The 563,677-nt window shown below is 45.1% G+C and overlaps 13 protein-coding genes, 2 long non-coding RNA genes and 3 pseudogenes across 47 annotated transcripts; 9 read left to right on the top strand and 9 right to left on the bottom strand.

Moving 5' to 3' along the window:
- Positions 1–14,570: 14,570 nt before the first annotated feature.
- Positions 14,571–22,697, top strand: LOC148757563 (uncharacterized). Its single transcript, XM_088800683.1, has 2 exons — positions 14,571–14,731; positions 20,465–22,697. Exon 2 carries the CDS (start codon positions 20,465–20,467, stop codon positions 21,635–21,637), a length of 1,173 nt encoding a protein of 390 aa, XP_088656809.1. The 5' UTR covers positions 14,571–14,731; the 3' UTR covers positions 21,638–22,697.
- A 12,070-nt stretch (positions 22,698–34,767) lies between these two features.
- Positions 34,768–54,862, top strand: LOC141567637 (KRAB domain-containing protein 5-like). Of its 4 annotated transcripts, XM_088800695.1 has the most exons (4): positions 34,854–34,986; positions 47,119–47,308; positions 53,269–53,395; positions 53,771–54,862. In XM_088800695.1, the coding sequence occupies exons 2-4, from the start codon at positions 47,294–47,296 to the stop codon at positions 53,878–53,880; spliced, it is 252 nt and encodes an 83-aa protein (XP_088656821.1). In that variant the 5' UTR covers positions 34,854–34,986; positions 47,119–47,293; the 3' UTR covers positions 53,881–54,862. The 4 variants fall into 4 exon arrangements, with proteins under 4 accessions (XP_074171945.2, XP_088656820.1, XP_088656819.1 ...); XM_074315844.2 differs by lacking the exon at positions 47,119–47,308 and having other exon boundaries at positions 34,768–35,043; XM_088800694.1 differs by lacking the exons at positions 53,269–53,395; positions 53,771–54,862 and having other exon boundaries at positions 34,768–34,986; positions 47,119–47,296.
- LOC148757562 (small ribosomal subunit protein eS8 pseudogene) lies at positions 54,816–55,629 on the bottom strand (annotated as a pseudogene).
- Positions 55,630–55,759: 130 nt separating this feature from the next.
- Positions 55,760–62,791, top strand: LOC148757561 (uncharacterized). Its single transcript, XM_088800750.1, is given in 4 exon segments — positions 55,760–55,785; positions 59,883–60,069; positions 60,649–61,995; positions 61,997–62,791. Coding segments are annotated over 4 exon segments (2,058 nt in total). The 3' UTR covers positions 62,495–62,791.
- A 31,830-nt stretch (positions 62,792–94,621) lies between these two features.
- LOC109458017 (uncharacterized) lies at positions 94,622–116,506 on the bottom strand. Of its 2 annotated transcripts, XM_088800632.1 has the most exons (5): positions 116,383–116,480; positions 114,056–114,151; positions 113,462–113,549; positions 110,317–110,443; positions 94,622–99,274 (listed from the first exon to the last, which is right to left on the bottom strand). In XM_088800632.1, the coding sequence occupies exons 3-5, from the start codon at positions 113,474–113,476 to the stop codon at positions 96,927–96,929; spliced, it is 2,490 nt and encodes an 829-aa protein (XP_088656758.1). In that variant the 5' UTR covers positions 113,477–113,549; positions 114,056–114,151; positions 116,383–116,480; the 3' UTR covers positions 94,622–96,926. The 2 variants fall into 2 exon arrangements, with proteins under 2 accessions (XP_088656758.1, XP_074171839.1); XM_074315738.2 differs by lacking the exon at positions 114,056–114,151 and having other exon boundaries at positions 116,383–116,506.
- Positions 116,507–128,566: 12,060 nt separating this feature from the next.
- LOC109458016 (uncharacterized) lies at positions 128,567–140,152 on the bottom strand. Its single transcript, XM_088800696.1, has 7 exons — positions 137,364–140,152; positions 136,117–136,221; positions 135,529–135,701; positions 134,555–134,730; positions 133,903–134,098; positions 133,316–133,418; positions 128,567–132,603 (listed from the first exon to the last, which is right to left on the bottom strand). The coding sequence occupies exons 2-5, from the start codon at positions 136,192–136,194 to the stop codon at positions 134,055–134,057; spliced, it is 471 nt and encodes a 156-aa protein (XP_088656822.1). The 5' UTR covers positions 136,195–136,221; positions 137,364–140,152; the 3' UTR covers positions 128,567–132,603; positions 133,316–133,418; positions 133,903–134,054.
- LOC109458015 (protein FRG2-like-1) lies at positions 140,152–144,376 on the top strand. Its single transcript, XM_088800749.1, has 4 exons — positions 140,152–141,342; positions 141,637–141,722; positions 141,894–142,023; positions 142,300–144,376. The coding sequence occupies exons 1-4, from the start codon at positions 141,162–141,164 to the stop codon at positions 142,749–142,751; spliced, it is 849 nt and encodes a 282-aa protein (XP_088656875.1). The 5' UTR covers positions 140,152–141,161; the 3' UTR covers positions 142,752–144,376.
- A 5,209-nt stretch (positions 144,377–149,585) lies between these two features.
- LOC109458073 (uncharacterized) lies at positions 149,586–173,658 on the bottom strand. Of its 3 annotated transcripts, none has more exons than XM_088800678.1 (5): positions 173,495–173,658; positions 161,358–161,548; positions 158,798–158,924; positions 153,503–153,576; positions 149,586–152,888 (listed from the first exon to the last, which is right to left on the bottom strand). In XM_088800678.1, the coding sequence occupies exons 2-5, from the start codon at positions 161,370–161,372 to the stop codon at positions 151,818–151,820; spliced, it is 1,287 nt and encodes a 428-aa protein (XP_088656804.1). In that variant the 5' UTR covers positions 161,373–161,548; positions 173,495–173,658; the 3' UTR covers positions 149,586–151,817. The 3 variants fall into 3 exon arrangements, with proteins under 3 accessions (XP_088656804.1, XP_088656803.1, XP_074171914.2); XM_088800677.1 differs by lacking the exon at positions 173,495–173,658 and adding an exon at positions 173,034–173,428; XM_074315813.2 differs by lacking the exons at positions 161,358–161,548; positions 173,495–173,658 and adding an exon at positions 159,016–161,329.
- A 10,363-nt stretch (positions 173,659–184,021) lies between these two features.
- LOC109458072 (uncharacterized) lies at positions 184,022–218,976 on the top strand. The gene is given in 4 exon segments (XM_019751430.3): positions 184,022–186,509; positions 188,444–188,597; positions 196,004–197,693; positions 218,409–218,976. Coding segments are annotated over 4 exon segments (2,412 nt in total). The 5' UTR covers positions 184,022–186,494; the 3' UTR covers positions 218,962–218,976.
- An 11,598-nt stretch (positions 218,977–230,574) lies between these two features.
- LOC109458013 (uncharacterized) lies at positions 230,575–258,150 on the top strand. Of its 3 annotated transcripts, none has more exons than XR_012490486.2 (5): positions 230,575–230,843; positions 235,535–235,617; positions 238,787–238,911; positions 240,033–240,107; positions 256,501–258,150. It is a non-coding gene; the product is annotated as an uncharacterized LOC109458013 (long non-coding RNA). The 3 variants fall into 3 exon arrangements; XR_012490484.2 differs by having other exon boundaries at positions 230,579–230,843; positions 240,029–240,107; XR_012490485.2 differs by lacking the exon at positions 256,501–258,150 and adding an exon at positions 242,226–244,573 and having other exon boundaries at positions 230,579–230,843; positions 240,029–240,107.
- LOC109458074 (calponin-3 pseudogene) lies at positions 244,858–246,079 on the bottom strand (annotated as a pseudogene).
- Positions 258,151–266,492: 8,342 nt separating the features above from the next.
- Positions 266,493–280,875, bottom strand: WDR87 (WD repeat domain 87). The gene is made up of 5 exons (XM_074314408.2): positions 280,767–280,875; positions 279,695–279,865; positions 276,425–279,309; positions 275,707–275,978; positions 266,493–275,302 (listed from the first exon to the last, which is right to left on the bottom strand). The coding sequence occupies exons 1-5, from the start codon at positions 280,836–280,838 to the stop codon at positions 269,670–269,672; spliced, it is 9,033 nt and encodes a 3,010-aa protein (XP_074170509.2). The 5' UTR covers positions 280,839–280,875; the 3' UTR covers positions 266,493–269,669.
- A 5,666-nt stretch (positions 280,876–286,541) lies between these two features.
- SIPA1L3 (signal induced proliferation associated 1 like 3) lies at positions 286,542–504,608 on the top strand. Of its 10 annotated transcripts, XM_019751425.3 has the most exons (23): positions 286,707–287,133; positions 372,954–373,021; positions 414,165–415,979; positions 419,703–419,833; positions 427,610–427,798; positions 428,666–428,840; positions 431,198–431,301; positions 433,951–434,108; positions 440,483–441,059; positions 446,467–446,741; positions 453,311–453,562; positions 454,325–454,462; positions 463,520–463,647; positions 468,194–468,312; positions 470,547–470,974; positions 481,936–482,157; positions 491,522–491,687; positions 492,465–492,711; positions 495,963–496,106; positions 499,256–499,391; positions 501,133–501,214; positions 502,382–502,526; positions 504,054–504,608. In XM_019751425.3, the coding sequence occupies exons 3-22, from the start codon at positions 414,473–414,475 to the stop codon at positions 502,523–502,525; spliced, it is 5,322 nt and encodes a 1,773-aa protein (XP_019606984.3). In that variant the 5' UTR covers positions 286,707–287,133; positions 372,954–373,021; positions 414,165–414,472; the 3' UTR covers position 502,526; positions 504,054–504,608. The 10 variants fall into 10 exon arrangements, with proteins under 10 accessions (XP_019606983.3, XP_019606980.3, XP_019606986.3 ...); XM_019751421.3 differs by lacking the exon at positions 286,707–287,133 and adding an exon at positions 286,585–286,671 and having other exon boundaries at positions 502,382–504,608; XM_019751427.3 differs by having other exon boundaries at positions 286,706–287,133; positions 499,295–499,391; positions 502,382–504,608.
- LOC109458012 (large ribosomal subunit protein eL43 pseudogene) lies at positions 311,915–313,093 on the bottom strand (annotated as a pseudogene).
- Positions 504,609–507,161: 2,553 nt separating the features above from the next.
- DPF1 (double PHD fingers 1) lies at positions 507,162–520,178 on the bottom strand. Of its 14 annotated transcripts, none has more exons than XM_088800177.1 (12): positions 520,003–520,173; positions 514,222–514,382; positions 514,027–514,134; positions 512,515–512,642; positions 512,162–512,251; positions 511,699–511,777; positions 511,369–511,500; positions 510,438–510,488; positions 510,229–510,348; positions 509,097–509,209; positions 508,441–508,564; positions 507,162–508,306 (listed from the first exon to the last, which is right to left on the bottom strand). In XM_088800177.1, exons 1-12 carry the CDS (start codon positions 520,143–520,145, stop codon positions 508,236–508,238), a joined length of 1,320 nt encoding a protein of 439 aa, XP_088656303.1. In that variant the 5' UTR covers positions 520,146–520,173; the 3' UTR covers positions 507,162–508,235. The 14 variants fall into 14 exon arrangements, with proteins under 14 accessions (XP_088656303.1, XP_074170497.1, XP_088656304.1 ...); XM_074314396.2 differs by having other exon boundaries at positions 508,453–508,564; positions 520,003–520,168; XM_088800178.1 differs by having other exon boundaries at positions 508,441–508,534; positions 520,003–520,168.
- On the top strand, positions 512,576–537,152 carry LOC141567457 (uncharacterized). 3 transcript variants are annotated; one of them, XR_012490097.2, is made up of 5 exons: positions 520,342–520,466; positions 524,238–524,309; positions 526,581–526,622; positions 528,192–528,391; positions 536,432–537,152. It is a non-coding gene; the product is annotated as an uncharacterized LOC141567457 (long non-coding RNA). The 3 variants fall into 3 exon arrangements; XR_016022015.1 differs by lacking the exons at positions 520,342–520,466; positions 536,432–537,152 and adding an exon at positions 512,576–512,708 and having other exon boundaries at positions 528,192–530,313; XR_012490096.2 differs by lacking the exon at positions 536,432–537,152 and having other exon boundaries at positions 528,192–530,313.
- Positions 530,467–535,000, bottom strand: PPP1R14A (protein phosphatase 1 regulatory inhibitor subunit 14A). The gene is made up of 4 exons (XM_019751307.3): positions 534,546–535,000; positions 532,290–532,370; positions 531,663–531,695; positions 530,467–530,708 (listed from the first exon to the last, which is right to left on the bottom strand). Exons 1-4 carry the CDS (start codon positions 534,744–534,746, stop codon positions 530,580–530,582), a joined length of 444 nt encoding a protein of 147 aa, XP_019606866.2. The 5' UTR covers positions 534,747–535,000; the 3' UTR covers positions 530,467–530,579.
- Positions 537,153–538,429: 1,277 nt separating the features above from the next.
- On the top strand, positions 538,430–562,468 carry SPINT2 (serine peptidase inhibitor, Kunitz type 2). Its single transcript, XM_019751486.3, has 7 exons — positions 538,430–539,018; positions 554,658–554,828; positions 558,030–558,089; positions 559,315–559,368; positions 559,913–560,074; positions 560,412–560,450; positions 561,807–562,468. Exons 1-7 carry the CDS (start codon positions 538,913–538,915, stop codon positions 561,971–561,973), a joined length of 759 nt encoding a protein of 252 aa, XP_019607045.1. The 5' UTR covers positions 538,430–538,912; the 3' UTR covers positions 561,974–562,468.
- Positions 562,469–563,677: the final 1,209 nt, after the last annotated feature.

Below are 563,677 nucleotides of genomic sequence, written 5' to 3'. Positions count from 1 at the left end.
GGTAGTATGTAACAATATACTAAATTATACCGGGGGTGCCAAAAAGTGTATACACATGACCTGTATTCATCTTTTGTTATCAGTATATATTGAGTGTTACTATTTTAATACATTTTTTTTCCATTTCTTAAAATGCATGTACATTTTCTTGGCACCCTCTGTATATGGTACATTGTGGTATTCTCATTGTGGTAATTAACTGGGGTATTATGATGGTTGCAACAAAGATAATACAGCAGTATTTTTGAGAGTTGAAGTAAAGTACTTTATGATATTGCTGCCTTGGTATTCATCTTGTGTAGCTAAGGCGTGTTGAACTGACACTGCCCTCCAGCTAGTATATACAGTAGATAAATTATTTTATGTTTTCAAATATGGAATTAATATAAATAGTATAAAATGATACACACTATCAGTTACATTTTTATGGGTGGACTTAGGAATGCCAGAGCTGAAAGTAATCCAGAAGCAAGAGAAGTCAAGGAACCACTCTGACTTCAACAACCCAGGTCCACCCCTTTTGCGGTTGTGTCCAGGTTTGGCCACACCCTGGGATCTCCCCACACTGAGCAGATTATAGCAGATCAGAATTTCAGTTGGTTGCGTCTCCCACCTCTCTAGGGTTGGTGTTTCAATCATAGCTGTGGATGGTGCCATTCAGCTTCAAGTTGTCCTTCCTGTCTTAGATGTGGAAGGCGCAGTTCAGCTCCAGGTCCAGTTGCTGTTGCTAATTGCAGGGGGCACAGCCCACCATCCCTTGCGGGAGTCGAACCAGCAACCTTGTGGTTGCTGGACGCGCTCCAACCGACTGAGCCATCTGGGAGCTCAGTGGGAGCTCAGCTCAAGGTGCCGTGTCGAATCTTAGTTGCAGGGGGTAGAGCCCACCATCCCATGTGGGACTCGAGGAATCAAACTGGCAACCTTGTTGTTGAGAGTCCACCAGCCCATGTGGGAATCCGACTGGCACCCTTCGGAGTTAGGAGCACGGAGCTCCAACTCCCTGAGCCTCTGGGCCGGCTTTTTTTTCTTTTCTCCCACCCCCACTCCAGTTCAAGCCGCTGTTTCTCAGTCTAGTGTAGGACACAGCTCCCTGGCCCACGATGGGATTATGAGCCTCGTGCTACCCCCAGCTAAGGTAGTCGGCCGCCACTTGTCCATTGGCACCTCACAGCAGCTCTCGCTGGCTGCCAGCCACTCATGCTGGCCACCGGCCGCTCATGGCAGCACACGGTAGCCCACGGCAGCATGCAGCACACGCCGTCCTTTGGCTGCTCGTAGCAGCCCAGCTCCAGGTCGAGCTGTTCACAATCTTATCTGTAGAGAGCAGAGCTCACTGGCCCATGTGGAATGAAACCGGCAAACTCAGCATTAGACACACAACGCTCCAACCACCTGAGCCTCCGGTACGGCCCACAGTCACATTTTCTTTAATCCTGGTCACTAGAGAATCTGTAGTCCAGTACCATTTCATATATTCTAGCGTGTCTGTCATTTAAAAACACTGATAACAGCAAATACCACAGAGAAAGTGGTAGAATTCTCCCGTATTCCTGGTGGGCCTTCCCACTCCTCCTGAGAGAATTCTATGAACACATCATGGAATGTAAACAGTCCCTGAGTTGAAAGACATTTAACATGTGGCCGTGGGCAGAGTTCATAATTTTACCTAAGATAGAAAGATACGAAAACTTGTTCTGACTTTGGTGAGTTTCCTGTTTTAATCCAGTGCGATAATTTTCAATAGAGTAGTACACATATGTTCTAATGTATTCTCTGACATAAGAGGATTACATATGATCCACAAAACCACTATAAACATAATATATTTCTCAAAATTATAAAATAAAGGCATCAACATAGGCATACACATTTTTGAGTGCTATATTTATATATTATATAGTATAAGTTGTGTATATTTCTTAGAGGGAACGTTTTGGTGAGTTAGAAATGTACTTATGACATTCTAATGTGTAGAATTTCATAATAGTGAAGTGAAGAATTTGTTAAAATGCAGATTTTGATTCAGAAGTTCTGGGGTTGGATCTGAGTCTGCATTTCTAATAAGACATTAGCCCATAGGCCAAAGAATACATTTTTGTATAACAAAGAGGTCAAACTCCAAGGGAAAAATTTTGGATGACTTTGAACTTAAAGTTTTAAGGCAATTACAGATTCTAATGTAATGTGAAGAGTGGCAACATGAATCCAATTTGAACACTTACTGGTTCCTAGATGTCATTCTAACAGTTTTTCATAAATTAATGTAAAAAAACCAAAATCTAGGAGGCCAAACATACTATTCTTCCTCTTTTATGATAATATTTTCTCAAACACCAAGTAAATGGTGGAGATTAGGTTTGAACCCAGGTTATCTGACCTACTGTTTTTCTAAAATGACACACAGGTCTATATACAGAGATTACCCTAAAGCAGTGGTCATAGCAGGTTTCAAAACTGCTAAGAGTGATGGAAATAAGTTTAAAAGATATCAACACAAACTTGATCTACTAACTTTTACATTTTATGCAAAGACCCATACATTAAAAAACTAATCATGTACACATTAAAATCGACAGAGTAGAAAATTGTTATAGTAGCTGAAATTAAGAAATATTTTCAATGGCATAAACCATAAACTTATTCATGGATGATGCTTCTTCTGACTTTTTTTTTTTTTTTCCCACAGGACTTTATTGGGGGACAGTGTGCACTTCCAGGACTTTTTTTTTTGTTTTGTTTTCTCCAAGTCAAGTTGTTGTCCTTTCAGTCTTAGTTGTGGAGGGTTCTGTTCAGCTTCACGTTGTTGTTCTTTCAGTCTTAGTTGGGGAGGGCGCAGCTCAGGTCCAGGTCCAGTTGCCGTTGCTAGTTGCAGAGGGCACAGCCCACCATCCCTTGCGGGAGTCGAACTGGCAACCTTGTGGTTGAGGGGACACGCTCCAACCAACTGAGCCATCCGGGAGCTCAGCGGCAGCTCAGCTCAAGGTGCCATGTTCAATTTTTGTTGCAGGGGGCGCTGCCCACCATCCCTTGCGGGAGTCGAGGAATTGAACTGGCAACCTTGTGGTTGAGAGCCCACTGGCCCATGTGGGAATCGAACCGGCAGCCCTCGCAGTTAGGAGCATGGAGCTCTAACCGCCTGAGCCACCGGGCCAGCCCCCCTTCTGACTTTTAATCACACTGTAAGGACAAACACACACAATGATATAAAATAGTTATTGTTTCTGAGTCTTGCACTTCATTAACAAGTTTTGTTTCAATTACTATTTATGTTGTTATGTTTTAGAATTTTAAGACACTTTAAGATTATATGATTCTGGTTTTCTTTTTCTGAAAATACAAAGAAGTGAACAGAAGAGTATTTCTCTGCTCGCTTATATGCGGAATCTAAAGAAAAGAATAAGTGAATGAACTAATCAGAGACAGTTTTGGAAACATGGAGGAAAAACAGGGTTGCTAGAGGGGCGGAGGGGTGGGGATAAGGGGAAGGTGAGAGGTTTAGAAAATAGTTGGTAAGCACAAGATGGTCATGGGGTTTTGAAAATTAATTTGGGGAACGTACAGAGGGACAGTGGATGGGGGGCGGGGGGTTCACACAGTGTGAGGGATATAAATGATAAACGTCTAAGTTTTGCTTTGTCTTGTGCACCTGAAACTAATAAAATAAAAAAAGAGTATTTCTCTGACATGACTATGGAATAAAATGAAAATTTAGGCCCAACTGATTCAGAACCTTCACTTGCAAAAGTCAGTATCTCCAGTAGACAAAAGTGAGAGCCTTCATTTTGCAAAGCAAACTACAAGCAAAGAGAAACCAGGAAGGGAAATTTCCAAATCAAATGTGATGGTTTCTGCACATCTTTCAGTAAATCTGTCTAACATCCTTACGAATGAAAATAGTAACATTTTAGTGCATAAATGTGGCAGACAGCACCTGAACCAAGTTAACATCAGCTGTAAATGGGACAAATTGGTATCAAGTGCCTGGTTGCATACAGGACAGTATTACTGCTGTGGCATTGTTGCCAAATAAAAGTAAATCAGAATATGAAATAAATTATGAGAAAACAGCAGTTTTGTGCATTTTTCAAGCCACATATAGCTCCCATGTCTTATAATCTTTAGTGTATTAGATTAGCAGGATTTTCATTAGCATTCTAGGGAGCAAGGCTCTATCATTTTCAGAACTTTGTGAGTAATTCCAGGCCATACATCCACCCTGTTTATTGCATTTTCTTAATCCTGGTCTACGTAGGGCTGATGGGACCTAAACATGAAATGTTCTCCTTCTTCACTGATATTCCAGGACCCGACCCCACCCCCAATGGGAATCTTGGATATTTCGCCTTCCCCTCTTGAACTGTCACAAAGGAACATTTTCAATAATAGCAGGTCATTAATTCAAGGTGAGACTACTCCAACCCATGTAGTAAGCCTGGATGGCAAGAATGGAAACAGAAGGCTCTAGGATACAAAGGAGAATTATTGTAAAGAGCTAACCTTTAGCATCATTTTAAAAAAAATAATAATAAACTTTTAAAAGTAGGTGAAAACCCTTGTAAGACAGTGTCGTGTGGGGTGTCATGCTGGGTCTCTAGTCCCGCTCCCCACATAACGCAGATTATGGCTAGGCCAAAAAGGGACACCCACGGAGCCACAGATACGGGAGTCATACCACTATAGTCTCACTGGAGGCAGGATCCACACGACCTGCCACCTGCTGTCTGCTTCTATGTCTGCCAACCAACTAACCAACCAGTGCAGCCACCACAGTTATATCAGTGGCTAATTGGCTAACTGGTTACAGCTGATGGCCAATTAGCCACAGCTGATGGCCATCTACTACCCGAGCCAGCACCTTTCCACGTGAGGCCGAAGGCCTGAAAACTGCTTTCTGGGGCTCTGTCCCCACACTCCACCCCTACAGGGTCTCACATCACAATCTACATGACAAGCATCTTTCGCAAGTGTCCCTGTGCCATATTAGTGTACAGGCACCTACGGATGGAAAGAAACAGTTGACTTAGGAACCAACAATGGCAAATCCCTTCCATCTGGGAGGATACATGCTAGCTTTTTTTCCGGGGAAAGGAGGGTCGCTGCCACTGGCACCTTTCCCGGTTTGTGGTACCAGACCTTTATGGCCGTGCTTGGGGTCCCTTGCGTAGGTTCAACATGTAACAGAACAGGGGAACCCATAATAGGCTATAGTGAGAGCACATAGGTTCCCCGCAAAATCATCCTGGTATCGGGACCTCCGTATATCACAGTCACTTGCGGTGGCCATTCAGCCAGCAGCCCTGGCATCCCTTGAAAATCATGAGTGAAACGCACGGGGCTATCAGGTCCAACCACCGACAGTGGGGGCTTTTGACCCGCCAGTCCAAGTCCATTGCTGCCATTCCCCTGCTTTCAAGCATGTGGGTGCTGGCAGCAAAATGTTTCCATTTCTGCCGTAGCCTGGTTTTCACTGAGTCTCACTTGTGGTGATGTGTAATTGAATGGGAGAGGCCGTTCAATGTAGCAGAGCTTCTACTGGTGCGGGCCCTCCCTTCCATGGTCTCTCATTCAGGATTCTCAAGACGTCCCGTAGACGCAAAACCTAGCCACGCATCATGGGAGAGTGTTTTGACACCCGGAGGCCTTGCTTCAAAAGGCCGTTGTAGCGTTCAATCATGCCAGCTGCTTGTGGCTTACATGGGGTATGAAACAACCATTGTACGTCCATCCTGGCAGCCCAGCACTGCACTTCTTGCCCCGTAAAATGGGTACCCCTGTCACTTTCAATGACTTTGGGGCGCCCATAGAGGGTGTACAGCCGTGTAAGAGCGACCACTGTATGCCGCTGATCCGCAGCCGGACACGACCAAGCAAATATCAACCCCATAGCAGTGTCCACTGCTGTGAACGCATACATAGCATTGCATGCCTTGGGTAGGGTTCCAAGGTAATCCACTTACCAGCGAGTGAGGGGCAACCTCCTTTCTCTGCCCTAGGTCCCAGAGGTCCAGCCACATGGCTTGACCCCAGAGTGGATGGTGTCCTACCAACCAGTTTTGGTGTTTCCACATAGGGAGCCACAACATTAGGCCCCGGAACACCACCCAGCTGTCAGTACAAATAAGTAGGGGCCCGGGCTCGTGGCTGATTATCATCCACACAGCTCATAGCTCAGCCCACTGGCTACACTGGCCTGTCCCAGTATTAAACCAAATGGTGTCTGTTTTGGGCTGCACACCAATAACCATCCAAATGGCTGCAGCCCCTCGGCTAGAACCATCGGTAAACCAGGCATCCTCAGGTACTGGGGGCTGTCCTTCTTTGTAGGGTGAGGACTCCAAGTCCTTGCCCCAAGGCAGAGCGCTTGACACAGCTTGGGCTACAAGCTGCACAGGCCCCAGGACCTGTTGTAGCTCTGTGCTCAAAGAGCTTGAACTAATGGTGCTACATTGCTCTAAGTAAGCACCCCACTTGGCGAGGGTGGTGGTCTGTGCCACCCCCGTTTTGGGTCCCTTGGTCCACGTACGGACCCACCCCTGGACGGGATAGATTGTTCAAACCAACACCCGTGCCGTTCCTGGGATGGCTTCTGTGGCCACTAGGGCTGCGTACACAGCAGCCAGCTGTTTCTCTATTAGAGAGTAGTGCACTTCCGCTTCTTTCCACAATTGGGAACAAAATCCCACTGGCAACCAGAGACGCTCCTGCGGTTGTCAGAGACCCCAACTATACCCCTCTTGGGTTACGTGAACATACAGTTCAAATGGGCGGCCAGAGTCTACTACTTGCAGAGCCCGTGTCTGCTGCACAGCACGTTTTGTGGCAACAAAGTCTTGCTCTATAGCCTCTGTCCAATCACATGAGGCCCCCTTTTTTTCATGTTATACAAGGGCCTTGTCATTTGTGCTAAATGGGGTACAAACGCCCGCCAATATCCTAGCAGACCTAAATACATCTGCAGTTGGGAGACCCTGGTCGACCGGGAAAGCTTTGAATTTTGTCAATAATCGCCTAAGGTCTGACCTTTGTCTTACCTGACCACACAACACCAAAAACTTGACGGATAAGCCAGGGCCTTGGACCTTTCTTCATTCACCGCGCAGCCACGTGACTTCAGGTGGCGGAGAAGAGAGGTTGCTGCTTGCTCTAAATCTGAAAGAGAATCAGATGTTAATAAAATATCATCAACATAATGAAACAAGGCCACAGAGGACGGGTGACCCCACTGTGCCAAATCCTGGGCTACGAGCCCATGGCAGATAGTGGGGCTGTGCAAGTATCCTTGCAGGACTTGAAAAATCCACTGCCGCCTGTCCCAAGTAAAAGCAAACTGCTGTTGACACTCGGGTGCATTGTCAATGGAGAAAAAAGCACTGGCCAAGTCCACTACATAGTGATATGTTCCCAGGCGGACAGTGAGACGACCCATCAAATCGTGTACAGAAGGCACTCCAGCATGAAAGGGTGGTGTCACCTTATTTAACTGCCTGTAGTCCACAGTCATTCACCAAGTCCCATCTGACTTCTTCACAGGCCATACTGGGGAGTTAAAGGGACCGTGCGTTGGCCTCATAATATGTGCCTTCTCCAATTCCAATATCGTACAACCAATCTCCTCCTGCCCTCCTGGCAGGCGGTACTGTCACACTATAACCACGCACCAGAGCTGTGGCAACACTTGAGGAGGGTGTTGAGCACGCTCGCATGTCACTGCTTTCACCACCCGGATCCGGAGACGGAACTCTCCTACCGATGTCTGTAAGCTCAGGCCATGTAGCACGTCCACCCCTAGAATATACTCCAGAACGGGGAGACATAAACCTGGTAGGTACGAGGGGGAAGCCTTCCTATACCCAGCGGTAAGGAAACAGCTTTTACAGTCACAGTCTTTCTTCCGCTTAGCCATCAATGCAGATTGCTGGTCCGGGGAACAGTTCTGGGTTCCCATAAACAAGACTGCAGTCTGCACCAGTGTCACCTAGGGCCAAAACCCTCTGAACATTAGAAGGGGACCAATGTATGGACAGTTCCACGTGGGGCCTCCGGTCCCCGCTCATCCCCTCTGACCGGGTACCTTGGCCCCACCCCTAATCAAGCTGAATGGAGTCAGCCTCAAGCGGCTGCATGAAGTCCTGGAGGGACACGGGTCGCGCTTCCCCAGACTCCTCCTTTAGGCTTCGCCGGAATTGCTGTTCCGGACGCAACTGTTTCCAAAGTTCCAACAAGAGTTCATTGGGTTGTCAGTGTATTTTATCCCCAATCGACCCCTGCTGCCACAAGATCACGCCACATCTGTGTGCGTGTTACTCTCTGAGGCCCACGGCCTCGCCCCCTTACTTTTGATTTGGGCTTCCAGGTCTCGATTGCTCGGACTTCCTGTCTTAACTTCCTTTGCTGCCAGCTTTCAACATCCCCTAGGGTGGCCATGGCAATGGTAACTTCATGGATCCGCCACCTCACCTAGGGCGTAAGAATGGCAACCACCAAAAGCACGTACAGGTGCAGTATCCAAAGCCAGATCTCATGTTGACTGTAAAAAGCGCATCATCTGGCCCCTGCATATTAGATTTGAAAATAGCATGTCTCATTCCCATTTCACGGATGATTTGAATAAGTTCCGTATAAGACTGCCACTGACTCACAGTGTCTGGCAGCTCGCCAGACTGTCCCCATACTGTGCGTACTGCAGCAGTGTGCCACTCCATTAGAGTCTGGTTGCCCTGGTCTTGGGCCAACCTATGGCAGTTCTGTAACCTTTGTCGCAGGGATGGATGCACTGTCATGAAGGCTAGCTTTTCCATCTCACCTGGGGAGCAGAGAATGCTGTCTACTCCCTCATCCCATAAACGTAGTAGCCAAGCAGAGACTGGCTCTCCAGGGCGCTGTCGGTACCACCTCCCTAGCTCCTGCAACTCAGTGGGAGTGTAAGGGGTATAGGTCGTGAACCAGTCACAGCAGGGTTGCTGGCAGCAACGCCCCCGGGGCCCAAACGTTGCTCATGTTTTACCTTCTGCTGTAAGATTGGCCGGGCTTGGGGGTTGGGAGCTACAGTGTCTCCACTCGCTTCCTCTGCCTCTGCCTCAGAGTCTCCACAGTGGGGCCCCTCTTCTAACAGGTGGACCTGAGCTTCCAGCGCCTCCAACCGGGTCACCTGGTCCAGCACCTGAGCTATTTCATTAAGTGCATCTGCCGTGTTATGACAAGGCCATGAGGAACATCCAGCCCATGCGGCCGGCTGTACCTGTCGCCTCCTCCAGCAACATCTCAGCTAAAACCTGCAGGGCCCTCTCCACACTGGCCTGAGAGCCATCCATGTCTTCCCACCCCTCCTTGGGGGTCCAACTCCTGAGAACAGTGGCCACCGGGCACCACACACTGTGTGGGGGCCACCTGGCCTCCTACCCAGAGTCAGATGTCATTTCTACCTGGCCGGAATCTTGTTCACTACGCCAGGCATCCAAGTGGGCGGTGGCCTCGGAGAAAGACTTCCACAACTCTCGGAGCCTATGGCAGCAGCAGCCTACCAAAAAGCTGGTGATACCTGCTATGGCCAACAGAGTGGCATGCATCCAGAGGCTTGAGAGGACCACCAATCACTAAGGGGGTCACGTTTCTCCCAGGCTGATTGCGTTTCCTGTTTCCGGAGTTGCTTCTCATGGGCTTCCTGAAACTGAGATTTCACACGCACAAACTGCTCGACCATCCCTCGGAGTGCTTTGGATAGCACCACGCCCTGCTCACTGCTCCATTTGTCGTGCGGGGTGTTATGCAGGGTCCCCAGTCCCGCTCCCCACATAAGAACGCTAGGCCCAAAAGGAACACCCATAGAGCAATAGATAGGGGAGTCATACCACTATAGTCTCACTGGAGGCAGGATCCACGCGATCTGCAACCTGCTGTCCGCTTCTCAACCTTCCAACCAACTCACCAACCAGCCCAGCGATGGCAGTTATATCAATGGCTAATTGGCTAACTGGTTACAGCTGATGGCCAATTAGCCACAGCTGATGGCCATCTACTGCCCGAGCCAGCACCTTTCCACGTGAGGCCAAGAGCCTGGAAACGGCTTTCTGGGGCTCTGCTCCCACAGACAGAAGTAGAGAAACACATTTTGCAAAGTCTAATGCTTGGCATTTCAGGAGGAAAAGAGGACCCAGAACATGACACTTACCTGAAAACCTGCCATTTCGTCTTCTTCTTTCTCTTTCCTTAGGTTTGTTTTTCTCAGATTATGTGAAGAAATCACACCTGCATTTTGAGACTATACCTTTAAATTCACCAGCAGAGCCTCGTGACCTAACACTTCATCTACAGGCACGACTTTGAAATGCAGAAAAGGCCCAATTTCCTAGTCCTTTGTCACAGGCACAATGATTCCCAAAGAAGGAGCTCCGACATGGAGACCAACTTGTGAATTTCTCCTTCCCTGTCTTCAGGGGCCCTGGCCTCCCACAGATGCCCACGAATTCTGCTACAGATGGTGAATGAAGGCTGCACTGACCTACTCCTTCCAAACCCACATAAAGCAGACCCTCCCTATCCCCTACCTTGCTCTAAAGGCTGCACTCAACTCTCATGAATTATCAGGGAGCCCTTGTGCTTGACCCTGACTGCACCTTAGAATTACTGAGGCACCTAATTAAAACAACACTGATGCTCCCACCAGAACTGACACACAGATTATATGAGGGGAGGGCACAGGTGATGATCCTTCTTAAAACCTCTCATGTGATCCTACTGGGAAATGTGGGTCGAGAACCACATACAGTATCTAAGCCTTGCTTTTCAAGCTTTAGTATGCAAATCACCATAATGTAGTAAATATTGCAATAAACAGAGTCACACGATTTTTTTTTTTTTGGATTCCCAGTGCAAAAAAGTTATGTTTATACTATACTGTAGTCTGTTAAGTGTGCAATAGCATTATGTCTAAAAAAACAATGTACATACCCAAATTAAAAAAACGCTTTCTTGCTAAAAAATGATAACCATCACCTTGATGGAGAAACTGACCTAAATGGTTCCCTGCCACGTGCAACTGACCTAAAATGGTGGCCCGAGTGGAGAGAGAGGTCCCCAGCCTAAGCCCCAGCCCACTTCCGCATAACCCCATCCAAGTTAAAACCCAAGCCAATCACCAGATGACACCTACCCTTTCCCCAACTCAAGGAAGTCCCCAACCCATTAAAACTTGCTCAAAACTTTGCTAGGGGCTCAGTCTTTGGGGAAACATCCCACTGAGCCTGCCAGCATAATAAAGCTGACCTTCCTAACTCTCTGAGTGCCGCTTCGGTTCTCACCGGTCTTGGATTCTGCAACATTTGGATCCCTGACCGGGAACCCAACTGCGCTGGCCCCTTGAGCCACCGGTTTGGGCAGTGGCGAGCCATAGGGTGTCGGAAGAGCCGAGACAGGGCTAGGCGTACCCTGCTGATTTCCTCAGGCCCAGGTCCGGTGACCTCCTGCCGGCTCTGGCCCGTGGCTGTCTGCCGGACCCCAGTAGGGAGAAAGGACGGACAGCCAACCAGGACATCGGACACGGTAAGATCCAGGGGTCCAGACCTAGTTAGGCCTGCCTAAGGGCACAAGGGGAGCCAGACCACCTCCCGCTGAGTCCCACTTCGGACTCCAGTTAGGGCCGTTCTGGGGGAGGGTGTCTTTCCTCCCTGAATGAATGTGTGTGTGCTTGGTCCCAAATGGGATTCTGTGTGGTTCCACGGCCTGCCGGCTATGGAGCCCGAGTGAGCCTCAACCTGCGTTTCCATGGTAACGTTGTAGGGCATAATTGTGATTCGCACTCTCGGAGTGCAACCAGGCCCGGGGCTTATACGGGCACACCTTAGCCAAGACATACCCAAAGTTCCCACGAGGGACACGGCCAGTTGGGCACCTGATTGAGACCCTTCCCTTGTCTACGTGACACCGAACATCATGGGAGGGAGTCACAGAAAGCCCATGGTTCTAGACTGCATGTTAAAGAATTTCAGGAATGGTTTCAGAGGTGACTACAGGGTCAAAATGACCCCCGGACATCTCTGCACTTTATGTGAGCTGGAGTGGCCAAGTTTTGACATGGGATGGCCCCCAGAAGGCACTCTTGACCTCCCCACCATTTGCCAAATCTACATAGTTGTCAGCAGGAGCCCAGGACATCCAGACAAGTTCCTTTACGTTGACTCGTGGTTGGAAATAGCCTGAACTCTTCCTCCTTGGGTATGGTTCTGCTCCAATAGTAAGGGACAGTCCAGGGTCCTTGTTGCATGGAGCCTACGAGGCTGCACCCAGAGAGGGACAACTAAGACCATTTACCACGGAGACCCTGATGAAGAGCCGCCACCACCCCCCTAAGCACCAAGGCCAATGGTTAGCACGGACCTTCCACTTCTAGACACTCCACTTCCAGCCTTGGCCTCCCCTTGGTCCCAAACCAACCAGCCCGGAGCCCGACTTCATAGGATTTGCGGGAATTGATCCAGACTGAAGAGGACTGGGCTCGTTCAAACTCGGCCCCACGAGCCACGGTTGACTTAGATGTAGGGGGCCAAACAATGACTTTTATGGTAGACACTGGAGCAGAACGCTTGGTAAACCAGTGGCACCGCTCAGGGACCGCAGAGTCACCATAATGGGAGCCACCAGGGATCAAGCTAAGAGCCAACCATTCTGCCAGGCTCAGACTTCTAAATTAGGAGGACACACCGTGTCGCACGAGTTCCTCTACTTACCAGACTGCCCAATCCCACTCCTGGGACGCGACCTCCTTACCAAGTTAGGGGCGCAAATCTCCTTCAAACCATCAGACCGAGGCACCATGTCACTGCAGCCCCCGTCAGAAGGACTTATTCTGTCTATCACCACCCCTTCAAGGGAAGAAGAATGGAGGCTCTATGGGTCCGGCAGTGTAGAACAGAACCCAGAAGCCTACGGTGCCGATTTCCTGGAGGTTTGGGCTGAAGATAACCTGTCTGGGCTAGCTAACAGACCACAAAGCTCAGGAAACGTTGAACGCATGAACTGTACCCTCAAGGAGACATTAGCTAAACTCCACCAGGAGACCTCGCTAGGGTGCATGGACCTCCTACCTCTAGCTGTCCTTCGGGCGTGCTGTACCCCTGGCAAATCTGGATTCTCTCCCTTCAAAATTATGTTTGGGAGCCCCCCCCCCATTGCTAACCAGCCTCCCTGACAATGTTCACCAGCTGGGGTTCTCCAGCCTCCAAAACCAGATGGCTACACTAGGCAAGGTCCTCAGATATACGCACTTACATTCTGGAAAGGGCCCCCCTTTCTCTCGGGGCCCCAGTACACCCCTTTGTCCTGGGAGATCAAGTCTGGGTCAAATATTAGAAGCATGAACCCCTCTGACCCAAGTGGACAGGCCCTCTTGTCCTGTAATACAAGTAACTGTAATACTTGTTACTCCCACCACTCTTAAAGTTTCAGGCATCATCCCGTGGATCCACCACATCCAAGTTAAAGGAGCCCAGCCAGAGACCGACGCCGGGACCACCCGGCCTGACCCAGCCCATCCAATCTGCCTGACCCTCGAGAAACAGCCCGGATGAGCCTCACCATCGTCTGCCCAGCCTCCGTCCTTGCTGTATTGGACTCTGAGTATTTCTAGCCCTCACCCTGCTCATTACATCCACCCCACCGAGCTGGTCACTGCAAGAGAAAGGACTATTGGGGTTCTGTTTCCTGTTCTGGGTTGCTTGCCACCTCTCCATAACCTGTCTTAGACAGCGACCATCATTTGACTCTTCTTTATACTATCTCTTCCCCGGGAAGGAGACACCGCCTCCCCTTCCTGTCCCTCAGACTGCCGGGGAAAATTTGCTGGCCACCCGACCTTCTCATACTTATGTTTCATAGAGCCCTCCGTCACCCGTCGGGCTACAGCCTGGTTCCCCTCCCTGTGGGGTTATCGTCCTCTTAGCCAATATGATGATCTCTAAGTTGTTACCACTTACGATCATCAACGGGGGGACATGATGGAAAAACGGACTTAAAATGGTTCCCTGCCACGTGGAACTGACCTAAAATGGTGGCCCAAGTGGAGAGAGAGGTCCCCAGCCTAAGCCCCAGCCCACTTCTGCATAACTCCCTCCAAGCCACACCCCGAGCCAATCACCAGACAACACCTACCCCTCTGGGACTCAAGGAAGTCCCCAACCCATAAAAACTTGCTCAAAACCTTGCTAGGGGCTCAGTCTTTGGGGAAAGATTGTGCTGAGCCTGCCGGCATAATAAAACACCTTTGCTGGGACCCAGGCAAAGGAACCTTGCCTTCACAGAAGAATCCTGCATAGCAGGAAGTCAGACCATTGGCCTGAAGCCAAAAATAGATCCTGGTGGTAATAATTCTGGTTTGCCTAGCCATATAAGGTCATAACTCACAGCAGCTCCTCGTGATGTGTACCACTTTCCCTTTCTACACTCACATATATCTATCCCCATTACATAAAAATTTGAGGCTTGATCGGAATTCTGTCTTGCCTCCATTTCTTCGCGTCTCCTATTTTCTCTTTTCAGGGTGTCTCTCTTCGGTCCCTGTTGAATGCCCCGCTGCTCAGGGCATTTCTGGCGCCCAACGTGGGGCTCGAAGATCCCAGACCCTTTGAAAAACTGTCTGTCTTAAGTCCGGCAGAGTCTCCGCGCGATTTTACCGCGTGAGCCTGACTCGTTTCCTGATCTCCGCGGGTACAAGCCGATCCGTGAGCCTGATCTGATAGAGGTAAGCAGACAGATGAAAATAGATGTTTTGGGATAAATTTAGATGTAATATTGCCCCTCGGTCGAATGAATGTGTGAATGAGTGATAGTTCCACGACTTCTTGTCGCGGAGCTTGCTTGGGCCCTAATCTGCAGTTCTGTTTCTGTTATACGGCATAACGGCGACTGTACTCCGGTCCACCAGTTCGGGGACTTATACCGAAGCGCCTTAGCCAAGACAGATTTAGTCCCGCGAGGGGCACGGCCAGACGGGCATCTGACTGTTTCCTTTGTTTACTGAAGGGCCGAAAAGGGGATAATGGGTCAGACATTGAGTTCTCATGAACTCTTCATTTCTGGGTTAAAAACTTCCCTCAAGGTGCGAGGAATTAAGGCTAGAAAAAAAATATCTCCGTGACTTTTTCGAATTTCTGACAGACGTTTGCCCCTGGTTCCCCCAGGAGGGAACAATTGATATTAGAATTTGGAAGCGCGTCTGCGATGCATTCCAAGACTTTTATAAAGCCCTTGGGCCTGAAAAGGTTCCCGTTTCTACTTTTACTTACTGGAATCTCATAAATGACGTCCTCAGGGTTCACTGCCATGACCCGGATGTCATAGAAGTTATTAAAAAGGGGGAGAGCCTCTTAAAGGAATCGTCCCGTCCCCCGTCTGAAAATGACTCCGTGTCTATAGATATCCCTATTACAGACCCTAAGCCCAAGCCCTGTCTCGAGGAAGGCCCTACCCAAAATTCGGCTGAACCCCCTAGTCATCCCTCAATAAGACTTTATCCCTGCCTTAAAAACCTTCCCCACGATTCGGACACAACCCTCCCTCCCGAGGACCAGGCTACCCTTGAGGATGCGGCCGCTCGTTACCATCAGGAGAACCCCTCTGTATCGTCTCCTCCACCCTTCCGGCCACCTCCTTATACCATCCCTCAACACCCTCCATTCCTCGCTCCCATCGTCCACGGTCCCCCTTCTACTATTACTCACTCCTATCCCCCTACTCAAACAGCCACTTCCCTAACACAACAAATTGCCTCTCTTCGAGAGGCCCTCCAGGAAAAACGCCAACACATTAGTCTTCTCAAAGAACTCCGTGCCCTTGAGGCTGAACTCACTACACTCTCTGGGCTGCCCTTTTCCCCCCGTCTACCCCTAAAACGAGCTCCCAAACAAAAACCTGTCCTCGCTTTTCCGGTCACTCGCAGACAGGCTGCAGAGGTAGGTCCCGATACTCAGACCCCTGAGGACCCCCAAGAGGAGGATACTGCGGAGGGGTCCGATAATGAAGCTGAGGAACAGGATAACCCCCCCTCAGAGGAAGAGGCGGGGTCCCTAAGAGACGGACAGCGCTACCGCCCTTTAAACATTAAGTATTTAAAAGACTTAAAGGCTGCGGTCCACGCTTATGGCCCTGTAGCTCCCTTCACGGTAGCCTTGCTGGAAAGCCTCACCGACCGTTGGCTAACACCAAATGATTGGTTCACTCTAGCTCACGCTGCCCTGTCTCTCGGTGATTTTGTTTTATGGCGCACAGAGTATGCGGAAAACGCACGAAAAATGGCTCAACAAAATACTCAAAGCCAGTCTTCCCGCGCCTGGACCAGGGATCGACTTCTCGGTCGAGGACCCTACAGCACCAATGAGGCTCAGGCCGCCTTCCCCCCAGGCTTATTAGCTCAAGTCCAAAACGCCGGCCTCAAGGCCTGGCGTAAACTCCCACCCAAAGGGCCCGCCAGCACCTCCTTGGCCAAAATCCATCAAGGGCCTGACGAATCCTATTGCGATTTCATCAGCCGCCTAACTGAGGCTGCCGAGCGCTTAATTGGAAAAGAAGAGTCAGATAGCGCCTTTATTAAACATCTTGCATTTGAAAATGCCAATGCCACCTGCCAAGACGCCATCCGCCCCCATCGCAATGGCTCCCTCTCAGACTATATTAAACTTTGCTCTGGTGTCGGCACGTCTCACGCCATCGGTCTAGCCATTGGAGCCGCACTAAAAAGCTTCACACAGGACAATCAAAAATCCTGTTACAATTGTAAACAGCCTGGTCATTTTGTCCGGGAATGCCCTATAGACAAACAGCCCGTCAGCCACCTTCCACTATCTGTCCTCGCTGTAAACGCGGCAAACATTGGGCTAGAGACTGTCACTCCAAGGTAGATGCTATGGGTAACCCAATTCCCCCCAGGTCGGGAAACCCCCAACGGGGCCAGCCCCTGGCCCCAAGTCCCCAGAACAAACCAGGGGCAATACGGTTTGTTCCTCAGTCCCAGTCTCCATTACCTCTCTCTGCAGAGCCACCCCAGGCAGTGCAGGATTGGACCTCTTGTCCCCCACCCCAACATTATTAACCCCTGATCATGGCATACAACTCCTCCCTACCAATGCCCATGGGCCTCTACCACCCAATACCTTCGGGCTAGTCCTTGGGCGCGGTAGTTCAGCTCTAGCGGGGATTAATATTATCCCGGGAGTAATTGACCAAGATTGCACGGGGATCATTACTCTCCTGGCCTCAGCGCCTAACGGGCCGGTTACTATTCAACAAGGCCAGAGAATAGCTCAACTTATTTTACTTCCCTTAGATTCCTCCACCAAGTCTAACCTCCCTCACCCCAGACTACATTCTGCCTTTGGGGCCTCGGATACCTACTGGATACAACAAATTACCCCTGACAGACCCCTACTCACCCTAAAATTAGACAATAAACCCTTTGAGGGACTCATTGACACTGGGGCTGACGCTACGGTCATCGCCTCTCACTTCTGGCCTGCCTCGTGGCCTACCGCTGTTGCCTCCACCCATCTAAAGGGCATCGGTCAGTCTACTAACTCTAGACAAAGTACAAAACTTCTCACTTGGACAGACAGTGAAGGTAATACCGGCCACGTCCAACCTTATATCATCCCAGGGCTGCCCGTTAACCTCTGGGGACGCGATACACTTTCCCAGTTAAAGCTTATCATGTGTAGCCCCAATGAAATAGTCACACAACAAATGCTCAACCAAGGCTTTGTCCCAGGACAGGGGCTTGGAAAGTCGGGACAAGGCATCAAACAACCGATAACTATTATAACCAACAATAATCGGACAGGTCTGGGACATCCCGACCAAAATTTCTCCTAGCGGCCATTGACTTCCCTGTACCCCATGCAGACAAAATAAGATGGAAATCGGATGAGCCTGTATGGGTAGACCAATGGCCACTTAATTCATAAAAACTCACAGTCGCCACACAGTTAGAACAGGAACAACTGGTGGCCGGCCATCTTGAGCCTACTACCTCCCCGTGGAACACTCCTATATTTGTTATTAAAAAAAAGAGTGGAGCCTGGAGACTTCTCCAAGACCTCCGTAAAATTAATAAAACTATGTTTGCCATGGGGGCCCTTCAACCTGGCCTCCCCTCCCCTGTTGCCGTACCAGCCAATCACGCCAAAATTATCATTGATCTAAAAGACTGCTTTTTCACCATTTCCCTCCATCCCCAAGACAAAGAGAGATTTGCCTTTAGTCTCCCAGTCATTAATTTCAAGGGACCCATGCCTCGCTATCAATGGAAGGTCCTTCCACAAGGCATGGCCAATAGCCCTACACTATGCCAATAATTTGTGGCCCAAGCAGTTGACCCTCTTCGCACTCGGTGGCCCTCTATTTACATCATCCATTACATGGACGATATCCTTTTGGCCGGGCCATCCTCCGAAAAGGTTCTCCAATGCTGCCTGGAACTTACCAAAAATCTTGCCCAATTTGGTCTCCAAATCGCTCCTAATAAGATTCAAATACAAGATCCCTACTATTATCTTGGCTTCGAACTCAATTCCAATCTTATTACCACTCAAAAGATTGTGCTAAAAACAGCCCATCTCCATACACTCAATGATTTTCAAAAATTGTTGGGGGCATTAACTGGCTCCGGCCATATCTCAGGCTCACTACAGGACAGTTAAAACCATTATTTGATATCTTACAGGGAGATCCTAATCCTCTCTCTCCGCGTTCGCTTACTCCAGAAGCTCACCAATCCCTTCAAATAATACAATTAGCCATTGAACAACAACAGATTAAACACATATCTTACCACCAACCCTTTTCTCTTATCATATGTGCCACCCCTCACTCTCCAACGGCGGTACTATGGCAAGAGGCCCCCCTATTGTGGATTCATTTACCCTCCTCGCCCGCCAAGGTTCTTACTCCCTATCCCACATTAACAGCCAACATCATCCAAATAGGGAGAGAAAAAAGTCGACTGCATTTTGGGAAGGACCCTAACCGGATCATCCTCCCTTATACTAAAAATCAAATTAATTGGCTCATGCAAAACGATGATAACTGGACAGTAGTACTTTCTTCCTTTCCGGGTACTATAGACAACCACTATCCTGCCAATAGGTTGCTCCAATTTACACGAGTTCACCCATTCATTTTTCCAAAAATTACCAGTGCCAAGCCCCTATTAGCGGCTGCCTTAGTCTTCACTGACGGCTCCTCCAACGGTCAGGCTGCCTGTGTTATCAATGGCCAAACCTTTACAGTCCCCTCACCCTATCAATCTGCACAGCTAGTTGAACTGTTTGCTATCCTACAGGTTTTTATCCAACTCCCAGAGACTCCATTCAACCTACATACAGATAGCACTTATATCGCCTTCTCCCTTCCCCTTCTAGAAACCGTGCCCTACATCAAACCCTCCAGTAATGCAGTCCCTCTTTTCTACCGCCTTCAATGGCTCATTACCTCAAGACATCACCCCTTCTTTGTCGGCCATTTACGGGCCCATTCCGACCTTCCTGGCCCACTAACTCAGGGTAATGCCGGCACCCGACTCGTCCGCTCCCTTCTCACCGACCCCCTAACCAAAGCTCAACAGTGTCACGCCCTCCATCATTTAAATGCCCGCACACTCCGCCTCATGTTCAAAATCACTAGGGATCAAGCCAGAGAAATAGTCAAGAGCTGCCCTGGATGTGTTACTCTTCTCCCAACATCCCACTTAGGGGTCAACCCTCGGGGAACTCTCGCCAATGAAATCTGGCAAATGGATGTTACCCATATCCCAGAGTTCGGGTCCCTCAAATATGCTCATGTCACCATCGATACTTACAGTGGGTTTATCTTCTCCAGCCTCCATACAGGAGAAGCTACAAAAAATGTTATTGCCCATGTCCTCCAGTGTCTAACTGTACTCGGAAAGCCCCAAAAGATAAAAACTGATAATGGCCCTGGGTACACTTCCCAGGCCTTTAAACAGTTTTGCGGCCAATTTCAGATTCAACATGTCACTGGTATCCCGTACAATCCCCAGGGACAAGGAATTGTTGAACAGGCTCATCAAACCTTAAAAAACACCTTAAATAAACTCAAAACATCCACTTCCTACCCCACTAAAGGTTCTCCTCGTAATATTCTAAATCACGCCCTGTTCGTCCTCAATTTTCTACAACTAGATGACCAGGGTAACTCCGCTGCAGACCGCCTTTGGCGTCAAAAAACAAAACATCAATACGCCAAGGTCATGTGGAGAGATCCCCTCACGGCAAAATGGAACGGGCCCGACCCAGTTCTCATCTGGGCGCGAGGATCTGCCTGCGTATATGATACCCAAGAAAACAATCCCCGTTGGTTACCTGCTCGTCTGGTCAAACCCATTAACCCCCCTATCACTAATCCATCACCACCAGGGACTTAATCCCTGAGATATTTCCTTTCCTTTTTTTTTTTTCTTCCACAGATGTTGCACCCAACCATTCTCGTTGGATATCTACTCCTGGTGACTTCTTGCATTTTGGCTGGCTTCGGACCTCCTCCCCCCAAAGATCAACTTTACCTGACCCTATATGGCAAACCGTGCGATTGTCCAGGCGGCTCCACACCCCATCTGTCCTCTTCCGACAGGAGCCTCTCCACGGTAGACTGTGGTACACAAACGGCTCACTTGGTCAATTCTAAGTCCTCAATAGGGGGCTCTCAAGGAAAGCCCAAGTGGCTATGTATTACAAAACACACCCATATCCTCACTGTTAACGGCCGCCCTGGCCCCTGCCCAGCAGCCTGTAATAAGTCTACCTACCAAATCATTCACAGCTCCTGTTATGAAAATTCACAGTCTTGCCTTCTCGGCGACTTCCCCTATTTTACAGCCATTACAACCCGGAGCTGGGCAGGCTCCTTTGGGGGAGAAAGTGACCTCAGTTATTCTACTGGGGTCCTCAAGATCGGCCAAGCCGGCTGCGGTTCAGCCAAAATAGGGACCGCGGTCTGCTGGCCTCAAACTCCCCCTATACACCTTTCTGACGGAGGAGGCCCCTCTGACCAGATAAAACAAAGACAGGTCAGACAACGCTTAGAGTTCCTTGCTGCTGCCCAAAACACATTCCTCTCCCATCATCCTTTAATTCGCCAAAAACATAAACCCACTGATCTAGACCATAACACCATGTCCCTCATGGAGTCCACGCTAAAGACCTTAAACATCACCAATCCTGCCTTGGCCAAGGATTGCTGGCTCTGCATGGCTCTAGGTAAGCCCATGCCCCTTGCCCTCCCCGCTAACCTATCTCAACCCTTATACAACTCCTCCAATTGTTCTATTACACCCCCTTTTTATACCCAGCCTATAGGTTATACCTACATTACTGCTTATTCTCCAACATTACAAGCCCCCCCCCCCAATGCCCTTGATGTAGACTTCTTCCCCTTAAACTGCACCGCTATTGTTAATTCCACTGCTCCTGCCTGCCCCGCTCCTAATCATGTTTTCATCTGCGGCAGCGGCCTGGCCTTCACGGCCCTCCCCACCAACTGGACTGGCCTCTGTGCACTGGCTTTCCTCTTATCAGATATAGATATTCTACCCGGAGATCAGTCACTTCCTATACCAGCCCTTGATCTTTTCCCTGGGTGACAAAAACGGGCCCTCGCGTTCATTCCCCTTATGGCAGGATTAGGCATAACCACAGCCATGGCCACGGGCGCTGCCGTAAATACTTATCATCAGCTCTCTCTCCAGCTTATTGATGATGTTACCACACTGTCAGACACTATTAATGACCTTCAAGACCAGGTCGATTCCCTAGCGGAAGTAGTGCTCCAAAATAGGCGAGGGCTTGATCTTCTAACAGCGGAACAAGGGGGAGTCTGTTTAGCTTTACAGGAACGATGCTGCTTCTATGCCAACAAATCCGGCATAGTGTGAGACAAGGTCAAAAGGCTCCAAGAAGACCTTCTTCAATGCAAAAAACAACTCCTTGACAACCCCTTTCTAACCAGTTTTCATGGTCTTCTGCCTGTCCTCCTCCCCATCCTTGGTCCCATTCTAGGGTTACTCCTACTTGTCTCCCTCGGACCTTGGGCATTTAATAAACTGACAGGGTTTATCAAACAACAAATAGACAATATTCTAGCCAAACCCATCCATATCCATTACCACCGATTAGCAATGACAGATACTGAAGAACAAGGCTTACCCAAGCCGGGTCCCCGATATATAGATATATGACGGGCATGTAGGCTGAAGACATGCCGACCTTAAGGTCTGGGCACCGAAGCGGCTGCAGCTACGGAGTACTGCAAGGGAGGGTCCCTTTTGACCCCACTTCAAGCCTCCCTGAAAACATACCTGGTTTGCATGGAGGTTGGTATCTACCAAAAATCTCTGCCCTGCCTCTCCTCCCACAAAAGATACCAAGGGCATCAAAGGTCTCTGACCCTACTGAACCCCTGGGAGGAACCAGGCCACTGTTTTCCCACTCGGTAAAGGCCCACCCTCTAAAACACAGAGGGAGGAGATGCTGGGACCCAGGAAAAGGAACCTTGCCTTCACAGAAGAATCCTGCATAGCAGGAAGTCAGACCATTGGCCTCAAGCCAAAAATAGATCCTGGTGGTAATAATTCTGGTTTGCCTAGCCATATAAGGTCATAACTCACAGCACCTCCTCGTGATGTGTACCACTTCCCCTTTCTACACTCACATATATCTATCCCCATTAGCATAAAAAGTTGAGGCTTCATCGGAATTCTGTCTTGCCTCCATTTCTTCGCGTCTCCTATTTTCTCTTTTCAGGGTGTCTCTCTTCGGTCCCTGTTGAATGCCCCGCTGGTCGGGGCACACCTTCCTAACTCTCTCAGCGCCACTTGGGTTCTTACCGGTCTTGGATTCTGCAACAAGCTGAGCCTTCAGCAAGTCGTAATTTTATTGCTGATAAAAGGTCTGTCATGCAGGGTGTCATGCGGGGTCTCAGCTCCTGCTCCCCACATAAGAATGCAGGAAATAGTGAAGGCAAAAAGGAGCACCCATGGAGCCATAGTTGGGCAGTCATACCACTAGAGTCTCGCTGGCGGCTGGGTTGGAGACTCAGGAAGCAGGAGCCACACGGTTCGCAACCCGCCATCCCCTTGTCTCTGCCAACCAACCTCCCTTGCTAACTGCAATCTGCCTCTCCGCAATCCGCAATCCACACTCCGCCACTTGCTAGCTTAGCCACACCAGTTATATCAGTGGCTAATGGCTAACCGGTAACAGCCGATGGCCAACTAGTCACAGCTGATGACCATCTACTACCCGAGCCAGCACCTTTCCATGTGAGGCTGAGAGCCTGGAAACTAACTGCTCTCTGGGACTCAGTCCCCTCAGGGTCTTGCCTCAATGCTGATGAAAAACTATCTGTGAAGTACAATAAAACAAGTTATGCCTGTAAATCATAAGTGTTCTGGGACCCACTCAAAGAAATTGTGATTCTGCAGCTTTGGAGTGGGGCCCATGAAGTGGAACCTTTAACAAGTTCCATGTACGTGCTGATGTTGCTCCCCCTGGGCCCCATTACCTGTAGCAGTACAGCAGAGAAAGCAGACACAGCACACCTGAGCCCTTACACCATCTTCTCTCAACACGGAGACCAAAAATCATTGTCCTGAAAGATCACATTCTTTCCTGGCCCTTTAAAGATTACTGTCATGCGGGGCGGCCAGCGTGGTCTCTGCTCCCGCTCCCCACATAAGAACTTAGGATATGGTGAGGCCAAAAAGGAATACCCATGGAGCCATAGATGGGGGAGTCATACCACTATACTCTTGCTGGCGGCTGGGTTGGAGAAACAGGAAACAGCAGCCACATAATTCTCAACCCTCATTGTGCCCCTTGCAGGCTCAGCCACCATATTCTTGCTGGCCCCCATTTTCTGCTAGCGTAGCCACAGCAGTTATATTAGTGGCCAATGGCTCACTGGTTACAGCTGATGACCAACTTAGCCACAACTGATGGCCACCCAATTACAGTTGATGGCCATTTGCTACCTGAGCCAGCACCTTTCTATGTGAGGTCGAGAGCCTGGAAACTGCTTTCTGGGGCTCTGTCCCCACACTCCACCCCTACAGGCTCTAGCCTCACAATCTACGCGACAAGCGTCTTCCGTGAGGGGCCCTGTGCGAGGACCCTGTAGGTGAATGCAATATCCTAGACACAGCCAGGCTCTCTGGGCACAGCCTGGGTTTCTCAGGGCACCACCAGTGCTTCTGGGCACAGCCAGACTTCCTGGACTTCTTAGGGTACCACCAGTCTTCCGGACACAGCCAGGGTTTCTCAGGGCACCACCAGTACTTCTGAGCACAGCCAGACTTCTTGGACTCAGCCAGGGCTCAAGCACTGCCACTCTATCTGGGCCTCTCAGGGTATGTGCTGGAACAACAGCGACTCACAGTCAAGGTGCTGACATATTCTCGATGGCGGCCTGTCAAGACACAAAAGCAAACATCCAACAGTTCCACTACATGGTGGTATGTTCAAGCGGTCCATTAAATTAGGGATGGAAGGCAATTCCCCATAGTCCATAGTCATTCACCAGGGCTGTCCTGGGGGTGAGGGACGACCTTGACCTCACCCACATCTCCCACGGAGGACTCAGCAAGCCTTTCCTCCTGGGACTACAAGTCTTGCATCCAGGCTGCCTCAGCAATAACTTCCCAGCCCACAGGGCTGCAATGACCCTGGCTTTCTCCGGCCTATGCTGGTTGGAGAGCCGTCCACGTCTTCCCACCCCTCCACGGGGGTCCAGCTCTCCGGCAGCTGCTCCTCCTGGTCTTCCTGAGATTGAGTGTTCATATGCACAAACTGCTCCACTGCCCTTAGGAGAGCTTTGGCCGGCATCGTACCCTGCTCGCTGCGCCATTTGTCATGTGGGGCGGCCTGTGGGGTCTCTGCTCCCGCTCCCCACATAAGAACGCAGGACATGGTGAGGCCAAAAAGGAACTCCCATGGAGCCATGTGTAGGGGAGTCATACCACTATATTCTCGCTGGCGGCTGGGTTGGAGACACAGGAAGCAGGAGCCGCACTATCCACAACCCTCACTGCACCGCTTGCAGGCTCAGCCACCATCTTCTTGCTGGCCCCCATTTTTCTGCTAGCGTAGCCACAGCAGTTATATTAGTGGGCAATGGCTCACTGGTTACAGCTGACGGCCAACTAACCACAGCTGATGGCCATCCAATCACAGTTGATGGCCATTTGCTACCTGAGCCAGCACCTTTCTATGTGAGGTCGAGAGCCTGGAAACTGCACTCCTGGCTCTGTCCCCACAGAAGAGAAGGAGAACAAAATACAACACTGCAAAATGTGCCCCTGGCAGATTGATTATTTAAAGGTGGTTATTTTTAAGAAACAACAAGAATAAGACAAGCTCGGAAAACCAAGTAGCCGTTACCCTTTGGTAAGAAAACATTTACATTCATAAGGGAAATCTCCATTTGTAAGGGTGTTTCCCTCACTGTACCAGGAAGTGGGAAATGATGATCTCTAGAAACTCTTATCAATGGATAAGGCAGAAGTTAAATCTGCATAAAAACCTTACTCTTGATTACTGTGATTTTTCTGGTCACCTCCCATAACTGCCTCCCCACCCCTAACATATTCTTTTGTCTTTAGCTGAAGACGGTATTTTAAGGTGATGCCTCTGGCTATTTGGGTGAGTCATTCCATTTTCCTGGGTCTCTCCCTTGTATACAGGAGGTATACATGTTATTAAACATTTGTTTGTTTTTCTCTTGGTAATCTGTCTGTGTCAGTTTAATTATTAGACAAGCCAAAGAACCTAGAAGGGAAGACGGATAATTTTTCCACCCCTACACAAGTCTGTGTTTGGAAAATAACAGGTACATCATTACTTCAGTGTTTATTGAGCATTTACTATGTGCTCACAAGTAGGTGCACTGTGCGGGGAACGTCACATCCATTTATGTGTGTCAATTCTCATAATACTTTAGAAGTTGGATAGTAGGTGTCTCATATTTCTTTTGAGGATTTACATGCTGGGTCCTGATGTTCTGTTTCTTCTTCTTCCCTAACAGTGATTGTAAATAAATGATTGTATAGAATAGGAGCTGAATATAGGTGGACGGAGGAACATAGAAAGGAAACTTGGGGTAGTACTTCAGAGGAATTTCTCATTGTTTTCTTTTAATTTTTACTTTAATTTTTGGTAATAGGGTAGTGTCGTGCGGGGCGGCCTGCGGTTTCTCTGCTCCCGCTCCCCACACAAGAACGTAGGATATGGTGAGGCCAAAAAGGAACACCCACGGAGCCATAGGTAGGAGAGTCATACCACTGTGGTCTCACTGGAGGCTGTCCGTTTTTCTGCCAACCGACTGACGACTCTCCTCCACTCTCCTCGCTCTCCTTGGCTCTCGGCTCTGCTCCGTAGCTGCAGCAGTTACATTAGCGGCTAATTGGCTAACTAGCTACAGCTGACGGCCAATCAGCCACAGCAGACGGCCATCTACTACCTGAGCCAGCACCTTTCCATGTGAGGCTGAGAGCCTGTAAACTACTTTCTGGGACTCTGTCCCCACAGGTAGTGTGGGGAAGGAAAAATATACCCCTCTACATTCCTGACTGAGAACCCCCACACCTGTAATGAAAGATCAACAGGAGGAAAACAAACAGAAGTTCAATAACATGAATACCTCCTGCATACATGAGAGAGACCCAGAAAAACTAAGTAACTGCCCCAAATGGCTCAAGCCACCACTTCAAATACCATCTCTAGCTAAAGACAAAGGACGCTGGTGAAAAGGGAAGTCCAGTTAATGAGATTACCAGGCAAAGTGCAGTAATCCAGGGTAAGGCTGCTTTGCAGATTCCAGTCCCTGCCTGCTCCATTAATAAGAATTTCTTGAGATTTGGTTGTCCTCCTCTTCCAGCTACAGGGAGGGAAACACCCTTAAACAAATGGACATTTTCTTCAAGAATGTAAATGTCTCTTATAAAAGGGAAACTTCTATGCAGTTTTCAGAGATTTTCCTGTCTGCCATTTCTTTTTCTTTTCTTTCTTTTTTCTTTTTTGGTTTTATTGGGGAAAGGGAACAAGACTTTATTTGGGAACAGTGTGTACTACCAGAACATTTTTTCCAAATCAAGTTGTTATCCTTTCAATCTTAGTTGTGGAGGGTGCTGTTCAGCTTCAAGTTGTTGTCCTTTCAGTCTTAGTTGTGGAGGGAGCAGCTCAGCTTCAGATTGAGTTGCCCATTGCTAGTTGCAGGGGGCACAGCCCACCATCCCTTGCGGGAGTTGAACTGGCAACCTTGTAGTTGAGAGCCCACTGGCCTACGTGGGAATCGAACCAGCAGCCTTCGGAGTTAGGAGCATGGAGCTCCAACTACCTGAGCCACCGGGCCGGCCTGCCATTTCTTTAAAATACCGTATTTCCCCCGAAAATAAGACCCAGCCAGACAATCAGCTCTAATGCGTCTTGTGGAGCAAAAATTAATATAAGACCTGGTATATTACATTATATTACATTACATTATATTATATTGTATTATATTAATTATATTATATTATATTATATTATATTATATTATATTATATTATATTATATTGACCAGGTATTATATTATAGTAAAAGAAGACTGGGTCTTATATTAATTTTTGCTCCACAAGACGCATTAGAGCTGATTGTCTGGCTGGGTCTTATTTTCAGGAAATAGGGTAACCAGCCTAAAATAATCCTCATGCCAAACAAGACTTCTTTGGGGTGACAAATTCTGCTCCCCTATGGTAGGTGAACATTTAATTTATAAATAACTAGCAAACAGCTGTCCAAAGTGAATGTACTTTTTACATTCCTATCAGTGAAACCTAAGGGCAACCCAATCCAGGGCTCGCACTGCCTGCACCACTCAGCCCGTAGACTGACACAGCAGTTGGGTAGTAGAATAAGCCTTTATTATCAGACCACCGATGGTCTGCAAAGGCAGCGGGTTAACATCCTCACAAACTACCTTAACACTTTCAGACTGGCTTGGGAGTATTTAGGGGAAAATCTGGGCGTTCCTTCAGAGGGAGCACTACAGGTTCCTGGGGTCTGCAATAATTCCCTCTAAAAACATGGTTCTCCGGTGGCATCAGCAATGCAGAAACAATGATGGGAGCAGCCTGGAGAGAATGCTAGACCATAGGGATTGTGATCAATAAGCCTAAGGGTATTAATCATAAGTTTCAGGGTAATTTTCTAAAACAGGGAACTGAGACAGGGCACATTCCAAGCTCAAGCTGCAGGGGGATAACCGATTACTAAGCTATAGGTCAAGGAAAGGTGAGGCCAGGAATGTGGCAAGGCCTCTCCTATGGGGGTGCCCACCGGGCCCTGCTTCATCAGGAATATATGAAAATTCTAATTCCTAAACATTCAAGGTTCATGTGCTCAGTGCTTCAATGTCCAGTATTCAACACGTCAGTCTGGAATAAGGACAGGTTTATTGCTCAAGAAGGCACTAGTTCAAGAAGATGGGCGGCTTCAAGACTTCTGCAAATCCATCTTAAGAGCACTCCAAATTCACGCATCTGTTATGTCAAGGGAAGGGAGGAGGGGTGGGACAAGAGGTGGGTGAGGCCCGTAGACACCTAGGTGCCCACAGGGATCCAATAAAGAGCATGAAATCTCTAAATCTCTTTGTTCCCAGTTGGTCCCTTGACGCCCGCTGATCTGAGTCTTGTCATACTCTACTGAGCACAATACCCTCCAGGTCCATCCATGCCGGCGCAGAAGGCGAGAACCCATTCCCTTCCACGGCTAAGCAATATTCCATTGTATATATGTACCACCTACTCTACATCCATTTTTCCATAGACAGACACCCAGGCTGCCTCCACAACTTGGCCATTGTAAACAATGATGCAAGGAACATATGGATGCACGCTTCCCCTCGAAGTAGAGTTTTGGGTTTCTTCAGATAAATACCCAGAAATGGGATTACTGGGTCATTCTTTGTCTCTTGTTATAGGCTTTGTTTTAAAGTATTTTGTCTAGTTTAAGTATGGCTACTCCAGCGGTTTTTTTTTCTCCACGAAATATCTTTTTCCATCTCTTTACTTTCCACCTGTGTGTGCATCTTTTAATCTAAAGTAATTCTCTTGTAGGCAGCATATGTAAGGGTTTTGTTTTCTTATCCATTCAGTCCTCCTATATCTTTTGATGGGAGCATTTAATCCATTTACATTAAAAATAATTGTTGATAGATATGTAGCTATTGCCATTTTATTATTCATAATTTTGATTTTTCTCTTTTCTGCCTTAAGGAAGTCCCTTTAACATTCCTTGTAATACTGGTTTGGTGGTGATTCACTCCTTTAGCTTTTTCATGTCTGGGAAGATCTTTATCTGTCCTTCGATTTTAAGTGTCCCTTGTGTGGGTTGTGCGTGCCCTCCTGTTGTAGTTGAGCCTTGGTTGCTATTTGCACAGCAATGGGAGGGATTGACCTTTGGGCTGTTTTGGTGTGAGGACTGGCTATAACTTCAGTGGAGGAGCGATAGGGCAGTGGCTAGAGAAAGATTTGCTTTAGCTTGTTTCTGGTGCCTGCCTAGTCTGCCCTTTGGGTGTGTTGTCCACAGGGGAAGCTAGTGGTACTTTTTCTTCTTATATATGCCCATATTTCAATCCTTTACTTAGAATGTTTTATGCTCAATATATCTTAGTTTTTAACCTAGAAATCACAGCTTACTTTCACAATCAAATTACAGTTAGGTTATTTAAATGGCTTTGACCTCTGTGTCAAGGATGTAAGGGCATTAAAACATTAGTCTAATCTTCTGAATGTTTAAACATCAGTGATAGGTATTTAAAAACAATTTTTAGGTCGCATGTATAGGGTTAAGTACAGAGAACAATGAAATATCACTAACTGAACACACCTGTGCATCCATCTTCTAGTCCAAAAGTACCAGAATTTTATCAGCTCAGAAATGCTTCATTGTGCCACTTCCAATTGTGCCACTATCCCCTGGAGTACACAGTAATCAGACCTCTAACAGCATAGATCACTTCCACTTGTTAGGTACTTTATATAAACGGAACCATACCAATTGAAATATTCTATGTTTGCACCTGAAACTAAAAAAAGAAGAAGGAGAAGGAGAAGGAGAAGGAGAAGAAGAAAACAAAGAAATCTTCTGGGTTTTTTTGGTTGTTGTTCTCTATGTTGTTTGAAAATTATCTTTACTATCATATAATGTTGTGGGTCATTTATTAGTATTAGTTCCATTACATGAATTCTAATATTTAGTTTGACAGGATTCATTGTGTGAATATCTAACAATTTAATCATTCTACTCTTGATGAACATGTGGGTAGTTTTCAGTTTGGAGCTATTATGAGGAGTATTGCTATGTATTTTCTAGAACTTGTGTTTTAGAGACACATGTGCCAATTTCTGGTGGTTATATATGTCATAGTAGATTTCACCAGTCACAGCTTGTATCTGCTCATCCTTAGTAAATACTTCCATGTATTTTTCAAAATGTTTCTGCCAGTTCATGCAACCATCACCATTTATAGGAGATTCCATATTTACCTACATTCTTCAGGGTGAGGTGTACGTAGAGCAGTGTTAGTGAAACACACTCTCTTGGCTTTTGCCATCAGTGAGTGGCTGAGGATATAGTGTACGCATCTGCCTCTACCTTCTGAAGTCAAAGTTTTCACTACATAGGTTGTCCTGTTTGTTGGAAAGTTAACAGACATCAGTCTTGACAGCCCTGTCTAGAATGTTCCCTGATAAAATACAACAAATTCAGTCTTATTTTCCAATTAATGTTTATTGGAAATTTGTGGGCAGATATGCAATGCTCAATAATTCCAATATTAAAGAAAATTCAAACTGTTGTCTCTTTTACCCCTCCCCCTTCATCAAAAAGAAGACTCAGCACCTTAATAGACTTCGACAGTATCGGAAACCATGCAAGTGTCTGTGCCTGATTTTGCCTTTTGGAGTATCTGGCAGAGTAAGCAGTCTTCATCTAGAGGACCCCTTGGGGTTTGGACTCAGGTTTGACACAACAGGTAAACTGCTTTTGAAAAGCAGCAATTAGCTTGCTATCAAGCTTTTGTCAAAACTAAAGCCTGACCCGTAAAGGCCTCTTGATTGTCCCGTCTGATATTCTCATTTGATTAAGAGTCAAGTCAACACAACTGAGAGGTAGAAAGGACCCAAAAAGAATTTCATGTCAGAGATGGTATATTTAAGAATGAATCCTGACTGGCCGCAGCAACATCTCAGCTTTACAGGAATAAGTTATATCTGCATTCTGAAGCAAAGACCATGGCACTAAGAGATCTTCAATTAGCTGAGATTTGCCTAAACTAAGCTGAAACTTAATGGTGTCCACTAGGCTGGTGTGGTTAGCCTGAATGCCAGACATGCAGAAATGAAAAAGATGTGGTTGCTTTACTCGCTGGTTGAAGTCAAGTGGCTATATATAGCCCATGTCAGAAGTATTTGATCTGCCACTTGTAAAACTATACACTGGCAGATTAAGGGCACATATCTTTGGGTCTTTAAGTTGCAGAAACAATCCTTACTTGGTCACTCATTTAGACCATGGTAAGGGTATGTTCATTAATGAAACTGACTGTGCTCACACTGCTCATCAAACCTGTTTTGGACTACCACTGCATGCTCCACTTGTGAGTCCTTCCACGGTCAACCGTTTTCTTTTTATCCCCAACTTTGTAACAATCCATTTATCCTGCACCGTCAAGCTTTCCTACATGTTCATTCCCTATGAAGTCTCTCTCCCATGCCAATCCGAGGCTGTCCTGCTGTCCTGAGATTTGCATCAGCCATGTTCGAAAAATGGATACAGAAAAGGGACAAGATGAATCAGCTTTGCCTAAGAGACAGCAGGTGCCAAGTTACTTCACGTTTTTTTTAAAAATTAGGCAAACCCTCTAGGTTGGGAAAATAGGCAGACAGATTACATTGGGTGAAAGTAGGACCAGACGGATGATATGGGAGGCTGAGAGTGGCTTTTGGGGTGTATACTTTTACAAAACTAGATGGAGAATCTCCTGAATTAGGATACCAAGTTACATGGCCTATAATAGGAATGTTCGCACATGTACAGTGCCTTCTAGTCACCAAATGTTTTCCCATCAAGTTCCCCTTGAGCCTCATAATAGCCAAAGGAAATTTGTAGGACAGGTGCACTCAGACGAGCAATCTGAGACTTATAACGGTTACACAACTTGTCCAAAGTGAGGACATCAGAAGTTCTGCCACCAATCCCAACTAGTAATCCTCACACTACACCAGAACAAACCCTTATACCCCTATTCTTGTCTCGTATTGTGTAAAAATAAATCTCCCCATTGCCACTTCAGAAAATGTGTCGTATTTCAAGCACTGTTTTTTTTTTTTTAATTTATTTATTTATTTATTTATTTATTTATTTATTTATTTTAAAGATTTTATTGGGGAAGGGGAACAGGACTTTATTGGGGAACAGTGTGTACTTCCAGGACTTTTCTCCAAGTCAAGTTGTTGTCCTTTCAATCTTAGTTGTGGAGGGTTCTGTTCAGCTTCAAGTTGTTGTTCTTTCAGTCTTAGTTGTAGAGGGCGCAGCTCAGCTCCAGGTCCAGTTGCCGTTGCTAGTTGCAGGGGCACAGCCCACCATCCCTTGCGGGAGTTGAACCGGCAACCTTGTGGTTGAGAGGACACACTCCAACCAACAACTGAGCCATCCGGGAGGCAGCTCAGCTCAAGGTGCCGTGTTCAATCTTAGTTGCAGGGGGCAGAGCCCACCATCCCTTGCGGGACTCGAGGAATTGAACTGGCAACCGTGTGGTTGAGAGCCCACTGGCCCATGTGGGAATCGAACCAGCAGCCTTCGGAGTTAGGAGCACGGAGCTCTAACCGCCTGAGCCACCAGCCCGGCCTAATTTATTTTTTAAATTTATTGGGGTGACCATTGTTAGCAAAATTTCATAGATTTCAGGTGTACAATTCTGTATTACATCATCTATAAATCCCATTGTGTGTTCACCACCCAGTCAGTTCTCCTTCCATCACCATATATTTGATCCCCCTTACCCTCATCTCCCACCCCCCACCCCCCTTACCCTCTGGTAACCACTAAACTATTGTCTGTGTCTATGAGTTTCTGTTTCTCATTTGTTTGTCTTGTTCTTTTGTTGTTTTTGGTTTATATACCACATATCAGTGAAATCACATGGTTCTCTGCTTTTTCTGTCTGACGTATTTCGCTCAGCATTTCACTCTCAAGATCCATCCATGTTGTCACACATGTTCCTATATCATCTTTTCTTATCGCCGAATAGTATTCCATTGAGTATATATACCACAACTTCTTTATCCCTTCATCTATCGAAGGACATTTTGGTTGTTTCCATGTCTTGGCCACCGTAAACAAAGCTGCAATGAACATTGGAGCACACGTGTCTTTATCTATAGATGTTTTCAGATTTTGGGGGTAGATACCCAGGAGAGGGATTGCTGGGTCATATGGCAATTCTATTCGTAATTTTTTGAGGAACCTCCACACTGCCTTCCATAATGGTCGAGCACTGTTTTATTCACCATATATACATAAAATTCTCATAAAGCACGAGAGTACGCCTGGACCCTCCTCACAGATCTTATGTGTGGGGCACATGACATATTAGAGAACTACAGAAAACTGGTCTTGGTGCATGAGGATACGTGACCTGTTCTTATGTATCTCTTGTTTTGAACGGTGAATCTCTTGAGAACCCTTGCCTTAAATGACTGAGATTCGGATCCCTGTTCTTAAGGGGAAGATCGAAGCTTTGTTAATTCAGAAATTAGAAGAATCACAATGGTGTTTATGGACCTCAGTCTTCCCCTTTCTTCAGCGATCAGCTCACTTCATGCAGGATTGGTGGTGGTTCCAAAGTGGAATATCCAAAAATCCATAATTTAGGAAACATTTTAAACACCCAATTCTCTGGTTTGACCTCTGTGCTGATTTAGTTCTTGAGAGTAGAGTAAGTAGATCCACATTATGTAGGATGTAGACATAGACGCATTTACAATACCCTTTAAAAATTCACAAGGTGGTGATGAGTGGACAGTTTTTGAGGATTGTTTTTAACTAAACTTATCAGGGAGATCACTTCGTAAGTTAAATAAAATCTAACCACTATGCTGTATATTGGAAACTAATATAATATTGAGTGTCAGGGCCCGTCCAGTGGCTCAGGCAGTTGGAACTCCGTGCTCCTAACTCTGAAGGCTGCCGCTCTGATTCCCACATGGGCCAGTGGACTCTCAACTACAAGGCTGCCAGTTCAACTCCTCGAGTCCCAAAAGTGATGGTGGACTACACCCCCTGCAACTAACAACAGCAACTGGACCTGGAGCTGAGCTGCACCCTCCACAACTAAGACTGAAAGGACAACACTGGACTTGGAAAAAAGAAAAAAGTCCTGGAAGTACACACTGTTCCCCAATAAAGTCCTGTTCCCCTTCCCCAATAAAATCATTAAAACAACAACAACAACAACAAAAACTACAACACAGCAGCAACCTAAGAGCTCCGGAGGGAGTCCAGGCTCCGCTCCTTTCCTGCCCCAGCCCACCCTCAGGCTGGGCCCCTCACAATTTATTAGCCCCGCCCCAGGAACCCCCTCATTCCTCCAATCTCTGGCCCTGTCCCGCCCTTCCCCGGTGTCTTTTCTGGTCTGGCCACTACTCACTCCCCGCCCATTGCGAAAAGTGCTCCGCCCAGGCCCCTTGCGCGCGCCATGTTTTTCCGGGGCGCCCAAGCACATTTTCTTGCAGACCCAGAAGCGAATGGCTGTCGCAACGGCGTCCCTCACGTTCGGTCTTTCTGGTTTAAACCTGAGCGTCTCAGTCCACAGTCGTACACACATGAAGCTTGGCGATCGCCACGGATGTTGAAATCCCCACACCCCGTGAAATTTCCACACCCGCGCCTGGAACCGGTGAGTCACCGCCTCTCGGTGAAAGGTCCGAGCCTGACTGCTTCACTGCAGCCGGAGGTGGGTCCCCTTTTGTTTCCGGTTAAAATCTTTCTGGGGCCGCCTGGCCTGTGTCTTTCTGCTTTGGGATCATTAGACAACGCCTGCCGCATTTTCCTGCTGAAAACCCTTCATTGGCCAGTCTTCCCACCCTTGCGCCACTTAAGTCTTGGGAGATGAATTCAAACCCTTCGCCACTCGGTCCAGAGAGGCCCGAGTTCTGCCCTGGCCTGGGATTCTGCAGACGCCCTTGCTTCTGCTGTCCCGAGACTCCCTCCCTAGCTCCCCATTTAATAAGAGCCCCGATACCCGGGAAGAGTGTTGTGGCTGCTCGCGTCGGTTGTGGAAGAATTCACGAGCCAGGTAGAAATACAGAAGGCAGAGGCTGCCGGAAACTACTGCGTCTGTTTCATCTGACTTTTTATATTTTTTAACCAGGATGTAAATTGCTGCGGTCTGTAGTGCAATTTTGTATTCGGTTTGGTTTTGTCGGTTGGGGTGGGGGAAGCTTAAATTGGTTACATTGCTTATCGCAACTTTGCATATGTTAATGTAGACTTAAGTTGGAGCCAAGGGTGGGTCCCAGATGGCAAAACCTCTGCCAAGTCACCGCGACTGCCTGGCGGAAGTAAACAGAACCATTGCAACTGCATAGTAAATGTACCGGTACTGTAAACAGTCATTAAGGTTCGGCAGAAAGGAGGCAACGAAAAGAAAGAAAAGAAAGCTTTCAAAAAATCGCAAGCTAAATGACACTTGTTAAGTCGAATTATACCAGAGTTCTAAATCTCAAAATACTAATACAAGATTTCATGCCACCATTATAATCTGCCCCACTCCCCGCCCTCACCCCCCTCCATCCCTCCTCAATAAAGAAGACCAAAAAAAAAAAAAAAAAATAGGGAAGGGGAAAGGGAGGCGATCCTGATATTTGACAGAGAGCAGAAAGGGAGAGGGACCCTTGGTCAGCAGAAGTGGGGGCAACAAAGGGCAGGCAGTTTCAGTGGAGAGAGTGGTTAGGGGAAAAAGGTCTGAGAGGCAAATGCTGCAACAGAAAGGGGGAATAGGGATGACAGAGCAGAGGGAGAAACAGCACTGAGAGCTTAGCCAGCTGGGGGTGCCAGTGAGCACGGGCAGAGGAGGTGTAAGAGGAAAGAAGTATGGGAGATAGGCAGGACAAAGGAATGGGGGAAGAAAGAAGCAGAAAAGTATGGTGATGGGGAGCAATCAGAAGGAAGAGAGAGAAGTGCAACTGAAGGTGAAATAGCTTTCAAGAGTTTCTTGGGACAGGTGTAGGGAAAGGAATAGAGAGAAAGGAAGAAAGGGCAGGGGAGGAGAGAGGGAAACAGGAAAGGAAAACAGTTGAGAGAAACAGGCAAGAGAGACAGAAACAGATTGATAAACGGAACTACACGGTAGTGGAGGAAGAAGGGGAACCCAGGTCAGGATGAGTGGAGAGTTGATGGGGTGGGCGTGATTAAGTTGTGATATATTGACTTGTGGCTTTATATCTGTGGGGGCGGAGCCCCAGAGAGTAGTTTCCAGGCTCTCGGCCTCACATAGACAGGTGCTGGCTCAGGTAGTAAATGGCCAACTGTGATTGCATGGCCATCAGCTGTGGCTAGTTGGCCGTCAGCTGTAACCAGTGAGCCATTGGCCACAATATAACTGCTGTGGCTACGGAGAGGAGGAAGGAAGAGAAAGAGAAGAAGGATGGGGCTAGCAAGGAGATGGCGGCTGGGCTGGCAAGCGTGGATGGCGGTTTGCGGACAGTGTGTATCCAGCCTCCAGTGAGAGTATAGTGCCGCCAGAGAGAATAAAGTGGTATGACTCCCCTACCTATGGCTCCGTGGGTGTTCCTTTTTGGCCTCACCATATCCTGCGTTCTTGTATGGGGAGCGGGAGCAGAGACCCCGCAGGCCGCCCAACATGACACATGGTGTAGTCGGCAGGATATGGTGCCGGCCAAAGCTCTCCAAAGGACGGTGGAGCAGTTTGTGTGTATGAACACTCAGTCTGAGGAAGACCAGGAGGAGCAGCTGCCGGAGAGCTGGACCCTCGTGGAGGGGTGGGAGGACGTGGACAGTTCTCCCACCAGCACAGGAAAAGCCATGCAGCTGCTGGAGAGATGGAGCCCCGTGGAGAGGTGGAAAGATGTGGACGGTTCTCCCACCAGCACAGGAAAAGCCATGCAGCTGCTGCAGAGATGGAGCCCCGCGGAGAGGTGGAAAGATGTGGACGGTTCCCCAACCAGCACAGGCCGGAGAAAGCGAAGGTCGTTGCAGCCCTGTGGGCCGGGGAAGTTCCTGCTCAGGCAGCCCGGATGCAGGACTTATAGTCCCAGGAGGTAACGCTTGCTGAGTCCTCCGTGGGAGATGAGGGTGAGGTCAAGGTCATCCCTCACCCCCAGGACAGCCCTGGTGAATGACTATGGACTATGGGGAATTGCCTTCCATCCCTAATTTAATGGACCACTTGACTGTTTGTTTGGGAACTGTAGTTAGTGGAACTGGGGGATATTTGCTTTTGTCTCTTGACTGGCCACCATTGAGAATATGTAAGCACCTTGATTGTGAGTCGCTGTTGTTCCAGCAGGGTACCCTGAGAGGCACAGAGAGAGTGGCAGTGCCCTGAGAGCCCTGGCTGAGTCCAGGAAGTCTGGCTGAGCCCTGAAGATACCCTGGCTGTGCCCAGGAAGTCGGGCTGTTCCCAGAGAGAGTGGCAGTGCCCTGAGAGCCCTGGCTGAGTCCAGGAAGTGTGGCTGAGCCCTGAAGTTACCCTGGCTGTGCCCAGGAAGTCGGGCTGTTCCCAGAGAGAGTGGCAGTGCCCTGAGAGCCCTGGCTGTGTCCAGGAAGTGTGGCTGTTCCCAGAGAAAGTGGCAGTGCCCTGAGAAATCCTAGCTGTGCCCGGGGAAACTAGTGGTACCCTAAGAAGTCCAGGAAGTCTGGCAGTGCCCAGGAGTACTGGTGGTGCCCTGAGAAACCCTGGCTGTGTCCGGGAAGACAGGTGGTACCCTAAGAAGTCCAGGAAGTCTGGCAGTGCCCAGGAGTACTGGTGGTGCCCTGAGAAACCCTGGCTGTGTCCGGGAAGACAGGTGGTACCCTAAGAAGTCCAGGAAGTCTGGCTGTGCCCAGGAGTACTGGTGGTGCCCTGAGAAACCCTGGCTGTGTCCGGGAAGACAGGTGGTACCCTAAGAAGTCCAGGAAGTCTGGCAGTGCCCAGGAGTACTGGTGGTGCCCTGAGAAACCCTGGCTGTGTCCGGGAAGACAGGTGGTACCCTAAGAAGTCCAGGAAGTCTGGCTGTGCCCAGGAGTACTGGTGGTGCCCTGAGAAACCCTGGCTGTGTCCGGGAAGACAGGTGGTACCCTAAGAAGTCCAGGAAGTCTGGCAGTGCCCAGGAGTACTGGTGGTGCCCTGAGAAACCCTGGCTGTGTCCGGGAAGACAGGTGGTACCCTAAGAAGTCCAGGAAGTCTGGCCGTGCCCAGAAGCACTGGTGGTGCCCTGAGAAACCCTGGCTGTGCCCAGAGAGCCTGGCTGTGTCCAGGATATTGCATTCACCCCCAGGCTCCTCGCACAGGTCCCCTCGCGGACGACGCTTGTCGCGTAGATTGTGAGGCGAGAGCCTGTAGGGGTGGAGTGTGGGGGCGGAGCCCCAGAGAGTAGTTTCCAGGCTCTCGGCCTCACATAGACAGGTGCTGGCTCAGGTAGTAAATGGCCAACTGTGATTGCATGGCCATCAGCTGTGGCTAGTTGGCCGTCAGCTGTAACCAGTGAGCCATTGGCCACAATATAACTGCTGTGGCTACGGAGAGGAGGAAGGAAGAGAAAGAGAAGAAGGATGGGGCTAGCAAGGAGATGGCGGCTGGGCTGGCAAGCGTGGATGGCGGTTTGCGGACAGTGTGTATCCAGCCTCCAGTGAGAGTATAGTGCCGCCAGAGAGAATAAAGTGGTATGACTCCCCTACCTATGGCTCCGTGGGTGTTCCTTTTTGGCCTCACCATGTCCTGCGTTCTTGTATGGGGAGCGGGAGCAGAGACCCCGCAGGCCGCCCAACATGACAATATCTATTTAATTTAAAATTGTCTCAGTTAATACGGATAAGAATGAGAACTGCAAAACTTTCATTTTATAATTATTTGCATGAGAAGATTGCTTTCATCTGCTACCCTTATTCAGCCATGTGGGAGAGACTTGTCTCTGTCAGTTCTGGGTCTCTTCTCATTTCCTGGGATGGCATAAGTGAGGTGAACTGGGACAAAAAAATGACTGAGTCTGTCACTACCTGCTGCGTTTTCAAGGACTATTTAAAAGGTTGTGTTCTGTTTTCCTTTTAAATGGATTTACTTTTTTCCTCGTACTTCTGTTCCATTTAATTCATTGTTTTTTTTACAAAGCATAGTTAGATAAATTGTAGTCTATTGGATTTCTGCTTTTTGTAAAAAAATCATTGACCTCTGAAATAAACTTTGATGGCATCTCATAACCAGCTCTTACCATTCTTTTCTAAATAAGAAGTAGTCTAAATTTTTAAAAAAACTTTGTCGAAGTCATTAGATTTTTTAAAATCTAAATTGTTTTCCTGTTTAAATATATGGTGTCTAGTTTAGATTGTACGAGGTAAGTCCAAAAAATACAGTGAATGTTTAAACTAAGAAAAAAGTATTACAGTAAAAGACACATTGCCATTAACCTCTCCCAGAATACTCCCTCTCGCTTCCAACACACTTAACCCATCATTGTTGCCACTTTCTGAAGCAGTTCTGGAAGTCCTCTCATGAGTGTCTATAGTTATGCTGTTGTGTCTGCCTCGATGTCCTGAATCGATTCAAAACTTTTTCCTTTTCATGCTCATGTTGACTTTGGGGAAGAGTCAGAAGTCTCCCGGTGCCAGATCCGGTGAATCAGGTGGACGAGGACACACCGTAATGCTTTTATTTGACAGAAATTGCCATACCAGAAGCAATTTATGAAACAGTTTTGTCATAATAGAGGATGAAGTAAAGACACTCAGGAAAGAACTTCCAGAACTGCTTCAGAAAGTGGCAAGAACGATGGGATAAGTGTATTTGAAGCGAGGGGGATTAATGGCAATGTGTTTTACCATAATAGATATTTTTTGTTTAAACACTCACCACATTTTGTGAGAAAAACCTTGTAAGCTCTGCATTCTTTCTACTCTTTACCATATCCTGAAACATCCACTGGTACTTAGTAAACAATATTAGGATATGTCGGTGAGCACTTGGTATGGACACTTATGAGCTTAACAGAACCTAGTTTAGTGACTTAGTCTAATATTCCTCAGCTTTTGTTTTTCCCTCTGTGATTTGTTGAATTAGTGAGCTGTGAGCTACAGAGTAGATGTTCCCCTCAAGTCCCTGTTTTCCATTCTCTGAAAACATTGAAGGATGGACTTGATCTACTTGAAACTTTGTTCCCACAGAGCCCACCTATTCAGGGTAAAGTAATTTGATCAGTGTATTTCCATAGCTAAGCCTCTTTCAAAGTTTTCAGCACCAAAGCCTGTGTTCATCATTTTATATTTTCTCACTATGTTGCTGTGAGTTCCTGGAAAAGAGGGAGGAAATGGTGGTGTCTCTTCACTTTACCTGGCAACAGACAGTTCTGTGGTAGAAGGACTATCATTAGCATCTTGGACAATAAAGAAAACTGAGGCAAAAGAGTGGAAAGCACATGTGCTGGAACCACAAGACTCAGGGTCAAATCTTGGCCATGTCAATCATGAGCGGTGTGAGTTTTGGCAAATTATTTACTTCTTTGTGTCTTGGTTTCAGCCTCTGTGAATCAGGCATAATAATGGCACCAGCTTCTCAATTGCTGAGTGAATTTGGAGAAAGCCCCAGCAATGCCCTGTCACTGAGGCACTATATATAGAAGTGATTACTGCAAACTTTCTTGCTAGATCCTCCTGGGCCCATAACCCATTGGGGCTTTCCTCCTCTCTTCCTCACAGCCCCCTTGCCTTCTGCCCCCAGACCTGTTCCCAGGGTCTTTCCTCCATCGCAGGCCTCCCATGTTGCTGCTGCCCTGGGCAGGAAGTCCCAGGTCCCTTGCCTTGCCTTTGAGGCCTCAATTTTCCTGTGGCAATTTTTCCAACCCCCCTACCCACAACTGCCCCAGGCTGGCTGAAGTAATCAGAACACCCTGAGCTTTTTCACACCTGGAGGACTTTGCAAAGGGGTCCCCTCCCCATGCTCCAGGAGGCCACTCTTCTCTGGTTTGCACACTCATGAATCCAGATATCTGCCCTGGAACCCTCACGCCCACAGGTCCCCACTGAGCTCACTGTCTTTCCCTAATCATTCTCTTCTCCTAGGTTCCCCATTGTGCACCCAGTGACTGGGCGGGACCCAGAGTCCCCTGTGCCAGTGCCCCACACCACCCCCCTCCCCAAGCCTGTCAGTCGCCAGCCCTGCCCCTTCTGTCTCCTGACCCCTGACTCTGCCAGTACCCTCCTTTCCATCCTCATAGTCCCATTCTGGCCGAGACCTCGTCCTCTCTCCCTGAACTCTAATGAAACCTCCTCTTTGGCTTTCATCCTGTCCCCGTGATGGCCCCAGAGGGCCTTCCTGCATCCAGTTTGACCCCCCCTTCCTGCTCACAGCCCTCCCATGGCTCCCCCCAACAGAGTGCAGGGTCCTCAGTTTGGTGACGGATTCACCAAGCCGAGTCAATTCCCAGGAGCCAAAGGGGCAGCATGTCCTGGAGATTGGAGGCAGAGGCCACCTGCGGTCCCCACAGGGTCAGCTGTAGTTGGGTGACTGGGGCCTCTGGCCACCCTCCTCAACCTTTCCCTCCCCCTCTGGCTTCCCTGCTGGCTCACCTGCTTCCCAGGGTGGGGTGTCTTCCTCCCTCTCCTTCCCCAGTACAAGCACCAGGGAGAGGCCAGCAGCAGGAAGGCTGTCAGTGCTATGGTCCCCAAGGCCTGGGATTAATTATCTGTCTCCTGATTAGCGTGTCTGTCCCACAGGTACATGGATTGGTCTTGTTCTGTGCTCTGTCATCAGTGTCAGGCACAAGGAGAAACCTTGGTTGAATACATGAATCATCATAACTAAATGCAAATGACACACAGAGTTCAATATAAATGACAAAATTATCAGAAATGTGGGTATAAATTGAGAAAAATATACTTACAGTGAGTTTTTTTAAATGTCCCTCTCAGAACCTGACAGATCTAGTAGACAAATATTACAAGGACAGAAAGACACTGACTAACACCATGATAAGGTTGACAGAGTATATACACACAGATTCAACTCTGATCCTACAAAAAAATATTCCATTATTTTCTTACGACCGTGTACAGTTACAAAACTGATTATGTACTTGGTCACAAAGAAAGCTTATAAACTGAACACGTCGAGTTTTCACGGCATAGAAAATCATATCGTGTTGATAACTTTAGCGCTGGCCCATGCAGTGTGGCAGCCACTTGCCTTTGTTGCTACTGAGCATGTGACCTGTGGCTGGTCTGAATTGAGATGTGCTGTTAGGGGAAAATACACACCAGATTCTTCAAAACCGCGTAAGGGAGAAAAAGATGTGAAATACTTTACTAATGTTTTTTAAATATCGACTGTGTGTTGAAATGGTGCCATTTGGGTTAAAATATATTGGGATAAATAAAAGATATTGGGTAAAATACAATTTGTGATTTAAATGATGAATTATTTAAAAGGTAAACTCATTAAAATCAAATTCTGTCATCTCATTATGGAGAACAGATTAGTGGCTTTCAGGGATTAGTGATGGGACTCAAATTAAGTGTCTTTCTTGTGGTCCTGATTGCACTGAGCTACATATGGGATAAAAGTACATACACACACACACACACACACACACACACACACATTTTAGGGGTGAATTGTATCCCTCAAAGTTCGTATGTTGAAGTGCTAACCAGTACCTTGGAGTGTGAACTTATTTGACGATAGCGTCTGTTGACTGAACAATAATACTGACTCGGTATTCATCACCGAAAAGGATATATTCGGGAAAAGAAAAAAGGGAAAAAGGGCTGCAACCAAGCGTGTACATACTTGGCAAGCCATATGCACCTTCTGGCTTGTGTGTTAAGATGGAGGGTATTTAAGGCAAGGAGACAGGAAGTTAGAAGCATAAGAGTTTTATGAAAAGGAAGTTAGGACCATAGAGGTTGGACTAGGCCGCCTCATGAACTTCCACGAGCTCAGCTCCTCGTACAGACCTCCCAGCCTGATCATTTTCATGAAAGTCCCGGGTCATCTTTATCACGTCTTTAAAGAGGTGATAAAGCTAAAATGAAGTCCTTAATCAGGGACCGTACTCCAATTTCGTGTCCTTATTAAAAGAGGATATCTGGACAGAGGTATGCATAGTGGCAGACCCTACTAATTTTTTATTCCCCAGAACACTGGCTCTATAGGCCAGAACAATGTTAATGACAAATGACGACTTGGGACTATTGATCTGTTTATCCGCAGCTAAAAACATAAATTTCACCATGAAGACCCAGGTCGTGTTCAGGTTTTATAATAGTGAATCTGCAGTGTTCAGTGATTTGTTTTTCCTTCATAATAATTACGTTTGTTAGACTATGAATTTGGGGGCTTTTCTGTATTACTATAATTATATTTGCCCCCTTTAAATTTAATAATACCATTGTTAAGTGTATAGATTTTAAAACTTGGGGGTCATAATAGAAATGTTAATGTGTCAACCACGTATAAATCCAGGTTCGGTTTGCCAACTAGAAAGTGAAACTCACAGGAACAAAGATTACGGTTGTTTTGCCAGAGAGAGACTGGGGAGACTAGAAATGGGAAGTTGCTGTTCAGCGGGTACAAATATCAGTTATACAAGATGAATAAATTCTAGAGATCCTCTGTACAAAGGATCTATTGTGCCTGTAGTTAACACTACTTACTCTATTGTGCACTTAAAACTCCACTGAAAGGGTAGACCTCATGTTAAGTGTTCTTACCACAACAAAACAGTAACAAGAACAGCAATAAAAATACTTATGGGTCATTGGAGAATGTGAAAATGAGTGTAATATTAGGTGACATTAAGTACTTAATTTTGTGTAATACGTAATAGTCTAGGAGTTTTCAGTGACTTTTAAATCTAGGATTGATCATTTATGACAGATGAATTTTTAAGGTGTACCGATAATGTATCAACAATCTCGTATCTTGACAAGCTTCTAGAATATGCACTAGAGTGTATTGTTCTGCCCCCTGACCTACTCCCTGAAATGGATGATATAAGACTGGAAAAAGATGGACAGATTTTGAAGTTGTTTAAGGGTACTTAGAAATACATTTTACTTAAATTTGTAAATTCAAAAAATTTTCATTTTAAAATATTTAAAAGAATGAAGGTGTTCATGCATTACTGGGGAAATCCATTTACCATCCATTAATTCATTATTGGTTATGTTGTAGTTAATATTTAAAATGTGCCACCTGTATTTATAGATAAATATGTTTGTCAATTGTCTTATAGTAAAATCCAGGTGTTCCAGGTCCCAGAAATTTTTCTTTCTCTTTTGTTATGGGAGGAGCCACTGAGTAACGGGCGCCCTTTGGTTAATGAGTCTCATATGTGGAGAGAATCAAGTGTATACTTTTTTAAAATTTAAATTGCCTTTGGTTTTATTAATGATGAAATTATCTGAAGGAAGCTATTACAAATTTTATTAATTATTTTTATTTTTGAGCATTTTATTTATTTTTAAATTTTGTTGAGGTTTAAAAATATTTTTCCCAATTTTGTTGAGATATAATTGACACAAGAACAAATAAGTTTAAGGTGTATAACATAATGATTTGGTATCTGTATATATTGTGAAATGATTACCACAATATGTTAGTTAGTTAGCATCCATCACCTCACGTAATTATAAACTCTTTCCTTGTTTGTTATGATGACTTTTAAGATCTCCTTTCTTAGCAACTTTGAAATATACAATACAGTAATCTACCCTTATCAGCAGGTGATATGTTCCAAAACCTGCCTGAAATTGCAGATAGTTCTGAAGTATAGATCTAGATCTAGATATTTCCTATACATACATACCTTAATGGAGTTTAATTTATAAATCAGGCACAGTAAGAGATTAACAACAACATAAAATAGAACAATTATACTAACATATCTGATGAAAGTTATGTGAATGTGGTCTCTCAAAATAATTTTTTGAAACATTTATTTCTCAAATTTTCCTTTTTAACATTTTCAGATCTTGGTTGATGACATGTAACTGAAGCCAGGGACAATGAAACTAAGGATAAGGGGGGGACTACTCTACAGTACTGTTAACTACAGTCATCATGTTGTACATTACATCCCTGGAACTTATTTGTCTTATAACTGGAAGTTTGTACATTTTGACCACCATTATGTAATTGCCCCCCGCAGCCCCGACAACCAGCCACAAATCAGATCTGTTTCTGAGTTTTTTTAGATTCCATGTATGTGATGTCATACAGTATGCGTCTTTCTCTGTCTGACTTGTTTCAGTTACTATAATGTCCTCAAGGTCGATCCATGTTGATGAAAATAGCAGGATTTCCCTCTTTTTAATGGCTAAATAATACGTGTGTGTGTGTGTGCGTGAATGTATATGAATATAATACATGGTGATAGACATTTAGGTTGTATCCATATCTTGGCTATTGTGAATAATGCTGCAGTGAATGTGGCTTTGCAGGTATCTCTCAGGTTAGTGATTTTGTTTCTGAAGGAAGTGATTTTTTTAAAAAGTGTACTTCCTTTCACTGACTTGTCATTGTTAACCCTTGTGGTTCAATGCTTTGGGGAGCCCTCACATGTCATTTCGTGGTGCAGGAAGATATAGAACCCGGGGTATATTGGGGTAATTTGGCAGTGTATCTGACTTTTCAGAGTAGTGGGAAGTAACTTAGTCGCAGCATTTACCAGGACACAGGATGTGCGACTCTCCTGTGGGATAGAGATGGACCTTATTGGAGAGAGGTCTTGTGGGTTGGTCTTCTATCCTGTCCAAGTTGCCCACCTGGAGGGTATAATGGGCAGTGGTTTCTCTTTCTTAGAATCTCTGCCCCTCATTTGCTTATAATTTCTCTAACCCATTGTCTGCCTGTCACCTGCTCTGCAGTGGACACAGGGACACTGCCCAGACTACTCTTCTTTGGGCGGTGACAGGCGCAGGGAGGTCGTAGCAGAGACTGGAGAGGGTAGAAGAGACCAGGCAGTTTGTCGCTCTCCTACTTTGCCTCAGGTGGCATCAAAATCAGGGCTGTGTCATTGATCAGATGATGGTCCTGGCTGCAGGGCACCAGGAAAGCCACATCCACGCCCCACTGTCCAGCTAGTCCTTGGGGGTGGAAGGAGCTTCCAGCTGGGGCTCATCTCGGTGTCACCTCAACATTCTAAGTAAAACACCCAGAATGTATTACTTTTCTCCCTGGACATTGAATAAAAGATAGACAAAAGAAGTTTTTGTAGAATGAAGAATTGTATCTTAAATTAGTAAATTTGAATATGTAAAAGTTCCGTTACAAAAGATTTTGCTGTATTTTATTTTTGGAAGATGTACTTTGGGAAAGACGTACTGTGGGAAGATTTTACTCCATTTTGCTATACGCCGACCACTGCTCTTAGTCTTAAATTAAACTGCAGCGGTATGGGAAGCATGAATCAGTCATTTCAGATAACTTTTTAAAAGATTTGAACCTCTTAAAGAATATGTAAAAAATAGATAGGCTTTAAAAAAAAAACTCACTTGGAGGAGTTCTCAGAAATAACATCATCACCTGCCCCCTGCCCCACAGAGTTGGTCAAGTGTGTGGGCGGAGCATCATTGTTTTAATTAAATGCTCCAGACTATTGTAAGGTGAGGCCAGCCAGGATTAGCAGGACGACCGGAGGGCACAGTTGTGAGAGTTGAGAGCAGGCTTTGGTCCGTTCGGTTTGGGAGGGTCAGGAGAGCACCCTCCATTCTCATTGTTGTGAAATTTGTGCAAGTCTGTTTGAGCGGAGAGCACAAGAAGACGGAAAAGAAAAAACTGAGTTTGATGGAGCTCATTGTTCATGCATCCCTCCTGCAGGACAGGAGACAGTGGCCTTTTCAGCATTTCAAGGCCCTTCTGCCTGTGGGTGTGAATGAAGCAGATGAAGGTGCTGCTCTGGTGCCTCTGAAGGCACGTTCTCGAGATGCAGATGTGATTCCTCAACTTAACATCGCCTGAGAAAACGACCCAGAGCAGGTGGAGGGAGGACAAAATGGCTGCTTCTCAGGTAAACCTGTCCCGGGTCACAGGCTGAGTCCACTTTTCCCCCTAAAATCCGTGGATTTAGAACTGCAGACCTTTAATTCTCTACTTCTGATGTTCCTGCTTAGCAAGCTTGTTTTCAACTACTTCTTTTTCCTCTTCTTATGATTGTCATGGTCACCTCGTTAGAATACTTCTCCTCTGTCCCAGTGCCTTCTCTCCATTTTCTCCATCCAGGGTTCCTGTAGGGCACAGGAATTCTCACCATGAATGAATGACGTTTGTGGGGTGGGAAGAAAGTTTGCTCTACCCTCAGTGATCTTTCTGGTGGTCTAATGATCAAATAGACATGAGAGAGATTAGCAAGAGAAAACATCCAAATTGAATACATACATATATATGGTAAGCCCACATACATGAGACAGTCAGAGAACCAACTTGCATGAGAGGTTAAGAGACAGAAAGCGCAAGTGGGTATAAAAAATCTGAGCCTGGGAAGAAGCAAGGTGCCTTGGGGCTGCAGTAGGTCATTGCAGGGAGAGCACATGTTCCATAATGACGAGTTTTCCTTGCCGTGTAGATTGGTAAAAAGTCATTTCTGGTTTTAACTCTATTCGTGGGACAGTCTCCTAATTTAATTTTTTCTAGATAGTTAAGGAGGTGGGCGATTTTTCCCTTGAGCCCACAGGGTCTCAGTTACCTTTAGCTCAAAATAATCTACATGTCATGATGCGCATCTTGGGGTGGTTTGCTCTAGACCCCTATACCTTCAGCTGTTGAAAACATTCCTTTTGAGGGCAGGCCCGGTAGCTCAGGAGGTTGGAACACCATGCTCCTAACTCCGAAGGCTGCCGGTTCGATTCCCACATGTGCCAGTGGGCTCTCAACGACAAGGTTGCCAGTTCAATTCCTGGAGTCCCGCAAGGGATGGTGGGCAGCACCCCCTGCAACTAAGATTGAACACGGCACCTTGAGTTGTGCTGCCACTGAGCTCCCAGATGGCTCAGTTGGTTGGAGTGCGTCCTCTCAACCGTAAGGTTGCCGATTCGACTTCCGCAAGAGATGGTGGGCTGCGTCCCCTGCAACTAGCAACGGCAACTGGACCTGGAGCTGAGCTGTGCCCTCCACAACTAAGACTGAAAGGATGACTTAAAGCTGAATGGCACCCTCCACAACTAAGATGGAAAGGACAACAACTTGACTTGGAACAGCCTGGAAGTACACACTGTTCCCCAATAAGGTCCTGTTCCCCTAACCCAAGAAAAATTAAAAAAAAATACACAACAGAAAACATTCCTTTTGTGACAGATCAACATGGGAAGGCATTGATGTCTAAGATTCCTATTGGGATGGGGCCAGATGCTCGTGTATCTGAAGAAGGGATATGTAGATTTTAGAATCCTCAGGATGCAACATCAGCTCTTTAGAAGACGCTTCATAATAGGCACATTGAACCAGCACGGCATTAATGGTCAGAATAGCTGAGAAACTTCTGAAAAGCAAGCATAATTAGAAGAGACTTGCTCACTACATTGGCAAGAAAGACTATTTAAATGCACTGTTAGATTTGGAGAATATGAGAGCTGTGTATGGTTTGAAATTTGTATACAACTGATAATTAGCGGTGATGATGCGTCTTTCCCTGTGCTGCAGTCACCTGATGTCACTTCCATTTCACCTGATTTTCACTTGTTTCAGGTGGTCTCTTCACTATAAAGTTAACATTTTTTCCTGTGTCATTAATGAGGGTCTTGGAAGGATTTATTGAGAGATGTGCATAAACCATCCCATTTCATCTGGAAACTCACTTCTTAGTTTCTCTTTGCTTATAGTTGTTTAGCAAAATGATGTCTCTCACTTTGTTTACTGCAGATACTGGCTTTTGCAAGTGGAGGCTTTAATCAGTCAGGCCTTGGACTTGTAAATTTCTTTGTATTGCACAGTCATGGAGCAGACATACTCTGCTTTGTCACTGCTTTGTATTTTCAAAACGTTTACAAGAATCATATTAATGAATGTTCAACTGTGTTAAATTTCTAAAATATTGCTCAGCACAAAGGATAAGGAAAATTTTTCAAAGAAATAAAAGACTAAGAATAGCTCCAGCTTCTTTTGTATCATTGTATGTGTTCATCTCCCTTGTATGTTTATAAAATCCAAAGAGTATCCACAAAGAGATTTATGAGATTAACAGTTGAAAATCATCTTGATTTCACTGACATGAAATTTGGTACTTCTTAATCCCTTCACCTTTTTCATCCAGCCCTCTAAGCCCCCTGACATCTGGCAATCATCAGTACTCTGTATCCATTTTTTGGTTTTGTTTTGTTTGTTTACTATGTTTTTTTAGATTCCGGAGATAAACGAAATCAGATGGTATTTGTTCTCTGCCTGACTTATTTCACTCAGCATCATATTCTCTAGGTCCATCCATGTTGTTGCAGATGGCAAGGTTTCATTCTATTTTAGGGCTGAGTAATACTCCATTGTATGTATGCGCCAAGTCTTTAACTGCCCTCTACCATTGTACACTTGGGTTGCTGCCATATCTTGGCTGTTGTCAATAATGCTACAATGAACATAGGAATGCAGGTGTCTTTTCAAATTATTGTTTTGGATTTCTTCAGATAAATACCCCGAAGTGGAATTGCTGGTGACTTGTCTCTTTTTATAGCCTTTGTTTGAAAGTCTTTTTTGTCTGATAAAAACATTGCTACCCCAGCTGTTTTGTTTGTTTCTGTTTCTATGAAATACGTTTTCCGTCCCTTCACTTTCAGTCTGTGTGTGTCTTTTGATCTGGAGTAGGTCTCTTGGAGGCAGCATGTGTATGGGTCTTCTCTTATCCATTCAGCCACCCTATTTCTATTGATTGGAGAATTTAATCCTTTTACATTTAAAGTAATTACTGATAGGTATGTAGTTATTGCCATTTTATTATTCATAGATTTGATCTTTGTTCTCTTGTTCCTCCTCTTCTCTCTCCCTCTCTGGCTCCGTCCCTGTAACATTTCTTGTAATACTGGTTTGGTGGTGATGAACTCCTTTGCTAAAGGAAGCTTTCTCTTGTCTGGAAACCTCTTTTTCTGTCCTTCAGTTCTAAATGATAGCTTTGCTTGTAGAGTAATCTTGGTTGTAGGTCCTTGCTTTTCTTCACTTTGAATATTCCACGCCAGTCCCTACTGGCCTGCCAAGGTTCTGTTGAGAAATTAGCTGACAGTCTGATGGGAGCTCCCTTGAAGGTAACTGCTTTTCTCATGCTGCTTGTAAGATACTCTTTGTCTTTCACCTTTGGCATTTTGATTATGGCATGTATTGGTGTGGGCCTCTTTGGGTTTATCTTGCTTGGGACTGTCTGCATTTTCTGGGCTCATATGTCTGTTTCATTTGCCAAATTAGGGAAGTTTTCCATCATTATTTCTTGAAGTAGGTTTTCAATTTTTGTTCTCTTGTTGGTACTCTTGATGTTGTCCCAGAGGCCCCTGAAACTATTCTCATTTTTTCGGATTCGTTTTTCTTTTTCCTATTCTGGTTGGGTGGGTGTTTTTGGCTAACCTCGCTTCTAAATCACCAAGTCAGTCCTCTGCTTCTTCTAATCTACTGTTGATTCTCTCTAATGTATTCTTCATTTCAGTTATATTGTTCATTTGTGGCTGGTTCTTTTAAATATTTCCTACGTCCATTTTTGGTTTCCTATCTTTTTTCTAAAGTTCTCACTGAATTCATCTACTCTTCCCGTAAGTTCATTGAGCATCCTTGTCACCATTGTTTTGAACTTTTATCTTGTAGATTGCTTTTCTACTTTTTTTTTTTCCAGTTCTTTTTCTGGAGTTTCGTCCTGTTATTTCCTCTGGCTATATTTGTTTGTTTCCTCATTTTGGCTGACTTGTTGTGTTTGTTTTTATGTATTAGGTAGATCTGGTACATCTCCTGGTCTTGGCAGAGTGGGCTCATGTAGGAGTTGTCCCCTTGGAACCAGTCACATAGTCTCTCTGGTCATCTGACACAGGTGCTCTAAGTGTTTCCCTTGTGTGGATTGTTTGTGCTCCCCGATTGCTGAGTCTTGACTGCTCTGGGACATCAGTGGGAGGAATTGACCCTAAGGCTATGTGGAATGGCTGGAACTACACGGGGTGAGCTGTTGTGCAGGGGCTGACCCCATGGAATAGTTTTCCCTTTAGTATGCTACTGGTGCCTGCTGAGTTGATGCTTTGGGTGTGTCATTTGTTCAGGTTGTTAGGTGGTGCTCGGGTGGGGTCTGAAGCTGGGCTCAGGGTGTTTTTGTTCTGTGGCCTTTTGGAAGGACCTCTGGCGCAGACCGAGTTCAGATGCTGCTTGTGCTCAGCGCAGTGCCACCTGGTAAGAGCTACAAAGTGATGCAGAGGCTTGCTGTTTGTGCTGGGCTTGGAGGTGCTTGGGAGAGACTAAAGGACAAACCATCTGGCTGCCACTAGTGCTGGGCTTAGGGCCACTTAGGGGGAAATACAGGGCATACGGAGTGAACCTTTGAGAGAATTTAGGAAAGTCCTCCGTACAAGGTGTGACAGGGTAGTTTATATGGAAAAGCCACCGGAAGCCCTTGGGGTGGGCCAACAGGTAGGGTGGGGTGTGGTCTTGGAATCAACAGGGTGGGGTGAACGTGTTAGCCCGGTTGATGGAGATACAGACTTGTCCAGTGCCCATGCCTGCGGTCTGTGTGCTTGGAGGAGGCTGAACAAAAGAACAATAGCAGTCTCTACCTACGAACAATGGTGTCCACGTGCCCTCTGTATGGGGCATGGGCTCAACAAAGGAACAGTGGCATCCTCTATCATTCTGACCTTACCTGAAGCTGGACATTTCATTTCCTCCCTGTATGTCCCAGGTACCTTTCGTTCTGCTGCCCCAGTGCTAGAGCTCAGCATGCGTGAGTCCATCAGTGAGTAAGTGCCCGCGCGGGCCCTTTAAGAGGACGGCCTGGGACTTCAGCAGCCCTCTGTCTCTCTCAGTCACAATCCCCACTGTGTTTCACAGCCAGAAGTTATGGGGATTTCTCTTGCCAGTACTGGATGCCTGGGCTGTGAAGTCTGGTGTGGGTCTGGGACCTCTCCTCATGGGGTCCTCCACACTGAGGTATTCCACCTTATTCTTAACCACCATGCGTGGGTATGGGACCAGGCCATTATACATCTCCATTGTACCAGTCTTGATGTGGCTTCTTTTTCATATCCTTAGTTGTGGGATTTCTGTTTAGCCCGTTTTCACGGAGTTCTCAACGGTGTTGTTCTGTAGTTTAGTTGTAATTCTGTTGTGGTTGTAGGAGGTGGCAAGCACAGAGTTTTCGTACTCCACCATCTTGACCGCCATATATTAAAATTTCAAAAAAGATTGTACTCGCTATGCCTACTGTTCCATGAGACCTGTAAATTCCATTAAATTGTTTTGGTTTCGCATCCTGTGTGAAAATGTCCCTCTGTTTTTCTCCTCTGAGATATTTAAAAATGTGGTTCACGGACTGGAGACGTTGGCATCACTATTTAAACGTGAGAGTGTTAAAAATGTGGAAAATCCTACCCCACCCCAGAAGTCCTGAATCAGTATCTGCATTTTTACCAAATTTCCAGTCTGTTGGTACACACATTAAAATTTGAGAAGTAATTTACCCTTCATTTGAACACAATGACTTCTCTACCTGAGATAAAGACATCTTTTATCTTTTATGATACAAATAACAATACTCACAGCTAGATATACCTGAGTTAATGCCTTAATTTTTACAATTTATCTTTCAGAAAAATAAAGTATCTACAGTGGTTTGGTGGATCATACGTCATCGTCTTATCTCAGAGTTAGAAAACACATTAGGGAATATTACGGTCAAAAATGATCTTATTGGATATTTCAGGATCCTCTCCTAGATCAAATCCATTTCTCTTAAGTCTCTGTTCTCATGTTTTGTCACATTATCAACTCTGTCTATAACCTCTCGGTAAATGTGTCTTGTTTCAGGAACTGTTGACCTTCAGGGATGTGTTCATAGAATTCTCTCAGGAGGAGTGGGAGTGCCTGGACCCAGCTCAGCGGAAACTGTACATGGATGTGATGTTGGAGAGCTATAGGAACCTGGTCTCCCTGGGTGAGGATGACTTTCTTCCAGAGGTCCTACTCCGCCGAAGTAGTTTTATTTCCTTCATCAGTAGAATGTCTCCTGGGAGCTTCTCCTTTGTATGGTAGAGTTACAGAGCCCTGCTCTCAAGGAACAAATTGCGGGTTTGCTGGTGTAGGAAAGAAAGGTTTCCTGAAGTACTTCGAAGTGGAACTCAGGATCGGAACTACTTTAAATGTTTTCTAGTATAGTAATGGTGCTATCAGAAAACAACAATGTTGTGGGAAATCATTTCCTGGAACAGTCTAATATTCTACAGTGTCCTCTCTTCTCATTTGAGCACAATACTAGATTGGAAATTGGAAAACCTCCATCACAAGCCATGTTCCCTTTTCTGATAAACAGGACGTGTAGTCTTTAAAGAAGACCTGCTCAGCTTTTTAGAGAAAATGAAGAAGCCCTGGAATTTGAAGAGAAATAAGACAATATCCATCCACCCAGGTATGTGGGAATGAAGGAAGCGCATGACGACAGGTGAGAGGTTCCAAAAGTCACACAGGAAAACAGACCTTAAATTATGGTTTGAGAAGACCTTCGATGAAAATGAGTTTTGAGAAGGCCAGGTTTATTTCTGTTGTTCTGTCCCCTAAGGATTTTCCTTCTGCTCACATCACATTGGCAGTGAAAGGCAAAGTCTTCCCCTTCGGCTGTGTGGGCCGGCATGATACAGATAACTCTTCCATTGCTTTGCAGGCCTGGGAATGTCTATGTAAATTGCTGAGGAAATCTGTTAAGCCATAGTTTAAGTTCCGATTTTTTATCGTGTTAGCAGTTTTGATGGAGTGGTTGAAATACTGGAAGTTGGTTCAGAATTCCCTGGAACACTGGGAACGAATGTCATACGTTCTGCTGTATAATATCTAATCCTATAGAGGCTTCAATCTTGACCTTACAAAGCACAGACTCAGGAATGTCATCACAGTGCAATGCATCTCCTTTAAATGAGAAAGTCGAATTCTGTGTTTCACTTGAAAATGTCCTTTTGCTTTGTGTGAAGCAGCGTTAGGAATTTGAAGTCTATATGCCTGAATTCCTCAATGTTGTAACAATTTCATGTTTCTATTTACCTCATAGGATTATTTTTCTTACTAAATTTTTGAGATGGCATTGGTTAATAAAATTATATAGGTTTCAAGAGTAGAATTCTATAATATATCATCTATGCATTGCATTGTATATTCACCATCCAGAGTCAGTTCTCCTTCCATCACCATATATTTGACCCCCTTTTCCCTCTTCTAACACCCCCTCCCTCTCCCTCTGGAAACCACTAAACTATTGTCTGTGTCCACGAGTTTTTATTTCTTTGTTTGTCTTGTTTGTTGCTTTCAGTTGTATATCCCACATGAATCAAGTCATGTTGTTCTTCACTTTTTCTCTCTTAAGTTCTTTAGTTTAGCATGATAATCTCAAGATCTATACATGTTTTCGCAAATGGCAGTATTTCTCTGTCTGAGTAGCATTCCATTGTGAATAGGTACCACATCTTTTTTCTTTTTTTTCTTTCCAGAACACAAAACACCTTTATTACGTGGACTAAGCTAGGAGGGAGGATGATTTCTTTGCATTTCCGGGCCTTGGTTTTCCTCAGATAGAACTCCAGCTCCTTGCCCTCTAGCACATAGCCATCTGCCGGGCCATGTTGGCCCGGTCTTGAAACAATGCATGCAAGAAGCTTGCCCTGCTGGAACTGCTCCTCTAGAAGGCTGCTGATTTTGGCATTCTTTTTCCTTTCATCATATTTCTTCTGAATTTTATTTGATCATTTTTTGTTTAAAATCTCTTCCTCCTCAGGAGTCAGTGGGCTCCCTTGCGGCCCAGGGGTAGTGCATAGTGCGACTCATGACACTCTCGGTACACTGTGCTGTCAGTGAGCACGATGCAGTTCTTTACGAGGGTCTTGGTGCAGACAAGTTCATTGTTGGATGCATTGTAGACAATGTCAGTAATCCTTGTTTTGTATGTACAACACTCAGATCCCCAGGAGCAGTTCCTCTCATCCATCTTCAATGTGCCTCGTTGCCTCCACACACATGGACTGTGTGTATGTGGCAGGGGCCTATCTTAGTGTTGGCAGCAGGGTGTCCCAGCTCATATTTTTCGTTCTTGTAGTAGGACTTTCTCTTGTCCCTGGTCTTGAGGCGCTTGTGCCAGTTGTTCCAAGAGATGTCCACGTCTCGGTGCCAATTGGAAAGAGCCCACATCTTCGTTATCCAGTCATATTTTGAAGGACACTTTGGTTGTTTCCATGTCTTGGCCATTATGAATAATGCTTCAGTGAACATAGGGGTACGTATATCTTTATGGATAAATGTTTTCAGAATTTGGGGGTCGATGCCCAGAAGAGGGATTTTTGGGTTGTATGGTGATTCCGTTCTGAATTTTTTGAGGAATCTCCGTACTGTTTTCTGTAGGGGCTGTACCAAATTACATTCCCATCAACAGTGTGTGAGGATTCTTTTTGCCCCACAGCCTCTCCAACACTTGTTATTACTTGTCTTGCTGATGATAGCCACTCTAACAGGTGTGAGGTGATACATCATTGTGGTTTTGATTTGCATTTCCGTAATCGCTAGTGAAATTGAGCATTTTTTCATACGTTTCTTGGCCGTATGAAAATTTTTTCATACATTTTTTCATATGTTTCTTGGGAGAAGTGTCTGTTCAGGTCCTCTGCCCATTTTTTAATTGGATTGTTTGTTTTTTGTTGTCAAGTTGTATGCGTTCTTTATATATTTTGGATATTAGCCCCATATCGGAGATGTTGTTTGCAAATATCTTCTCCCATTCAGTTGGTTGCCTCTGTTTTGTTGATAGTTTCTTTTGCTGTGTAGAAGCTTTTTTTAGTTTGTTATCGTGCCATTCATTTATTTGTGCCTTTACTTCCCTTGGCTTTGAGGTCAAATTCATAAAATCCTCTCTGAACCCAAGGTCCATATATTTAATACCTATGCTTTCTTCTATACAATTGATTTTTTCAGGTCTTATTTTTAGGTCTTTGATCCATTTTGAATTAATTTTGTTAGATGGTGACAGAAAGCAGTGTAGTTTCATTCTTTTGCACGTGGCTTTGCAATTTTCCCAGCACCTTTTCTTCCATTATATGTTTCTGGTTTCTTTGTTGAAAATTAAATGCCCCTTTGTATGTGGGTTTGTGTCTGAGTTTTCAATTCCAGTCCAGTGGTCTGTGTGTTTTTGTGCCAATACCATGCTGTTTTTATTATTATGCTTTGTATTGTAAATTGAAGTCAGGAGTGTGATACCTCCAGTCTTGTTGTTTTTTTCTCAGGCTTGCTTTGTCCATTTGGGGTCTCTTGTGATACCATAGAAATCTGATGAATTTTTTGGTTCTATTTCTTGAAAAAATGCCGTTGAGATTTTGTTAGGGATGGCATTAAATCTGTATATTGCTTTTGGTAATATGGCCCTATTAAGTATCTTGATTCCATCCATGAACATGGAATATCTTTCTATTTACTTGTGTCTTCAATTTTATTTATTTCTTTGTTTATTTATTTATTTATTTTTACAGTGAAAAATTTTTATATATAGAACTAGCCAGATTGATTCAGTTTAGATGATCCCAATTTTGTTGTCAACATTCAAAACATCAGTCAGGAGCCAGTCGAACACATGCCTTGTCTCCATCAGGCCTGATCAGGCTGTTTGTTTGACCTCGGCCATGTCAGTGTCATAGAGCTTCTTCACAGTCTATTTGATCAAGTTTTTTTAAAAATTCACTTGTTTTTTTTCATCACCTGAAAGAACTGTAGAAACAATGTCCTCACTTTATTGAGTAGCTATAAATGGCTGACACACCATTTCCAACACTAGATTATAGCAGCGTGGTATAATTTCAGGGTCAAAGTAAAATTACTTAAATTTGGTATGTGTGTTTAGTCCTTATAAACACTCAGTTTATAAGAAGCTGCTTCTCTTGCTGAAAAGCCAAGGATGCATTAAACTTTTGGATTCCATTTTGGTTTTCCCTAAGCACAATGTTACTAAAAAGAAATGGACTTCAGGGAAATGTGACCAATTGCATTTCCTAATTCCAATTAGTAGCTCTAAAACAGCTGTCACACAGGGTTAGACCTGGAAGAGGAATGCAGGCTTGTTTCCAAAGTGGCATGAGCACGAGTTCACACGTGTGTGTTTTCAGCCTATGCTTAGGCTGTTGACTGCCTTGAGAGTACCAGGTGCAAATTTACCAGGCAGATAGTAGGTAAGTGCACACAAGGACCACTCATCAGAAACAGACCTATGTTTCCTGTATATCTGTCATAAAGAACTTAGAATGAAATATTTACACACATATCAAATCTGTGAGAAAAACAAAACTCATTTTTGTGTGTTGATATTTTATCCTGCATTTTGCAACATTTCTTTGGATTGTGCGTGTGAGTGTTTGTCAGTGTGGATTCTTTATGGTTTTCTACTATAAAATTTTGTCATCTGTCAACAGATATTTTACTTTTTCTGTGTGTGGTTATAATGAGGGTTACTTACAATATTTTAAGTTATAATGCGCTATTTTAATCTCTGTCTATTGCTAAAACTTAACTATTACTTTATCCATCCCTGTATGGACTTACATTAATTATTGCTGTCATGTTGTATCTTTTTTGTGGTGTATCTTACAACATTGATTTAAGATTTTATTGCTTGTATTTTTAAAAATTCGACAGGAGAAATAAAAGTGATCTGTGTTTATTATACTATAGGTTTCTATTTTTGTGTACACATTTATATTTAGTAGAGAGCTTTACATTGTCGTATGGTTTTCTTTGTTTAGAATCCTTTTGTTTCCTCTACAAAGACTTTCGTTAGCATGTTTCTTAGGGCAGTTGTAACAGTAAGAAACTTCTTGGGGTTTTTCATCTGGGAAAGTCTTTATTTCTCCATTGCTGAAAGACAGTTTTGCCAGATGTAGTATTCTTGGTTGATAGTTTTAGTCTTTAAGGCCTTTTAATATTTTATTTGATACTCTTCTTCCTACAAGATTTCTGCACAGAAACCCAATGATAATCTTAGAGCAGCTGTCTTTCACATGACAAGTTGCTTTTTATTTGTTGCTTTCAAAATTTAGTTTCTGTGATTCACGAATGTTTGATTATAATGTATCTGTTGGTATTTTTACATTCATCCTACTTAGAATTCAGTGAGCTGCTTAAATTTGTATTTCTGTTTCTTCAAATGGGGGAATTTTAAGCCATCTTTCATATAAGCTGTCTGCCCCATTTCTGTCTCCTCTCCTTATGGTGTCCATTAATGTGTGTATTGGTCCTCTTGATATCCCATGAGTCCCTTAGGCTATACTGACTTTTTGACATTTCTTTGCTTCCCTAAGCCCACAATTTAAAATGAACTGTGTTCGAGTTGTCTGACCCTTTATTGTGCTTGATCGAGTCTGTTGGTGATTCTTTGTATTTTAAAATTCAGGCATTGTATTCTCCAGCTTCCAATCTTTGTGGTTCTTTTTCTGTACTTTCTGTCTCTTTGCAGTTTCATTTTGGTCTTGCCAAGTTTTCCTGATATTTAGTTGTCTACGTGTCCTCTCTTTTTCCCAATTGAGCTCCTTTAAGATATTTATTTTCAAATCTATGTCAGGTAATCAATGGATCTGTATTAATTTAGGGTCACTTTCTGGAGATTCATTTTATTCCTCTGGACCATGTGTTTCTGTTTCTCTGTATGCCTCGTGACCTTGTTTTGCGATTCGGGTGTTTAAGAAACAGCTATAGTTCCCAGGCTTTGTGAACTTTCTTTGTGTCGGGAACACAAATAAGTATCAGCTGTGCTTGAAATTCTAAGGGGTGCCAAACCTCTGCTGCGGATGTTTGTTCTCTGTGTTTTCTATATGTAATTTTCTAGTTTTAAATGTTCAGTTTCTTCTTTAGAGCCCGTGATCTTTTTTTATCCCTGGTGTCTGTCCTCACTACAGCAGTTGAGCTGGTGGTTGAACAATGACTAATTTTTTTTTTCTTAGCCAGAACGCATTCACAGTGTACTACCATTTCCTTAGCGATCTCTGCCATACAAAACAGAAACAAGTCCCTCGGGCAGCTGCCAAAATATCAGATCATTAGATACAAAATAGACACCTTTATTTCTCTCAGGAGAAGAAACTGTGAATTGAGAGTTTTCCCACAATCATTTTATAGGGTGAGCAAATGTAAGCAATGTTTCTTCCGTCATTGATGTGACTCTCTCTCATTTTGTGCTTTTCTGGGGTGCCGTGATCTCTGACCTGGCTTCTGGTGTACTTGAAAAGGCAGCTGGGTCAGTAATTCTTGGTAATTGTGTCTATAATTGTTCACATCTCCATGGAAGAGTAAAGTTTTGGTGCTTCCTTCCGCCATCTTGCTTAAGACCTCTGATCAGCATTAATTCTGTACGTTAGAATTTAAGTAGATTCACCTGAGTGTAGTAAGTGTGATAACTTGTTATCTTTCAGCTATGTCTTCTCAAGAAACCCAGGATTTGTTGCCACAGCCAGGCCTAGAAGATTCATTCCACAAAACGCTCCTGGTAAGATTTGGAAAGTGTCGCAGCCCTGGGAATTTACACTTAAGAAAGTCTGGGAATGTGAGGGGGAGTGTGAAGGGCAAAAAGGCTGTTATGATAGACAGAAGCAAACTGAGGTAAGTACTCTTAATGAAATCCTTGTTGTCAGAAGAGATCAAGGGTATAAAACATATTGGGGAAACTCCCACTTTAAGTCATTTACATTTGTAGAACATGGGATATTGGAACATAAAGACTGAAAACAGTTTTTTAAAAGCACATATTCTCTGAAAAGAGTAGTTCATAGTGCAAATTATCATTTGAATCTTTTAATGTATTGGGTATTTAAGAAACAGGCAGAGCTCCCAGATTTGATGAATACAAATAATCAGCTGTGCTAGATATTCTAAGGCCTGCCAAACCTGTCAGGGTCCGTGTATTGGATAAATTTAATCAGACATTTCTTAAAATAACATTTCAAAGTAAGAGCAATTCTAAATGTGATGAATTTGAAAATCCCTTAACCAAGGATTCATTATTCCGTAGAGACATAATTCCTTCTTATTTGACAGTCTCGAATTTTCATAACCTTGGAGGGTCTATATACAACCGTCGTGGTTTAATAAGTATCAGATTGTTTAATAGGGAACAAGTTTACATGTATAATTAAATGAGAGCCCTCACTAAAGGCTTTTTCTATTTTCATTCATTACCAGAGTACATATAATGGAGAGTTAAGTTTTCAGTGCCCTGAATCTTCGGAGAACATTAACCACAGGTCAAATCCTGATGACCATCACAGAACTCATCTTCCACTGAACCATGATAAATGCCGGACAGTCTTTAATGAAAGCTCAAATATTATATATCAGAATGTTCAAACTGTAGAGATGACAGACAAATGCAGTGAACCGACCAAATCTTTGAACCGAACTTTAAATCTTCAGAATATTGATACTGGGGACGAACCTTATAAATATAATCAGTGTGTTAGAGTGTTAAGTCAATTATTCAACCGACGTACCCATAAGAGAATTCATACTGGAGAGAAGCCTTACAAATGTAGAGAATGTGGCAAAGCCTTTAACCATTGTTCACGTCTTAATCAACATCAGAAAATGCATACTGGAGAGAAGCCTTACAAATGTAGAGAATGTGGAAAAGCTTTTAACCATTCTTCACGTCTTACTCAACATCAGAGAATTCATACTGGAGAGAAGCCTTACAAATGTAGAGAATGTGGAAAAGCCTTTAAGCAGCGTTTTCATCTTACTTCACATCAGAGAATTCATACTGGAGAGAAGCCTTACAAATGTACAGAATGTGGCAAAGCCTTTAAGCAGCGTTTTCATCTTACTGAACATCAGAGAATTCATACTGGAGAGAAGCCTTACAAGTGTATGGAGTGCGGTAAAGCCTTTAGCCGGTATGCAAGTGTTACTTTACATCAGAGGATTCATACTGGAGAGAAGCCTTACAAATGTACAGAATGTGGCAAAGCCTTTAAGGTTCGTTCACATCTTATTCGACATCAGATAATTCATACAGGCGAGAAACCTTACAAGTGTATGGAGTGCGGTAAAGCCTTTAGCCGGTATGAAAGTGTTACTTTACATCAGAGAATTCATACTGGACAGAAGCCTTACAAATGTACAGAATGTGGCAAAGCCTTTAAGCAGCGTTCATACCATATTCTACATCAGAGAATTCATACTGGAGAGAAGCCTTACAAATGTAGAGAATGTGGCAAAACCTTTAAGTGGCGTTCATACCATATTCTACATCAGAGGATTCATAATGGAGAGAAGGCTTACAAATGTACACAATGTGGCAAAGCCTTTAAGCAGCGTTCTAATCTTATTCAACATCACAGAATTCATACTGGCGAGAAACCTTACAAATGTACAGAATGTGGCAAAGCCTTTAGGGGTCGTTCACATCTTATTCAACATCAGACAATTCATACTGGCGAGAAACCTTACAAATGTACAGAATGTGGCAAAGCCTATAAGTGGCGTTCTCAACTTATTCAACATCAGACAATGCATACTGGCGAGAAACCTTACAAATGTACAGAATGTGGCAAAGCCTTTAGGGGTCGTTCACATCTTATTCAACATCAGACAATTCATACTGGCGAGAAACCTTACAAATGTACAGAATGTGGCAAAGCCTTTAATGGGCGTTCTCAACTTACTCGACATCAGAGAATTCATACTGGCGAGAAACCTTACAAGTGTATGGAGTGCGGTAAAGCCTTTAGCCGGTATTCAACTGTTACTTTACATCAGAGAATTCATACTGGAGAGAAGCCTTACAAATGTACAGAATGTGGCAAAGCCTATAAGTGGCGTTCTCATCTTACTCGACATCAGAGAATTCATACTGGAGAGCAGCCTTACAAATGTACAGAATGTGGCAAAGCCTTTAAGCGGCATTCTCATCTTACTCAACATCAGAGAATTCATACTGGAGAGAAGCCTTATAAATATAGAGGATGTGACAAAGCCTTTACCCAGAACTCAAAAGTTACTCAACATCAAGAGATTTCAAACTGATTAGAAACTTACAGATAAGGAATATGGTGAAGCCTTACATTACATCATAAAGTTCATACCAGAGAGAAGCCTTATAAATGAAGAGAGTGTGGCAAACTTTTGAAACAGTGCTTAAAATTTATTCAATATCAGAATTCATACTGGTGTGAAGTCTCACACACGTAGAAAGTGTGGCAAAGCCTTTACCCAGTGTTCAATCCTTACTACTCAACATCAGAGAATTCATACAGGAGAGAAGCCTATTAATGCACCTCATATTTCAAAGCGTATAATCAGCATTCACATGTTACTTTACATTAGTCAGTTCAAACTGGAAAGAAGCCTTACCGATGGAGATACTATGGCAAAACCTTTAGTCTCAAGCCTTACTCAAATCTGGTCATTTATACTCGAGACAAACAATACAGATGTAAAGAATGTGGCAAAAACTAATGCTTAAGTCACATTAAATATGAGAGAATTCATACAAGAGAAAAGCCTTACAAGTGTAGAGAAAAGGGCAAATACTGAATTTCAGAGAACTCATGTCGGAGAAAAACAATACAAATATAAATAATGTTGCAAACCTTTTAATTATTGCTGAGGCATCACTCAATGTCAAAGAGTTCATACTGAAGGGAAGCCTTACAATGTAAAGAATTTGCCAAACCTGATACTCAGTATCTGCCTGTTAATTGACAGGTAAGAATTCATAGTGGCTAAAACCTTAAAACTAAAGAATGGGGCAAACGCTGGAGCTGGACATACAGCCTTATGCAATATCAGAGAAGGCATACTGGAGAGTCATTGTATATTTGTAATAAATGTTGAAACACCTTTGAACAAAATAAGCACTTCCAGAATCCGCACAGAATTCATGCATGAAAGTGACTTTAAAGATGTAAAAATATGTGGAAATATACAAGGTCGTACTATTAAGTTTGTGAGCTCATCTTAGAAAAAGTGCTACATTCCTCATTGCTCAATATTACGATGGTCACCTTTGAAGTACTCCCCTTGGGAAGATATGCACCGATAGCAACTCCTAGTCCACCCTTCAAAGCAATTTTGGAAGTCTTTCTGGAATGGCCATTAGAGCTGTCGTCGTACTACCCTTGATGTCCTGAATGTCATCAAAATATCTTCCTTTCAGTATTTAGGTTTCCTTTATCTTCGGGTAAAGAAGTCATTGGGGGCCAGATCAGGTGAGTACAGATGGTGTTCCAATACAGTTATTTGTTTACTAGCTAAAAACTCCCTCACAGACAGTGCCTCGTGTTGCAAGAGCCCTGAATTGGTGGCAAAAAATTCATGTAGTGGGGCCAGAATGGTGGCTCAGGCGGTTGGAGCTCTGTGCTCCTAACACCGAAGGCTGCCGGTTCGATTCCCACATGGGCCAGTGGGCTCTCAACCACAAGGTCGCCAGTTCAACTCCTCGACTCCCACAGGGATGGTGGGCTGTGCCCCCTACAACTAAGATTGAACACGGAACCTTGACCTGAGCTGCTGCTGAGCTCCCAGATAGCTCAGTTGGTTGGAGGGCATCCTCTCAACCACAGGGTTGCCTGTTCGACATCCACAAGGGATGGTCGGCTGTGCCCCCTGCAACTAACAACAGAGACTGGACCTGAGCTGCTCCCTCCACAACTACGATTGAAAGAACAACAACTTGACTTGGAAAACATCCTGGAAAAGTCATGAATATTATTTCATGTGGCTGCAATAAAGAAGTCTTCAGAATTATTTGACAAAATGATAAGTAACTCATCCCTAAGTGCGTTAAATTATTGCATATCCATGTATCCTAAATAATCACCCCCCCTCTTGAAAACCATAGGAAGCACAGCTCCCAAGTAACTATATCTGGAGAACAGGAGTGCTTCTTGAATGCCTGTAATGTGTATTTTGACCAGTGATCATACAGTGGGTTTGTAATGCTTTATTTAGTCTATATGTGGACTTAGTATGTTTTCATTAATAAAGCTGAGTGAACATAAGTGTGTTAACACTCATGTGTAATGAATGATGTGTTATCCTGTCACCAACATTAACCTATCTCACCTTATTCAAGGTAGTATGTAACAATATACTAAATTATACCGGGGGTGCCAAAAAGTGTATACACATGACCTATATTCATCTTTTGTTATAGTATATATTGAGTGTTACTATTTTAATACATTTTTTTTCCATTTCTTAAAATGCATGTACATTTTTTTGGCACCCTCTGTATATGGTACATTGTGGTAACTACTGGGGTATTATGATGGTTGCAACAAAGGTAATACAGCAGTGTTTTTGAGAGTTGAGGTAAAGTACTTTATGATATTGCTGCCTTGGTATTCATTTTGTGTAGCTAGGTGTGTTGAACTGACACACTGCCCTCCAGCTAGTATATACAGTAGATAACAGTTCTCAAATTCACAAGTAAATATAAGTTCCTGATAAGACTTCTCCCGCAGCCTCTGTGAGTAATAATCTCCCTTACATCTTAAGGCCTTCACCTTGTGTGCCCCTTAGATAAGATCTCCGAAGAGTCTACTTACACCTTGCTCGTTTTGATTTGAATTGAACAACCTGGATCCAGTTTGAGAGCCCCCAAAACACTCCATGTAGGGACCGTAATAATGGCATGTACCCTGGGTTCTCCCATTCTGCCTGCTTCCTCTTTGGGCTTCCCTTGTAGCTCCTCCAGGCATGTTGTGTACTTCCTCCAGGGCCTGTGAGTTATAAACTTTTCTTTTTCAATTTTTCTTTTCTGTAACTGCTGCTCACCATCCAATACCAGGGGGCTTTGTTTAACAAAGGTTAATTTACCAAAGTCCAAAAATATATAGTTACAAGCCCTATTTTTGGAATGGGGAATCACTTTATAAAATTTTGCCCTCATATTCTTTTTGCACATGTCTTTTCTCTGAGCCTATGTAATAAATGGATTTTTGTGGTTTTGATATACACTGTATGTAGTAAGAAAATATAGTAACCTAAAGATGTGATTTAGGAGTGAGGACTCATGAGGAAGGAGTGTGTGTGTGTGTGTGTACACTTCTTCACAAGGAAAGGTGTAAATAATGGATCAAAATCAGTCATTTTAAAACATTAGATGATTTATTGGCAGACTGAAACCTTACAAGTTCATGATGTGAATTATTCTCTGTACACTATATTGAATTTCTCTCAAACCTCATGACTCTTGGTTTGAGAATCTCCTATTGCAATCTTGCCTTGTTTACTTTCTTGTGTCTCACATAAGACCTACCGTATGTTTTCTTTGTTCCATATTTCATGACATATTGCATACATATGACTGCAGGGATTTTAAGAATGACTCAATTTAATGGTGTACAGAAATCATCTTGAAAATGGAAGTAATCTCACACTGAGCATATTAAGTTGGAGTTTAATACGTCTCATTTTTTCCTTCAATTTAAAAAAAAACACTGTCACAAATTTTTTGTATTGTTTTCACTTTGTATAAGTGATGTCAGCAAAGTTATTCACTATTCTAGTTTGTTCAGGAGAAAAGTTGGTGATCTCATAAGTCTGAGTTTTGACATTTAGATGTAGTGAGCAAACACATAGGACATTGCCGTGTGTGTAATTGCTACTCCATAATTAGGCAAAATGTATTCCAATAGGAGTGATGCTGTAGCCCCAAGTAGGAGAGGAAAATATCCAGGGTGAATTTGACATGAATTCTGTATGCAGAGAGAGGACACTTGTTCTCAGGCTGCACTAGTGACTTTCTGAATTTAGATAAATTCTGCTTGTTTCATTTCCTAATTATCTCTAATTCCTCTATTTTCATTTTCATTCCCAGTTACATATATATCACAGCCATTCCATTTAGAAGTGTGATGTCTACAGCATCTCAAGGCTCTCCCCATCCCTCATATTCATTGCAGGTGCCAATCAATAGTTCGGAATTTTCTAATACAATGATGCTCATCAGGTTTCGGTGAAATTTTTGAAAACATTTTGATGAAAAAGGGAGCCCCCGACTCACATTTTTCATACAGAATCCTGTATTTCTGAATGTGAATATTAAATGCTGGAAAATAATGAACTGACATCTCTGTATATGAAAATTGGAATGATATTTTTGGTCCCAGTTTTCATTAACATCTTGGAGAATTTCACAGCGTTACATCATTATCTTCTCCTTTACTGAAGTGGAACCGGAATACATTCAACAGGTTTTCTTTTAAGTCACCTGAATGTGGCCAACCGTTGGTCATTCTTTGTATAGGCATTCCAGAGAGCACAGCAGCTTATGGATTGAAACATTTTCTACATGATTTTCGATGGAAACTTATCTATGTTCACAGCATGGGCACTACTTGTTCCTTGCATGTCTTTCAAGCCATCATCATCAGCCCCAGAAATTCCAGATAAAAGTGAAAGGCCAAAAGTCCTTTGACCCATCTAATGTGCTCTGCTGGACCTTGCACGTGCTGGTAAATATCAGTTCTGATGCTTTAGCCTGTTGTTTAGGAGCAACACAAACATCACAAAAACTATATACATAAAATGGATACTGGTCTACTGTACTTCCAGATACAACTATAGATTTAACTTCACAGAGTATTCATATCTACCTCTAATGTTTTGTGTTTAAGGCTCATTACTTGGGCCGTGGGTTCATCGTTTTTATTCTGTACAGGCCAAAGCATAGTGCCCAGAACATTCATAGGAACAATATCTCTGCTAGCTGGGAGTTGCTCCATTTCCAGGTCCTCAGGTGAGAAACACAGGAGGTCTAGAAATGCAAATGACAGATAAATTTTACCGATTCATCTGGTCATTAGATAAACAATAGTCAAGGTCCCTACCTCCAAAGAACTTTAAGTCTGGAGCAAATGTTTAAAAGTTGAATTCAAGATTGTGGGGTCAGTGCATGGAAGGGATGGTTCATCAGGAGTCTTTGGCTTCATTTTCACCAGTTTACTTTTTCTGTTGTGTGGGATCTGATGTCACCTTTGAAAGGCCATCAACAGGAAAGGTGTTCATTATTATTGGTATTAGTAGTCATATTTATACATGTATTTCTTTGAACTGGTTAATTATGAGTTTCTGATTGCCACAGGTAATTCCAAGTATGTACATCAACTGGCTTATTTTATGTTTTCAAATATGGAATTAGTATAAATAGTATAAAATGGTACAAACTATCAGTTACATTTTTATGGGTGGACTTAGGAATGCCAGAGCTGAAAGTAATCCAGAAGCAAGACAAGTCAAGGAACCACTCTGACTTCAACAACCCAGGTCCACCCCTTTTGCGGTTGTGGCCAGGTTTGTCCACACCCTGGGATGTCCCCACACTGAGCAGATTATAGGAGATCAGAATTTCAGTTGGCTGCGTCTCCCACCTCTAGGGCTGGTGTTTAACATTTTCCAAAACCCAAAGGCAGATAAATGGGAGTAAACACCTGTAAGTCTTGGTGCCTTAATTTCTATTTTTCTTGTTTCTTCTGTCAAGTTTCTTTAAGAGCCATGTCATCCATAATGCTGTTTTCCAGTTTTCAGATCCAGGAGTTGCTGAAGTTACCAAAAGGGAAATAAGACTATATGTTGTAAAATAATAATCATAATCAAGTTACTTGACATGTCCATCATCTCACATAGTGAAGACTTTGTTTTATTTATTTTTTTTTGTAATGAGAATGCTAAAGATACACTTTCAGCAAATTTCAAGTATGCAGGGTAGCCAGATGGCTCCGTTGGTTAGAGCGCAAGCTCTTAACAATGTTGCCAGTTCAGTTCTCACATGGGATGGTGGGCTGCGTGCGCCACCCTGCAACTAAAGATTGAAAATGGCAACCGGACGTGGAGCTGAGCTGCTCCCTCCACAACTAGATTGAAGGACAACTGGAGCTGATGGGCTCCCCGATATTCCCAAATAAAATTGATGAAACAAAAAAGGAAATCTCGTGAATAAACTGTTTTTAAAAAATTCAAGCATGCAATCTATTACTACCTGTAGTCACCACGCAGTACATTGGAATTCCAGAACTTATCCTGCATAACTGAAACTTGGTACCACTTGAGCAGCATCTCATTTTCCCCAGTCCCTGGCAATCACCACTCTACCATTTGCTTTTATGAGTTTGACGTTTTTAATTCCACCATTACGTCAGATCATATATTTGCCTTTATGTGTATGTTTTCTTTCACATACATAATATCCTCCAGATTCATTCATGTCGTCATAAATGAAAGGATTTCCCCTTTTTGAAGACTGAATTGTGTGTGTGTGTGTACCGACGGTCACACAATCACATTCTTTTTTTTTCTTTTGGGGGGGGGGGAGAGGAACGGGAATTTATTGAGGAACAGTGCGTATTTTGCAGGATTTTTTCCAAATTGTCCTTTCAATCATAGTTGTGGATGGTGCCGTTCAGCTTCAAGTTGTTGTCCTTTCTGTCTTAGATGTGGAAGGCGCAGTTCAGCTCCAGGTCCAGCTGCCGTTGCTAGTTGCAGGGGGCGCAGCCCACCATCCCTTGCAGGAGTCAAACCAGCAACCTTGTGGTTCATAGGATGCACTCCAACCAACAGCCATCCAGGAGCTCAGTGGTAGCTCAGCTCAAGGTGCCATGTTCGCTCTTAGTTGCAGGGGTCACACCCCACCGTCCCTTGCGGGATATCGAACTGGCAACCTAGTGGTTGACAGCCAGTACTCCAACCAACTGAGCCATCTGGGAGCTCAGTGGCAGCTCAGCTCAAGGTGCCGTGTGGAATCTTAGTTGCAGGGTTGGAGCCCACCATCCCTTGCGGGACTCGAGGAATCAAACTGGCAACCTTGTTGAGAGTCCACCAGCCCAAGTGGGAATCCGACTGGCAGCCTTCAGAGTTAGGAGCACGGAGCTCCAACTCCCTGAGCCTCTGGGCTGGCCTTTTTTTCTTTTCTCCTCCCACCCCCACTCCAGTTCAAGCCACTGTTTCTCAATCTAGTGTAGGACACAGCTCCCTGGCCCACGATAGTATTATGAGCCTCGTGCTACCCCCAGCTAAGGCACTCGGCCGCCAGTTGTCCGTTGGCAGCTCACAGCAACTCTCGCTAGCTGCCAGCCACTCATGCTGGCCACCAGCTGCTCATGGCAAAACACAGTAGCCCATGGCAGCACGCAGCACACGCCGTCCTTTGGCTGCTCGTAGCAGCCCAGCTCCAGGTCGAGCTGTTCACAATCTTATCTGTAGAGAGTGGAGCTCACTGGCCCATGTGGAATGAAACCGGCAAACTCAGCATTAGACACACAACGTTCCAACCACCTGAGCCTCCGGTATGGCCCACAGTCACATTTTCTTTAATCCTGGTCACTAGAGAATCTGTAGTCCAGTACCATTTCATATATTCTAGCGTGTCTGTCATTTAAAAACACTGATAACAGCAAATACCACAGAGAAAGTGGTAGAATTCTCCCGTATTGCTGGTGGGAATGGAAAACTGTTTTGCCTTTAATAATAAAATTTGACATTTACCTATTTCTAAAAATAAGTAAATATGAACACAACAGTGACAAAGTCCTCTGAATTGCTACTCCACATTCATTTCTGTATTTCTCCCATCTATCTTTAGCTCCTATTCTACAGAAGTATTTTTTGTTTGTCTTAAATCAATTATAGGGAAACAGAAAAACAGACAGACAGGTAAGCCCCAGTATTGTCACGCAGCAGTCTAGCCAACTGTCCCCTCGTATCTTTCCCTAAGGAAAGAAGAGTCTGTGAGACTCTGCCTTCTTGTGACTTTGCTTCATCTTTATGTTTACACCTCATGTCTCTCTGTCCGGTCCCCAAAAGATGGTTTGCAGCCAAGGACGGGTAAGATTTCTCATGTGAGGAACAACCTAAGACAGGTGGAACCGTGTGGGGACCCCCAATGAGCTACTATGGAAAATATGGGAAGGAGCATTTTCTCCCCTTACCCCTGCTTAAAGGAAGCCATTGCTGACACTGGCTTTCTCTCTCTCCTGATTGTGAGAGAGGATTAGGAGAGCGATAACATCAGCTCTCCTTGTTTAGCTCAATAACAAAGTTTTATCATGAGAGATTTATCCCCAGGAGGGTACAAACCTTAAATATGTCATCATAAGACTTGCTGCTTTTTGAAAGGGATAATTGGATTAAATCACCTTTGTGATATGATGGATGAGTTTCACAGACCGTAGACAAGATGATTTTTACTTCCTTGTATAATCAATAAAACACACCGGTTGGCCTGATTCTGTGCTCCAGTCTCTCAGGACTGTGAGACCCTTGGCCCTCTGAGATTCAACTGCATTAAGTCTCTGTGTCTTTCCTTCTTAAAACTTAACCTAACGCCACCCCTTCTCATTCCCTCACCGTCTGTGTTGCACTGGATGTGACACATTATCTACATTCTCATTTGAAATATGGAACATTTAGTACTTAACTCCCTGGGTTTCATGGGGATTAATTCACATAATGTATGTGAGTTTCCCAACACGGTGCACTGTAACCTACTTCTGAGTACATGGTTGATGATTAATAAATGGTGCATTAGTGAATTTATCCAAAGTAGTTTTGCGAATGCAGATTTCCAAATACAGATTTGCTCAGATTATACTGCCTTCTCTAGGCTTTTGTGAGCTTTTAAGGGCCTGTAAAGAACATGATCTCTCAAGGCAGTGATTGTCTTCAGTGGGAAATGACAGGATTTGTGTTGAGATACAGTTGAGTGTAACAGCCTCAGGTGTGCTGTGTCTTTCTCTGGTGTAGCACTACAGGTAATGAGGTCCAGGGGGAGCAACATCAGCATGAACATGGAGCTTTAAAGAGATGCCAATTCATGGGCCCCACTTCAAACCTACAGAATAACAATTTTTAAGAGTGTCATCTGGGAGTGGTCCAAGATGGAAGAGTAGATAAACGCTGTGCTTGCCTCATCCGTGAACACATCAAAATTACAACTAAATTATAGAACAAGCAACTTTGAGGGCCATCTGAAGTCTAGCTGAACACAATTTTTGTAACTGTGGATGTAAAGAAGCCACATCGTAACTGACAGGAGGGGGGGAGATGTGAAAACTGCTGGGCGCATTACTCCATGTGGCAGTTGAGACTCAGGAGGTATGTCTTGGTTGTGGTGGTTATCCCCATAGGACTGAGGGATCCCAGACTCACATCAGACTTCCCAGCCTGGAGTACTGGTAAGCAAGGGATTGAGAACCTATTTGAAGAAATAATGACCAATAACTTTTCCTAATCTGGTGAAGGAAATAGACATACAAGCCCAGGAAATGCAGAGAATCCCAACAATGAACCCAAAGAGGCCCACACCAAAACAAAGAGAGACTCCTAAAAGCAGCAAGAGAAAAGCAGTTAGTTACCTACAAGGAAGCTCCATAAGACTATCAGCTATTTCTCAACAGGAACTCTGTAGGCCAGAAGGGATTGGCATAAAATATTCAAAGTGATAAAAAGCAAGGACATAACAACTAGGAGTACACTACCCAGCATGGCTATCATGTAAAATCGAAGGACAGATAAAGAGCTTCCCAGACAAGAGACAGCAAAAGAAGTTCATCATCAGCAAACCAGTATTACAAGGAATGTTAAGACGGACTTCTTTAAGGTGGAAAAAAAAAGACCAAAAATGTGAATAATAAAATGGCAGTAACTATGTATCTATCAATGTTCATTTTAAGTGTAAATGTATTAAATGTTCCAATCAAAAGACAGAGGGTGGCTGAATGGATAAGAAAATGTAAATGGACTGAACTCACCAATAAAAAGGCACAGAGTAGCAGATTGGATCAAAAAACTAAACCCAACCATATGCTGTCTCCAAGAGACACATCTCAGCTACAAGGACAAGCATAGACTCCAAGTGAAAGGGTGGAAATTGACACTCCAAGCAAATGGTATCCAGAGAAAATCAGGTGTAGCCATAATGGTATCAGATGAAACAGACTTCAAGGTAAAAAAGATAACAAGAGACAAAGATGGACATTTCATAATGGTAAAGGGGAATATATAACAAGAAGACATAATAGTCATCAATATTTATGCCCCCAATCAGGGAGCACTGAAATATACCAAGCAACTACTAACAGAACTAAAGGGAGAGATTGACCAAAACACAATTATACTAGGGGACTTAAATACATCATTGACAGCTATGGATAGTTCATCCAAACAGAAAATAAATAATGAAATAGCAGCCCTAAATGACATATTAGATGAAATGGACATAACTGACATATATAGAGCACTTCATCCTAAAACATCAGACTATACATTCTTTTCTAGTGTACATGGAACATTCTCAAGGATAGACCATATACTGGGACATAAAATCAGCCTCAGCAAATTTAAGAAGATTGAAATCATACCAAGCATATTCTCTGATCACAAGGCTTTGAAATTGGATATCAACTGCAAAAAGAAAGCAGGAAAAAACACAAATACATGGAGATTAAACAACATACTTTTAAAGAACAAAAGTATGTTGGGTCAAAGAAGAAGTTAGAGGAGAGATCAAAAGATACATAGAAACAAATGATAGTGAAAATACATCCTACCAAAATTTTGGGGATGCAGCGAAAGCAGTTTTAAGAGGGAAATTTATATCATTACAGGCCTATCTCAAGAAACGAGAAAAATTCCAAATAAATAACCTCATGTTACACCTTAAAGAACTAGAAAAAGAAGAACAAGTGAAACCCAAGGTCAGCAGAAGAAAGGAAATAACAAAAATCAGAGCAGAACTAAATGAAATAGAGAACAAAAAGACAATAGAAAAAATTAATGTGACAAAGAGCTGGTTCATTGAAAAGATTAACAAAATAGACAAACCCTTGGCTAGACTCACTAAGATAAAAAGAGAGAAGACACTAATTAACAAAATCAGAAATGAAAAAGGGGAAGTTATCACGTTATCACGGATGCCACAGAAATACAAAGGATCATCCAAGAATACTACGAAGGACTATATGCCACCAAATTCAATAACCTAGAAGAAATGGACAAGTTCTTAGAAACATATAGCCTTCCAAGGCTGAACCATGAAGAACTGGAAAATCTAAAGAGACCGATCACCAGTAACGAAATTGAATCAGTCATCCAAAACCCTCCCAAAAGCAAAAGTCCGGGACCAGATGGCTTCACTAGTGAATTCTACCAAACCTTCAAAGAGGATCTAATACCAATCCTGCTCAAACTCTTCCAAAAAACTGAAGAAGACACAGTACTCCCTAACTCATTTTATGAGGCCAACATTACCCTGATACCAAAACCTGCTAAGGACAACATAAAAAAGGAAAACTACAGACCAATATCTCTGATGAATACAGATGCAAAAATCCTAAACAAAATTCTAGCAAATCGAATACAACAATGCATTAAAAAGATTATTCACACGACCTTGTGTCCCCGGGGCACAAGGATGGTTCAACATCCGTAAATCCATCAATGTGATACACCACATAAACAAAATAAAGAACAAAAATCATATGATTATATCAATTGATACAGGAAAAGCATTTGACAAGATACAACATCCATTTATGATTAAAGCAATTAATAAAATAGGTATAGAAGGAAAATACCTTAATAAAGGCCATATATGACAAGCCCTCTGCTAATCTCATAATTAATGGTGAAAAACTGAAGCCCTTTGCTCTACGTTCAGGAACACGACAGGGCTGTCCCCTATCACCTCTGCTTTTCAACATAGTGTTGGAAGTCCATGCCAGAGCAATCAGGCAAGAGGAAGAAATAAAAGGCATCCAAATTGGGAATGAAGAAGTTAAATTATCACTCTTTGCAGATGTCATGATGCTATATATAGAAAACCCTAAAGACTCCACCAAAAAGCTATTAGAAACAATCAACGAATACAGTAAAGTTGCCAGCTACAAAATCAACGTACAAAAGTCCATTGCATTCCTATATACTAACAGTGAAATCTCAGAAAAAGAAATACAAAAAACAATTCCTTTTGCAATTGCAGCAAAAAGAATAAAATACCTAGGAATAAACTTAACCAAGGATGTAAAGGACCTATATGCTGAAAACTATAAAACATTTTTGAAAGAAATTGAAGAAGACACAAAGAAATGGAAAGACATTCCATGCTCATGGATTGGAAGAATCAACATAGTTAAAATGGCCATATTACCAAAAGCAATATACAGATTTAATGCAATCCCCATCAAAATCCCAATGGCATTTTTTAAAGAAATAGAACAAAAAATCATCAGATTTGTTTGGAACTACAAAAGACCCCAAATAGCCAAAGCAATCTTAAGAAAAAAGAACAATACTGGAGGTATCACACTCCCTGACTTTGGCTTGTACTACAGGGCTACAATAATCAAAACAGCATTGTATTTGCAGAAAAACAGACACATAGACCAATGGAATAGAATTGAGAACTCAGAAATAAAACCACATAAATATGGACAGATAATTTTTGACAAAGAAGCTAAAAACATACAATGGAGGAAAGACAGCCTCTTCAATAAATGGTGCTGGGAGAATTGGATAGCCACGTGCAAAAGAGTGAAACTGGACTGCTATCTGTCACCATGTACCAAAATTAATTCAAAATGGATCAAAGACTTAAGCATAAGACCTGACACAACAAACTGCACAGAAGAAAACATAGGTACTAAACTTATGGACCTTGGGTTCAAAGAGCATTTTATGAATTTGACTCCAAAGACAATGGAAGTAAAAGTTAAAATAAACAAATGGGACTGTATGAAACTTAAAAGCTTCTGCACAGCAAAAGAAACCATCGACAAAATAAAGAGGCAACCAACTGTATGGGAGAAGATTTTTGCAAACAGTGCCTCCGATAAGGGGCTAATATCCAAAATATACAAGGAACTCATGAAACTCAACAACAAAAAAACAAACAACCCAATTGAAAAATGGGCAGAGGACCTGAAGAGACATTTCTCCAAAGAAGACATACAAATGGCAAATAGACATAGAAAAAAATGCTCAACATCACTAATCATCAGAGAAATGCAAATAAAAACACAATGAGGTATCACCTCACCCCAGTCAGAATGGCTATCATCAACAAGACAAATAGTAACAAGTGTTGGAGAGGCTGTGGAGAAAAAGGAACCCTCATACGCTGTTGGTGGGAATGCAGACTGGTGCAGCCGTTATGGAAGGCAGTGTGGAGGTTCCTCAAAAAATTACGAGTAGAATTACCATATGACCTAGCAATCCCTCACCTGGGAATCTACCCAAAAAATCTGAAAACATTTATCCATAAAGACACGTGTGCTCCAATGTTCATTGCAGCTTTGTTTACGGTGGCCAAGACATGGGAACAACCAAAATGTCCTTCGATAGATGAATAGATAAAGAAGTTGTGGTATATATACACAATGGAATACTATTCGGTGGTAAAAGAAGATGATATAGGAACATTTGTGACAACATGGATGGATCTTGAGAGTATAATGCTAAGCGAAATAAGTCAGAGAGAAAAAGCAGAGAACCATATGATTTCACTGATATGTGGTATATAAACCAAAAACAACAAAAGAACAACAGAAACAAATGAGAAACAAAAACTCATAGACACAGACAATAGTTCAGTGGTTACCAGAGGGTAAGGGGGGTGGGGTGTGGGAGATGAGGGTAAGGGGGATCAAATATATGGTGATGGAAGGAGAACTGACTCTGGATGATGAACACATAATGGGATTTATAGATGACATAATACAGAACTGTACACCTGAAATCTATGTAATTTTACTAACAATTGTTACCACAATAAATTTTTTAAAAATTTAAATTATGTATCTATACCTGGATAGAAAGATGCTCACCACACACTGTTGAAAGAAAAATAAAGTCAGTTATACTGGGAAAAAAAAGAGAAAAGTAAGTTTTGTTATGGACTGAAAAAAAGAAAAAATTAAAGGAGAGATAAAGAACTTCCCAGACAAAAAACAACAATAAAAACAAACAAACAAAAAACTAAAGAAGGTCATCACCACCAAAGCAGTATTACAAGAAATATTAAAGAGACGTCTTTAAGAAGGAAAAAAACAAACAAACAGAGAACAGAAATATGAATGCTAAAGTGTCAATAACTATGTATCTATCAATAATCATTTTAGTAGTGGCCGGTTAGCTCAGTTGGTTAGAGCATGTGCTCTTAACAACAAGGTTGTTGGTTCGATTCCCACATGGTCCAGTGAGCTGCGCCCTCCACAACTAGATTGAAGACAATGACTTGAGCTGAGCTGCTGGTGGGCGGCCGAATGGCTCAGTTGGTTAGAGAGGGTGCTCTTAACAACAAGGTTGCCAGTTCGATTTCTGCATGGGATGGTGGGTTGCGCCCCTGCAACTGGATTGAAAACGGCAACTGCACTTGGGAGTTGAGCTGAAAAACAACAAACACATGGAGGCTAAATAACATGCTACTAAATAATGAATGGGTCAACAACAAGGTCAAGGAAGAAATCAAAAGATTCCTTGAGACACATGAAAGTAAAAACACAATGACCCAGAATCTATGGGACACAGTGAAAGCAGTCCTGAGAGGACTGGGAAATTCATAGTAATACAGGCCTACCTCAAGAAAACAAACACACAAAAATCTCAAATAAACACCTAACATTACCTTTAAAGGAACTAGAAGAAGAACAGCAAACAAAGCCTAATCTCAGTAGAAGAAAGGAAATAACAAAGATCAGAGTCGAAATAAACAAAATTGATTCTAAAAAAATAATGCAAAAGAATAATAAAACCAAGAGCTGGTTCTTTGAAAAGATAAACATAATTGATAAACATTTCTCCAGACTCATCAAGATAAGAGAGAGAACACAAATAAAATCAGAAATAAAAGAGTGGAAGTGACAACTGACACCTCAGACATACAAAAGAGTCTAAGGAAATACTACAATTACATGCCAACAAATTGGACAATCTGCAAGAAATAAATTCCTAGAAACATACAATTTCTCAACATGGACTCAAGAAGAAAGAGGAAATATGAACCAACTGATGACTATTAATCAAATCCAATCAGTAATAAAAATAATCTCCCAACAAAGTGCAGTCCTGGACTGGATGACTTCACAGTGAATATTACCAAACATTCAAAAAACAATTAATATCTATCGTTCTCAAATTATTCCAAAAAATTCAAGAGGAGGGAAAGCTCTGAAGCTCATTTTATAAGACCACTATTACAATGATTACAAAACCAGACAAAGGGCGGGCCGGGTGTCTCAGGTGGTTGGAGCCCAGTGCTCCTAACACCAAGATCAGGGGTTTGATTCCCACATGGGCCAGTGAACTGCGCCCTCTACAGCTAAGATTGTGAACAACGGCTCTCCCTGGAGCTGGGCTGCCGTGAGCAACCGGAGGTGGGCATGGGCTGCTGTGTGCTGCCATGAACATGGTGGCCAGCGTGAGTGGCCAGCAGCCAGTGTGAGTGGCCAGCAAGAGCTACCACGAGATGCTGTGAGCAGCTGACCAGTGACCAGTGACTGACTGCCTCAGCGGGGGCACAAGGCTCATAATATCAGAATGGGCCAGGGAGCTGTGTCCTACACAACTAGACTGAGGGAGAAACAACAGGTTGAACTGGAGTGGGGGTGGGGGGAGGCAGAAGAAGTGGGGAAGAAACAAAAACAACAACAACAAAAAGAAACCACACAAAGACAATACAAAAAAAGAAAACTATATAGGCTGATAACCCTTATAAACATAGATGCAAAAGTCCTCATCAAAATATTAGCAAACCAAATTCAGCAATACATTAAAAAGATCACCCACCATGATCAAGTGTGATTTATTACTGTGATGCAAGGTTGGTTTAATATCAGCAAATTAACGTGATACACTACATACACAAATGAAAGATAAAAATCATAGATGCACAAAAAGCATTTCACAAAATCCAACATCCACTTATGATAAAAACTCTCAGCAACGGGGGAATAGAGTGAACATACCTCAACCTAATAAAGGTCATATATGACAAACCCACCACTAACATCATACTCAACAAGAAAAGCTAAAAGCATACTCCTTAAGATCAGGAACAAGACAAGTATGCCCACTTTCAACACTTTTAGTCAACATAGTATTGAAAGTCTTCACCACAGCAATGAGACAAGAATAAAAAATGAAAGGCTTCCAAATTGGAAAGGAAGAAGTAAAACCATTATTTGCCGATGACATAATACTATATAAATAGAACCCTAAAGATGCCACTAAAAATTTATTATAGAACTGACAAATGAATGCAGCAAAGTAGCAGGAAACAGAAGTAATATTCAGAAATCAGTTCAATTTTTATATACCAATAATAAACTGTCAGAAAGAGAAATAAGGAAAATCCCATTTACATTGGCATATATAGAAGATATAAACATTTTAAAAAAGGAAAACTATTAAAATTGTAATGTTCAATACATACTGATAACAAAAGATGAATACAAGTCACATTTAACTCCTGCAATTATAGGAGGTGCTCAAAGTGGTTACCATCAGTGTCCAGACACTTCTGATTATGGTAAACTACTGCTTGAACAACGTTGACCAAAGTGTCCACTTGTATACATTTTTTTGGCACCCTCGGTATACACACACACCCCTAGGAATAATCTTAACCAAGGAGGTAAAAGACTTGTACTCAAAAAACTATAAGACACTGAAGAAAGAAATTGAAGAAGATACAAGTAAATCGAATCATACTTGTATATTGTGCTCATAGATAGGAAGAATTAACATCATTAAAATGTCTATACTACCCAAAGCAATCTATAAATTCAATGCAATCCCTATCAAAATACCAAGGGCATTTTATAACAGAACTAGAACAAATAATCTGAACATTTATATGGAACCACAAAAGACCCCAAATAGACACATCAATCTTGACAAAGAAAAACAAAGTTGGAGGTACCACGCTACCTGATAATAAATTGTATTATAAGGCTAGAGTAATCAAAATAACATCATACTGGCATAAAATCATTCATGAAACAGAATAAAGAAATGAAAGAGCAATGAAACAGAATAAAGAGCCCAGAAATAAACCCACACCTACATGGTCATTTAATCTATGACAAAAGAGACAAGAATACACAGTGGGGTAGACAGTCTACTCAGTAAATGGTGTTGGGAAAACCTGACAGATACGTGCAAAGAAATGAAACTGGACCATCTTTTTACACCATATACAAGAATAAACTCAAAATGGATTAAAGACTTAAATGTAAGACACGAAACCATAAAACTCCTAGAAGAAAACATAGTCAGTAAACTCTGACATTGCTCTTAGTGATATTTTTTTTCTGATCTATCTCCTTAGCAAAGGAAACAAAAGCCAAAATAAACAAATGAAAACACATCAAACTAAAAATGTTTCGCTCAGTAAAGGAAATCACCAACAAAAGGAAAAGACAACCTACTAAATGGGAGAAGATATTTGACAATGATACATCTGATAAAGGGTTAATATCCAAAATTTATAAAGAACTCATACAACTCAACACCAAAAATAAAAATAAATCCAGTTAACAAATGGGCAGAAGACATTTCTCCAAATAGGACATACAAATGGCCAATAGACATGTGAAAAGATACTCAACATAACTAATCACCAGAGAAATGCTAATTAAAACCACAATAAGGTATCACCTCACACCTGTCTACATGTCTATAACCAATATATCAATAAATCAACAAATCAGTGTTGGCGAGTATGCAGAGAAAAGGGAACCCTTGTACACTGTTGGTGCAATTGCAGATTGTTGTAGCCAGTCTAGAAAACAGATTGGAGATTCCTCAAAAAATTAGAAATAGAACTAACTGCCTCATGACCCATCAATTCCACTTCTGGGTATTTATCTGAAGAAATCCAAAACACTACTTCGAAAAGATATATGCACCTCTATGTTCATTGCAGCACTATTTACAATAGCCCAAGATACGGAATCAAGGCCAGAAAAAAGAATGAAATCTTACCATTTGTGACAACATGGATAGATCTAGAGCAAGGGTGTCCAAACTGCGGCCCGCGGGCCAACTGCAGCCTGCGATCCATTGTTAACTGGCCCACAGCAAATTCCAAAAATATATTTAGTTTACTTAAATAAACAGGTGAGGCAATACGTACTTCACCTCGAGTGAATTTGTGTATTTTATCGCAAATGGCCCTTGGTGAAAACCATTGAAAAAAGTTTGGACACCCCTGATCTAGAGGGTATTATACTAAGTTAAATAAGTCAAACACCATATGATCTCATTTACATGTGGAACCTAAAGAACAAAATAAATGAACAAACAACAGAAACAGACTCATGTTTACAGAGAACAAACTGATGGTTGTGGCGGGGGGGTAGGAGCAAGCTGGGTGAAAAGGTGAAGGGATTAAGAAAGACAAATTGGTAGTTACAAAATTGTCATGGGGATGGAAAGTACAGCATAGAGAATATAGTAAATAAAGTTGCAACAACTATTTATAGTGCCAGGTGGGTACTAGACTAACTGGGGGGTCACTGCATAAAGTATATAAATGTCTAACCACCATGCTGTACACCTGAAACTAATAAAAAATAATACTGAATATCAACTGTAACTGCGAAAAAAAATTAATTGAAATATTTTAAGTGGCTAATCACTGTACTGTACATCTGAAACTAATATAACCAATATAATATTGCATATCACCTACACATAATTTTTTTTCTAATAAAAATAAATATCAGTTTATAAAACCAATAATATCTCTCACTCTATAGTTTTCTCAGTGTCTCCCTGCATTCCCAATCATTTTGCCATTTATATTTAGCTTTGTGTGTCATCTGTATTTATATTTATGGTGATTCATTTACTCAACCAAATTTTTCTGACCATCTCCTTGGTGCCTGGCACTGGAGACACAGCACAGAACAAGACAAAGTCTGTGTAAATGTGGGGTGGACATGCTAATCAGAAGACAGACAATAACCATGTAAACAAGTAAATAATCAGGAAAATATTGGAGTGGAACCACCCTATGTGGGTAAATTAAAACAGCATGATGGAATCGCAGTCTGAGTTGGTCGGCTGGAAGGTCACTGAAAGTTGGGAACAAGGGAACACCCAGCACAAAGGTCCTGAGGCAGAAACCTGTCCATGCAGTTAAGGAACAGTATGGAGGCCCCTGTGCCTGGAGCCAAGCCAGTGAGAGGTAGAGAGAGTGGGAGACAAGGGTACAGAGGGAGTAAAATGGGGCCAAATGGTGTGGGGCCTTGTGATCCAACATAGATTTAAACACTGCATCTTTTATTATTTTATGGTCTATCCATTCACTCATTCAAATATTTGATTTATTTACATTAATCTATTATATAAGTATTTAATAAGCATCCAGTAGTAGGTTCTGACAATAAATTAGGTAAGTGTTCTGTCACCCACATGGAGCTCACAGACTGGCAAAGAAGAGGAACAAATTGATAGATAAGCACTAGAAACATATTTGTCCAATTATTATATAATGTAAAATGCAAACTTCCTATGTGCCAGACACTGTACCAAGCTCTTTATGTATATTCACTCATTTAATTTTTGTGACAACCTTATGAGGTTGGAATACTGACTGTCCCCATTTTTTCAGATGTGGAGACTGAGGCACAGAGAGGCCAGCAGCCCACCTGAGGTCATGCAGCCAGCACCTAGCAGTCCTTTCTTTCCTTCCCTGGACTTTACCTTTCTCCCCAGTGACCACCCTCTTGCTCCCCCCAGTCTCCTGCAACCCACTGTCCCCAAGGAACCCTGGTGCCTTAAAGACCACAGCCTTGACAGTCCTGCTACCTCTTGTACTGCTCCTGCTGTTGGTCACTGCCTGGTACCAGCACTCGGGAAGGAGGTGGTGGAGGGGGACACCCTACCCTGGACAGCAGGAGAGCAGCTATGGGGGGAGGCCTGAGGAGGGTGGCCAGAGGTGCTAGGCACCCCACTGACGCTGACACTGTTGGGATGCAGGTGAACCCCACTGCCAGTCCTCAGGACATGCTGCCCCTATGGCTCCTGGAGCACTGACTTGTCTTGTTGAGTCCTTCAACAAACTGAGGACCCTAGACTTTCTTGGGGGAAAGGGTAGCATGGGGAGCCGTGGGAGGGCTGTGAACAGGGGAGGGGTGGGTCAGCTCTGGATGCAGGAAGACTGTTCTGGAGCCATGCGGGGAGACTAAAGGTCAAAGAGGAGGCTGGGTGAGGGCCCAGGGAGAGAGGATAAGGGGTGAGCCAGCTGAGACCACGAGGATGGAGAGGAGGGGACCGGCAAAGTCAGGGATCGGGGGGGTGGGGCAGGGGGACAGTGCTGGAGACTGACAGTCTTGGAGCGCCTTGGCAGTGGCACAGATGACCCTGGGTCTGGCCTAGTGACTGGACAGTGGGGAAACTAGGAGAAGAGAGAAATTAGGAAAAAACAGTGACCTCAGTGGAGCCCAACCTGTGGGTATGAGGGGTTCCAGAGGAGGTATGTGGATTCATGAGTGTGCAAGCCAGGGGAGAGTGGCCTCCTGGAGCATGAGAGGGGGACTCTTGTGCAAAGCCTTACAGATGTGTAAAGTATCAAGCCTGTTCCAGTTACTTCTGCCCACCTGGGGTGGGTGTGCGTGGGGATCTGAAAAATGCCTCAGGAAAATCTAGGCCTCAAACCCCGGCAAAGGAGCTGGGCCTTCCTGCCCAGGGGAGCAGTAAGCCATAGGAGGCCTGTGATAGGGGAAAGAACCTGAGAACAGGTGTGGGGGCAGAGGCAGGTCGGTTCTGAGGAAGAAGGCAGGCCCCAGGAGGTTCCTGATGGGCCCAGAGGGATCTAGCAAGAAACATTTTGCAGTAATCACTTGTATAATACAAGGTGTAGTTTTAAAAATATGGTGAATGTTTAAATAAAAAAAACATTTATTGCAAAACGAAATAAGTCAGACAGAAAAAGTAGAGAACCATATGGTTTCACTGGTCTGTGGTATAGAAATCGAAAACAACAAAAGAACAAGACAAACAAATGAGAAACAAAAACTCATAGACACAGACAATGGTTTAGTGGTTACCAGAGGGTAAGGGGGTAGTGGGTGGTAGATGAGGGTAAAGGGGATCAAATATATGGTGATGGAAGGAGAACTGACGTTGGGTGGTGAATACACAATGTGATTTATAGATGATGTAATACAGAATTGTATACCTGAAATCTATGTAACTTTACTAACTATTGTCACCCCAATAAAATTAAAACAAAACATCTATTATAGTAAAAGACACATTGCCATTAATCCCCCTCAGTTCAAATAAACTTATCCCATCCTTCTTGCCACTTTCTGAAGCAGTTCTGGAAATCCTCTTTCATGAATTTCTTTAGTTGCGCTGTTGTGGCTGCCTCGATGTCCTGAATCATTTTGACTTTGGGAAAGAGCCAGAAGACTCGCAGTGCCAGATCCGGTGAATAAGGTAGTGAGGACACACTGTAATGTTTATGCTTTACAGAAATTGTCATACCCAAAGCGATGTGTGACACAGAGCATTTTCATGATGGAGGATGAAGTAAAGACACTCACGAAAGAGGACTTCCAGAACTGCTTCAGAAAATGGCAAGAACGATGGGAGAAGTGTGTTTGAGGTAAGAGGGAGTATTTTGTGGGGGATTAATGGCAGTGTGTCTCTTAGTGTAATAAAATTTTTTAAATTTAAATAGTCACCGTATTTTTTTTTTTAAAGATTTTACTGGGAAAGGGGAACAGGACTTTATTGGGGAACAGTGTGTACTTCCAGGCCTTTTTTTCCAAGTCAAGTTGTTGTCCTTTCAATCTTAGTTGTGGAGGGTGCCGTTCAGCTTCAAGTTGTTGTCCTTTCAGTCTTAGCTGTGGAGGGCGCAGCTCAGCTCCAGGTCCAGTTGCCGTTTTCTAGTTGCAGGGGGCACAGCCCACCATCCGTTGGTGGGAGTCAAACTGGCAACCTTGTGGTTGAGAGGACACGCTCCAACCAACTGAGTCATACAGGAGGCAGCTCAGCTCAAGGTGCCTTGTTCAATCTTAGTTGCAGGGGGCAGAGCCCACCATCCTTGTGGGACTCGAGGAGTTGAACCGGCAACCTTGTTGTTGAGAGCCCACTGGCCCATGTGGGAATCGAACCGGCAGCCTTCGGAGTTAGGAGCATGGAGCTCTAACCGCCTGAGCCACCGGGCTGGACTAGTCACTGTATTTTTTATCACACCTCATCTAGCACCTCAGTGACACAGGCCTCATGCTGGGGCTCTCTACAGATTCACTCACTGAATTGAGAAGCTGGTCTCATTATTATCCCCTTTTCGGAGGCTAAAACTAAGGTACAGGAAGTAAATTTGCCAAAAGTCACACAGCTTGTGAAGGACAGACAAGATTTGATTCTAGCCCTTCTGATTCCAGCATCTGTGCCTTTCACAGTCCTGCGTCAGTTTCCATATCTGTCCAAAAGATGCTAGTAATAGCTCTGTATTAGAGTTCTGTCACCAGGTCAAGTGATGAAACCTATGGCGTTTCAGAACGAGTCACTCCAAGTTGTGCCTCTGTGGTATGCAGGCTGTTTTTTACTAAAGGCAACTTCAGCTGAGGGTTCAAGCGAAACTGTTGCCCTCCCTTAACTACCTAGACCTTGAATTAGGGACCTTGCCCATAATAAGACATTATTACAGATAACCTATTTTGTCTTATCTATATGGAAGGACAAATTTCTATTTACTAAACATCTGCTCTTCTTATCCTGCAATGGACCCTTCAGAGTCCCCAAGACACCTTACCTCATCCCAGGCTCAGAATGTCCTATATACCCATTTTCCTTTTATTTCTGTGAACCTCTCATGCAAGTTGGTTCTCTGTCTCACATATGTGGGGTTCATATACATATGTCTATATCAAGTCTGGGTATTTTTTCTTGCTGAACTGTCTCATATTTATTTGATGATTATACCAGCCAAAAGAATATAGAGGGTAGACGAAAACTTTCTGCTTCCCTCACAGACACAAGCATTTCCTTCCTCTTTTCCTGGAAATCACACCAAGTATTTTTAAATATATAAAATGATGAACACAGACTTTGGTGCTGAAAACTTTGAAGAAGGCTTAGCTATGGAAATATACTGACCAAATTACTTCACTGTGAATAGATGGGCTCCGTGGGAACAAAGTTTTAAGTCAATCCAGTCCATCCTTCAATATTTTCAGAGAATGGATAAGAGGGAATAGCCTAATATTACTTACTGATTGAAGAAGGGTTGCAAATGGAAGCTATATGGTGATGCAAATAATTATAAAATGCACAAGCCTTACAAACAGTTTTGGAATTCTCATTCTCATCTGTACAACTGAAACAATGCAGCGAATTTTAAACTAAATAGATATAAAGCCACAAGTCAATATATCACAACTTAATCATCCCCACCCCGTCAACTCTACTCAGCCAGATGTGGGTTTCCCTTCTTCCTTCACGACTGTGTATTTCTATCAATCTGTTTATGTCTCTCTTTCCTCTGTTTCTCCCCACTGTCTTCCTTTCCTGTGTTTCCCTTCTCTCCTCTCCTTCTTCCTTTTTCTCTATTCCATTATCCATACCTGTCCCGAAAACCTCTTGAAACCCTCCTAAATCCTACCCCAATGCTATTCCTGGGCATCAGGGATCTTATTAAATCGGGGAGTGGGGAACTGTCAGCAAGGCGGGGGTTCTGCAGATTCCCAGGCCAGAGAGGAATCCGGGCTTCTACAAGCCGTCAATGGCGAAGCTTGGGGGTGGGGCGCAAAGGGTTTGAATGCATCTCCGAGTCCATTTCCCAAGATTTTAAACGGTGCGGAATGGGAGGGCAGGACAGTGAAGCATTTCCAGAAGGAAAAGAACGCGGGCAGGAATCGTCCAACCACCCGAAGGCGGAAAGACTACAGATGACACGGCCTAAGAAAGCATAGCCGGAAAGGAACTCGGGGACTCTTCACCCCGCAGCGACGTGGTGAGGGTTCGGCAAGTCTCACTGCGACGCCAAGACTCACCGCTGTACGAGATGCGCGTGTGGGGATTTCAACTTCTATAGCGACCCGCAATCTTCAGGTGGTAGGACTGTGGAGTGACACTCAATTTTAAACCAGAACGACCGAGAGACACAAACCCCGAGACCTTGCCCTGCGATAACTGCTTCCGGGTTTGCTAAAAACTGCGCTTGCGTGTTGCTGGGAACGAGGGCCGGGGGCCTGAACTGAGCATTTCTGGCAGTGGGCGGGGCGTGGAAAATAGCCGCACCTGGGCGGTGACCACAGGAAGGTGGGCGGGACTAATGCAGTGGTGAGTTGGGACCGGGCATCCCCGTCCTTAGGCCTCAGGGCGCGTACGTTTTCTGAGTTTGGAACTGGTTGTATTTCTTTCTTGTCCTGTGGAACGGGGATGCTCTCTGGCTATTTCAACTCGATGTTTCAAACAGTTTAGGGTAAAAGCTTAGAGTTGCATGGGCCACTTATGTTGAAAGCTAAGATGCCTACGTTTTAACACGTTAAAAATGAGTTTCGTCAAAACTTTTTGAAGGGTTGGAGAAGCAGTCCTGGGACAGAAGCGAGCTGGGCTCAGTGGCCCGGGAACCGTGACCGCGGTGGGGAGTCGATATGGGGCGATGGTTGGATCAAAGAACGCCTCCTGCAATTAGAATTTAATTGAAGCAATTTAATGAAGCAAGGAGTGCAGTTGTCTGTACAGGGGCTGTAAACTTGCATGTAAAATTCAAAAGTACCTGAGCCATGTGATAATTTAGGTCATCAATCATTCCTTAAAAAACAAAGACGCGATAACTTTAAAAATAGGAGGTCTGGAGCTGCCGGTGGCTCAGGAGGTTGGAGCACCAGGTTCCTAACTCCGAAGGCCTCAGGTTCGAGTCCCACATGGGCCAGTGAGATGCGCCCTCTACAGCTAAGATGGTGAACAAGGGCTCTCCCTGGAGCTGGGCTGCAGTGAGCAGCTGGTGGGTGTGAGCTACCCTGGGCTGCGGTGAGTGGCTGACTGACGACCGACTGCCTGGGGCAGGGGGAGTGCAAGGCTCATAATACCAGCAGGGGCCAGGGAGCTGTGTCCTACACTTATGTGGTGTATGTTTCTATTAAGACACCATATCCACGTAAAAACTTCCAATCTGTAGAGAATTGTTATACAAATTTATTTGAGCCAAACAGAGGATACACCTGGAAGCAAGATCTCAAGACTGAGAAAAAATGCTTCCCCAAAATGACAGTTTGCAGCTTCTTTTATGCGTTTAGAATTAAGGAGGAAAAGTAATAAAGATGACATGAAGGTGGGAGAAAGCAGGGCAGGGATTGGATTACGGGATAGTTAAGATTGTGTGCTCTCTTGAGGGTAGATATACTTTAGAAGAAGGAGTCTGAAAAGAGGCACTTCAAAGGTGTGTTAACCTGATGCACAGAAGCAATGAACAGGGCTTGCTTAAGGCAGACAAGCCTTTTACTAAAGAAGTTAAATGCTTGGCTCTTGACTACCCACCATGACCTGCCCAGTTAGAAATTTGATCAAATCACTCTGTGAGTTTACTTTCTGTAAAACCGCTTTTTCGTTCTCAAGCCACAGTCTATTACAACTTGTTTCAATACGTGCCATTCTTCCTCACCAAACATTCTGATGACCCTCTAAGTCCGTATATTTGTGTCTTTTTCCCCCCATCTCTCTTCTCTTTCTGCTGTCCCTGGAGTGAGGGAGAACATGTATCCACCTTCTGAGGACTTTGCCCCACAGGGTTCTGCTGGAAGAAGGGAGTCCAGAGTCAGAGAACAGTTTTTTAACAGGAAAAGGATGCAGCAAGCGGTCAGTGTCTACATGGACCAACGGTACAAAGGTTGGGGCCCATACATGCCTCAGAGCAATTTTGACACAGACTGTCAGACCACTCCATGAGACAGGAATGGGAGGGCTTATGGCAACAACAAGGAGACAAAAGGGAGGAACTCATAGCGGGAGGTGAAACCAGAGGGAAACTGAGTCCGGGGCGCATGCTGCCTCTGCTGCTCAGCCAATAGACCGACACAGGAGTTGGGCTACAGGTTAAGCATTTATTGTCAGAACACTGGTGATCTGAGAAGGCAGCAGGTTAACACCTTCAAAAACTGCCTTAACATTCTCAGACTGGCGAAAGGTATTTAAGGGAAAATCTGGGCGTTTCTCTAGAGGCTATGTGATGGTTCCAGTGAGTCTGCATGGAGCCTGGAGACTTCCCTCTGGTAACGTTGTTCTCCGGTGGCATCAGCAACCCAGGAACAATGATGGGAGTAGCCTGGAAAGAATGCTAGACCATAGGGATTGTGATCAATAAGCCTAAGGGTATTAATCATACGTTTCAGGGTAATTTTCTAAAACAGGGAACTGGGACAGGGGACATTCCAAGCTCAAGCTGCGGAGGGATGATCTATTGTTAAGCTATAGATCAAGGAACAGTGAGGCCAGGGATGTTGCGAAGCCTCTACTATGGGGGGTCTCAACCAGGCCTTCCTTTAGAGGGACGAGCAGGTTCAGGGATTTTTAGCTTACAGGGTGACTCCCAGAAAACCCGGTGTAGAGAATGGGACCATGAGGATAGCGAAGTGCCATTTCTCTGCATGCTTCTGGATCTGCAGGAAACTGCATGCTTGTGTGTGAAAGGGCGGGGCCTGCTAGGGGTGGGTAAGGGAGAGAGGAGAGTGGGGGTGTGATTGATGTAGGGGCGAGGCCTGTGTGTGTGGGAGCTTTGGCACTTGATTCTGCACCTAAAGGTTTCTTTCTCTATTTATACTCACCACCCAACGATCTGTGGTCTTGTATTTTGGATTCCTTTGAATCTGTCTGGTGTCCTTTGGAGCCAGGCTAGGTAGAGAATTAGAGATACGTGAGCCACTTATATTGCAACTGGAAATGTTTCCTCATTTTTAATTTTTTAATTATTTTCATCTTAAATTTATTGGGGTGACATTGGCTAGTAAAATTATATAGGTTTCAAGTGTACATTTCTATAATACATTATCTATATATCACATTGTGTGTTCACCCGGAAGAGTTAGTTCTCTCCTTCCATCAGCATACGTTTAACCGCCTTTACCTTCTTCTACCACCGCCCTACCCCCTTACCCTCTGGTAACCACTAAACTATTGTTTTTGTGTCTATAAGTTTTTGTTTCTTTGTCTTGTTTGTTGTTTTCAGTTTTATAGGCTACATATGAGTAAAGTCATATGGCTTTTAATGTCTTATTTCGCTTAGCATGATAATCTCAAGATCCATCTATGTTTTTGTCAGTGACAGTATTTCATCTTTTCTTATGGCTGAGTAGTATTCCATTGTATATATGTACCACATTTTCTTTATCCAATCATCTATCGAAGGACACTTTGGTTGTTTCCATTTATTGGCCACTGTGAGTAATGCTGCAGTGAACATAGGGGTACATGTATCTTTATGGATGTTTCCAGATTTTTTGGATAGATACTCAGAAGTGGAATTGTTGGGTCATATGGTAGTCTTATTAATTTTTTGAGGAATCGCCATACTGTTTTCCATAGCAGCACTACCATCGTACATTCCTACAAGCAGAACTTAAGGGTTCCAATTTCTCTGTATCCTCACCAAGTTATTTTTTTTTATACTAGTCATTCTTTTTGGCATGAGGTGCTATCTTGTGGTTTTGTTTTGCATTTCTCTAATGATTTGTTATGTTGAGCATCTTTTGGAGTGCTTATTGGTGGCAACTTTTTGCTAAATATTTGTGCATATATTTTGTGTTTGTTTCTATGAACGAGGTAAATATGCTTCATCTCCCAGTCTTTGCAGGGTGGTCTTACATAGTAGATGTCCTGTAGGGTTCAGTGGCACAGTCTCTCTTGTGACCTGAGTTGGGTGCTCCAGGGGGTATCCTTTGTGGGAGTTGTATGTGTCCTCCTGTTGTAGTTGAGCTTTGATTGCTGTGGACACATTAGTGTATGAGATTTACCCTCAGACTAACTGGCTATGAGGAATGGCTGTGACTACAGCAGATGAGCTGTTGTGTGGGGGCTGACCCCATGCAGTGGGATTCGCTTAACAGGGATTTGGTGCCTGCTGAGTTCACCTTTTGGGTTATGTCATTTGTGGAGCTAATTGGGTGGTGCTCTGGTGTGGTCTGAAGCCAGCCATTGGGTGTGTTGGTTCTGGGACCTTTTGGGAGAGGCTCTGGTGTAGGCTAAGGTCAGCAGCTGCCTGTGCCTGACACAGGGCTACCTGGTAGGAGCTACAAAGTGATCTGCTGTTAGTAGCTGCCTGTGCTGAGCATGGAGGTGTCTGGTAGTGGCTGTGCTGTGAACCGAGGCTGGCTGTCACTAGTGTCAGGCTTGGGGCTGCTTATCAAGAGGTGCAGGGCATGCTGAAAACTGCCACTGCTTGTTTGGTGTTGTGGATTTTAGTAAAGTCAGCATCGTGGGCCAAGGCCAGACACTTGAGAACAACAGACGCTGAATGAGGTTTGGGCTGGTGCACAAGTTGTGTGGGGTGGGGTGGGGTCTCAGGAAATCACTAGGGTGAGGCAAACACTGTTAATGGAGAGCTCAGATTTGGTGCCCATATGTGCCTGCTGGCTGGGTGGTGAAAGGACTCAACATAGAAACAGTGGTAACTGCCAGCACTTTTGTCCTGGAGAGAATTGTCATTCCAGCCCTTGCTCTGCAGCCAAACAATTCAGTTACTTCCCTCATGACCCTGGTGCTGTATCGATAAGTATTATCAATTGCTGTGCACAGACTTAATTTCAAGGCTCGATACGCAAGATACACCACCACAGGCCGGGATGAAGGAGTTAAAGAGTTTTATTACAAAGCTAAAGTAAGTAAGACAAGACAGAGATTAGGGGAATGTATCATCATACCACTAACAAGCAAGGAGGCAATTCATCATACCACCAAGGCCCAGTCAATTAGAGTCGCAGAAGCAGCACCGGCTTTTCATCAGCATGGGCGAAACATCTTACGCAGAAATAGCACCAACCTTTTATCAGCACGGACGAAATATCTTGCAGCAGCAGAGGCGGCCCGGGGAACAACCGTGCCTGCCTCGGTTTTTGTGGGGTTTTGAGGACTTCACTCTCAACAATAGTAAGGAGCTAATAAGCATACATGTCAGCAACACAAGGAACTGGTCTCGGATCTGGCTAGGAGCCGGGGCCAGTCCTTGGTACGAGATTAGATGTATCGGAGCTCGGCCCAGCTGTGCTAAGGTGAAGGCCAGGCTCCTCATCCTGTTGTTTTCTTGGTCCTTGGGAGGGTAGCCAATCCTTCCAAGGCCAAGCATGTATCCCAGCCACTGGGAAAGTTTACATCCCCAAATGTCCCCGGGCAGACCTTCATATATTCTATTCCTTACAGGTGCTTTTCCAGCTGCTGTCTCTTCACCAGAGCTTGGGGTGAATGTGAGCTTGTGAGCTTGTTCTTGGAACGTTTAAGAGGACTCCTGGGTCTACAGCAGCCTCCATTTCACTCACAGTAAATCCCCACTTATTTTCACAGCCAGATTGCGGGGGGTGGGGAGGTGAGAACTACTGTGACTGTCACCGGTGCTCCAGGCTGCCAAGCCCAGTGTGGGGCTGGGAGACCTTGCTCCTCAGGGGGAATCTCCACAGCTGATATATACCTCATGTGGGTGTGGGACCGGCCCGTTTTGAGTCTGTGCCCCTCCTACCAGTCTCAAAGTGGCTTCTGTAATCATTAAAGGAGTTTTGTTCAGTTAGTCTTCAGGTTCTCAAAGGTAACTTGTCTATAGTTTATAATTTTGATGTGGTCATGGGAGGAGGCAGCATAGCATTTACCTACTCTGTCACCTTTGGGTTTTTTGGTTTGTTTGTTTTTTGTTTGTTTGTTTGTTTGGTTAAATATAATCCTCTGGGAGAGATGATAGCAATTTTTGAAAGATTGTGAGGATGATTTCACAACTTTGTAAATGTACTAAGAATCATTGAATTTTATATTTAAAATGAAACAATTTTGTAACATGTAAATTATCTTAATAATTTTTAAAAATTTGGTTTCACTCAGCCTTTCTACAAATCTACTGTATGAATTTAATGTGCCTGTTTCCATAGCTTTTAGATCCATATTGTTTTGAGTCTATTGAGTTATTAAATTATTTCTAGTAGTTTTCTTTAGTAGCCCTTCATTAATAAACAAATGATTGAATGACCTGTAATCAATAATTTAGTCTCTACCCTAAAACATTTTACTTGTTTTGGTTCTATAACTCAGCTGGCCACCACATTCTGCAATTTTCTCAGTATCACTTTACCCTTGTTCCTGGCTAAAGAGAAAGGTATCTTCTGTATCCATCATAATAGTGAACCATTCTTGCCTCAATCAATACAACTTCATCTTGCAAAATCTTTTCTGTAGGATTGTGGTAATCAGTGCACCTGCATCTTAACTATTCATTCATTACTAATATTGGCCTATAAAATAGCAGTATATACATAATAGAATGTTACCATAACAACAATTACATTAGCAGATAACCCATTTTAAAATGACAAAAGATACTCAAAAATTAAGTCAAGATGTTGAGTAGTTGAAGGATAGAAATCATTTGCCTCGCTACTGTAGCATCATGGTTAAGAGGTTTGTCTTTGCAGCCTGTAGACAGCATGGATTCAAACCCGGATTCAGCCACTTTCTGGGATGTGACTGAATGAGTCTTTGAAATATATGTATTATTGTGCAATGGGTACAAATTCTAGGTGGAAGACATTGGGTGTCATGGTAAAAGTAGAACAAACCTCACTTTCCCTGCCAGACCGTCTGGCTCTGAATACGAATACCTGTCACTGGGAAATGGCAGAATGGCCTCCAAGCATTTAGCAGTGGAGACTGTCTCCCTGTCACAAGTCAAAGTTGGAATCTTGGGAACTTTCTCATCGTTATATTTTCTTGTGCTTCTCTTGTGCTTGTTGACCTCCATACACTTGATTTTCAAGCACCTTAATGTAGCCAATCCCACCTGAAAATACTTCAGTTCACCTTGTGCCATTCCAGTAATTTCCTTGAAGTAAAGATCTAAAGGAACTTTTTCTTCATATTTTTGGAGCACCTACTTTGTACCTGTCATCGTTGTATGTACATTTTCATGCCACAAGTTTCAACACAACCCATGATTTATGTATCTCTTGGTATACAGCAGGAAAAAATGGAAATGGAATATATAATCTGGTCACAATGTGTGGAAGGAAAAAATGCTAAGAAACAATTATATTAAAAAATAAATTTTACTAGTTCAAAATCAACCATGTAACATATTGCCTATTACCATAATTTCAAAGGAACATTTTAATATCTTTTGGAAAATTGCTTTTCTATTAAAATTGTTCAGTATCTTATTTAGTAAACATTTCCAAGCATTAATTTGCTTTAAAAATACCCTGGGCAGTGTATGTAAGTAGTATTTTACAAGCATTTTCAACAATCATGACTTACAATGGAACCCACAGGTGCATCAGGAAGGAATGTAATAAATTATTACCATGAAAATTGTGGTTTTCCCAACCAAGAAATCAGGAGTTTTAAGAGTAAATATATACAAGTTTTAGTCTCTCAAACCAGTTTTTCACCAGCAGGAAGTCTACCCTGCTCTCCCTAGAAAGCTTTCTTATGTAACAAATAATCTTAACACTTTAGTGTATATTGTTCACTTAATTTACTTCATTGAGTGCTCCAAGCTCAAAACAGACTTTATTTTTATCCTTATTTCTGAAATTTTCTTTGATTTCTTAGTTTTTCAATATGCTTACTATATTTCTATTTTTCATTTCATGTAAAACAAGGCACATGCCATGGGCTTTATTTGGGCACAAAAAAGGATAAAGAAATATAATCATATGGTACATATTCATGAATGGGGGCAGGTTTCAGGAGGTCAGAGACTGAAATTGCAACGCTATGGTATTATTATTATAGCCTCATAAATGTCCTGTGGCAGAGTTGGATAGATAACTCAAGTGCAAACTGCGAGTATACAACCCCAAAATTGTATGTCCTTTGATTTCATCATGGAAGTAAATTGTTATAGAGTCCTTCAACCTTGAGAGCCTAATGGTGCATTATTAGTTTATGTTATGAAGAACCCTACAGAGGTGCAATAAAACTGAGTTGGTAGAAAAGATTCAATTCAGGGTTATGAAAAAAAATGATTACATTTTATTAAAACACGAGACTTGTAATACATTCTGAATAAAACAGTGGCAAAAGTAATGCCAACAGATAAATGTGAATCATACACATGCACATACTATTCTGGTTCTTTTGATTAAACTCCCCTCTCAGATAACTGCTCCCTCTTAATTTCCAAAAATAAAACTAATTTTCCAGTAATGTCTGATATACAACAGCTATTGCCACTTAATGGAGAAAGTCACCACACCACCATTTCTTCTGTATTATTTTACCCCATAATTGCTCCCTAATAACCCAGTCCCTTAATGTCCAGGCCTGTTTCATGGTCAGTTGGTAGAGCATTCTTTTCTATAACCTACAATGGTCTGTCAAGAGAAGGGCACTTAGAACAATAACCATGACTTACACCGTAATTTTACATTATTCTCTGCCTTCCCTAATGCTAAGTCATATAATAATGAATTTGATAATCAGTGTCCTTGTTTATCCAGGGAACATGGATATGAATGAATGGTACTTAATGAAGTTGGCCCTTTAACCATATAGATTCCTTCCCAAAGACCATCATGAAAAGCCTGGAAAGATAAGATCAACAGCCCTCAAACTGCAAGTTGAATGTAATAAATAGTAATGGAGTCTTTTCAAGAAAACTCAAAATAACAATATTATAAACACTAAAAATAATTTGTTCACATCCTTGTCCCATGTCGTGAGTTTTAAGTTTCACTTACATAATTATTCTGCGGTATGTATTAATAATACCTCAGGTTAATCTCAGAGAACTAGAGACTTAGCTATACCTATTATGGATTCTTGAAAGGGTGGTAGGTTGTAAGAATTGGTTAAAATTTTGACTACATTCATTACATTCATTTGTAAGGATTCTTCCCAGTATGAATTCTTGGGTGAACCCCAAGTTTCTTAATAGTATTTCAATGTTGAGTATATTTGTATGGGTCCGTCCTGTATGAACTGTCATTACTCCAAAGGAATAGACATTTGATGAAAAGCCTATGACATGCATCACATTTGTAAGGTTGCTTTCCAGTATAAATCCTCTGATACCCCACACTTTTGATCTATGGGTAAAAGCTTTAGCATGCACATTACTTTTATGTAGTTTCTCTCAAAGACGTATATTACGGTGTCTAGTGAATTGTGAGGCTTAAAGACTCTGCCACATAAATTTACGTAATTTCTCTTCAATGTGGTCTCTGTTGTTGCACAATACCTGAACTCAAGGTAATGGCTTTGCCACTCTTTGCACTTGTAAGGTATCCCTCCAGTAGGTTCCCCCAACCTTTGATCTTTGGGTAAAAACCTTGACACACACATTATATGTGTGTGATTTCTCCCAGGAATGTATATTCCTGTATCTAGTGAAGACTGAGCACTAATTTAAAACATTTTCATATTCATTGTACTTGTAAGTATGAACTATTTGGTAAACACAGTTTAAGGCAATGCCTAAAAGCCTTGCCACAAGCAATACATTTGTAAGTTCTCTTGCCAGTATTGGTGAGATGTGAGCCCCAAGTAAAGGCTTTGCCACACTCATGGTGTTTGTACGGTTTCTCTCCAGAATGAATTCTTTGGTGAAACCTGAGGTCTGACCATTTTCTGGAGGCCTTGCCCCATTCAATACATTTGTATGGCTTTCCTCCAGTATCTATTTTCTCATGAAGCTAAAGTGTGAACACCTGCTACAAATCTTGCCCTATTCATTACACTGTAAGGTCTATTGCCAGTATAGACTGCCGATGTTAACTTAGGCCTGAATGCACACTGAAGGATTTGCCACCCTCATTACATTTGTAAGTTTTCTCTCCAGTATGAATTCTCTGGTTATTAACAAGGTGTGAATTTTGACTAAAGACTTTGTCACATTCATTATATTACATCTCCAGTATGAGAGATTTGCAAGGTGTGAATTTTGACTGAACACCTTGGCACATACATTTATATGGCTTTTCTCCAGTATGGATCATCTGATGTGTAGTGAGGTGTGAGCCCTGAGTAAAGGCTTTGCCACGCTCATTACATTGGAAAGATATCACTCCGACATATGGGTAAAAACCTTCTCACACACATTAATTTGTACATTTACTCTACAGGATGTATATTTTTGTATCTAGTGAGAGTACTAATTTAAACTTTTGTCATAATCACTGCATTCGTAAGTATGAACTGTTTGGTGAACCGAGTTTAAGGCAATACCTAAAAGCTTTGGCACATCCAGTGTATTTGTAAGGTCTCTCGCCAGTACGGAGTATCTGATGGTAAATTAGGCCACACTCATTACATTTTTAAGGTTTCTCTCTATTATGAATTACCTGATGGTAAGTTAGGCTCCAGCGCACACTGAAGGCTTTGCCACACTCATTACATTTGTAAGGCTTCTCTCCAGTGTGGATTATCTGATGTCTTCTCAGGTGTGAAGAGTGACTAAAGGCCTTGCCACACTCATTGCACTTGTAAGGTTTTTCACCAGTATGAGTGCTCCAATGACGTTTAAGGTGCGATTTTCTCTGGAAAACCTTACCACACTCATTACATTGGTAAGGTCTCTCTCCAGTGTGGATTATCTGATGTCTACTTAGGCTTGAACGCACACTAAAAGCTTTGCCACACACATTACATTTGTAAGGCTTCTCTCTAGTATGTATTCGCAGATGTCTTGCAAGGTGTGAAGAGTGACTAAAGTCCTTGCCACACACATTACATTTGTAAGGTCTCTCTCCAGTGTGGAATGTCTGATGTCTACTTAGGCTTGAACGCACAATAAAGGCTTTGCCACACACATTACATTTGTAAGGCTTCTCTCCAGTATGGATTCTCTGATGGCATGTAAGGTTTGATTTTTCACTAAAGACCTTGCCACACACATTACATTTGTAAGGTTTTTCACCTGTATGAGTGCTCCAATGACGTGCCAGGTTTGATTTGTAACTAAAAACACTGCCACACTCATTACATTTGTAAGGTTTCTCTCCACTATGGATTACCTGATGTCTAGCGAGGATTGAACGCACACTAAAAGCTTTGCCACACTCATTACATTTGTGAGGCTTATCTCCAGTATGTAACCTCCGATGGCAGGAAAGGTTTGATTTTTCACTAAAGACCCTGCCACAGTCATTACATTTGTAAGGTTTTTCACCAGTATGAATTCTCTGGTGACTTGCAAGGTATGATTTTCTCTGGAAAACCTTGCCACACTCATTACATTGGTAAGGTTTCTCTCCAGTGTGGATTATCTGATGTCTTACAAGGTGTGAAGAGTGACTAAAGGCCTTGCCACACTCATTGCACTTGTAAGGTTTTTCACCAGTGTGAATGCTCCAATGACGTTTAAGGTGTGCTTTTCTCTGGAAAACCTTACCGCACTCATTACATTGGTAAGGTTTCTCTCCAGTGTGGATTACCTGATGTCTACTTAGGCTTGAACGCACACTAAAAGCTTTGCCACACACATTACATTTGTACTGTTTCTCTCCTGTATGAATTCTCTGATGACCTACAAGGTGTGATATATTACTGAAAACCTTGCCACACTCAATGTATTTATAATGTGTTTCTCTGCTATGCAATAGTTGATGTCTATTTAGGCTTGAACCCATACTGAAGGCTCTGCCACACACATTACATTTGTAAGGTTTCTCTCCAGTATGGATTCTCTGATGACTTGTAAGGTGTGATTTTTCACTAAAGTCCTTGCCACAGTCAATGCATTTGTAAGGTTTTACACCAGCATGAATATTCCGGTGACTTGTAAGGTATGATTTTCTATGGAAAACCTTGCCACACTCATTACATTTGTAAGGTTTCACTCCAGTGTGGATTATCTGATGTCTACTTAGGCTTGAATGCGCACTAAAAGCTTTGCCACACACATTACATTTGTATCGCTTCTCTCCAGTATGTATTCTCTGATGGCATGCAAGGTTTGATTTTTCACTAAAGACCTTGCCACACTCGTTACATTTGTAAGGTCTCTCTCCACTATGAACTACCTGATGTGTACTGAGGTGTGAGGCTCGAGTAAATGTTTTGCCACACTCATTACATTTGTATGGTCTCTCTCCAGTATGGATTACCTGGTGGTAAATTAGTCTTGAACGTATACTAAAGGCTTTTCCACACTCATTACATTTGTAAGGTTTTGTCCTGCATGCTTTCTGGTCTTTTGTCAGTATTGAAGGATGCCTAAAATCATTCCCATATACATTCGAAATGTTGGCTTGGACACCAGGAGGAAGTCTTTGAAGTGCAGAAACTGAGGACATATTGAAGACAGAGTTCTCAACTAGATTAAATCCATAAATGTTCCCTTCAGTTTGGAATATTTGCAGTTCATGCTGAGAGCTTAACCTCAGCCTATTTTCCACAGGTTTGTTTCCTGCATCCCTTCTACCATGTTGATCTCTCCTATCAGTGAGATGTTTTTTAGGGGTTATGAACATTCCTTTGTAATTTCTTTCATCATCTCTCCACTGACACTCAAAGTCATACATATTTTCCTGGATTTCCCTGAAGTAAAAATCTTTGATTACGTGGCTTTCAGGTGTTCCAAACATCCCTGTTTGGAATACATCTTCTGTATTACTGGTTGTTGTTGGTTGTAATTTCTTGATCACATGTGGAAGACAGATATCTACAAGATATAAAGAACCATAGATATCCTATTAACTGCAGTTTCTAAATAAATGTTTCATGTAAAAAGCTACTATTACACCAAAAGAAAAATTATAGTGAACACAGTTCATAAAACTTCCCAACCATGATACTCAAATTTTCAGAAACACTAAAAAAATAGGATTATTTACTAATGAAAGTCACATGCAATTCAAATTAATTGTTGTATAGGCTAGTTTCAAACACCCTATGATAAAAACAAGTTGTACAAACTTATGTTAGCTCTCAAAGAAAGAACATTTTTCCACGATGACCCGAAAACACAAACCAATTTGCAGTAACCAAACTGTTATATCATAATTGAGGAGAAAAATGTTATATTATACATATTTTTACATACATATTGGACATAAATAAATGCCAAAGAACAACAACATATTGTAATGGTAAATAATCCCAAACAAGATTATTTCAATAATTTAAATAAAAAGCAGACCAAAATTGCAGAACATAGCATTGAGAAAATTAAAAACAAAACTTCAAAAATCAAAATATTTTTCTAAAGACCCGCTATAAAACTAACTGTACCCACGAAGAATAGGCATTTTAGAACATCACCAACGGTACATGTTAGTTCGTAGTGCATAATGCACACTGACAGACCATCATCTGCATATCTAAATAAAAGTTAATAAATAAAATATTCTAGGAATCCATAAAACCTGCAGTAAATAACAAGTAACTATATTATAGAAAATTACACTCATCAAACTCTAAACATTCCTCTGCAAGAATAAAGAAAGAACTTATATTCTAGAAAGAACACACAATATGAGACCTGGAAATTACACTGGGATCCTGACTCTGAAGTCTCAGGTCAGGAAAATACATAACACTATAAAGAAGAACAGAGAAGGAGGCCAGACGTCACCCTTATGATTTTATGACTGCAAGTATATAACACCCAACCACCAGAGCAATTCCCTGTGCATGCAGTGCCCTTTAATTGTCCAGTACATTGGCCCCACAATTTGTGTAATACATAGTCTGTGCTTTGAAAAGTTATTAACTAAGGTGAGGGATCAAATTCCAAAACAAAAACGTACAATACAATGCAGGCAAAGCAACATCTCAAAATAAATGTGACAGAAAATCTTATTTATTACACAAAAGTAACTTTTGAGTCTTTAGTATAAAACATACAATGTCCTGAGACATCTAACAGCACTAATATGCTTTTTAAAAAATTATTTTATTATTATTGTTTAGTTTCAGGTGTACAAAACAATGTAATAATTAAGACACATACACCCCTCACAAAGTGATAAGCCCCCCAATCTACTACCCTTCTGACATCAAATATAGCTACAACTTAATTGATTATACAGAGGGTGCCAAAAAAATGTATACACATTTTAAGAGATGTTATCTATGTAGCAGTAGTTTGCCGTAATCAGAAGTGTCTGGATGCTCCTGGTAACCACTTTGAGCACCTCTTATAATTGCAGAAGTCAAACGTGACTACATATTGAGTATTACAATTTTAATACAGTTTTTTCCTTTCTTAAAAATGTGTATACTTTTTTTGGCACCCTCTGTATTTCCTATGCTTTACTCAGCACTAACATACTTTTAAAAGCCTTGTGGGAAATTACCACTATTTTTCAAAAGGGCAGGAGACTCACAGGGTTTATGTATACAATCCCCATAACATAGAAAGAGAAACAGGATTTGAACCTGGACCTACAGATACAGATGACATGTTCTTAAGTATGACTCCCCACCCACGCAGTACAGATATTATCAGGAGCGTAGAAAGAAATACTGCAAGGGAGATATGAGAGCTAAGCTGTGTCACTGTGACAGTATTGCTCAGCATGTGGTTTCGTAGTTGACACCCCTGCACATACTTATTTAGGTCATGTCCTGACAAAGTTGGGGGGCATTTTTTAGTGTGAGGAGTACAGGTGGTTGCAGGACTGATGAAGGCGTGTGGTAGAAATCGGTGAGATCAGGAGTACAGATTTAATATGCTAGGAAATAACAGTGTATTCCAGCCAGATCAAGGTGCCATGTGAGGAAAGCTCAGGACTGGGGAAGGCAAGAGTGGAGGACAGAATAATGGGCATGTGGGGGCAGAACTTGCCCATTATGCTTCCATGTCTGTGGGAACATGACTGTAGGAGGGCAACCTTGGAAGAAAGAAGACCTGGTTTAGCAAGCAGCATAATACTGTCCCATTTTTAACTGTGGGAATTATACTATGAACATGGGGCAAAAATGAAAGAAATTTAAAAATGGATAGTGTGATCTTATAGGGTGGAAGCAGGTTTACGTCTATTACAATGCTTGCTATGAAATTGATCAAATTGAATATTCCATGCGTTCCATTTCTAGGCATATATTCAAGACAAACACACATAGATATAGTCCAAGATGTATGTGCAGCAATGTTCTTGGCAGTAACTGGAAGAAAATTACTACAAGTGTCCATCAAGAGAAAATGGATGAGTTTATTCTGCACACACGTGCAGACACAATAAAATCGTATCAATAGTACAACAAAGTAGGAAGCCCACGGGTTCAGAATGATGATCTCCTGGCTGGGAGGGCAGAGAGTTTGTTTTGGGAAACAAAGTTAGCAGGAGGTTTTTCCAAGGTCTGAGTATTTTAAGGAAGTGAATACTATTAGTTGAAAGAGAAAAAGGAAAAAGAATCTTACTAAATAAAATATTACATAATATGTTTTTAAATATGAATTTTAACAATTTTGGTATATAGACTTTTTAGGCTAATACTTCTTGTTTGGTATTAAAAATAATAATGTCCCTTTTGCTGGGGTCTCTAATGACTTAAAATCATGTCCCTGAATCTCTCAACACAATCTCTGCAAGAAAAAAGACATGGGGAGTGATGTCAGCAAGAGAGTAGACCAGTAAACTCTAGGCGCTGATGACCTCATGGAGACATCAAGTTAACAGAAATATACAAACAAAAACTGCTTTGGGGAAACCCCCAAAACACTGAACCAAGAATTGTAGGCAAGTTCAAGGCAATTTGTTTGCCTTTGGCTTCCTCCCTGCCCAGCACACTGCAGTGACATTGAACAGAAAAAAGCTTCCCAACTCCCAGCTCCTCCTTCAGGAAGAAATGAAAATCCAAACCACAGTGAGATACCATCTCCTCCCAGTTAGAATGGCTATCATCAAAAAGACCAGAGATAACAAGTGTAGGTGCAACTAAAATTGAACACGGCACCTTGAGCTGAGCTGCCACTGAGCTCCCGGATGGCTCAGTTGCTTGGAGTGCGTCCTCTCAACCACAAGGTTGCTGGTTCAACTCCCATAAGGGATGGTGGGCTGTGCCCCCTGCAACTAGAAACGGCAACTGGACCTGGAGCTGAGCTGCGCCCTCCACAACTAAGACTGAAAGAACAACAACTTGACTTGGAAAAAAGTCCTGGAAGTACACACTGTTCCCCAATAAAGTCCTGTTCCCCTTCCCCAATAAAATCTTAAAAAAGAAAAACATCCTGTCCTTTGGAAAAAAAAAAAAAAGAGGGGGGCTGTGAGGCACTGGCATGCATTACAAATAGATGTGAATGTTCCTTCTGTGAACACATAAAGCTATTATCTTGAGATGAAAAAAAATTAACATTAAAGTTCCATGCTATCACTATGTATAGTGACAGACGGGTACTGGAATTATTGTGTTGATCACTTTGTAAGGTATATAAATGTTGAATCACTAGTATACACCTGAAACTATATAATACTATATGTCAAGTACAATTACAAATAAATTTATAAAAAAAAAAAAAAAAAAAGGAAATGGAATCACTATCACGAAGAGATCTATAGCCAAAAACTACAAAGAAAAGGGACACACACACACACACACACACACAATTCACCCATTAAAAAAAGAAAAAAGGAAATCCTGCTTTTCTATCAACACAGGGGCTGTGGGTTGGCAGAAATGGAAGATGCTAATCAGAGTAGTATCTTCCAGTTATAAGATAAATAAATTCTAGGGAATTAATGTACAGCATGGTGACCAGTGTTAACATTACTGTATTATATACTTGAACTTGTTAAGACAGTAGACCTTAAATGCTCTCGCTACAAAAACAAGTTGTAATTATGTGAGTTGATGGATGTGTTAACCTACTGCAATTATTTAGCAACATATGTGTATCATGTGATCACACTGTATGTACACTTTACATTTATACCATGTTACATATTAAAACTTATAAGGTCAGTGAATCACTAATAAAAAAACATCCAACAAAGAAAAGTTAGACAGCTTGAAAGTGGAATTTTACTCAACATTTAAAAAGAATTAATGCTAATCTTACTCAAACTCTTCTCAAAAATATTGAACAGGAAGGAATACTTCCAAACTCATCTTATGAGGCCTAATAGCCCTAATAGCAAAGTCAGACACAGACACTACAAGACAACCACAGACCAATATCTCCAAAGAATACTGATGCAAAAATTATCAATAACATAATAAAACCAATTTCACTAGCACATTAGAAGAATTATACACCATAACCAAGAAAGCTGTATTATTGAAATGCAAGATGAGTCAACATATGAAAATCATTGCATGTAATACTGCATAGTAACAGAATAAATGAAGAAAAAACCCAAATGATCATGTCAATTGATGCAGAAAAAGCATTTGACAAAAGTTAACAGCCTTTCATGATAAAAAACACTCAATAAACTACGAATAGAAAAAATACTACCTCGTGCTCGCTTCGGCAGCACATCTACTAAAAAATACTACCTCAGCAGCATGAAGGACATATATAAAAAGTCCACAGCTAATATACTCAGTGGTGAAAGACACAGTTTTTCCTCTAAGATCAGGAACAATACTAGGAAGCCTATGCTCACTATTTCTATAAAACATAGTACTGGAGGTCCTAGATGGTACAAATAGTCAAGAGAAAGAAATAAAATATCTCCAAATAGAAAAAGGAGAAGCAAAATTATCTGTTCACCTAAATATGATCTAATATATAGAAAACCCTAAATATTCTGCAAAAAAAACTGCTAGAACTAATGAAATGAATTCAGAAGAGCTGCAAGTTATAACACCAACGTTAAAAAATGAATTGTATTTCTATACATGAACGATGAACAATCAGAAAGGAAATTGCTAAAACAATTCTATTTACAGTAGTATCAAAAAAACAAACAAACAAAAAAGGCATAACCTTAGTCAAGAAGGGAAAGATTTGTATACTGAAAACTAAAAACACTGCTGGAAAAAATTAAAGACACAAATAAATGTAAAGATGTCTCAATTTCATGGATTAGAAAACAATATTGCCAAAATATTGCAATCAACAGATGAAATGCAATCCCTAGCAAAATCCAAACAGCATTTTTAGAAGAAATACATAAACCCATGATAAGATTCATAAGGAATAGCAACAGACTCTGGATAGGAAAAACAAGCTTCAAAAGGAAAAAGTTTAAGGTTTCACGCTTCCTTATTTCCAAAGTTATTACAAAGCTAAACTAATCAAAACAATGTGCCACTGGCAGAAAGACAAATAGACCAGTGGAACAGAAATAGAGGCATCAGAAATAGTCATGTATACATGTTCAAATGATATTCCACCAGGGTATCGATACCACTCAAGGAAGGAAGGGCAGGTTATTCAACCAAAGGTATTGAGAAAACTGGATATCAACATGCAGAAGAATATATTGGGACCAATACCTCACACTATAAATAAAAATTAACTAAAAGTGAAACAAACACCTCAACATAGGACCTAAAACTATAAAATTGCTAGAAGAAAACATACCGTGTTTCCCCAGAAATAAGACCTAGCCGGACCATCAGCTCTAATGTGTCTTTTGGAGCAAAAATAAATATAAGACCGGGTATTATATTATATTGTACTACATTATAAAGACCTGGTCTTATATTATATTAAAATAAGACTGGGTCTTATATTAATTTTTGCTCTAAAAGACGCATTAGAGCTGATGATCCAGCTAGGTCTTATTTTCGGGGAAACACGGTAGGAGAAAAGCTTAAATTGGATTCAGCAATAATTTATCATACGACAGCAAAAGCACAGGTAACAAATGTAAACACAGAAATTGAACTACATCAAAATTACAAACTATTGTGCATAAAAGCACACATTTAATAGAGTGAAAACACAATCTATGGAAGAAAATACTTGCAAATCATATATCTGATAATAGATTAATATTGTGAATATATAAAGAACTCTAAAAGGGTCTGATCACCAATTCCACTATGGGTGGTGGGGGCGTTCCCCACACCAACAAGCAATCCTCCAACACCAGCTGATACCCCACAATTCAAATAAATTCTAACACTATCTACTTGGACATAGTGTCAGATCCCACAGATTAAGGGTTCAGTCCTAGAACACAACTCTCCCCCACCCCAATTCAGATGCTAATCATGGCTCCAGGTTGTCACCTGGGCTTCTGACAGACCAGCTACAGATCAGAGGTTTCAACCTCCCTTTCCTCGGGTTAGATTTATTTGCTAGAGCAGCTGACAGAACTGACAGAAACATTTTACTTACTAGATTACTGATTTACTATGAAAGAATATAAACTCAAGAAAAGACAGATGAAGAAATGCATGGGGCAAAGTATGGGGAAAGGGCAGGAGGTCCCATGCTCTTCCTAGCCCACCACTCTTCTGAATCTCCACATGTTCACTAACCTAGAAGCTCTCGGAAACCTCTCCTTTCTTGTTTTCATGGAAGTTTCATTACGTAGGCATGGCTGATTAAATCACCAGCCACTGATGATTCAGCTCAATATCTAGCCCCTCCCCTCCAAGGAGGTCAGGAGGTGGGACTATAAGTTCCGAGCCCCTTATATGGTTGGCTGCACTGACAACTAGTCTTCTTATCATTGGGGATTTCCAAAAGTCACCTCATTAACATAAACAGTTGTGACTGAAGTATTACTCTGCCATAAAAAGAATGAAGGGGCAGCCGGATGGCTCAGTTGGTTCAAACTCAAGCTCTAAACAATAAGGTTGCTGATTCAATTCCCACATGGGATGGTGGGCTGTGCCCCCTGCAACTAAGATTGAAAACAGCGCCTGGACTTGGAGCTGAGCTGTGCCTTCCACAACTGGACTGAAGGACAACAACTTGGAGCTGATGGGCCCTGGAGAGACACACTGTTCCCCAATATTAAAAAAAAAAAATTAAAAAGAGTGAAATCTTACCATTTGCAACAACATGGATGGACCTAGAGACTACTATGCTACGTAAAATGAGTCAGACTGAGAAAGACAAATACCACACCATCTCACTTATATGTGGAATCGAACGGACAAAATAAATAAGCAAAACAGATATAGACTCATAGATACAGAGAATAAACTGCTGGTTACTAGATGGGAGGGGATTTGGGACATGGGTGAGAAAGATGAAGGGATTAGAAGTACAACCTGGTAGTCACAAAATAGTCACAGGGCTGTGAAATACAGTATAGGGGATAAAGACTATGTAGGGTGTCAGATGGGTACTGAACTTATTGGGGGGATCACTTCATAGATTATATAAATGCCTAACCACTGCGCTGTACACCTAAAACTAATATAAAATAATATTGGATGTCAACTATAGTTAAACACACACACACACACACACACACACACACACTCAGAGAGTGCCAAAAAAATGTATACACATTTCAAGAAAGGAAAAAAACATTAAAATTTAATACTCAATTTAGTCACGTTTGACTTCTGCAATTACAAGAGGTGTTTCAAGTGGTTACCATCAGCGTCCAGACACTTCTGATTATGGCGAACTACTGCTACATAGATAACATCTCTTAAAATGTGTATACATTTTTTTGGCACCGTGTGTGTGTGTGTGTGTGTGTGTGTGTGTGTGTGTGTGTGTCAGGATATAAAGTACAGCATAGGGAATATAGTCAATGGTACTGTAATAACTATGTACGACGTCATAGGGGTAGCAGACTTGGTGGGTTATCACTTAGTGGGGGTGTAAATGTCTATTACGTTGTTTTGTACATCTGAAACTAACTTAAAAAATATAAATAAATAGTATTTATTCAGGTAGAATGCACAATGGCACACGCCAGGGAAGAAAAACGTGGCATGAACAATAGTTTAGTCAACAGCCTCAGTGATGGGAGGACGCAAACATGGACAGTGTTCTCCCTGGGAGAAATTTCTATGCTATTTATCGCAGCCTCAAAGGAGATGATCATTAGCATGTATATGTGACCAGCACTCGCACAGTGCTCTGGAGAGATGCTTTTTGACACTCCTCAAAACCAGAAAGAACACTGAAAACACTTATCAGACTCTCACTGATACCTTCTATCTTGGTATCATGAGACATGCTGACCACTGGACTGAGCAGCTTCAAGTGAGGCTTCCGTATGTAGCAGGATAACATTGTAATGTATCAGTTAAAGATTTCTCCATCAGGAATATTCTGTGACCAAGTAAACCCACTCCATACAGGAGACCACCAGAAGTTATCCATCACCTAATGAAGGATTATCACAGCAAGAAACAGGATAAAAGTTCAGATCCTAGGAATGTGTTATTTCAAAAGCAAGTTTCAGAGACAAATCATGCAAACTTAAGAGAATACGAACTCTGAAGAATCTACATTCCCATAAAAGGTAGAGTGGTGCAGAGAAAAAAATAGAAGGTACGGGGTCAGATATTGTAGGATCTTGAGATGGGACCAAGTGCTGTACCCACAGACTCCAAGCTAAGAGCCTGAAAGACTGAGAGAAACATGCTCCCCCTATAGGACTGGGGATCAAAGAGAGGATCTCTCCGTCCACAGTTTTACAGATTTCCTAAGTGACAGTTACAGAAGATCCAACCCACCTCCGTTACACATGCCCCTGCAGTGTGTAGCAAAATCAGAACAGAAAATGGCTGAGGGATCTGAACAGGCAGACAGGGCTGGAGACAGCTCCATGAAGTTTCTGGGGCACCAGATGGAATGGAAGAACAGCCAGTGTTTTCCTATCTCCTGGTTAGGTTCTAACTACAGCAAATGGGGACAGGACTGGGATAGATCCAGGAATCAGGACCACAAAGGTCTCAGCTCTCATTTATATGAACTAAGAACTGAGCATCCAATGGAATTAAGGGCAGAAAGAGAGACCAAGGAGGAAAGAGAACCCTTTGAAACAGCCTGCCTCATGCTCCTCAAAGTCAAGGAACCGAATAAGTCACAGGGGCCAGATAACAGTGTTGGGATCATGATAAAGATTTTGCCTCTGTCTCTGTTGAAGCTGCAGCACCAGTGGAGGGTGACAGGATAAATGCTACATGTTGAAGGACAGAAGGATAAGATGGGGAAAAGAAAAATTTCCTTTGAGAGTTCACAAGAAACAAACATGTTTTCCCTTAGAACTCTCCCACTTTGGGAGTTTCCCAAACACTATGAATGGTGTGGCTTCCTCTCTCCCTTGCTGAGCTCTTACCTCTGTTTTCACACCTTTGATACAAGGTGTGATCAAAAAATAAGGTCAAGATTTAAATAAAAACATTATAGTATTATAAAAGACACATTGCCATTAATGTCCCTCAAAATACTCCTCCTCACTTTGAACACACTTATCCCATCATTCTTGCCATTTTCTGAAGCAGTTCTGGAAGTCCTTTTTCATGAGTGTCTTTAGTTGTGCTGTCATGGCTGCCTCGATGCCCTGAATCGATTCAAAACGTTTACCTTTCATGGTCATTTTGACTTTGGGGAAGAGCCAGAAGTCGCACCGTGCCAGATCCACTGAATAAGGTGGATGAGTACACACTGTAATTCTTTTACTTGACAGAAATTGCCGTACCAGAAGCGATGCTGTGACACGGAGCCTTTCCATTGTGATAAAAAAAATAACGGTGACTGCTGCTGCTGAGTGCCATCCAACAGAAAGGCAGGGATCTTCAATAAGGGAAGCGGCACTTCGAGCCTTAGTAACAGTGTGTGACAAGTTTCAACTTGTTTGGTGCAGTCAGTCAGGTGTGAGCTATGGTTGAGAGAAGGTGTGTTTTAAAGTGTGCTATAAATCATCCTCCATTATGACAATGCTCTGTATCACATATCACTTCTGGTATAAAGCAATTTATGTCAAATAAAAACATTATGGTATGTCCTCATCCACCTTATTCACCGGATCTGGCACTGGGAGACTTCTGGCTCTTCCACAAAGTCAAAATGATTCAGGACACCGAGGCAGCCATGACAGCGCAACTAAAGACACTCACAAAAGAGGACTTCCAGAAATGCTTCAGAAAAATGATGGGATAAGTGTATTCAAAGCAAGGGGGAGTATTCTGAGGGGAATTAATGGCAATGTGTCTTTTGCTATAATAAATTTTTTTTATTTAAATATTCACCATATTGTTTGATTATACCTTGTACATTCCAACTGATTTGGGATTTTTGGGATTTTTCACCTCATTCTTCACAGTCCAGGGCTCTTCACCTTCCACCAAAATGGAGGTAATAATCAGATAGACAGACATTCCTAATCTTAAGAAAGGCATGTGAAGTGCGGTGGCTTTTCCAGAATCCCAGCTGTTTCTTCAGCTGAGAAAGGAGGACATTCCAGATGGGTCTAGAAAAGTATTTCACAAATCCACCTATTACTTGCCTCCTTCTGTGCATAGGGAGCAGTGTAATGTGCAGATACCCAGCTCTCTTCCAGGCAGTACTGAATCAGCAGCACAGGGATAGGAATCAGAACACTGGGTATTTTCAAATATACCAGAGGAATTTATAAATACTTAAGCTCTGGAACATCCCTAATGTATCATAAAATGGGCCATCATTTGAAGAAAAAGAAAGTTTAAAGTTCTGATGCCAGATAATGATTAAGCTATTCATTTCTGAGTAAACAGGGTTTTGATCTCAGTCAAGCGAACTCTAGATTTTGACTCAAGTCAAACCGCAAGGACTCCCAAGAGGCATACAAGGAAAAAGGTAACAATATCCAGGGCAGATCCCAACTTCTGGAGAGAAGTTATCCTCACCCAGGGAGAGCAGGTTCCTGTAGTTCTCCGACATCACGTCCATGTACAGTTTCCGCTGAGTAGGGTCCAGGCATTCCCACTCCTCCTGAGAGAATTCTATGAACACATCCTTGAATGTCAACCGTCCCTGAAATGAAAAACACAGTTCACCAAAGGAGCCATGAAGAGAGTTCTTAACTTCACACAATATGAGGAGAGTGGCGTTAAGAATTGATGTGATTGAAGTGTGTTTTCTGATAGATCCACATAAAGGAATTTGGAGCAAGTTGTATTTCTCTAATTTTAATTTCTCATGATTTTCCATAAGAAATTATGATAGCCTTCAAATCAATGTGGGTATCTCACTTTTGTGCATAATACATGAAATATATAAATAAAAATTCAATAACCAGTTGTCTATGCAGAAGTGTTAGATGTTATGTCCTACACACTGAGTGATATTCAATGTCTAGATGAGCTGCAGCATGACTGGTGTCTTCAGAGATGACAAAGTCCACAGTGCCATTAAAGAAAGGTCAGGAAAATTTGAGTTCACAAGAAACAAACATCTGTTTTCCCTTAGAATTCTCCCAAAATGGGAGAGTTTCCCAAACACTAGTAATGGCATGGCTTCCTCTCTCCCTTTCTGAGCTCTTACCTCTGTTCACACGTTTGATACATTCCAACTGATTTGGGTTTTTTGCTATTTTTCACCTCACCCTTCACAGTCCAGGGCTCTTTGCCCTCCTCCAAAATGGACATAATAATCAGATCAGACAGAAAAGTCAAATTGTGATGATGACAGCAACAGCAATGACTAAAATTTTTGAATGTGCTAAATGCTAAGCATCGTCCTATGTGCTGAGCATTGTTCTCTCGTGTATTAATTTCTTATCAACATGATAGCTCATTAGAGGAAGATGTGGTCCCATCTTACTGAGGAGACAACTATGTCACAGATACTGTAAGAAATTCACCTCAGATCAAACAGCTAAGAAATGGCACAGCAAACACCTGACCTCAGATGAAAAAGCTTTAGAATTGAATGTAAAAAATCAAACAATGAAGTAACAGACATACCATTAAAAGTGTATTGGCAGATGGTTCCCTGAGAGACCAGAATGAAGTTCAAGGTTAACAATATGCAATAGTATAAAAGGTCATTATATGCACACAAGCATACACGTGCACATATATTACTATTACTATTTAAATAATTCATGTGATAGTGTAGAAAAATTTAAGGCCATAGAGTATATTTATCACTTCAACTGTTAAAAAAAAATATAAAACTTGTTTATGAAATGATGAGATCTTTTATAATATTGATGAATTTCAATATCCATGCACTCACGCACGCACATACAAACACACAAATTAACTGAAATGAGGAGTTGTGTCTCGATGACAATTTCTGGATGTTTTTTTTTTACTATCAGTTTTATTCATGTGTGTTTCAGCATCTTAAGGACAATGGAAATGTATCAGTTGTACTTAATTTAGTTTGCCAACATTATTCTATAGTAGGATAGTAAAAAGAAAATAGTACAACATGTACAAAAAATAAAATAACTCCAGTCTCTATAAAATACCTACATTCAAAAATATTAATTTTATCCATTTAAATTTAGATATGTAAGAAAAACAAAAACCAGAGTTTATTCCCTTATTGCATTCATAAAACAATGATTGAAGATTTAAAAAGTGATGAGTATTATGCATTAATTTAACAAATTAAACTTTAAGACCTCATCACCCTAGTATATACATGAAAAAATTCTTAATTAAAAATCATGATAGAAAGGAAATTGGGGGAAAAGACTGTCATTAAGGAAGATCATTTCACAAGAATCATGATCAGCAGCAAATACTGGATGCATTTCTTCTGCAATAACAATGGAGGAAAGGGGGCGGGACGAGGCTCCTGCCATGCACCACTGTACAGTATGCCTGAGCAAGGACCAGTAGAAGGAAAAGGAGAAAAAAATCGAGAGAGAGAGACTCTCAAAGAGCTGGAACTGTTAAAATTCACAAATCTAAGGACAGAGATAGGCTAAAAATAAAAGGAGGGGAAAAGATATTCCATTCAAACGGGACCTTAAAGATATTGTATCAGACGAAACAGACTGTAAGACAAAAACTGTCACAAGAGACCAAGGACGTTATAATAAGAGGGTCCATTCACTAGGAACATATAACAACTATAAATATATATGCCTCTAAAATTAGCACTCTCAAATATATGAGGCAAACATTGAGAGAAATGAAGGGAGAAAGAGGCATCAGCACAGTAATAGCATGAGACTCCAGCAGTACAGTTTTATTTACGGATACAACAACCAAACAGGAGATCAAGAAGGATACAGAGGACAACACTATAGATGAATTGGACCTCACACATATACAGAATACTCCACCCAACAACAGCAGAAAACACGTTCTTCTCAATGGAATATTCTCTATTATAGACCATATATTAAGCCACAAAACAAATCTTAACAAAATTTTAAAAATTGAAACCATAAAAAGTATCTTCTCTAACCACAACGAAATGAAACTAGAAACAAATGGCAGAAGAAAAACAGAAAAAGTCCACAAAATGTGGAAATTAAAAAACTCATTTTAAACAATCAGTAGGTCAAAAAAGAAATCACAAGGAAATTTTTATAATGTCTGGATATAACTGAAAATACAAAGCATCAAGATGTATGGGATGCAGTGAAAGCAGCACTAAGACAAACATTTACTGTGGTATATGCTTAACATTTAAAAAAAGCAAAGAGCTCAAATAAGAAATATATTTTACACCTGAAAGAAGTTGAAAAATTAGAAAAAAACTAAACCCAAATTTGCCTGAAGGAAAGAAGTAAATAAGAAAAATCAGAACAGAGATAAACGAAATAGAAAATTTAAAAAATGAAAAAAATCAACAAACCAAGAGTTGGGCTTTTGAAAACTTAACAAATTGACAAACCCTTAGATAGACTAAGAAAATGAGACAATTCCATAACTAAAATCAGAAATGTAAGAGGGGAACTGAAGGAAGGCCCAGATTGAGTGTGAACAAACAAGTGTCAGGCAGAATACTTCAGGCCAGAAGATCACCCAGTCAAAGAAGGGCATTTCAGGAAGGACAGACACAACTATCAACCAAGAATATGACTACCTGAGAAAGAGCCATTCCTGACCCCTTTTTCTTTCCTCTGCCTCCTCTTCTGGGCTTCTTCCTCAGGCAAGAGTCTTTAGAAGTCAATCTGGAAAGTTAAAAATATACTGTTTATCAATCACACAGTGGGGAGACCCATAGGGGAGACCTCGGCACATGGAAAATACAATGTCTGCTGCCCCTGCTACAGGGTAGATTCGGGAACAGTAAACTCCTAGTTAAGACCAACAAGTGAGTTTTGCACCTTTCTTCAGATCAGGCTCCCCTCCTGGTGGAGCCCTCACATACACTGCAGCTGTGGGGACCTCGGAGGACTCCACACTCCCCTTCGGGTCACCACCTTCCATCAAACCCCATGCAGAGTCCAGCCCCACTCACCCTCACTCCAGATCTCAGCCCTCAGAAATGGAGGACCCAGAGCCTTGCTACTCAGTGACGGATACAGATTAGAATCACCTGAAGCACCTTGAACATTATTGAGGCTGGACCCACCCCAATATTTGAATGAGACTTTCTGGTCAGGAGACAAAAGAGATGTCATTGCAAAATGCCTCAGCAATCTAATGTGAAGCAGGATTCAGGACCACCTCTCACCTGCTTGTTCTTTTCCACTTTCACTGAGGTATAATCGACAAATACAAGTTGTGTATATTTAGGGAGTATAACGTGGTCACTCGAAATACTTATACCCTGCAAAATAATTATCACAATCAATTTAATTAACACGTCCATCAACTCACAATTACCATTTTTTTCTGTGTGGTCAGAACACTTCAGATTTCTCTCTCAGCAAATTTCAAGTATGTAACCTAGTATGATTAACTATAGCCACTATGCTGTACATTAGGTAACTAGAACTTATTCATTTTACAACTGAAGGCTTGTACCCTTTGACCAACATCTCCCCATTTTTACCACCTTCCAGCCCCTGGTCAACACCACTCTCCTCTCTGGTTTTGAGTTTGACTTTCTTAGATTCCACATATAGCAAGATCATACATTATTTGTCTTTCTCTGTCTGGCTTAATTCACTGAACAAAATATTCTCCAGGTTCATCCATGTTGCAGTAAATGGCAGGATTTCCTTCATTTTTATGAATGAATAATATTTCATCACAGATAGATATACCTCGTTTCTTTTACCCATTCATGTGTCAAAGTCATTTAGGTTTTTTCCACATCTCGGCTGTTGTGAATAATGCAGTAATGTTTGGGGAGTGCAGATATCTCTTCAAAATATGTTTTCATTTCCTTTTGGTTTATACCCAGACGTGGATCCCCCCCCCCCTTTCTTTACTATTATGTGTTTCCCTCTGTCCTTTTCTATATCTTTTTCTTTTTTTTTTGTTTTTCTACTCATGTTGTCCCCCTCTCCTGTCCTGTTTCCCCTTCTCTATTCCTTCTCTCACACCTCACCTGCCCCATTCAGTAACTTCTACCCCACTCAGTAACTTCTACCCCCTTGTTGCTTTCTCCCCAACTTTTCTGATTGTCCCCAATCTTGCTGTGTATCACCACTTTCTTCCCCCATCTTGGCTCCCTCACTATTGTTATATTCCTTCTTCTCTGTCACACTCCCTTCCTCCCCACTCTGTGGCATCCTCAGGTGCCTACGGTGTTTCCCCAAAAATAAGACCTAGCTGGACCATCAGCTCTAATGTGTCTTTTGGAACAAAAATTTACATAAGACCTGGTATATATACATTATATTATACCCGGTATTATATTAAAATAAGACCAGGTCTTATATTAATTTTTGCTCCAAAAGACACGTTAGAGCTAATGGTCCAGCTAGTTCGTATTTTTGGGGAATCACGGTAGATTTCCTTCCTGCCATTTCTTCCTGTTCTTCTGGTGACCCTTTCTTCTACTTTCAGTCACAGGTATCACGTGGCTCTATGGTCCATAAATCCAACTGTTTTATGCTGTTGCCCCACTCTGAAGTGCCTCACCATTGTTGCCCCTGCTCCTACCTAACCTACCAAAGGCCCCTCTCCTATTTGCTCACCTTCATCTTCTTGGGAGATCCTGCTTTTCTCCCCCTGCTACTTTCACAGCTTATTCTCTTCCACTCTTACTGTCTCTTTGCAAGTCCCTCACTCACTCTCTACATTGCCATCTGTTCTCCCTCATTCTTCTCTTCTCCGTTTTCCTATTTCTTTTTCAGTGGCTGTTTTCTAACCCCTTGGCCCCGCACATTCGGGAGTGGGATGGAGTAAGATGCCTGTAAGCTTTTACCTTGAAACTGCTAAAGCTACTAACTTGAAATAGGCAGGAAACAATGCTGCTGCACAAGACAGATAAGCACTCGAGCCTCCACGAAAAGCACATTTTCCACAGGGGTGGAGTTTGGGATGGAAGAACACGGGGTGCCACAAGTCAGGCCCAGGTCACCTCCCCCAAAGCAGTGTCAGGGGAAGGATGACTATGAACGGAAGGCCTGGGAACACAAGGACCCGGCCTGCGGACGCGTGCAGATGGGGGAGGAAGGGTGTCTCAGGAGAGGGGTGGAGTCTCCAGAATCCCAGAACCAGGAAGAGGATGCGGTCTCTCCCGGGGCGGGGTGACCAGTGCAGCCCAGAGGGGCCTAGAGGGCGAGGTGGGAGGCCGCGAGTCCACCTCGCCTACGGATTTTAACGCCGCAGGAGGAGCAGAAAGGTCGGCAAACGGACTTAAGAAAGAAAACGAGTCCAAACGCAGTGTCTACTTGGACCAAAGACAGAAAAGCCGAGGGCAGGGAGCAGCCTCAGAGCCATTTTAAACCCAAAGGGAAGCGCCCCGGGCCTGTCATAGCGACGTCAGACGTTTACTTGGGGGAGAGGGGCGGATGTGGGGATTTCCAGGTCCGCCGAGACCCCAGACGCCAGTACTGAGATGGGGGACGCGAGACGCAGGTTTAAAACAGAAAGACGGACACTTACTTCCCACACCGCGACCTCCGGTCTGCGTTCCCCGTTTCCGGGTCTGTTGGGAACTGCCCGCGCGGAGGGAAGAGGCGGGGCGGCTTGGGGGTGGGGCCTGCACGGAGCGCGACCTGGAGGGGACGGGGCGTGGGGAGAGGTCGGTCTTGCGCAAGGCGCCGCGCGGGGGCAGAAAGACGCGGTCGGTGCGGCCGGGCGGGGCGGGGGCGGGCTCGGAACCTGCCGGTTCCTGCACCTATCTCACAAGGTGTTTTTTTCCGGGTTTAGAAATCCTGTACTGTCTTTCCCGTCTGGTTGCTTTCTGCCTGTTTAAAATTACTAGCGCTAACAGTTTTAAGCTATACAAACTTGCAGTTCTGTGGCCACTTACGGTGGCAACTAAGATGTTCTACTCAGATGATGTAAACGGTTTAAATGAAAAGCTATATATGCCCCGCGGGTTGCACGTAACTCCTGCGGATGAGGCTGAAGCAACTCAGCGGGAATTGGGATCCGCAGTGAGTGGGTGGATGTGGGTCGGTGGTTGGATCCAGGAAAATTTCTGCAATTAGAATTAATTTGAACAGTTTAATTAAACAAGTGGGGTTTGTGTAGGGATTACAAATTAGAATGTGAAATAGAAAATTCTTGTTGGGTAGCATAGACCGTTTCACACTGACACCCAACAAAACAGCATTTCTATTAATATTTTTATCCCAATTCACTGCTGAGGCCAAGACTCAGCACTGCTCAGTACCAGAGACTTTCATGGGAACACGACCTGGGGTATGAGGCGTGGAGGACTACGCCAAGTGATAATTTAGGTCACTAAACATTGCTTTAAAAAAGAAATAACTGTTTGATAATTGTTGTAAATTGCATTGTTTACTTATAATTCTTATTCTGTTTCACACTTGAGATAAATTACCTTCAAATACATGTCAGATATACTTGTTCACATTTAAGTCAATGATATCTAAATTTAATGTAATTTCTAATTTACTATCTGTTCATTCTGAGAGTAATTAGAAAGTTTATTTTAAAACTAATGTATTTAGCTCTTTGTTTTCTATTTCTGAATGTTCTGTCAGGTATGGATAACAAACTGTAAAATATATGGATTTTTAGAAGACGTTGGGATCTATTTTCACCTAAACAATCATCTATTTTGCAGTATATCTCTGGGCATTTAGTAGGGAGTTATATGGTTTTCAATAGGAACCCTAAAGGAAGTAAAAGTAGGTGATCAAATAACCAGTAACTTCATTTCTACCCTCAATATTTTTATGGCAGTATCCCTTAGTTGATATCAACTGTGAAGTATGCTTACTCACATTCTGACATTTGGAAGTTTTCATCCATAGAGAAATCACAATCAATTGAACTATTATGTTTAGTTGGAAAATTAATATATTTAACATATTTTCAGGTAAAAATGAGAAGTGTGTCCTGACATCACCCAAAGATACAAGAAGATATATTAGGACATTTTTAAAATATGTAGTGAATGGGATGGATTTTGGGGATCTTTAGAAGGTAGATTATTGTTTTATGAAGTATTGGTAACTCGCCATTTTGGTAAGAAAGAAGTTTCAGCATGGACTTCCATGATTCCAAGCAAAGAAATGAGTTCATAATGCAACTTTCCATTGAACACAGAGCAGTAGGGGAGAAGCTGATTATAGACAAAAATTATCAATCCATTTTGTTATGGGGAGTTTTGTTGCTTGTACAATTTTCAAAGCAGCACAATGGACATATTCACAAGAAAAATATTCAGAAAGATGTACCTCCAGTCACAGGAATATTTTGATATATGTCTTTTTGTAATATAATTATGAAACAGATGCAAATTATTAATGGTTCAAAAATGTGTAAACACAGGAACTAGTTTCACCTGTGTATATATTTTAAATAAAGAAAGAATATCCATTTTTGAACACAGATGGAACAACTGAAATATTTACCACTGTTAAACCCCCTAGTAAGGAGAGATTTTATTCAAAAAGGTATTACAATAGAGAAAATATTCAACCACAAAATCTGCAAATGTTGCAAAAGTCAGAGAAAAGAGCTTTTGTTTTCTACTAGGTGTAAACAGCTTAGAAAAATCCTTATATGTGGGAGTAGAGGAACCTGTGGTGTGATCTATTTGTTTATCAGGGAATGTTTTACTCTTAAGTCACCTACCCTTGGGAGCAGATGTGGCAGCAGGGTTGTTCTGAGTTACAGTGGTCAAGAGTGTTACTACATTCAGGGCCTTGGGAATGGAAGGTTCATGTAAAGTTTGATTAAGTCCATTGTTCCCTTTGATCGGTCAAGACAAACAATTTGGTAATCAAAAGGATGGGAATTTGCAAGGTCTGCATCTGGCTTTTTTATAGGTAAACAAAGGCCTGTCACAAGTCTTAATGAAATTAATGGGGAAGGGTAGTTCTTGATGGACACCTGGGTTGCTTCTTCCTTTTGGTTATTGTGAATAATGTTGCTATGAACATGGGTGTACAAGTATCTCTTTGAGTCTCTGTTTTTAGTTCTTTGAAGTATATATACACCCAGAAGTGATATTTTTGATATGTTAATTCCAGTTTAACTTTTTGAGGACCCGCCATTCTATTTTCCATATTAGCCACACAATTTTACATTCCAACCAACAGTGAACAAGGTTTACAATTTCTTTGTAAACACTTGATTTCTGATTTTTTAATAGTAGCCATCCTAATGTGTGTGAGGTGGTATCTCATTGTAGGATGTTTTTAAAGAGTTCAGAGGACAGCTAGGAAATATGACAAGTAAAATAAAATCCAACCAGGTATTGTGATATTGAGAGGCTGAAGTATTCTGTAGTAAGTGAACATCTCAGTTAGCTTGAGGGAAGACAGGAGTCAATGTGCACTCCCATGTCCTCTACTTGAGGAAATATATGTATGGTAGCACCATCACCATTTCCAGGACAGCAGAGGATGAGGGTGGGGGCGAATGACCAGAGTCTTTTTGTTTATGTGGATTTTTCCTTAGGAAAAATACAAAGGATCAAAACAATAGAATCAAAAAGGGGGGAAATGGACAATTCCTCAATCACATAGATAGGTTAGAATATTAGCACTATTTGTGATTGCTAGATTTAAGGATCAAAAAAAACATTTTTTAAAAAAAAGATTTTATTGGGGAAGGGGAACAGGACTGTATTGGGGAACAGTGTGTGCTTCCAGGATTTTTTTCCTAGTCAAGTTGTTGTTCTTTCAATCTTAGTTGTGGAGGGTGCCATTCAGCTTCAAGTTGTTGTCCTTTCAGTCTTAGTTGTGGAGGGTACAGCTCAGCTCCAGGTCCAGTTGCCGTTGCTAGTTGCAGGGGGCACAGCCCACCAACCCTTGCGGGAGTCGAACCAGCAACCTTGTGGTTGAGAGGACGCGCTCCAACCAACTGAGCCAACTGGGAGCTCAGTGGCAGCTCAGCTCAAGGTGCTGTGTTCAATCTTAGTTGCAGAGGACGCTGCCCACCATTCCTTGCAGCATTCAAGGAGTGGAACTGGCGATCTTGTGGTTGAGAGCCCACTGGCCCATGTGGGAATCGAACCGGCAGCCTTCGGAGTTAGGAGCACAGAGCCCCAACCGCCTGAGCCACCGGGCCGGCCCAAGGATCCAAAAAATTTTAATGAGTTTCAAGAGATGGACAATATATTCAACCTGGTGTCAAAAACACATATAGAAAGGACATTTGTTCAGTACCACTTGGTAGGCCACAAAATTTCAAAAACTGCAAAATATTTTGTAACAAGGCAATGTTTATCATCCATCAAATACTCATAATTGGAAAACTGTACATTCAGAAATTTTAAAATAGTGAAAACCTGAAAGACAATTATTACTGTTGGTTTTCATAACTAGAATTTATGTATATGAAAAGATAAAAAAACTCTTGTATCAAACTTGTGGCATTTATTTAATGAAAAAGTATTCAGAGTTAATAAGATAGCTGCAAATTCAAATATTAGAAGTTTGCTGGACAGTCCAAGTCCTACAGATCCAATCCAAGAATTAAAAAAATATAGCGTAAATCCAATAAAAGGCACAAATGAAAATTATATTGAACATAATGAAAAGTAGAATAAAACTAATTTCTTATTGAAATGGATATAGTAGCCAAACATTTTGAAATACTGATTTTAAAATGTGCAAAGACACATTTGAATACTAATAATAGTAGATAAGACTATTGAAAGAGATTTCAAACCCTATAGAGATTATTATGAACGTCTTTATTTTATTTTATTTTAAATTGAGAAGAAAATTTCCACAAATATAGGTTATTAAAACTTAATTAAAAGAATTAGAAATCAGAAAAACATACATACGTTGAAAACTGAAATATTCACTGACACACTCTGATTCAGGAAACTTCCCCACTTTTTCAAAGTATTGGCAGTTCTTCTCATTTACAGACTTTTCAATACAGAAGAAAAGATTAAAGTATCTTATATTGCTAATATTGCTCATATTAAGACATAAAAAGAAAGCAGTTTGACCCCTGAAGTTTGATGCACAATGAATCATTGAAATATGTAACATGACTGAGTAGTAGGTTTTATTCCTGTAATGCCTGATATTTTAATATGCTATGGTGTTACACACCCTGCTGTGGTGTGATGAGAGCCTCTATCTCCATTATGCTAATAGCTTCAGCAAAGTACCTGAAACATTTCAACACTCAGTTATATTTAAAATAGAAATCTATGCTCAGTACTCAGCACTCAGGAGGAAAGTTAATCTGATCTATAGTATCCATCAACAATGAATATAGACCTTTAGATTGATGGTCAAAAGTTAGGAGCATTTCTGTTAAGGTCAGGAATAAATTGAAAATTGATCTCTGTATACCACCACTTCTACTCAGAAATTTGTAGCCCAGTCAGTCAGAAGTACTGGTAGGCCCAGGACTGAGGACTAACATCTGAAGTCGGGGCAGTGTTGTGGGACTGAGTCCTTAATCTTTGGGATCCGTACAAATTTCCAAATAGTTGATTTCAGAATTGAACTGAATTATAGGACACCCAGTTGGTATCCGGAGAGCTGGAGAATTGGTTGGTGTGGGGAAAACCCGTACATATTTAGTGTCAGAAGTGTGAGTGAGGGCCAGCCCGGTGGCTCAGGTGGTTAGAGCTTCATGCTCCTAACTCCAAAGGCTGCCGGTTCAATTCCCACATGGGCCAGTGGGCTCTCAACCACAAGGTTGCCGGTTCAACTCCTCGAGTCCCGCAAGGGATGGTGGGCTCCGCCCCCTGCAACTAAGATTGAACACAGCACCTTGAGCTGAGCTGCCACTGAGCTCCCGGATGGCTCAGTTGGTTGGAGTGTGTCCTCTCAACCACAAGGTTGCCGGTTCGAATCCCGCAAGGGATGGTGGGCTGTGCCCCCTTCAACTAGCAACGGCAACTGGACCTGGAGCTGAGCTGCGCCCGACACAACTAAGACTGAAAGGACAACAACTTGAAGCTGAACGGCGCCCTCCACAACTAAGATTGAAAGGACAACAACTTGACTTGGAAAAAAGTCCTGGAAGTACACACTGTTCCCCAATAAAGTCCTGTTCCCCTTCCCCAATAAAATCTTTTAAAGAAACAAAGAAGTGTGAGTGAAACAGCTCACCCTATCCCTGATCATTAAAAACGATCTTACATGTATTGGTAACTAAATATAGATGAAGAGAGGGAGGCAGAAAGATATGGCTGAGCAGTGGTTCTGAGGGATTTTTTTTACAGTTTGTTCATTTGTGTTCATGTATTTATTTTTGACATGTGGAGCAACCAATGGACGCCCTAGGAGTGGAAGACTTGGTGCTGCGAAGAATTCTTCAAGTTATAACAACAACAAAAAACCCCACTAATTCACTTACCAAATGTTAAGGCCTTTGCGCCAGTTTATAGATTTCAGCATCAAAATCCTGTCGATATTTTTTCAGATTAACATATATTTTGACTTTTTTGTGTGTGAGCAATCATACATGTTATTGTATTTTAAATTTTAGTTTCCATGTGTTAATTGCTACTATGTAGAAATATGATAGTTTTTTTCTTTTGTTTGTTTGTTTGTTTCAACAAGGAAAGGCTAGAAGGTAGGAAGGTCAAGAGTGGAGGGCAGGAAGTACTGGGCATGTGGGAGAAGCATTTGTACTTGCTATCTGTAAAGAAAATAAATGTACTAGGGCAGTTAAAATGCTGATTTTGGAAGAAAGAGGAACTGACTCAGCAAGTAACAATACTGTCCCATTCTTAACTATAAGAATTATAGTATGGCTGTGAGGCAAAATTGGAAGAGATCTAAAAGGGAGGGAGTGTGATGGCGAGGGAAGAAATTAGGTTTAGAAACAGAGAGCAGAATGTTACTACCAGGGGCTGGGGGGTAGTGGGGAGAGGTTGGTAAAATGGTACAAAATTTCAGCTATAAGATTAGGTCTGAGGATTTAATGTATAACGTACTTATAGTTGATGATACTGTATAATTGAAATTTGCTAAGAGTAGAACTTAAGTGTTCTCCCCCTAAAAAAAGGTAGATATGTGAGGTAACATAGGTGTTGATTAATTATGGGAATTCGTTCACAATGTATATGTATATCAAATCACCACATTGTATACTTTAAATACAATGTTATTTGTTAAGTATACCTCAATAAAGCTGAGAAACAATTTCAAAACTCCATTCACTGCTTGCCTCCTCTGAACGCATAGGGAACAGTATAACGTACAGATACCTAGCTCTCTTCCAAGAACTACTGAATCAATAACACAGGGGTAGAAAAAATGGCATTGGGTATTTTAAGTGTGTCAGAAGGTTTTATGCATACGTAAGCCCTAGAACAACTCCTGATGTATCATGAAATGGGTAGGTCATCTGGAGAAAGGGCAAGTTTAAACTTTAGACACCATATCGTGAAGCTTTTCATTTCTGAGTAAACAGGGCCTTCACTGTCAAGCAATATCAAGGTTCCCAGGAGACAAACAAGGAAAACTGAAAAGATACCCCAACTATGGGAGGGAAGTTACGCTCACCCAGGGAGAGCAGGTTCCTGTAGTTCTCCTACATCATGTCTCTGTACAAGACCTTCTGTGCAGGGTCCAGGCACTCCCACTCGTCCTGGGGGAATTCTATGGCTGTATCCCTGAAGGTCAGCTTCCCTGAAACTTCACAAAAGGGGCCACAAAGAGAGTTCTTATCCTCACACAAAATGAGAACAGGAGAGAGGTGTAAGAATCAGTTTGGTTGAAATAAGTGTTTTGACAGGTCCATCTAAGGAATTTTGAGCAAGATATGTGTCCCTAATTTGGCTTATACATTTCCATAAGAGGTTATGATAGTCTCTAAATCAGTGTGGATTTCTCATTTTTGTGGACAATGCAAGAAATATAAAAATAAATCAATACAGTGTTACCTATAAGAAGTGTTAGTTATTACGTTCTACACACTGAGTGATAGTCAATATTTAGATGAGCTAGAGCATGACTGGTGTCTTCAGACACGACAAAGTCCACAGTGCCTTTAAAGAAAGGCCAGAACTTCAATGGTGAAGATGACAGCGACAGCAGTGACTAAAAGTGTCTGAACAGTTCCCATGTGCTAGGCATGACTTTAAATGCTTTACATGCACTAACTCATATAACAAGGACATCACTCATTAAAGAAATACCTTACTGAGGAGACCACCGTGGTAAAAACGACCTGGAACTTGAAGCAAACATAATCAGTCCGGAGGGTCTATAAGAGGAGCGAGGGCTTATGGAAGTTCTCCCACTGTACATAATCTTGACAGCCCTACAGAATGAACTCTGTTTACAATAAGGCTCTATGGTTGTAACTTCCCCTTCCATTAACTTCCTTCTATAAATACCCCTCCATTTTGGCACACAGGCCAGAGTTTGCATGTGGCTTGCCATGTCTGCATGCCCTGGATTGCAACTCTTTCTTTTTCTCACATAAATCCTTTTGGTGATGAAACACCTAGTCGATAACTATATCACAGACATTCTACTAAACTTGCCTCAGGTCAAATACTAAGAAATGGCAAAGTAAGCTCCTGAAGCCGGTTGTTTAGGCTTGTTGACTTTAGAAGGGGTGGCTCAGACGGCAGGAACACAGTGCAGGCAAGCAGTTGAGTGCAGGCTTCTCCCTGAAGCGCCAAAAAACAGCTGCTAGGCTATTTTGTTTTGTTTTTCAATTTGAACCCGGTTAGCCACCAGGATCCCTTCTTGGTGGGTATCTTCTTTCTCAGGGTCCACAACCCTCATACTCCCCACCCCCCTTCCCATGGGTCCTGGTTCGCTCTCAACTCCAACTCTTCCTCCAGCCCAAACCCTCTTGAATCCCTATACACAGAGTGACAAGGGTGACCCCTCGGGGATCTACATTTAGTGCCTCCTAAAACCTAGATGTCCTCGAGGGTGGCATCAAGGTCCTGGGACTGGACTCCGAATATAAGTGAATGAGATAAGCCCTCCAAAAGATCTCACTTCAAAATGGTCCCCGCAGATGACACTAGGACCCCCGCCCCAACAGGTACAGCCTGAGCCTTGCGTATGAGCACAGATCTCAGCTGCACCAGAACCTGCACCTGGTACATGACATTCTACCTCTTAGGGACTGGAGGTCCTAACAGAGCTTCGGCATCCCAGATTCCCTCAAAAGTAACCACCCAGTGGAGAATTTCATCTCTAACCCCACCTCTCACCCTTGCTAGGAGTCTTTAAATTGTTAACTGCTGCAGAAAATGAATCCAGCCTGAAGCACAGAAGGACCCCCACCCACCCAGCATGTCCCTTCCCCAGGTGCTCATATATGGGCACTGGGCACTGTGAATGCCGCTTCCTCCTGGGCTCTGTGGTTTACTCTTGCCCACTATTCTCCCCAGCTCCTTCATGTCCCGTGTCCATTGTGCCCTCTTGCCCATGCCTGTTATCTCCCCTGGTTCTGATCCACTTCCCACACTATCTCTGCCTTGGACATTATCTACTTCCAGGAGCCTCCACACATGTATTCCCCTTCCTCCTCCCCAACTTTATTTTTAAACCCTTCATAGGCATTAAGTCTCCTGTCACTTTTACCTACCGCTGGCTTTACCACTTTGGCCCAATTACTCCCTATCCCCATACTGTTCATCGTTTCCTTGAGACCCTTCACCCGCTTTCCCAGAACCCAATATGGCCTGTATCCTTAACTTCCCTGTATGCATTGCCCTGGTGAACCCTGAAACCCAGCAATGCACTTATCCCCTTTGTGACATTTGACACCATTTTTTCTTTAATCCCTCTGCCTTCTGTCTTCCCTTTCCCTCTCTCGTTTCCCACATCTCTGGGTTTCTGCACTACCATGCTATCCCTATGCTCCCCTTTCCCGGAGGCCTCTTTCTTACCCCACTCTATTGCACATGTATATAATGTCGTTCTCCAAACACTCCAACTTTTCCAGTGTTTTGAACTATAGTGGTAATGCTCACAGCAATTTTAAGGCTGTATGTTGTGACTATTTTCCATGTGGGTTGTTGCAGGGTTGGAAGGATTACAAAGGATGGAAAGGACCCCCTTTTCTAGCATCCAGAGGTCTGGAGATATAATTCTTTCCTAAATTAGCATGTCATCAAGAGAGACATGTGGTAACTGTATAAGTTGATTTTATGCACGTACATGTAAATTTACATACTTAACAACTGAACTGGCTGTGTGAGTTTGTGAGTCATGAGTGTTTAATGAATGGGTGAGAGTTTGTATGTGGTGAGTTTGTGTGTGAATGTGCAACGAAAATTGTGCGCGTATGTGAGTGACTGCATAGGTATATAAATATGTGATGGTGACTGTATTTGTGTATGCGAGTGTGCATGCCCGGGTGGAATTGCATTTGTGTGTAAGAGTGTAAATGAGTTCCTGTGACTTTGTAGTCTGGATGGCCTACCATTATGGTTCTACTCCTTGGCTTGAAAATTGCGGGTAATTGGATATAGATACTAGGTCATACTGTGGATTTGTTTGTAGGAAAAAACGAAAGAATCACTTTACACTTCTAATTTATATTTTTTAATTTCCCAAAGCAACAAGTGCTCATTACTAACAATTCAAGCAAAAAAATAACATAGTATACTGTGGTAACATTTGATGTTCTTGAATTTACTGAATAGCACTGGTTTGTCTGATAGTCACAAGAATAGTACAATCTGCCTGTTAAAGCATCTGACCCTGGGGTTTTATTCATGAGGGACTTTTTAGATCCTTCTCTTTTGCTTCTGTGGATATTGTTCTGCTTCTGCTTTCTATCACTAGTGAGGGTCAGTGTGGGTAACATATTTTCCCACAAAATGTCCATATCAATAGAAATTGATTTGAGCAAATGAGTGCAATGATATCCAGTGGGCAATATTGACACAATGTTTTGCCTGTTATTTGTGCCTCCTTTTAAATGCTTCTAAGGTATTCTGATTCATTCCATATATTTGCTCAAAATGTAAATGATGGTGTAGCTTATTTGTCTGAAGATTGGGAAAGAACTCACTTTGGGTAGACTTCGCAATGAAACAGAACATCCAGTGAGATGTGCAGATTCGCCCCAGTCCCTCGTGGGTCAGACCTCAACATTTCCTGCTCTCCTCCATGTGAGACCACGTCTGCCTCCAGGGATCATGGAAAAGTAAGAGTCCCTCACAAACACTCCAATAGTCACTTAGACATGCTGGCTAGAAACTTGTAGTTGTTCTTCGTAAATAGCAATGGGGAAAAAAGTTTTCAAAAATATTCTCAGCTCCCAAGCCTGTAACAGTCAATGCAGGTGAAATGATAATCGCAGTTCTAAGGGCAGTGAGGTCACAGACACATAACTCATATCTCAGGTTCAGGCTCCCTCCCTCCCCCCGCACACATGTACTGGTTGTCTTGACTTCACCATGAGCCAGCATCCAGGCAGTAGGAAGAAGTGGGTGAATATTCTCTACATCAATCTGAGCGGTAGAATTTATAAGGGGGCCATTGTATCAGGAGTCTGGGTAAGTGAACATATTGGCCAAAGGGAATCTTCTGTGAATGAACCTGCTCCAGTGCTAAAGCCACGTAGGAAGATGGAAGGTTCCTGAAGCTTGAGCTGAGGTAGTAAAGAGAGATGGGGTTCTAGACCTGCACGAATTCCTGAAGGCTTCTAATGTAATGTAGGGTAATCCTCACTCATGGTGATTATTATATTTAGTCCAGTGATTGAGAAACCTGATTTTTAATGTGTGTAAGGAACGTAGGTCCAGAGTCAATCTTCTGCTCAGCCTACTGGACAGGAATCAGAGACATGCTTCTCAGGATTCTAGAGGTGCACCTGTAATACCTCCATGCTTGTAAAAACAGTAGGATGAATCCATAGGAACCATCTGACCCTGTGCAGAAACAGTGAATCTAATAGCAGCTACTATAATAGAAATATTTTCTCTAACTCTGGGGGTATTTAGTGCTTAACATATTTAGTAATTGTGTCTCTACTGATTATGGAGAGACTTCCCACTTAAAATTAGAGAAACAAGATTAAGAAAAATATAACTTTATAAGTTTCAGACAACTATTTAGTCTCAAAGATATCTTGTGATATTTCTGCTGCTTTTAAATATTATAATACCAATCCAAAAGACATCTGTCATTTATACAATACACAAATTTTGCCTTAACTTTCAATTTTGCATGTGTCTTATATTTTAATATCTTTCACATAAATCTTTCTTTCCTAATAATGTTATCTAACTTAGGTATTAATAAACAGATATGTATATGATCTGAAGTTAGTAATAATTTTGTTTCTACCATACACTACTTCTGATTGTTTCCTGTCCCAGAGTCCTGTGACTGCTGCCATTGTACTTTTGCTCCTGCAATAAAGCAACTGAGTCTTTCTGTTGCCAGGCTAATATTGAGCCATTCTCATAGTCACGAAACCCAGCTTGTCCTGGGGAAGGTACCTGCAGTTTTATCCTGTAATCAATGCATCCACGTTTTTTCAGATCTCTAGAGCTTTAGTCAAATCTTACATTTGCCTCTAGAATAAGTCTTCGTAAATTAGTGGAACCGTCATTACCAACATTTTAAAATATAATGCCACCAATCCAAATTGAAGTGGCCAGGTACAAAAAGAAAACTAAACTTAGATCCAGTTATATGAAGATCACAGCTAACTAGTATATTATGGATGAAATAATCTATCGTTGTTATCAGCCCAGCCAAGTTCAAATCCCAGTCTGCTCCTAACTAGTGAGTGAATTTAGATGAAACCCTTAACTTCTCTGTGCCCATGTTTTCCTCCTCTTTCCGAGACATGCAATAGTGCTGCCTCATGAATTTATGAGGAACAAAGAAACTACCACCTGTGTGGCCTTCACAGCAGTGATTCATACTTTGAAAGTGTTCTTTAATGGGTATACATTCAACTCTTGGAAGCCTCTAAATGACAGAAAAACTTTAAGTCATTGTTTCAAGTAGGAACTGTTGGTAAGTGGAGAACATTGGGTGTCAGCTGACATGATGCATGAGGTTTATGCCTCATACTTCCGTGCAAGATCCTCTAGCTCAGAAGACAAATACCCATTTGAGAAGTGAGCCATTTAGAACTGACAGGATGGCCAGGGGTTGGCAGTAGGAATGATCTTGTTGCAGACTACATTCAGAATCCTGGGCTGTTTCTCTCTTCTTTGCCATTATCTCTTCGTTTACTTCACTGGGTGTAGGCTAAAGTCCACAGATTTGAAGTCAAGAACCTGATTGTGGCCAGCTCCTTGGTTCTGTTCTCTAGTGGAATCCACTATACAATGTCATCTTTTCGCGGGTTTCACGTTCTCGGTGATTTTGGATGCAGATTTTCCCCGTTTAGGGAGTGGGCGGAGGTGTGTCCATTGGCACCCCCTGCCTCCTGAGTGTTTTCCAGGCTATCACCATCAGACCCAGGAACTCCAGGTGGGCCGAGCTTAAAGTGAAAGCTCTCAAGTGCATTGTCCCTTCAATTTTCCTGTGCTGGGTCCTGCAAATGCTGGTAAATGTCATTGTTCCTATGTTCATGACTAGCAATTTGAGCAACAAAAACATCACTAACAGAGAAAATTTCAGATAGTGTTTTATTGTTTGTCTGGACAAAGCCAGAGAATCATTACATGCAGCATTGCTATACTTACCTAAGGTTTCATGTCTGGGGCTCAGGCTCTGGGCTTCATGGTTTTCATCCTGCATAGGCACAAGCAGAGCATCCCACACATTCACAGGACCAGCATCACCTCCAGGTCCTCCTCTGAGTCCAGAGCTACCAAACATCCTTCTCCTGGTGAGCACCTCCCAATTGGTTCCTCTTGAACACCAATTCAGTAATCACTCTGTGTTTCCCATTGTCAGTCCCTTTCTGCTCCCGAAGACGTGACTCCAGCGTCTCCAGGGTCTGCTTTGCCTGGTTAAGAAATATAAAATCTCCTAATCTTAGGAGAAATGTGTAAACAGGGTGACAAACATGAATATAGAATTAGATGCAAGCAGAGACCTCATGGCTTCCATAAAATAAGTGGAATCTGTTCAAAGGACCTTTCTCACCACCCCCCACTCTCCTCTGGCCTGCACCTTTATCAGCCAGTTCCAATGCTGAGTTGTAGACATTCTAACATCTTTTCCTAGTTTCAGTTCTCCCTCTAATTTTCTAACCCTGGCTTCTGCCTCTAGCTGGGTGTCAGTGGCTGGCCAAACCGTCCATACGAGGGGCCAGCTCACATTTGTGGCCATGTGCTTTCCTTCCTCCCTACAGTGTGTAATGAATACATCTTCAAACAAACACATAAAATCAGCTGGCATTTTCAGGATGTTCCTGTACTCACGTGGGGGTCCACACAAATCTTCCATATGGGCTACCCCTCCCTACATAGACGTAGGTGGCCAACCAGCAATGTCCCCTGCAGATGCCTCTTTCCCAAGGCCGATCCCTTCAGACTTCTGGCTAGTTCACTGATTGTTTTTATAAAATTTCCCAGAACCAAGAGACCAAAGAAAGAGGTTGATGACTCCACCATTACATTAAATGTTAATTAAGGGAACTTACGTACTAGGCGTGTCTTGGGCAGTGGCAAGACGACATAGATATCTGCACCACATAGCAGACACTAAGGCGTTATATAGGTCTGGGCAAGATTGATGGGGTACTGGGGTGTGAGCCAAGCCAGATAAGTGGAAAACGCCTACAGGCTTGCCTGGGGAAGGGCAAGGGCCTGTTTCAGGACCCAGCATGCCTGGAGCATGGGGGAGGGGGCGAACAGTCTCTGTGGGGATTTATAGGAAGCAATCTCTGTTCTGTCCCAATTCTAACTGGATCTAGCTCAAAAGTCTGGCAGCAGTCACATCATTGAACAATCTCTCTCCACAGTATCCTTTTTCTTGCCTCATGCCCCACACATTATTAAGCACAGTATTAGTAAACATACATTATTATAAAGATCAAGACTTAAGGAATACAGTCTGAAATCTCAATTGTGATTTCATGCCTGTAGTTATATAATAACCAGTACATAGATCAACTTTCTAATTATGAAGTATCATTTATTTATCACATTTATTATATCACAATACTGTTTCAAGACCATGCTTGAGAAACTTCATAACTGTATTCATGATATGTGTTAAATTTTGTGTAATTACATAAGTCAATATAAAATATTTATCTCCCAATCTACTAGGAAGCCTTTGTGTTGGATTCACAATCAAGGAATTACCACCAAGTTAGGACATTAGTAAAAATGACTTATATCTTGGGACAATGAAAAGAAATAACAGCTATGGCAAGAAAGATTTTGACCTCAAGGAAGTATGGAACAATATGCATGAGTTTGAGAGTGGGTGGGGGTATGAAGAAAGAAATTACAAAGAAATGCTTTTGACCCATAACAGAAATCTCACTTGTAGAAAAGATCAACAACATAATAAATCTTCAGTTAATATTCCTCAAAAGGAGAGTGTTTCTGTAAGAAATAATACATACCAATATTTCATGCAGGACAATATTTATAAGGAATTCCTTAAAGCTGAAAAATAACTTAAACAGTGCTGGAAACAAGTTTATAAAGTGTTTGGAAAAAAGAAATGGATTAAGTTTGCAGGCAACCAGGCTGACCTACAGAAATTACAAACCGAGGAGAAAATGAATGAATACAGTCAACCTGAGAAGTCTGTCAACAGTGGTTACTCAGTTTCTTCATTTCAAGGAATTCCTCCTGGTATCAAAAACTCTTGTAATAAATATAGGGTGATTTTAAAATATCCTTTGCTACCTGCGCAATACAAGAGAACACACACAAGAGAAAAATCTTACAAATGTAATGACTGGGAAGGCTTTTAGCAAAAGCGCTCACCTTACGGATCACGAGAGAACGCATACTGGAGAAAAACTTTGTAAGCGTAATTAGTGTTGGCAAAACTTTTACCCTATTTGGAAACCTTACCAAGTATTAGAAATTACGTATTGGATAGAAAGCACACAAATGTAATTTGTGTGGCAAGGGTTTTATCCAAAGGTCAAACCTTAAGAAACATCAGAGATTTCATACAGGAGAAAAACACTTTACAAAAACCTAACGAATGTGATAAGGCTTTTGTCATATGTTCACACCTTTGTAGTTTTGAGAGAATTCATACTCAAGAGAAACCATACAAATGTAATCAAAATACCTGTAATTTGTGTTATATTTCAGAGAACCCCCAGACCAGGTCACTGAGCATTTAACTGGAAGGTTTAGAAGAGGCCAATTCTTGCTTTCTTTGGGGGTGTTTTGCAAATCTGAATGGGTACTTGGGAAGACCTCTTGGGATATTCCTGGATGCCAAATTTAGAGTTCTGACAACATTTTTGTGTGGCAGGCTGTGTGTGAGGCTTTGAGTTCATGTGGGGATGTTTGACATGTACCTGGGGATTACAGACAGGACCCAGGATTAACGTGTTCCTGGCAGCACAGGAAACATCACTGCAGAGAACATCAGGCCTACTAGTTAGGGACTTGGCAATGAGAAGTGGGTCCTGGCAGAAGCTCTTTGGAGCTCAGTGGGGTGAGCCCACATCTTTGGGCTCGTCCACAAACCTCACTTCAGATGCTTTCTGAAGAGTCCGTGTAGAGCAGGATGACCCCATGCCACATGTCTTGACTGGTGACCAACCTGTGAGAACAGGGCTCAAGACAGGTCTCTTCTTGGTCGTTTGAACAGGCATTGGCCTTGTGGGATGCTGTGGGAGAAGAAACCTCATATTAGACAGGAGTCAGAATTATCAAACTGGATTCAATGAAGGAATAACACATTCAACCCTATCATAGAAAACATAGAAATAACAAGCAACTTACGACAAAAGGAAAATGGCAGACTGATATAGTATGGGAAAATTAATAAACACTAGAAATTTCTCTACATTAGCAGAAAAAGAGAAACAACTCAATTTAAACAGACAACACATACAAAACTAAATTTCACAGAAAAACATGCAAATCATCATTGTACATTTGCAGAGATAACCACCTCAGAGGTGGTCAGGGAAAAGATTACAATTCCAATATGAATATTTTGCCTATTAGACATGATAATTCAAATTTTCTTTATATTACGTGTTGTTAAAATCAAGGGGAAAAAAACATTTCCCCCCATAATGTGGAGAGTGTAAATAGAAATTATCCTTTTGAAGGGCAATTTAGGAGTATTTACAAAAATTTAAGATGCCTTGTTTTGATACAGCATCATAGATGGCATCAGATGTGCACATAAATACCTTCACCAGTATTTGCTGACCTACTTGCACAATAGCAAAATAAACTGGAATGTGAAAAATGACTCCTATAGGCCAGCCTGGGTTTTAACATAACCTCACCCACCTGAGGAGCACAGAAGTGAAACAAAACAGATGGAGAAGAGAGAGAGCAGGGATCAGGGGTAAGACTCATCCTCACAGAGGTGCCTGATTTCAGGAATTCCTTCCAGGTCCTCTGCCGCTTCTCTCGGGGCCTCATAGGAAATTTCTGTGGTAGAATTTTTCTCTGCTGCTCTTCTTGCCTGAAGAACAAGTCAAAAATCAAAATTGTCAGGATGCCCCTGACCTTCCTATCCACACCAGTGACTGCAAACCAAGCACACACCTGGGGCCCGGTTCCCGCCTTTGTTTTGGGGTAAGGGAGGCATTGAAGCCCCTGTGAACTCTGCAAAGGCAACTCCTTCCGTCACCCCGTCACCTGAGAGGCAGCCCTCACTTCTAGGAAGGGCCCCCTTTTCTACTGAGGTTTCAGCATTCAACACTCTCATTTAGACTCTACTGCTTCTCAGCCAACCATGTGCAACATTCCGAGATATTCTCTGCCGCACCCCAGTGATTCTCAGGACAACGAGCTGAGTGGTCACCCCTGGAAGGTGTGAAGCTCTTGCTTCCTTCTCTCGAGTTTTCCTGTCTCTGCCTGAGATGGCTACACAGAAAGAGTGGAGGGAGACACCATCTCCTGAGGTTCCATTGCCCAGGGATCATTCTGACCCGGAGATTCCTCACCTCTGTCTTGGGTCCTTCTCTCTGTCAACCTTGTTTAAGGACCCTGCAGTCTGGAGGTCTTGGGCTTCATGAGTTTCAGGTTATGCTTCTTATTGGAGCCCAAGGGTTGGGGGGCAAGGGCCCCACTCCAGAACTTCCTGGGGCTCCTCCTGCTACTGGCCCTGTACCCAAAGGCCCCACAGTTGTTGCACTTCACCTGTGGGTGAAGGAAGGTGGTTAGTGAGTCGGCATGATCACGTGATCACAGGAGCTTTCAAAGGTTAATATAAGAACAGTCACTTAGAGTGGAGTATTGGTTTGGGGGAGAGGACATAGACATGTGGCCCATTAGTTGCCAAAATACAAGATATTACGGTCCTGCCCAAAGACCATTTTAGAGAGGGATCAAGGGAGAAGGAATTTAGTGTCTGAAGGTGATGATTATGAAATGGATTTGAGTATAGGACAAACACCAAGCTGAACAAGACACTACATAGGGAAGAAGGTTGATCCTCAGAGGATCCAAATGGGCCAATGGGCCAGGTGAGGACACCATAATCCAGGCCAGATTCGGATACATAATACCTCAGTTATGGATATAGATGTTTTCATGTTTAAACTCATGGGGTCCGTGCAGACCCCCGATTCTTGAAACATCCAAGCCTCCACGTACTTTGGAACCTTTCTGTTTTGGTGAGAGAGTCCTCTGCCCCATTGGTCCCTTCTGTGGCTTCTCCAGGTTCTGGGCATGAGGGGGTCCTGTGGCTGAGGGTGTATGCGATGACCTCCATTTGCCTCACGTCCTTGGGCTTCTGGTTGTTCTCCTTCAGAAATTGACTGTTGGGTTTCCTAGTCACAAGAAAAGGACAGTAAATAATTATGTAGACAGACAGAAGTCCCTCATATCCCCCAATTCTCTGAGTAGGGATGGGAGGGGCTTAATGACCGCTAAGTCACACCCAAAATGAGTTGGTTTTCTCATGAACCAATGTTCCATTTTGTGGTCTTTTCCCATCCTTAGTTATTCCCAGAATAGGACACTGCCTAGAAAAGACCACTTGGTATAGAAATGGTGACATTAGTTTTGCCTGATTCTGGAGACTTTGCGATACCAGGGCTCCTTGTACAGTTCCCCCCTGAGAATTTCATTGTCATTTAGGCCTGTGTTCCAAGTTTTCACCCAGCTACTCCCTGCAACTTTAAAACATTTACCAAGATTTATCAAAGCCAATATCAGGCAGCCAACCACCATGGATATTTGTCCCCACATATTTCTAGAAAACCCACAATTTTCAAAGAACTTCTTACTGAGAAATACTGCCAGATCCTCTGACAAAACTTTGCAAAGATTTGATATTTAAGCTAAGGAGCATCTGAAAATTTCATACCAGACCGTCATAAGCACATGCCAATTTTTAACAGAGACATGGCCAAAGCCACAGCGGGGCAAGAATGAGGACGCCTGTGAAAGCTTGCACATAGCTGCAGATTCACAGCAGGCAACTCACAAATAAAAGCCTGTTATGGTGAGAGACATACAATTCAGAAGCCTCCAGGCATGTTCAGGCAGAAATCCTACAGCCCACACCTGTACCCAGTAGGGAATCCCTCCAACCCTGCCCCCATGACTCCTGACAGTCATTCTACCTCTCCTCCTGGTCTCCATGTCTCTGTGAAGCTGTGTGAGGCTGCTCCACTGATGGCTGAAATTTCCTATTCTGTACACAGCGGGCACTCGGGTCCTCTCCTGGCATCAGAGGAAACCATAGCAGAACTTCCACAGTGGCAACAACTATCCATTTCTCTGTCATCATGTCAATCTGATACAAAGAAAAGAGAATCAGGATACAATCAGCGGTCTGCACATAGGAAGAAGCCTTGTGATAACAGAAGATAAATTCCTATGTGCTTGAGTTCTTTAATGTCATGCCAACCAGAATGTAATGTAACGGTTCTCTGCTCCAATCCCATAATGAATGGCATCAAAGGGTGAGAGCTGAGTGCTTAGGGAATGCTGGTGGTCCCCAGGTGGGAACGGAGGCCACAGCAGCTGTATACGCCCCTGTCCTGATCATTGTATGTCCATTCAATTGGTCACTGCCCAAGTGTCCGTGTTGTTAATTACTGAAATTCACCCCTGCTCATGGGAGGAGAACCTGCCTCAGTACTGACACTAGGCTTGGAGTCCACCTCATTCCTCTTACGTGTCATTTGCCCAACATCTCTCTTACTCACATCTCTCTGTGGAATCCCAAGCTGCTTTACGAATTCTTTGCCCTGTTCCATTGAAAGCGTGTTGGAGTCCACGAGCATTGGTGCTGTCCCAGGGATTCTGCTGCCCTATGGAAGGTGGAAAATGAAACCATTGGATTCTGCCCAGCCCTGGAGTTTCCCACATGCAGGATGCAGTCAGCTCCCATCTCTCTTCTCTGCCTACCATCTCACCTGTGATACTTTCCTTCCAACACAGTACATATCCTTCTACTAGTAACACAGTACCAACCTGAGTGAGAAACAAGGTGATAAATGAAAACAAAAGTTTCTCCACTAGACTTAACATGTTTGATATATATGAAATGTAGATTCCTTATTAGAGACCTTACATAGTATACCATAAAATACTTGGAAAAAGACCATGTAACTGGTCTCTCAGAAAACTCAATACATTAGAAAACTTGGTATTTTACAATTCCAAGATTTAATAAAATTATGTATACTATATTAACTTTTTTTAATAGTAAATAATTCTCAAACTATGAAATACATTCCTGGAAATTCCTGAAATGAAATTCCTAAAATCAGAAATGTAATTCAAATGGAAATCATAGAGAAGAAAATAAAAGATAAAGTACTTTATGTCAAAACGTAGAACCTGGGCAAAACCTGTGTGCAGGGAAAATTTCTTAGTCTAAATTGACACATTATAACAAACATACAATTTATAAGAAATGTTCACCAAGAAACTGGATTCATAAAAACAAAATATTATAAAAGGAAGTAAAAGATGGTGTTAGTTAATCAAAAAATAAATAGGATCTAATGGAAAAATAAATAAAATGTATCAGGAAAATATATTTCTTTGAAATCAGAAATAGAATATATTACTACAAGCTGTTATAAAAAAGATAAAATGTATCATTATAGATTATATTACAAAACAGGAAAGGCAATTTTGCCATAGAAACAGGAAAGAAATGATCTGGGAATACTATGTCTAATCTCAGGACAAACATATTTGAAAATGTAGAATAAAATATGTTTTGCTCTTCATTTTAATTGACCAAAATTGAGCAGTGAGGAAGCATGTCCTAATCATAAATTAAGGTAGAAACATTCTTGCCTCTATGTTGGACTGGGGACTTCACAGATGAGGCACTGTTCTGTTTTATTACGGGTTTAGAGTCAGGGTCCTGAATTTCCACAGCTCAAAATAAGTTCTCATGAATACATTGGAACAAAAGATAAATTAGTAAATCACTTACCGTTTTTAAAAGCCCTCCATCAAAGGCTCCAGGGCTCCATGACTGCTCAGCCACCAACGCACACAAATCAGGTACTGGGTGATCATTCCTTGGAAATTTTGACCTTCGTTTGAACAGAACATTTTAGAAATAGTTTTTTAATCAGGCTGTGTGCTAAGAAATAGTGTTAAACAATTAAGTATCCTTACTTCTGTTGCAGGAGGCTAGGCGATGCCTCTGCCCTGGCAGAGGGCAGAAAATAATTCAAGGACTAGCGGAAAAGAAAGTAAAGCAAGAATAAGTTTATTTAAGCAGAGGAGAAACAAGAGGTGGGCTACTCCATACACAGACAGGCCTACTCCTGCCTGGTAAAAGCGAAGCAAGGATCAGTTTATTCAAGCAGAGGAAAAAGGAAAAGCAGATTACTCCAGAGACAGAGCAGCAGCGGTCCTGCAGGTATTTGAGCCTATTATCGGTGTACCTTTAAATTAAGGGGCTGTACATTCAAATTTGTGGGAGGAATAAAGTCAGGGGTTTTCTGGGAAGGCTGGAGAGTTCTCAAAAAGACTCTGTGGGCCATTCTGTGACCTTTTATGGTCTTTCTGTTTCCAACAATAGTGGCACTGAATGTATCTTTTATCGTGCTAATAATGTATTATAATGAGCATCTAATGAGTCCTAGGGTCACTCGATGCCAGGTGAAATCCTTCCCCATGTTGGTTCTAGCTGGTGGCAGCTGGTCTTAGCGGCTCCCAGATTATTAACTATTTATCCTGTCTTGGGGTCTCGTGATTAAGTTTCAAGGACATGTTTCAAAAAGGGTTTAGATTTGTTCTGCAGCCAGCCTCCCTTTCATCTTTCACAGCCAGTCCTGCATCTGCAGCTAGTCCTGCCTTTTATCTTCCTCACTTCGACACCTAAAATGGCCCTCTATGGACTTTTCCTACTCTCGTATTCCTACCCCCTACTCAGGGGTAAACTGAGATTCCAAACAGTAATGGAAACTAACCTGTTGTCTTGCTGTCTGTCGGTAGCCTCTCAGATGTGTTGAAGCTAAAACGCCATTGGAGACAGGTTTACAATATGACTGGGGAAGAGGCCACTGAGGGGAAAGTCCCTTCTGCCGGACTTTGTCCCGCTCCGGGACCCCAGCACTTTCCTGCCGGATAACTCAATCAGTCTAATCTAATCACGTATGATCTCATCACTGCCCCTCCCTGAAGGATGGAATGTTTTATTGGGCGTTTACTATTCCTCAGCATCTTTATTTTAATCTTATTTGTATACACTTAAATAACACGCTATAATTTGGTGTTTGCAATTCCCAGGCATTTTCAAATACCCAGATATAACTATATGCTTTTAACACTACATACTATTTTAAAAATATTTATACATCTGTTCACAATGGGAGAGGTTGTGTCTATGTAGGGGCAGGGGTATATGTATATGGGCAATCAATGAATCTTCTGCTCCACATTGTGGTGAGCCAAAAACTTCTCTAGAAAATAAAGCCTATTTTAAAAAATATTTACACGTATGCCAACCTCCTGGCTGTTTCAATGGGCATCTTTAGGGGATGGGACAACTCAGTCTCCCCATCGCAAGGAGCTCACTGGAAACCAGGGCTTTGAAGAGTCTGATCTCCTGGGCTCCAGTGAAAACCAAGATTAAGAATGGCCTGGGGCCAGCCGGATGGCTCAGGTGGTTAGAGCGCTGTGCTCCTAATGCAGAGGTTGCCAGTTTGATTCCCACATGGGTCAGTGAGTTGTGCCCTCTACAGCTAAGATTGTGAAGGACTTTCCCTGGAGCTGGGCTGCCAAGAACAGCCAGAGCATGCTGTGGGCTGCTGTGAGCTGCAGTTGAGTGGCCAACCAACCACGGACTGCCTCAGCCAGGGGGAACGCAAGGCTCATAATACCAGCATGGGCCAGGGAGCTGTGTCCTACACAACTGGACTGAAAAACAATGTCTTGAACCAGAATGGGGGGAGGGGTTCAGGTGGAAGAAAGGGGGGGGGATTTAAAAATGTGTTTGATTCATCCCAATAAACTTTAATTTTAAAAAAAATCTAATTATATAATAGGAAAATGTTTTCAAAAATCAGGCTGGATAGACAATAAATTAAGACAACAATTTACAATAGCTGAAAAAAATGTGTTTGATTAATTTGGGAGAATGTGAATGTGAACTGGATATTAGATCACATTAAGAAATTTAAAAAATTTTTTTGTGTTATAATAACCCGTGGATCTTTGTTGTCTCCTACATCCTTGAAGAATTATTTATTAGAGATAAATTTTATGGCTCACATCTTATTTATTAGAGAAATACATAATTCTAGGATTTGTATTAAAGTATCCCAGCTCCATTTCCCACCCAACCCCCACCAGGAGAAGATTGGAATGGATGCTACAAGACTGGCAAAACACTGACCCATTTTGAAGTGGTCTTAAGGGGAAATAGAGGTTCACTTTAATTTTTATCAATTGTGTGAATGTTTAAAATTTCTACTTTGAAAGAAAATAAATCATTGCTGGGAAACTACTTTTACAATGAATTATTTTTACGTCATTGCTGGTTTCATTTTTATATAAAGATTTGATATCTGTCAGATATATTCATAGGTAAGATGGACTTGCAACTTTTCCTACAGTGAAATCTAGTCCTTAAAGATACAGGAGAGACATGGGCCACTTGAATAATGGATCTGATAAACACTTATTTTCCTGGGACCTACTTGCATATAAGATGAAATTATCAGAGAGAATAGTGAAAATAGATGCATTTTCACTATGGAAGAAATCCCTCTGATGAGCCTCTATAATCCATGTGCAGCCCTCACTTCTCATTTCATGGTGGAAGAAGCAGCAGAAATCTAGGTAAGTTCTTAAATAATTCTGGGTGGGTTTGGGGCTGGAAGTAAGATGGGGAGGAGTTCCCTGACTTCCGGTCTGTCTGCCTCTCGGACCTTTGCTATCCTGCTTTTTGACTCTATGACAAGACCCTACAAAAGTTTTCCCTTATGTATGTAGGCCTCTATAAGGAATATATCTTCCAAGAACTCCTCATGGTTAACTGGGCACAAATTCACAACTAGAGTGTGGCAGCCATTGCTGAGAGCGGCATCTCATACACTCTGCATTTAAGGAAAAACCACAGACTGAGCTCCCAGCCCCCGGCACTGTGCTCTTGTCATCTGAGTCAACCCTTACAAAAAAAAGTTCCTGGTAATGTAGTTCAACCAGTGGGCTGAGGCCTGCGCTGTCCAATCAGAACTGCCCAACTATATCATCATTTGCATCTTTACTGACCAATCAGAGCAGATCCATAATCACCAACCAGAATGTATATTTCCAACCAATCAGGACAGTATGATTTGCATCAATCAGACTGTGCAAATTTGGATTTTTCATTTGCATAAGAGTAGGCCAATCAGCGAGTAGGGGGCGTAATTTATGAAAATTGGCCTCCCCTTTGTCTCAGCAGAGTACACTTCCGGTTTCCACCAGAGGCTGCATCTCCGGGTTTCCAAACTGTTTACCTGAATAAAGTGTCTCTTTTTACCACACCCCATATTGTGGACTCCTATTGGCCTTAGACTGGTGGCTGTGACCTCTTGTTGACAAACCAAAACCAGCCACATTCCTAATTTCAGCCCACCTGAGGCTCTGATGAGTGGCAGGAAGGTGAATAATTTTCAGCCAATAGGAGCGAGCCACACCCTGTGAGGGGCTCATAAAAAGCAGGCTCGTCAGGCCAACCTGCATATCTGACTCTGGACTTACAACAAGGAAGGTCTTTCCTTTGGGTTTCGTGATGGAATCGGGAACGAAAAACCAAGACCCCCATAGCCCCTCCATCCGAAGCCCCACTAAACAGCCCCCCCTCCAAAAGAACTCCTTTGAAAAAAGGGGCTCAGATGTGGAGGAGAAACCATTCCAAGAAGATGGCAAGAACTTCTCTTCCCGGTTACCAGAGAACAGCACTGAAAGGCGAGGTAATGACTTGGGCTGTTTGTGTGGAGGGCAGAAGGAGGGGTAGGATCCAGGAAACTGAATGTCTTCAGTTCGGTTTTATTTTGAGATAGGTGATGGGGAATGTCACTTAGCTTTCCAGGGGTTTCTCCAAATGTGACAGTGATCCCCTGGAACCTCGTTGCTCTGGTCACACTTGACACTGGGTGAACAGCCTCCGGCGAGGGCATTGCCCACAAATATGGGTCAGGGATGGACTAGAGGATGCTTCTGTATGCCTCAAGGGAGGTCAGTCACCTAAAGTTCCTTTTCTCCAGGGTTAGAGCCCAAGACAGACAAGGAAGAGAATTCCAAGAAAACTGAACTCAAAGGCAGAAGTAGCGGCCTTGCTCGATCAGGTAAAGTTTTATTTTCCTGGGAAGGAGGGACGGGGCACAGGTATCTCAGTCTCCACAGGCAGGAAACTGGGTGCTGCTCTTGGCAGCCAGGCCCTTGCAGATCCTGGACTCTAGGAACAGCTGGGAAATGAGTTTTGGTTGTAACCTTGGTTCCTTGTGTGTCCAGAATGGACTAGTCTCTGGAGGATGTCTGGTTGCAGGCAGTCACTGAAAGTCTCACTTTATCCACAGAAGCAGAATGTTGCTCCAATCGGGAGAGCGCCAGCAAGAGAAAAAGTTCCAGGGACAGCCCCGTTGATAGAACAGGTAGGATGTTGCTTTTTGGGCCAGAGTGGTGGTGACAGAAAAGCAGGAACATCCAGGGTGTGGGCATTAAGGGGGTTGTTCAGTGGTGGAAGCGGTTGGAGACTCGGATCCAGGGAGCATTTGGGGACTCAGGATTGGTGTTGTGCCGCCTCACGTACAGATGAGGGGTTGGGAAAGGAGCAGATCTGTGGGGTTCCCTCAAGGGCGCAGGGTGATACAGTGGGGGCCCCTGGGAATTGATCAGGCCGGTCTCTCACCGACATGCTTCCTCCTCAGGGGCCTCTGTAGGAGATGAGCGCAGTGTGACTTTGGAGAAGAAGAAACGCAAGGTCCCTGATGCTGGCCCCAGCGGCGACAGTGAGGAAACCTGGGATGCCCGCCCCAGGAAAGCCCAGAGGGGGAGCGCTGGGCGCAGCAAGCGGCGGAGATCCAGGTCCCCAGGAATCCAGCCACCTCCACTTCGGAAAAGCCTGGTGACTTCCCTGCGGGCTATGTCTGAGGCCATTTATCAGAACGTAGTCCAGATACAGAACCAGTGGGTTCCTTCCTCTCTGAACTGGGAGCAGCTGGCCCAGCTCCGCGGGCGTCTGTGTGCCCAGGCGCAGACCTTCTACACCATGGCCACTCAGGCGGCCTATGTCTTTCCTGCTGAGGGCTGGCTCGTCCCAGCCCCCCTTCCGGGTCCCTGGCGTCCAGCTGAGAATGGAGAAGCCCAGAGCTCCTCCTAGGAGGGAGACCTGGGAGGGTCCACCTCTTCCCTGACCGGAGATGGCTGAGGTTGCCAATGGGTGAGATTACGGCTCACCTAAAGGTACAGGACCCCGTTCAGCAGATGCAGCTCTGGGAGGGACAGCAGAACCCTGTCCCTCACAGATTCATGCAGATGACCAAGCAGGACCTCTTTTCGATACTGTGTGTTAACAAATGATAGAACTTGGGATTTTCATCGGAAAACTCTGAAGACAGACTCAGAATGATGAACTCTCGGTTTCCTTGAGGACTAAATTTCCAAAGTGTAAATTTCATGTTAGACATTTCATGTATTTTAAATATCTTTGGAGAGCCAAGCATTATTTGAGCATGAGAACAAATATCTAGGTGTAATTCTTATGTATTTAAAGTGTAAGTCAACATATATTTCTGTCCTCCCTCTTCCACCTCCAGTCCATGGAGGACAGATATCCACAAGCCTTTAATTCTGTGTGGAGAAATATTTCTACTTTTCAGTTTGAAATCATGGTGAGATCACCATGTCACTTTTGTTTCCCCTGTAGTTACTACTTATTAAATGCTTATTGGTCAATATGTATTTATCCTTCAGCTGGCTCATATGATATGCCTAATTGTAAATTTTCTTCTATTTTATAGATTTCAATGTATCCTATTTTATTAGAGGATACTAAATTTAACGTAAGATATTGTCATTTGTTTTACATATTGTATCTTATTTTAGTTTTATTTGCATTTTACACTGGGATCATGAAATCTTTCATCAAATTTTTTATGTAAGAAAAATTAAAGTTTTGAGACATTGCTTCCTCTTTTGCCTTAATTTCATAATGGTGAAATAAATATTAATGTTTTCATGTATTGCATATTTTAAATAATTACATATTTACCCATGTAAAATTGGTTTTACTGCCTGTGTGGGTTAAAAGGCTGTTTTCTTTTCACTTCTACTCCATCGACACTGGATGAGAACTGACGGATGGAAACATCCCGTAATAGACTTAGAAAAGCAAGCCTCTAATTTTGGGGAGGAAGCTAGGGAACTTCCTCAAAAACTATAATACATTGAGCAATTCCTAAGGCTTTCCCAAAGCCTGTTGATTGGAGCAAAATTCAGACTTGCTCACAAAAGTCTGACAAATCTTTTCATGACTATTATAATTGACTTCAGGTTGTTTTTAAGGAAAATTCGGCCTTCCTTCAGATGTTGATTCCATGCAGGTAACTGAATTCTTTGTCAATGGGCTAAACAGGACTCTTTCCCTTCTAGTTAAGAGAACCAGGATGGAGTGGGAAAGCATGGCCACCTTAGATTTGGTGAATTTGGCCACTCAGCTTGCCCATACTTTAGATGAGCCACTGAAAAGTTAGATTGCCAAGATTTGTAATTCTCAGCCTTGGTAAATGAAAGGCCCTATGCAGTACTGAAGGACTCCAAATTTTTGTCACTACTGCAAGGAGCCTATGGGAATCTTGGATATTTCGCCTTCCCCTCTTGATCTGTGACAAAGTAACATTTTCAATACTTGCAGGACATTATTAATTCATGGTGAGGACTGTTCACACCGTATAGGATGCCAGGATAGAGAGGGGAGAAGCTCTGGGGCACAGGAAAGAAATATTCTAAAGAGCTGACCTGGACTCGAAAGAAAACGAGGGGGGAAAAAGTAGTTGAAAACATGTTGGTTAGGTAGGAACATCAGAAACAGAGAAGTAAATATTTGACAGTAAATACATGTCATTTTAGAAGGAAAACAGGACACAACCCCTGACTTGAGACCTGACACCTGAGAAGCTGCTGTTCTGTCTCTTCCTCCTCCATCTCTAGTTATGTTGAGAGGTCACCTCTGTATCTTGAGAATGTTTTCAAAGGCACCAGCAGAATCTCTTCACCTGCTACCTTCACACCCACAGGTACAATGAGGGCTGCACTGACCCACTCCTTCCAAGCCCATGTAGAGCCAACCCTGGTACCTCCCCTTGGAACAAAGGCTGCACTCGACTCCTAAGTTACCAGGGAGCTCTCGAGCTCAATTCTGGCCTCACCTTAGAAAATCACCTGTACCACTTAATTAAAGCAACACTGATGTTTTACCTCAGACCCACAGATAGGCTCTGAGGGGGAGGGCACAGGTGATGATCCTTCTTAAAACCCCACGTTTTAAGATCCCACTGGGAATCCAGGGCTGAGAACTACTTATCTGAGCCTTGCTTCTCAAGCTTTAATGTGCAAAGTAATCATTTTTTCCAGCCCACACTCTAAAAAATTGTGATTCTGCAGTTTTGGAACAGGGCCCATGAATTACCATCTCTAACAAGTGTTGTCACACAGCAGCCTAGCCGCTTGTCCCTACCATCCTTTCCTTAGGGAAAGAGGGTTGCGGGTTGTCCCTCTTAGGGGTTGAGTTTTATAGGTCTCCTCTCTTGGTCCCAGTATGCTGGGTCTGCGGTCAAAGATGAGTAAGTTTCCTCAAGGGAGGGACGACTTAAGCCAGACGGGACCCCAGGGACCCCCATGAGTTAGCCTTTGAAACTAGGAGGGATGCCCCTCCTCCAATGTTTCCTGGGAGCTGCTGACTCCTGCTTCAAGTGACCAGCACCCTATTGTGCTAAGGAATGATTAATTGAGTGAAACCATCTCACTCCCCGCTTGGCTCATGGGATGATTGCCATGAGAGACCTGCTCCCCCAGGGATTGTATACACCGCACCTTGTTCACATGGGGACAGCATGCACAGGTTGCTTTGGGACAATATGATTGGATATTGGGAACATGCTAATTGTATTAGTGGTGTAAGAGTTTTACAGACCCTGCCCAGAATCATGTGATGCCTATTGTAAAAAAGCAATAAATACCCACGACGACCCGATTCGGGGCTCCAGTCTCTTGAGGCTGTGAGTCCCTTGGTCCTCTGTGGTTTCTTTGCATTCAGTGTCTCTGGTCTCTTTATTTCTATAATAGAATTTAGCCCCTGCCGCCTCCCTCGCTTTCCCACTGCTTGTGTTGTGCAGGTTGCAACAAACAAGTTCCATGTTCATGCTGATGTTGCTCCCCCTGGACCCCATTACCTGTAGCACTACACCAGAGAAAGCAGACACAGCACTCCTGAGCCACTAACCGTCTTATCCTAACACAAATATTATTGGTTCTCAGTGAAAACCACCAATCACTGCCTTGAAAGATCATATACTTTGCTGGCCCGTCTGACGAAATCTGTATTTGAAAAACGAATGGTATACATTCATTAATGCAATGTTTATTAAGCATCTACTATGTGCTCACAAACAGGTTACAGTGCAACGTGCTGGGAACCTCACATACATTATATGAATTAATTCTCATAAAACCCTGGAAATTGGGTACTGAAAATCTTGTATTTCATGTGAGGATGTAGCTACTGAGCCGGGCCTGTCTCTTCTGTTTCCTTATCATTGATTTAAAACAAGAAATGCTTCTATAGGAGGTAGAGATGGATGTGAGAACTACAAAAAGGAAGGATGGAGTAGCAGTTCAGAGGATTTTGTCATTGTTGTGTTTATATTTACATATTTTTGGTAATAGGTAAATGTTGAATTTTATAACTAAGTGCCAAAAGTTTCCCTTATTCATCAGCAATATATGAGAATTCTAATGTAACCACATTCTCACTTAAATTTTGTATTATCAGATTTTTAAAAATTGACATTCCAGAAGATGTATGAATTGGTACATCACTATGGTTTCCCTGGTGACTAGAATGAAAGAGTACTGATATTATAACACACACAAGCAAAATTTAGTTTTACAAAAGAAGTCTTCATTTATGACATGACGAACCTGAAGATATTATGCTAGTGAAGTAAGCCAGATACATAGAGGCAAATACTGTATGATCTCACATAATAGTAGTACGTTAAAAACATAAAAGCAAAGGGTAGAGAGGTGGTTGCCAGGGGTTGGGCTGGGGAAATGTGGACAAATGTTGGTGAAATGTTACCAAGTTTCAGTTCTGCAGGGTGAGTCATTTCTGGAATTCTAATGACTATAATGCAACGTATGGTGACTATAGATAATACTGGATTGTATACCTGAAATTTGCTGAGTATATCTTAAGAGTTCTCATTACAAAAAGTCGTAACTATGTGAGATGATAGACATGTTAATTAACTTGAGTGTGGTAATCATTTCACAATGAATGTGTATATTAACTTTTTTGTAACTTGAGCAACTACTGGATCTGAAGGAATGGAGGACAGGGTGCTGGATTGGAGGCTCTTACAGCACAGAAGAAACCAGAAAGACAGAAATCAAGGCACCAAAACATACAGGTTTTTGCTCCCATTTATCTACTTTTGGGTTTTGTGAAACTTTGAACACCATCCCTAGAGAGGTGAGAGAAGCAGCCAACGTAAACTCTGATCTCCTCTCATCTGTTCAGTGAGGGGAGATCCCAGTATCTGGCCAGACCTGGACACAGCCCCAGAAGGGGTTGATCTGGGCACATGTGGGGCAGACAGTGGGCCCTACACTTCGTAATTCCATACCTCTGAAATTATTTCCATTTCTGGCTTTCCTAAGCCCGCCTATAAAAACCTAACTGTTATGGTTTGTATAATTTTATTCTATTTAAGCTAATTGCCTATTTTAGAACATAAGTAATTTGATGTACATACTTAAGACTTTTTTGAGGCAATTACATTAGAAAATATTCTTAACTAGGTTAAAGACATACAAATATAAAAACCACTATTATTGACACCTCTTCTGTGTGTTCACCTTTCAAGAGGTCACATCATACCTCACACAACAGAAAAAAAAATCTGACAAAATGTCATCTAAACCTAGGGACCATGACTGCTACGTCTGTTTTCTAATGGCCATATGAGATGGAAATAATTTATCTATCATTTGCACTGCTATACCTCCTGTGTTTCTCACCAGAATACCAGGAAATGCAGCAACTTCCATCAAGCTATTATTCATTCTTTGTCCTGTACAGAATAAAAACGATGGAGCCACTGGCCCAGGTAATGAATCCTAAACGTAAAACATCAGATTTAAATAGACATGAACACTGCATATAGTAAGTCTACAGCTATGTCACATTACCCAATATTTATAGTTTTGTGATGTTTGTGTTGTTCTTTCTGGCAGGCATATGCATAGGAAACCTGCCTACCAATTTATGCAAGATCCAGCACAGGACACTAGAGGGGCCAATGGACTTTGGGGCTTTCCCACTAAGCTCTGCCCATCTGGAATTCCTGGGGCTGATGGTGATGGCCTGGAAGACACTCAAGGGACAGATGGTGCAAACAGACATACCTCTAGCCACTCTGTGAATACAGAAAATTAGTTTGCATTCAAAATAATGAAGAAAATATTTCAACTCAAAATCTGCTGTCATCTTGAAGACTTCTCTAAAAAGAATGAACAACAGTTGACTACATTCAAGATGACTGGGAATAAAACCTGTTGAACTTGTCCTGGTTCCACTTCAGTAAAGGAAAAGATAATGATATGAGTAAGAAATTCTTCAGGATTCTAATGAAAATCTGGACAATAAAGATCATTCCAATTTAAAAATACACAGAGGCCATTCTGTTATTTCCCAAAGATCAATTTCATATTCAAAAATAGATAATTCAGCATGAAAAAATGAGTTGTAGGCTACCTTTATCATGAAAAAAGCAAAAATTCTACGTCATTGCATTAGAAAAATTATAAACTACTCATCAAAACCTACTGGGCCTGGATGGGTGATGTGGAAAGGGAAGAGCAGAGAGATGCTGTCTGTAGTCATAACAGTTCAACAGACAATGACTGATACACATATAGCTAAGAATAAAAATGAGAACAAGAGAAAATTAGGAAATAAAACAACTAGAATTTATCTTCCTAAATTCAGTCAGTGGTGCAGCCTGGGAACATGCAGAATTCATGTCAATTCTTCATTCCGGAAATTATCCATCTCTTACCTGGAGGTACGACATCACTTCTATTGGAGTATTTGTCTCCTCATTATAGAGTGTCAATTACACACCCAAGCACTATCCCATGTGTTCATTCACTTAATGAAAGTGTAAGAAACTCATGACTTATGAAATCACTGTCGCAAAGTTTATCCTGAACAAATTGGCACACAAAAGTGAGTAACTTTGATGACGTCACTCATGAGAGACTAACTAAAGAAAAGTTAACAGTTTTTGAAAAGAAATATATGAAACAAAATGCACCTTAATATGATCATGGTAGAATTAGTGTCATTTTTAATTTCCAAAACCCATTACATTTAATGAAAACCATTGAAATCCCTGAGTAGATCATATAAGCAATTATTTCATGAAATTTGGAAGGAAGAAAATATTTGGTAAGTCTTGTATGAGTAACAGAAAAGTAAAAAAGAATTTCACAGGAAAAGTAAAAAAGAAAAGAATTTCACAGGAAAATTCTCAACCAAGAGTCCTAAGGGTTGAAATAAATTCAAGGTAGTGTACAAAAAACGATTCACAGTATGAATCTTTAAGGTTTCTAGTTTGCTAGTACATCATCAAATATTTTGAAATAACCTATTTGATTCAATATTTCTGTCCTTTTGAAGATTATGCGTAGAAACATAGTCACACATTCCTTCCTCCTTAGTTCTGTTATTCCTAAATCATATCTTTAGCAAATATATCTTCAGAAAAATGACATGTAAAAAATACATATATATAGGGTGAAATGTTATAGTGATTCAGAAATCCCAAAATATGCCTTCTAACTATACTTATTTTGATTTTGTTAAAGTAGCATTTACTAAGCAGAGACCGTGGTGTTAGATGGTGAACATCATTTCAAAAAAAGACCACAATCAAGATTGAAGACGTTTATTATTCACAGGTCTTAAAGGAAGTATACAGCACACCTGGAGGGGCTACATGAGGAGGCTAAAGCAGGATGCAACTGAATGGCAGGAATCCGGGTGGAGTGCTTTGGTGTTTCTCAGCTAAGTCCAGATTATTCAATTAAAACCAAAAAGAAAAAAGTTTTGGGAAGCTCTGAAGATATCTAAGAGGCATTAAAAAGAGGACCGAGATGCAATGGAAACTTGCTCACAAGGGCTGCTGGAGAAGTCATATCAGGAACTTGTATTTACTTGTGACTCTGTGAGCTCTTATCTAGTGTATGTACAAGCAGGAGGATAGTGTCAGTTCAAGGCTCCTTAGACACACAAAGTAAATGCCAAAGCAGCAATATCATGGAATAGTTTAGCTAAACTCTCAAAAATACTCTTAATCTTTATTGTAGCCATCATAATATCCCAGTAGTTACAATAAGGAGAAAAAGATGTAATACACAAATTGTGGGGGGAAATGGTCTCATTATTGTAAACTATAGAAAGGCTTAAGGCCATTGGGGAAAGGGATTGCTAAGGATTTCATTCCACTGTTACCAAATGGTATATTGTTACCTACAACTTTGAATAAGGTGGGATATTTTGATGTTGGTGGCAGGATAACACCACATTCATTACACAACAGTGTCAACATATTCAAATTCATTCACTTTTATTAATAAAAATATATTAAGTTCACACATAGTCTATCCAAATAAAGCATTGCAACTCCACTGTATCATCATTGGTCAAAATACACATTATAAGCATTCAAGAAGCATTCCTATTCTTCTGACAGAATAATCTGAGAGCTGTGCTTCCTATAGTTTTCAAGATGGAGGCTAATTATTTAGTGAGGATAGAGACACAAGAATTTTATGCACTTAGGGATGAGTTATCTATACTTTTCTCAGGTATTTGTAAAAACTTCTTTATTTCAACCATATCAAATAATATTTATGACATCTATCTATGGCCACTATGAAGATACATCAGGATTTTAATGAACTGCCACCTTTTTTTCCTTAAAGAGCAATTGGTAAAACTACTTAAAATTCATAGTGCTCCTCCATCTTTCATTAATGCAAAGAAATATGTCCTGACACCTACTTCATGGTGACTTACATTAACATTCTACGTCAACCACAATCAGCATCTTCATTTAGATTTCCTTCATACAGTGTAGTTAATCTTCATGGAAAAGTGAATCCCACATAATAATCAAGGGCTCTCAGGTCTTTCAGGGAGCAACAATCAAACCCCATGATTCACATACACACTAGAAATAAAGGCATAGCATGAAGAGATTTACAAAAGATTTCAAATAGTCAATCTGATACACTGTGATTATACTTCTCCAAATATCCTTCCACTTGGTACTTTGAAGCATAATAACCAGTAAATCATCTAAGTTTATTAACTCTGAATTATTCTCTATAAGCATTCTGATTTAGAATAATATAAAAAAAGAACTATTGATATCACTTTCTACTGACATTTTAGATTTCATTTTAGATTACATATGTGCCCAGATTTTTCACTTCTTTAAAGTTACAATCCAAAATAGAATCTGTGCTGCTTTCTGAAGTATGTATTTGGAAATGGGTCTTTCATCATTTATTAAAAATGTAGAACTTCTGGGGCTGGCCTGGTGGCTCAGGTGGTTGGAGTGCCATGCTCCTAACTCCGAAGTGGCAGGTTTGATTCCCACATGGGCCAGAGAGCTGCGCCCTCTACAGCTAAGACTGTGAACAACAGCTGTCCCTGGAGATGGGCTGCTGTGAGGAGCCGGAGGTTGGCGTGAGCTGCTGGGTGCTGCTGAGGGCTGCTGTGGGTTACCAGGAGCGGCTGGAGGCTAGCGTGAGTGGCTGGCAGCCAGCATGAGTGGCTGTGGGCTGCTGTGTGCTGCTGAGCTGCTGTGAGTGGCCAACTGACAACCAGTGACAGACTGCCTCAGCCAGGGGGAGCGCAAGGCTCATAATACCAGCATGGGCCAGGGAGCTGTGTCCTACACTAGACTGAGAAACAATGGCTTGAACCGGAGTGGGGGTGTTGAGGGGTGGAGGGGAGAGGAGGCAGAAGTCGGGAAAAAAGGCAGAGCTTCTCTCCAATGTGTGTTCTCTGATACTGACTAGACCGTAGTTTCAACTAAAGGGTTTGCCATATTCTTTAGTTTTAAGGATACTCTCCAGTATAAATTCTCATGTGTCAATTAAGATGTGAATGCTGAATAAAGGCTTTGTCATTCTCTACATCTGCACTATTGCTCTCCAGAATGAACTGACTATCGTCGAGTAAAGCTTGAGTACAGGACAAAAGCAATGCCACATTCTCTACATTTGTGGGCTTCTCTCCGGTATGAATTCTCTGATGTCGAGTAAGTTTTGAGCACTGGTTAAAAGCTTTGCCACATTCTCCACATATGTAAGGCTTCTCTCCGGTATGAATTCTCTGATGTTCAGTAAGATGTGAACGCCGTTTAAAGGCTTTGCCACATTCTCTACATTTGTAAGGCTTCTCTCCAGTATGAATTCTCTGATGTTGAATAAGGCTTGAGCACTGGGTAAAGACTTTGCCACATTCTATACACTTGTAAGGCTTCTCTGCAGTAGGAATTCTCTGATGTCGAGTAAGGCTTGAGGACAGGACAAAAGCATTGCCACGTTCCCTACGTTTGTAAGGCTTCTCTCCAGTATGAATTCTCTGATGTCGAGTAAGTTTTGAGCACTGGTTAAAAGCTTTGCCACATTCTCTACATTTGTAAGGCTTCTCTCCGGTATGAATTCTCTGATGTTCAGTAACATGTGAACGCCGCTTAAAGACTTTACCACATTCTCTACATTTATAAGGCTTCTCTCCAGTATGAATTCTCTGATGTTGAGTAAGATGTGAACGCCGCTTAAAGGCTTTACCACATTCTTTACATTTGAAAGGTTTCTCTCCAGTATGGAATTTCTCGTGTCTATTTAGATTGGATAACATACAAAATATGCTCCCACAGTGATTGCATTTGTAAGGTTCATCCCCAGTATGAATATTCTGATGTTCAATAAGATTTAAAGATTGGCTCAAGGATTTGCCACTTTCACTACATTTGTCAATCTTCTCTACAATATGAATATTCTGATGTATATGGTTTGAACTTTGATCAAAATTGTTCCCACATCTATAATGGTTCTCTGGAAGCTGAGTTCTCTGATGTTTACTGGGATTTGACCCTTGGTTAAAGTTTTCCCAAGATTCATTGCATTGATAACTTCTCTCTCCATTATTCATACTCTGGTAATCATTGAAAATAGGAAAGCCTTTAGTGAGAACTCTTTAATTTCATTACACATGTACAGTTGTTTCCCATGAACTATTCATTAATACCTATTGAACCATGATGGTTGTATAGACCCGCCCATGTTCATGAAAAGTATAGACTTTGGAACAAGGGATTAATTCTTGGTGGAAGAATAATGAATCCTTGGTTAAGGGCCTCTCACATTTAGTATTTCTATCTTCATTTTCAAATCTCTGATTTTTAGAAATGTTTGAAGGTGTAATCCAATGGTACATTTTAAATAATTCAAATGATTATTTACAATATGAACTAGGTGACTTCCCTGATTTTTCAAATTTCCTTTCAGACAATATGTATATTTTAAAAATTGCTGTTGGTCTTTAAGTTCAGAAACATATTGCTCTGCAAACATAACAAACTGACTGTGAAAGTGTTCCCAAGATGTTTTATATCCTTGATCTCTTTTGGCAACAAGGATTCTATTATGGGTCATTATCCCAGTTTGGTTATATCTATCATAATAACCTTTCTGCCCTTCACATTCTCCCTCACAGTCCCAGTCTTTTATTATGTGTAAATTCTCAAAGCCACACCTTCCGTGTCTTACCAGTAGCATTTTGTGGAATGAATCTTCTATGCCTGGCTTTGGCAACAAGCCCTGGGTGTCATGAGAAGATACAGCTGAAAGATACCAAATTATCACACTTACTACACTCAGGTAAATACACTTTAAATTCTCATGTACAAAATTAATACTGATAAGAAGACTTAAGAAAGATGATAGAAGAGGAAGCACTAAAACTTCACTCCTCCATGGAGATGTAAACTTACCACAATTACTGACCCAGTTGCCTTTTTCAGTACTCTAGAAGCCAGTAATGTGATTATAGAACCCCCAGGAAAGTACAAAATGAGGAAGAGTCACATCAAAGAGGGAAGAAAAGTTGCTAACATTTGCCAACAATAGCTGCTCACCCTCCCTGACACACCATGGCATGAATGAGAGAAAATTGCCAATTCCTGGGTTCTTCTCAGTAGAGAAATAGATGAGTGTGTTCAATGATCTGGTTTTTCTTGTAGCTGCATGAGGGACTGATTTCTGTTTTGCAAGAAAGGAGTGGCAGCACCTCTATATGCTTGGTGGTGGCCACTAAGAAGAAAGGTGAATAATTGTTCAATCACCAGAGAGACTACAATACTGAAGACAGACATCAGGAACAGGAAGATATCATGGGCTCTAAAGAAGAAACAGAAAATATTTTAAACTGGGAAAATACACACACAAAAAAATCCACAAAGAATACACATTCCAGAACTGGTTTGACAGGCCTTAGAGTATCTAACCCAGCTGATTTTTATTTGTGTTGTCCTGTACAGAAGCAAGTTCATAAAGCCTGAAATGATCCCAAATCTCTTTGGGATCATTGTGATCCCAAAAACCGTATGTTTGGTTGTTTCTTATGATCCCAAATCTCAACAAAAATCATAAGGCATACAGAGAAACAAGAAAACATGATCCAATCAGAGGGAACAAAACAAATCTCCAGAAATTGGCCCTAAATTAATGGAGCTCTATTAATTATCTGTAAAAGAATTCACAATAACCATCTTAGAGGTGCTTAATTGCGGAAGACAGAAAACAGACAGACAACTAAATAATATCAGGAAAGCTTTGCATGACCAAAATGAAAACACAAAAAGACAGAAAGGATTAAAAATAAATAGTGAGCTGAAGAACATGATACCTAAATTTACAAATCCACTAGAAGCATCAACACTGCACTTGATCAAGCAGAAGAATAAGACAACTTGAACACACTTCATTTTAAATTACTGACAGAGCAAAAAAAAAAAAAAAAGTGGAAAAGTGAAGACAGCCTAAGGGACTCAGTGAGAGGAGAGGAGAGTGAAAAGGGCCAGATAGCTTATTTTAAAAATTAATGGCTTAAATTTCCCTCATTTGAAGAGATATATAAACAAAAGCTCTTCACTGAGTTCTAAGTAGGATGAATATAAAAATAGCAATACAGGGACACATTATATTCAAACCACCATGAATCACAGACAAAAAATGAATCTTGAATGCAGGGTGAAAAAAAGCAACACGTTGTGTAAAAGACAGCTCCTGTAAGATTATCAGTGGTTTCTTAGCAGAAACCTTATAGGAAAAATGTGACATAAAATATGAAAAGTGCTGGAAGAACAAAAACTATCAACCAAGAATACTACAGCTGGCAAACATGCCCTTCAACAATGGAGAAATTAAGACTTTCTCAGATGAAAAACCCCGAGAAATTTCTCACCATTAGACTTGCCCAAGGGAATGCTAAAGAAAGTCGTTCTAGATGAAATAAAAGTATTCTAAACAACAATACAAACAATATGAAAATATAAAGCTCTGGTAAATGTAAATATATACACAAACAAAAAAATCTGTAGTATAATGATGAACAATCAATTTAATTTCTCCTACAGAATTTTAAAAAGCATTAAAATCATAAATATATGTTATAGAATACACAATGTAAAAGACATAATGTGATATTAATAACAAAGTGTGTACAAGGCTGTAGATGTAAAGTAGTAGAGTTTGTGTATACAGCTGATGCTATCAGCTTAAAATACACTGTTATAACCTTTAAATGTTTTAAGTAACCCCATGGTAACCACAAAAAAATATACCTATAGCAGGTACTCAAAAAGGAAATGAGAAATCAAAGCATGTCACTACCAAAAAAATAAGTAAATAAAAGAAACAGTGGAACACAGTGAGAGGAAAAATGGAACAAAATTGCTATAAAAATATTGCAGAAAAATTTAAATGATTATAGGAATCCTTCCTTTCTGGTAACACTTTAAATGTAAATAGATGACTCTCCCCAATCAAAAGACAGAAGTTGGCTACATGGATAAAAAAATAAAATCTAACTAGATCACTTTAGTTCTGAGAACACACATAGTATATAACTAAAATTATAGGAATAGGTGTTCCATGAAAATGGTAATCAAAAAAGGGCATGGGTGGCCATATTAATATCAGACAAATACAGTATCAAAAATGTCACAACACAAAGATAGACATTGTATTATTATAAATGGGAGAATTCATCAGGAAGCTAAAATAATTATAAATATGTATGCATATAACATCAACGCTCCAAATATAAGAAGCACACGTGACAACAGAAATAAGAATAGGAAGCCATATAAGTCAATACCCCAATTTCACCTGATAAAAAAAACAAGAAAACCAAAGGCTGAATAAGGAGAGGATTTAAACAATACTATACACTAAATAGATATAACAGACATATACAGACCGTATCACCGAAACCACACTAGAATACACAATCTTCTCAATCACACATGGAACATTCTCCAGTACAGATCATCAGCTAGTCCACAAAATAAATCTTACCAAATTTAATAAGATTGAAATCATATAGGTATCTTCAGACAACAGTGAAATAAAACTAAGAATCAATAGCAGATAGAAACTCAGAAATTCCACAAATATTTTGATATTGAATAACACACTCTACAACAACGATTAAAAAAAAAGGAAATTAGAAAATATCTTGATACAAATAAAATGAAACACAATATACCAAAACTTATGGGATTCAGAGAAAGTAGTACTAAAAGGGAGGTGTACAGAGATAAGCGCTTACATCAAATAAACAGCATAACTTTACAGCTCAAGGAATTAGAAAAAGGAGAGCAACCTAGTAAGCCCAAAGGTAGAAAAAGAAATTTTTAAAAATTGAGCAAATATAAACCAGAGTATGACGAAAATAAGAAAAAAAAAGGAATATTAGGTTTTCTTGAAAGGATAAACAAGTGACAAACCCTTAGATAATTAAGAATAAAATAGAGGACAATAAAATCAAAAGTGGAAGCAGAGATGTTATAAACCATGCCATAGAAATAAAATAATTATAAGAGGCTACTGTAAACAATTATATGCCAAAAAATTGAAAACTACAACAAAATACATAAGGTCACAATCTATTTAGACTTTAACATGAAGAAATTAAAAAAACAAAGAACAACAAAAAACCCTCAGGAGACCTATCTAACTAGTAAGTAGATTAGAACAATAATAGTAATTTTTTAAAAGTGCCAAACAAAGCAAAGCCCTGGAACAGATGAAGTCACTGGTGAATTCTAGCAACATTTAAAGAAAATTGACACTATTTCTCTCCATGAACATTTCCAAAGATTAAAGAGTAAAGATATTATCAAAACACTTTGTATGAGGCCAGGATTAGCCAATATCAAAGCCAAACAAAGGCACTACAAATAAAACTATAAGCCAGTATCTGTGATTAATATTGATGACAAGTTCTCGATAAAATATTAGCACACTGAATTCAAAAGCACATTAAAAGAATTATACGGGGCAGATGCGTGACTCAGTTGGTTAGAGCGAGAGCTCTGGGCAACAGGGTTGCCGGTTCGATTCCCACATGATCCAGCGAGCTGCGCCCTCCTCAACTAGAATGAAGACAACAGGCTGCCGCTGAGCTGCCGCTGAGTTCCCAGGTGGCCAGATGGCTCAGTTGGTTAGAGCGAGTGCTCTCAACCACAGAGTTGCCAGTTTGACTCCCACAAGTGATGGTGGGCTGCACCCCCTGCAACTAAGACTGAACAACGGCAACTGGACTTGGAGCTGAGCTGCGCCCTCCACAACTAAGATCAAAAGGACAACTTGACTTAGAGCTGATGGGTCCTGGGAAAAATACACTGTTCCCCAATAAAGTCCTGTTCCCCTTCCCCAATAAAATCTTTTGAAAAAAAAGAAGAAAAGTAATTGGTAAAAACCAGTTCCCAAGGGGTGTAGCTTTAGAAAGGAAATTAAAAAAGGCTTAACACAGAATTCCTCAGCAATGTGCACAGCTGTTCCCAGGCCCATAAAGCGATGGAAGAGTACCCGGATCACGCGGCCCTCACAGTCCACGGGGAGGACTTTCGCTCTCACTGCAACTGTGATGGGAGATCCCTGGGGCAGAAGGAGAATCCTTAGAGGATGGAAGAGCAGGGTAGGTTGGAAAGGAGCTGTCCCTCTGTGACAGCAATAGAAGCCTCACCCTCTCAAGTATCATTTCCACTGAAGCAGATCTTTCCAAGCCATACTTTAGTGTGTGGCATCCCTTGTGATCTTTGGACCTCTCACATATACCATCTGCTTCCTTCATTCTCACCTATCGTGTTTCCCTGAAAATAAGACCTAGCCGGACCATCAGCTCTAATGTGTCTTTTGGAGCAATAATTAATATAAGACCCGGTATGTTATATTATGTTATGTTATATTATATTAAAGACCTGGTCTTATATTATATTAAAATAAGACTGAGTCTTATATTAATTTTTGCTCCAAAAGACACATTAGAGCTGATGGTCCAGCTAGGTCTTATTTTTGGGAAAACATGGTACCTCGGTGGATGGCTATTGTCGTTTTTCTCTTCAAATCCCAGGGCTCCTTCATTTGCTCCAGAGAGGTGACCAGGTCTGGCTTGGAGACAGCAGGACCAGTTTAGTATAAAAAGGAACATGAGTTTTGATGGAAAATCTCCAATTTCCAATCCAGTATTACGCTCAAGTGAGAGGAGAGGACACTGTAAAGTATTAGAATATTCTAGAAAATGATTTCCCAAAATATTATATTCTAACAGCACCTTTAGGATACCAGAAAACATTTAAAGTTTTCAGATCCTGAGTTCCCCTTCCAGGTACATCATGAAGCCTTTCTTTCTACACCAGCAATCCCCCAATTTGTACCTTGAGAGCAGGGCTCTGTAACTCTATCATATAAAGCAGAAGCTCCCAGGAGACATTCTACTGATGAAGGAAACAAACCCCTGCGGGTGGAATAGGAATTCTGGGAGGAAGTCACTCTCACCCAGGGAGACCAGGTTCTTGCAGTTCTCGAACATCACGTCCATGTACAGTTTCCGCTGAGCTGGGTCCAGGCACTCCCACTCCTCCTGAGAGAATTCTATGGCCACATCGCTGAAGGTCAACAGTCCCTGAAATAAAAGACATTTACCAAGTGGCCACAGGCAGAGTTCATAATGTGACCCAATATGAAAACAAAGAGTTAAGAGAACTGGTTCTGACCGAGGAGAATATCCTGATTATCCAATAAGTTCGTTTTTGACACAGTAACATTCTCTGATGTATTTTCTAACTCTTGAGAAAAGACCATAACATATGATCCACAAAACCACTGTAGAGACTTTCCTTTCCTAAAAGATAAATTGTGAAAATTAAGGCAACAACACAAGCATACCCACTTTCGAGTGTTGTATTTGTGTCACACAGTATAAAGGGTGTATATTTCTCAGGTAGAAAAGTCATAGTGAGAAATGTAAAGTACTTCTCAAATTTTAACGTGTCCAACAATGCAGACTGTGATTCAGGAGTACTGGAGTGGGGCCTGAGTTTCCAAAATTTGAACAAGGTCATTTTTAACTAGTGACACCAATGTTTCTGGTCTATGTGCCACACTTTGGACAGCACAGAGAGAGAAAATATCATACAAGACTTTGAACTGAAACAGTTATATGGAATTTGCAGGTCTCATTGAATAGGACGGATAGCAACCACAATCCTTCTTTAAAATATCCTATACACTAGGTATTATTCTAACCGTTTTTTATATATTAATTCTTAATACATATAAGTAACCTGACAACAATGATACTTCGTCTTATTTTGTGAAACATCCATTAAAGGTAGAGCCTGGGTGTTACTCCAAACTTTATCTAGAATTTATGAAAAAGAACACAGACCAATATGCAGAGACAACCCTCATAAATGTTCACAGCAGTTTCTGTAACTGAGAAGAACAGAAACAAATTAAGAAGAAACAATAGCTCAAATAATGTTAACATTTTATGAACAAAGACAGACATAGAAATGGAAACTATGAACACATTAAAAGTGACAAAGAAGAAACTTTTCATGTCAATGAAATCAAGATGATTTTCAACTGTGTTAATCTCATAAATCTTCGTGGATGACACTCTTTGTTATTTTATAATCACACAAGGGAGATGAACACACACAATGATATAAAATAAGTTAGAGCTATTGTTTCTTAGTCTTTTATTGCTTTGAAAATTTGTGCTGAGCTATATTTTAGAAATTTAACACAGTTGAATAAATATGACTGTTGTAAACTTGTTTGAAAATACAAAAAAGTGATGAAGAGTATGTCTGTGATATGACTGTGGAATATAATGGAAATTTATAGGTCCAAGACCTGACTGATTAAAGCCTCCACTTGCCAGTATCTCCAGTAAACAAAAGTGAGAGCTTTCATTCTGCAAAGAAAACAACAAACAAAGAGAAGCTAAGAAGGGAGTTTCCAGATGAAATGTGATAGTTTATGCATATCTCAATAAATACCAATGAGACCCTTATTAATGATAAAGGAAAAAAAGTATTAACCTTATTATACTACAGGAACCTGGCAGAGAGCACCTGAACCACATGAAAATCGAGTGTAATGCAACTGAAATCAGATGACTTGAAAATACGGAAGGACATTTCATCTCAAAATCAGTTTTATGCACATTTCAATCCACACATACCTCCCATATTCTGTAAATCTAATCAGTGCATTTAAACAGGGATAAAGATAAACTGGAACTTGAAGCAAACATCAATCAGTCTAGGGGCTATGGAAGGAGCTAGGCCTTAAGGAAGTTATCGGCTCTACTAATAGCACAATGGATCCCTAAAGGAAGAATTCTATATTTATAATAAAGCTCTATGGTTCTAACTTCCCCTTCCCTTCTATAAATACCTCTCCATTTTGGCACGCAGCTTGCCATGTTTGCATGCACTGGGTTGTGACCTTTTCTTTTTCCTGAATAAATCCTTTTGGTGATGAAACACCTAGTCAATACTATTTTTCAGTTGACAATAGCAAGTCTTCATTGCCAATGTAGTAAGCACGTCTCTTCTAATTACTCTTCTTTTTCAGAACTTTCTGAGCTATTCTGACCACTAAATGCCATCCTGGTTAAATGTGCATTTTCTTCAACCTGTTAACAGAGCAGATGTTGCATCCAGATGATTCTAAAACCTATATTTCCCTTCTTTACAGATACCTGAGCATCTGACCCCATCCCAATAGGAATCTTGGACATCAATGCATTCCCATGTTGATCTGTCACAAAGGGAATGTTTTACTAATTGAAGGTCATTAATTCATGGTGAGAATTCTTCATGCCCTGTAGGGAACCTGGATAGAGAGAATGGAGAAGGCTCTGGGACAGAGGAGAGAAGTGCTGTGAACAGCTGACCATAACAATCATAAGAAAACAAGTAGTTGAAAACAACCGCATGAGGCAGGAACATCAGAAGTAGAGAATTAAAGGTTTGCAGTTCTAAATCCATGGATTTTAGGAGGAAATGCAGACACAGCCTCTGACCCGGGATAGAACGTTTACCTGAGAAGCAGCCATTTTGTCCTCCCTCCGCCTGCTCTGGGTCGTTTTCTCAGGCGATGTTAAGGTTGAGGAATCACATCTGCATCTTGAGAACGTGCCTTCAGAGGCGCCAGCACAGCCCCTTCATCTGTTTCCTCCACACCCACAGACAGAAAGGCCTTGAAACGCTGAAAAGACCACGTTCTCTGGTCCTGTCACAGGAAATTCAGGAAAAATGAGCTCCTACGTGAAGACCAAACAGTTTTTTCTTTCCTGTCTTCCCTTGCTCTCCCTTCCCACAGACCTGCACAAATTCTGCTACAGCAGTGAGAATGGGGGGTGCTCTCCTGCCTCTCTCAAACCCAACAGACCAAAGCCGGTTATCAACTCTCACAAAGGTGTGTGGGAACCTCCAGATAAACCCTGGCCTCACCTTAGAATCAGCTGGAGTACCTTCTTAAAATGACAATAAAGGTACACCCAGACCAGTTGACCAACTCTGAGGGGAGGGAGCAGGTAGGAGATGTTGTTAAAACTCCTCACAAGATCCTAATAGGAATCTGGGTGGAAAATATTTAGCTAAACATTTCTTCTGATGCTTTAATGTGCAGACAGACCCCTTGGGGATCAGGGCCCCCCTCTAAGAAGCAATGATTCTGCCCTGGCGCCCATGAAATGGCATCTTTAGTTCCCTAGTGGTGCTGACCTTGTTCCCCCAGACATGTTTTCAGTAGCACTGGGCTAGAGATATCACACAGTGCACACCTGAGACCTCTTAGTGTGAGGCGTTGGAGCAAGAACTTCTAGAAGGGCAGTTTCCTAGGACTGATTCCTAATGACTGGGCTAGTCCAGGAACGGGTGTAGCCAGGTGGTTAGGTAGTGTGCAGGTGCGACAGGGGAGGCAGGAATCATTTGGTGGCATCAGTGTTGTGTGAGGGACCCACCCTCAGAACTCTTCCCCAAACTACCCTGAGTCCCCAGGTTTTTGCGCACCCTCCCCTACTATGGGCCACATGGAGTAACAAGACAATCAGCAGGGTGACGGCCTGTATGCAGATGAGTGGAGCCTCCATCCTGAAGTGACCAGGAGCCTGAAGGTGGGTACATCACAGTTTAGTTCGAAAATGAACCCATGGATGGGAATGCAGATTGGTGCAGCCGCTGTGGAAGGCAGTGTGAAAGTTCCTCAAAAAAATTAAGAATAGAATTACCACACGACTCAACAATCCCTCTCTTGGGTATCTACCCAAAAAACCTGAAAACATTTTTTCGTAAAGACATATGTGCTTCAATGTTCACTGCAGCTTTATTTATGGTAGCCAAGACATAGACACAACCAAAGTGTCCTTCGAGAGATGAATGGATAAAGAAGTTGTGGTATATATACACAATGGAATACTATTCTGCTATAAGAAAATATGCACTAGTACCATTTGCGACAACATGGATGGATCTTGAGAGTATCATGCTAAGCGAAGTAAGTCAGACAGAAAAAGTCGAGAATCATATGATTTCACTGATATGTGGTATATAAAACTGAAAACAAAAGAACAAGACAAACAAATGAAGAAAGAAAAACTCACAGACACAGATAATAGTTTAGTGGTTACCAGAGGGTAAGGCGGGAGGGCGTGGTAGATGAGGGTAAAAGGGATCAAATATATGGTGATGGAAAGAGAACTGACTCTGGGTAGGGAACACACAATGTGTATTACGGAATTGTACACCTGAAAATTATGTAACTTTACTAACAATTGCCACCCCAATAAACTTTAACTAAAAAAAAAAAAAAAAAAAAGAAAAGAAAAGAAAATGAACCCATGGAGCAGTGGAGGACAGATTAGCAATCTGTACTGGAAACGTTTGCAAAAATGCCATACATGCATATTTGAGATATACAATGGAAGTGGTATGTTTAGTAATAAAGCAGATTGTAATTGAATTCACAGAGCACAATTTTCTTCATTGCTATTTGCCTGTGAGTGTGTGTGTGGTGTAAGTTTATGTGTGCAGGTGTTTTATGAATTGTGGTGACACAAATTGTTGTCCCCCTGCACCCGTTTCAGGTGCCTGTATTTTCTCACTTCTTTAAAGTGCATTGATTAAGATCCTTTTTTTTTTTAAAGCCTATCTATTTTTTAAATATTCTTTGAGAAGTCAGAATCTTTTAACATGTTGTCTGAAATAGTTGTATAATGCTCCACATACCACTGTAGTTTAATTTTTTAAGACTTTTTTTTAAGAGTTTTCTGTTCACAACAAAATTGAGAGTAAAATCCTTCCAAAGTGAATCTTTCCAAAGTAAATCTAAAATAAAATGAAGCAAAATCTTTTGTAACAGAATTTTTACATGTCCTAATTTATTAGAGGACAGTGGGGGGGATGTGGCTTTCCTGGGTCCCAGCAGCCAGGGCCATCATCTGATCAATGACATAGCACTGATTTAGATGCCACCTGAGGCAAAGTAGGAGAGGGACAAATTCCCTGGTCTCCTCTACCCTCTCCAGTCTCTGCTACGACCTCCCTGCGCCTGTCACCGCCCAAAGGAGAGTAGTCTGGGCAGTGTCCCTGTGTCCACTGCAGAGCAGGTGACAGGCAGACAATGGGTCAGAGAAATTACAAGCAAATGAGGGGCAGAGATTCTAAGAAAGAGAAACCACTGCCCATTACACCCTCCAGGTGGGCAACTTGGGACAGGATAGAAGACCAACCCACAAGACCTCTCTCCAATAAGGTCCATCTCTATCCCACAGGAGAGTCACACATCCTGTGTCCTGGTAAATCCTGGGACTAAGTTACTTCCCACTACTCTGAAAAGTCAGAAACACTGCCAAATTCTCCCAATATACCCCGGGTTCTATACCTTCTTCCACCATGAAATGACATGTGAGGGCTCCCCAAAGCATTGAACCACAAGGGTTAACAATGACAAGTCAGTGAAAGGAAGTACACTTTTTAAAAATTGCATCCTTCAGAAATGAATTCACCGTCCCAAGCTATCTGCACCACCGCATTCACTGAAGCATTATTCACAATAGCTAACACATGATATAACCTAAGTGTTGGAATACTATTCAGCTATAAAAAGAAGGAAATCCTGCCATTTGCAACAACATGGATGCACCTTGAAGGCATTATGCTAAGTGAAACAAGTCAGACAGAGAAAGACATACTGTGTGATATCACATATGTGGAATCTAAAAAAGGCAAACTCAGAAACAGAGATCTGATTTGTGGTTCGGACAATTGGGTGATGGTAGTCAAAAGGTTACGAACTTCCAGTTGTAAGTTCCAGGGATGTAATGTACAACATGATGACTGTAGTTAACAATACTGTACAGTATACCCTCTTATCCTTGGTTTTGCATGCCTTGGTTTCAGTTACATGCCATCAACCAAGGTCTGGAAATGTTATACAGAAAATTTCAGAACTAATTCAAGATATTTTGAGAGAGACCACATTCACATAACTTTTACTACAGTATATTGTTATAATTGTTTTATTCTATTATTAGTTATCATTGTTAATCTCTTACTGTGCCTGATTTATAAATTAAACTTCATTATAAGAATGTATAGGAAATATCAGTATATACCAGGGGTGCCAAAAAAGTGTATACACATGACTTTTACATACATTTTTTTGGGATCTTCTGTATATAGGCTTCAGTGCTATTCGTGGTTTCAGGCATCCACTGGGGGTCTTGGAACATATCCCCTGCTGATAACGGGGGACAACTGTATTGTATACTTCAAAGTTGCTAAGAAAGTAGATCTCAAAAGTTCTCATCACAAGGAAAAAAATCATAACTACATGAGGTGATAGATATTAACTAAACTTATTGTGGGAATCATGTCACAATATATAGATATCAAATCATGTTATAAACCTTAAGCTTATCCAATGTTATATGTCAGTTATATCTCAATAAAACAGGGAAATATTTTTAAACCTCAATGAAACTTAAAAATAAATAAAATGCTCAAAAAATAAAAATAATCACTAAATAAATAAAAAATAATTGCTTCCTTAAGACAATTTCATTGTAAATAAAGTTAAAGAGAAATTAAATTTAAAAATTTAAATGTACACTTCATTGTCTCCAGATATGAGAACCATTAATCAGGGGTGTCTTTACTCAGTGCTTCCTCCAGTGACAATAGAGAGAGGAAACTGTCTGGGATCTGGAACACCTGGATTTTGCTGAAGGACAATTCATAACCATATTTATCTATATATGTATAGGTGCTAGGTATTAAATTTTAATCAAAATTTAACCAACAATGAATTAATTTATTATAAACATACTTTCCCAGTAATGCATGAATCCCTTCGTTACCCTAAAGCAGGGGTGTCCAAACTTTTTTCAACGTTTTTTACCAAGGGCCGTATGTGATAAAATACACAAACAGCCGGGCCACTCACTTGAGGGGAAGTATGTATTGCCTCACCTGGTTTATTTAAGTAAACTAAACATATTTTTGGAATTTGCTGTGGGCCAATAAAAAATGGATTGCGGGCCACAGTTCACCCGCAGGCCGCAGTTTGGACACCCCTGCTCTAAAGAAACGTTCCTCATGTAAGGCACAGCAAGGAGATGGCCATCTATTAACACAAGCCAAGGAGAGATGCCTCATGAGATATCAGCCCTGCGTGCACCTTGCTCTTGGACTTCCAGTCTCCAGAACTGTGAAAAACTACATTTGTATTTTTAAACCACTCAGCCTATGGTATTTGTTTATGGCACCCCTAGAAGACTAACACAAAGTCTATTTATCTGATATGTGTTTCACATGCTACTTATTTCTTTGGTTAAAATGAAATGGCATGCATTTTTTCTTTTTTCTAATTTAATCCACATATTTTAGCTGTATATCTTGAAAAAGCATTCAACTGAATATACAAAAATGTGTCTGACATTAGCAGGAACAATTAGTCTATTGATGTTCTATATATAATAATGGATGCATTTCTGATTAGATTTACCAATTTGTCATGTGTATCTTTATTACACGTGTTTTATGTTCTTAGTTTTTCTATCATCAGTTCTGTATTGTTTTTTTAAATAATTCTATATTTTACCACTTGGAGTTTATATATTCGTCATTTTACTTTTTTTTTTTTTTTTTTTTAACATTTTAAGCCACTTTACTGAAGTGTGATTAACATAGAAAAAGCTGTACGTATTTAATACACAGAGCAGCAGGAGATAAGAGCGGCGCACACCACCTGGGAACAGGGACTGGCACCAGGTCACGACCTGGGGACATGAACAGACTCAGAATCTCCAGCACCTGCCTTGTTTGGGTAGGTGGCCCAGATTTATCCTGCCCTGAGAAGAGGAACCCTGAACCAAGAGAGTAACTAAAAGACTAGAACGACGACTCCCATAGAGTTGACAGAAGACAACACTGAGACATCCCTCTCCCCCCACCCCACCCAGCAAAGCCACTTTGGATCAGAGCAAAGGCAAGATTCACAAGCTAGGTAAGCCCTGCTGTTGCTGAGGTCACAGGAAGATGCCACATGGTTCCTGTGGAAGCCACAGCCGCAAGGGACAGAGTCGAGACGAAAAGAAAAAGGAGGTTTCATGCCCAAGGAAGCCATTCAGAAATGAGCTTTCAAAGGCTGCGCCTTTTTCTTGCCTTCCTCATTCTCACTGCCCACCCTCCTCCCCAGCCCCCATATACCCCTCTCTATCCTGGGAGGTAAGACCTGTTTCCAGCAAACCTAAAGCTCCATTTAAGGAGCGGATCTGTCAGTCGTTCAGGTCTAAACCAGCACCCCAGCACCAACATAAACGGAGGATCGATGCTGACAAATGCTGGGAATCCATTTAGTGCAGTGAGTCCTTCCTATGGTTTCATTACTCAAAACTCAGACCCCACCCATGTCAAGCACCATCTAACGCAGCACATACAATAGAGATTTAAGAATATGGTATCTGGACCTAAATACAAATTCTGCCTCCATCACTTGCAAACCTTGAGCAAATGGCTTCTCATCACGATACCTCAGCTTCCTCATCTGAACAACAGGGATAATCACAGTCCCTGCCACCTCAGAAACAGGGCACACACCCCAAGCACTAAGCACGGTGCCAGGCCCAAAAGGTGCCGCTGACAGACAACAGCTATGACCTCAGCTCTACCTGCCTATGATAAATACGCTTTTCATCACTCATCCACCCTTATTCACCAAAATAAAACAGGGATGGCATATTTGATCTCTCACTGTCACCTACCACCCATGATTGATGTGTGAGCCTCACACCCTAGGCCCACATTGTCCAATACATGTGGCTACTGAGCACTTGAAATGTGGCCGGTACAAATGGACGTGTGCTGAAAGTGTAAAAGACACACTGGATCTCGAAGACTTCATGTGAAAAAAAAAAAGGTAAGATACCTCAATAATCTTTATATTGATTACATGTTGAAATAACCTTTTGGACAAAATTAAATACATTTAAATTAATTTCCTCTGTCTCTTCTGACGTTTTAAAATATGGTCACTATAAAACTTTAAGTTACGTACGTGGTCTGCACCCGTGGCTGGCATTCAATTTCTAGTGGACAGCACGCCCACAGGCCCTTGAGTAAGAGAAACAGCGTCTTCTTATTCACCTTCATATGTCAGTGTCTAGCATGTGCCTGGCACACAAGCGAGGTAGGAAACATGTTTCAGAGGTGGCTGGATGAAAGACGCTCTCCATACTTGTCCTGGTCTTAAAAGGACCCACTACTGTCCTCACATCTAACTAGGTCGCTCTTCATTCCAAATATTTCACAACCGGTAAGGCCCAGGACACACCAAATCAAAAGGGACGCAGTCGTGGTGGCTGGAAAGTGGCCCTGGACCACACAACCACTTGAGTTGCGGGCCTGTAATTGTACACGTTAATAACCCAGAATGCTGGAGCTTAGACACACTCTTTTCCCTGCCAGCCCAAGTCACCTTGCAAAGCTCACCTACATGGGACATTCGCCGTGTTCACTCTCCTTCAATACCTCACCTCGTTTCCTGTTAACCTGTGTCTGGTGAAGCAGCCAAGCAGTCCACCTTGTTTTGAGCACGGGCTCTGTTGAAGGGCCTTCAGTTTTGAAACAACCGAACATCCCAACAGAAATTACCCCACTGTGTCCCATTGGCAGTGGAAACGATGCCCGAGCATCCCCAGACCACTCCTACTGCCACGTGAATTAGGCGCTGCATCTAATCTGCAGGGCTTTGTGTGCCAAAAAACATGGAAAGCAAATGCTGCCTCCACTTCCTAAACTGGCCTCAGCCTAGTGAAGACGGTCTGGGAAGAGACGGCATTTCGCATAAGGGTGAGGAGCCTGGGGTCTGGAGTCAGCGTCCTCATCTGTACAGTGAGATCGATAAACTTACCTACTTCACTGGACTCTTGTGAAGACTAACTGAGGAAAAGTGTGAAAGTTTAGAAAAACACCTACTACAGAGTAAGTGCTAGGTAAACAGTAGTTGCTATTATTGTCATTGTTTTACAAAAATTAAAGTAGCATGAACTTGAAAAGTGGGAATTCACCCTTCGCCAGCCACAATGATACTGTTTTTGTAGCAAACTCATTCCCATCTCTGGGCCTTTGCACTTGCTGTTCCCTCTGTCTGCAATGCTCTTCTTCGAGCTCTTGGCACAGCTGGTACCTCTTGCTCATTCAAGTCAGCTCACGTGACTCCCCCTCAGAGGCCTGGGAGGACTTCCCTGACTGCAAGCTAAAGTAACCTCCTTCCTCACTACCGGCCTGCCCCATCAGCCACTCTCTAGCCCCTCCTCCAGTCGTTTCCTGCATGATACTTAAAAGCTTCTGAAATTACCTTGTTTATTGTGTGCCTCCCCAGCTGGAATGTAAACCCTAGGAAAGCAAAGATCTTGTCTGTCTTGTTCCCTGCCTACGGTTTTACGCTTTTAGCCACTATGCTATACTGCCTATGTACCAGGATGTTTACGGGACGTGTGTTAAGGTAAAATCCCAGAAACCTAAATGTCCAGCAATAGGGGAATGATGAACTAAAGCGTGGTCTCTCCATACTGAAGAATGGGAGTCTAGCTGTTAAAAAGAATGATTCAGATCTGTACGTAATGACTTGAAGGGAGATGGCCTAGCATTAATTGAAAAATCAAGTTACAAACATGTGTGGCTTGATCCCTACGCCTCCCTTTTTGGCAGTAATGAGGGAGAAAAAACAATATATATATACATATATACACACGTATATATATATACACACATACATATACATAAATATAGGTATATATCTCCATTTAAGCACAGAAAAACGTGAGTCAGAGCATCCACCCAAATCACAAAGGGCAGACAGCATATCCATTTTGTTCACCACTATTTCTCCTAAACCTAACAATAAATACTTAATAAATACTCACTGTCTGAATAAATGCTTATCTCTGGAGGATGGGATTTTGGAGTAGAGGGTGGCACCATTATTTTCCTTATACATTTCTGTATTATTTGACATATTACAAGGAGCATGTATTTCTTTGTGTAACTTTTTAAAAGCCAAATTCAACCCATTCTCATGCACACAAATTAAGACCATGACCAGCGCAGCACGAAACAGAAGCAATACCTGCCTGAAGGAAGCGCAAATGTACCAAATGGTCCAACAGCCTCTCATTCTAACAGATAAAAAGAAACACTTTTAAGGCAATGACTGTTTAATTCTTTTACTAAAATATAAATAAGTTTAGATTTTGCGAGTTAAACACATTGAACAAGGTCAAGCTGTTACCATAACCACATTTTTAAACCTAAATTTGAAATATATCAGCAAAATACGTTTTACAAAAAAAAAAAAGGCACCAGTCACTGCACATTCTAAATTCCATTTTTGATTTACCACCTAACAACTGCAAAATAGGCTCACATTTAACTCTTAGACCATTCCACAGAGACTGCTAAAAACCATGTGCTGTTGTCACTAACAAGACCAAAAATTTTTTAAAACTCACTGTTTTATTCCCTCAGAATAAGAAAAACAAAAAAACACTTAGGTAAGTTTGGGGGCCATCAGAAATTTGATTGAGACCACAGGTTTCCATCATCAAATGAAACAACAGGTTTCTGACAACAGACTAATAATCCTCAATGGAGACATAATAAATTCCCTTCCCAACCTCTCTTCCCGTGTGTGTCCTGCCTCCCGAAATGCCAGGATGGCCACCTTCCCATACAGGATATTCTAACCCACTGACAAGGTACGACTTTTCAGAAAGAAATGAATGATTCAGCCGAGCTTTGACAGGCTAAAACTGTAGAAATGGGTCCCCTGAAAGCAAAGCTTTGACACCACACCTGTGGCCATTGCAGTCTGACTAAATCCATATTGTCTTCTCTGCTCCTTACTAATACAATGTTTTACATACATTAATCCTGGTGACTTAAAAGAAACAACTCAACCTAGTGGGAAAAGGCCACTTTCAGTAGTGGCCAAGGGGGACTTCCAGTGTCCATGAGATGGGAAAACAAGAAGGGGCAATGAAATGGTGTTTCTGTGAAATGGCAGCTCCATCCTTCTTGCCAATCAACTGGACCTGGGAAGGCTGGGAGAGAAGAGGATCAACTCCCGGACCCCCCACCAAGTTTCTGGCTTGGGCAAGCCGAACAATGTTGACTCATTTCCCGAGATGGTGACTACTGGTTCTGGGAGGAGAAGTTTGGGTTGAACATATTGAGTTCATGGTGCCCTAGGGACACTCACCAGGGGACATCAAGCAAGCACAGGCTCCAGATCTGGAGCTGGAACTCAGGGGGCTAATATGGGTTTGAGACAGAGTCAAGTGCTGGTAGCATTGGGATGGTACATAAGGCACTGGAGTGAATGTGCGGGCTTGCAGGGGAAGAGTGAGTGAGTGACTGAGCTGGAAGCTGCTGAGAGCAGCTCAGCACCATCTCTTCTCATGCCTTTATACTACAGTACGTTCCACAATACAACCTCTACTGAACAAAAATGGGGGTGGGGGCAATAACCTTGTCCCTGGCTCTGCCCTGTAAAAAAGCAGCAAAGGCCTATTAAGAAAAAGATACGTTTTTTAGGTGCTTATTATACACCAGGCCCTGTGCTAAGCACTAAACATGAATTATCTCCTGGGATCATCAAAACAACCCTGGCACAAAAGTCCCATGACTATTATTTCACAGATGGGACACTGAGGCTGGGAGTGAACATGTGGGGGAGCTCAGGGCTGTCATGTCACAGCCCACAGCTAGGCAGTGTCTGGACCAGATGGAGAACATTGAAGAACAATTGTAATACACAAGAGCTGCTACTTAGTGAGAGAATACAACCTCAGCAAATTTTTACAACCCTCTCAGGCTGATACTGTTATCCCATTTTACAAATGAGGAACCTGAGGCTGCAGGAGAGGAAGTCAACTAGACCAGTTTTGAGTCTGGCCCACTGGGAAACCTCCGCTATAGCCAGAGCCCCACCCTCAGGGGGTCTCTGGGACAGTGAAAAAACGCTGCATAAATGGTATCGTTTACTGAACACTGACTACAGTATGTGCCAGCTGCTGCTCTAAGCACTTTACACATGGTATTCTCATTGCATCCTCAAAACAACTCTATGAGGTGACTACTATTAAAATCCCAATTTTAATGACAGGAAAATGGAGGCACAGAATGGTGAAGTCAGTTCACAAGGTCACACAACTAGTAAATGGCAGAGCCTAAATCTGAACTAGGGTCTCTGCCTTCCAAACCAAATGCTCTTAACAAAATAATTTCAGCTGGGCGGGTCTGGTGGCTCAGGTGGTCGGAGCTCCATGCTAAAGTGGAAGTCACGGGTTCCATTCCCACGTGGGCCAAGGAGCCACGCCCTCTACAGCTAAGACTGTGAACAACCGCTGTCCCTGGAATGGGTCTGCGGTGGGCTGCGCTGCGGTGGGGTGCAATCGGCTGCAGTTTGCTGCCATGCGCGGCTGGTGGCCAGCGTGAGTGGCCGGCAGCCAGCGTGAGCAGCCTGCAGCTGGCTCAGCCAGGGAGAATGGAAGGCTCATAATACCAGCATGGGCCAAGGAGCCAACCAGACTGAAAAACAAAGGCTCAAGCCGGAGGGGCGGGGGTGGAGGAAGGGGAAAAAAAATAATTTCACCTAACAGCAGCCACTCTGCATTGAACGCTAACTATGGACTCCACTCTTTACATGCCACCCTCAACTAACCCTGCGAGGTCGATAATACCTTCACGCCATTTCACGCCATTTCTCCGGAACTAACAATAGCGCAAACACGTAGTAAGTACCTTCTATGTGCCAAATGCTTTATTCGCTAAATTTCAACATCTCAACAGAACCCTCAGCAAAAGAGAGATACTCGCTTCTTCCCCGGTTTTACCGGAAACTGTGCTTCGGCGCGGTTTCCCTAGATAGCTGCTCCCAGTGAGCAGAACCAGGACGCGAACCCACTGCACCCCGACTCCCACTCCATGCTTTTCCGCACAGCGCGGGGTAGCACGTCTCGAAAATTGAGCCACGCGGGTACGAGTACGGCCAGGTCCCGGGGGCGCGAGTCCCGACGCCGCCGCCCCCACAGCCGGTGCCCACACCCGGCCATCCGCCGGGTTGCCAGCCCGCGCTGACCCTCAGGGTCCGAGTGGATACCGATTCCCCGCCACCCTTGAGTGAAGCAGCCCCTGCAGCTGGAGCCACATACCTGGGCGTCCCGGCTGCCCGCCCCGCGGGCCCCACGACCTCGGCGTTCGGCCCCGCGCGATTCGCTGAAAACACCGCCAGCTCCAGTGGCCTGAGTGACTTCCAGGCTGCCCACTTCCAAACCGCTTCACGCGAGGCCTCCTGGGAACTGTAGTTTTGCCCCAGGCGGCAGCAAACTGAATAAAGCCTGCCGCGCGAGTGCTGCCGGGAGTAGCTTCAGCACCGCACCGCCTTCTGGGAATGGTAGTCCATTTGTCGCTTCTGTGCTGCTCCAGTCTCCAGAGCACTCCCGCAGACCCGAGGGGCGTGAAGGGTGGAGGCGTGTCTTCTGCGTATTCTAACCCGCCTGCAGCGCTGCACGTTCTGCGAGGGCGGTTTTTCTCCTTCTCCCATCCCTGTCCACCTTTTCCTTCCTTTCAGCAAACCCTCTCCCTCCCTCTCCGCCTGGCGTGAGGTACTTACCCCGAGGATGCGAGCCTAGAGAGAGGTGGGGACAGCAAAGCCGCACGCTAGACCCCCAACGGAGCAGAGCAGCGGCGGAGGGCGTCTATGCGCGGTCGCGCACTCACGTTCGCCGACCGACTCTGGCCCTAAGTGCTGCGGTCACCGTGGGGAGGACTTTTTTTTTCCTTTCGAACGCGCGTGCGCGCGGGGACTCCCGCTGGTCGTTTTCCTGCCAGCCTCGCGTCGTGAGCACACGCGCTCACTCCCCTCTCCTGTGTCTCTTCGCCCAGCGCGTGGCTGGGGGCTAACCGCTGTATCGGCGGACTACACCCGCAGCATCCCCAAGGTCGCACCTTCTAGGTCTGGTCCTTCAAATAGCATCTCCTGGGTGTCGCCACACACGCCGTACCAGTCCCTTATTGAGAGTCCTGTCGTCTCAGGTAATAGGTTCAGTTCGCCCCTCCGGGAAGCAGACACGGTCCCCTTCCAGCCCACGCAGAGGGCCGCGGGACGCCCACATAGGTAGGGACTGAGGTGTGGTCTCCTTTCCCGTCCCAGGGAGCTCCAGAGCTTTGCCTTCCAAGGCAGCCTCAGGACCATCACCCAGAGGGGGGGCCCTGGAAGCTCTGTTATCCACCATTCATTCGTTGCTCTCACGCTATGAGGAAATGTGTTTATTGAGTACCTATGGCCTGGGAACTTTTGTGTAATTAGTCCATCTACTGACATAATCAAAATCCGACCCTTTTTTCAAAAAATGGAAGTTGGGACAGTTAGCTCAGTTGGTTAGAGCACCGTGCTCTTAACAAGGTTGCCAGTTCAGTCCCCACATAGGCCACTGTGAGCTGCGTACTCCACAACTAGGTTGAAACAACTACTTGACTTGGAGCTGATGGGAAAAACACACCTTTAATAAAAAAAAGTTAAATTAAAAAAAGATGTTGCTACTCCTACTCCATAGGGGTTACCAGAGAGAATTGGCTGGAATAGCAAAGACCTCTGGTCAAGTGAACTCAGTCAGTATCTACCCTTCCCTCTTCATCCTTCCCAGAAGTTGGTCACTAAGACTTGAAGCTGAGAAGCTATATATCTTGGGAGAGGGTAGGGGTTATTCATCTGCTCATTCATTAAAAACGTATTAAGCACCTACTTCATGCCTGGTTGGATGATTATGGGGACGCAAGACAAATCAAGACAGACTGGGTTCCCACTCTCGAGGAGCTAAGTCCAGTGCAGGTATCAGACCACCACCCAACAGTGACAATCTAAATCAGTAAAATTCTAATAGAAATATGCAAGCCACATACGCAATTTTAAATTTTACATTAGAAACTCCGATAAGGGGCTAATATCCAAAATATACAAGGAACTCATGAAACTCAACAACAAAAAAACAACCCAATTGAAAAACGAGCAGAGGACCTGAAGAGACATTTCTCCAAAAAGGACATACAAATGGCAAATAGACATATTGAAAAATGCTCAACATCACTAATCATCAGAGAAATGCAAACAAAAACCACAATGAGGTATCACCTCACCCCAGTCAGAATGGCTGTCATCAACAAGACAAATAGTAACAAGTGTTGGAGAGGCTGTGGAGAAAAAGGAACCCTGCTACACTGTTGGTGGGAATGCAGACTGGTGCAGCCGCTATGGAAGGCAGTGTGGAGGTTCTTCAAAAAATTACGAATAGAATTACCATATGACTCAGCAATCCCTCTCCTGGGTATCTACCCAAAAAATCTGAAAACATTTATACATAAAGACACGTGTGCTCCAATGTTCATTGCAGCTTTGTTTACGGTGGCCAAGACATGGAAACAACCAAAATGTCCTTCGATAGATGAATGGATAAAGAAGTTGTGGTATATATACACAATGGAACACTATTCGGCGGTAAGAAAAGATGATATAGGAACATTTGTGACAACATGGATGGATCTTGAGAGTATGATGCTAAGCGAAATAAGTCAGACAGAAAAAGCAGAGAACCATATGATTTCACTGATATGTGGTATATAAACCAAAAACAACAAAAGAACAAGACAAACAAATGAGAAACAAAAACTCATAGACATAGACAATAGTTTAGTGGTTACCAGAGGGTGGGGGGGGGGGTGGGAGATGAGGGTAAAGGGGATCAAATATATGGTGTGGAAGGAGAACTGACTCTGGGTGGTGAACACACAATGGGATTTATAGATGATGTAATACAGAATTGTGCACCTGAAATCTATGTAATTTTACAATTGTCACCCCAATAAATTAAAAAAAAATTTACATTAGAAAATTAAAAGAAACATGAAATTAATTTTAATAATTTATTTAAACCAATATATCCAAGGTAACATGCTTAATGAAAAAAGATTTACATTGCTTCAATTTTGAAATTGAAGTTAATTGAAATTAAATTAAAACTGAGGCACTAACAAAGATATTCATTCGTGGCATAGGTTGTCATGGCAAAAGGTTAGAAACCCAAGGTCCATTAATGGCAGTTTGGATAAGTAAATGATAGGTTGGTCACACAGTGGAAACCATGCAACTGGCAACTGTTGGAAAATGAGACAGTTATATGTATTAATATGAGTTAATCCCTGAGATAAATTGAGAAAAAGGTGCAGAACAGTGTATAAAGCATATTAACATTTGTATAAGAAAAATAATATTTTTTACATATATGCTTGTGTATGTACAGAACAACTGTTTAAAAGACAACCAGTGTTACCTTTGTGGAGGGGAAACTAAAGAACAGGTGAGCAGGTATGTTCCTTAATATGTTTTGAATATTTTTACTACGTCCATTTAAAAAAATGGTTTAATTAAATGGAGTGTGATAGTTTAGACATAGGGTCATCGTAACAATTAAATGAAACGTGTAAAATGCCTGCCTACCACTTTACAACGTAGTCAGTTCTGGATGCCATCATTATTCCCAGGTAACTCTGATAATGCATGTTTATCAGCCTCAAAAGTTGTTTATTTCCATAAAGATAGTTGAGTGCATTCACAGCCCTAGCTGTGAAGCCACGTGGAAAAGCTAGAGTAGCATTCCCAGGCCCAGGGACAGACTTCAACTCCTCATCATTAAAGTCAGTCAAAAATGTATAAGTAAGTAAGGCAAGATCGCCCTCTGGCTTTACAGCTGACTTTACAGTCAACTAATTAGGTCCTTCTGATTCCAGCTGTGCTTTCTGCACCCCTATCCCCAAATGTGACAGCCACCTGCAAGGCTGTAGGATCCACGCAGGGCCCTACCTCAAAGTATGGAGCACATATTACCCTCCTTGTTATAGGTACTCACAGCATTTTATTCTTCTTAAAACTGAATCACTAGCATAATTTTGAGAAAATTAAAAGTTGCAGAAAGGTTCAAAGAATTTCCCATTGTAATCAATTTTATGACTATTCTTTGATGTCTGCTTTCTCCAATGAACTGTAAGCTCTTTTGGGCAAGAACTGTATGCCCTCACAATCCTTTAATAGAACTTATGGAGCCAGTGAGTGACCCAAAAGGAACCCAGGAACCCAATAGTATCATGGAGTGCAGTGCCCCCTAGAGCCAATTCTCTTCCCAAGGCAGGGCTCATGGGATGTTGGCCTTCCATCCTACCACAGCTAACACAGTATGTTGGAGTGGACTGACTGCAGCTAAGAAAAAGGATGTAGTGCCAGTGTCAATGCCCAGTCACAGACAGAGCAGGGCATACCATATCTCGACCTCAAGTATCGACCCTACTTAAGTGGCCAGAGGGCTTGAATTCTCCCATTAGATCATCTTTGGGTTATCAAGTTATTAAAAAGTCAAGACCGTTGGGATTAAGGCATCTGAAGCTCACTCTGGAGTTGCTTTTCAGGACAAGTAGTGGGATTAGGGAATCAAATGGGGGGATGTTAGGGATAGATTTCCTCTAAGGGTAACCTGTGAAGCTGGTACATATGTGGGATGGGAGTGGCAAAAAGGATAAACAGGTTTGGGGTTTGAAAGCGTTCTTTCTCACTAACCCCCAAGGAATATGCCCCCAAAGGGGCCCCACTGCTTGCTTTTTGTAGGCTGGTCAAAAGAAGCTGGCCCAGAAGAGATACTGGGAACAATGGAAACTGATGGCAGTGACTGCAAATGTGTTGGTAACGATGACTCTTTCAGCAGTTCTGGGGCCTCCAGGAGCCAGTGGGGAAAATCTGAGCTGTAGGGCCTGGCCTACAGGGCCATCCACTAACGTGCAAGATATGAAGCAGATCCCACTCACTCCAGAAAGGTGGTCCAAAGAAGCAGCAAGTGCAAGGTGATAGGAGAAGAGAATGGAAAAAGATACAGCAGGAGGGCAGCATGCATCTTGGGGAGAGTGGAAAGAGACAGAGGGGACGCTGAAGTTTGCCAGCCAGTCCCCAGTTCCCATTAGTGTGTTTATGAGTTAGAGAGCTTTCATAGCATCAGCTGGCAGACCCTCTTCCTGACTCTGATATGGAGGAGAATCCTGAACTGTGGATTGAATCTTAGTCTTGAATCTGCCCTGCGTAGCCTTGGACACATCGCTTTTCCTCTCTGAACTCATGTTCCTTGTATGTATAATGGAGATGTTTGCCTCTCAGAGGTCTTTCAAGAACTAATGAGGAGATGCACGTGAAAGTTTTTTGTGGGCTCTAACCCACTCTACATTGAGATGATGATATGTTTTGCCTGCTGCTTCCCCCCAAATCCAGCCATCAAGTCTCTGTGGCAACACAAGGCCTAGGCTTGGCCATACTAGTGGGCAGGTTCTGTTGACATTGACTCAGGAGTCCAGGACAAACAGATCTAGAACTCCAATAGGTCTCCAAACCAGTGGTTCTCAGACTTTATTGTACAGTAAGAGCAGCTGGAGAGCTTGTTAAAACTCAGATTTGGGGGCCTTACCCTTAGAGTTGCCAATTCAGTGGGTTTGGGTTTGGACCCAGTAATTTACATTTCTAACAAGTTCCCAGGTAATGCTGATGCTGCTGGCCTGGGAATCACACTTTGGGGAACCACTTCTTAAAACAAAGTTTACCAGCTTTCCTTCATCTGGCAGGCTCAAAGGTGGCCTCCATTGCCCTCTGCTGGCCAAACTATAAACTTAGCCGTCATTGTTTCCAGTGCAAGGGAAAAGTACAAAGTATTGGTTGGAAGGAAATAAATACTTGTTGAGAACCAAACTAGGCTAAAAACAGCAATCATAATTGTTGCTTCTGAGTAGGAGGTGTGATAAAACAATACAGTGAATGTTTTCAACTTTTATTTATTTGTGTTTTTCCAGCACTCATCAACTCCAAGTCAAGTAGTTGTTTCAATCTAGTTGCGGAGGGCACAGCTCGCAGTGGCCCTTATGGGGATCAAACTGGCAACCTTGTTAAGAGTACCACCCTCAAACCAACTGAGCTAATCAGCTGCCTGTGTCTCTCGACTTTTGATGATTAGCTCTTAATTTTCATCTAACCTAATTTGATATTTCCCTCTCTAAAATAGGGCCTGGTGGGTGCCCTATGCATTTATTTGAGGGTGAATGGTTCTGGGTACCCAGTCCCTAGGACATGGTGCTTCACTTGGGACCACAGGGATTGGAGGAGGTGCTGGATTCAGGTTCCTGAGAACCTGCCCTGCCTGCCCTGTGTGCATATGCACAATGGACTGGGCAGGAAGGAAGGCAGGTAATCGAGGGAGAGGGGCAAGCCCACGGAAGGACAGCACACAGTGGGTGGGAGGAATGATTTGTGCTATAGATTCTGGTCTTAGATGAGCCTGAACTCTGAGCTGACACTTGTGCTCTTGGGCCTGACTGGATTCTAGGTGGTGGCTCAGAGACCCGGGGTGGTGGAGGGACTAGAATGCTGCAGCAAGTTTAGAAGAATCACCATTGACAAATGACAAAATTACACTGCCAACTGAGGTCTGTCTTATATATTTTTTCAGATGTACCTTAGAGTCAAGCTCCTTGTTCCTGCCTTCCCCCCAGGGAATGGCCAGTTCCGGGAGGGTTCGGCAGTTATTGTGATAAAAATATTGCTTATCTGGCTGAAGGGCCAGTTTATTCGGACAAACAATACCTGCTGTTCTCGCCTGGGACCATGGCCCAAAGCCTGGCAACATGCCTGTCACATCATTCTGATATAACTTAGTTATTTTTCTACCTCAGGTAGTTTCCTGAGGTAGTTACTTTTCTACCTTATCTGCGGGAAAAACAGACAGAAAACAACATCATCTCCATCTCTCTCCTGCCAAGGACGAGATGAGGGAGAATTTTTTTAACCCTAAGCTAACCATCACCTCACATGCAGTCTCTCATGTGAGGGAACAAAAAGCTAACATCAGCCAATGACGGCAGATTTTCCTAACATCTTTCCCATATAAATATATTTCATAAATCTTACCTATTGCTAATACCTTTACTTAAGCATATTAATAAATTAGTTTATGATTTGAAATTAGTAATATTTAGTTTCTACCCTACAATACTCTTATCACATATCAGTGTTTCATGTCCCACAGTTTAGAGCAAGACATAGCACTCAGTGATTCTTGTGATTGGTATCATATTGTTCCTGGCATGAAAGAAAATTTATTTCTGTTGTCATCCCAATATTAAGCTAATTGTGCATTAGTTAAATATAATTTATCATAATGCAGGTCCCTATAGAATTATAGTACAATCAGTGCATCAACATTTTATTCAGAAATCTAAATCTGCATAATTTTAATGGCCTACACCATAAATCTTTATACATAGAAATTTGTTACAAATAAAATTATAAAATACTACCAATCTAACATACAATAACAAGGTATGAAAATATAAATATAAATTGGAGAACACAGCTAACTAGTCATGTCAACTGAAGTCAAGTCCCCACGTTGCCCAAAGAAAATATGAATTTATAGAAATCATTCAACTTTACCTTCCTAAGTGCTCCTTATTTTTTGAATGAAAATAATAGTACTGGGGCGGACGGTACAGTTGGTAAGAGCGCGAGCTCTGGGCAACAGGGCCGCCGGTTCGATTCCCACATGGGCCAGCGAACTGCGCCCTCCGCAACTAGAATGAAGTCAATGAGCTGCTGCTCAGCTCCCAGGTGGCCAGATGGCTCAGTTGGTTGGAGAGCCGTCCTCTCAACCACAATGTTGCCGGTTCGACAACCACAAGGGATGGTGGGCTGCACCCCCTGCAACTAACAACGGCGACTGGACCTGGAGCTGAATTGCTCCCTCCACACCTAAGACTGAAAGGACAACAACTTGACTTGGATGGAGCTGATGAGTCCTGGGAAAAACACACTGCTGTTCCCCAATAAAAAAAAGTCCTGGAAATACACACTGTTCCCTAATAAAGTCCTGTTCCCCTCCCCCAAGAAAATAAAATAATAAAGAAATAATAGTACTGCCTGTCTCATGGAATTATGAAGAAAACTGGATTTACTTTATGTATGGCCTAAATAGCAGTGATTCTATTTTGTAAGAGCTTTTTAAAGATTAGACATTCAAGTCTTGGAAACATGTAAATAAAAGAAAAACATTAAGTAAATATTTCTAAGTTCAGTTGACAAGATGCATATAGCTCATGCCTGATGTTCCCACGCAGGAATCTCTGTCTCAGAAGATGACTATCAGCCACTGGGAATTGACAGAATGGCCTCCAGGCATTTAGTGGTAGGAATGATCTTTTTACTACAGATCATATTATAGTTGAAATTCTGGGGAATTTCTCCATGCTTTACCACGAGCTCTTCCTTTACTACATAGGATGCAGGTTTAGGTCCACAGATTTGATTCTTAAGCACCTAACTGTAGCCAAACCCTTAGTTATTTTCTCTAAAGGAATCCCCCAAACAATGGCGGCTTTGAGGTTAAAAAGATTTTCTCAATGATTTTGGATACAAACTTGTTTTCTATGCTCACCCAGTGAGCAGGGATGTGTCCACTGGCACCACCTGCCTCCTGAGTGTCTTCCAGGCCATCACCATTAACCCCACGCACTCCAGGTGGGCAGAATTTAAAGTGAAAGCTCACAAGCACCCATACACCTTCAATATCCTCTGCTGGATCCTAAACATAATAATATTATGATTCCTGTGAATGTGATTGACAAGTGGAGCAACAAAGATACTACAGAGAAAAGAGATTACAGCTACTGTATGCTGTCCTTTGTGCCAAAATCACTTACTGTATATACCACAATTAGTCTGTAATGTTTTAGGCTTGGTTCTCACTCCCTGGGCCAGCTGCTTTATGGTTTTCATCCTGCACAGGCACAAGCAAAGGGCCCAAACATTCATAGGACCACCATTTCCTTTCCTCCCAACCCTCTCCCAAGTCCAGAGCTACTTACAGCATCCTTCTCCTGGTGAGCACCTTTGTATCTTTGTGCACTGTCTCCTCTGTCTGTCACATTTGTTCAGCTATTTATGGTAATCCCAGCTTGTGGCTAGTGAACATGTCTATACTAATCACTGCATGAGCCATGACTCCAGGGTATCCAGCTCCTGCTTTGTTTGGAGAAGGGTTATAAAATCCCCTAATCTTATATGTAAATTGTATGTAGAGTCAAATCCAAGCATCTTGGAAGTAGTACATCTTTTACAAGCCTCATTATTTGCACTTGACCCAAAACATTCAGAAATAGAGAATAAAAACATACATTAAAATATCTAATTGATGTCTATTAATGTTCAAATTTAAAATACTTTAAAAAAAACAGAATAAAAAATATGAAATTACAAAATATGGGATGCCATCCAGTCTCTCTTAAAGGTACTTGAAATTATACTTCATGTAAAGAAATGTGGACTAGTACAAATTAAATCCAAAGAAAGAAAAACAAATTAATATTTACATAAACAGAAAATTTTGTTCTTTCAAAGCAGTGTTAGCTGGCCTTGTCTCTGTAGGTTATGGAAACTAGAAAGTGAAATACAAAACCATACCTGTGTGGAATGTACAATTTTCTACAGACTCCCTTTAGAATATAATTTCTATTTTTATTTCCGGTTCAGCCCAGGATTAAGCTATGTCTACTGGGTGAACCAGGAATAGAATAGAAATGATGTTCTAAAGGGAGTCTGTATAAAATTGCACATTCCACACAGGTATGGTTTTGTATTTCATTTTCTAGTTTCCATAACCGACAGAGACAAGGCCAGTTGTTGCTTAACAAAGAACACTGTTGTTTTGTGTCAGTTGTAGAGTGCGGTGTTTAAGAGGTAATCTTGAAATATTTAAAATCATAAGGTGGAAAAACTGAATGAAAACATTTCTCCATTGCTGAGATGGACCTATTTAACTCAAGGTGCCTAAATAAATAATGTAAGAACAGTAAAAGTATTACATAAACTTGTAATATTAATTTTTCAAAGTTAATTTCTATGTTAAAAACTAAGATTTTGATAATATAACCCCCAAAGAGGAGCAAAATATAATTATTTACAAAAATTAATAGAGAAGAGCACAAAGTGGGTGAATCTAATCCTAAATAATTTACTTTTATATATAACCATAAAAAAATTAGTCCTGACAAAAATGAAAGCATTTTTGCCATATCCCTTGACACAAAAGACTCAAAAACACAAAACAAAAAAAGATATTTACGATATCTAGGTCAAAATATCTAATTTATCTACTTTAATTTTCAAATTAAAAATATTCTTCAAATAACAGAATAAAGATTTTTAAAATTGGAATTACAATAGTTAGTAATTAATGACTTAAGCAAAATACAGGATGCCATCCAGTACGTCTCAAATGTATTTGAGAAGTATGCATGGAACAAAAAATTAAATTTAAAGAAAAAAATTGATTTATATCCATGGAAGCAGATTTTTTTTGTTCTTTTAAAGCAATGTCTCAGCCCTCCACCCCGACAGCGCAGGGCTGGACCCAGGAAGTATTGGAACCCAGCCCAGGAAGGCGCCTCAGCCTCCCAAATGAATAGGGAACAGACGGTAAAAATTATATGCGAAGTTATAAATTTGCAGACTCCTCACAGGTACTGTTCACCATCTCACATTCTAGTTTCCATCATCTACAGGGACATCTCCGGCTCTTGCTTGATTAAATTAAAAGCTGTAACTGCCTGAGTCTCAGACGTTCTGGGTCCAACAACCGCCCACAACGACCCCGTCCTTCACTCCCAGTTCCCAGGGCTCCTCCCTCTTTGCTCCCAGGTCACGCGCTACTATCCACTCCCCAAATATATTTTCACTTTGTTAAGAGGAAATATTTCCGCTTGCAATATAAGTGGCCTGTGCATCTCTAATTCTATACCTAGCCTGGCAGCAAAGGACATTGAATAGATGTAAAGGAACCAAAAAGCAGAAGCCACATGGTTGGGCGGGAGGACAAAGAATCATAGCAACACCCTGGAGCGAGACAGAGAACCAGAGCTCGCCGCCCAGGTCCCGCCCTTACGTCGGTTACGCCCCCTCCGCCGCTGCCTGCGATGTGCCCCCGCCCCTACCCTGCCCTTCTCCGCACGCTTGGTTTCCTGCAGCCCCGGAAACCGATGGGGGGAGAAACGGGCATAGTCAGGTGAGTCACGGTTTTCTCGTTAAAACCTGCGCTTAGGGATCCTCAGGCACCCCTCCTCCACATCCGAATTTAGAGGGTCTCCCCGTAAGTTAAAATCTTTGAGCCAGCTCTTTTCTTGCTGTGAGTTTCTCCCTTTTGCCGCTCGTGCCGTCGCCCCATAAGCCATCGCGAATCTTGTCGCTCCGTGCGCGTCCGGGAATCTCCGTCCGTTTCCAGTGAAAATCTTTCTGAGTCAGGAAGCGGCCCCAACTCTTCTTACCGTCGGTCCACGTAGACACCGACCCGCTGCCGATCAGTTTTCCTTCTCGAAACCTTTCTCCGGACTCCCCTTCTCCAGCAGAAACCCGTCGGCAAAGTCCTCGTTCGGGAAGTGGATACATGCCCTCCCCTGCCTCCTTTAGGGAGAGCGGAGGTGGAACAACGAGGGGAGAAAGAGACACAAATGTATGGCGTTCGAGTGGAGAAGGAACGGCAGGGAAGGGAACATGTTACAACAGATAGGGCGCCAAACAGGAGGAGGAGGGAGAAAGGGAGGAAAACAAAAGGATGCCTACAAATGGGGAAACACTGAAACGGAAAAAGAGAAAAACTGAAGGACAAAGACATACGGTGTGCAGAGAACAAAACACATAGTGGTGGATGGGGGAGGAGGGGCACCAAACCTAGGTGAGTATTGAGTTCATTGGATACGGAGCATGACATAATTACGTGCTGACTTTTGGCTTTGTACCCTAAATAATGTAAGATTTGTTTAATTATTTAAATTATGCAGAAGAGCGTGAGTTGATTAACCAGGTGTTCGAGTGTCTGTGTTTTCTAACTATTGCATCCGAAGATAATTCCATTTGCAACCGCTGTTGATGCAGAAGGCAGAGACTAGGTAGCACAGTCAGTTCCAAGTCCTGGGGAATGGGGAAAGACTTTCTGCCACCACATGGTACGTTTTAAAATGCTCGTTAACAGTATTGTTTTACCCTCCCCCTTTTTTTCTGTGGCTCATGTTCTAAATTTGATGTATCCTCACACTTTTTTAACTTGAATCCCAAAATTCATTGGATACTTTTTTTAATTTCCAAATTATTTTCCCTCTTGTTCAGACTATGAGGGTTATATCCTTTTTTAGTCTATCATATATTTTAACTATTATTTGATGTCTGGTAAGTAACTACTGTATTTCATTGCATATGGTAAGATTAACCACTCAAACCTATTGTAAGCAGTTAGTTTTTCAACAACTTCTTTCTTTCCTTAAGTGATCCGTTAAATTAGTGAGTTCTGAGCTGAAGTCTCCAACCAAATAGATGTTCCCCTGAAGTCCCCTTTCTCTGCAGTGTTGAAGGATGGGCTGGATTGCTGTGAAACTTTTTTCTAGCAGAATCCATCTGTTCATGATGAAGAGATTTCTCAGAGTTCATGTAGACCAGGACTAAAAACTATTTGTAATTGCATATTTTTAAATCTTTTTCAGGAAAAGAGGAATCAAATGGGTTTGATTAAATCCGTGAAAGAGAAGTTTCTCTTGCTCAGAAATGTGAAAGATAATCTGAAATTAGGACAAGTTTTTCTACTGCCCTACCCAGGCCACCATTTCAGAATTCACTTACACCCAGTTCTGTTCCCTCAACTCGGACCCCTTCAGGGTAACTTGATAAAATTACTCCCCCTCAGAGCCTCAGTGCAGCCATCCGTAACATGGAATCGAGAGGGTAAACCAGGAATTCTAAGTGTGAGCAAGTGGGTTCCCTGAAGAGATTTTCAGAATTGGCCATGTGTCTGCATTTGGCAGTTTCCTAGAAGAGTGTGCCCAGTTATAATTAGGATTGGAAATGTGTCCCAGTCTTCCAAAACTAATGAAAACTACTTGAAAAAGGGAAGGGACAAAGGCTCAGAAACAGAGACCTGCCTCTCTGCTTCTACCCCCCTCTTGTTTCATGGGTAAATCTTATATTTGACAGCGTTATCTCCCAGCATTAAACCCTCCTATGATTTCACATTATGCTAAGGACCAAAACCTAAATTTTTCTGTGTAGCTACAGCAGAAAGCCTTGGAATTGGGATGGCCATTTAGAGTTGGTCCAGATTGAGGGAAGGGACAGGCTTCTGTATCCTGCACCGACTGGCCATTGGATGCTGGCTGCCTAGGGAAGAGCCAAGAACTTGGATGAGGCAGTTTCCTTTGGCCGAGTGCCCAGTGGACAAGGACAGTGCAGTTGCAGCAGGATGTGTGGGTTGCAGCAGGACGGAAGAGCTTGCTCAAGAAATTTGTAATAAACTCCTGGGTCTCTGTATAGGAGTATATTGTCCCTGCATCCCTCCTGTTTCAGTGGGCAGCAAAGAATCGTCTTTTCCCCATATTAAGGTTTCCTTGTGTGTGTACGTGTAGCAGAGGAAGGGGGTATGTGGATTCAAAGCATTAAACAATATATTTGTGTAACACAGAATACTCTTACCTGAGAAATAAGCCCAGAAGAAGAGGAAGGAATGGCCCTTTTCCAGGTAAAAGTAATGTTCCTTGTTGATTGTTCTCTCCTTCCTAAATTGCTCTATTTGTAATTTTAATCTTCTCAGTCTCTGAAATGCCCTGTTTAAAATGTTGACTCACACTCACGGCCTTCCCTTAGTCTCCTCTTGTCTCCATGTCGATTCCATCTCACTGGGACCCAGTGACATGGGACTTGGGAAGAGGCTCCTTTGAGATGATCATCTTGTGAAGGGGTGTGTACTCAGGTGTGGATTAGAGATGGGGAGAAGGCTCTGTGGTGTCAGCAAGGTTGGTCAGTAAAGCCTTTTTGCTTCTATATAAACCAGGATCAAAAAGACTACATATGTGGAGGTGTAGTAATGTGCACAAAGGCCCAAGTACCTCTAGGAAAGAAGACTGACGGGAAATTGACTTTGCCTGATTTTATAAATACATTTGAAATTAAAGAAGTGAATGAGTGTTTCTGACTCTAAAATATTTAGAATGTGTAATAGAATGCGGAGTCCATAGATATAACTAAGGGATAGAGAAGGTGTTTTGTTACATAATTAGTATTAAAATGTGAAATGAACCTAATTGTCTAACTGCAAGCATTCCAAATTATTCACTGCACATCTCACAAAATCCATGGTGTTAGGGACTCCCATGCAACAGGTGTTTTAGATAAAAATGGTTACAAATTAGCCAAGACATAGGAATTATATAAGAGCTAAGTGTAAGAGCTAACCCTATAAAACCCTTAGATGAAAACGGGGTTAAATCTTCATAACCTTGGACTTGGCACTGGCTTTTTAGATGACACCAATAGCAAAACAGGGAAAGACAAAATAAATTATTCTTTATCAAAGCTAATACTTTATGCATTGAAGGATACTATCACATAAATAAAAACACAGTCTACCAAATGGGAGAAAATAATTGCAAATCAGGTATCTGATAAGTGTCCATTATCCATAATACTTGACAGATTACTACAACTCAACAATCAAAATATAAAAAACCCAATTAAAAACTGATCAAACAACTTTAATGCACATTTTTCCATAGAAGATATACAAATGGCCAAGAAACACATAAGATGTTCAACAAAATTAGTCATTAGGAAAATTTTAAATCAAAACCATAGTGAAATATGAAACTCACTAAACTAACTATAGTAAAACAAAAATAACAAGTCTTTAAAGATGTGGATAAATTAGAATTCTAATACACTGTTGGTAAAATGGTGTAGCCAATGTGACAAATAGTGTGACAGATCCTTAAAAAATTAAACTGTGTTATCTCTCCAGTAATTCCGCTCATGGTTACATGCTCCAAAGAATTGAAAACAGGTATTCAAACACATGCTTGTACACAGGAGTTCACAGCAGCACTACCGACATTAGCCAAACGCTGGAACCAATCCAAATGTCCATCAGTGGATGAATAAATGAATAAAATGGTATACTTGTATAATGGAATATTGTTCAGCCATAAAAAGGGAATGTAGTCTTGGTACAAACTACACCATGGGTGAACCAAAAACATTCTTAGTGAAAGAAGCCAGACACAAAGTTTCCATTTACATGCAATGTGCAGAATAGATAAGTCCATGGAGATACAAAGCATGTTAGTGGTTTCCAGAGAATGGGGGAAAGGTTGAATGGGAAGCAGCTACTTAATGGGTAAACGGTTTCCTTTGGGGCTGATACGTATGTTTTAGAACTAGATGTGATATTTGCACAATGTAGTAAATGCCACTGAATTGTACTTTTAACATGGCTAACTTTGTATTTGGTGAGTTACCCCCAGTTCAAAAAGAAAGATAATACAAATTCCTCAGGGTTATCTACCATGAATCAGAACACTCACTCCAGTCAAGTTCATTTTTGCACACTTCTACCTCTCTTTTGTGTCAAAAATAAGAACTCTCTGCCTGTACCCTTGGTGAAATGTGTTTTCCTTTCAGGGACAGTTGACATTCAAGGATATGTTCATAGAATTCTCTCAGGAGGAGTGGGAATGCCTGGACCCTGCCCAGAGGGCCTTGTACAGGGACGTGATGTCAGAGAACTACAGGAACCTGCTCTCCCTGGGTGAGGGTAACTTCCCTCCAGAAATTGGTAACTATCTTTGCATGTCTTCGTGCTTTCATTTGAGAGTCTCTTGGGAGCGACTTGCTTGTCTGAGTTTCAGATCCCTGTTCAAGACGGTGATTGAAGCTGTTTTGATCCAGAAGGAAGGGCTTCTTCATGAGGCATGTGGACTTTCGACTTTCCCTTTCTTTAGAAATTCTGCACTTTTTATGCCTGATTAGTGCTGGATACAGAATAATAGAAGTCAGAAAACCTTATGGCAAATTTTTAAGAATATCTCATTCTGTGGTTTTACCCTTATGCTTTTGATTCAGTTGTTGTTGGAATAGAGTTAGATCTCTGCATACTTAAAAGAATCCCTCCTCATTCAGAAGAAAGCCGTCAGTTGACCAGTTTTTGAAATGCTTTTCTAGACTTATCTACAGTGTATGTACTCTCTTAGCTGAGCAAAGAGCTGGGAATGTGTTCTGGAAAATCATAACATAGCATGTTCGGTTTTTCTTCATAAATCGAAATCTCTTTTGAGTTAAATATTATCTCCATTTTGGAACAAGGGGAAGAGCCCTGAACCTGGAATGTGAAGGGAAAATAGGGAAACATCCAGACAGGTGGGAATGTATGGAGATGTGAACACGAGAGTTCAGATGGGCGCAGAGTAAGCTGCTACATTAAAACTGGGAAAACTCTCCTCAAATGGGAAAGATATTTAAGAGAATAAAAGTCTGTTTCTTACAAGTGCTCAGGAAATCTTCCTGCACAGAGGCACACACATTCACATTCACACATTTAATCACTCTGTCATTAAATGCGTAAAGTTTAAAGTTTAAACTTCCAGTCTACCATGATGCTCCAGCTCATGCAGAGTTAAGGCAAAGCCGTCATCCTGGCCTTCCACACTATTATCTGGCCCCTGTGGCCATTTTGGTGCGTTGGTTTGAGAGGGATTTAGATGGCTGTCTCTAGGGAGCCCTCTTTCTCCTTGATCTCTCTTGGTTCTCAGTCCATACAGATCAGAGCTGAGGCCTCTAGTCCTGACCCCAGGACCCATTCAGTTTCCATTCACATGTTATGTCCTTGGGGAACTTCACAGAGATAAAGACTAAAGGACTGATCTTTCTGTGTATCTGAGGTTCCATGAAGTTTCCTGGGCCTGTGTCAAGCCCTCTGCTTGTTCAGGCCTCTCAGCCATTTCTTCAGTTCTGTTTTTTTCGTATGTGTGTGAGAGGAATAGGGTGGATCTTTTGAGGTTGTGACTCAGTTAATAAGAATTGGCACTGAAATGCTCTCTCTGATCCCATTGCTACATGGGACTATAGCTCAGTCTTTCAGGTGTTCACCCTACTGCCTGTGGGCAGAGCACACAGCCCCTTCACAAGAACCCACACAATATCACCCTCTTTTTTTTACTCCCTTATCGTGTGTTTTTCTCCCTCTTCCAGATCTCCACATTGTCCAGGAACATAGAAAGATGTGGTTTTCCTGAGTGATAGTCTTTAAGGTTTTGCCTCTAAAACTTGTTCTTGAAATGCACATTTCAGGGATCTAAAGTTTTGTCCTCTTTTCCTGCTGTGATGACCCACCTTTAGATGATAAACAACTTCTGGTGGACTGCATCATGAAAAGCGTTTCCTAGGTAACAGAAAATTCTTAAAGGAGAACAGTGATTAATACATCACAGTATTATCCTGCTACGTACAGAAGTGCCTCTTGAAGCCACTGGGAAGAGTGATCAGCATGTCCCTGGATATACTGAGAGAGAAAGTATCAGGAGAGCCTGAGTGATGAGCGCCTCCAATTGTTTTTCTGGTTTCTGTGGGATGTAACAGTGCCTCCCTAGGGCAGTGTGACAGTGTTGATCAGACATAATGTGATCATCTCCTTTGAGCCGGCAATAAAAAGTGTAGCAACTTATCCTAAGGAGAACACCTTCCAAGTTCGCAACCTAATATCTGTGAGACTGTTGACCAAACTACTGTTCCTGCCACGTTGTTCATCCTGTGTGTGCGCTGTTGTTCATTCACCTTTAAAAAATGCAATTTTGACACATCTTACTGAGGGAGCTTATAGAGTTGGATGATGCCTGCATTGCTAAGTCCTCTGTATTTTGATTTGTTTAACCCACTCATACTTTCATTTTGTAAATTTCACTGTTATAAGTGATCTTGTTTTTTATTTAGTTAATCATTTTCTTATTTTTGGTGATCCTTTTAGTGTTGTTTTATATCTTCAGTTGGGGTTCTGGGGATATGGAATGAATATGTTTTTTATGTTTCATGGGATTTCTTTCTTGAGTGTTTATGACTGAACATTAGTTTCCCCCAAATATATAGCCTCTATAATTTTTGGAAAAGATAGTCATAGTTACTCCTTTTAGTTTTGTTTCATATTACTTAGTACCTATGACTAATACACTTTGTGTTAATGGACTATTTTTTCAAGCACATTTAGAGTCAGAAAAATTGAGAGGAAGGTACAGAGATTGTCCATATTTTCCTACCCCGACATACGCAGTCCCTCTGCCATCATTAATGTCCCACACCAGAGAGGTATGTATTTTTTATCATCATTGATGAATCTGCAGTGACACATTCTCATCCAAATTCCATGCTCACATTAGAGTTCACTTTTGGTGTTGCACCTTTTGTGGGTTTGGGAAAATGTAGGTATAATGAGTTATATCCACCATGGTACTATCATACAGAGTCTTTTCATTGCCCAAAAAATGTCTGCTCTGCCTGTTTATTTATCTCTCCCTTCCAACCCTGCAGTATCTCTACTGTGTCCATAGTTTTGCCTTTTCCAGAATGTCATGTAGTTGGAATCAAATAGTATATGTAGCCTTTTCAGATTGTCTTCTTTCACTTAAATATAGATTTAAGTTTTCTCTGTGTCTCTTCATATCTTGGTAACTTGTTTGTTTTTAGTGCTGAATAGTAATAGTATTTCATTGTCTGGATGGACCACAGTTTATTTCTCGATTCACCTACTAAAGGGTATCTTGGCTGCGTCCTGGTTTTGGCAGTTACAGATAAAGCGGCTATAAACGTGTGCAGAGTTTTTGTTTGATTTTGTTTTGTAGCATGTAGTAGGTAGGACTTCATTCCTTTTTATTGCCACATAATAGTCCATGTATGAATACCACCTTTTGTTTACCCATTCATGACTTGATGGACATTTGGGGTATTTCTACCTTGTGGCTATGATGAAAGAATAATGAATAAGTTCATTTGGACGTATATTTTCATTTCTCTTCTGTGTATACCTAGGAGTGGAACTGCTGGATCATATGGTAACTCTGTTTAATGTTTTGAGGAACCGCCAGACTGTTCTCCAAAGCAGCTGCAACATTTTACATTCACGCAGGGAGTGTTTGAGGGTTCCAGTTTCTCCACATCTTCACCAACACTTGTTATCTGTCTCTTTGATTATAACCATCCTAGGGGTGTGGAATTGTGTCTCATTCTGGTTTTGATTTGCATTCCCCTGATCCATTGTGTGAAACGTTTTTGTGTGCTTATTGGCCATTTTTCTACATTCTTTGGAGAAATGTCTATTCAGATCCTTCATCCATTTTTAAATTGAATTATTCATCTTTTTGTTGTTGAGTTTAGAGTGTTATTTATACATTTTAGATACAAGTCCCTTCTCAGATATATGATTGGCAAATATTTTCTTCCATTCTGTAGATTGTGTTTTGACTTTCTTGAGGGTTGGGTTTTAAAGGCTGCAGGAGATACTCTCTGAGATTTTGATCGGAAACTGGGTTCCTATAATGTCCACAGTAATAGTCCCAAAATAGGTTTTCATGAGGGGAGTACTTGAGGTTAAGTGCAACAACTCCTCAATCTTGTCTTTCCAGGATGAAAGGCCCTTGGTCGCATTTGGGAGCGATTTTGTTTCAACTCAGATCAACTGCACCTGCAGCCTCTGAGAACTCTGTCCACACAGTTACTCACGTGGGTCACGACATCCCTGCTGCTCTCCACAGACCCCCACCCACAGCTGCTCTTTACTGGCTGCATTTAACTTGCTTCTACATTTCTCTCCTGCTTACAAAAATAATTTTCAACATACAAGATTGTATTACTGGTTTTGACCCAGACAAAAAGATTTCACTACCAAAAAACCTTGGTTTAGAGGACACAGTGTCACCTCATTTGACAAGGGAGCCACTTTTTATTAACTTAACCCTTTGGGAAGATGATAGTGTCTTCTTTTCCTAATAATATGTATCTAATAAACTGAAGCTAAAGTCTGTTTCATTTTTTTGGAGAGGCCATCCTGGTTTTTTAGGGCCTGGTCCCTTTACATTACTTAACGAATTTATGATGTGAATAAGTCTGAAAGAAATAGCTGTATTTTTCTTTATTTATCTATGTACTGCTATTTTTTTTTTTTTTTTTTTGAAGGAGAGTGCAGCTCAAAGTGGCCCATGTGGGGATCGAACCAGCAATCTTGTTGTTAGTAGCAATGCGCTCTAACCAACTGAGCTAACCGGCTGCCCTGTGATACTCTTATTTTTAAATTGCCATTCTGTACTTTCTCTCTTTTTTTTCTGCCCTCCGTTCTCCCACCTCTCTCCCTTTTGGCTACCATCACCTTGTTCTCTTTACCTGTGGGGATCTTTCTGTGTTTGTTCATTTGTTCTTTTCTTTTTAGATTCCATGTAGAAGTGAAGTTATATACGTGTAATATTTGTCTTTCTCTGTTTGACTTACTTTGCTTAGCATAATAGTCTCTAGGTCAATCTGTGTTGTTTCAGAATGCATTGTTTCACTCTTTTTATTGGTGGGTAATAGTCCATTATATTGTGTATCTATGCCAGATCTTTATTCATTTGTCTGTTGCTAGACACCAAGGTTGCTTCCATATCTCAGCTATTACTAGTAAGGCCGCAGTGAACATAGGGGTGCGTATATCTTTTTGAATTAGTGTTTTGGTTTTCTTTTGATAAGTACCTAGAAGTAGAATTCCTGGGTCAAATGCCATTTCTACTTTTAATGTTTTGAAGCATCTCCATACTGTTTTCCATAGTGACTGCACCAATTTACAGTCCCACCAACAGTGTACAAGGGTTCCTTTTCTCCACATCCCTACCAGCATTTATGTGTTGATTTTTGTTGACGATAGGCTTTCTGACAGGTGTGACATGGTTTTAATTTCCCTGATGATAAATGATTTTGAGCTTCTTTTTGTCTGTGTTGGCCACCTGTATGTCCTCTTTGAAGAAATGTCTATCCAGGTCCTCTGCATGTTTTAATTATATTGGTTGTGTTTTGGTGTTACGTTTTATTGAATTCCTTATAGTTTTTGGATATTAACCCCTTATCAGATGTACTATTTGAAAATATCTTATTCAGTAAATTGGCTTTATTTTGTTGATGGTTTTGTTTGCTGTATAAAAACTTTTGAGTTTATGTTTTCCCATGTTTATTTTTTCTTTTATTGCCCTTGCCCTTGGGGATATCAAAACAATATTGCTAAGACTGATGTCAAAGGGTTTACTGCCTATATTTTCTTCTAGGATTTTTATGGCTTCAGGTTTTGCATTTAAGTCTTGTAACCATTTTGAGTTTATTTTTGCATATGGTGTAAGAAATTGATGCAATTTCATTTTTTTGCATGTACCTGTCCAGTTATCCCAACACCACTTATTGAAGAGACTTGTCTTTACCCTATTGTATATTCTTGCCTCCTTTATAGTCGATTAATTGACTATATAAGTGAGGATTTATTTCTGGACTCTCTATTCTTTCTATTGATTAGGGTTTCCAGGTGGGAATTCCCGCCCGTTCTCAGGAATTTTATTTTTTTTGCTTTCCCGTTCCCAAATCCTGAGAAAAGTTGGTTAGGAAAATTGGCTCCTTGAACCCAGGTGGTTGGTAGTATCAGCCATCACTTTGTAGAAACGATTCATCGTGGAGAACAGAAAACGGTTTCTATTTCAGGATGCGGGAACGCAGAAAAAAATTCCTGAGAATGGACAGGAATTCCCACCTTGAAATCCTACCATTGATCTATATGTCTGTTTTTATGCTATAACTATGCTGTTTTGATTATTGTAGCTTTGTAGTATTGTTTGAAATCAGGGAGCATGATAACTCCCAATTTATTCTTGCTCACGGTGTCTTTGGCTATTTGAGGTCTTTTGTGGTTCCATATAAATTTTAGGGTTAGATCTTGTTCTGAAAGAATGCCATTGGTACGTTAATGATGATTGCATTGAATCTGTATATTGCTATAGGTAGAAAGAACATTTTAACAATGTTAATCCTTCCAATCTATAAGCATGGTATGTCTTTCTATTTACTTATATTCAATTTCTCTCTAAAGTCTTAGTGTGTTCAGAGTAGAGGTCTTTCGCTGTGAGTCAGGGATAGACATCTAAAAACTTGTGTGCCCTTTGTTTTATATGAAAAATTGTGATAATTTACCTCAAGAATAATTAAATAAATAATGCTGGTAGAGGGCTTAAACTATTACAAGGGTTGAAAAGTTATCTTTAGTTAATAAGATATATCAGTTTTTATCATGTTTATTATGATTGACCTTTGCTTGCATTATATCTTGTATGTTTTCTTTTTGGAATTTTTTTCAGTTTTTTCTATATTAATGTTTTGTTTGGCCTTAGATGATAATTTCAAAGCACACACTACCAAATATTTGCCCATATAACTGGGCAATTAAATGATTATTTATAGTAGGGGAGTTGATCTATGAACTAACTGTAGGTATGAAATTAAAATTGAGATTGCAGACAGTCTTTTCTAATTCTTAATGCTTGTATTAGTGTATGTTTACCTGAACGTGGTATTCAAAATCCAGTGATTCTCAACATGTTTTTCATTTTTTCTATTGTCTGTTCTTTCTGTAATGTAAAATAGTTCTTTAGTTATTAAGAGTTCTTGAGTAGTTCAGAGACTGTTATTTTACATTAACTGTGGTTACTTATTAACTTACCTGCCAGACCTATGTTGAGTTGCTAACATGTTTTATTGTTGTGATACAGGTTTTTTAGTATCTTTTTAATGCATCATATCCCCACACATTATTAAACATATTACTAACAAAGTATTATAAAGATTAAGAAATAGGGAAGATAGTCTGAAATCTCAATTATGATTTTATATCTGCATTTATGTAATACCCAGTACATAGATCAAGTTATTAACTACAGAGTGTCATTTAATTGGCCAGGTATATGGCCAGAAACTATGTATATTATATAATGTGTGCTTTGAAATTTTACTATCTAAGGTCAGAGAAAACATTAAAGAAGAAAAAAATTATAAAACGAAAACTGAAAAATAATCTGATCATCACAATAGTGTTTAAAGACCAAGCTTGAGAAACTTCATAACTATGTTCATTTTAAGTATTATTTTTGTGTGATTATGTAATTCAATATAAAATATCTTCAAACTTTTTCATAGGAAGCCTTCCTGCTGTATTTGCAGTAAAGGAATTACTACCGAGAGTGGACATTGATAAAGGAGAATTACACAATCCATTAATACTGGAAAGAAATGAAAGCCACAGCACCAAGGATTTTGACCTCAAGGAAGGCTGGGAACATATGTATGAGTTTGAGTGTGGACATGATGCAGAAAATTACAAAGGAGTGCCTTTGATCTGTAGCAAAAATTTCAGATGTATAAAAGATCAACAACACAATAAATCCTCAATTAATTTTCCTCAAAAGGAGAGTGATTTTGTAAGAAATAATACATACCAATATTTCATGCATGACAAGCCATTTACAAGGAATTTATTAAAACTGAAAAATAATCTGAGTGATGCTGGAAAAAAGTATGTGAAATGTTTGGAAAATAAACTTGGATTAAGTTTGCAGGCACACCTCTCTGAACTGCAGATATTTCAAAGTGAGGAGAAAATTTATGACTGCAATCATCTTGAGAAGTCTGTCAACAATGGTTCCTCAGTTTTACCACTTCCAAAAATTCCTCCCAGCTTCAAAAACATTTCTAATAAATGTAGGAGGATTTTAAAATATTTTTTGTTACCTGCACAGTATGGGAGAACACACGCTGGGGAAAAATCTTACAAATGTAAGGACTGTGGGAAGGCTTTTAGCAAAAACTCAAACCTCAGGAATCATGAGATCATTCATTCTGGACAGAGACCTTACACATGTAATGAGTGTGGCAAAGCTTTTAATCAGCGTTCACACCTTACTACGCATGGGAAAATTCATACTGGAGAGAAACCATATAAATGTAATGTATGTGGCAAGGTGTGTAGTGGACATTCAAGACTTGCAATTCATCAGCGAATCCATACTGGAGAGAAACCTTACAAATGTAATGAGTGTGGTAAGACTTTTTTCCAACGTTCACAACTTTGGGTTCATGAGAGAATTCATACTGGTGAGAAACCTTACATATGTAATCAATGCAGCAAAGCCTTTGCTGTGCATTCCAGCCTTACTAGACATAAGAGAATCCATACTGGAGAGAAACCTTACAAATGTTATGCATGTGGCAAAGGCTTTATGTGTCATTCACATCTTAATGAGCATAAGAAAATTCATACAGGAGAGAAACCTTACAAATGTGATGATTGTGGCAAAGCTTTTACCCAATTTGCAAACCTTACTACGCATCAGAAAATTCATACTGGGGAGAAACCTTACAAATGTAGTGAGTGTGGCAAAGCTTTTACCCAATTTGCAAACCTTACTAGGCATCAGAAAATACATACTGGGGAGAAACCATACAAATGTAATGTGTGTGGCAAAGCTTTTATTGAACGTAAAGGCCTTATGGATCATCAGAGAATTCATACAGGAGAAAAACCTTATAAATGTAATAAATGTGATAAGGCTTTTTCCAGACATTCCCAACTTTGGAGTCATAAGAGAATCCATACTGGAGAGAAAGCTTAAAAATTTAGTGACACTGGTAAAACCTTTAGACAGGGTTCAAATCTTAAGAAAATCCATACTAGACTGAAACCTTACAAATGTAGCGCATGTGGGAAAGCTTTGACATGATTTGCAAGTCTTACTGAGCATCAGAAAATACTGAATAGAAACATAAACCCAATTTATGTGGCAGTGCTTTTATTCAGAGCTGAAGCTTTGGGGATCGTCAAAGAATTCAAGTAGGAAGAAACCTTACACGTGATTGAGATAAGATTTACACAGATGTTCAAGCCTTCCTCAACATCAGAGACTCCGTTGTGGAGAGAAACCATATAAAATACATGTATGTGGCAAAGCCTCTCACCAGGGCTCACCCCTCACTTGATACCAATATACATCTTTGAGAGAAACTACATAAATGTATCACAAGGCTTATCCAAAGCGTAAGCTTCATGAAACAACAGAATTCTTACTAGGGAGAAATCTTATAAATTGTATTGAGTGAGATAAGCTTTATCAAAAATGTACAGTTTTGTGGTCATGATAATAATTACAAGATGGAAACTATACAAATGTGTCAAGACCTTTAGCAGTGACCTCTGGATATGCCAAAGACTTCCTATTGGACAGAAACATTATAATGAAGGTGATATGTTTGATAATTCAATGGACGGCACAAAAATTCATACTATTTTGAAGATTAATCAATGTCAGATGTTAAATTCCACAGAAAAAACTCATGAGAATGAATGATGTTGTCAATGGACAAAGACATCTGTGGAAACGTCTAATTATCTCCAGTTTATAAAATGTTTTTCATTTATTTGAGGTTTCTTGAAAAGGCTACATTGTTATTGATGACTTACAACTTGAAGTTTGGAATCTGTTGATGTTATGCTTTCATTACATGCTTTTCATTTTTCACGTGATGGTGTTGGAAGGGCTCACTAAGATGAAAGGACCTACTTCATTAGGTGGGGTTTATTCAGAACCATGTAACCTGGAAAAGGTAGGACCCTAATTTTTAGTTACAATATGGTATAAATTTGAGAGTCTGGGGAGTGGCAGAGAATAAGTGTGAAACTATTATCTAAGTTATTGTGCATTTTGTGGTCACGGCTCCTTTAGATTTATTTGTTGGTGTGACTGAGGGCCTCTGTTGATGATTATAGGAAAAGATGACCAGGTGATCATGAAATAGGCTAGGACATTGAGAGAATGAGTTTGTCATGTGAATAGGATATTGGGATACTAGAGATGGCATATGTGGTCAGGGAGCAAAAATGAAGGGTGAATGATCGTCTCCCACTTTTAAAAAATTTTTTTATTGGGGAACAGTGTGTTTCTTCAGGGCGCAGCTCAGCTGCAAGTCCAGTTACTGTTTTCAATTTTAGTTGCAGGGGGCATAGCCCATCATCCAGTGCAGGAATTGAACCATAAAGGGCACAGCTCACTGGCCCATGTGGGAATCGAACCAGCCAGCCCTGTTGTTCAGAGCTCACGCTCTAACCAACTGAGCCATGTGGCCACCCCCAGACTCCCACTTTTTTGAAAGGTAACAGCTGTTGCATTTCATAGATCAACGAAAATTAGTCTTACTTCTGGAAACTGAAAATACATAATTTTGGAGGACAGTTTAATCAAAAGAACCAGAGTAGACTGTGCTTGTGAAGAATTCCAAATCGGCCACTAAAAATGCATTTTGATACCATGTTTAGAATCTACCATATTTTTATGTCTAAATAAGGAAAATACAATTTTTTTGTAATTTTGCATGACTCATGTGCCGTCAGCTCACACAAGCGTACCCCATCTCATCCGGGTGCTTCATAATGAACACTACTAATACATCGTTTGGCATTCCCGATTGTATGACGTCTATAATAATTTCTTCCCATATTAGATTCAAGCAACTTAAAATTTTGGAAATACATATTTATAATTTGCATTTGAGTTATGCAGCTCGTAGTCTGTCAGAGATTATTTCTGTGGCTGTAATGGAACTACCATAGCAATGCAATTGCAGACTCGCCCCCTAAAACCCGCCTCTCCATACATGAACATACATATGATTATATGTCTGTGTGCCTTTTTTTGTGCTGAAATAAGACCATGGGTTGCATCCATACATGAAATGAAAATAGAAATACAGTAAGCATATGCAAAGTATTAGAAAAGAGATTTTCAGAAAGAAGATATAATCTATTTCTTGTACTTGAGGTGCTCAGGGAAATAATTCAAAAAGATGAATATTCATGGTTTTTTCCTTAAGATTGAACACACGCAATGGACTTTCAAAAATAAAATAAAATAGAAATTTCATAAATTCACTCACTCTCCAGTATATTTTTTGTTACTTTGCATTTGTGCTTTCTCACTGGAACAGGATGGAACCCCACTCAAAGTTTAGTTTGGAAATCAAGACTGATGATTCTATACACCAAAGTGTTATGAGAATGTTACATAATGAGCCTTTCTGGGGAGAGCAGGGTCAACTTCCCAATTTGTTCCCAAAATGGCTAGAGAGCTGAGAATGGTGACTGGCTTGTGTTAATGGTGGAAACCAGCCGGGACGAGTGTGATGGTACTGGCTTGTGGTGTGAGCTTACAACTAGTGCCAAAGGAAGGAGCGCCCAGGCTCTACCCTATTTCTCCAAAAATAAGACCTAGCCAGACCATCAGCTCGAATGCGTCTTTTGAAGCAAAAATTAATGTAAAACCCGGTCTTATTTTACTGTAACAAGACCAGGTCTTATCTAACATAATATAAGACTGGGTCTTATATTAATTTTTGCTCCAAAAGACGCATTAGAGCTGATGGTCCGGCTAGGTCTTATTTTTGGGGAAACAGTACTATCAGCTTGCCCTTCCCAGAAGGGCAGAACAGAGAGGCTGTAGTCAGACATCAAAAAATGGAATCAAGCTCTTCAATAAAAATCTAAACGTTTATCTTGATTCCTGACTCCTTGGTTGGGAAGACACAATTTTACTCATGCTAATAACCACATTTTTCACCCTGATGTACACAGATCCCATTGCACCATATGGATGTTGAAAATAGTTGATAAATACTGTTTAGATAATTGATAATCGCCAAAGATTTTTACATTTGTTTCATGAAGATTAATGTGTGGAGGTCCTTACCAGACAATAACTATGATTCAGTAATTTTTCAGAACCATTTTTGAAAGGCAATAAAAATCTATTTGAAGTTACGGTAATAAGCATATTCCATGATTTCTCAACTGTAGTAAAATTCCATTTTAATCTTTTTTAAAACACCATTTCACTGAATTTTTATTTTTAATTTCTTTTTACTTCAATAGAAAACTTGGAGGATACATAAATCAAGGGGTGGTTTTCTGATTTGTGGTGTGAAAGCTTACATAGAGGAAGGACTTGCAAAGTATGTGTTCTACAAACATGAAGAAAGAGGGTCTCCACATTTTAAGTTCATTGAGAAGATAGGAATGATAACTGCCGGAGCCAACAATACCAGTCTCTTGGGTCCCAGTGTCATAGAAATGAGCCCTGTACCTGATGCAGAGTTCAGCGAGCAAACCTTTATTGAAGTAGGTAGTGCACCAGGGAACCAGCAAGAAGGCAGGAGCTGGCTGGTTCCCCATAGGATTGTGTGTGAGGTTTTTTGGGCTATTTCGGAAGGGGGAGGGGAAGCTGGTGGACTGTCCCAGGATCCTTGTCACTATGGTCAGTAAACAATGTCTCCATATCATGGTCATCAGATGTCTGCTCAATCTTGTCTCATAATGGGGTTTGTTTTTTTCCAAGTTCTGTAAAAACGATGAGTTTTCCAATCTCTGGTTTTTCTTAAAATGATTACGAGAACATCCTGGTTATTTTACAAGGTCTGCTGATTGTGTTTTCTTCTCAGGTATATTCAGGATGTGGGCAGAGGAGAGTTAATCAGTGTCTCCAGCTCTTTCCCTTTACATTCATGACCTTATAGACAAGAGGAAGTCTGGTTTTAAAATGGAACCCTTCTTGTTATCTCTATGCTAGCTCAATAAGGGCCTCATTCTTCTGAGGCAGTTTTTCTAAGTACTGCCCAGAGACTTGTTCTTGTAATAACACCAGCCATGAAAAGGAGCAGCACCGAGGAGGTAGAGGCTGCTAGACCTTGATTTACTTAGACACCACCTCATGGGCAACAGATTTCCAATTTGGGACCAAGAGAAAGCACTTCAGTTGGTTAGAATTATCGAGCACATGTGATGTGTAGTTACGGGAGTAGAATATTTAAGAAAAATGTGGGTCGGGACCCCCATGGAAGGCAAGCTGGCTGAAGAAAATCTAGATGTGGAATTGATGTCAGCACCTCTTGAGCCCAAATGGCAGACGTTCCCAGCGCCTTCATCTCCCTCCACTTCTTTAATTTTTTTTTTTTTTTTTAGGAGTGTGCAGCTCACAGTGGCCCATGTGAGGATCGAATCAGCAACCTTGGTGTTATTAACACCACGCTCTAACCAGCTGAGCTAATCAGCCACCTCCCACCCCTACTTCAATGTCAGTCTGCATGGAGTGAGGGGAGCTCAGGGAAGTGAGCACAGCCCTGGTTGCTGGGAAGGTAGGGAGACTGGAAGGGTTTGTTCTGTGCTCTGCACCAAGAGCTATTATTTTCCAAAGTCTCAATCCATTTGAGTCCAAGCATTTAATTACTTAAAATAGTAAAACCTCAGTAAAATAGGAAGGGAAAAAAAACACCTTCAAAGTTTGAGAAGTTGGTATTAGTTATGAGGAAAACAGGATTGTACTTTACTGGAAGTTACGTTTCAGAAATTTCTGCAACATCTAGCCAGCACCACTTTCAGAATTGCCACAGCAAACAGAAATGGAGCTATTAATTTGCATATTTCATGTTAAAAATTGAGGGCATAATGCTACTGAAAATGTGAAAAGCTAGTTCTATTCTTTGCTTTTATTTGTCGGTAAGGTAATAGACATTGCATGGTTCTGGAGGTGTTTCAAAATTAGTATTTTGCTAGTTAAAAGCAAAGCCAGGGGCCGGCCCGGTGGCTCAGGCGGTTGGAGCTCCGTGCGCCTAACTCCGAAGGCCGCCGGTTCAATTCCCACATGGGCCAGTGCGTTCTCAACCACAAGGTTGCCAGTTCAACTCCTCTGAATCCCCTAAGGGATGGTGGGCTCTGCCCCCTGCAACTAAGATTGAACATGGCACCTTGAACTGAGCCGCCTCACTGATGGCTCAGTTGGTTGGAGCACTGGCTCTCAACCACAAGGTTGCCAGTTCTATTCCTCGAGTCCCGCAAGGGTTGGTGGGCAGCGCCCCCTGCAACTAGCAACTGCAACTGGACCTGGAGCTGAGCTGCGCCCTCCACAACTAAAACTGAAAAGGACAACTTGAAGCTGAACGGCATCCTCCACAACTAAGATTGAAAGGACAACAACTTGACTTGGAAAAAAAGTCCTGGAAGTACACACTGTACCCCAATAAAGTCCTGTTCCCTTCCCCAATAAAATCTTTTAAAAAAAAGCAAAGCCAAATATCTCCAGAAGAGTCCACGTTTTTACAAGTCTCACAATCTGCACTTGACACAAAGCATTCAGAAACAGGAAACAAAAGGATAGGTTAAAATGTCACATTTAATTTTCAAGTTTAAAATAGTCTTCCAAATAAACAAGAATAAAGATTTTTAAAATTGACATTGCAATATTATTTAGTAATTAATCACTTAAGCAAAAATACAGGATGCCATCCAGTATGTCGCAAACGTATTTGAGAAGTGTGCATTTAATGAAACATTTAAAGAAATTAAAATTTGTATCCAGGGAAGCAGAATTTTTATGTTTTTAGCAGTGTCTGAACTCTCCATCCCACAGCACAGGGCTGGCCCCAGGAAGCCCTGGAACCCAGCCGAGGGTGGCCTCCCTGCCCCCCAAGTGAATGGGGAACAGAAATGGAAATTATGTTCTAGTGCGAAGTTAGTATAAAATTGCAGACTCCGCACAGGCACAATTTACATGTCACATTTTAGTTTTCATCACCTACACAGACAACTCTGGCTCTTTGAATTAAATGAAAACCTGTAACCGTCTGGGGGCGTTGGGCGGGCTTCAGACTTTCAGGGATCCAACCACCGCCCACGATTCCAGTCCCATACCCCGCCTCTCTCCCAAGGTCATGCGCCCCTATTGGTTCACTAAATAAACTTTCACCTTGTGAAGGGGAACTACTGAATCTCTTCCTGCAATATAAGTGGCCCACCCTTCACTAATTCCGTACCTAGCCTGGCTCCAAAGGACACCGGACAGATTCACAGGAACCCAAAAGCAGACCACAGATGTTGGGGTGAGGCGGGGGACGGGGTCGGTTACAAATAGGCAAAGAAACCTCCAGATGCAGAACTTGGACATGAGCCCGCGCACCCAGGTCCCGCCCTTACCTGGATCACGCCCGCACCCGCCCCTCGCCCCAACCCGCCCCTTGCTGGCTCTGTGACACAAGCTGTGTGACTTTTGGCAAATTATTTCTCTGTTCTGTGGTTTCAGTCTCTGTGAATTGGGGGTAATAATGGCGCCAGCTTCTCAACTAATGAGTGAATTTGGAGAAAGCCCCAGCAATGCCCTGTCACTGAGGCACTATATGTAGAAGTGATTACTGCAAAGTATATCTTGCTAGATCCTCCTGGGCCCATAACCCATTGGGGCTTTCCTCCTCTCTTCCTCACAGTCCCCTTGCCTTCTGCCCCCACACCTGTTCCCAGGGTCTTGCCTCCATCGCAGGCCTCCCATGTTGCTGCTGCCCTGGGCAGGAAGTCCCAGGTCCCTTGCCTTGCTTTGCCTTTGAGGCCTCAATTTTCCTGTGGCATTTTTTTCGAGCCCCACCCACAATTGCCCCAGGCTGGCTGAAATAACCAGAACACCCTGAGTTTTTTCACACCAGGAGGACTTTGCAAAGGGGTCCCCCCACATGCTCCAGGAGGCCACTCTCCCCTGGCTTGCACACTCATGAATCCAAATATCTCCCCTGGAACCCTCACGCCCACAGGTCCCCACTGAGCTCACTATCTTTCCCTAATCGTTCTCCTCTCCTAAGTTCCCCATTGTACACCCAGTGACTGGGCCAGACCCAGAGTCCCCTGTGCCACTTCCCCAGACCCCTCCAAGCCTGTCAGTCTCCAGCCCTGCCCCTTCTGTTTCCTGACCCCTGACTCTGCCAGACCCCTCCTCTCCATCCCCATAGTCCCATCCTGGCTCAGCCCTCGTCCTCTCTACCTGAACCCTCACCCAGCCTCCTCTTTGCCTTTCAGCCTGTCCCCCTCATGGCCCCAAAGGGGTCTTCCTGCACCCAGGTTGACCCACCCCTCCATGGCTCACAGCCCTCCAGTGGTTCACCATGCCACCCCTCCCCTCAACAGAGTCCAGGATCCTCAGTTTGGTGAAGGATTCACCAAGCAGTCAATGTCCCAGGAGCCAAAGGCGCAGCATGTCCTGGAGATTGGAGGCAGAGGCCATGTGTGGTCCCCACATGGTCAGCTGTAGTTGGGTGACTGGGGCCTCTGGCCACCCTCCTCAACCCTTCCCTCCCCCTCTGGCCACCTTGCTGGCTCACCTGCTTCCCAGGGTGGGGTGTCCTCAGTGCAGGCACCAGGCAGAGGCCAGCAGCAGGAAGGCTGTCAGCGCTGTGGTCCCAAAGGCCTGGATTAATTACTCACATTTAGAAATTCTAAATGTGATCAATCTGAGGATCCCTTAACCAAGGATTGATTATTTTTCCACTGAGAAACAATCTCCCCTTGTTGTTTCTTTTTGTTTGTTTTTTTGTCTTTTTAAAAAATTTTATTAGTTTCAGGTGCACAAGAGAAAGCAATACTTAGACGTTTATCATTTATATCCCTCACACTGTGTGAACCCCCCTCCCCCATCCACTATCCCTCTGACATCGCACAGAGCCATTACATTTCCACTGTCTCTATTCCTAATGCTGTACTCCGCTTCTTGTAAGTATATACATACATATATATATGTATGTATATATATACATATATTATATATATATATATATATATGTATGTATATATATATATATATATATATATATATATATATATATATATATAATTATAGTTGGCATTCATTATTGTTCAGCTTCAGGTGTACAGTGCAGAGATCAGGCATCTACATCATCCCTGAGGTGGTCTCCCAAATGGGACACGTGTCCATCGGATACCCTACAAAATCTTTACATTATTGATTACATTCCCCAAATTAATTTTCAAAACCCCATGGCCATCTTGTGGTTACCGACCATTTTCTAAACACCTCCCCCTCCCCCTTACCCCCACCCCCTCCACCCATCTAGCAAGCCTCAGTTTTTCCTCTATGTCTCCAAATCTGTTTCTGATTAGTTCATTCACTTATTCTTTTCTTTCGATTCCGCATATAAGTGAGATCATATGGTATTTCTCTTTCTCTGTCTGACTTATTTCACTTAACATAATGTTCTCTAGGTCCATCCATGTTGTTGCAAATGGTAAGATTTCTTTCTTCTTTATGGCTACGTAATACTCCATTGTATAAATGTACCACAGTTTCTTAATCCAGTCATCTACCAATGGGCATTTCAGTTGTTTCCATGTCTTGGCTATTGTGTATAGTGCTGCAATAAACATAGGAGTGCATAAAGATTTTTGAATTGGAGTTTTGGATTTCTCCGGATAGATACCTAGGAGTGGAATTGCTGGATCATAAGGTAGTTCCACTTTCAGATTTTTGAGATACCTCCATACTGTTTTCCATAGTGGCTGCACCAATCTACATTCCCACCAACAGTGCACAAGCGTTCCCTTTTCTCCACATCAGCGCCAGCACTTGTTGTTTGTTGATTTATTGACAATAGCCATTTTGACTGGGGTGATGTGGTATCTCATTGTGGTTTTTATTTGCATTTCTCTGATGGTTAGTGAGGTTGAGCATTTCTTCATATGTCTGTGTGCCAGCTGTATGTCCTTTTTAGAAAAATGTCTCTTCATGTCCTCTGCCCATTTTTTAATTGGGTTGTTAGTTTTTTTGGAGTTGAGTTGAGAGAGTTTTTTATAAACTTGTTATATTAACCCGTTATCAGATATATCATTGGCAAATATCTTTTCCCATTCAGTAGGATCCCTTTTTGTTTTATTGATGGTTTCCTTTGCTGTGAAAAAACTTTTTAGTTTGATGTAATCCCACATGTTTATTTTTTCTCTTACTTCCCTCGCACGAGGGGATATATCAGTAAAAATCTTACTCCGGGTGATGCCTGTGAAGTTTATTTCTATATTTTCTTCTAGGAATTTTATGGTTTCAGATCTTACATTTAAGTCTTTAAGCCATTTTGAATTTATTTTTGTATATGGTGTAAGGAGGTGGTCCAGCTTCATTTTTTTGCATGTGTCTGTCCAAGTTTCCCAGCACCATTTATTGAATAGACTGTCTTTACCCTACCATACATTCTTGCTTCCATTGTCGTAGATTAAATGGCCATATAGGCATGGATTTATTTCTGGACTCTCTATTCTGTTCCATTTATCTATGTGTCTGTTTTTATGCCGGTACCATGCTGTTTTGATTACTGTAGCCTTGTAGTATAGTTTGATGTCAGGTATTGTTATACCTCCCACTTTGTTCTTATTTCTCAAGATTGCTGAGGCTATCCGGGTTTTTTTATGGTCCTATATAAATTTTAGGATTATATATTCTATTTCTGTGAATAATGTCATTGGTAGTTTGATAGGAATTGCATTGAATATGTATATTGCCTTAGGCAGTATGGACATTTTAACTATATTAATTCTTCCTATCCATGAACATGGTATGTGTTTCCATCTATTTGTATCTTTCATTTCTTTCTTCAGTGTCTTATAATTTTCTGCGTACATATCTTTTACTTCTTTGGTTAAATTTATTCCCAGGTATTTTATAGTCTTTGGAGCAATTGTAAATGGGATTGCTTTTTTAATTTCTCCTTCTGATGTTTTATTATTGGTATATACAAATGCAACTGATTTCTGAATATTAATTTTGTATCCTGCTACTTTACTAAATTCATCTATCAGCTCTAATAGTTTCTTGGTGGAGTCTGCCCCGACCAGCGGGGCATTCAACAGGGACCGAAGGGAGACACCCTGAAAAGAGAAAATAGGAGGCGCGAAGAAATGGAGGCAAGACAAAGTTCTGATCAAGCCTCAAATTTTTTATTGCAGCTACAAGATTATATGGGTTAGGGTAAACTGGGCGGGGAGTGAATGAGGAAGGAGAGAGCGGAATGAGGAAGGGGCTTTACTTATCAGAGACGTGACCTTTTAAGGGCAAACTGACTGTTCCAGGAATTAGGTCATGTGCTGCCGGATAGCATAGTTTCTCTGAGTCAGGCTCCTACATCTCCTCTCTCTTTATCTTTTTAAGAGAGTGAGCCTTAACCAAGACGGGAACTCAGGGGTCTCAGACGGCCCGAATAACGCACAAGGCGTAGCCTCTGGTGTCTTTTTTGGACCAGGGGTGAGGCAATTGTTTTGACTTAGACACCAACCCCTATGCAGTCTGGACATGAGTTCAGGGAGAGCTGAGATTGGGTCAGTCGGGACCCTCCCTTGCAGTACCCAGTCGCTGCAGCCGTCTGGTGCTCAAGCCCTTTAGATCGGGCCAACACATTTTCAGCCACCGTGTCTGCTACAAGTTTATATAGCTGGAGCCCGTATGATTACCTTCCGAATGGTCATTTGCGGCCAGACGTTGATAATGAATATGGATAGGTTTGGCCAAAATGTTGTCTATTTGTTGTTTGATGAATCCTGTCAGTTTATTAAATGCCCAAGGTCCGAGGGAGACAAGTAGGAGTAATCCTAGAATGGGACCAAGGATGGGGAGGAGGGCAGGCAAGAGACCATGAAAACTGGTTAGAAAGGGGTTGTCAAGAAGTTGTTTTTTGCGTTGAAGAAGATCTTCTTGGAGTCTCTTGACCTTGTCTCGCACTATGCCGGATTTGTTGGCATAGAAGCAGCATCGTTCCTGTAAAGCTAAACAGATTCCCCCTTGTTCCGCTGTTAGAAGATCAAGCCCTCGTCTGTTTTGGAGTACTACTTCTGCTAAGGAATCGACCTGGTCTTGAAGGTCATTAATAGTATCTGATAGTGTGGTAACATCATCAATAAGTTGGAGAGAAAGCTGTTGATAAGTGTTTACAGACACTCCTACCCCGGCAGCACCTGTGGCCATAGCGGCGGTTATACCTAGTCCTGCCATAAGGGGAATAAATGCGAGGGCCCGTTTCTGTCGTCCAGGGAAAAGATCAAGGGCTGGTATAGGAAGTGACTGATCTCCAGGTAGAATATCTATATCTGGTAAGAGAAAAGCCAGCGCACAGAGGCCAGTCCAATTATCATCGTTTTGCATGAGCCAATCAATTTGATTTTTAGTATAAGGGAGGATGATCCGATTAGGATCTTTTCTGAAATGTAATCGACTCTTTTCTCTCCCTATTTGGATGATGTTGGCTGTTAATGTGGGATAGGGAGTAAGAACCTTGGCGGGCGAAGAGGGTAAATGAATCCACAATAGGGGGGCCTCTTGCCATAGTACCGCCGTTGGAGAGTGAGGGGTGGCACATATGATAAGCGAAAAGGGTTGGTGGTAAGATATGTGTTTAATCTGTTGTTGTTCAATGGCTAATTGTATTATTTGAAGGGATTGGTGAGCTTCTGGAGTAAGCGAACGCGGAGAGAGAGGATTAGGATCTCCCTGTAAGATATCAAATAATGGTTTTAACTGTCCTGTAGTGAGCCTGAGATATGGCCGGAGCCAGTTAATGTCTCCCAAGAATTTTTGAAAATCATTGAGTGTACGGAGATGGGATGTTTTTAGCACAATCTTTTGAGTGGTAATAAGATTGGAATTGAGCTCGAAGCCAAGATAATAGTAGGGATCTTGTATTTGAATCTTGTTAGGAGCGATTTGGAGGCCAAATTGGGCAAGATTTTTAGTAAGTTCCAGGCAGCATTGGAGAACCTTTTCGGAGGATGCCCCGGCCAAAAGGATGTCATCCATGTAATGGATGATGTAAATAGAGGGCCACTGAGTGCGAAGAGGGTCAACTGCTTGGGCCACAAATTTTTGGCATAGTGTAGGGCTATTGGCCATGCCTTGTGGAAGGACCTTCCATTGATAGCGAGGCATGGGTCCTTTGAAATTAATGACTGGGAGACTAAAGGCAAATCTCTCTTTGTCTTGGGGATGGAGGGGAATGGTGAAAAAGCAGTCTTTTAGATCAATAATAATTTTGGCGTGATTGGCTGGTATGGCAACAGGGGAGGGGAGGCCAGGTTGAAGGGCCCCCATGGCAAACATAGTTTTATTAATTTCACGGAGGTCTTGGAGAAGTCTCCAGGCTCCACTCTTTTTTTTAATAACAAATATAGGAGTGTTCCACGGGGAGGTGGTAGGCTCAAGATGTCCGGCCGCCAGTTGTTCCTGCACTAACTGTGTGGCAGCTGTGAGTTTTTCTGAATTAAGTGGCCATTGGTCTACCCATACAGGCTCATCCGATTTCCATCTAATTTTGTCTGCATGGGGTACAGGGAAGTCAATGGCCGCTAGGAGAAATTTTGGTCGGGATGTCCCAGACCTGTCCGATTATTGTTGGTTATAACAGTTATGGGATGTTTGATGCCTTGTCCCGACTTTCCAAGCCCCTGTCCTGGGACAAAGCCTTGGTTGAGCATTTGTTGTGTGACTACTTCATTGGGGCTACACATGATAAGCTTTAACTGGGAAAGTGTATCGCGTCCCCAGAGGTTAACGGGCAGCCCTGGGATGATATAAGGTTGGACGTGGCCGGTATTACCTTCACTGTCTGCCCAAGTGAGAAGTTTTGTACTCTGTCTAGGGTTAGTAGACTGACCGATGCCCTTTAGATGGGTGGAGGCAACAGTGGTAGGCCACGAGGCAGGCCAGAAGTGAGAGGCGATGACCGTAGCGTCAGCCCCAGTGTCAATGAGTCCTTCAAAGGGTTTATTGTCTAATTTTAGAGTGAGTAGGGGTCTGTCAGGGGTAATTTGTTGTATCCAGTAGGTATCTGAGGCCCCAAAGGCAGAGTGTAGTCTGGGGTGAGGGAGGTTAGACTTAGTGGAGGAATCTAAGGGAAGTAAAATAAGTTGAGCTATTCTCTGGCCTTGTTGAATAGTAACCGGCCCGTTAGGCCCTGAGGCCAGGAGAGTAATGATCCCCGTGTAATCTTGGTCAATTACTCCCGGGATAATATTAATCCCCGCTAGAGCTGAACTACCGCGCCCAAGGACTAGCCCGAAGGTATTGGGTGGTAGAGGCCCATGGGCATTGGTAGGGAGGAGTTGTATGCCTTGATCAGGGGTTAATAATGCTGGGGTGGGGGACAAGAGGTCCAATCCTGCACTGCCTGGGGTGGCTCTGCAAAGGGAGGTAATGGAGACTGGGACTGAGGAACAAACCGTATTGCCCCTGGTTTGTTCTGGGGACTTGGGGCCAGGGGCTGGCCCCGTTGGGGGTTTCCCGACCTGGGGGGAATTGGGTTACCCATAGCATCTACCTTGGAGTGACAGTCTCTAGCCCAATGTTTGCCGCGTTTACAGCGAGGACAGATAGTGGAAGGTGGCTGACGGGGCTGTTTGTCTCTAGGGCATTCCCGGACAAAATGACCAGGCTGTTTACAATTGTAACAGGATTTTTGATTGTCCTGTGTGAAGCTTTTTAGTGCGGCTCCAATGGCTAGACCGATGGCGTGAGACGCCCCGACACCAGAACAAAGTTTAATATAGTCTGAGAGGGAGCCATTGCGATGGGGGCGGATGGCGTCTTGGCAGGTGGCATTGGCATTTTCAAATGCAAGATGTTTAATAAAGGCGCTATCTGACTCTTTTTTTCCAATTAAGCGCTCGGCAGCCTCAGTTAGGCGGCTGATGAAATCGCAATAGGATTCGTCAGGCCCTTGATGGATTTTGGCCAAGGAGGTGCTGGCGGGCCCTTTGGGTGGAAGTTTACGCCAGGCCTTGAGGCCGGCATTTTGGACCTGAGCTAACAAGCCTGGGGGGAAGGCGGCCTGAGTCTCATTGGTGTTACAGGGCGGTCGGCCGAGAAGGCGATCTCTAGTCCAGGAGCGGGAGGACTGGCTCTGAGTATTTCGTTCAGCCATTTTTCGTGTGTTTTCCACGTACTCTGTGCGCCATAAAACAAAATCACCGCCAGACAGGGCGGCGTGAGCTAAAGTGAACCAATCATTTGGCGTTAGCCAACGGTCGGTGAGGCTTTCCAGCAAGGCTACCGTGAAGGGAGCCACAGGGCCATATGTGTGGACCGCAGCCTTTAAGTCTTTTAAATATTTAATGTTTAAAGGGCGGTAGCGCTGTCTATCTCTTGGGGGTTCCGTTTCTTCCTTTGAGGGGGGGTTATCTTGTTCCTCAGCCTCATTATCAGACTCCTCCGCGGTATCCTCCTCTTGGGGGTCCTCAGGGGTCTGAGTATCAGGACCTACCTCTGCAGCCTGTCTGCGAGTGACCGGAAAAGCGAGGACAGGTCTTTGTTTAGGAGCTCGTTTTAGGGGTAGACGGGGGGAAAAGGGCAGCCCAGAGAGTGCAGCAAGTTCAGCCTCAAGGGCACGGAGTTCTTTGAGAAGACTAATGTGTTGACGTTTTTCCTGGAGGGCCTCTCGAAGAGAGGCAATCTGTTGTGTTAGGGAAGCGGCTGTTTGAGTAGAGGGATATCTATAGACACGGAGTCATTTTCAGACGGGGGACGGGACGATTCCTTTAAGAGGCTCTCCCCCTTTTTTATAACTTCTCTAACATCCGGGTCATGGGAGTGAACCCTGAGGACGTCATTTATGAGATTCCAGTAAGTAAAAGTAGAAACGGGGACCTTTTCAGGCCCAAAGGCTTTATAAAAATCTTGGAACGCATCGCCGACGCGCTTCCAAATCCTAATATCAATCGTTCCTTCTTGGGGGAACCAGGGGGCAAATATCTGTCAGAAACTCGAAAAATTCACGGAGATCCTTTTTTCTAGCCTTAATTCCACGCACCTTGAGGGAACTCTTTAACCCAGAAATGAACAGTTCATGAGAACTTAATGTCTGACCCATGGTCCCCTTCTCGGCCCTTCAATCAACAAGCGAAACAATCAGATGCCCATCTGGCCGTGACCCTCGCGGGACTAAATCTGTCTTAGCTAAGGCGCTTCGGTATAAATCCCCGAACTGGTGGACCGGAGTCCAGTCGCCGTTATGCCGTATGACAGAACCGGAACCACAGATTAGGGCCCAAGCAAGCTCCGTGACAAGAAGTCGTGGAACTATCACTCATTCACACATTCATTCGACCGAGGGGTAATATTACATCTAAAATCATCCCAAAACATCTATTTTCGTCTGTCTGCTTACCTCTATCAGATCAGGCTCATGGATCGGCTTGTATCCGCGGAGATCAGGAAACGAGTCAGGCTCGCGCGGTAAAATCGCGTGGAGACTCACCAACGCGTCCGGCCGGACTTAAGGCAGACAGTTTTTCAAGGGGTCTGGGATCTTCGGGCCCCACGTTGGGCGCCAGAAATGCCCCGACCAGCGGGGCATTCAACAGGGACCGAAGGGAGACACCCTGAAAAGAGAAAATAGGAGGCGCGAAGAAATGGAGGCAAGACAAAGTTCTGATCAAGCCTCAAATTTTTTATTGCAGCTACAAGATTATATGGGTTAGGGTAAACTGGGCGGGGAGTGAATGAGGAAGGAGAGAGCGGAATGAGGAAGGGGCTTTACTTATCAGAGACGTGACCTTTTAAGGGCAAACTGACTGTTCCAGGAATTAGGTCATGTGCTGCCGGATAGCATAGTTTCTCTGAGTCAGGCTCCTACAGGAGTCTTTAGGGTTCTCTATATATAGTAGCATATCATCTGCATATAATGACAATTTTACTTGCTCCTTACCGATTTGGATGCCTTTTATTTCTTTTTCTTGTCTGATTGCTGTGGCTAGAACATCCAGCACTATGTTGAATAGAAGTGGAGAAAGTGGGCAACCTTGCCTTGTTCCTGATCTTAAGGGGAATGGTTTTAGCTTTTCCCCATTGAGTATGATGTTAGCTGTGGGTTTATCATATATGGCCTTTATTATGTTGAGATATGATCCCTCTATTCCCACTTTCTTAAGGATTTTTATGATAAATGGCTGCTGGATTTTATCAAATGCTTTTTCTGTGTCTATTGATACGATCATGTGATTTTTATTTTTCATTTTATTAATGTGGTGTATCACATTAATTGATTTGCGGATGTTGAACCACCCTTGCATACCAGGGATGAATCCCACTTGATCATGGTGTATGATCTTTTCAATGTATTGATGAATTCTGTTTGCTAATATTTTGTTGAGGATTTTTGCATCTATGTTCATTAGCGATAACGGCCTGTAGTTTTCTTTTTTTGTGGTGTCTTTGTCTGATTTTGGGATCAGGGTGACAGTGGCTTCATAAAAAGTGTTTGGGAGTCTTCCCCCTTGTGGATTTTTTGGAAGAGCTTGAGGAGAATAGGTGATAATTCTTTTTTGTACGTTTTGTAAAATTCACCTGTAAAGCCATCTGGTCCAGGGCTTTTGTTTGTTGGGAGATTGTTGCTTACTGATTCAATTTCCCTGGTGGTAATCAGTCTATTCAGGTTTTCTGTTTCTTCTTGAGTTAGCCTTGGAAGGTTGTACGCCTCTAGAAAATTGTCCATTTCTTCCAGATTGTCAAATTTGTTGGCATATAGTTGCTCATAGTAATTTCTTAAAATTTTTTGTATTTCTGCGGTGTCTGTTCTCACTTCTCCTCTTTCATTTCTGATTTTATTAATTTGGGTCCTCTCTCTCTTTTTTTTAATGAGTCTGGCTAAAGGTTTGTCAATTTTGTTTATCTTCTCTAAGAACCAACTCTTGGATTCATTGATCTTTTGTATTGTTTTTCTGGTTTCTATTTCATTTATTTCCGCTCTGATCTTTATTATCTTCTTCCTTGTACTCCCTTTGGGCTTATTTTGTTGTTCTTCTTCCAGATCCCTTAAGTGTGAAGATAAACTGTTGATTAGTGATGTTTCTTGTTTCTTTAGGTGGGCCTGCAATGCTATGAATTTCCCTCTTAGGACTACTTTCGCGGCATCCCATAGATTTTGGGTCATTGTGTTTTCATTTGCATTTGTCTCGAGATATCTTTTGATTTCTTCCTTGATCTCCTGCTTGACCCATTCATTATTTAGTAACATGTTATTCAGCCTCCATGATTTGTGTGTCTTCCAGTTTTTTTTCTGTAGTTCATTTCTAATTTCATAGCACTGTGGTCAGAGAAGACAATTGGTATGATTTCAATTTTCTTAAATTTATCAAGACTTGTTTTGTGGCCTAACATATGGTCTATCTTGGAAAATGTTCCATGTGCGCTTGAGAAGAACATGTATTCTGCAGCATTGGGGTGAAATGCTCTGAAAATATCGATTAAATCCAAGTGATCCAATGTATTATTTAAGGCTGTTGTTTCCATATTGATTTTCTGTCTGGAAGACCTGTCCCTTGTTGTCAGGGGTGTGTTGAAGTCCCCTACTATGATAGTGTTACTGTTTGATCTCTGTCTTTATGTCAGTCAATATCTGTTTTATATATTTAGGTGCTCCTATGTTGGGTGCATAGATGTTTACTAGGGTTATGTCCTCTTGTCAGATCGATCCCTTTATTATTATATAGTGCCCATCTTTGTCTTTTAATATGGTCTTCATTTTAAAGTCTATTTTGTCAGAAATAAGTATTGCAACTCCAGCTTTTTTCTCATTTCCATTTGCATGAAATATCTTACTCCAACCCTTCACTTTTAGCCTGTGTGTGTCTTTTGATCTGAGGTGAGTCTCTTGTATACAGCATATACAAGGGTCTTGCTTTCTTATCCACTCAGCCATCCTATGTCTCTTGATTGGAGCATTTAATCCATTTACATTTAAAGTGATTATTGATAAGTACATAGTTATTGCCATTTTTAAATTTGTAGTTAGATTGTTTTCATCTTTCTTCTATTTATAGAAGTCCTTTTAGTATTTCTTGCAATGCTGACTTGGTGGTAATAAATTCCTTTAGCTTATTCTTTTCTGGGAAGCTCTTTATCTCTCCATCAACTTTAAATGATAGCCTTGCTGGATAAAGCAATCTAGGTTGTAGGCCTTTGTTTTCCATCACTTTGAGTATCTCCTGCCACTCCTTCCTGGCCTTCAATGTGTCTGCAGAGAAGTCATTTAATAGTCTTATGGGAGTTCCCTTGTATGTAACCCTCTGTCTTTCTCTTGCTGCTTTTAGGATTCTCTCTTTGTCTTTAACCTTTGCCATTTTAACTATAATGTGTCTTGGTGTGGACCTGTTTGGGTTTATCCTGGTTGGCACTCTCTGCACTTCCTGGGCTTGTATGTTGGTTTCCTTCATCAGGTTAGGGAAGTTTTCGGACATTATTATTTCAAATATGTTCTCAATCCCTGCTTCCTCTCTTCACCTTCTGGTATTCCTATGATGCGCTTGTTGTTGCGCTTGATGTTATCCCATAGGTCTCTTAAACCATCTTCATTGTTTTTTATTCTTTTTTCTTTCTGTTGTTCTGTTTGGGTGATCTTTGCTAACTTGTCTTCTAAGTCGCTGATTCAATCCTCTGCTTCATCTAATCTGCTGTTAATTCCTTCAAGTGAGTTCTTTGTTTCTGTAATTGTGTTCTTTAGTTCTAACTGGTTGTTCGTTATGATTTCTACATCCTTCTTGATATCATCTCTAAGCTCCTTAAACATTCTTATCATCAGTGTTCTGAACTCTGTCTCTGATAGGTTGGTACCTCCGTTTCATTTGGTTCCATTTCTGGAGGTTTCTTCTGTTCTTTTATTTGGGACATGTTTCTTTGTTTCCCCATTCTGGCTGACTCTCTGTGTTTGCTTCGATGTATTGGGTAGATCCCCTAGAGTTCTTAGTTCTTGCTGGGTTATCTTATGTAGTATGTGTCCTTTATATTTGACTTGCACTACTTCATTCTTCTCCTCTGTGTGTGCTCCAAAGGTGACTCTTGTGTTGTGTATATTGTCCTGTTAAAGATCTTTAATTGCTTTTCACTTGTGAGTAGGTGGGTTTAACTCCTAGGTTGACTAGTTGTGAGACTTGGCTCTGCCCACCGCAGGGTGTTCTGCTGCGTGAGGGTTGACCGCTTAAATGTGGTTTGGCCTCTATGGGCTCTTGTGCCTGTAAAGAATTCCCTCCGGGTGTGTCACTTGTAGGTCAAACTCGGTAGTACTCTGGCTTGGTCTAGAGTTGACCTCTGGATATGTTGAATCTCGTGCCTCTTAAGCTGGGCCCTGATATGGCAATTTCAGAACAGAGCAAATCACCAAGCACAACAACAACAATAAAGAAAAAATCAGATACATTCACATGTAAAAACAACCAACAACCCCCACTCAACACAGGCAAAGATATCAAAGATATAAAGACAAAACAAAACAAAACAAAAAGCAGCGCCAGTCTTGGCTTAAGCCCACCAAGTAATCTCCAGGTTGTCCTCTGCTGTACCAAAGAGTCCCCTGCGTATTGTGCAGGCAGAGCCGGTCACCTGGTGCCCAGAGTGACGTTGGGACTGCAGATTTAGATGTGTGGGGCTGAGGGGTCTGGACGGTATTTTTTATAAAGCCAGTGCAGTTTCTGCCCTTGCCTGCACATATGCACACTGAGAGTAGCACCACCAACCCTGTGTCCAGTTCTCCTGAATCTTAGGGCACTTCTTCCGTGTGTGTGTGTGTGTGTGTGTGTGTGTGTGTGTGTGTGTGGCAGACAGGAGATTTCTGAGCTGCTGAAAGCTGGGAGCTGCGTCTGCCGTCTGCCGCTTACTGCTGATCCCTGGGAGTGCCTCCAGTTGTAATTGCCCCGCCCTAGGCAGGCCAGAAAGGGTGGGGGCTGGGGATGGAGGGGTCTTCTCTTTCCCAGCCCAGCTGTGTCACACTCTTCCCACAGGCCAGAAAAGGTGGTGGCTGGGGGCAGAGGAGTCCCCTCTTTCCTAGCCCAGCAAAAACCACACTCCTCCCAGCCTCCTCCCTGGGCCAGAGCCGCCTGCCAGTCTTCCCAGAGCCTGAGCACCCCAAGGCTCCTCTGCAATCTGACACCAATCCTCAGTTCAGGGGCCAGTTCAAGTCTCTGGAATGGCGGGGGTAGGATTGGAAGAGCAGGGGGAGGGGCCCAGGTATGGAGTTTGTGTCCTTTGTGCGGCCTAGGGCTTAACTGGAGATATCAGCTGAGGTTATTGCCTCAAATGCTAGATATGCTGCCCCCTCGGTGGGAGAGATCAGCTGTGGGACGCAGGGAAAGAGCCCACCTCCTGGCTTTTGTGTTCTCTGTTCCGTCCTGGGATCTCCTGCGTCTCTGCAGCTGCGGATGTCGGCCGCATCCCCACAGCCACAGATGCTCCGCTCCCTTCCCTCTTCCCCTGCTCGCCCAATTTTCCCCACCTGCAAGTGATCCTTGCATGAGACTCTTAGCTGTTCTGTGTGATGAGCAGAGAGTCCTTTGATGGGTTATAAATGTCCCGTTTCTAATAAGATCTGGAGGAGAACGCAAAAAGTGCGCCCTGTTGCTGCCATTCCTATATCTCCACTTGTTTTAAAGTCTATAATTTTCATAATCTTGGGAGGTTCTCTATAAAACCATCATGGTCCAGTAGGTACCATAGAATAGTTAATTGGGAAAAACTTTACATATGTAATGAGATTAGGGTCCTTACTAAAGGCCTCTTATCTTCAGTGATTACCAGAGTATATATAATGGAGAGAGAAGTTATCCCTGCTTTCAATCTTGGAAAAACTTTATCCAAGAGTAAAATCCTAATAAACATCAGAGAAGTCAGCTTTCCGTGAACCACTATAATTGTGGGAAAGTCTCTGGTCAAAGCTCAAATCTTATATATCAGAATATTCATACTGTAGAGAAGACTGACAAATGTAGTGAAAGTGGCAAATCCTTGAACCAATCTTTAAATCTTACTGAACATCAGAATATTCATACTGGGGATGAACCCTGCAAATGTAATCAGTATGGGAGAGTATTTAGGCAATTACCCAATTTAAACAGATGTAGGAAAATCCATATTGGAGAGAAATCTTACAAATGTAAAAAATGTAAAGCCTTTAATTGGCATTCAAATCTTATTCAACATCAGAGAATTTATACTGGAGAGAAGCCGCACAAATGTAGAGAATGTGGCATAACCTTTAACCATTGCTCAAACTTTACCATCCATCTGAGAATCCATACTGGAGAGAAACCTTACAAATGTAGAAAATGTGGCAAAGCCTTTAACCGAAGTTCAAACTGTACTCAACATCAGAGAATTCATACTGGAGAGAAGCCTTAGAAATGTAATGAATGTGGCAAAGCTTTTAACCAGTATATGTACCTTATTCAACATGTGCCAATTTATTCTGGAGTGAAGACTTACAAATGAAGAGAATGTTGCAAAGCTTATAATTACTGCTCAAGCCCTATCCAATATCAGAGAATTCGTAGTGTAGAGCAACAATAAAAATGTAAACAAAATAGCCAAACCTTTACTCAGCATTCACAGCATAAACAGCATATGAGAATTCATAATGTAGAGAAACCATAAACCTGTAAAGAGTATGACAAGCACTTCAGCTCATACTTAATATCAGAGAATGCATAGTGGAGAGACATTCTACATTTGTAATAAATGATAAAAGACCTTTGTCCAAAATATAAACTTTAGAAAACTCCACAGAATTCATGCTGGAAAGTGACTTTAAAAATGTGGGAAAGCATGTAATCAAAAATGGAAATTAAGGGCTAGCTGGGTCGCTGTGTGGCTCAGGTGGTTGGAGCGCTGTGCTCATAACACTGAGGTCACCGGTTCGATTCCCATATAGGCCAGTGAGCTGCACCCTCTACAACGAGGTTGAGAACAACAGCTTGACTTGGAGTTGGGGAAGGAGTAAAGGGAAAAAGAAAAAAAATAATAAAACAGAGAATTCACAGTAAAAGTAGTAAGTCAGCAACACTTTACAGATACAACTTTAAATCACAATACTTTTTATAGAGAGAAACCCAAACTTAAAAAACCTAGATAACTTAATACTTATTCATATACATCAAAGTTTATGTGATGGAAGTTTGGACAGGTTTAATTACTTAAAATGTATCCTTTATATTGACAGTATTTGAGATTTTTTTGAAAAGGAAATATTATTAATCTGATTCAACTCTTTAATCACTTCAGGCTATTCCTTTACGTCTAGTGTGTATGTGAATCATGGGGTTGATTGTTGCTGCCTCAGACACCTGAGAGTCTGTGTACATTAGGTGGGATTCACTCATGGAAGATTGAACACAATGTAGTGCACAATGTACGAAGAAAATGTAAATGTAAATGAAGATGCTATTTGTGATTAACTTAGAAAGTTGATGTAAGTCACCATGAAGTGGATATTCAGGGCATCATTCTTTGCATTAATGTAAGACAAGAGGAATATTGTGAATATTAACTAGTTTTACCAAGTGCTTTTTAAGGAAAAGAAGGTGGCAGTTCATTAAAATCCTGATGTATCTTCATAGTGGTCATAGATAGAAGTCATGAATATTATTTGATGTTGAAATAAAGAAGTCTTCAGAGATATCTGAGAAAATTATAGATAACTCATTCTTAAGTGCATTAAATTATTTTATATCCATGTTTACGAAATAATTACGCTCCATCTTGAAAACCATAGGAAGCACAGGTCTCAGGTAACAATATCTGAAGAATAGGAGTGCTTGTAATGCGGTTTTTTGGTGTTTTTGTTTTTGTTTTTGTTTTACTTTTATTAGCATTTATCTAATGCTGAATTTACTCCTGGGCCACAAGTTTTTGTTTCTTCAGTTTCTTCTGGGAGAGCTTTGTCTTTTCTGCAACCTCCTCTTCTTGTTTAGGAACAATCTGCTGTTTTCCAGTGAGGACCATCTCACTGTGGCAGGGGGAGCTCATGTGTGGGTTAATCCACCCGTGAGCTCTGTAAGTTCTACGCAGCATCTTGGGAGCTTTGTTCACCTGGATGTGCTCAATGACCAGTCTACATCCACACCCTGAAGTTCAGCGTTACTCTCTGCATTTTTAAGCAAGTGCAGTAAAAATTCTGTACTCTTTTTGGGCCACTGACCCTGCATCCATCCCCACTCTGGCCTGGGCACACCTCCCAATTCCACCATTGTAACAACAGAATGGCACACACTGCTTTTGTAACGTGACATCCTTTAGATACTTGGTGCCTTTTCAGATATGCATACCTTTGATGGCCTGGGCAGTCTCACAAGTGTTCTTAAAATGAACCCGTAGATTTGAACCTCTCGATTTACATGATTTTATGGGGTTCCCTGGGTCAAGCGAATAGCGAACCATTTTCAGAGGTCACCTCTGGCCCCTTACCAGAAGGGGAGTTGTAATGCATATTTTGACCAATGATCGTACAGTGGATTTGCAATGCTTTATTTAGACTATGTGTGAACTTATTTTCATGAATAAAGCTGAATAAATTTGAATGTGTTAACACTGATATGTAATGAATGAAGTATTATCTTGCCACCAATATTAACCTATCCTACTTTCTTCAAGGTTGTGTTACTATTCAGTAATGCAGTAAAATGGCAACACTAGCAATCCCTTTTTCCAGTGACCTTAAACTTCATGTGTGAAAAGATTTGACCCATAGTTTATATATCTTTTTCTCCTTATTGTAACTACTGTGACATTATGATGGTTGCAATAAAGATATAGTATTTTTGAGAGTTGAACTAAACTACTTCATGATGTTGGTGCCTTGGCATTCATTTTGTGTAGCTAAGGAGCCTTGAACTGACACTACCTGCCTGCTAGTGTAGACACTAGACAAAAGCCCACAGAGTCACAAGGAAATGTAATTTCCTGATATGTCTTCTCCAGCAGCCCATGAGCAATAATCTCCCTTGTACCTCAGGGCCTTCACCTTGGATGCCCCTCAGATAAGATCTCGACAGAGCTTACCAAAACTTTTCTTTTGAGTTCATGAACCCCAAAGCACTCCTTCCATGGACCCTACTAAAGGCATATGCCCTGGGTTCTGCCTCTCTGCTTGTAGCCTGCCTCAGCCTCCCCATGTAGCCCCTTGAGGTGTGCTGTGTACTTCTATCAGGACTTATGAGTAATCAAGTTGACCATTTCAATATCGCTGTGGTATTTTGTCTAACTGCTGCTCATCATCCAACACCAGGTTACTGTGCTTAACAAATGCTAATTTAACAAGGTCAAAATAACTGTGATTAGAAACCATACTATTGGGATTCTGAATCACTGTTTATGACTTTTTACCCTGCATATTTTTCTTTGCATGTGGCCATTTTCTGAGCCCACATAACAGATTTTCATTGTTTTGATATACACGGAATACGATATGTAAATACAGTAACCTAAAGATGTAATTTGGGAGTACAAGGACTAAGGAAGTAGTGTGTGTGTGTGTGTGTGTGTGTGTGTGTGTGTGTGTGTGTGTGCGTGTATACACATTGTTAGAATGAAAGGGAAATGATAAAAGTTGGTAGTTTAAAAATATTTGATGATTTACTAGCAAGTTAGAAATCTTACAGATTCATAATATGAATTATTTTCTGTACATTACATTGAACTTAGTTCTCCCAAATCTTATGGCTCTTGGTTTAAGAACCTCCCATTGTAATCTTGCCTTGTTTACTTTCCTTTGTCACTTGTAAGACCTACCATGTTTTCCTTACTCCATATTTCATGAAATATTGCATACGTATGACTGCAGGGATTTTAAGAATGACTTTATTTGAATTTAATGGAGTACAGAAATCATCTTGAAAATGGAAGTAATTCTACAGTGGGCATATTAAGTTGTAGTTTTAGTATACTTTTTCCTTTTATTAGAGAAAAACACTATTTAAGTCCACATTTCTTTAGTTATTTTCACTTACAAATGATGTCACCTAAGTTATTCACTCTTTGACAATTCAGGTGAAAACTTGGTGACATCATAAGTCATGGAGTTGATTTGATGTTTGTATGAAGTGAGCAAACATACAGGACAATGTTTTGTGTGTAAAAGATATTCCACAATTAGGATAAATATATTCCAATAGGAGTGATGTAGCCACAGGTAGGAGATGAAATCTATTCAGGATGAGGAATTGACATGAATTTGGCATATAGAGGGAGGACACCTGTTCCCAGGCTGCACTAGTGACTCTGAAATTATTAAGACAAACTCTACTTGTTTCATTTCCTAATTATCTCTAGTTCCTCTATTTCTTTCTATTTTCATTGTCAGCTATATGTATAGCTATATGCTGTACGCAGCCATTCTCCTTTGAAATGGGATGGCTGCAGCATCTCACTGCTGTCCCCCTCACACATGATCCATGCAGGTCATTGTAGGTTCTGATGAGTAGTTCAGATTTCTTCTAATGCAATGACACACATCAGATTTTGATGAAAAGTTTCAATTATATTTTTTCATGAAAAAGGCCACAACTCATGTTTTTACGCTTAATCCTCTATATCTGACTGTGAATATTTAATGCTGGAAAATGACAGAATGGCATTTGTGTATTTGAAAATTGGAATGATTTTCCTGATCCTGGTTTTCATTAGAACCCTGAAGAATTTCTGCATGTTATATCATTCTCTTCTCTTTTACTGCAGTGGAACCCAGGACATGTTCAACAGGTTTTCTTCTCAGTCATCTGAAATAGCCAACTGTTGGTCATATTTCTAGAGGAATCCCAGAGATCACAGCAGCTTTTGGTTTGAGACATTTTCTTCCATGATTTTGGATGCAAGTTTATTTTCTATATTCACAGCATGATCAGAGGTATGTCCATTGGCACTACCCATCCCTTGAGTGTCTTCCAAGCCATCATCATCAGCCTCAGGAATTTCAGGTGGGCAGAGCTTAAAGTAAAAGCTCCAAAGTCCATTGGCTCCTCCGGTGTCCCATGCTGGATCTTGCAAAGGCTGGTAAATATCTGAATTCTGATCCTTATGCCTGCCCAATGGAACAAAACAAGCCACAGAAACTATAGATAATGGATAATGTTCTATTATGCTTCCTGACATAGCTATAAAGTTACTATATGCAGCTTTCATATCTATCCCTGATGTTTTGTGTTTAGGACTCATTACCTGGGATGTGGCTGCATTGTTTTTATTCTGTACAATCCAAAGCAGAGGGCCCAGAACATTCATAGGAACAATAACTCAGCTAAATGGGAGTTGCTCCATTTCCTGGTACTCTGGTGAGGAACGCAGGAGGTCTAGAAATGCAAATGGTAGATAAATGCATTGATTCTATTTCATGTGGTCATTAGAAAAACATTGCACTTTCAGTCTAGAGCAAATAGCTAAATGGTTGACTTTAGGATTGTGGGCTCAGTGCAATGAAGGGGTGGATGGTTTACAGGAGTCATTGGCTTTTTCAGCCAATTTCCTTTTTCTGTTGTGTGAGATCTGATGTCACCCCTTGAAAGGCCATCAACAGAAGAGGTGGGTTTTTAAAAAAATAATATTATTATTAGTAATAGTACTATTACATTTCATTGACCTATTTAAGAATAAAATAGTTTCTAATATAATTGTCCCAGAAAACACTAATTATTTATGGTTAACTGCTAGTTATTTTATGTTAACAAATAGGCAATTAGGTTAAACAGAATAAGATACAAAGCCTGGGAATTAAGTTTTATGGGCAAGCTTAGGAAAGCCAGAGCTGGAAGGAACCAAGAGATAGGAAGTCGAGAGCCCACTGTCTGCCCCACGTGTACCCAGATCCACCCCTTCTGGGGCTGTGTCCAGGTCTGGCCAGATCCTGGGATCTCCCCTCACTGAACAGATTAGAGGAGACCAGAGTTTTCATTGGCTGCTTCTTCCACCTCTCTAAGGCTGGTGTTCAAATTTTCACAACACCCAAAAGTAGATAAATGGGAGCAAAGACCTGTATGTTTTAGTGCCTTAATTTCTGTCTTTCTGGTTTCTCCTGTGCTTTAAGAGCCATCCCATCCAGGACCCTTTTCTCCATTCCTTCAGATCCAGGAATTGCTCAAATTACAAAAAAGTAAGTACACACATTCATTGTGAAACGATTACCATAATCAAGTTAATTGACATGTCCATCATCTCACAGTTACAACTTTATTTTTGTAATGAGAATTGTTAAAATATGTCTCTTAGCAAATTTCAAGTATACAATCCACTGTTATTATCTATGCAGTAAATGAGACTTCCACAACTTACTTATCCTGGATAAGTAAAACTTGATACAATTTCACAAACATCTCCACATTTCCCCCACCCCAACCCCTGGCAACCACCACTCTACATTTTGTTTTTATGAGTTTGACTTTTTTAGATTTCACCATTGAGATCATACAGTATTTGCCTTGATGTGTCTTAATTTCACTTAGCATAATATCCAGTTTGTCATAATATCCAGTTTATCTATGTTGTCATAAACAGGAAGGTTTCATTATTTTTTTAGAATAAATTGTGGGTGGGTATGTGTGATCACATTTTCTTTCATCCTAGTCACTAGTGAAACTAATGAGGTACCACTTCATATTTATTTTTCTAGAATGTCTAAAATTGGTAACACCCAATTTCATTGAGAATGTGGTATGGTTAGAATTCTCATATGTTGCTGATGGGAGTGGAAAACTGCTTGGCAGTTTTTAGTTATAAAATTAATCATTTACCTACCGATTACAAAAAAAAAAATGAATATAAACGGCAATGACAAACTACTGAACTACACTCCACCCGTTCTTTCTGTATTTCTCCCATTCTCTTCTTAGCTCCTATTCCACAGAAGCATTTTTGTTGTTGTAAATTAATGATAGAGAAACATAAAGGAGAAAAACAGGGCCCTACAATCTACATCCTCATGTGAAATATATTTAGTACCCAACACCCAGGTTTTTCTGAGGATTAATTCACTTACTCGTCTGTGATGTTCCTAACACAATGCACCATAACCAACTTGTGAGTACACAGTAGCTGCTTAACAAACATTGCATTAATGAATGTATATCACTAGTTTTACAAATACACATTTGCTCAGACACTAAGTCCTTCTCTAGCCTTCTGTAAACTTGAGTGAGCCAGCAAAGTATATTGTCCCTTAAGGCAGTGATTGCTGGTCTTCACTGGGAACCGACAGTATTTGTGTTGAGATAAGATGGTTGGTGTAGGATGTCAGGTGTGCTGTATCTGCTTTCTCTGGTGTAGTGCTACAGGTAATGAATGAGGTGTAGGGGGTGCAATATCAGGATGTACATGGAACTTGTTAAGCAAATTCATGGGCCCCACTCCAAACCTGCAGAATCACAATGTTTCAGGATACAGTCTAGAAGAACACATGGTTTGTATGCGCATTAAAACTTGAGAAGAAGGGTAGTTATCGTGGTTCTCAGCCCACTGGGATAATGTGGGGTTTTAAGAAGGATCATAACCTGTGTCCTCTACCTCAGAGTCTGTCTGTTGGTTCTGGTTGGAGCATCAGTGTTGTTTTATTTAGGTGCTCCAGGTGAATCTAAGATGAGGTCTGGGTTAAGTCAAAGGCTCCTTGTTGGGTAATTTATGAGTTGAGTGCAGCCTTTGGTCCAATGGTAGGTAATAGTGTTTGTTCTATGTGGGTTTGGAAAGGGAGGCCAGTGTTGCCTAAATGCCCATCTGTAGAAGAATTTGTGTCTATGGGAGGGGAGGGCGATGGCTCCCATCTATGCCCTTCACCACATCCCACCTTCCCTGTTTGATTCAATATGCCTACCTTCATATATCTCAATGTGTGGATCTCTCAGATGTGTTTGTGTGTTGAGTAGGGAATATTTTTTTGAATTATAGCTGCCCAACTTGTTGTAATTTCAAGGGGAGAGACCTGGACATCTTCTCATGCTGCCATGATGCTGACGTCACTCGCAAATTAAAAATTTTTGTACAATGTATAAAACCATCAATGAAACAAAAAGACAACCTACTGAATGGCAGAAGATATTTGCCAATGATACATACAATAAGCGGTTAATATCCAAAATATATAAGGAACTCATACAACTTCACATACACACAAAAACCAAATAATCTGATTTTTAAAAATGGGCACGGGTCTGGGCCCCCAAGGAATCCTCAGTGGAAATGCAACCCTTATGTTTTTCAAGAAACATCCTGGCTATGTCGATGTGCCTACACTGAATCACATCCATAAATGGACACACTTGTCTGTAGTCTGGTTCATAGTGGCACCTTCTTCCTGATCCTGTATTTTTTGTTTTTAATTTACTTTTAATTATAGTTTACATACCATAGTATATTAGTTTCAGGTGTACAACATAGTGATTAGACAATTTACATAACTTATGAAGTGATCATCCTTCATACGTACATAAATCTAGTATGCATTTAGCACCACATATAGTTATTACAATATTATTGACTATATTCTGTACTTTACATCCCCGTGACTATCTTTATAACTGGCAATTTATACTTCTTAATCCCTTTCACCCTTTTCACCAATCCTCCTAACCCCCTTCCCATTTGATGACCATCAGTTTGTTTTCTGTGTCTATGAGTTTGTTTGCCAGATGGGGGTTGGGGGAGTGGGTGAGAAAGGGGAAGGGATTAAGAAGTACAAATTGGTTGTCGCAAAGTAGTCATGGGGATGTAGGGCATAGCATAAGGAATATAATCAATAATATTGTAATAACTATGTGTGGTGTTTTAATTAAGCATTCCTTCCACAAAATAGGTAACTGTGAGGTAGTGAATGTGTTGAGGCAAATATTTCTTTATGCACATGTAGTTTGTAAGTAAAAGGATAGTCATTCTCCAAAGAGGACATACAGATGGCCAATAGACAGATTGGGGGAAATTTTTGTAGGATCTCTTGATCCTCCTTGTGAGAGGGTGATCCTGGTGGGGTTTCTGAAGAAAAGCCTGCAGGAGAGTGTGAGCCTCCTCAGTCTGTAGCCCCTTGGTACTCCACACTCTCACACTAGTCCACTCTCGACCTTCAGCAGTTCGTTAAAACTTTGTAGATGCCACATTTTACTAGCTTCTATGTCATTCAGTGGCATCTGTCCCAGGAATCAAATGCTTAGGTCTTGTTTCTCCCTGAAGGGACTGTCTCACTCACCAGATTTCGTGGTCCTTGTTTGCACCATGACCTCAGATCTCTAATAGTTTCAGGAAAACTTATGAATTTGTACTTTTCCCACCTTTTTTCTAGTTGTAAATATGAGAGCAATGCACTTTCCAGCTCCATGTATATCTCCAAGCGGAAACTGGAACAACCTGTCCTATTGTTTTAAATTCACAAAGCTCTACTTTATCACTTGGATTTAGGCACCCTGAGCAGAGTGTGTGGGCAAGCACCTGGTCTGCAATCCTCTGAGATTTTTTCTTCTTGGCTTTCATCAAGACCTCCTCTTCTTTCCAGAAAGTCAAACAACCTTAAATACTCTTGAGGGGAGCATTAAAACCTTACTATGGGTAATTATTTGTAGGCTTCCACCTAGTCCTCAACTTTGAAATTACAGAGTTTGGGTTTTTTTCCCCTTTCCTATGTACCTGACCAAGAAGACAGGAATGTATCCTGGCCTATTGTCTAATTGAGAAGAGTCACAGAGGACCAGATAGAGTTCCAGGGAAATCACAGTACATAATGTGTCGTAGTATTTTCCTGATATGCAAGGAAGTGACCAATGATGCTAATGAAGAGAGTGTCATAGCCGATGAAAAAGTATAAAGAAAAATCAATGTGTAAGAGTCTAACCTCAACTAAGGAGAAAGAGGCTGCTGAAAATTGTTTTTGAAATAGTAGATGTGTAAGATTACTCAGGAGATTCATGAGCAATAAATCCAAGCACTGACTTAATGGAAGAGATAAATGATTAAAGGAAACCAGAATAAGTCACCCCAAAATATGCTTCTTTGACTTAAAAATTATTTTGTGCTGAAGGAAATGAAGATGCTTCAAACACAGAAAAAGTTCCCCCTCTCTGCCTACAATCAGAAAATAAATTCTCCTTTGACTGGTGATAGATTCTTATCAGCCCAAAGATGACACCAGAGAAATCTGCAAACAAACTTCACTCCATTAGTTTCCTCCCATATAAAGAGGATGCCAAAAAAATGTACACACATTTTAAGAAAGGAAAACTGTATTAAAATTGTAATAATATATACTGATAACAAAGATGAATACAAGTCACATTTGACTTCTGCAATTACAAGAGGTGCTCAAAGTGGTTACCATCAGTGTCCAGACACTTCTAATTATGGCGAACTACTGCGTGGGCAACATTGACCAAAGTGTCTACTTGTATGTATATTTTTGGCAACCCCGTTTTGTTGTCCTTGGAAGCCTAAAATTCCTTTCCTTGTCCTGTCATTTCTCTACAAATTTACTGTTCTTTGCTGAAGATGCTATATGATGTAAAATCCTAAACTGCCGTTTGAGTGTTTTGTTTCAGGTGTCTTGTGGTGATATGCCACTGCACAGTTTAATACACTGTTTTGCTCTTGTTAATCTGTCTTTTATTACAGGGTCTCAGCCAAGAACTCAAAAGGGTAGAGAGAATATTATTTTCTTCCCCTACATGATCAAGAAGTTCTTAGATTGTGACTGTAATATTTTTTGACTATTTGTATTGGTGAATGGTGAAATGTCTAGTCTTTATTCTTTTTCCTCTTATTCCATTTTAAGTGGAGACATTAAATTATTACCTATTTGTCCATTTAATGTTACAAATATTTCCCTTAAATTCATATATGTTAAGTTTTTGTTTTTCCTTTATTTATTTGTTTATACCATTCAGATATTTTGGAGATTTATAAATATTAAGATGTACAAATAACAAGCATAATGAGGTTGTCTCTCTCTACTCATATATACACATCTATTAGTATTTCCCTCCTTGGTTATGTTTAGAAAAACTTTAGCCTAAACCAAAATAATAAAAAATATTTACAAGATATTTCTTCAGATTGTTTTTGCCACCTTTAATTATTCAGTTCATCTTTTATGTGTACAAGGATGGAAAATGTAATGCAACGAAGAATATAATGTACTCATAACTTCACCTGTACACGATGTTAGTCAATTTTCTTAGCACTTTATTGGACAAGCTAGGCGTTTTCTGGTGGTATTAAAAGTTATCATTACCATAGGTTGTCATTATTGCAGAGGATATAATAGGCCAAGCGTCCCAAATTCAAGGATCTCAGACCTAGACATGCATGCAATAACGGTACACGATATGTAATCTCTTTTGACCTCAGAAGCTTCAACTCTGAATGGAAATTTCAGAGCACCTGTGCATTTCAGGTGTAATGAGTATTTTGGAAAGGGAAAGACACACCTGAACACACACACACAATGGATAGATTTATGAACCCATGTTCAGGTGCTCACACCAGGCATGCACGTGATGGTCCTCGGGGTCAATCACTGATTCTCCAGGGCGCGCGCACACTCATGCACGCATGCTTAAGACCTCCTAAAAGAACTCACAGTCCCTGTGGGGACAGAGCCCCAGAGAGCAGTTTTCAGGCTCTCGGGCCTGCCATGGAAAGGTGCTGGCTCAGGTAGTAAATGGCCATCAGTTGTAACCAGTTAGCCATTAGCCACTAATATAACAGTCGTGGCTATGCTGGGGGGTTGGTTGGCAGAGAAGCGGATGGCGGATAGCGCATCATCGTGTGGATCCTATTCCTATGTCTCCCACACATCCGCCAGTGAGAACATAGTGGTATGAGCCCCCCATCTATCCTTGATGTTTCTTTTTGGGCTCACCATATCCTGCGTTCTTGTGTGGGGAGCAGGAGCCGAGACCCTGCATGACAGTCCCCTACACACACACACACACACACACACACACACACACACACACACACACACACACACACACACACGAGACCTCTATAAAAGAAGAGCTCGCAGTCTGTTCTCAGAACCCCCGGTCTGGTCCCACCCAGACTCGCCTCCTGCCAGCCGTAGAAGCTCTGAACCCGCCTTCGCCCGCAGGGTGCTTCCAGCGCTGCGCAGCTCTGCGCTCTGCGCACGCCCAGTGTGGGCTGCCACTCCCAGAATTCCCCGGGGCTCGGGCAGGGCAGGTGCTTCGCTTCCCGGCTTTCCAGACCCTGCTTCGTGTGCTGCGTTCCATGAGGGCTTCCTGCTCCTCTTCCGTGTCCCTGGTGGCGCGCTGCGTGGGTGTGGTACCCATCTGAAGAAGAAATCCGTGTGGGTCGCTACATAAAGGACTGCAGACGAACGCTGGAGCCGGCGTCGCACGGTGAGTGGCGGTGAGAGTGGGGTTGCGGGAGGCGCTCAAAGCGGGAAAGCCCGGGGCGCAGGAGAGGAAGTCCGCCCACCACCTCGGCCCGTGGGTGTTTGAGCAGTAGAAGAAGGTGCTGTTATGTGTGAGAAGGAACGGAAGCGTGTGTGTTTGTGAGCGGCCGTGCGGCGCTTGTGAAGGGCCGCAGTGCGCCTCTGTGCGGTGGGCGCAGTTGTGAGACTGCGACAGGTGCGCAGTCCTTGTGTGACGGAGACATTGGGTGCATGTCCTTTATGTGACAGTAGGTTGCGCTGGCTCTGTGGTGTCATATGACATACAGCTTTTGGTCCCTGCTGCTGCTTCTGCGCTCCTCTCAGCCGTGTTCCCCTGCCACAGAAAGATAGGTCCACAGTTAGGAAATCAGATTTTGAGTCCCGTTAGGATGGGAATTTTAATTTTTTTAATTTTTAAAAATTTTTATTGGGGAATATTGGGGAACAGTGTGTCTTTCCAGGACCCATCAGCTCCATATCAAGTCGTTGTTTTCAATCTAGTTGTGGAGGGCGCTGCTCACTGGCCCATGTAGGAATCAAACCTGCACCTTGGTGTTAGGAGCACTGCGCTCTTAACTACTGAGCCAACCGGCAGCGCTTATTTATTTTATTTTTTTAAATTAATTTTATTGGGGTAACATTGGTTAATAACATTATATAAGTTTTGGGTATATAATACTATTACTAATACATCACCTGTTTATTGCATTGGGAGTTTTAGATCACGATTGCCTGTGAGATAGGCTTCCAGGAACATATGGGTAGAGAGACTCCAAGAATAGGATTCCTTCTTGGGACTGTCCTCCCTGGAAGTTCTTTGGGTTTCCTTTATATATTTGAGCATTCCCTTAGCTCTGACGTCAGGAACCTGATGTGGCCATGGTACAGATTCCACATTGTTCTTTCTTTATTGTGCTTATACATGTGTGTATGAGATCACAGCGGGTGTAGCCAGGGAGGCTGGAACATTGTGTTTATTCTGGATCATTCACCCTTTAAGATCTCTATAAATCAGAAGTAACAAAAATGAGAAGTTAATTGTGATGAGTGCTTGCTCGTCAAAGCAGTAGGTGGAGGACTAGGTGGACACTGAAGTTGTCCAGAACAGGAGTTCTGAACCAGGGGTTCCTTCTATTTGTGGGATTACAGGGGACCACAAACCTCTTGTAATCATAGAAAATTACTGCATATATTTGTAAAAATGCATTTTTCAAAGGAATACATAACCCAAAAGATTTATAATTGGGTTTTTGATCTGCAAAGATGGTTATACCTTGGGATGGTTTTGCACAGAATTTATAATCAAGATAATGGGAATGGTTAAGAAAATCACATGACATCTGTGAGATAGAATATTATGTAGATAATAAAATTTCTGTTTATAACAATTAGTCATTATAAGAAAAAAATGGCCATAATCTATTGTTAAGCAATTTTCATATTGTAGATAATAGTACTCAAGAAAATTTGAAATTATATATGCAGCTCATTTTAAAAGACAATTTTATTTAAACTTTTTACAAGGATGATATCCAAAATGATATTTTAGTTATTCAGAGAAAAAAAGAAGAGGTTTAACCACATTTATTGAGCATTTTTTGTGTAATCAAAACTTTTATACCTATTTGGGATACATATTTTCATTAATTTGCAAAGGGAATTTTCCTTTCCATTAAAGTTTGACTATTTATAATGAAATGTCTGTAATTATATCAGCTAAAGCATATTCAAGAACAAGTAAGTGGTTTTTATTTCAATTACATTGATTTTTCATCGCAGGCTAAGTATTTCCAAATTTATAGCCTCTCCCCAAAGTGATGTCTATAAATATTTTTAATACTTTGAAATATCTTTGTATTGTATTTATGATGCTGGAATTAATGCAGGCTTATTGAAAAAAAATAATTTCCTGAGGACTTTATTAAGAGGAAAGCAAAAACAACATAACCTCCCTGCCTAGAGATAATCACTTTACTAATTTGTTGTATGTTTTTCTAATTTTTATTTTGTCATATCTGGTTTGATTTTGGCAGAATAGATTGATTAAATAAGGGAGACAAAGAGTCCAACTCTTAGTTTGAAAAAGAAATGTTTTCCAGTAATAGGTTTCTTTACATATCTGTGCATGTAGGAAGACGAGGAAAGGGCCAGGGATCTTGTTTGAACAGTATTCCAAGTAGTTATACCTTTTAGTTATTAGAAATGCTATTTAAAACTTAATTACCAGGGCACCATATTACTAAGACACCCATTCAGAATTAGTAACGTGGAGATTTAACATTACTTTCAGCAACAATAGCACTAATCTCTGATTTCCAGGTGTCTTGCAAGTAGAATTAATATTTCCAAACAGTTATTATACCAGCAAATAAGGATTATATTTATAAATATTTACATAAATCTCCATGTGGTACAGAAGAATAATAGTCATTCTCCAGTTAATATTCTCAATTTTATCATGTAGTTCTTTGAACAGGTTTATGATTCTGAACACAGTTTTTCTTGCTCTCTGTAGCTGCTGGGGTCTAAGGAAGGGAACATTTTCTTTTTCCTGTCTGATAATCTCTCTTTTTTTTTTTAACTAATGATTTTATTAAGCAGAATTCTATTTTCTCAAATGTAGGTCCTGAAATTTTAAAAATTAGAATTATGAGAAAGTAAACTCAAGAAGCACAAGTTTTAATATAACAAAAACAATAAACACCATAATTTAACTTTGTTTTATAATAAAAAATTAAGGGGCATGGGAAGATTTTCATCTTTAATAATGGTAGATAGTTTATATTACTCATCATGATATACTTTTTAGTTTATTTGGATTATCTTGATTAGTCTTCAAAATAGTCATATGTCGTAGGTGATTTTCTTATTTCAGCTTTGCTCACGAGGAAACAGGCATTGAGATATTAACTCTCACAGCTCAAAGCTCAATATTACTTCCTGAAAGTCTGAAAACAGAGCCTGTTTTCTTAATTTCAATAGGATACCATCTCCTAAATTATACGTTCCTTTTTAAATCTGCCTTCTTTACCGAGCAATTCTTTTAATATTGTTTTCATCAATTATACAATTTAATATCTTCCTTAATAATGGTATAGTATGTCACAGTATAGCAGACCCGTAATATATTTAACCTGTTTGCCTGCTATAAGATTTTTATGTTTCTAATTTTGGACTATCAGTTATTCTCTGATGAACATCCTTGTGCAATATACTTTGTGAACGTCTATAATTACTTCCTTTAAAATTTTTCTAGAAATGGTACTTTGTGGTAAAAAAAAAAAAAAAAAATACTTCTTTTGATTGTCTAAAATATGCCAAACCTGGAAAGTGTAATACTTGGAGTAATACAACCATTAAATAGAAATAATTGCTTCCTTCAAAGTACTTACAAGCTGTGAAGGAAGTTAAAATCTGAATTAAAATAATTGTAAGGTAGTATGTGGTAAAGGCCACTGGAAAGATTTAGGTGGGCTGCCTTGTGTTTCACAGAAAGGAAACTTTAGTGTGACTATAATGACAGTCAGGATATGAACAAATTATACTGAGTACATGGGTTCTGTATGGCAATAAATGAATTTTTTACTGTAACCTTTGTATCTTACAGATTTCATATTAATCATATTAGATACATAGCAAAATTAATAGATAATTCAGCAGCTATCTGGATGATGTCATGATAAAACTGATAGAATTAGAAACAAAATTCTTTTTTCAGAAAGATCTGAAGTAAACCTGAATTGAGACTCTCTTCAACTCCCAAAACATGTTACTCAGGGACTGTTCTCCAATTTTTTGTAGACAGAATTCCAACATAACTGAGACTAAATGATAAAGTGAGTTCAGATATTGGAATTCAAAAGAACAAAATATAACCCACTTAGTAAAACAGTCTGTATTTAAAGAACTTTGGAAGTCTCCAATTTGGCGATTTAAAAAAGCATGCACATATTTCACGTTACTATGTCACCCCCATATAAATTTCCAACTTCATCTTGTGTTTCATGATTGTCTGTCTTTCTCTGTGTATTGATTAATATATTTTTATATTTTATAAAAATAAATATGTGGTCAACTTGATTTTTCTATTGATGTTATATATGGAACATTCTCCATGTCCTTAAATATTCTTTTCAACTTAACATTTAATGATTACTTTGTATTCTAGTACAATGTTGGTTTGTCATGTATTTAACTAGTAAGCATTGCTAGACTCAGAGTGCTGAACATTTCGGTCCATCTGTAGTATTTCAGTCAACTTAACCTAATCAAGGCCCCAAAAGAGGTTCTGTTGGATAATGTGGCTGGCCTCGTTTCATTATTGAAGATGGGAATGGAAAGAGGAAGATCTGCTCAGAGCAGGACGGAGTTGCCTAATCTCAGGTCCAGATCAGCCTCACCACAATGGCACATTGACCAGAAAATTTCCTAGTGAGGTACCTGAGTCTGGCTTCAATGCAGAAGTGACTCTGCAGCTAAGACTCCGAGGAATTGAATGAGGAAATGGATTTGTTTAGAATACTAATGTATCCAAATTATGTGTGATAATGAGGTGATTTGAAACCTGGAATGGAAGAACATAATTATAACATTAACTTAAGTCCAGTAGGGAAAAACTAAAGCACAACTGGTCTCAAGGTCTTTCTCTTCTCCCAGGTCTGGGTTTTCTGGACTTTGCTTTTCTGATAGAGGAACCCAGAGGACTGATCCACTCTTGCAGGTCTAAAACCATGGCCCATGTAAGTTGATGTTTCTCTCCTTGTTGAAATATGTATGTGTGTTTTAGGTCATGTCAGTATTTTCATTAATTTTTCTGAAGGTTCCTAAAAGAAAAAAGTAACCTGCTTCCCAGCTCTTATTCCAGTGAAATGTGATGCCACATTACCTAGCGGTCTCTATGTGGCCCATTGTAAACTAACTAGTATTCACGTAATTGCTGAGCAAATTAAGTGCCCATGTTTCTATTAAGTACAGTGATGGAGTAGTAAAGGGTTAAGTTCTTTGAAGTAAAAGTTTATGCTATGTGGGTCAGGTCTGTGATTTGGTGAGATGGAGACAAATGGTTATATTTAACTATCCATGATAATTGAAATTTTCTTCAGACCTGAGATTTCCAAGTAGACGAAGTGGAATTTGTCATTTAATGAACTGAATCTTAATATAGGGTGAAATCTCACTCTTTGTATGGATGAGTATATGACAATGTGGTCATGGGCTTGGTAGGAAAGCCATGAAACATAATACTAAGGCTATTTTTTTGTTGAATGAGACTTGTTAAGCTTGGGTGACATCTATATAATTCCAGCCTTCTTCAATATCCCTTGACTGAATGTATTACCTGTTGCATAATTAATTACTCCAAAATGTAGGATCTTAAAGCAGTAAACATTTATCTCTCAGATTCAGTGAGTCAGCAATCTGGACATGGCTTAGCTTGGCTGTCCTGCTCTAGGACTCTTACAAGGCTATCAAGGTGTTGATGAAGGTTGTGTCATCTTAAAGCTCAACTCTGGGTAGATCTGCATGCAAGCTCATTCAGGTGGTTGTCGACAGGATATAGTTCTTCTTGGCAGTGGACCGAGGGCCTCGCTTCATCAGTAGCTGTTGACTGGAGACTGTTCTTAGTCTATTGTTCTGTGGCCTCTCCATAGGGCTGCTCACAACATGAGAGCTTCATCAGAGTGAGCAAGTGAGACCGCAAGAGAGGATGGGCGATGTGGAAATTGTAGTCTTTTATAACTTAATGTTGGAAGTGACATTCCATCACGTGTACTATATTCGATTTGTTAAAAACAATTCACTCTTGCTACATTCAGCCCACATTCAAAGAGACGAGATTACACAAGGACATAAATACCAGGAGATGGAGGTCATCCGTAATGAAATTACCTACCACACTCAAAATAAGGAAGTCGCTCAGTGAAAAATAGTAGATGGCAACAAAAATAAATATTATTATATATACGCGGTCTGACAATTAAGTTTGAGAACTTGCCACCGTGAACTTACATTGGCAGTACTGTACAAACAGCTCAGCAAGGTTTCAGAACCTTGGTATATCACTGTCTCACAGCTATGTTTGTGTCGACGTGTGGCAGTGTCTTGCTGAGTGGCATTCATTATTGTTGGTGCATGTTTTTGTGTGCCGTCATGAAAATGTCTGAGCTTGAATTACAGCACCGAACAAACATTAAATGTCTTGTTAAACTTGGCCAGAGTAGAAGTGAAATCAGGGGCATGTTAGTCCAAGTTTATGGGGATAATGCCATGAAGAAAATGTCAGTGTACAAATGGATTAAACATTTTTCTGAAGGGTGAGAACGCATCACTGATAAGAGAGGTCAGGGCGACCATTAACGAGCAGACTGATGAAAAAATTGCAAAAATTCGTCGAATAGTGCTTCAAAATTGTTGGCTGACTGTGAGAAGCATAGCAAACCAAGTAAACATCGATAGAGAAACAGGAAAATCTTAACTGAAAATCTTGGCATTTTCAGAAAGGTGTGTGCAAAAATGGTCCCGAAGGAGCTCACCGATGAACAAAAGCGAAGGAGAGTCAAATTTGTCAAGACCTTTTGGAGAGGCAAGACGATGTTTTGGGTCATGTTCCCACTGGTGGTGAAACGTGGGTGTACCAATATGACCCTGAAACAAAACGTCAAAGTGCACAGTGGAAGTCAGCCAATTCTCCACAACCAAAAAAGTTCCATCAGTCCAAATCAAGAGTCAAAATAATGTTGCTAACCTTTTTTGATATCAGAGAGATTATTTATTATGAATTTGTACCAACAGGACAGTTAACCAAGTTTATTATTTGGAAGTGCTGAAAAGGCTGCATGAAAAAGTTAACCGACCTAAGCTTTTCGCCAACAATTCATGGCTCTTGCATCACGACAATGCACCAGCTCACACGGCACTGTCTGAGGGAGTTTTTAGCCAGTAAACAAATAACTGTATTGGAACACCCTCCCTACTCACCTGAACTGGCCCCCAATGACTTTTTTCTTTACCCGAAGATAAAGGAAATATTGAAAGAAAGACATTTGATGACATTCAGGACATCAGTGGTAATACGATGACAGCTCTGATGGCCATTCCAGAAAAAGAGTTCCAAAATTGCTTTGAAGGGTAGACTCGGCGCTGGCATTGATGCATAGCTTCCTAAGGGGAGTACTTGAAGGTGACCATAGTGATATTCAGCAATGAGCTATGTAGCACTTTTTTGAGGATGAGTTCGTGAACTTAATTGTCTTGTAGTAGGTGAAAACAGAATCTTAGAACTGGGAAAGACCTTCCAAATGTACAAACTCACTGTATAAATGTTTAAATCTGATATATTTATAAAATGTAATGTTATGTGCCAACTAAACATGAATTTACTGAAACAAGTGAAAATCCTTATGGTAATATCTTACATAATGCTTGAAGAAAGTCTTAATTTTATGCAACCCAGTTTTCTAGAAATTAGAGAGAAACAGCTCATGATTAAAATTTTCTCTTCCCCTCCCCCCCAAAAATAAATAAAATAAAATAAAAAAGTTTCTTCCCTTAAAATATTCCTCAGTAACTCAACTCACATTTATTGAGAATTTATGAGCATCATAATGTATCATTTGGACATTATTCCTTGTGCACTTTTTTAAATTTTGTAGGAAAACATTTTGACAATTTCCAAAGGGTTCTGATATTTAGAAGTACCCCGGGGTTTGGAAGCTGTTTTGTCTGTGTCAGCAGGCTTCTTCAAAAATATGTGTACGTTCTGCTTCAGTCTCCTTCCACATCACAGATTGCCAGCCTACTTGCTTTCCATATTCTTCTTTTCTGCATAGAAGTCTTTCATCTCCTCTGCTCCCACTTTCAAAGTATTTTCTTTAATTTCTCCAGTAATACATCTATTTACTATTTCAGGGATCATTGACATTCAGAGATGTGGCCGTAGACTTTTCTCAGCAGTAATGGGAATGTCTGGACCTTGTTCAGAAGACTGTACTGGGACCTGATGATGGAGAACTATGGTAACTTGGTCTTACTGGGTATGTTTATCAGCCTCAAATAACTTAGATTAATTTATAGTCTACTGTGTAGTAAGTAGTCTATAGGTTTTTTCCACTGCAATTTTCAGGGCTGCCTTTAAAGAAAATAGTTAAGTTTGTTTTCCCTCTTCCCAAAAAAGTGGTTTGAGCTTTGTTAGGTTAGAAGTGGCAACTCCACGAAATGCCTTCATCTTACCTATCCTTCGATGACATTCACACCTTCCTCTGTTTCTTTGTATTTGCCTCTCTTCTATAATGACCAACCAGCTAGTTGAGAAATCTGTGGTACAGAGTGTATAACCATTGTGAAAGGATTCACGTTTCTTTTTCATTTGTGCTCCAAATTGCTATAATACTCCATTTGATTATCTGATCCAGTTTCAGGGGAATCAACTTCACATAGGGTCTTGAATTGCTCTCATTATCAAAAGAGCCTCTACAATTATATAATGGTGGATTGGATAATTGGAATTCACTTTACCAAAAGCAGTCTGTTTTCTAAAATAAAGTTAATCTGATTTGTAGTTGAAAGTCGTCATCCATGAAAATTACATTCAAAATGCAATGAATATCTTATATCTATCTTTTCTTGTGTACTCTAATAATATAAGAACATAGCAATAATGTTAATAGCTAACATTGTGATTACTCTGTAATAATCATTATTCTAAGCATATTGTGTGATTTAATTAATAAAAATAACATAGGATTAACTGATTTAATCCCCACAACTGTACTATTATTATCCCCTTTTTGCAAGTGAGAATACTGAGATATAGTGGGTTTAAGTGAATCGCCCAAGGTCAGACCCAGCTGGAAGGTGGCAAAGGCAGGAATTGATCCCAGGCTCCACATTGTGTCTTCAGCCACATTATGCTTGCTCTCTAGAGTTAGAGAACATATGAGTTTAAATTGTAAACAAATAGCAAAATAAAAACTTTACCTTACCTAATTGATCTCTTGTTCTTCAATTCTCTCATTCATCCCTAAAATACTCAATATTGTTATGACCTTTTGATTATTATAATTTTAATCTTAACTAGTTGCAACTTATTTCTCCATTCTGTGGCTTTTGTTTTTGTTTTGTTTTTTGTACGCCGGCCATTCCATTTCTAAGCCAGATGTAATTACCTTATTGGAGCAAGGAAAACATCCCTGTATGGTTGTAAGGGAAGAAACAAGAAGGTGGTGTACAGGTAAGAACAAGTCAGGCAGGAGAAGTTATCTGTGTAAGTGATACCTCAGGTGGTAAACACACTTGGTAAACACATCCTTGAAACACTGGTTGGAAAGCTCCCTTCTCAGTGAAGAAAAGGTTTGTAATGTGGAGAGGAAATATCAGCATGAGATATTCAGTGAATTTTACTGAATGTAAAGTTTTGAAAAATAACTATTTCAATAGCTTCAGATAAAGAAATTGAACACCTATTCAGAATAAAAAAGATTCAGCAAATTAAGAACAGAACTACCTCAATTTGGTAAAGGTCATGTATGAAAAACCTACCTCAACACTTGCGTTTTCTGCGCCAACATGAAAAACACAATAGAGACCAGAAGCAGACACATCATACGATTTCATTTTCAACAAAGGTGTCAAAACAATCCAATGGGGAAAGGAAATTCTTTTTTTAAAATGGTGCTGGAATAACTGCGTATCTAGGGGCCTGCCTGGTGGCTCAGGCAGTTGGAGCTCCATGCTCCTAACGCCAAAGGTTGCCGGTTCGATTCCCACGTGGGCCAGTGGGCTCTCAACCACAAGGTTGCCAGTTCGATTTCTCGAGCCCCGCAAGGGATGGTGGGCACTGCCCCCTGCAACTAAGATTGAACATGACATCTTGAGCTGAGCTGCTGCTGAGCCCCCGGATGGCTCAGTTGGTTGGAGCATGGGCTGTCAACCACAAGGTTGCCAGTTCGACTCCCACAAGGGATGGTGGGCTGTGCTCCCTGCAACTAACAACGGCAACTGGACCTGGAGCTGAGCTGTGCCCTCCACAACCAAGATTGAAAGGACAACAATTTGACTTGAAAAAAGTCCTGAAAGTACAGTGTTCCCCAATAAAGTCCTGTTCCCCTAAAAAAAAAAACAAATGAAGTTTTTTTTAGAAAAAGAGTATCTGTAGGGAAAAACGAGTCCAGAACCCTACTCACACCATAATAATAAACTCAAAATAGATATAGATCTAAACATAAAAGCAAAAATTATAAAAGGTAAAGAAGAAACTCTTGGTTTGTTGATTTTCTCTATTCATTTTTTATTGTCTACTTCATTGATCTCTGTTCCAACCTTTATTATTTCCTTTCTTCTGCCTGGTTTGGGTTTAGTTTGCTCTTCTTTTTCTTGATTTTTTTTTTTTAACCCCTTCTTCTGCCTCCCCCACCCAGTCCGGTTCAAGCCATTGTCTCTCAGTCTAGTTGTGTATAACATAGCTCCCTGGCCCATGCTGGTATTATGAGCTTTGAGCTCCCCCCGGCTGAGGCAGTCCTTCGCTGGATGTTCTGTTCACAGTAGCCCAGCTCTAGGAAGAGCCGTTCTTCACAATCTTAGTTGTAGAGGGCGCACCTCACTGGCCATGTGGGAATCGAACTGGCGACCTCGGCATTAGGAGCATGGCACTCCAACCACCTGAGCCACCAGGCTGGCCCCTTTTTCTTGATTCTTAAGGCAGAAGATTAGTTCACTGATTTAAAATCTTTTTTAACATAGGGATTTAATATAGCTATATATTTCCTCTTACTGTATTCATAAACTTTGGTATGTTCTGTTATTTTCACCCATCAAAGTATTTTTAAATTTCATTTGTCATCTACTTTGACCCACGTTTCTTAAGGGTGTATTGTTTAATTTTCACACATTATTAAATTTAAATTTTTCAAATTTCCTTGTTACTAATTTATTTCATTCCATTTTGGTCAGAGACCACACTTGTTTTATGGCCTAATATATGTTCTATCCTGGAGAATGTTCCATATGTACTTAAAAAGAATGTATATCCCATTGTTTTTAGGCAGGGTATTCTGTTGAATTGTGGTAGGACTACTTACTTTATAATTTTGTTAAAGTCTTCTAAAGCCTTCATAATTTTCTGTCCAGTTGTTCTATCTATTATTGAAAGTGAGATTCAATTATAGTTGAATGTTCTATTTTTTCCTTCTTTCTATTGAGTGTTTGCTGCTTTAAAATATATATATATATATATATATATATATATATATATATATATATATATATATATATATATATATATATTTATTGGGGAACAGTGTGTTTTTCCAGGACTCATCAGCTCCAAGTCAAGTTGTTGTTTTTAATCTAGGTGTGGAGGGCGCAGCTCACTGGCCCATGTGGGAATCGAACCGGTGACATTGGTGTTACGAGCACTGCACTCTAACCAGCGGAGCCAACTGGACTCCCCGAGTGTTTGCTTCTTATATTTTAGGGCTCTGTTGTTAGGTGATATATATTTACTAATATTATATTGATAGATTGACCCTTTTATTATAAAATATTCGTCTGCCTCAACTGACACTTTCTGCCTTAAGTCTTTTTTCTGATATTAGTAAAACCACTCCAGCTCTCTTTTGATTACTTTGCATACTTGTATCTTTTTCCACCCTTTATTTTAACCTATTTGTTTCTTACAAATGTGTTTCTTACAGTTGGATCATGTTTTTTATTTATTTATTTTAAGATTTTATTGGGGAAGGGTAACAGGACTTTATTGGGGGAACAGTGTGTACTTCCAGGACTTTTTTCCAAGTCAAGTTGTTGTCCTTTCAATCTTAGTTGTGGAGGGCGCAGCCCACCATCCCTTGCAGGAGTCCAACTGGCAAACTTGTGGTTAAGAGGATGCGCTCCAACCAACTGAGCCATCTGGGAGCTCAGCGGCAGCTCAGCTCAAGGTGCCATGTTCAATCTTAGTTGCAGGGGGCGCTGCACACTATCCCATGAGGAAGTTGAGGAGTCAAACCGGCACCCTTGTGGGTGAGAGCCCACTGGCCCATGTGGGAATCGAACCAGCAGCCTTTGGAGTTAGGAGCATGGAGCTCCAACCACCTGAGCCACCAGGCCGGCCCCATGGTTTTTATTTTTAATCCTTTCTGCCAGTGTTGGTCTTTTAAATGGAGTGCACACTCAATTTATGTTTAATGTAACTACTAGTAGAATTTGCATCTAAAATTTTGTTACTTATTTTCTATATGTCTTGTGCCTTTTCTTCCCTCATTTTCTTAATTACTCTTTTGTGTTAAATAAATATGTTCTAGTGTACCATTTGATTTCCTTTATTGTTTCCTTTGCTATGCAATTTTTGTTATTTTCTTAATGGTTTTCATGGGAATTACAATTAACATCTCATTCTGTAACAATCTAAATCAGATTAATACCAACTTAATTGTAATAGCATAAAAAACTATGTTTCTGAATAGCTCCATTGCTTCCCCAAGCCATAATTTGAACACTTAAAAGAAAGAAACAGAAGAGGGAGCTGTAAAAACCACAAATTTAGAAAAGGTATCCAGAACCTTGACTCCTTTCTCAAATTTGAGGAAAACTAATCTCACATATAAATGGCAAAAAGCCCAAGATCAAATTCCATACATGAATTTATATGACTAAAGTTAATGATAGTTGTAGAGACAATATAAAAACATCTAAAACAAGTGCCCTGAAAACAGGGAAAAACTATACTATTCTATTAAAAAACTGCTATAAAACAAGAAAATACTTTGAGATATGAAAGATCACAAATAAGAATTAGAAAAACTCAGAATCAGGTAATGGATTCACAAATAAATTTCAAATAAATTAAAAATAGTTAAATACCAACTTAGAAAGAACCATGGGAATAACTCCCAGAGATAAATGTTAACACAAATAAGAATTAAGAAATATTTGAAAAGGATATGAAAATGAATAACCTATCTAGGCTTCTGTATAAGTCTTATATTAATGCAAAGGTGAAAATCTTTTCAAAAAAGACCTAAATCAGATTAGGAATCCTAATTACTCTTATAAACAATTATACTTCTTCATAATGAACCAAAAATCTTATAGGATCTGATCCTTGCTGACATACTAGCTTCATGTCCTGTTAGTCACCAGTCACTAACTCTAATCTACATGCTACCCCTCAAACACACAAATTTCATTCTCTAAAGTCAAAACGACCATGAGAGGTAAATGTTTTGAATCGATTCAGGACATCGAGGCAGCCACAACAGTGTAACTAAAGAAACTTATGAAAGAAGACTTCCAGAACTGCTTCAGAAAGTAGCAAGAATGATGGGATAAGTGTGTTCGAAGCGAGGGGGAGTATTTTGGAGGTCGTTAATGGCAATGTGTCTTACTGTAATAAGTTTTTATTTAAACATTCACCATGTTATTTGATCACACCTTGTATATAGACTTGTTTAGCCAAATTTTACAATAACTAGTTTTCTGAGTAAATCCCTTATTATGTATCTTCAAGTGGTTGTGTTTCTCTTCAAACTCTGACTCACATAACAGTCGTTTATCTTTTTTATCTCATGATTTTATTTAAAAGTTAGCAAACAATACTGTAGAAACATTGATATGTAAATTTCTAAAATGTTGCATCTTAAATTTAGTTGGTAAATACCACCTTAGCTGTAAGCATGAGTTTAGTCTTCCACATAGAAACTAGACACTAAACTGTGAAAGAAAACAACAACTTCCTATTGTTTGAAAACATAATTAAGTAGAAGATTGTAAAAATGCATAGATCTGTAATAAAATAATTGTACAAGAGTACTCCCCTTTCACAGTATTCCTTTTTACTTTGTTTAAGTGTTATTGGTTATGCTGTGGGATTTAACCAATACAGCACTAAAAGGCAACTATTTAGGGAAAAGGCAGAAAAAGGAAAAGGGAATGTATGTAAAGCAATATTTCTTTTAGGTACAATAAGCATAATAGTGTTTTAGGAAGACAAGATAAAAATTAGGGTTAGCTTGGTTCTCACGAATAAAAACAATGAGCTAAATCCTGAGCTCCTCTCTGTGAATCTAATAATCAATGCCATGGTCACCATATTGGTAATCTCTGGCGTAGTCATCTTGGTACTCGCCACAGTACTCATTTCAGTATTCTGCCTGGTAATCGCTATCGCTGATTTCTGGCCTATTTATTCCTGTTCCTTGGCTTCTGTTGTGAATGACAGGTTTTGTTGGAGCAGCACAGTATTTGGGATCATATACTTGCCACCCAAGCCCATACACACATTCCTTTTTGGGAAGCGACTTTGTTGGTACCCATCTGTAGAGAATTTGTTGAGTTGTCCACTGGTTGTAAGGTTAGATTCTGATCATAGATGTCTCTGCTGGTACCTGGCACTAACACCCCCACCTGGCTGAAGACTAATCATGGTGCCCATCTGCAGACTAATCGTGGTCTGATCAAAAAGTTTATCAGTTGGCCTTTTGGGATCATAAAGATGGCTCCTGGACTCATAAGCTGTCATACTTGGCTGGCTGGCGCATTTGTTCGTTCCCGTCTGCAAAACAATTACACTTTGGCCAGCTTTTAATATTCCTTCATCAAAGCGTCTTTGTTTTTCTGCATACTTAATTCCAATGTCAGTGGTTGTATGGAAGCCTTTTGTTTTAGCCAGACTTGCTAGAGCCACAAGTGTAGTCTGAACCTCCGTTATATTTCCATTCTCAAAAAGATCATTTGCTTCAAATCTGTCATGTGGCTTCATACCATAAGCCTGAACAGCTTTAAGAAAGTTGCCACTATTCTCCAGCTAAGGCCAGTTTAACGAGGTCTCGTTGACCTTCACTGAGCCTGGCTTTAGCTTGTTTATGAGTTCGCAGAGGATTATGACGTCTTTTAAGCCCAGCAGAAAGTTGATGCCAAAGCTTATACCAGTCGCTTCTGTCCAATTGCAAAGATCTGCTTGATGCTCATACTTGGAAGCAATCTTGTTCTTGACCTCGGCCAAAAGTCTGTAGGAAGGGCCCTTGTTGAAGTGAGTCATGGTGATTGGCAGCGGGAAGAGGCTTCGCTCTGCACAGGGGTTCTCACACTTGGCTTCCCCACTCCTGGCCCCGAGGAGTGGCCACAGCGCCAGAGGATCAGAGGTCTCCCTGGGTGGTGGAGGGGTGTGTGCGGTGCCTCGGTCCAACTGGGTCCTACCTATCTTTTAAAAAAATTATTAGATGATAAAATAAAAGTCTCTTATTTTTACTCACATAGGTACGATTTCTTATGTTCATTCTGTTTGGGGTAGTTCCACTTTTTTTAAATATGGTATTATCTCTTTTCTGGTTAAGAACTTTATCATTTTGTGTAATACAGGTTGGCTACTGATTAATCCCTTCATTGTTTTGTTTTGTTTTTCAGAAAAAGTTTTTCTTTTTTTCTTTTTTTTTTTTTTTTTGAAGGATATTTTTGTTGAGTATAGAATTCTAGGTTGACTTTTTTTTCTTTTCAGCAGTTTACAGATTTTGTTCAGTGGCCATCTGGCTGGTAGAATTTCTGTGGTCATTGTTATACTTATTTCTTTTTATCTAACATGTCTTTTTTCCTGTGGTCACTTTGAAGATTTTATTTTTATCATTGTTTTCATCAATTTGATTAGGAGTGTCTTGGTCTGAGGATTTTTATGTGTTTATCCTGCTTGGAGTTTGCTGAACTTCTTTGATCTGTGGATTTGTATTTTATTTCAAATATAGAAACATTTCATCCACTTTGTTAAAATATTTTTACTTTTTATGCCTCACCTTTTCTTGTGGGTCTCCATTATACATATAATTGACCTCTTAATACTGTCCCATTAGCCACTGAATTTTTGTCCCATTTTCTTCCCATTGTTTTTCTTCTGTTTCAGTTGCAAGAGATTTTATGTCTTTGTTTTCTGAAGTTTTCTTTTTTAATATCTAATCACTTTAAATAACATCCAATGAAATACTCATTTCAGATATTATATATTTTTTCTCTAGATGTACCATTTGGTTTCTTTTTAAATATCATCCCTTTTTTTACTCATACTGTGTTGAAATTTTCCTTTAAATACTTGAACATAGTTACAATAATTTCTAACGTCCTGTCTGCTAATTCCATTATCTTTGTCATTTCAAGGTACATGTCATTAAACTGATAATCTCTCTGGGCTTTCAGATATCTTCTTCCAATATGTTCTCTGGTATTTACTCAAATTATAAACTCCCTGGTTTTTCTTTGGCCAGCTATGTAGAGTTACACTGTATGCATTCATAGCTTAATACTGTATAGAAACTCAATCTGGATTTGACTGTATACTAAAGGTATAGTTAAGCACCTTCTTCTGAACATCCTGTCAGTTGGCAGACTCGGGTTTACTCTTTTTGAAAAGGTTAAAACTGCTATGTTCTTTTCTTTAAAGTCACCTCATGTTTGATTGTCTCCTTTTGTGATGTTAGAAGCCAATTCTCACTGCCTACATAATTTAATTCACTGAAAGTTGCAAAATCATCATACTCTAATTTTGTGATTTCCTTTTGTAACATAAAATTTTTATTAAATACACCCATGAAATCATCACCGTGGTCAACATAATGAACGTATTTCTCACTGGTATGTTAGATTCCTAGGGCTGCTATAGAAAATTACAACAAACCAGGTAGTTTAAAATAACAAATTTATTGTCTCACTGGTCTGTATTTCAAAAGTCTGAAATAAAGGTGTCAGCAGACACTCTAAAGGTGAATTCATTACTTGCTTTTTTTTTAGCTTATGGCTGCTGCAGATAATGTTTGGCTTGTGGCTACATCACTCCATTCTCTGCTTCCAGGGTCATATTGCATTCTGCTCTCTCAAAATTCTGCCTCTCTTTAAAAGGTACCCATGTTTGCGTTTGGATCCCACCAGATAATCCAGGTTAAGCTCCTCCTCTTGAGATCCTTAACTCACATAAGATAGTATTTAAAGTTGAATACATCTGGGATGGGGGGAGTAGCAGCATGTTCTTAGCCTGCTATAATACCCAAAAGTTTCCGTGTCCTTCTCTCCCCCTACAACTTCCTTAGGCAAGCACTGATCGACTTTCTGTCACAATAGAGTTGACATTTATCTCAAGTTTTGTATAAAGATGATACAGTGGGAAGTTTCTCGTCTTGCCTCTTTCACTCGACATAATTGTGTTGAGGTTCATCTGTGTTGTATTGAGAGTTTGCTGCTTTTTATTGCTCAGTAGTATTCTGGTATTTGGTGATAGTACAATTTGTTTATCCATTTATCTGTTGATGGACAGTTCTAGTTTTTGGCAATAACAAATAAGGATGCTATGGACATTTGTTTATAAATTTTTATATGGCTATATGCTTTCATTCTTTTGGGCAAGTACCTAGGTGTTGAATGCCTGATTTGTATGGTAGGTATGTACTTAAATTTGTAAGCTTTCAGATTTAGAGTCAGATACATAAGATTGTAAATTTAAAATTGTAGGGAACTGTTTTACAGCGTTGTTAACCATTTCACATTCAGCTGTAAGAGAGCTCTGGATCCTCTGTTTCTTGAATAATGGGTGTGGACATCCTCTTTTAATTTTAGCCTTTCGAATAAGTATACAGCAGCATTTCAATGTGGTTTTAATTTGCTTTTCCATAATGACTAATAATTTTGGGTACCTTATTTGCTGTCGATGTAGTATCTTTTAAAATCTTTTTTTCCCTTCTCATTGCCCACATCCCCATCCCTTTTGGCAACTGTCAGCTTGTTCTCTATATATATGGGTCTGTTTTATTTGTTCATTTGTTTTTTAGATTCCACATGTAAGTGAAATCATACAGTATTTGTCTTTCCCTGCCTGACTTATTTCAGTTAGCATAGTACCCTCTGGGTCCATCCATGCTGTCTCAAATGGCAAGATTTCATTTTTTGTTTATTGCTGAGTAATATTCCATTGAGTATGTATACCATACCTTTATCCATTTATCTATTGATGGACATCTAGGTTGCTTCCGTATCTTGGCTATTACTAGTAATGCTGCAATGAACACAGGGATACATATATCTTTCCGAATTAGTGTTTTGGATGTCTTCGGGTAAATGCCCAGAAGTGGGATTGGTTCACATCCTTGCATCCCTGCAATAAATCCCACTTGGTATTGGTGTATAATCTTTTTAATGTTTTGTTGAATCCGGTTTGCAAATATTTTTGTTGAGAAATTTTGCATCTATGTTCATCAAGGATATTAGCCTATAATTTTCTTTCTTTGTAGTGTTTTTGTCTGGTTTTGGTATCAGGGTAATGCAGGCTTCGTAGAATGAGTTTGGGAAGCATTCCTTTCTCTTCAATTTTGAAATAGTTTAAGAAGGTTAGGTATTAATTCCTCTGTGAATGTTTAGTAGAATTCACCTGTGAAGCTGTCTAGTCCCGCCTGCACTTTTATTTGTAGCAAGTTTGTTGACTACTGCATCAGTTTCATTGTTAGTAATCGGTCTGTTTAGATTTTGTATTTCTTCCTGGTACAGTCTTGGAAGGTTATATATCTGGAAATTTGTGCATTTCTTCTAGATTGTCCAATTTGTTGCCATATAACTATTCATAGTATCCTTTAATGATTCTTTGTATTTCTGTGGTGTCAGATGTAACCTCTCTTTCATTTATGATTTTAGTTATATGGGCTCTCTCTTTTTTTCTTGATGATTTTGGCTAAAGGACTTAGTTTTGTGTATCTTTTCAAGAACAAGCTCTTAGTTTTATTGATCTTCTCTATTTTTTTAATTTCTATTTTGTTATTTCTGCTCTGATCTTAACTATTTCCTTCCTTCTGTTTACTTTGGGTGTTGTTTACTCTTTTTTCTGGTTCCGTTAGGTGTAGAGTTAGATTATCTGGGAATTTTCTTGTTCCTTGAGGTAGGTCTGTATAGCTATGAACTTCCCTCTTAGAACTGCTTTTGTAGCCATCCTATGTCTTTGTATGGGAACATTTAATCCATTTATATTTAAAGTAATTATTATAAGTGTGTACTTTTTACCATTTTATTAATTGTTTTTTGGTTGTTTTTGTAGTTCTCTGTTCCCTTCTTTTGTGGTTTGCTGTTTTTCTGTAGTGTTTTGCTTTCAGTTCCTTTCTCTTTGTTGTTTGTATATCTTTTGTAGGTTTTAGGCTTGTGGTTACCATGAGGTTTATGTATATTGTTCTGTATCTATAGCTGTCTATTTTAAGCTAATAGATGTTTAAGTTCAAATATATTCTATAAGGACTACATTTTTCCTCCCCCCTTAGTGGTTTATGTTATTGATGTCATGTTTTAGATCTTTTTGTGTTTTGTATCTCCTAACTACTTATTATGGTTTGAGTTAAGTTTGATACTTTTTTCTTTGTACCTTCAGTAGTAGCATTTTAAATGCCTGATTCACTATGTTTATTAAATAATTAGCTCTATCCGTGAGGTTGTTTTCCTTTCTCATATTTTCTTATTTCTGTTTATGGCCTTGCCTTTTCTGCTTAAAGAAGGCCCTTTACATTTCTTGTAAAGCTGGTTTAATGGTGGTTAACTCCTTTAGATTTTGCTTGTTCAGGAAGCTCTTTATCCTTCAATTCTGAAATGTCAGCCTTGCTTTGTAAATTATTCTGAGTCTTAGGTTCCTTTTTTCAGCACTTTAAAAGCTGTGTTGCTACTCCCTTTTAGCCTGTAAAGTTGCTGCTGGGAAATCAGCTGATAGCCTTATGGGGTTTCCTTTGTATGTAACTTGTTATTTTTCTCTTGCTTCCTTCAAGATTGTGTCTTTATCTTTAACTTTTTCCATTTTAATTATAATATGTCTTGGTTGGGTATCTTTGGTTACATCTTGTTTGGAATTCTCTGTGCTTTTTGAGCCTGGATGTCTGTTTCCTTTCCCAATTAGGAAATTTTCAGCCATTATTTCTTAAAGTTTCTGTTCTTTTCTGTCCTCCTCCTTATGGGATCCCTATAATGCTGATTTGAGAGCTTGATGTTTCCCAGAGATCTGTTAAGCTATCCTTGTTGGTTTCTTTCTTTTTTTTTTTTTTTTAAATTCTCTTTCTTTTTTTGCTGTTGTAGTTGGTTGATATTCACTAGTCTGTATTCCAGGTTGCTGATCAGTTCTTCTATTAGCTAATATGCTCTTGATTCCTTCTAATGTATTTTTCATTTCAGTTAATGTATTTTTCAGATCTGCTTTTTCTTTATTGTACCTTTGAACTCTTTTTTGAAGTTCTCCTTAAGTTTCTCTATTCTGCTCTCAAGTTTGGTGAGCATCCTTATGACCGTTTCTTTTAATTCTTTATCAGGCAAATTACTTACCTCTGTTTTCTTAGGGTTTTTTTCTGGGAATTTTTCTTGTTACTTTATTTGAGAGATATTCTTCTGTCTTTTCATTTGTTTGACTTTCTATGTTGTTTATATGAATTAGACAAAATAATTATCCATCCCGGCCTTGAAAAAGTGGCCTGATGTAGAAATGGCTTCTGAGTAGGCTGTGTGCCCGGAGGTTTTGGCAGGCCACTTGGAGCTGAGTATGTGCCTGAGGCATTTGGGGCACTGGCCTACCGAGCTGGAGTGGCTCCTGGTGGTGAGGCTGGTTGCATGCAGTGATGCCCCCTTTGTTCAGGGCTGAAATGGGCTCAGGCGATGTGTCCAGGAATGTGCTGCAGCGACCTTTCAGGTAGGCCAGAGCACCTGGCCTACCTGAATGTTCTCTGTCTTTGAGTTTGTTTCTGGATTTGTTTTGTTTTTTGTTTATTTTGATTTTTAGATTCCACATATAAGTGAAATCATATGGTATTTGTCTTTCTCTGAGTTACGTAACTCAGCTCAACATTGTCTGGTCCATTCATTTCAGTTTTTTTATGGCCAAATAATACTCCATTGTATATATACATATATATGTATTTATTCATCTATCGATAGATACTTAGGTTGTTTCCGTATCTTGACTACTGTAAATAATGCTGCAATGAACATATGGATGCATATATGTCTTTTCAAATTAGTCTTTTGGGTTTCTTTGGATAAATACCCAAAGTTAGATTACTGGGTCCTTTGTCTCTTCTTCTTCTTCTATTTTTTTTTTTTTTTTAAGATTTTATTGGGGAAGGGGAACAGGACTGTATTGGGGAATGGTGTGTACTTCCAGGATTTTTTCCAAGTCAAATTGTTGTCCTTTCAATCATAGTTGTGGAGGGTGCAGTTCAGCTCCAGGTCCAGTTGCCATTGTTGTTAGTTGCAGGGGGCGGAGCCCACCATCCCTTGCAGGAGTTGAGGAGTTGAACCGGCAACCTTGTGGTTGAGAGCCCACTGGCCCATGTGGGAATTGAACCGGCAGCCTTTGGCATTAGGAGCATGGAGCTCCAACCGCCTGAGCCACCAGGCCGGCCCCTTCTTTGTCTCTTCTTATCTACTTTGTTTTAAAGTCTATTTGTCTGATATAAGTATTGCTACCCCAGCTAGTTTGTGTGTGTGTGTGTGTGTGTGTGTGTGTGTGTGTGTGTGTGTGTGGTTTTCATTTGTGTGAAATAGTTTTTTCATTCCTTTACTTTTAGTCTGTGTGTGTCTTTTGATCTGAACTGTGTCTCTTGTAGGCAATATATGTATAGGCCTTGTTTTCTTATCCATTCAGCAACCCTATATTTTGATTGAAGCATTTAATCCATTTACATTTAAAGCAATTATTGATAGATATGTAGTTATTGCCACTTTATTATTCATACTTTTAATCTTTTCTTCTTCTTAAAGTAGCCCCTTGAACATTTCTTGTAATATTGGTTTGGTGTTGGTGAACTCCTGTAGTGTTTTCTTGTCTGAGAAGCTCTTTATCTGTCCTTCAATTCTAAATGATTGCTTTGCTTGGTAGAAATAATCTTGATTGTAGGTCCTTGCTTTTCCTCACTTTGAGAATTTCCTGACAGTCCCTTCTGGCCTGCAAAGTTTCTGTTGAGAAATCAGCTGACAGTCTTATGAGAGCTCCCTTGTAGGTAACTAACTGCTCTTCTCTTGCTGCTTTTAAGATTCTCTTTGTCTTTAAACTTTGGCATTTTAATTATGATATGCCTTGGTGCGGGCCTGTTTGGGTTCATCTAATTTGGGACTCTCTGTGCTTGTAGGTTTGTATGTCTATTTCCTTCACCAGGTTAAAATATTTTTTTTATTTTTCAATTACACTTGACATACCATATTATATTAATTTCAGGTGTACGGCATAGTGTTTTGACATTTATATAACTTAACGAGGTGATCACCCCGAAATTTTAGTACCCTCCTGACACCATATGTAGTTATTAGAATATTTTGACAATATTCCCTATGCTGTTCTTTACATTCTCATGACTACTTTGTAAATGCCAATTTGTATTTTTTAATCCTTTTTATTAACAGTCCTTATGTGGTTAATTTTTAATTTTTAATTTTTTAAAATATTTTTATTGGGGAAGGGGAACAGGACTTTATTGGGGAACAGTGTGTACTTCCAGGACGTTTTTTCCAAGTCAAGTTGTTGTCCTTTCAGTCTTAGTTGTGGAGGGCGCAGCTTAGCTCCAGGTCCAGTTGCCGTTGCTAATTGCAGGAGGCGCAGCCCACCATCCCTTGCGGGAGTCAAACCGGCAACCTTGTGGTTGAGAGCCTACGCTCCAACTGTTAAGTCCGGGAATCTTTCACCCCTCAGAAAGACAGAGACACACACGACAATGCAAGTCACACAGCGAGGTTTATTTCCAGCTAGCTGGGGTCCCCCGTCTCTGCCCGACGCAGCGGGTTTTAACAAAGGACCCCTAGCCTACAAAGCTAAGGGTTTTTATAGCAGTTTTAGGAGCTTAGTAATTACTAAAGTCTTAGGGAGTACAGTATGGACTTCAATTCTTACATAACTAAGACATTCTGTAATTCCTAAAGTCTTAGGGAGTGCAGATTGCTATGCTTCAAAGAGTTTACAATAGATACGCTTCAAAAAGCTTCTATATCAGGAGATAAAACACCTGGTCTCTATGCCCACATCCTGGAACTAACAATTAGGCCATTAGGATGTTTTAAGCTCAAGGCTGTTAGGCTGTTAATCTTACTCTGACTTTAAAGTAACAGTTTTTGAACTCAGGGCCGCCAGGGCTGTTAACCCTATCTTAACCGTAAAGCGGCAGGCCTTACTCAACCAACTGAGCCATCCAGAAGGCAACTCAGCTCAAGGTGCCGTGTTCAATCTTAGTTGCAGAGGGCGGAGCCCACCATGCCTTGCGGGACTCGAGGAATTAAACTGGCAACCTTGTGGTTGAGAGCCCACTGGCCCATGTGGGAATTGAACCGGCAGCCTTCGGAGTTAGGAGCATGGAGCTCTAACCGCCTGAGCCACCGGGCTGGCCCCCTATGTGGTTAATTTTTGTATTGTCACGCATTTACAGTTGAAATCAGAGGGGGGTGTGTGCTGTAGGGACTTAATGCCACTGTACTGGAACTAGAATTTCTTCCGTTAAGGAGTTATTTAATGGTGAGAAATTTATCTCTTGTGGTTTCATTGTTGATTCATTGCTTTTTATTGCATGTTTTATAATCATTTTTATGCTACTATTTTTGCAGTTTGGGCCAATCATAGAACTCTTTAGTCTTTGAAGTTTTCCTCTCATTTTGGCATAAGATTTCTAGGTTCACCTTTCCTGTTCGCTTTTTCAATTTTCCCTTTGTCCAGCTATCCTATATGCATATTTTAGATACAAATGTTGAGAAATTATAATATAGGTTTTATAATATAGGTATTAAATATAGGTGTTAAAGTATGCTCATTACAACTCTCTTTTCTGGCAGCTTTTTTCTATTTCTTCCGTAACATCTGGCTAGTTTAGGCTTTCTCTTTTTTGTCAGTTTTGATGAATTTTCTTAGAAAGTTACCCACACTTATTAAAGTATTCATGTAGTACATTTAAATAAATTCCTTTGTAGTTCTTATTTTCCTCTTTTCTTATTTTTGTTTGTTTTTACTCTCTTATTTGATTGGTTTACCTAATAGTTCCTGTAACAATGTTTTAAAGCGCCAACTCTTTGATTTATTTGTTAATGCTACTGTTTTCTAACTGATATTCTGCTTCTATCCTTATTCTTTCTACTTTGTTGTTTATTTTCTGTATATTGGGCTTTGATCCACAACTCACTCTCTTTTATAGAGATAATTATTTTAAGTTTTGAGTTCTCTCAGTGGTGAAATTGAATGCCCAAGATTCTGATGTGCTTATTTTCTGCATTGTCATTTACTAGAATTTTTCCATTTCAGTTTTTTTCTTTGCACAGTGATTTAACATTTTTGGAGAGGGCATTTCCATTTCCACATGGAAGAGCTTTTGTTTTCTAATATTTGTTACTAATTTCCATTGTCATCCTATTCTGAAGAATGTTGTTAATATTATTTCAACTTTTTGTGCACATACCATACTTTAGTTACAGGAAGATATTTTTTTTGCCCCAAGCCACAGTCCCCTCATTAAGCACTTTAAAGTTTGCTGGGGAAGCCGGTTGGCTCAGTGGTTAGAGCATGATACTCATAACACCAAGGTCCCCGGTTCAATTCCCACATGGGCCAGTGAGCTGCACCCTCCACAGCTAGATTGAGCTGCACCCTCTACAAGTCCATTGAAAACAACTTGACTTGGAGCTGAGCTGCGCCCCCAACAACTAGAATGAAAACAACGACATTTACATGAAATGTCGTTGAAAAACACACTGTTTTCCAATTTAAAAAAAAAAGTAAACTAAAGTTTGCTGAAGATAGAGCTTTATATACACTTTTTATCCTTCAACCCACAACTGCCAGTTCTTTTTCACATAATTCTTGACACTCTTCCTCTAAGCTCTTTTATATCATTCAGGTCCCCTTTTTTTGCCCAAAGTCCCTAAATGTTCAAAATACCATAAAACTAGTATGTATACCTGGTATATGTCAGAAAATTGATTGACATACTCTGTTGAGGACTACCAGAATGTTTGACCGTGGTTAAAAGGGAAAGCTAAAGACGACTCGAGAAAAGATATGAAATAATAAAACAGGTTGAACAGCTGTAGGGATGATACAGTATAAAATCTCAGGGGAGGATAACTAAGTAAAGACTCTGGGTATCGTAACTGAAGAGTCAGAAAAACGCATGGCTATGCATAGGGGAAGTACAGTGATGGAAATGTGTGCTTTTCAGGGACTTGTAATTGAAGAATGATCAGATATAAATAGGTGCCTTTAAAATCTTTATATATCTATATGTTTATATTATGATGGAAGTGGTATGTTAAAGCTGGGTGGTACTGGCTCTCTAGGGACAAATTTTATATATCATCCTAAGTCTGGCTTTAATTACATTATATTGATAGCTTAAAATTGCCAATGATGGGAGTATTTACACCATCGACATTGGCAAACACTCCAAATCAGGGCTGTGTATGTGTGTGTGTAGAGCTGGTTGTTAAACATTTACCAGCACTCTACTGCATAACTTACTATTTTCTAAGCTCACTTTTTATGTTTTCAAGTTTTATAACTGTTATTTAGAGTTCCGTAAATCATCTCTAATGGGTGAGATTTTCAGTTGTCTTTTAATTACTACTGTAGAACATATTCTAGTGAAGGAAACAGCTTTTTTTCTCACTTATTTTAGATTTGGGATCAAGATATGAAAGACTCAGCCATGGAAAAATGTACACCTATACAAAACATTCATCTCTTACTCCACATCACAGAATTGATAATGGAGAGAAACCCTATGAATGTAAGGAGTGTGGCAAGGCCTTTAATCGTCATACAGACCTTAGAATACATACGAGAATTCATACAGGTGACAAACCCTCTGAATGTAAGGAATGTGGAAAGGCCTTTAGTCATGCCTCAAACCTTGCTCAATATGGAAGAGTTCATACTGGTGAGAAGCCATATGTATGTAAGGAATGTAGGAAGGCCTTTAGTGACATTGGAACACTTAAAATACATCAGAGAATTCATACTGGTGAGAAACTCTGTGAGTGTAAAGATTGTGGGAAGGCTTTCAGGAGTAGCCATCGACTTAGTATACATTATAGATTTCATACTGGTGAGAAACCCTGTGAGTGTAAGGAATGCGGGAGGCCTTTAGTGTATATGGACAACTTACTCACCATCAGAGTATTCATAGTGGTAAGAAACCATTTGATTGTAACAAGTGTGGGAAGTCTTTTAGGCTTAGTTCAAGCCTTAAAGTACATCAGAGTATTCATACTGTTAAGAAACCCTTTGAATGTAACAAATACGGGAAGTCCTTTTGGCTTAGTTCAATACTTAAAGTACATCACTGAATTCATACTAGGGAGATACTTTCTGGAATATATATATAGTAGACAAAGGAATTATACCAATGAGAAACAATTTGAAGAGATTGCGAGAAGGCTTTTGTATATGGTTCAGTTCTTATAAGACATCTGGATAAGTCACCCAGCAGACATTCCGCGTATGCGTATTTCCTCTAGCTTCAAATATAAAGGGCAACCGGCTCAGATAAGAATGAACCTTGCTGCACACCCACCAGCTCAAGCATCCTGTTTATCTTGAGGGGCTTCTGCGCAAATGAAACTTACAAGGTTAAGTGCTACTCCAAACTCCCGATGCAGCTAATCCTTGCTTGGTCTTTAAAAAATAGAGACCTATAATTCCTTTCTGAACATGCCTTCAAAGTGGAAGTCTTTGACCATGAGCTCTAACACATCATCTAGTGCCCGCTGGTAATCTGTCAGCTCCAAATCTTCCCACTCTGCCTCATCTGTGATAGGTCCGCGGCATTGTCTTGTCCCAGAATCAGAGAGTAAATGCTCTGAAGCCCCAAGACATTGAGGAAGTACTAGGATGCAGAACTCCCCCAGGATGCATCCAATGTGAGTAGTTTGAGTCCTTGCTGTAGCATAGGCTTAAAACGGAGGGTCAGTGGAAATGGACCTTGATTGTGACAAAGTCTGAAAAAGTCACGTTGATCCATCCACTAATAAGAATCACAGGGCGAATGTTTGTTACACTGCCTTTCATCATGTCTATGAGCACAGTGGAATCAGTCACAGGAGAAGAGACTCTATCTTCCTTTTTGTTTTGTTTTTGTTTTTTTTAAGAATCCATCCTCTGTGTCTATGAGTTTTTGTTTCTTCATTTGTTTGTCTTGTTCCTATGTTGTTTTCAGTTTTATATACCACATATCAGTGAAATCACATTGTTCTCTACTTTTTCTGTCTGAATTATTTCACTTAGCATAATAATCTCAAGATCCATCCATGTTGTTGCAAAGTTACCAGAAGGTTTGGGGGGGGGGGGTAGATGAGGGTAAAAGGGATCAAATATATGGTGTTGGAAGGAGATCTGACTGTCAGTGGTGAACACAGAATGTGATATATAGATGATGTATTACAGAATTGTACACCTAAGACCTATGTAACTTTACTAACAATTGTTACTCCAATAAACATTAATTTTAAAAAAATCCATCCTCTGGGTTGTTGAAGTAATAGTTTTGTGTCAGGAAATACTGTTTGGGAATGTATTTTCCATTTTCTCTGAGGACTCTGCTTCAAATTTGGACTTGACTGTAGGAGACTTGTTCCTGGGTGAGCTTCTTGTCGCCCTGCAGCAGGATAGACACAGTGACAATTATACCCACAAAGAAAAAATCAGGTAACAAAACCATATGTGCAATATGATACTATTTGTAAAATAAATGAATATTTCAATGTAGATTTACAGATCATTAGACTTTAGGCAGGAAAAACTCTAGAATGTTATACACCCTTAATATTTACAGGGCTTGGGGCCAGCCCGGTGGCTCAGGTGGTTGGAGCTCCGTGCTCCTAACTCCAAAGGCTGCTGGTTCGATTCCCACATGGGCCAGTGGGCTCTCAACCACAAGGTTGCCGGTTCAACTCCCGTAAGGGATGGTGGGCTGTGCCCCCTGCAACTAATAACGGCAACTGGACCTGGAGCTGAGCTGCGCCCTCCACAACTAAGACTGAAAGGACAACAACTTGAAGCTGAACGGCACCCTCCACAACGAAGATTGAAAGGACAACAACTTGACTTGGAAAAGAGTCCTGGAAGTACACACTGTTCCCCAATAAAGTCCTGTTCCCCTTCCCCAATTAAAAAAATCAAATTGAGAATAATAACAAGAGGCTGAATTCCCTTGTGCTATACTGTAGGGAGATACCTGTAAATATAATTATTATTTATTTATTCTCTATTCTTACATACTGTTTTGGGAAATTTTATTTGGAGGACACCCAGAAACCAGAGATTATTGTAAGCCCTGTAAAACCAACAATAAATCTGTTAAAATTTTTTTATTTTGAAATATTTTTGTCTTCTTTGATAGTTTGGTGTCCTGTTAATTAAATTGATGTTATTTCTACCTTATACCTTTAAAACATACACATATCTGGAAGGTTTTGAAACAAATTGATTCTTCCCTTTTTTAGTCACATACAAAGATATATAATGAAATTCTTGGATTCCTTTTGCAAACCCAGAGTGATTCTTGATTCTTTGTCTTTTTATATGTTAAGTTAATGTAATTTCACTCTGCAAAAACAAACATATACTCATAGAGAAAACTGGAAAGAATATTGGGTGTATCATGGTGGCGGGAATATTTAACTTTATTTTTCATAAGTTCCTTAGGATATTTAATTTTTGCAGCAACTACATGAATTGGATCACCAGAAAACATATTTCAAAATATACCAAAGAGGGGCCGGCCCAGTGGCTCAAGTGGTTAGAGCTCTATGCTCCTAACTCCGAAGGCTGCCAGTTCGATTCCCACATGGGCCAGTGGGCTCTCAACCACAAGGTTGTCAGTTCAATTCCTCAAGTCCCGCAAGGGATGGTGGGCAACTAAGATTGAACACGGCACCTTGAGCTGAGCTGCCTCCCGAATGGCTCAGTTGGTTGGAGCACGGGCTCTCAACCACAAGGTTGCCAGTTTGATTCCTCGACTCCCGTAAGGGATGGCAGCGCCCCCTGCAACTAAAATTGAACATGGCACCTTGAGCTGAGCTGCCGCTGAGCTCCTGGATGGCTCAGTTGGTTGGAGCGCGTCGTCTCAACCACAAGGTTGCCGGTTCGACTCCCGCAAGGGATGGTGGGTTGTGCCCCCTGCAACTAGTAACGGCAACTGGACCTGGAGCTGAGCTGCGCCCTCCACAACTAAGACTGAAAAGGACAACAACTTGAAGCTGAATGGCACCCTCCATAACTAAGATTGAAAGGACAACAACTTGACTTGGAACAAATTCCTGGAAGTACACATTGTTCCCCAATAAAGTCCTGTTCCTTCCCCCAATAAAATCTTTAAAAAAAAATATATATATATATATATATATATATATATATATATATATATATATATATGCCAAAGATATTTGAAAATGTTATAGAAGAGGTTGTTCATTCTAGCAATTATGAAAACTGAGTCATATAGCTGGCACTGGAAACCAGTACAACTCAAATAAGTTATACCTACAGGTCTTGATATCCTAAATGTCCACGAAACAATCACTTGCACAACAAGATTCTTCTGAAAATAAACACAATATAGGTAACAGACATTTGCACATTGAATCAGAATAAATATAAAGTAGAGCAGTGTTTGATACAAAATGGGTGCTCAATAAATGTAGCCACACTACTCCCCTTTAGTAAACATGTAAATACAAAAAATATTGAGTATTTCTGTTTATAAATATTATTATGTAGTATACATTTTCCTTCTTACGCCTAACTGTAAATGAAATAGGGGAAAGGAGGGAGAAAAGAAATTTCTATATTCAAGTTCTTACGGTCATCTTTTTTGTGTAAATGACCAGGTCAGACTGACCTCAAGTTCAATAAGTTACAGTACGATTACTTCAATCCTCCAAAGTAAGCTTTGACAGCTTTACTCACTCTTTTATCTTAAGGTCTGTTAGGGACTGCATGCTCTGCCCCCCTAAAATCTGTACGTTGAAACCCTACGTACGCCCTGTTGTGATGGTATTAGGAGGTGGGTCTTTGGGAGGTAATTAGGATTAGATGAGATCATCGGGGTGGAGCATTGTGAATAGGATTCATGTCTTTATAAATACAATGCCCAGAGAGGTTGCTGTCACAGGAGCATACGGGGAGGTCAGCAGTCCAGGAGAGGGTTCTCACTAGAACCCAACAATTCTGGTTCCCTGGTCTTGGGCCTTTCAACTTCCAGAACCGGGAGAAATAAATTCCTGTTGTTTCTAAGTTCCCAGTCTAGGGTATTCTGTTACAGTAGCCTGAACTAAGACATGGTCTTAAAACAGAAATCCTGAGCAAAGTTAATATTTATTCCTCATTATCCTTTGATGAAGAATGAAAAAAAATCTCAATATTGTCAAAGTTATTAATAACAAATTTGGCTGTGAAGGCATGTTTTGGTTTCTATTGGAGGAGGAGGGTCTCCTTTCACAGCAGGAGTTCCCATATATCAGCCTCTGGGTTTCTTCTTAGGTCTAGATTGACTTTTGTTCTATTTATGCTCTTTTCTTTGAATTCCAGTAATTCAGTCCACTTTACCTTCCCTTATTGCTGGCACATCACTAACTGGACTCGTGAGTTTTCTCTTATCCCAAGGCCACTGTATAATCTCTCCAGCACCGTGTTATAAATTAAATGAGTGTGTCCCCCCTCCCGGCCCCCAATTTATATGTTAAAACCTAATCCTCAATGTTTGCGGGTGAAGACTTTAGAAGACGATCAGGGCATGAAGTTGAATCCCTCATGAATGGGATTAGTTCCCTTATAAGAGACCGGAGAGAGCACAACTAGAAGACGGCCACCTGTGAACCAGGAAATGGATCCTCACCAGACACCAAATCTGTTGGCACCTTGATCTTGGACTTTCCAGCCTCCAAAAATGTGCGAAATAAATTTCTTTTGTTTATAAGCCAACCAGTCTATGATATTGTTATCGCAGCCTTAACAGACTAAGACACCCCATACTTCCCACCACAATTAGCTAATTGATACAAAACCCTAGGTTTCCCAGCTTTTATTTCTGCAGATTTCAGAATAGTTCCCTTATTTTGCCTATACTGCTGGCATTGTCTCCTTTTGTTTTCAAGAACAGTATTTAATGAAGGACCTCTTCTTAGACAAACCATGAAATCCAGTTGGAACAGTGTGATTCTCTTTATGTTATGTAGAAAATCTACGAGACTCATCAGAGAGGGCTTCTTCTTTGCCCTGATGTAATCCTTTAAGCCTTCTCCTCTAACCATTTAGAAAATTTATAAGAAGGCTAGAGGAAACTCAATTATTCAATGAATTTATACAGGATTGTCTGGGAGTGACTGAAAATGGGAGACAATGACCTTACCTGATAAACAAACTAAACTCCTTGAGGGAAATAAGAGAGCTTATTATTTCATACCTTGTGAACAACCTCTTGATATTGCCTGTGGTTCTGTCTGATACCCAAAGTTGTCCATTCTTTCCCTCCAATGCCAAAAGTTGAAGGCAAAAGTCTCGTAGGTACTTTAATATATAGGTGTATAACTCATTGAATAACTTCTGTAACCTTGAAGGATATTCAAACTTGGCCAAATAAAGAAAAAACAAATTTTTGTCTCCATGTATACTAAGGTTGAGATTATCAAAGAGTTAATGTCTGAGCCTGGGTCCTCAGTGGCTAAAAGGCCCATGTGCATCAACTGAGCTTGCTGGTGTTAATTTGGAGATCTCCCTTCAACAGCAGTAAGCATAATGCAGATGTAATAGGTGCACAGATGGGATGCTTTGTGCGGTCATAGTGAAAGCTCTGCACTTCAGAAAGCAGGGAACCCAGCATACCAAGGAGATAGGACACCTGGGTTACTGCATCAATGTCTTTTGTTGGTTTATTTTGCTTTGCTTTGCTTTTATCTCCATGAATGATTGTTTGCCTTCCCACTTAAAATTTTCTGGAAGATCCACTCCAACTTTTCAGAGCAAATGGGAATACTTTTCAGCCTGTATTTCTAGTAGAGGTGGACACATTCACAAGAAAACTAAGTTTCCTTGCGCCTCTGAGTCTTGTTGCATTCTTTAGTGAGGTATGGAAAAACAAAATTTTCCTCAGCAAACTGCATAAAAGTTCCATTATTAACTGCTTCTACTTCCCATCTACAGTTCCACAAATATGATTCTGCTTCTCAAAAATAATAGTTCTTCAAAATGACTCAGAATTATTAGGAATTACTCTGCTTGGGACATTATCCCTGTGGTGGAAGCCTGTTTTGGGAAAGTATCTTGAAATCAATAATGCTTCTGTCTGTTGTCTTGCTTATTCCTCTGCAGTTGAAATAGAACATGTTATGGAACTTACCCAGTTTCCCCTTTTGGTGCCAGGTGATCTTTTCCAATTCCAGTAATCACTGGGGCCTTTGAGTCTCAAATTGTTACCTGCTTTCTGAAGTGCAGAGCTTTCACTATGACCTCACAGAGCATCCCCTCTGTGCACCTATTACATCTGCATTATGTTTACGGCTGTTGAAGAGATCTCCAAATTAACACCAGCAAGGTCAGTAAATGCACATGGGCCATTTGGCCACTGAGGATCCAGGCTCAGACATTCCTCTTTGATAATCAAAGTACTCCCCTTGGGAAGCTATGCACCGATGCCAGCGCCTAGTCCACCCTTCAAAGCAATTTTGGAACTCATTTTCTGGAATGACCATCAGAGCTGTCGTTGTATTACCCTTGATGTCCTGAATGTCATCAAAATGTTTTCCTTTTAATATTTCCTTTATCTTCAGGTAAAGAAAGAAGTCATTGGGGGCCAGATCAGGTGAGTAGGAAGGGTGTTCCAATACAGTTATTTGTTTACTGGCTAAAAACTCCCTCACAGACAGTGCCGTGTGAGCTGGTGCATTGTCGTGATGGAAAAGCCATGAATTGTTGGTGAAAAGTTCAGGTCGTCTAACTTTTTCACGCAGCCTTTTCAGCACTTCCAAATAGTAAACTTGGTTAACTGTCCACTTGGTACAAATTCATAATGAATAATCACTCTGATATCAAAAAAGTTTAGCGACATCATTGCAACGAAGTTTGCAAACTTAATTGTCAGTTCTCATATACCCCTCCCGAAAAAGAGAGTCACATAGATGCAGCAATTCTGTAAACACCTTTTGGGAAAAGAATGTCTACTATTCATCTTTGTGTTTTATTTTATACTTAAGCTAATAAAAAGGGTAAAAAATAAAACTGGTATAAAATGAGAGCAATGGGCTTTGTTTGGCTTTGGGCACAGTTCTTGAAATATACATGGGAAAGAACCCCGGGCCTTCTCTCTAACAATGATTCCATTTGTAAAGTACAGAGTACAGATTACATTTCAAGATCCACTCTCTAAAATTCTCCTTAATAAATAGTAATCCATTACAGTAATATAGTTGAATTCAGAATATTATAGTTCTACTAGAATTTTAATTAGGAATCATAAAATTGTTTCACATTATTTTCTTTTACTAATATATCATAAGAAAGTAGTCCAAAATATATACAGAAAAGTCTTTTGATATAGCTATATATTATTTTGGCTTATTCATAACCACATTGGAAAAAACTAAATGCCCAACATATTGGGATGGTTAAATAAATAATGAAACACTCCTAGTATTCACCCATTAAATGTTTGTTAATTTTTTAATGGGAAAATTGTTATACTGTAATATTAAGGGTCAAAGATTTACTAAGTAATAGTGCTTTAAAATGCACACCAAAAAAAAAAAAAATCCTTACAACACATATATTATTCTGGAAAGACAGTGTAGTAGAAAGCACCAGGAATCTGTCTCTCCACCAGGACAGCAATTGCACCAAAATATGTCTGATGTCATAATTTTGGAACTCTGGAGTCTATTGAAGGCATGCAACTTCCAGATGAGGGCTTGGTTAATTTCAGGGATCTGTGCTCTACAACTGGTTAAGATGATAAATTTTATACGTGTATATTATCATAATAAGTTGGAAAAAACACATACTAAAATATTCATCATTGGGTTTTTTTGTACAGGTGTTTATGAATGATTAGTCTCTCCTTTATGTTTCATTTCCAAATTTTGAAATATTTTTACAGTGAATTTCCTAAAGAGCCAATATTTTATATTGCTTCAGCCTCCTGTATTGTAAGGCCTAAAATTTCATGAGTTGTTCTAATATCCTTGAGCCTCCCAGGGCCCCAAAAGAGTAACCAAGATTTCCCCAATTTTAAGTAAATATGCCCCCCACCCAGCAGGAAAGGCTCCCAAGCAGCTATTTCCTGTATCAGCCAGACCAGCTGCACCCACACCTGGTCCTTCGCCTACTGATTCACCTTCCTAACCAGCCCACAAAATTATTCAAGCAAGCCAATCACATCCTCCCACAGAAACCAAGGGGCATCCCATCCTCTTGCTACTACAAAGCCTGCCTCCCACAGCCCCTGCTGGCTTACTCTGCTCCGGAGTGTGGTTGCACTGTGGCATGTGGTGTCCTCCTCCCCAGGGATGTGGGGTTGTGTGACTAGTAAACTGCTGTCAATCTCATTTTTCCAGTGTTTAGATGTTCAGACATCTCCAGAACCCTAGGGTTGGACCCCTCAATCATCAGGGAAGTGAAGAGGAGGCCACCAAAACCACCTACCTACTCATTTATACTGCTATTTCATGAGCTTTCCATGTCCACACCGCATAGGATTTTTATAAAACTCCAACTTCAAATAGAAGTGCTGGATCCTGTCTGTTCTCAGCCTACTTTTTATGCATTGTCTTAAGCTGAGCTATCCAAAATAATCTTAGAAATATGTCTGTGATTGAAATTTCATTTTGCTAAGTCTAAAAACCTAAAAGGAATAATGTTACACTGTTGTTCTATTTGTAAGATAGACGAGGCTAAAATTACAGGTGTAGAATCCTCATTGAACTTGACTCAAAGGAGAAAAGACTCTGAGATGATTTTTCAGATTGGGAGAAAGTGGAGCATTAGAGTAAGTAGAACTGAGAGCCAAAATGAATGTGTTGGTTGCTTATCTTTTATTTAAACAGTTTTATACTTTTGGATTGTTATGCCTTACATATTTCAAATATGTAATAGTGGTGATAACTAAAATATGGGCATTCTTTGATGACAGTTTTATACTTCCCATTTGCTCAACCTTCTCATGAATCTAAATACATATGGAAACAACCACGCTTCTTCTTATATCACTTTATTCCCAGATTTTAAGCCTGTGGCCACAATTTATCTTACTGTCCATATGTCTAAGAAGCAAAATACCTGACCCTAGACTGGCCCCTATAGCAGAGGCAAAGAATACTATAAAGGACATTAGGTCAACTGACAACACTGGAATATGGATGACAGATCAAAGTACTTTATCAATGTAAATTTATGAAGTTGATAACTGTACAGTGGTTATGTAAGAGAGTATCATATTCTTAGGAAACATACTGAAGTGTTAATGTACCTTTCAAATAGTTCAGACAAATATTATGCAATACACACACAGAGAGAGAATGACAAAGCAAATGTGTTAAAATGTTAACAATAATTGAATCTGAATAAGGGTATACAGGGTTATTGCATTATTTTATTTTTGCAATTTTTTGGTACATTTGAGATTATTTCCAAATGAAAAGTTAAAAAACAAAAACAAAAAACCCAATGAGTCCATTCCTTTTTTTCTATTCTCTCTTAAACCCATTGCAGTCAGGCTGTCTAGTCCACAACTCCACTGAAATGCATTTGTCAATGTTACAAATTACGTCTAGTTTGCCGTCTCAAATGGTCAATTCTTCATCTTTCTCTTATTTGACCCATCAACAGTATTTGACACAGTTTATCACTTCACCCATCTTAAAATGTGTTCTCTTGATATTTGGACAGCACTCTTTTATGGTTCTTCTCTTACCTTCCTGGCTGCTCCTTCTCAATCTTCTGGACAGTTCCCCTTTATCTCTCCCTCTTCAAACATTGGGGTGCCCCAGGACTCAGTTCTCAGAGCCAAGCCATCTAGGAGTTTCTGTGTGCTGTCAGGGTCATTTCCGAATGTCAATCTAATGTCTTTATGCACTAACCTTAGTTTGAGTATGTAGTAGTCTTCCAGAAAATATAACATCCTCCTCTCTTTGAGCTCTTACCCAAGGTCAACTCCCTTTACCTATTTCCTGGTACAGAGCAGTTGGTAGCTGTGCACAACAGGGGAAGTCTCTCACTCTCTCCTGAGCACACATTCTGAGAGAAGGCTAAGGGGCTGGAAACCCTTTCTAGTATCCTCAAGAGGTCTGAAGTATAACTAGCCCTTCAAAAATTAGAAGTCTAGGACCCAGTGAGGGGAAGTTACTGGCTGAAGGTCATTCATCTATTAGCAATGTCTGAGCTAAAGCCCAGGTGTCTCTGTGCTCTCTCCCTAATGCTGACTTAACATGTTTGTGTCAAGGACTTCCTCAAGAATCTGATGAAAGCTATAGACTTTTGCTTGGGTGGGGAGGTGTAGGGATAGAGGGAGTACCAAGCACCATTCAATTTCAGAATCTCCATGGACCCTCGAATCACATCCAGACCTCAGGTTGCAAAACTCTATCAGAAAAATCCCAAACATGGAGAAATAGACAGGATAACTGAATCAGTCTTCAACAAAGCAATGGTGTGGAAAAAACTGGGGAGAGAAGAGTGTAAATGTTTAATATTAAAAGAGTCTCAGGAAGCTTAACAATCAAACAAGGTGTAGACCTTGTTTGAATTCTGATTCAAGCAAAATATAAAAGGACATTTTGAGGGGCAATCAGGAAAATTTGCAGAGTATTAGATGACATTTAGGAATTATTTTGTTAGATGTAAAGTCATTATGTAAGAAAATTTTATTTTTTTTAGAGTATTAGAATATTTAGTATTGAAATATATCTGGGATTTATTTTCAAATATTTCAACAAAGAAAAAAATGAAACAATTTTTGCAAGATGTTTACAATTAAATCTAGGTAATAGGATCTGGGGGTTCATTATAATACTCTCTTCTACTTTTGTGATTGAAAATTTTCATAATAAAGAGAAAATACAAATAAGTCCTGCTCTCTGCCATTCCATCAAAGACAAAGATCTGTAGGTCGTCACAGCCAGTTCTCAGGTTTTGAGGCTCACTGGAGAGCCATCCATAGATTTCTTGACTTTGGGACCATAACAGACTGTTTTTTGTCACTGTTGGGCTTTTAAATTTTTGTTGTTGTTTGTTTACCACAGGACCCACTGATATCATGCAAAATGAAGTAGATAGATATTGCTGTTACCTTTCTTGGTCTTTCAAGGAATTTGTCCACCTCATCTATGTTGTCAAATTTATGGGCATAGAGTTGTTCATTATAGTCTTTATCCTTTTACTGTCTGTAGGATCTGTAGTAATGCCCCCTCTTTCATGCCTGATATTTGTAATTTGTGTACTATCCTCTTTTTGACACAGACAACTAAACAGAAGTCAAAAGGAGACATGATTCATGTTGAGGATGCAGAGCCGGCTGGCTCATCCTTACTTCTGCTGCCTTGGTCAGCTGTTAGGTCAGTTATCCTTGAGGCTCCCTGTACCCAGCCCACAGCACTCACATACTCTACGCTGCCAAATATGTAGGCTGACATGGAGGAGCCCAACTATATACCCAGGGCTGTCATTGCCCTTGGCCTCCAAGGTGAATCCAACTCTTCAGAATGTTCTCTTTCCCTCTATCCTTGGCTTCCCCACAGAAGTAAACTCAGGTAGAAGTAGAATAACAAAGGAGAGGTGGGATAAGGGTAGCAAATGGCACATGTGGACTACTTGCTAGAAGCTGTTAGAAGACTCAGCTTGCCTACAAAGAGGCCATTCTTTCTCCATGGTGGGAAGAGGAGATGAGGGAAGGATTACTAACAGTGACTTCTTCTATTTTACTACCCCTTTCCTTTTATCTCTTGTCTCCTTAATTGCTAGAAGGAAGGGTCATAAGTCCCTAGACAGCAGGGGGCCTATTTGAGCTTTCACTTAGGTCTTCCATATTTTCATTCTATCATCCTCCCCAAACCTCATGTCCAGGTATTGGCAAAAGAATGGAAGATATAGTTTCCCTCATTTTCTTTCTGCTTTAATCTCAAATGGTATTATCCCTTAGTGCCATCCAGTAATTAGGTCACCAGGTGGTATACTGGCTAGAACTTGGAAGCTTTTTCCTTTACTCTGAGGGTCTCCCAACACCCACCACACCTGCTGTTTGGGACTCAAGTTATCAGCATGCAGAGCTATGACCAGGGAAATAGAGTCTGCCTCCACTGTGTACCCCTAAATCTAAGGAGCAAAATGCTGAGTTTCCGTTTCTAAAATCCATTTTTTTCTACTATATCAATGCCTCTTCTATTAATGTGAAATATACATTCATTTTTGTGCCAGGTGCTTTCCTTCCTATAGTCTTTAGGAGAGGATGGTGGGAGACAAGGAAGGAAGAGGACAAGGAAAGGCTCTTCTGTCTAAGGCCTCCAGAGTGTGAGCACCGCTCGCTTTTAGTAAGTTTTCCCACTGGAGTATGTGAGTGTCTGATCTCCTTGGCTACCTTTCTGGAGAAACAATGTTTCAGGAAAAGGGACACATCACAGAGCTTGTTGGATATGAGAACCTCCTCTTTATTCCACATTATAGAAGCTGGCTTCTGGAACAGGGTAGAGAAAGGGCTTTGGCCTGGCCCTACCTCTGTGTGGGCCCTAGAAATAAAGGTCTAGATTCTGGTGACAAGGCCTTTCTCCAGATGGAAATGAAAAGTCCTGACTTCCAGTCAGTCCCAAATTACAGTGTAGGAGCAACAATATGGGGCAATTCCTCGGTGAGGTGAATATCAGCTTGGGGCAGGCTCTTCCAGGCAAGTTCTAAGATCCCATAATGAGCAATGCCCATGGGAAGCATGGTACTCACATTGTTCTGTCCTGGAAGGGGCACCACCTCCTGGAACTTTGGAGGACCTCTGGGGATGTGAGAGCTACCACAAAACAGGTGGTAGAACAGCCGCTCCCCGGGAGCTAGCTCCATAGCCTTTAGGGGCTGTCTGTAGATGTTCCCATGGGGTTGGGGTTCCTCTCTCAGTAGCAGATCCTGTAGCAGCTTCTGGATTCTGGGGGACTTAAGTTGGTACAGGTCCATGAGCAAGTAGAACTGTTCCATCCAAGCAGCACTGTCTTCTGCATATCGCTCCCGCAACATCCGCAAAACATGGTACAGTGCCACAAATGTCTCCCATAGAGGGGCCTCTTCCTTTGTGGCAGATCTAGGCTGTGCCTTCTTTTTCACCTTGGGCAATTTGGGGGGCCTGCCCTTACCCTTAAAAGCCCAGAAGTCCTTTTGAAACGTCAGTGCTAGGGTTTGTTTTTCCACAGAGGCATGGACACCTGTGAAAATGTCTCTTGTGGCAGGATAAGAGTGTCGTATCTCCATCTCCTTGAGGGTACTGGATATCTGCTCTGCCCGTGCACTCCTGTAAGGCTCTCCTAGAAGATGCCAATTTATAGCCTTTGGGTTTGGAATCCTTTTGGTAGCTAATGAAGACTTTGGTGTGGGAACAGCCAAAGGTTTTAGCCAGCTTTCCTTTTCCTTTCTCTTTATAGGAGGGATCACTTTCAGGTATTTTGGACCCATGGGCTCCTTACTGGGTTTTGAGCTTCGTGATTCTAGCACCTGTCTGTGATGGTACACGATAGCTTCAAGTGCGGCCAGATGCATCCACTCTAAGGTTCCCTTTGAGGTGAGGTCTTCGAGAAGCTGGCACAATCTGTGGAAACTGTCCCTGGAAAGCTGTTCTCCTGTCTCCATCTGTTCTAGAACATGGTGGATCCACTCTACGTCTGAGAGGCTTATGTCTACCTGTGTTTCCTCAGCCAGGATGTGGGACACAGTCTGTCCCATCAGAGATGGATGATGCTTCGAAAGCCACTGCCTCCTGTGCCCTCGTGGTTTGCCTTGGAGTTTCTGAGCTTCCATGGTCTTCCTCACTATGTGGGATAAATATGGGGTCTTTAAGTCTGGCTCTTGGGACTCCAAAACTGTATCCAAGACTTGTAGAGGAATGGGCTTATATTTCTGCAACAGTTCTCCTTGTTTATCCATAAACCTTGTCTCTGGGAATATCCTGGATGTCTCAAGTTCTGTGGTCTTATCCTTCCAGGATATTTGTTGTGTGGACACTGGCACTGGTGTAGTCTCTTCCTTCCCCAGAGCTACTGAGATCAGTTTACTGGATGGGCTTTTCAGATCTTCCAGGTTTATATCAATGCCTTTGACCGCAGGGATGCTTTTTCTAATAGAAGGGACTGTTTCTCTCCCTCTCGGGTCCTTTTCTCTCTTTTTTGGTAACTTAAATAATGTTTCTCTTTTTAAGATATCTTTTTCCTTGTCTACTTCTTCCAATGCACTTCTTTCCTCTTCCTCCTCTTCTTTCTCACTTAAACGTCCCACCTCTTCCTCACTCATGCTTTCATACTTCTCAAACACTTTCTCCTCCTCCTCCTGAACCTTCTTCTTCTTTTTCTTCTTCTTCTTTTCCTCCTCCTCCACCTCTTTTATAGCCTCCATCTTCTCCTCTTCCTCTTCCTCCTTCAATTCTTCCTCCTCTTTCTCCACCTCCCCTTCCTCCTCCTCAGACAGACTCTCTTGCTCTACTTCATCAAACAGGCTTTTCATTTCTCCAGAAAAGATCTCTTCATTTTCCACCTCATCCCTTTGACTGGGAAACTCTTCCTGTGGCATATCAACTCTCTTTATTCTCTTTCTTGACTTTTGTTTAAGGAATGACATTACCTCTTCTTCCTCTGTTATTCCTTCCTCCTCTTCTTTCTCTATGATTTCTCTCTCTTGCCTGGCCAATCTCCTTTCTTTCTCAGTTATTTTTTCCTCTTTCTTTATCATTCTTCCCATTTCCTTGGCCAGTTTTCTCTGCTTTTTAGCTAGTTTTTTCTCATCTTTGGTAAATTCTGATTGTTCCTCAAAAATATCCCATTCTTTGGCATCAAGTTCATTTTGTTCCTTGCTCAATCTTCTTTCCTTAACAACAAGTGACCTCTTTATCTTTGTTATCTGTATTTTTTCCTGGGTTAGTTTCCTTTCATTTTTAGTAAAAATTTGAAGTATCTTTAAGATTCTTCTGCGCACCTTTGATGGTTGTATGGAAATGTTTCCTTTAGCTAACTTCCTTATTACTTTGGCTAGCTTCCTTTCTTCCTGGGCATATACTCTCCCTCCTCTAGTAAATTCTAATTTTTCTTTTGCAATTTCCATTAGCTTGGTGGCCAATAACCTATCTTCATATATCAGCATCTTCTCCTCTAGTGACAATTTCTTCTTAATTACTTCTAGTTCATTCTCACTCAGTTTCCTCTGTGTTGAGGTTTCTTGAGTCTCTCCTGTGAAGAGAGTTTCCTTTCCCTCAGCCAGTTTTACCTTCTCCTGGACCAGTTTCTTCATTCTCAATTCCAGTGCCTTTTCTTCTTCAATAATATCCCCCTCTCCTCTGAGCAGTTGCAGTTTTTGAAATATTGCCATCATCCCCACAGCTAATTTCATTTTGTCCTGGGCTAGCTTGTGCTGTTTCTTACCCAGCTCTTCCTCACCTTGGACCAGTTTTTCTTCTGTGTCAGCCAATTTCTTCTTCTGGAAAACTTCTTCCTTTTCCTTCATCAGCTTCTCCTCTACCTGAACCAATTTCTTCTTGTACATGTCCAGTCTCTCCTTTACTTGGATTAATTTCTTTCTGTGCTGGGCAAGGTTTTCTTTAAGCTGGTAGATGTTCTCTTTTCTCTGAGTCAATTTCACCTTCTGAACCAGCTTCTCCTTCTTCTGAGCCAGAGTTTTCCCCCTTTGGGCCAGTATCATCTTCTTGTTTGCAAGTTCCACCTTGTTCTGGGCCAATTTTTCCCTTTCTTGGGCCAGTTTTTCCTTATTCTTCATCAATTGCTCCCTTTTCTGGGCAAGTCTTTCCTCTTCCTCAGGCAGTTTTTCCTTGTCCTGGTCCAGTTTCTTCTCTTCCTGGATCAGCACTTCTTCCTGGACCAGTTTTTTCTCTTCCATAGCCAGTTTCTCCTCTTTCCAGGCCAGTGTCTCCTCCTCCTGAGCCAGTTCCTCCTCTTCCTTAGCTAATTCCTCCTCTTCCTGATTCAGTTCCTCTTCTTTCTGAGCCAGTTCCTCCTCTTCCCATGTCAGCTCCTCCAATTCCTCAGCTAGTTCCTTTTCTTGCCATGCCAGATCTTGCTCCCTCTGGGCCACTTTCTCCATTTTCTGGACCAATATAATTTTTACCTCAGCCAGCTTCTCTCCTTTCTTTGCTATTTTCTCTTCTTTTTGAGCCAGTTTCTCCAATTTCATGGCCAGTTTCTTCCTTTTCTGGGCCAATTTCTCTGCTTCTTGGCTTAGTGTCTCCTCTCTTTGGGCCAGTTTTTCCCCTTTCTGGACAAACTTCCTCACTGCCTGGACCATTTTTCTATTTCTCTGGGTCAGTTTCCTATATTGTCTGGCCAGTTTCCTCTCTTCCTGGGCCAATTGTCTCTCTTCTTGTGCTAGCTTCTCTTCCTCTTGTGCCAGCCTCCTCTCTTCTTGGGCTCGTTTCCTCTCAACCTCGGCCTGTTTGTATTCTTTCTGAATCTGTCTCTGCTCTTCTGTCACCAGCTCTTCTTCTTCTCTTCCTTCTCCTTCCTCTTCTTCTTCTCCTCCTCCTTCTTCTACTTCTTCTTCTACTCCTACTCTTCCTCCTCCTTCTTCTTCTTCCTCTTCTTCTTCTTCTTCCACTTCCTCCTCCTCCTCCTCTTCTTCTTCTTCTCCTTCTTCTTCTTCTTCTTCTTCTTCTTCTTCTTCTTCTTCTTCTTCTTCTTCTTCTTCTTCTTCTTCTTCTTCTTCTTCCACTTCCTCCTCCTCCCCCTCCTCTTCTTCTACTACTTCTACTCCTTCTCCTTCTTCTTCTGCTCCTCTTCCTCCTTCCTCCTCCTCCTCTTCTTCCTCTTCTTCTGCTTCTCTCTCTTCTTCCCCTCCTCCTCCTTCTTCCTCCTCCTCCTCTTCTTCTTCCTCTTCTTCTGTTTCTCTCCCTCCTTCTCCTCCTCCTCCTCCCCACTCCTGAGACAATTCTTTTTCCTCCAGGGTCAGTTCATCCTCATCCTCTAATAGTTGTTCCCTGGACCTGTCTGACAACTTCTTTCCCCAGACTGGTGCCGTCTCATCCCATCCCAGCTTTCTACTGTCCCCATCCAGCTTTTCCTCATCTGGGAATAGCTTCTCTTTGTCCTCTTGTGTTTTCTCCTCTTCCTCAAGATGTTTCCCTTCCCAGGCTGTCTTCCATTCATTCCAGGATTTCCTCGTCTCACCATGTGCTTTTTTCCACTGATCCCAGGACTTCTTCCAATCCTTCAAAGTCATCTTCGTCTCATACATAATTGGTTGTTGTTCTTGCCTAACCACTTCCCCCTGTAGTTTTGCCATTTCCCCCCCTCCCTGACTCACATCCTTCTGTCTTTCGGTCATTTCCCTCTCTTTTTTATCCACTTTTATTTCCTTCTTTTGCTTAGAAGGCTTCTTAGAGGATTTCTCTTCTTTCTTCAGTATTTGTTTCCCCTTGGTTAGATCACCAGGTTCTAAAAAAATAACTTTCTTTTTCTTGCCTCTTTTGGGAATCACTTGGGTTTCCAGTAAGTCCCGCATGTCCCTTGTTTCCATTTGTATTTGTTCTTGCCTCTCTGGTATCTCTTTGATGTCTCTGGTAACCATGTCCTCTCTAATTGCTTCTTCATGAATAAAAGTTGGTTTCTCCTCTGGCCAGGCTACATCAAGGTCCTCAAACAGCACCTCGCTTTCTTTCTTCAGTAGGGGGCAGATCTTCTGAAAGAGCTCCCAGCTGGGGTGTCTATCTTCCAGCACCTCGTGAGCCCTGGTCACTAGCTCAGTGGTTAGAGCTTCTGACATTTCTGTTTGGGAACCAGATATCCTCAGGGTCATAAGACGACATATATCATCCCGCCATGATGAGCCATCTCCAGGGGTAGGCTTGTGGCCAGGAGCTCCAGAGACACCCCGCCCTCTGGCTTGTACCTTCTTCACAACTGGTTCTTCCTTTATAGGAGGCAGAGTTTCCTCAAGTATAACTTCAGCTTCTTTTCTCTTCTTCTTCTTGTGCCTTTTTATGGGTTTCTCAACTGTTGTTTTCTTGCCTCTTTTGTCATGTATTTTCTTCAGCATCTCCAGGGTTACTGCAACATCCTTTGGGATATCTTTCTCTGGAGGTTGTTGTTCAGCATCTTTTGAAATCTTTAGTACACTGGAAATGGAAGACCTAGAATGGATGGCTGTGTCTTCAATTGGTACAGCTTCACTCTGGTCACTTTCACCCTCTAAGGGAACTGGCTCTGTGCCAGTCTCTTTCATCTTCTTGAGGACCCGCAACAATTTTCGGGCTGCAGGGAAAATCAGAAGATGCAGATAAGGAAAACATGGGCGGCTTAAAAGAAACATTTCCCAATATCTGGTATGAGCTAAGAGGAACTGCCATAAAAGAAATAGCAACACAGGGGGCTGAAGCCTTTAAGAAAGAAAGAAGAGAGAGAGAGAGAGAGAGAGAGAGAGAGAGAGAGAGAGAGAGAGAATTCTCCTTGCTTTATTCTCAGTGCCCCCACCCAAAATCCTAGAGCGATAGGCCTTGGAGTCTTCCTAAGGTTGGATTCTTCCTAGGAAGGTTGTTTTCTGTGAAAAGATCATTCCATGTATCTCTACTTCTACCTGATATCTCTTGACCCATCTTAGCCCTAACTACCCTGCCTCTGGGGACTCTGAGGCATGAACTGGATCACCCCATACATACTATGCTTTTTGCCCCCTGCTCGGCTATGTCTTAGGCCTTTGCTGGGCTTGATGGCAACTTCAGATTCTTTAAAAATTACATCAGATTGCTTGGAAATGGGCATAAGTTTAGAAGCCCTTGAGACAGCTAAAGAAAAAGCAGGCTTTTTATCTCCATGCGACAAGGTCAGATTTTCATTCAGTCGCTGCTGCACTTGAGTATGAAGGATTTGGAGATCTGTGGCACGCATCCCCAGCAGATGTTCCAGAGTTTCCTCCCCAATCATTTCCTGCCTGTGAAAGTCAAAAGAGAAGAAGGAGCATGCTGAATTACGGAGAAGAGGGAGAATGAGAAGGAAAGAACTGCTGTGGAACAGGCTGAGGGCTTGGCAATGTGGCCAATAGAGACAGAATATGTAGAGGTAAAGGATGGCCAAGAAGAAAGAAAAAGTCTGAGAAGATAAGATGGCAATGAATGGAGTGATCTATATGGAGGCTGCAGCATAGGAGAAAAGGATGAAAGGGGGAACCTGAAGAGGTAGGGGACAGATGGGAACAGGAGAAGAAATGGAGAAAGGAGTGCTAGTCTAGGAATGGAAAAAGACTGAACAAGGAAGAAGGACAGGAAGAGCCAATGAACAGGGATGGAAAGATAGTGAAAGAAGGGAAGGGGAAAATAGGGAAGGGGTAGAAGAAAATTAGAAGCTAGTAAATAATTGAGGAAGGCAAAAAGAACTTACTGCATGTCCTGGAAAGTGTCTCGGTTCTGGATCAAATTTACGAGTGAGGTCTTAGAGTGGATTCCAGTGTTACTCATGAGGCTCAGGGCCTTATTCCTCACTCTTTTGTCCTTGTCCATTAACCCTTGGGCCAGAGGCATGGCAAAGAGATGAGTGATCATTCCTAGACGCTTCAGCCCTTCCCAGGCTAGCTCTCGGATCAGTGGACTAGAATTGGTTGTATCATCCAGCAGGCGATGAGCTGTTTCAGAGCGCAGGGGTGGAGACACTTGGTAAGAGGCAAAGATTTGCCCTAGCACACGAATACAGCATTGGTACTTCAGTAAAGGAGCGTGGATCATAATGTTGAGGATTGTCTCAATCAGGCTATTAATAGCTATTTCACTCATCTGTCTTCCTAGCCAGCTGCGGTTTGTTGAGTCTGTAAAGACGCTATAGGTTATATCCTTGGACATTCTCATTTCCATGAAGTCTTCATCCTCCTTTTCCAGTGAATATTCTTTTACCTCATGTATAGGTCTTACCTTACTGTGCCAGAAGAAGAATTGTTCAGACTTATCCCATTCCAATTCCCGCGTGGGTGAGTGCAGGTTGCACTGTAGGTATATCGGGCTGCCCTCTGGCCAAAGACGGGCACGAATCACTGAGTTGGGGATGTAGCAGTCAGGGGCTAAGAGCCATTTCCGCCCACAACCAAAGTAGTATCGCAGTATCTGATAGGGGTTGAATCCCTCCCAGGTAGTCAGCTGTAGTTGGGGAGGAGCCACATAATGGGGATAACGTTTTCTGACCTGCATGTTTATATCTGTTTCCTCCTCATGCCCCAAGGAACCGCGTCTTGGGGCAGCTAGTACTACAAGGCTCCTTTGCTCATCTTCTTCTATGACATGTGGCACAATATGGTCAAAGGCAATGGCCCGCTTATTGACAAGTTTCTCCAGACCTACTAATTCCTGTTGCCCTTGTCCAAGGTAGATATACTTGGGCACAAACATGGTCTCAAAGGAAAAGAAGAAGCTTGGTATGAAAGGCTTAGGATCTTCTAGCACTTCATCTACCATGCTCATAAAGGAAAGGCGATACAGCAGGGTTGGGGGAAGCAGTTTTAAACAGGATACAAGATAAAGACTCTTGTTGAAAGTCACAAGCAGGTCACCCCGGTCATTTGCAAAGCAGACTGGGCCAAAGTGCAGTGATGAGTCCAGTGTGGCTATGAGTCTACCATGGAAGTTCCAGATTCGGACAGAGCCGTCAATACCACCTGTGACAAAAAGACTCAAGGACAGGCACACATCAAAGGATGTGATGGCACACTGGTGCAGAGGCAATGTCTCTATGAATGTTGAGCCTTTCTGTGTCTCAGAGGATAGAATATCACAGAACTTCCAGAGACGCAGGCAGTTAGTCTCCGTGATGGCACCCACAGACTTTGGCAAGAGTATTAGGTGTTTTAGGTGACAGCTGCTGAGAATGCTGGCAAGGGGCCGTAGATATACTCTGATCCCTTCAAACACAGCTTCTGATAGGCGTACGTAGTCATCCATTCCATAGGAACAGAGCAAAGAGTTTTCTGGGACACTTAAAAGCCCTACGGGTAGCGTACAAAGTGCCAATACAGCCCCAAAATGCACGAATCTCTCTATTCGGGCACAGCTGTGCTGGGAAAGCACTCTTATCATACCACTCTGGTGTCCAGAGAACATTAGTCCTTCCAGACCCCGACCCAGGTGGAAATGCCCATAAGCCAGGCATTGTACCACATCCTGAGAATCTGGTGAGGTGCATAAAAGATACTTGGCTGGGCAAGGGGAGCGGGTTGTGTCAAATACCAGCACATCTGAGCCACCTGTTGCTACAAAGAGCTCCTCTTTATCTGGGTCATAGTCCCAATCCACAGCGTGGTCCAGGATTGAGAAGGGCCAGGTGACAACCAGAAGATCCCCTGTTAGTGGGGACACAAAGCGCAACAAGCCATCCTCAGTAGTGCACAGGATCCGGAAACAGTTATTACCACAGCGGACCCGACGCACGTGCTCTGGAGCAGAGCCACAGACGTTGAAGAGGCTGTAGAAGCAGGGCAGACGGCGCAAGGAGAAAGAGTGGGTAGTTTGGCAGAAGAAGGTAATGTTATCAATAAACTGGAGTTGATACAGTTCCTCAGCAAGTTCTAGCTGCCGCAGTAGGTCCCCCGAACTAAGGTTCCACTCCTTGATGAAGCCTTCCTTGCCGGCTGTTAGCAGCGTGTGGGCTTCTGGCCGGCTGCGGATGCATACCACTGACAAGGAATGGGCCTTGAAACTGTGGGGAGAGTGGCTCCGACTGAGGCTCCACGCTTCGATGTCCCCACTCTTGTTTCCAGCATAGAGAAAGTCCTGAGCAAAACAGGTGAAGCAGCAGGTGATAGAGGAGCCACTGGTGGTAGACGTGAACCTCCTCACCTCCTCCAGCTGGCCGGGGCCCTGGTGCTCCAGGACCCTCACCACAGTCTCACACAGGGCTAGGAGGGAGCCATTGGGGCCATTCAACATGATGTCCTGGACTAGTTCGTCACCGGGCATGGGAACCATGTGGGCTATTTGGAGGCCCCTGCCACTGCGCTCAATGGTCCAGGTGACCACTGCCCCCAGGATACCTGACAAAAGCATCTTCACTTTTGGGTCATAGCAGAGGCAGTTGATGTTAAAGCGGCAGGGCACTATACCCAGGGGTTTGAATGACCGAAAGTGGTCCCCAAAGAGCCGCAGGAGCAGGTCACCACAGTAGGCCACCAAGGCATGAAAGGAACCTGTGTGGACCATACACTGGATGGGTGGCAATCGTTCGGTCATGGAGAATGTCCTCTTCTCGACCATGTCCTCAGTTTTGCTCTTTATCCATACTACAGCCTAGAAGAGAATAAGATGGAAACTGCCTGGAGAAGATAATATTAATAGAAGAGGAAAGGGCAGAATTTTCAGCTGTTTTCTCCTGTTCTTGTGCTAAGGAGGAACTAGAAGATTCTAGAATGATTTTATCCTGGTTATAGTGGTTGGAAATACTGTATAAGCAGGAAGCCTATGAGTCTTTCCCTAACCTTGGCCTACTTTAGGGGAACCATACAATCTATTCAACATGGATACTATAATTGGAGAAAGGATGAGGGAGGAATCTTGGATCCAGGTCACTTTCATTCAAAGGGTATATCTTCCTTTGTCAATCTGGAGTGGGGACTTATATGGGCATGGCCTCTGGACAAAGAGGCTAAGAAGATAAAAGACTAGGCAGTTTTACCTGTATTTCTTTTGTGCTTGTTGTCACCCATGAGAGGGAGGCAAAGAAGTTGGCATCACTGAAGTAATAGCACAGAAGTGGCATATTTTGAGGATGTCGAGACTCTTGGAACAGTATCTGGGACCGGTCACTCAGCACAACTATGTCACTCTGTGCATCATCTGAAGTTTGCTGGGGAGAGGCATGGCATAAACTAAGAGACCAGGACACACACATGCACTGAATGTATTCTCACTCAAGTCGCAATTGAAGCAGTTCCCAAAGTCAGGCCGCAACCCCAAGGACCACCCTGATACACCCACACTTGCACAACGGATCACCCGTGGGACACCTACACTTCACAAGCATGTAACAAAACCCCCGACACAATAGAGAACCGAACGAACCACTTTAGGGCCTCTAGAGGCAAATTTTATAGTGTGAGCACAGTGGAAACCTGATCTTCCCAACACGAAGTGAGCCGTACCTCTCCTCTAACATTCTCCCTGATGTCTGAAAGGTACATGTGTCATAAAAAACACATTTGATGGATTACTCACGCAAGTGCACTACCATAGACCCACATGTAACGTAACAGGGTGTCGCCGAAAGTCAGTGCAGCTTTAAGTTACTAAAGTTTAAAACTGTACTAGGACTCCTCGGACACGCTACCCGGCTTTTAAGTTTGACAGAGGAAGATGATATGTATACAATATCCCACAGTGACTGAGCATGTGCTATGCAACATGCACCTGGGATCCTTGCACAGAGCCAGCCATAGCAACGCTGAGCTTGGCAAATGTTCTCTTTGGTGCCTTCTCCCTTCTCTTTTAGAAAAGCGTCTGTTCCCAGATGGTTGGTTCCTCTGACAATGCTCCAAAGTGTTCACCTTCCACTATCAAAATGTCCTTGCAAGAGGTCCCTAGTCTCATTAGGAAATTAATAGCCCACTTCCTCCTAAGGTAACAATTGTCTTTATGGTCTCCCCTGCCTGTGTCCTCCTTCCATGAAAAATCAATGCTCCTCTGAAGTGCTCATAACTATTAAGATAGATAAGAGGCCAATACATGTTTTTGTCTTACACATACATTACCTTGCTTTTTGGTATGTCACTTATGAGATATTTTAAATCCTTCCACAGGGGAATGAGTCTGGAGGAAGACATCACCTTGGTTATCTCCTGATCCCCCTCAGGACCTTTGCTTAAAAACCTGTGGGAACCCAAAAGATGCCAGTTTAGCCACTGCTACTTTCTGAGGAGCTAGGAAACATGAACACATGTTTATTGGACACTTTTTGAATGTCAGGAACTATGCATAAGACACACCTTCTCATTTAATCCTGACTCCAGCCCACTGAGGTGGGTTTTACCTCATTTTATAGATGAGATAAACTGAGGTTTGGAGAGGGTAAGTAAAGCAGTTGGGGACTGAATCTTAGCTATCATAACCCTGTGGGATATTATGGGTGAGGGAAGCAGACAAACCTAGAAAGGGGCTGGAAAGGAATACCATTCCAGGCAAGTAATAAACCTTTGTTGATGGTGGTGTGTCAAGAGAGCATTTTGTGAGGATAGGAGTTCCCAAAGTTCCTAGGGGTGGGGGTATATCTTAAATACAAATCCCTAGGTCCCCACCTAGACTTACTGAAGCAGAACCATGGAAGTGGGACCCAGGACCTTCATTTGTAACAAGCTCCCTCAGTGATTCTGTGGCCGTTCAGGTCTGACTACTGAAGTAGGAAATTGGGATGTAGGCCACCGAGGACTAAGGGCCAGCCCACCAGGCACCGCTGGAGAAAGGATCCAGCCACTTGGCCTTGCAGGTTTTCCCAGGCTGGTGGAATCATCTATTTATCATCCTCTTCCACACTCTCTTGTTTTTGGCCTTCATGAGGACAAACTTCCACTTTTCCTGGTTGAATGTTTTTTAAAAAAATTATTACAATAAAAGACACATATTGCCATTAATCCCCCTCAAAATACTCTCCCTCTCTTGGAACACATTTATCCCATCGTTCTCGCCACTTTCTGAAGCAGTTCTGGAAGTCCTCTTTCGTGAGTGTCTTTAGTCATGATGCTGAGCGTTGTCATGATGGAGGATGATATATGACACACTTTAAAACACACCTTCTCTCAACCATAGTTCACATCCGACTGACGGCACTGAACAAGTTGAAACTTGTCACATGCTCTTACTAAGTCCGACACGCCACTTCCTGTGTTGAAGATCCCTGCCTTTCCATTGGATGGCACTCGGCAGCAGCATTCACCATATGTTTTGATCACAACAGAAAGGCCCCGTGTCACACATCACTTCTGGTATATGGCAATTTCTGTCAAATAAAAACATTAGGGTGTGTCCTCATCTACCTTATTTACCAGACCTGGCACCATGTAATTTCTGGCTCTTCCCCACAATCAAAATAACCATGAAAGGTAAACCTTTTGAATCGATTGAGACATTGAGGCAGCCACGACAGCGCAACTGAAGACACGAAAGAGGACTTCCAGAACTGCTTCAGGAAGTGGCAAGAACGATGGGATGTGTTCAAAGCGAGGGAGAGTATTTTGAGGGGATTAATGGCAACGTCTCTTTTACTGTGATAATTTGTTTTTATTTAAACATTCACCGTATTGTTTGATCACACCTTGTACTCTGAAGCAGCAATTGTGATTGCTGTTTTTAGCCTAGTTTGGTTCTCAGACAAGGCTTTATTTCCTTCCAACCGATACTTTGTACTTTTCCGTTGCACTGGAAACATGAGGGCTAAGTTTATAGCCTGGCCAGCAGAGGGCAATGGAGGCCACCTTTGAGCCTGCCAGATGAAGGAAAGCTGGTAAACTTTGTTTTAAGAAGTGGTTCCCCAAAGTGTGATTCTCAGGCCAGCAGCACCAGCATTACCTGGGAACTTGTTAGAAATGTAAATTATTGGGTCCAATCCAAAACCCACTGAATTGGCAACTCTGAGGGTAAGGCCCCCAAATCTGAGTTTTAACAAGCTCTCCAGCTGCTCTTACTGTACAATAAAGTCTGAGAACCACTGGTTTGGAGACCTATTGGAGTTCTAGATCTGTTTGTCCTGGACTCCTGAGTCAATGTCAACAGAACCTGCCCACTAGTATGGCCAAGCCTAGGCCTTGTGTTGCCACAGAGACTTGATGGCTGGATTTGGGGGGAAGCAGCAGGCAAAACATATCATCATCTCAATATAGAGTGGGTTAGAGCCCACAAAAAACTTTCACGTGCATCTCCTCATTAGTTCTTGAAAGACCTCTGAGAGGCAAACATCTCCATTATACATACGAGGAACATGAGTTCAGAGAGGAAAAGCGATGTGTCCAAGGCTACGCAGGGCAGATTCAAGACTAAGATTCAATCCACAGTTCAGGATTCTCCTCCATATCAGAGTCAGGAAGAGGGTCTGCCAGCTGATGCTATGAAAGCTCTCTAACTCATAAACACACTAATGGGAACTGGGGACTGGCTGGCAAACTTCAGCGTCCCCTCTGTCTCTTTCCACTCTCCCCAAGATGCATGCTGCCCTCCTGCTGTATCTTTTTCCATTCTCTTCTCCTATCACCTTGCACTTGCTGCTTCTTTGGACCACCTTTCTGGAGTGAGTGGGATCTGCTTCATATCTTGCACGTTAGTGGATGGCCCTGTAGGCCAGGCCCTACAGCTCAGATTTTCCCCACTGGCTCCTGGAGGCCCCAGAACTGCTGAAAGAGTCATCGTTACCAACACATTTGCAGTCACTGCCATCAGTTTCCATTGTTCCCAGTTTCTCTTCTGGGCCAGCTTCTCTTGACCAGCCTACAAAAAGCAAGCAGTGGGGCCCCTTTGGGGGCATATTCCTTGGGGATTAGTGAGAAAGAAGGCCTTCAAACCCCAAACCTATTTATTCTTTTTGCCACTCCCATCCCATGTATGTACCAGCTTCACAGGTTACCCTTAGAGGAAATCTATCCCTAACATCCCCCCATTTGATTCCCTAATCCCACTACTTGTCCTGAAAAGCAACTCCAGAGTGAGCTTCAGATGCCTTAATCCCAATGGTCTTGACTTTTTAATAACTTGATAACCCAAAGATGATCTAATGGGAGAATTCAAGCCTTCTGGCCCACTTAAGTAGGGTCAATACTTGAGGTAGAGATATGGTATGCCCTGCTCTGTCTGTGACTGGGCATTGACACTGGCACTACATCCTTTTTCTTAGCTGCAGTCAGTCCACTCCAACATTCTGTGTTAGCTGTGGTAGGATGGAAGGCCAACATCCCATGAGCCCTGCCTTGGGAAGAGAATTGACTCTAGGGGGCACTGCACTCCATGATACTATTGGGTTCCTGGGTTCCTTTTGGGTCACTCACTGGCTCCATAAGCTCTATTAAAGGAGTGTGAGGGCATACAGTTCTTGCCCCCAAAGAGCTTACAGTTCATTGGAGAAGGCAGACATCAAAGAATAGTCATAACATTGATTACAATGGGAAATTCTTCGAACCTTTCTGCAACTTTTAATTTTCTCAAAATTATGCTAGTGATTCAGTTTTAAGAAGAATAAAATGCTGTGAGTACATATAACAAGGAGGGTGATATGTGCTCCACACTTTGAGGTAGGGCCCTGCGTGGATCCTACAGCCTTGCAGGTGGCTGTCACATTTGGGGATAGGGGTGCAGAAAGCACAGCTGGAATCAGAAGGACCTAATTAGTTGACTGTAAAGTCAGCTGTAAAGCCAGAGGGCGATCTTGCCTTACTTACTTATACATTTTTGACTGACTTTAATGATGAGGAGTTGAAGTCTGTCCCTGGGCCTGGGAATGCTACTCTGGCTTTTCCACGTGCTTCACAGCTAGGGCTGTGAATGCACTCAACTATCTTTATGGAAATAAACAACTTTTGAGGCGGATAAACATGCATTATCAGAGTTACCTGGGAATAATGATGGCATCCAGAACTGTCTACGTTGTAAAGTGGTAGGCAGGCATTTTACACATGTTGTTTCATTTAATTGTTACGATGACCCTATGTCTAAACTATCACACTCCATTTAATTAAACCATTTTTTTAAATGGACGTAGTAAAAATATTCAAAACATATTAAGGAACATACCTGATCACCTGTTCTTTAGTTTCCCCTCCACAAAGGTAACACTGGTTGTGTCTTTTAAACAGTTGTTCTGTACATACACAAGCATATATGTAAAAAATATTCTTTTTCTTATATAAATGGTAGTATGCTTTATACACTGTTCTACATCTTTTCTCAATTTATCTTAGAGATTAACTCATATTAATACATATAACTGTCTCATTTTCCAACAGTTGCCAGTTGCATGGTTTCCACTGTGTGACCAACCTATCATTTACTTATCCAAACTGCCATTAATGGACCTTGGGTTTCTAACCTTTTGCCATGACCACCCAATGCACCAATGAGTATCTTTGTTAATGCCTCAGTTTTAATTTAACACGTTGCATATGGCGGGGTTTAAATCCCTCGTGAAGATTCTCGTGATCCGTACGCAACATGTTAATTAACTTGATTTCAGAATTGAAGTAATGGAAATCTTTTTTCATTAAGCATAGGTTATTTTGGATAAAAAATATACTGGGTTAAATAAATTATTAAATTTGTTTCTTTTGGTTTTCTAATGTAAAATTTAAAATTGCATATGTGGCTTGCATATTTCTATTAGAATTTTACCGATTTAGATTGTCACTGTTGGGTGGTGGTCTGATACCTGCACTGGACTTAGCTCCTCGAGAGTGGGAACCCAGTCTGTCTTGATTTCTCTTGCATCCCCATAATCATCCAACCTGGCATGAAGTAGGTGCTTAATACGTTTTTGTTTAATGAATGAGCAGATGAATAACCCCTACCCTCTCCCAAGATATATATGCTTCTCAGCTTCAAGTCTTAGTGACCAACTTCTGGGAAGGATGAAGAAGGAAGGGTAGATACTGACTGAGTTCACTTGACCAGAGGTCTTTGCTATTCCAGCCAATTCTCTCTGGTAACCCCTATGGAGTAGGAGTAGCAACATCTTTTTTTTATTTAACTTTTTTTTATTAAAGGTGTGTTTTTCCCATCAGCTCCAAGTCAAGTAGTTGTTTCAGTCTACTTGTGGAGGGCGCAGCTCACAGTTGCCCAAGTGGGGATCTAACTGGCAACCTTGTTGTTAAGAGGTCCCGCACTCTAACCAACTGAGCTAACTGGACGCCCCAATATCCATTTTTTGAAAAAAGTGTCAGATCTTGATTACCTGAGTAGGTGGACTAATTTACACAAAATTTCCCAGGCCATGGGTACTCAATAAACACATTTCCTCATAGCGTGAGATCAACGAATGAATGGTGGATAACAGGGCTAACAGGGCCCCCCTCTGGGTGGTGGTCCTGAGGCTGCCATGGAAGGCAAAGCTCTGGAGCTACCTAGGACGGGGAGAGACCACACCTCAGTCCCTACCTATGTAGACGTCCCGCGGCCCTCTGCGTGGGCTGGAAGGGGACCGTGTCTGCTTCCCGGAGGGGCGAACCGCGCCTATTACCTGCGACGACAGGACTCTCAACATGGGACGGGTAAGGCGTGTGTGGCGACACCCAGGAGCTGCTATTTGAAGGACCAGACCTAGAAGGTGCGACCTTGGGGATGCTGCGGGGGTAGTCCGCCGATACAGCGGTTAGCCCCCAGCCAAGCGCCGGGGCGAACAGACCCAGAAGAGGTGAGTGAGCGCGCGTGCGCATTGGCGCGCGGCCGCAGTGGCGCGCGGCCGGCAGGAAAATGCCCAGCGCGAGACCCCGCGCGCGCGCGCGTTCGAAAGGGAAAAAAAAAAAAAAAAGTCTTCCCCGCGGGGCCCGGCGGCAATTAAGTCCGGAGTTGGCCGGCGAGCGCGCGTGCGCGAGCGCGCAGAGACGCCCTCCTCCGCTGCTCTGCTCCGTTGGGGGTCTAGCGCAGGGCTCTGCTGTCCCCGCCTCTCCCCGTGCTCGCACCTTCGGGGTAAGTACCTCACGCCTGGCGGAGAGGGAGGGAGAGGGTTCGCTGAAGGAAAGGAAAAGGTGGACAGGACTGGGAGAAAGGGAAAAACCGCCCTCGCAGAGCGTGGAGCCCTGCAGCCGGGTTGGAGTCCGCAAAGACACGCCTCCACCCTTCACGCCCCTCGGGTCTGCGGAAGTGCCCTGGAGACTGGAGCAGCACGGAGGCTACAGGTGAACTACCATTCCCAGAAGGCGGTGCGGTGCTGCGCCTACTACTCCCGGCAGCACCCGCGCGGCAGGCTTTATTCAGTCGGCTGCCGCTGGGGTAAAACTACAGTTCCCAGGAGGCCTCGCGCGAAGCGGCTTGGAAGTGGGCAGCCTGGAAGTCACTCGGGCCACCGGAGCTGGCGGCGTCTCCAGCGAACCTCTCGGGGCCGAACGCCGAGGTCGTGGGGCGCGCGGGGCGGGCATCCGGGACGTCCAGGTATGTGGCTCCAGGTGCAGCGGCGGCCTCACTCAAGGGTGGCGGGGAATCGGTATCCACTCGGACCCTGAGGGTCAGCGAGGGCTGGCGACCTGGCGGATGGCCGGGTGTGGGCACCGGTTGTGGGGGCGGCGGCGCCGGGACTCGCGCCCTCGGGACCTGGCCGTACTCGTACCCGCGTGGCTCAACTTTCCAGACGTGCTCCCGGGCGCTGTGCGGAAGAGCATGCAGTGGGAGTCGGGGTGCAGTGGGATCGCGTCCTGGCTCTGCCCATTCGGGAGCAGCTATCTAGGGAAACCGCGCCGAAGCTCAGTTTCCCCTTTCGGTAAAACCGGGGAAGAAGCGAATATTTCTCTTTTGCTGAGGGTTCTGTTGAGATGTTGAGATCTAGCGAATAAAGCATTTGGCACATAGAAGGTACTTACTACGTGTTTGCGCTATTGTTAGTTCCGGAGAAATGGGGTGAAGGTATTATCGATCTCACAGGGTTAGTTGAGGGTGTGCATGTAAAGAGCGGAGTCCATAGTTAGCAGTCAATGCAGAGTGGCTGCTGTTAGCTGAAATTATTTTGTTAAGAGCATTTGATTCGGAAGGCAGAGAGACCCTAGTTCAAATTTAGGCTCCGCCATTTACTAGTTGTGTGACCTTGTGAACTGACTTCACTATTCTGTGCCTCCATTTTTCTGTCATTAAAATGGGGATTTTAATAGTAGTCACCTCATAGAGTTGTTTTGAGAATGCACTGAGAATACCATGTGTAAAGTGCTTAGAGCAGCAGCTGGCACATACCGTAGTCAGTGTTCAGTAAACGGTACCATTTATGCAGCGTTTTTCCACTGTCCCAGAGACCCCCTGAGGGTGGGGCTCTGGCTATAGCGGAGGTTTCCCTGTGGGCCAGACTCAAAACTGGTCTAGTTGACTTCCTCTCCTGCAGCCTCAGGTTCCTCATTTGTAAAATGGGATAACAGTATCAGCCTGAGAGGGTTGTAAGGATTTGCTGAGGTTGTATTCTCTCACTAAGTAGCAGCTCTTGTGTATTACAATTGTTCTTCAATGTTCTCCATCTGGTCCAGACACTGCCTAGCTGTGGGCTGTGACATGACAGCCCTGAGCTCCCCCACATGTTCACTCCCAGCCTCAGTGTCCCATCTGTGAAATAGTAGTCATGGGACTTTTGTGCCAGGGTTGTTTTGATGATCCCAGGAGATAATTCATGTTTAGTGCTTAGCACAGGGCCTGGTGTATAATAAGCACGTAAAAAACGTATCTTTTTCTTAATAGGCCTTTGCTGCTTTTTTACAGGGCAGAGCCAGGGACAAGGTTATTGCCCCCACCCCCATTTTTGTTCAGTAGAGGTTGTATTGTGGAACGTACTGTAGTATAAAGGCATGAGAAGAGATGGTGCTGAGCTGCTCTCAGCAGCTTCCAGCTCAGTCACTCACTCACTCTTCCCCTGCAAGCCCGCACATTCACTCCAGTGCTTTATGTACCATCCCAATGCTGCCAGCACTTGACTCTGTCTCAAACCCATATTAGCCCCCTGAGTTCCAGCTCCAGATCTGGAGCCTGTGCTTGCTTGATGTCCCCTGGTGAGTGTCCCTAGGGCACCATGAACTCAATATGTTCAACCCAAACTTCTCCTCCCAGAACCAGTAGTCACCATCTCGGGAAATGAGTCAACATTGTTCGGCTTGCCCAAGCCAGAAACTTGGTGGGGGGTCCGGGGGTTGATCCTCTTCTCTCCCAGCCTTCCCAGGTCCAGTTGATTGGCAAGAAGGATGGAGCTGCCATTTCACAGAAACACCATTTCATTGCCCCTTCTTGTTTTCCCATCTCATGGACACTGGAAGTCCCCCTTGGCCACTACTGAAAGTGGCCTTTTCCCACTAGGTTGAGTTGTTTCTTTTAAGTCACCAGGATTAATGTATGTAAAACATTGTATTAGTAAGGAGCAGAGAAGACAATATGGATTTAGTCAGACTGCAATGGCCACAGGTGTGGTGTCAAAGCTTTGCTTTCAGGGGACCCATTTCTACAGTTTTAGCCTGTCAAAGCTCGGCTGAATCATTCATTTCTTTCTGAAAAGTCGTACCTTGTCAGTGGGTTAGAATATCCTGTATGGGAAGGTGGCCATCCTGGCATTTCGGGAGGCAGGACACACACGGGAAGAGAGGTTGGGAAGGGAATTTATTATGTCTCCATTGAGGATTATTAGTCTGTTGTCAGAAACCTGTGTCGTTTCATTTGATGGTGGAAACCTGTGGTCTCAATCAAATTTCTGATGGCCCCCAAACTTACCTAAGTGTTTTTTTGTTTTTCTTATTCTGAGGGAATAAAACAGTGAGTTTTAGAAAATTTTTGGTCTTATTAGTGACAACAGCACATGGTTTTTAGCAGTCTCTGTGGAATGGTCTAAGAGTTAAATGTGAGCCTATTTTGCAGTTGTTAGGTGGTAAATCAAAAATGGAATTTAGAATGTGGAGTGACTGGTGCCTTTTTTTTTTTTTTGTAAAACGTATTTTGCTGATATATTTCAAATTTAGGTTTAAAAATGATGGTTATGGTAACAGCTTGACCTTGTTCAATGTGTTTAACTCGCAAAATCTAAACTTATTTATATTTTAGTAAAAGAATTAAACAGTCATTTCCTTTAAAGTGTTTCTTTTTATCTGTTAGAATGAGAGGCTGTTGGACCATTTGGTACATTTGCGCTTCCTTCAGGCAGGTATTGCTTCTGTTTCGTGCTGCGCTGGTCATGGTCTTAATTTGTGTGCATGAGAATGGGTTGAATTTGGCTTTTAAAAAGTTACACAAAGAAATACATGCTCGTTGTGATATGTCAAATAATACAGAAATGTATAAGGAAAATAATGGTGCCACCCTCTACTCCAAAATCCTATCCTCCGGAGATAAGCATTTATTCAGACAGTGAGTATTTATTAAGTATTTACTGTTAGGTTTAGGAGAAATAGTGGTGAACAAAATGGATATGCTGTCTGCCCTTTGTGATTTGGGTGGATGCTCTGACTTATGTTTTCTATATATATTCTTTCTTCTCCCTCATCACTACCTAAAAGGGAGGCGTAGGGATCAAGCCACACATATTTGTAACTTGATTTTTTCGATTAATGATAGGCCATCTCCCTTCAAGTCATTACGTACAGATCTGAATCATTCTTTTTAACAGCTAGACTCCCATTCTTCAGTATGGAGAGACCACGCTTTAGTTCATCATTCCCCTATTGCTGGACATTTAGGTTTCTGGGATTTTACCTTAACACACGTCCCGTAAACATCCTGGTACATAGGCAGTATAGCATAGTGGCTAAAAGCGTAAAACCGTAGGCAGGGAACAAGACAGACAAGATCTTTGCTTTTCTAGGGTTTACATTCCAGCTGGGGAGGCACACAATAAACAAGGTAATTTCAGAAGCTTTTAAGTATCATGCAGGAAACGACTGGAGGAGGGGCTAGAGAGTGGCTGATGGGGCAGGCCGGTAGTGAGGAAGGAGGTTACTTTAGCTTGCAGTCAGGGAAGTCCTCCCAGGCCTCTGAGGGGGAGTCACGTGAGCTGACTTGAATGAGCAAGAGGTACCAGCTGTGCCAAGAGCTCGAAGACGAGCATTGCAGACAGAGGGAACAGCAAGTGCAAAGGCCCAGAGATGGGAATGAGTTTGCTACAAAAACAGTATCATTGTGGCTGGCGAAGGGTGAATTCCCACTTTTCAATTTCATGCTACTTTAATTTTTGTAAAACAATGACAATAATAGCAACTACTGTTTACCTAGCACTTACTCTGTAGTAGGTGTTTTTCTAAACTTTCACACTTTTCCTCAGTTAGTCTTCACAAGAGTCCAGTGAAGTAGGTAAGTTTATCGATCTCACTGTACAGATGAGGACGCTGACTCCAGACCCCAGGCTCCTCACCCTTATGCGAAATGCCGTCTCTTCCCAGACCGTCTTCACTAGGCTGAGGCCAGTTTAGGAAGTGGAGGCAGCATTTGCTTTCCATGTTTTTTGGCACACAAAGCCCTGCAGATTAGATGCAGCGCCTAATTCACGTGGCAGTAGGAGTGGTCTGGGGATGCTCGGGCATCGTTTCCACTGCCAATGGGACACAGTGGGGTAATTTCTGTTGGGATGTTCGGTTGTTTCAAAACTGAAGGCCCTTCAACAGAGCCCGTGCTCAAAACAAGGTGGACTGCTTGGCTGCTTCACCAGACACAGGTTAACAGGAAACGAGGTGAGGTATTGAAGGAGAGTGAACACGGCGAATGTCCCATGTGGGTGAGCTTTGCAAGGTGACTTGGGCTGGCAGGGAAAAGAGTGTGTCTAAGCTCCAGCATTCTGGGTTATTAACGTGTACAATTACAGGCCCGCAACTCAAGTGGTTGTGTGGTCCAGGGCCACTTTCCAGCCACCACGACTGCGTCCCTTTTGATTTGGTGTGTCCTGGGCCTTACCGGTTGTGAAATATTTGGAATGAAGAGCGACCTAGTTAGATGTGAGGACAGTAGTGGGTCCTTTTAAGACCAGGACAAGTATGGAGAGCGTCTTTCATCCAGCCACCTCTGAAACAGGTTTCCTACCTCGCTTGTGTGCCAGGCACATGCTAGACACTGACATATGAAGGTGAATAAGAAGACGCTGTTTCTCTTACTCAAGGGCCTGTGGGCGTGCTGTCCACTAGAAATTGAATGCCAGCCACGGGTGCAGACCACGTACATAACTTAAAGTTTTATAGTGACCATATTTTAAAACGTCAGAAGAGACAGAGGAAATTAATTTAAATGTATTTAATTTTGTCCAAAAGGTTATTTCAACATGTAATCAATATAAAGATTATTGAGGTATCTTACCTTTTTTTTTTTTTTCACATGAAGTCTTCGAGATCCAGTGTGCCTTTTACACTTTCAGCACATGTCCATTTGTACCGGCCACATTTCAAGTGCTCAGTAGCCACATGTATTGGACAATGTGGGCCTAGGGTGTGAGGCTCACACATCAATCATGGGTGGTAGGTGACAGTGAGAGATCAAATATGCCATCTCTGTTTTATTTCGGTGAATAAGGGTGGATGAGTGATGAAAAGCGTATTTATCATAGGCAGGTAGAGCTGAGGTCATAACTGTTGTCTGTCAGCGGCACCTTTTGGGCCTGGCACCGTGCTTAGTGCTTGGGGTGTGTGCCCTGTTTCTGAGGTGGCAGGGACTGTGATTATCCCTGTTGTTCAGATGAGGAAGCTGAGGTATCATGATGAGAAGCCATTTGCTCAAGGTTTGCAAGTGATGGAGGCAGAATTTGTATTTAGGTCCAGATACCATATTCTTAAATCTCTATTGTATGTGCTGCGTTAGATGGTGCTTGACATGGGTGGGGTCTGAGTTTTGAGTAATGAAACCATAGGAAGGACTCACTGCACTAAATGGATTCCCAGCGTTTGTCAGCATTCATCCTCCGTTTATGTTGGTGCTGGGGTGCTGGTTTAGACCTGAACGACTGACAGATCCGCTCCTTAAATGGAGCTTTAGGTTTGCTGGAAACAGGTCTTACCTCCCAGGATAGAGAGGGGCATATGGGGGCTGGGGAGGAGGGTGGGCAGTGAGAATGAGGAAGGCAAGAAAAAGGCGCAGCCTTTGAAAGCTCATTTCTGAATGGCTTCTTTGGGCAGGAAACCTCCTTTTTCTTTTCGTGTCTTGACTCTGTCCCTTGCGGCTGTGGCCTCCACAGGAACCACGTGGCATCTTCCTGTGACCTCAGCAACAGCAGGGCTTACCTAGCTTGTGAATCTTGCCTTTGCTCTGATCCAAAGAGGCTTTGCTGGGTGGGGTGGGGGGAGAGGGATGTCTCAGTGTTGTCTTCTGTCAACTCTATGGGAGTCGTTCTTCTAGACTTTTAGCTACTCTCTTGGTTCAGGGTTCCTCATCTCAGGGCAGGGTAAATCTGGGCCACCTACCCAAACAAGGCAGGTGCCGGAGATTCTGAGTCTGTTCATGTCCCCAGGTGGTGACCTGGTGCCAGTCCCTGTTCCCAGGTGGTGTGCGCCGCTCTTATCTCCTGCTGCTAGATGGTACAGTGCCTGGCATGTAAAAAGATGCTTAATAAGTGCCAGTTGGTTGAATGAATGTTACTAACCATTCATTGAGCTCTTATTGTGTACAAGGCACTGCTCTTTGTGCTTTTCATGTAGTATCTCATTTAAGCCTCAAAACTGCTGCATCGGGTAGGTAGTCTTATCATTGTCATTTCACGTATAAAGAAACTGATGTCAAGAAGTGCGTGTCACAAAGCTGGTGAGTGTCAGAGGCAGGACTCAGACCCAAGCCACTGGCTCCAGAGGTCTGGCTCTTACACAGTCTGTGGTCTGTCCGTGGATAGATACATGGACGAATGGGGCGGGCAAGCAGGACCCTGCCGACTGGTTCCAGCCTCTCCACTCTGCGTGTGGGCTCTGATCTCTGTTCTGGGATCGCCTTGCGTCGTGTCCTAGGCCCTTGGGGACCTGGTGGCTTGAACACGCTCTGGGCGTGGGCTTTTCTGTGTTTGGGGAATGTGCACTTCCCTTTTCTTTAAAATAGCAAAGAACGAACTGGATATTTAATATTATGAAGAAACTCTTATTAATTTTTTAGGTGTGATAATTGATACTGTGGTTCTACTTTAGAAAAGAGTCCTTATCGTTAAGACATTCATTCTAAATACCTATGAACTATTAAGATGTCTGGGATTTGTTTCAAAATAATATGGACAGGCAGGGAGTGGAGGGGACAAGTGTGTACGGTGAATAAAGCGATGAAGTAAGATTGGTCCTGAGTTGGTAACTGTTGACGCTGGCCTGCGGGGGTTTATTCAACTCTTCTCACCTTTATGTGTTTGAAATGTCTCATCATGAAAAGCTGGAAACAAGTACAAGAAATTTCACTCAGCATTTGTGTGTTTCAAGCCCAAGTGTGTGTGGGGGTGAATTTCCTGTCTCTGCCCAGTCCACATGTATAATAAAAAAGGGTGTTTTGTTTTTTTAAATTCATAATACGAGTCAATACTTGGCCCAAGGTTTCGGGAACCCTTTGGTAACGTAGCATCTGGCAGCGTGAGGACAGCAGTGGCCACATGCTTCCCTGGCTGCCCTGAGTAGCGGCCACAGTGGCGTTGGCCCAAAGTCAGGCTGCTGAGTCCCTCTTCCCTGAAAGCTGTTTGCCTCCAGCACCTGACCATGGGGCCCCTCCTACATTTTTTCCAAGGACGAGTTTCAACAAGAGGCCTCAGATCCTCCCCCCCATTTTCCCCTCAGGACAGACATGCACAGATCCTTCCTTTGATGGGGCTTTGTTAGGGCCCCACTGGGAGCCAGAATCCAGCCTTTGGTTTGCCTCCAGCTCTGCAGTGGGAGGCAGGGAAAGTGCCCCCCCCCTTCCATTCTGACTTTTGATAACAGAAGGAAAGGGGCAAGATGCGACTTGTGACAGTGCTTTGGACCTGATGGTATTTCCCTTCAAGCCAGAAGTTGAAACTTGTGTACAACAAACGCACACTCCCCGCCCCTTCACATCGGATAGGGGCTCCTGTTGCATTTGCTCTTTTGGGGCCTCTAACTAAACAGCAAATCAGTGTATGGACGAAATCCTTTTGTGGAAGGGGCAGGAAACAGGGCACCATCATTTGGTGGTTTCGTGTCGTTTGCTCGCCAGAGACGGCTGATGGGAACAGGAACTCTGGCCCTGTTTCTCTACACCACGTACTTAGTGTGTGGGGACAAAGGCCAGGGAGGTCCTGCAGGCCCTCTGGCTTCCTCAAGCTCCTGCCCCCAGGGCCCTCTTCAATTCTGGCCTTTCTTTTTCTTTCCAAGGCTCTGCGGTGAATCCGGAGTGGGGAGGATGTTAGGAGCACTGTCACCAGTTGAAGCGGCTTGATTTTTCCCCATGTTTCCTAGTGTGGAGCTGCATGTGTTGGATCTGAGGGCGGCAAACCCCCAACTGACACTGCATCTGAGTTTTAAACTTACTCATTCAACAGGTATCCACCCGGCTGAGCACTCTTCTAGGTGCTAGGGAAACAGCAGTGAGCAAGGCAGACAGTGCTTTCAGTGGGGCTCATGTAAGTGGGGGATTCAGACAGTAAGAAAGATAAATGAGTAAGGTGTACACTGTGACGCTAAGTGCTAAGTGGAAGAAAGTAAGCAGGGGAAGGGGATATGAGGTATTCTTAGGGTGGAGGGGGTTGAAATTTTAGACACAGTGGCCAGGGATGGCCTCCCTGGGAAGGAGGTGAGGCAGTATGAGCAGTGGGGGTGTCTGAGCAGAGGGAGCGGCCAGTGCAAGGGCCCTGAGACCATGGGCCTGGTAAGACTGAGGAGCTCACAAGAGGCCTGTGTGGCTGGAGAAAAGTGAAGGAGGAGACGGTGGGAGGGGATGAGCAGAGAGCGGTCAGGTTTGCAGATCGCTTGGGATCCAGCACAGGTTTGTTTTTTTCTTTGACTGAGATAGGAAGTTATTGTAGGGTTGATTGATTTATTACATTTCATTAAATTTTGAATAGTGACCACACATGTATGGAACCAAAGGAATAAAAAATCAGGCACCCAGTTCCCTTCCCCAGAGGCCACCACTATCCCAGTTCCTTGACGTTGCATTATTTGAGTGAGTTTCCTGGCTTACATCAGGTTAAACCATGTTAAATTGCCTTTATGTGGGTCAAGAATTGTTGAATATTGGCAATTTTATGAGGTTCGGCCTAAGAGCTTCCTTTTAGGAGCCCAAGGATTCATACCAATCCTTTCTTGCCTCAGGTTGTTGGTCAGAGTTGGAGACCGCTGCATCCCACACTTCTCTTTCAGTGACGGCCCAGCAGTGTCCGTGACACCAGTCAGTGCAAAGCCCCTGCCCCACCCCTAGCCCCATACCCGTTCTTGCTGTTAAGCCTAAGGAGAGGCTGCTTCTTCCTCCTGGGACCTTCCCTCGGGGTGGCATTAGTCATTCTTTGGCTTTCTGCATCTTGGTGCCACCAGTTTTGAAATCTCAGATAATTCGCAGAGGGAAGGGCACCCCTGGACTCTTGCCCGATGTTTGGCATGAGTCACCTGGTGAGGGTGCTGTCTGGGGTGGGCAGAACTCGTGGGCATCCTGGATCAGTGACTGGGCAGAGTAGCCAGCAGAGCGCCCACCTGGAGTGTCCACGGCGGTACCTGCTGGGACCGCGGTGGCTCTGGCTGTGGGAGGAGGTCTGACGAGTGATGGTCTGCACTTGGGGAAAGGCCTTCAGCTCCTCCTGTGTATCACACGCCTGTGCTCAACAGTCAGTCAGTCACGTGTCCCTGCGACCCCAGGGCGCTGGGCTGGGTCCTGGGGGCAAAATAAACGTTAAGGGGTTATGGATGCAGCTTTGGGGGAGCTCAGTCAGGAAGTCATGTCTGCTGTTATGTCTTTAGGTGCAAACAGTAGTTATAACAGCAGCAACGCATAGGTGGTTTATATAACTACTATATGCTTGCGCTGTGCGAGGGCTTCCCGTGAAGGGACTCAGGTAAGCCTCCTTACACCCCTGTAAGATAAGCGCTCTTATTTTCCCCCTTTTACAGATGAGGCAACTAAATTATAACGACTTGCTCAAGGTCACACAGCTAGAAAATGGTGGTGACATGATTTGGATCGAGGGAGCCTGACTCCAGAGGCCCACTCTGAACTCTCTCCGTCACTGTGTGCTTCTCAAGCCTGAGCCCATATCAGAATCCCCTGTAACACAGATTGCCAGGCTCCACCCAGAGTTTCTGACTGAGAATTAGCATTTCTAACAAGCCCCCAAGTGATACTGTGCTCCTGGGCCTGGGAGCACATTTTGAGAGAACCACTGAGCTGCTCTAATAGGAAACCCAGCTGACATTGGCCTGAAATCAGATTTGTGATCTCATATAGCAAACAAGCGCGTAGGTAGACAGCACCAGAGTTGACAATTGAGCAGTCCCACAGTGCCTGTGAGCAAGCCCTCTCTGTTGTGCCACTCTGCCATCCTTGCTGTGTCTCCTGTGTTGGCAGACTCCCATCGTCGGCACAAGATGACTGCCACAGCTCCAGTTGTCACATCCAGTTGCAGAAAGCGGGCATGTCTCACTCACTATGTGTCTCTTAGGAGTGAGAGAACCTTCCCTAGATGGCCTGCCTCCCAGATTCCCCTTATAGCTCATTGGCCAGCACTGTGACATGTGACCATGCCTGGGCAAATCACAGGCAGGGGCCAATCAGGGTTTCCTCTGGGGCTGGGGATGGAAGCACATGACTGCTGGGAGGAGAGTGGTTACAGGAATGAAATCAGAGTACCATTTAGGAAAGGCCTGGGAGGGGGCGATGGATATTGGGTAGGCAACACCTGGGTCTGCTGCAGAAGTTAGTGAAACAAAGTGCGAGCATGATACCCATCCATTTTTGTGTCATTGTACTTTGTTTTGTAATTATCTAAATCAGGACATAGCTTTTTGTTGTTCAGTCACATCCACCTTCGAGAATGTGATGTGTACACAGCGTCCATGTACCATAGAAGCTGTCAGTCTTGTCAAGAAAGCAAGTATTTCATCTGAAAATGCAGGGAAACCCCGGCTGGTGGTGAGGCAGCAGTGCAAGGGGCAGTGTGCAGTGTTTGAGAGCGTTCGCTGTGCTTGGAAACACAGCGATCTCACTCGTCTCTCTGCTCCTGACCAGTGCCTGTACATGCGTGCACGAGGCACACATGCATGATGCACGCACGGAGCTCCTCACGCAGGCTCAGCTTCCCCCTCTGAGGACTGCCGCTAGGGTGGTTATGTGGATGAGGGGAGAGGATGCAGGTAAATTACCTCCCGTAGCTGGCACCTGGGAAGTGCTCAAAAATGTGGCCTCTGCCATTTAGCTTACAGTTGACCCTTGAACAACTGGGGGGCGTGGGGGGGGGTGCGGATGGGGGTGGAGCACCAACCCCCCCGACACACACAGTCGAAAATCTGCATGTAACTTTTGACTCCCCCAAAACTTAACTGCTAATAACCTACTGACCAGAAGCCTTACATAAACAGTCAGTTAATACATATTTTGTATGTTTTATGTATTATGTGCTGTGTTCTTACAATAAAGCTGGAAAAAAGAAACGTATTCAGAAAATCATAAGGAAAATACATTTATAGTATCGATTGTGAAAAAATCCGCATATCAGGGGACCCATGCAGTTCAAGTGTGTGTTGTTCAAGGGTCAGCTGTATTGTATGTGTTACGTGCCGTTGGGTCGGATCCAACTCCTGGTGACCTTATGAATCAGTGACCTCCACAGTGTCCCATCTACCGCAGCCCAGCTCAGCTCGATGGACTCATGCCTATGGCTTCCTTTATGGAGTCAGTCCATCTCATTTGGTCTCCCTCTTTGCCGGCTGCCGGCTGTTTTTCCCCACAGTATTGTCTTCTCCAGAGAACCCTGCCTTTTCATGATGTGCCTGAAGTAGGACAGCCTCCATTTTGTTATTTTTGCCTTTTGTGACGTTTCAGGCTTCATTTGCTCCAGGACCCACTTGTTCGTCGTTCTCGTGGGCCATGGTATCCTTGGAGGTCTCCTCCAAAGACACGTTTCATGGGAATCCATTGTTTTCCATTAAGCTTTCTTCACTAACGTGCGCGTCTGTGCATACGTAGTAATTGGAATTCCAGGGTATGGATGATCTTAGCCTTTGTCTCTAATGACACATCTTTGCTCTTGGTGATCTTTCCTAATTCTTCCATTGCTGCCCTTCCGAGTCTCAGCCTTCTCTTGGTTTCTTGGCTGCCGTCTCCATTTGAATTGATGACTGAGCCAAGGTAAGCAAATCTTTAACTATTTCAATGTCTTCATTGTCTATGTTAAAGGTGTGTATTTCTTCTGTGGTTGTGATTTTTGTCTTGATGTTTAGCTGCAGTCTTGCTTTGGTAACTTCTTTCACTTTCATTAGAAGTAATTTCAAATCATTGTTCCTTTCTGTCAGTAAGATGGTGTCATCTTTAAATCTGAAGTTATTGATATTTTTTCCACGGGTTTCACTCCTCCTTCTTCTGAGTCTAGCCCAGTTTATTAACATATTAAATGATTTGCTAGTTCAATAATTAAATATCATTTAATCATCCTGCCCTCTCCTCCCAACAACTATGAAAGTGACCATCCGTGTTGCAGACTGAAATTTCCTGTGGGTGCGTGTTGCTGCTGGGTGCGGACACAGTGTAAAGCCCCTGTGGCCACAGGGGCTCAGGGATGGAGCGTGGGCTCTGGATGCACGTCGTCGATCCGTCCTGGCTCCCTGTGTGATCTTGGGGAAGCCACTTAGCCTTGCAGTGTGAGGTGGGCTGGTAGTGGTATTCCCCTCCTAGTTGGGAGGATTCAGTGCGTTTGAGCTGGTAAAGCGCTCAGAACACTGCAGGGCCTGGCCCACGGTGAGCGCGTCACTCCGCTCGCTGTATCTGGTATTCTTTCACTGTTTTGTGCCAGTTTGTTCACAGGAGACTGGGCAGGGTCTATGTGGTTTTTGTTTACCACTGTGTCTCAGTGCTTTACCCAAAAGAGATAGGTTGTTTTTGTGTGTGTGTGTGTGGGTGGATGACAGGAATGGCAATACGTATTCTTACTTTTTCCCCTTAAACTGTCCAGAATTTAAACTCCACGACCATGGTTACCCCCTATTCTGAAGGTATAAGTTGAACCTGATGGAATGTGAGGTCAGCATTTAATAATTGCAGCTGATAGTTATTGAGCATTTTGTAGGTTGGGGCTGTGACACTCACCATAAAGATCTCACTGACTTCTCACACTCACCCCATTTTACAGATGAGGAAACTGAGGCCCAGTGGGGAGGACCCGTCTCTCCTCTTGAAAAGAGATCTAGTGCAGTGGTTAAGAACTAGAAACCAAGTTGCTCTGCTTGGGTTAACTCTCCACTTCGCCACTCTCTTGCTGTGTGACTTCTCTGTTCCTGAACTTTCTCATCTGTAAAATAGGAATGATAATAATACCTACTTAGCTGTAAGAGCTAGGGGAGAGAATTCCTGTGAGGTGCTTATAACAGTGCCCTGGCATAGTGAGCTCGGTTCTCGTTGTTATTATTAGGCTCAGCTATTTAGTTGTGCTTCTGGAGCTGGTCGGGGAGTCCAGCAGCAGTGTTTAATCATTAAGCTACGTTGCCTCTGCGAGCTCGCTCCCCATCTGCACGGGGGAAGAAGCCTGTCTTTGGATGGTGAGGTTGTGAATGAAGTGGGCAGGCGCAAGCCCAGCGCAGGGGATGCTGTTGGCACAGATCCAGCCCTGGCTCTGTCAGCGAACAGGTGGCCCATTCCTGGATCGGAGGTAACAGGTGAGCCAGCTTTGTTACCTTTGAGCTTTCTCTTAAGCCCATTCAGGCGCCTTAGACCACGTGTCTGATGAGTAAAGAGTACTTTTATTTCCCTTCCCTAAAGGGACTGTTGGCAAAACAGCCCTCTTTGGGAACGTGCCTGTTCCCGAAAACCAGCCATCTTTTGGGGAACTCCGGTGGCTGGCGTGTTCTTGCCGCTGCTGAATAAGTTGCTGTTAGGAGCTGGCACGGCAGGTTCCCATTTCCGCATTCCAGACACCCACAGTGGGCTGGGGGAGGCACCACCCGAGGGCGAGGGCAGCCTGCAGAGCTCAGGCAGGTGGCCTTTGCCTGGAGAAGACCAGGACAGGATCCTGAGCGCACCTGGAGCTCCCCTCACTGCCACCTGCCTGCTCTGTGATGCGGGCCGTGTTCAGGACATCTTTTAGGTGAGAGATGTTTGTTCAGTTTGGTAGTGACCTGTAGAATAGAGAAAGTTAGTACTGATTCTTCTTTCTGGGAATTAGACTGCTGGCTTTTTTTTTTCTTCCCACCTCTCCCATGAAATGTTTACCTGTCTGCTCCAAACTGTGAAGAAAGGGTGGGCGGAGTATCGAGGGAGTGAGAAGGAAATGGAGGATAATTCTCCCTGGAGAAGGAATCACTGAATGTTGAACTCCTGTGGGACGCAGACTTTTGTGCCAGGGGTGGTGGGGCATCCCGCGGGCTGTGTGGTCTTGGGTGAGTTCCTTTCCCTCTTTGAGCGTCAGTTTCTCATCTGATCAACTGGGGTACAGGAGCAGGACCCACTCACCTTTCCGATGTATGTAAAGTGCTCACAGCTTGGGCATGAGTGGTACGCAGTGTCAGCTCTCCCTGTGTCCCCACCCCAAGCCCCAGTCCTGCAGATTCCTTGTTTGACCTTATCTCTGACTCTCAGCTGCTGCTGGCTGTATTCCAGCTGCACTGGCCTCCTGCTGTTCCTCCCTCAGGGCCTTTGCCCTGGCGGTTCCCTCTGCCTGGAACATTTCCCCCTGCAGCCCTAAAGCTCCCTCTCCCTTCAGGTCTCTGCTCACATGTCACCTTCTCAGTGAGGCCTCTGTCCTTAAATAGCACCTTCTCCATCACTCTTTAGCCCTTTACTTGGCCCCTGCCCCCCAAATGTAGGCTCCATGGAAGCACAGGGACTTCTGTCTCTATCCTTGTAGAACAGTTCCCCGTACATGGTAGGTGTGGGAAAAATTATTTTATGAATGAATTTATATCAGGTGCAGATACAACATTGTCCAAGGATGGGTGGCTTGTCCCCATTTGGGGTTTAACCTGAATGTCAGCATATCTGCAGGCCTGCGGGTGTAGGGGAGGTGGCATGCACATACCCTCTCCTTGGTCACCCATCTGTTCTTGGGTCTGCCTGCAGCATCCAGCCCTCTGGCTTCCCGTCCCTCACCCCCGTCAGTCTGCCCAGTCCAGACCCTGGCAGCGGCTCATCCAGATGGAACAGATGGCCTTGGCCCTAGCAAGTGTAGGGGATGTGTGCAGGTTAATTAGGTGGAGAAGGCTTTGTTGGAGACCACACACACACACACACACACACACACACACACACACACACACAACCACACCACCACACCCTACCCCCACCCCCACCCCTTCTCCCACCCCCACCTCCACTTCCACCCCCGGGAATATGGAAAGCTGACTTCTATTGCCAGTCCTGGCTTGGTCTTCCTGTGGTAGGGAGGCCAGGGAATGCCTTGGAAATAAGAATTAACTGGCCAGGCACTGTTTATCGGTCTTCCCTGCTTTCACAGGCAATAATTCTTGTTCTGGGGCTGAACAGGTTTTAATTAAATGGTGAGCTTGAAGAGTCTTACTGTGTAATAGCTGACACCTCCTCAGCAGTTTTCTGGCTCCCAGTGTCAGCAATTGATTCTGTAAAAATATCCTGAGCAGGGATTCCCCAAGCTCAGTGGGGCAAGGTCAGTGGCCCTCCTGGAGTTCTCTCAACAGCATGAGACGCTGAAGGACTGAGGTGCCTGTATCACCCATCATCACACCTGGGGGCCTGCTGCTATTTGAAGAATGTGCAAAAGCATTAGAGGAGCCGCCTCCTACAACATCTAACTGTGTTCTTTGAGCTCCAAATGAAATGGTTTTGGGGTTGGGGACCCTCCTAGGAGGCCATTGTGCATAATGCTCAAGTCCCAGCACTGCCCAAACTCTGAGCACAGTACTTATCTTCTCTTGGCCTCAGTTTCCTTACCTGGAAAATGGGAATAACTTATAGTACCTGCATTAAATGAGAAGTTAAAGTGAGATCAGGTGACTTAGCACTGTGTTTAGGGCATAGAAAGCACTCAATAAAAAGAAATGATAGTTGTTTTCATGAATTGATTTCAAGGCCCTTTTTAGTTTTTTCAGTCTGTCCCATTTTTGTGGCCTCCTTCTGTCTTCCTCTTCTTCGCTGCCCCACCCCCAGTTCAGCATCCTCCCCCCAATCTTTCACCTGTGGTAACAATCAAGTACTGTACATTCCTTTTTACATTTTCCTCCATGGTTATATAATCCTATAGGGGGAAGCATTATCATGGAAAGGATAATATTACCTTTATTTTCCTGCATTTTGTTTCTCTTACACGGCAGTACCATGTGGAGAGGCCTCTGATTTCTCAGGTAGTGCTCCAGCTTGCTTTTTAATGGCTGTTAGTGCATGGGAGTGTGGGTGTACCATAATCCATTTGGCCAGGCCATCACTGATGTGCATTCCCTTTGTTTCTAGCTTTTTTATTTTCCAAATTATTATTTTTATTTGTAGCCTCTTTAATTAGATTGCAGGCGTCCAACCTGCTTAGCCACCTCGTTAACCTAAGCTCTAAGCCTTTGAGAATGAATATGAAGTAGTATCAGCATAATGATGCCTCTTGCCCACATAGGAGATACATTTTCCGAGGGTTCTCACCAGGTCCTGCACAATGTTAAATGCTTTTTAATTATAAAAATGGTTAACAGATTCATCGCCCTTAATTCAGATCAGTTGTGCTTAGTGAGTACTTATTATGAAGTAAGAGTGACAGAAGATTTGTGTGTGTTTGTGAGTACTTATTATGAAGTAAGAGTGACAGAAGATTTGTGTGTGTTTGTTTTTTTCATAATAATCTTTGGACATCAGATATGCAAGAGATTTTGTTGGCGTTTGTGATCGATTGGCATGTTTCTCTTTTAGGTGGTACTTTTAGTTAAGGGATATATTTGGCTTCATGAAACTTGTGCAGTGGTATACCCAGATGGAGATCTGTTCCAGTTCTTTATTGCTACATAACTAACCACCCCAAAACTTAATGCCTTAAAATGACAACAGTTTATTATTTCTCGTGACTCTTTGGTCGCTTGAGGCTCATCTGAATGGCTCTTCAGCAGGTCTTGCTTTGGGGTCTCTTTCATGCTGTAGCCAGAGGGTAGATGGGGCTGGACCAGTCAAGATGGTTTTCCTCCCATGGCACCTTGGGGGTGGCTGGGACTCTTTCTTCGTGCAGCCTCAGAACCTCTTCTTCCATGCCTCCTCACCAACCTGTAGCTGGACTTATAACATGGCCGCCCAGGGCTTTTTAAGCCTTCTTAAGACGTAGGTCCAAAACTGGCCCAGTGTCACCTCAGCCTTATTCTGTTGGTTAGAGCGAGTCATGGGGTCAGTCCATATTCAGTGTGGGAGGGAAGCTGAAGACGAGTTCCGGGAGGTGTGGCCCACTGGGGGCCATCTTTGGAGACTGGATACCACAGCTGCTATTTTCTCAGGAAAGGAGAAGAGCCGAGCTCAGCAGCCCAGGTGGTGCCGCGCTGACCATCTCTCCAGTGCCTCAGGCTCCTCTTTATCTGCACTGCTGCCCTGAGCCTCATAGGCCGAGTCACGGCTGCTTCACCTCCGGCCCCACACCCTTGTTACAGGCAGGAAGAAGCAAAGCTCTAAGGAGAGGCGACAGCACCTCCATCAGGAAACCAGAGCTTTCCCTGAAATTGTTAGCAGATTTCTACTTGTGTCCCTGCTAGAACTTTGTGGCAGGACCACCCCTTGCTACAAGGAAGTCTCAGAAATCCAGTTTTTAAAGCTGGGCTTATGACCACCCTGAACAAAGGGTCAGTAAGGAAGAAGTGGGGAGAATGGACATGTTGGGTAGGCATCTAGGACAGGTCTGTTCAGACAGCCAAAGAAGTGGTGGGTAAAGTGAGGCAGCATGCAGTCATTCATCAGCTGTTTAGTAAGTACTTGGGATGGGCAATGCACTGGGCTTCGTAGGAGGCTGCAAGGATCAGGGAGTGAATACATCTGGGAGTTCAGCTGATCAGGATCATTTGCAGGCCTTCACAAGATAATTGCTCAGCTCGTATCTCCCATCCAGATGTTTGAAGTCAGACTAATGATAATAATAATAGTCAGTGTCATTAAGGGCTTATCTTGTGTAGAGGAACTCGGAAGTAACTCATAATCTTCCCCATGGCCCGATGAAGGAGGCACTGTGATTATCCTCCTTTTCAGGTGCAGAAACAGAGGCACAGGAGGAGTTAACTTGCTGTGGGTCCTAAGGCAAGAGTAATGGAGTCCACACGCGGTCTCTAGTGTCTGGCTCTGGAATCCATGTCCTGAACCACCGTGCTTTACCACTTCAGTTTATTACAGGAAACATTTCTTGTTGAAGTGCATATGTAAGTGACAGCAGAACAGAACCACCCCTCCACTCCTACTCTCCTACTTCCTGCCTCCGTGGGTCCCATCTGCCAGTAACTTGGTGTACATTCTTCCTCACCTCTCTCTAGATGCATTCCAGTTTTTTAAAAGATGGCCTTTGGGCACACAGAATTGGCTTTATCATAATCCTTGATGCGTGATACACTGGTATTTTTGGTCCATGCAAAAATGTCTGTGTTATAATGAACAGCCATTAGCCTACTGCTGCCCGAGGACGAGGACGTTACCAATAATTTATGTGATCTGTGTGTACTGTGTGGTACTTCCCGTTCTGTGCCCTGCCTGCTCTCCCAGAGGTGACCACCATCTTGAATTTTTTGTTTATCATTGTTTGTCTTAAAAAGAATTATTTTTGAACTTTATACAAATGATTTTATACTGTATGTAGTCTTCTAGGACTTGTTCAATTAGTATTATGATTTTAAGATTGATCCAGACTGGTCTAGCTGTAATCCATTCTTTTTTTTTTTTTTACTGCTATGACTGTACGACTACCCATTCTGCTCATTCTACCATAGCTTTTTGATCCCAAGCGTATCAGTTAGGAATAGGTTGAACTGCATGTAATAGAAAATTGTATATAAAACAAAATGACAATGGCCTGAGAAAGATAGAGGTTTATTTCTCTCTCATATAAAGGACCCCAGTGATAAGCAGGCCAGGGCTGCACTCTTATCAGAGACCCAGGTTTCTTCTACTTTGGGCTCCACCATCCTTACCCTGTCACCTCATGGTTCAAGATGGCTGCTCAAGTTCCAGCCATTACGTCCCAGCAAGCAGGAAGGAAGGGATGGACATGGGTATCCCTGTCTCTTTAAAAAGACGTAATGGAAGTTGCACATAATAAAGCTGCTTCTAGACTCTTGCCCAGAACTTAGTCACAGTACCACATAGAGTTGCAAGGGAATCTAGAAAATGTAGTCTTTATTTCACATGGCCTTGTTTTTAGCTAAAAATCATATTTTATTACTACGTTAAAGGGGGAGACTACTGGATTAGGCAGCCAGCAGCTTTACAATTCTGAAGTGTTCCCTAAAAATCGCTCTTAAATAAGCTCCCAGATACCAGGACGATACCTCCAAATGATGCCCATTTTGAGTCTTTGGTTTATTACATGAATATTTGCTGAGTACCTGTTTCGCACAGGCACTAATCTGGGAGCTGGGAAGACAGTAATGAACAAAACAAATGAAGTCTCCACCCTTGTGGAGCTTCCATTGTAAAAGGGAAGATAGATAGTAAACAAACAAGGAGTATATAGTGAGTTAGAAAGAGAGAACAGGTGTGAAAAAAATAAAGGAGCGTTAACAGCATGTGATTTTGTTTTAGACAGTGTGGTTAGGGCCTCTTTCCTGAGCTGACGCTGGAGCAGAAGTGAGGAAGGGGAGTGAGGGAGCCATGTGGGTATCTGAGGGAAGGGCATTTGGGGCAAAATAAGGGCCAGTGAAAGGCCCTGAGGTGAGACAATGCCTGGCATCCGTGAGGAACTTCAGGGTGGTCAGGAGGGCTCCGGAGAGGTGAGCGTGGTGAGCGAGGGCAAGAGTGGTGAGAAACGAGAGCAGAGAGGTGACAGGGGCAGATCATGTGGGGCCCCGTGGGCCACAGTGAGGACTTTTGGCTTTACCCTGACATGGAGCCGCAGGGGGGGTTCTGAGCCGGAGGAAGATGTGATCTGATGATTAGCGTGTGGTAGTGAAAGTAATCACTAGCTGTCTTCTCTGTAATGACATCTTGACACCTTTTGAAAAAGTACCGTATTTTGCTGTGTATAATGCACACATTTTTGCTCAATTTTTTTAGGGAAAAATAAGGATGTGCATTATACATGGGTACTACTAATTCTGTATCTATATAAATGTTTCTAATTCTTTTATTTATGCTTATGAGTTAAAAATGTAACTCTAGAAATCAATAACAATATCCATATGCAAAATAATAGCCTGGAATACGATAATCGATAATCGGTTTTGTTGAACTTACTGACGAACTTGCAACAACGAAGAGTTCTTGGCCTTCTATGATGTGTAAATATCATAAATTTGTTACCGGTACATAAAATTTCTTGTACCTTATATCTGTTCTTGTGTTTTGTAATTATTTGTTACATAAAACTTCTTGTACCATAATATGTTAAAAAATAAATGCTAAAATTCCTTTATAATACAAAAACAAGTAACTACGTATAAACAAATAAAAATTTGAATTTAAACGAAAGATTTTTTTCCCCCCTGAACGTTTGGGCCAAAAATGTGGGTGTGCATTGTACACGGTAGCACATTATACAGGGCAAAATACGGTAAGTAGCTTCAACTCTTAACTCATGACCACTCCGGTTTTATATATATATCTGCCACTGTGTACCCCCCACCAGATTATTTTAAAACTAAATACGTATTTCAGTATTTATCTGTTCAGGGTAAGGATTCTTTATGGACATAATGACAATATTATTGTCGTGATTAACATAATTGTTTGACATCATCTAGTATCCAGTTAGTGTTAACATTTCACCTCTTCTCATAAATATCGTTTTAGAATTGATGTGTTCCAATCAGGACCCAACAAGGTCCACTGTTGGATTTGGTTCTCATGCCAGTGAAGTCTCATTTAATCTACGGATTCCTCTTCGCTCATTTTTTTTTTTTTTAATTGTTTGTTTGTTGAGAACAGCCATGTCATTTTCCTGTAGATTGCCCACAGTCTATCTGGCTGATTGTGTTCCTGTGTTTTCTGTAAATGGGTAGTTGGATTTACAGATTGGATCAGATTCAGGTTTGAGATTCACATACACACACCACACACACACAGACATACACACACACCCCTGTCTTTTGTGTGGAGGAGGGATCAGACACTCTCCCTAATAGGAGTTGCTGCCGATGTGTGTATATCCATTAGGAGGTATGCAAAGCCTGTTGTCTCTTTCCGTGATGTTCTGTAGTGTTAACGGCCATAGATGACTATTGCCTCGCTCCATGATCTCATTTGGGGTTTGCAAAAATTGTGACATTGTAATTCTAGCCTCCTCTTCATTTATTGGCTGGAATATTCCTCTAGAGAAAAACCTCCCTCATCTATTATTCAGTTATCCTGAGGGTGTACTGACTCTTTTGAACTTTTGTTTACATTAGAAATGAGTATTGAACAATTGGCTGGTGGTTTCTAATTGGCTGATTTTTCTGCTGTCTTTATTTTTGTGTTCATTCGATACTTACTGGTCTCTGCTACTGTCCACGCCCCATTTTAGGAATAAAAAGATGAGTTGCTCACAGTCAGCTCATTGTGTGGGCACGACTGCTTAAGGCCTTACCTGTGACCAGGTAAAGCCCTGGTCTGTGTTAGTGTAATCAGGGAGAGGTGTGTCTAGGCTGTTGACATGTCCTTGTCTTTTTCTCTGGCCATGTACTTTGAAACCTACAGCCTCTGGAGAGTTCTTGCTCAGGGCGAGGGGATTAAAACCTTATGCTTGGGGCTAGAGGTTTTTGAGCATTTGAATTTCTTCTGGTCTGAAACTCCATTCCTAGACAAAAGAACAGTGAAAGGCTCTGCTCCACTGGAGAGGCTAGTCCTTGTCGGAGCCTGGTCTGGCCAGCTCTGCCCCCGGCCACTTTTGTCTGGGCCGTAAATTCTTTAGGGCGTCAGCATGCTCGACATCATTGGGATGCCTTGGGATCAGTTACGAGTTGTATTGCAGAATCCCTAAGGGCTTTCTTTTCTTCTGAGAGGAGGACACATTTATTGATGGTGGTGATGGGGGATTGATGCGGAATGATGTAGAATTCATTAATTCATTCAATCATTGACTTGTTCATTTGGCATCTGCACTGAGCGTCACATGTGTTCCAAGTGCTGGAGTCAGAGCCCGAGAAAGCCTGTTCTCCTGGAGTTTATGTTCAGGTTGAGGTACACAGGTGATAAAGTAGTAAACAAATTAATAAGACAATTTCAGGTGGGGATAAATAATGCTGTGGAGTCATCAAAGTAGAATGTTGAAAGAGACACATCTGGAAGGTGGAGGGGGCCGTGGGAGGCTGCATAACGGGTGTTGGGGGAGAGTTTCGCTCGGATATGGACACGTCAGCTGAGACTGGAATGGCACAAACGTGCCAGCCCTGTGAAAGATTTGGGGGAAGAGCCTTCCTGGCAGAATGAACAGCAAGTGCAGAGGTGCTGAGGCAGGAGTGAGTTTGGTGTGTGAAGGGTCAGCAGAGTAGCCAGTGTGGCTGGAGTGCGGTACAAAGAGGCTGAAGGATGGGCAAGGGTGAGAGCCTGGTAGAGAGTCTGGGTTTTATCCTGAGTTTCTTCTCTCTCATTCCCTCTTGGCAACTGTGAGGAGCATAGATGGAAGAGGGTGGAGTGGGTGGAAGTGAGGTGATGAGGAAGGGAGTGAGGAGGGGTGTGATGCCACACCTGAGTGGTGGCATGGGCGCTTGGGAGAAGTATGTGGCCTGATAGCTTGCCAAGGGATTGGTTAGAGTGGGTGGTGAGGAGGGTGAAAGGGTTTCTGGCTTCAGTCTGCAGGTTTGGGTGGCAGTAATAAGAGTCCCAGCCCCCCTTTGACATGAGCTGAGGGTCATACTCGTTTACCCTTCATTACAGCAGCCTCTTAGCCCCCATTTTGCAGATGAGGAAACAGGCCACGAGAAATGAAGCCCTTGATCCTTGTCCCACAGCTGGTTGGGGCTGGGGTTGGAACCTGGGGAGCCCAGCTCACAGTGCGATCGTGTTCCCCTTTTCTCTCACTCCAGCCACAGGTTAAGTCACGATGTGGACACAGCCTGTGCCCAGAGGAGCTGAATGTCAGTGTCCTACATTTATGAAATCAGGAGGGGATCAAGTTCTCATCAGTGGCCCTTCCACCATCCCCACTAACCTAGATCCTGATGCACCTTTTATTACAGTGTTACAGGTCAGAAAACAGGGACTTTCTGGTGACACATGCGTAACTTGACACGTGGGCCAGATAAGGTGTATACAGGCCCCAGACTTCGAGCTCCTGCGCCTGCTTAACTGATTGGGCTGAAAGTCTCCTCACCCATCAAATCCTTCTTATCTTCTCCTCCAGTGCTCTACTTGTAAAGGGAGCTCACTCCCCGTGGGGAGTGTGTCCTATGTGATACTTCAGCCAGCCACGTGGCTTTCCTTGGTGTCCTCTAGGAGAGCAGTGTGACCCCCACCCTCCCCCCACATGTGGCTCGTGTGAAAGGTGGTGCAAGTTTGTTTGGTCCTGCCACAGCTCCCTGCTCACCCTCAGGGCACTGATAAGTGCTGGTCCTCTCCCGCTTCTGCTTACGTTTAGCCCATGTGACAAAAGTTTGTATTGATCGATTTTTTGAAATTCTGTTTAAAAATATTGATTCAAAACTTACAGAAATTGCACAGTGATTGTAAAACAGTTCAAACAGTAGAACAGTATGTAAGGTAAAGCATGGAAGTTTCATGTTCCCATCGTGACCCTGGCACTTGGCCGACCCCTCAGTCTCTCACCTGCCCAGGGGACATTAAGTGTACGCTTCCTTCCTGGGTGTGCAGTGGATTGTGTTTGGTAAGAGCCTGGGCTCAGGACCCCCAGTGCTTGGGTTCAGATACCAGTTTTGATATGTACTGATTTGGGCCTTTACTAAAAAACATATAATTAAAAAAAAAAAAAAAAATCACTCTGTGCCTCAGTTTCCCCATCTGTAAAATGGTGATGATGGTTCTAACCTCTTGGCTTATAAAGATTCATTGCGTTAATATATGTAAAAGTTAGAGTGGCACCTGGCATGTGATAAGCACTCACATCTTAACTATTTTTATTATACACATATATGCGTATGATTGTTTTACAGTCCTTTCTACATGTATTGTTCTGAAGATTGCACTTCTCTTAATTATCTTGGAGGGCCTCACGTGGCAGTGGGTCAAGGTCGGCCATTTTCTTTTTAATGACTTCACAGTGTTTTATCCTGTCAAGGCCCTGCTGTTGGACACACTGGTTGTTTCCAACTTTTATTATTATAACTCTGATCATCTGACACACAAAAACCTTTGTTTGCTTCTTAGATTTTTCCTAGGACAAAGTCCTGGAGTTGTAGTTACTGAAACAAAGTATATAAATATTTTTAAAGATCTGTGATATGTATTGCTGACTTGTTTTCTGGGATCTCTTTATTAAGCACAAGTATTTCCTTGTTGTCTGTTTTTCTAGGATGGTATTTATATTGTATTTCTTATTGATTTGTCGGGGTTCTTTACATATTGAAGATATTGTATGTTGCAGATTTATATTCCTAGTTAGTTGTTTACTTTTAAATTTTTAAATGTTTTTAAACATCATACTGAGGCTTTTTCTTTTTTTCTTTTATTCTTTTTTTTTCTTTAATGCTTTGGCCTTGAATTTAAGATGAAATAAATAAAATAACATATTTTCTTCCTAGTTATTTTATGGCTTCGTTTTTTACATCCATCATCTGAAACTTTTGGTGTTAGGTGTGGGATAAAGATCTTAAACCTACCCTCCACCCACCCCCTGCCAATAGTTAACCAATTGTCCATGTAGCATTGATTGAATAGTCTATCCTTTCCTACTGACTTGAAAAACTTATGTAGTATGAGCCAGGCCCCAGTCTGTTTTAATATTTACCTTTGAGTTTGCCACCATAACTCAGTGAAGCAGGTTGGTAATATCCCCATTCAAGTGAGGAAACTGAGGCACAAAGAGGTGACCTTGCTTGCTCACTGTCTCCCAACTTGGATGAAGCAGAGTCTGGCTTGGAATAGTGTGGATTTATCCAGTAACCGGCCTCCTTATTTCTAATAGATTTTCAGCAGCTTTTCCTGCTGTCTTGGCAAATGTTCCTTTTGTCCACTAGTAATAGTCATTCTGATTGTTCCAGTGCCACAGTTGTATGTTTTAGGCCTGTTCCCTGCCGCATTGCTCTAGCCAGGACTTCCTTGACAATGTCAAATGCCAGTGGAGGTCACAGACAGGCGTGGGTGGCTCAGATGTATTTTGTTGTTGTTACATAAATTAACCCATTTATTATAGACTAGCAATGTTTCAAATTATGGAGCTTCTACTGGTCTTTCAGTCCCTTCAGCCTTCTGAGGGCGGACTCTACTGTGATGGCCGAAGTGGGGTTGCAGGTCCACACACTGTTTTCATGCAAGAACTGCAGTGCCAGAGTCCCACAGCTCATCTCTTCATCTTGGTTTTGCCGCAGAAGGAGCAAGTGTACTTGGTGTGTTGGCTGATTTCAATTTTCTTCACCGTTTTCCTGAGGGAGGCACCATAATGGGTCCCTTATTTCTGGACGATTCTGACCTTCGTGCGTTTAACCTGTGCCTTGCTTCCCCATTCCATCCCGGTGAAACCAGGGCTCAGGGCAAGCCCGGTTCCCCGAGGGCTCCTTAGATGTTTTATCAGGCAAGGCCTCCCTCCATGATGGCCTGGTTAGGCAAGGACCAGGATTTTCCTGAGTCCCCTTAAGAAGTCCATGGTGGCCACTCTGTGCAATGTCATGAAGGACTCATCTGTCCCCATGGGAAGAAACTGGCATCTGGGGTGACAACTTGAGTACTAGCCTCAGTGGACAACATTCTGGGGCCTTGGTTAACATTAAACAAAAAAAATGTGCAGCAAGGGGCTGTGGAGAGCTCAGCAAGGAGGTGGCAGCGAGAGCCTACACGTGGAGAGAGCAGCCTGAGAGATAGCTGCTGAGTCTGTGGCTCTGGTTGTCACCACCCACGAGGCCTGCCATCAGGCTGCTGGCTTCTCATCTCAGCTTTGCTTCTTCCTGGCTGGGTAGCCCTGGGCAACTAACTCAACCTCTCTGTGTCAGCTTCATCTTCTGTAAAGTGGAGTAATCGCTTTACCCTATGTTTTTGTGAGGATTAAATGATCCATGTAAAGTGCTTATGAGGTAGAACAGTGGTTGGCACATAGTAAACATTCAGATATAGTCATGTGCCATATAATGGCATATGCAACGGTTGTCCCAGGACATTATGACAGAGCTGGAAAATTCCTATCACTTAGTGACCTCATTGCCATGGTGATGTAATGCAATGCATTGCTGATGTGTTTGTGGAGATGCTGGTGTAAACACACCCACTGTGCTGACAGTCGTGTAGAAGTGTAGCACGTTACATTTATGTACTGTACATATACCTAATGACTCCATTACTGGTTTCTGTATTTACTGTACTATACTTTTTATCATTATTTTAGAGTGTACTCTTTCTACTTAATTAAAAAAGTTTGCTGTATGCGTGTTATGCCGGCAGCAGCCTCATACAGCTTGTGTTTACTGCATCTCCTGACTTGTATCATTTCTCTTGTGCTTGATTTAATCTCGTGTTGTTTTATACAGTAACGTGCTGTACAGGCTGGTAGCCCAGCAGTGATAGGCCAGACCATGCAGCCTAGGTGTACGGTGGGCTGCCCCATCTAGGTGTGTGGAAGTGCACTCTGTGATGCTCCCACAATGACAACATTGCCTATTGATGCATTTCTCAGAACGTATGCCCGTCGTTAAGTAGGGCATGGCTGTAAATGTTGGTCCTTGTTGTTTTCTGTTTCCTCTGCCTGTGTTCTGAGGGCAGGGATAAAGGTCCCAGGAGATGCACTCAGAGAGTGTGTGGGCCGATATCATCACGCAGGTATTTCCTGTACACCTACGACATGGCATACAAGTGCTAGGGCTACAGCAGGGCTCAGGATAGACACAGTTTCCACTCTTGGAGTTGACATTCTAGAGGGGAGGTGGACACTCATCACGCAGATGCATAATGTTAAGTAGTGTGATGTGCTTTGAAGAAAATAGATCAGGAGAAAGGCTAGAGGATGACAGAGGCTACTGTGTCAGCAGAGGTGATCAGGGCAGACCTCTGAAGAGGTGTCGTTTGGTCAAGACCTGGAAGATAAGGAGCCAGCATGGAAACGTTTGGGAAAGAGCATTCCAGCCAGCACAGGAACTGCAAAGGCCCTGAGGCTGGAGCTTGCAGAGCTTGTTCTAAGACGTACAAGGAGGCCGGTGTGGCCAGAGGGCAGTGAGGGGAAGGGAAAGCGAGAGTGGCAGGAGATGAGGTCACAGAGGAAGCCAGGTGGGGAGTTCTTAGCCTGGGTTCTTATAGTGGAAAATAACAGAAACTGTGTCAGATACACCCAGGCCTAAAAGAATTCTGATACCTCCTGGACCCTGGGACAGGCATTGTTTGCTGGTGTCACAATCAGTAGGCCCAGGGTCCACACAATTTTCTCTTTCTAGTTCTCACTTCTGCATCTTCGTTCTCTTTGCTTCCTTCCCCCTCTGGGTTTCTCTAGGAATTTGGCTGTTCCATAGCTCCTTCCTTGAAGGGGTGTCCAGTTCCTACACTGGCAAAGACTTCATTGGCAGCCTCCGTGCTAGGACAGGGGGTCTGATCAGGGCAATAAGCAACACACATTCTCTCTCTCTCTCTCTCTCTCTCTCTCAAAAAAAACAAAACAAAAAAAAAACGAGGACTCTCAGAAGCCCGGCGGACCCACTGCTTTGTCCCCCTTGCCTACGGCACCTTTTCTCTATTACATAGGAAACACATCACACTGGTTGAGAACGTGGGCCAGGTGGCCTGGATTCAGAGCACAGCTACTTGCTACCGTAGCTTTGTGACCTTGGGTTTATCGCTTCACCTCTCAAGGCCTCCGTTTCCTCCTGTGAAATACGGATGATAAAGATTTCTACCTCAGGGGGCTATTATTAAGAGCGTTAAATAAACGTACGTAACGTGCTTAGTCAGAGCCTGATAGATGGTAAGCACTCAGGAAGTGCACCGGAAGTATTAGTCATCATCATCATCGTCCTTATTTTTCCTTCCGGAGTCTGGGAAGTGCTCTACAGTTCAAGTTAGGACTTGGGAAGGAAGAGCCTGGCATTGAGCCCAGCTCCACCACCGGCAATTAGCTCCATGACGTTGGCCAAGTGAGTAACTTCTCTGGGATCCTTGGTCTCTTCATCTCCATCGTAAGGAGAAGAAGAAGCTGACAGAGCCCACTCACTGGACGCACGTGTCTGAAGTGTGGGGTGACGGTGGAAGTTGAAGCCATCCCAGGTGTCTGCGCTCAGTGCAGCCCTGGGTCCTGGTCACACGCCATGCGCGAGCTGACGGTGATGCTGATGTTAGGACCCGCCTCTACAGGTCCCTTCTCTGCAGGGCGTGGCACCTGACTAGTTCCCTGGTTAGCACGCCAGCCACCCCCTGGACTGTGAGCTCAGGGAGAGCGGGACCCAGGTGGGCCCCACCCATTCCCAGTCCCCTGGCGTGTCGCACTGCGTGGGCGCGCAGAAACAGTCACCTTCATCAGGCTTCTTCTCTTGTGAAAGACAGATCTGGAAAGCAGCTCCTCAGGAAGTGTTGTATTTGTGTCTGGTCATCCCCACTGCCCAGCCAGTGACTCTGAAACCTGGCTGGGTGTTGCCACCACCCGGGGAATCTTGTTAACAGCTGGGATTCTCTGGCCACACTCCTGGAGCCCCTGGGTAGGTGTGACAGGTGATCATCTGCCACTTTAACTGCCCAACAACTGTTCACCGTTCTTTTGATAAACCTCATCTCCTCCTTATACATTGTAAAGCTAACATCTGTAATAATTGTATGGTACCTTTAAATTTTTCTTATTTGTAGGAGAAAGAAATTAGTATATATTTTGTAAGATGAGATAAGATGAAGATGGACTGCAATTGAAATAAATATTTTATGATATGGTTAGATAAAATAAAGCCCACAGAATCTGAAAAAAATCAAATTAATTTTTCCCTGGGAATTTTTTCTGGTGGATTTTAAAAAACTGGGTGGTCCTGCAAAACATTCCATTTAAACAAATCAGGGCCCCAAATATAGATTTGCTTTGACTGTTCTGAATTTAGGGGAGCCCAGCATGGACCCATAATATCCTGTTTTTAAAGCCAAGTTTCATATTTAACAGAAAGATGTGTAAGGGAAGGACTGACAAGTCCAGGGGCCTAAGGAGCGTTCTTATTCATTAAAGACTACTCCCCCAAACCATATTTTGATGGTTTTTGTTGTTTGGAGTCCTAGAGGTTTACATACCCCTGGTAGTTCTTGGGAGGAAGTGGGTGGACGTGCAGTGGGAGGTGGGCAATTGAGAAGGCAGATGGGGTTGCCAACAGATCTGCTTTAGGAAGGCGAATTCTTGGAAATTGAGGACCAGAACATGATCTCCCTTAAATACGTTTGTGCTCTTGGTCCTTTGGAAGTCTCCAGAAGCCCCTAGGGATAAGCACATTCAGGCCGGAAACCTAAAGAATCTGGCTGTTTTTCATTTTACAGAGCAGGACGTCCAGAGGTAGGTAGGGTTACAGAGATGGTTGACTGGTTCACCACCCCCATCATTGCAGACCCAGTTTCTCTCATCTCCTGGCTCTGCAGACTTCTGCCAACTGTGTGCAACCCTAGCCTGGTCCTGGGAGCACTCTGGCAGCCCTGGGTGCCCTGGCCAGACAAGACAGTGTCTAAAGGAGTAGGAAGCTGGGCACCTATCTTCTGAAACCCCCACAGTTCTCTCCTGATGTCTCACTGGCCCAGCTGGCTTAGGCCAGCCCATCTCCTAGAGACAAGTAACAAACTGTCATGTTAGGATGTAAAATGCTCAAAACATCACTTCCTGATCATTAAACAATATGGTGGCTAAAAAAAACCTGCCACATATGCCTTAATACCATGAATCCCTTCTAGTCAACATCTCAAACTTGGTTCACCTCCATAGACCTTGGTCAACTGTTTTCATGACCACACGTGGTTCTGACTTCTACTGATTGTATCTAAAATGTATCCTTGAGACTTCTCCCACTCATTATTTTGTTAAAAATGTTGTAATGAGTTTTGAGAGCATAAAATTTTCCAATATACAAATTAGGTGAAAACACATCAAAAACTATACACTCCATGAAGTTTGAGTATAAAAACCGGAGGCATTTTACTGGGGAAACAATGTTAACCTGAAAGACATTCTTTACAGTGACACCTAGCCTATAATAAGCCCTCAATAAATGCTAGTTGTTATAATTATTGGTGGGGTGTTTGTTAAATTCTATAATACTGCTTTTTCCCTAAATTAACAGTGGCTAATAATGTAGTCGTCCGGAAAATGTTTGTTTAGTGAATTAGGAGAAAGCAGGGTAGTGATTGAATTGACAGCATTGCATAGTCCTGCATTGGACACAGTCAAAAGTGTGTTGTTACTGTTGTTATCGCCAGCGTTGTTTTGTTAGCTGGCCCTGAAGTATCCTACATGGGGTAAATTGAAAATTCCCTGGGAGCATTTGAGATCTTGTTCCCTGGCAGTTGTCGTCAGTTTGGGCTCAAATAAAACTCAAAAATTCAAAAAATAAAATAAAATTACCTAGCCACTTCTTTTCTCCCCTGCACCCCATCCATTCCCTCCATGCCCTACAGATTTTGATATGTCATTTCCCATGGGCCATTTCTAAAGGATTAGTAAATTTTAAACACCGTTGTTGAGGTGTAACTTTTTGCATCTGGCTTCTGTCATTAGCATAATGTTTTTTAGGTTCCCCATGTTAATAGCATGTATTAGTAATTCATTCCTTTTTGTTGCTAAATAATAGTCTGTTGTATGGGCATGGCATATTTATTCACCAGTTGACGGATACAGGCATACCTCAGAGATATTGTGGGTTCGCTTCCAGACCACCTCAATAAAGTGGGTATCAGTAAAGCGAGTTGTCATCCTTTTGCGGGTGGAGGGTCTTGCCTTTGATTCGTAAAAAACCCATCATCTGTGAAGTGCGTTAAAATGACGTACAATAAAACGAGGTATGCCTGTATTTGGATTGTTTCCAGTATTGGGCTATTATGAGTAATGCATTTATGTCCATTCATGTAGAAGTCTTTTTTTTTTTTTTAAGAGGCAAGTGTTCCATTGTTGTTTTTTTAATTGGGGAATATTGGGGAACAGTGTGTTTTTCCAGGACCCATCAGCTCCAAGTCAAGTCGTTGTCCTTCAGTCTAATTGTGGAGGGTGCAGCTCAGCTCCAAGTCCAGTTGCCGTTTTCAATCTTAAATTGCAGGGGGCACAGCCCACCATTCCATGTGGTAATTGAACCGGAAACCTTGTTTTTGAGAGCTCACACTCTAACCAACTGAGCCATCGGCCACCCCACCGGCAGCTCAGCGGCAGCTCGTTGTCTTCAATCTAGTTGTAGAGGGTGCAGCTCACTGACCCATGTGGGAATCGAACCAGCAGCCCTGTTGTTCAGAGCTCACACTTTAACCAACTACTGAGACATCTGGCTGCCCTTAGAAGTCTTAATGGATATATGTTTTCATTTCTACTTAGCGGTGGAATTCCTGGGTCATCGGGTAACTAATTTTTGGAGAAACTGCCAAATTGTTTCCCAAAGTGACTGCACCATTTTACAGTGCTGCTAGCAATGTACTGAGGGTTCCAGTTTTCCATCTCCTCACCAACACTTGTTATAACCATCTGAGTGTGTGTGCAGTGATATCTCACTGTGGTTTTGACTCGTATTTCACTGATTAATGCTATTGATCATTTTTTAAATGTGTTTATTGGCCATTTGTATATTTTTGGTGAAATGTCTCTTTGAATGTTTTGCTCATTTCTTAATATTGTCCTCTTACTGAGTTGTACGAGTTCCTTATATGTCTAGATAACAGTCACTCATCAGACATATAATTTGCAAATATTTTTCCCAGTTTGTGAGTTATCTTTTCTTTCTTTTTTTTTTTGGTGAGTTATCTTTTCATTTCCCCTTTTGAAGTACAAAAGTTTTCCATTTTGGTGAAATTCAGTTTATCAATTTGTTCTTTTATGGATCGTGCTTTTGCTGTCATGTCTAAGAATTTTTTGCCTAGTCCAGAAAGGTTTTTTTCCTAGAAGATTCATACTTTTAGCTCTTACTTGTAAGTCTATAATCATTTTGACATGATTTTTGTGCGTTATATGAGAGGTAAAGTTCTAAATTGATCTTTAGCATGTGACTATGCAACTGTCCCAGCACTATTTGTTGAAAAAAACTCCATCTTACTCCATTGACTCTTAGCACTTTGGTTGACTGTTAATGTAAGGGTGTATTTTTGGATTCTTAGTTCTGATCCATTGATCTAAATGTCTGTCTTATTGCTCGTACCACACCGTCTTCATTATTGTAGTTTTATAATTAGTATAGAAATCCAGAAGCATAAGTCCTTATTTTGTTTTTCTTTTCCAAGTTGTTTCGGCTGTTATGGGTCCTTTGCATTTCCTTTTGTTTTGGGATCATCTTGTAAATTTCTGCACAAAAGCCTACTGGGGTTCGGAAGAGCTTATGTTGGTTACATATCAGTTTGGTAAGAATTGTCATATTCACAGTAGTCTTCCAGTCTGTGAACATAGCTTCTCCATTTATTTAGATATTCTTTTGTTCTTTTTAATGCTATTATGAATGAAATTGTTTTCTTAATTTCATTTTTTGGTGTCATTGTTAGGATATAGAAACATGATTGATTTTTGTATAAATTTTTGTATTCTATGACCTTGCAGAACTCATTTATAGTTCTAGTTGTTTGTGTATGTATGCAATAACATGTAAACATTCCTTAAAATTGACTATATACAAGGTCATATTATCTGCAAATAGGAACAGTTTTACTTTTTCCTTCCTAATCTGACTGCCTTTAATTTTAATTTTTCACTTTTATTAGCATTTATGTGATGCTGAATTTATTCCCGGGCCATAAATTTTCATTTTTTCAGTTTCTTCTGGGAGAGCTTTTTCTTCTCCAACCTCCTCTTCCGGTTTAGGAACAATTTGTTCTTTCTCAGTTAGATCATCTTCATGTGGCAGGGAGAGCACGTGTAAGGGTTAGTCAGCCCACGAGCTCTGTAAGTTCCACGCAGCATCTTGGGAGCTTTGCTCACCTGGCTGTGCTCAGTGACCAGAGATTTTACATCTAAACCCTTAAGTTCAGCATTGCTCTCTGCATTTTTAAGCAGTAAAAATTTTGCACTCTTTTTGGGCCACTGACTCTATGTCCAGACTCACTATTTGGCCTGGGCACACCTATTACCAACTCTACCATTGTAACGACAGAATGGCACACACTGCTTTTATGACGTGACATCCTTTAGATGCTTGGTGGCTTTTCAGATAAGCATACCCTTGATGGCCTGGGCAGTCTCACGAGTGTTCTTAAAGTGAACATGAATATTTGAACCTCTCAATTTGCATGATTTTGTGGGGTTCTCTGGGTCAAGTGAATAGCGAACCATTTTCAGAAGTCACCTCAGGCCACTTATGGGAAGAGCTGACTGCCTTTAATTTCAAAAAGTTTTTACCCCCCCTTAGTGATTAGTGAGAACCTGTGGTACAATGCTGAATAGAAATGGTGACAGTGGACACTTTTGCCATGTTCCCAATTTTAGAGGGAAAGCCTTTAGTCCTTCCCCTAGGTATCATGTTAGATGTAGGTTTTTTAATAGATGCCTTTTATCAGTTGAAGAAGTTTCCTTCTATTCCTAGTTTGTTAAGAGGTGTTTGTTTGTTTTGTTTTTAACAAATGGGTGTTGGATGCTTTTGCTGTGTGTATTGAGATTATCATGTACTTCTTCATTTTTTATTCTGTTAATATGATATATTATTGATTTACAGATGTTAAACCAGCCTTACATTCTGGGGATAAATCCCTCTTGGTTATATTGCTAGATTTGGTTGCTCATACTTATTGAGGATTTTTGTGTCTGTATTCATGAGTGATATTGGTATGTAGTTGGTTTTCTTATGATATCTTTATCTGGCTTTGGTGTCCGGGTAATATTGACTTCATGACGTGAGTTAGGAAGTGTCCCCTCCTCCTTTGTTTTTAAAGATTTGTAAAGGATTGATGTTATTTCTTTAAGGATTTTATAGCATTCATCAATGAAGCCACGTGGGGCTGGACTTTTCTTTGTGGGAAGATTTTAAATTACTAATTCAATTTCTTCCTAGGTCTATTCAGAATCTCTATTTCCTTTCAAGTCATTTTGGTAATTTGTATCCTAGGAATTTGTTCACTAAATCTAAGTTGACTAATTTGTTGGCATAAAAGTAGTTCATAGTATTTCCTCATACCTCTTTTAATTTCTTTAAGGTCAGGATATTTTTCATTATTTTCATCTTCTCTTTTCTTTTTGGTTAAAGATTCATTCATTTCGTTGAATTTTTCAACAAGAACCAACATTTAGTATAATTGACTTTTAGTGTTTTGTGAGTTTTTAATTTCATTGATTTCTGCTCTGTCCTTTAATATTTTTTTCTTGCTTTGAGTTTAGTTTCTTCAAGTGAAAGCTTAAGTTATTGATTTGAAATATTTCTTTTCTAATGTAGGCATTTAAAGCTATAAATTTCCTTTAAATACTGCTTTTAACTATGTCCTATAAATGTTGATATATTTGTTTTGTTTCATTTAGTTCAAAATATTTTATAATTTCCCTTGTGATTTCTTCTTTGAGTCATGAGTCATTTAAAAGTATCTTGTTTAATCCAAATATTTGGAGGTTTACCGAATTTCTTTCTGTTGTTGTTTTTAGTTAATTCCATTGTGATGGAATAACATACTTTGTATGATTTCAATACTTAAAATTTTTTTGCCTTTTTACTTTGAAATAGTTTAAATCTCACAAGCAGTTCCAGAAATACTACAGAGGGGACACATGGATATCTACATGGAAGAGAATGAATTTGGACCCTGACCTCATGCTATATATAAAAAGTAACTCAAAGTAGATCATAGACCTAAGTGTAAGAGCTAAAACTATAAAACTCTTAGAAGAAAACCGAGTATATCTTTGTAACCTTTGGTTAGATAGTGGTTTTTTAGATATGACACAAAAAGCATAAGCAACAAAAGACTTCATCAGAATATTTTGGACTTCATCAAAATAAAAAATAATGTGATTCAAAAGACACCATCAAGAATGTAAAAGGACAGTCTCTAGAATGGGAGATGCTATTTGCAAATCATATGTCTCGTAAGGGATGTGTATCAAGAATATACAAAGAACTCTTATTACTTGACATTATGAAAATAACCCAATTTAAAAATAGTCAAAGTATTTGGATGCATGTTTCTCTAAAAAAATATGTACAAATGGCCTATAAGCATGTGAAAATATGCTCAATGTCATTAGTCATTAGGGTAATGCTAATCAAAACCACAGTGAGATTCCACTTCACACTAACTAGGATGGCTATAACTAAAAAGGTGGACAATAACAAGTGTTGACAAGGAAATGGGGAAATTGGAACCCTCATACATGGCTGGTAGGATTGTAAAATGGTGTAGCCACTTTGGAAAACAGTTTGGCACTTTCTCGAAAGTTACACAGATTTACCATATGACCCAACAATTCCACTCCTAAGTGTATACCCAAGAGAGATACAAACAGGTCCGCACAATAACTTGCACACAAAGGTTCATAGAGCATTATTCATTATAGCCCAAAAGTGGAAAAAACGCAGATGCTCATCAATTAATGAATGAATGAATGAACAAATGCAGTATATACACACAATAGGATATTATTCTGCCGTAGAAAGGAATGAAGTACTGATAAATACCGCAATGTGAATGAACCTTGTAAACATGCTAAATGAAAGAAACTAGCCACATAAGATCATGTATTGTATGATTCCATTTATATAAAATGTTCAGATTTGCTTACTGCAACTCTATAGACAGAAGTAGATTGTTTGCCTAGGGCAGGGGTTGTGTGAGGGGGGATATAAAGTGATTGCTTTTATCAATTTATTTTTGGATTGATAAAAATTTTCTAAGCTTAGGTTGTGGTTAAATGGTTGTACAACTTTGTGAATATAGTAAAAACCATTAAATTTTATGCTTTATGAGAATAAATTTAATCCATTTATGTTTGATGTGATTGTTGGTATGTTTGGATTAACATCTGCCATTTTGATATGTTTTCTCTATGTCTTGTATCTTTTTCCCTCTGTTCTTCCTTTATAGCTTTCTTTCTGATAATTACATGTTTTCTAATGTTTCATTTTAATTTCTTTGAGTTTTTAAAAGCTTTTTCTTGTTACTAATTTAGTGGGTCTTCAGGGTTTATAATATGTATCTTAATTTATTACCATCTGTTTCAGATTAACACTAAAACTTAGGTCAAGTTAAATATAGAAACTACTGGGCCGGCCCGGTGGCTCAGGCGGTTAGAGCTCCGTGCTCCTAACTCCGAAGGCTGCCGGTTCGATTCCCACATGGGCCAGTGGGCTCTCAACCAGTTTGCCAGTTCAATTCCTCGAGTCCCGCAAGGGATGGTGGGCTCTGCCCCCTGCAACTAAGATTGAACACGGCACCTTGAGCTGAGCTGCCTCCCGGATGGCTCAGTTGTTGGTTGGAGCGCGGGCTCTCAACCACAAGGTTGCCAGTTCAATTCCTTGACTCCCGCAAGGGATGGTGGGCTGTGCCCCCTGCAACTAGCAACGGCAACTGGACCTGGAGCTGAGCTGCGCCCTCCACAACGAAGACTGAAAGAACAACAACTTGAAGCTGAACAGAACCCCCTACAACTAAGATTGAAAGGACAACAGTTTGACCATTGCTCCCCCAATAAAGTCCTGTTCCCCTTCCCCCCAAAAAAAAAAAAATATATATATATATAGAAACTACTATAGCTCCATTTCCTTCTCCCTCTTGTTATAGTTGCCAAGTATATTTTTATATGTTACAAACTGTAGTACAGTTTTATAATTGTTTTATGACTTCTTACATCTTTTAAATCAAGAGAAGGAAAGAAAAAGAATTCGCGAGTCTTTTATATTTACCTATGTATGTACCTTTTCTTCCTTATTTCTTCTCATCAATGGGTGTTACCATATGGGACATAAGGAATCATCAGTACCAAAGGTCCTTTCCTCCTAAAGGACTTTCTGTAGTATTTCTTTTCACACTTGACTCTTTCTTTGTGTGTCACAGTTTGTTGTTGTTGAAAACCGCACATTCTAGATCATATATTGTAGCATCTCTAGATTCTGATCCCTCACTCAAGCCATTGTTTGTTGTTGCTTTTTTTTAAGTTGTTTTGTTTTGTATTGTTTATTTGTTTAATGACTTGACTGGGCCAATTCTTTGGAGTCTCGTATGGAGACCGATGCCTCTGTTCTTTTCTTTAAAAAAACAAATTCTTGTCTTAATTTTAAGTGTAAGGGGTTGCCCTCGGTTCAGTATGGTTTAGTGGTTAGCTAATACTTGATCAGAGGTTGTGCTAAAAATTTGAGCCAATAAGGCTTCTACCTGTTGCCGTTGGATCTGTGTGTGGGTTAGGAATATTTTCAAAGTTCAAGCAGTTTATGAGTCTGCCCCAGCTGTTGCTTTCTGCCTGGCCATCTGGTGTCTTCTTTGTGCACTCTTGAGACATCTTGTTCAGTCAGGGATGTGTGGAGAGCTAGGACCCTCTCTAGCCTCTCTGGAGCTTCCATACTGCATTGTATATGAGGTTTACTGCTGATTGTTGGGAGAAAGAATTTTCTGAGCTTCTCATTTCTCCATTCCAGAGGTCTGGTTGTCAATTTGACTTTGATTTTCTGTTTAGTTTAAGACATACCCAGAAGTAGTTACAAATTCCAAATATGTAACCCTGGCTGCACATTCTGATCCATTGGTGTCATTTAAAAATTGTTTTTGTTTTTTGGGGGTTGTTTTTTACCTTTTACTTTAGATTATGAACAAATTCCGAACATATAGAAGTAGAGCATATATTATCTATAATGACAAATCTTGTCTCGTTTATGTTCTGGCTTCGTCTGCCCCCTGCCCATTATTTTGAAGCAAATATTATACTTCATACCATTTTACCCATAAATATTTCATTGTATACTCGTAGTTCTAACAGGAGGCCTCTTTTTAAAAACATAACCATAGTACAATTGTTACAACTAAAACAATTAATAGTAATTCCTTAATATCATCAGATAGACTTGGGGAACTTTGAAAAATAAGGTGCCCGGTCCACTGAAATCAGACTCTCTGGGTGTGAGGTCTGGGCATCAGGATATATTAAACTCCCCAGGTAATTGTGACGTGCAGCTGAGGTTGAGAACCGTTGAATTAGGTTTCTCTTTATCCTTTTCCAAAATTGTTCTTCATTTCTAGTTTAAATGCGTTAGAGTCAGAGTATTGTGATAGGAAAGATTATTTTGGGGGGAATTTGAGATTTTTTCTTTTCTTTTTGTAACATAGGATCTGTTTTTATGAACATTCAATGGATATTTTATAAGATTGAATCTCATCTGTTTTCTGGTAAAAAAAGAGTTTTATATAAACCTTGTAAATTAAGTTGCTGGTTTGTGTTATTCAGATTCTCTCTAGTCCTAGTTTAGGCTAACTTTATCTATTTCCTAAAAGGGGGTAAGGGGAGAGAGAGAGTTTCTGCCACGGGGATTGTGATTTTTGTCAGTTCTGATATTTCTATGGTTATGGTTTTAAACATCTGGATTCATATTTCCTTCATAACTTTAGCCATGAAAAGTTGAGGGAAACAGCAGCAGACTGTCTTCTACCCACCCCACAGTTCCCCATTTCTGAATCCCTAATTATAGTTAGAAAGTGTTCTGGTGTCACTGTCATCAAATGTGTCTGGTGGCATCAAATGCCATTTCATTCCTTTTGTAATCGGCCCCATCTCTTCACGGGTCATGTGAGGGGTCCAGCCTTCGACTAGGCCTTCAGTATATCTGGATGTTGCCACCTTCTGCCCGCCTGGCAAGCACCTGCTGAATTTCTGATCTTTGTGTTTGAGCACTTTGGGGAAATGTGTACATTACAAGCAGCAAGCTGTGATTTGACGCCTAATTTTCACATGGCCTGGTGTGTGCTGGGCTAGTTCTCCACCCCCTCTGTTAGTACCATTTGGTCTAGACAGGCAGAGTCGTCCCCCCCCCAGCCCCCTGCTGTGTGATCAACGGCTCACTGTTTTTCCCGAAATAAGTGCTAATTGGTTTTCAGTTCCACTTGGATTTTAATGCTGCCCACTGCAGCCTTGGTCCAGAAACACTGATGTGTTTGAAGAAATGTTCCCCAGCAGGAGGAATCAGCATGGCAGGGAGCTGGCCCGCTCTGCCCTTCCCAGCTTGCCCCAGTGGCTATGGGCCTCTGCCAGTCACCTGTGCCACCTTGCTCAGGTTCGGTGAGAGAGGCTTTGCAGAGACTTGCTCATGATGGCAAGGACAGGTTTGGACAGAGTTCCCTTTCCTCCACGTGTGGAGAGCGATGGGTCCGTGGTTTGTGGGGGCTGGAGGAGTGTCATTGGAGCAGCTTGGAGTGGTGGGTCATGGATTCCTGATCTGAGATCAGGACTGTTCCTGTGTCTTCTGGACAATTCCTGCCAGAGCCTCCCTCTGCGTCGCCCATATGGGGCCAGCTCTGTTCTCCAGTCTGCTGTGGAAGGGAGAGGCTGGGTCGTGGAGTGCCAGCTATCTGGAGTGGGGAGATGATTTTGACCCGCTTCCACCCTCCTCCAATGTTTTCTTTTGCTCGGAAGACCATCCAGGATTGTCCCACTCCAGGGCTGCTGCAGGGCTGCACCTCTGTAGCTGTTCTCTTCACCTGCCCAGGCATTGGGGCGGAGGAGGGCAGATGTCAGTCCTGCAGATGGAGACCAGGACTTTTCTAGACCCCGGGGTAGCGGGGAGCAGTTCCTACAAGACCAGAGGAACAGTATAGTGGTTAGAGATACACTCACCCAGGGTGACCACACCCACTCTGGACCTCAGTTTCCTCTTCACAGCATTAGTTTGCTAAGGCCTCCATAACAGTTTCACAAACTGGGCGGCTTAAACATCAGAAGCTTATTGTCCCACAGTTCTGGAGGCCAGGAGTCTGAGACAAAGATGTAGGCAGGGTTGACATCTTCTGAGGGCCCTTCAGAAGAATCTGTGCCAGGCCTCACTCCCCGCTTTGGATGGTTTGCTGCGTTCTTTCGCTTCTACTGCGGCATCTCAGTCTCTGTTTTCGTCTTCACATGATGTTCTCCCTGTTTGCATGTCTGCACCCAAATTTCCCCTTCTTGTAAATATACCAGTCATATTTGCATTAGGGGTCCACCCTATTGTAGTATAACCTCATTCTAACTTTACTAATTTCATCTGCACCAACTCTATCTCCAAATGAGCTCACATTTTGAGGTACTGAAGGTTAGCACATCACATAAACTTTGGGGGGACATAACTGAATCCATAACTGAAAAAAAATAGCATTGATAATACGACTCACACACTAGGGTTGTTAGGTTAGTAATTCATAAAAGTAAAGCACTCAGCTCAGTTCCTGTCACATAGTAAGTGCTCAGTAAATGTTAGTCTTGTTAATGGTCTCTGATGACCTCATCTCTCACTGGGACCATTGCAGTTGCCTTCTCTTTGGCTCACTGCCTCTACTCTTGCCTCCTCCATTCTGTTCTCCAAAAATAGGAAGTCATGTTATAGCCTATATGTAAATCCTTCAGTGGTTTCCCATTTCTAGTGGTCCAGAAATTTGGGTTGCAAGTAATAGAAAACCCAACCCAAAGTGGCTTAAGGAAATTGAGAAATTATTGGCTTAACATAATTGAAGTCCCGGGTAATCTGCTTTAGAAGCAGCTAGATCCAGAGCTCAAATAATGTTATTACCAATGCTGAATTTTTCTCCTTGACCTCTCAGTTGGTTCTGCTGAGCTGTTTTTACTCATAACACTTCTGAAACCAAATGTATGGGTTTCTTCCCTCATACCAACCAACCAATTCTGCAACTCTCTGGACACTAACCGGGTGTCTGACACTACCTGGAGTTAGCAAAGGCCCCACAGGTTAAGGGTTCAGATCCCCAAGATTGCCCCCCACTTCAGACAACAGCCACAAGTCCCAGGTTGCCACCTGTACTTCTGATCAACTGACTATAAATTGAGGGTTCCAATGTGCCGCTCCTCAGTTTTGATAATTTGCTAGAATAGCTCACAGAAGTCAGGAAAACATTTCACTTACATTTACTGGTTTAATATAAAGGATACAACTCAGGAACAGCCAAATGGAAGAGAGATGTGGGGAAAGGCACAGCGTTTCCATGACCACATGCCAGACTCCCAGCACCTCTATGTGTTCACCTGCTGTTTAGGGTTTTGTAAGATTTCATTGTGTGGACATGATTGACTAAATCCTTGACCACTGGTGATTAACTCTATCTCCAGCCCCTCTCCCTGCTGAAGGTCCAGGGAGCGCTGACAGATCCAACCCCTTAATCTTGCCTTGGTCTGTCTAGTGACCAGCCCCCACCCTGCTATCAAGGAACCTCCACCAAGAGTCACCTTATTAGCATCAATTCTGGCACAGTTGAAAGGGGCTTGTTATGAACAACACAAGACACTCCTGTCACTTTTGTCATTCAGGAAATTCCAAGGGTTTTAGACGTCTGTGTCAGCAACCCAGGACAAAGACCAAACATATATTTATCACAGTTCCCACTTCAGATTGGTTGTTCTGATAGTTATGATTGCAACAACGGTAGCCTCAAATTACGAGGCTCAAGTCCAGGGGAAGAAGAGGAGGAGAGCCCTTTTTGTGTCGGGGGGAACCTCTACAAAAGTTCTGAAGCTCACTGTGAGCCGGGTCATATGTGTCAGTATTACCATCACTGTGACCAGGGGAAGGGCAGTGGGTCCAGGCTGGAGCTCCATTGGCGTCTCATGGCCTGAGATGGGGGGCTGTTTGGGCCCAGAATGAAATGAAGGTGCTTTGTGAGGAACAAGTAAGTCATCTACTAATATACTCCTGTATTTAAAATAACATTCAAAATCCTTACCCTGGCCTACAAGGGGCCCCATGGAGCAGCCCCTGCCAGCCTCATTTACTGTGCACCAGCCAGCCTCTCGTTTCGTTTCTCAAACAAGCCAAGCTTTTTTCCTACCTCAGAGCCTTTGTATGTGCTCTTCCCTGTGCGTAAAATGTGTTCCCTCTACTTCTCATCCCTCAGATCCCAGCTTAAGTATCAAGTCTTCTAAGAGGCCCTCTTGGACCCTCCTGAGTCTAACTTGGCCCCCTGTTGTTCTTTCCTGGCAAACCTTCAGAGCAGTTATCATAATATTTAATTACATGTTATGTTGCCTTGACGTGTTTAATGTCTGTCTTTCCCACTGGGCTGTTAGTCCCAGGAGATCAAGCCCAGACCTGTTGTTGTTTTCCTCCCATTGCATCCCAAGTACACACTACAAGCTCAAAAAAAAAAAAAAAAAAAAAAAAACCCACAAAAGAATCAATATGGTAGAAGTTGAGTGGTTTACTCATTTAAAATTATGGGTATCCTGTCATTGAACTAGAGCAGGGAACAATGACTGGCCGGAAGTTTTTAAAAGCCTGCAAGTGAAATTTCAAAGTGAAAGTTTAACTAGTAGATTAAATGAAATACATGCTTCAGCCATATTTTTATGGGCCCGTTGGTATTAGTGCTGCCAAAGTGACCTTCCTTTTGGAGTCTTGGGCCCAGTTGAGATGATACATCTCCTAATAATAAAAACTTCATAACATTAACTAGAGTACGGCGATTAACACGTTTTAATTAGCCTGTTAGTCATCTTGTACCTAAGGAGGCCAAGGAGTGGGAGGCGAAGGCCAAGTGTTCACACTTGGTTATTCGAATCCCTCCAAGGCACTGTCCCTCGCTGCTGACGCTGTTCTGAATCTGCTGTCTGTCAAGGAGCCTGCAGTTGGAAGCCTTTTTCTGGGTCACTCTTCTCTCCTAAAGCCACAGTCAGCCTTTCAGTGCAAAGTGCAGAGGTCACCAAACTGGCATGATTGCCACATGTCTGAACCCTCCTCTCCTGCAGGAGAGGGGGGCATTAAAGACATGGGGGTGCATCTCATGAAAGAGTTAGCTTCGGCCATCGTCAGGTAAAACAAAAGCTTTAGAGTCAGATCACCTTTAACCTTCTTTTAAGAGGATGTCGGGTATGAGCTGAATACAGGTTTGGCTGCTGTAACAGAGCCAGAATAGCAGTGGTGTAAATGAGAGTGGTTGATTTCTCTCCCACGAAGCAGTTTGAGAGTGAGCAGCCCAGGGTTGACGAGTGTTGGGGACCCAGCCTCCTGCCATTTTGTTGTCCCCCATTCCTGGGATGTTGCCCTCATCTGCGTGGTCCAGAATGACTCCCCGCCATCACCATGTGTGCGTTCTGCCCCATGGGAAGGGAGGATGTGAGAGAAGCGGGCACCTCCCTTCCTCTTAAGCCAGGAGGGATTTTTTTTTAAAGAATTCACATACCATGAAATTTACCCTTTGCAAATGTACAATTCAGTGGTTTTTAGTGTATTCACAAGGTTGTGCAGCCATCACCACAGTCTAATTGTAGAACACTGTCATCACCCCAAAAAGAAACCCTGAAGTCAGTCACTCTCCATTCCTCCCTCCCCCAGCCCCTGGCAATCACAAATTACTTTTTATGTATGGATTTGCCTCTTCTGGACATTTCATGTGAACTGAATAGTGCAATATGTGGCCTTTTGTGGCTGGCCTCTTTCACTTAGTGCAGTGTCATCAAGGGTCATCCACGTGGTGGCGAGGATCCGTGCTTCATCCCTTTCTATGGCTGAATAATACTATGTTGTGTGGCTCTTTATCCATCGTTGATGGACCTTTGGGTTATTTGTTTCCATTTTTTGATTATTATGAATAATACTGCTATGAAGGTTTGTGTTCAAGTTTTTGTGTAAACATATTTTCCAGTTTTCTTAGAGATATGCCAAAGAGTAGAATTGCTGGGTCATGTGGTAACTTTGTTTAACTTTTTGAAGAACAAAGCAGAGGTTCTTAACATTTGTGTGCCATGGACTCTGACATCTACTTCTCACAATCATGTTTTCCAATTAATAAAACATATGGGATTACAAAGTAAACCAATTCTGTTGAAATCTAGTTTCTGAAATATTAAGATAACAAATTTGTGATACAATATGGCAAAATCCAGTGACAGGCCTAATAACTACATAATTTTAAAGTACTAAAGGGCATGAGTGCTATTTTGAGATGTTCGTAAGAATTATAATGTGATTTTAAAAAAGCAAACCTGGGATTTCTGTTGGTAAGAAATTAATTCATAGGTGTTGTAAAAACTATTGTGGTTTTCCTACTTTCATCATTGAAGGAAATGTTGAATGTCAGAAGTCAGTGAAAATAAAGAGGTCATTCCCCCTCTCCCCAATTAATCAAGCTCCTGAGTTTTATAAATTTCAAAGTGGTGACCCAGAGGTAGTACACACCTCTCCCATTGGTCTGAACTTAGTCACTTGACCACATCTGGCAGCAAGGGAGTCTGGGAAATGTAGTCTTCATTCACATTGGCCATGTACCTGGCTAAAATGTAGGAGTTCAGTTATTAAAGGAAAAGGGAGAATAGGCATTAGGGGACAAGAAGAAGTCAGTATTACATTACACCCTGTACAATCAGTTCCCCCCCAGGTTCAGAACATGTGTTCTTCCTTTTCTGATAAACACCTGCCAAAGGCTTTGGTTTGCCTTTAGAGGCCATGTTGTATGAAAAATGTGTCTTGGAATGCTAGAATGCTACTCAGAGTGGTGAGCTGCACCGTGGTGAAGAACTGAGCCTGCCTGAGGGAATAGCATATGCTCAACTCCCATCTCACGTTCACACCAGAGCAAATGCTCATGAAGTGGATTGCTGGACATCTGTTTTATTAAAATTACTTGTCCATGTTACGGTTGGGGGGGCAGGGATTGTGAGGGGGTCAGGTGCATCATTGAAGATGTGTGAGAGAAACCTCCTTGTACAATTTTATGCCCCCTTTTTGTACCTTTTTTCTGTGTTGTAAGATACGTGGTTGGCATCTCATATGGAATGGATATTGATGTTATTTTGGAACGATTGCTTCTAAGTGTCAGAACTCACCATAGCTTACTCAAGGCAGACAAGGGACTGTTTTGTTGGCTTGAAATCCAAGGTCAGCAACAAAGAGAGAGGGCAGTTTAGGCGTTAGGGGTAGAAATTGCAGGACACGTACGGCCCACTCACTGGCTGAGTGACCTCCCCATTGTCTTGGTTGTGTGTGGGGGGTGAAGGTCAATGATGCTGGTGATCATAAGACTCATAGCTCGTCTTTACTGAGCGCTTGCCGTGTGCCTGGCTGTGTTCGTGGGTTAAGTCATTTTACAACAATCTTGTGAGCTGTGTCCCCATTTTCCTGATGCACAAGGGTTCGTTGACCTGCCCAAGATTTGAACAGAGGATCTGGTTCTGGGCCTGTGCTCTTAATTATTAACCTTACTATCCGAGTGTAAGGTGAAATGCAGGAGTAGAAATTCTGGGCAGAGGAGTTGGTGTTTACTTTCATGATTCTGTTTCTCCCGTATTTATTTTTCATGCTGACTTTTGCGTTTCCATGATTGTGCCATCACAGACTTCCCTCCCTCTGTTCTGTCACCCAGTGGTACGTTCCCCCTTCCTCAGCTCCACCATTTAAATTCTCAGGTGACTCTGCTGATCTCTTAGCGTCCCTCGATTCTAGGCCAGCCCTTCACCCTGGTTTCATTTTTAGGAGTCACTGTTTTGCTGTCCTAGTTTTAAACATGAATTTTTTAAAGGTAGTTCATTTGTCACTTGGCAAATATTTACAGTACCCACCAGGCCAGATCTGGGCCACCAGACACACAGACACATCATGCAGCAATTCCTGCCCTCATGGAATTGACAGTCTGGAGGAGAGGCAAGAGACTCAGATACTTAACAAATACCTTCACAAGCACCAATTGCCACTGTGATAAATGCTGCAGAGGAAAAATATAGGGAGCTTGGAAAGCATGTTAACCTGTGGAATGGAGGGTCGGAGGCTGGGCGACGAGGAGGGCTTCCTGAGGAGGCGTATGGTTATGCTGAGGCCTAACGCTGAATGGCGGCTGGCAGGAGGGCAGCGTGCGGGCAGAGGGGAAACAGACCACCTCCAGGGCCACGTGGAAAGTCCTAGACACCAGTCATAACCCCTGATCCCACTGCACTCTGAGGAGACTACCTCAAATCAGTTCCCCCGCCTACTGGCAAGTTACGCAGTTGTCCAGGCACAGTTTCATCATCTGTAAGATGGGAGTGACGTTAGTCACGGTGCCCACTTCATCGGTGGCTGTGAGAATTAAATGAATTATTAGGTTGATGCAAAAGTAATTGCGGTTTTTGCGATTATTTTTAACCTTTTAAACTGCAATTACTTTCGTACCAAGCTAATACTATACGTAAGCCGTTTAGAATAGTTCCTGGCATGTAGCAAGGGCTCTATGGGTGTTAATAAGTAAGTAAAACTTAAATGTTGTGGGACTTAAAGCAGCTAATAGAAAATCAAAGAACCCAGCCTAAGGCCGAAATGTAAGTTAGGAATAAAGTGCTTGACGGGGCTGCCAGACTTGGTGTGTGGGAGTCGGGGGTGTAGCCACTGTATACCACCCCCGCCGCCCCCGGAGACCACCTCCAGCAGGCATTCAGAAATGTGTGAGGTGGTTTGGTCTCACAGTGAAGGGGCGGCAACACTATAGGAGTTTGGGGCCCGGGAGCCAAGGATATTCAATGTTCTAGTGTAGAGAGGGTTGGTGTACCACCCAGAGTGCCAGCAGTAGCCCCGCTGGGTGGCCGTTCCCTAATGTATCTCCTTAGCTCTCCCTCCTGCTCTCTCGTCTCCTGTGGGGTTGCCTTCTTCAGAGGGAAAGATGGCTGTTCTTGTAGATGCAGGCTGCCCCCAAGTGCTCTGACCACTGACTCTGCCTCCTAAAATGTTTATAAGCCGCTCCTGCCCTGTAGCACTTGGAAGCACAGCCGGCTCGTCTGGCTCAACTTGTGAAACCAAGTAAGTAGTCCTGGTTTATCAATCAGGGTTCTTGGGTTGCACGCAACAGGAACCAGCGTGGGCCTCAGCAGCAAAAGTAAAACTGCAGTCAGGCAGCTCTGGGACATCTCGGGGCAGGTGTTCAGGGCCACATCTTTAGGGCCCTGCTGTCTTTGGGGTGGAGGAGGCAGTGGAAGGTAGCAGTGAAGAGCTCTGATTCTGTAGCTGGCCTCCTGGGCATGAATCCTGACCTCACTATTTATTCAGAAGTTTCCCAACCTTTCTGTGCCTCAGTTTTTCAGCTGTGAGACAGGAGATAAGAGCAGGAGGGTTACTGTGAGGATTCGATAGGTTGATACTTGAGACGTTTAGAGCAGTGCCTTGTACAGACTATGTGGCTAGATAAATATTAGCAGCTATTTTTATTTCACTGCTATTATTACCATTATCATTTTTATCAGCAGCTTGAAATTCAAATTCCTGAGGTAGAGCAGCTGATTGGCTTAGCTTGGATCATGTGGGTGGGCAGGGTCTTGTGATTGGCAAACCTGATCCTCCCACCCCCACCCCCGCTGCACACGCATGCATGCGCGCGCACGCACACAAACACATAGAGCTAGGAGGCATTAGGGAGGAATGATTATCCCCAAGAAAAGTGGGCTGCTGTCACCAGAAGTTGGGGCAGGGACACCAGGCAGGCCCAGATCTCAGATGTCCTCCATGCTCAGTAATTTGACCCAATAACTATTGGTTATTTGTTTGCTTTGTGCCATGGCTTGTGCTGAGTAGAGGATACAGAAGAGACGATGAATCCCCAGATCCCTTCCTGACAGGTCTTCAAGTCCAGAAAGAAATAGCTGGGGAATGAGGGTCCCCATTAGGATCAGTGCCTAGAACAAAGTCTGACCCTTAGGAGATCAGTATATATTTGTTGAATGAATAAACACACAGAGAAATGCAAGAGGTTTATGGGAACGTACAACCAAAGCATTTACTCTCTGGTCCCACCAGTTATTTAAAAAGAAGCTCATGTTTTGCACCTGAGGCCTCCAGGGTGAGGTGTCTACTGCATGTCCTTGCACACAGTAGGTGTTTAATAAATGGCCGCTGAAAGATCCCATGGGTGCATGGCCCTACAGTGTGACAGTCGGGGACAGACCCAGAGTTGGGGAGCTGGCTGCCTTCTCCGTTGAGCAGGATGTGCAAACGTGGCTCCAGGATGCATCACTGTGGAATGCGGTTGTTGCTAATACAAATGAGCTTCCTCACGTCACAAGGCATCTATTATGTGGACAGTTGGATGACTCGCCATGGGACTGGGCGGGCTCTCAAGGGGCATTTCATAGCCACAGTTATGTTTCAGATTTCCCTTCAAAGAAGGGCTTTTTCCCATGAATGACTCTTAATAAGAAAGACAACAATAGCCAACACTTTCCAGGTGCCTGACACTGCACAAAAGAATTAAACCATGGAATCCTCACATCAGTTCATGAAGCCAGTACCAACATTATCTCTGAGCTAGGCTCAGAGAAGTAGAACAGCTTGCCTGTTGGATGCACAGCAAGGGAAGAAGAGAAGACAGTTGGGATTCTGGCCATGATCTCTTACTCCAGACCCTGGGCTTTTAACTCCATACCCAGCCTCCTTTCTCTCTTTAGTACTAACTTTAAAACAATATTTTATTAATTTGCACATGGTACGTTATTTAAAAATAAAGAAGTCAACTTCTCTCCCATCCCTGAACCCTCCACAGAAGCAGTCACTGTGACCTGTCTCCTTTTAGAAATTCTCTGTGCATATACAACAAATACATAAACACGGTAGCCATACTCTACACCAAGCGGGGGCAGACTGCTGCCCACCGGCCATATTTAGCCTGCTACCTGTTTTTGTTTGGCCCAGGAGCGAAGAATTGTTTTTACGTTTTTTTTAATGGTTGAAAAAAATTAAAGAAATACTTCACATCATGTAAAATTATGTGAACTTGGAATTTTCGTGTCCATGAAGAAAGTTACGCAAGCACAGCCATGCTCACCCATTTCCGTATTGTCTGTGGCTGCTTTCACACTGTAACAGCAGAACTGAGCGGTGAGACCTTGTGGCCCCAAAACTGAAAATGTTTATTGTCTGGCCCTTTACAGAAAAAGTTTGTTGATCCCTGCATTGCGCACCTCCCTTCAGCACCGTGACTTAGAGTCCTTTTCTTGTACCCGTGATCGTGTTGCCTCCCCCATCACCCATTAATTTATTTCATGGAAATGGAGCCTGCTGCAAGCTGTGGGCCAAGGCCAGGTGTGTGGCTGGAGGTGGCTTGCTTGGTGCATACACTCACTCTCACCCTAAGCATTTCTCGGGGCCCAGCTGCATGGCAGGCCCCTGGCTGGCAGCCAGAGCAGGTCTAGGCCTGCCCTCAGGAATCCACAGGCCAGTGGGGAGCTGGACATCATCCCACAGTCCCACAGGTGGATGTATTCAGGTCTGAGATCACAGGCCTTCTCTGACCCTTTGCCCATTACCCCTGCTTTGTTTTTATTTGTGACACTTTTAAAAAGTAGGTCATGGATTTATATGCTTCAAAAGTCAATTCTGTGTGCGTGCCTGTGTGTGTGTGTGTGTGTGTAGACATACACACTGAGAAGTGTCTCCTCTCCTACCCGTTTCCTGGCCCACTTTGTTCTTCCACCCCTTAAGTAATCATTTGTATTAGTTTCTGGCATATTCTTCCCTTAAGTAATGATTTGTATTAGTTTCTGGCATATCCTTCTACGGTTTCGTTATGTAAATATGAATATCTATTTTTATCTTCCCTTCCTTTCTTATACAGCTCCACACCCTGTCCTGCATTTTCCTTTTTTTTTTTACTTTTTCCCTTAACAGCACATCGTGGAGATCTGTCTTTATCCAGCTGAGTGGCTGGGTAGGAGTTAATTAGAGGAAAGAGAAAAGTGTGTACCTGGGCAGGGGAGCATAAGGAAGAGCTTCCTGGGCAGGGGAGAACAGCATGTGTTGAGGTCCTGGGGAGCCGGGCTTCCTCCAGAGCAAGGCCTGTGAGGCTACAGCAAGGCCTGTTCTGGCTGCAAGGTCTGGTGGTCAAGGGCGGGACCATGGCCTTGATTCCAGGAGCACCTGGGTGCAGGGTTCTGCTCTGTTTCCTTCTATGCCCTGCTTTTCTGGCCAAGTACACGTGGCCTTTATCACATGTGGCCAAGGAGAGGCCAAGAATGTCCTTGACAGCTGGTAATTGACTGTGGTTAATAATGAAAGAAACTTTCTCCTGCGAGCTGTTTCCAAGAGTTATGATCTGCTGCCTAGGGGTTTGCAGGCCTGTACCTCTAGCCTCCATGGTCCTTGTCACTCATGTGACACAGGGAAGGTCCCATCACCTCTCATCTTTTCAATGCACACAGTCACAATGCTGACCACAGTGGGTATTTGGAGGGTAACACACACACACACACACACACACACACACTCTCACACACTCTCACACTCACTCACACGCTGCACTTAGTTCCAAGCTTGCCACATAGTAAGTGCTCTGCATGGTAATGATGGCTTCGGTTGTTTTTATAGATCTGACCTAGGCTCGTACTTTGTTGGTGTAGCTCACGATGAAGAGTTTTGATTAGGGAGCCTGATTACCTGGGTTCTAATATCCCCTCTGCCACTTACTGTGTTGGGCAAGTTACCTAACCTCTCTGTACTTGATTTCTCTCATCTGTAACTGGAGATGATAATACCTGCCTCGTGGTCCTGTGCTGAGGAGGGAAGGAGTTAACACTTCTATTGCACCTGAAACAGCACAACAAGTAGTGACATCAGTGGGTGCCGACTATGAGTTTCATCTTACGGCATCGCCTCCTTTCCATCAAGAGGTCTGTACAGTAGACTTGGGAACTCAGTGTCAGTGATGGCAGTGCCACCACCATTTCAGGAGAGCAGTACCCTTCATTAGCAGTAACACTTCACCTCTTCCAAAGAACACCTTCCTGCAAATACCTGGAGCAAAGCGTTGTCTGTTTTGTCAGGAATGATAATCCCAACAGATTCTCCTTTATGTCAGTGGCCATATAAAGTCACATGACCGCTCTTAATGCAAGAAAGGCTGGGAAATCAAGAATTTTCCTAATTGACTCTCCCAGTGGAACACAAATATCGTGATCACAGGCTTTCTCAGTAACTATTGCAAGCACACAGGCCCCATTTACCAATCGAGCCGTCACAAAGGGGCTCTCCTCCCAGCATTTTACACATGTCTCCATTGTGGTCGATTTACAGAAAGTGATCCATGGAATGTGGCAAAACAGCTGGCCCTCAACCTGAAGTGCTGGAAGGAACCTTGTGAGGGACACAGTCCTAAAGTCTCTTGAGTTGTATCTATCTAATCTGGGAAATGATTAAACCTCCTAGATCAAAGTGGAGAGACAGCCCTGGGAGTAGGCCTAGAGCAGCCAGAGAAAGGTTGCAGAACCGGTTTCCTCAGGCTGGTCTGTTTACCTGCTTGTCTCACTGCCTAGTGGATGGACAACTGATTCCCAGAGGCCTTCCAGTTCATCTCCTTTCTCAGGCTGGGTGTCTCTCTGCAGGTGGCTGGATCCCCTGGGACCAGGGAGTGCCTACTGTGTGTCAGATGCTGTCCAGGGTGCTGGAGATAATACAGACAGACCTTGGATATATTGTGGGTTTCATTTCAGACCACCTCAATAAAGCGAGTTTGTAATCTTGCTGGTGGAAGGTCTTGCCTTCAATTTGTAAAAAACATGATATCTGTGAAATGCAATAAAGTGAAGTACAATGAAAGAAGGTGTTCCTGTAATAGGTGACATTTATTGAGCACTCACCATGTGCTGGGTATTGCAGTACTTGGGTTAACTCATTTCGCCCTCTCAGGGGCCCCATGAGAAAGATCTATGTTAGACCCACTACAGATGTGGGGGGGGAAAAACTGAAGTCTAAATTTAACCCCAAAATCCCCTTATTTTACATAATGTTCAATTTTTTTAAATTATGAACATTTGTCTCAGAATAACATGAGCCTTTTCGTTGATGGCTTATTTTGTTAGCGTGCTTTAAAAAAAAACAAAAAAACACACAACTTTTATAGTGCAGTTTTAGGTTCCTAAGAAAGTTGAGAGGAAGGTACAGAGATTTTCCATATATCCCCACTCAGGCATAGCCTCCCCGTTACCAACATTTCCTACTAGAATGGTATACTTATTACAGTACTTGGGTTAACTCATTGTTGATGAGCCGACATTAACACGTTATCATCCAGCGTTCATAGTTTACATTAGGGTTCGCTCCTGGTGTTACACAGTCTATGCTTTTGGACAAATGTGTAACGACGTGTATCCACCATTGTGGTATTATACGTAGTAGTTTCACTGTACTGAAAATCCTGCGTTCTCCACCTATTCCTTCTTCCCTCCCCTCCTAATCCCTGACAACCACTGAACTTTTTCCTGTCTCCATAGTTATATCTTTTCAAGAATGTCAAATGATACAATATGTAGTAGTCTTTTTAGATTTGCTTCTTTCACTTAGTATTACGTATTTAAGTTTCCTCCATGTCTTTTCATGGCTTGATAGCTCATTTCTTTCCAGTGTCGATATGTACCACAGTTTAGCCATTCACCTACTGAATGACATCTTGGTTGCTTCCAGGTTCTGGCAATTACAATAAAGCTGCTCTAAACATCTGTCTGCAGGTTTTTGTGTGAACACAGGTATTCAACTCCTTTGGGTAAATACCAAGGAGCATGTTTGCTGGATCGTGTGGTAAGAGTGTGTTTAGATTTGTAAGAAGTTTCCATACTCTTCTAAAGTGGCGGTAGCATTGTGCATTCCCACCGGCAGTGACTGAGAGTTCCTGTTGCTCCACATCCTCGCCAGCATTTGGTGTTGTCAGTGCTCTGGATTTGGGGCGTTCTTATAGGTGTGTAGTGGCATCTCATTGTTGTTTTAATGTGCATTTCCCTCTGGTGATGTGGGGCATTTGCCTGTTTGCCATCTATATATCTTCTTCGGTGGGGTGTCTATTAAGGTCTTTGGCCCATTTTTAAATTGGATTGTTTTCTTCTTGTTGAGTTTTAAGAGTTATTTGTATATTTTAGATAGTATTCCATTATCAGATGTGTCTTTTGCAAGTATTTTCTCCCAGTCTGTGAATTGTTTTTCTCATTCTCTTGACATTGTCTTTCACAGAGCAGTGTTTTATTTTAATGAAGTCCAATTTATTAATTCTTAAATTCATTAATTAATGCTTTAATTCATTAATTAAATGAGTTGGAATTTTAAAGTGTCTGGCACATAGGTACAAGTGCAAGAGTCGGTTATTGCCTTAGGTGTTATGTGGTCGTTTTGACTGTGACGAGTAATTGAGTCTTTGCTTCAAGTATGTGGAGAGACGAGCTCAATTCCAGGGGGATATGAAGTTCAGCCTATGATTCTAGTCAAAAATGGCCGCTCGGCATTGATGTGGAATTGTAAAACCAACCCTGATCAATAAGCTTGTTTAGTACAGCTATGGTTAGAATCAGCATTTTTGGAGTTATGAGGAACTGCGTGTGCTTTGTGGGAGAAGTTGGGAGAAAGACACAGCCTGGCTGAATCTCCTGAGAACAACAGTAAGTCACTTTCCCAGATCTGCCCTGTTGGTGCCGTCTCAGGAAGCACTGCCATGAGCCCTGTGCAGTGTGGGGCAGGGGCCTTGCACTGCATTGGATCCTTACTAAAGTGTGACCTTGGACAAGTGACATTTCCTTTCCAGGCCTCGGTGGTCATCTCTGCAAAATGAAGAAAAGAACAAGCTGCTGTACGAGGTGTGATTGAATAATACGGTGAATGTTTAAATTAAAAAATTTATTACAGGGCCGGCCTGGTGGCTCAGGCGGTTAGAGCTCCATGCTTCTAACTCCGAAGGCTGCCGGTTCGATTCCCACATGGGCCAGTGGGCTCTCAACCACAAGGTTGCCAGTTCGATTCTTCAATTCCCACAACGGATGGTGGGCTGTGCCCCCTGTAACTAGCAATGGCAACTGGACCTAGAGCTGAGCTGTGCCCTCCACAACTAAGATTGAAACGACAACAACTTGATTTGGAAAAAAGTCCTGGAAGTACACACTGTTCCCCAATAAAAAAAGAAAAGTCCTGTTCCCCAATAAAATCTTTAAAAAAAAATAAAAATTTATTACAGTAAAAGACACATTGCCATTGATTCCCCTAAAAATACTCCCCCTCGTTTCGAGTGCACTTATCCCATTGTTCTTGCCACTTTTTGAAGCGGTTCTGGAAGTCCTCTTTCGTGAGTGTCTTTCGTTGTGCTATCTGGCTGCCTCGATGTCCCGAATCATTTTGACTTTGGGGAAGAGCCAGAAGTCTCCCAGTGCCAGATCCAGTGAATAAGGTGGATGAGGACACAGCATAATGTTTTTATGTGACAGAAATTGCCGTATACTAGAGTGATGTGTGACACAGAACGTTATGATAGAGGATGATTTGTGGCACACTTTAAAACACACCTTCTCTCAAGCAGAGCTCACACTGGACTGACTGCACCGAACAAGTTGAAACTGGTCACATACTGTTACTAAGGTTCGACGCACCGCTTCCCATATTGAAGATCCCTGCCTTTCTGTTGGATGGCACTGGGCAGCAGTAGTCACCGTATTTTGTGATCACAGTGGAAAGGCTCCATGTCACACATTGCTGCTGGTATGGCAATTTCTGTCCAATAAAAACATTACAGTGTCCTCATCCACCTTATTCACTGGACCTGGCACCGTGCATCTACTGGCTCTTCCCCAAAGTCAAAATGACCATGAAAGGTAAACGTTTGAATCGATTCAGGACATCGAGGCAGCCTTGACAGCACAACTAAAGACACTCATGAAAGAGGACTTCCAGAACTGCTTCAGAAAGTGGCAAGAATGATGGGATAAGTGCATTCGAAACGAGGGGGAGTATTTTGAGGGGGATTAATGGCAATGTGTCTTTTACTGTAATCAATTTTTTAAAATTTAAACATTCACCATATTTTTTTATCACACCTTGTGTCACGGGCTTGTTAATGAGTTTTGAACTAGTAAAGCACCTTATACAGTTCCTGACACATAGTAAGTGTGCATTAAATGTTAGCTGTATTACTTTATTGTTGTAATTGTTATGGTTGTTACTATTGTGCTTTAGGTTGTGTTGGAATATGGTACTCTACAAATCTCTCATGCGGACAACTCTAGCAAACTAGAGCATATCATCCTGGTGAACCCTCAAGAAGATAATTGTCATTTTATTAACTTGACTAGAAATAAAGATTTATGTATGTTTTCAACAAATATTTATAAAGCTCCTGCTCTGTGCCAAGCACTGTTGTAAGTGCCAAGCACACAGGGGACAAGACAGACCCGATCTTTGCCCTCCCAGAGTATAAGGTCTGGGGGGTGGGGAGGCCAGACAGGCTAGAAACAGTATATATCAGAAGTGATTGGTAGTACTGTGGAAAAAAGCAGGGTACTGGGATGTGTGTGGTGGTGGGAGGGTACCTTAGGGAGTGGGGTCAGTAAGGGCTCGTCTGAGCAGGTGACATTTGATCAGAGACTTGAAGGATAAAAAGGAGCCAGCCATGCAAAGAGTTGAAAAAAATAAGGTGCCTGGAAGTGAGAACAGCATGTGCAAAGGCCCTGAGGTAGGAACGAGCTTGGCAAGTTGGAGGAACAGAGAGAAGGCTAACCTGGCTTAAGTTGGGTGAACAAGGAAGGGTGAGAATGCAATGGAAGGCATTTGTAGGACCTGTGTTTGATTCCTGAAGCCTCCACTTGCTTCCATCCCAGGGAGTGTTTGGAGAGAAGGAAAGGGCTATGGGGAGCTGACTTTGGCATCTAGAAAGAGGTGTGAGGGACCAGAGGCCTGGCCCCTGCCTCACTCTTACCAACCTTCTCAAGGCCCTTACTCAGGGACTGCCGGTGGCAAGGAGAGAACCTTCGCCCCACAACTGGGTTCTCTGACTTCCCAGCCAAGAATGTGGTTTGCATTTTTGTCCCAAAGGTGGCCCAGCTGCGCTGTCACACAAAACCTTGGTGCTCTGTGCCCTAAGCCCACTTTCTTCTTACCCAAAGTAGGCCAGCCGAAAGCTAACTGCCTTGGAGAAGTGCCAGAAAGCAGACCAGCCAAATAGAGCCCGCTTCTTGAGGGTGTGGGGCATTCATGAGCTCTTTTCTTTGGGCCGAAAGTGAGGAGGTTATTAAAACACCAGGGCTTGGTGGAACAGAGCAGCCTGGTTTCAGCTCTGGCTTCCCCACCTATCACTTGTATGACCTTGGGCCAATAACTTAATCTGTTCCTTTCTTGCCTTAGCTTTCTCATCTGTTGAGTGGGGATAATGATTTCTTTGCTTAGAAAAGTACACACAGGAAGTGCTGGCTGTGAGTTTCACCTTCTGATTTTAACTCACAGTGAGATGAGTTCCTCTTTCCTCTACTTTCTTGTCAACAGTTAAGACACTTGGATTTGACTCCTATTTGTCCCATCAGCTGGTTCTTGCCCAGGAGCTTGTGTCTGGCAGACAGCCAGGCCTCGGGCGCCAAAAAGCAGCCCTGCTTCTTGGGGGAGACAGGTTATTTGATGCTAAGAAGCTGAGAGTTGTCAAGATTTGCTGCCAGAGATTGGGGACAGTGTGGAGCCTCCACATGGTGACTGCTCCTGTCCGCCTGGGAGAATGAACTGTTTCCTCCAGAGCAGTGCTCTGTGCTCTCAACCCTGGCTGTATGTTAGAAGGGGGAGGGGGGGGGACTGTTAAGCCTGGCCCAGTCTCCCCCCTTCCCAAAGGGATGGAGATTTTTCAAAACTCCCTAATGGGCCACCAGGATTTCCAGCCACTGAATATACCCGAAAACCACCTGGAAGTCTTATTAAAATGCACATTCTGATTCATTGGGTCCGGGGAGGGGCCAAGGCTCAGCATTTCTGAGGACTCCCAGGTGACACGGATGCCACTGGGTGCTCTGCTCCCTGGACCACAGCTTTGAGGATCCAGGGCCTAGAAGTCGGCTTCTCAGCCTGCAGTGTCTCAGACCCCACACTCAACCCGTTTGCATTTTAACCAAATCCCTTGGTCATCCACTGCCCTTTACAGCTTGAGAGACTAGACCCAGGGTTTCTCGTCTCAACACTATGGAACTTGTAGGCGGGCTCGTTCTTCGTTGAGGGGCTGTCCTGTGCACTGTGGGACGCTTAGCAACATACCTGGCCCACTGCCCACAAGATGCCAGTAGCACCCCCCCGCCCCCAGTCATGCTAGTCCAAAATTCTGCAAATGTCCCCTGGGGTAGAGGTGGCAAAATCACCCCCAGTAGAGAAGCAGCAGCCTAAAGCCCTTAGCGTAGCCATGCCCAGGAAGCCCTGGGCCAGCTGGGCCCACAGCGGAGGTCATGGCTGCTTTAGTTCTGGGTGGGGCATTCCTCCTCGGGAGAGATTCTTTAACTGGGTACATCACTGCGTTGCTTGTGGGAGTGGCACGTCCGGGCGGGGCCTTGGGTTTCCACGTACCCAGCGGGCGTGCTGGGGCCTTACTGAGCCAGACTGGAGAGGAGAGGATTTGGGGTTCATTGCTGAGCTTGTTGATGTTGCTTAGAAAGACAGCTCGAGTGGGCCACCCACCTGGCCTTTCGTTTGGCTTGGTGTTGTCTGTTTGCACAAGCAGAGCTCACATGTTTCCTTAGGGTTTCCGTGTGGCAGGGCCAGGAAGGTGCCTCTGCTGTATGCCCTGCAGAGTTCTGGAGTGGGGTTGACTCCTGTTTCTGTCCCCCTGAGCCTCCCCTCTTCTGGTTGCTGACCTGCCCTGGGGTGTTTCTGAGTCATTTTATCCCATGTCTTGATCTCTGACCAGGTGGACTAGATCACTGGATGTCCAGGGGCAGGGACGGAGGCACCTTTTTTGGTCTCTTTTAGGCCTGGAAGGTGGTAGTTGCTCTTGTTAAATAGATCCAAAAACCACATTCACCTGTTCATTGATTCACTACATATCTTTTTGGGGGCCTCCAGTTGGTTGGGCACTGCTTTGGGCACCTAAGGGGAAAGCAGCACATGGGGCAGTCGGAGGGTTCTCCTCACACAGGACCCAGGTCACGGGGTGAGCATTTATTGAACTCAGGCTTGAGCCAGGTCCTGTGGGATCTGGAACGCTAGCCTTGCCTTCACTGAACTTTCTGTTCTGGCTGGGGGTGGGGACGCAGAATAAACATACAAACAGCCAAATAATTACAAGTGGGTTATAATTGTTGCTGTCATAGCTGGTCAGCAGGAACCAAGAACCCTGCCCGAACTCTAAGCTGGTATGCTTTGCGACCATCAGGCCAGTGGGGTCCTTGGAGAGAGGCTGCTTCTATTTGATGTGTAGCTAGTGGGTGATCAAGGGTCTTTGAGGCCCAGTGGACAGCTCTGCCCACCCAAGGGCTGTGAGTGTGTTTAATTGGGCCACTCATACTAACAGGCGCAAACACTTACATAGCTCTAAGTGCCAGGCCCTCCTCTAAGTGTTTTTAAAATCCCCACAACAACCCTGTGATGTTGGTACTATCATTATCCCCCTTTTCCAGATGAGGAAACTGAGGCACAGAGAGGGGGAAGTAACTTGTCTGAGGTCCCAGAGCTATCAAGTGGCAAAGCTGGGATTTGAACCCAAGCCATCTGGCTTCAGAGTCCTTGCTCTTAAGCATTCTGTGGACGCATCGAGTGGTCAGACAGGACCAAGATTATTCACTGGTTGTCCTGTCTGGGGCCATAAGGAAGGCCCTGCCAGTGCGGAAAGGAGCAGAGTCTCAATTCCAGAGCTTCAGGGGAGAAGCACCCCCAGAACAAAGGCCATGGAGAACAACCAAAGAGCAGTGTCACTGGTCAGTCACCGTCACGCTGGAAGCCCTGGCCTGGCTCCACCTGCACATGAGTCCCTGAGAAGGGGACTGTGCAGGGGCCGTGCGGGCAGCAGGTACCAGGAGGAGCGCAGCTGCCAACTGTGTCCCATCCTGTGGAATTGGCCAGGGCTTCCTGTCACTGGGATGCTCTGTTGCAGAGATGCCCACCCTGATTTCTTGGAGCTGGAGGTTAATTTCTCTTAGGGGCTTGCTGGGAACAGGGTAGAGATGTGGGTCATTTGGAGTTTAGGTGTGAGGCTATGGAGCTAATGGCTTTGGACTCAGACTGTAGACAGCTGTGTCCTGGCTCCACCCTGGACTAGCTGTGTGACCTTGGGCGGGTGGCTTCACCTCTCTGAGCTTTAGACTCATCATTTTTCAAATACTTACCTCACTGCTGTATGTGTGTAGAGGTATGGGGGCTGGGAGTGGTAATTCACTGAGGTAATCTTCTGTAAAGTCCAGAGCCCGGCACTCACTCTGTGGGGGAGAGATTATGTCCTGGGAGGCAGTGTCACCGAGTGCTTAAGGCAGGGCCTCTGGAACCACCACTCCCAGCTCCATGGCCATAGGCCAGTGGCTTTAGCCTCCATGCGGCTGCATTTCCTCATCTTAAACAAGGTTAGTGCTAGTCCTTACCTCATTATTACGGGTGCCGAGAACACTTGGTGAGTTAGTACCTGTGAAGCGTTCAGCGTGGGGCCTGGCACTCATGGAAAGCATTAGCTGTCACGATTATAGTTATCAATTAAGAATGTGGGCCTGAGGCCTGGCAACCGTGTGAGGAGAAACCTTGCACAGAATAATGTTACGAATGGGTTGGTTTTCGGAAACTCCTCTTTGGTCAGCCAGCACACCTTTGGGCATGAGAGATGTGACGCAAGGCTCCGTCTGGTTTTGTCACACTCCTTTCCTCCTTTCAGAGGGGAGCTGGCCTCTCTGACTAACATGAGCTAAGAGGGGACAGTACTGTTGTACCAGGCCCTTGGGGAGTAAAGGAAGGCTCCATCCTGGTTCCCGTTCGTGCTGGCCCTGTGGTCGGTTGTGTAGGGCGAGACCAAAGATAGGAATCAGCAGGCCTGGCTCCCAGGTGCTCCCAGCGGCGTGACTTTAGGGTAGTTCCTTAGACTCTCAATGTCCGTATTCAATCAGCACAGGCCTTGGTCACTGTGGCTCTTCTAGAAGTAGCAGCGTAGTGAGCAGGTTAGGAGGGTGGGTCCCAGGGTCAGTCACCTGGATTCAACCCTGGCAGTGTCACATCCGAATCGTGGGGTCCTTAAGCAAGTGACTTAATCTCTTCTGAGCCTCAGTTTCCTCATCTGTGAAATAGGAGTGCTACTGCCCTCTTCACATGGTGCTGTGTAAGGATCATGAGTTATTCTGTATGAAGTCCTTAAAGCAGACAGAGAAAGTCCTCAGAGCACACTGGCTACTATTACTGCTGTTATTATTAACCCATCCTAGAAGCGGAAAGTATAAACCATAGATATATTCCAGGGAATGGAGCCCTGATGGAGGAGTTTGGGAGAGACCTCAGCCTCGGGAGGTCTTGTTCAGAGCTACTGGACTTCAAGTTTCTGTGTTTCCAGAATGTAAGTAAAAGAATGTGCGAAGGAAGTGGGTAGGAGCGTGTCGACTAGGAATAATGTCTTATTGTCATAGGGGCAGGTTTCCCAAGGTCAGATCACTCCCCTAGGTAATTTGTGGTGGTGTATGAATAAACAGTAAAGATTTTATTTTAATGCGTAACAGGAAAAGAATTTCAATAGCACATCAAACCCAGTATTCTCATGGCTATTTCTGCTTTGGGTGAGGCTAACGTTGATATGCAAGCCAAAATAAAAGTGGGTGCAGTTAAAGAAAAGTGCCAAGTAAGTGGTAGTACAGGTGGTTGGGGGCATGCATAGGTGGTCCCAGCGCATAGAGATCCTGGCAGTCGGATGGCGTGGCAGTATGAGAAAGGGGTCTGAGTTGGGCTTTCATCCCGTTTTTCAGCCAAGGGAATGCTGTGCTCCCTCAGCAGGTTGCTGAGCTGTCGGGCCCCCTTTGCCTCGCTCCTCTTTGGCTTTTCACGCTACTGAAGGCCCAGTTGCAGCCACCTTAGAGCGAAGCAGCAGCATGGCACGTCCATCGGAGGTGACAGTGTGGGTGATGAAATGTACCAAGTGTTCGCTGCTGCCATTTTCTCTCTGCAGTGGGATGTGGACGCTGTGGCAGGGCCTTGAGCAGCTCATTGTGATAATGGTAATGATCTTTAACCAACATTGTGTGAGTGCCAACCAGCTGCTAAGCACTCCACACACGCTGGCATTGAGCCCTTTGTGAGACAGTCTCCTGGTTGGGACACATCAGGCTGCAGGTGACGAGATGCCTGGTGAGTGTTGGCTGAGCAGTGGGCAGGATTCATTCTCTCACTGCGAAGTGTGGAGGAGATGAGCTCCAGGTCGGTGCAGAGGCTCTGTGACACCCTCAAGAACGAGGCGCTTTCTGTGTTTCCCTGCCCTGCGTGTGAAGCCCTCAGATGTTGGTGGTGGTGGCTGCCTCTACCTGATGGTCACACCCTTATGTTCGGCATCACGAGTAGTGAGAAGGGACAGGGGAGCAGGCTTTCTCTTCCTACGTCATTCCTTTATGAAGGGAATATGTTCCCATAAACGCCCCTACCCCCGGCATACTTTTTTCTTTTTAATTTCTTTTTACTATTTTTAAAAAAATTTTCAGTTACAGTTGTCATTCAATATTATGTTAGTTTCAGGTGTACAGCATAGTGGTAAGACATTTATAGAACTTACGAAGCTATCACCCTGAGAAGTCTAGTATCCCGTGGCACCATACATAGTTATTACCACGCCATTGACTATATTCCCTATGCTGTACTTCAGATCTTAATGACTCTTTTGTAACTGCCAATTTGTACTTCTTAATCCTCTCACCTTTTTCACCCAGCACCCCCAGCTCCACTGCCACCTGGCAACTATCAATTTGTTGTTATCTCTGAGTTCAACATACTTCTCTTTATCACTCATTGGCCATAAAAGAGCCAGGGGCCATCCCTAGCTGCAAAGGAGGTTGGGAACATGGATGTCTGTCCAGCGGGAGGTAGCAAGAGAAGAGAGACAGGGGTTGATAATGGCCATAAACTACATAATCAAGTGTCTGCTGCATGTCTATACTATTACTACCCTCTCTACAGATGAGAAAAATCAAGGATCAGAGAGATAAGGAAATGGCTTGCCCAGGATCTCATACAGCTTGTGGTAGCCGAGCATGGATTTGAACCCCCATCTTTCAGCCTACATAGCCTGTGATCTTAACCCCTGTACAGTACTGCCTTCCCAGGAAGGGACACCCGAATGGCTGTAATGTGGGGTGATGAATAGCAAGCACCAAATGCAGGGGGAACACAGAGGAAAGAGACATTCTGGTCAGGGAGACCGAACTGTAGAGCAGATGGGAGTGTGAGGGAATCACGGCCAGGGGTTGGCTGGCCTTGGAAGGGTGAGCAGTTCTGCCATGTGCCTCATACGCAGAGTCCACATAGTAAGCACTCACCAGTATGAGTAAGGAGTGTTTGTTCTGTGCAAGCTGGAGCAGTGGCCTCTCAAGTTGCAGGCCCAGGATGCCACCTCGCCAGGACTTGGAACTGCCTGGTAAACCTAGATTGCCTGGGTTCAAATAGCGGCTCTGGCACGTAAGAGCTGTGTAACCTTGGACAAATGAGTTTATCTCTGTGCCTCAATTTCCACATCTATACCAGGGAGAAAAATGCTTAGGACCCTGCCAGGCACATGGCAGACACCCGTAAATATTTTTCTGATGAATGCATGAATTTGGAAAAGCTGAGTCAGAAGGTACTCAGAGGTTGATGAACCTTTTTGGATTTATACTGCCAAGAGGCCCTCTAGGAGGGTATTACTCCATCAGTAGAAATCAAGATGACCCATTTCCCTACTCTTTAGTCCACACTGGGTCTTATCTTTTAGGAAAACAGTGCTATTACAATCAGTAATAAAAGCAGCCAAATATTATGGACACATAAGAAAATGTCCATATTTTTCAGAGCTCTAAGTTGAAACATGTAAAGGTGAAATGACATGCTATCTGGGATTTACTTAAAAATACTTCAGTGAGAAGGATAAAGGGGGGGAAGTAATAGATGAAGCTTATGTGGCAGAATCTTAATTGATTATGGAATCTAGATTGTTTTTTTTTAAGATTTTATTGGGGAAAGGGAACAGGACTTTATTGGGGTACAGTGTGTACTTCCAGGACTTTTTTCCAAGTCAAGTTGTTGTCCTTTCAATCTTTGTTATGGAGGGTGCCGTTCAGCTTCAAGTTGTTGTCCTTTCAGTCTTAGTTGTGGAGGGCACAGCTCAGCTCCAGGTCACAGCTCAGCTCCAGGTCCAGTTGCTATTGCTAGTTGCAGGGGGCGCAGCCCACCATGCCTTGCAGGAGTCGAACCGGCAACCTTGTGGTTGAGAGGACACACTCCAACCAACTGAGCCATCTGGGAGGTAGCTCAACTCAAGGTGCCGTGTTCAATCTTAGTTGCAGGGGGCGCAGCCCACCATCCCTTGCGGGATTCAGAGGAGTTGAACCAGCAACCTTGTGGTTGAGAGCCCACTGGCCCCGGCAGCCTTCGGAGTTAGGAACACGGAGCTCCGACCATCTGAGCCACCGGGCCAGCCCTGGAATCTAGATTTGAGTACATGTTTATTGTAACTTTCAACAACAAAAAACAGCCCCCCACCCCCTCAGTACACACACGCACGCACGCACACACGCAGCCTAGACATTGAATAGTGGTGAACTGTCCCTGAGCCCCTGCTGCACACAGCATTGTGGAGGGCCCCAGGCCAGGTGGTGTTGAATAAATGACAGCCTCGCAGCCCTCATTTCTCCAGTCCTCTCCATGGATCCCCGTTATGTGGAGACCCTTTTGGCTCAGCAGCTGGAAGCATAGTGGCTTTCAGACCCAAAGCAGCAATTTCTCATCTTGTTCTCTGAGCCGGGCACTCAGCGACCTTTTACTGAAATGGAGGTTTTCCCTTCCCACCCTGGAGGGAGACAGACTCCCTAGTGATCACCTCCCAGAAAACCTCCCTCTGTGGTGGCTCTGGTTTTGCCCTGGGGAGGAGGGAGTCACGAGCAGCTTTTCTCCCAGGATCTGTGTGATGATGGCAGAAACGTAACTGGCTGATCCCCCACAGTGACCGAATCCTCTGAACACACAAGAGTCGTCCTTGCCCATCCCTGTCAAACAGCTGTCAAACCCTGACCTTTTCTCCAGATTCGCATGTAAATAGGTGGTGGTCTGTGAGTTTTCCAGTCTGTTCTCCATCCCATTTGATGGTGAAGTTAGGGAGGGGCCTTCACATCCCATCTGTTACTGGGTGGGGTCTCAGTCAGTGGAGGGCTATCCACCCAGGAACTGACCCCTGGCCCCTCCAGAAAGCTCATCCAGTAAGAATGTTTCTTAGGCAGCCCAGCCGGAGACCCACGTGTGCATGTGGTCAGCTGTAGCTTCCGGTTGTCTCACTTTTCCTGAATTCCAGCAACTTCTCATTTCCTTTAGGAAGTAAAGTGAGTGTGGAGAGAAGTATGAATAATCATGACAAACTTGGCAACATGGACATTGGGAACCTTGCCCTGAAGCTCATATTTGGTGTCACTGTTGCCAGGGTCTTAAGCAGTGTGGACTGGGGAAAGAGGGCGCCTGAGGCCAGATGGCCAGGGTTCAAATGCCAGCACCATCCCTTAACAGCCATGTGGTCTTGGGAAAGACACTTAACCTCTGTCTCAGTTTCCTCATCTGTAAAATGATGATAGGATTGAAAGGATACTCGTAAAATACTGCTTGTAAATGTTTAAAATAGCCTATTCTATAGTAATTGCTCAATTAATGCTGGCTCTGGCAATTACTACCGTGTTTCCCCCAAAATAAGACCTAACCGGAAAATAAGCCCTAGCATGACTTTTTAGGATGACATCCTCTGAGCATAAGCTCTAATGCGTCTTTTGGAGCAAAAATTAATATAAGACCTGGTCTTATTTTCGGGGAAACACGGTATATCCTGCTATGATGGTCAGGCACATTTAGGATTGAAAACTGCTGGTTTATAAAGCAGTTCTGTGGAAGCAGAAATTGGAAGAGAGGTAAAGGGAGGCCTTCTTCCTCCCCGAGTTTGTAGTTTGGGGAAAAGGCTTCATTTTGCCGTTTAAAAATACTAGTTTTCACTTGGTATTTAAAATCCTTCAAAAAAGCAAAGGGGAAAGACTTCAAAGGGGGAGAATCTCTCCACTTCTCTCTCTCTCTACACTGCTCACACTAGGAAAAAAGACTGAAAAGAAGTGAATCAGCATCTTTACAGTGGTTATCCTTTGGTGGGGAGGTTATGGGTAACTATTTTTCTTTGCAGATTTCTTTATATTTCAAGTTTTTTATATGTATATATAAGCATACAAGGTCTGACAATTAAGTTTGCGAACTCATCCTAGAAAAAGTGCTACATACTTCATTGCTGAATATCACTAAGGTCACTTTTGAAATACTCCTCTTGGGAAGCTATGCACTGACGCCAGCACCTAGTCCACACTTGAAAGCAATTTTGGAACTCTTTTTCTGGAATGGCCATCAGAACTGTCATTGTATTATGCTTGATGTCCTGAATGTCATCAAAATGTCTTCCTTTCAATATTTCCTTTATCTCCAGGTAAAGAAAGAAGTCATTGGGGGCCAGATCAGGTGAGTAGGGAGGGTGTTCCGATACAGTTATTTGTTTACTGGCTAAAAACTCCCTCACAGACAGTGCCATGTGAGCTGGTGCATTGTCATGATGCAAGAGCCATGAATTGTTGGTGAAAAGTTCAGGTCGTCTAACTTCTTCACGCAGCCTTTTCAGCACTTCCAGCTAGTAAACGTGGTTAACTGTTTGTCCAGTTAGTACAAATTCATAATGAATAATCCCCCTGATCTCAAAACAGGTTAGCAACGTTGTTGCAACAAGTCCACAAACTTAATTGTCAGACCTCATACACCACTTTCATAAGCAGGAAAAATATTTAAAAGATAAGAAATCATGTGAGCTGTGGCTTCTGGGAGAGTTGGGTGGAAATCTCCCAGAATGCAGCTGTCTGCTTAACGTTTGCGTATCCTGAGCAGCCTGTGTTCCAGCCTTCCTTGCTGAAGTGTACTCCAGCCCTGTAAAATTTCTACTCAGAAAGTTCTTGAAATCAAAGCTGATTCCTCAACAGCCATCGTTCCACGTGCCCAGCCGAGCTCTAGGTATTCAGGCTCCCTCCCAGCCTTCTCTTGAGATAAAAGAACTCCCGTGGTCTCTGGCTCTGACCTTGAGGAGGAGCCCCATTTCTTAGATGTGCGGCATGACAGTTAGTAAGTACCCCATGAGGTGTCGCCCAGCTCAGCTCCCTGCCCGTACATACGGGTGTTTACATGTTAGCTGAAGTTATGAATAGCAATAAAGTTGGGAACAGAACAAACAGTTGGTTCGTTTATTCAGTAAGCACTGGTTGAAGGCCTGTTCTGGGCCCGATATCAGTGAGCAAAGCAGACACCGTCCCTGCCCTGGAGCCCACAGACAGAGAGAGGACACATGAAACACACAGGCTCACGGATAGGTCCTGTGTTCTAAATGTTCAGAATTTTTTGAGCCACAGAACAGGGTCTTCCCAGAGGTTCCCCAAGGAAGTGTCGTTTAAGTAACACGTTGCGGGTGCAAATGGGAAAAATGAACTTGGTGTGCATCTCCAGATGAGCCTGGCTTCTGAATGTTTCCAGCTGTGGACAGGGAACTCCAGATAGGCGTTGCTATGGAAGCATCTTCCAGTTCTCACTTCCTGGCTGCGTTTATTTCCGAGTTGCCCGTGCCCATGCCAGTTCCCAGCTGCAAACACAGACGTGGTGGGGTCCCTTCTTCCTGCTGCCTCATAGCTGTGCCGACAGCGGATGTGGCTGGAAGCCAGCCTGGGAGCCTCCTCCCGACAGAGTTAGTTGCGGAACCTGCTGTGTCGTGGTTTCCCTTCCATCCAGGCTCTTTCCTTTGTCCTCCCGTGGGACTGTGCCAACATGCCCCAGCCTGTGTTTTGAAACTTTAGACCCCAGCTTGCATTTGATGGAGAAAAGGGCTCGTGAGGGCTTCCTCCACCACTCAGCTCCCAGAGAAGTTGAGTGCACTCTCTTTCATTGAGATCCCCTGTTGAGGAGAGATTTGCTACCCTCCTGGCAGAAACTGGGCTGGCTGTTCTTTGGGACTGTTTGTGAAGAAAGGACTTACTGACCTGAACAAAGGAACAGCAAACAAGATGGGGGAGGGGTATAGCTAATTGCTTTCTGGAATTGAGACCTTTCTGCTAGCTTTAGTGCTTTAGAATAATCATTGCTAATGTGTTTAATCCTCTTAACCCAAGGAAGTGTTTGCTATTATCCCCATTTCATAGCTGGGGAAACTGTGGTGGGGCAAGTTAAGTCCTTGGCCAAATTGCTATACTGCTTAGAATATCTTAAGGCCTGCCATCTTAGCAGCTTAGGCAAAGAAGGAGGATTTAACCAGAGGGGCCCAGAGAAACAAAGCAAGGTCTCAGGAAGGACTGTGTACCAGTCAGTTATTTGGTTGCCCATAACAGAAACACCAACTCAAACAGGCATAAACCCCTGGGGGAAAGACTGGCTCACATGACCGGAAAGCTCAGAGGTGTGGCGAGCTTCTGGGCTTGTTGATCCAGGAGCTCAGAGCAATCACCAGTGACCCACTTTCTTTCTGTCCCTTCATTCTTCCTTTGATGTCCGTGTCATCCATCTCAAACCTGGCTCCCCTGGAGCTTGCAGACTGGCAGCCTGCACTGGTCCAGGTTTATGTCTCCTCCTCCCTGGCCTGAGAGATAGAGAGGGTATCTGTCCCCCAACTGTGGTGCAAGGCTTCAGAGTTCCTCTCAGATCAGCTAGCACAGGTCATGTGACCTCCCGTGAGCCAATCACTGGCAAGGATAACTAATGAGCTGGTTGCTCCTACCCAAAACCACTCATAGGGGAAGGGCGGAATGGGAGCTGGGAAGCAGCCAACCTGTGGATTGGAACCAGAACACAAATGCCACTGTCAAGATTCCCTTCCTCACTGCTTCCCCCCACATCTGCTTTATTCATTCTGTCATATGCATCATCTCTCTACCTCTCTCTTGACTTGGTGGGATACCTGGCCATCCACAGACCAAGCAGTACAGCTCCCAAAGGGAAGAGCCCTGGGCTCCTCCAGTCCCGACCCAAAATAATCCCAGGGAGGGAAGATGTCTCCCTTTGGACTTATTAACCAGAGCCAGGGAAGGGATTCCTGAGACAGGTCCCCCTGAGTTCAGGTGCCATCCCCGGCCCAGTCAGCTGTCGGCAGTCAGGGAGGGATGAGGTCGGTGTTCCCTCTGTTGCCTCCAGGGTGCCTGCTGTATCCTCTTTGCAAGGACTCTGAGCTGGGAGTCATTTAAGCAAGACCCCTAAGGACAGTGAATGGGCAGCACTTCACCACAGTGACACTGAAACCTCATTTTACTTCTGAGCTACTAGAGGATGAGGGTGCTTTGTGCATTATCCATGTTCCCAGAGCAGTCCCCTACGGAAAGGTCACGCCACCAGGCCCAGCATGCCGTGTTCCCTGCCTGCCGCCTACCCCCAGCCTCATCCTGTACGTCCCTCTTCTCTGCCCTCCAGCCACCTGGCCTTCTTTCAGTTCCTTCAACATATGCCATTTGTCCCCTATCCCTGGCGTGCTTCCTCTTCTCCCTGTCATCCCTCTCAGTCCCCCACCCCCCACCCCGTTCTGGCCTGCCCACGCTGGCTTCGCTTTTGGATCTCTCCTTAAACATCACTTAAACATCTCCCCAAACCCCCATCCTTCTTCCCGAACTACTCAGCTTAAGATACTCAGGGCCTTTCATCCTCACACGGATGTCAGCTCCATAAAGGCAAGGACCGCGTCTGTCTTGTTCAAGGTGTAACCCCTTCCACCAAATCTGTGCCTGACTAAACTTTGCTGAGGAAATGAGCTCAGTGATAGCAGTAATATAATAAAAATGGCTGTCTTTTGAGTGGCTTCTTCACGATAGGCGTGTACCAAGCGTTTTTACATAACAGAACCTTGAAATGATTACTCCTGTTTAACAGAATATAATAATGATGGCAGTAATTTATTGAGCAGTGAGTGCCAGCTATTGTTCTGAGTCCCTTACCTGTGTCATGTCGTTGCATCCTTCTGAGTCCAGTATTGCTGTCACCCCGACTTCACGGTTGAGGAAGATGGCACATAGTGAACATGGTGACAGGATGTGGGGCTTCAGTCCTCTTACAGCCTGGGGCCTGGGGAGGAAAAGAGAGGGGACCGGGCAAGAGAGGTAGGAGGGCTTTGAACACTGGCATGAGATGTCTTTCCGGGGAAATGACGTGTCCGCCCCCTGCCATGGGCGGCCTCTGTAGAAATAGGAAATACCCCTAAGACACATAAAAAGATATTCGACATCGTGCATAATAAGAGAAATGCCATTCAAATCACGCTGAGAAAATAGTTTTTACCTCTCAGAAGGGCTCGAGCAAAGGGTGAGAGCCGCAGTGGTGGGGAGTGCAGGCTTGTCCTGCGCTGCTGGGAGGGAAAGTGGGACTGTCCCTTTGGAGGGGGCGTTGGCAGTATCTGTCAGTGTGACCCTTGCACACTCCCTTCCTTTGCCTCAGCAGTTCCACTTCTGGGAATTTTTTCCTACAGATGTTCCCAAGTGTGAGACGTGATCTGTGCAAGGTGGCCAATTAGGGCACTGTTTGTCAGAGCAAAAGATGGGAGCTGTCCTATGTGTCCATTAGTAGGGGACAGGATGAATCAGTCAGATGGTCTGTGCAGTGCAACACGGCAGCGAAGAAGGCGGAATAAGGTCCTGACAGGGAGCACCATCCACGTCTGGGGTGCACTCACTGCCGAGTATGAAAAGGGAAAGAAAAAGCAACACCTTTTATTAGTACTTCTCAGCTACACGGGGCGTGTTGGAATCTGGGGAAGATTCCAAACCCAGGCAGCCCAGGAGCATTCTTAATGATCAGACTAGATCACCTTAGGTTTCCATAGCAGACACTGTGTTCTTGGCAATATGCGTGTGTATATATTGTATATACAGACATAGCCAAAATTGTGTACGTGTGTGTGTGTGTGTGTGTGTGTGTGTAATTTTACTATTTTATCGAGGTCTCTGCTTGAATGGTTGAAACACCGCCTCACAGAGGCCTTCCTGAGCACCTTGTCTGAAATGGCCTTCCTTGTCTCTTTCTGTCCCCTGCTTTGTTTTTCTTCATAGCACTTGTCATTGTGGGACATTGTGTTTGCTTTTCGCGCTGTCCTCCTTAGCATGTGAGCTCTGAGGGCAGGGATTTGTCTGTTTCATTTCTTGCTCTATCTCAGCATCTAGAGCAGCGTCTGGCCTGTAGTAGTTGCTCAATGAGTAGGCGCTGAATGAATGTGAATGAGCCTGAATAGTGACTGTTGTCCCCATGTTCAGGATGTGGAACCGAGTTCCCTAGAAGCCTTGCCCTCCTTGCATGGCTCATTGAAGGGTCCACTGCTATTCTGGTGGCTGGGGGTTGAGTGGAGAGAGGCAAGAAATCGCCCCAACTCCCTTTTCTGCTGTTAGAATTCTTCCTTTACTCACATTTCCTGGAGAGAGGTGGATACAGGCTGGGGTCTCTTGTGAGGGGGCGTCTGCCTGTGAAGCACTGAGATACGTGTCCGTACCGTGCACATTCCATGCCGATGCCTTCAGCATCTGTGGCCCATCGCCTTCCTCTCTCTGGTTTGGATGATGCTGTTCTGGGCAGTTATTCCATGAAGAATAGGTAGAGGGAGAAAGAAACTTCCGTTCTGAAGACCTCTCTCCCCTGGAGGACCCTTCACTTTGGCCCCATGTTTAATATTATTAGAGTCCAAGGGACATCCTCAGATTTGAGGAGCTGAGAGTGTCACTTTTGATTTCTTCAGTATTTCAGTCATCGGAACAGCTTTGCTAAGATCATTTAGTACTACCTCTGTGCCAGCACTTCGCCAATCACTTGATTCCTGTACCTCTTTTATCCCTCCCAACAGCCCTGTGGAGGGTAGAAATTACTCTCCCCCACCCCCTCCCACTTTACTGATAAGGAAGCTTGGAACTCAGAAAGGTCTAGTAATGAGTCATGGGTCGCACAGCTGCGAAGAGGCAGAGCTGTGATTTGATTCTGGCTCTAGCTGACCACCAAGATGGCGCTCTCCCGGCTCTGTGGCCTGCTTCCCCATCTGCTTTTGGGATTCGCCCAGTGGCCAGTGGACGAGTAACTGTTTTCCTACAATGTGATGTGGATTGTTCATCATGTTGCAAAGCCCTGTGAGCCAGCATGACACCTTGATGGATTGGAGGAAGTGGGTGGGGAGCCTTCTGCTTGTTTATTTCTCATAGACACTCGGCACACAAATGACCAAACTTCTGTTTCTTGTCGAGACTGGTTTCCATCTTGGGCAGAGGAGAGGGTTGGTTAGGGCCAGAGGAACCCGATCAGATCCATCCCTCCTCTGCTGAGAAGCCTCCCATGGCTCCAGCTTACCCTGAGTAAAAGCCAGAGTCCTCACTGTGGCTGACCAGGCACCACACGATCTGCCCCCGTTAACTGTGACTTCTCTCTTACCCTGCTCCAGGCTCAGGGACCTCCTCGGTGCTCCACAGACATTTGGGTATGTCCCTGCCTCAGGGTCCCTGCACTGGCTCTTGCTGCTGCTACTAGGAAAGCTTTTCTCTCATGGCCACGTGGTTCCCTCCCGTCCTTCAAGCCTTTGGTCACGTGTTGCCATCTCAGGGGTGTCCCCATTTACCGTCTCTGTTTTCCTGTGTCGCACTTACCTAACGTGTCTTTTACTTATTTTGTTTATTGCTCATCTTCCCCGTTAGAATCCGCTTGTGTTCTGTTCACCTGCATCCCTAGCCACTATTATCACAAAACGTTCCCCCGGATTCTCAGTGCCTAGAACAGTGCCTGCCACCAAATAGGAACTCAGTAAACATTTCTTGAAAGAATGAATGAGTTCCCTGTGCAGAATGGCCCAATCTTGTCATTATTGTGCTGGGGGAGGAAATGTGTTTGTGGATGGGGAGGGAGGGGGCGCCCCATCCCACTCATTGAGCCTCAGTGAGCCCTTCCCATGTGCCAGGCTACAGCTCTGGGCTCCAGACACCAAGGTAAATAAGCCCTGGTTCTGAAGCCATGGAGGGCGGGGGCATCTGCTGAGTAGAGCCAAGATCCTGCATGCATGGCTTAGCTGCAAGGGAGACTGTGAGAGTCAATTCCTGGCTTTTGTAATATTTCACTATTACAAAGCGGTGGGGTCCCGCCTCCCAGCAAGGCTCATAGGCGGGAAATTTTCAAATCATAGGAAGGACTATGGGCAGCCAAACTGTTTCGGTCTTTAAACATTGCATTAAATTGTAATATACATGCAGGAAATGGCACGGGCACATATCAGAAGTGTGCAGCTAGATGAACTTTTACCAACTGAACACACTCATGTAACCAGCTCTAAAAACAACATTTCTAGCTCCCAGAAGTTCCTTCCAGTCGCTCCTCTCTTCCAAGGAAAACCCCTCTCTTGACGTCTCTCATCTGACTTTGAGCTTTCTGTACCTGCAGTCATACTTGATGTAAATGCTCCTTTGCGTCTGGCCTTTCTGTTCAACATTATGTCTGTGAGATGTCCGTGGCATTGTGCGCAGATTTTATGCCTCCTCACTGCTGTGTACGAGTGCAGTCACAGGGAGACCTGACTGGCAGGAAGAAGCCAGCCCTGAGAATAGCGAGGGCAAAATGTACAAAGACGCTGGGGTAGGATTAAGTTTAGAAGGGAAAGAAGGCCAGTGGGGTGGGAGCAATTGGACGATGGGTGAAGTGGGAGAAAATGAGGTTTGAGAGGTGCTGAGATGTTGAGCAGGAAAGCAGTCTCATGTCATCCCATCTAACTTGATCCGTCGGGCTGGGTGTGAAGGATAGAATCTAGAAGTGAAGAGTGGACTCCGGGAGACCAATGGGGGATCTGTTGGAGCTGTTCAGGTGAAAGATGATGGCTGTAGGAGGGGAAAGGAAATGGATTCAGGATATATTTTGGAGGTAGTGGCAACTGGGCTTGGAGGGTAAGGGGAGGAGAGACATGAAGGGCTCCGCTGAGTATCTGCCTCAGTTGGTTGGCCCACCTCTGCTGGGGGCAGTCACGTCGTCTCTCCTCCCCTTTGCTGCCCTCACAGAGGCTGCCAGCCAACACCCACGTGCACACAGCCTTGCTGAGCTGAGTCTTGAGGCACCAAGAGCAAGGGCATTCCAGGTAGAGGAAACCATTCAAGCTAAATAAAGCTGGGGCCTCCTCTGTACTGAGCTCAGCTCAGGCTGGAGCGTGGGCTGCAAAAGTGGGTAGCCCATGACCTGCATCCACCGCCTGAACGGTGTGGACTTGCTGCCGATTTTGAGTCGTTGGCTCGTGCTCTCCCATTCCCCACCTTCTCCCAAGCTGCTTTCTCATCCCGCCATGTTCAGTCCCCTCCCCTTCGCGGTTAGTCCAGAACTGCAGCCAGCTGTTGGAGTTGCCACTGAACTCAGGGCCTTCGCTGTCTGCACACTAGGTCAGCTTTGTCTTCCTGTCGCAGGAGTCACAGTGGGGCTTGAAAGCAGTGACTGGCGAGGCATTTAGTTCTGGGCCAGGCGTGGAAGGTGACTGGCCTGTAGGAAGTGAACGAGAAGGCCTCTTGTTTGTATGAGCCTGACTCCTCTGTGGTCTTTGTCCCCTGGTCCCTCCTGGTTCTCATCTCTGACCTTGTTCTTGAGAGTTTAGGTCCCACGGGCAGCAGCAGCTGCTGCAGGCCTCCCTGAGAGGCTTTGGGCATTTAGGGGACTCTAGGCCACTAGCTAGTGAGGGCAGCGCCGCCAACATGCGTTTAAAACAGTGTGTCCTGCGGGCATGTGAGGGGAGAGAGCCCCTGCGCCTGTCTCTTTCTGCCATCCGTGCCCTCAGGTCCCTGAAGAAGACCTGGCTCCCACCCTTGCTTGGGTTTCTCTCTTGTGCTGCTGGGAGGGGCCAGCTAGGCTGACTTATCCAAATGAGCGAATCTGGGAGTTGCCTTCTGCCTGCCCAAGGGCTGTAGAATAGGAGGAATCATGGCTCACGAGCAGGTAAAATTTGACATGTTGCAGCTCGTACCAGGTCAATAAAGGGGGTTGGGGGATGGAGGAGAGACAGCCTTGAAGGAGAAAAATATAGGGCATTAATGAGCTCAACTCAGTAGTCTCCCAAGTTGCTGGAGGACATGCGAATCACTGCAACCTTTTTAGAAGACAGCCTGGAAAAATTAGTTATTTATTTAGTTTGGAATGAGCAGTACATGCCCATGATAAAACATTCAGACGGCACACACACAAAAAATAGATGTACGAGGGAAAGTAAGTCTCCCTCCCTTATCCATTGTCACCCAGCTCTCCTCCCGTGGGAACACCCACTTCAGGTGTGTTCTTCCAGAGATACTCAATACAAAAAAGAACACATTACACATACAGTTCTATACTTTGATCTTGGAAACCATTGTATACTGTAACTATGTAATATTCCATAAATAGTCTTTGATGCAGCACTGCAAAAAGGGCCCCAGTATAGAAGGATGTTCATTGTGGCATTGTTTGCAGGGGCAAAACAAAAACAAACCCTGAACATAAAATGAATGCCTATTCTTCAGGGAGTGATGAAGTAGAGTATGGCGTCCATACCATGGAGTATCAGCTGCTAAAAAGAGTGGGTATGAGCATTGGTAGTTGATTGGGAGGCATTTCTGTGTTGTGTTTAAGAGAAAGCAAGATTCAGAGATGTAAATATGATACGATCTGTTCATGTAAAACACAATGACAAAGGCTATGTCTTCGTGTTGTGATTGAGTGACGGGTGTCCATGGAATGGGGACTCGTTCTCTTCCACACCACGTGGCCTGCTTAGCCTGGCATTCTGTCTGGGAGACTTTGTAGTGTTGCCAGTTTTGGTAGAAGCAAATTTCACAGGTTGGACAGGATCCGTGGGAGGGTACTCCATCCCACGAGTGGAGAGCCATGGCGGTGGTGTTGGTAAGTAGCCATCTGGATCTCTGTTGAGAAGTAACTTCTAAGTGACCGTGACAAGCAGTTTGACCTACTTCCCCACTGTTTGGTAGAATGAAATAAGCACAGAGTTCCGTCAGCTGTGGGAAGCTTGCAGTGCCTCCAAGTCTGCCACTTGTGAGGATGACACAGAGGAATTACAGAAACGCTGAGGTCAAGGCATCAGGTCCCTGGCTGTGTTCCAGATGAAGCTTCAAGGGTCAGGCAGCGCAGGCATCAACTTCCCTTGTGCCCACCCCAATCCCCGCACGCAGAGCCACCCAGTGGAGCCTTGTTGCTGGGGACAGTGGGCCTGGAAGGCAGGCTCTCGGTGGACTCATCCCCACAGGACCGTTGCACTATACAGCTCCAAGGGCACTGTTTGCACTTGGTCTGTGACCGTGGTGGCCCTCTCTAGTTCCAGGGTAAGGATGCATTCCTCCAGGGTTCTGGTGTTCCTCTCAGAATGGATGTGGCTGTCAGTGGGCTGGGGCTCAGGACCCCTTTGGGTCATAACCTGTCTCTTGCTGGGCTTCAACTTTGGTGGATGTTCTTGAAGGGAAAGATATAAGGATCAAATTGACCTCCCTGACTAAACCGCTTTTACTCGTAGTGCTTGACTCTCCCATCCCCCTCCCTGCCCCCACCAGAAAGAAAGATGACACTTCCTGTCTCTGGAGCCCCCTGTCTTGCTGTCTCTCCTCTCCTACAGGTTCATCAGAAGAGACAGCTCACTTCTCACTCGCTTCTCTATTCCGCTGACCCCCTCAGAGAAGGAAGGACCTGGTTGTTAACTGACTCAGCAGCTCTGTCTTGCTTAGGGTGTGTGTATATACAGAGGATGCCAAAAACATGTACACATATTTTAAGAAAGGAAAACTGTATTAAAATTGTAGTACTCAATATATACCGATAACAAAAGATGAATACAAATCACGTTTGACTTCTCCAATGACAAGAGGTGCTCAAAGTGGTTACCATCAGCGTCCAGACACTTCTGATTACAGCGAACTACTGCTTGAGCAACATTGACCAAAGTGTCCATTTGTGTACATTTTTTTGGCACCCCCAGTATATAAAAGAATAACCCTCAGGTTTCTGGTTTGAGCACATGGGTAATTGATGATGTCTAGTGGACCACTCTCTACCAGTGGATAGAAGAGAAACAGGTATAGGTAAGGATATTATGTTCAGATAGATAGATAGATAGATAGATAGATAGATAGATAATTATGTTTAGATAGATATACAGATATACCTTGTTTCCCTGAAAATAAGACCTAGCTGGACAATCACCTTTAATGCGTCTTTTGGAGCAAAAATTAATGTAAGACCCAGTCTTATTTTACTATAATATAAGACCTGGTTAATATAGTATAATATAATATAAAATATAATATAATATACCGGGGCTTATATTATTTTTGCTCCAAAAGATGCATTAGAGCTGATTGTCTGGCTAGGTCTTATTTTTGGGGAAACAGGGTAGGTATAGGTATAGATATATAGGTATAGGGTGTGTGTGTGTGTGTGTGTGTGTGTGTGTGTGTGTGTGCGCGCGCGCATGCAGGGAGGGAGAGAGAATTCACATCTTTATTGAAAACACAAAAATGTGCCCTACAAAAATACGGGCAGTGACTTTGTTCATTTATTCAGTTCGTTTACAGGCATTTGGTTGCTCTCGTTGTTCTGGGCACAGTTTGATTCTAGCAGAAAACCACTTTGGGAAAAACTCATGAGACCATGTGAAGAACATTCTTGAATATCCCTTTTCTGCTCACACCCCATCGCCAATCCATCAGGAAGGCCATTTGTCCTTGATCTGAAAGAGATCTTCACATGCCTCCTCCTTCTGATTCCGCTGTCCTCACCCTGGTCCCAGCCCCCACCACCTCTCCTTGGATATCACAGCAGCCACCTCACTCTTCTCCCTGCTTCTTTGAAACCCCCACCCCCCGCACCTCCGACAGTCTCTATGCAGCAGCAGCCAGAGGAATCTTTCAAAAATGTAAATCGAAACACATCATTCTCTGCTTCCCATCATCCTTAGACTGAAAGTCACATGGCTGACGGTAGCGCAACCTCCTTCCCCGCAGCCATCCAGCCACATGGGCTTCCTGTGACTTCTTTTGAACAGACACATGCATCCTCCTCCATCTCCTGGAATACTCTTTTTTTTTTTTTAACTTTCATTAGAGACTTTATTACCAATCCAGTAATTCAGTTCGATAGCCCTTTGAATGCCTTTTAATTGAGATACAATTCACATGTGGTAAAACTTACCCTTTCAAAGAGTACAACTCAGAGCGTTTGGTGTACTTCCAGGAGGTGCAACCATCACTAGTATATAACTCTAGTGCATTTTCATCGGCCCCAGAAGAAGCCCTGTAACCATTAGCAATCTCTCCCCCAGTTCCCGCTTCCTCCCAGCCCCTGGCAACCACTGATGATGTACTTTCTGTCTCTCTGGGTTTGCCTGTTTGTACATTTCACATAAGTGAATCCCACAGCGTGTGCACAGTCTGTTGTGACTGGCTTCTTTCTCTCAGCACAGTGTTCTCAGTCTTCATCCATGTTGTACATGAATCGGAACTTCGCTCTTTTTAGGGATGAATAATATTCCCTTGTGTGGATGTACCGTGTCTTGTTTATCCATTCTGCAGTTGGTGGACATTCTGGGCTATTCTTACTCCCATTTCCCATTTTTCACATGGCTTCTTTCTCCTGTCTCTTTAACTTCTGGGTTTTCTGTATGGCACTCCTCACCATTTGTACTTATATGTGTATTTGTTTGCCTGTTTGTTTGTTTTCTCTCCCCTGTTCTGGACTGTCAGCTTTGTAAGGTCAGGCACGCTGTCTGCTTTTGTTCACCATATCTAGTCCCTCCCGCACACGTGCTTAATAATTGCTGAATGAATGACTCAGTGTATCTGATACAGTTCTCATTTTACCTCCTCCTAAGGCAAAAGGATTATATCCCCAATCTGGGAAATTCTGTGTCTAGCTTTCTACCTGGTGTTGAGGAAAGAGCAAGGGTCCTAAGGCATGAGGACACTTAAATTGGTGGCAAGTTACTGGAAAGATTTCTCTGGTGTAGAATGCTGCCCCATTGGTCCTCTGCTGTGTAAGACCACAGTATTATTTGAAAGTACATTTGGCTGCCAATAGCTGAGAAAGGGAAGAAGGGCTACTGGGTGGGCAGCGAGCATCCAGTAGGTCCATTTCCCATGGGCAGCACCCTGAGCCATGGCAGGCAGCTTCTGCTCACTGGCCTGGCCCTTCAAGCCTCCCTCCTTCCCTAAGTGGACTGAATCAGGGCAGTGCCTTTCTCTGTCTGGTTCACCAGAGGGTGGATTTTGATTCTTCTCAAGGGCCTTCAGTCCAGTAAACTCACTGTGTTGCCAGCAATAAAAACAATGGTAGCTCACCTTTATTGAACACTTATTACGTGATAGGTCCTGCTCTAAACATTTTTCATGGAGGAATTTCCTTAATCCTCGTAGCACCCCTATTCTTATCCCTGTTTTATAGATGAGGAAACCGAGGCACAGAGAGGTTAAGTAACCATAGACGTTCTCACTGTTAATAATGTTGTTTTCTTCATTCTTCCCTTTCAATATGTTATGAATAAGAGAATTAAAAAATAAACCTGACCTATTTAGGTACATTGACCACTATTCTGTCTTTCATTTGATTAGCTGGGATCTGGAGAGTGCTTTGTGGTAAAGCACCCAGCAGTCAAAACCGCAGTGATGAGCTGTTTTTATAGGAGTGCAGGAAGGGGCTTAATGGTTGGCCTGTCTAGCAAATGCCTGGTGACAGGAGGAAAAAGGATCCACAAGCCATGCAGGATTTCCCCAGCCAGGCAGCCTGGGGCCAGTGGACTGGGCTTGGCCTTTAAAATCACACACTCCCTGGCTGCTCTTAGAAGTCTGGGGGGATCCCAGTCCAGCTCCTCTGAGAATTAATTCAGGCCCCGAGTCATCTCTAGGTACCCCTGATCAGCCATGCGTGGTGGACATCTTCCCAAAGATTGCCCGAAGTTCATCTCTGAGTCCAGTCTTTTTGAGACACCTTCAGATCCATGTTACCCGCTGTTTTCAGACTCTCCAGGGTCACGGCACAGCGTGTGTCTGCTGGAGCCCGACTGTAGCAGGTGCAGTTAGGAGTGCGCTCAGCTGCAAGGATCAATACCCCAGTGGCACTGTCTCTTCAACACCTAGGAGGTTGTTTGTGTCATAGAACTGGCGGGAGAGGATGTGGCTCCGTGGCTTGTCAGAGTTAACGCCAGCGCTGCTCTGACTCTGGCCCCCTCATGGCCACAAGATAGACGGCTGTTGGACCTTCCCCAGGAGGCCAGGATACCCCAAGAGTTCAGCCCTTCTGTTCTGCCAGAGTAGTGTCCTGGGGACAAGAGGGACCCTCTCAAATCCAGCTATTACACCCACATTCCAAGCTGGAAAACGGAAGCCTGGGGAAGAGACGACAGACTGTGTGATGAATCTGACCCTTTGTGTGAGGAGAGCAAACACACTCACAATCCCTGAGTGAGAAATCTTTGCCTGCCTCAACATGAAGATACGTTCCTGTGTGACCTTCTAGACACACGGGTTTTTCCTTTTGCGTTTGGGTCTTTCTTTGATCCATCTGAAATTGATTTCTGAATGTAGAGTCAGATAGGTCTCAAGGCTGAACCCATACTCTTCTAGCTGCTGTGTTTGGGAGGTGGCATTGTTGGTGGTGCTGGAGCCAGGTCCCTGGGCTCACATCCCTCTTAGCTGTGCCACCTGTTCGCTGCGTGTGATCTCGAGCGAGTTGCCTCGCTGTGCCTCATGTTGTGGTCTGTTGACGGGGGGGGGGGGGGGGGGGGAAGGGGGTGCTCGTAGACCCCATATCACAGGGTTGGTGTGAGGGTTAAATGAGCCGATAGTTCTGAAAACTGAAAACAGTGCCTGGTATGTAGTAAAATCAAAGCAAAACCCTCAGGTTACCTGTCAGAATGAGAACTTATTTGCAATGCCACATAGGTCTGGGAACTGGACAGGGAATCCCACACCCGTCAGTGTTGACCGTGAAGCGTGTCAATGAGGTTACTGTCTCTTCCTCTTTACAAGAAATTGCCAGCTGTTCTCTCAAAATGTCTGTTCCAGAATACGCTCCCACCCGCAGTGACTGAGAGTTCCCCTCACTGCACAACTCCAGCACTGTTGGTGGTGTCAGAATGACATTTTAGCCAGTCTGCTGTGCCTGAAACAGTCACGATTGTTGCTTTCCTGGAGCAGTTTCTCTGCGGAGGTCTGTCCTGAGCCGCTCTGCCACCGAGTTACTTGGGCTGGGCTGGAGGCAGGACAGTTACCAGCCCCCTGGCATTGCTCAGTGAAGTCCTTCAAGCCCTGTATCACGATGCTTATCTTTGGGGTTAGGGAGTGGGGACAGGATGTGAGCCCCTGGAAGTCAGTCACCCAACCTTAGTCATACTCTGGACTGAATCAATCAATCAGTGAAAGAACGAGGGCTAAATCGTCGGTGTGTATTATTAATAGAATATAGGTCATAAGAGAAAATGTGATTAATTGCAAGATGATCTCAGCAGCTGCCATATGTACAGAGGTCAAGGGCCTAGATTTTCCCAAGGCAAAGTCCTTTCTTCACCTAGCAGCTTTTCCTTGTTGGCAGGTGGGTCGAGGCAGTTGAATGACAGATATTTTCCTGAGTCACTATTTTGAAGACAGGATAGGGGTGGGTGTAATGGAATCTTCTCTAATTGAAAAACATTTGAACCATGTCATTTGTATGTAAGTCCTTGATGCTCCAATATGAGGCTCTGGTAAAATCTAGAAAGGAGAATGCAACTTAAGGCAGAAGGCCCCAATGGGTGGGTGTGGTTCTCCTTTACCTCAGATCTCAGTGCCGGGATCAGCTACTCACACGGAGGAGAAAGGCCTGGCTGCCCCCATCAGCACTTGGTCAGGAGGGTACGTGTGGCCAGGACTTCTTAGAGGTTGGGTGAACACTGCCCAGGCTGTTTGTCCTGCTCCAAGGCAGAAAGCAGAAAGAGCCCGCTGCCCCCTCTGGGCACAGGGAGAGAAAAGAGCTGGTAGGCCCAGCTTTGGGGGCTAATAACTTGCCCACTGGGCAAGCAGGTGCCAGCAACAGTCACAGTCTCTGACTGGTCAGATTAGCCACCCGCTTCTGACTTGGTGTTTGGGGAGGACCACGTAAAGGAGAGTGGCGAGGTGTGTGCGTGGGTGAGCCTTTCCATATGAGTGAGTAGATGGAAGTACAAGGGAAGATTAGAAATGTCAGGTCCAGAAGTAAGGACAGAAAGGCCCCGGTGCACGGCTGCCTTGGGGTCAAGAGAGCGACACCCCACTGGCGGGCCCCAAGGAAGCACCTTACAGGACCCAGGGGATGATGCCTGCTCCACGGGCTTTCCATGAGGATCAAAACCTCCCAGGATTTTTACATTCCCCACCGTGATTTCCCAACCTTGGATTCCCAACTGCAGATCAAAATAACTGTTTTCCATCCGTGGTTGGTGGGATCCATGGATGGGAAGGCCCAACTATAGAGTTATACGTACACAGAATTTCAACTGTGGTTGTTCAAGGATCAACTGTACTTTGAAATGTAGTAGTAAGAGGTTGGTTTTCCGTATGTTGATTGTGAAGTGATGGAACTTGGTCAGACACTTCCCTGAAAGCGCATTTTATAAAACAGAAAAAAGGAGAGCTGCTGTAGGTAAATGGGAGTGTGGGACCTGGAGCTTCACCTACTCCATCCCTGACCCTTTGCAGTTTCCCATGACGACCGTACTCAGTGGAGTTCAAAATGGAACCCCCTGGGGCTGTAGGTAGGCCCAAGCCCCAGACAACTCATTTAAGCATTCTGAACCTCAGACAGTGGACAGATGGGACTAGATCAAGGCATTCTTCACCCAGTTCCTATAGACAGGAGCTTCAGAGGTCTTTGATATCCTTGAAAAATGTATATTGTGTTGTTGTGTGTGTGTTTTTCTGGAGAGACATGACATCGTTTTATTTTGTCAGCTTCTTAGAAGGACCATTTCACCCAAACTTGAAGGATCGCTGTATTGATTTCAGAGGTCCCTGCCAGTTCTAGCAGTCCGTTATTTCTGTTGTAAATGATAGAATCTCCCCAACTCAAACTCGCTTAAACTGCAAAGGGACGTTAATGACTCCAGGACCTGAAAAATCCCAGAGCTGGCCTAACTGGAGTCAGTACTCAGGTATTCTTGTCAGGATTCTGCCCTTCTCCACTTTTGAGCTCTGCCTCTCTCAGCTTTGACTTCATTGTCAGGTGCCCCACTGCCACCTTCCGGGTGACAAAGTAGCCCTCAGCAACCCCTACCTTACATCCCATCTCTTTCCCCCAGTAATTCCAGCAAAATTTCCAGGGTGAGCTCTGATTGGCCCTGCTTGGATCATGTGTTTGTCCCAGAGCCAATCACTGTGGATTAGGGGAGGAGCCATTCAGTCTAGGAGTCACACCAGGATACCCTTTCAACCCCAGGTTCTTTCATTTGGGATTCTGTTTCTTGATGTAAACCCTGGGAAGTGAGTTGCTCAGCCCTGTGAGTGTAACGTATGTGACAGGTGGGCCAGGGCTGTTGCTCTGGTTGGTGTGCTGGGACTGCGGAGTCAACTCCAAGGGCATCCTCCCTTCTCAGGTGGTGTGAGGAGGATTCTAGGACATCTGGACTCCTGGCTGAATTCCTGGCCCTGTAGCCCACCTTTGCTGCCACTTCCACAATCCCTTGGCATTTTCCTCCGTGATGCGGCCCCTCCCATGTTGGAGGGACCCCAGACTGATGGGCATCACCGCTTCCTCCAGTGGGCAGGAAGCAGATTCCCAGCTCAGAGATGGGGCACCATTGCACGTGGTTGTGGATGTGTCTTTAAAGAGCCATATGCATTACTCTAGAGAAAGAAAAGGGGGGAAGTGAGAGTGGCAGAAAAGCAATTTCCATTGCAATTTAAAAGGCAGCGATTAAAATTTTACAGGAGCTTTGTTGCAGGGGCTTCCTGATATCCCAGGAAGTCTGGTGATAAAAGAAAGTGGTCTGGGTGCTTCTAGTTCCCTCCTGTCCTGCCAAGCATCTTGAAAACCGAAATTGTTAGGGCTTCATAGACAAGCTTAGGGATAGCAACGACCTATGAGGCTGTTTCTGAGTTTTTAAACTGTGTGTTTTTCAGTATTTGCTGTTTCTATGTATAGTAACTGTTTCTAATTTTATTTTATGCTTTCCTAAGTGGCTCGGTAGTGAGCTGTGGGAATCAACATCTGCATTCGCCTCGGCCCTTCTGTGTCAGTTGAGAGTCATTTCGTTGTGTAAACAGATAGAAACCCAGGTCAACAAGCTTACGGATAAGAGGAAATGTATGTTCTTACAACCTGGGACCTTGTACATGTAATGGCTTCAGGCATGGCTGTACCCGGGGCCTCCCAGGTACATAAGGCTGCCAGGACCCTATGTGCTTCTGCCTCCCGGCTCTGCATTTCTCTGTGTTGGTTTTAATCTCATGACTCGGAGGCAGCTCCTGCTGTATATTTAACCATCTTAGCATCCCCAGGGGAAATAATCTCTTTCCCCATAGTCCCAGCACATATCCCGAGACTAGTGTTTATTGGACCTTATCAACCTGGCTTCAATGCGAGGGCCACCCTGAGCAATCTCTGAGTCCAGGGGCAGGGAAGAGGGGGTGCAGTGGCTTTATTAGCCAGGCATGGATTGTGTGCCCCCTTCCCTACCAACCCATGGGTAGAGTCATCGCCACAGGAATTCCATGGGTTGAGTGGGAAAGGTGAGGTTCAGGGGCTAACCCAGAAAGGGAAACGGATGCAGTGTGAGCCCAAACAGCCAATGCTCAGGACCCCTTCCCATCGACGTTCACAGGATCTAAGCCTGCCCCACCACCCCAGTTATCTTCCCTGGGAACACGCTCCACCTTTCCCCTGTCTCAGGTCTAGCTTAGGGGCTCTTAGTCTCAGGACCATGGACCCTTGAAGGGCCCTTGGATGGAGTTTAGAGGATCGTGAATTCAGCTGGGAAAAATTGCATCTTTATTTTCTCTACCAACTAACTGAAATTTAGCATTTTCTTTACTTCTGAATGAGGGCCACATGCTAAGACAGGTGTATTAGCTACACCTGTGACTTTTTCACTGCTAGAAATCACAGATATTTCCATATCACATTATAGTTGTTGCAGATATCGCAATATTATAACACTCATCTGCTTCCAAATTACTATAGTTATTGGACTATTGGACCCACCACTGAGATCTCATAATTTAAAGCATTCATAAAGAAGCACATATATTACTGTATCTCCAATTTGGTTTGTGTTTTACAGATATTTTCATAACCTGAATATAATTGGTTTCCTTTGTAATCCTGTGCATTGTATTTTATACATTTAAAAACATGATTCTGAGAAGAAATCCACACCCTTCTTTACCAGGCTGTCAACAGGGGTCCCTAGCATGAGAAGGATTAAGGACCCCTTTTGACTTCTCCAGGAACCCCGAGGGACAAGATTATTGAAACTGTCCTAATTCCTGGACTCTGGAAAGTTGGCTAGTTGCTTGCAAGGTTTCCTTCCTGGGAGACTTCCTGGAGGAGCTGACTGGCATTTGACCTTGGCCTTGGCATGTGGGTAGCATTTGGACATAGCAGTATTGGGGAAGAGGGTCGGGGAGGCATTGCCAGCCTGCAGTTAGCCCTCTCTTCACTGGACGCCATGACAGCGTCACCTGGCCAGCTAAGTGGTCAGGAGCGGGCTCTGGAGCCAGGCTGCCTGGGTCCATCCCAGCTATAGTATACTTTTGACTGGCTGGGTGCCTCAGCTAGTGGGTTCCTTACCCCCTCTGTGCCTCAGTTTCCTCATCTGTAGCATGGACATAATAATAGTATCTATTTCTTAGGGTTATTGGGAGAGAGATATGAGTCAGCACATGTCTGCTAGGATAGAACCTGGCATATAGGGAGAGAGAGTTGTTATTTAATGGCCATTAAATATAGGAAGGTTCTGGGTTGTCCTCTCAGGTCTCATCTTCCTGACTTAGTGCCTGGCCTGTGAACTGAAAAGGGATGGTGAACTATGCAGACAATGGCTGAAGACATTCATTCGTCCATGAAATATCCATTCAAATATGAACAACTATACTAAATATTCAAAAACATAAATTAATAATGTAAAGTTTCCATGAAATATCCATTCAAATAATGAACAACCATACCAAATATTCAAAAGCATAAATTAATAATGTAAAAGTTACAAGTCAAGACAAGTGCTGTTTCTCTGCCGCTCCTCACAATTGTCTTAAGGAAATGTCCTCCTAATGGCCTACCATCTGCTCTTGTCACCTCCCTGCCCTCATCTCTCACCACTCATCCCCTTACTCACCCTGCGCCAGGCGCACAGGCCTCCTGCTCTTCCTCAGATTCTCCACAGAAATATGCGAGCCCCAGGTCCTTTGCACTGCCCACGCCAGTGGCCCAGAAGGCTCTTTCACACATAGTCACACAGTTCGTGGTCTCCTGCATTCAGGCCTCTGTGCTCTCAGGCCTTCTCTTACCACTCTCCTCATCAGCTGCCTGATTTTGTATTGTGTGTTTGTTTATTGTCTTCCTCCCCTACTGGAATGTCTGCTCCCTGAGGACAGCAGCTTTGTCTTGGTCACTGGTGTCCCTACGGTGCCTGGCCCAGAGCAGGTGTTCGATAAATATTTGTTGAGGGAGTGAGTTTGTGAATGACAGATGGATACTGTGGCAGGAAGGCTCGAGGTGGCCAAAGACATAACCTCATTTTGTTCCTCTCTGTAGATGCACAGCCTTTGACATCAGCTCTCCTGGGACCCTCAAGGAACACTAGAGTCCAGAGCGTACTAAGGGTGAGTGCAGTCTGGCTGTTTGTTTGCTTAAATCTTACAACTGGTACACCTAAGCCTCTTTATTAAAAAACACACACAGATGTATTCAAAAGAGTATCAGGAGAAGGATGAAGTCTCCTTCACTGTTCCTCCCTGCACCCACAAATCTAACATCCCTCAGAGGTAATTATGGTCAGTAGTTGGTGGGTGTCCTGCCCAACTCCTTCCCATACATGAACATTCCTGCCTGTGTGTGTACACACTTACTATTTTAGTTTGCTGTATAAAGAAGCCACGTTATATAGATGCTTCTGTAGCAGTTTCCCACTGTCCCCAACAGTAGTGGACCTGGAGATCTTTGTTCATAACATACATCAGTGTGTCACACTTCTTTTTTTTTTTTTTTAACTTTTTGAACGGAATTTTTCAAATGTACAGAAAGCAGCATTCGCTCTTTGGTGTATACAGTTTTTTTAGTTTAGGCAAATGCATGCAGTTGTGTAACCATCACCACAGTCGTGATGCAGAATTGCTCCATCTCCCCCTGTGTGAATGTGCTGTTTCTCCACAGGCAAAAAAATACAGTGTAGGTATCTCTACATAATTGAAGTATGTAAATATGGTAAATACCTGTAACCGAAAGATTTTAAATATGTTATTTTGAGTTTCTCGTTTTTTGCTAGTGAACACCCTTTTTTGTTTCTTTGAGAGAGGTTCTAAGTGGGGGAGTGGACCGTGGGTATGGGGCATTCCAGTTGGTAGTGGGGTGTTTTCCTAAGTGAGGACACCAGCCTTTGTGGGCAGGAGGCAAGGAGGGTGCTTGGTGTCATCCTCAAAGCACCAAGAGACCCTAATGGTGTGGAAAGTGGGAGAGTGGAAGATTCTGGCGTCCATCTACTCGGCACGCAGGGAGTGTTGTTGGCTGAGTTACAGGGACTGGTCAGCAAGCTTTGGGAACTAGAGTGAATCTAGACAGTAACTTCTCTCTTGGCCGTTTAGTGGGTTCATCACATTCCTTCATTCAGGCCTAAGGCTCTGCTTGGGTGCCAGGAGCTTGTTTGTGGGACTGTCTCTGGGGGCCAGATTTCCATCAAAGGATGCTTCTCAGCACAATTCTTTATGAACATTTCTATTTTGAAAGAATTTCAGACCTACAAAAAAATTGCAAAAATAGTAGAGTCCACATATACGCTTCACCCAGCTTCCCCTGGTCTAAATTACCACTGGTCTAAGGCTATGAACTCAATGCCAGACTTTAGTCAAATTTCACTAGTGTTTCCATTGATGTCCTTTTTCTGTTCCAAGATCCCACCCCAGACCTCATACTGCATTTAGTTGTCACGTGTCCTAATCTCCTCTGATCTGTAACGGTTCCTTAGTTTTTCCTTGTCTTTTGTGACTGTGACACTTTGCAGGAGGACTGCTCTGTTATTTTGTAGAATGTCTCGGTCTGGGTTTGTCTGGTGTTTTCTCAAGACTAGTTGGAGGTTATGCAGTACTTGGCAGAACACCTCAGAGGTCATGTGCCCTCCTCAGTGCACCATGCTGGGGGCTCATTATGTCTGCGCGTCTTATCGCTGGTGATGTGAATCTGGGTCACTTAGTTAAGGTGCTGTCTGCTAAGTTTCTCCACTGTAAAGTAACTGTTTTTCTCTTTGTCATTGATAGATATCTTGGGGGAGGTACTTTGAGAGTATACTTGTTTCTCCTCAGACTTCCTCCTGCTAACTTGGGCATGCATTGGTGAGGTGACTCTTGCCTGCAACAATTTTTACTGTAGTATTTTCCTCGTGGTGATTTCTGTGTGTCCCTCTTTCCTTCTACATTTATTCATTGTCCACATAATTAATTCTGTAAGGAAGACCTGTTCCTTATCTCTCATTTATTTCAACTTTCAGTTTATTAACATGTATCCGTGTGGTTTCCTAGATACTCATTTTACTCTAGCTCATTCCTTGTCAGCGTGGTGAAAGATCCCAAATTATGAGTGAATGTCTAGTATTGCCTCTCAAACCTCAGGAGAACCAGCGTTTTTTTCTACATGGTAACCAGCACCTTAGGGAACTGGAAAGCAGGAATGGGGTTTCGTTTGCTCACGCATTTGGTTTTTTCCTTTGCTCACCTTTACTCAACAAATATGCATTTGAGCACCTACTGGTACTGGGGATTCAGGAATGAGCAAAATAAACAAAATCCTTCCCCTAACATTCTCCTGGAGGATAAAAATAGATAAACAGGTTAACGAAGGGCAAGTACTGCAGAGATGAGAAAAGCAGGAATGGGACTGGCTGGGAGTCATCGGGGTGATTTTAGACAAGGTGAGCTGGCAAGTCCCTCTAAGGCGGCCCTGAGTGGAGGGAATGAGGCAGGTGCCCGACCGCATTCTTCCACCGCCAGTGGGAGATCTAAGTAAACTATTTCACTTTGGATCAGGGTTTTCAGATTCGGGATTCGTGGCAAACAGGAAAATGTGTTCCCTCTCTGAGGGGCAGCCCCTACTTCTCTGTAGTGCATGCAGCCCTGTGGAAATGCCAAGTATTGCTGCATCTTCTAATATTTTTTCCCCAATAGAAGAAAACAGTAAGGAATTCTTGCTAGTCCATTGCACCCAAATTGTGCTATATCAGATCATTTTTAGTGGTATGTGGATGAATGTATTTTGTTTGTTTTATTATATTTATTAAGTTACCTTTGTAGCAAAAGATTCCAATTTCGCAGTTTGGTGGTAATGTGGATTCCCTTTTACATATATGCATATATATTTAAGTGCAAATATGAGTTGACTTAAAATATTAAGTAAATAATTATACAGGTAAGACATAGATGCAGCTGAAAAGGAAGGGCGGAACACAGCTGAGCTTTGGTAAACACTGCCCTGGCTCAGCCTTCCACTCTTTCTCCTCTAGTTATGGGTCTCAGCCGGGAATTGGAACTGAGGTTGGCAAACGATTATATACCCACGGCCATTTGTTTCATGGTGGGTGCATTAGGCAGGAATGCTTACAGCTGCAAGAACAGACAACTCAGCTCCCAGCAGCTTAAACAAATGAGGATTGATTTCTCTCCCATCACAACAGACCTGGAGGTACTTGGCTGCCGACGTCGGTTCAGAGGCTGAGTGGTGTTCAGGCTGGAACCTCTGGTTCGCTTGGCCTTCTCCTCACGGTGGTGAAGTTGCCGCTGCAGCTCTAGCCAGATCCAGGAGGATGGGGGTCAGCCCTAGCAGCACGTGGTCTTCACTGCTGGACTGCTTAAGCACTACCAGAATCCCCCCAGAAGGTTCCACTTACATCTCACTGGCCAAAAACGGGTCACATGGCCCCCCTAACTCCAAGGAGGGTGGGAAATTTCATTTAGCTTTTCAGCCTCTCCTGAGGAGGAAGCCAGAGAAAAAGGAAATTGAGAGTGTCAGTTGGGTTAGCAGCCAGCAGTATCTGGCTCCACAGAGGAAGAAAAACAGTAGTAATTAACATTAGTGGGTGCTGACTCTGTGCCAAGCCCTGCTGTAAGCACTGTACGTGCATGATCTCATTCAGTCCTTACCCCCAGCCTGGTAAGTTGCTGCTGTCATCCCCCCATAGCAATGACTTGGAAACTGAGGCACAGAGTGGTGAAGCCCCTTGCCAAGTAGAGGAGCCGCGGTGGGAACCTTTGCAGTCTGTCTCTAGAGCCCTGGCCCTTGTCCACTATACTTTGTTGCTTCCTGAGAGGTCCTGGGTGCTCAGACGGCTAGCTATCTTGTCTCAGTTCTTCCAGCAAGGGAGGAAGAGGACAGCATATTTTGCTTTGGGGAAGTTTTGGTCATTAAAAGTCTTTCTTGTGAATCACATCCGCTCCTGTAACTACCTCTCACTGGTTCTGGTCTGGTCCTGGTAGCAGCACCGGCCCCTCGTCTTGCTGGCAGCCCTTCAGGGCTTGCAGATGGCTGAGAAGACTTCTGCTGGCCTCCCTTCTCCAAACAAATTGTACCTGTGCTTTTAATTATCCTTCCCTGCGGGAGGCTTCTGGCCCTGGGGTTCTTCCTTTCTTGGGGTTCTGCTGGTCCACTCAATACACTTAATATGCGCCTCCTCTGTGCCTGTCCCTCTCGTACCCTGAGGTGTGGGTGTGAGAGCCCCAAGCCTGTGTGGGCCCTGCGCTTGTGGGGCTCGTTGTCCAGTGAGGGAGGCAGGCCCTCAGTGACAGCCCAGAGTGTTCAGGGCTGTAAGGAGAAAGACCAGGGGATGGTGGGAGCCCAGAGGAGGTGCCTAGCCCAGTTTAGGGGTCAGGGAGCTCTCCAAGAAGCATCTTTGGGCCTTAGAGGAGGAATAGGCATACGTCAAGGAGCAGTTTTTCCTTCCTCCATCTCCCCTTCCTTAAGTGAAACTCATGACAAGTCTCCTTCCTGAATCTCCACTTCCTTCCTTTGTAAAATGAAGGGTTTGGACTTGGGTTTCCATCCTGGAGCGATTAATACAGTTGACCCTTGAACGACACAGGTTTGAACTGAGTGGGTCCAGTTATACGTGGATTATTGTCAATAAATCCTGTAAATGAATTTTTTCTTAAGATTTTCTTTTTACATTTTCTTTTCTCCAGCTTTATTATAAGAATACAATATATAATACATATACAAAATATGCATTAATTGACTATGTTATCGGTAAGGTTTCTGGTCAACAGTAGGCTATTAGTAGTTAAATTTTTGGGGAATCAAAAGTTATATGTGGAGGGGCCGGCCCAGTGGCTCAGGCGGTTAGAGCTCCGTGCTCCTAACTCCGAAGGCTGCCGGTTCGATTCCCACATGGGCCAGTGGGCTCTCAACCACACGGTTGCCAATTCAACTCCTCGAGTCCCGCAAGATTGAACATGGCACCTTGAGCTGAGCTGCCGCTGAGCTCCCGGATGGCTCAGTTGTTTGGAGCACATCCTCTCAACCACAAAGTTGCTGGTTCGACTCTCGCAAGGGATGGTGGGTATGCCCCCTGCAACTAGCAATGGCAACTGGACCTGGAGCTGAGCTGCGCCCTCCACAACTAAGACTGAAAGGACAACAACTTGAAGCTGAACGGCACCCTCCACAACTAAGATTGACATACTGTTCCCCATTAAAGTCCTGTTCCCCTTCCCCCCCAAAAAAAAAAATGTTATACGTGGATTTTTGACTGTGGGGGGGGGGGTTGGCGCTGCCAACCTCCACGTTTTTCAGAGGTCACAGTATTTGGGAAAGCTCTGTAGGTAAACACCCCAAAGTGATAAGGGTTCTAATAGAGGAATCCACAGGGCTGTGGGAGTCCAAAGGAGACTCCTGACCCCGACTTGGGTTTCAGGACAAGCTTCTTGAAGGAGGTGAAATCAAAACTGGTTGACGCAGTGACCAGGAGCACAGGCTCCAGACTCTAGCTAACCTGGTTCTAAGCTTAGTCAGTGACGAGCCCATGTGGGGAGCCGAACCCTGGGAGTTCGTTTCTCCTTAGGTGGTTTAGGAGAATTAAAAGGCGACTACGAGTCTCAAGTACCTGAACAGTGCCTGGCACAGAGGAGTCACGTAATAGATGAGATGGTGGCGATGAAGTGGTGGTAGCTTGGCTCATTAGCCCTTCCTTACTGCATGCGAGAGGTTAGACAGCTTAGTCACCAGCCTGTCACATAGTGTTAGCAGCCCCTGTTGTGATTATTTACTCTCCAAATATGAGTGGTTACCTTATGCCCAAGCCTGAGCTTGTGTGGTGCCTGGATAGGGAGGACCGGCTGTGGGAACGGCTTGTGCAGCTGAGGCCTGGGCCAGAAATTTCGAGGGAGAAGAGAGGAGCTTCTTTGATTTGTATTGGAAACTCACAGCTGTTGGACTCCTGGACCCCTTTCCATCTAGTCTTTGGGCCTCTCAGCACTGGCTTCTAGAATATGGGCTGACCTTGACCTCTGTGGCCAGAATGCATGGATGCTCTGCTCAGCCCATCAGCCAAGTCCCAAATTAGACCTGACAGTGTGATTTATTCTCTGGGATGGAGCCGGGATGGCAGAGTCCCATTGGGTGATTCCATGGGAAGGTTGTCAGCCCGAATTAGCCGAGGCCCTTCATGCAGCCTTGCTGTTCAGCTTCCTCCAGCTAACAGAGTTTTCCAGGGTGTTAGGGCTTCTAAGCAGCCTTCTCCTGTCCCCAGAGGTGGACACTTAGTTGTGATCCCTAAGGAACTGTGTTTGATGAGGACCTCTGAAGCAAGCTCTGTCTGAAAGGTGTCAGGGGGCTGGCGAATCCTCTGGGTCCTTTCATCTGCCGAGTCAGGAATGAAAAGTGGCAATTCCCCAGGGAGTACAGACGGTCCCAACTTAACAAAGGTTCGACTTAAGATTTTTCGGTTTTACAGTGGTGCGAAAGCATTGAACATTCAGTAGAAACCGTACTTCAAATTTTGAATTTTGATTTTTTTCCCCGAGCTGACAACATGCAGTAAGATCCTCTCTCTGCTGGGCAGCAGCAAAGAGATGATTTTGTCCAACTGTAGACTAATGTGTCTGAGCACATTTAAGGTCGGCTAGGCTGAGCTAGTTCTGTGGGTTAGTTGTATTAAATGCATGTTTTACTTAACGATATTTTCAACTTGTGATGGGTTTATCGGGACGTGACCCTGTCAGAAGTCAAGGAGCCTCTGTAGTTGTTCCGTGCCCCCCTCTGTCATCCTTTCACTGAGGTCAGTGCCTCGCTCCTCGCCTCCCAGTCTGATCACTGTCACCTCTGCCTCTGGCTGCCTTCATTCATCCACAGGACGGCCAGTGATAGGCAAGGTTTTGCCGCAGTAACAAATTAATCCTGAAATCCTGTAAATTGGGATACAACAAATGTCGATTTCGTATTTGTGACACAAGGCAAGTCAGGGGGCTTGACTTTGTACATCAGGGACCTAGGCTAACAGGAATTCCCTGTCATCAAGCCTTACGACTGGAACACACAGCCTCCAGGGTCACTATGGCAGAACAAGGGACCTAAAGGGTCACACAGCAGCACTTAAAGCGACACAGTTCACTTCCACTCACACCTGGAAGTTGTGTGGCCCTGCCCAGCTGCAAGGGGCTGGAAATGGGGGGGGCAGGGGGAGCACATGGGTGTTCAGTGAGCAGTAAATATCCTGGCCACAAGAAACAGGTGTGGTATTTATTAAGCACCAACTGTGTGCCGGGCCTTCTAAGGGCTCATAGTTCAGTGGAGGAAACAGGAGCTAAGTAAGTAATTACAGAAACAGCTGTGTAATTACATCTGTGCTAAGTGCCCCAGTGGAGGAGCCATGAGAGCATATCGGAGGGGCCCTGGCATGTTTGAGTTGGTTAGGAGTTGTCTGTCATGAGGCCTGCCATTCGTGAGGAGGCCTGATGAACGAGTAGGCCTTAGTGGAAGGGGGAGAGTGTTCCCAGTAGAGGGAACAGCGGCGGCAGAGTCCTGGACGTGGGGAGGACATGACTCTGCAAAGGAACTGGAAGGTGGCCAGCCTAACTGTAGGGTCATGAATGGGGGAGGTAGGTGGGGGCAGATCACGCAGGCTCCACGTGGCTTTGGGAAGGAGTTTGCTTTGGTAACACCTGCCTTTTGGAGCTGTTGAAAGGATTCAATGACCTCAGTCCTTCTTTCAACAAATGTTGAGTTCCTACTCTTCAGCAGGTAGTGTTTCAGGTACTAGGGACACAGCAGTGAATAAGACAAATATATCCCTGCTCTCATGGAGCTGCTGTTCTACACAGGGGAGACAGGCAATAAACAAGAAAAATAGGGTCATTTTACTTGGTGAATAAACTTATGACCAATAAATAGGATAATTTTAACAGAAAACATGTAGTTTGGATGCTTTGGGTTTACAAGTAACAAAAAACCCATTTGTGCTGGCTTAAACTGTGAGGAAATGGGTGGACTCCCCAACTCAAATTCCAAGGGTTCTTTGGGCTGCCTTCTAGGCTTGTAACATGGCAGCTCAACAGTGGCATCAACAGCTCTGCTGTCTGTGATGCTGCCTTCACCTTAAGTTAAGGCAGGTCCCTTCCGGCATCATAGGATGACAGTTAAGGACACTGCGTGCAGTTATAGGTGGGAACAAACTTTTTCAAACTCTGTGTGCCCCAAGAATCTCCTGTAGCCCACTTTTGTGGGCAGTGAATTATAGAGCCAGTGGGAAAGCAGGGAGGAGGCTGCTGCCAAAGTCCAGATGGGAAGCGGAGGACAGGACCAGGACAGGGAGAGTGGAGAGTGAGAAGCGGCAGGTGAGGAGGTCCACTGGGCAGGGCTTGCTGACAGCATGGCCGACTGAAAGGACTGCTGAGCAGACACACGCGCACACACACACGCACACACACACGGATATCCACCATGTATTGTGTCTTCCTCTTGTAAAAATCATGGTGTACGTTTGCATATGACAGCCTCTGAGAAATCTTGCAGGAAAGAAACCTGCTTCTTTGACTGTGGAGCCTTTTTATTTTCTAAACGAGTTAACATGTTCTACAGAAAAAACTTGAAAAATTTTGTTTTAAAATTGATACTCGTTGTTGCTGCACATTAGTGTTACATGAGAGCTTTAAGAAACTTCAAGGCCTGGGCCCCACCCAGACCAATTCATTAGACTCACTGAGGGTAGGACCAGGCGTGGGATGTTTTTCTAAAGCTCCCAGATGTTTCCAGGGTGCGGCTGAGGGTGAGGACTACTACTTTATCGTGTCCTTGGGTGAGCTTCACGTTATAAAGCTGTATTGTTTGCTTGCATGTCTGATTATCCCAGTAATCCTTGTTGTTTAAAAAAAAAGAAAAGAAAGAACACAGAATCCTCCAAGATAATCAGTTTTGCAAGCTGATATGTATCTTCCAAATTAAAAAAATATATACAAAAAAAACAAATACCTTATGTGTCCCAAAGCAAGGTGATTTCCCATCTCTCCAAAGAGAAGGCTTAAAAAAAAATATTAGGGACCCACTTGAAATATTTAGGGATATAGATGATGTAATCAGCTGCCGATTTATATTTCTTAATTTATTAATTATGTGATACCTTCAGTATCATGATATCAAAAATGTTGAATTCAAAATGTTGCCTATGTCCTCTCACATATCATAAGACAATGTTACACTCTTCACAGGCATCTGTATCATCATTAGAGTCACTTTTTCAGGCATTTACACGTATTTCCGGAATGCTGCTTCTCCACATCCATCCGAAGTGTTTGTGATATGGCACTTCTTGAATCTGTGTATTATGTTGTCACTGGAAACTATATCCCAAGCTTCGGGAACCCAGTCATACATCATTAGACAGGTGTTTTAATTCCCCTTTTAGTTGTGTACTGGTGATCTCTACAGTGTAGCCACTAGCTTACTGTGTCACATTAAACAAACTTTGATTTTTTTTTTTTTAAGGACAGTTACTGAAATGGATAAATGAATAAATGTGAACATACAGAAGTGGTTATATAAGCACTTGTTTTTTGAGTCAGTCAGACTAATTGTTCCAGGATGAAGAGTAAATGACAGACAGTTCAGGAAAATTTAATTTTACCCCACACAGTGGCACTTTGCTTCAAGACTGTTTTCAGTATGGCCTTCCACACTCTTTTTTCAGTTTTCAAATTCTAATTTAAATGCCTTTCTATATGCAGTAAGTATTTTGTTTAAATTGAATGAATATTGCTTACAATTATTGTCCCTATCTTGCATTTTAAAGGAATCTTTAAAGGGGCTGTTTAAGTGACTTCTAACACTTGGAATTGTGAAGTCAAGCCCTTGGGAATAGTTGCTAAATCTGTTATAATATATAATGCCCCCTTTTTCACTGTTTCCAAAAGTAGCATCATGGAAGTCTTTAGATGCTAATGTGTCTTTTCAAAACAGTATTTTGTTCAAAATAAAATAATACTAAAAAGACAACTATTATTTCTAAGGAGTATTTTGGGTGATGGGGGTGTCTTGCTTTATATTTGGGTAGATCTTGTATTCAAAATAAATTAATTAGATTAAACACACACAATTAGCTCAGTGGTGTTTGACCTTCCTGCCAGGAACAATAACTCATTGGACAGCCTGAGTTCTCGGATTTTCCCAGCTTAATCTTGTTCATTTATTCATTCGTTCATTTGTTCATTCAGCATCAATTAATTTCTTGTCAGCTATCCTAAGAACCAGTATAGAGGACAGTAGTAATAATGGCCTGTGTTGGAATTCCAGCCCTCCACTTCTGTGTAACTGTGCCTCAGTTTCCCCTTTTATAAAATAGAGGTGATAATACTACCTGCCTCATAAAGTGGTTGTGGGGTTCAGGGATTTAATACAGATCTACAATCCCAGGTGGAAGTGATCCAAACAGACAGATTATCTTTGCTGCAGAAATACCAGTATGATGGGTGCTCCCCTAGACCCTGCCAAACACAGGCTCCATATTACCTTTCTAGAATCCTAATTATCCAATACACACCCAGCCTAAGAGGTTCAGAATGGGATCATGCAGCTGTATATATAAAGCACTCAGCATAGTGCCTGGCACATAATAAATGCTGTGTAAATATTTATATTTATTATTTAAAGTACCTTGCCCTCCTTAATCATCATCATGGAAATGCAAATGGTAACCACAGTGAGATACCATTATACACCCACGTTAGTTACTAAAATAAAAGACAACATGGGAGGAGATGAGGTCAGAGAATCACATGTGCGGCCTTGTGGGGACTGAGGCTTTCCCCCAAATGTACGGTGGGAGGGTTCTGAGCAGAGGAGGAACGTGATCTGACGCACGTTAACGAGGCCCTCTGGCTGTGTGTGGGAGCAGCGGTAGGAGCCAGGAAATTGGGGAGGAAGCGGCTGATATGTCCATGGTCCAGGCAGGAGACAGTCGGGGAGGGGGAATCCTAATCATATTTTGAAGGTGGAGTCAACAGTGTGAATGGATGTGGGGGTGAGAGAGAAGGGTGGAGGGTGATACCAGGGTTTGGCCTGAACACCAGGTAAGTAGTGCAGGCGTTGAGTTGTGCACCAGAGAGGAAGTTTACAAGTAGTTGATGGTGATATGAAGAATCTAGAATGCAGCTTTGGGTCTGTTGACTGTGAGATGCCTTTTGGACTGTTGTGAGCTGGCTCGGAGGCAGATGGCTATTCATATCTGGAGATCGGGGGAGAAGTCTAAGCTGGAGAAAGAAATGTAAGAGTCCTTCACAAAGTAATGGTATTTAGAGCCAGGGACCAGATGAGATCACCAAGGGAGGGGTGTGGATGGAGAAGAGACAAACTGTCCAGAGAGATGGTGAGGAATCAGGAGGCTGGGATGGCAGGTGCCAGGAGGAGGGAAGAGACCAGGAGAGCATGGAGCCCTGAGGTCAGGTAAGGCAGGAGGGAGATGAGGGCCAGGAGACGGCTGCTCGGTTGGTCATTATGAGGGACAAATGGCTGATAGGAGCGGGTTCGGGGCGGGGGGGGCTTTATTTTTTAAGAGCAGTTTTAGGTTGCAGAAAATTAATCATAAAGTACAGAGAGTTCCACAAACTCCCTCTCTCCCCACCTCACATTCTCTATTGTATCCTGTATTATTAGCGTGCTACATTTGTTACAACTGATGAACCAATATTGGTGTATCATTACTAACCGAAGTCCATAGCTTACATTAGAGTTCACTCTGTGTTTTACATTGTGTGGGTTTTGCCAAATATGTGACATTTATCCTCCATGACAGTATCATGCAGAATAGTTCCGAAAGCTCCCCTATGCTCCCCCTCATCCTTCTCCTCCCTCTTGTCCCCCGACAATCACTGATCTGTTTTCCTAGAGAGACAGGGCCTGTGTCCACATCCCCAGCGACAGGAGCTGTGTGAAGGTAGGGTCCCGTGGGTTTTGTTTGTTGCTGTGTCTCTCGTGCTCAGGCCATGTCTGACACACAGGAATTGTGCAAGAAAAATGTGTTAATGTCTTCTCGGATTGGGGCGGGGGGATTAGAACCAGAAGAGGCCCTTGGGATCAGAAGCTATCCCTCTACAGTATGGCAAAATGTGCCTGTCCTATGGACCTGGGCTTCTGTCCCCAGTGGGCTCTTATCTGTTCCCCCATAGATATTAGGAGAAAGGAATCATTGGAAATAGAACCCATTCATCTGGGTAGCCCCCACACAAACCATTTACTGAATGCCTGTGGGCAGGACTCACATAGCTTCCCCATCTGTGAAATGGGATAATAATACTGACCTCATGGAGCTGTTGTGAGGAGTCGGTGAGATAATGCTAGAAAACCCTGTAGGTGTTTAATAAATGTGAGCTGTTGTTTAATGGTCTTATTACCATTATTCTGACTTCATGGCATTCACCATCCAGTGGGGGAGAGATAGATATCAAATCATCGGTTAGATAGCCACATCATTCAACTGGTAATTAAAGTCTCAAGAGAAAGTCCAGAGTGTCTTGAGAGAGAATAACAGGGTTGGAGGTGGGGGTCTTTCTCATGGCTGGAGTGGGGCTGGGAGGGTCAGAGAAGCCTCCACTTGAGGGATAAATAGGAACTTGCCCAGGGCTGGGTTGGGGGGGGGATGTTAGACCTGGAGTAGAGCCTGTACAAAGGGCCCTGAGGTGTGTTGTAGACCAGAGGCCAGTGTGCCATGAGCAGAGTGATGGGGGAAGGTCAGCAGGCAAGTCATACTGGACCTCGTGAGCCCTCGTTAGAGATTTGGACTTTTTTCCCACAGCCTCGGGGCACCATGAAAGGGTTTAAAGAAGAGCAATGGATGACCCGCTTGTTTTTTTCACTAGTGCATGTACTTTCTAGGCTGGGTGTCCCAACGTGCTTCCCCCCACCCCCCGACAGTTTGTACCAACTGCTATTATACACGCCAGGGTGAGGGTCAGAGACTGCGGCCTGCCCCTCGGCACCTTGAAGTGCTGGCTGTGCTGTCATCTGGCCACTCGGTCTGCAGGGTTGAAAGGAGCTTTATGTAAGGAGAAGGTGCCCTGGTTCCAGACTCAATATCTAGGAAAGAAGCAGCTTGCTGATCCATCCCAGGTCACTAGGAGGCCTGCAAAACAGGCCACCACTACACTGCCTCTTGCTCAGAAAGGCTTGGGGCCGTACTGACTCATGATCCCTTCCTCTCAGAAGGGACCCCAGCCCACTTCCCAGAAGGATAGCCTCATTTCTTCCCAGGCCTGGCACTGCCAACAGCACTTCCCCCTTCTCCCCAGTTCCCTATTTCTTTTGTAAGATGCCAACCAATATGCTTTTCTCAGTTTCCTCTTCTGGGCCAGGCCCTGGAAAGAGGCGGGACAGGGTGGGAAGGGGAGTTTCCAGATTACCTGTGTCTGCTTAGCACTCACTGCACAGGAATGGCTATTTTGTGGGCCATGAGTTTAGGGAGGAGGCCCTGTGCCCCAGCCCCTCAGCAAGGGCCCCCCTCCAGCCTGAGAATAGTGTCAGATTCCTGGGGTGTAGAGAGGCCCAGGTCCCGTGAGACGTTCCCCTGATCCTTCATCCTGGCTTCTCCTCTACTGGAGCAGCCCCTGCAGTTGCTGGGTGACTAGAGGACCTTGCTGGCCCTCCCTCTGCTGTACCCAAGGCTGCCCACTCCCAGAGCAAGGTGGGCCCTGACTCCATGGGGCAGGCGGGGTGGGAGGATTTTCCAAGCACTTGGGGCCATTGTGTCCCAGAAAACCCAGAAAGCTTACTGTGACTTCTTAGCAGTGCCACCCAGGTGGTCAAGAGACTCTTACAGAGACTCTTAAACAGGGTTTCCCATCTAGGTCTGATCCTTACTGCTAAGTATACTGTGGGTATTGACTCACGTAATCCTCCCAGCACCCCTATAAGGTAGGTACCGTCCAATTTTACAGATGAGGAAACTGAGGCACAGGTTAGTTAGGTCACTTGTCTGAGCCACACACCTAGGAAGTGGTGGAGCCAGGATTTGAACTCATGGCATCTGGCTTCGTAATCACTATGAGATACCCCCTTCCTGCTCACTCTTCCAACATACACACACACACACTCTCTCTCCTTATCACGTCACCCTGTTTATTATCTCCTGAGTACTTACCATAATCAGTTTTGACTTGTGCGTTGCCTGTCTACACCCTTTAGCCTATTGGCTCTTATTTGATAATCCAACATATGTCTTTTTGTTGCTATAAACCCAGCATCTAGAACAGTACCTGGCACAGGTACTGTGCACAGGAGCTGCTCAACACCTATCTATTGAATGAATGAACCGAAGTTGCTAGTGACAAGAATGTGGAGGAACGGGACCTCTCCTGCTTTGCTGCTGGGCCTGTCAATTGGTCCAGCCGCTCCTGAATACAGACTGGCAGCTGCTGAAAAACTAAATATGCCGCTCTCATGTAACCCAGCCATGGCACTGTAGGGTATTTCTCCCAGAGAAGTAAGACTTATGTTCACACAAAAACTCATACACAGTTGTTCATAGCAGCTTTATTCATTGTAGCCCAAAACTGGGAAGAGCCTAGATGACCTTCAGCAGATGAAAGGTTAAACAAACTGGTACATCCATACCGTGGAATACTACTCAGCGGTAAAAGGGAACAAACTGTTGATACACGCAACAATTTCAATGAACCCTAGGAAATTATGCTGAGTGAAAAATTCCAGTCCCAAGTGGTTACTTACATATAGGGTAATTCTATTTAGACAGCATTTTTAAATGGCAAAATTATACAAATGGAGAACAGATTGGTGGCTGTCAGGGGTTGGGAACAGGGTTACAGGGAGGTGGGTATGGTTATAAAAGGTCACCCAAGGTATCTTTGTGGTGATGGGACTGTTCAGGTTTGCTTGTGATGGTGAATACCCACTCTTACACATGTGATGAAATTGTACAGAACTAAATACACACACACACACACACACGCACACACAAATGAGTGCAGGAAATGGGAATAAAATCAGCAGACTATATCAATGTCAGTATCCTGGTTATGATGTTACACTATAATTTTGCAAAATGTTGCCATTTAGCAGACTGGGTAAACAAAACAAAACATATATATATATCTGTATTGTAGCTTACAAGTGTACATGAGTCTACAGTTATCTCAATAAAAATTTCTATTAAGAAAAAGTTGCCAGTAGGACTGGAGGCGAGAGAAGGGGCGAGTGGAGGGTGGCTGGGTCCGGAGAGGCCGGGATGATGGGCAGGGCAGAGTACAGGGCCTTGTTGGCCTTGGGGAGGAATTTAGAGTTGACCCTGAGGTCAGCCTCGTAAGGATTTCAGTCAGGGCTGCAGTTTTAAACGGTAACTCTGCCTGCCGCACTGAGGGATTGGGGTCAGAGACTCGTACGAGAGAGAAGGCAAGGGGACCTGGCAGTGGAGAAAAGTGAACCTGCTGGAGAGCCTCTTAGGGGTACAGCCTCAGAAGGAGAGGGTCGGTGATGGCTCCCGGATCCTGACTTGCCGGTCCTCGCCCGTGTTTGGTCCCACAGTTTGGAGGGCTGTAAAGGGGCTTAGTGTACAAGGAAGGTGCCCTGGTTCCAGCCTCATCAATCGTGTGGAAAGAAATAGCTTCATAATCACTCACGGCCACCACAGGGCCCCAAGCACACATGGGCCCGTCATACCCTCCCTGAGATCGAGAACTGGGGGGGAAGGAACAGGTGTTCAGTTAACTGTGTGTCATTGGCCAGCCTCTATGTATTGTTTAGGGTGTAGGTTACACGTGTAAATTTGTGCCAGAATTCTTCAAGCTGTACACTTAAAATGGGTACATTTTACTCTATGTATGTAATTATACTTCAATAATTAAATGGAGACCATCCAATCATGATAATAAAGTAGCTCACTCTGTGCCAGATTCCACACTAAGCGCTTTATGTGTGTTAATTTATCTTTTTTCTCAAAACAGTTCTGTGACATGGGCACTTACTTCTGTTTGTATTCTATAGATGAGGCAACTCAAGTGAAATCACTCGTCCAGGGTCCCAGGGCTACCTGGTGCAGAGCAGCGGTCGGCTCCCAGCACAGGCTGACTGATTTCGGAGTACAGGTTCCTGTGACCTCCCCTTTGTCTCACTCGGGCCTTTCCTTTGGTTCTGAGGCCGTGACGATGCAGTGCAGCCTGTGGGGCCTCCTCGCTGAGGTCCTCAGGCCATGTGCCGTTTCAGAGAGCCTGGCTATACTCAGGTCTCAGGTTAGCCCCGATCCAGAAGGCCGACCTTTGATTCTGGAACAGAGCCGCTGCAGGAGAGCCAGGCTGGACTTTCTTGTCCTGACTCTCATCCTCAGCTCCAGCCAGCTGGGGATTAACTCCTGCCGTTATCAGGAGAAACAGAACCTAGGAAACCAGTTGCAGCTAGGCACTTGTGATGAATGAGGGAGACAAAGTCATCCAGTGGATGCTTTCCTGAGCCCTTGTATGCAAAGGACAGCGCAGTTGACTGTTTCTGTGGATCACATATGTGGTGCCCTCTGGACAGGCGAGGGACGTGCAACTTGAGACCTGTAAACATTCTCCATACGTTGGGATTCATCGTCCCTTCCCGTTCGTGTCTCTGATGCCCCATTTCCCTCCTGCAGAGATTTTCCCTTGTTGAGGATTCTTTTAGTTGCAAGTAACAAAACGCTGACATTATCTGGCCAAATGATAAAGACATTTACTATATCTTGGAAGTCTAGAAGTGGGTGGGCGTAAGGTGGGGTAGGATCAGCAGCTCAGATGTCTATCATCAAAGACTCAGGCTCTCAGCATTAGCTTCATCCTAAAGCGCACACGCACGCACACACGCGCCTCTTGGTCCCAAGAAGGCTGCCATTGACACTTAGGGCCACTTGCTTGTCCACAGACATCAGGAGAGAGAAAAAAACCAGCCCCATCATGGGTTATAAGTACTTCCCTTATGATTGGTCCAGTTTAGGTCATGTGCCCCCCTTACCAGACCAATCAGATCCCCAGAGGAATACCACGGCCTGATTGCCTTTGACCAATTGGGGTCCATCTCCCATGGGAAGAGGGAAGTGGGTACTGAGTAGAGAACCAAATGCCTGCCACAGCGGAAAAGGCCTCCAAACTCAGTCCCTAACTGAGGCTCACTAAAGTAACAGATTGTGTCGGCACAACATATGTGGCACTTGAGAAAAAGTGTGTTTTTCTTTTGAAGAAGTAGTGATTTATGTCCAATTTCTGCCTGCTGCCTCTTCTCCCATCCTCACATAACCCCACAAGTGGGGGCAAGTACTTGCTTGTTGATGGAAACAATGTATGTGTCGCCTGCCTTGTCACTGGGTAGGTTTTTGTTATTTTTTTCTTCTTCATCCTCTATCTAGCCTCTCATTCCCTCCCCCACTCTGAGGTGTTTGTGGTGTGTCTGTAGCTATGCACATACCCTTGCCAAATATATATTGAGATTTGAATAAAGAGCCTGCTTCCAGAAATGCTTTTGGGCTCCATCATATCTCATTCTTTATTTTTCTTCCGTTTTCCACCAAACATCATGTTTTAGAGATTAGCCATGTTGCTCTGTGTGCTCCGGTGTGTTGTGTCTGCCCTCTGAATAGTCGTATGTGATGTGCTTCCATCACTCCTCACGTCTCTGGTCCCTGGGTGTTGGGTACCTAAGTTGCCCTCAGCTCCACACCATGCAGGCAGCACTTCAGTGAGCACCCACATACCTGTGTCCTTCTGAACCCCTGGGCTTTATATCCAGGAGTCACATTGTGGCAGGAGGTGGGCATTCTGTCTTCCCCCAGGGGTGACCAGGATGCTGTCCCCGAGGCTGCTCTGGTCCACGCTCTCCCCAGAGTGCAGGAAGGTCCAGCTTTCCCATTGGCTCATCACTGCTTGCTGTTTCCCTCCTTCCTGACTGTGTCACGTTGATGAAGTGGGGCCTGGGGTTTTAATATTCTGATTACTAGTCTGGCTGAGCGCCTCTGAGTGGCTCCTTCAGAGATTAAATGAGACAAGCGGACTCGCGAGGTCATGAATGGCAAATTCTGGAGCTGAATGGCCTGGGTTCAAATCCTGCCTCTGCCATCTAACCCGACATCTGACTTCTCTGAGTCCCAGAGTTGTCTTAAATAGAAAATGGGAATGATAATAATATTTATATCCTAAGATATTTTGAGGATTCAATGAGATAATATATAAAGTATTGAGGACAGTATCTAGCATATGTGTAATATGAAAATATCAGCAATCACGATCACTCATCATTATTGAGTGTTTTAAAGTTTCTAAAAATTCAAATATTCTCTCTTTTCATCTCATTCACATCTGAATGTCAGCCTATAACAGCATTTCTGGCTTCTTTCTGGTGGTTTCTTAGGAACCACAAGATGTCTCAGTGAAACTTGTAAAAAGACAAATCAAGTCTGGATATACTCCTTTCTCCCACATTTGGAGTGGGGTGGTATATGTTCATTTCCATGTATGTGTTTTTCTATTTTATTTTATTTTATTCTTTATTGGGGAACAGTGTACTTCCAGGCCTTTTTTTCCAAGTCAGGTTGTTGTCCTTTCAGTCTTAGTTGTGGAGGGCGCAGCTCAGCTCCAGGTCCAGTTGCCGTTTTCTAGTTACAGGGGGCGCTGCCCACCATCCCTTGCGGGAGTCGGGAGTCTAGGAATCGAACTCGCAACATTGTGGTTGAGAGGATGCACTCCAACCAACTGAGCCAACCAGGAGCTCAGTGGTAGCTCAGCTCAAGGTGCTGTGTTCAATCTTAGTTGCAGGGGGCGGAGCCCACCATCCCTTGCGGGACTCGAGGAGTTGAACTGGCAACCTTGTGGTTGAGCCCACTGGCCCATGTGGGAATCGAACCGGCAGTCTTCGGAGTTAGGAGCACGGAGCAATAACCGCCTGAGGCACCGGGCCGGCCCTATGTGGTTTTATTTTTAATTTTAAAAAATGTGATGTGTGAGTTTTTAAAAATTTAAACATTATAAAAGTTTACAAAGTAAAAATTGAAAGTCCTTTTTACCCTGCACCCACCCCACAATCTTCTTTCCAGAGATAAATTAGCCATTGTAAACAATTTGCTGTGTCGGCCATATTGTTAAGAGTATGGACTCTGGAGCCAGGTGACCTGGGCTTATTAAATCCTGGTTCCAGCACTTTTTGGCTCTGTTACCTAACGTATTTGTTTTTGTTGCCGCCATAACAAAGTACTACAGACTGGGCGATTTAAACAACGAGATTTATTTTCTGCAGTTCTGGAAGCCGGAAGTCCAAGATGAAGGTGCTGGCAGGGTTGGTTTCTTCCGAGGCCTCTCTTCTTGACTTGCAGGCCTCTGTTGCTGCCTCCCCCATCACCGCCTGTCCACATGGTCATCATACCTCTGTGCACACGTGCCCCAGGGGCCTCTCAGTGTCATGGACGCTACTTAGGTTGGATTAGGGCACGCCCTCGTGGTCTCTTTACCTCTTTAAGGCCTCACGTCCAAATACAGTCACATTTTGAGGCACTAGGGGTTAGGACTTCACCATGTGAGTTTGACATTCTGTGCCTCAGATTCCTCATCTGTAAAATGGACACAGTAACTATCTGGACATACGATACATAGCATATATGTGAAGTGCTGGCACATGGTAAGCGGTATATTCATATTTTCAGATATTATCATTATTACTATCTACCAGACTTTTCCCCCTGGATATCATGTACTTTAAAAAAAAAAAAGTGACTCAATAATACTGTTTCTCCACAGCTTTTTCACTTATCGGTATCTCTTGGGCATTTTACCCTGTCAGCATGTTAGATGTGCCCTCATTCTTTTTAATGGCTGCCTGGGGTTGTGTTATACGGATGTATCAAAATGCATTTAATTGGTTCTTTAATGAGGGACTTCTTGTTGTCTTCATTTTCTTCCGTCTCAAGCAGTGGGGAGCCTTATCCATGCGGTTTTGGGTTCTTTGGCCAGAGCTTCTGTTGATTTTGGAATCACTGGGTCCACAGATATGCATAGGTTTAATTTAATTGGCAGATTGCCTTCAAAGAAGGTTCTGCAGGTTTGTACCCCCACCAAAAGAGTAGGAACTTGTTTTTTTCTTACCTTTTGGGTTTATTTTAATAATGGAAAATTTCAAACATTTACAGAGGGAGAAAGACAAGCATATAGAGCCGGCAGGCACATACCTGTCACCAGATCTCACAATTTTCAGCACATGGCCAGGCTTGCTTTTTCCATCCCCCTGTCTTTTAATTATTTTGCAGCAAATCTCAAACATGGTATCATTTCATTTGGGGGGGTTTAAACTCCACACCCACGATGTGCCTGTACGTTACGGAAGACAGGAAGACATTTCCATAAAATAATCATTGGTTTGTGTTGTGCTTTTCACTTTCAAGTGCATCCTCTCTCTTCATTTTTAAATGTCCCTAAAACTCAGACAAGGCAGGTGTGTCTGTCAGGAAAACAGAATCCACTCTAGGTATTTCATGCAGAGGGAATTCAACACAGAGAATTTGGTTAAATGAGTGATGGAGGAACAGAGAAACCAAACGGGCAGTGAGGCAGTCCTGAGACAGCAGCCAGAGCTGGAGGGGGGAGGTGGTATAACCGGCGCCCAGGACATTGTGGGGGAAGAGGGACAGGAAAGCATCCCTTACCCCAAATGCTGTTCAAGGAAGAGGGCGAGAGGGAGAACCACCCAGCTTCTCACAACCTCCACCTTTCAGGCTTCTGCCACTGTCTCCTTTGGCTGAACACAACCAGGAATCCTGGGAAATGTAGTTCCCTGTGATTCAGGGCAGGGCAGGAGGAGGACAGGGGTCAGTCAGAGAAGTTGATCCCGCTTTATAGATGAGAAAGCCAGAGGATCTAACTGGCCTGGTCAGGGGCAAGTTACTTTGTGATAAGCACCATCCTGGACACTTTGGTCCCTTGGTCACCAGGGAAACCTGAGGCAGCTCTCTGGGCATTGCCTGCCAGCTGCTGGTCACTGGCGCTTGGGACAGGCCTCCCTTGGGAGGCTAAGAGCTGTTTTGCCCCTGGTTACGAGCTCTTCCTTTACTAGAGGAATCTTCTCCAAGCTTCTCCCATGCTCAGAGCAGACACTCCGTTTTGTTCCCTGCCAGAGATCTGGTTGGGCCCAGACCTAAGGAGAGCCCTCCTGAGGACGCTGATGCGGCAGTCAGAGCAGCTCTGCCTGATTGGAGAGTTCTGGGTGGTGGGATGTTCTCGGGGAGCTCCTGCATGAGGCGCCGGTGTCCTGGGCCAGGACAGAGGCCAGAGGAACACCACAGCACTGAACAGTGCCAGCTGGCATTTAGCGGGCAGCTGCGCACTCAGCCGGGCACTGGGCACGTAGGGGTGGGAGGTGTGCTCTGCGCCCTGGTGGAGACTACGGGAGCGGGGTGGTGCCAGATGTGTGGACCAGGAAGTTAAACAACAAAGCGAGAGGTAGATAAAAGTGTAGGAGATGAGTCATACCAGAGAGCCCCCAGTCAGTAACGGGGAGGATTGCTAGCATTAACTGGGCTCTTCTCATAAAGCAGGCTTTGTTTCAAGTACTTTATGCTTCACATAGATTACCTCTTTAATTCTCATAATTACCTTACGAGATAGGTACTACTAGTAGCCCCATCTTAGAGAGGAGAAAGGCAGAGAGTTAAGTGCCATGCCCAAGGTACTTACTAGTACACTTACTCATTCAGCAAGGCAGGAGAGCCTAGATGATAAGAGCATGGACTCTGGAGTCAGTCTGCAGGATTCGAACCCAGATTTGCTATTTACCAGCAGTGTGACCTTGAGTAAGTCACTTTGCTCTGTGTCTCAATTTCCTCATGTGTAAAATGGGGATGATAATAGCACCTCTCTCAAAAGATGGTTGTGCAAATCAAATGAGTTAACACACCCAAAGTGCTTAGAACAGTAATAGGCCTCATGTGAAATTAGGCGGTGTGATTAGTCTCCCATCCTTCAGATGTACTTGAGCATCTCTTGAAGGCGCCAACACTGCCAAGGAGGCAGGTGAGTTGGCGTGGCACCTGTCCCCAGGAGCTGGTCTTGGGGGCTGGAAGGGAGGAGAAGTACATGAGTGCCAGGTAGACAGCCTTTCCAGACACCACATCAGGCAGAGGATGGGCCAGACAGGGAGGGCCCCAAGGGCTTCCCAGGAGGACGGTGCCAGATGGTGGGGAAATCAGGGACGGCCTCACCCAGGAGGTGGCTTGGGAAGTGCGCCTAAGAAAGAGGAAGGCTTAGTGTGCAAAGAGCATGATAGTGACTGCAGGCAGAGTGCCGGGCCAAGGCCGAGGTGGGGAGGCTGCTCCAGTGTTGGGGAATCAGCTGGCAATCCTGGGGGTGTGTGGCCCTGGGGGTTATAGCTAGTGTGCGAAGAGAAAACATCTTAGAATCCAAGATTTTTTTTAAAGATCATCTAGAACTGGTGAACCCTTTTGGTCATGAGGAGAGGTCTTTGGAAGGAGAGATCCACAGCCTCCTCAGTGGTAATAATGGAACCAATTATTGGGCACTTTCTGGACACCGTGCCCTATGCTTTATGTTCCTTCTTCATTGAACCCTCGCAGCCTCCTGTAAAGCCAGTTCCCATTTTCCAGAAGAGTCACTCGACCTTCTTGGGAGTTCAGTCATTGTTTCTTCAGCGGGGATGCGTTGAGCACCGGTTCAGCCTTGTTCTAGGTGGTGAAGAATGAGCAGCGAAGAGTCCGCCTTCTGTGGAGCTCCTGGCTGGGGGACAGACAGACTACTAAATGGAGAAGTGAACTGAAGGCAAGGTTCCTCCAAAGCCAGTACTCGTAACTAAGGTTCAAGGTGCTGCTGTTTTGTGGTTAGGACCAGAGGCTCACATTCCAGCCTTATCGCTTCCTGGCTCTGTGTGACCTTGGGCTGGTGACCTCCCCTCTCAGAGCTTCAGTTTCCTTATGTTTAAAATGAAGATCTGGGTAGGACGTCTTATCAGTCAAGATTGTACTCTGCTACTAGTAACAGAAAACCAGTAAGCAGTGGCGCAAATAAGGCAACAGTTTCTCTCTTGGAAAGGGAGCGTGGGTAGATTGGGGCAGGGCCACTGGCTCGGAGAATGGGCTCCTTCTGATCCTCGCCCTGCCGTCCTCAGCATGATCACAGAATGGCTGCCACACCTCCAGATATGGTATCCACATTCCAGGAAGGAGAAGGGTGTGAGAGGTATATGGGCTGAGGCTGCTCCTTTTTATTGCAACGCAGTAGCTTTAACCAGAAGGCCTCTTCGAACACCCCTTCACCCACCCCCAGCAGATTTCCGTTTAACCCTCTCATTGGCCAGAATGGGACACATAGTTAGCCATAGCTGCAAGGGAACCTGGGAAAGCAAGCCTTTTGGATGGGCATCCTGCTGCTCCAATCAAATTTGGACTTCTCTTGAGGAAGAAGAGGAAAGTGGGTTTGGATTTGACACAACCAGCGGTTGGAGTGGCTGCAGCCTCATGTATGAAGCATTTAGCCTGGTGCCCAGCATGGGAGCAGCCCCCAGTGGAGGGTCGCAGGATTCTCATACTGAGGGGCCAAGTTCTGGTCCTTGTTGTCAAGAAATGCCACCACTTTGTGCCCAGTTCCCTCCTCTCCCCATTGGGAGTGATACTGTTTGCCTTCGGTTGTCCTGAGGGACACTTGTGAATCTAAGAAAACCTGGACAGAAGGACTCAGATACATCCCATCCCCTAGGAGGGGCTGGGCTGGCTTTTGTTTGAAAATTGTCAGATTTTCTTAAAGCTGAACCCAGCCCTACCAGCTGACTGTCAGCCCAAACATATTGCCCTGCAATGGCTCATTGATCCATCTGTCCCCCTGTATTCCGGATAATGTGGGGGCGAGAGCAGGAGTGGTAACCTGCATCTCTGTGACCACATCTGGCTCAGAGCTCATACCCACCCAGTACTCAGCTTGGGATTGAATGCTTGGGGCTCCTCGTCATGTGAGGAAGCAGCGAAATTTCCCATGTCTCCCTCTCTACATCAGCACCAGCCCTGTTCGGGGCCAGGCCACTCTTGCTCCCATGGGGACGGCTACCCCAGCCTCTTAATGGGACTCTGCCGCTCATCAGCTTCATTATCTACATGGCAGCCAGATCGCGTCCTGCCCTCCTAAACCTGCCATGCAAGCCAACTCCAGAAACCTAAGCACTTGCGGGGCTTTGCACCTGCTGTCCATCTGTCCCCCTCACCTACCACCACCCCTTTCCTTGGCCAGTTTTGCATCCTTCAGGGCTTAGCTTAACACCATCTCTTCCAGGAAGCCTTCCTTGGCCACCCATTCTGCAGCACCCTGTTCCTTTCCTTCCTCAGTTTATCCTTTCCTCATCTCGCCGTATACTGACATGTATACTTGTACTTGATATGTGCACTCAGTTCATGTGTGCCTCTCTCTAGAGATGGGTCTCCCTCATTCACTGCTTTATTACAGAGTAAGGTCTCAGGAAATGTTCACATCTAGTGAATGGAAACCAGATAAATAAATTAAAACTTACTCTTTTTCCCCACCGCATGCCCCGGTTTTGAAAACACATTCATTAAAGGTAATTTGGAAAAAAAATATAGGAATGTAGAAAGAACACATTTTCAAAAATGACTTGCAGTCCTGGCAAGTCACTGAAAGATAACCCCAGTTAACGTTTTAGAATAATTTTTCCAGTTTTTTTTCCTATGACTCCACCTGCATATATATAAATGTTTAGTGTTCTAAGGACGTGTGGTAATTTACGTAGCCGTTCTCCTGTTGTTGGGCACTGAGGTTGGCTCTAATGTTTTGCTTTGTAACCAATGCCATGATTTTTTTTCTTTGTCCCTTTGATTCCTTTGGAATCAATTCCCAGAAGTAGCATTACTGGTTTAGAGGGTAAGAACATTTTTAAAAGCTATTGCCAAATTGGCTCTAGAAAAAGTTCCACCAACTATGAACCTTAAAATAAAATAAAAATTTAAAAATAAAGTGTGTTGTCCTGGGAGTGAGTGGCCTAGTGTCCTGGGCTCCCTGAGAGCCGTTGCCCTAGTCTCCTGAGGGCCAGTTCCCCCTTCTAGCCCGTCTCCCTCTGCCTTGGCCTGGGTACTCGTCCTGCATGCAGTCCTGGGGCTGGATGTTTGATTACGGTGCTGTGCAAACAGCTGCAGGCCTTCACCATCTGCCAGCTGGTCCGTGGGCCCAAGAAGAGGCTTTGCACCCAGTCGAGGGTCAAGCCCGGAGCACTTCTGGAGCCCACACAAGGGCAGGGCTGGGATACGTGCTCCTAACAGCCTGGCCCCACAGCCCCTATTCCCTGACGCGCTCCTGAACTCTCAGGTGGGTGTACGTCCTTTTCCCTCTGTCCTCAGCTGTCATGTGGTGAGTTGCCCTGAAACCCACTGCTGTGGGTATAGCCCTGCTCTCCCCACCTCCCTCGGAGCTAGGAGGAAGTGCACATTCCCCCCAGCTTGTCCAGGATGTTTGTGTGCAAACAGATTAAGTGGCCCTGCTGGTCTGGGAAGTGGAGACCTTCCATAGGAGAAAAAGTGCATTTTGAGCCAGGGGAGTGAGAGTGACTGGGGTGTGTGTGTGTGTGGTGCGTGTTTACACTCACAGCACACAATGGCATGAAACTACTCAGGTCTTCAGAGAGGGTCTTCAAAGATCAGACAGCTAAGACTTTTAAATATGTGTATCATTTTCTTAAAATTACATATGGAATACATACACCAGTATGATCTCCTTGCTTAAAAAAGAATTCATACAATACAAAGTACTTTTTAAAACTGTTATTGTGAAGCATAGCATGCACTGAAAAGCGTGTAAAATGTAAATATGCAGTTTAGTGAACAGTGATAAAGCAGCCACTCACGTCACCCCCGGATCAACAAAGAGAACCTGCCGGCACCCCCAAAGCCTCTGCCCCCCAGAAGGCACTACTTCCCCCAGACTGCCATGGTCACTACTACTTGCTTTTTGAAAGTTTGCTCACCCATGTGAACAACTCTAAATACCATGGTTCTGTGTTACCTGTTTTTGAACTTATATATACAGAATCTTTATACATGTTGTTCTTGTGTCTGGCGTTTTGGCTCAGAGTCAGGTCTGAGAGTCACGTCCTGGTTTTGATGTAGGCACATTTCTGGTACCAAAGCTCATTTTCACTGTCTGATACACAGACAAGCTTTACAAATTTTCGTATTTGTGCATTTTGTTTGATGAATATTAGAAAAAATGTAATGACTCCGGCACTGATATTATGAAGGCTTTAACACATGAATTGGCAGAAAGGACCGTCTTAAGTAAATAATAGCACAGGTGGTCTGTGGTTGTGCAGAAGTGAGGTGCATGACTTTGGGAAAGTTTGGGAGCTTCAGGGTTGAGAACAGGAAGATGGCATGCATGCACAGTGCAACTCCGCTCCCTGGGGTGACCCCGTCCAGGTGGAGGTCGGCCTTCCAGATCTGTGTTTCGCATTGACCTACGTGGATAGATAGATATGGAATACGGAGCATGGGACATTTTTTAAATATGATTTTTTTTCATTGTAAGAGTATGCCATTCTTCTGAATAATTTTGGGGGGTTTCTGACTTTGTTCTCTGATTAAAGCAGCCAATTTCCTTGTAAGATTCCACTCCAGGGCGGCAGAGGGAGTGAGACTGGACAAAGTAGTTGTGAATCCTCTCTGGAATCCAAGAAATTAGGGGCCTGAACAATGCCACACATGCCAGTCATTCTTTTATTTAGCAGATGGGTTAGTATCTGCCTCCCGATGTTATTTTGTTTTTTCAATAATTTTGGCAATCCAATAGCTTCTCTCCCTTCCTGCAGGTGTTGGGAACTTGGAATCTGGGAGGAAATTAACAGAGCGACCAGGCAGAGGTGCCTGGCCAGGGACACATCTTCGGTGCTTTGTTAACATGGGACTGTGACTCAGGTCCCAGAAGTGTGCAGGGCTGTGGCCATGTGTGTGCACATGTCTGAGAGACGAGGGAACAGGAACACGGAGAGGTAGGTGGAGCAGGGGCACCAACGTGGGACAGAGATGCAGAGAGATGGGGTAGAGATGTAGATAGGGACAGGAACACAGAAACATGAGACTGGTTGTCTGGTTAGTTGGTTGGTTGGTTGGTTAACTGGGTGGTTGGTTGTCTGCCTAGTTGGTTATCTGGTTGGCTGGCTAGTTGATTACTGACCGGGTGGCTGACCGGTTGCCTGGTTGGTTTTTTGGTTTGGGTTTTTTTTTAATGGACGGAAAATATTCATGGTGGACTCACCCTGATCTCGGTGCTGCGTTGGGTCTGGGGATAGAACTGTGAACCGTGGCTGCAGGCATCCAGGTGTCTGACCAATGCTCCCCACCCCTCCCCCATGAGGACACTGTGAGTGCAGCTGCTTTGTTGTCATTATTGTTGTTTTTAAACCCTGAGTAAGGATGTGTGATGCTTGTTGTGTGCCATTACTGTGGGGAGTGATGCAGGCTCTTCCAGCAGTCCAGTGAGGTGACACTGCTGTCCTCTGGTACGTATTGGGGCTGGGATTTGATCACAGGCCGTCTGGCTCCAGAGCTTAAACCTAATTTCTGCCTTAAAATCACTCAGGGATAGAGGGCAGGCAGGCGTTGATTGAGGCATTGATTGAGCAGCTCTACCCTGCTGTTTGGAGATGACAGTGGTTATGACGGCCTTCACGTCACCCAACTGGGTTCGAGCCCCACCTCTGCTTTTTCCCTCACTGGGTGATCTTGAACAGATACCTCACTACTCTGAGCCTCAATGTTCCCTTCTGTAAAGTGGGGAGAACAGTAGGGCCCTCCACTTAGGGATACTACATGGGTTGAGTAGGGCCAGCTGTGAGGCCAGTGCTTCTTCATGGGGACTGCCATTGGTGTGTATAGCTTAAGGAACAGGGCCATTCCTGTTCAGATTTTCATATTTAAATATGTGTATCGTTTTCCCTTGGAGCAAGCCTCCAACCTGGACTTCTGGCTTCAACCTGGGCTTCTGTGCCAATATTTGCTTTCATATGGAGTGGCCCCATGATGGTCACAGGGCAGAGTCTCGAGTCAGCCAGACCCAGGTTCAGACCGCAGCTCCTCCTTTCACTCTCGTGACCTGGGGCAGCAATGTCCGCTCTCTGAACCTTAGTTTCCCCATTTTGAAATGGAGGTGGTGAGGGCGCTGCCTCAGAGGGTCGTTGGGAGACTTGTAAGTTCTGGTAAGTGCTCTGCTCAGGGCCTGACTCCTGGCAGTCCTGGGTCAGGGAACAGTTAGGGTGACTACTGCTGCAGCTGGGCGCCACCCAGGAGAACAAGGCCCAGCTACCGCATTTCCCCAAAAATAAGACCGGGTCTTATGTTAATTTTGCTCCAAAAGACGCATTAGGGCATATTTTCAGGGGATGTCTTATTTTTTCATGTACAACAATCTACATTTTTTCAAATACAGTTGTGTCATCTTCTGGAACATCGTCATAATGTACTAAATGCGTCTGTCTGGCTGACGATCTTAACTGGGGCTTATTTTCAGGGTCGGTCTTACTTTCGTGGAAACACAGTATGTGTGTCCAGCTCCCCCCACCTCTCCTCCCACCACAGGGAGCCTTCCTGGCCACAGTGTTCCTGGTGGTTACATACCCCACACACACCCCACCCCACAGGCGTCCTCAGGTGAGGACAAGCAGAGCCGGAGATGCCCCCAGCTGGCCCCCCAAGAGCAGGATGGAAAGAACCGGGCTTTAACAGATGTTCTTTGACAAGGATTCCCTGGCTCTATTTAATCAAGATTGTCAAATATTGATTTAATCTCCAGGCCCAACAGATGTGATCTTAGCAGGTTTCGGTGGCAATTAGCTGGGATTAGTTTGCAAGTCAGACTCCATGCTGACAAGACACCATCTTCTAAAGGAGGCTCGGCCTGGCCACAGGAATGAACCCTGTTGGGGGACATATAAATATTTAACCACCAGTCCAACCTGGGAGGCAGCAGCCCTGAGAGCAGACCCAGAAGCATTGCCCCACATAATGATTGGGAACGGTAGGGATTCCAGGCAGTGGCGTTTACCAAAAAGTTTCAGTATCAGAATAAACGGCATGGCCACAACAGTGCATGTGGCTTGACATTGGGCCTGGCTAGAGCCAGTGAGACCCCTCGGGCTGTCCGGCCGCCTGGAGCAGTGAACGTGGCCTTGATCAAGTCTCCCCAGAAGGGCTTCCCTGACCACAGAAGCCCCTCCTGCGGCCTTGCAGGCCCCTAGCCCGGCCATGTCACGTCATCCACACTGCACGATGATGGCTGCAGCTCCTGGGTGGGCTTGGCGCATGTGCCCATACTCCAGGCAGCATCCTTTTTTAATTTTGCATTTCAAAGTCTCATTTGAAGTGGGTGGGATTTGCGCAGAATTAGAACAAGATGCTCAATTCACATGTGCTTTGGGCACGTAGCAACACCCTTGCCTAGCCCACCCAATCCCCAGGGACTGGGGGGGGGGAACCTCCCATGGCCCTGGCTCTGGGCCGACAGTCGGAGGGGCCTGCCCCTCTTCTTATTCAAGGTGGGCCACCTGGCTCCTGAGTCCAGAGGAACCAGGGTTCATTCCAAGGCCGCATTTGGTTCCATTTGTTTGCTTGAGATTGTTTTTTATTATCACGTAAGTAAAAATGATAATAGCTAATATTTATGTATGCCAGGGATATTTAAGGCCCTACATTTATTAACTCATAACATCTCCAAATGTTAAGCTCTATTATTATCTCCATTTTACAGATGGGAAAACTGATGTGAGGAGAGGCTAAGTCACCTTCCAAGGTCTAGCTAGTTAAGTTGCAGAGCTGGGACTTGAACCTGGATAGTCTTTGCTTCTAACCACTATGTTACACCTAGCACATCAGCAAACATCTCCAAGATCTGGTAATAAGTAGAAAAGCACCTGTGAAGATGTTAACCTGTTTGTTTAATTTTTAAATTTCTCCCTCAATATAAGCTGTAATGATACAAGCATTTAACCTGTGTAACTTCAGCTATACTAGTTAGCAAACTGAAAACTAAGAAGGCAACATTGTAGCTTAAGCACTCTGGGTGAGGACAGCCTCATTCCACAGAGGAGCAGATGGACACAAGATGGGATGCCCCTTCCTTCCCTTTGTGGGTCTGGTGACGAGCATCCCCAAGCCACAGAGGAGTCTCCACTTGGAAAGATTCATATTCTTCAGACTCCATGGGCCCCAGAGGCCAGGTGCCGGCCTGGTGCTCTTCCATCTCAATTGCATTCTGTATGGGCGTGTGTGTGTGTGTGCGTGTGCGTGTGTGTGTGCGTGTGCGTGTAAGGGTGACTTTCGCTCTGCCATGTTTCCCCTCGCTTTAAAATGGAAATCTTAACCTCAGCCTGAGACACCCTTCCCCTAAGCAATTGTGAGCATTTCTTTACAGATTCACAGAGAAAGGTCTGGAAGAAGGCATGTAAAAGCTGTTCACCAGGCTTCTCTCCAGGGTGAGGATTCAGGGCAGGGCCTCGCAGGAGTCCTAAAGAGGGCCTTGAACTTACATGCTTGCAAAAATCCAAATACAGACGTGGAGAATTAAAAAATAAAAATACAACAAGTTTCCCTTTACCTCCATCCCCAGTTTTACACCTTAGGAGTAACCACTGTTACCAGTTTGGTGGGTGTCCTCTCACCCTTTTCTTGTGCATGTATAGCTAGTTAGGTACACACATACACACACACAGGCAAAATCCACCCCCTTTTATTTAAACCAAACTATTTTATTTGGTTTAAACGTATATGAACTGTTCTTCAGCTCCCCTCTGTCCCTTCACAGATAGCAGCACAGAGTAAAACTGAGAGGCCTGATTGCCTCCGTTCGGGTCCCAGCACCACTGCTTTCCAGCTGAGTGACCTAGGGCAAGTTACTCAGACTCTTGGTCTCAGTTACCTTGGCTTTAAAATGAGTATGGTCTTAGTCCCTCCCTCACAGGGTTGTCACAGAGAATAAATGAGTGAATGTGTGTAAAGTACTTAGCCTGGTACACAGTAAGCACTCAGTAAGTATGAGCTACGCTCATTCACTTCGGGCCATGTGGGCGCGTTGCTTGCATGACCGTAGTGCTCCCTTATTAAAGCTGCATTGTATTCCCTGGGATAGAGGCACCCAGCTTCGTTTAACCCATCCTCTGCTGGTGGGCCTTTAGACTGTTCCCAGCTCTTCTGTATTACAGCAGTGCGAAAATCCCTGCAGTGGAACCACTGGGCACCTGTCTTTCCATTTGCACTGGTGTAAATATCTGAGGGACGGATTTCTAGAAGTGGAATTGCTGGATTAAAATAAAATAGTATGCTCAACTAGATACAGTATGCTCAAGGCATAATTACAGTTCATTCTTCCTAGTCCCCTAAAAGGAAGAAACTATACTGATGAACACCCTTAGAAGCAGGAAAGGCAACTGGGAACTCTGCCCCCATGTGGGACCCTCACCTGTTTGAGTGTAATGGCTTCCCTTGCCCCTGTGGAGACTTCCCTCCATGCCTAGGTAAGAGTGTGGGCCCCTCCTGGATGCGGGAGTGGGGCGGGGGTTAAATTAGAAACATCCATCCTCTGGGTTCTTTGACATTAAATATGAAAGTATAGGTTTTCACCGTGTGAATAAGGAATATGTATTAATATTTGGTCTTGTCCCCACCCAGTTCCTGGCACAAGAGCTTCTGAAACCCTTGGAATTTCCTGAGGGATTGGGGTGGTAGGAGGGTCTTTTGTTATTCATAATAATCCTCTTTCAACCTTACCTGAGTTTATGCCAATGAGGTGACTCTTGGTGGACCCATACATAGCTTCAGGATGGTGGCTGGTTGCCAGAGCAACCAATCATGGGGGGGGGGGATTATAAAGGGTTAGAACTTGCAGCTCCACCCCCCTGACCTCTGGGGAGAGGGGAGGAGGTGGAGATTGAATTACTCATCAAATGGCTAGTGAATTCATCTGTCGCACCCGCATAACAGAACCTCCATACAACCCTAAACAACAGGGTTCAGAGGGCTTCTAGGCTGATGAACACAGCCACATGTTGGGAGGGTGGCGTACCCCAAACTCCAGGGAACAGAAACTCCTGTGCTCAGGACCCTTCTGGACTTTGTCCTAAGTGTCTCTTCATCTGGTCGTTCATTTGTATCCTTTGTAATAAACCAGTAATAGTAAGTAAAGTGTTTCCCAGAGTTCTGTGAGCTTTTAGAGCAAATTATAGAACCTGAGGAAGGCGTTGTGGGAACCCTTAGTTTGTAGCCAAGTCAGAGAGAAGTGTGGGTAACCACTCTTTGTGTGATTGGCATCTGAAGTGGGGGGCAGTCTTGTGCGACAGAGCTCTTAACCTGTGGGGGCTGCACTGTTGGTAATTAGGGTCAGGATTGAATTCAGTTGTAGAAAACCAGTTGGTGTCACCAGAGAATTGGAAAGTTGCTCCGTGTGGAAAACCCACACATTCTGACTGGTGTCAGAAGTGTTGAGAGTACAACACAGATCATGGTAATATGCGGCCATGGTCAAGGCCCCGCTCATTGTTCTTAGAGCCCATGGGGTAGCGTCTCTGCTGGGGCGCTTCCTAATGAGATGTCTGAGTGTTCCGTACATCTTGCTGGGGGGGGGGGGGTACGGAGCTTGAAAGTGGTCCCGTGTATGCTCCAATTTCCAATAAAGTGAGGAAAGACATAGGGGGGAGAAAACAGATTCTCAAACTGAAATCCGCTGAGCTATTGCTGCTTTTCCAGAGTTTTGTCCTTACAATTGATTTTGAAGATACTTGCTCCATCCGTGTATTCACAGGACACACGCCTTTCTGCTGCCTGTTATTTAGAGTGAAGTGGGGAAGGTGTGGATCCCAGCTGCTCCATCTACTGGCTGAGTGATGTGGCCATGTGACCGTTGTCTGGTCTGTAACATGGGCGTGCTGTAAGTCCACTTTATAGGGTTATTATGACACTCAGGTGAATGCACACCTAGTGTGTCACCGCGTGCCTGGCACATCAGGAGAAATCCCAGTGTGAGCCTTACTGTTACTACCATCATCACATATTATCCTCCCCTCTCCCCCGCCCAGGAAGTGAGAACACATGCCGTAGACCCCAGTCCACTGCAGACTTGGAGCTGTCCAAAGTCTAAGTAGGACAAACAATACTCAGGCTTAAAAATCCAGTGGGCTAAGCCTGTGGCCGGGTGTGTGCAGACCCCTGGGAACACAGCCAGGGGAGGAACACAGTGATTCTGCTGGAGATGTGGAAGGATGGAGGGAAGATAGGGTAGGCAGCAGCCCTGGGGGGCCAGGGGCATGAACAAGGCTTCCTGGATCAGCAGTACCCTGAAATACCTCCCGCAGTGGTCACCCGTGCCCTTCAGACCAGACCAGTAATTGTCACCATGTGACCCTCTCAGAACATCGAACCCTGAAGACAACCTAGTCCCCCCCAGACCATAGCTACTGTCCAGCCCTTCATCACTTCGCTGCCCGGGCCTGCTCTGCCAGGTGTGCTCCCTCCCTGTCAGATTTGCAGCTTCTTGGGCTTGGTGTCAGGCCCTCCTCTCTTTGCTCTCTCCCTTCCTCTGACCTCAACGTTGGCTGCATAATAGAATCCGCTGCAGAGCTTTTAAAAGACACTCAGGCCAGGGTGGCACCCCAGACCAGCCGATTCAGACTCTCTGGGGGTGGGGTGTGGACACCTGTATTTTTACAAAGCTCTCTGGTGCCTCTAATGGACAGTTGGGGAGAGAACCACTGCCTGGGACACCCCGTCGTGGGGCCCTGTACACTGGCCACTCCCAGTTTTCCTGCCTGTGCTTGTCAGTCTTGCTCATCAACACACCTGGTGCTTGGCAGGTGCCCTCTTCTTCATGCAGATCCCGGGTCAGATGGTAGCCCAGCACCTGTCACCAAGCCTTCCCAGCCTCCTCCTATCTGTGGATGAGTAGCTGCCCCCTCACCTCACCCTGTCACAGTGTTGCATTTTATTCCTTTATACTGCTGACCAAGGTAACTTTGAAGTTACCTTGTTTTCTGTTCTTGTTTACTTATTTCTCTGGCTTCCCTGTACTGCAACTAAGTGCACAAGAGCAGGGGCGGGGTCTGTCCTGCTCAGGGCTCTTTCTCCAGCATCTGCAATGGTAGCACATAGTAGGTGCTTAAGAAATGTGTTGAATAAATGAATTTTAAGTGCTCAGTGTTTGTGGAATGAGTGAATGAGTTATACGTGCCTGATAAATGTTGACCAAGTAAGTAAGTTTTTAGTGCTTTTTTGACCAAGTGAATTTGGGGGACTAAATGATTGGCAAGAATGTGGTAGGTGTTTGTTGTATGAGTGAATGAATGAGTGAGTTGTGAGGACTAGTTCTTACTGGATGAAGAATTGACTTGTTTGTGCCCAGAAACTAAATTGTCAGGTACATGCCCAGAGGAGTCATCACTCCCCTTGGGCCTCTGAGAGTAGCGCTTAGACTTGGTGCCACTCAGGGCTATCCAGAGCTCTTAGGTCCCGCTGAGCCCCCATCGCCATGACTGGATCACATTTCCGTGAGGGAGAAACAGCTGGAGCAGATCAGAGCTGTGCTGGACACAGCAGGCGGCTTGGGAGGGAGGCCCTGGATAGGCATTCTGCTCTCTCATGCAAAGGCCTGTGAAGGGGCCGTGTACACGTGCACGCACGCACACACTCCATGCATTACTTTCAGCTTCTTGAACATGCTCTTTCCCAGGGACAGACACACAAACCTTACATATAGCAGTTAATCACATGGTAAATTACATACATTGATGCGAGTACCCCCAAAGAGAAATTCAGAGTGTTCCGAGAGCGCAGGTTGGAGGTTGAACAAGGTTGGTGAGAGGGAACGAATGTCATGTGGAAAAAGTGGCATTTGTCCTGAGTCTTGGCCCTGAGGCAGCCGGGAGGATGGCCATAAGGGGAACTGGAAGAGGGACATTGTGGCCTGGGCTCCAAGAGCAAGCGGAAGAGGAGAGGGGAGCCTTGAGGACTGAGATGAGGATTTTGAATTGTACCCTAAGATTGCTCTGCCTGCTACCTGGACAAGGGCTCTTAGGGGAGCAGGAGCAGAAACAGGCACCAGTGGGGCTATGCTGTAGCTAGCCAGTGAGAAGGCATGGCAGCTCAGACCGGGGTGGGTGGTGGGAGAGAAGGATGGACTCGTGTCTGCTGTGGGGAGTCAGCAGGACGTGGGCTGGTGAACTGCACACGTGGAGTGAGGGAGAGGAAGTGTGAGGGATGACGCTGACATTTCCAGTGTGATCCCTCAGATGGAAGGAAGTACCTTTCACTGAGATGCAGAAGAAGCAGTTGGCCAGTTGCTTCCCTGTTCTGGCAAATATTCTGGTGTACCTCCCTGTGCGCGTCAGTCTTGGATGTGTGACTTGATTAAGCCAGTGAAATGTGAGCAGAAGTGACACATGTCATTCCTGAACAGGAGCTGTAAGGGCATTTTCATGGTTCGGTCATGTCTCTTTCCTCTGAGGTTAGCAGTGTCTCACGTAAGGACTGCTTTGTCAACTGGGAGCATTTGGGGTCCTTTGTTACTGAGGCATAGCTTAGCCTGTCCTGACTGTCCTGTGAAGGAATGAGTTTTTTTGGATGGGGAGAGATCAAGAGTTCAGTCGGGAATGTTCAGTTTTCAGTGCATGTGACATGCATATGTGGTGATGTCAAGTATACAGGTGGGTACCTGAGTTTGGAATTCAGGAGAGCGGTTGGATCTGGAGAGATTTTACTCATGTCACCAGAGGAAAATGAGAATCAGAGAGGTCCAGGACGTTGCCCATAATCACTGGGGCTGGTGCTTAAACTCAAGACTGCCTGACTTCAGGAGGGAAGCAGCTGGGCCAGTCCCAGCTCTGTCACCTCGTAGCCACACATTACTTCATCTCTCCATTCCTCAGTTTCCTTGTGTGTAAAAGTGAAGAGAAATAACAAATGTAATGTGCTTTAAAAAGGACCTAGAAGGATCATATCCATGGTACCTACTATTATAGATGTTGTTTTGTTCTATAACTAAAATGTCCAGTGGTGGGACGTGGAATAGTGCTGCCTTGAGGTCCAGCTTGATGCACGGACCCAAATGATGACCACAGCCCCCAGATTCTCTGTTGGCCCCTTTCACAGACAGTTCTCCCCTCGTGGTCACAAGATGGCTGCAATGATTCCATGCTTTGCATCCTCTCAGACTCAGGCTAAGAGGGAAAAGCACAGTCTTCAGCCCCAGCATTCCTGGCTAAGAGATCACGGGTTCTGATCAAGTCACATGGTTTGTGACTGAGCTCCAGACGGAGCCTCTCTTCTAGCCCATTGGTTGGGAGTCAGAGAGGCCAGGTTCCCAAAGTAAAGTCTAGACTCTTGGTGTGGAAAGGAGCCATGGAGGTTGTGGAAGCAAGCCCCAAATGTGTGGCACTGGCAGGCTTGTGTGTTTGCCTTCTGCTCTGCCCTGTGAGGTTCTGACAGGCAGTGCAGCCTCACACACAGGGCCCTTTAGGGCCACGGCACTGACACCATTGTGCTTGCCTGTTTTTCTACTGTTCCAGCCTCCAGGCTTATGGGGCCTGATAAGGGAGCATCCTCTCTGCTCAGAGTTCCCCAGCTTCTTCACACGCACAGATGCTGACAGATCCTGATGTTTTCAGGGGCCAGTGTGTCCAGCCCCAGGGATAACTCCATACTGGCCCAAGGGCAATCTGGACAAGCCCAGATTCTGGCTTTCCCAGCTTCTGTGGCAACCGGAGTGGCCATAAGTGACCACATTTTGACCAATAAGACATAAAAGAAAGTCTTTGGAGGTCGGGGGAATGTTCTGGTGAAGATTCTCTTTCCTGATTGGGTCAGATGGGTAAGAACACTCTTACATCATCCCTTTCTTTCCCCCTTACCCATGGTTCAGTGCAAAGCATGGCTGTGGCCACCAGCTTGTAACCAGAGGGCCACAAGCCAAAGATACGAGCCAGCAACACACTGAGGGAGGCAGATGGGGGAGACAGAGAGAGAGTGCCTGATGTCATTCCACTGTACCAAGCATGGAACTGCCATATCTGGCCGCCTTGTTATGTGAGGTAGTGAAATGTCTTCATCACCCAAGCCACCGTTAGATGGTATTCTCTTACTTGCAGCCAAATGCATCCCACCTGACTCCCTCCCACTGCTACTGGCTTCTCATTGTGCTCCCGGCTCGGCTCCATTCTTTCTTGTCTACTATTCGCAGCTGCCTTTCTTATAATGCTGTATATTAGTCAAGGTCCTCAGCTGCCAACAGCAGAAGCCACGCTTGGAGATCTTGGGCAGAAATAAAATTTATCAGGGGCTTACAGAATTAACAGAAAGCCAGAGGAGCAATCCCAAAAAACAGGCAGGAGCCAAGGAACACTGGAGGGAAGGAACCAAGGGTCCCCAGCAGCAAAAGACATGCTACAGGAAAAGCCAGGTCCACCATCCCCCTGCACTGCAGGACATTCTCCAGCCTTCCATGCCCTTAGGAACCTGGCACAGATCCAGCCGAAATACTTGTCTTGCCAGCTGAGCCGTGGTCCTGTGCCCACCCCCGCTCTTCCTCTATAATTGGGGGGAGGGGGCTAGAGCTCCTGCCAAAGATACACAGAGGAATGGGAATAATAGCAGTGACTACGAGGTGGGTGGTTATTATCCCCATTTACAAATTAAAATTAAGTCACGGTTTCAGTGACTAGGCCATGGCACACCAGGATCTGAGCCCAGGCGGATAACAGGGGCTCCCTATCGGGAAGATCAGAGTGCTTTCAGGAAAGGGGAGCTCAATAGCAAACAGCTGGAAAGGGACCAGTGTGCACCAGTCCCTGAATCCTAGAGAGGCTGTGGGTATCCTTAGCCTCCAAGCCTCCGAGGGAGAGTCAGCTACACCTGCTCAGAGAAGGGATTCGTGCAAGGAGACTAGGGCCTCAAGAACATCTGTGTTTTCCCAGAAGGGAGCAAAACGGATTTGGGGGTTTCCAACTGAGCTGGAAACAAAATGCCATCAGCAAAGCCCATCTGTCAAGAGGTGCTTTTGTAAGCAAGTCAGGATCACATCTGGGCACTGGTTTTCCCAACAAGCCCAAATGCGGCCGCAAAGGACTAACCCTCTGCGCTCTGCCCAGCTGACCCCAGGGTGAGGCTGCACTGCCAAGTGCAGGCAGTGCCCTCAGCGGGCCCGACGCCCCAGACCAGGCTGAGATCTCACGCCCAGTGGAGGGAGAGTGGGGCTGACCTCAGACCCTCACGTCTGGCAGAAGTCCCAAACGCTAGAGGTCACAAACTGGCAGCCCTGCCCACTTCCACCCCACATGTTTATTTTGTTGATCCTTGTAGTGGTTTTTGTTGGTAACACTCTTAAAAGTATTTGAAAAGTAAGGCTCCTTCCCTCCCTTTCTTTCAAAACATGTCCTAGGGACACACGATAATAGCTCACATTTTCATGGGGGGGGGGGGGCAGGAATAATAAGAGAGAAATGAGTGTGTTCATAAGGACAAAGGAGATAAATGAAGCAGGAGAGGGGGCTGGGGATGGGAGGGAAAGACACCCAGTTCTCCTTCCCAGAGGCAATCACTACTACTAGTTTCTTGAAAATCCTTTTAGAGCTCTTCTCTGTATGGTCTGTGTTCTTGTTGCTGACGGAATTATTTTTCAAATTGGGAGATACTACATATAATCCTAGATTTCTGGTTTCTTTTGAAAAATCTGAAGATCCAGCATCCACATCCGATAAGACTCGGTCACTGGAGCCGAGGCTGCCTGCCTCTTTAGAAGACACCTCTGCTGGCCAGGTCACCACAGCTTCCCCTGGCCTTGCTCCTGTCTGCCTAAACCAGCCCGACCCTGGGGGCTTTCCATTTTCCCCCCTTCTCTGCCCCGTCTCTTGGAGGCCACCCTGCAGTGCCTTCAGGAATGCGCCCATGGGAACCAGAAAGAAGGGTGCTCTCTTGCTCCCCACCCCCTGCCACTTGCCTTACCTTCTGATTCTCTTTCTCAGAAGATACAGGCTCGCTCCACTGTTTTGCTCCATGAATCTGCTTCATGCTTCCCCCTCAGTCTTTCTCTGCCAGCTCACTCTGTACCTCTGAGCATGAATTAGGAAATGCCCCCTCCACACATGCACACATGTGCATACACTCACACGGGAGGCCTTCCACATCCTCACTAGGAAAGCATCAACAGTCATTGACCAGAATGGCCATGTCCAGCTCCACTTTCCAAAAGAAAGAGAAGTTGGTCACCTTGAGCCAGATGCCCAGCCCAACCCAGCACTCTGCTGCCCGGAGCAGAATCAGTTCTGTTGGCAGGAGGATGGGGTCCAGCTGCTGGGACAACTAATAGGTTCTTCCGTAGACCATGGCCCACTTTCCCCTTCCTCCCCAGCAGAGGGTTTCATCTTCCAGAAGTTCAAGGTAGAGACAAAGGGAGATGGTCCTGCAGCGTACTCTAGGTTGCCGTGCAGAAACATGAGCTCCCTTCCTCTGAGGTCTGCAGGTCAGGATGTACTTATACTCGGACATACAGTTAGATAGGCTGTCTGTTCGCTCATTCATACAACAAATAGTGAATAGTCCTGGATACTGTTCTAGGAGCGGGGATACATCAGTGACCAGCACAGACACCCCTACCATTCTGGAATTGACAATTTAGTGGTGAAGACAGTCAACACATAGATAATGAACAAAATAATTTCACTTGGTGAAAACAGAAAGCAGAGGGGATTGACAGAGAAAGGCTTTGAGGAGACCAGGCTTCTCTGTCTGTGTAGGGTGGTTTGGGAAGGCTTCATTGACGCTACGGGAAGCAACCAGCCTGGTGAAGAACTGAGGAAGGATGCCAGGTATCCCGGGTGGGGTTTGCTGTGTCAGAAGAACAGAAAAGAAGGCCATGTGATGGGACTTTGGTCAGGCATGGGGAGAGGCATCAGGGAGACTGGCAGGGGCCAGATTCTGTGGAGCTGTGGGCCAATAGAAGGAATTTGGATTTTGTTCTAACGAAGGAGACCTCCCAGAAAGAAAGAATGGGAGGTGATTTCCCAGCTCGTGGTATCTAGTAATCACGTAGGTTTCTGAAGATATTCCCTGCCCCAAATCCACCAGTGCTCATGGTGACTTCTGTGTCACTTTCACTTCCTTTCTGGTAGGGTGGCTGGTTCGGCGGACTGCAGAACAGGCTGACAACAGTCTGGCCTCTACCTGTAGCCACCAGTAGACAGGACTCACAGGGAGCAAAGGAACGTGTTCAGTGACACCACAGGGAAGTCAACCGGATCCTGAAAATGGGAAGCTCCATGGGACAAGTGCCGCCACAGATAAAGAGCATCAAAACAAGCGGGAGACGAGTGGAGGCATTCTAGAGTTGAAGAGATTTAAGAAATGTATCTGCCAAAACGGAGTGTGGGTCTTGTTGGGATCCTGATTTGAACAAACCAACTCTCAAAGACACTTTTGAGACAATGGGGAAAATGCAATGCGGCGTCTTACATGGTGTTAAAGAACTCATTAATCTAGATGGATATGATAACGGTATTATGGTTATTTTTATAAAAGCCTTATCTGCTAGAGATACAAGCTAAACTTTTTATAGGTGAAATAACCTGATGTCTGGAATTTATTCCAAAATAGTCTGTCAAAAACTAAAAAAGTGTAGGAGTGGGTGGATGGATAAACCAGAAGTGGCAAATACAGTAGTCTCCCCTTACCCGCGGTTTCAGTTACCCACTGTCAACTGTGCTTGGTCCGAAAATATTAAATGGAAAATTCCAGAAATAAACTATTCTTAAGTGTTAAATTGCACGCCATTCTTAGTACCTCACTTTATCCCATCACCTAGATGTTGTATCACCTCATCATCACCAGGATAAGGGTGAATGCAGTACAATAAAATATTTTGAGAGACCACATTCACATAACTTTTATTACAGTATATTATTATAATCATTCTATTGTGTTTTTAGTTATTGTTGTTAATCTCATACTGTGCCTGATTTATAAATTAAACTTCATCATAGGTATGTATGTATAGGAAAAAGCATAGTGTACGTAGAGTTCTCCTGGGGGTCTTGGCGCATATTCCCCACAGACAAGGGTAGGCTACTGTAGTAAATGGCTATTGAAGCTGGTGGGGTGGTTCTTCATGCTCTTCTCTCTGCTTTGGGGTATGTTTGGAAATTTCCATAATAGAAAGGTTTTTTAAGTGAGTGTAAAACTGTCCAAAAAAAAAAGTCACTCCCTGGGAGCATCACATCAACACCACATCTCACCTTTGCTTTTTCCCTTTTCAGCATGGCAGGCAAGACACCCCTGCAGCCCGCCGGCCCTCGCCCCTATCTGCTGCTTGCTCTGCCCTGCTGTGCCACTCAGACTGGAGCACCCGGGACCGCGCCTGCCTCCTGAGGTTGTCCTGGCTCGGTTGTTCACAGCGATGGTGGAGAACTGGACTCCACAGACTCACAATCTTCCCATCAGGCTTCAAGGGCCAGCATCCTTCATCCTGGGACTGGCAGCCCTGAGCAATGGCTGAGGGCCAGGGGACCCTGTAAAGTTTCTCCACAGCTTACAGGGGCCAGTAGCACTCCAGTGCCTGTGGACTATGACCACCTATCGGCCCATTCCCAATGATGGTGTGGACTTAGCAGCCAGCTGTGGGGCCAGGGGGGCGGATGTCCTCCCTGGGCCGCATACAGGGGACTATGCTCCCATGGGATTCTGGGTCCAGAACGGAGGCATGCCCCAGCCTGTTGGTGAAAGCCTGGCCACCACCACCACCCGTCCCAGTCCCACCACCCCAGCAGTGCCCAAGATGGGCGTGCGCGCAAGAGTTGCAGACTGGCCTCCCAAGAGGGAGGCCCTGAGAGAGCAGAACAACCCAAGCCCGTCACAGGACACAGATGGCACAAAAGCCACAAAGGTGGCCCATTCCACGAGGAGCATACAGAATGGACAGCCCCCTGCCAGCACCTCAGCTCCCTCAGGGTCCAAAGCCTTCCACCGACTCTCCAGGAGAAGGTCCAAAGATGTGGAATTCCAGGACGGGTGGCCCCGGTCCCCCGGCAGGGCCTTCCTCCCCCTGCGGCACCGCAGCAGCAGTGAGATCACCCTCAGCGAGTGTGATGTAGAGGACATGGGGGAGTCCCGGGGGGCCCGGCTCACAGGGGCGCTGCCCCTCTTCCGTGAGTATGGGAGCACATCCTCCATCGATGTGCAGGGGGTGCCTGAGCAGAGTTTCTTTGACATTCTCAACGAGTTCCGCAGTGAGCAGCCTGAGGCCCGGGGCTCCCAGAACCTCAGCCAGCTCCTCCAGGCCGATCCCAGCCTCCACCTCACAGGAGGCGGCAGCAGAGCCAAGGGGGAAGCCCGCAATGGGCAGCCCACTAGGGACAACCTTCTCCCACTACAGTCCGGGAAGGAGAAGGAGAGGACCCGCAAGAAGCCCGTGCGGGGCCTGGGCAGTGGGGACACGGTGGACTCGTCCATCTTCCGGAAGCTGAGGAGCAGTAAACCCGAGGGCGATGCGGGCCGGTCCCTGGGGGAGGCCGAGGAGGGACGGAGCCCCCCAGAGGCCAGCAGGCCGTGGGTCTGCCAGAAGAGCTTCGCCCACTTTGACGTGCAGAGCATGCTGTTCGACCTCCATGAGGCAGCCGCCAACAGGGTGTCCATGGCCCAGCGGCGGAACACCACGACGGGGGCCTCGGCCGCCTCTGCCATGGCGTCCCTCACGGCGTCACGGGCCCATGGCCTCGGGGGCCTGGACCCGGCCTTCACCAGCACCGAGGACTTGAACTGCAAAGAGAACCTAGAGCAGGACCTGGGCGATGACAACAGCAACGACCTCCTGCTCAGCTGCCCGTACTTCCGCAACGAGATTGGAGGCGAATGCGAGCGCAATGTGAGCTTCTCCCGGGCATCGGCGGGCTCCCCGGGTGGGAGCGAGGGCCGCCTGGCCGAGCCAGCCCTCAGCGCCTACCGCACTAATGCCAGCATCTCAGTGCTAGAGGTGCCCAAGGAGCAGCAGAGGACACAGAGTCGCCCGCGGCACTACAGCATCGAGCACGTGGACCTGGGCGCCCGCTACTACCAGGACTACTTCGTGGGCAAAGGTGACCAGGCTGGGGAGGGGCGGGCAGGCCAGCCGCAGCTTGTCTCTGCGACTCTTCCTGCTCATTCACTTCTTGTGCTCTGGGACCTTCCTCAAAGGGGGGCTGTGGGGTGCAGTGAGCAAGCCTCAGGACACGTGGCTGGCACTCCAAAACCTTGAGCTATGTGAGATAATAGATACGCATTTATTAAGCAGATCTATGCTAGGTTCACCTATGTGCCAGGCATTTTTACAGCCTGGGGATACAGTATTGCCAGCTTGTCACAAAAACCTTGTCTTCCTAGCACTTAATGTGATAGTGGTGTAAAGCAAACAAAACTAGATAAATACATAAAACATATAAGGCATCATAGGGTGGTAAGTACTATGGAGAAAAGTAAAGCATGAAAGAGAAAAATAAAATGTCAGGGTGAGAGTTGGCAATTTTCAATGGGGGATGGTCAGGGAGGGCCTCCTAGGTAGGTGCCATTTGAGGACTAAGCTGTAGGAGGTAGGGGCTGGAGCCCTGGGGAGATGGGAGACAGTGTTCCTGGCACAGAAAACAGCAAGTACAGTAGTCCTAGAACACTGAAGGAATAGGAAAAAGGCCATTGTTGCTGGGATGAGTAACTGGGTAGAAGGGAAGGAGCCGAGGCAGAGAAGTGACAGGGGCAGATCATGGGGGACTTTGTGGCCATGGTGAGTACTCTCACTTTTACCCTGAGTGAGATGGAGCTGTGGGAGCTGAACAGGAGACGACCCTGATCTGACTCGGGTGTTCACAGCCTCCCTCTGGGGGCAGAGAGATCAGGGAGGAGGCTGCAGCAGTAATCCAGGTGGGAGGTGATGACGGACACATCTAGGATGGGGATGCGGAAGAAGCAGGCAGGTGCTGGCTGCCCTTGAAGGTGGAGTTGACGTTTGGAAGGCATTAACACCAGGGAGAGATGGGCTTCATACATCATTAGGTTCATTGGTGCTTATGGGCCGTCCCACAAGGCAACGCAGCAGAGTGCAGACCGGACACGTACAGAAGTGAGGCACACCACCCAGGGACTGAGCCAAAGGCAGCTCCTCAGCTCCAGCTCACCACTGTCATGCAGGAAATGCAGACAAACCCAGGGTTGCCAGCCTGTCCGATGTTTTTCAAGATTCTCCTGAAATTCAGAGTTTTTTAAAAATGTGGATTCTTCTAATTTATAAATGCTAGCAGCTGTATCAATTCAGAATTGCTTATAACTTCCAGTAACAGGCTTACACAACATAGTAGAAGTTTATTTCGCTCATAAAAAGGACCAGAGGTTAGCAGCCCAGGGATGCTATGGTTACTCCTCAGCGTCAGGGGAATGCCGGCCTTAGTGCATGGCCTCCAGCCCTCTGGTGTTCTCCTGGTCCAAGATGATGGCTGGAGCTCCAGCTAGTTCATCCCTATTTCCAGGCAAAAAAAAAGAGGAAAAGGCAAGGGCGCAAAAGACAGACCTCCTGTCAAGTCAACCCCCTTTACAGAGCTTTCTCAGCCGCCCCATCCAACTGCTTCTGCTTATTGGCCACTCCCATCTTCAAGGCAGTCTGGGACATGTAGGTTTTTGGCTAGACACAGCCCCTCTCTTTTCCTTGTGCTTTAAGAAAACCCCCAAGATTAGAGGGTTTTCTTAAAAAGGAAGAAGGGAAGAATAGGTAATGGATAGGCAGCTAGTACTCCACAGCAATTAGTTTAAAATTAGTCACACATAACTAATATCTACTAGGTCACCCCACTGCTCTGCAGCTCCAACTTTGGAGCCAGACAGCCCTGGGTTTGGGGTGTCTATTCCATAGCTTATTAGCCACATGACACATTTCACCTGTTGGATACTGTGCCCTCGTGTGAGGAATGGACATGATTATAGCAGCATCACAAAAACAAAATGACACAGAAATTGAAAATAAAGGGAGGAAACAAAGAAGTTGCAGACAGTGGCTCACCAAGAGAAGGCGAGTGAGGTGACATCAGTCTCACACAAAATGAATTTCAAGGCTAAAAGCACTTTTTAGAGGAGCTAAAAAGGCCATTTCATGCTGATTTTTTAAAAATTCACCCAGAGACTCTTAATAGTTGTGAACCTTTGTACTTGGCAACCTGGGTTTGGGGTATATAAATCAAAAACTGATACGGCTACAGGGACAAGTAAACAAATCCACAGTCATTGGGAGAAGCTGACGGTGTCTCATTGAAATTGACAGATCTAGTAGCCAAAAAATAAGGCTGTGAAGAACCCATCAAAACCTGATTTTATATTTATACATACTAATTTTGTACCTAACAAACAACACATTCTTTTCAACTCACACATTGAAGTACCTGCATGAAAGGACTGTAATGAGGCTCAAATAAGATTGTACATTAAAACAGTTCATCATCATGGAACTTTTTTAAAAAGCTATTTTCTTTTCTTTTTTTAATTATTTCTTTGTAGCCCTAGAAGCTCATCAATTAATTAGTCATTGTTTATTGAGTGCGTACTGTATGCCAGGACTGCACGTTACTGGGTATGCCTTGGTGAATTAAAAAACAAACCCAGCAACCACTTCAGGAATTAACTGATATTTACGAAGTACAGTATTTGTTCTGTTCTCTGATCAGCTGGGGAGATTATTTAACCCACTGCAGGTGTTGTTCTGATTGGGGTTAATTAACAGACATTATTCTGGCTTTAGGTAAGCCTTTCTTTGGCCAAGAGCATCTCATGAGAATAGGAACCATCAGTTCAACATCAGAGCTCTGGGGTGGGAAGGAGTTTTCTGGCCATGGGTAGATGGTGACTTCACGCACTTGAGTCAAGTCAGACTGCTGGTGGGTACCCACCACAAGCCGGAGATACTTGGGTTATACATCAGGAAGAACTATTTGTCTGGAAGGATTATAAAACAGCAGCATGTTTTAGAAAAAGGGAGAGAAGTTGTCAAATCAGGGAGGGAGCAAGAGACTTCTTCCATGATTCATTAAAGACTCTGTCAGCACAAGGGAAAAAAAGAGGAGTGGTTAAGTTTCCTACGTCTCTAGAACCGTGGTCAGATAAAAGTGATGCCCACGGACTTGAATCACGGTCCCTTTTCTGTGACAAACATCATGCCCTGGGGATGGGAATGGCTAACACTTCTCACGTGCTTACTGTGTGCCTGGCTCTGTACTGAGTGCTCCACACTTGTTAACTTATTTCATCCTTACAGCTGTGCCAAGAGGTCCCTTTCTGATCCCATTTTACTGATGAGAAGGCTATCGAGTGACTTGGGCCACCCATGTAACAGTGCCAGAGCCAGGATTTCCGCTGGCCAGGAGGCTCTCTAGCTAGAATCTTACCGACTCCACGAGAGCTAAGCTGATGAACATTTGCAAATACGAGATGATCACAGTGAGGCTGGGTTTATTACACATCGTGCACTGCACTGAGCGTTGTATATTTGTATATAAATATACAGCTTCGTTTATTTAGGAGGGTGAGCTTCGTTTCACCCTCCCATAAGCTCTATGAATTGTGGGTAATGTCAGGGCCCCCATTTCTCAGATAAGAGCACTGAGGCTCAGAAAAATTGTGTGATTTAGCAGATGTGGTATATAGTAAGGTGGGCTTTCACCTCTTACGGTCTCTCCACTGAGTGTGGTTGTGACCAGACCTGGGAGCCTGCCCCGGCCGTCCCCTGCTGTGGGATATCACCCCCCCTTCCCAGAGAGCTGACTCCAGACTCACCTGTTCTTCCCTCTCAGAGCATGCCAATTACTTTGGCGTGGATGAGAAGCTGGGGCCAGTGGCCGTGAGCATCAAGCGGGAGAAGCTGGAGGATCACAAGGACCATGGGCCGCAGTACCAGTACAGGATCATCTTCCGGACCCGCGAGGTAGGTCCTATCCCTGCAGTTACCATTGCATAAAAAATGCCGCCCACATCTGTGTGCCCTTACTCTGTGCCAGGTTCCGTGCGCAAGCGCTTCCCCTGCTTCATCTCATGTAATCCTCCCCACAACCTTATGAGCGTAATTCTGTTAGTCTCCCCATTTTACAGAAGAAAAACCTCCAACTCAGAAATAAGACACGTCAGTGAGTAAGCGGTGGCCAGGCCAGGACTGCAATCTGGTGTGTCTGACTACAGAACCCAAGAGTCTTCTATTGGCAAGAGATTAACGCTGGTTAGCATAAGAAAGAAAGGCAGAGATGTAGGGGATTCTTTCAGGACCCCTAGGTGTCCTGCAGAGTGGAAAGAATATTTAAGACAACATGCCTTCTGCATGGCAGGAATTGGGAAATCCCAGCCCCAGGCACTGCTGTTGATGCTGAGAGCGCAAAACACTCCCTGCTTCTCTTTTCATTCTGAATAAAGAATCCCATTGTCCTGGCTTGGTCAGAGGTCTTCCCCTGGATTACATGTCAGCTGTGACTAGGGGACAAGGCCTATTGGGGGCACCCTGCTTGATTAGGACTCTTAAATTGTAAGTGACAGAAATCTACTTCTAACTGGCTTAAGCCAGAAAGAATTCATTGGTTCATGGAACTACAAATCCAGGGGTAGGGCTCGCTTCAGGCATGGTTGGACCCCAGGAACTCCAATGATGTCACCAACGAAATCTGCTTCCTTACCAGTCTGTTCTGCTCAGCTCTGCTTCTTTTACATTGTGAATGCCATTCTCGTCTGCCACCAACAAGCTCTCTCCATGTCCTGGGTAAAAGAAGACTGGCCGCTTATACCTTCTTCTCCACAGAGAAGACGCTCTCACTGCTGAATCTCTGGGAAGGACTCTTACTGGCTCTGCCTGAATCACAAGTCCACGCCCTGGGCCAGTCACTATCATCAGGGGCCACAGAGGAAACTGGCCAGATCTGGGATATGCATTTCCCCCAGGGTCCAGGGGTCGATTGACAGTTCCATCAGAGCCACCTGGAAGAGGCAGCAGGGTGGTTCCTCGTCAGAAAGAGGGGAGCTAGGCCAACAAAAATGATGGAGTCTTCCAAAAGACCTTTCCAGAAGAGGGGCAGTCATCAGCTGGACAGGCCCCCCCAAAATGGGTCTCCCTCTGCCCTGCATTGCCCCTTGGGCCTGGCCTTTACCCAAACATGGGAACCCAGCAGTTGGCTGCTGCCAGGGACCTGGATCTCATCCAGACTGGCAGATGCTGCACTGAGGACCCTAGCCCCATCCTTTCATGAAGACCCTCCCACTAAGGGGGAATATAATGACACACAGGCTTTGTGGAAGCTGAGGGGAAGCTTCCCCAAAATCTTGTCCTCCAGATCGGTGGTCACTGGCTCCTCCGTCCTCCCGTGCCTCCTCTTCCCTCTCCTCACTTTTCTGGCCAGATGAGCACCAGGGAAGATTGTGAGGTGATAGCTGACACTGCATCAGACTGTTGGAGAACTGCTGGGTGAAATGACAGTGATAATCAAATATTAATAAATAATATACGCTACAGTTGCTATCGTATTGGAAACTTGCACTGTATGTTGGGCAGTTTCTATACCCTCTTTGTATATTCACTCACTTAAATGTCATGACAATTCTATTATGAAGGCACTATTATCCTCAATACAGATGACGACACAGGCATAGAAAGGTTAAGGAACTTGCCCAAGCACCCTCCAGTAAGTGGTAGGTGAGGTGTTGGCCTGCGCTCCAGCCACCACTCGGCTGCCTCTGAGATTCCACTAACCACTCAGACTATGCGTCAGACCCATTCATGAGTTGTAAACTCAACTTAGTGCCAGTGTTTTTATGTTGTTGCTGTTGTTGTTTAGTGAAAGTAGACTATGTAGAAGGAATTTTTAAAATACCAGACTGCATTGCACATTCTGAGAGTCACGAGACTTTGGTTTGGAGATGCTGGGTCGGGGTATAATATTTTTGCTGTGGATTCCTTTCCAATAAGTGAAACTGACTTAGTGCCATTTCTGGCTTGTGCCTGCTTCCGTCCTCTTCCCACCCCCAACTCCCACAAAACTAGCCTCCAGTCTGCTGTAGGCTAGGCCCAAGGCTTAGGGGCACAGGGGATTCACCCACCCCATGGAGACTGACTCAGCAGCACCCCATGACAGCCCTGCTATGCTGGGCGCTGAGGGGACAGAAGTGAACGAGGCAGGAAAAATGCTCGTGGAACTGCATGCCTGTGGGGGAGGCAGATAATATACAGATACCTTAGTAAATTATATGGTATAGTACACGATGGCAAGGTGGAAAGTAAAGCAAGGAAGAGATAAGAAGTGTGAGGGGTGGTTAGACTTTTAGACAGAAGAGTCAAGGGAGATGTCGCTGGGGAAGATAACATTTGAGTAAAGACCTGAAGATGAAAGAGGAGCCATGTGGACATCTGGAACAAAGGTGTTCCAGGCAGAGGGAATAGCCAGTGCAAAGGTCCTGTGGCCTGGCACATTGGAGACTTGGTGTGGGTCCTGGTTTGGCCATTCAGCAGCTACAAAACCTTGAGCATGTAGCTTCTTCTCTCAGAGCCTCAGTTTCTCCCTTGGGAATCTCAGTTTCGTAAGACTGAGGTGGGGGCTTGGTGAGATGACATATATAAAGTAGGCAGTGCTGGGCCTGGTACTTGGGCAGAGCCCAGTGAAGTTAGGTCTCAGTCCACTGTCCCTGTGTCACATTTCAGTCAGCCCTGTGAATTTTGGCCCACTGTGAGGTTCACAACCACACACCCATACACACACACACACACACACACACGTGCATGGCCACACCCCAGCTTAGCCCTGTTCCCAGCCCCTTACAGAGTTGCCCTGTTGGGTACTCAGGCCTGAGGACCTCATCATCTGGAGGTAGAGGCAGGGGTAGTGAGCAACAAGGCTTGCCTGCCCCTTCCTAAAGCTCTTTCTGCCGTGGAGGCAGAGCAGAGGGTTACATAGCCCAAAAGTAGTAACAGTAGTAATAACAATAGTTATGTTAATGTTTTTAACACATAATTTCTGCCAGTTACTGTCCTAAGTGTTTTATATGCACTGACACTTCAAATCCTCCCCACAGTCTCATGATGTGGGTTCCATTCTCCTCATTCTACAGATGAGGGTGTTGAGGCCCAGGAAAAGAATCACCTGTCAGGGTCCCCCAGGGGCAGAGCCAGGACATGGACCCAGGCTGCCTGGGTCCTGAGCCCATGCCCTTAACCACTTGCCACATTGTCAAGTTTAAATTCTGCCTCCGGGAACAGACAGCCCTGGGTTCAGTCTGTCTCTGCCACTCACTAGCTGTGTGACCTTGGGCAGATGGCTTTACTTCCAGGTCAGTCAGTGTCCTCATCTGTAAAATAGGCTTTGTGCTGTCCTGTCTCCTGAAGTGGCAGGAAGATTCTGTTGGACTGTCGCACATGGTAGCACAAGGCTGCAGGGCAGTGAGCGCTCTGAGCAGCAGATACTGTTGTGATGACACTGCTGTCGTGGCCATCACTGTCTCCTGTGAGGTCAGAGGGTCGTGCTGGGGAGCAAGAGCTGAGTCCACAGAGTTCTGTTCTTCTCCTGTCGACATACGCATATCAGGCTCTTGGAAACCAGGGTGTGGGGGCCAGAGCGACGGGCCCATGCCACTTTCCAAGCCAGCCGGCTGGCCCACCCAGATGGCCGCCCCCGGCCGCCAAGCAGACAGTCGAGCGGGCCTACATCGCCTGGCAGATGGGATGTGAGTTTGGCAGCACCGAGCTCCCCACCAGGGTGGGGACAGACTTGGAACTGGGCCTTGGCAGCACGCGCCTACACGTCAGCCCCCGGCCCACACCCCGGAGCCCGGACAGGAGGAGCCCAGGCCAGGGCTGCCCTGTCCTGACCCCCCTTGCTGTCACTGTCTGTCCCACGACCCAGGGAGTCCCAACCAGCCAGGGACAGTCTCACCCACAAGGCCCGGGGGGTTCCATTTAGTCCCCCAAACATGAGTTTTGGACAGACCTTAGGTCTGTTAGGGTTGGAGGTTTAGATTTGTATTTTCTTTATTTAAAAAGTAACAGTCACTCATTGTTAAGAATTTAAAGAGTGCATAAGTGTGCAAATTACAAAAGGGAGAGTCTCATGTTAAAGTGAAAAGCAAGTGTAATGGACCATCAATTGGGACCTCATTTATGTTCAGTAGGGACCTCTGATTGTGTGTGTGTCTGTATAATCTCCAAAGCATACTGTTAAGTGGGGAAATTGTAGCTTCCTTTTTAAGGTTAAATTTTTTAAATTCTTAACTACGTCTATGGCTTTGTACAAATACATTTGACGTGTACACGTAATAATGGCTAACACATATTGAGGGCTCACTGTATGTCAGATATAATGTTAAGCACTGTACATGGATTACCTTATTGAACCCTGATAACCCTTTGAGGCAGGCATGATTATTCCCATTTTATAGATGAGAACACAGGCACAGAGAAATTAAGTGACCTCCTCAGGGTCACACAGCTAGAGAAGGGGTAGAGCCAGGATTCAAACCCAGTCAGACTGACTGTCAAGTGACCTCCCAGGAAAAGTTCTTAAATGATACACCCACCGCCCAGCACAGTGAGGCAGGGATGTCTATGAGTTGGGAGCCAGTAGAGAACCATCTGTGCAAATAGGAAACTTCTTGCTTCCGTGGTGCTGAGGCCCTTTCATGGCTCACTTGACTGGTTACCCTCAATGAAATGCCAGAGCCTTGCAGCCCAATGAGTGAAGGTAGATTTTATTTGGAGAGAGGTGGAAAGTCGTTAGCAGATTCTGTACAGAACAGAGATGTGATCTGACACAAGCTGCTACCAGAAGAACAGGCTGGGGTGGGGTGCTGGCAGGAGTGGGAGGACGGAGGCCTAGAGGAGGCTGCTGTCACAGTCTAGGTGGACTGGACCAGGTGGAGAGTAGAAGTGACCGCTCATTGTCACTGCCAGTGCCCTGCTTATTATCCCCAGCAGAGAAGGAAAAGCTGGGAGCTTTTCAAGTAATGGCTTTTGGTCCAGTCATCAGAGCCAAAATGTGACCGTAGGCCACCTGTCTCCAGTGTGGAAGAAAGAATGGGATTTCTGGCCCACGCTGTCCATTGGCCCCAGCAGAGGGCGCTGTGGGGCAGGGTCAACAGGATGCAGACACTGATCTTGTTGGGGCATTAATTGAAATCCATAGTCCCAGAGCCACCCAGATTGGCAGGGCAAAGCATAAGACATCATTGCTTTTCATAATTTATTTCAAGACTACCCTGCTTATGATAAGAGAGATTTGTTTATTAACTACCAAGGCTAGAACTGGAAACTCCCAAGCATGATATCATTCCATTCCTTCCCTGTGTGTCTCCGGCCCAGGTCCTGTTTGGCAAGGGTGGGCTGTATGCTTAGAGGCAATGTCATGACATGTTATTTTTGCCACCTCCTGTGCCTGTTGACTTAGGGTGAGCAAGTTTTTCCAGTCAGCACTGATCCTCAGTCTTTAAACCATTGCCCCAGGTGTTTGTTGGGTGCTTGTAACAATTCCTCGGGGAAGGGATTTTCCCTTGTACGGCTGCAGACCCCCGGCTGCACCATCTTGGTGTGGTGCTGGAGCAGCTGTGCCTAGCCCTGGGCATGGCATCACCTGGTAGCCAGCAGCACATGTGGCTAGAAGCCTGAGCTGGTGTTAGGATGCAAAGTCACAGGGGCTCTCAGACGGGGTTGGCAGGTGGGAAATGGGACAGCCACTTGGAAAACTGCTGGGCCGTGCAGTAGACTTAAAGATTAACATGCCTGGTGACGTAGGAATGTTTCTTCTAGGTGTAAACCCAAAAGGAAATGTGTTCACGTGTACACAGAGGTGCTTCGATGGATGTTCTGACAGCTCTAGTCACAGTTGTCAGACATTGGAAGCAGTTTCCATGCTCGTCAGCAGTAGAGTAGATGAACTCCATCATGGGGAAAATGTCAGCTTCTTGCAGCAACATGGTGGAACGTCATATCCATGGCATTCAGAGAAAGAAGCCAGATAAAAAATGATCCAAACACGGGAAACTCAAAAACAGGCATAAATAAGTTACGGGGTTAGACGTCAGGGTAAGGTTGCCTTTGGGGAGGAGGGAAGGAGCACAGAAAGGCTTCTAGGGGCCGGGAATGTTGCGTTTCTTGATCTGGGTGATGATTGCATAGGTGTTCATTCTGTGATGATTCCTTTAGCTCTACTAATATGTGTTGTGTACTTTTCTGTGGATTATACTTCACAGTCAAAAAAAATTTTTTTTCAAAGAAAAAAACATGAGCTTTGGAAGAATCAACCTGGGTTGGAATCCTGGTTCAGCCATTTAGCTGTGGTGACCTAAGATGAGGCACCTAACCTCTTGAAGCTTCCGTTTTCTCATCTGTAAAGTGGAGATAATCTCCCCAAACAGACCTATACGTATAATTAAATAACTACTAGTTGTACTAGTCGTATAAATAAATACCAGTCGTACCTGAATACAGTGCAGTGAACTAAACCTTTATAAATGTGACTTGTTATTAAGCTATATCAGTTAAAAATTGTTTTATCTGCAAAGGAGCAGAAAAACATGACTAGCCATTTGCTAAAATGATAGGGAGTTATTTTAATTATCTAACAGGAAGTGTGGAGGTTGGTGTCTGCTGGGACTGACTTCTCTGTGATATTTTTTGTTTCTTTCCTCATGATCACAGGATGGCTGCCACAGCTCCAAACATTTTATCATCACACCAATGTCCTTAGCAAAAAGAAATGGACAGATGGAAAAAGGCTTTCCTTTTATCAGGGAGAAATCTGCCCCAGAAGTCCTCCCCAAGCTGAAGTCCCTCACATCTCATTGCCTGGAACTAGTCACGAGGCCAGCTATAGAGAAAACGTGGAAAGCAGCATCTGGGGAAGGGGAGTGAGATGGCCATGATTGACTTGACTAGAGGTTTTCAACCCTGGCTACATATCAGAATCAGCTGAGTGGTATTAAACATGTGCATGTACATATGTGTGTGTGTTTAACTGTACACACATATAAATATATGTATACTTAAATGCATACATACATGTATGCTTGGGCCCCACCCCAGACCAACTGAATCAGAACCACTGGTTGTAGTTTTGTCAGGAAATCATGTGGAAAGCGAGTACCACCGTTCAAGATCCAAGGTGGTACTGATGTCGGGGGCAGGCAGGTGTTTTACATCAAAGCTTATGGTAATATGTTTACATATAATAATATTGTAATAATGACAGTGAGAGTGTTCATTTGAATGCCCACCTTGTGGAGCCTGTTTCATTCATTATACCTCTTACTCCCTGATAATAATCCATCTCCCCCCCTGGAATGTCAGCTCCACGAAGTTGGGGTCTTTGTTTTGTTCACTGTACCTAGAACAGGACTGGCACTTAGGAGGCACTCAGTCAGTACTTGTTAGACAAACGAAGGTATATTCCATGCACTGTCTCATTTGGTCCTCCAACACCACCTCGAGTTTATGATACTGTCACTGTATCCGTTTCACAAAAGAGGACGCAGCTCTACTCAGTGATAGGAAGTCACTTGGTCAAGATCACATAGCCAAGAGGCAGCAAGTTTAAGTCCTGGTCCAAACCCAGGGCTTTCTGGCCCTAGATCCCAAGCCACTGACCGTCACACATGTTGCTTTAAAAACAGGACACCCTCATTTGCTCTAATCCCCTCCTGGGTCCCAAGAACCTCCTAACCCACCTTTCTCTCCCTCGAGCAGCTCATCACCCTGCGGGGCTCCATCCTGGAGGACGCTACGCCCACCGCCACAAAGCATGGGACCGGGCGCGGCCTGCCCCTGAAGGACGCCCTTGAGTACGTCATCCCCGAGCTCAATATCCATTGCCTACGGCTGGCTCTCAACACTCCCAAGGTGACGGAGCAGCTGCTGAAGCTCGACGAGCAAGGGGTGAGTCAGAGCCAGGGCAGGGACCAGTGGGGCACAGTGGCCCCACTCCTGGTACCTCTTTCTGTCTTGGTCATTGTTTTTTCAAAGATCAGAAACGCTCTTAAGCTAGTTTTAGTAAAAGAAGGGATCTGTTACCAAATTTGGGGATGCCAAGAGCCGGAATGTGACTGGGTCTCAGAAGGGAAATAGTCTAGGAATGAGAAAGCCACCAGATTCCTGTGTGTGTGTGTGTGTGTGTGTGTGTGTGTGTGTGTCTGTGTGTGTGTGTGTGTGTGCACGTACACACTCCTGTTCTCTCCCCCTCTCTGTACACCGGCTCCCTCTGTTTTTCTGGCCCTCCCTTGCCTACCAGAGTTGCTGTTAGAATTAGAGCCACATGCAGAGTCCCAGTCTCTGATTCTCTATCCCAGGAGAGCCTCTGAGCAGCCCACACTCAGCTCAGGTGTCTATCTGCCCATGGTCCAGTCAGCAGTGACCAGGGGAATCAGGACTACATCAAACAAACATGGTTATTGGGGCCACCCTCTAAAAAACAACATTGACTCTACTGAGCCCTTCAGAATTTCCTTTTGCAGATTCTTAGCCAGTTCCCGTCCACCTACTATGGGAATCCGGCCAAGGCACAGTCTTTTTCACTCGAGAGGGTGGCATCGCCCTCTATCGACAGACCGAGACTAGGCAGCACGGGCACCTTGTCACGCCCCTCTGGACAGGAGTGAGGAGAGGGACAACTGGGAAAAGCCCCCATGCCTTTTTTCCTTCCTCTTTGGCTGTGGCACTGAGCTCCCGGCCTCAGCACCTGTGAAAGCCCCATTTGTTCCCTCCCTGTGCCTGGCCTGCCCCCATAACGCGCTCTCTCCTCTGCAGCTCTGCCGGAAACACAAAGTGGGCATCCTGTACTGCAAGGCCGGCCAGAGCTCGGAAGAGGAGATGTACAACAACGAGGAGGCCGGCCCCGCCTTCGAGGAGTTCCTCTCCCTGGTCGGCGAGAAGGTCTGCCTGAAGGGCTTCGCCAAGTACGCTGCCCAGCTGGATGTCAAGAGTAAGTGGCAGTGGTGGCTTGGTTAGGAACCCAATTGGCTTTACAGGGAGACACCCCCACGTGCCCACCTGATGGGTGAAAGTCCAAAGGCCTGGTGATCGCCAGGTGAGGACACGGGGCAGTGAGAGCTCTGAAACTCGGCCTGTGGGAATGCAGGGAGTGCAGCCACCTTGGAAAATGGTGTGGCATATTCTGCGTAAGTCTGAAGAGTCACTGACTCTGTGTCCCAGCAGTTGCTCTGCTAGACATGTCCTCTGAGGACTCGTGCATGTGCATCCCGGGAGATGTCTGCATACTCATAACCGTAGACATGGACGGCACTGTGGTTTATTCACACAGTGGAGTGCTGCATGGCAGTGACAGCGACGAACCGGGGCTGCAGGGATCAGCCTGGATGAGGGCCACGTACTTCATGTCGAGTGTGGCCAGCAGGTCTCAGAAGAACGGATACTGAACAGTGCCTCTTACAAGCACACTCAACAGTACATTATTTGGAGGCTTGTTCTTACATAGTGAAACTCTAAAGAAAAACAATGGTAGACAACGATATTCAGGATGGTGGTTACCTGTCCAGGGAGAGGCTGGATGTACGTGGAAAATGATACGTTAAGCATATACAAATATGTTAAACAGATGCAAAATGATCTGTTGCTTAAGGTGGGTGGTAGGTACAACGTATATGTTAGAACATTCCCTACATGTATATGCACGTACATACATAAATGCATTTATAGATGATGTGTGGGATTGAAATGCTTCGTGGTAAGTAGTTTGGGGGATGGATGGCTGACACAGAACTGGCATCAGCACTCCCTGGGGAGAGGACTGCCCGTTCGTTGGCCTTGGGGGTGGGCTGTCGTTGGATTCGTTGCTCAGGGTGAGTTGGAAAGATGTGGCCCTGGCTTGCTCATTCACTCTTTGCCTTGCCTCACCAAGCCTCAGTTTTCTCATCTGGAAAATGGAGGTCCAGATGAGGAGACCAAGCACAGAGGGGTGAATTAAGAGTTGAACAGCTGTATGCGGCTGTCATCATCGTGACCTTCACCTCCTCTGTTGAAGAAGTAGGAGGAATAAGCATCTTACTGTGCCAGTGCTGGTGTTGTGGTCTTGGACAGGTGGTTTTGCCTCTCTTTGCCTCAGTTTCCTTATCTGTAAAGTGACGGTAATAGTTATGCTTACCTCAGGAGCATGGCGTTGAACCTCACATACTGCGCCTTCACTCTGTGCCGGGTGCGAACCTGTCCAGCCTCCCAGAGCTCCAAGGGTGGCGCCACCCTCAGTGTGCTGACAGGGCACGGGCCTCTCACAACTGCCTGCACAGCACACAGGAAGCCCGCAGCAAGTGTGAGCATTAGTGTTGTGGTTCTGTTGGTGAGCCGCTGAACGGGCAGTACACTCAAGAAAAGGAGACTTATTATCCTCCTTCTCAGACAGATGCCTGCTCCCAGGGTTCAGCCCCCTCCACTAAGGGACAGCCATACTCTTGCCCCAGCACTGGCTCGCTGTGAGCGTCAGATGCCCAGCACAGTGCCTTACAGAGAATTAGCTCTCAAATAAACATCAATTGCTGCCACTCATTGCAAGTATGACTTTGGGCAAGCCACTTCCTGCCTGTGCCTCAGTTTCCCTCTCTGAAACATGGAGCCAATAACCAGGTGTGCTTCTCCCTGGTCATAACCCCCCTCCCAGTAGAGATAGCCAGTATCCTGACTGTGATGATTGTCATTTCCCTCTTTTCTTCATAGTTTTGATACCTATATGTGTACATCTGCGTAATATAATTTTTTGCTTATTTTTTAATGTAATGTAAATGGAATCATACAGTATGTGCTCCTTTGCATCTGGTGTCTTTCATTCAACATTATATTTGTGGGATTCACCCACATTGTGGCTGTGACTCATTCCTGGTCATGGCTGTGTATTTTTCCACAGTATAAATATACTGCTTTGTCTATTCATTCTTTTGACTGACAGTTGAACACACTTGTACCCATATCTAGGGGTACATGTATATGGTCATCTAGACTATGATCCTAGGAGAGGAGGTGCTGGGTCACCCCTTAAGCCTGTCTTCAGTTTTAATAGATATTGCTAACACATTTATACACCTAACCAGCCACATAAAGGGTTCCAGTTGCTCCACATCCTCACCAACCCTTGGTACTATCAGATTTTTAAATTGTTACCAGTCTGGTGGCTGTGTGATACAAGGTTTCCTTTTTATCTAAATGTATTTAATTTTAAAGAGTGGAGTTAAGTGAAAACATCAAGTTAAAAACTGACACAGATGGTATGTGGGCTCTGGCAAAAGCCCAGAGGTTTTGGAAGTGCAGTGCTAACTGGTGTTTCTGTTTCAGCTGATTCCACGGGAACCCACTCCCTGTACACGACGTACCAGGACTATGAGATCATGTTCCATGTCTCCACCCTGCTCCCTTACACCCCCAACAATAGGCAGCAGGTCAGTAGGATCCAGGGCGGGGACGCCCCATGATTTCCAGCTGATGCGCAGCTGGGCCCCCAGGCAGTCTCCCACAGCTGTTAGCTGGCTGCTTGCCCGGCATCGGCTCTCCTGGCACCGTCCTGTGAGCAGACGGAGGCCTTTGGCCTTGGAGACCCTCTGCACCACCATCTTGTCTCCTGGGTCGGGTGTCATATGATGTCAATTTTTTCTTAGCTGTTCCTTGGTCACCCTGTTTGCCTCCTACTATCCCAACTCTCCTCAAGGGCCTCTTGAGTCATGATGGATCTTATGGGGGGAAAAGAGTGAATCAGTCAGTATTATTTCATCTGCAAGTGAGAGAAACACAAATCAAACTGGCATAAGCGAAAGGTGGGATTTACTGGGCTCTGTAACTTGTAAGTGCTGGGAGAGGGCTGGCTTTGGGTATGACTGGATCCAGGGGCTCAGACTATGTTAGGAATCCTTTCCATTTCCTACTTCTGCTTTTCTTCATAGTGGCCTATTCACAGGTCTCCCAAGTAGAGGCAAAGACGCCCCCTAGCAGTCTTCGTATCACATCTCCCCAGCACAGCCACGCCAGGGGAGAGAGTTGTGCCTTCCAGGTGGCCCCAAAATGTTTCGGACTGAATTTCATTGAACCGTTCACTTGCCTGGGACAGGGGGATAGAGCAGGCTGATTGGCCAAGCCTGAAGCATATGCCCATCCCTAGCAAAAGAGGTGAGTCAGGGAGGTGCTTTCCCAGAGAGTATGGACGTGGCTGCCAGAAGAAGGAAGAGGTGCTGGGTGGGAAATGGCTGCTGCCAAGAGGCTCCTCTCCCGGACACGCCATGCAGACCCGGTCCAGAAACAACTCTTACTTTCTAATGAATAGACGCCTCATAGACTTTTGATGGCTTAGGAAGTATATATTTTTTCCATTGGTACAAGTAACATTGTAGATTTCATAAGCCAAAAATGGTCAGCTCTCAGTGATTCCATAAGGTGAGCCCAGTGACATGCTGTAAGAGCACTGGCCTCAGAGTTGGACTTGAGTTTGAGCTCTCACTTTGCCTCTTCCTGGCTGTGTGATCTGACCTCTCTGAGCCTCGGGTCCCTCCTCTGCGAAATGGGTAGAATGATAGCACCCACGTTTCGGGGTCACTAGGAAAGGTTCCCTGCACTCTTGCATGAGACCAGAACATGAGGCAGGGCCCGAAAGGAGGGGCACAGGAAGTTGGGAGGCGTGCTGAGGCAGAGCTTGGGTTGTAGAATCAAGTAGAAGTGGGTTCGAATTCTGGGTCCCTTCATGCCTGTGTGACCCGGGACAAGTCGTTCAGTCACTCTGAGCCTAAGTTTTCTCATCAGTGAAAGGGGGTACGATGAGTTAGCTCCTAGTGTCGCTGTGCAGATTAAATGAGATGCAACTTGCTGATACGGGTATAACATGCCATCCATGGTAAATGGGTACTTCATCTAGCAATTTCAAGTAATCCAGTTTAAAACACACGTGAAGAACTAACAATATAACAAAATAATGTGAGTTGTGCTGCTGAGTGTGTCTGGATTTCACACTTGGGCCTCCTCACGTAGAACTAACTACATGCGGCTCCTGTCTGTGGATCCCTAACAGTTACCTGAAGGCTGAACTTATGTAAATAGAACAATGTAATTTCAGCAAATAAGTAAAAAGACATGAATACACCGTCACCTGTGAAGATAACCGTCTTCTTCAGACTGTGACAAGCAGGGGAGAGAGGACAGGGCACCCATAGGCCAGTATGAAGCTGCAACTACCCCAGTCTTCTCAAGTCAGGTGTCCCGGGGAGGGTAGTGGCCCAGAAGCAACCCTGTGGGCTGTGTCCAGTCTGCCTCTACCTCTGCCGTCCATGAGCATGGCCTTGAGCAGGTTGAAGGCCACCAGCCCATGCTGCCCTCCAGTAGAGGTTTATTGAGCACCTACTGTGTGCCAGGCACTGTTCTCAGCACTGCGAATACAGCAGTGGTCAGTGAACAAAACAGACACATTTTCATGGAGCTGACACAGTAGTGGGAAGAGACAGATAAGAAATAAAAGGAAGAGGGAAAAGCCACTGTGTGCTAAGTGTCGACAAATGTTAAGTAATGGGGATAGAAGAGCAGAGATGGGGTGTTGATGGGGTGAGATCTGGGATAATACGGTCAGCAGAAGCCTCCTGGGAGGGTAACATTTCAGCCAAGACCTGAAGGAGGGAAGGAGGGAGCCATGTGGGGATCTGCGGGAAGAGTGTTCCAGGCAGAGGGAATAGCCAAGGCAGAGGCCGTGAGGAGGAAGTGTTTCTGGCGTGTTTGAGGAGCAGCAGGAGGCCAGTGTGGCTGGAGCAGTGTGAGCAAGGGGGAACCTGGATGGAGATGTCAGAGGTGACGGGGGCAGATTGTGTGGCTTCCCCTGGGCCCTGTGGGAACCTTATCCTTTACCCTGAGTGAGATGGAGCCACAGAAAGGCTCTGAGCAGCGAGGGACGTGATCTGACCCTGGTGTCCACGGCTCCCTCTGGCTGCATGTAGGCGTCAGACTGGGAGGGGTGGGAGCAAGGAGACAGAAGAGACTGCTGTGGTGGTCCAGGCAGGACTCTTGAGCCCAGCCGACCTGTGACGCTTTCCTCCCCGCCTCTGTTTCCCATTTGCCAGCTGCTAAGGAAGAGGCACATCGGAAATGACATTGTGACGATCATCTTCCAGGAGCCGGGGGCGATGCCTTTCACCCCCAAGAACATCCGCTCACACTTTCAGCACGTTTTCATCATTGTCCGAGCCCACAACCCCTGCACTGAGAACGTCTGCTACAGGTACGCACCTCCCCACCTGGGGATTGCCCCACCCCACCCCCTACACACACAGGAGGTCCCAGAAGCTCTGTCCAGCGTCCAGGCAGCATGCAGAGGCAGACAGCGCACAGACAGCTGGCCCAGGAGGGCTGCCTCCTGTGTTTCTTTTTGTGCTTCAGGAGGGGAGATCTACTCACACACTCTATCCCTTCTAAGAGTGATGCTCAGCCGGAAAGGGGCGTGATGTGCCAGCTTTGATAAGGAAGCCATCTAGGATTTGTATTTCCCAAGAATCTTTTGGTTACAAGTGGCAGAAAACCCGCCTCAATCTGGCTTAAGACAAAAAGGCAAATTGTATCTACTGGCTCTCACACCTGACAAGTTCAGGCCCAGCTGGGTCTGCTCCGCTTTCCTGTACGTTGCTTTATTTGCTGGCAGCTCTGCACATAACATCCTCCCCGCTGCAAATCCAGCAAAAAGCTAGCCTTCTCCAGGAAAAGAAGCCCCAGAATTAAGGCTTTGTTGACTTGGCTGGGGGCCAGGCGCCCATCCTAAACAAAACTACCAGGCACCCCTGGGCAACCAGTGTGTGGAGTGAGGGCCCAAAGAGAAATCGGAAGACGGACGGACAGAGGCAGGGCAGGCAGGGACCCCCCTCATGAGGTATTGCTGAGGCTTTTAGTTCACAGATCAACAAGTGACACAGCCCTCAACTCATTCAGTGTCCTCTCCAAGCACCAGCTATAACCTGGTCCCCAAAGGCCAAATGGAAAGCTCTCTGAGTGTGGGGTGAGGATACAGCCATGGTCCTTGAGAACCAGCCTATCAGTAGCTCAGGCTAAGGTTAGCACTTAACCCTGGAGCAGCACTGCAGGCTCTGGGGAATGGGCTCTTGAGTGTTATTTTCCATCTTTTGAAAATGGTTTGAAATTCAAAAGAAACAAAATGTAAAATTCAAAAGTGAAAAAAGATCCCAGCCTCCCTCCCACCTCTGACCCTCATCGCCCCAGTTGCCCTTACAGAGGCAACTCCTGGCAGCAGTTTCCTGTGCATTGTGACATTTTGTGCACACACAGGCATATACTCACAGGTATTCCTTGTCCTCCTTAATACAAAGGGAAGCCTATCACACAGCTATTCTGCATCCTGTGTTTTTCACTCAGAGGTCCTTAAAATCTTTCCAAACCAGTATATAAAGTACTTCTTCAGTCCTTATGACTACATAATATCCTGTTACATGCATGATGCCTGGAATCTTCCCCACCCCCGTCAGTGGGCATTTGTGTTGTTTCCTGCCACCTGCTGCTACAGTCCACCCTGCAGGGAATAACCTGCTTATCCTCTCATTGCGCCCATGTCCAAGTTCAGCTGGGGTAGATCAAGTCCTAAAAATGGAGTGACTAGGTCAAGGATATATGCATAGGTGCACTGGTTGCCTTGATGGAATTGCCAGAATCTACTAGTTTCTTCTCTCAGCCGGATGTATGAGAGAAGGGAGGGAGTTCCGATGTGCGGCACTTGCTGTTAAGAACCTCTGTGCTGGGTATGTTGCCCCAGACACGTGGCAGGGCCTCCAGGCAGCACAGGCCCAGACCTGAGGCCCTTTCTCCACCCAGGCCGCCACCCACCCGTTTGTTCCCGGCACATTCAGCCGCAGCTGCAAGAGCCTACGCCTGTGTGGCTTGAAGTCACTCAAATGGTGTCCCATGTTTCTTGGCAGCTGAAAAGTAGCGCTGCTGAGGGAAGACGGAGTTGTTCCTGCACACATACACACGCATACACACCCGGAGGAGGAGGCAGCCCTCTCATAGCACCTCAAAGGCAGGGGCTGAGCAGGGTTGCTGGGCCCTTCTCCCCTTCCTCACCACCCTGAGCTCCCCTCTCCTACCTGAGTCATCAAAACAGCCTGCAGCTGACCTCTCATCTTTCCAGACCAGCTTTTGCATGGTCTACGGGATGATTTCTTTTCTCTGAGATACAAACCCTTCCTGTTTTTTACAATTTAATTTGAAATGTTTTTATTATGCAGAATTTTAAACATTCTGAAAAGTATAGAAAATAATGTAACAGACACCCATGTGCCTACCACCAGATTTAACAGATGTTAACATTTTGCCATGTTTGCTTCCGCTCTCTTTTTATTTTTAAAGAAAGAAAATGTCAGTGATACAATCAAAGCTGCCCCCTCCTGCACCCTCTCCCTTCCTCTTTCCTCTTTCCCCAGGGAGCTCTTCTCTGGACAGACCTTTCCCTGTCTCCCCTGTGTTTCTGTCACAGCGCTCGTCACACTATAAAAATGACTTCCTGATGTGGCTCTTGCCTCCCGTGAAGGTAACCCCATGTCATATTTACCTTCATATGTCTATCGTGGCACAGTGCTTGCCGTATAGGGGGACCTAGAGACGTTTTTTCTGGCTAGAAAGATGCCTGGCCCAAACGCTGTGGACAGAGAGAAAATAGTTGTTAATAATTGTGAGTACTCTAGAAATACTTACTGAGCTACAGTGAGCAGGTGACCTGGTGGTCACACCATCTCCTGGTTGTATACGAGTTGCTGTCCTTTCCTGTTTCAAGTGTGCTGTTTCTGAATGGCACCCCAGCATCCCTGCAGCCTGTGGGCTGTGAAAACCTAGTCCCTGCTGCTGGGGAAGTGAGGGACCAGCTGTTCTGATTGTCCAGAAACCTTCAACAGCTTGCAATTTCATGATTCTTAAATTCATGAATCAGGACTATGGGAAAAGCCAAAATCTGTCACTATAAACAGCCAAGTGCTGAATGAAGAAGTTGCAAAGCTGTTCACATCTGTGAAGCACAGTCTGAGTGCACCATTAATTGAGTAGAGAGACTGCTGTGGTCATCTCATCCATCCCCCTGCCTGGGGACAAGGCCACGCCCACAAAGTTTCCCACTGAAGAAAATGTGTGGCCTTTAAAGAACCTTTCCACTGGGAAATGCCTTTTTCTGTCAAAGTTACACACACTGTACATTGGTAGAAATTTGTTTCTTCTTGGTCTGTCTGTTGAAGATTAAATCTTTAAATTTAAATCTTTAAATTACTTTAATCAATTTTGAGCACCTGTGTTGGGAACCAGCTAAGCCCAAGGTGGCCCCTGCCCTCATGGCACTCCCAGGATGTGGAGCAGAATCACTGGACAGTGGAGGTGGAGAGCAGGGGTCACGCAGGAGCTCCCTCGATGGTTTCCTGCACAGGATCAGGTTCTTCCCAGCCCTTGCGTCATGGGGCAACCATGGTGATCCTTGCAGATTGTCAGTCTGATTGTCACCCTTTGCTAGCCTCTACATCCATCAAGGACCCAGCAAGAAGCAGGTGCCCCACTCAGGGTTTTAACTGAAAGAGTTAATGAACTCACAGCGGTGGCTAAGGGAACCGATACAGGAAAGTGAGGGTTGGGGTGGGGGTGGGGGGCCAGCAGCTGCAGGGAGCCATTACCCCAACCCCTCAGCTTGATGAGGTCTGAGGGGGATGGAAGACGTTTCTGGAAGCTAGAGAGAACTATGGCTCTGGGAGAGGGGCTACCCGACAGGAGCTATGGCTGTGAGTAAAGAACTGCAGCCAGTACCACTATCCCAGCCCAGCAGGGAGGCAGTGAAGAGAAATCAATACTCCACCCTCTCTTACCTGCCCATCACCTGCCTGTACTTCTGGTGGCTGAAGCCAGCGGGCACAGGAACACAGGTGAAGATGACCTATCCGTAGAAACCTATCTTCCAGGACACTTAAGTGCAGAGAATGGCAGGGACTGGCTCTGGGGATACAAACGGTGAATAGCCAGCCCAGGTGGTGAAGTGGTTGCGCTCATGATCAGGATGAAAAGTACCTGGCCCCTGGTGACCGTATCAGCCTCCTGCTCTTTGCTCTCTGGGCTCCGGCTACCCCGGCTTCATCTCCCCTCACTATGCTCTTTCCCATTCGGTCCTTGCACATGCAGCACCCTCCCCTCAGCTCTTCCTCTGGCTCCTGCTCAGCCTCAGATCCCAGTTTAATTGTCACTTCCTTGGAGGAGCCCTCCCAGATTCCCTCTGTTCAAATCAGGTCCTTCTATTGTTCTGTACACTCCATTCCCTTACAAGTTAATTTGTGAGTGTTTGTTTAGTATGTCTGTCCAACTAGATTAAAGGCTCAGGAGGGACAGGGACCACGATATCCCAATGTCCAAGGGATAGGGCATCCCAGTAATGGTTGTTAAAATTCATTACTCTCTGTCAGAGTAACAGTGAGACTGTTAAAATTCAGTCTCACTGTCTACCTTGTCAAATTGGGGAAGTGGGGTTAGGAGTCAAAACCTGAACAAGTCTTAAATGGTGTTTGGGGTTTATGGAATATGTTTTAGTCAAGAATCTCATTACTTAAAAAATTGTCCTACAGTAGGAAGTCGCTCCTAACACCACACTCACAAGTTGAGGTTTTCAAAGGGGCTGAATACAATGCTCTTTAAGAAAAACTTAGTGAACTTATTGCTCATTCATTTACAACATCTCTTACCATTTTTTAATCATTACATAAACAGCATAATTCACGGTGACTCTGTAGTCCCTTGAAATGTCTTTCAGCAAGAGTTGTCTTCCTCTGGCCCTGGGTGATCACTCTGCTTTGCTTGGTTTTTGAAATCATCTGCCCTATAGCCTCTGAGCTACTTGATTTGGTCAACAGAACGTCACACCCAAGATACTCATCAAATCTCCAAGCTTGACCTACCAGCAAATCTTTTCCCCCATTGAAGCCAGGGCTGCTTCCTTTTGGAAGCCTCGATGGACAGCGGGCCTGCTTACCTCGCCTCCGTTTCTCTACCTTGCACTTCTCCTCCCCCCAACTCTGCTAACTGCCAGTGTATCACCTGTCCAGGGTTGGAGCATAAAGAGGAAACGAGAGGCAGGGAAGTGTCACGGGGACTGCAATTGCAGCTAGCTGCATGTTCTCTGGGCTCTTCAGAGGCTCCCTGTCCACCCTCTAGGTCTCCCAGGCAGACGGCCAATCTCAGTCTCCTCCCAGCTATCAGGGTCACCTGGGAGGTCCCTACCTGAGGAGTGGAGCAGACACAGTGGGGCTCACTGCCCAGCTTTCGCCACAGACTTCCTCCCAGTAGGATCTTCCTTCTCTCTGTAGTTTACATGGTGAGAAGGTTCAAGAGTTTCGGGGAACGGCTTTTACATCATTTCATTTTCACAGTCTCACTCAGTGGCTGTCTGATTTCTGTCATAGAGGCAGCAGTCAAAACTGAAGTAGAGAGGGTCCCATGCTAACTTCCTGTCACAATGAATTTTCAAAGTGACCTTTGTTGAGATGATTTACAGAGTGTACTAAACAGTGTTACCCAAGTGCTTTAAAGAACTAGATCACATCAACATTCCCTATCAGTCAGGTGTTCTACAGCAATGCAGCTTAACAAACCAACCCAAAACTCAGTGGTTCACAGACATTAACATTTCTTTCTGGCTCCCACGTCTGCAGATCAGCTGAGGTCTGGTTGACCTTGGCCCTAGGCCAAGGTTGGGTCCAGGTCTGCTGCAGGTGTCCCTCAACCTTCTGGGACCAGTAGGCCACCTAGGATATGTTCATGTCATGGCAGGAGCACAAGAGGCAAGCGCCCCTTCTGCCGTCCCCCACCATGGCATGCTCTGCTTGAAAACCATTGGCCAAATCAAGTCATGTGACCAGTCCCAGCATCCATGTGGTGGGGATGGACCTGCCCACGATGGAGGAGAAGGAGTGAATTTTTGCCAAACTAAAATCTACCATATGGTCTATACAGTCATCCCTCCACATCAAGGGGTATTAGTTCTAGGCACCTGCTGTGAATACCAAAATCCCAGGACGCCCAAGTCCTTTACATAAAATGGCATAGTGTTTGCATATAACCTACGTACATCCTCCCATATACTTTAAATCATCTCTAGATTACTTATATTACCGAGTACAATGTAAATGCTATGTAAATAATTCTATACTATATTGTTTAGTGAATAATGACAAGAAAAAAATCTGTGCATCTTCAGCACAGCTGCAACCATCTTAGGCCTGACTACATAGCTCATGTCAGCACCAATGTAACTTTTTCTTTCAAATATTTTTGATCCATGGTTGGTGGAATCTGCAGATGTGGTCCCCGCGGATATGGAGGGTCAACTGTATGTATGTAAAATGAGAAAAACTGAAGTGGAATGATGCTAGGAGATGTATTTGCATTATCAATGGACACTCTGTATAGGAAGTAAAAATACACATATGTGCCCTTAGACTTTCTAAAGTTTCCAATCTAGTCAGCAGTACTTCTGTTCTTAGAAAGGACACTCCTATTTCTGATCGTGTATTTTCTGTCTGACGGGACTCTCAAGTGCCTTTCTTTCTACCATCTAAATGCTTTCTCCCTCCTCAGTATGGCTGTGACCCGATCCAAAGACGCTCCTCCTTTCGGCCCCCCCATCCCCAGTGGAACCACATTCCGCAAATCTGATGTCTTCAGAGACTTCTTGCTGGCCAAGGTGATTAACGCGGAGAACGCCGCACACAAGTCGGACAAGTTCCACACCATGGCCACCAGGACCCGCCAGGAGTACCTCAAGGACCTGGCTGAAAACTGTGTCTCCAACACACCCATTGACTCCACAGGCAAATTCAACCTCATCTCCCTGACCTCCAAGAAGAAGGAGAAGACAAAAGCTCGGGCAGGCGCTGAGCAGCACAGTGCAGGCGCCATCGCCTGGAGGGTGGCGGCTCAGGACTATGGCCAGGGGGTGGAAATTGACTGCATTTTGGGAATTTCCAACGAGTTTGTGGTGCTCCTGGACCTACGCACCAAGGAGGTGGTGTTCAACTGCTACTGCGGGGATGTCATTGGCTGGACCCCAGACTCCTCGACGCTCAAAATCTTTTATGGGCGAGGGGACCACATCTTCCTACGGGCCACAGAGGGCTCGGTGGAGGACATAAGAGACATCGTCCAGAGACTGAAGGTAAGGGAGCGAGCTCAACAAGGGCGCAGCCGTTGTGTGGTTTGACAGAGGCCTTAGGAACCACTGAAATGCCTCCCCTAGCCCTGTCTGGTAGAACACTAATTGGCCCCAAGAGAGTCAGAATTGTCACTTACACTCGTAAGTCCTGCAGCCTGGGTTTCTTCTGAGGAAGTTTGGGCCAGGGATCCCGGGCTGTCCATGCCATCACTTTGGGAAGACAGAAGGCATGTTTCTTCACTCTATAGGTTGATAGAAAATACAAGTTTAAGCTTATTTTAAAAATGTAAGGGTACTTTCTAAAAGAATTAATATAGAGTAGAAAGCTTCCAGGCCATTAAAGGATAAATCATAAGCAGGCCATATGGGGAATATAACAAAGCGTGATAAAAGAAATAAGAACAAACATAAAATTGTATGGCAGGAATAATTCCACATCAGAAATCACAATAAATGTGAGTGGTTTAACTTCCCCTATTCAAAGACAAAGATTCGGTCTGGATAAGAATCTGACCCTAAACTCCTGGCGGACAGCTTAGGCTCAGACCGTTGGCCAAGCCAAGGGTGGCAGAGTCGCTTCAAGGAAAATAACAACTTAGTTGGTAATGGCTGCTTAAAGCATTGTGCTAAGAAGTACTCAGGTCACATGAGCTCTGTGAGAAAGAATGCTGTGGTCAGTGATTGTCTCTCAGTGGGTTTAGCAGAAATGGCACTTCCTGCATGTGAACACAGGTTTAAGTCCCTGCATTGCCACTTACCGTCTGAGTGACCTTGAGCCAAGTTTGTTTTTTTGTTTTTTTTTCCATTGGGGAATATTGGGGAACGGTGTGTTTTTTCCAGGACCCATCAGCTCCAAGTCATTGTTCTTCAAGCTAGCTGTGGAGGGCGCAGCTCAGCTCCAAGTCCAGTCGCCGTTTTCAATCTTAGTTGCAGGGGGCACAGGCCACCATCCCATGTGGGAATTGAACCGGCAACCATGTTGTTAAGAGCTCTTGCTCTAACCAACTGAGCCATCCAGCCGCCCCTGGGCCAAGTTATTTAACCTCTGTGTGATTCAGTTTCCCCATCTGAAAAATGGGAACAATAATCATCCTACATCATATGAAGTTTGAAGGATTGCCCAGGTAAGCTAGTTTGATTTGGCGGGCAGTGATCTCCAGATGCCACTGTGGCTGCTTGTGGTCATCACCCTTTGGGGCCTCTGCACTCTGGTTAAGTTCAAGTTGGACTGGTGGAGCCCTGCTCTCAGATCCCCTAACTCCAGAATTCATGCCCAGCTTTAGGTAACAACAGCTAATGTTTAGGTTTCACAACAGGATGTGAGGTCTGTGAACCAGGGCCTCGTCCTGTTTTACTCAGTTGCTTACCTCATATGCGTAGATCAGGGCTGGCGCAGACTGTGCTTCCCCGAAAATAAGACCTGCCGGACCATCAGCTCTAATGCCTCTTCTGGAGCAAAAATTAATATATTTATATTAAAATAAGACCGAATCTTACATAATATAAGACTGGATCTAATATAACATAATATAATATATAATATAATACCGAGTATAATATAATATAATACTGGGTCTTATATTAATTTTTGCTCCAAAAGACGCGTTAGAGCTAATAGTCTGGCTAGGTCTTATTTTGGGGGAAACATGGTAGTTGCTGTTCAGTAAATACCGATGAACTGGTTAGTTGAATGAGTTTATTGAACCCTGCTTCTATGCTAATAAGCATTTTACACGCATGATCTCACAGTCCACCAACCCCCACCCCACCCCCGGAGTGGAGGTGCTCTTCTTATCCGTCCCTTCTTGACAGATGAGGAAATTGAGGCTCATAGAGCTATAGATACTCACATAAGGTTATACAGCCAGTAGGTGGCAGACTGGGGTCAGAATCCAGGTTTTTCTGACTCTGAAACCTATCTGCACCCAAACTCAAGACTGGTAGCTGACTGCTTACTCAGCATCTCCACTCAGGTGGCTATAAACCCCTGAAACTTAACATGTCCAAGAAACTCCTGGTTTTCCTCCCCTACCTCCTAGAGTTTTTCTGTCTCAGTAAAGGATACGTCCGTCACTCCATTTGTTGAGGTCAGAAGCCTTGGCATCCGCCTCGCTCCTCTGTCACATCCACATCCAGTCTGTCAGCCCCGCCTCCGGTAGGCAGAGTCCAGCTACTTCTCCCCCTGGCCTGTCCTGGACTATCCAGTAGTCTCCTCACTCGTCTCACTCACTTTCATCCTTGCTTCCCTGATCACATCACTGCTCTAACTGGGGGATCTGGCTATACTGGGCCTGCCTTTACACAGGGCAGTGAGCAGCTGACGCGAGCAATGGATGCCCCCTTTCACCATTTGGCCATGGTTCCTCCCACTTGCATGTCACTTACATTACCCACCAAGCACCCCAGCTTGTGAGCCTGGGCCCAGGGGGCGGGGCCTCCCTGAGGAAATGGCTTTTATACTGAGGCAAGAGCAATAAGTAAGAATCATCCTGATGAAGAATGAGGAGGAAAGAAATAAAAGAAATGGCAGGAGGAGCAGCAGGGAATACAGCAGGTGGCTAAAAGCAAGAGTTTGGGAGTCAGACCTGCTCTGTTACCTTGGGGTACTGACATCACGTCAGTCTCCGTACCTATAAAATAAGCCAAGTACGTGTACTACCTCCTAGGGCTTACCCAGTGCCTGGCACACAAAAATCAGTCCCCAGGAAAATGAGCTTTAAAAGGGGAGCCTGGGGTGGTGTGACCCCATGGCATGGCAGTGGTTCCTTCAAACTGATCTGTGCCTTTGGTCTCATAAGGTGTCACGGAGCTGTTCTGGAACCTTCTAAACATCAGAAATGGTTCTCTGCAAAGGGGACAGCAGTTTTAGGACACTGAGTTCCCCTACCAGCTCTCCTTTCCCTGTGCAAATGACCCAAAGCAGCTCTAGTGGGTAGTTGCAGACTGACCTACTAGTAGCTAGAATAAGGTGGGAGTTTATTTCCCTCATAGTTAGTACTCAGGCTGGTCGAGGCTGGCAGGGACAGCTCAGGCACCCAAGGCCCTTCCCTTCGGTATCATATTTATCTGCATGGTCATGGCGGAGCCACTCCATAGCCATGTTCCTGTCCACAGGAAGAGCGAAAGTGTGAGCATGGAGGGCAAGCAATTTTATTTTTAAGGACACAAAGTAGAAGTTTCATCCCTTCGACTCGTATCCTGTTGGCCAAAACCAAGTCATGCATATATATGTCCACACCCAGCTGTGAGGGGAGCTGAGAAATGTGGTCCCCAACTAAGTGGCCCTGTACGCATCAGAGCTCTGACTTGCGGTGAGGGGTCTTATTATTCAAAGGAAGGACGGGAGAGCGGAGACTGGTGGCAGTAGACAGTCTTGCTGTGGCATGGCAGTGTTTGAGCTGCCTGGGCCTCTGAAGGTTGGGCCGTCCCCAGGACTCCCAGGGCTGCTGTAGCCTGATTGGTCACAGGCACAGACACACAGGCTTTTCATTATCACCCACAGCCACATTCTGTGGATACTGAATTTGGGGTGACTGCTTCAAAGGCAAGAAGAATTTTGACTCCCAAAACAAAAGTAGTGGGCGAGGATAAATCCAGTCACGCTTTCCCTTTGGAAGCTGTAAACGGTAGGCTTTCCTTTCAAACCAGTTTTTAGAACTTTTTGATTACGGAGAATTTCAGACATCCACAAAAGTACAGGGACTCACGTAACGCACTCCTAGCCTTATCACCAGCTTCCCCAGTTATGAGCCCAGGGCCGGCCTTGTCTTCTTTCCCTCCCTTCCCTTCCCCCTGATCGTTTTGAAGCAAATCCTAGACAGCGTGTAATTTCCTCTGTAAACATTTCAGTATTTATCTCTGAAACATACAGAGTCTTAAAAACAGTTTTGTCGTTATCATATGTAAAGAATTAACAATAATTTTTTACCGTGTTGGGTTATGAAATAAATTACAGTGCCTCAACCAACAGTTTTCAAGGATAGGATAGGATAGGAAAGAATGAAAAGTATCGGAATATATCCCAGTGGGTAAGGATCCTCCACTGTTTGGGGGAGTTCCCGTCTTACATGTTCCCCCCAATTCCCACATTCTCACTATCCAAATAGGAACCAAACGGATGTGATTACATTTTCAGCTAAGTCCTTTCGCATCTAAACTCTCATTTCTTGCTACCCATAGTCACGAATGTGATCAATTTGGATTGCAAGGAAAATTTTTGTGTCTATGGGTGTGTGTGTACATATGTGAATGCATAGTGTGGCTTGTGACAAAATTATTTCTTTCTTTGTGTAGTGGTCGGAAAAGTGTGAAAGCCACCGCTCTAATAGGTACATCAAATAGCATAATTTCTAGCCAGAGAATGACTTCTCCCAGGAAATTGGAACCATCACATATTTTCTTTCCTTAATGCAGTTTTAGGAAAGGGTAGACAGATCTTGATGGAACTTGCATAATAGCCATAGCTTGTTAAGTTCATCTTTTTATCACAAGAAGAGGCTAGAACCCTTGCGGATGTGCTGGGGATTCTGGAAGAGGACAGGGCGTTGTGATTAGTAGATCCTCACATCCATGGTGATAGAGCGTCATGGTGAAAATCTCACACAAATGAAGCAGGGAGTAAATTGGAGGCGAGGCCCCATGTGGTCTGTTCAGGTTCAGGTTGGGGGACAGTCTGAGGAGGAGATTGCAAAGAGATTGGTGCCCCTAAGAATGATATCATGAAGTAAAGAATATGGCATGACCCCCCAACCTAGATAAGATCTCAGGGTCTCTGATTTGTTGCTTCTCCAACTTATTTGGTTAGAGTCATTATATCAACCAGGGTTCGATATTTGTGGCTTAAAACAACAAAGATTTACCTCTTGCTCACACCATATGTCCATCTTAGGTTCAGCTGGGGTCTCTGCTTCACATCGTCCTAACTCTGGGACCCCAGCTGACCAAACAGCCACTGTCTGGCTGTGGCAAAGGGGAAGGGCCGACGGAGGGTCTCATGCTGGCAATTAAATGCCCCAGCCCAGATGACATACCAATTCTAGTCACAGCTCATTGGCCCAAAAAGTCCCAGAGTCCACCGATCACAAGGGGGCCAAGAAGTGCCATCTAGGCCGCACGGGGATGGAGGGAGGCGGGGTCGTTTAGAGAGCAGGGCTTGGCTAGTGACTGCTGCCTGGCTGTGAGGCGATAAGCCACATATGCTCGTAGTTGCATAGCCACATTTGCTCTCCAGAAGTCAGGAGCCCAGGCTGGGACTAGGTGGGTTTGTGCTCCTGCACCCTGGCCATCACCGGGGAGAGTAGACGGGGTCAGCAGAGCCTTTGGCCTCAAAGGGGGGGGATCTGACCAGGACCCTTCCACAAGAGCTGACCCCAAACAGCTTCTGAGGCTAGATCCCACCTGTTGCCTGCAGGTGATGACCAACGGCTGGGAGACGGTGGACATGACCCTGAGGCGGAACGGACTTGGGCAGCTGGGCTTCCACGTGAAGTACGACGGCACTGTGGCCGAGGTGGAGGACTATGGGTTTGCCTGGCAGGCCGGCCTCCGACAAGGCAGCCGGTTGGTGGAAATCTGCAAGGTGGCCGTGGTCACACTGACCCATGACCAGATGATCGACCTGCTGCGCACCTCTGTCACGGTCAAGGTGGTCATCATCCCACCCTTCGACGACGGCACGCCCCGCAGGTAAGGGCATCTCCCTGCAAGGCGGGAGCGGGGTAGCAGCTGGCAGTTCCCAGAGTGCTGGCACAGGCCTCCCCAGGGCTATCACTTGAGGTCCTTTCATCTGCAAGAGTGATAACGGCGATGGGGTAGGAGTCCACATCTGTGGATCACTTACTGTATCCAGTTATGGTTTAAATGCCCCATGTGCTTATTGCCCCATTTCATCTCCACAGCAGCCCCATGAGGTGGGCACCCTCATTAGTCCCATTTTCTAGATGACACACATGGCGTTGAAAGCAGCTTGCCCCAGGGCACACTGCACTTCATCCCTTTGTTCCACACATATAGTTATTGAGTCCCTACTGTGTGTAAGCTCCATTCCAAGTGCTCGGTTAGAGCAGTGAACAAAAAATACAGTGCCCGTTCCCTTGGAGTCTTTTGTCCTAGAAGGAAGGACAGACAATAATTAAATAGATAATATAGGATCAGGTGGTTATGAGATCTAAAGAGAATTAAAGTAGGGTAAATAAAGAGTCTGCAACGTGACTTGAGAGGGTACAGGGTGGTCAGGGCAGGCTCCTGGGCAAAAGTTGCCATCTGGTTTTCTGGGCCAGTGGGCCCCAGGGCAGAGTCTCTGAAGTGCAAGTGTGGGGGCATGTTCTTGCAGCACAAGGAGGCCAGTGTGGCTGCAACAGAGTGAGCAGGGGGGAGAGGGGGGAGAAAGGGACAGAGAGGAGACCGGGGGGTGGGGAGACAGACTGGGAGATGCTTTCTGGACACAGTGACAAGCTCCGGTTTTATTCAGTATAGGGTTTGTTTCTTTTCGTTTTTTGTTGGTTTCTTTTTAATGGAACATTTTAAACACATTAAAAGTATACTGAGCCAGCTGTTTCAACATTTATCAACATGTGGCTGTTTTTTGTTTTTTATTGTTTTAAATCTCCTTACCTCCCCACCTTGGACTATTTGAAGCCATTACAATCCTTGGACTGTATCTCTATCCAATCAGGACCTTTAAAAATGTGTTACTGCACTTAAGATTTTTAAGCATTAAGTCACTATCAGTTACCCAACCTGTCTGACTTGCTATCGTATCAGAGAGATATTTTGAAGAACCAGTTGCTTTGGAAATCAGGCTCCTCCTATTACATTTGGTTGATGTGTCTCTTCAGACTCTTAATCCATAAGTTCCCCTCCCTGTTATTTTTTTGTTTTTTCTTGCAGTTGATTTGAGGAAGAAACCAGGCCACTTATTCTTTAGTGTCCCACTTCTTGGAGTTAGCTGTTCGTGTCCCCAGTGTGCTTTCAGCTGTTCCTCTAGTGCATGTATTTCCTATAAACTGGAGTTTGATGTGGAAGCCTGAGCAGATTCTGGTTACATTGCTTTTGGTACCAATCCTTGCCAGGTGTGCGTCCATCAGGAGGCACCATGTTTCTGGTTGTCCCTCTGTGAGTGAGGCTAAGGGCAGTCAGAGGGTTCAGATGGTGGCAGCCTGACCTGTCACCATGCATTCCCCCTCCGCTTTCAGCAGCCACTGTGATCATTGCCTGGACCCGTCACTTCTTTATAGTCGTGACGTGCTCAGTGCTGTCATTCCTTCTTATTTATTGGCTGTAACTCTTCTGAAAAGAACTTGCCTTCAGTAACTATATGATTATTCTGAGGTATAATTTATACAGGGAAGGCAGGATAAGTACAGTTTTAAAATAATGAGTTGGTACCCTAGCCACCTCCAGAAGTGGCCGGAGACAGAGGGAGGGAAAATCACTACATTAGAAGCTCTGGAAACACTGTATAAAGGACAGTCAAGGCTTTGGTCCTCATGGAGCTAATGAATAGATTGGGAGACAGACGATAAACAAGTAAGCAAATAAGATGATTTCATATAGCAAAGGGTGGGGGGTGGGGGGGACAGACACGCATGGTGGGAGGGTCGGCTGTGCAGCGAGATCGCCCAGGTTTGAATCCCAGCTCCTCCCCTTATTAACTGACCCTGGGCAAGTGGCCTCACATTTGTAAAATGGGGACCACAATAGATCCTTTCCCCAAAGGATGGTTGTGAGGTTGGAAGTTAAGACTTGTAAAGCACATAGAACACTACTTGGCCTGTAGGAGGCGCTCTGGAGACAGTAGCTGGTAAGATTCTGGGTGTGAGGAAATAAAGGGCATGACCTGACATTGGACAGGATGCTCGGTAGAGGCCGGAAGGTAAGAAGGAGCCAGAAGAAGGGCCTTGCAGGGAGGGAGTAGCCATCACAAAGGTGAGGACAAAGGCCCTTGGCTTGTTGACAGATCAGAAAGCGTGTCATGTGGCCCGAGCAGTCAGTGAAGAGGACGGAATGAGAGGAGGTGACATGGAGTGCTTATACACGTGACCTCACAGGGCTTGTGTGATCCCTCTTTACAGATAAGAAAACTGAGGCCCAAGAGGATCAGTCTCTTGTGCAGTTATACAGCTAGTAGGTGGCAGAGCAAACTCAGTCTAGGTTTCCCATCTCCATCTGCTCTGCTGCCTTTAGCAGAGCTCGGGCATGCGACTTCTGGAGGCTCCGTTCCACCTTCCTGAGTCCTGCTTGCTCTGAACTTGGTGGGGACAGTTCTGAGCAGGCCTAAACCCTGCAACCAAAGGCTTGGTAACCCACACCCATGCCCTGGTCCCTCAGCCTTGGACCCCAGTGAGGCCCCAGGCATCCCCTTCTTCCAGCCCTTTTCCAGGGCCTCCTGCAGCTCTGCACAGAGGCAAGGCCCAGCTACACCCACTCCAGGCTCTGCAGGGACAAGTCAAGCCGAGGTAGCCCCACAGGCAAGCTCCCCACAGACCCCCTGTCCTCTCTGCACACACGCTCACACCCACACGGGTACATGCAGTAAGCCAGCCCTCCTGTCGGGTGAGTGGCCAAAACTCAGGCAGCACGAGAGGCCGTGAAGGCGTCCAGACTACAGGTAGGGAATAGCTGAAGCGAACGTGAAAGTGTAGGCTCCCTTCTCTGACTTTGGGGAGACAGGCCAGGGAGGGTATGACCAGACAGACGAGTTCTGCTCCCTGCCCTATTTAGAAGAATCATCATCCAGTTCACAGGGGCAGGTGTGGGTTGGACATGTGTGGGCTTTGTTGTTCTTCAAATGCAGACGTATCTGGCTGGCCTCATTTGAAGAGCTGATAACACCAACTCTGGGGTCCCTCGCTCCAACCTCTTGCTGCAACCCTTGCCTCCTGGCGTGGATGTCACGATGAGCTCTGAGGGGAAACACACAGGGATGGACAGGCGCTCTCCCTGCCACCAGCCAGGCTCTGCATGGCATGTATCTGGACCCTGCGCTCTTTGGACTCTGAATAGAGTACAAGGGGTCATCCTTGCATCCCCAGGCCACAAGGCAGGGGTTCTTTACTGAGTCCTGCACTGCTGGCCACAGCTGGGCTGGGCCAGGTAGCCAGGAGGAACCCCTGATGAAATGTGTTATCTTGACCTTGGCTGCCTGCACAGGGTCAGGAAGGATGCTGACCTCTCCTTGTCTCTGTCACGGCCTGATGGGGAAGGTGATCTGAGATGCTTTTGTCCCCTTTAGTTGGACTCCAGACCTCTGGTGGTGGGGGGCGGGGTTGGAAATTCCTCCTGGAGAAGGAAACTTGAAATCGCACGAGTGAGTCAGAGAAATAAGAAAGGAGTCCCCATGGCCCCCAAAAACTAGGCTGTCAGGAATCAAGGCCGGGGGGAGGCAGTGAGAAAAAGTGGTCTGCGAGCCCAGCGCGTCCTCTCTCGGTGTCTGCCGTGTGGAATAGAATATTTAGAATATAGAATATTTAGCTCAGTGTTGTTGGTTGAGCAAAAGACTAGAAGCAATCTAAGTATCCATTCATAGGGGACTGGCTGAGCAAATCCCAGGTCGTTCGTTTGATGGAATAGTGATGGATTATTTAAAGAAAGTGAGGTGAATCCGTGTGTGCCAAGAGGGTCTGGTAAAAAATATTGCAAATTTGGGAGGTGGGGAGGAAGGAAGCAAGATGATATATGGGGTTAAGTGTGCTGTTTTTATTTCCATTTTAAATAGTATTCGTTTATCTGTATGGGATATTTCTGAAAGCATATGTAAGAAACTGGAAGCTGTGGTTTCATTTGGTGGGTGAAACTGGGGGACAATAGGGGAGAGGAATGCCCTGTTATACCACTTTAATCTTGAAAATGAACTCAAAAACTAAATCCAAGAAGTGAGCTTCTCAAACGTTTTTATCCCTATCAGCTCAATAAAATGCAGATTCCTGGGCCCCACCTCAAGGATTCTACTTCAAATGAGCTAAGGTGGGGCTCAGGAGTCTGCATTCCTTGACTGAGTTCTTAGGGTGATTGAGATGCTGATGGTTCTCAGGTGGCTGGGGAGGCAGTGTGTTCCAGAGCCCCCGGGGGGGTGGGGGGGGGTGGACTTCAGAAGGTGGAAGGGAGACTTCAGATTCTGAGTGTGTAGAAAGAGAGGGAGACTGTCCATAGAATTGGCTGGAGAACGCTGGCTAATCAGAAACTGCCTGGAAAAAAAAAAAGAAAGAAACTCCAGAAGGAACTGCCTGTTTATTAAGTACTTTCTACTAATGCTCATAGAATGCTCACAACCACCCCATCTTACAGAATAGGAAACTGAGGTTCTTAGAAGGAAATCCTTCACCCAAGGCCATGGAGGTGGCAGAGCTGGGACCTGAGAGAGCCCAGGAGCCCTGGTTCTCCACCAGTGTATGCTGCCTTCAAGATGATTGGATAAGGTTTCCCTCTTTGAGGTCATACCCAGGGGTTCCTGGCCAAAGCTGAAGCTGTTAGTAACTGGGAGGGGGGAAGTCGTGGACCCCAAAAACTTACCCACTGGCTCCCAAACCGCTGCACAGTGTGCATGGTGGTTATTCCTGTGGGCTTTGGAGTCGACTTGCTGTATTTAAATCCAGTCTCCACCTCTTACTACTTGTGTGACCTTGAACAGGTTACTTCTCTGCCTCATTTTACTTCTCCAAAGTGTGAGGACTGATCAGGACTCTGGTTACCAACAACAGAACCTACTCAAATAGGGTGAAGCAAAAGAGGGACTTTACTGGCTTACGTATCTAACAAGACCAAGATGTAGGGCAAGATTTAGGCACGGCTCTATGCAGGAACTCAGACACCCTCATCAGGAATCTCTGCCACCCATCTCTCCTGCATTGCTGTCATTCTCAGGCCATCTCCTACTTTGTGGGAACAAAGATGGCCCACCCCTCCTTACAGCTGCAGCTTAGGTCTTCCCCAGCTCAGCAGCCCCAGTGAAATTGATCTTTCCCCTGGTAATTCCAGAAACAGTCCCAAAGCTGATGCTCACTGTGTCTGATCAGCCCCACTTTAGGGCACATGGCAATCCTGGGTCACATGCTCATCCCTGGAGCCAAGCAGTGGGGTCAGCCCCACCCAGAGCACACAGATCTATTCTCAGAGCAAAGGTGTGGAAGCTGGGCAGGCAGGAGCAGCAGGTGTGTGCTGCCTGGGGCATGAGGGTGCCCTCCTCCTCTTCCGCCTGGCCTGGCATGTCTGCGGGCTCTGGTAGACATTTGTGTTCTTGTGATTCCTCACCTGGTACCTGGTGAGGCATCCGCACCTACCAATCCAGAGGGACTGCCAGAAGGAGCTGCTGAATGTCAGCTCCGCCCCTCATGCTGCTGAGGGCCCCAGGTGCCAGAGCACATCCTAGGGTCACTTTTTAATGACACCTTAGGAGCCATGCCCTGGGCCCACAGCCTCCCAGCCACCAAGCCCACCAGATCTTTTGCCAGGTGGGTTTGAAAGTTTCCTGGACTCTAGCAGACTCAGGAAAGCCACAGAGGATTGACTCAGTGGAGACATGAGAGCTTCCAGGCCGGGGCTCCACTGAACTGAGCTCCCACAGCTGCTGGGAGGTGGATTTCATGAGCACGGCCCCGTCCTCGGGCTCAGAGCCCCCTCCCTGCTGCACTGCAGCCGTGGTGGAGAATGCCAGCCCAGCCCGCGGATCTCCCCACCTGGAGCCAGGAAAGCCGCGCTGCCTGTGCCAGCCTGGTCTGGGGGGAGTTACAGGCCGTTCTGCATCTATTTCAAGGTTCCGGATTTCATGGCTTTTTTTTTTTTTTTTAACCACCCTGCAAAGTAGGTCACCTGCTCTTCTTCCAGCTGCCTTTGAGATTCTTTGGAACAAGGCAGATACTATCCTTTGATCCTAAAGGCATCTGTCTTTCTGGCCCCAAGTACCGCTAAGGGGGGCCGAGCCAGTCCGTGGGGAACACTGGCTGACTTTGAGGCCAAGGTTAGGGAGAAGGGAGAGGAAGGGAAACGGAGCAGGAGGGAGAGAAGAGAGGAGATGAGGGAGAGAGCAGGCCGGGCAGTCGGAACCTCTGTGTTGGGCCCTGTCCTGGCTGAGGACTCAGAGCTGGTAAGTTTCAGACCACTTTAGAGGGTATCTACTCAGCCTTTAACATGGGCCATCACCGTTCAGATTGGACCAGGAAAACTCGCCCAGTGTTACAAGGCAGCAGGTCTCTCCCAAGCAGCAGGCATGCATGCTGGTGGGCCAAGGCCTTTCTGAATAACGAAGTTTCTCTTCCCAGGGGGTGGCCAGAGACCTATGACATGAATACCTCGGAGCCCAAGCCTGAGCCGGAGAGCATGGCCCCCGGAGGCCGGCCCCCCTACCGCAGCAATGCGCCTTGGCAGTGGAGCGGGCCCGCCTCCCACAACTCTCTGCCAGCCTCGAAGTGGGCCGCTCCTGCCACCCCTGGCCACGCCCAGTCCCTGAGCCGGCCCCCAAAGCAGACCCCCATGGTCCCCTTTCGGGAGTCCCAGCCCCTGCACAGCAAGAGGTAAGGACCCAGCCAGGGCCACCACTCCCAGCCCCTACCTTTCTGCTGCCCTTTTCTCTCATCCCTGTTTTTCCAGTCTCTCCCTTTCCTCACTCTCCTTTCGTTCTTGCCCTTATGCATCCCTTCCCTTCCCTTCATTATGAGCCTCTCGTGTGAGGGCCCAGTGCTGGGAGCTCCGTGTCTGAGGTTGAAAATCCCCCATACCATGTGTGGTTAAAACTGTATTTTTTTAAAAAGTCAAGGGACTGATAAGCACAAAATACAGAATGTGATGACTTCTTAGGAGAGGCAGGAAAGGGAGAAGGGGAGAAGCCCACAGGTTTAGAGGTATTGTCGCCATTCTAGTTCTTGGGGTGAGGATAGCTGCAGAGTTTATTATGATGATATACACCTTACAGATACATTTGTTTGAACATATTATATATTAAAAATTAAAGGCCAATTTCCAAGAAATGAAGGAATCTAACCTGAAGAGGAGCATCTCGTCCCAGGAATGGGCAAGAATAGTCCTCAGCTTCTGGCAGCTCCTGTCAGGCCCCTGTTGGGGGGCAGAGGCTAAGGGGTGGGCGGGGCCAGGATGGGAGAGGGAGAGCCCGGCTTCCTGCTGCTGTTTGCTCAGCAGCCCTCTCTCCATCCCCCCCCGGGAGGATAGCAGCTGAAGCAGATGGATGTGGTTGTGCCTGAGGGCAAGGTCTGTCCCCCTGTGGACGCAGGGGTGTCCTCTTCACTCACCCCCACCTCCTCCTTCCTGTCTCGTTCCAGGCCTGTCAGCTTCCCAGAAACCCCTTACACAGCATCACCAGCAGGGGCCGACAAAGTCCCTCCCTACCGACAGCCTTCTGGGAGCTTCTCCACCCCGGGCTCGGCCACCTACACCAGATACAAGCCATCCCCGGAAAGGTCAGAATCGCTTCATTCTTCAAGTTAAGGAATCTGATGACAGCTGGGGATCCTTCTTGCCCAGGAAATGCACATGTTTCTTGCCGTTTAATAGGGTTTCTGACTCGCTGCAGGTCACCAGGACCTCCAGGAGGATTGGCTGTGTCTATTAAGGACAGAGCTTTCCTTGCAGCAGAAATTTGGTTGCCACTTTCTTGACACTTGCGTCACTTGTTGGAACAAGACCATCGCTTCCTAGCACGGCCATTCATCTACTCCTCCAGCCCCCACTCCCCAGAACCAGGCCACCAGCACCACCCAGTTTTCATGGCCTTTCAGGCTTCAGTCCTGTCCCCTGGGATCCTTCCCCAGTCTGGCAGCCTGAGGGATCTTCCCAACACCTCCATGCCTCCCCAGTGCCTCAGGATAAACCCAAGCTCTCCAGCTTGCTCCCCAGCTGCCTTCCACCCCAGTGCCCTATGCTCTGCTTCCTTCAGGGTCCCAGGGACCCCCATCATTCACCTGTCGTCAGGCCAGAGCCGTGGGCCTCATGCTGAATGTCTCCCTTCTTTCTCTCCCGTACTGCAGTCCATCCATTTAGCTTTCTGAGCGTCTCTGCCCCTGCCCTTCCTCCTCTCCCCACGGCCCCGCCCTGGCCACCTCCTGTGGTGCACCCTCCGCTCAGCATCCAGCGAGATCTTTCCATGTCTGGCCGATCTGTCCCCTGCTCCCGTGTGTCCTAGAAGCCTCAGGACATAACCTCAGTGCCACCAAGGCCCCACCTGCCTCTCCAGCCTTGTGCGGTGCCACACGTCACCCTCACTGGCTACTTCCAGTTCCCTAGGTAGGCTGTCTGCATTTCAGAGACCTCCTCGTGTTCTTCCCTCCACCTGGAAATTCCTCACACCCTTTACCCGCACACCCCGCATCCTGCCAACCTGAGCACTGATGCTTCTCCAGGAAGCCTTCCCTGAACCTCCCCCAGCACTGGGTGAGGTGCTGCCACTCTGCCCCTCAGTTCCCTTTGTCTTTTCTGACCATGGCCTTGAGCACTCCGCATTCTGTTAGCCCGAGTGTGTGTGTGTGTACACACATACGTGCCCTCCGAGATCTAGGACCTTCCCTGTTCATCTTTGTGTTATCATCACACAGTGCGGGGTCTGGCATATGCTACATGCTTGGTATATGTTTGATGAAAGGATGGAGTGAGTTAGTGAGTTTGTTTAAATAAGACCACCTGCCATAAGACCAGGGGTCAATCCACTAAGCCAGTGGGTCTCGCTCTTTAGTGTCCCTCAGAATCATGCAGAAGAAGGGCTTGTTAAAATGTAAATCACTGGGCCTCGCCCCCAAGTTTCCCATGTGGTAGGTCTGGAGTAGAATATTCTATAGCAATGCTGCTGGTCCAGGGAACGAACTTGGAGAGCCGCTGAACTAAACCATTGTTTGGTTCTAAGCCTCTGCCGTAAAACTGGGGAAAACGTACTCCTTCATCTTCTCGTAGCCACCATTCAGCTTTCATTCAGCAGACGGTCCCTGGAGCTTTCTGGGTGCCAGGTGCAGGGAGAGATAGTTGAGATACTCCCTTGCCAGAGGCTCCAATTGTCCCTGCTGCCGACTGTGATGGAGGGTCTTGGGACGATGTCCACTCTGAGGAGCGTTCTGCTAGACTCAGGCCCCGGAGGGAGGAGCACAGCACAGCCTCGGAGGTCTAGGCTGGCTGCCGGAGGAGGTGACAGGTGAACGAGGCTTTGAGAGATTAGTAAGAGTTAGCCGCAGAGAGGAGAGGGAGAAAGTCATTCCAGGCGGAGCAAAGCCCACAGACGTGAGGATGCAGAAGGCATGGAGAGGGGTGTGATGTGTGGGGCCGTGCGGGGTGGGGGCAGCAATGGTTGAGGCCGGAAATGGCTCAGTTGGCACGGAGCAGTTAGCTAAGAACAGAGGTGGTGGGGATGGGGTTACTTAGGACACCAGGGAGCGTGTTTTGTTTTTTTTCCAAAGTCTTGGTGTACCCCCTTTATTATTCTTATTTTTAAACTTTATTTGAAATAATTAATAGATTCACAGGAAGTTGAAAAGAAATGGGCAGGGAGCTCCATGCACCCTTCACCCAGCCTCCCCCAGTGTTATAATAACAACTTGCATAACTATGATGTAACATCAGAGCAATACATTGACGTTAGTGCAGTGCTTAGAGCCTCGTTAGAATGTACTAGTTACACATGTACGTGTGTGTGAGACAATGCATTTTTGTCATTGTGGCTATTGTGTAACCACTACCACAGGTTCCATCACCACAAAACTCCGTCCTGCTACCCCTTTCTAGCCACACATCGCTCCCTCATCCCTAACCTCTGGCAACCATTAATCTGTTCTGCAGCTCTTTAATTATTGTTGTTTTATGAATATTATATAAAAAGAAGCATATAGTGTGAATCTTTTTCAGATTCTTTTTCACTCAGCGCAAGTTCTTTGAGGTTCATCTAAGTTGTCGCATGTGTCAGTAGTCAATTCATGACTTGCCGAGTTATATTCCATGGTATAGAAGTACTGTAGTTTGTATCACCATTCACCCACTGAAGGATATTTGGGTAGTTTCTGGGTCTGGGCTATTACAAACATGCCCTGAGCATGGATGAAAATAAGTTTTTATTTCTCTATGATAAGAATACCCAAGAATACAATTGCTTGCCAAGACATAGAAACAACCTAAATGTGTGTTGACAGATGAATGGGTAAAGGAAAGGTGGTATATATATACAGTGGCATATTATTCAGCTATAAAAAAGGAAATTCTGCCATTTGTGATGGCATGGATGAACGTGGAGGGCATTATGCTAAATTAAATAAGTCAGATAGAGAAAGACAAACTGTGGTATCACTTATATGTGGAATCAAAAAATTAATTCAAAGTCAAAAACAGAGAGAGTAGAATGGTGATTGCCTGGGGCAGGGAAAATGGGGAGATTTTGCTCAAAGGGTACAAAGTGTCAGTTATGTGATGTTATCTGAGCATCCAATGTACAGCATCGGGGCTGCAGTTAATAATTCTGTGTTGCACATTTGAAATCTGCTGAGAGAGTAGATCTTAAGCATTCTCTCCCACCCCCTAAAAGGTAGATGTGAGATGATAGATGTGTTAATTAGCTTGACTGAATCTATACGGATATCGGCTCCTCAAGTTGTACACTTTAAATATATTACAGTTTTGTCAGTTATACCTCAGAGCTGGGAGGGGAGACGATTTTAAGAGTGCTACTTGCTCAGCAAATTGAGAACAGTGTTAATTCAGTGAATGGGTATGCTGACTATTCTATTGCATGTAGAGAACTGTGTAGGGAAAAAAATACAATTGCTCACTGTGTGGTAGGTCCATTTCTAGTTTTAAAAGGCACTGCCAAACTATTTTGCAAAGTGGCGGTCACATTTTACATGTGCTCCAGCAGGGTGAGTGACCCCGTTCCTTCTCAGCCTCACCCCCGTTTGGTGTCATCACTGTTTTTCATTTCAGCCGTTCTGATAGGTGTATAATGGCATCTCATTGTGGTCTTCGTTTGCATTTCTCTGATGGCTAATGATGCTGCCATTAATTAATAAGCACATATGTTTTCATGTGCTTATTTGCCAACTGTTATCTCTTCAGTGAAATGTCTTTTGCCCATTTTCCAACTGGATTCATTGTTTTTCAGTGTGGGCAAGTTCTTTGTATATTCTAGATACAATTCCTTTGTCAGATATGTGATTTGCAAATATTTCCTCCAAGTCTTTAGTTTGTCTTTTCATCTTGTTAACAGGGTCTTTTCGCCGGATGAAAGTTTTCATTTTGATGAGGTCCAAATTATCATTTTTTTCCTTTCGTAGGTTGTAACGTCTAAGAGTTCTTTGCCTAGACCTGGGTTCTAAAGATCTTCTCATGTTTTGTTTTTTTCCTAGAAGTTTTATATTTTACATTTAAGTCCATGATCCATTTTGAGTTAGTTTTCACATAAGGTGAGTGGTTTAGCTTGTGGTTCCTTTTTTTTGCCTGCGGATGTCCAGTTTCCTCCAGCGCCGCTTATTGCAAAGGCTCCATCTCTTTCATTACGTCACTTCTGCTTCTTAAAGCAAAAATTCCTTGGAAGAGGAAATTAATTGGGCACATTTGCATGGGCTTATTTCTGAGTTCTCTAGTCTGTTCCATTGATCTATATGCATGATTTCAGTGAGTGCTCCCAGCAGCTTCACAAGGTGGGTAGTTGAATTATCCCATTTTACAGAGGGGAAACTGAGGCTCAGCATCATGAATCCACTTGGTCAAGGTCACACTTCTAAGAAGTGGCAGAATCAGAATGGGCACGTAGGTCTATGTGATTACAGAGGGCTGACCCTGACCCCAGGCTGTCCTGCCTGGTGAAGGACTCTGAGGTCATCCTCCAAGTTAGGGTGACATGCATGGTCCCTGCTGGAGTCCTCCCCCCGCACCCCCCTCACACAGCGGCACTGGCTGGCTGTGATTTTGTGTTGCAGGCACTGGCATTGACAGGTGGGAAGAGAACACTTTTCCTTGGACTCCAGCTCTTCCCAGCCTACCCCTCTCCCCGCTCTTCCCAGGACTCCAGTAGAGCCCGAATCTGCTCTCTGTGTCCCAGAGCTCAGTATTTTTCATCTCTGTCAACAGCTGGGTGCCACATTTTGCCAAATTCTCCTAGCACACCTCATCTCCAAAAACCCCAAAAGTGGCTTTCATGGACAGTCACCAGCCTGCAGTAAAGGCTGGGAGCAGGTCAGTGCGACCCTAGTGACCTTTCACCTCAGCTCCTTTCTTCTTTTCCTGCTGTACAGTTGCCCCATGGCATCCTGGAGTCCATGTGACCCAAGCCAGACATTCCGGCCCACCCTGGACATTTCCCCCTTAGGACTCCTGTGTCTCCTGCCGTCTTCTCCAGTGGGCTGCTACTTGCTGAATTCATTAAACTTTCAGGAAAGCAAAGGCCCTCATAGACAAAACCTATCTCGGGGCCCATCTTAGATTGTTCCTTATCAGGCGTGTGAGTGTGGGCAAGTGATTTCCCCTTTCTGCACCTCAGTTTGCTCACATGTCCAGTGTCTGTCTCTGAGCAGTGTTGAGAACATTCAGGGAGGGCAACCCTCGCGAGCACTTGGAACTGTGCCCGGCACATCGTAAGTGCTCCGTGAGGGTCATGACTGTCACCGCTGAGTGTGGCGTATGTGCCGGCAGCTGGGGTAAGGAGGCTGGCAGCTGCTGTCCCTGTCCTCGGGAGTTTGCCATCCTGGTGTGTAAGATGAGCACGCCACCAAACTCAATACAGAGCGACAGGACAGAATCATATGCCCAGCTCAGCAGGCCTGCAGGACTGGACTGGACCCTAGACTTCTGCTCATCAGACTACCTGGTTGGCTTTGATTATTTTCATGTTTTGCTCTGCCAGTGCCACAAAGAGTGCTATATCGGTTAGGAGGCATTTGACTACAAGTGACAGAAAACCTACCTAGGATGGCAGGAGTCACGCAGGGGATTTATCATCATATAAAATGTCCAGAAATAGGGTAACTCTAGGGCCGGTTAGTTCCGCAACAGGGTCCTCAGGGACATGCTCCACTCATGACCCATGATGGTTACTGTGGCCCCAAGTAAAACCAGTTCCCTGCAGAAAAGGGAAGAGCTTCTCTTTGTTAAGAGGAAAGAAACCGCATCACTTGCCCACCCCTGAACCAACCCCTGACAAGGTCACATTGGACCCGCAAGACTATCTTAAACTGTCAAGATTTACTCAAGTTACGTGGCAGAGGGATGGCTGCCAGAGGACAAGGATGATGATGGCTGTTGGGGTGGCAGCCAACAATGGATACATCATCCGTCCACCCTTTTACCCAATCATCCCGTAATTCACCCATCCATCAGTGTAGATTGACAGACAACACACAGGAGCCTTCTGTCAATCTCCTAGTAAGAACCCCAGAAGAGACACTCACATTCACCTCTGTCTTGTTAACTTTCCTCTATGGCTAAGTGGGAAGCTCAAGGTTAGCATCCCAGGAGCCCAACCTGCTAATCCTAAGGCAACCCCCACCGTGGCTTCCCCAGGCTCAGTCAGTCTGTCCAGCTTCTTGCAGCTAATTAGTTCCTCCCAAACCCTTTAGCTTTAAAGTGATTTCCTCTTCCAAGAAAAGATAAGAGTATTTTAAATTTTCCCAGATGAAATTAAAGATATATTTGACCTCTTGTCCTGGGGATTTTTATCCAGAGCTGTGCATGGTGAGATGCTGGAATGTCCCGATTTCCGATCAACTTGACTGGATGTGGCAGTGATAGAAATGGCCCTGAATGGGACATACTCAGCACCCCAAAGAATGGTCAGCATAGGTCCGTCAGTTTGCACTGGGATTATTACATGAGTGGACAAAGTACAGGTTGTGTTTATTCAGGACAGTTGCTGAGAAATGAAGCATGGTAAATATGTTCCTCTAAAGATGGATCCGTTAGGATTAGCTTTAGCTGCATAATACAGAAAACAGTGATTTAGATGAAATAGTTTCTTTCTTTCTCCCACATTGTCAGAGACCCAGGCTCCTCTTCACCAATGCTCTGCCATCCTTGGCCTGTTGCCTGCTGGTCTTAAAGTGACAGCTGGAGCTTCAGCCTTAAAGAGATGTTGAGGTGGAGGCACCCATGGCATACCTCCAGAGATTTCCTGGAATTCACACGCTGTACTTTTATCTCATTGGCCAGAACTGTAAGGGAGCCTGGGAAATGTAGTCTGCCACTCGTATCTTCCACTTTCCTCTGACTGACCTCAGCCACTGCTGACATTTTCCTTTAGTGCTTGGGATTTTATACAGACATTTTGAGAAAATGGAATAAAAACATCCACACTTCAATTTCCAGCTGTGATGGAGCCACATTTTGCCAGGTAGTTGGCTGGCTGCTAAGTCAGCCAGCATGGTGAAGGTGGCTTCTGCTTTGTATTGTTTTGGCTCTGTCTCCCTTTCCTGGGGACATTAGAGGTCAAGGTCTGGGAGGGCAGGGATAATATGTACTGTCTGGGCAGGTGAGTAGAGTTGAGTTTTCAGAAAGTCCAGTGCACCTCTGAAGCAGCCCGTTGCTGCCCTGGAGACGCTGAAGCCTAGGAGTTTGGAGTTGGTCTTTGCAGGGACAACCCTGGCTTTGTGCCAGCAAGGTGGCCCTGGAGAAGTCAGTTAACCTCCTCTTTTGGATGTTGAGGGTCCCAGTTTATCACCCTTCCAAGTTACAAGTATAGACACAAGCAGCCGACTGGGGGGATCACAATATCAGTTTGAGGAATGGAGGCTCAGTAACTCCCCAGAGTACAGTGCCTGTGTCAGTGGGGTGCTTCTGGCTGCAAGTAACCGAAATTCTGCTGGTTCAGACACTGTAGGAATTTATCTCACAGAAAATGAGGCTCAGAGGCAAGACAGGCTCCAGGGAGTGATAATCCAGTATCTTGACAACATGATCAAGGGCACAGTTTCTTCTGCCTCTTCTCCACCATCAGCAATGGCTTCATCCTCAGGCTGATGGTGAGAGGGCAACAGCGGCTCATGGTGGGATGTAGACTCAGCAATGCCTGGATGAAGAAGAGAGGCCGTCTTCCCTCATCATCTCTCTTACGTGCAAGAGACTTTTCCCAGGAGCCCCCTCTGCCGACTTCTCCCATTTCAGTCAGGTTATGCTAGGTAACAAAATCTCAGTGACTTAGTCAACAAAGGGTTATTTTGCACCCCCACTGCAGCTCCACTGCTGGTTGGCAGGGGACCTCTCAGGACTCAGGCTGCCCCAAGCAGTCACCCTCTATTTCCAAATCACTTCCCTCAACTCCACGACGAGAACTAGTCACACTGCCCCACACAGCCAATCTCAAGGGGCCAGGAAGTGCAGTGCTGCCACATGCTTGCCAGGTGGAGAACCAGAAGTATTTTGTGGCAGTCGTAATAACTCACACCCTTTTATATCTCATTAGCCAAAATTGTGTCATATGCCTGTCCCTGAACCAACCCCAGGCAGGGAGCAGGGTTTCTGCCATGGATGACTCTGATCTGAGGTGAAATGGACATTGGGAGGTGCTCACTGGATTTGCTCCTGGATTTGCTCCAGGGCATAGAGAATGCCACTGGGACATAAGGCCCCAGGGAGAGCTGCTTCCTGTGTTAGATGTCAGCCCCTGCCTGTGGGTGTGCAGAGCCAGCCTCCAGGAGAATCTATTGAGGAGATAACTTTATTTCCTCTCTATACAACCCTGTGAGGTAGAAAATGTCGTTATCCCATTTTTCAGATGGGGAAATGAAGCTCAAACCGATGAGCACTTGCCCAACCAAGGACACGTAGCTAGTAAGGGGTGGAACCTGGGCTTGAGCCCAGATCACCTCGTTTTGAAGCCTGAGCCCACATCTTCTCCCCTGCAGCACCTTCCTCCAACAGACAGACGTACACAGAGTTCTGGCCTATTGGCCAGTTGTCCCAACTCACCCTGTGTCGTGTCAACCTCAGGCCGAGTGCTAGGCACCCAGGATGTCATTCAGTCCTATAAGGAATGGCCTACTGTGATCCCCTCTAGACAACTAGGGAAACTGAGGCCCAGGACTAGGAAGGGACTGTACCTGCCTGGGCAAGAGACAGTGGTGAGGTTTGAACTCCAACCTACGTGGCTGTACACATACTGCCTTATCCTGCTCTTCTCCACTAGGGAGAAAGGGAGCCCAAGACAGGCCTGGAGGTTGGGGTGCTGCTGACACAGCTCACCCCATCTCACAGCCAATAAACAGGACCCCTGAAGAGCCTGTGGGTAGGTCCATTGGCCTAAGTGGCTTCTGCCCCTCCGCCCTTGAGGACCCCGCCCTACCCTGCACTCCCTGCCACCACCAGCTCCTTGGCACACTTCTCAGACAAGGCTCATTCCTGATCCTCAGTTAATAGCACGTCTCCAAACTTACTCATCTAGCCTCCCCTCCACTCGAAGCCTGCCCTGTATTAAAAACGCACCGCAGAGCAAGTCTCAAGATCAGGTGGTTTTTGACACACCAACCTTCACGCTGTACTTGCTTTCTCTTGCCCCCCTGCAGGTATGCGGCCGCCCCACACCCACTGCTGTCTTTTGATCCCCACTTTGGCCACGATGGGACGTCCAGCGGCGACTCTTCCTCAGGTGGCCTGACCAGCCAGGAGAGCACCATGGAGCGCCAGAAGCCAGGTAGGACACCCCCGCCCCCCGGCCCCAGCCAGCTGTGCCCGCCTGCCTCACCCTGCCTGCAAGACCTCTCCTTACAGTTTGACGGGTGACACCTCTCCTGGCAGATGGATAAAACACAAAAGAAAGCTGTAAGGGCCACACGTAAGATTAGAGAGGTCACCCAGGAGAGTAGCCGAGACCAGTGAGCCAGATCCTTCTCCATCCAGGCAGGGCATCGGCAGATGGTATCTGTCATTCAGGTTTCCGAATATAGAGGTGTGACATGGAGGTGGCGACCGCCAGGGGGAAAAGTTGAAAAGGACGAAAAGTGGTGCTCTCAGGGGAGCAGAACCTGCTGTATTGTTTTCATTACACAGACCTTCCTGTATTGTTTTTTGGCTGTTAACACATGTACAGCACATGCTGAGAAAAGAGCCCAAATCATGAGTGTTCAGCGTGATAACATATTACGAAGTGGACATGTCATATTCCACTCTTGGGGCAAGAGACAGAACGTGGCCAGCCTCCGAAAGCCCCCAGACCCTTCCCAGTCAGTACCTCCACAGGCCACCCGCCCGATTCCTGCTTCTCACGCTGGACTTCATCTTCCCTGGTTTTGAATTTCATGCACAGACTATAGACTCATGCTGGATGCACTGCGTGTGTATGTGGCTTCTGTGATTCCATATTATGTTGGTGACAGTGGCCATGTGATTGTATGTAACAACACAATTTTTGAGTAGTATTTCATTGTATGAATGACCCACAATTGAAACGGGTTTATTCAAGTGTAGATGGACGTTTGGGTGGTTTCCAGTTTGGATCTGCTTAGACTAGTGCAGCTAGGACTGTTCTTGTGTCTGTCTTTTGATGAGCACAGGATCACCTATCTGCAGGGCTGCACCTAGGAGTGGAATTGCTGGGTCAGATGTGTAACTTTATAAGAGACTACCAAACCTTTTCCGAAGGTGACAAACCATTTCATGCGCCCACCAGTGACCTCTGAGAGTTTTAGTGGCTCTGTGTTGTCACCAGCCTTGTCATTTCAGCCATGTGGTGGTAGCGTATTGTAGTTTAACTTGCATTTTTCTGGTGCCTGATGACACTGAGCATCTTCTCATCTGTTTATTCTCCTGTATAGAATGATTATCATGGGCATATACACTTAGATGAATTATTTTAAACATAATTTCACATAACAAACTTGTAGCCCCTTTGAAGTCTGAGAACCATCAGATGAATGGGTGAGTCCTAAAGAAATACAATCAATTAAATGTCAGAGAGCATTGACCGTGGAGGAGGGAGAGATAGAGATACCCGCTCAGGGGATGTTTCAGAATTTCCAGGCTGCTCGAGGAATGACCATGTCGGCATGTCCCTAGCTCCCCCGGGCACTATGGGGTACGGAAGAGGTTGCGTGCCCAGGACTGGCGGCCTGGAGAAGTCCTCGGCGCCCAGCCACATGGTTCCCTTAAAGCAGGGAAAATGGTTGAACTACAGACAAGCAGGTCGCCCTCCCAACCTGCTCTCCTTTTCCTGCAGACATGCCTGAGCCTGCCTGCCTGCAAGTCTCTGGTCTTTGCTCCAAGAAGACAGATTTTCTTCTTTTTTCCCCACCCAGTTCATAAAAAAAGGGTCATGTTGCTTGGTGATTTCATTACACCAAAGTATAAAATGGGGAGGAAATTTTTCCAAGGTTCACCATGGGCCCCAAAATAAGGTGTCACAGAAACTCACAATTGTCCTTCCCTTCTCTCTTCTGTCCCCTAGAATTTGGTTCCCCTCTCACTTCCTTGGGACCTGTCATAAGTTGACTGACACCTCCTCCCTCTCCCTCCGCCCCATCCGCACACAAATCAGGGCAATCACCACAAAGTCTAGAATGTATTCAGGGCCCAGGAAAAGGTAGTTCCGGGTAGAGGGCGTCAGGCACCACGACACACATGGGGGTTTGCCCAGCGCTTAGCAGATGGCGATGATCACAGCAACAGCAACAGCAACACGGTTTTGTGTGCTTGTCGTGTGCCCCGCACTGTCTGGGTCCTCCACACTCCCTCCTGTTCTGTCACCTCAGCACCACAGCGGAGCGCACGCTTTTTACTGCCCCGTTTTAGAAATGAGGAAGGGGAGGCACAAAGGTTCTCCTTTGTCTGAGGTCCCTGCTGATAAATGGCATCATTGAGATTTGAACCACAGCTTACTGGGTTCTAGAACCCCTCCTTAACCCTCACTGTCCACAGACAACACCCACAGAGTGTGGACATTTCTCTAGCCTCAGAGCACACAGGTTGGACAGTCGTCCCCATGGTCACCGGCTGCCCTGAGTCCCTGCCTGGCGTAGTTTCAGCATGTCTCTCACACCCAAATCCATGTCTCACATGTCCAGCATGTCCAGCATGAAGCAGGAGAGCCAAAAGGCCACTGGGGACTGGCCCAGAGGTCCAGTGAAGGGCCCAGGATCGGGACCTGCCAAGGGCAGAGTCAGGGACACTGGGGCAGCTGGCGGGAGAGGAACATGGCCCTTCACTAACGATACACCAGGCTGTGTGCCAGACAGGCACTTCCCCTGCTGCTTGGAGCTAACAGTCTGGGGGGCAAGACAGAGATGGACAGGGCGCACAGTGATAAGTACTCACCAGTGATGCTACATACCAAGTGGGAGCTAGCACAGCGCTCAGAGAGATTGACAGGGTTTGGGAGAATCTCGGCGCAAATCACATCGCAAGCAAGGCTGAAAGAGTACAGAGGAGCCAGCTGGGAGGAGGGCATTCCAGGGAAAAGGAACAGCCAGTCGAAGACCCTGAGGTAGCCATGAGTCTGGTGTTGGAGGAATAGTAGGAGGCCTGTGTGCCTGGAGGGCTGGTGGGAGTGAGGCCAGGGAGGGCACAGGGACAGAACATGTGGTGAGGATTTTGTCCATTGCTCGGAGTGAATGGGAGCCACCAGGCTCAGTGCAGAGATGGGATGGGATCTGACTCAGGTGCTTACAGGGTCCCTCTTGCTACAGATTCTTGCCAGGTGGGGACAGTGGAGGGGGAGAGATGGGTGAGTAGATACAGTCATTTGAAGGTAGGGTTGACAGAATTTCCTGATGCCTCGATGTGGCTGAAAAGAGAAGAGTCAAAGACGATACCGGGTTTTCAGCAGCTGAAAGGAAGGAGCGGCCACTTTTCTCAGGCAGGAAAGACTGAGAAATACAGGTTTAGGGGAAGATAAGGAGTTGGCTTTGGCCGTGTTCAGTGGGAGGTACCCAGCAGACATGTTGTGGACATGTTGTGAGACAGCCATAGATACATGTCTGAAGTCAGGGGAGAGGTCCAGAGACAGAAATGTGTGCGTCATCGTGTCATAGATGGTAGTTACGGCTGGATGTGAAGGCCACGGGCTTGGCTCTCCATAGAAATATGGTTTTCCAGTGTGGACTGGCCACCTCCTGAGTATGTGGGATGCTCCAAAGAGGAAAACTGTCTCTAGAGGTGGAGTAGGTGACAAAGTGGCCAGCCTCCATGCTGTCTCATATCTGTGGGTCCCAAGGGAAAGCCACGCAGACAGTGACACCTCTACTGTGCCAGCCAGGCTGCTCTCTGCAGTGCCCCTGAGTGCCCTGCTTACCCCACCAGGCCCACCTTCCCTGAGCATATATTATAGATATTAATGAGCCTCCCATTGGTGGTGGTCTTTTTATTTTTATTTTTTTAAGGTCAGATGTCCAGTTAAGGCCCGTTGGCTTTAGGAGTTTAGACTAATTGACACCCACACGAGCCATCACAATTTTAAACCTGTTTCGCATCTGAACCAGCAATTCCACTTACAGAATTCTGTCCCAGACACAATCCCACACTTGCTCAAAGTTGTGTGTTTTGGGAAGGCCACAAAAACATTGACAAGGAAAAATTGAAAATAACCTAATAGGAAACTGGTTAAATAATGGATGTCCAGTCACATGACGGGGTGCTGTCGAGCTGCTAAAAATAAGAGAGCTTTACATTCAGTTACGTGAAGATGTGCGAGTATTGTGAAGACACACAGCAAAAGCAAGTGTAAGTATATGGTAAAGCGAAAACTTCAGGAGAGAGTTTATTATGATTCCGTTTTTATTTCACAAAAAAAGTGTGTACGTTTAACCAACAAAGGATTGCTACCTTGCATATATAAAGAGCCCTATACACCAATAAGATAAAAGATAGTCAAGCTTATGGAAAACTGGGTGAAGAATACAAACAAGTAATTTACAAAATAAGAAATCCAAATGGCCAGTAAAGATGAAAATGTGCTCCACCTCCCTCAGGGAGGACAATGGAGAATTGTTGTAAGGCTCCAGTGAGTTGACTCATGGAAAGCGCTAGAATGGGGCATAGAGGAAGTGCTCAGTACGTAATTCTGTTACTGAGTATTGTTAAACCCCAAGATACAAGCTGATGGGGTCATGACCCTCTGTGAGCCGGGCAGACAGTCGGGCAGAGGGGTGCCTCCATCAAACCAGATGTTAGGGCTAGATTCTTCCGGTGGACTTGGGCCAGGGCCTGAGTCACCTCTAACTGCTGGTGTGTCTCCTGTCTTCCTACAGAGCCTTTGTGGCATGTGCCCGCCCAGGCCCGGCTCTCAGCCCTGGCTGCAAGCAGCGGGAGCAAGCACACCTCCAGGCAGGACGCAGCAGGCAAAGATTCCCCCAACAGGCATTCCAAAGTAAGTCTGGGCCCCACCTGCGCCACCCGGGGAGTCTGGGCTGTAGGTGTTGGCTGCTTGGCTTGCAGTGACTGCTGTGGGCCAGGAAGCTTCACCTGCCTGGTGTGGCTGTGGGCCTCTGAATGCCACACATGAGCGAGCACCTTTGCCTCCTTCCACTGGAGCAGAGGGACTAAGTGCTGGAGTTAGAACCAGCCAGGCACACATCCTGGCTCCAGCCCTCATCAACCATGTCATCTAGAATAAACCCCTTCAATCTCCTCGAGGCAGTTTCCTCATTATTACATCGGTCATGGTAGGTGTCTTCAGCAACTCGGGCTGCTGTAACAAAAATCCCATAGACTGGGTAGCTTATATACAGCAGAAATTTATTTCTCACAGTTCTCTAGGCTGGGAAGTCCAAGATGAGGGCACAGGCAGAGTCAATGTCTGGTGAGGGCCCACTTCCTGGTTTATAGACAGCCATCTCATCATGTGGTGGAAATGGCAGGGGAGTTCAATAGGGTTCTTTTATAAGGGTATAAATATACATAGAGATTTTATAATCCTATTTATGAGATATACATAAACAGGTAAATATGTATGAGGATTATAAAATCCCATTCATGAGGGTTCTACCCTCATGACCATTTAATCGCCTCCCAAAGACCTGACCTAATACCCTCACACTGGGGATTGGGATTCAACATATGAAGTTTGGGGAACATATTCCATCTGTGGCAGTAAGTTAACTGCTATAACAGAGTCCCCAAATCTCAGTGACCTCACACAATAGGAGTTTATTTCCTTACATAACAACTCAGTGCAAGTATTCAGTGAGCAGCTTTCCACATGGTGATTCAGGAGCCCACACTCCCTCCCTCTTGTGGCTCCACAAGGCCTCTGAGCTCTTTGCTGGGTCCCTGTCTCCTTTCAGCAGATGGAGGTAGAGGGAGAGAGGTTCAGGTGGGAAGCGTTTGTAGTCCAGGCCTGGAAATAGCATAAATCACTTCCTCTTATTGCATTGGCCAAGACTTCCATCATGTGACTATACCTCACTATAAGGGAAGCTGGGAAATGTAGTCTGGTGTGCCCAGGAGGCGGAGATAGTTTTGGTGAGCACTTGGCAGTCTGTTCACATCCGTTCAGTGGCTGTTTGATGAGCACTTACAGTGTGCAGGCACTGGGGCCACAGGGATGAAGAGAACGGCCTAGCCCCTGTGCTCACAAAGCTGATGTGCCAGTGGGGGCAACAAGCAATAAGCAGATGAACAGATACATCATGTAACTCCAAGAAGTGATCCTTGCTGGGAAAGGAAGACAAAGCACCGTTCAGGGGAAAGAAAGTATCAGGCACTGCTGATTTCAGGGTCCTTAGAGAAGGACTTTGAAGAAGTGACCTTTAAGCCAAGACCTTGGATGAAGTAAGGGGTGATCCATGAAAATATCTGGGGGAAGAGCATTGCAGCTAGAGGGAACAGCACGTGCAAAGGCCCTAAAGTGGGAGTGTGCCTGGCATGCTGAGAGCAGCAAGGAGTGATCAAGAGGGAGGGAGAGATGGAGTTAGAGACCAGAACGTGGGAACAGATCACGCAGGGCCTCAGAGGCCATGGTGAGCACTCTTGCTTTCCCGCTGAGTGAGATGGAGGCACGGGAGGGTTCTAACCAGAGAGGGTCATGAACTGACACAGGTGTTCACAGCCTCCTCTGGCGGCATGTAGAGAACACGGTGGAGTGAGGAGGTGGGAGACAGGGAGGAGCGAGAGGCAATGGTGGATGGAGCCACGGAAGGAGGATAGGTGACGGGTTCTGGATCTGTTTTGAGGATGCTGGCAACAGGATTTGCTGTTGGATTGGACATGGTATGAGAGCAAAAGTAGACTCTAGGGTGACTTCCACGGCTCTTGCATGGGACAGCTGAAAAAATGGAGGAGCCATTATTAAGACAGGGAGAGGCAGATCCAAGAGGGAAGGCCCAGAGCTGAGTTTTAGACCTACTGAGCTTGAGCTATGGGCTCACAATGCATACATAATGTCATCCCTCCAAGCAACCGCATGAGGCAGGGTTATTGTCAACCCCATTTTACAGGTGTGGAAACTAAGGCCTTTGCCCAAGATCACATGGCCAGTAAGTGAGAGGGCCAGAGTTGCAAGCTGTCGGGCTCCAGGGGTCACACTCAAGCAGAGGGAGGACCCAGGGAGGGCAGCTTGTCCCTGCCTGGGAATCTAGGGATAACACTCCTCTTGCCTTCCAGGGCGAGCCTCAGTACTCCAGTCACTCCAGCAGCAATACCCTCTCCAGCAACGCATCCAGCAGCCACAGTGACGACCGCTGGTTCGACCCTCTAGACCCTCTGGAGCCAGAGCAAGACCCCCTCTCCAAGGGTGGCTCCAGTGACAGCGGCATTGACACCACCCTCTACACCTCCAGCCCCAGCTGCATGTCACTGTCCAAGGCACCTCGGCCAGCCAAGCCACACAAGCCTCCAGGAACTATTGGCCTTTGTGGGGGTGGGCGCGAGGCTGCTGGCCGGTCCCACCATGCAGACAGGCGGCGGGAGGTCTCACCCGCCCCTGCAGTTGCTGGCCAGAGCAAGGGCTACCGACAGAAGCTGTATAACTCAGGCTCCAGCACCCCCACAGGGCTGGCCGGGGGCAGCCGTGACCCACCAAGGCAGCCCAGGTAAGGCACTGCTCCTCACCCGGGCCCTACAGGAAGTCCTGACCCCCTTCTACTTCCCCCACAGTCTTGATGGCAGGGTCCTCTCCCTGGAAACATGCTCACAGATGTATGGGCTTACACAGTAATTTATTCACAAAATTAGGAGGCTCGTTAGCACCCCCTGCTGCCCATCCCTCAGCCTTCAAGAATCCAGTAGAGAGAGAGAAACCTGACTATCTCATCGTCTCTGGTTCACTCTGACCCTTTGTCTCTCTTTCCTTCTCCCTCTGCTGAGACCAGTGGTTGCTATGCTATTTGGGGTCACAGACTGTATCTGTTAGGAGTGCGTTTGGCTGGAGGTAATGGAAACCTGACCCACAGTGGCTTAAACCAATAGAGGCTTAACAGTCCCCTGATGGGAGCTCCAGAGAGGGCAGCTGCCAGGCTGGTGCATCAGCTCAGGAGAGGCCTCAAGGCCTGTCTCCCTGTGTCTTCCTGCTCCACCATTCTTATTACACTGGCTGTGACTTCCTGGTCTCTTGATGACTGTTGTGCCCCCAGAGGGCATGGGGGCAGAAAACAGAGAAAAGATTGCAGCATATATGCAGCTCCCTTTCTATGGAGAAAGTACAAACTTTCCCAGAAACCCCTTCAGCCAGCAGTGTCACATGACCATTCCAGCTACAAGGAATTCTGGGACATCCCGGTTTAGCCTTCCTGCTGACACAGTGAAGGGCAGTGGTCCCCAGACAGTCCCTTGGAGGGGGCTGTTCAACGCAGAAGCTGGTTCCCACTCAGAGTTTCTTTTTTACAATCTCCAAAAAAGTCATATTTATTATTTTACATTAATATTTTGGAAGTTAAAGAGTTTCTAATTTAGTAGGTCAGGGTAGAGCTTAAGAATAGGCAATTGATAAAAGTTCCCAGTAGATGCTGAGCTGCAGGTCCTAGGATCACACTTCGAGAGTCCCTGGTAGAGAGGCAGGCAGGGGAGTCGGTGAGGAAGAGCAGGTGTTGACGAACCAACAACCTAGAGTTTGAATCACACACTTTGAGTATCTGATGAAAGCCATGAACCACATCCCAGAAAAATGCAGAGGCAGAAAAATGGGTGTGCAGTCACAGGACTCAGCCTGGTCCATGGGCCGCCTCAGAGGTCTGCGGCCCCAGGCAAGGATTACTGAACTTCCATCCCAGGGGTGGACCCCTTAGGCCACAGCCTCCCTGCCCTGACAGCACCTGGGTTGGGAACCCCCATCTGGGGGCCTCACCTCCTTTGGCTTCCCAACGCCTTCACCAGTCTCAGACCCAGGCAGTGGCCTTGGACCTCCTTGACACAGCCCACAGTGGACTTGTGTGTATGTCTGTACAGAAATACCCATGTTAAAAACCATGAAGCACAAATTTCCCAAACAATACTCAGCCTGACTGAGCAAAGCACTTGGATCTAGTCTCGTCCGTTTAAAATGTTGGAATGCTGCTTGACACTTCCTGAAATAATGTCATGACTCAGCAGTGGGTCTGGGGCACATTTGGAAAGCACCATATGTGAGAGTGCCCATATATCAGTGCTTCCCCTCGACGTGGTCCGTGGAGAAAGTGAGGTGGGGAGAGAAAGCGAGTCCCAGTAAGCTAGGCCTCCGCCTCAGCCTGCCTCCCTACACACAGAGTTCTTAATCATTGGAACTCATGGACTCTTTTGCCTCCTTCCTTCATTTATTTATCCATTCACTTCAACAACAAATATTTCTTGGGGATATGTTATGTCCCAGACACTGCTGGGAGCTGAGGAGAAATAATGAGGAAATTCGGACCAGGCCCCCAGCCCTCAACTCAGCCCACCGTCACTGAGGTAGACAGAAGAAAATCAGGTCATCGAGACAGATGTCAAAATGCACCTACGGAGAGGGACTCAGTGCCCCCAGGGTCCCAGGTCTCTGCTTTCATGGCCCCTGTGCTGGGTACAGGCCCATCTTAGTGAACCTGAGGAACTGCAGGGTTGTGAATTCTGTGACAGAGGCAGCAGCACTGGGGAGTTGACTGGCTGAGGCAGAGGGTGGGTATAAAATTACCCTGCATCTGAGAGAAGGATTTGCTGAACCCAGAAAAGAAGACAATAAAATGGGAGAGGACTGTACTGCAAAAGAGGGCCCTACAAAAGCAGGCCCTGTGGTTGGGAGCTTTAATTTGCATACAGACAATTGATGCTAATTGCAAATCATTCTTATCTACTCATTAAAGCTGCTTCCCGAAGTTTTCTCCTAGGCAACCAGGCTCTAGTGTGGAACAGCATTTCCCAAAATGGGGTGCTTGAGGTGATTTGGGTGGTAGGGGAGGAAAATGTTTTATTTTAAATGGATATATGTTTACTTTAATGAGTATTAGGAAAAGTGTTACCACTCATCCCCTGATTTTACAGATATTGCCTTGGACAAGTTCAGGAAAATTAAATGAGTTGATTTAAAGAAACATCCTTCATAGTAGATGAGAGTATGGGCTCCAGAGTCAGCCCACTAGGGTTCAAGCCCTCCCTCTGCCTTGTCTTGGCTCTGTGGCCTTGGCCAAATGACTGGACCTCTCTGGTCCTCAATTTCCTCATCTGTGAAATGAGGGATAAATCACATAACTACCTTAGGAATGTGGTGAGGATTAAATGAGCTACTGTTTGTAGAGCTCTTAGAACAGTACCTGGCAGTGGACCTCAAGCCTGGCTGTCATTAGAGTCACAGGGGATGTTATAAAAAAGATGAAGTCTGCTTCAAACTAACTAAATCAGAATCTGTCTTGGGTCAAGCCTGTTACCGGCAGTGCCAGGGACACCATGATGCCTGAGACAGCCCCAGGCCTGCCGTCTCAAGGCTCAAAGTCCAGTGGGGGATACAGACCCATCCCCAAACAGTGCCTGCCAGAGTGGTCAGAGCCCGAGTGAGGAAAGCACCTGGGAAGTGGGAACCCAAAGGAGGGTCTTGACCCAGGTGCAGGAGGGGTTTACCTGGATATAAGCGGCAAAGCTAACCAGGGAACCAGGAAGGCAGAGTGTTCTAGACAGAAGATGTGCAGGACCCACTGTGGTCTCACTCCACCGGTCCTCCCACAGTCTTCCCATCTCATTGGGCACAAGTTCCCAGGCTGTCGCTGAGCACCTATGCTCAAGAGGCCCAAATGTGCCTCTGCCTGCCTCTGGCCACACTTTCCCTTGCCCCGGGCAGCCCTGTTGGCCCATTCCCTTGGGCCCAGCTGGAGTGACTGCCTGCTGCCCACCTGCGGGGGCCATCTTTGTCTCTACTTCCACAGCACTTTGTAGTGTAGCACCTGTGTTTATTCATACAATGAATCTACTGTGTGTCTGGCCCTCTGCTGTCTGCAGGCAGACAGGACCCAGGCTGGCTTGGTACTGACAGGGTACCAGAGGAGACAGCGAGCAAATACTTACAAAGTAATGTTTGAATTATGCTAAGGGAAAGAAAGTCTATGGAGGAGACCCACTGGGATCTGAGAATGGATATGGTGCATGGCTGGAAAGAAGGGGTGTCTAATCTAGCCAAGGGGAGTGGGGATAATTTCCCTAAGGAGGGGTCATTTCTGCCAAGGATGAGAGGGATAAGGAGGAGGGAGCAGTAAAGTGGTTTCTGGGGAGCTGATAATATATTCTTGACCTGGGATGCAGTTATAGGGGTGTTTGCTTTGTAACTGTTTGCTAAAGGGTGCGTATATAGTTTATCCACTTTGCTGGATGTGGGCAATTTTTAAAAAAAGAAAGCTTGTGTGTGGAGAGGGTGTCCCTGAAGAGGGAGTAGCTTGTGCAAAGGTCTAATGTGAGGAGGAGGGTGAGTGCTGTCAGGTCGCTGAACACAGGCCCCTTGGCTCAAGTGTAGAAATTGAGGGAGCAGCTGATGGGAGGTTGGGGAGGTCAGCGGGGGCCAGACCACGCAAGGCCCTGTCAGCCATGGTTCGGAGTTTGGATTTGATCTAAGAGCTGTAGTGCAAGCAGGTTTATGTTTTGAAAGATGGTGCTGGGGGCAGGAGTGGAGGTGAAGTCTCGGGGACAGGGCTGAGGCTGAGATGTCAGTGAGAAGGAAGGGGGCCTGGACCGAAGGACAGAGACACCAAGGAGGCCTTGGCAAGTAGCATTGCCGTGACATAAGGAGGGAGACAGGCTCAGGTCCAGGACTGCCAGCGAGCTGTGTAAGAGTTGGGGCAGGCCACAGAATGGCAGGAGGCTGCTGCAAACGGGGAACATTGAGATTCTTGAGAGAAGAGGAGAGCAGGGCTGGACCGGCCTGACTCTAGAGCACCCCTTGTGTGCCAGGCAGTGTTCCCGACATGGTGACACAGCAAGGAACAAAGTCGAGTCCCTCCCTTATGGAGCTGACACTCTCCTAGAGAGAGTGAGACAGACAGACAGACAACTGAGCAACCGTGAAATACGAGTATTAACATGCCAGGGGGCGATGAGTTCTGGGGAGAAAAACACTCTGGGGAAAATGGATTATTTCCGGGGTAGAAGGGAATGAATTTGCCAGCAAAATTTGAGGGCTGCTGGGAAAGGGATGTGCCCTGTCATGCACGAGCAGGGAACCCCCCTCACCCACGCCCGCATGCACGATAGCCCTGCCAGCCCTGCCGCAGAAAGCGCTGCAGCCTGTAGCGACTTGTGCCCATCGAAGATTTCAGTGACTTCACAGACTCTTCCCCCCAGACATTCGTCATGGGAGCCCAGCTTCTGGGCACACTGCCAGGCGCCAGCGCCTACTGTGGGCACCACAGTGGGCTGAGTGATCCCAGGCGGGCAGCCACCTGGCCCCCTGCCCTCTCCCGAGGCAGCACACACTCCAAAGCTGCCTGGGTTTCCAGAGCAATTTGTCAGAGCTGTTTAGGGGCAGTCAGAGGCTCTGGCTCCACGTGGAGCTGACACAGCTGGGCGTTCCCAGGCAGGCAGGAAGCATGTGGCCTCTTCCCCAGGCTGTGCTGCGGGAGTCTCCAGGATACTGTTCTGGGGGCACAGCCCCAAAAGGTAATGCGAGGGCCTTGAGATCCGCTGGGGCCCACCCTGCCTGTGTTAGCTGGGAGGCTGGGGTCACATATGACAGAGACCTCAGAGAGTTGCGTCAGCTTGGGAAGAGAAACCCAGGCCATCTCAAGGCAGGGAGGGAATCATGCAGAGATCTCGGGGGAGGGAGCAGTGCAAAAGCCCTGAGGAAAAATGTTTCTGGCTTGTTTGGGAAGAACTGAGGGCATAGGGGACAGACCAGACCAGACGGTGTGGGGCCTTGTGGGCACAGGGAGGACTCTGCCTTTTAATCTGAGTGAGGTGGAGCCACAGAGAGTCCTGTGAAGAGGGCTGTGATCTGACGTGGGTGTTCCCAGACTCCAATGGCTGTGTGCTGGGGGGTGGCAGTAGGCAGGAGGAGGCCCCTGTGATGGGGCGTGGGCAGTGCTTGTTGGAGGTGGCCAGTACTGGTTGGATGGTTGGATCCACATCAATTTTGACCCCATAGCCTCTCTGCTTCCACTCTCTGAAGACCTGCCTCTTCTGCCCTCAGGCCACAGGGTGGCATGTGGGCACTCAGGGCTCCTACCCTGGAGCATTCTTCCAGCCACATGCAGGGACTGACGGACTCTCAAGCCAGACACCAGGGACCGAGGGCAAGACTGGTCCAGCAGTAAAGGCTAAACCCAGGGTATCGGGGTGAGGAGTGTTATTTCCTGGGCTCTGGCCTCTGACTGTGTCCAGATCACAGCTCTACCACTAACCGTGTGATTTCTGTCAGGCTACTTTGTTTCTCTCAGGTTCCATTTCCTCATCTGTAAAATGGGGGTAATGATAGGCTCTGTGGTCTAAGGCAGCAGGGATGAACCAACATCATGCACTAAAGTACTTAGCACAGGGCCTGAGACATACCTCAGTCCAAAAATATCAGCTGCTGCTAGGTTTTCTGTTACTTCTATGTGTTTATCGTGCCTGCTGTTGTCATTGAGAATACAGGTTGGTGGTTAAAATCGGTGTCTCTTGAGCCAGACTGCCTGGGTTTGTTTCCTGGCTCTATCCGATGCCACCTGTGTCGTTTAGAGCAAGTTATTTAATCTCTCTGAGCCTCAGTTTCCCCACTTGAAACATGGGGATGGTGGTAGTTCCTGCCTCATGGGGCTGCTGGGGCAACTAAATGAAGTGACACCTGCTTAGAACAGGGCCTGGAGGTGCTCACAGGCTCTGTGCAGTCACACTGTCACTACCACCTGCCCCGCCACTGCTCTTCCTCCTGCAGGTGGGAGCACAGCTCCCTTTGTGCCTGTCGCCCACCCTAGGCCACCCATCTAGACCAGAGTGCTGCACGTGCCCATGCAGCTGTGTGATTTCTCCATCCAGCCTGTGGTTTTCCAGATTGTTTGGTGAACCTTTTACTCCAACAAAATAAATCTTCAGTGCTCCCTTAGGATATAGCACGGATAAATGCATAGCCTCTCTGGGTGCCCCCACCCTGGTCCTGGCTGAACCCGGAGCCCAGGCCTTTAGCCCCTGGACACACCACATCCCTTTATAACTGCAGTCGGGGAGCACATCCCCAGTGCCCCGGTTTGTGCCGAGCACTTTGCACATGTGATCTCATGTGGCAGGTGCTATTGTTGCCTCATTTCTCAGAGGACGAAACAGGCTCACTGAAGGGAAGGGACTCAGGCAAAGGTTGCTTGTTGTGTCAGGTGGAGCTGGAATTGGAACCTGGGTCAGGTGAGCACCACGGCCCATGTTCTCATCCCCCGCCTGGTGCTGTTGCCTTGTTCGTGTCAAAGCTGAGGCCCAGGGAGGACACCTGTCACGCTGGCACTTCAGAAAGAAAGAGTATTCACCCTGTGGAGTGGGAGACGCATGAGAACGCCACCCTGCCCTGGGCACCGGGGAGGCTCCTGGTCCATGGGTGTGTGGGAATGGCCACTGCCTCAGAGCGCTGGACCAAGATGCACTGCATACGAGAGGGTGAAGACAGACACAGTTGTGGCAGTGCCTCTGACTACGAGTAACAGAAAGTCTCAGCTCAATTGGAAGAAAGCTCTTAGCTCACAGAACATGAAGTTCCAAGGTAGGGAGGCCCCAGAATTGGGTAATGTATTGACTCGAGGACCCAGGTTCTTTCCCTTTTTTTTGTTCTGCCTCCATCAGCCTACAGGCTGGCTCTCCTCATAGGCTCAAAGCGACTGTCATTCACCCAGATAGTCACAGTGTCCAGTGGAAGAGGAAGTGATGTTTTCTGCAAGTGTTTTTTGTTTATTTTTTTAACAGAGATCTGCGCCCCAGCAGACAACACACACACATGCACGCACACACACCCCAACATCTGACTGGCCAGAAATAGATCACAGGACCACTCCACACCCATCCCAGACAAGTGCCATCAGTTAATCAGGATTTGTCCCTGGACTGGGTGACAGGTCACCTTCCTCAAGCAAGGGATGAGTAAAATCAGCCTTTACTTATAGGGTGAGAGGGGAGTAGGATGACACCCACAGTGTCTGCGCCAGGGTCTGAAGAGGGAACGAACCCATCAAAAGAGGTAATGGATGGAGCTGGCTGGCAGACACAGACAAAGGGTGTTCACCTTTTTCCCTTTCTTCTTTAATCATCTCATGTTTTTCAGCTCACAGAAGTTGAACATGCCTGATGACAAGGTAGAGAAATATGTGCTGTAGAAAGTAAAAGTTAGGGTTAAAGTCATTTATGATACATTCATAGAGTATACCCTCTGCAGCCAGTGAAGAGAGAGGGGCTCGTATGGACTGACATAGAGAGATTTGTAGACCATACTGTTAAGAAAAAGCCAGGTTCAGTACAAGCTTACCATTTTGCTGCCATTTACAAAGAAAAATTGGGAGGATACGCACTCCCTCTGACTCACATGTGCTTGTTTGCACAGGTACTCAAAGAAGAAAGGTTGGACTAAGGTTGCTTCAAAGGGGGAGACTGAGGTGTCAGATGGCACTTCCTTTTTTTGCCCTGTGCCATTTATATGGTTTTATTTGACTTATTCTGTTCCTGTACCCCATCATTACTACCTCCAGTGATAATCAGTTAGTGTACACTCCCCCAGAGATTTTTCTCCAGACTTGTATCAGCCCAGTTTTTTCAAACATTTTTAACCATTCCCCAAAACAGGAAAAACATTTTACATTACAACCCAGAATGGACATTCCTAACGAAGTTTCACAAAACCACTTATCCTTACCTCACATGTTCACTGATGTTTTTATACTAGTCTGTTTCTTTTCTTTCTTTTGTTTTTTTTCTTTAATGGTCAAGAGCCATTAGATTGATTTTATGACCCACAGTTTGGAAAAAAATGTACATTCCTTTTTGTAAAAAAGACAAAGCCAAAAAAAAACAATCACAATATATGTACCTTATAAAAAGAAAAAGAGCAGAGGCATGCTTTACACCATGCCTCTGTTTACACCATGTTTCCACTTACTGTAGCTCAGACATCGGTCCTCATCCACAAACCGAAATCTACCTCATTCTTTGCACTGGCTGCGTAGTTTTCTATCATATGGGTATGCTTGGAATGATCTAGTTAATGCCCTATTAAAAGATATTCAGTCCACGTCCAACTTGATTACACACAACACTGTGATGACCATCCTTGTAAGTGTTTACATGTACTTGTGCAAGCCTTCTGTGGCATGAGTTTCTGGGACGTCAAATGTCATCCTTCAGTTCTCAGCTCAGAAGCCATTGCCTCCTTGGGGAAGCCCTCCTGACTACCCCAAACAGAGTCCATTGCCAGTGTTATATGCTCCGTGGCTCCCTGGACATCCATCTACCAATGCACAACCTTGGCTCAACTAGTAGACATTGCTAAATTGCAGAAAGCGTATATAGGTATATAGTCAGAGCTTGCTTCTTTTAATCTAGTCTGAGTATCTCTGCCTTTTGATTGGGGTGTTTAAACATTTAATGAAATTATAGATAATGATTGGATTCACATTTGCCATTTTGCTCTTGGTTTTCTATATGTCTATTTTTCTTGCTCCTCTGTTCTTTCTTTGCTGCCTTCTTTTGTTTTAAATAAATGTTTTTAGTATACTGTTTGGATTCCTCTTGATATTTGACTATTTTTTTAGTTATAGTGTTCATCTTATCAGTGTAATTCAGATGAATACTAACTGAATTGCAGTAAAACAGAAACTTTTCTCCAATATAGCCCCATTCTCTTCCCCTCCTTTGTGCTATTTTGTCATATATGTTCTAAACCCAAACAATAAAGTAGTATTATCATTGCCTTGCTTAACTTATGTCTTTAAAGAAGTTGGAGAAGAAATAAGAAAACATACATTAACAGAATCTTGTATTCTAACCCAGAAATTTACTATCTTCGACCCTTAATTTCCCCATATGGATTCAGGTCACCATCTGCAGTCATTTTCTTTCAACCCGAGGACTTTTATTATTTGCTAGGCAGATGTGCTAGCAATGAATTTTCTCGGTCTTTATTTATCTGGGAACATCTTTGTTTTGCCTTCATTTGTAAAGGATAGTTTTGCTGGGTGTAGAATTCTCGGTTGACAGTTCTTTTTTTTTTTTCAGCACTTTGAAAATATTCCATTGTTTCATTGTATTGCTGTTACTCTCTGTGTGACAAATCCTTTTTCTATTAATGCTTTCAAGATTTTTATCTTAGTGTTTGACCTTCAGCTGTTTTCTGGGTGTGAATGTCTTTGTATTTAAGCTACTTGGAGTTTGGTGAGCTTCTTAGATGTATAAATGAATGTTTTTCATCAAATTTGGGGGTTTTCAGCCATTATTTCTTCAAATCTTTCTTCTGTCCCTTTCTCTCTTCTTCTCCTGAAACTCTTGGTGCACATATGTTGGTATAGTTGACATTGTCCCAAAGATTCCGCTGTGGCAGAACTTCCTTGCTCACTGAGCAGGGCAGAGGGTTGGGAGGAGCCCCAGGCCAAAATGCCACAGATTCCCAATGTTCTTACTTGAAATTCAGCAGTTTTTAAGCATAAATGATTCTTGGATCGTTGTATACCCTTGGTCAATTTCCAGAGTGATGAAATGGTTGTTTTTGTCAATTTTGTGTTTTGCACGGAGAGGATTTGCCAGTCTCCTCATTCGGCCACAGTCAAGAGTCCCACCCCTTAACATTGCTAAATTGACCTTCCAGAAGAATTTATTGACTTACACTCCAAGGGCATTAATTTTTCTCATTAAATGGTTCTTACTTGAAGTAGAATTAGAATTTTATTAAAAAGTTTTAAAAGTTGCTTTGCCTCAGTGAGGTAAGCAGTTGGGTTCCCAAGAGTTGGCTCCTGGTTAATAGCATGAGGTTCATTGTAGCATTAATTCCACAATAATTCAGCATTTGGGATATTGAGCTGTGGTTTTAGATTAGTTCAGCTGAAATATGTCTGATGTGTACTAGATGCCTTAAAATTTTTTTTGAGTGAAGAGGCTACATAAGAAGGTACATTTTAAGTTTTACAAAAAACCCCACAGGTTATACACAGCAATGTATTAACAGAATCCCAGTTACATAAAAACATAATTCTCTCACCCACCCACCTCCCAAAAAAGGTCCTATTTCTCTGATTGTATACACATGTATATTTGTAATGCATGGGAAAAGGTTAAGAAGACAGTAGAGCAAACTGTGAGCCTTGGTTGCCTCTAAAAAGGCAGGCGGGACCCCAACCTCCAGATGTATAGGTTGTGCCCAGCAGATGGAATCTCACCGTGGGGATCGTCCACCCCCAGGGGATGACTTTTTAAGATTCCCATAGAGATACCAAATGTGCTAGAAGGGCATTCCTAGAGTGGGATTGGGGGCTGTGCAGGCAGCTTTACCTTTAGAATTTTTCACAGCAGTAATGTGTTTGTGTCTCTCTTGTGTGAATAAATTTTCTTATTTCCCAAGAGTAAATTTAAACAGATCAGTTTTGTGAAATGCGGGGTGATTTTGATTATTTCTTTCGTTTTTACTTCGCAGTGACATGAACTCAAGGGCTGGCTACCCCGCTCAGGTTTACAAGACTGCCAGCACAGAGACTCCTCGGCCCTCACAGCTGGCCCAGTCCAGTCCTTTCCAGCTCTCCGCCTCCGTCCCCAAATCCTTCTTCTCCAAGCAGCCTGTGCGCAATAAGCACCCAACAGGGTGGAAGAGGACGGACGAGCCCCCACCACGGCCGCTCCCCTTCACTGACCCAAAGAAGTAAGTGCCTGGACACCCAATGAGGCACTGCCAGAGCCAAGCGGGGCGTCTCGGGGCAAGGAAGAGGTTAACACCTTAATCACTCATTCATCAGGATTCTGTGCCAGTGTACACACTGTGAACACATGTGAACACAACTATGAATAAGGGAACAAAGACACCACCCCCGCCCCAGGGAGCTGACATTTTAGGGAGACAGACAACAAATAGGATAACTAAGAAGAGCATGCAGTAGGTCAAATGGTGGCTAGCACTGTGTGGTATCTGGATCAAGAACATTCCAGACAGAAGGAATAGCAACTGCAAAGACCCTGAGGCAGGAGTGTGCTTGGTCTACGGGAGGAAGGCTGGTGTGGCTGCAACAGTGTGAGCACATGAAGTCAGAGAGGGTCTGAGAACTGATCGTGGAGTGTCTTATGGGCCACCCGCAAAGGCCTGGGCATCTGCTGTAAGCGAGGTGGCACCATGGGAGGGTGTGGAGCAGATGAGGGACATGATCTAAATCGGGTGTCCCCAGGGTCCCTGTGGCTGCATGTGGGGCAGGGCCTGTGAGGATCAGGGACCAGGGAGTCGCTGCTGTGATGGTCCGAGACGCGAGAACAGGGTGGAGGCCAAGGAGGGAGGCAGGGCGCTTTGGGATAGAGTCTCTGAAATGGGAGCAGATGGGCCGCGGTTTGAGAGAGGGAGGTGGAAGATGACAGCAGGTCTTATAGCCAGAAGGGTAGATTTGCCTTGAGCTGAGATGGGACTGAGCGAGGAGCAGGCTTATGGGAGAGCTCCGGGCCTCAGGCCCGGTGGGTTATGTTTCTGATATGCAGAAAACTGAGGAGCCAGTCAGGTAAGGAGTCGGGGGCTCCGAGGAAAGGTCAGGCTGGAGAGAGAAATTTGGGTGTCGTCAGCATAAAAGCACAAAGCTGGAGTTGCTCACTGTGGCCGTGAGTGTGGGTAGAGAGAGGGGAGGTGTAGGACTGGGCCTGAGGCCCTGCCAGGTTCAAAGTATGTGAGGGGAGCTTGGGCACATGTGGGGTCCTGGGAGCCCAAGGGTGACGGACTGGGAGCCACCAAAGACTAGAGTGTTGGGTTGAGCCTCAGGGAGGTGACTCGAGGGTGCAGGAGAGGATAAGGCAGAATTGGAGGCAGCTGTATATGTAGCTTGTTGGAGGCGTTTTGCTGTAAAGCAAGAGAGGAGTATGCAGTTAAAGGGTTTTTGTGTTTTTGAGGTAAGCAAATATGATATCTAACATTTATGGATTACTCATTGTATGCCCATCTCGGGTCTTAGCTTTTGTACGTGAATTAATTCACTGAATCCTCACAAGAGCTCCGTGAGGTGAACCCACTTTACAGATGAGGCAACTGAGGCTCAGAGAAACAGCTGCTAAGGGATGGAACTTGGATTGGAGCTTGGGAGTCCTGGCCCAACGCTCTTCTGTTGGGTGTGAACAGATCTGCCCTCCTCCATCCTGTTTGTAAAATTGTCTTTCCTGACCTGGATGGAGCCATTCAAATGTGTGGATGACCCAGAGCTCATGAGGACAGAGTTATCAAGTGACAGAAGCAGTGTTCCTGGAGATGGTGGCAGGCAGGTGAGCCTGCTGAGCTCACACTGAGAATCCAGTTCACGAACCTCACCGCTGGCCTGGGTGCTCTGAAAACCAGGTTCTCATCCTCCGTTCCCTTGATTAAAACCGCCGGCGGCTTCTTGCTCCCAGGATTAATGATGAAGGCTCATGTTTACTGAGCAGATATTTCGTACCAGGCATCAGTGTACCATATGCTTTGCCCAAACTCCTGCCCAGACCCTGCACAGTCTGCCCCCTCGCCCTTCTGCCCTCATCTCTTCCCACCCACTCTCCCCATCACTCACTCCCCTCCAGCCACACTTGCCGCTCCTCAAACTTGCCAAGTACAAGCCGACCTCAGTACTTCTGCAGAGGCTCTCCACTGCCTGAGGTGCCCTTCCCCCCAGATCTTCTGGCTGGCTCCAGAGGGGCTCAGTTGACTGCCACCTCCTCAAATGGGCCTTCTCAGCCTTCCATAGCCCCTGCCATCATCATTCTGTCACATTTTTCTGTTTTACTGCCTGTTTTCCCCCACAGGAAAGCACGTGCCCTGCCTTGGATGCGTGTCCTCCTTGAGCTTCTCACATGAAGAGATGCTCTGTTAGTTATCTTGCTGGGCATGAGTCCTGGCTCTGCCACTTCTTAGCTGGGTGATCTGAGCTAGGTACTTCTAATTGTGCCTCAGTTTCCTCATCTGGAAATGGGGGTAAGAATAGGATCCTTCTCGTGGGGTAGCCAGCAAGATTAGTGGGGCTAAGTCTGCATAGCCCGAGTGGGCAGCGTGGCTGAAAGGCGGGGCTCCCTGTGGTGGCCGTGACTATTATCATTCCTCTGAAAGAAGCACAGTCTCAGTCATGTTGCTTTTAATGTGTTAGAGGTCTCTGACCAGAATCAATGGAAAACGAGGCAAAGAACTGTAATAGATTTGGTAATTACTCCTGGGGGAATGAGTTCATAATATTTGATGACCGTGTGGGACAAAAAATTACAAAACCAACAATCATAATATTTGCAGTGATTAACCTTAACCAACCGAATGAATTTGGTAATTGACTTAACCAATCTGTACCTCAGTTTTCCTCATCTGGAGATTAGGATGCTAAGTAGCTACACCTCATGGTTCTGTCGTGAGGATTAAACAAGTTAATGCAGGTCGAGGGCCTTCAGCAATACTTGGCAGAGCAGGTATCAATCAATGTAGGTCCCTCGCACTCAGCCCTTCTGTTGCAGGCCCCAGCCCTGCCTAGGACAGGGCCAGACAGCCCTGTTTTGACCACTTTGTCCCAGGATCCTTAGTTCATTGGCCTGCCCTCTCCCAACCTTTAGAGGAGCAGAACAGCATGGGGGTCGCAGCAGGAATCCCTCATTGGCTGCTGACCTCCTCCTTAACCCCTCAGTTTCCCTCTCTTTAAACTGGGATCACAGTTGTCCCCACCTCAGGGTATTTGTGAAGACTTACTGAATTAATCCATGTGAGGCCCCCCAGCACTGAGTTCAAGCTGCACAGGGCTTAGCAGGTGAGGGGATCATTAGGCCAGTGGCATTCCGAGCTGACAGAGGAGGCCAGGCTGGAGTCCCACAGAGTAAGAGACGCAGGCAGCCGCCCTCAGCCCTGCCTCCCAGCCATCATGGGCACCTCCGCCCCAGCAGTCTGGTCTTGACCCAACTAAAGGGTTGGCACTGACCTTACAAGCTAGTGGCCGCTTGGCCATCCTGAGACTCCTCACAAGGCTGACACAGCCAAGAACAGGCATCTGCTCTTCCAGGAAACAGCCACGCTGACAGTACTTATCTCTGACTGTTCGGAGGGTCAGCCCCGCCACATAGGGTTGTTATGAGATTCATGTGTTTAGGCCCCTGGCTGCTGTCCCCTGTCCCTCAGGCCCTGGGAAACAGCCTATGTTGTTGCCTGACCTGTGGAGTGGTGATTAGGAGGGCAAGCCCTGGGTCATGCCCCAGGGCCCAGGCCCCGAGCGTCCTCATCCATAAGAGGGGCAGCCCTGCCTCACTAAGGTGATGAGATGAAATAACGTGTGTGAAGGGCCGCCCAGGCCCTGGGAGAGAGTGAGTGCTCAGGAGGTGAGCACCTCAGACCACCTCAGTTCACATCTAGCTGCACTGTCACCGTGTCGCTCACCTGTAGAGTGAGGTGATGGTAGTATGTTCCTGAGAGGCGTGAATGCAGCCCCACAAGACACACCTGCCCCGGAGGGACCACATCACCAGGAGCCACTGGTACCACAATCTGTGCACACTGAGCACTGCTTTCTTCATGCGTGAATCTTAGGGTGGCTCAACATCAGGCCGACGTGGGTTCTGGGCGTCCTCAGTGCACTGTGCCTCAGTTTCCCCAGCCTTAAAAGTCAAAGACAGGAGTGCCTGTATGCCAGAGGTGGCTTGAGGCTTCAGTGAGTCATAGGGAAGTGTCCCGCGATTATTGGCTGGGCCGACAGACCTGGCCATCTGGTGGTTGGCATCTGGCATTTGGGAACCCTTCTTTCTCAGATTCAGGGCCCCTGGGTCCAACAGTGCAGCCACAGAAGGAGCAGGGGAATGCCTTTCCCCGACACCCCCACCCCGTAGCAGGATTGCCCCCCATTCCCCCGGGCCTCTCCCAGCTATTCTTCTAGGAAACTTCCCCTGCGCTTGAGGTACAGACCCGTAAATGTCCTCGCCAGCCAGCTCATTGGCAGAACCCCCAGCTCAGGCAGGCTGACAGTGGTGCTAATTAGCTTAATTAACCTGGCCCTGAGGGAGCCGCCCCATTTGGAGGCCAGAACGCCAAGTGAGCTGGGATCAGGCCCAGCCAAGTTGGAGCCTTTGGTCGCTTTCCACTTCTGGCCCTTCTAACACAGGAAAAAGAAGTCCCTGTTGTCTGGGTCCTAACTGTACAGCCTTCTTTGTAATTTTTCCGTCTTTTTCTTTTCTAATATACGAGTGGTTTAATTCCACAACATGACACAATCCAAGTTCAGACAATGTGGGCAAATTAGAGATTCTGCCCAGTGCTGCCGGTCAGAACCTTGAGAAGAAGGTACATCCTTCTGGATGTTTTCTTCATTTCTGTTTTGAAACATAAAACAAGCACAGCGTTTAAAAAAAAAATACTAGTACAAAAGGTTTGCAGTAAAAACAGCCTCTCCCTTCCCTGGCCCCAAGCCATCCAGTTCCCCTCCCCAGAGGCAACCATTGTTTCCTTTTTTCTGCATCCTTCCAGAAATGTGACTAACTTGACCAAGCACATGGGATTGTGTGCGCTTCCCTTGCTCCCCCTTTTCTTTATCACTGCGGTCACCTCCTGTCTCTGCACTTATGCCTTTAGCACTTGCTCTTTTCTCTTCAGATAGTTTAGTGGCAGTTCCATATTAGCAAATAGAAGGTGATCTCATTCTTTTCAAAGGTCAGAGAGCAGTCCATTTTTCCTCATAGGTCATTAGGTTTTGACAGTTATGGAGACCAGAGATCTTGAGAAAAAGGAAAAAGATTCAAGCTGTACCAGCCCAGTTTGGTGTGGGTTTTTTTTAACCTGGAATTAATTCCATTCTACATTATTGCCTAGAATTTGCAATGTAGAGAATACGTAAGGAAATTCTTCCAGAAGAAAGAGAGGTAAGAGCAAAAACGATCAATTTGACTCTCCAAATTGAATTTTGATTGTACTTTTTCCCTTCAGATGTGTCATGGCAGGCCACCACTAATAGTATCAGGCCATGAAACCTGCAGCAGATGAGACGGGCAGAGTTGAGGGTTGGGGACAAAGTTCTAGCATGATTATTTCCGGCAAGCCACCTCCCACTGCAGAATCAGGAATGGGCCGTTAGTCCTTGTGGTCCTGGGAGCTGGGAAGGGAATTTTAGTAAATGAACACAGAGAGTGGGGAAGGAATACTCATGTTCTTTTGGCTTCCTTTACAAAGTATCTCTACACTTTTTTCTGTTTTATAAAAGTCATTTAAGGGTGGCCGGTTAGCTCAGTTGGTTAGAGTGTGGTGCTGATAACACCACGGTAGCCGGTTCAATCCCCGCATGGGCCAGTGTGAGTTGCGCCCTCCTTAAGTAAATAAATAAATAAATAAATAAATAAATAAAAAGACCGTGCTTTTAAACAAATAATAATAATAGTCATTTAAGCTTGTTGTAAAAGGAAGGAAGAGAAGGGAGGGAGGGAGGGAGGAAGGAAGAAAATAAGTAGGGAGATTGGTTGGGTGGAAGGTTGGTTCCGTATGGTACACACTGAACTGCCTGTAGTGTGGCAGGCCTTGTTCCTAACACTGGGGACAATGCAGAGGCTGCAGGTGAGGTGGGACGAGGGGGTCCGCAAATGCACAGTGCACGCGACAGCTCCTCATGAGTTAATGCAGTAAAGAAGTAGCACAGGATTGCGGGATCGAGCGCACTGAGGCTGGGAAGGAGCAGCAGAAGGTTAAATGCTCAGGGAGGCCTCTCGGAGGCGGTAACATTTGAGCTAAGCTGGATGGACGAGAAACTGCCATTCATGAGGAATGCTAGGAGGGCGCCCTAAGCAGACGGAACACTCAGTGCAAAGGCCCTGAGACAGGAACACGCCTGGTATGTTTAAGGAACATTGGGAGGCCTGTATGGAAGGAGATGAAGGTGAGGGGCGAGGGGGGCAGATTGTTTGGGACCTTGAGGGCTGTGGCAAGGAATGTTTTTTAGAAAGTGAACCCCACCCCCCAATCCAGTTTTAGAGCTGAGAGTTTGGTGAACTTCAATATAGGGAGCTAAGCTGTGTGTGAGTTTTGTTTTCTAAAAATGACTTCACACTATATACACTGTTCTTTATTCCCGTGACCTGTCTGGGAGAACCTCTTCCCATGTCGGGTGGATCAACTCCACTTCTCTTTAGCAGCTACATGGTATTAGTGGGGGCCTCGCCCTTCCCCTGCTGGCTGCTCCTGTGTTTGCTCCACAGACAGGACTGCACGAAGCGTCCCCATACGCGCTTGGCGCGCTTGGGCTGACGGAGGCTGTTCTGAAGGGCACACTCCCAGAAGTAGGACTCCTAGGGTGGAAAGAGAGAGCGCGTGTTAAAGTTTTCAGCAGCTCTTTTTACACCCCTCTCAGAGGAGAGAGCCTTGTGGGCAATGCCCCGGTCTCGGTCTCGTGGTAGACGAACTGAAGGCTCAGCCTGCTCCCTCTCCGGGGTTGATGGGCACAGCATGTGGCATGCCTTGCACTGAGTCACATGCTCCCCCATGCAGGACATTCTGGGAAATGGGGAAATCTGAAGGGAAGGAGGATGGGCAAGTCCCCTTCCAGTTCCCGTGGAGAAACATTTTACGCTTTGGGGTATGTCTCTTTTTCTGTTTTGCTCTTGGATCTAAAGCTTTCATTTGCCCAGAGAACACTTTAATGGAGCCAGAATTACCCTAGACCTGGAATTCTAATTTGGGGAGGAATATGACCTAACAAAAAAAAAAAGAAAAAAACTTGCCACCCTCTCTTCCTTTCGTTGTTAAAATCCCAGAGCTGGCAGCTGAGAAAATGAGAAAGAAAATATAGATTTCAAAATCCTCAGGAGCCCAAGACATTTTATTTCTTCAAGGGTTCAAAGACTTTTTTTCACTTTCTTAAGTTACAAAATGATGAAGTCTAGATGTCAGTTTTTTAAAAACTAGTTTTTACTATTATTGTTATTATAACACATGATTATGGTAAAATAAATTCAGGCAGTTCACAAGGGTATAAGATGAAAAGTAAAAGTCCATTTTTCTACCTTCTAAGGACCCCACTTCCCAGAGGTAATCACTGTTCATCATTTTTTCCAGAATTTTTTTTCTGCATATAAAAGTGTATATTTTTTACCAAATGTGATTATGTTTCACACACCATACGTCTTTGTACATGTCATTTCTATGATATAAACATGGCACCTGAGCACAGAGTCACGCCTGTAGGCTCTGCAGCCTCGTGGCCTGGGCAGGAATCCTGATTCTTCCACTCACAGGCTGGGCCTCAGTTTCCCATCTTTACAATGAGGGCAATAGTGACAGTGGCTCCTGGGGAGGGCTGCCATGCAGAGTTAACAGCTCGTGGACTGGGATGTACTGGAGTCCTGGGATGGTAGACGGTGCCTGCTGCACGGTGAGGGCTGTGCTCCTGTTAGCTGTTACTTTTTCTCTCCTGGGTGTGACAACACCTCATGTCAGGGACCCAGTTTTCACCAGGGAAGTAAGACCTGAGCCCAAAGGCTAGACCAGAATCAGAAGGCAGGAGGAGGCCTCAGGGGAAGTCCTTGGAGTGGAGGACACAGAGTCCCAGGGGAGGGCCAGGGAGCAGTGGGATGGTGGCCTGTGGAGCCGGCAGCGGGAGCAAGGGAGCAACAGAGCGGTGTGCAGCTCAGGGTGCTGGTCAGCCTCAGGCAAACTGTTCCAATGGCAGCCTTCACTTCCCAAGCATCTGCTCTGTGGCAGGTACTGGACAAGTGCTTTGCAGCAAACCCCACAGTGCTGTGAGGTCAGCATGTTTTCTTGACGAGCAAACCAAGGATCAGAGGTGGTGGGATGTGCCCTGGGCCCCACAGCAGGAGGAAGCAGAGCCAGGACTCAAACCTAGGCCTGTCCGCCTCCAGGCTCCTGCTTTTAACCCCAGGCTGTGCCTCAGTGTCTTTTAGACCACAGAATGTTCTGGAAGGCAATGCGGGGTCAGCTTTGGGACTGCTTCAGAAAAGGGTGGTGATCAGAGTGACCCGACTTCTGGAATTGGGAGCCAAGTAGAAACGTGTGGACAGTAGAGTCGGGGCTCCAGCCCCCTGCCCAGGGTGAGGTTCCTCGTCTCTGGACCCTCCCAGTCACCTCATGGTGCGTGAATTCTCTTACCCCAGGTGACAGATAAGGAAACCGAGGCTAGGGAGATCTGATGACAGCCCCTATAGCACCCAGGCCAGAGGTCTGCTGCCTGTGGCCCTGCACTTGTCCATAGGGACTGGTCCCACTGAGGGCTTCTCCCTCTGAGAGGCCCTATCCCTGTTCTGTGGCTGGAAGCCCTGGTCTGGGCCACCCTCATTTCTCACCTGACCAACTGCAGGAGCTTCCTCACTGTCTTCCTGCTCCCACTCTTGTCCCCACCTCCAAGAGGGTCACTTTTCTGTCCAACAACCAGAGTGATCCTTCTAAAACGCATACCAGGACCTAGCACTCGCCAGCTCAGAACCACAGAGTTTCCCCATGTGCCATCCAAGTCCCCACGGTGGCTCATGAGCTCCCGCAGTCTGCCGGGACCCTCCCAGACCTCTCCTCCCACCACCCTGCCCTCCCTCACTCCACTCTGCCCTGCCTGGTGGCCGGGGCAGGAATCCTGATTCTTCCACTCACAGGCTGTGCCTCCATTCCGCAGGCTCAGCAAGCCGTGTCCTCCCTCACATCCCAACACTTGCTGTTCGCTTCTACCTTCCTCCCTCCAGCTCCTGCTCAGATGTCCCCCCTCAGAAAAGCCACCCTCCGTCCCCGTCATCCCCATCCCTTTTCCTGGCTTTATTTTTATCCTTGAGCACAACTCTCTCTACCTCACCTTCTGGGATCTCTGTGTTTATTGCTCATCGTCTGGCTCCCCAACTGAAGGTCAGTTCCATGTTCACTGCTGCACCCCCACCTGGAGCAGGCATGGCACAGGGTAGGTTCCCAGGAAGTATTTGTGGGGCTTGTTGAATGGAGAACAAAAGCGGCCCCTCTTCTGTCACACTCGTGCCAGGTGAGGTCCAGGAGGTTGCGGCACTCGCCCCGTGATGGCGAGTTGGGACAGCTTTGAGGAGCAGCCCCTCTGACCCTGAGCCTCTCGTTCTAGGCAGGTGGACACCAACACGAAAAATGTCTTTGGGCAGCCGCGCTTGAGGGCATCCCTCCGCGACCTCCGCTCCCCACGGAAGAACTACAAGTCCACCATCGAGGACGACCTGAAGAAGCTCATCATCATGGACAACCTGGCGCCAGACCAGGAGAGAGATGCGGGCGTGCGTAGTGGGCTGCGTGGGAGGGCGAGGGAGGGGGACGGGCCTCCCTGCGGTCACTCCAGCCACTTCCTGCAGGGGCCTCGGCCTTCAGCCCCTGCCAGCCCTGTTTGGCTGTATTGGCTTTGTGGCCAGCAGTCAGGACATCACATTGGTCAGGGACAGGAGCTCAGTGTAAAGCAGGCACACGGGATTACTCCACACTAGAGGGCCTTGTGTGACTGGAAAGGATGCTCTTATAGGTGCTCACATCCTTCTCATGGAGCCCAGGGTGGGAGCAGACCCCACCTCCTCAACTGCATGGACCAAGGGTGGAGGCGGGGCTCCCAGGGGCCAAAACAGCAGTCCTTGACCCCTCTCACCTTGTCCCCGCCTACCCCGATTGGCCATGCTCTCGAGTAGGTACTCTCTGTGGGGACTGAGGTGGCCCCAGTCTTTCCAGGGCTCTAACCTGTAGCCCACAGCACTGGAGGAAGACAGCAGTCTGTCCCCAGTGGTCCCCAGCAGTGACTGGCTCTCACTGGTCCAGCTTGGGTCACACTGCCTTCCCTAACCTTACGTGAGGCTGGAGGGTAGAGTTGGCCCTCCAGAACCAGGTGGGCTACAAGTGGGGGGAGGAGGAATCCCCAGGGGAAAATCAGGATGCTTTGACCAGAAAGGGGACAGAAATGGATGCTGGGTGGGTAGGAGCCACAGGTGTCCGGGATGGGAGGAGCCTCTGAGGATGGTGACCGCGGGCGAGACCACGATCGCGCCCACATCCCTCCCCTGTCTCGGCAGCAGTCGCCACAGAAGAGTTTGCAGCGGACGCTGTCCGACGAGAGTCTGTGCAGCGGGCGGCGGGAGCCCAGCTTTGCCAACCCCGCCAGCCTGGAGGCGGGCCTGCCCAGTGACGTGCTCTTCACCAGCACCTGCGCCTTCCCCTCCAGCACGCTGCCCGCCCGCCGCCAACACCAGCACCCCCACCCGCCCGGCGGCGGCCCCAGCACCATCCCTGCCACTGGCAACGGTTTCCCAGAGAAGAAATGTGAGCCTGAGCACCTGGGGGCTGGCAGGGGAGTTACCCCAGGATTGGGAAGCAGGGTACTGGGCGTGCCGAGTGTGGATCACCTGGCGGTCATTGGTGTCAGAATCAGCTGAGGAAGGGACCTTGGGTACACATGAAGTTCAAGGGGGCCTGATGGATGGGCACTGGGTATCACCCCCCCCACCCCCGGACAACAGATTGTTGGCCAATCCTCGGGCTGTCCTGGGGGTCACCTAGGCGTCTGGAGCACCCAAGGGTTTAGGTCTTCTTTCACCAGAGATGGGAGGGCAGTCCCTCCAGGTACAGACTGGGGAACTCATCACTGGGGCCCTGAGGATTGGGGGTTTGCGATGCAGAAGGCGGGGCCAGGCTCCCTGGGCAGTACAACCTGACGTGAGCAGATGTGAGGCTCTTTGTGGTCCTTTACCCTACCCGGTAGGAAGGATCTGTTACTTCATTGCAGAATGCTGGGTGCTGTCCGAACTCTCTGGGTGTGTTATGTTAGATACAGCACAGCTTTCTCAAATCCAGACAAATCTGGACTCCTGAGAGGTGTCTACCCCAAGGGTTTCGGCTGAGGAGCTGTGTCCTGTATTTTCTGGATGAAGCCTCTTGTACACATGGGGTGGGATGGTGGCGGCTCTGGGACTTTTTTAAAGGGTCTATCTCCCCGCTTAAAATTCTCCCATGTCTCCCCACTGCCCTGGTGTGTTGGGACCCCACCTCAGCTCCTCAACTTCATGGTTCTCTCCCTGAAATATTCCAGTGCACCAGACTCTCCCTCCTCAGGGCATTCCACGTGGCTGTTCCCTCTGCCGGCCATGCTCTTCCTCCAGCCCTGTTCTTGGTAACTCTGCCTCTCCTAAGGACTTTGCTCAGTTATTGTGCTTCCCTGGAGGTCTGCCCCAAGCCCCAAGCTGAGTCATCTCCCCCTCTCACAGAGCACCTGACCACCCTCCATTACCTTCATTCCACAGTGCTGTGGGCCAGGCTCTGCTCTAGGCGCTGGGCACACAGCGGTAAGCACATCAAAGGACAGCCCTGCCCCAGCGAGGCTGAGTTTCAGTGGGAATTCCTCCAGCTTCCCTAAGCTTCCCTCTGTGTCACCTCTCATCCTTGCTGCCCTGTCTGTGCCTAAGGCAGGGCCTGGCACATGGTTGGCATTCAGCACAAACTAAGGAGAAGGCCAGAGTCCCATCTGCCCTCTGCATGGCCGGGGACCCCGGACCTCCCCACCTCGCCCAAGCCTGCTCAAAAGCCCTTTCCAAGCCACATTGGGGTTGAAGAGGTGCAGTCGATCTGGGCCCCGACTTCACTAATGAAGGCCCCTCCATGCCAAGGAGCCTCTCACAGCAGCACCCTCCGCTTTCTCGCTGGGCAGTGGCAGCTGCTCTTGCAGCCCCAAGCAGCTCGGCAGTGAGATGCAGAGTGTGGTGGTCAACGGCTCGGCATCTTCCTGCCCTCAGCCATTCCCCCTGGGCGTTCACTTGTCCGACAAATGCGTTCTAGCACCACTCGGCCCAAGAGCTGGACCCAGGTCCCCCACTCACAGATGTAACCTCTCTCTGCCTGTTTCATTGGCAGTAAAATGGGGGCAAAAATAGAGCCCACCTCACTGGGTTAATCTGAGAATCAAGTTAATATATGGAAAATGCTAGTGTAATGCCTAACATGTAGTAAATACAGAAAAAACAGCAGCTAGTAATTATTTTTGTTGTTAATATTCTGTCACCTGAGCAGGCATTTTAATCTGTCATGAGTCAGGTTTGCACCTGTGGACTGGAGAGCAGGGTTCAGAGTATTAACAGGGATCATCTCATCACCAAAGCCTAGAGCAGGGTCAGCGGGTGTGACTGTGGGCAAGTTACCTTCTCACTCTGAGCCTCGATGTCCCCTCCACAGCACGGGGTCCTAACAGCACCTCCCTCCTGGCTAATTGGAGGTGAGGCTGGGATGTGTCTGTAGCCCCAGCACAGTACCCGGCAAGAGGATGCGCTCGGGGGCACAGAGCAGGCCTGGTCCATCCAGGCCCAGCCCTTCCTGCCTAGTCTGAGTCACCTAACCTCTCCATGCCTCACTGTCCTCTTTTGGCCCCTTCTTTTTAGGGGCTGTGAGTCGTCAGTGAGCTGAGGCCCAGGGCCTAAGCCCAGCACAGGGGACTTACTCCTTGGCTGCAGCGAATACTGCTGTTTGCACAGTAGTTGTGCTGTCACTTCCAACACCCTGAGACTTCAGCGGCCGCTTTCTCTGCCCGAACCCACCAGGTCTCCCCAGAGACCCTGCCATGTCTAAACACTGCCCAGGCAATGATGACCCAAATTCCATCTGTAGCCTGGCACTCTCCTCCACTCCAGACTCCTGTGCCCCACCCACTGGCTCCTTGTGGGTATCTAATGGCATCTCACTGTCCAGGCGTCCAGAAACAAACTTTTGATCCCACTTCCAGTCTCCCCCATCTCTGCCAGCTCCAAAATCTTGACATCATTCTGGACCCTCCTGTCTCACACCCACATCCACTCTCAGGAAATACTGTTGGTTCCACTTACAAACTAGAGCCAAGATCTGCCCACTTGGTCCTGTCCACCCTTACCTCCCTCCTGGACCATCATAGCAGCCTCCTCACTGCCTCCCAGCTCCCCACGCCCCCTCCATAGTTTGTCTTCTGAGCAAAGCCAGGGGACCCTGTGAACAGTGCATCAGGTCACGTCCCTCCATGCTCAGAGCCCACATGACTTCTTCACAGGAAGAGACAAAGTCCTCATCGCAGCCCACAAGGCCCCGTGAAGTCCAGCCCTGTCACCTCTGACTTCACCTCCCACTCTCCCTCACCCTCTGTCCCAGCCACATGGGCTGCTTCAATGTTCCCTAACCTACAAGCACGTTCCTGCCTAGGGGATTTTGCACTGGCTGTTCCATCTGCCCAGAATGCTCTTCCTCCGGGTACCTCCTAGATCACTCCCTCTCCTCCTTCAGAGCTTTGTACAAATGCCATCCTCTCAGTAAGACCTCCCCCTAGCAGCCCATTTAAAATTGTACCCACATAACTATCTGACACTCCTACTCACCCTTACCCCGCTAGATGTTTTCCTGCCATTTATCATGTACTGTAGCATTTATTTAATTGTATATCATGGTTTAACAATTACGTAATGTTGCGTAATTATAGATAAAGTATAACAATGTATTAATTTCTTTGTTTCTCCCAAGTTGTCATTCTCACCTATCTCCCCATCTCCACCCTCCCCACCCAGCCAACATCTCTGCTTCGGAGCTCTCGCTGGCTGAGGGGCGGGACCGGCCACTGCGGCGCCTTGATCCTGGGATGATGCCACTGCCCGACACGGCCGCTGGCCTCGAGTGGTCCAGCCTGGTCAACGCGGCCAAGGCCTACGAAGGTAGGCACCCTCCACCCAACGCCACCAGCTCCTACTCCTAAAGGATTAATGGAGAGCCTTGGGACTTGCAAGGGGGTGCACGCTCAGCTTCCAGAATCGGGAAGGTTCACACCTTCCGTCACTTGCTCTCTATGTAGTCCTGAGCAAGTGTCTTCATCTCTCTGATCCCATTACCTTATCTACAAGTCACGGATGTGACTGTGCCCACAGCCCGGGGCTGCAGTAAGGATTATATGAAACACTGTAAAACACATCAGGCACAGAATGAGCCCTCAGCAGCTGATACTTTATGTTATTATTATAGGGCAAAATTGTAGCTATCCAGATTGTGTTTAGATTTGCTTTGGCTGCAAATGGCAGAACATCCAAATTAACAATGATTTAAACACACAAGGTTTTGCACAGGTAAAGATTCTTGGGGTGGGTGGCCTGGGGCTGGTATGGCACTTCCACAAACGAGTGAGGGTACAGGCCCCTCACCCTGGCAGTGAGGCTACTAGGGTTCTGACCATGACGTCCAGCTCTGACCAGCATCACAGAGAAGGGCACATCCTTCCCTTTGAGGAGATTTCCCAAAGCTTCACTCCTCCTACGCTTACTTCCGTTGGCCAGAGTGTCACATAGCCACACCTAGCTGCTGGGCAGGCTGGGAAATGAGGCCATGTGTGCCCAGCTGAAATTTGGGATTTGTTATTACAAAGAAAGGGAAAACAGATCATGAGGGACAGTTAACAATCTCTGCCATTTCCTTCCCATGTGACCTTTGGCAAGCAACTTTACCTTTCCAAGCTTCCGTTTCCTCATCTGTAAAATGGGACTCATGGTGATCCCCAACAGACATGAACATATTCTTCCAGCTCATTTTCTCATCCTTTAGGCCACAGCTCTTTGCTGTCATCCTCCTGGAAGCCTTCCCTGGTATCTCCTAGTCTGGATCAGGCCCCTCCTCTGGGCTACCACAGTCCTGACCCCTCTGTCTGTACCCCCCGTTCCTTGCCCTGGCCACTCTGGGCCGTCGCTGTCTAATGGTGTGTATCTCTCCCCACTGGGCCAGAAGGGCAGGGCCCAGGGTCGTCAGCCCTGGGTGCCCAGTAGAGGCCTGGCACAGAGCCATTAAATCAGACCCAGATAGTACACATCCTTCATTTTTCCACACTTGAGCCAGTGCACATGTGGCAGGTGGCCCTGGAGGACACTCCCTGCCTCGTTTACCTCCATTCGTTTGCTTCCATCCCACCCTGCAGCCTCCCCTGACCACGGGATGGAATCAGTCAGACCTCTGGGGGAGGGCGCGGAAGGCAGAGTGCTCAGAGCATATGAGGCCCGGCCTCTGGTCTACCCCAGCTTTACACTTGGGAAACCCTGGGGAATGGCTGCCAGGCAGTGGCCCAACGCTGCAAATGGTCATGACCCTCCGGAGACCTAACAAGCTTGGTGGGGAAGAGGGTTGCTCAGTGGTACTTCCTGAAAGAGAGAACTCTATAGCCGCAGTGACATTATCAGAGCATCTCTTCTGGTGTCCGGCGTGAGGGATGTATTAGGATTCTCATTTGGAGACGAGGAAACAGGCTCAGTCGCCGCAGAGTAACTTCACCAAATTGTACACTTTCAATGTGTGCAGTTCATTGCCTGTCGGTGAAACTTCAGTTAAATCTCAGGCTGTTTCTAAGAAGTAAAGGAGAGGAGTAATCGGGGGGATAAAAAAGCAAAGGGCGGCAGGGAAGGAAGCAGAGTATGTGGAAAATGGTTGAAAGTGGTGATAGGTCCATACAGATTCATGGCGCTGTTTTCTCCGCTTTGGGGCATGTGTGAAATTGTTGATCGAAAAAGATTTTCAAAGAGCATAGATGCTAAATCCAGGATAGAAAGGGTATTATTTGTTTCTCCCTTGAATTGTGTGTAACAGCTATAAAAGATATTATGTAGAGAACTGGGGAAATTTCAGGATGTCTGTTTATTAGACAGTCGTCCTGTATAAGTGTTGAATTTCTCAAGTATGACAGTGGTTGTGATACTGTAGGAGAGTGTCCTTATGTTTTGGAGAAGTGTAGTGAACTGCCATGATGTTGGCCATCTGAAATGGTGGGGGAAAATGTGCACACATGCAGAAGAGGGGGGAGGGGTGGCCGGTTAGCCCAATTGGTTCTTAGAGTGTGATGCAGGTAGCACCAAAGTTGCCAGTTCGATCCCCACATGGGCCACTATGAGCTGCACCCTCCTTAAAAAAAAATTAGAATGGGGAGAGAAAGAGAGGAAATAAATGTGGCAAAATGTAAGCAGTTCATGATGTAAGGAGGGGTACTCGGGTTTTTCTGTGCTCTTTGAGCAGAGAAGTGTGCAGTTGATCAGGAACCACCTTTGCCAGGTGGCAGTATATGTCCAGCACGTGCTAACTCTGCTCCTAGCAAGGCATGCCCTCGGGGCACACCTTTGGGACACACACACAGGCCCACCTCCTGGGTTTTCACGCCCCACCCTCATATTCCTTTGTCTGGCCACATGTTCCAGGGCTCACTGAACCAGCCCCTTTCTGGTGCATTGGGGTTGTCGCCAATTCTTGGCTTTACAGAAAGATCCCTTGACAGTCCCGTTTAAAAATGCAGAGCAAGTGTCTGGGGGGACCCAGGAATGTTTGCTTTCACTGGCAGCCCCTGTGATTTCTTTTCTCTCTTCAACATATGTGATATTCTCTATGTCACGTTTCCTTCTGCTTTTGTAATTTCACAGACATTCTCAGAACTAGAGTGTAATGAACCCTCGTGTACTTGTCACCCAGCTTCAACCCCTCTACTTTAGGCCATTTTTTTCCTGCCACTTAGTTGTTGACAAAAGCAGGTCATCTATGCTGAGACTGGGCCAGGTTCTGAATTGGGTTGTTTACCTCCTCACACTGTTATTTAACTTGTTTCTCTCTCCCTTGAATTGTGTCTAAACTGGTCATTGGGTCTAGAGGTTTGCTCAGACTCACAATGGGATTTTGTTGTGTCCTTATTTGGTTGAGTTTTTTTGGCAAGAATTCATGCGCAATGCCTGCGTGATCTAACAAGTGTGATTGGGGATGTGGAGGTTTGGGCGGGAGGTTTGCAGCGAGAGGCGTCGTGTGAGGAGCTAGGAGCCCTGCCGACCCCTCTCCCCTCTCTGTCCGCCAGTGCAAAGAGCTGTCTCGCTCTTCTCTCTCAACGACCCAGCTCTCAGCCCGGACATGCCACCTGCACACAGCCCTGTCCACAGCCACCTGAGCCTGGAGAGGGGGCCCCCGACCCCCAGGACCACCCCGACCATGAGGTGAGGTTCCCCTGGGAATACTCAGGGCCCGGCAACCTGAGTCCCTGCAGGCAGCAGGCCTGTGTCGTGAAAGAGACACCAGATGACAGGCAACTGTGCAGGTCACCCAGCACCCCCTCTGCAATAGCTGGGGAGCCCCCTGATCTCACAGGTTTGGAGTCATCTACGCACTGGGTCCAGCAGCGACCACGGCAGAGCCTGCCCTGTCCTCATGGATGGGTGGACACGGCACTGTAGTTAGCACGCTCGCAACTGTTTTACTTCCAACTTTGAAAACTGCTAAAGTAGAGCCCCCCATTGTCCCCTGTCTGCCCCTGGGTCTCCTCCTCCGTATATTCCTAAATGATGCTACTCTTCACCTGAAACTCACTTCTCACCTCTGGCCTAGCAGGTCCCTACTGGGCTGCTTGGGGACCTGGGGTGACTGAAACAGGAACCTTGCCCTCATGAGGCTTCCTGGGGGTGGGAGGAGGACAGGGAGACAGACACGTCGCATTTGTCGTCTCACATTTAGTGGAACATCTTAGACTGCACTGTCTTGGCAGAAAATAAAAAGAGGGAGAGAGAATGGAAATGGCATGTTTGCAAGTCCATGGGTGTGAATAGTGCGTTTCACACCGTGTGCATACCTGCCCGTGCTGGGCGATACATAAGCAGTTGTGCACTGGACTTTATGGGTGGTGTGAGCGATTTTTCAGGGTAATTTTGACTTTCTTATTTGCATCACACACTGGCTTTAGGACTCAACCTCCCCCAAAAAGTGACCCCACTGTAATTACAAGAACTCGGCAGTTACACATGGTGCCACCCCTTAGAGGGTAGGAAATGGCAGGCCCTGTGGCTTCTGGGCGCGCTCCTGGATTCCCTTTGCCCCTGAACTGGTGACTCCCCCCCCCCCACCTCCCGCTTCCCCCTGCAGCTGCAGGGCCCCCAAGGTCCAAGACCAGGGAGGGAGGAGGGGTGGGAAGGGTGGGAGATCCGAGTCCTCTTCCCTTCTTGGGCTGAGACCCCAGTCTCCCTTCGGCTGCTGCACCCCACAGGATGTGCCTCCCACTGTGCCCAGTGAAGCCTTCTGTAGGAAGGGCTGCCCGCTCTCCTCTGCAGGGGCAAGGCAGGCCCCACGCTGGGGAATCTGCACAAAGGAGCCACAGGCTGGGGTCCTGGGTGCAGTGTCCCTGCCTGAGCCTGGGTTTCCCCTCTGTCCAGTGGGTAATGACGTGGTGACCTCCCATGCTGTGTTGGGCCGGGAACTCTGGTAGATTGAGACCACACGCTGTGCAGGGTGGGCTCTCAGTGACAGGCGGGCTGTCGTCATCCTTATCAGTCTCGTTATTAGTCCTGTCCACAAGGTCAGGCCCTCGTTCATCCATCCACTAACGTGCCTCAGGTTCCAGAACAGTGAACAGGCCTGCTGGGTGCTTCGTGGATGTCTGCAGGCTGGGTTCTTTGTCTCGTGCCACATGCACACGTGGGAGGAGTTTCTCCCTAAGCACACACGTGGTCCATCCTCCAGGGAGGGCCGCTTCAGGGCGGGCGCACACAGCCTTCCACAGGCCCGGCGCTCCCATGGCTCCCATCCCATCCGTGCAGTGCCCTCGCGGGTGGAGCGTGCCGGGAGGAGGGCTGGCTTCTGGCTTCCCCCAGAGCTTCTCCTCCAGGCCCCCTCGGGACTGCAGCAAGAACGGGACTCCCCAGAACCCCAGGGATGAGAGGGGCCTGACCCTGTCCCCTGTCTGTCCAGCGAAGAGCTACCCCTGGATCTGACCGGCAAGGTGTACCAGCTGGAAGTGATGCTAAAGCAGCTGCACACAGACCTGCAGAAGGTAAGGCTGCCAGGCAGCGCCTCCATATTACACTTCCCTCACACTCGGGGGACAGCAAGGCTGAGGCTCCTATCCCCCCGACCCCTCCTACTCTGGGGGAGGCCACCCAGTTTTGAGTACAGTCTCAAGTGAAGAGTAAACAGGTACACTACCGAAGGCTGGTGAGCACATAGAGTAACTGTCCCCTGATCCTGGAGGAAGAATAAATTGGCCTAACCTTTTTGGGGGGCAGTTGGACAATATTTGTCAAAAATGTCATTGTGTACCATGTTGACCCAGTAATTCCACTTGTGGGAATTTGTCCTACAGAATTTCAAGCAGGGACACAAAGATATCCATGAGCAAGGACATTCATTGCTGCACTGTTAGCAATAAAACATCGGAGCCAGTGCAGCTGTCCCTGCACAGGAGAATGGTGACATAAATGACAGGTCACCTGTACTGTGGGATATTCTACAGCCAATTAAAATAATCACAGAAATATATGTGTTTGCTGATATACAAAAGAAGTCCAATATCCCAAGTAACCAAACAAGCTGCAGAACTGTTTCCTAGAACATTATCATACTTTAAAAATAATGTTTAACATCCAGGGGTCACAGGACTGTGTCACAGGTGACAGTCTAAAGTATTTGTTGCATTTATCTCCAGGGTGTGGAACAGTGAGGAGACAAAGGGCGGAGGAGAATTATTTGTCGCTTTATGTACTGTGGGTAAAAGGCAAAAAGTGGTAGCATGTAATGTGTGAGTCTCGAACACAGGGGCCCGGGTTCACATCCCCCCCACCACTGAATGTGACCTTAGACGAGTCACCCCCTCTGGAGGTCACGTTACCCTGGAGGGGCGTCTCAGGGGAGCCCATGCAGGCAGCCCCACGTCCACATCCCAGCTCTCCACTTGCTCTGCGGGGTTAGCTTTCCCCAAGTCCTGGGGTGGCTGTGAGGGTGACATATATGACCTCAGGGAAACCTCTCAACCACCCCTTTTAGAATTGAGGCAACTGGGGCCCAGAGAGATGAAGTGACTTGCCTGGGGTTACTCGGCTGTCAAGAAGCAGAACTGGGCTTTGAGTGCTGGCAGCCCAGCTCTAAACCACGGCCGAGCCAGGGCTCCCAGGCCCGGGAGCGCGTGGCCAGGCCAGCACTGACGCCAGCCCCCACCCCGCAGGAGAAGCAGGACAAGGCAGTACTGCAGTCGGAGGTGGCCAGCCTGCGGCAGAACAACCAGCGGCTGCAGGAGGAGTCGCAGGCGGCCAGCGAGCAGCTGCGCAAGTTTGCTGAGATCTTCTGCAGGGAGAAGAAGGAACTCTGAGGTGGGGAGGCCATCGCCCCACCCCTCCACCTGACGGCTGGGGGCTCCTGCTCTCTTTTGTCCCTTAGTTTGGCTCCTGGTTGTAGGTGTGACCAAGATAATCCAGCCAGGGCCCCCACTGTGCTCCCATGGACACGGAAATTTGAGGGAGGCCTCCCCAGGGCTGTGAGCTGTGGTCTGCTCGTGGTCTTCGAGCCCCATTGGGTGGCATGGTCTCAGGCCTCCCTCTGAACTGCTCATCTCTAGTCCCTGGGGGCTGGGCCCTGCTCACCCTGGCCCCAGGGGCCCATCCTGCAGGCCCCATCTAGTCTCTCTTCCTAGGACCAAGCCATCAGAAGCTGTAGGAAGGGAAGAGGGAGGGCAGGAGTGAGTCTCCAAACCCCACAGCTCCAGGAGTTCACAAACCAGGCTTCACAACAGAGTTGGGGTTTGTGGGGCCCCGTGCATAACATATCACAGTGGGAAACCAGCCCACTCTCCCCCATGCCCCAGAGAGGTCAGGCCCATGTGGAAACAGGCCAGGACTCTCTCAGTCCTTGGTGCACGAGCTCCAGGCGGCATGGACATCATCCCTTCCCAACCCCCATCCTTCCAAAAAGCAGCCAGGAGCACTTTTTTAGAGCTTCACTTATTTTCTTGGGGGTCCTGGGATGGAGAAGGGAAACCCCAGCATCCAGAGTCACCTGCTCTGAGGGGGAAATTTTTGCACACCGTTTATACAGTCTTTTTCTATTAGCCCTCGGCCACCCGAGGCCACGGTGCCTGGGCCCCTCCTCCCTCCAGCTCCTGCCCTGCCAGGCCTGGTGGCCACACAGCCTCTTCCAGGCACCAGGAGGGGCTCCACGGAGCCCCCAGGTCAAGGCTGGAGAGAAACAGCCTTCATCTCTGCTTTTGTTTTCCCTTTGCAAGTCCCTGGGCCCATCATGCAGCCCCCACACCCGGGGGGGGGGGGGCAGGCGGGTGACACCCCCACTGCTCCCCTGGAGCTTTTGCTGTGTGAACCCCCATGAGATGCTGGTTCTCTAAAGGCAATAAGGGGCAGTTTGCCAGGCAACCGAGCCCATGTGGTACTATGCTGTTCACCCAGGAAACAGTTTCTTTTTTTCCTTTAAAAACAAAAAAATATATATATATATATATATATTTATTTTTTCATGTAGAGTTGCGCCAGAACAAGTCTGTATGGCCACAATCTGTGGATTCCCCCAACCTCAAGCTGAGGATCAGGCATGCCCCCTCCCCCCCCCAGGGCTGGTGCCCAGCGGGACTCAGAGGGACAAAGTCAGGGTGGGCAGGCTAGCGCCTTCCCTTTTTGGGAGGCACCAGGCAGGAGAGTTGGCGGGGCCTGGCTCAGAGCAGCAGCTCTGGGCTGGGAGCCAGCCCCAGGCAGCCCGGCCTTTTTCCAAAGACCCCTAACGCCTTCTCTTTGGGGCCAAAAACCTCAAGGAAGGGGGCACTGGGAGCTACCCAGGACACAGGCATTTGGGGAGCCAGAGAAAAGGACACTGACTGTGGTGTCTCCCTGCAGTCGACCTCTGGCCCCTGGCGGCACTGCAGTCCTGCAAGAAAGCCCTCAGATCTGCCATCTGCTTGCCCTCACCTGTGTGTGGTGTGCGATGGGACTGCAAGGTGGGCCTGCTGGGTCCTCAGCCCTGGCCAACTACTGTGATGTCTCTGCCCCCTTCCCAGATCCCCTTTCTGGAAGGGTTCTCCAGGTCACCCCAGCCCCCTTTCCTCAGACCCTAACCTGGAGCCCGCCCCTCCCCCACTATTTTAAGTTGTCACCTCATCTCTTCAGATCATTCTAATCATTTTGGGGACCTAATCGTGTACATTAAGTGTAAATTATGATTTTTGGTTTTGTTTTCTGTTATTTTTTAAGGATCTCTGCAAAACGAATCTATTTAATTTGAGGTTGGTGTTCTGATGGCTGGAGATAGCAGGGGGTTTTTTCGTATGTTGATTTGTTTCATTTGGATTTTTTTATTCTTTATTGTCTTTTTTTTTTTTTTTTTCCTATCCCTGTCTTGAGATTTTCTGGCATGTTTCTGGAGGTTTCAAAGGAAATAAATGTTTCATAGAAGTGGTTTGTGTGTTCACTAGCTGGGCAGCTGCCTGGAGTCACTGACCAGAGGGTGTGGTCCAGGGTCAACCCCCTCCTCCTATTCCCCTTGTTCTAATCTCTCTCTCTCTTTCACACACACACACACACACACACACACACACACACACACACACACAGGCACGCACACGCACTTCCCTAAGCACCAGGGAACACCAGACTTGCAAGCTTCTTTTCCTTAAGATCCAGCACGTAGAATGTAAAAAGTCCTTAAATTAAAAAGGAGCTTCTGGGCGGCCGGTTAGCTCAGCTGGTTAGAGCACGGTGCTTTTAACAACAAGGTTGCAGGTTCGATCCCCGAATGGACCACTGTGAGCTGTGCCTTCCACAACTAGATTGAAACAACTACTTGACTTGGAGCTGATGGGTCCTGGAAAAACACACTTCAAAAAAAAAAAAGGGAGCTTCTACCTCAGAAGTCACATACTGGAGGCCTGAAAGCCAGGCCCGGCCCACAGAGTTGTGTTGGTTTTGGAATTAGTGGTCAACTTTTAAAAATCTGGAGGTTGTATATAAAGCAAGCCAGATTTCCAGCTTGGGAAATCTGTCCTTTGCAGCAAGGCTCAGAACTAAGGGCCCTCGCCTCCTCTGGCTGGGCTGCTGCCCGAGACCACACCCAGCCCTGCCGCTGGCTTACCCTCCCACCCCTACTGGGACACCAACAGTGGTTAGAGGTGGAAAGCTGCCCCAGTTAACAGACGAGGGGGAGCCCAGTGAGATGCAGGTGTTGAGGAAGGATACTGACCATTCCCTGTGACCTCAGCCCTGGCCCAGACCTTCCTCTAGGGGTTCTTCTAGCTGGGGAGGGGTCTTAAACTCCTGGCCCCAGATCTGCAGCTGCCCTGGTGACCCAGAGATCAAACTGATTTTCCAAATCTCAAAATTCCACGTGAAAATCCCAAGGTCTGGCCTTGTGCTGGCGCTGCCTGGATCTGAGAGACAGACCAGCCTCTTGACAGAGCTGGCCAGGGGGCTGGGTCTGTCTGGCCCATCTCACCCATTTACCTGTCATTGAGTTTTCTATCTCTGAGCTAAAACCTGATGCTTCTCAGACAGACCCTCCCCCCAACCACCACACACACAAAAATCTATTTTCAAAATGGTTCTATATCCTCTTTCCAGAGAAGGTGGACCAGCTATTTCCACATCTCCTAAAAATTATAGTGTTCCAGACACTCTCCCTGTCTCCGCCCTCCTTGAGGCCCCATCCTCAACCCGTGCTGTGCTGTGCTGCCCTTCCCCCACCAGGAAACGTGGAACAAGCTGTTCTCACATCCTCTCCTGGCGCCTGTGACACACACCAACTTCCAACACCCCACAACTCACATATGCACATGCCAGCCCTCAGTCTCCCCTGAACCGTGCCCTGCTCGTCCCTTCCCCATCTTGCCTGTGTTCAACTTCTGCGCCTTGCCCGTCTCCCACAGGCACCCTCCTGGAGCCTCACCTAGTCGCCCCCCGCCCCATCTCGGGCTCTCTCCTCACCCAATCTTTCGGAATCCATTCATACCTTTGGCTCTACAGATTTTTCTATTGTCCCCTTAAATTCTTTGTTCTCTCCCCTGAAATCTCATCTTCCTATGTCCCTGTCCTGAGATTTTGCCTGTCCCTGGATCCTAACTGTGTAGCTCTCCCCAAATGTGCCTCCCCTTACTTTCCTCCTAATTTATGTGCTCTGGTTGTCTGCCTCCCTCATTGAATCTTTCTTCTGCTTCCCTCTTCAAATCGCTGCCTACTTCCTCCTGTCTCTCTCCGATGTGTCTATTTTTTATTAAGATTATTTGCTCTCTCCCACTAAATCTCCATCTCTCTTCTGTTCCTTTCCCCTTATAATTCCTGTGGCTGTCCTCACCTACATCTCTGTCCAGATCTTTTGCTTCCCTCTTTTGCTCTCTCCTGCTGTCTCTTTTCTGCTTCTGTATAAATTTGTGTGACTCTCATATCTGTCTCTCCTGATCTGTGTCCTGGTTCCCTTTCACACCTCCCCCCCCCCCATCCAAATCTCAGCCTCTCAGTCCATATCTTTGTCTCCTCTGCTGCTTCCCCTCTGCCCTTGGCCCTGTGTCCGGGATGGGGAACCCCAGGTGATGTCCCAGCCTAGGATGAGGTGCTCCTGGCACCCCGCCCCCTACCCCAGCCTGGGAGGGGCTGGCTGTCTTCGTCTTTCCATCCCTTCCCTTCCCCCAGCCCCCAGCTCCCCGCCTCCCTCCTCTCTGCTTTCCGCTGCAGCTGCAGCAGTCCGTTGCCAGGGCAACCACAGCTGGCTGGGCGGGAGCCCCCTCCACCCCATCCCCCCTCTTCTCCTTTCTGCCAAGGCAGGGAGGAGGTGGGACAAAGCCCGAGAAAGGCGGGGTGGGGGGTAGGGGGTGGGGGGATTGGGGGTGGGAGGGGAGGATGGAGAGAGATGCAGGCAGGGGCTGGCTCCAGCTGTTAACCTCAGTTCCTTCTCCCCCAACGAGGCCCCATCTCCCCTTCTGATGACGCCCCAAACCAGCCTAGAGAAGGAGGCAGCCGTAGCAGAGGGGTCAGGCCCAGTTTAATACACAGAACAAGTTAATTCACAGCAGAGGCAGGCAATAAAGGAGACTTGTTTACAAGGGGCGGGGCACGCCTGGATTGGGGGAGAGCCCCCAAACCCACCACCTCACCCACTTGCAGTCTCAATTTCCCTTTTTTTTTTAACCCGAACAACAAACACACACAACCACAAGAAACAACCACGCCCCCTCGCTACCCCCAAAATAGCCAGCGAGGCGGGCAGGGGGCAGCCCGGCCTGGCCGGTGGGGATCAGGGCAGAGGGAGGAGGAAAAGCTAGTCCGGTGCAGTCTGTGCTTCTCATCCCAGCAGGCGCTGGGCAGGGGCCCGCCTGCCCCACCGGTGGCAGTGGCGGCAACAAAGCCCGAGGCCATGGCAGGCACGGAGTGGGCAGGGTGGGGCTCTCTGGGAGGGGGCAGGAATAAAATTCAAAACCATGGTTCACATCATGCAGTATCCACGGTGGGCACCAGGAGGGGGCGAGGGGTGGACACCACACCCACCTGCCCTGGGCAGAGGGGGGAATGGTGCCCACCTGGGATAGGAAGGTGGGACAGCTGCAGCTCCAGAAACTGGGGGAAGGGGCTGCCAGGCAGGAAGCTGGCACAGACTGGTGCCCAGTGAATGCGCTCAGCAATGCCCCTCCACCCAGCCAGGCCTTATAGGACTCTTTGTATATATTAATTTTTTTTTTTTTTTTTAACTTTTTGACTTTTTCTTTAGAAAAAGGCTGGGTCCATGCCCTGGGCTGGTATCCACCACCCCTCGTGCCCGCCCAGAGGGCGGGGTATGGCTTTGAGGGGAGCAGAAGCCCCTGGTGCCCATTTGCCAAGGGATGGGGAAGGAGGGAGGGAGAGGGGCCCTGCTGGACCCACCAACCCACAGGGCAAACATTCCACTTGCACAGAGGTTAGGGGGCGGCCCAGCCCCCTCTCAGGCTCCCCCTCTCCGCCTCCCACTGTGGGGCATTAAGGATGGGGAGAGAGTAGAGGAGCTCCGAGAGGCAAGTGGGCAAGCACCCCCCTAGAGGTCCAGGTGAGCCAGAGCCAGGCCTAGGTGAGGGTGATGTAGGCAGAGGCCTTCTCTTTCAGGTGCCGAAGACAAAGGTGACAACTCCAGCTCCCTGTGGGGGTGGCCAGAATACAAGGAGTTAGGCCCAGGTCCAGGAGGGCTGCCCAACTCCTCCCATCCAGAGGGCAAGGTCTTCACCAGCAGAAAGCCAACTTTCCAGCCCACCCACCCCAGGGTCATGCCCACCTCTTCTCTCACCTTCCGGGGGCTCTGCCATGGGGGGGCTCAGACAGTACATGTGGTAACCCCGGTCGCAGTCGTCACAGAACAGCAGCTGGTCCTGGGGGGTGAGACCTGCCCAGCTGGCACCCTGGGGGCACGGGCACCAGAAACCGGGGTGGGGGGCTGGGGCTGGGGGTGGTGGGCCCTTCCACAAGAAATGGCTCCCAGTGGTGTTTGCACCGTGGAATCTGCAAAACTTTGCTTGGCGGAGCAAAACACCCCTGATGCCTGTCAGTTTGCAATTTGTAGTTTGGGTTTTATAAGATTTTGTAGGACACTTAAAATGACGCTGAGACTGTCTGATGCCAGCCCTGGAAGTAGTGGACGTGGGTTCAGGTCCCAGCTGTACTATTTCCCTAGCTGGCTGACCTTGGGCAAGTCATTTCCCCTCTCTGTGAAGTGGGAACATGAGCACCTACCTCAGAGGGTGGTTGGGAGGAGTCAGAGAGATGAAGAGTATTAAGTGCCGGGCTCAATGAATGGCCACTAACAATAATAATAATACAGGTTACTAGTGGTCACCAGGGACTCCAGGGAAAGGCTTTAGGCCCAGCTGGCAAAGGTGGAGGTGCCAGGTGGGGAGGCCGCCTGGGTCGTGTTCTGGGGCAGGGGGCACTCACGTCGTTCTCCGAGGTACCACACAGGCTGCAGGATTTGCACTCAATGCACTGCCAGCGGTAGGTCCGCACGGCTGCAGTCATGTTCACCGTGAACTGTAAACACGAGGGGTGTCCTGGGGGCCGAGGGGCAGGGATGTGGTTAGGGGTCATCACGCCCTGGTGACCACTGACCCCCAGGGAAGAAATGGCTCAGCCCTCACCCCTCACTCGTAAGGCTGATGAGCTTCTGTCACCCACAGCCTCACCCCACCTTGCCACAGTGCCCAGCGACCTACTGCAAGCAACACTGCTGTGGCCACCAGTCTCCTACCCAGCCACCATGGCAACCACACTCTGCTCCCCAGAACACCATGGCAACCGCATTCCATTACCCACAGTACTGTGGCAATCACTTTCTACCACCCACAACACCGGGCAGCCACATTAACCACTGTGCAGAGGTAACCACATAACGTGGCAACCACATTCTCCCAGCCACGATGCCATGGCAACCACCGTCCACAGCGGTGTCCCCACATCCTGGTTCCCTGCAACCCCATTACACAGGATGTCCCAGCAACCAAACTGTTAATAGCAATACTGTGCAATGCCTCTCTGCCAGTCACCCCACTCTCCCAGTGCCACAACTACATCCCACTATACCCAATTGCCATGACAACCATACTACGCTATCCATAATACCATGACAACCACAGTTGATTACCCACTGGGCTGAGGCAACCACGGGTTATTACCCACAAGTCCACCATGGGAAACCACATCTATTAACCACAACTCCATGGCAAGCGCCCTCTGTTATCCACAATACTCAGGCAGTGGCAATCCATTACTATCACAGCCCCACTACCCACAATGCCTTGGCAACCAGCTTTCACTACTCCCTACCATGATAAGCACGTGTCACCACCACAGTGTCAAGACAACCACATCCCATTATTCCCAGAGCCTTCCTGACCCGTTTCCCAGTCGTCAGCAGTGAGTCAGCCTCCCTCCCCCTACCTCTGGTTCTCCTCAGTGCCCCCGGCATGCTCTGGATCCCCCAGTGCTCACTCCTCTGTCTCCCACCCTCTAGATCTGGACTCCTGAGGTCTTTTCCACCCCAACCCCCAGAAACCTCAAGTGGGGGTGTCACCTGATCGCCCACAGTCAGCACAGGAGATGAGGTCCTCAGGACACCCCGTCTTCTTGGAGCCACCCAGGCAGAAGTCACAGTAGCCATTGGGGATGACAGTGCCGTCAGGTGCCTTCTTGGCTAAAAGACAGCAGACGGGTTGGTGTGGACAGGCCGAGGCACCCAGTCAAGGCTGCTGAAGAAGTAGGGGCAGAGGGAGGCGTCCCTACCTGTGTGTTTCCTCTGTGCCTCGGGGACCCAGGCCAATTCTTTGTAAAACTCTGGGGGTGGGGGGACAGAGAGAGGGGCTCTCACCATAGGCAAGTCTCCACCCCGCCCCCAACCTCAGCCCCAGGGGTAGTCCCCTTGGTCCGGGCTTGGGGGAGGTGGGGAGAAAGAATAGCTACTCCGAGCTGTGGCCAGGAGCAAAAGAGTTGGGGTGGCCCAAATAATTCTGATCAGGAGCCCCCATCTCTTTGAGGACAAGTGTCATGTCCTCTTTATTAAGTAAAAAGTTGGCAAAATACAGCTTTAGGAAGAGTCCCCTGCTTCCCCGCTCATACACACTTCTACCAGATAGCCACCCCCAACTAGATGAAAACTGGGTAGTAACCACTGGCCAAGATCTGCTGTGGAAACAGACTGTCAGAAGGAAAATTCTGAACACAGAGGTGCCTGGGTGTGCAGTGGGGACAAAATAAAGAGACTGCCCTCTCCCGCCAAGGGATGGGTGGGAAGATGGTTTCTCCACTGGCAGAGCCTCCCTCCGAGCCCTCCCCCATCCCTCAGCTGTCAGAGTTGGCATGGGATTGGCATGGGCGGATGCCAAGGGCTCCCAGGCCACAGACCCTGCCCCGTGGCCAAAGCTTAGCAGAGAAGCGAGAAAGGGAGGCAGGGAGGGAGGGGAGTCATCTATCACCCCCATCCCCAAGCTCTAATTGAAACAATAAATCAGACCCAGAAATATTACGCCCGGGCCTGGAGCGAGGGAGAGATGGTTGGTTGCCATGGCAACCCAGAACCAGCATCCCCATGGTTGGTGGGGGGAGGGGACCGCTGAGCTGGAGATTTTCCAGAAATGTCTAATGTGCCCCCTCCCTCCCAGGCTCCTCAGCCCCCATTCCCAGGGCCTCACCACCCTGAAGCTGCCTGCCTGCTCACGTTTATGGTTGTTTTTCCGGTGGAAGGGCAGGGCGTGGCGCTCGGCGTTCTCTTCCCCCTCCTCCTCAGCCAGGTGGGTGTGGGTGTAGTGATAGCTGAGCCCAGGCCGGTTCTTATACCGTTTCCCACAGACTGGAGAGCAGAGCAAGCAGGGAGGGCCAGTCAGCCCTCCCAGCCCATGCCGCCTCCACCCTGGCCTCCAGGATCATACCTCCCCCTCTGCCAGAGGCCTGAGCATCCCCCCAACAGGGTCTGGAACAGGAGGGGGGCGGGCAGGAGAGGACAGGTCTCTGGGGCCCACTCTCTTTCCCCCTCTTCAGAAGGACTCACTATCACAGACATACGGCTTGTCTCGGTCCTCCAGAGAAGCGGTGTCCTGGCGTTTCCGGAGACCTCCGATGCCATATGCCTGAGGGAAGAGTCAGGAGTGAGGGACCAAGAAAGGGAGGGAACTGATAGAGGTTTCATCATTTGGGCCTGAAAGTCAAATTGCAGCTCTGCCACTTCTTAGATGTGGGTCTTGAGTAACTCCCTTAACCTCTCTGAGGTTCAGTTTCCCACGTATCTGTAGCACAGGTACGAAGATAGTTCTAACCACCCCCCATACAATCTGGTTTGCAGATGGTTTCATATACCTAAGTCTCAGTCTCCTCATCTGTGAAATGGGCATAAGATCCCCTCCCCACTGTTCAGGCTGTTCTGAGGGTTAAGTGAGGTCAAACTGGGGAAGGTGTGATGCCTGTGCCTGCTCAGTAAATGGTGTCTACAATGAGGGGAGGGGTCATGGGGATACCTTTCCTTTGGCCCTGTTTTTCCTCCTGGGAATGTCATCCTCCAAATCTTCCACTTCAAGATCATGTGGAAACTCCAGCAGCTGCTGTTTCTGGTGAGCAGGAAAAGGGGCATTGGAATCAAGAAAATGGGGGGCACTGGAGGGAGGGTTTTGGGAGCTTCTGTGCAAAGCTGGAAATTGGGGGTAGCAGGGCAAGTCAGGAGGTCTTCCAAAGAGATAAAGCATGGGGGGATGGAGACTTAGGATGCCCAAAGACCCTAGGGAGCCAGGGGAGGTTTCAGAACAGCAATGGGATGTGCCAGGGCCGGAGTCAGGGGTGAGAGGGCAGTTGGGGCCCGCGGGGGTGGTCCTACCTGGCAGTCCATAATGGCCTCCTCCTCCTTCAGCTCAATCTTCTTCTCTCCTGTCTCAGCACACAGGAGAGCCTCAAGGACCGGCCCTTCCGGGAGGCCACCCTCCTTCTTCAGGGGTGCCTCACAGTCTATGGACAAGGCCATAGGGAGTCAAGTGGAGAAGTTGTCCCTGAAGGACCCCTCAAACTGCCCAGGTGAGGGAACCATGTTATTTGCAGAAGGGAAGAGGCTTTCCCATTCTCAACCAGCAACAGACTCAAAGATTCAACCACACATAACTGGGAAGGGTGCTCAGACCCTGGGGAAGACACAGCCAGACCCTCAGATCCTCTCGGACACTCAGGAGGAGATACGGCCAGACCCTTGTATATACCTAGATACATGGAGGATACCCCAGCCAGACCCTCACTTACACCTGGACGAATATGGAGAGATACAGACAGTCAAACAGGATACACATGAACATACACACAGGAGATACAGACAGATCATCTGAGATAGACAAAGGGAGAGACATACCCACTCAGATGCACCCAGACACGTGGAGGAGACTCATGCAGACCCTTGGATACACCCAGAGATACTCAGAAAGAGACTGTTTGACCATCAGACAGCCATACCCACATGGGGAAGATACAGCCAGACCCTACCATACACCTGGATACACATGGGGGAGATAGACATAACTAGAGAAAATCACTCAGATGGACACACAGGGAAGATACACACAGTCCCTCTGAGGCAATCAGACACACCCAGGTAGACATTCTAATTCACCTGGACCCACACAGAACCTTGGATACACCTGGACAGGGGAAGAAAAATAGCCAGTGACTCTGATAGCACTGGACACATTCAAGAAGTGATAAGGTCAGACACTCTGGTGGACCAACACACGTGAGCAGAACTACACCAGACACTAGGAGAAGATAACCTCCCAGATGTTCGAAGCATCTGGGAGCTCAACAGAAGAGGCAGCCAGACACCCTGATATACCCAGACACACTCAGGAACAGCCGGATACCCTGACAGACCAAACACACACGAGAAAATAAACCTTCTAATACATTTGGAAACACCTGGAAAGAGGCTCAGACACTTAGATACACTCCATTACAATGGCAAGAGTTACACCCAGACACTCCAACACATCCAGATACACTCGGTCACCCACAGGAAGAAACAGAGCCAGACTCCCTGATACATCCCAGCTCACAAGGGAAGAGATACAAAGACTGGATACACTTAAACACACATAACAGACACCAGTCCGCTCTCAAATACACCTGGGCCCACGTAGGAGACGATACGGTCCCAAGCTCAGTCACTCAGGGAACACGGGAATCTCTGGACTACACCCAGGTAACACACCAGGAGACACACAGCCAGCCACTCACACACTCTCTAGGAAGGAGATAAGGCGAGTGCTCAGACATGCTGGCATCGCTACACACTTAGAGTGTGCTGGGGACACTCATGAGGGCTCCCCCAGGCACAGGCAGCTCCACCCACCGATCTTGTACTCGCAGGGCCGGAGTCTGGGGTCCTCCAGAATGTTGAGTCGCCGTTTCTTTCTCCAACAGCGGGCAGGGTATGTGTAGATCTGTCCTGGAGCCAAACCTGGAGTGAGCAGGGCGGTGAGAAGGGCAGTAAGAACGCGGCTGCCACGCCGCCGCCCCGCCCCGCCCCCGCCCTCCTGGCGGGTACCTGGCCCGCGGTGGGTCTTCTCCATCCAGATGTAGCAGTTGTTCTGGGCCACGCCGGTCTGCGAGTCGAGGAAAGGTAGGCGCAGGCTGCGCTCGGCGCACAGGCGCGCGTTGTAGCTGCGGCAGTGCTCTATGGCCTCGCGGTAGAAGTCCTCGCCTAGGCTGCGAGGGGCGATGAGCGGCAGTGAGCGGGCGGGCTGCTGTCAGCAAGGGCAGGCGCGCCAGGTCGCCCAGTACCCCTCCCCCGGCTCACCCATCCGGAATGGGTGGGCCGACTCTTCCAACCTCACCTGTCCCTTCTGGTCGCTCCTGGCTCCTGGACCCAGGAACCCCCCACCTGAGACTCAAGTAAGCCAACGAGTAGACATACACAATATAGAAACAAACAAAAACACAGTGGGACCTATCCATATATGCACATATCCAAACACACAACACAAATCATACATAATCACATAGGATTCACACACAAAGAGAAACATATCCCAAGACTCACAAAGGAGAAACAGACAAGTCTCACATATGTGCACACACATATATCTACTGAAAAACACAAATATCCCGTCACACAGTATAGAAACAGACAGCTCACACATATATCCATGTACAAATACACATCCCATATCCAAAGATACACAACATAAACAAATCACCCACACAAAGACACACAATATGCAAACAGATCACACCACACACACACACACACACACACTCATGCATCCAAACACATACACTCATGCATCCAAACACACATACACAAATGTTAAAAGAAATGTTAAAACAAACTACCCACATACACATTTACACACATATCCACAGACAACACAGACAAATCTCACACATACACACACACTACAAAGAAATCACAGATTCACACAGGATACACACATTCACAAAGATATACAATATAGAAGCCAACATCTAAAATACCATATATTCAAACACACAAAGACACACACAATATACAACATAAAAACAGACAAATCCACCCACATTCACACAAAAATTTACACATAGATAGATGCATACCTACATATCCAAAGACACAGAACACAAATGATGCAGTTTCAAAGGACATGTACATACACTCCAAGACCCAAATACCCAATACCTAGTGTAGAATAAAAGAAATGAAACACATCTCCATACACATATCCAGAAAAAACAGAAAACAAACAAGTGACACACACTCCACATCCCAAGACAAAGGTAGTGTGAGCTTCACTCAAGTTTACCAAGGTCCCCGCACCCCTCCCGCCCACCCCTCCCCCCCGCCATTTCACCCTCTCCCCAATCCGGGGAGTCGCAGGGTGGGACATGACCCCTGCCTCAAACAGGACCCGAAGAGGACTCTGAGATCCCCACACACTCCGCTCCTCCAGGATCAGCGCATCGGACCCCGTTCTTGTCAGAGACCCATAGTCACACACTCGCACCCCCGCGCAGTCGGGCCCACGGTGACAGCCCCCCAGACACCCATCGGCCCCACCCCCAGCTGCCACACACACACCCTCGCGCAGACCCGCCCGCATGCCCTCCCCCGCCTGCCGCCTGCCTGCAGCACCTCAGGGGGCCGGGGATGACCGTGGCCATCTTGCTCCCCGGGTCCTGCCCCCAGCAGGTCCCCGCCGGGTCGGTCCTCCCAGCGCACGGGCGGGCGCGGAGGCCGCCCATCCATTCATTCCCGGGGGGCGGGAGCAAGAGGGCCACAGCCAATCGCGGCGGCGGGGCGGGCCCGCCCGGGCCATTCTGGGAGTCGTAGTCCAGGCCTGGGAGACCGCGGGACCCCGCGGGTAAGAGGGTGCAGAGGTGGGGCCGGGCAGCACGCACAGTCACTCACACACGCTCACTCATACACTCATCTGGTCTCACGGCGTACACGCACATCGGACTCGCACACCCACACGGCAGTTTACACACACATTCACATGTATACTCACTGCTGCCCACTCAAGCACACTCCACTCCCACACCTCACACACTCACGTACACACACACTTCAGAGCCAGGAGACTCAGACATTTTACAGATGCCTACACAAACGTCCCACCAACATCCGCGCGCTCGTGCAGACGCTGGACTCACTAATACCGCCTCCTCCCCAACCTCCAGTCACTCCTAGCTCCAGAGAACCCTATCCTGTCCCACTCTCACCCCTGCCTGCGCTACTCAAACCTTTCGCAGCCCTGACAGCAGCAGTGCTAGTTAGGAGCTGTAGCCATATTCCTCTAAGTTCAAATCCTGGCTCTGCCACTTGGTAGCCATGTGACCTTGGGCAAATAATTTAACCTTCCTGGGCCTCGGTTTTCTCATCTGCGAAATGAGGGTGGTGCCTCATTGGATGTTGTAAGGATTATATGATATAAGTGAAGTGTTTTAAAAGGTACCTGGCAGGTAGTAGGTGCTCAATAAATTCATTCATCCCGCAAAGAGGATCTGATATGTACTAAGATGTAAAATGGTGATATTGTTACCATTAGAAAGAATAATGCCTGGCACAGAGTAAATGCCCAATAAATATTTGTTGAATGCATGAATAAATATACTGAACACCCACCATGTGCTGGGCACAGTTCTAAGTGCTTTACAGGGATTAATGACCCTCCAGGGTGATGTCATTATTACCCCCGTTTTCCAGATGAGGACTCTGAGGCACAGAGAGGTGAAGTTACATGCCCCACAGCCTCCCAAAACAGGCTGTTTGAAGGTGTGACAGGGAAGGATTCACTCCCCCAGGTGCCTGCTCCAAGTGGGCCTTACCACCTTCTCTCTCCCACTCTCCCACTGTCATCCACACTGACTCCACCCTAAGAGATACCCAGAGAGTGAGCTGATTCACCTGGTCACACACACTTGCTCAGTCTCTATGCACACACCCACAGCACTCCTAGTCCAAACTTTATGTTCAGGTTTGAGCCTCACATAAATGAAAACATCTACCAACGTCCTGTCCACCAGGGGGCTCTCCAGCAGACACAAGAGGCATACCAGCCTTCAACCCCTTCTGTTTGCTTCCCTCACCTAACCCTGGTGAGAAATCCCCTCAGGCCTCCCATACCCACACACACAAACACCTCTAGTCTTAGACCCCTTCCACACTCTCCCCATCAGGCCCCAAGGAGGTAAGGCCTTGAGGGAGGGGTCTCTGCTTCACATCTGGCCCAAAGGAGGTGGCAAGGGGAGTAAGTCAGGGATTGTGGCAGCCGCATGCTCACTATGGCCTCCAGGCCCCTATAACAGCCATTCCATACATCATCCACAGTAAGCCATGGCCCTGACCTGTCAGCTCAGCTCAGAGGGTGCCCTTGCCACCTTCCTCTCTCACCTGCCACCACCACCCTCCAATCCCTCAACACACCCTCTAACACTTGCTCCCTACTTCCCTAACCTCAGAAATCCTGGCTTACTACTGCCCCACCCCCAAATTCTCTCATCGTTTTGGAGCCTGAGTGTAGACACTCCATCACCTCCTGGAGGCCCTTGTCCACCCACAGACCCAGGCTGACACTTACCCTGTTTCCCCGAAAATAAGACCTAACCGGACCATCAGCTGTAATGTGTCTTTTGGAGCAAAAATTAATATAAGACCCGGTATTATATTATATTATATTATATTATATTATATTATATTATATTATATTATATTATATTATATTATATTATATTATATTATATAGACCCAGTCTTATAGTAAAATAAGACCGGGTCTTATATTAATTTTTGCTCCAAAAGACGCATTAGAGCTGATGGTCTGGCTAGCTTTTATTTTCGGGGAAGCACGGTAGAGAGGAGTCTCCCTCCCTTTCCCTACCCAGTCAGTCACCTTCACTGACCCCTCTCCCACACTTGAACTCCCAGTTCTCTCCCCTGCCCAAACAATCCTATGCCCTGTGGGAAACTGGACCACAAATGAAATCAGTATTGACACTACTACTAATAATCACTACATTTAGTCAGGGTCAGGCTCTGTACTAAGTGCTCTACAAAGATCAAACAGCCCCATGAGGTAATAAGAACTGTTATGATTCCCCAATACACAGATGGTAACACTGAAGTGGGGGGAGGGGGGATTCATGGCTCAAGCTGGGATTTGAATGCAGGCAGGCAGAATTCCTAAGGGCTGCACCCCCAGCCTCCCACTCCCAAGGGGAATAGACTTGCACATTCTTTCAGGAGCTAGTCTATTCTCACCTCTGCAGAACCCTCGAAAAGTGAGAGCAAAGAAGGAAGGGTGCTGGCACTTCCACCCCAATGCTAACTTTGGCCTCCAGGTCCCTGGAGTTGTCCCTCACCTCCTCCTAGAGGTCTAGGGTAGGGTCAGAGTGAAGAGGTCTGGATGCCGATAGATCCACCAACTGGCACAGGAACCCAGTCCCAGCCAGTTGGAGGGCATGGCGTCCTCATAGGAAAGACATCTGGCTGTGAGTAGGACTTAGAATGAGAGGGAGGCAGAAAAGTGTCTCCATCGCACACCATCTCACATTGACCCCAGCCCCACACCGGCTCTCCAAGTCCTCTTTTGCTCACCGCAAAGCCACCCGCCACCCTCCTTTCCCAACTTCTCCCCGCCAGAAACCAGAAACAACTGGGGGCATTAGAGTGGGGGGTGCTCCCGTGCCCCTCCCCTCTCCTCATCCCCCAGCACAGGTTGCTCAAGGTCAAGGCAGCAGGCGCAAGGGGTCGGGGGTGGGGGGGGGGAAGGTGGGGGAGGTCGCCCGGCCCCTTTGTGCGGCGCCTTGGGCACTTGCCCCTGGTCTCCTCCCTCAAGCCGGGAAGAAGGGGGAAGGGAGTGCGCGCTCGCCAGCGGGGGAGGGAGGGCGGGAGCGGCCGCGCGCCTGTCACTCCGAGCACGCTGTCACCGCCAGGGGAAGGGGGTGGGGAGCGCTGGGACCTGGGTGTACGGGATCCCGACAAGGGAGAAAGAAATAGAGATGGAGATGGAGATGGAGAGAGAGAGATGGAGAGAATGAGGATGGCACGGAGAGGGGAGAGATGGGAAGGAGCTAGGCACGAAGGTGTCCGGGTTCCCAGACACTGGGCCCAGGGAGGAAGCTAACGCACGGAGGAAGGAACGCGAACAGGGAGCGAGGGAATCCCCGGAGACTGAGGGCGCTCCCAGCACCTTCTCCCGAGGCATCTGGTACCCAAGGGGATGAGAGATGCTCGAGTTAGATGTGTATGAGCGGGGAAGAGAGAGGGATTCCACAGTCTAAGCTGACGGGGGCATCGGGGCTTCTAGGACCTGAAGACCCGGGAGGGGAAAAAAGGAGACAACAGGGACCCCCGACGTCTCAGCTCCCACCCTGGGGCCTCGTGGACCGAGGTCCGGGGAAAAAGAGGCAGGGAAGAGGAGAGAAAGGTGTTTTAATGAAGGGAAAGGGTGGTGGAGACCCCGGACACTGAGGTCAGGACTCAGGCGTGCGTACTCCCAGCCTCACGCTGGGGAAGGCTCGGAGCCCCGAGAGACACGGAGCTGGAGAGATGGAGGAGGAGGAGAGGGAAGCCCCTACCCCCACTCTGGGTGGGGAAACGGCCTCTGCCACCCCCCCAAACCGCACCACATTCCTTCACTGACAGCGACAAAGAAGAGGCGCCCCAGCGACCCTAGAAGGGTTCCCGCCCCCGACTCCATGGGGCGACAGGGGTTGGCGGGCCCCTTAGGGGTGTGGGGGCGCTCTGGGGGGGGCATTCAACTACCATCAGCGCAGCGCATCCCCTTCCCCAGCAAGGGCAGGGGGAAGGGCGGGGCGGGTGGAGGGACGTGGACGGCGGGGACACTCACGACTTGAGCGGGTTCTGAATGGCGGTGGCCATGGCCCGCTCGGCTGGGCCACCTCCGGCCCGGGGTGCCGCTGCCGCCGCGCGCGGGCCCAGCCCGGCCTGGGCCGCCCGCTCGGCCGCCCAGCGCGCTACGATTTCATTCATTCTTAGGGCTGCGGCGCGAGCGGAGCGGGGCGGGCCGGGGGCGGGGCTGGGCCAATCCCCGCGCCTCCCGGCGCACGACGGGACCTGGAGTCTAGGGGCGCTCAGCGGAGCCCGAGGGCGCCCCTGCCCGGACTACAGGTCCCAGGGGGCGTCGGGAGTACCGTGCGCCCATTGGCTGCTGGGGATACAGGGAGGAGTTAGGCTCGCCCGAGAGCATCCTTCTCTCCTCCCTAGGGTGCTCCATTCCCAGCTCCGGCTCTCCAACATCCAGGCACCGCAGGCGCGGGAGCAAGTGGTCCCTGGCTTCTGGGTCTTCCCAGGGTATGTGGATAACCCCAGGCTCTGCCGTGAATTCTTGTCTATGCTTGTCTAGGTGCCTCTTCTGTGTATGCCAGCCGGTGAACAAGCACAGGGGTTAATCAATGTCTTTGTTCATTTATTAAGTATCTGCTATGTGCCACTCTTCTAGGCACTGGGGATACAGCAGTGACCAAACAAAGTCGCTGCCTTCAAGGAGCTGACCTTCTAGTAAAGAAAGACAGATGGTAAACAATAAAATATATAGATAAGATAATTTTAGAAAGTGATAAGTGCTATAAAGAAAGGGGTGGTTTCTCTGAGGAGGTGACATTTGAGCTGAGACCTGAGAAATTGCCAGCCATGCAATATAAGGGAAAGGGGAACAAGCTTGGCATATACAACCATCAGTAAGAAAGCTAGTGTAACTGGAGCAGAGTACAGGATAGTGAGGAGAGAAGTTTGGGGAGAGAGCAAGGACCCAGATCATGTAGGGCCTTGTAGGGCATTATAAAGAAAATGGATTTGTTCTAAGTGCAATCATCCTTGACTCCCCTCTTCTTTTTCATACACACACACCAAGCCCATCAGCAAATCCTGTTATTTCTACATTCACAAAATAAATCCAGGACCACCCACACTTCTCCTCTTCACAGCCTATTACCCACTGCCTTCTCCCACCTGGACAGCCTATGTCCATTCTCTCCAGGGCAGCCAGAGTGGGCTATCTAAAACATACAGCTTCACACTGCTCTCTGGCTCAAACCCTCCAATGGCTTTTCCCACAATTAGAATAAAATGCAAAGCCCTCACTGTGCCTTCAAGGTCTTGCTGGGTCCCCTCACATTTCTGACCCCATCACATTTCTGACCCCATCACATTTCTGACCTCATCTCCCTCCGTCTTTCCCTTGGCTAGCTTTGCTCCAGCCACACTGGCCTCCTCTCTGTTCCTGGAACATTCCAGTCCTACTTCAGCCGCAGGAACTTTGCACTTGCTTTTGCACTGCTGGAATGCTCCTCCCCTAAATACATGCATGGCTCCCTTCCTAGGTTTCTAATTAAATGTTACCTCCTCAGAGACAACCTCAGCTAAAATAGTAGCCCCCACAACTTTCTGTCCTCTGAAGTGTTTTATTTTTCTTCCAACACTTGTTATAGTTGTCATCATGTTGTAGACCTACTTAGCTATTTGATTTATTGTCTGACCTATTAGAATACCAGCTCTATGAGAGTAGGGACTGTTGCTCCATCCACTGCTTTCTCCCCAGTGCCTAGAACAAAGCCTGAAAAATAGCAGGTGTTCAGTAATTATTTGTCAAATAAATAAATAAGTTATTATGCTCTGTGTCTCTTTCCACTGTTGAGATCTGAGATAAGCAACCAACAGAGAGAGTAAGGTGAGTTCCAAGTTGTGCCCTCCCACACACGGACACTTGGACAAGCTGAAGGGGGTGGGGATGGGGTTAAATTAAGGAAACCTTCCCAGCAGAGGGTCTGGAGCTAAAAGGCAAAGAGAAGGGAAAGGTTAACAGGCACATTCACAGGTCCTGAAGTATTATTGTCTCTAGCCCTGTGTGGGCGTGCTGGGGACACAGAGTGACGTGTCCGATGGCTGTGCCCTAAGACTCTGCCTTAAGCTCACAGTGCAGCAAGATAACAGACCCATCACCACACAACAACAGCTAAGAGTGAGGTACACCCAGGCAGAGGGGTCAGGGCGGGGACAGGGAAGTGCAGGGGGCTGTGGGAGCCCAGAGGAGGCTTCTGATCCAGGCTGGGGGGCAGGGAGGGGCTTTTTGGAGGATATTTCAGAGGAATCTTTACAAGTCCTGACCCCCTGACCTCTCCATACAGAGGGCAAGTCCCTGTTCTGACCTCTTATGGCCCTAATACCTGATCTTCCTGTCACCCAAATGGTGATCCTGGACGTCCCAACCTTTGGTCACTTCTAACCCGGAACCCAAAGATTTGACCACCAGAGGGCACTGTGGCCCAAGCCTTTGCCCAGCACGGGCTGCTCCTGAATCCTCAGACCCAGGATAGACATAAATTAGACTATGGAGCCAGCCAGTGGAGACATTGGTCCCCCCACTCTGAGCCTCGGGCCCTGCCCACGACTTCCTTCCCTGTTCAGAAGTCTCCTGCCCAGATGGGGACACTGAGGCACAGAGGAGGTGAAGCTGAGGTTACACAATACCAGGACAATGACAATAATGATTATTAATAATAACAATACACAAGGTCCCATTGATTTAGCTCTTCCTGTACTGTGTCAGGACCTGTACTGAGCTTGTTACAGGTTTTACATCACTGAATGAAACAGATAACGCTTAGGAAGCAAGGCTTGTCACCTCAACATCTGCATGAGAACTGAAGCTTAGGGGGGACAATACCCACGCCAAGAGTCCCCACACATCAGGGCAGGGAAAGCTGGAATTTGAACCGTGGTCTGACTCAGAAGCTAACACCTCACACTTCCTCCCTGTGCTGCTCTGAGGGGGGCAGGGCGCTGACTTCCCATGTCAGAACCCCGCCCGCCCCCCCAGTCCTAAGTACTCAGGGTGTCCTAAGGCAGATTCCAGATTCTGTCAGTAACAAGCCCCCAAGTCTTTCTAATGACCACAAAGGCCTGAGAATCACTGGGTTAGTGTCTGGGGATAAACACAGAAAGAAGAAAAAAATGCAGTTGAAGGGACGGTCCTCAAGCTCTGGGGTGGGGTGAGGTGGGGTAGCAGGTTGCATCAGAGCCCATAGAGCTAGTGGTTGGGTGTGGGCTTGAAGACCAACCTCCTGTGTCCCGATGGCTCTGCTGGAACTTCCCGAACCTTTCTGGGACTTCAGTGTTCTCATCTGTTAAATGGGAGTAATAGTTCCAACCTCATAGCTTCATGGTGAGGATGCTGAGGGTCCATGTAAAGCATTTAGAACAGTGCCTGGCACATTTTAGCACACAACATATATTATCTGTGTCACACATTTCTGTGGCTGAGGGTTTTACGTACATCATCTCAACAGCTCAGCAGGATGGGCATTATTGTTACCCCCAGAGAGCTGCAGTCTCTGGTTGGAGTTCACACATAAATGGAAAAGCCTGGACTTGAACTCAGATGTGCTGCCTGACGGGGTGGGTCTGAGAGGAGTCCTGGTCACTGAGCACTCTGGCCGCCATCAGACACTGAGCGAACCACACACCCTCCTGTGGCCCTGTGGGGACAGAGCCAGGAGTGCAGTTTCCAGGCTTTCAACCTCACATAGAAAAGTGCTGGCTCAGGTAGTAGATGGTTATCAGCTGTGACTAGTTGGCCATCGGCTGTTACCCGTTAGCCATTAGCCACTGATATAACTGCCGCAGCTAAGCTAGCAAGGTGTGGCACGGTGGTCTGGCGTCCTGGCATGGCGTGCCGTGGTGGAGTGTTGATTGCGGATTGCAGAGAGGCGGATTGCAGCTAGCAAGTGAGGGTGGTTGGCAGAGACAAGTGGATGGCGGGTTGCGGACAGTGTGGCTCCTGCTTCCTGAGTCTCCAACCCAGCTGCCAGCGAGACTATAGTGGTATGACTCCCCTATCTGTGGCTCCGTGGGTGTTCCTTTTTGGCCTCACCATGTGCTGCGTTCCTATGTGGGGAGCGGGACCAGAGACCCCCGCATGACACCCCGCATGACAGGCCCTCACAACAATCCTGAGCTGGGGCTTAGGTGAGCAGGGCTGTCACAACTGGGGGAAGGAGTGAGTTTGATTCTGGGGATGAGGGAAAGCCACTGGAGGGTTTTAAGCTTGATCTTATTTTGTTTTAGAAAGAGCCCTGTGGCTGCAAGTGGGAGCAAGGCGGAAGCAGGGGGACCTGGGAGACAGCTGCAACAGCTCAGGTGAGAGGACGGGGCCAGGGTTTGAAATTTCTCATAGTAAAATGTTGAAAGTGTTCCAGCAGCTTAAAGTGAAGGAGGATAACTGAAATAAGAATGACCATTCATTGATCATCGTTGAAGTGGGGTGATGGCTAAGTGGGGGATCATTGTACTATTCTGTCCACTTTGTATATGTTTGAAATTTTCCAAAATAAATACATAAAATTAAGGATGCTGTTCAATGAAGGAACCATGAACAAAATTAATAGGAAGATGACTGATAGAAGGTACTCACCATGTCTGACCACCTGTATTCGTTTTCTGTGGCTGCTGTGATATATTACCACAAATTTAGGGGCTTAAAATAACGCAAATCGTCTTACAGTTCTGGAGAGCAGAACCCTGAAATGGGTCTTATGGAGCTAAAATCCAGGTGTCAACAGAACTGTATTCCTTCTGGCATCTCTAGCATCTTCAGTTTCTGGGGAATGGGTCATGGGCATTGTGGGGGCCCTTTTTCTGTCTACCACACTCCCCTATTCGAAATTGTAACCTTCCCCATCCTCGCACTTCCAATCTCTTTGTTTAATTTTCTCTCTTTTTTTTTACTTCTGTTTAATTTTTTCCATAATCCTAATCACCTTCTAAAATATTATATAAGTCGCTTATTTATGATACTGTTTATTATCTGTTTTGCCCTGCTAGAATGTAAGCTCCTGATATAGCCTGCCACCTGGAATTGTGCCAGACACATAATATGTGCTCAAAGTGATCTGTGAATGAATAAATGGGTTACTCTCCAGAAGCCTGAACCATGACACACTCACATCTGCAGTGCATGGGGTGGGGGTCTGGGGCAGGAGGGGGACCTATTTCCCTATGCCCAGGCCAGGCATTTATCCACTTCATTCACCGTGTCTTACCACAGACTATGTACGTGCTTACTGGTCTGTTCTTTTGGTCAATGCCACTGCTACTATTGCCAACACTTGTTATTCTCCAGCTTTTTAATTTTTGCCTGATCAATAGATGTTAAATGATAGCTCATTGCTGTTGTAATTTGCAACTTTCAGATTACTATTGATTCTGAGCATTTCCATAACGCTCCAGTAAGTGGTTTGGGCTTCCTGTCCTCTCAATGGTCTGTTCCTGGCCCTTTGTATTTTTCTACCAGAGTTGTTGTCTTGTAATGTTGATTTGCAGGAGTTCCTTGCAGTTTCTGAATTTCAATCACTCATCCATTTCTCACTCTGTCCATTAAATATTAACTTCATCTATGATGTCTTTCTTTGAACAGAAACTCTTAATTTTGACATGATCAAATTCATCAAATGTTTTCACCATAGAGTTCACACTTCTGAAGTTTTGTTTTAGAAGTCTTCCCCCACCCAAAAGTCACTGTTTTTGTTATCACTGGCTGTGTACCACGCTGTGCTAAATATAGTGGTGTAAAACAGCGACCATTTATTACACATATCTCTCATGGTTTTAGGAGTGACTGGGTTCAGCTGAGCAGTTCTCACTTGGGCTATCTCATGACATTGCAGCCAGATATTGTCTAGGGCTGGAGTCACCTCACTCACTCACTCATGTGTCTGGCAGTTGATGTTGGCTGTTGGCCAGAACACAAAGCCTCTCCATGCTCCGTGGGCTTCCTCACAACATGGAGGCTGGACTCCAAGAGCAAGCACGCCAAGAGAACCAAGCTGAAGGCTTTTATGACCTACCCTCAGAACCCTCAGTTATGGGCTGAATATTGTGTCCCACCCCCAAATGTATATATTGAAGCCCTAACCCCCAATGTGATGGTATTTGGACACAGCGCTTTAAGAGGTAACCAGGGTTAGACGAGGTCCTGCGGACAGGACCCTGGTCTGATGGGATTGGTGTCCTCACAAGCGTCACCAGAGAGCTAGGTCTGTTTCTGACGTGTGAGGACAGTGAGGAGGCAGCGATCTGCAAGTTAGGAAGCGTCTTCACCAGAACTCAACCTTGCTGGTGTCTTGATCTCTGATTTTTCAATGTCTAGAACTGTGAGAAAATGTATTTCTGTTCTTTAAACCACCCAGTTTATGTTATTTTTCTATGGCAGTCAGAGACAGTCACTCAGTGCCACTTCCATCACATTTTATGTGTTAGAAGCAAGTCACTGAGGCTGGTCTGTAGTCAATACAAGGGGACTAGAACACGACCTTTGATGGGAAGCACAATGAAGGATTTGTAGACATGTTATGATGTTATTTTCCTCCCATTTTTTAAAATCAACTCCATAGTTTTATTCTTTACATTTAGGTCTTTATTTCATTTGGAGTCTACCTTTGTACATGGTATGAGGTAAGAATCTTTTTTTTTTCTCCATATGATAAGCCAATTTTCCCAAAGCCACAAAGAACAATCCATCCTTTCCCCCATGAAATGGAGTGCCACCTCTATGACTTTGTTATGTCCCTGTACATGCGTGGGTCTGTCTGTGAGTCTGTTCTGTTTCTTTGGTGTACCAGTACCACACTATTTTTATTACTGTGGCTTTGCAGTCTGTCTTTATATTTAGTTGGGCAAACGTTTCCTTTTTAATGTTGACTTAGCTATTTGTACACCTTTATTCCTCTATACAAATTTCAGAATATGTTTATTAAGTAGCTCAAAAATCCATCTGGAATTTTGATTGAGATTGCTTTGAATTTGTTGGCTAATTTGGACAGAACTGACAGGTGGATAATATTACGTATCCTAGTCAAGGGTATGAATAGTGTCATTTTTTCAGATTATCTTCTATATCCTCCATTGGCATTTTAATATTTTTCCATCGAGGGCTTATGCATCTTTGATTAAGTTGCTTTTGTTGCTATTGAAAACTGCAATTTTTAAAAAATTATGTTTCAGTTGGTTATTACAGAGTTGGTGAATGATATTGATTTTTGTAGGTTGATCTTACATCAACCATGACAATCCCTTTGCCAAGAGCCTTCCTGCCCTCTTTGTTATGAGGACGAAAAGTATTTCTAAAACATTTGAGCTGGTTGTGAATACCAGTCATATCATCCATTGATGCAGGCGCATTTCTAAGATTTATCATTCTAATTAGCAGAGCCTTTGGTGTTGATCAAAGATAAAGATGGGTGAGTGCTTTATAGTAGTTTCTTCAGAGGCCGCTCTTTTAATGCAAGCCAGCTGACCACCCCTGGAGTAACTGACCGTTAGGGTGTAGCTGAAAATCAACTCGTATAGCCACGAGGGGGCGCCGAGACATCACTTCTACACTAAGCGGGTTACTGTGCACAGAGAGGTTGGCCACCACAGTAGGTGCTTGCCCAATAACAGAGGGGGCACTGTTATTGGGCAAGCACCTACCGTGTGCCAGGCGCTGTTCCAGACATTAATTAGGAATACAGTCATGCTCAAGAAAAGCAAGTAGCTAATATTCTGAAGGTGTGGGAGTATAGACAGACGATGAAATGATAATTTCAGGGTGTAATAAATTCTATGGAGAAAATAAATCAGGGTGACAGGATAGTGACTGAGTGTAGCTCCTTACATAAAGGGCTTAAGGACAGCTCTCTGAGGTTACATCTAAATGAGATACGGGACTCTGAGAAAAGAGTGCTCTGAGCAGAGGAAAAGTGTCTGTGGGTCCTGGAGTGGAAGAGCTTGATGAAGTAGTGAGTGCAGGGCAGGGACACAGAGAAGAGGGAGGGAGGCAGAGCGGTGATGGGGCGGAGCACGGAGGGGAGGACGTTGGCTTCTGTTCTGAAGCCAAAGGAAGCCTGTAGAGAGTTGTGATATGAAAGACCCTCGAGATGGGCTGTTACATGAAAAAAGGTTAGGGCAGTGTCCCATAATGTCTGCCTGTGTGCAGTGGGGAAATAGAATAATAGAGTCCTACTTGTTTGTATTTGCATACAGAAATACTGGAACAATCCCAAGAAAGTGATTACAATGGTGACCTTTGGAGGAAAGAGAAGAGGGAACAGGATGGATGGAGGCGAAGGTGAGAGAGAGAAAAGGTGTCATCTGGCCACTGAGTGGGAAACAGACCACACACCTCGGCGGCAGAGAGCCTAGTGGAAGGCAAGTGTGGCAACAATGCGAAGATGGCAGATCAGGTACCTGTGTCTTTTCGGGCTTATCCTTGTCACAGGACCTGCGAGTTGGGTATTCCCAAGGGACATCTTGCTGGCCAGGGATGTGGCTGTAGGAGCTAATGGTCCAGCTCCTCCTCCCTACAGTAAGGTTGATAACAATGCTTATTATGTGTCTGGCACTAGTCTACAGTCTGTGCCTTTAAATCTCTCAACCCTGGGAGGTAGGGACTATTATAATCATCTTCATTTTACAGACATGGAAACTGAGGCACAGAAAGGTTAAGTGACCTGTTCAAGATAAGATCACATATCTAGGAAGTAGAACAGATGGCATTTGAATGCAGGCAGTAACCCCAGAGACCATGCCCTTCCCAATCCTTTTGTTGTGGCCTTGTTCTGAGTTGAGTTGTATTGCCCTTTAGAGAGGATATCTCAGAGGGTTGTGAGGAGTCATTAACACCTTAGTATGAATTAGTCAACCTCTTGCTGCCACTGAAGAATAGCAATCATCGCTGTTGTTTATAGAGGCACTGTAGTGCAGGAGGTAAGTAGATGGGCTCTGGAGTCATAATGCCTGGAACTGAAGCCCAGCACCACTTCCCAGCTTGTGACTTTGGGCAAGTGACGTCATTGGGCCTCAGTTTCCTCATCTGTGAAGCCCCCGTTTTCTTGATGAGGAAACTGAGTTTCAACACATAGCACACCCAGGACATTGGAAGCTGAGTTTTGAGCACATACCGCCTCCACAAAGATGAGGAACCAAAAACAGGTTCTGTGAGAGGAAGTTCAGAGTTCCTGAGCCCAACATGTGGTGTCCTAGGAGATGGATCCAGGTGCTCGCGTGACAGGCAGCAGGATACCTGTTTTCCACACACTCGTTCTCTAACATTTGTGTGGAGGGAAAGGGGCACTGCAAGCCTGAGGCCTGTCTGTGCAGGGAGAGCAAGGCCACCTGAAGTGTTGGACAGGACAGGCACTCCTGTGTGCTCTTCCTGTCAGATGGGAGTTCAGAACCCCTGGGATTGGTGCCTGATCCTGGCTGGACTGCTGGGTGGCCCAGAGTGGGAACTGGGGCTGGGGCCCCAACTTTAGTCAGTAGAGGCAAAATGGGAGATGTGCTTTGTCCTGGGGGGAAGACACTCTAGCTCTGGCCCTGCCCCTTCCCAGCCCCACCCTATCTCCTGACTATACACAGCTGGGACCACTGGTACAACTAGTTAAAATACTGAACCACTTCCAGTTTTTTGTAAAGAGCCACTACCCATTTCTGATGGCCTGGCCCTTCCCCTAGGGCCCTTCAGGCTGCCCCATGCCCCAGCCCAGAGGCTTTCCTGATCGAGCCCTGGGGGCTTGCCCATCCTGATTGGTGGGCGGTCCTGCCAATATTTGGTATCTCCCCTGGCTCAGCCTCAATGTCGATCCCTTTGCCCACAGGTTTAGAGTCCTCAAATATGGATAGCCATTTCACATAAACTCCTATATATCCTTCAAAGCCCTTCCTCAATGTCACTTTCTTCAGGAAGCCCTCCAAAATTTCTTCACCCCAAGAGTGAATGGCTCCTCCCACTCCCTGGGCTCCCAAGTATCTTGGACCATTCAGCACTTTGTTCTAACCCTCGGCACAAAGGCCCTTCTCCCCCACCAGTGTGTGAGCACCCTGATGCCAGGAACTGTCTTCTGCTCATCATTGTAGCCTCAATACCAATGGTCATGCCGAGCACACAGTAAGTGCCCAATAAAATTGATGGAGTGTCTGAATGGATTGTCCACAATGTGTTGTGACATCGGGCATATTCAGCCTTGTGCATCTCCTGTGGCCCAAGGAGCACAGGCCATCATTCCTACAGGCGCTGAGTGCCACCAGTATACTAGGGCCCTGCTGGCTGGGATTAGGCCAAGGCTGGGGGAGGGGAGGACAGGATGGGAGTCCCTGGGGTGCAAGGTCAGCAGGGCCTGTTCTCATGCTCTCTGGTCGAGAGTGATTCTCCATCTGTCTGGGCCAGCTGTGGGTGCTGGGCCTGAGGAGATGCAGCAGGAGAGAGGGAGGTTTGGGGGCGGGGAGCTCGAGGAGGCCCAGAGTAACCAGGGAGAGGAAAAACAGGCACACGGTGTTATTGTTACAGAACCATTAAATACAACTTATAAACAAGCCAGGAGGGCACGGGGTGGGCTGGGGGGAGTCAGAGGAGGCCACAGAGGCAAGAGAAGGTCAGGGCGGTGCGGTCCGGGCCCGGTCCGGGAGGGGGCTCAGGCTTCGGTCACTGGAGGGGCTGGGCTGGCGGAGGCCTGGCTGCTTGTGGAGGCCTCGCAGCTTCACCAGCAGCTCCTTGACGAAGTCCTGAGGACAGGATGGAGGATACTGAAAACGGGGAAGGGGAGGAGCTCCCTGTCCAGCCCCCCTCAGCGCTCTGACCTGGTCTCCTCCTTCTCCTGCTTCCAGTCAGTGAGGGGGTGGAGGTGATGTTAGGGAGGGGGAGAGGCTATAGAGACAAAGAATGGGGGAGGGGGGAAGAGACAGAGGGGAAAAAGACAGCCAAAGGGAGAAAGAGATATAAGGAATGAGAGAGACGGGAACAGATAAAGACAGGGAGAGAGAGACAGGGAGAGAAATGGAGAGAGACAGAGAACAGAGACCCAGAAACAGAGACCAAGACCTAGACAGAAAGAAAGAGAGAGATACAGAGATAGAGACAGAGGGACAGACAAAGGGTCAGAGAAAGAAACAGAGCCACAGAGAGACATCGAGATGTTTCTCAGGCCAAGAGATCACCAGGAGGGTCTCCAGGGACAAGCCTGAGCCAGCTCCAGGGCAGACAGACACACAGTGACGTTTGTTCCTCAGGCAGCCCAGAGCTGGTTAGAGAAACATGAATATTTTTCCCTTTTAAAGCAGGGAAGGAAGTGGGAGGAGTTGGGCCTCTCAGTTTCAGGGCCTGGAAGGATGGGGGGCCCCCCAGAGGTGGGAAAGGGAGCCCCAGGGTGGCAGAGACAGTAACAGGGGAGAGAGACAGGGAGGCAGCACCCGCAGATGCAGACAGAGGCAGAAACAGGAGACAGATGGGGGAGCGTCTCAGCAGGGAGGAGATAATGGCGGCCCAGTGGCAGATGGGGAGAGGGGCAAGGAGTGAGGAGACAAAAGACACCCCTGGAGATGAAAAAAGGGTTGTGAGAAACAGAGCCCCCCCAGAGTTCCCTCTGCTGGCCCTGGACGTGGCCAGCCAGCTTTTCCCCCCTCCCCCATCAGAGTGCAGGGAGCCAGAATAGAGTCTGTAAGAGGGAAAGGAGAACTCACCTCTGTGGGGTTCATGCACGATTTCAGGAGTCCCTAAACAACCCACACACACACAAAAGAGAGAGAGAGAGAGAGAGAGAGAGAGAGAGAGAGAGAAATAGTCAATGACTAACAATGCCTCTGTCCCTCCAGCCCCTTCCCTTTTCCAACAAAGCCCCAAGCTACAGGACAATGGATGTCAGACTCCAGGCTGGACTTCCCGCCTGGCTCCAAGGGGAGTACTGTCTAAGGGCCTTATAAAGTAACTGGGGGCAAGGTTGAGTCAAGAAACTCAGCACCAGAACCAGCTCTAGATCCAGAGTGGGCAAGAAAGTCACACAGCATTTCTTGCCTCTAGGAGAGCACAGGCCATAAAAGCCAGACTGCCTGGTTTCTGACTCCCAGCTCTGCTCCTTCTGAGAGCTGTGTGACTCTGGGCAAGTGATTAAACCTCTCTGGGCCTTATTTTCCAAAACAGAGAACATAATAGTGCCTACTTCGTAGGGTTTTGTGAGGATTAAATAAGTTAATAAGCATAAAGCAATTGTGCCTGGCACATAGTAAGTGCTCAACAAACATGGTAACCATTGCTGATTTTTAGGGAGGGACAAGTTAGAGTACTGGGGGGCAGCTTTCCCCTCCACCTACCTGAATTTTCCGGCTTCTGTCCTCTTCACTCTCTAGTTCCAACAATTCGTCAATGTTGACCTCATCAGGCATGTCTGCCTCCTAAGGCAGAAAGGGAGGGCTGGTCAGGCGCCCTTTTTCCTCCCTCCCACGCCATTATCCAGGGCTCTAGGGGAGCCACGCCGTGCCCAGGGCCCAGCTGGCGTGTTCTGGAGCAATAATGTGGCAGTCAGGGACAGCACCACCAAGGCGGGACATCTGGGTGTTGGGGGAGGAGTGACAGATGGGTTGACAGAAGCCCAGGGCCTGTACCAGCTCCCATGCCTGGGCCCCTGGGTCCCTGAGACTTGGGGGCTGGCACAGGTCTCTCTGCTTGGCCCTAGTTCCCACAACAGGAAAACAGGCCTGGTCGAGTCTTGGAATGTCAGATTCTGGGATCCAGAAGAGGGGCTGGCTCTGCCCTTTCAAGGAAAAGTCTAAGTGCTAGGTGCAGAGGAGGGGAGTGGCAGGCCAGAGCCTGCTAAGGCTGGCCCCTTGCCCCAGGGGACAAGAAGGGAGGACAGGAGGTCAAAATGCAATCCTGCCTGTCCAAGGATATGACCACCGAGGTCCCCCAAGGTGGGTAGGATGAGCCATAAGTCTAAATTTGAGCATCTAAGAGGGGGACTTCTAGTATGGCCTCTTGGGGCAGAGAGCCAAAAGCAGGCTGGCTCAGTGTCCCTGCAGGGGACAGAACCCAGCTGTCTGAGCAAGAGATCCCTGAGGCTACAGCTTTTTTCCTCCCCCACCCAAAGCTGCGCTGATTTCACTGCAGCCTTTAGGACTGGGTGGCCTGGGGTTTGTGTGTGGAGAAGAGGGTTCAGCAAAGGCCTGGAGTATCTATAATTTTGTTACATGCCTATACGAGTCTCTGCCAAGGTTGCCAGGGCCAGCGTGAGGGTGCAGAGCTATGTGGCATCATGTGTGTGGCCTGCACAGGGGCCTGTGGTCCTATGGGTATGACCCATATCTCAAATGCTCTAGAGAATAACAGTATTGCAGCTTCTTTTATACATTTGAAATTAAGGAGGGCACAGGAATGTAAGGAAGATTACATGATCATGGGAGAAAGCAAGGCAGGGAGCCTAAGTGTGGCTCTGGCTTAGCAGTGTTTGTCTCATCGTCATGTATCATGGGAAGCTATAGTGCACTATATATGACCTCATAAGATGCCACCTACACTGGCAACTAGACTTGTCTGTATGAGCCCACGTGTGTCTGAAAACAGAGAGACTGTGAGGGACTATGGCTTCTACTACCTTCACACAGTGCTGAGGATTTCTGGGTCCTGTGTGTCTATGTACTGCTATGACCATTGGGTACCTGGGACTGTGTTCTACAGCACATGTGTGTTATACAAAGTATGACTTCAAGCAGAGACTCAAGTGAACTACTGTGTCTGTCCGTAGCCTACCTGTCAACATATGAGGCTATAGGTTATGCCCTGTGTGCCCAAGGGCAGCTATAGTCTTTGCCATTGTATGTCCCTATGTGGTATAGCTTACATGGATTTCTGTCAGGATGTAGCTATAATTTCGGTTGTTTTATGTCTGTGAGTGGCTGCAGCATATGTCATTGTGTTTGCATGCAGTTACCGTTTTTTGCCTTTAGGGGATAATAATCATTGAGTTGTAGCTGTTGTAGTTTGTACTGTGAGTCGCTACCGCTTGCGCTGGTGTTTGTCTATGAAGAGCTGTAACTGGAGTCCTTTTGTATGAGTGTAGTTGTGTCCGCATATGGCTGTGGCACATGTCCATCTGTAAGTGACCAAGTGTCTTTGAGAGTATGTATGGCTGTTGCTTCTGTCACTTGTGTCTGTGAGTGGCTATAGTTTGTCCCTGTGCACATCTGTAAATACTGTTGCTTCCTTGGCCGTGCATCTCTGTGTGGTTTTATCTCCCCGGTCACCAAGTCTAAGTTTGGCTTTAAGACATCCCCTCCCCCTACCCTTTCTCCAGATATGGCATTTCGGACTCCCCAACTTTGCCTCCTCACCCCCCAGATGGCAACCCCCTGGCCCTCCCCAGATGTTTGGGCATATCTCTGGAGACCCAAGTGTGTGTCTCTCTCTGTATCCACAAGCAGAGTGCCATCGTGGGTAGATGGCCGGGCCAATGAGTCCAATGAGTGCCTGGCCCCTGGGCGTGCGTGTGCAACAGCGAGCACAAGCAACCAAGGACCCTAAGGACATAGGGTATCGGAGAGCTCCCCTACGCCCCTACACCCCTCCCGCCTCACCCTGCCGCGGTACAGCTCCTCCAAGCGCCCGTCGATCCACTTCTCCACGTCCAGCCTCCGCTGAAGCTCCCGCCGGTCATACTTGACGGTGACACGCGCGTGTCGTTTCTGCAGTCCCCCGGGGCTGCCCCCCGGCCCACGGGCCCTCGACGGAGACTGCAGTTTGCTCAACACCCGCTTGCCCAGCCTCTGAGCTGCCATTGCGTCCTGGCCTCGGCCCCCGCGCTGTTCTGTGCGCCTTCGCCTCGTGCGCAGGGGGCCTCTTACTGGCCAGGGCGGGGCCGGCTGGGGGCGGGGGCTCGGAATCGCCGGGGAACGGCTCCGCCCCAGCTGTGCTGCGCCTCAGTTTCCCTGCCTGCAGCGCGAGGACTGTCCGCTGCGCAGGCATAAACCCTCAGCGGAGCGGGGCTCAGGTATGGGCGGGGTCCGGGAGCCCCAGGCCAGCCCGGCGTCTGGGGCTCTAGGGGACTTGATCCCGGGGGAGGGGCGGGGTCCCGGGTCAGGCTCAGGGGACTTGGCTTGTGTTCGCCCTCTGGCGGTTGCCAGGGACAGTGCAGGAGCCCCCATGCCACCTTTCTTTGCCAGGGAACGTTATTTGTTCGTTGTTTCATTTATTCACTCATCCGTGCATCTATTCGTTCAAATATTCGCTTACTCTGAGAATATTCACTGCGTGCCTCCATAGCAGGCACTGTTCTAGGCGCTGGGGATAGAGCAGTGAACAAAAAAGACATGCCGAGTCCTCATGGAGTTGACATTCTTGTGGTGGAGACAGACAGTAGACATAATAGTTAAGTACAGTATATTATACAGTTTATTAGAACATTAGTTCTATGGAGAGATAGGAAGCAGAAAAGGAGAAATGGAGTGGGGGGGGTTGCAATTTTAGCAAGGGTGACCAGAGAGGTCCCTTACTTCACAAGCCTTCCCACTTCTGATTATAAGCAGCAACAATGATACCTTAAAACTTAAATTGGGTCATGTCCCTCACCTGCTTAAAACTATCCATAACTAGGCAATGGTTTCTTAGATACTGTTGATGTAAGAAATGTCCAAACCTGTAGAGAATGTTTATGAGTTTATTTGAGTCAAACTGATGACGTATGCTGGGAAGCAATATCTCAAATGCTCTAGAGAATAACAGTATTGCAGCTTCTTTTATACATTTGAAATTAAGGAAGGAACGGGAATGTAAGGAAGATTACATGATCGTGGGAGAAAGCAAGGCAGGGATTGGATTACAGGATAGTTACTAGGATCATGTACTCTCTTGAGGGTGGTTAAGGCTTATTTCAAAGGCCTGTTATCCTAGATGCATAGAAACAATGGACAGGGCTTGCTTAAGGCAAAGATAAACCTTTTACTATAAAGGTATCCCTCTGCATGACTACCTACCATTGCCTGCCCAGTTAGGAGACTGCCCAGCATCTATTTGCGATATCCTATAGGGAAGTTAACACAGACATACCTAGTTTTTTTTTGTTAATTTGTTTTTGCTTTGCTTTATTGGTCAGCCACTCACAGCAGCTCTCCCTAGCTGCCGGTGGCAGCACACAGTAACCCACCGCAGCACAGCAGCCTGTGGCAGCACACACAGCAGGCCCCGGCAGCCCATAGCAGCTCCCACCGACCTGCAGCTGCTCACTGCAGCCCAGCTCCAGATTGTGAGCCATTGTTCACAATCTTAGCTGTAGAGGGCGCAGCTTACTGGCCCATGTGGGAATCGAACCAGAAACCTTGGCGTTAGGAGCACGGCGCCCCAACCACCTGGCCGGCCCCTGCTTTGCTTTATTGTGCTCCACAGACATTTTAATGTTTACAAATTGATGGCAAGACCCTCCACCTGCAAAAAGATTACAACTCCTTTTATATTTCCTTTATTGCAGTGGTCTGGAACCAAACCTGCATTATCTCCAAGGTCTGCCAGTATAGAGAACGCCCAGAGTTGACTCTAACATGTAAAGACTCAGCTGCATGGTTCATTTTAAAAATAAGATCATAACAATTTGGAATCATTTGGCTTGTATCAAGCACAGTTTGAGTTTCCAATCTCTGTGATTCTATATATTCTTGCATTTAAATAATAGATTAGAAATTAAAAAGATAGCACAATTGTAACGATGAAGAAACTATTCTATAATTCTACGTATTCTTTTGGGAGTTTTTGTGTTTAAAATTTAAAACAGTGAATCAGGGTATGAATTGCAAGGTGTAAATTTTAATTCATATGTGAAATATTCTACTGAATTTGAGTAATATCTCTAAAATTGAAATGTATGCATTTTCAATTGTTAAATTTAAAATGAAAGAATAAAATAATGATTCTTACATGATTATTATTGAAGATAATTTTCTGGTAGAGAGGAGGAGGTATAAAAAAAGTTAGTTCCACCACTGTTCCCAACATTATAAAGTGAGTTCCAACAGGGCAAGAATTTTGCTTTGTTCGCTGTTGTATCTTCTCCAGCATTTACAATAGTACCTGGCTCATAGTGGGTCCTCAATGAACGTGCTGAATGGATGGCTGCATGAACAAATGAATGAATGTGCCTGTGCCTCTTCTCCAGCCCCACTTCTTACTAGTTTTCTCCACCTTCCAGCTCAAGCCCAGGCTTAGTGAGACACGGTGGGAGTGGGGGGGTTCAGATGCTGGGGAGACCTTTGGCCTCATATTCATACTCCTGATCTGGAGTCCCAGGACCTAACTGCAAGATTAAAGAAGATGGCTAGCATAAAACTTTAACTATTTAAAGTAAACACCATTTTGGTAACCCAGTTGTTTCTTCACACACCATGTTTCCCCCAAAATAAGACCTAACTGGAAAATAAGCCCTAGCATGATTTTTCAGATACATCCCCTGAACATAAGCCCTAGTGCATTTTTTGGAGTAAAAATTAATATAAGACTCGGTCTCATATTGCGGAAACATGGTATTATGTCAGGAGGGAGGCTGAATACTGGGAGTGGCCCTGACTCCTTTAATACTTGTCTTTCTTGCCTCAGGACTTTTGCATTTGCAGTTCCTAATGCCTAGAATGTCTGTTCATCAGCCCATCTTATCCTTCAGTGTTTATTATCAAAACCACCTCCTCACAGCCCCTTCTCCACCACCCAGTTCAAAAGGTCTTTATTTTCCTCTACTCCTATGCCTGGCCAACTCCATCCTCCTGAGATTCAGTTCCTCTTCCAGTAAGTCCCCCTGGCTCACAAACTGGGTCATGTGCCTCCTTTGGTCCTTCCTCCTTTTAGGCCTGATTACCTTGCCTGTGCTTTCCTGTCAGAGCCCTGACACCTGTCTCTGTCTGGTGAAGAATATTTCTTCATCTCAGAACTGGGAACCGTAGAGGCAGGGCCTTGGGCTGTTGTTCATTCATGGGTCTATCACCTCCTCTGGGAAGCCCTCTCTCACACTGAATGGGGAACTTGTCTGGGCTCCCCTCATTTCCTGGTCTCCCACCACCCCAGCCCCTGATCACTCAGCCTGTGTCATATCCCTAATCACTCTATGCTTCCCTTTTCACTGGGCTGTTCCCGTCTGGTGACGCAGGGACTAGTCTGGCGTAGTCACCGCTGGGTTTCCAGCAACTTTCCAAGTAGGTGCTTAGTGAATGTTGAATTTAGGAAGGAATAAATCCCTCTCTCTCAAAGGAGGCTGAATTGAGATGGGCAAAAAACCACAGGTTTCCAAGTAGAGATTGTCTGCGCCCTCTGCTCCCACCCAGAGGCCCAGCCCAAGAGCAAAGGTACTGGGACGTCGTCAACAAGACCACAGGCAAATGTAGCAGGAACTCCGGGCTCAGCAGGATAGCGCCTCCTCCTAGACAAGGTCCTACCCGGGGCGGAGCCAACGCAAGTCATAAGCCACGCCCCCTCCCCAGCGCCTCCGGCCGGCCCAGGTGCGCGGTGGGAGGAGGACGGCCGCACAGGTGCTCCCTGCGCCTGCGCTCTGCGCGCCCCGCCTCACCAGGTGCGCCCCGCCCCCTCCCTGGCTGGCCACCTTCGGTATCTCCTTCCAGGCGGCCGCCATTGGCTCCAGCACCCACCTAGGGTTTGGAGGTGTGCATAGCTTCTGAACGGTGGGAGAGTCGCTGAATGTCGCTGGCTAGGGACAAAGGGACGAGTGAGGAGCGTTCTCCCGCATTGTGGGCGTAGGAGGCAGAGTCTGCACACCGAAGGTCCTTGACAAAAGGGTTTCCCGGAGACTCTGACGTGAGTGAGCTCCAGGCGCAGCCCCTTCGCGAGCGTCCGCACCTGAACGCGAGGCGCTCCTGTGCGCGTGCGCGGCAAGGGGCTTCCGGCACCTAATCGCGAGACCCCAACGGCCGGCGGCTGGAGGCCTCGCCTGTGCGGCCGGGTGGAGCCAGTCATGGCGCAGCTGTGTGGGTTGAGGCGGTGCTGGGCGCTGCTCGCCCTGTTGGCATCGCTGCTACTCTTCCGGGCCGAGGCGGCCGACGGAGAACGCGACGTCCACGGTGAGGGCCCAGACGAGTCTCCTGGGAGGGGTGGATGGCCGAGATCCAAAAGCTGGGTGTTAGGGGCAGGATGTGGGGGGTAAATTGGCGTCCTAGGGGCCCTGGGCAAGGTCTAAGCGGGGAGAATTGGCGGGGGAGGAAATTGGGGGCGACTTAGTGTAGCTCAGGGGGTGTGGTGGAGCCATCCCTGGGAGACAGCCTTGATAAGTTTGGGAGTGAGGATGGGCGGAGGAGCGAAGGTTGGGAAAGTTTCTTGTGGGTGAGGGAGGAGACTAGTGCTATTGACCAGAGAGTAGCATCGCCCCTTCCTGTGGTTGGAAGGGGTGAGAGGCCGACCAGACCATCCTCTTCCTAGCTGCGGAAAGTTCCATGACCCAGGAAAGCCAGGCCTGAGAGGATGGGGGTTGGATTAGGTGACCTGGTGGCAGTTCGGGCTTCAGGGAAGAAGCCCCACCCCCACCTCGTTAGTTATTGGACACCAGCCTCCGGAGAAACCTATCTGGTCCAGTTGCAGTAGAGCGCTTCTGAGAAGGAAGGTGATGCTCTGTGATATCCACAGGAAGGAGAAAATAAGCAAAAGTGTTGGAGGGGAGAAATTTTGCCAGATGCAAGGGTTGCGGCTCCTTGGTATGAGAGTATAGGCTTTGAGAAGCTGGGCTTGGAGTCCCTGGATTGGTCCTTGGGAGGCTGGTGGAGGATAAGGCTGGATTTTAACCTCTACACTCCAAAGGCAGTTCAGCTTGAAAGGTCATTTTAAACAAGTGTTATAACCGTAACTGTTTCAGACAAGCACAAGCAGGCTTTGAAAATAATTCTTGAAAGAAGAATTCATTGATTCACCAACACTTACTGAGCCCCTGCTCCCCCCCTCCCCTGGACCATGCTGGCACAGGTGATAACAGTTGTGACTCACATAAGCCAGGTCCCTGCACTCACAGAGCTTAGATTCTGATGGGAGAGGCAGAGACAGTGAGTAAACAGTTAAATAAAGAGCACTCACCAGAATATTACATTACTAAGAAGTAAATGAACAGGCCACAGTACACAAACATGGTGATGGAAGATGATGGGGGCCACTTTTTTAATGTAATCAGCTAAAATTGTACTCTCTGATGAACAAACAACAGGTTCCAGATTATATTTTTTCCCCCTGAAAAATACACCATTCAGATTCCATGTATATTTTCTGAGGCAATTTGCTTCTCTTGCCTTGCTATCTCTGTGACTTGCCCTGTGACCCAGATATATAAATATCTTGTGTTCTTGTGCTCCCTCTCCTGGTCTTTTCCGTCCTTCGGCCAGACCACATTCCTAGAATTGTGACTCCCTTCCCCTCTAGGTGAGGGCCTGGCACTTGAACAAAGAAGCCAGCCAGCACTTTTGGTAAGATCCATAGGAGACCAGATTCAGATTTCGCTTCTTCCTTGTTTGCAGTCCAGCTTGACTAAGTGAAAAAGGGCCATACTGGTGTGGAAAAGAAACATGCCTGGCATCGTTTTTTGAGAAATGAAATGCTCTCCAAAGGAACACATAATAAAAAGCACTTGATAGAACATTTTTTAAGATATGCCTGATGGGGGCCACTTTAGCTTGGTAGTCAGGGGAGGTCTCTCTGAGGAGGGCAACATCTGAGCTCTAAGATGAAGAATGAGGAGGCGGCAGCCACACAAAGACCTCAGGGACGAGTGTCAATTTGGAGGTAATGGAGTACAAAGGCCTTGAGGCTGGAACATGGTTGGTGGTTTTCAAGGAAAAGACAGAAGAGCCAGCCATCGGGTCTGGAGCAGGAGGCTTGGGGGAGAAGGGGGAGGGGATTGGAGGAGGATGTGAAATGGGAGAAATAGGCCAGAGCCAGGTAGCTTTATAGACCAACATAGTGGGTGAAAAGAGAGAAAGTGGGAGGCGTATGCACCTAGTCATCCCCTGCAGTAACTTCTGAAGACTTCATTTCCCTATGCCCGAGGCAAAGAGGAAAAAATGAGTTAATGGGGACAGCAAAGCCAGTGGGGGGAGGCTCAGCTCCTGAGGACCGAGAATCAGGAACGAGGTGCGTATCCTTCCTGCAGTCTGAACCAGGATGTGTCAGCCCTTCTGAACTATTTTAGGTGAAATAATTATGTTAGGATATTCCAGTTACCTGGCCTGAGACTTGAGTTTGGGGCTGACATCTATTGCTTACTCTGAGCTCGAATGTGTTATTTAATCCTTGAGATAACGTGGTGCGGTGGTGAAGTTACAGGTCTTGTCTAAGGTCACACAATAGTAATTGACAAAGCCAGGTCTGGCTGCAGAGGCCTTCTCTGTTTGCAGTGGCCTCCTGGGCTGCTTCAGTTGGCTGGACCTACTGACCTTTCAGAAGTACTCCTGTCTGGCTGGGGCAACTAATGCCCTCGCTTATCTGAAGTTTGTTTGAAAGCTTTCAGCAGCTTAATTTGAGGCAGGAGGTAGTTTTGATTTTTTTGTTTTCCTCTCCTGATTTGATTTTCTCAGGAAACAGGGTGAGGTGTCTCTCCAGCCACATGCAGCTGCATAGGAGCTGCCAGATGAGTTGCGTGGAGGGGGACGTGCATGGTGAACGTGTGTAAGGGATGATTGTAATGGTTGGTCAAGGAATTTCATCTGTTTGAAAACACGTGGAGGCCGAGGGGTTGTGGAAACGTGGTAGGGCCAATGGATTGTTGGAGTTGAGTTTTTGGAGAGAAAGACCTAGAAAGATAGGATACAATGGGCAGTGAATGGGATGCATGCAACTGGTGTTCCAAAGAGGCTGCAGTTCTTAAGACAAGGTCTAGGCATGACCATGAGAGGGAGGGGTTGGGAGAAGACAGGATCACTGGAGGAGAGGAGGTCTAGGGACCAGGGGGCCAGGCCAGTTCAAGAAGCACTTACCTGGATAAGGAAATGACCATGAATGAGGATGGGAGCAGGAGGCACTCCAGTGAGCCTGGAGCTAAAATCACTGCGAATTAAGGTGTAGGTGGGTTTGATCTACTCTGATGAAAAGATTCAGAGCTGGTGTGTTGGGGAGAGGATAGAGGGAGAATGGTCTGGAAGTAGCACCAAGTAACAAGGAGACCTACCCACTTGAAAGGACACAAGAGAAGGCAAATCTCAAAGGAGAGCCGGTTAGATTAGAGATAAGAAAGTGACAGTTTTCAGAGGAGAGATTTTCTTAAGATAGGTCACAAGTACCTGAGGCCCCAGGAGTTGGGGGAAGGGAAATGAAACAGGACCTCTGAGGTTGAGGTGTAACTCAGGAGGCTGGGGCTGATGTGATAAGCAAGTGAGAGGAGTGTCATGTGGTCTTAAGACTGACAATGTTGGTGAGGTGCTGGGTGGTGGGGGGCAGACAGGCAGGGGTGTGGCTGTAGTGGGCACTTGGAGGCTTGGCAAAGAGTGTCCCTGCTCCAGACCTGCGAGCGGAGGTGGGGAAGCTGATCTTGCTCGAGGTGCTTCTGTCGTGCAGGGAGAGTGCCAGTCTGTCAGAGATATGGACCGTTCCCCAGAGGCTGCAGGCCAACTTTGTGTCTTGTACCGTTTTTAGAATTGCAAATTTTTTATGGAAAATTTTGGATTTGGGCTTTGCCTGAAAATATGAAGGTCTGGCAGCACCAGGCCTGTTCCCATCTAGCACCGCTGGGTTGGGGCCGATCACTCCTTTTGGATAGGACAAGCCTGCCCTCTGTGTCTGTAAGCATTTGGGTTGTGACCCCGCCTAAAGAATGTACTCCATTTAGTAAATGAAGGTGGATAAAACAACTCTTTATTAATTGTGCAGTGCAGTGAGTGTGTGTGCCCCCGAGGATAATTGTAAACGAGGTGGTCAAGCCACAGTGACAGGTAAGAGTGCAGCTGGTGTGATGAGCTGGGGGCTTCTTCACAGTAGCATCTTCTTGGATTGTCTGCCACGGAAGAGGCTGGTGTTCTCCTGGCAGGTAAGACCGTTTGGTTCCAGGAGAGTCTGAAATATTTATTGAACACATAGTCATTGAGCACCTACCAGACTTTAGTTTTAGGCCCTAGAAATAGAGCACTGAACAAAAGACACAGCCCCCGGTCGATGGCAGTTACCTTGTGAAGAGAGGAAGACAGCAGAGAAACGAACAATGAATATGTGTCTCGTGATGAGTACTGTGAAGAAAAATAAGATACCTAAGGTTTGGTGTGCTTAGTACTGAAAACATGGCCTTTGAGGCTCAGATGGTGACAGTCCCTAAAGAATATTGAGGGCCTTGCTTTTAAGTCCACTGAGGGAGAGTGGATCTTTCCCTGAAAAAAGAAAGTGGAAAAAGATACTTTCCACCAGAAACAGTCCTTTGCCCTGGTCAGCATTTGAGAACGGAGCCTGTGGAAGAGAAAGTCTGCTTTCACCCAACCTCTAGCTGTTTCTCATTTTACCTATCCCCAGAGTCATTTGCTGGCTCAGGTTTGTCTCTTGGTAGTTGGCCAGGCAGCTAAGCCTCTGTTTGTCATGTCCAGGGGAGACCAAATAAGGAATGGGGTAGCCTGGGATTCATGTGAGGGGGGAAGATCCCTGAAGGGATTTGCACCAAAATGACTTCATTAACCCCAGGAGGGCTTGGTGACTCACTGGCCACATGACTAATGTGGACTTCACAGATGAACCTGGAAGCAATAGTGTATGGATTCCTAGTTACAAATGTCATTTCGTGTGTTGTTTCTGACAAGATCTTTTTGAAAACTATTTGTGAAGTAGTGTGAGGCCTAGGAATTTTGGAGTTTAGTTACTTTGAAGTTGATTTGAAGTACATTTTTCATGATCGGAAAGCCATTTTAGAAATGAGGGCAAAAATTTAGCTGTGGTTTTGAGATGTTTGAGATGGATCTCAGCAACAGGGTGCTGAGTTTATGGCTTCAGGAGCCCCTTAATCTGAGTCCCTAAATTCATATGTGGTATTTTGTCCATGTGTGCCCCAGGGTCTGTCATTTAGAGTTTATGGCATATTCTTAGGATGGTGAAATGTATTAGATAATACAGTAGTTTGTGACCTTTCAAAGGACCACATATGTCTCTAGTATTATAACGTCCTGGGGTGATTTGGAAAAACATGTATAAAGTTTCCTTAGAGGGGGTGATAATAAAAAAAAAAAAAAAACAGGTTGAGAAACACTGCTCTAGGGAGAGGGTCCATTAGCTTTCATCAGTTTCTGGAAATGGTCCATGATTCAAAAAAAGTTAAGAACTGAATGTGAATTAACAGTGTCATGAAAGCCTTTGAAACTACTGTAGTTCCTTCCAAGTTATTTAGATGGGCTACAGTGATTCTAGTTATGGATTTAGGTAAGGGTAGAATTTATAGTCCTGTTTGAGTGGTGATTTGCATTGTGCTGATGGTTTATGAAATGTAAACTTTTTTTATCTAAATATTTTGTATCTAAAATGTCAAGATTTTATATCTAAAGCACCAAGACTTTATGAGCCTTACAATTTAAGTTGGGTTTGTCATTGTAAATGCTCTTTCCTCATAAATACCTAGAGGTTATTTTAAAGTTTCAGAATTACTTATCTGAATAATAACAACTTCCAGGCACCTGAACTTAGATGGGTAGTTCGTAGTTTTCCATACTGGAAACAGAAGCACTCGAGCGTGTACAACCTGTCCAGCTAACCAAAACAGGTGGATTTATAGATCACCATGAAATAACATAGTTGGCTGGTTATAAAATAAACGTCAGCTTTGGAATTCGTCGTGGTAGAATTTAAGCAGCCTGAACTCCCTGGTGTTCAATACCACTTCACTTACACAGTGAGCTTCACTCAGGCCTTGGAGAAAAGAGACTTGCAGTCTGAATGGGTAACCAAGGTGTCATTTTATTTTTTCCTCCAGTCCTGTCCCCCAGGCTTTCTGTTCCTGACCTCTCAATCTCATGATAATCTAGTGTTGCAGGACTTTGATCTCTGATAGTTTGCCATTGTTTTACTCTAAGTGAAGATAAGGAATTTTATCATTTCTGGCTGGTAAGAATAGTCACCAGCAGAAAAACCAGGGGAAGGAGTGGTGGTTGAGTTGGTTTGATCAGCTTTTTTTTTTTTTTCCTTTTTTTTTTTTTTTGATCAGCTCTTTGACACGAGGTTGTACTTTTGGTTTTCCATATCCCCTAAATCCTGTCAGTTGCCACATGCAGTTGGACTTTCTAGTGAAATGTGTCGTCCTTCTCTTTGTCTTCCTTCCCACTGTCTCTATATTAGTTTGGTCTTCATAAAAGTATTAAATCTGCTATTTATTCAAAGCTTTGTGCCAAGTGTTTTAAGTGCTTCTAACGGATCATAAACTATTATAATCTTCACAGTAGTCTTATGGTACTGGCCTATGTATCAGAGAAAACCCTCCCATTTGAGTTGTTTTTAAGAAATGCATCTGAGCAAGTGTGCGGAATTTAGCTCAGTGGGGCCTGTGGAGGCAAAGCCAAGTGGGGCTCCTCCTCACGCTTTGCTCCTCACCAGTGGAATTCAAGTTACAGTGAGTGAGCAAATGCCCTTACCCAGACAGGCCATTGTCAAGGTCAAGATAGCCTGACGATTAATGGTGCATTCCTCTACAGGAAACAACTCTGGAGGTCACAAAAGGACTTTGTGCTAACAAACCTGCCATAACTTTCCAAAACCCCTTTTTTACTAACGAGATCCAGAATGGGTTTAAATCACACACAGAGAGGCCTTCATGATAGCGTGGGCTGAGTTATATTTATGTCCTCGAGATTGTTCTCTTGCCAACATTCTTAGCCTTTTCCCCTAACCTCCAAAGATTTTAAGGAGAAAACTCTCCTGTTTACTACAGAATACTTTTGACACCAGATGTGTGCGTTTGTCCATATCAAGTAATTCAGCTGTGTGTCCTACAATTTGGAGGGGCAGGGCTGTCCTACAATTTAATTCTGACAGTGACTACCTGGAGTTAGCACAGACCCCCACAGGTTAAGGGCTCAGTCCCACAAGGCGGCCCCTCACCCCTAAATGCCACTCGAAAATCCCAGGTACTTCGACCAACCTGCTATAAATCGACTGTTCCTACCACCTTGTTCTTGGGTTCAGTAATTTGTTAGAGTGGCTCCCAGAATTCAGGGAAATGCATTTGCCAGTTTATCATAAAGCATACAGATGACTAGGCAGATGGAGACATAGGGTGAGGGCTGGAAGGTCCCCAGGTCCCCAGCACAGGAACTTCTATCCTAGAGTGTCTTGGATGAGCCACCCTCCTGGCATGTGGATGTGTTCAGCAACCCAGAACCCCTCCTGACCCCTTCAGTCAGGTGGGATAGATTATTAACTCAGTCTCCCCGTCCTCTCCCCTCCCTAGGGGATGGGAGGGTGGGGCTGAAAATTCCAGACCTTTAATCTTGCCTTGGTCTTTCTGACACCCAGCCCCATCCTGAAGTTCTCCAGGCCCCCCCCCCCCCCCCCAGCCACCAGTCATCTCATTGGAATCCGAAAGGACAATATTATTACTCCAGAGAGTCCCAGGGTTTTAGAAGATCTTGTATTAGGAACCTGGGTCAAAGACCAAATATTAGAACAAAAGATACTCTTAGCATTCAGGAAATTACAAGGGTTTGAGGAGCTGGGGGGTGGGGCGTGGGCAAAGACCAAATGTTTGTTTATTATATCATAGATATGCTATGATGTGTCCATAATCAGCTTTGCCTTATCTTCCTAACCCTCCCAAGATTCTTTGATTTAAATGCTCCAAGCTTGTAAAACCTGCATGATTTATTTTTAATTAGCCAGGCCTAAATCAATGAATATGGGACTTGGTGAATTAAGGAATATGGGGTTTATACATTTTCCAACTTAATTGAGAGGTTTATACTCATACATTTTTGCTGCATGTAATATTTATTGTTCCCATGTTATGAATGAGGAAATATGGGGAGGTTAGGAAAATGCCCCCAGGTAAGTGGCTGGTAAGAGGCAGCCAGGGGTTCCTGCACGTACAGCTCCTTTACTGGAACAAGTTCCTACAGGCTCTGTCTCAATCTGTCCTACACCCTTGTTCAAAATGGTTTTTCGTTATTGTGTCACTCCCTTATACTAGAGCCTTTGGGTCATTTCCTTTGTACCTTGAATGGCTTAGAAGCCCTTTGAATTTAGGATGTGATAGTAATATTTTACCTTGTGTGACTTTTCTTTTTTCTTTTTTTCCTATCCAAGGAAGTCTTGTGACTCCAATTGAATTGTTAAACCTGAAGGGTAAGGACCACATGCCCACAGCCATGTATACCATGTTTCCCCGAAAGTAAGACCTAGCCGGACAATCAGCTCTAATGCATCTTTTGGAGCAAAAATTAGTATAAGACCCAGTCTTATTTTACTATAAGACCGGGTTAATATAATATAATAATCAGGTCTTATATTAATTTTTACTCCAAAAGATGCATTAGAGCTGATTGTCCGGCTAGGTCTTATTTTCAGGGAAACACGGTACGATGGCTACTCAGCCCTGTTTACCTCAGAGGGTTCTGATTTATGTCACCATATGTCCCAGGGTGACTATTAAGAACACCCCCTTTCATTCTGAAAAGTATCTTGATCCAGAGGATAAATTATGTGGTCACCCTATTTACGTATAATAACTATTCACCAAACACGTGTGGCTTAGTACTGCTCAAAATACTAGGAAGTTTAGTACATTCAGTTTTATTTACCATGTAGTTTTTAAACTGAAAAATTTAACAAAAGGGACCGTAATCCACTCTCCAAATAAAGCTACTGCTGACCCTTAAAAAAATAAAAGTAATGTATCACAAGATTAGAATACCCGCACTGTTTAAAAGATACAGATGAAAAGGAAAACCTGTATGTAAAAGCCTCTCTCTCCCTTAGTCCCTTCCCCTCAAGGTAGATTCACACATGTGTCTAAATCAAAAGTTTAAGAAGGGACTTACATAGAAACCATTCTTAGGCTTTCCCCCCTTAGCCGTAGACTCTCTTCTGTCCAAGCACATACACGTTTGCCTGTTTCTCACAGCTCTGAGTGTTCCATCATGGGGATGTCTCCCAGTTACTAACCAGCGCAGACAAGATGCCTCGGTAGTGAATTTTCAGCTGTTAATAGGTCTGTGACTACCAAGCTCTTTGTGGATGTGGAATTTAATAGTCGCCCCTGTTCTTTAAAACTCTTGAATGACTCTCCCTTGCTTTGCTTTCTGATACTAAGGAGAGAACTGTACTTCTCTTATTTATTTGTGTGCAAAATACAATTTTCAAATGCCTAAAGATTATTATATCAAATAATTTCCCTTTGGCCATTATCCTTAGAATTTTAAGAGACTTCAGTGAAGAGAGTAGAACTGTTTTTAATGATGAAAGGGTGTGCTACAGCTTTCTTAGCAAAGGATAAATCTGAGGAATGCATGGTCAGTGTTGTGATAAGAAACGTGAGCCCTAGCAGTCTATGTGATAGCTTCTGACTACACATATAAGGCTGAGCTCTTTGACAGCAGGGATGGAAAATCTGAACAGGGTGTTTTCATAAACACGCTAAGGAAGGAATTGGCAAGCTCATTATGGTTTTTACATTTTTTTAATGGTTGAAAAGACTTTTTCAAGACCTAAAAATTATATGAGATAAAATTTTAGTGCCTATAAATAAAGTTTTATTGGAATGAGAGTCCTGGTCCTTCGTTTACGTGTTGTCCGAGGTTGCTTTTATGCTACAATGACAGAGTTGAGTATGTGACAGTGTGAGACTCTGTGACCCACAGCGCCTAAATAAAGGCAGTCCTTGCTTTGCAGGGTTTTTAGCATGCAATGATTTCACTTGCCACACTTTCATTAAATAATTTCAGTTCCCGAACAACAGGGCTCAAACTTCAGTTATCACAGTGTAGTAACTGTGAAAACTTGGGTACAAGTTTCAGCTGCCAGCTCTATAGTCACAGATCACTGTGTAAACGACATATGCGCAAGGTGATTGGTCGCTGTACATCTGTTAGTTCATACACAGCAAAGCATGGACTTGTGTTGCCTCCTTGTTTCCCAGTGATAAACCTTTGTGACAGTTTACAAAAATAGATAATCAATAGAGGGAATTGGCCAAAAACGACTCCAGTGCAGCAAAGAGAAAAAGTGATGGTGCCAGAAGTGACATTCCAGTGGGGCATAAATGGGGTGCTAGAAGGACTAGCTGATTGTGGGGATGTTGGCACCACCTCCATTGGAGAGTCGATGGATATCCAGCCACAGGAGCTCATTGAGCACTCACTGAATTGACAGAAATGAGGAAAGTGGTTGTGGCAAAAAGTTGATGTCCCAGAGGAAGCGACACTGGCAAACACCTCTACAAAAAGGAAAGTAACTTTAGAGCAATTTTATTACATTGAAAGAGTGAAAGATAAAATGTTGAAGTTGATCCAAACCTCGAAGGAAGTGTGACAGTTTGCTAAAGCAAATTGAAAAAAATGCTTGCACCATATGGTAAATTCTATGACCAAAGACTATTACAAACACTGTTCAAACTATTCTTAGTAATTTCTTTTTTTATAAAAAAATGCAAACACTTTAATTCTCAAGATTCTAATGTTTTAACATACAGTGTACTAAATAAATACTCGTTTTACCATTTTTCATTCTGTACATTTATAACCCACAGGTTTTAATGTTTTAACAAAAAAAATTTGATGGTTTTAACACTTACTTTTCCCCTTATTGCTTTGCATGATTCCACACTAGCATGGAAAGCAAGTGCTGTCTGTATTTGCTGTTTGACCCTTCATAAAAAAGTTTACTGACCTTTGCCCTAGAGAAAAATGAGGGAGGAGGAGGACCATTTCTTGAGAGGCTTCAGGCTTGTGAGATGATGGGGTTTCTTAGGCACTCAGTGCGGCAAGAAGGCAGTGTTCTTCAGTTTTGGGGCACCTGGGGGAGTAAAAAGTGTATCAAGAACTAAAATCCTGGGTAAGTTTTTTTGGTTTATTTTAAAAGTAAACTGATGCTGGGTACAAAAACGTGAATAAAAGAAAACACCAAGTTCAAGGTGGTGGCTAATTGAGGAGGAGCAGATGGAATTGAAGTGAGGGGTATACAAATTATTTCAGCTCTGTCGATGTTTTAGTCCTTTCAAATGTTAGAATTTGATAAAGCTGAGAAGTAGATACACCAGTGTTAACGGTATTTTCTATACTTTTTAGAATATTTGAAATACCTCATTAAAGTAAACTTACTTTTCAGAGTCCGCACAGCTGCAATTGTATTATTTTTGAAGAATGATTAGACACCATCTTCTTCAGCCCGTGAAGTTACATAGATTGGTAGGGCCTGGGAGCCTGACATTTCTGTGATGTCGTTATGTTAGGAGGTGACAGCAGGTGATTCCAGCCAACTGCACAGAGTGAACTGGTCTTGAGCCAGTGGCTAGGTGTCTCAGTTAAAAAGCTCTAGGACTTCAGAACCTGAGAAACCTGCTTTCCATGACAAAGACCAGCCTGTTTGGCAATTTTGTCATAGCTAATGTTCAGAATGCCTGCCAGGGTTTTGTAATGTAGGTTCATATTTCACGTAATGTGTGATTTTTAACCATTTCTGATGCTTTTCCAAGGGAAAACTCCATTTTTGCATATTCTGAAGGGAGTGTATCCAAATTTGGTTCCCTTTAGCTTTTCCTGCTCTGCATTTTAAAAACATAGAAAGTGTTTAATTTTGCACTAGCATTTGTGACATACAAGTAGGACGTGAGACGTTTTTCACAATTATTTCCCAACACTGTTCTAAGACCAATATATCATTTTGTCATCTCTTTATAATAATAGAGTTAGCCATTAAAGAAGAACTTCCTGAAATTTAATCCAACCATGTCCCCCTCGGGCTTGGCCAGTTTTTGGTGTGATGTCCCTGACCCTGTCATTGTGACTGAAAACAGGCCCCGTCGAGGGCCTGGCCTTGGGGAGCCCTCAGCTTGTGATAAAGCCCCTTAGGAATGTTGTGGTGTGTAGGCCACTTGAGTGTCGTGTTTTTCCCATTGCCTGTTGCTGTAGTGGATTTTTCGTCCATCTGAGGTGCTCTCTAATCAGACCAGTGTGAACAGTGCAGGCCCACCTCTGCTGCTGGCTGAGCTTCACCACCACGGCCAGGCCTGTCCTTTCTCAAGTGGAGGTGTGCTACATGATTCACAGTTTTAGGGCGGCCAGTAGAAATAGTACACGTAATGTGCCTGGCATAATGCTTGGGGAGGGCAAGAAAATGCAGTGTCAGGAAATAAGTAATGCTCTGCATTTTTATTTTAATCTGGATCTACCAAAGTATATAGGACTTTAATTTTTTTAAGTTATTTTAATGGAGATGGTAAGTCATGAAAGCCATCTTAAACACTGAAAATATTTCTGGCCAAGCTTTTTGGAGAACAATGAGAGAAGATGCACTGAGGTTATTTGGGGTGAAAGTCCAGACTATATGGCCCGTGTTTCCTAAAGGAACATGGTCTCCTTTGAAATAAGCAAACAAAACAAAAATTATTTTTCATGAGTTCACTTCTCTCAAGCCTCGAGTAAAAATTTATAAAGACTGAAAAGCAGTTTAGTTAGTGAAAGCATGTGGCAAAATGAGACTTTCCTTCATTCCAAACAGAGCTTCTGTACTCACAGAAAGGATGCCGGCTTGACACTAAGGGTTAAATTTCGTCTTCATTGAACCTAGCTTTGGCCAATTAATCTGCTACTTAGAACTGTTTTACTCTAATAAAATCTGAATTTAAGTAGAGGTTACCTTTTTTCTCTTTTTCTTATAGGAATTTTCAAATGTATACAACAGAGTAGCAAAAGCAGTTTTTTGAGCCCCCATGGACCATCAATCACTCAGCTTCAAAAATTGTCAATATTTTGTCTTTCCAGACATACTGTGCTTTTGTCCAGCTTTTCCCTTAATAAAGAAACATTTCTAAATTCCCCTGGGACAAAAGTGAAGTCTCCCCATCTCCTACCCCTCCCAAGGAATCTGAAAATAAGGCTGCTTTCTGCAACTTAAACTATGAAACCAGCGTGTGATAACGGCGAGCAGCTGCGAGCAGCTGTCTGAGACAAGAATGGTGGCCTCCCAGGCCCAAAAGATTTGTAAGGAAGGGACCAGCATATGTGCAACAAGAACATTCCAGTCAGGAAAGGAAGTGTCCCAGAGGCAGACCTGCTGGACAGGATGTTCACAGGGCTCCTGCAGTGACCTTTCCTTACTTGTGACTCAAAGCCACCTGCTATGTTCTAGCTTCCTTTCCGAGGTGGTGTGCTGGTGGATGTACACATCTGAGCCACGTGACAGTCCTTTTCTTAGTGTCCTGCCGTGTGCTTTGATAGCAGGCAGCCGCATCCCTGTCTCATCAGCCCCGGCCACCGAGAGTGTGTGTCTGCCTGCAAAGATGAGGGCCCCGTTCCAGGCAGTGCCCACTTCACCGAGGAAACCGCAACCCACCCCGGATAGGCTTTTTTTCCCTCTTTCCACACCCTCAGGCTTCCAGACCTGCACAGAGTGTGTATCTGGCACTCTTGCTTGTGAAAAGCCACCGAATTCCCACCCTTTACACTGTGGGCACGTTGTTGCATTCTCCGCTGTGATGTCTGGTGGTTCCTACCTTGAGCTTCATTCAGCCCTCTCAGATTTTTGTTTTAATTTAGATATAACTTACATACTATATGGTTCAGCCATTTAAAGTGTACAGTTCTGCCTTTGGGTCTTTGTTGAACAGGCTGTACCTGACATTGCTTAGAAAGCAAAGACACAAAGCCGTCGGTGCTCTCCAGGGCTGTCAGCCCCGCAAGGCCGTGGGCAGGCTGTGGCTGCCTCTGTAGCAGTTGATGATTCTTTCAGTCTGGGGTCATAGTGGACCTAGTGTGGGTCCTCTCTGTTTCGTCTTGATAGCAGTGCTGCCTCCAGCATTTGACCAGGCACGTGAGTCAGGCAGAATCATAACCAGAGAGCTCTCCTGCCTTGTTTGCTCTGGGCCGCGTCGATTGGGTACATTCTGTGACTTTGGCACATTATCAAAAGTACCTGCTCCAGGTGTACCCCCGCTGGTTCTGGTTGATGTATTATAGACAACAGGCAGTTTTTAAAAACTGCTTTATTAAGGTATCATTTACGCACCATAAAAATCACTTCGTTTTAAGGATACAGTCCAGTGGTTTTTGGTATACTTACAGAGTTAAACAACCAAACCCACATTCCAATTTTGGAACATTTCCATCATCCCCAAAAGATCTCTGCACCCATTTGCAATAGTGCCACCCACCCTACCCCCCAGCACCAGGAACCATTAATCCACTTCCTGTCTATTGATTTGCTTTTTCTGGACATGCTGTAGGATTCCATTCACATGAGGTGTCCAGGTAAGTTTCTGTTTAACAGAATTGCTTCCGAATATGTTTTGCCTGCTGTACCAGTTACCTGTGACTTCTTGGTGTGTGTGGGAGTTGCTTGGGGTACTGGTTTTGCACAGCACCATCCTTTTTTGTCCATAGATTGATGTTTTGTGGGCCATTTGGTTTCATGCCCATCACTGTGACATATTTGGGGAGGCAGGAGAAGCACAAATCCTCCCTCTGTGCTTCCGAGAGTCATCACCTAGTTGGTGGTGGAGTAAATCTAACAAACATGAAAACAACTAGAGAGGAATAAATGACAACATGGAACCAAGTGTTGGGCCCTAGGAAGCTTTGACTTGAGACAATCGAGCACCCTGTGCTAGGTGCCCTTCTGCCAGAAGGCAGAGACTGGGGGCCAGGGTGTTGGGAGAGGCGCTGTGGACCCATGATCACATGGGAGGAGGGACATCGTGGTACAGGGCAGATGTCCTCATTCCTCCAGGAGAAAGCTTTGTTTTGATGCCGCTGATACCTCCAGCACTTTCTTATCTCTCACTGTTTGTAAGAGAGAGAGTGAATTGCCAGGCCTTTTGCAGGCAGATGTATCTGGCTGGGATTTGATAACATTGTTTTGTTCCCATGTACTAGAGCAGGGGCCAGATTTGGGGGCACTTTGAAACCCAGGCCCACCTCGGTGTGCTCGGATGGGAGCCATTACAGCGCTGGGCAGAGGAGTGGCCTTTGGAGCTGGGGGTCGGCAGTCGGGGTAACTAGAATTAGGGAGCTTCTTTCTGAGGCCCTTGTGGTAACTGTCGTATGAAGTGGCCAACCCGCGCAGTGAGCGGATCGGGAAGGTTCAGAAAGGTCCTTGTGAGGGGCGCTAAGATGCCAGGCTGTGCTTCCTTCCGGGCCTCACCTCCCCAGTGCTGCCCTTGCAGCGCCCAGCTCCCTTGGGCCCAGTGTGACGGGATTCACATCCAGAGGACCTTCAAGTCTCATTCTCTTTTTGCTTTTGAAAGTCATATTTCTATACTGCATGTGTGTGTGTCTGTGATAATGGGAACTCGGACAAAATCAACATGGAACTGAAATGCAGTTCGGTTGGATGGGCTGGTATCTTTGTTGTTAGATGACGCGCTTCTTTCCTGCACCAGCAAGGAGGCCTGACGGCAACATTGGAGAAACAGCTCACAGAGGAGCTGTGCCGGGGCGGGGGCTCTGGCGCTCCTGGGGGCTCAGGAAAAGGGGGGGGGGGGTTCCTCCTGCAGGTCTGGGTGTGCTCTCTGTTGCCAGCATTGCCCTGGCAAGCTAACCCGTCTCTGCTTTGTGTTTTAGACTTCTGCCGGGTTCCGAAGGTAGTGGGAAGATGCCGGGCCTCCATGCCTAGGTGGTGGTACAATGTCACTGGCGGCTCCTGCCAGCAGTTTGTGTATGGAGGCTGTGGGGGAAACGACAATAATTACCTGACCAAGGAGGAGTGTTCTGAGAAGTGTGCTGGTGTGACAGGTAAGACAGTGGTGGCTGGGAAATACTACTTAGGGACAGTTTATTAATTGGGATGTGGATGCCTTTTGCTCTTCACTAGTTCTTCACGGCTGAACCTGGGGGATGTGTTAAAAAGCAGAAGAAACAGGCACACAAAGGTCACCCACACAGTAGTTTCACAGCGGTCCCCCCAGGCTGGAGCCAGGGCGGGGGGCATGACTGCGTCTTCTCCAGGACTTCCTTTCTCCCACTATTGAGTGCAAGTCCTATACCACACCCGGCATAAGAGGAAGTGGTTTCCCCTTGAGCAGAGTCCTCCAGTTCCACTCAGACAGGCTGTCCTCCTCGCGCCCCGGCTGTTTGGGTTATTTTTACCTCTGGGACAAATGACTTGAGGAGCTCACCCAGCCAGCCAAGTTCTGAGTCAAGTTAAAACTAGACCATACTTCCTAGAATCCATCTGTCTCCCAGCCCTCACCTGCGAAGGGCTCTGTGGAATCAAGATAATGTTGACCCTGAGAGCCTCAGAGTTTACATGAAAACCCCGTAAAGCCACATGACAACCTGTACTGGCTCTGAATGAGCCACGTGTAACTCCTTGAGAGCTGATAGTAATGAGACATTGGCCCCCTGGGGCCTGATCCCTCCCAAGTTTCCAGAGACCCAAGGATTTGACCAGCCAAACTGTCCAACATTTTCACTGGGAATCTCCTTAACGTTGTTACCTGACTTCTTCCTTTCTTTCTTCTTTCCTTCCTTCCTTCCTTCCTTTCAACATCTTATTTATTTGTGTTTTTCCAGGACCCATCAGCTCCAAGTCAAGTAGTTGTTTCAATCTAGTTGTGGAGGGCACAGCTTACACTGGCCCATGGGGGGATCGAAGCAGCAACATTTTTGTTAAGAGCACTGCGCTCTAACCAACTGAGCTAACCGGCCACCCCATCACACCCTTTCTTGACGGCATCGATGTTAGGACTCTGGATTCCGATTGTGTGTCAGGATGCCCTGGTGTCCTCACTGGGCCCTGCACACTGCCACCCTGTGAGCCCTACCCCTGCATCATTGGCAGGTTTTTATGTCTCCTCGCTCACTGGCTGTAAGCTCTCGCGGCTTTGAGCTCTGCATTCAGAAATCAGATAAAGCTTATTAAAGTTATATGTAAAGAGGGAGGAAGAACAATGGCCTTAGCTGTGACTTGAGGTTTGAAGCAGTGCCTGAGCGCCGTGAGGAATGTTTTTTTGTTTGTTTGTTTGTTTTTATTTTATTGGGGTGACAATTAGTAAAATTACATAGATTTCAGGTGTACAATTCTGTATTACATCATCTATAAATCCCATTGTGTGTTCACCACCCAGAGTCAGTTCTCCTTCCATCTCCATATATTTGATCCCCCTTACCCTCATCTCCCACCCCCCACCCCCCTTACCCTCTGGTAACCACTAAACTATTGTCTGTGTCTATGAATTTTTGCTTTTCATTTGTTTGTCTTGTTCTTTTGTTGTTTTTGGTTTATATACCACATATCAGTGAAATCATATGGTTCTCTGCTTTTTCTGAAATATTTCGCTGAGCATTATGAGGAATGTTTTATTGATCTTTGTGTGCGCGGTGCCCAGCAGTCACTCAGCAAGTGTTTGGAGAGCTGAGGTGGCGGGGTGTTGTTTTTGGATCATGCAGGTGAGCCCCTCACCTTTCTGGGCGCAACTGGCAACCTTACCAGTGACTGAGAAAAATAGTATTTATCGTATTTGTCCATTGTCAGCATGACCCAATTTTGGGGGTGGGAATTAAGGGGAAATATTTTTGCAAACTTTTCTGTCCTTTCCTAACCAAGAGTTGACTATAGGAAATGTACCTGCCTGTTCTGGTTACTCCTTATTTTCTCAGGAAGAGAGTTGGTTTTGGGAACACAAGCAGTAGACACTAGGCGTTAGGACAGATGTGGCTACAGGGGGCCAGGGGTGGTTCTGTTTTGCTGGGAGACGGCAGACCGCTGTCTCCTAAAGGTGGTTCAGAGTCTGGCTCCAGTCTTGAGGGCACAGAAAGCTCTTTCTTGGCACCCGAGTGTGGCTCCACTGCCCGTCTCTTGGGGTATCGCTCATGAGTCTGTGAGGAGAGTTAGAACAGCCAGAGCAGCTAGTCAGTGGAGCGTTTTGCCAGCATATTCTCCCCTAGGCAGGCAAGCTCTGGGAAGCCACATGATAATGAGACTGCTAGTTTATTAATTTATCATGAGAACCAGAACCACCCAGGTGACCAAACACTCGGGTCCCTGTGCCTGCACCTTTAGTCCACGTAGGCAGACCTCTTGGCCAAATTCCCAGAAGATGGCTTGAAGAGGAGAGAGGCAGAACAAGGGGAGCTGGTTTGCGACCTGAATGTTGAATGGCATGAGGTCAGTCCAGCCCCACACCTCTCCAGAAGGTCCACCGGGACCAGTAGGGAGGCAGGGAGCCAGGGTCCTTCCCTCCTGGACCCTGCCAGCGCTCCCGTTTTTGTGCTACCTGAAGCAACTAGCCTTTCCACCTTAACTGTGTGTGAGAGAGAGGGGTAGAGAGATATAAAATATATATATATATAACATAAAATTTAGGGCAGATGGATGGCTCAGTTAGTTAGAGCGCAAACTCTGAACAACAGGGTTGTCGGTTCCATTCCCACATGGGATGGTGGGCTGCGCCCCCTGCAACTAAAGATTGAAAACAGCGACTGGACTTGGAGCTGAGCTGCGCCCTCCACAACTAGATTGAAGGACAGTGACTTGACTTGTAGTTGATGAGCGCTGGAAAAAACACACGGTTCCCCAACATCACCCCCCCAAAATATTTTTTCAATTTATCATTTTAGGTATAAGTGTACTACTGTGTACCCCCTTAACTTTTTAATTCATTAGATGGGTTAATACAGTTAAATAGGTTTTTTGGCCCTGGAAGCCATATGTCTTTTTACATTTATTTCGCATATCTTTGTTCTGATTCCCAGCAAGTTGATCTTAAAGTTTAACCCACAAGGAGAATCTTGGTTCCTTATTTCCAAGTTCTGGCAGGCTTGTGGTCCAGCATGTGCATTGAAGGGCCCACAGTAAGGAGAAATGGGAGTCGCAGTGCCGTGAGAGGCACACATTGCTACAACTGCTCAGGGACTCAGCTTGTTCTGTTTCAGTGGGCAGTCTTGGGGGGAGGGGCACTTTCTCACTGTGTTGTCTTATTTGTCCTCTTGTAGAGAACACCATTGATGTTCTTGGCACCAGCAGGAATGGAGCTGATTCCTCTGTCCCAAGCGGTAGGTTCTCAAAAAGACCCGGGGTGGAATAAGGGCCATCCAGATGGGTAACTGAAAAGACATTTGTAATCTGGGGCTTGTACAGGGGCTTTCAGCTCCTGGTTCTGTTTACTCAGCATTGGCAAATGGGCTCTGCCCGGGCTGCCAGCTTCTGGTTCCTTGCCGGCATCCTTACACAGACCAGAGGGCCGGGGGATTCTGCAGTATTTCCGGGCTGCCTCAGCTTCCTCGGGGGGGCAGGGGACTGCTGTCCATGTGGCTCGGGCCCACCCTTCTCTCTGGCCTGGCCTCTGCTGTCTCACTGCCCAGCCCACGTCTCCTTGCCTGCTCTGTCTCTTCTGCTTCCTGTGGTCCTTGCCACCTCCCTCCCTGTGCTAAGAATCCTGTCCTCTGCCGCCTTGCCTCCATTCTACTGCAGTCCTTGATCTCAAGCTCTGTGTTAGCTTGCTTTGTAGTGCTGACAGCAGCTGTCGCATTCCTCCTTTATGCTTAAAGGACTCTGCATCGGGAGCCTGGGGTGAGTGGTAAAGATGCACCAGCAAGTCCAGCCCGGCTTTCCCAAAGGCCAGTCCCCAGGCGATGTGTTCTGTTGGGCAAGACCTGCCAGGGAGGGAGGGAATCTGCTCCTAGCCCATTCGAGGACAGCCCCGTAGGCCAGCACTGACTGACGCCAGTGCTCAAGTGAGCGAGTGTTTATTCTGTGTTCAGCTGAATTGCAGAATGTCGAAAATTAGTCTAGAGTCACTTTCCCATTTTGCTAGGCCAGGAATCCTATGACCGTCCTGGCCATTGCTTTGCCTGGGTTCCCTGTGTATTCCCAAGCTGGCCTCTCCAAAGTCATCTAGAACCTGGGGCGCCAGCATGATGACTTTGGTTTCCATCCTGTTTCAGAAGGAAATTTCCCCAGGAGAGTAAGGGGCCTCCTTGCTGTGGCAGAGAGTGAGCAAGACCAGCTTCCTCATTACCCCAGAAATTGTGGCTGGGATTAGTTTCCATAGCAACCCCTGGGGTGGCAGGCAGGCCCCATCCAGCATTCATTCTGGGTCTGGAGGTTATTAGGACTGCGAGGTTATGGAGCAAAGCGGCCCATGGAGGGGGTTCCACACCCTTCCCTCTAGATGCTAAAGAGTTCACATTCCCTCAGGGGCCCTGTTAGACTCAGCCCCAGCCAGCCCTATGTCCTGTATCCATCGCAGCCTCCCTGACATGGATGTTTGTGTTTTAGTTCCCAGAAGGCAGGATTTTGACGACTCTTCCAGTGATATTTTCAACTATGAAGGTATGACTTTTTCTTCAATTCATTTTTTGTTTTAGATGGTCAAAGGTAGAACTATGTGTGTGTGTGTATATATATATATATGCAAAACGTGTTTTCTTACTAGTTGGGAATTGAGACACACCTGAAGGTTTCCACTGAGGAAATTGTGGGGTGTGGCTTACTGGCCTTTCCCAGGTGCTAGACAGCACAAGGAGGCGCCAGGGCAGCAGGACACATGCAGCTTGCCTCCGAGTCCCTGAGTATGAAATGAGGCGCCTAGGACAGGTCTCGTAGAGATCGAGTTAATACATGGAACGTGCCTAGAACAGCACGTGGCATAGAGGAATCTCCATAACAGCATAGTCTGGCTGTAAAGAGAAAGATTGAAAATGTGGAGGAGGGTGGTACATGGGCCAGACTGGCCACATCTGTTGTTACGAGTTTCGTTAGCAGAGGGGCGTTTCTCCCTTGGCCAGCAGCTGTGTGACTGCTCGGGAACCTTGTAGCTCCAACTCACTTCCCCGGGCCCTGCTCATTTGTGCTCCTTGGGCTCTCCCGCTCCCAGAATACTGCACTGCCAAGGCGGTCACTGGGCCTTGCCGCGCGTCCTTCCCTCGCTGGCACTTTGATGCCGAGAAGAACTCCTGTGATAACTTCATCTATGGAGGGTGTTGGGGCAATAAAAACAACTACCTCTCCAAGGAGGAGTGCATGAGCCGCTGCTTTGGTGAGTCTTCTGAGCCCTGGGTCCAAGAAACAACGGTGCCCGGATGGCCCCTCCCCGAATCCATGCCCCATCCCCAATACCGAGGCCTTGGAAATGCTGTCACTTGGATTCCACCCTTCTCTGGCTCCCTAGTGGGGAACAGGTGGGCCTTGACCCTGGCTGTTGGGCAGACGTGTCCTAAGTCCCCACCAGGGTGACGAGGCCTCAGAACACCTGGAAGAAAAAGTACCTCAGAAAGAGCCCCCTGTGAAGGCCCCGGGCTGATGGGGATTCTCAGATGGTGACACCCCTGGGGGACAACTGTGAGCTGACCTCACGGCCATGTGTTCTCTTCCAGGAAAGCAGTTGTATCCTGTCCTGCCCCGCAGCACGCACGGTAAGTGGCCTCTTGCCCTCCCCACCTGCCGCCTTGACTGAGCTCTGCCGTGTCTTGGCAGGCTCCTGTTGTCTCACACACACCATCCTTCACCAGAAACAGCTTTTTGGTAGAAAGTCATGTTTCTTCGTGAGAACGGCCAGGCGGCTTGGAACATGTAGTAGATGTTTGTCCCACCGTGCAGTGTACATAGGGGGTCTGGGAGGGAGGCAGTGTCCGCCTGGCAGCCGGGGGTCACTGTGGGGTGAGTCCTGCTGTTGGGCATGCGGGGATGTGCCACACAGAGGCCTGAGTCTGACTCCGGGTTTGGGGGAACTTTGCTCCATGGGTGTACAGAGTTGGTCATGCGTGACTGGAAGGAAGTTCTAGGGCCCTTGCCATGTGCGGCCTGAGCAAAGCACAGCCAGTGCTATTGTCTCCAAGCAGTGGATCTGATGAGGAGGCTGGACCTCCTGTCGCTTTTGTTTCTGAGCCTGAGTCACAGAGGATAGTGTTTGCACAAAGGACCTGCCACACTGGTTTGGCCTCTTTCCACCTGTTTTCCCTGTTAAGGAGTCCAGACCTGGCCTGCCTGCTCTATTTTAGAAGAGGAGTGAAGCTGGAACTGGTTTGCCGGGCCCAGGCTGAAAGCAGCCGAGGTCTGGAGTGTTGGTGGGGTAGAAGATGGAGAGGCACTCGGGGGCAGAGGAGCCAGGTAGCTGCCACAGGAGCCACCTGGAACTTCTTAGGCGGAGCCCACCTGAAAGAAAAAAGCATCTTAACTGACCAGTGGGGCGACCACTGTTAAATTTATCAGGGCCATTATGAGCACAAGGGTCCCCTCGAGGCCAGCACTGCTCTGAATACACCCTCGCCATCACCCTTACCTCACTCCACAGGCAGCCACGCCACCTCCTGCAGGGCCACGTCTTTTTCTGTGGCTAGGGGTGGGGTGTGTGAACGCAAAACCTGGGTGGAGTTTGGTTTACACGCACACCAGAGGTGTGTGCTTATTACATCCCAGCATGCGTCTTCTGGCTTGGGATTCCTATACAGGCTGCCCGAGACGGGGAGGGAACTACAGAGTTGAGTAGGGATGGAACACACACACACATGAAAACAAGGAACACAGGTGGTCACTGTTTGTGTACACATAGCACGGCACCTCCGTTTTTCAGGAACTGGCTTCTCAGGACTGTAGGGACTCTCCTGGACGACTTCATGGTGGGCGGTGTCTGTTCTCCAGACCCTCACCAGTTGGGTGGCGGGATGTCGGGCACAAGGGCTGCTGGTCCTCGCCCTGAACCCTGTGGGGGGACCCACTCTGCTGTGGCCATTCTCATCCCCCCATTGCTGAGGCTGCTCTCTCGTCCCCAGTGGTGGTCCTGGCCGGGCTGTTCGTGATGGTCCTGATCCTCTTGCTGGGAGCCTCCGTGGTCTGCCTGACCCGGGTGGCTCGGAGAAACCAGGAGCGCGCCCTCCGCACCGTCTGGAGCTCTGCGGACGACAAGGAGCACCTGGTGAAGAACACGTACCTGCTGTGAACGCCCTGTCGCCAAGACACTGCCCCCCTTCAGGAGTCAGGACCCCCTGTTGATGAAGAGAAGCTGAGTGGGGGGAGACAAGTGTAGAATGCATGTGTGCTTTTTAAAATAGAGTGATTGGTTTGTATTTGTGTGATCATTAGGGCTCTGGGTCTGTTATTCCAGAAGTTAAGAGGGCTGTTTCCTGGTCCTCTTGTGGAGGTTTGCTTTGAGAATCCTCAGAGAAGGGCTCACGTTCACGTGCAGGTGGCCTGGCCCCAGACTGGAGTTGGTTCCTCTTTGATTTCTATCTTTGCTCCAGGTGTAGTTTTCTTTGCCTGTGTTGAATTGTTTCACATCACAAAAGTGATGTTTTAATAGTTTCCTTTGTTTGTTTGATTTGTGGGGTGTTTTTTTTAAAGTAAGCAAAAACAAAAATTTTTTTTATTAGGATTCTGAAAGAAAGAAAGTAAAATGTACAAGTTTAATAAAAAGAGCCTTCCCTTTTAAAATAAATTTCAGCACGTGCTTTCTTTCTTTATGGGACTGCTAATTTAAATTCTACCAAAATTATCATTGGACACTACATTCTAGAAATGAACTCCTTTAAAAAGAGCGTCTTTCAGATTTTTCTGAATGATCTTACATCTGACATCACACTGAGTGCCCACATAGTTTCACCAGACAACTTTAGCCTTACCACCTGTGCTGGTATTTTCTATTTCCCTTTTAAAAAATTCTGGCCAAACCCTACTAGGTTGATTGATTGATTGATTTTTTTTAGTGACCCACTGTGGACTGTAACCCACACCTTGCCATAGTGCTTTGAGAGCAGAGGAGGGTTAGAGTAAGGATGCATCCTGTCTAGGGGAAGACCAAGAGCTTCCCCCGATTGGGGTGGTTCTGACCAAAATCACTTGGGCATCAGGATTTTCACCTTTTTCTGCAGTTCTGCAGTCTTCCTTGGGTCTCCCACGTGCCCCTGTATTAAAACGGAGTCAGGGCACCACCCTGCTGAGTTTGGCCTCCATACTCAGTCCCAATTCTGCTGCCTACCTGTGGGCGTTACCTTCCTGTCTTGACTGGAACTTCTTCCCCTCCCCTCTAGCTTCCAAACATGTCCTAAACAACATTTGAGCAACCCACAGTGTTAATGTAAAATGTTCCAGGGCCCACAGACCAAAGAAAAGGGCTGAAAGCTTCATCATGATTACATCAAGGGTTCATGAAGGGAACCTGAGGCCTGTCCTGGGTGGTCTAAGCACTAGGACATCTTCCCTGCCGCGGGGGTGACAGGCGCTAAAGAATTACAGAACAGGGCAAGATGGGTAGCGGGTACTGGGACGTGACTTGTCTCAGGTAAAGGAGAATGCCTTATGTTTGCCTGGCAGGAAGCAGCACTCGGTGGGAATATAGGGGAGGAAAGGTGTCAACCACCTCTGCGGGGATTTACCGGAAGCAGTCTGTTCTAGCTCCAGGGTCCTGTATTGGTCACGTCATCAAACAGTCTCTCCAAATGCCTTGGTGACTCAGGAGGCTGGGCCCTGGCCCAGGAGTGGGCGGAGATGCTGGGCCAGCCTGACAGCCCCAGGTGTTGGGCCCTGAGCAACCCGACAGCCCCAGGTGTTGCTTGGGCCTTCCCTTGGGATGAAAAGACAATAAACTCTCCTTCCTAGAAATCCCTCAGACCAAAAAGGCCGCTTCTATATACATTGGAGGAAAGAC

This window comes from Rhinolophus sinicus, chromosome 8 (assembly GCF_057876585.1).
Source record: "Rhinolophus sinicus isolate RSI-liver-muscle chromosome 8, RSI-T2T, whole genome shotgun sequence".
In the NCBI taxonomy this organism is placed as follows: Eukaryota; Metazoa; Chordata; class Mammalia; order Chiroptera; family Rhinolophidae; genus Rhinolophus; species Rhinolophus sinicus.
Note: the sequence above shows the minus strand (reverse complement) of the source record. Positions and strands in the feature narration are given on the sequence as shown.

What these genes read in the sequence shown, in the direction of transcription:
- LOC148757563 (XM_088800683.1), top strand. Translation starts at nt 20,465, where the DNA reads ATGTTGCACCCAACCATTCTCGTTGGATATCTACTCCTGGTGACTTCT.
- LOC141567637 (XM_074315844.2), top strand. Translation starts at nt 34,786, where the DNA reads ATGTTTTTCCGGGGCGCCCAAGCACATTTTCTTGCAGACCCAGAAGCG. An exon ending in CTGCTTCACTGCAGCCGGAG is followed by an intron (nt 35,044 to 53,268) that starts GTGGGTCCCCTT and finishes GTCTTGTTTCAG; the next exon opens with GAACTGTTGACCTTCAGGGA. An exon ending in TAGGAACCTGGTCTCCCTGG is followed by an intron (nt 53,396 to 53,770) that starts GTGAGGATGACT and finishes TCTGATAAACAG; the next exon opens with GACGTGTAGTCTTTAAAGAA.
- LOC109458017 (XM_074315738.2), bottom strand. An exon ending in CAGGAACCTGCTCTCCCTGG is followed by an intron (nt 99,275 to 110,316) that starts GTGAGGATAACT and finishes TATATCTTGTAG; the next exon opens with ATATCTGTCTTCCACATGTG.
- LOC109458016 (XM_088800696.1), bottom strand. Translation starts at nt 136,194, where the DNA reads ATGCTCGTGGACTCCAACACGCTTTCAATGGAACAGGGCAAAGAATTC. An exon ending in TTGGGATTCCACAGAGAGAT is followed by an intron (nt 135,702 to 136,116) that starts GTGAGTAAGAGA and finishes TCTTTGTATCAG; the next exon opens with ATTGACATGATGACAGAGAA. An exon ending in CATGGAGACCAGGAGGAGAG is followed by an intron (nt 134,731 to 135,528) that starts GTAGAATGACTG and finishes TCTTGTGACTAG; the next exon opens with GAAACCCAACAGTCAATTTC.
- LOC109458015 (XM_088800749.1), top strand. Translation starts at nt 141,162, where the DNA reads ATGGAATCGGGAACGAAAAACCAAGACCCCCATAGCCCCTCCATCCGA. An exon ending in GAACAGCACTGAAAGGCGAG is followed by an intron (nt 141,343 to 141,636) that starts GTAATGACTTGG and finishes CCTTTTCTCCAG; the next exon opens with GGTTAGAGCCCAAGACAGAC. An exon ending in GCCTTGCTCGATCAGGTAAA is followed by an intron (nt 141,723 to 141,893) that starts GTTTTATTTTCC and finishes AGAATGGACTAG; the next exon opens with TCTCTGGAGGATGTCTGGTT.
- LOC109458073 (XM_074315813.2), bottom strand. Translation starts at nt 159,066, where the DNA reads ATGTTACTGTGTCAAAAACGAACTTATTGGATAATCAGGATATTCTCC. An exon ending in CAAGAACCTGGTCTCCCTGG is followed by an intron (nt 153,577 to 158,797) that starts GTGAGAGTGACT and finishes GGTATCTTTCAG; the next exon opens with CTGTATCTTCTCATGACACC. An exon ending in CATTCCACAAAATGCTACTG is followed by an intron (nt 152,889 to 153,502) that starts GTAAGACACGGA and finishes AATGATTACCAG; the next exon opens with AGTATGAATAATGGAGAGAG.
- WDR87 (XM_074314408.2), bottom strand. Translation starts at nt 280,838, where the DNA reads ATGTCTTCCTCCAGACTCATTCCCCTGTGGAAGGATTTAAAATATCTC. An exon ending in GTGACATACCAAAAAGCAAG is followed by an intron (nt 279,866 to 280,766) that starts GTAATGTATGTG and finishes GCCTCTCCCCAG; the next exon opens with CAAACTTCAGATGATGCACA. An exon ending in GACACTTTCCAGGACATGCA is followed by an intron (nt 275,979 to 276,424) that starts GTAAGTTCTTTT and finishes TGACTTTCACAG; the next exon opens with GCAGGAAATGATTGGGGAGG.
- SIPA1L3 (XM_019751424.3), top strand. Translation starts at nt 414,473, where the DNA reads ATGACCACCTATCGGCCCATTCCCAATGATGGTGTGGACTTAGCAGCC. An exon ending in GGACTACTTCGTGGGCAAAG is followed by an intron (nt 415,980 to 419,702) that starts GTGACCAGGCTG and finishes CTTCCCTCTCAG; the next exon opens with AGCATGCCAATTACTTTGGC. An exon ending in CATGGAGCGCCAGAAGCCAG is followed by an intron (nt 463,648 to 468,193) that starts GTAGGACACCCC and finishes GTCTTCCTACAG; the next exon opens with AGCCTTTGTGGCATGTGCCC.
- DPF1 (XM_088800177.1), bottom strand. Translation starts at nt 520,145, where the DNA reads ATGAATGAAATCGTAGCGCGCTGGGCGGCCGAGCGGGCGGCCCAGGCC. An exon ending in ATTCAGAACCCGCTCAAGTC is followed by an intron (nt 514,383 to 520,002) that starts GTGAGTGTCCCC and finishes CGCCCCTCGCAG; the next exon opens with CCTAGGCGAGGACTTCTACC. An exon ending in AAAACAGGGCCAAAGGAAAG is followed by an intron (nt 511,778 to 512,161) that starts GTATCCCCATGA and finishes CTCTTCCCTCAG; the next exon opens with GCATATGGCATCGGAGGTCT.
- PPP1R14A (XM_019751307.3), bottom strand. Translation starts at nt 534,746, where the DNA reads ATGGCAGCTCAGAGGCTGGGCAAGCGGGTGTTGAGCAAACTGCAGTCT. An exon ending in AGGAGCTGTACCGCGGCAGG is followed by an intron (nt 532,371 to 534,545) that starts GTGAGGCGGGAG and finishes TTTCTGCCTTAG; the next exon opens with GAGGCAGACATGCCTGATGA. An exon ending in ACAGAAGCCGGAAAATTCAG is followed by an intron (nt 531,696 to 532,289) that starts GTAGGTGGAGGG and finishes TGGGTTGTTTAG; the next exon opens with GGACTCCTGAAATCGTGCAT.
- SPINT2 (XM_019751486.3), top strand. Translation starts at nt 538,913, where the DNA reads ATGGCGCAGCTGTGTGGGTTGAGGCGGTGCTGGGCGCTGCTCGCCCTG. An exon ending in TGATTCCTCTGTCCCAAGCG is followed by an intron (nt 558,090 to 559,314) that starts GTAGGTTCTCAA and finishes TTTGTGTTTTAG; the next exon opens with TTCCCAGAAGGCAGGATTTT. An exon ending in TGATATTTTCAACTATGAAG is followed by an intron (nt 559,369 to 559,912) that starts GTATGACTTTTT and finishes TCCCGCTCCCAG; the next exon opens with AATACTGCACTGCCAAGGCG.